General features: G+C 33.5%; 1 protein-coding gene and 2 non-coding genes across 6 annotated transcripts; 2 read left to right on the top strand and 1 right to left on the bottom strand.

The window, feature by feature from the left end:
* Nucleotides 1–56,314: 56,314 nt before the first annotated feature.
* Nucleotides 56,315–56,387, top strand: TRNAK-UUU (transfer RNA lysine (anticodon UUU)). Its single transcript has one exon. It is a non-coding gene; the product is annotated as a tRNA-Lys (tRNA).
* Nucleotides 56,388–78,621: 22,234 nt separating this feature from the next.
* pros (homeobox protein prospero) lies at nucleotides 78,622–359,931 on the bottom strand. Of its 4 annotated transcripts, XM_035364780.2 has the most exons (10): nucleotides 359,646–359,931; nucleotides 328,581–328,630; nucleotides 263,898–263,971; nucleotides 227,450–227,487; nucleotides 190,127–190,160; nucleotides 170,818–170,913; nucleotides 124,895–127,603; nucleotides 109,971–110,136; nucleotides 87,990–88,134; nucleotides 78,622–84,950 (listed from the first exon to the last, which is right to left on the bottom strand). In XM_035364780.2, the coding sequence occupies exons 7-10, from the start codon at nucleotides 127,350–127,352 to the stop codon at nucleotides 84,771–84,773; spliced, it is 2,949 nt and encodes a 982-aa protein (XP_035220671.1). In that variant the 5' UTR covers nucleotides 127,353–127,603; nucleotides 170,818–170,913; nucleotides 190,127–190,160; nucleotides 227,450–227,487; nucleotides 263,898–263,971; nucleotides 328,581–328,630; nucleotides 359,646–359,931; the 3' UTR covers nucleotides 78,622–84,770. The 4 variants fall into 4 exon arrangements, with proteins under 4 accessions (XP_035220671.1, XP_035220670.1, XP_035220675.1 ...); XM_035364779.2 differs by lacking the exon at nucleotides 227,450–227,487; XM_035364784.2 differs by lacking the exon at nucleotides 227,450–227,487 and having other exon boundaries at nucleotides 109,971–110,125; nucleotides 124,908–127,603.
* Nucleotides 201,121–201,193, top strand: TRNAK-UUU (transfer RNA lysine (anticodon UUU)). The gene has a single exon. It is a non-coding gene; the product is annotated as a tRNA-Lys (tRNA).
* Nucleotides 359,932–560,918: the final 200,987 nt, after the last annotated feature.

Below are 560,918 nucleotides of genomic sequence, written 5' to 3'. Positions count from 1 at the left end.
AAACGAAAATCGCTTAACACTAAAAGGGAATGAACAAAATACAGAAAACACCAGTCGCGCGGCCGAGATTTAAGAGAGGTGAAAGAAATGTGATTTCACATGTTTCGTGGAAAGGAGGCTATCTTGGCTTTGCAATAGCCATGAAAGGAGCCAGTTTTGTTTATCTAAGCTACCTTCACCCTCCAAACCTACAAAAGTGATACAAAAACATCTCATCTCTCATCACTTGGCTTTGGACATCAATGACGAATACATCGCAGTGTGAGTAAAAGTCAATGAGCTGGGTTTGCGTTTTATTTCTATTTAAGAAGACGTTTTTACAAGCACAATGGCAAAAATGTCAGGGAGAAAGAAAACTGCTTTTTCGCTTAAAATGAAGATGGAGCTTCTTAAGGCTGTTGGTCAAAAACAGAAGACTAAAACGAAAACCTGTAAAGATTTGGGTATTGCTAACTCTGCATTATCAACAATAATTAAAAAATGAGAGCAAATTACGGAAATGTTCGAGGCAGAGGGAAAACGGATGAGAACGGCCAAACACGAGGATTTAGAGACGGTTTTACTTGTTTGGTTCAAACAAGCGAGATCTGAGTATGCTCCTGTATCAGGACCTTTAATGCTAAAAAGAAGCAATGAACTTGCTAAACAAATGGGTATTATATTTCTGAAAATCCAAGATAGCTGGAACGTTTCAAAAAAATGACATAGTACTAAAAATGTTCGCGGTGAAGCTAATCAAGTTGCGTAAGGTTGCAATGATAATTGATAATTATCCGGCTCACCCAACGTTGTATTAGCTATAAAGCTTATCTCTTTGTCCCTGAATACAACAAGTATCTTGCAGCCTTGTGATCAAGAGATTATACAAAAAATGAAATTTTCTACCGGAAGCAATTGCGTCAAAAATATTTGCTTCCAATCGAAGCAAATGAAGATTTCTCAATCAGCTTAGTATATGCTCTTCATATGCTGTCTTGTGCATGGAATTCAGTGACTCCCAGGACGAATGAAAATTGTTTTCGTCATGCAGGATTCTGAAAAGTATGAGATTCTTTGACGCCAAAAAAATGGATAAGGAGGATAATGAAACTGAGCCGATACTCAATGAAATGTTTGAGAAGGTTTCTGTAGTTTTTGAACTGTCCTACTGTATCATCGGAAGAATTCGTTGCAGTAGATGATGATAATGTGCCCCCATAATGGCAGATAAAAACGTTTTGGAGTTTATTTGAAGCTAAAAAACATCATTGAGGCCGATTCCAACAACGAAAATGAAATGAATAATGCAACTCCTATTCCCACGTGATCTGAAATGAGGAACATCTTGAAAAGTAGGCATAGTTATTTAGACGCACATTGCAATAGTTAAATGAATAACAAAACCGACGACATCGAATAATGCAATCTGATGCTAAAAAAGACACTGCAAAGAAAAATATCAGATTATTTTCCAAAAACTCTGTAAATGTTTTGTTTTTAAAAAAACTTGAAAATTTTGCATTAAATTTCAACAAGTTCATGTGGATGATTCTGTTTCATTGATTTTTATTAAGTGCATGCATGTATATATATCTACGTAAATAAAATATAATCTAATAAACTTAATTTTGTTGAATATAATGAATTGATGCAGTTATCAATATGTTTGAATTAAAAACCAGCAAAAATTTCTTGCAGATAAAAGTCTTTAGATATTTGTGCAATATCCTTTAACACGAAAAAATATTTCGGTCCCCCTCAGTTTCGTGTTAAACAAAATTCACTGTATATGCAACTATGCTGGGGTGTTCAATCTTGAGCTTGCGAGCCAAATGTAGTGTCTAAAAACAGCTCATAGGCCAAATATTTTTAATCATATGCTTCGAAGCCTCCAGTTTCAGATCACTGCCTGACAATTTTTCGAAAGATAATGCAATTCGTTGTTATAAAGAAGTGGATGAAGATAATAGGACAAAGGCAGAATAAGTGTGCGGATATCGATATGTGCAATTTTTAGGGAATCAAAAATTCATTTCGAAAAACATACATTTTTAAAAATTATTTCTGATTGACGTTTAAATTCATTAATAGTGTTTTAATTATTGAAAAACAAAGAGAACAAAATTTTTAGAACTAATAAAATTTTTTTGCATATGTTTATTTCCTCCATTAATGTAGTTTTAAACAGGATACTTGTGGAACCGATTATCCGGATTATGCTAGGTATAACTGAGCATGGAAGCTGTATTATTACTCTGAATATCGCTGTTTATTACTGCTGTGTGTAATATTGTTTATTCTGTGAGATAATTTTAATAAATTTTGATAAAGTTTTGTTAAATTGAAAGCTGGACTGATTTTTATATTTATGCATATTTACTGATAAACTAATTGCAGCGATGAACTTGTAGATAGAAATTAATGTATGGATATCTGGATGGGGTTGTTTAATTAACTTCCAAATTCTACTAATTAGACTTATGGTTTAGCTATATCTTGATGGGCTAAATCTGTATGAAAAATTTATTTTAATAAACTGTCAACAGATGACGATCTGCAGTATTGTGTGTGCTCTATAGATTCCGATAGAAACATGGTTTTTATTCTCTATAGAAACATAGTTTTTATTCTCTATAGAAACATGGTTTTTATGCCCTATGGATTCTGATACGCGGTTACTATAATGTTGCGAAATGTCTACTGCGGTGAGATTGCTTCCGGTTAGGGTTGTCCAAAAATGGCAGGGAAGAGCAGGGTTCCCAGATTTGGCGACAAAATTGGCGATATGATATAGACGTAGCGAAAACATTGTAGAACGCAACTTTAGGGGTTTTCTCGGGAATATTCTCGAAGGTAGGTTAATGCTATATGTACCCAGCTTCTTCTGGGAGAAAGTAGTGTGGCTTGAATTATGGGATTAGCTTGAGAGTCATTGATCGAGCGGAGATCTGTACTTTAGTACTTTGTCGTGAAGCTGTCTTCACCGCTATATCCTGAAAGCTGCGTTGCTGATTTTTTCAGCGTACTTGTTGCAGTTTTTCGACGAGTGTAAACATGTCTTTGGAACTGTGCTTTGTAACAGTGCTTACTGGCGAATAAATTGTGTTTTGATTCTTTATCAAGTACTATCACCAATTATTCCAAATCCACGAACCCGTAGAAAACAACAATAAGGTTCTAAAAATTAAAAAAAAAGAAAAAAAAATGGTGTAGTTAAAAAAAAAAGTATTAACTGAAGCTGTACGTAACAGCTACAAAACTAATGTTTCATTCTCCGTCAAGCAGAAAACTTTAAGTAAAATATACGGAGAATCGAACTGAGAGTTTTATTCACTGCCTTATGGAAACATTTACGAAAAAAATGTCTTCATTGTCAGTTGCTTTAAAAGATGTATAAGACGCAAAAATATAAAAATAACTAAATACAACTAATAAAATAATTAATAATTAAAAAATAAAATAAAGTCCAAATTCAGTAAAATGTTAAGACATAAATAAAAAATTGCAATTTCTCTTAAAATGACTCCACAAAAGCAATCCTAAAGTGAGGTAGATGACGGTAGAGGGCTTTGTTATAATCAAATAAAGAAAACTGTCCGGATTTTCGTGAATTAGGTGAGGATTTTTACCGACATTGGCTACAAGATGCTGCTGCTTCCATCCGTTAAAAAGTCTGTAGAGTTCCTTACTTTGCTCAGTTAAACGTCAAAAATCTTAAGAACTGATAAGCGAATAATCACTTGAGTTCGTGCAAGAAGAATAACAAGATCGAAGGGTAAATAACCCTTTATTATTCAGATAAGATTTAGCAGGACTCCGTCTTGGAGCGTACAATAAAAGCCGACACTTGGGCTTGAACTTAATAGGCTAAGAAGTAAACTAAAACTAATCTAAAGAGATATAGCCGAAGCTATCGAGATTTTAACCGAGTTGGCCCCTTAACGCTAATTGACTGCGAAGCTATCAAGGGCCTAAGAACGGCCGAGCGTGATAATAGCTTACCAGAGAGAAGCCTAAAAAGGCGGACGCTTGCAGACAGAGTACCTGATAACTCTCTCGTTTAGACCAAAGCACTTCGCGGTTTAAATACCGCTCCTCCTCATTATGTATTCAGACGTGATTCTAAAACTACGTTCTAGCCGGAAAACTGCGCCATATATTTCCTTGTAACACTAGCAATGCGAAATTTTTGTGGTGCCTCCTTTTCCTTGAATTTCAAGAACTTTTTTGTCGTGCCCTCTTTCCTTGATGCCCTAAGCATGTGCTTATTTTGCTTAATGGTTAATTCAGTTCTCGCCCCGTCCCTTTGTTTTTGTTGTCCTTTTCACGTATTTGCCTCAACAAATTTGGAACTCGGCTAACACAAAAGTCCTAAGGTTGTCATTAGTGTATATCACTAATGATTTGAAACCGCTCATCTCGGAGAGAATATGGTGCTTTTCATTTTATGTTCCAAATTGCGTTCAGTTGATGCTTTTGCTCAGTTCCGACTGCATCACATGCATTATGATTTTGTGGAAACAAAAATTCAGTCAACTTTGTTTTTCCGCCTAAATTACAAAGTTTAAACATGTACATTTAATTCGGTGGGAAAGGCCCTCTAAGGGTTCGGGACTTTGTGCGCCTTCATACCTTGCGTACAGTATTTGCGCCAATTTAGGACATTTTTTCACCGCCAATGGCTGGCCCAAGTCGTTTATAGGCGTTGGCTATTACAAAGGTCGGAAGCGGTGGTCTCTTTGTTATGAAGACATCTTATAGGTGGGCAACCGTTGCCTCCTATGAAGGGAAAGACAAATTACATCCATGCCTTTTCCAAGATTTGAACCCGGACCCTTCGGTACGGCAGCCAAAGTCACTAACCACTTCTCCATCTGGGCAGCTTATTCTAGGATTTAATATGGGACGTTTACTCAGAATGCGCCCCACGAGTGGCCGAATGGTTAAGAAAGCTGAATATTAGTAGTTCGACCTGGGTTCGAGAGCTGGTGAACTGACTTGCTGCAAAGTGTGGTTTTTGTGGTTTCTCCATGTGCAACGTGAATACTACAAGCCAATTTCCGGTAGAAAATCCTGTATGTATAGGATGATAATTGGAAAATATTCAATCAAAATCCTTCTTATGCTATGAGACTGACAAGCAAAATTATCTAAAATATCATGACTAGAAGGTTTCAAATATTCAATCTTTAAACGAACAGAGTGCACGACTTGTGCGTACAAGTAAACGCTACCACTTGACTGTATTTAAAATAACTTAAGTGGAAATTTCAAAGTAAAGGTAATGTAGTCGGAGGTTGGTCTACTTAAGCCGGCTCAATATTTTTAATAGCTCATTTTTAACATTGGCGAAATGACTAAAGCCGAAATAGTCAGTGGCAGAGCTGGGCAAGAGGAACGTAAACTACAGGAGAGGTTAGCAAACATTCCAAAACTAAAACGTTCAATTCCCTCATCATAAATGATCAACCAAGTAATTTGGGTTTTGGTGAGGATTGCGGAAAGAAGTTATAAAGATTTAAGTCATAATAATTGGCTAATTACCATAAAATGCTTTTACACATGAAGACATCTCTCTTCCTAGGTAGGCAGTCCTCCTGTGTTTTGTAAAATTCAAATAACCGAACTTAACTAACCACTCAGAATGAGCAAAAAATATTTAAATTGCCAAAATCTTTCTAAGAAGTTGGAACAAAAATAATTAAGTAAATAAATAAAACAAACATAAATAAATAAATAAAATGCTAAAACTGAACAGGCGTTATGCATAAATACTGAAGGGAGTTGTTTATAATGTGCTGGGAAGATTTAAAATGTAATATATTCTTAGCGTTGATCGAAGCTCAACAGTTTTTTCATTTCACTCAAGTGTGTTTTTCTCATTTTATCCATATTAGTTTTCAATTTCAACTTTACTATAAAGCCGTTTATGGGGAAAAGTTCGAATTTTTCATTCATATCAAAGGGTGCCTTCTTAACCTAAAATTAGACATGTAGACAGAAAAAAAAAAAAAAAAAAAAAAAAAAAAAAAAATGAAAATAACAAAATATTAGTTGTTACCATTTTCATGATTTTTTAAAGTGTTATTAAAAATTATAACTTCATTTTTTAGACCAAAAAATAAAATCTTTTTTATTATTGTTAAATGACATATTTTTTTACAATCCTAAAAACCTGATAAATTTTGTAAAGATAAATTAATTAGTTAAATAGATTTGAGGAAAAATATTCCAAAAAACATACATTTTCCTTATAAGGTATTTTCTCCCTCCGTCCAGTATGCCTACGTGGTGTAACGGTTTGCACGCTCGGCGCGTATTCGAGAGGTCCAGGTTCGATTCCAGGCGAGGGCATTGCTCGTTTTTCTTGTTTCCTACTTCTCCTAATGACTCTACATCCTTACTGACAGGAATAATTAAATAAGATCTAGTAGATAAGTAATCTAGTAATAAGTTTTGTATTAATGCTTATCTTATTATATTTGAACAATAATGTGTATATTTTCAAGATATTAATTATTTTACACATAATATTATTCTGAAAGTTTATATATGGTGGTAAATAAAGTATTAAAACTGGTTTGCAACAGTCAGTTGAGATATAATATGTGCCCTTATGCTTATAATATGCTCACGAGTGTTCGCTCGTGAGATTTATTTATTTATTTTGACTAAAAAAATAAAGGAAATGCTTTATTTTAAATTAATATTACTTTTATATGGAGGATTTAGCCGCTCAGACGGTATAGTGGTTAGGGGAGATAAACCGCTGAATTGGCTTCCGACCCAGATATAGATATATCCATGCAGAATTGGTTACCAACTCGGCGGGAGTCAACCACTAGCTACCAGGCCGCAGCCGTGGGCAGCCCCGGCTGAGCAGACGACATTTATAAAATGTAAAAAAGAGATATACATGTGCATACAAGGCACATGAAAAAGAGTACAATCAAAATATATGTATATACATATAAATACCACACTTACATACATAAATATTCCGAAACAAATAAAAGTATACATACTCTCACTTATATTGATATATAGTACATCCATACATATACGTTATCATGATAGTTAAAGTTTACAAGAAGCATGCCATTGAGGGTACCATAAATAAAAGATATAAACATGTACAGATACATTACAGCATTCAGATACAGTACGAACTTTATGTATGAGAACCTGGCACAGTGCGATACCGAAGGGACTGGGTTCGAATCCCGGAGAAGGTATGGATGTAAATTGTCTGTCCCTTCATAGGAGGCAAAGGTGGCCTACCTGTTAGGTGCCTCCATAATAAAAAGACCACCATATCTGGCCTTAGGATGCCAGATCCTTGCTGCAAGGCTTTAGGAGTGGCCGATGCCGGTATAAGCAACAGCCCGCTATTGAAAAAAAAAAAAAAAAAAAAAAAAAAAAAAAGGTGGGGGGAGGATTTAAGTCAATGATTTTATTACTAAGAAGCATTAGCCAAAGTGGCTTGTAGAAATTAATTTACCACTTTAATTTCTTGAAGAAAATTCGTTAGAAGTATTGTATGAAGTTGGTTAGAGTTTTGTAAAGGGAGATATCAGATAAGTTGTAAAACTGCACATAATTGCGAAGGATTCCACCATTTGTGAGTGATAAGAGTTAAATCTTGAACTCATAATGCTACCAACTTTTCTTCAAATTTTTTAGTGTCAGAAAAGTTAGCAAAGAGGGGGGGGGGGATAACATATGCGTAAAAGGAACTGAAACACAGGTACATTTTTATTTTACTTATTTATTCACTATTATATTATTTTGGAACCATTACATACCATATTGCGTATATTACGAAGGACATTACCTAAAGTTTTCTTATACGCTGTAGATGCTGTTTCTGTTTTCTCTGAAGTTTTTTTTACAAGTGGAGCAGCAGGTGTTGTTCTAACTCGAAGTTACTGTTACCATTGTAGGATAGAGCACAGCACCATAACGTTTAGTTATCAGTTTTGCGAAACTTTTTAAATTTAATATAATAATTTTAGTATAAAAAATAAAAATCGCAAAGGTTTCGTATTTTAACTGTTGCCCAAAAGGGTTTGTTAAGGTTTTTTACGCTTTCGCTGAGCTCACAGTCTACCACTCTACTCTTACGCTCACTCCTACTAACTGATTTTTTTTTTTTTTTTTTTTTTGTCTTTTCAGCATTTTTTCTATGTATTATTATTTATCATTTTCCTCGCACTTCCGCCATATACAATTCAACAGCAAATTTGCGGAAATGTTAAAAGCAGCATAGCAGTATACATTTAGAACTCCCAATGCAGCGCTAAGTTTTGGCAAACATTTTTCTGCTTTTTTTTTTTTTTTCCTTCCCCTTTCCCAGTCTTTTTTCGGTTTATCATATCAATGCTCAGTTTTCTTACTAAGATGGCTTTAAAAAACATTTTTGGCCTTTTCATTATCAACGTTTTGTAGTTTAATTATTAAATACCACGTTCTTTGCACTTACTCAACATAAAATTTGATTCAGCAGCAAAATCATAAAATATTTATAAACAGCATATCTTTAGAATTTAAGTTAGACAGTCTCGCGCGCTGGAGATGAAAATTATTTTTTTCCCTACAGTGTTGCCACTGCTCGCTTTGAAATCGTTGAGTTCGTTAATCAAAAATTCGTTAAAGTGTTCAAAAATACGAAATAGATAATAAAACAAATTCGAACTTCCAGGTAACCATATTCGGGTGGAGGACTACGTTATTCAAAATTTGGTGGTTCTAGGTTCTTTTTCTTTTTTCTTCCCACAATGCGAGAAATAAGCATACATTCTTGCAGATTCTTCTTTATTTAATTTCTTTAAATATAATACAGAGTGGTAATTTTTGTGGCAACAACTTGAAAAATGATGAGCCGTGTATAGTGATTCAACGCAAAATGCCGTTTCGAGACTTGGGACTAACGTCCCTTTTGGGTTAAAAATTTTTTTCCTCTATTCTGCATCTTTCGTTAAAAAATAATATCTCTAAATTGAGAAAAAGAAAAGAAAAGAGAAAAAAAAAAAAAAAAAAGCTTTTTATGAAGTTGACAGGTTTGTTTATGACTAGAATATGCTCGCAGACAATTCTCGTTAATTGCTTTAAGTGCTTATGCAAGATAATAGACAATTAACATAACTTTATTCAAATAAGCCAAATACTTCTTAACAAAGTTTGACTGAATAATTTTGAATTGTATTTGCACAATTTCTCATTTTTCTAAGTAGATAATTTTATGAATTATTGTTTTCCTCTTATACATTCCGTGACAACTACGTTACAAATAACAGAAGTGAAGTCTGGTAAGGCAGAAGAACTCTGTGAATTTATCTACTACGTTAATTAAGAGAGCGTTTGGAAAGCTTGAAGGCGGAGAATAGACATTAACTTGTTCGTCACAGACGATCGTGTGTAGCATGTGATAAATCACCGCAGGAACCTTTAAATTACTGGATACCTTTTCCTCCATAAGATTCTTGACATTAACCAGAAACAACAGACAGAGAAAAAATAGCCATTCACCAAAAAAATAAATAAATCGCGTTAGAGAACAATTAGCTCTTTAAACGTTCCTGTTTTATCGTTCGCGCGCAAAGACATAAAAAAAAAAATCTCAAAAACAAAAACGAAAAAAGACATCAAGAAAACAATTTGTGAAACAGCAGTCGTTTCGGGAAAGTGTTTTGTAGAGGGAGATTATCAGTAAAAACAAAAAGAACCGATTCTGTAGGCAAACGCGATAACTACAAACAACGCAGCATACGCTTCGAATAACGCCGATGTGTGTTTGTGTATACGTGTGTGAACGAGGAGGGGGTGGGAAAAAAAAGGAGGGAATTAAAAGGGAAAGAAAGAACGCAACGTAAAATGTAATAAAAATAGAAGCGCTAACAACCGCAACCGCAACCATTAGTAAAACGCGGCAAAAGATAGCAACAAACGAAAAAACGGAAATGGAGGGAAGAGGGGTGTGGTGGGGGAGTCGGGGAAACAGAGAGAGAATAAAAACGAACAGCTAACTTTCTTAATGATTATCCTAACTCGCGTAATTAAGAGCAAAAACTAAGACGAAAAGATAAAGAATCGAGCCCGAAAACGGGGAATAGAAAAGAGAAAAGGGGGTGCTGGTGGTGGAGGAAGCGAGGTATTTTCATTACTCTAATTACACGTGCGGTGTATGTATAACAATAATTATTTAATGTGGTGACATTAGCAAAGTTCGGTGCGAGAGATAGCAGGCTGTCTGAGAAAACTTTTCCCTACCATTAGGGAAAAGTGCGCGTGTCTCGGGGAAATCAATGGGCGAAGTATCGCAGGAACGCATCGGCTTCGGGAAGGAGATAAAAATGACATATTACACGATAAGGCATCAGCAATGAAACAAAGGGAGCTAATTAATGAGCTAGATTAGTCTTGCCAAGTGCTAATAGCTTCCTCGAATAGCGTTTAACTTCGGATGTTAATTAGGTACGCTGCGGCCTCCCTAATGACGTCCATGCAAAAGGTGATCGGCGCACGATCGGGCGTTAAAGGCAGGAAAAGGAACAAGATTAGTTTTTTTCTCCCCCCTTCTACTCTACTCGTCCCCCCATTTTATTCTTTTATATTATCTATCTCCTTTTCGGCGCGCGAAATCGTTGATGAAACATTAAAGAAGAAGAAAACGGGGAAAGAAAGTTAAAAATTACTTTTCTAAAGTTGGCAGCTTGACCATTAAGACAAAACAGCAGACGATTGATAAGAAGTTTAGAAAAGATTGTCGTATCTCTCAAACGGATAAAGATCTCGGTTATGGGCGGGTGCGTTTATAACATACTAATGATGATCGTAAAATATCATTATGAGGGAAATGACTTCTGAGGCGTTTTCGTCGAAATTGGGCTCCCGACAAGATTTATCTATTTAATAGAAATATTTAACAAATGGGAGTTGGAAAATATACCTTAATGTCGTGTTTGTTAATAAAGACGAGTCGATACTTTACGGAAGAGAAGGGCTAATGATAAACACTGCCAAAAGTTTGTCACAACAACAACAGATAAGGCTCCTCCGCTCTTATCTCTTTAAATAACTCAAATTGTTGGTTTGAGGTGGTTAGAAATGCGACTGCTTCGACAGAATATTGCTTCCGTGTGCAGAAATGAAGCGGTGTGAATGCAAGCCAACTCCGATACAAAATTAAAATTAAGATTATGATAGCAGCATTAGGGAATCCCGCTTTTATCACAAAGCAAAAGTTATTAAGTTACAAACAGAAATATTTCCTCGAAAAATAAATATGTTATAGAAGAATCATTTAGAATACACTCAATATAGATGCAGAAAAGCTGTAATTAACAATTACTCTTCAATATTCCCAAACGGGAACATGTAAAAATTGTTTAAATTAAATATTTTTCAAATTTTGAGCAAAACTCGTTTATTTTACTCCTTGCTTGAGTGAAATGAAATTCGTTTTTAAAATACAGTGGCTCACATTTGTTTTCGGACACTTGTGCTTTTCAATTTTATTTGCAAATATCAGTAACTAAATATAAGCGAAATAACTTTATTTTTCTTTCACGTATGCTATTGATCATCGTTTTTAAAATCTGCTTGTGTGGAAAAAAAAAAAGTTATTTCAAACGTTTTCGGTAAAATAAATAAATATATAAATCTGAAAGGTCTCATACCTTAACGGTCGCCCAAAAGAGTTTGCTAAGGTTTATTACGCTCTCTCTGATCTCGCAGTTCACCAATCTGCTGTTACAGTCACTCTCACTAACCCATTTCCTTTTTGCCTTTTTATCTTCATTATTAAGTATCACTTTCTTCGCACTTACGACATATACAATTCAACAGCCAAAACTGCAACAATTTTAAAAGAAGCGTAGCAGTATACGATTAAAATTCACAATGCGGCGTTAAGTGGCTTACATTTTTCTGTCATTTTTTCAGTCTTTTCTCAGATCATCGTGCCAATGTTCCGTTTTCTTACTAAGATGGCATTCTAATTTTTTTTTTTTTGTCTTTTTATTATTAACGTTTTGTGTGCTTACTTATTAAATATCGCAGCGAATAAAATTCGATTCAACAGCAAAATCACAAAATACTTGTAAAAGCAAATCTTTAGAATTTTCAGTAAGCAGTTTTGGAGATACAAATGTTTTATTCCGCACAGTGTTGCCAGTGCTCGCTTTGAAATCGTTGAGTTTGCTAATCAAAAATTCGTTAAAGTTTTCCAATACAGGAAATAGACAATGAAACAAATTCGAAATTTAATATTCGGGCTTCCAGGAAAAAATGATTAACACCATTTCAAAAGGATTGCCAACTGTTCTTCTAAATCCGCTATAAATTTTAAAATACTAATTTTTATATTTTGTTTGATTTTTTATAGGATAAATCTCTGATGTCTTGGTGTTAACTTGGAAAGTGGTCTAGACTTCAGTGTATTTTTCGCAGTTCCAAGAAATGTCCATCGTTTTGTAACATCAAAGACAGTAGAACTTTTACTTTGTTATGAATTTTGTATTATACGGATAATTTTAGTAAAATTATATGTGAAATTGTTGTATTTTTCTGCATAATGTAACATGAAAATCTAGATGGAGGATGCTCTGCCGGATAAATAAGAATACAGGGACAAGTCTATGGCTATATCACTAAGTTGGCGAGATATCGCCAAGCTGGTAACGTTTTCGGCGACTGATTTTTGTCGCCAAAACTCAACTTGGAGAGCATTTGGCTATATTTTGGTCCGGTCTCTGCATCTCCGTAATAGGTATTGTAATTGAATAAGTGTAATTAATTGGTCACTGTATTATCTGTAACAGTATCTGGCCCTCATATGCGTTCCAGCAATCTCGAGAAGCAGAAAGTACTAGAAATATCTCAGGAGCCGGGTGAAAAACTATATAACGCCGGAGAGAGCATCTACCTTCAGATGTTGTCGCTTTTAGTTGTTAGTTCAGCGTTGAGTTCGGAATACTGAGATATCTTTGATCGTTATATGCGCTTGTGTTCTAATTACTTTGAAGTGTAACTATTGATTGTACTCTGTGATACTGTGAATATATGTGCAAGTATTCATATGGAAAGTTCCAGAACTCTGAAGTGTTCCTTCTGATAAAATAAATTTTACTAACCTGTTATTAGTCTTGTGTGCATTCAATCTATTACGAACCCGTGCGTCGAAAGCCATCAAGTATTTAGATATTTCAAATGTTTTTACCATAATTAAAATTAGGAATAATTGATTTTTTAGCAGAATTTGTTTTAGTTTATAGCGTCTTGCTATTTTCACTTATATTATGGAATTATTAATAATTTATGCCAAACAAGTAATAATTTCCAAATGCAGATGATAATTCTTGTGATATATTTTCATTTAAAACAAGAAGTTACGGCAAGAAATGTCGTCTACACGGACTTATGAACAAAACTTTCAAGTTATAAGGTATTTCTCCCGCGTTCCTAGCGTGCCTTCGTGGTGTAGTGGTTCTGCACGCTGGGCCGGTATTCCAGAGGTCCGTGGTTCGATTCCCGGCGAAGGCGATTGCTCATTTTTCATCTCTCTGGCTTTTCTAATTCACCTAATGTCTCTACAGTGGCGCCCGAACTTAAAGGGTGTTGGATGAACCCAGGATTTAGCGATTAGGTCCCCTAAAAACCCCAGTCGCCCTTTAAAAAGGGGGAGTATATCAGGTATTTCTCCCGCCTTCCTAGCGTGCCTTCGGGGTGTAATGATTTTGCACGCTGGGCCGGTATTTCAGAGGTCCGTGGTTCGATTCCCGGCAAAGGTGATTGCTCATTTTTCATCTCTCTGGCTTTTCTAATTAACCTAATGTCTCTACAGTGGCGCCTGAACTTAAAGGGTGTTGGATGATGATTCTCCTTGCCCAGGATTTGTCAATTGGGTCCCCTAAAAACCCCAGTCGCCCTTTAAAAAGGGGGAGTATATAAGGTATTTCTCCCGCCTTCCTAGCGTGTCTCTACAAAGTGTCTGAATTTTTTGTGAATTCCTGGTTAACACTTTTTGTATATTTTAAATAAAAAATTTTAAATTACAAGGAATAGACAGATGATACTTATTTTGTAGCAAGCGAAGCTTGAAATAGACAGAAAAATAATAAATACATTAGAGAAAAAAAAAAGTTGAAATCTGCTTTTCGATATTTAGTGTAAGGTTGAGCTCCAACTTAAGATAGAAACTAAATTAAAATCCTGCCGAAGCTGCATAGAAATAAGTAACAGAGTTGGCCTTTATTCAAGCTCGCTTGCGAATACTAGCAGGCAATAGTAAGATTAGCTTAAAGGAACGACGTGGCCAGAAGGCGGGACATTCATAGTACAGACTAAGAATTTCTTCTGAAGTGACGGACACTTTAATACTAGATCTACTTTATTTACATAAAACGCGATCCTGAAAAACTCATTCTGGCAGGTAATTGTAGATGGGAAATAAGAAATTAAAGGAAAACTTATTCAAAAATAAAAAATAAGTATTAGGAGATTAAAATAAACCCCTACAGATGCTTCCAGACTCTTTTGATTGCTCTGAAACATTTTGACGTGAAACAGACAGAAGGCAAAATTAATTAAATTTAAAATCATTAAAAGGATTATTTAATAATCTTTTCTACAAAAAATTTATTAACATAGAGTTCAAATAAATTCATCAGAAAAATAACATGTGTGAAGTATATATGGAAGCTTTACCATCGGAAATCGCTAAACAAATAAATAAATAACAGTAATTATATTTAATGTGTAAATGGGCAGCTAAAAGCTCCAACAACTTAATAGATACTAAAGACCTGTTCTCCCACGAGCACTTTTAAAATAATTTTCAAAAACTCTGTTACGTCTATAACAAATTAATTTATCTTTTTCAAAATTTTATTTCATAATCTTCTTCAGAAAAATATTATTAATATACAGAACAGATAAATTAATTAGTAAAAGAACATGTCGGCATGGAAGCTTTAACACAGAACTCGCCAAACAAACTGATAAATAACTGTAATTGCATTCAGTGAGTAAATGGGCAGATAAAACTCTAACAACTGATAGCTGAAAAAATCTTGTTCTCCCATGAGTATTATCAAATAAATTTCAAAAACACTGTTATATTAATAGAAATTTAATATTTAAAAAAAAAAAAAAAAACATTTGATGCTTCGTTATAAGGCATCACACGGAAAGCGAGCCCCATGGAATACCTTAAAAGACTCCACTGGGAGCTTTTTAAGGAAAGTTGGCACGTTACACATTCGAAAACTACGAAAACACCCAGCCAGCAGCCAGACAGTTTGTCGAGGCAAGGAGTCAAGTTTGCGCCAAACGTCGGCAAGAGACTAGAGCATCATAAAGGTGAGAGTTTGACGTCGCTCAGTTCCGCCTCCAATTTTGATGGAGAGCACGCCAGGAGAACAGGTCCGAGGCTCCTCTTCCCCTACCATCAATCCCTTGAGACGACTTCAGATGAGGTGCTGTAAATATGCGGCTTTACAGCGCCTCATCATGCCGCACGGACACTCTACATCTACAAACATCCATGCGTTTTCCGGGAGTCCAACCCGGAGTATTCGGTAGGGCAATCAATTTCGTTTACCACAATCCGGGTTGGGTGGCAAATAAAAACTATTTAAAAGATATGCGTGAAATTGATCCAAGGGACTGGTGTAGAATTACTAGACCACATAGGAAACAATAAAGCAAAGACAAACAAAAACACATGCATAACGACCGCATGCATCTCAGAGCAAAAGACCAAATGGACTGGAAAAATGTGCAGTGGAAACACCACACTATTAACAAGTACGATACCCTCTGAATGAAATGCATGCTCGACAATGCCGACGCAAACTGGCAATAGTGTCGTTGATCGTTTATGTGGCAGCAGCGCCCATTTCTGTAGCAATGCATGTCGGAGTTAGAGAAAGGTACCTGGCGGCACACTGCGATCTGTTATCCGTCGTCTCAACATGTCCAACACATGCTCAAATATCATTCAAGTCAGGGGATCTAGCAAGCCACGAATAGATGTGGAATGGTTTGATTCTCTAGGTAACTCCGCACCACTCGAGCTCTATGCGGGCTGGCGTTATCGTCCATAAATGTCGCACAAATAAAAGGACGCACAAGAGGGTGTAGAATTTCGTAGCGATATCGGATGGTTGTGACGGAACCACCAGGACTCACATAAAGATCGGTGTGGCTGTTTGTTGCTATCCCAACCTATGTAAGTACGTCTCCTCCCTGTTATGGTCTCTTTCGACGATGTCTGGCGCCCAATAACGTGTCCTGGCTCTGGCCATAGCATAGCCCTTCAAGAATCGTTCTGGATATTAAGTTGAGACTCATCCGCAAAGAGTACGTGGCACCATTGCTCTGGTATCCAACTGCGATGTTTACGGGCCCAATTCAATCGCTTTCTGACATGCGATGGTGACAACGTAACGCAAACCACAGTTCGTTGAGCGTACAATTCCACCTTCATGAAAGTTCAGTGATTTAGCGGGCCACGGCAGAATTGGAATGGTTTCACTTTCTAGATAACTCCACACCCCTAGAGCTCTATGCGGAGGAATGTTATCGTACATAAAGATCGCGTCGATACAGCAGTGATAAAAAGGATGCACAAGAGGGTGTAAAATTTCGTCACAATATCGGACGGCTATGACAGAACCATCCTGAATCACGTAGAGGTGGTTGCGGCCGTTCGTTGCTATCCCAGCCCATACAAGTAAGCCTTTACCTCTGTACTAAACACTTTTAACAATATTTGGAGTCCGATAGTGCGCCGCTAGCTTTCGCCATATGATTGTCGTTCGGGAATCGTTCTGGTTGTTAAATCGAGACTCATCCGTAAAGCGTACGTGCCTCACTACTGTGGTGTCGAAATGCGATGTCCACGGGCCCAATTCAACCGCAGCCTGACACGCGATGCGGACGAAGAAACATAAACCACAGATCTTCGGTCGCACAGACCATCTTCAGGCAATCGACGTGACACAGTTTGGCGGGATATGGGCTGTTGTGCAGCAGCAAAGAGATTGCTACGCCAGCTGTCGGACTTTTAGGAATCTACAGCATCCTGCCCATAGCAAGATGAAGCGATCATCTGCCATTGTGGTAATCTTCCAGCGCCCACATCTAGGTCTTCTACAGAGGTTTTGATCCCTTTTGTAATGATTCAACAGCCTGTTGATGGCACTACGATGCCCATTCAGCTCACTTCTCTTGAAACAGCTGATTGTCCTGCATCAGCTTGAAACATCCCGACAGCTCTGGAATGTATTTCATCGGGCAGATGGTGTCTTCGGTTCATGCTTTCCGCTTTGGCTATCTCGGATTACAAAGAACTATCGCGGCTTGCGAACTGATGCATAGATCCTGCATGTCCTTTTTTAACGAGTTGTAGTGTGTCTTTAGGATTACATTTTATGCTAATTTTGGTTGCTTATTTGCATTCGGCGATGCTCTCTCTACCTAATACGTAAACTGCATTGTTTTAATTCCACTTTAACGTTGGTACCTTTTCTTATAGCGTTCATTGCTTACTTTTTGAGCACAAGTGTAATATTTCGATATAGAGAGTTCTTGAGATTAGAGGAAAGACCTTGGGGAGACTGCTGACCGTCTCCGAACTAATATTTTCGTCTAACTTCTGGCATTACCTGAAAGAGCCTTTGTTAGCAGTCCCTGATTGCGTGATTAGATTGTCTGGGACAAAATTTACAGAACTTCCACGCGTGAATTTTTAACCTTTGAATTCTGTTAATCCTGAAATAAGCGTTGACTTGTTCTGTTGCTACATGATCTATGTAATTTTGTTAACTGAAGAATTAAATAAAAATGTTTATTTTAAACCTACTTCTGAGTTCGGTGTTATTTCCCTATAAGACCAAAACGAACTAATCAATCGCTTGACATGAAGCCAAAATTTAGTACTGAAATAGCTGAGATCCGTACATGCTTATGTACATTTATATGCAATCCTTCGTCATATTTTAATGCTGTGTCATAATAAAAAGCAGTCTACATTTTTCAGAAGCTCTAAAGAATGAAATTAGAATCCATAACACCACAAGCAATAGTTGAAACATTTTTTTTGACCTAATAAAAATTGTAAAAAGTACTCATTTAAAGCTTAGTTAAAGAAATTTAAGTGTACGAGTATAATTGCAATGATTGCAATTGGTTCTGTCGTTCTCGGAGCTCAACACTCTATAGTCTATAGCCTCAACACTCTATAGCCTCAACGACGCACGCTCTCAATGCACCAACTCGAGATACACTGACGAGACACCTCGACATTAGACTGCTACTCCGCGTACAGAGAGGCTTTATATAGCTTTTGGCTTACCTTCGAGAACATTCTGGGCCGGTCAAACCGGTATGAATTCGTTCCAGAATGTTCTCCATCCGTCTATGCCATATCGCTAATTTTGTCGTTAATTGGGCGATTTCACGCCAATTCTGGCAACCCTGCCTTTCCTTGCCATTTTCTGGCAATCCTACCCTTCTTACGGGGATGCTATCTTACCGTGGCTGGACATTTCGTAACAATATGTTGAGCTGATATAAAACAAGGCTTTAGAACAGTGGTGCCCAACCTTTGGCCTCTCGCGAGCACATTTTGGCTTATCGTGAGCACATTTCCAAAACATCAGCACTTTGGTTAAACATATTTCCAATTTTATGTGATACATCTGAAATATTAATTTCGGCAAATGTGTTTGAGATGAATAATTGAAATAATTGGTTGAGATAATAAATGATAATAATTGGTTGAGATAATAAATGATAATAATTGGTTGAATTTTATGGAAATCAGAGAAACGGAGCTTAAAATTATTTTTCACTGCATTTAGTTTTTTCCGAGTATTCCTCTGTTTCAGTTTCCTTATGGTTATTAATATAATATGACTTGATAAATTCTGAAAATGGGTGCAATTTTTCTTTTCATCTGATTTAAACCACAAATTTAACTTTATCTGAAAAGCAGTTACAGTCCCAGTCAATTGAATTTCTTTTCCCTGGAGATCTTCGTTCAGTTTGCTCAGTTTAGCTGTTATCCGTGAGAAAATACAGATCGGATAACCAATTATTTTCGTCCAATTTTTAATAACTTTCGTTTCCGGATTCCCAAAACTGCTTTATTGGCGAAAGAAGTTCTACAAATCGTTGAAGTACATTTTTCCCCTGCTGAGCCATCTAACATCGGAATGAAGCAATAAGATTCCATGTTCGCTATCAAGTTCATCAGTCAGCAATCAATTACTTTATAACGTCTTGCAAGATATCTCTTATGACTATAAATGCTTACCATATTTTAACAATTAAGAAATATAAATGAATGATTATTTTTAAAATATTTTTTGTTCATAGTACCTAATCGGGCTGGCGAGCACATACAAAACGATCGGCGAGCATAAGGTTGGGCAGCGCTGCTTTAGAAGCTTGAAGACAAGAATTAAAAACAATTTCTATTAAAATGGACATTTAAGAACATATCCGACGAAAGCCAACCTTCATAACTCGTTATGAGGTCTCCAAAGTGGGGTAAGAAAAATGATATTTGGGAGCACGCCAAAAATTAAGCTCACGATCACTTGCAAGTGCATATGATCGGGCATAATGTATTTTATAGGGTACAACTTATAATTACTATTTTCATCTTAAGGATATGCAGTCAATAATGTTTGATGATCACTGATATAAATAATGATGATGACGTAGGTGAATTTGAAATGTTATCTGACTTTCTTAAAACTGCATACTAAAAGCTATGTTTTCCTATGTTTGATCATCCAGCTCTCCGTCCAGCTATGTTTGAACTATCCCAATTCTACAGATCACTCCCCAGTACTAACTTCCATCTAAATGATATCTTTCAGACGTAATTATACTGAACACTTTTAGACTTAAAACTTAAAGTTTAATCAAGATACATGTTACCCAGGCCGGGTTAAAAAATAGAGTAAACAAGAAACAAGCAATAAAATTAAAAAAAAACAAAAATTTGGAGTTATAGTGGAATCGAGTCCAAAAACATATAAAACAGAAGTAATGCAATATATGAAAAAATTAATGAAATAAATAAAAAAGTGATCAAAAGTACGAAATAAAATATCTGATGTTTACACCCTATGACTTCCTCGTACGACCTATTAAATTATACACATTTTTTTTGCTGCTCTTCATTTAAACTTATTTCCTCGTATTTCATTAGAGATATATTTCTCATTCAATCACTTCAGATCTTACTTGGCGGTAAGGGAAAAATACATAAAAACTCCAAATATCTTTATTAAAAATTGCAACGTGAAGAAAAATCTAAAATACAGTTAAAGAAAAGCAATTTTTGCAATTAAAATGCGGGGGGGAGGAAGACAGTTCTTTATCTCCAATAATTCCACAAGTAAGGGAAGGGAGAGATCCAAACAAATGGGTCTAAGGCATTCCGCCGAGAAAACAATCCGCCGGCAGTTGATTCACCGTTGGCCATTTCTTCGTTAAGTATAAATTAAATACTCGAATGTAATAAAGTTTACTTATAATATGTTGGGTGGGCAAGAAAGTAATTTCGATTTGCATAAATAGATAGCGTTGTGTCATCTTACTTTTTTTTTTCTGTTGAGATTTGGTGCCTGACACCCTTATGTTGCAAAAGAAACAAATTCCGTGTATTTTTATTAACTGTTAGTTTACGATCACTTTTAACATGGGAAGGGGCAAAAGTAAACATTTTTGACAAATTTAACTTTTTTATTTTCATAAAGTTAAGAAAGCGACCAAAGCTCACAAAGAGATACATGAAGTTCATGGTGTTGATTGCTTAACAGAACGCATGTGTCCGAATTGGTTTGAAAAATTATGTTTTCGAGAATTTTCACTTGAAGGTGACCAGAGCTCTGGCCGGCCTTCTGAAGCTGATGATGATAAAATTAAAGACATAATTGAATCGAATCTTCATATAACAGAGCAAGAATCTGTCAAAAGATTAAATGTATCCCACACAACAATGGAAAATCACATAGGATGTTGAGAATCTCGATCTTTGGGTTCCGCATGAATTGAAAGAAATTTACCTATAAGGTATTTCTCCCGTCTTCTTAGCATGCCTTTGTGGTGTACTGGTCAGCACGCTCGGTTCGTATTCGAAAGGCTTCTGGCTCGTATCTCGGAGAGAGCATTGCTCATTTTTCATGTCTTCTGCTTCCAGAAAAATCTTAATGTCTATACAACTTAACACAATGAATCAATATTTGTGATATGCATTTCAAACGTAAGGAAATAGACCACTTTTTGGAACGAATTTTTACTGGTGATGAAAAATGAATCGTCTACAGTAACATTAATCGAAAAAAATCATGGTCCAAGCATGAATCAGCACAAGTCATATCGAGAATTAAACTGCATCAGAAAAAGATCATGCTGTCAATTTGTTTGAATTACAAAGTTGTTGTGTGTTTTAAGCTGCTTCCAAGCAACTAAACGATCAACTCAGATATTTACTGCTAACAACTTATTAAACTGGAAGAAGCAGTCAAAGAGAGAAGGCAAGAACTAGCAAATCGCAAAGCAATCGTGTTCCACGACGGCAGTGCGAGACCAGCAACGTACGAAATGACAGGAGCTTGGCTGGGAAGTGATGTCGCATCCATCCTATGGAACTTGCACTAGCGGATTATAATTTATTTCAAAGTATACAAAGCTCCTTAGGTGGTAAAAAATTCAGTAATAACGATGAGTTATTACTCAAATCAGAGTTGGTTGAGTTTTTGCTCATAAAAACCAGCAGTTTTATGAGAGTGGAATCGTAATGTTACCAGAAAGATAGCAAAAGGTCAACGAACAGAATGGAAGAGATTTGACTGATTGAAATACATCATTTGTGTAGAAAAAAATTGAATTTCATTCCCACTAAAAAAACCGAAATTGCGTTTTTGTCAATCCGATATATATTAACTTGTTTACAAATATGGGATATAAGGAAATTATACATAGTTATGAAATTATGTCAATATCAAATGCAACAAAATTGTCACATTTCCTAATTGTGGACTAAACCTCTGAGATTTTCTGTTATATTATCGTTTCTAAAATTATGCACACTCAGTGTTCACAAGATTCGTCAGAATTTCTTGAAATTTTAATCAGCTAGTTCAGAGAAATCACTCAAGGAAGCAAGAAATTCATACTTTTGTGAAATCTTAATTGAAAATGGAACTACTTTTGAATCTCAAAATTAATAAATATATAGTTAGATATCCTACACTGACTACCAATAAGTATTTGGACACCTAAAATGCAAATGATGATATCTGCGGTCCCAAGGTACGCCACGGACTCCGCCGGTATATATCGCGTAGGAAACAGCATCGGCTTTAGTCGCATGCAAGATGCCTCGCAGTTCGGAGCTCTCTGATTTCGAGAAAGGTATAATTATCTGGTATCACAAATGTGGCCGATCCTTAAGGGACATATCTAGCGATCTGAAGTACCCAATATCGACAATGGCCTATGTGATTAAGAAGTGGAAGGTGAGCGGTGATTGTCGGCAGACCAACGAAACTGGGGGATAGAGACCGACGAGTGCTGTTCAGAGAAATTCGGAAGAACCGCACCCAGTCGATAGTCCTTATCCGCGAGGAGTTTCAACAGGCATCCGGGAGTATTGTTTCAATGAATACCATCCATAAGGAAGCACATCTGCTTGGTTTTCATGGTCGTGCTGCTGCCCATAAGCCTTTGATCTCAAAGTCCAACCGTGCTGCTCGGTTAATGTGGTGCAAAGCACATCGAAATTGGACTGTAGATCAGTAGAAACGGGTTCTTTGGAGTGACGAATCAAGGTTCACCCTTTACCATTCGGATGGCAGGCTCTGGGTCTGGCGTCTACCTGGAGAACGTCTCCTGCCAGAATGCGTTGTGCCAACAGTCAAGTTCGGCGGAGGTAGAATTATGGTCTGGGGGTATTTCTACTGGTATGGGCTGATACCCTTGGTCCCCATTCATGGTAAGCTCAACTCCGATGCCTACTGCACTATTTTGGATGACAATGTGCTTCCCACGTTGTGGCAGTTTTACGGGTTGGACCCCTGTTACTTTCAGGACGACAATGCCAGTTGTCATGTTTCGACGTTAATCAAGGCTTGGTATGGTGCCAATGGAGTTCATCGAATGGACTGGCCTGCCTAGAGTCCAGACCTGAACCCTATCGAGAACCTCTGGGACGAGTAGCATCGCCGAATTCAGGGGTGCACTACCCGTGCAAAATCGGTGAAGGAACTACTATGTCTTCTCCAAGCCTAGTGGAAGGAAATACCACTAGCTGTCATACAACGACTTTTGGAAAGTATACCCCGGAGGGTCCACGCTGTAATTACCTCTCGTGGAGGCTCTACCAACTATTGATTTTGAATAAAGTTAGTTTTTCTTTTCTATCACAGGTGTCCAAATACTTATTGGTAGTCAGTGTATTAAGTTAACTTTTATGTCATGCGCAGCAATATGTTTGTATAAAATTGTATACAAAAACATTTTATATATTATTCAAAAGGTCTTAATGCGAGGAATTTGCTGAAATGCAAATGTTAACAAGCCATTCGATTTTTTAAATGGCAAAGTTTAGGAAGGTGTTTTACCATAACTTTGGTTTTAGAGGAAATTTTTGCATGAGACGTATTTTAAAGTACTTCCAAGAAAATGAGTTTTAATGTAAAATAAATTAAAAAAGGTTTTTTTAATTATGTAAAGGCAGCATTTCTTGGATATTATCTTAAAATATGTCGATTTATTTTGGAACCTTAAAATAATTTTCTTTTTGTTTTGAATGATACATTATTTATATTAATTTTAATATTGTGCTTTATTTTATTATTACATATTATTATTATTATTATATTATATTTCATCTTGATTACGAATGCTTTTAATTACTGATATGAATTTAAATTTCGCATCATTAATGAATTTATTATTTTAGTATATTTGAATAATTCTAGAAGCTGTGTTTAATGTCAAAAGCTTTTGCTGTTGTCTTGTCCATATTACATGGAACAATGGTTGCCAGAGACTACTCCGAAGATAGGTTGGACTTTTATCGCCCCCACGGCCAAATTTTGAGGGAGAGCATCCACAGGGATCCGGGGGTATCCCATCCATCTTCCCTTCCGCCAATCCACACCAGAAATTTTTCGGTTCGCCGCATATTTAGAGTGCCGCCATGCCGCACCGACATTATACATTTACAAACATCCATGTTTTTTCCGGCATTCGAATCGGTGCCATTACTAGACTTTCCTAAACACTATATCGTCTGGGCTACATCTAAAGCTTTTTACTTCCTTGTACAAAGTAATCGCGAAAAGTTTCAGGCAGCATATTTCAACGAAAATATTCATTTTGACCGCTATCGAATGCAATTTAAGGATGTTTTTGCGTGACATCTGTACATAAGGACAGAATAAAAGACTTTTCCTTCAAGAAAATTATAAAACTCCTTTAAAATGAATTGTAAAGAGAATTTTTCGTGGTGTTTGTATGTACGCATGTATATATTTCCCATAACTGGAAAACGAATAGCCTCAGAGTTGAATTTTGTATGCAGGACTGCTATAACATGTAGATGTGCATCTCGTATTTTGGTTGCAAGCGGCCGCCCCAAACGTATATAAATAGCAAATGCAACAAATAGATATAGTATATAGTATATATATATATGAGAAGAAGATAAATTTTAGTTAGCTCGCCAAAAAGTTACCAGGAGCTGTGGCTCCAAGAAAAAGTTCAACACAGTATTTTTTTTTAAAAAAACAATGACATTGAAGGGTATATATATATATATCCACTATGTTATCCGGCTCAGTGATCTCAGTTTCTTTACTTTTATATGTTTGCAAATTGTGCATTTTTTGCTTTGAAAATGATTGAATTATGTTGTTCTTATTTTCCGATAAAGGTTTTTATTCCTTTCGGAAATCTGCAAGCAATATTCGTACAATTATCAACAATTTAAAAGTTGTTTAAGCGCGATTAAGCCTAATTTTTAAATAACAGTACAGACATATTTGTTTACATTTAAAACCACAGAATAGTACATTTGTTACCAATCTAGAGAGACAGCTTCGCAACAACAAAGATAACGCCTTCATTTATTATTGCGAATTAAATCATGCTCAATCCTTTCAGTAATTTTTTGAGGAAATAAGTGTTTAAGATTTACTTCAAAATTTTTAATATAGATATTTTGAGTTTTTATGTATTTTTGCCTTGTCGGGAAGTGAGAACTGAATTAATTGAATGAAAAATACTGAATTGTCTGTGATAAAATGTTTCTTTTTGTTTTGTTTGCTTAATTTCTGTTATACATTGTAGAAACATTAGGTATTTTTTTTGGGGGGGGCGAATGCCGAAGACATGAAAAATTAGCAACCGCCTCCGCCGGGAATCGAACCACGGACCTCTGGAATACCGGAAAAGCGTGCGGAACCACTACACCACGAAGACACGCTAAAAAAGTGGGAGAAATGCCTCATATACTCCCCTTTTTAAAGAGCGACTGGGGTTTTCAGGGAACCCAATCGCCAAATCCTGGGTGTGAAGAAACCTTATACAACACCCTTTTAGTTCGGGCGCCACTGTAGAGATATAAAGTTATTTGGAAGCCAGAGAGATGAAAAATGAGCAAACGCCTTCACCGGGAATAGAACCAAGGGCCTCTGGAATACCAGCCCAGAGTGCAGTACCACTACACCACGAAGACACGCTAGGAAGGCAAGAGAAATACCTTATATACTCCCCCTTTAAAAGGGCGACTGGGGTTTTCTTTTAGGGGACCTATTCGCCAAATCGTGGGTGCGGAGAATCATCATCCAACACTCTTTTAGTTCGGGCGCCACTGTAGAGACATTAGGTGTTTTTGGAAGCAGGAGTAATGAAAAATTAACAACACCTTCGCAGGGAATCGAGCCACGGATCTCTGGAATACCGGCCCAGCGTCCTCTGAAATACCGGCGAGAAGCACTACACCACAAAGGCACGCTAGGAAAGCGGGAGAAATACCTTATAACGCCATTCCATTATAGTATTTGAATAGAACATGTGGCAACGATTAGACAATTCTTCAAATGATATAAATTTTGGGCATTCTGAGTTATAATACGAACGAAATATAACGCTGTTAAGTGAACCTAGCGCCAGAGTGTCGCTATGGTAAACAAATATAGTGAACTTTAAAGAGTGCATTTATTCTATTGTGGTTTATGCGCTATAGACGAAGTAAATTTAATTCAATCCAATAAACTTAAATGCCAAAAAAATAAATGCGTATAATTTAATATTCCGTACAAGGAAGTTATGTGGTGTACACATCAGATTTTTTTCCTTTTAAAATTTAAGATAGCCAGAAGTAAACAAAAATATAATGAAAACGTATATATATATATATATATATATATATATATGTATGTAAAGAAAAATATGTTTTGATGGCGAATAGGCCCGACGGCGAAAGGGTCCCAAAGCGAAATGGCATGAGTGCCTAATACCGACGGTAAATAGTCCTATTCCACACAAAGAAAAATAAAGGGGGTGCTTCCAGATGATCATATTCAGGTGGAGGCGTACGTTATTCAAAATTTATTGGCTCTAGGTATTGTTGTTTTATCGCATTGCGAGAAACATACACATATTTATGCAGATCCTTCATTATTTAATTCCTTTAAATATAAGACAGGGCGATAATACTTGGCGGCAACAATTTGAAAAGTGATTCACCAATTATAGTGAATCAACGCAAAATGCCAAAGCGAAATTAATAGCCCTTCTGCGCAAACTGCCCCTTTGGGCTTAAAAAAAAAAAAAAAAAAAAAAAAAAAAAAAAAAAAAAAACTAAAACGCCATGCCAATTCGAGCCCGCATCTTGGATAAGGAATAAGCCTCCGTTATAAGTAGACCGTTCAGGGCGACCCATCTAAGATACGAAAGTTTACATTTGTTTTTTACTGTTGAGCCTTTTAAAAAATACGAAACTAGTTATGTAACAGATCTTCATAATAAAAAAGTAACAAAACAATAACAGGAGAATGAAAGGGATATTTCAGATTTTATTTTCAGACACATATTTCAAATGTAATATAATCGCAATATTAAACAGTCACATATTTCATATATGGCAGTTTACATAATCGTAAACAGTCGTTTCATATAATATTAAACAGTCACATATTTCATATATGACAGTTTACATAATTGTAAACAGTCATTTCATATAATATTAAACAGTCACATATTTCATATGTAATATAATCACATATTACATATGAAATGTAGTCACATAATCGTATTTAATCGTTTATTCCACATACATGCTCACCATTCGTCATATTTACCACATAAGAGATCAATAAAATAATTAATAGCACTGTGAAAGCGCAGGCAGAATTTTCTCAGATTCCAATGAACCTAATCAATGAGCTCTGCACTGCTGAACATCTTGCGAATTTATTTTGCACATCTACGATAGCTACAGAATTTCAAAACCTACCAAGGAAGAAATAAAGTGAAGACTCATGGTTTGAATGCTCGGATAAGTATACAAATTTTTAGTCTCATTTATAGCACAATCTTCCCATTAATTATCACAAGCATTTCCCTCAAAAAGTAATCTACGACCAGCTTTTTTTATGAGTTCTTACTTTTAAATACTTTTCTAAAATTAAATCAGATAAGGATATCAGACGAATTCTGAAATTGAAACGACTTTGCAAGGAATACAGCGCCATTTAATACCGATAAGGTTGCTATATGATGAAATAAAAACAGAAAGGATTTCGTATTCTTCTGATATGATTACCTATTTTAATCTTTTTAGATGCGTAAGTAATACAAATAAAACATCATAAGAAATAGAGTTTGTATATGCACACTTGTCAAACTTTGATAAAATACTACTTCTGAAGGAAGATACAAATCAATTAAACAATTAGATTTATCAATAATTAATTGCTTAAATTATAGCCTCTCTGCGAGTAGACAAGCACATTCCCCATCGCTAATTACTGTTTCTTTTGGAACTACTAGCTTTAAAAACGCCTGAGTGACCTTTATTATTTTAATCTGGTCATGGGGATTTATTACCACTTGGTAGGTGAGCAAAACTTATAAATTTATAAATTACTTAGAGCTCCGAAAATTTGCTAATACATATCCATTTATATATGTTAAATATAAAAAAATACGATGGCTTTGCTCTTCGCGAACACGCAACCTTCAGTTAATTTTCTGCAATTCAGGATCTTCCCCCTAGACCAGGACCTTCCAGAACATTCCCGCCTGTTACATAACCGCTACTATAAATACTGAGTGCGCGCCATTTTGCGTCAGAAGCTTCTCGTTCCCTGTGCTGCTAAGACCTATGCTGCTGTGCTTCTCATCTTTCTTTCTTTGTTAGAATGTTATGACGCAGAAAGTCAAAATTTAATCGTATTTAGTAACTCATTATTGAATATGTAATTTGGAGAACTTCGTCAGAAAGGGAAATTGATCTGCTATTTGAATTAAATAAATATGTATAATTAAAAGTGAAATTCCTCTGTGTGTCGTCATTGGATATCCTGCTTACCACTCTGGAAAAAGTCCTGCCTAAACTTTGATGCCAAGCTTCACCACGACTGCTAAAATATCACATACATATCGATTGCAAAGTAATCTTCAAGGGCGGATTCATTGCCACTTTTATCTGTAAATTCTTCTTCTTCGAAGAATGTTAATCCCCTTGGACTCTTTGTTGGCTTTCGGATATCTCAAGAAACGGGAAAAATACTTTTATCATACTTTAACCACCATTGAAATAATCAGTCAGTTATCCTTATACAAGACAATCATATTTCCATATGCGCGTATTTGTGTATGCCAATACTTAGTGACTCCTACACGAATACAAAAATCTGAGGATCTTGACCACCACAGACATTCCGCACGATTTTTGGTTACGACATGAATGGAAACTACTCTAGGAAAGCTGCAACATTGAAGCAAGTTGCAGCTTTCCTAGAGTAGATGAATATTATATCTGTTGCATTTTTGGCGGGTTAAGGACGTCACTCTACATTCGAAAAGCACCACGAAAGATCAGTAGTAATCAGATATCTGATTTTGCATTTTTCACAATGAGGAATTCATTAAATAGTATTTCATATACAAAAGGAAATACAATAACGTAGCAGAAATCAATATTTCTGAAACATGTATTCAGCACGCATGTCCTAAATGTACAAATAAACTAATTTTAATGATCCCGTTTTATAGCACAAAAAGGATGTTAGTCCCGAACGGGATAATAGTCTCGAAATGGCATATTGCGTTGAATCACTATAAATGGCGCACACTCGAATATTATCGTATTATATTTGAAGGAATTAAATAATGAAGAATCAGCATACATGTATGCATTTTTCTCGCATTGCGAAGAAATAGCTGCACTTAGAACCGTCAAATTTTGAACAGCATAGTCCTCCACCTGAACGTGAGCACCTGGAAGCTCAAACTTTGAATTTCTTTTATAATCTACTTCATATTTTGTAAAATTTTAACGAATTTTTGAATAAGAAACTCAAGGATTTCAAAGCGAGCAGAGGCAAGACTGTACTAGAAAAAACTTATCACCAGCGCGCGAGGTTTGATGGAAATTTTAAACATATGTTGCTTTTAAATATTTTGTGTTTTTACTGTTAAATAGAATTGTATATGGCATAAGCGCCAAAAATGGGGTATTTAATAAATAAATTAAACATACAAAACGTTAACAATAAAAAGTGTGTGTATGTGATTATGGCAAAGCCTCGAGGGCTATCTGCCTAAGAGGAGGGATGCCTTCGTGGAGGACTTTCTAAGGGAAACTGGCTCGTATACACGTTACACATGGGGAAAACCACGAAAACGCCCATGCAGCCAGCCCGTTCGCGGGATTCGAACCTCGGACCGAACTACCAGTGTTCAGCGACTTTACCGCTCAGCCGCTGGTGGGCTAACAATAAAAAGACAAAAGAATTGTTTTTAAATCCATCTGTAAAAAAAACTGGACATTGATATGATGAACTGAGAAAAGACTGGAAAAAAAAAGTAGAAAAATATATGCTAACACTTAACGCTGCATCGGGAATTCTGTTGTTATTGCTAATGGTCACTTGTCTGATTTGCATTCAGTCCAAGTCCACGAAATTCCTCGTGGCAAGGAGGGCAAGTTTACGCCTATTGTTGATAATAGCCTTGAGCACCATATAGGTGGCAGGGCGATTTAGCTCAGTTCCCTCCCCCAAATTTGATGGAGAGCAGTCCAGGGGGACTGTCTCGCACCACCTCTTTCCCTACCATCAACCTCTCGACAGGACTTTTCGGCTCGCCGCATATTTAGAGTGCTCCCACGCCGCACGGACACTATACATTTACAAACATCCATGCTTTCTTTGGGATTCGAACCCCAGCCTTTCGGCACGGCAGTCAGCGACGCTAACCACTATACCAGTTGGCTGCTCATCGGGAATTCCAAAGTGGCTAAATCGTCTGAACTCTGGCATTTCCGTCTGGGGCTTCAGTCCCGGCAAACGAGCTAGATATGAAAAGCCATTTTCGTGGTTTTCCCCTTGTATGATGCGAATATGAGCCAGCTTCCCTTAGAAAGTCCTCGCGGTGCATCCCTTCCTTTCCGTGCAATGCCTAATGGCGTAATAAAAAATTAAATATCTTTAGGCAGTTTTAAAAACGTGATCTTCACGACCAGTGCATAAGATCCAAATGTCTGTGGACATTAAGTTTGCTTTTAAAAGAATCTATTTCAGACAGTCAGCTTTCTGCCATCGTACGGAACATCTTGCTTATTTTTATTCTGAAACTCCATGTATGTACCGGGAGAATCATCCATTTAGAAATATATAAGGAAACTCATAGAGAGTCCGCAATAAGCTAGAAAATGATACCACTTTCCTCTCTCAACAGTCCTAATAACGCAATTCATATTTGTGTTTAACATAGGCGCTTCGGGCAAAGCAACCTCGATTGTCATGTAAATGGAGATTTCTCCTTACAGTTTAATCGGCATTTAAACTTCATAAATTCATCTAAGCAATGATATTCTTATATTGGGTGAGTTTATGTTCAGTCCTTCATTTAGCAAGAAGTTTAATTCATTAGTTGTCATTAAAATTGATTTTAAAAGTAGTTTAATGTACTTAATTCATCATACTATGTTATTTTTAATTAGTAATAAATTTTCATTGTGTTCTATATATATATGACATTACCTTTAATAAAGATATTTGACAATTTTATAATAATTATCGTGCAATCAACGAGTTTTAAGGATACCCTTTTAACAGATAAAACAAATGTATGATATTTCAGCAATGTTTTTGTTATCCACCTCACTTGTCTGACAATGGTCAGCACAAGCCCACGACATTCATCGCGGCAAGGAGTCAAAGGTGCCTGGCGTTGGCAAGAGCCTTGAGCACAATATAGGTGACAGCCCAACTTTAGGTGACATATAGGAGACAGTCCGACCAATCCTAATTCTCAGAAAGAGAGCACTTCAGAGGGACGGGTCCGAGGGTCTCACATCTTTCGGCTCGCCGCATATTTAGAGCGTCCTCATGTCGCACAGATACTATACATTTACGAACATCCATATCTTGTCCAGGATTTGAATCCGGGACCTTCGATACGGCAGTCAGAGTTATTAACCATTATGGCGGATGGGAGGCTAGATTTCAGTCTTAAAATTTTTAATAGTGAAGCTTTTAGAACGTTAAGTGAACATTCGTAGAAAGTCACCAGACTAGTTTTAAAACTGACATAAATGGTAATAAAGTTCTATTACATGTTTTACATATTCTCTTAAATTCCTTAAATTCTTTAAATTTTAAAATTTAGTTATATTTTTCAGAAGTGAGATTCCAAATTTTCTTTAAAATATTTCTAAGGTTAAAATTTGGCTAAAGTGCAGAATCGTCCACTTATTTGTTTGGCGCTTTTTACAAGAGTAAGAAGAATTGGACTTTTGTCAATTTTCTTTGACATTTTAAGTGAAAATAGGTCGATGTGTACATGGATAAAGTCAAGGGAGTGCACAGTGCCGTTTTTCCGCAATTCTGGGATGCTTTTTTAAGTGAAAATAGGTCGATGTGTACATGGATACCGAATATGTCCAATTCTTAAAAAACGCGCCACGCAGTGGGGGATTCTGCACTTTCTCCTAAAATTTTTGTAAGGTTTGATACAATATTAATGAAAGATCTAGGACTCAGTTGGTAAAGCAAAGATGTTTTCCAACTTGCATAATGCAAAAAGTTTTTAATTACTTTCGCTGTAAAATTCCTTCGTTTTAGAAGAAAACTCTATCTTATTACTGAAATGCAAAAATCTCTCTATATTTCATTATTAAAAAGCAAAGGCAGAAATTAAACGCAATGCATGCATTATAATGAAGGATTATTTATTTATTTTTTTATTTTTGTTCTGTGTGTGTCTTTCGTTTCTTTATGAAGAAATTTATAACAAATTTAGGGTTTCAAATATATCAACACGAAAAGAGTTTAAAAAAAAAAGGTTTAGCAATATTTACGTATTACATTCAGTTGAAGTCATCGTGATAGAAGGAGCTATAAGACCAAATAACATATTCATGTGATCGCTAAAACCTTTTGGAGCATTTTTACATTTCAGATTGGTTGTTATAATCCCCCCCCCCCTCCGTGGGTGAAAAGAACAGCGATAGGAAAGTTACTTTAACTCAAAATTAACTTATGGCGTTCCTCTCTTTTATCTAATAGCTAAATGTGGAGGATCCTTGTAAACAGTTCAGCGAATAATCACTTAAGCTCAGTAACAGAAACATAAAGCTCAAGAAGGGTTAATTACCCTTTATTGCTCAAAATAAAGAACAACAATTGGCCCTTTTCTCAGGGCCTACAGCAAAGAACATAAATTTAACTAGTTGGTCCCTATCAAGGCCCGTAAAGCTTCGTTCAGACGGGGGCGTAAAGGGCATAAGTGGTTAAAGCCGAGCTCCGCTGCCAAGGCAATCAGTCTGTGCAACGTCACAAAATCTAGTTTAGGGCTCGTGGCATAGGGTTCAAAGATTTCAATTTTACGCCGAGTTTGGGATAAGCGTCGACCAATCAGAGCGAAGCTAAAACGAAGTGGCGTTCTACAAAAGGTTTCGCTGTCACAAAACAAGCAGAGCGAACGCGGGAAATCAATCGAGCAGGAGAACAGCGCGGGAAAGTTGTAGGCACATCCACGCATGCGCAAATTTAGCTTCTCTCATTGGCCACAGTTTACACCCCTATCTCGCAAGTGTGAACGGAATTCCCGTATTTTATGTCTTTATGACTACGCCTCTATCCCCTTTTCGCCGCCGTCTGAACACAGCACAGACTGGTCGAGTGTAGTAACGGCTTAGACGTGCCAAAAGGCAAATGCGCGCTAGTCAGAAACTCTGATGCTCTCTCTTGAAGTCAGTAGAACTTCGACTTAAATACTGCTCATATGCATTAAACGCGATTCTAAAAGCACATTCTGGTAGGAAATTGTAAGCTGAAATTAGGAGAGACAGGAAAGGAGCTTTATTTTAAAAATAAAGGTTAAAAACTTAGGATAAACATTACAAACTGTTAGTCAAAAGTCAATAGATAAACCCTTGCATTCTTATTATGAAATAAGCAATATCCCTTAATACAAATATTAATTATCCTAATAAAATTTAACCAACTTTCCGTTGAAGAAAAAAAATCATGCAAAACTTTTCAGTATCTTACAAATGGTGAAATAAGCAAAAAATAACATGAAAGAAACTCAAAAAACAAAAATTTCCGCGCAGAATTTTACTCTGCAGAACAACTTTATCAAAAAAAAAAAAAAAAAAAAAAAAAGGTATTATATGTATAAAAAAATGACAATGAAATATACCAATCTCTTAAAAACAGTGACATAAAAATACGATGAAAAATTGTTGCCAAACCCACATTTCTAAAAGAATGAAACTATTCAAAATGATGCGATTTCATCAAAAATCTATCAACAACAATAAGACAGGAAAACTGTTGCCAAAATCACATTTTTAAAGATGTGAGATGTGAGAAGTGTATTCGGGAGCTTCATTTAAAAAATTTTTTAAAAATACAAAATATTATCATTTTTCCAAAATTCTTTTTGTAAAAGCAGTCGCAAGGATGAAAGTTTAACGTGTCCAAAAATCAAAGAAAATAAACTATACATTTTTTAAAATAAACTTTTTTAGAAAAAATCCCGTTGAAAAGGTGTTAAGCTTCCTTTGTTAAATAAATTCGTATTGAATTGATTTACTGAAACACGAAATTTATTTTAAGTTCGTAAAATAGCTAAGTGCCTACGTTTCATGACGATGTGTAAATGGAGTACGTAGAGTACAATCTCGCTTTCCTATAGCCCATTATGTCTCAAAATGACGCGATTTCGTCACAAAACATAAAATAAAAAAAATTCGAATTCGAATTTCGAAAAAATCGCTTCGAGGTGCACTGGCTCTTGTCTAGATGCACCTATGTACCAAATTTCGTAGCCGTGGGTCTATTAGCTTACGCGCAGCGCGAACGAAAGACACACTGACACACACACAGACAGAACTCTTTCTTTTATTTATATTGTTACGAATTTGGTATTTAAAAAGCTAATGTTAGTTCAATTACAAATTAAATGGTTTTATTTCTCGCGCGTGACGAATATTAAAAGAAAGCTAAGCCGGGAAATTGAAAATACAAGAGCGCGTGCATTAAATAAATAAATATCTCTTTTTATTTCGAGAAAGTACTGGAAAATTCTAGCGCGTGATTTTAAAATCTTATAAAAGGAGGAAAACATCTCAGTTTGTAGTAGTTGCTTAGTGTGTTGTTGTTTAGAAAACTACTGTTGTTGATTGTAGCGAATTCGCGGATTAGCGTTCTTTAGCTGTTTTGAATTACGTTCTATTGACATTTGAGTAGTTAAAAGAAAACTACTGTGAGAGTAATACTGCATGATAATTTGAGAAAATTTAAGCATTTTTGTTGTGATAATAATAAATTTTTGTTCATTTTTCATCGGACTTGTGCATTCATTTCATAACGAACCCGTACGCACGCAACAATTTTTGGTGTCAGGAGTGGGGTTTGAATGCCAATAACAAGAGCGATGGAAGAACAATTGAGACAGCTCATTAGTGCTTTTGCTGCATTCCAAGAAAAGATGGAAGCTGGCCAAGCATCATTTAAGGAAGAAATGAAATTGGGCCAGGAATCCGTTAAGGAAGAAATGAAATTGGGCCAGGAATCCATTAAGGACGAAATGAAAGCCGTTCAAGCTGGTCAAGAAGAAATGAAAAGAGAAATTACTTGCATAATAGAAAATAAATTTGAAGCTATGGAAGGCAGAATTGACGCAGTTGAAAATAAAGTTGGACATATTGAAGAAAGAGTTTCTTCGGTGAAAGAAGAAATAGAAGAAAGAGTTTCTTCTGTAAAAGAACAAATTGATGAGAGAGTTTCTGCAGTTGCCAAAGAAATGGATACTTTAAAGAAATTCGTAGCGTCGGCAGGGAGCAGGAGTGATGATTTTAAATTCTTACCAATGCCTGCTCGTCCACTTCTGAAACTATCTACATATGATGGGAAGACCTCCTGGCAGGTGTATAGGACACAATTTTCTATCGTTGCGGATGCGAATGGATGGGATTCCCAAGCTAAGGCCTGTCATCTCGCCGCTTCTCTGAGAGCAGACGCAGCGGATATCCTGCAGACGCTTCCCGAAAATCAAAGGCTAGATTTCGAAGCTCTATCCGGCGCTTTGGAGCTGCGCTTCGGCGAGAAATGTTTAAAAGACTACAGTAGGCTCCAATTAAAATCTCGTCAACAGAAGCCCACCGAATCGCTTCAGAAGCTCGCCACGGATGTTGAAAGGCTGTCACATCACGCCTTTTCAGAGTGCCCGAGAGAAATGAGGGAAATCCTGTCCCTGCAGTACTTTATCGATGGCATCCGGGATCCCGAAATACAGAAGGCTCTACGAATGGCGGATGTTAAAGACTTGAAAAGCGCTTTAGTGTACGCCATGAAATTCGAGGCAGCCCAGCAAGCCACCCGTCGAGATTGCTACCCAGTCAGAGCTGTGCGAGTCCACGAGCCAGGGGATCAACTGATGGCTCGTTTAGATGAATTAGCCAGACAAGTCGACGATTTGATACGGAGTAGGAGCGAGAACAAAGTGGCTCTAAGGTGTTGGAAATGTGGTAGTGAAGGTCACATACGACGGAATTGCAGAACACTCCAAGGTACGGAAAATAAAACAGATGATTTTACCAGACAAGTCAGTGGCTTGAGACGGAACAGAAGTGAAAAGAAACCAGTTCTAAAGTGCTGGAACTGCGGTGTTGGAGGCCACGTGCGAAGGAACTGCAGAACTCCCCAGAGCACGGAAAATAAGACAGACGAGTTGAACAGACAATTAAATGCTCTCGGACGAAAAAGGATTGACAAGAAACTAAAATGCTGGAACTGTGGAACTGAAGGCCACGTACGAAAGAATTGCAGAACACCCCAGGGTACGAAAATTGAGACAATTTCTGAGCAACGACGCAGGAAACAAATTAATGACCATATCAAGGAACGGAGGTTGCCAGATAATGAGAAACCCTGTTTTTAAAGCGCTTAAGATCTCTATAGTGAGTGGCAACAATAACGGACTGTCCATCAATGGGAATATCGATGGAGTTCCTTGCGATATGATCATTGACACAGGAGCTAATGTTACCATCATTAGGAAAGACTTAGCTGAACAGTTTAAAGATAAACTTATTTGGACGCCATCCTGTGTTACCCTTCAGACTGCGTCTGGTGACAAGATCGACATAACTGGGAAGTTAAACGTAAACATCACGTTTGGAAGTGCCGCCTACCATCACACGGCTTATGTGGCGGATATCACAGAACCATGCATACTCGGATTGGACTTTTTAAGGAAATACAATTTTTCCTTAGACTTCAAAAACAACAAACTGCTTTCAGCATCTGGTGACATGACTATCCATCCTCAGAAGAGATCCTCACTTGGAAATGCCGACGCCTTGTCCGAAAGACCCAGCTCGGGAAGCTGCCGAAATCATACCAGGGTCGAAAAGAAACGCAAGACTACCAGCTATTCTCCATCCCAGAAGCTCTTCGGTCGAGACCTTCGTCTGCCTTGTGACCGCCTGTTTAGTCGCCCTACGGATGCGCCTTCATCGCCTGAGGAACACATCCAAGATGTCAAGGCCCGTTTTGAAGTGATGCACCGTTCCGCACGAAAGCGAGTGAACTTGGCGACGCAGAAAGTGAAGACCAGATACAACACGAGAGCTGCTGGACATAGATCCAAGGAAGGAGACAAGGTGTGGTTGTGGAACCCGATTCGACGAAAAGGACTTTGTCCGAAATTACAGTCACCTTGGGATGGCCCGTATACAGTCCTAAAAAGGCTGAATGACGTCGTGGTTCGGATTCGTAAGTCTTCGAACTCTAAACCTAAAGTCGTTCATTACGACAGGTTAGCTCATTACTATGGCCATAGTACGTAATGTAAATAATTGCAAATAGTATCAGACCATGGTCCTTTTTGTTTATAAATGTGTATTTAGTATTTGATTTGTATTTAGTAATTGATTTGCATTTAGTATTTGATTTGTATTTAGTATTTGTTTTGTATTTAGTATTTGATAGCATTTGATTTGTTTAAGTTAGTTATTGCATTTATTGTTTATATTGTTTGATATTGTAATGTAATGTTTATGCCTCAGTTGCATTTATGCCACAGTTGTAAGTTTAGCTTCCTGTCCAGGGATTGTACTGCCCGGGACGTGCAGTCCTTGGGAAGGGGGCAGTGTTACGAATTTGGTATTTAAAAAGCTAATGTTAGTTCAATTACAAATTAAATGGTTTTATTTCTCGCGCAGTGCAGCGCGTGACGAATATTAAAAGAAAGCTAAGCCGGGAAATTGAAAATACAAGAGCGCGTGCATTAAATAAATAAATATCTCTTTTTATTTCGAGAAAGTACTGGAAAATTCTAGCGCGTGATTTTAAAATCTTATAAAAGGAGGAAAACATCTCAGTTTGTAGTAGTTGCTTAGTTTGTTGTTGTTTAGAAAACTACTGTTGTTGATTGTAGCGAATTCGCGGATTAGCGTTCTTTAGCTGTTTTGAATTACGTTCTATTGACATTTGAGTAGTTAAAAGAAAACTACTGTGAGAGTAATACTGCATGATAATTTGAGAAAATTTAAGCATTTTTGTTGTGATAATAATAAATTTTTGTTCATTTTTCATCGGACTTGTGCATTCATTTCATAACGAACCCGTACGCACGCAACAATATGTAGAGATAATGAACTATTTTGTCAAATGAGAGACTGTCACAGCATTTCACTATTAAGTATGTGCAACCCTCTGAGCAGCACGGGGATTCACTAAGAAAGATCCAAATTTCTGAACACTGATATTCGATTTTAATTCCAAATGCTCCTAGTACTTTATACCTGGATTTATGCATTCTTAATGCATTGCCTTAATACCTTAGACACATTTCATGATGTACGTATATACAGGGTGTCTCGAAACTTATGGAAAAAAATTTAAAGGGTAATAGAAAACATCAAAGTATGCAATTTTCATCATACAATGCACGGGCGGAGAATGAGCGGTGAATTGTTAGCCAGCGCTGTAATGGAAAGCATAAAGCACGAGTATTCTTACATATTGTCATTTCTAGAGTGGATTTAAAATTCTCGTGGAGAGTTATCTACTTTTACTATATAGATAGAGTATCAGTGACAGAGTTACATACCTTATCATCAGTCACGGAAAAAATGAAACAGTGTCTGACTGAAAATTGATCTGCCGTAACGAAAACACTATTATGTAGATGTTTGATTAGAGATGTCTCTTACGGTATTCTTTCCTTTCACAGAACTCTATTATTAACACCAGATTTTCCGGACCCGTCATTTTGATGGATTTCGGATTTCATGAGCAAAATTACAAAAACCGTTATTTTTAGATTTTTCTAATTTATGCCGACAATTATCGATGCAATGAGACGAATACATATCCAAATTTATTTCCCCTTCAGCCCTTTAATTTCTGTACACTGTAAACCTATCTCTACGGATACTCGCCGTTTTAACGAGTACGTTAGTTAATTGTAGTAAACCGTTTTTTTTTTATTATTATTTTATGAAATTATTTTTCTGGTGACAAATGTGAAAGAAGTTAGCATGTAGGTACTAAATAAAGATAATAATTCAATGGAAATATCTTTCGGTAACTTCGAAATAGCATTCGAACCCAATATATAAACCAATATTCGAACCAATATCAACGCGCCGCGGACGTTGTAGAGAGTTTCAGTTGGTCGAGTAAAGATGATCAAATAGAAAGTGTTAGATTATTATCAGTATTAGCCATACTGTTACGAATTTTGCACATAGATAGGCAATTATAGTGACATTATAAGTAAAATTGTTGTATTTTTCTGTGTAAAGTAAGAGAGAAAAAATTTAAAGCTATGCAGGAAAAGTAAGAATAAAGGAAAAGTAAAGGGACAAGTCCATTTAACATTGAGTAAATGAGTATCTCTGTAATTTGGAGGGGAAATCGCCAAAGGTCGCCCAAATTGGCGACTTGGCGACATTTTGGTCCAGCCCCTGTATTACTATAATAGATATTGTAATTGACCACTATGTTAGCTGTAACCGTAATTCAACCCTAGTATTGCCTTGCAGTAATTTCGAGAAGCAGAAAGTTCTACAAATATCTCGGCGGCCAAGTGAAAGCTATATAAAGCCGGGGAGAGCATCTATTGATAGTAGTTGTTGTTAATATAGCTGTTATCTCACTGTGTGTTCCGAGTATTATCTCCGGTTTAGCTTCGCTCTTTAGCTGCGCTTTGCTTACAATGTATTTAACGTTCATGGTAGTTTCAAGAGTCACTAGTGATTGCATTCTCTGATACTGTGAAGAGTTGTACACTGCGCAAGAAAAAGGGAGGCGGGACAGTTCTATATCTCCCGTTTTACTGGGCCGCTTGACGAAATTCATCTTGCGTTTTACATGTCTCGAAAGCGCGGCTTAGGATATGTATTAGATTTATATATAGCATTGCACTAATATAGGTATTTTGACACAAAATCGGACTTTTTCTGAAATGATATGCCAATTTTTTTCCATATTTCGATTCCAGGACTCAAATTATGACAAATTGCCAAGTTCTGTAAAATTCGCACGAGTAGTTTTCAAAAAATTAGCTCTCAAAATTTTAGATTCTCAGTGTTCATTGAATTTGATATATATTTACTAATATCTCTTTTTTTTTATTAAACATTTTTGATTCTTTTTCCAAAATTCGAAATTTAGGCTTAACCCAAATATAATTCGCACATTTTTTATGATTTATTTTAAGTACTTTTTTTATAAATTTTTCGAAAGCATTTTTATGTTATAACCTATAATGTTTTTAACATTATCTTAAAGTAGATGTATTTTTAAGTATATCTGCAAAAAATTAGAGTTTTTATTCAAAATTTCCTAAGATATACGTCAATTTACATTTTGGTGCATTTTGAAATTTGGTGTATCTTTATTATATGCAGCTTAAGCGTCTGTTTGTCGCCGATAGTTTATTGGTTGTTTGCGCAACTGTTCTAGCCAATGGGGTGAAGTTGGCACGGCATTCAAATAGTCCATATACACTGATACCATGCATGCAGTTATCATTGTTTTTAATTAAAACAAATCATGGTATGTAAGAACAATGTAAATCAATATGTAATATGTATGTAAATCAATTATCATGGTATGTAAGAACATTTAAATATTTTTAATTCATACAATTGTTGCTTATTATGCATTTAACTATATTTATATATGAATTACCTAGAAACTTGCAAACGTTGAGAAATTAAAGGAGACGAAACCAACTAACGAGTTCTGCGTAGCACATCTCATCAGGTAGGTTTACCCAAACTCCTATGCTAAATATTCTTTCGGGTAAAAAGTTTAAAATTTTGCCCGATTTTATTGCGACATTGTATTTTAAACTGAATTTTCAGCTGAACGCAAATTGAGCGTGTCAGGGGGAACGTGAACATTTGTGTGCATTAGCAATCATCTGTTTATAACCAATATATAATTATCAATTTATAATACCTACAACAGTGGTCATTTCGTATGACCGCTGGGTTTCTAGTTTAATATAAGCGATAATAACCAAAATGGGGTTTACGCACTTTGTTAAAATTATTTGAAAGAATGAACGATGAGTTTTTTTCCGTTCGTTTACGATGAAAACAAGAAAAGGAAAATAGGTTACCATAAATTAAGAAGTTCACGAAGTGAATTATTCTTGGCGCAAACTGAAAAAAAACAGGCCAAGATGAATTTTTGAATTTGTCTGTAAATTTCTCACCAAATTTTACAAAATTTAATATTTAGGCATAATTTGACTCGTAAAATCGAAATATGAAAAAAAAAAAGTGGCATGTCGTTTAAAAAAAAAAAGTTGTTTGAAAAATACCTATCTTAAAACAATGCTGTATATAAATCTAATATATATATCCTAAGTCGCGCTTTCGAGACATGAAAAGCGCAATTTGATTTCCGTCAATTGGCCCAGTAGAACGGGAGATATAGAACATATATTTAATTTCATGAATTCTTATTTGTTTTATTTTCCTGGAGCCGTTATGCAGTCCCCGTGAAATGTAGGCAGAAAGCCCTTAGGACTGTGCGGGGAGCAGATTGGAAACCGTTAACATAAAGCATTACTGAAAAAGACGACTTGAATCTTGAAAGCTTAGCTATGAAGTAAATATTTAACACTGCTCATGAATTTATGCTATCAAAAGAGCATAAAATTAAGTAGTCAGGACACATATGAATGAGAAAAAGGCAGAAATATTTTAAACTTATAAAATTTAACTATCATTTCAACTAACAATTCTTCCTTAACTTATATTAATTTAAAACAAAAAACATCATTATTATAATTATTCTACTGACTATATTATTATGACTTTGCAATAGCAACATCAAGTACACGATTTGCTAAGATATTTCTGGAATAAATGGCATATGATTGAAATAACGGATACGTTCTAACACAGCTTTGAGTACTCCACGTTGGGCATTTTTCTGTCTGTTGTCACCGTGAACGCATTAAACATATGTCGGACTATCAATACGAAACGTAGTAGGAAAATTTTCGGAGAAATAAAAAAAAAAAGTTTTCCCAGAAGTATCCTATGCAGAAGCAGAACTTTTCTCTGATTGATTCTTTAAAATGCGAAACAGAGCGGCCAGCTGGCCAGCGCACACTTTTCCCCCCACCCTCGTAAAATATTGAGGTATACAGTATTGGACTCACCATACAAAATGTCAACACAAATATATAATTAACATTTGTTTATTTAATAAATTTATTTAACATTTATTGAATTAAATCATTTGGAAAATAAAAAAAACCTTAAGACTAAAGAGAAAACAACTTGCATTTAGCAGACAAATATATATTTAAAATATTCATTAATCTGCATTTTTTTATGTTTTAAAAATTGTTTTTAACTTTTCTTCTACAATTCTTTCTAACAATAAAAAAAGCTATTTTTTCCGAGCTTTGTCTTTTGAAAAACAATTTTTATAGCTTCATATAAAAATTAACGCTTTTAGCTATTGGGTTTTGTTGATTGTTTTAGTTATTGGGCTATGTTGCTCGCATTGTGAAAAATTCCCTCAACTCAAGGGCTCAAGGGAAATAGGAACTTAGAGACTGAACTCAGAGACTCAAGGGAAATTGGAACAGAGAATTCAGACTCAAGATTCTGACAAAGTTTATTTAATTAATTGAAAAATGTGTCGCGTACAGTATCAATTGTCTGTTTCGGCGAAACGCGTTATGGAGTTAGCTTAGTTCGAAATTCATTAAAAAAATTCCCCTGATGTGCCTTAATGAAGTTCGGAATTGGGCTATTCCGCCATTTACCGCTTCTTAGTTTTTATGTTTTGAGCTCGAATAATTAGTTAATACTTTTACTAATGTTTTAAATGTACCTAATTTAGATTAGCATATTGCTTACTATAAGTATTGATTTTTACTTGTAAATAATCAAATGTTGTATTTTTCTCCTGTAACACATTTCATTGCTACTTATTTTGCTTATGTTAAAGTTTTCACGGAACTACAGTATTTCAGCGGCTTTTTAGCGTTCGAACTAGAATTTTTCAATTAAATCTTTTAATTTTTTAAATTTTGCAGCACAATGCGCAAAGTTTTCGACCACATAGGTCTTTTATCGTTTCTTCTTTCTACTTTACGTTAAATTATATATATATACAGTTTTTACGTGATAACATTTTCCTCTTCAGTATTGCATTGTTGTTTTTACATGGTCTAACTATTTTACTCTGGAACTACAGTATCAAATGTACTTTTAAGCAAGCGCTTTTGAACTTCCCTTTCTTTGCAATTATATATATATATATATATTGAATAATCTAAAATTCATTTAATTCGAAAACAAGTTTTTCTAATACTTGCGCAATAGCTGCAAAGTAAGATAATATATATATACTTTTATTGCGGCCGATTGCAACTAAAAAGGGAGGTGCGCAACTATGTATTATAACAGTCCTATATACAAAATTTCAACGTTCAAAGGCTACGTGTTTTTGAGTTATGAGAGATACATACACACGTACGTAAGTACAGACGTCAAGAAAAAAAAATTTCTGAATCCATTCTATACGCATTTTAAAATCCATTTTGGAAAAAAAGAATCCCTTATTCTGTTCGAACGTACAGATGCCACTCAAAAACATCATTAAAATGGATTTGAAAATGGTCAACATGAATATTTTCCTTGAAATATGATACCGAAAATTTTTCGTAATTACAGTACTTCATTTACAAGTACTTTGTGCAAGGAAGTAAAAATCACCACACGACTTCCTTGTACGGATAATTAAACTGTACACATTTTTTGCTGTACTTCATTTATAATTATTTCCTTAATTTAAATTTAGTGGGTTTTCTTATTGCAGTATCAAATTTGGTAGCTATGCATCCAGCTGTTTTCTTTTTAAAAGACTTTTAAAATGTGAATTACGGTTATTATTGTTTTATTTTCGACAAAACTGTAAGTTCTTACTCAGTCCCATTTTACTGTGCATTGCAACACACTCCATATATCTATTAAAAACGCTCTCGTGTAACAGTTAAGTTGCATGTTAAAAATAGCTCGAAGATTCAACTTCGAAACAGCTCAATAATATTAGGAGATATTATGTTTAAAAGCTTCGAGACATAACTTTGCGATATTTGGCAAATGCCCGACAGTTTCACTAGATATCTTTTAAGAGTTCAAGTTTAGCTTCTGTACTGTAGAGCACCGATTATCTGAATAAGTGTAGAAGGAACTAATTCTGAAAAAATACTTTTAGAAAGCCATCAGAACTACTCTACCCGACATTAAAAATGCAACACTAAGAAGGTTGGTGTTGGTGTATTTAATTATGGCAAAGCACACTAGGGCTATCTGCCTAAGGGAAGGGATGCCTTCGTGGAGGACTTTCTAAGGGAAACTGGCTCGTATATATGTTACACATGGGGAAAACCACGAAAACACCCATGCAGCCAGCCCGTTCGCGGGATTCGAACCTCGGACCGAACTACCAGTGTTCAACGACTTTACCGCTCGGCCGCTGGTGGGCCCAACACTAAGAAGGAATAGCCAGAAAGAGATGAAACTCAGAAAACGGAGAGAGACAGCAACTAATAGCAAGTGATCTTTATTAGAGGGAGAACACCGTCAACTCAGTAGGTTCAAGAATTGCGAAGCAACCACTAGACAAAGCCTGCACGACTCAGTAGATTGTAGGACCACCCTGGACGGCGATAGGCGAAGCAAAACGTCTAGGTACAGAATCAAGGAGACTACCGATGGTGTCACGAGGAACGGCTCTCCATTCCCTGTCAACCATTTGCCTCAGTTTGTCTTCTGAACGCGGCAATAGCAGGGTCTGCAAATGGCGTCCAATCACATCCCAAATGTGTTCGAATGGTGAGAGATCAAGTGAGAGAGGTGGCCATGGAGGAATCTGTACACCTTGCAGAGCACGTTGGCTTATGCGAGCAGTGTGTTATCGGGCATACTTCTGCTGATAAAGGGCACTGGGCACTCCCTGAAGATAGGGCATTGTCACTGGCCGCAGCACATCAGCCATGTATCTTTAGGACGTCATAGTTCCCTGAATACGAATTATAGGTGACCTGGAATCCTACGCAATTGCGCCCCAACCCATGATGCTGTGTTGTCGGGAACTGGGGCGTTCCACAACTGCTGCAGGACTGGACCTGTCTCCGCATCGATGCCACACTTGTACGCGGCGACTATTATTGGAAAAACAGAAGCGTGACTCATTTTAGAACACGACCTTGTGCTATTCTGTTGTCCATATCGCTCGAGCCCGGCACATTGCGAACATTGGCGTCTGCGATGGCAGTCTACGTCAAAAGCAATCTTCTTAATGGACGCCACGAGTGTACGCCACTAGCCAGAAATCGACGGCAAATGATTTTCGTCGATATGAAAACATCCAGGTTGTCTTGAACATGTTGCAGAATGGAGGTAGAAATGGCTTGCCTGTGGACCATCGCTTGTCGTCGGATGCGTCTATCGACGCGTGCTGACGTCACTCTACCTGTACTGGTACCCCTCGAACTTGCCACATTTCCTTGCTCCAACCATCGTCGCCACAGCCGATGCACTGAGGACGCGTCCAGGTGTGTGCCATTTGAGATGACCAACTTTCTCTTCTCAGTCCGATCACCATACCACCCCTCGTAAAATCTTTTGTCTGCTGGAACTGCCTCCGTTAACGACGGCTTGGCATTATCTGCTATTAAACGCGTTCACTGAGACAAAAACAAATTTTCTGCGATGATTCTTATCAGAAATGACACGAAAACTAGCCTTAAAGCTGAAGATTCAAGGGAGAAAATTTGCACGGTAGAAAATTTTGGTATAGCACCAAAGTGCCTAGGTCCAAGACCCCACTTGTAATCGAAAAGTATGTAGTTTACGAAATATGCAGGAAAATAAATAGAAAAATTAGAAAATAATCAATTCAAAAAGTTACATATACATATTTACATAGCTAAGATTTTTTTATTTTTTAAATGTTTGGTTAGTTAAGTGAACTAAGACGTTATAACAATATAGGTCGTGCAAAGATCTAACAAAAGTTACGAAAATTCCATCTGGAAAGCAAAGAAGGGCCGTCGAGCTGGTGATAACCTGCCAAGCTGAAAGGGATGTACATAGATAGAAAAGAATAATTTTAAGCGTGAATCCAAAGGTGCGCTATGGTAATTAACAGTGACTTACATTACGCAATACATAAACATATACACTTATGTACAGAAACAATTGAGAAGCACAAGCTACATACCACAATTAGTATACATAACTTAATCTGGTAGATTGCCTAGTATGGCCATTGCCCTTTTACTGAAAAGATGGGTCATTTACATCATAGTCGTAGACCTTGCTAACTGGGTTTTTGATGCGCTTTTGATTGCTGAAGAATTTACGAGCAGTGCGACAGCTGAATGACTTTAGCTGCTCAATGCGTAGTTCTTCATCTTATTTTAAATTTCTCACGTACCACAGAGAATTAGTAACCTGCAGCAGTACACAATTCTGGGTAATTTGGAGTTTCTTTCTGGCAGATTTGCATGAGAAAGCCAAAACCGGACAGGCATAACAGAGTAAGGAAAGCAACATTGACTTATAAAAGGATAACTTGCTGTCTGCAGAAAATACACTGCTTCGATATATTAAGGGGAAGAGTGAATGTTTAGTTCCTCGAAACTTCTTAATGATAGATGTAATGTATGGATACCATGAAAGAGTTTTACTGAGGATCACCCCAAGATAAAGGACTTGGTTGGCCCATAGAATAGATGCTACATAGAATTGTAGATTCTTCTTGAACTCCTTTTTCTTAGGTCTTCTGAACATTAACTTTGATTTTTCGTTTGTTCAACTAAGTCTCAAGTGTGTGCATGTAGTCTTGTAGCCGTGGTATAACTGGACTAACAAACGCACTTTGTGAGAGAATGGCAGTGTCATCAGCATACATTATGAGTGTCGTGTTGGATGCAGTGGGAATGTCATTCGCGTAAATGTTGAAAAGTGTGAGGCCCAAAACGGACCCAACTGAATATTCGGCAGGTTCCCTCCCTTATATCTTCTTCAACGTGCGCTGGAAAGCTGTACGTTTCACATCATTCTCATATCTCGGTGACGTGCGTCTACCCAGAAATTTGCATAATTTTCGGGCCACTCCTTCTTGATGTAGCAGTTTCAATGTCGGGTAGCGTATTGTCAACAGTTAAAGGCCGAACTAATTGCTTATCACATAGTTGATCAAAATCACGCATGCCCTATAGCCCGGTAACCCTTTTGACGGACAATCCTATTATAAGATGACACTACTAGCATTTCAGTCATCAATATTCGGAAAGACTGCCGAAAAGATGAGATGATGTAGTTGCATAGCATCTTTTTGCCTTTTTTAACTAGTCTTTCCTTCTGAACATTGAATTTGTACATATATAATTTACTTTCTTTATTTTGAATGTTTTTAAAACATGATAAAGATGTCAATATGAGAATAAAATGGAAACTTGTGACCAATAATACAGTGTTGGTGCAATTTCTCAGCTGCTGTTACTTAAATAAACATACTGTTACGAATTTGGTATTTAAAAAGCTAATATTAGTTCAATTATAAATTAATTGGTTTTATTTATCGCGCAGTGCAGCGCGTGACGAATATTAAAAGAAAGCTAAGCCGGAAAATTGAAAATACAAGAGCGCGTGCATTAAATAAATAAATATCTCTTTTTGATTTCGAGAAAGTACTGGAAAATTCTAGCGCGTGATTTTAAAATCTTATAAAAGGAGGAAAACATCTCAGTTTGTAGTAGTTGCTTAGTTTGTTGTTGTTTAAAAAAACTACTGTTGTTGATTGTAGCGAATTCGTGGATTAGCGTTCTTTAGCTGTTTTGAATTACGTTCTATTGGACATTTGAGTAGTTAAAAGAAAACTACTGTGAGATATTGTAATACTGCGTGATAATTTGAGAAAATTTAAGCATTTTTGTTGTGATAATAATAAATTTTTTGTTCATTTTTTTTCATCGGACTTGTGCATTCATTTCATAACGAACCCGTACGCACTCAACAATTTTTGGTGTCAGGAGTGGGGTTTGAATGCCAATAACAAGAGCGATGGAAGAACAATTCAGGCAAATGATGACTGCATTTGCTGCTTTCCAAGAAAAGATGGAAGGGGCCGTCAAATCCGTTAAGGAAGAAATGAAATTGGGCCAGGAATCCGTTAAGGAAGAAATGAAATTGGGCCAGGAATCCGTTAAGGACGAAATGAAAGCCGTTCAAGCTGGTCAAAAAAAGATTGAAGCATATCAAGAAGAAATGAAAAGAGAAATTACCTGCATAATAGAAAATAAATTTGAAGCTATGGAAGGCAGAATTGACACAGTTGAAAATAAAGTTGGACAAATTGAAGAAAAAGTTTCTTTCGTAAAAGATCAAATTGAAGAAAGAGTTTCTTCGGTGAAAGAAGAAATAGAAAAAAAAGTTTCTTCTGTAAAAGAACATATAGAAGGGAGAGTTTCGGCTGTGGAGGAACGAATTGAAGGAAGAGTTTGTGCCGTCCAACACCAAGTCGAACAACAAATTGATGAGAGAGTTTCTGCAGTTGCCAAAGAAATGGAAACGTTAAAGGAATTCGTAGCGACGGCAGGGAGCAAGAATGATGATTTTAAATTCTTACCGATGCCTGCTCGTCCATTTCTGAAGCTATCCACATATGATGGGAAGACATCCTGGCAAGTGTACAAGACCCAGTTTTCTATCGTTGCGGATGCGAATGGATGGGATTCCCAAGCTAAGGCCTGTCATCTCGCCGCTTCTTTAAGAGCCGACGCAGCGGATATCCTTCAGACTCTTCCCGAAAACAAAAGGTTAGATTTCGAAGCTCTGTCCGGCGCTTTGGCGAGAAATGTTTAAAAGACTACAGCAGGCTTCAATTAAAATCCCGTCAACAGAAGCCCACCGAATCACTCCAGGAGCTCGCCACGGATGTTGAAAGGCTGTCCCACCTCGCCTTTTCGGAGTGCCCGACAGAAACAAGAGAAATCCTGTCGCTGCAATATTTCATCGACGGCATCCGGGATCCTGAAATACAGAAAGCTCTTCGAATGGCAGATGTAAAGGACATAAAAAGCGCTCTGTTGTACGCCATGAAGTTCGAGGCAGCCCAGCAAGCAACTCTTAGAGATCGCTACCCAGTCAGAGCTGTGCGAGTCCACGACCCAGGGGACCAATTGATGGCTCGTTTAGATGATTTATCCAGACAAGTCGATGCTTTGATACGGAGTAGCAGTGAGAACAAAGTGGCTGTAAGATGCTGGAGATGTGGTTCTGAAGGTCACCTACGACGGCATTGCAGAACACCCCAGGGCACGGATAATAAAACGGATGAGTTGACAAGACCAGTGAATGCTTTAAGACGGAATAGTGGTGAAACGAAACCGACCATAAAGTGCTGGAATTGCGGTGTTGAAGGCCACCTACGAAGGAACTGCAGAACTCCCCAGAGCACGGAAAATAAAGCATACGATTTAAACAGACAATTAAATGCCACGGGAAGGAAAAGGACTGACAAGAAACCAAAGTGCTGGAACTGTGGAGCTGAAGGCCACGTACGAAAGAATTGCAGAACACCCCAGTGTACGAAAATTGAGACAATTTCTGAGCCTCGACGCAGGAAACAAATTAATGACCATATCAAGGAACGGAGGTTGCCAGATAATGAGAAACCCTGTTTTTAAAGCGCTTAAGATCTCTATAGTGAGTGGCAACAATAACGGACTGTCCATCAATGGGAATATCGATGGAGTTCCTTGCGATATGATCATTGACACAGGAGCTAATGTTACCATCATTAGGAAAGACTTAGCTGAACAGTTTAAAGATAAACTTATTTGGACGCCATCCTGTGTTACCCTTCAGACTGCGTCTGGTGACAAGATCGACATAACTGGGAAGTTAAACGTAAACATCACGTTTGGAAGTGCCGCCTACCATCACACGGCATATGTGGCGGATATTAAAGATCCATGCATACTCGGATTGGACTTTTTAAGGAAATACAATTTTTCCTTAGACTTGAAAAACAACAAACTGCTTTCAGGATCTGAAGACATGACTATCCATCCTAAGAAGGGATCCTCACCTGGAAATGCCGAGCTTTGTCCGAAAGAACCAGCTCGAGAAACAGCCGAAATCATGCTAGGGTCGAAAAGAAACACCAGACTACTAGCTATTCTCCATCTCAGATGCTCTTCGGTCGAGACCTTCGTCTGCCTTGTGACCGCCTGTTTCATCGCCGTACGGATGCGCCTTCATCGCCTGAGGAACACATCCAAGATGTCAAGGCCCGTTTTGAAGTGATGCACCGTTCCGCACGAAAGCGAGTGAACTTGGCGGCGGAGAAAGTGAAGACCAGATACAACACGAGAGCTGCTGGACATAGATCCAACGAAGGAGACAAGGTGTGGTTGTGGAACCCGATTCGACGAAAAGGAGTCAGGCCTGATTTACAGTCACCTTGGGATGGTTCGCACACAATCCTAAACAGGCTAAATGACGTCATGGTTCGGATCCGTGAGTCTTCGAACTCTTACGACAGGTTAGCTCATTACTATGGCCATAGTACATAATGTAAATAATTGTAAATAGTATAAGACCATGGTCCTTTTTGTTTATAAATGTGTATTTGATTTGATTTGTATTTAGTATTTGATTTGCATTTAGTATTTGATTTGTATTTAGTATTTGATTTGTATTTAGTATTTGTTTTGTATTTAGTATTTGATAGCATTTGATTTGTTCAAGTTAGTTATTGCATTTATTGTTTATATTGTTTGATATTGTAATGTAATGTTTATGCCTCAGTTGCATTTATGCCACAGTTGTAAATTTAGCTTCCTGTCCAGGGATTGTACTGCCCGGGACGTGCAGTCTTTGGGAAGGGGGCAGTGTTACGAATTTGGTATTTAAAAAGCTAATATTAGTTCAATTATAAATTAATTGGTTTTATTTCTCGCGCAGTGCAGCGCGTGACGAATATTAAAAGAAAGCTAAGCCGGAAAATTGAAAATACAAGAGCGCGTGCATTAAATAAATAAATATCTCTTTTTGATTTCGAGAAAGTACTGGAAAATTCTGGCGCGTGATTTTAAAATCTTATAAAAGGAGGAAAACATCTCAGTTTGTAGTAGTTGCTTAGTTTGTTGTTGTTTAAAAAAACTACTGTTGTTGATTGTAGCGAATTCGTGGATTAGCGTTCTTTAGCTGTTTTGAATTACGTTCTATTGGACATTTGAGTAGTTAAAAGAAAGCTACTGTGAGATATTGTAATACTGCGTGATAATTTGAGAAAATTTAAGCATTTTTGTTGTGATAATAATAAATTTTTTGTTCATTTTTTTTCATCGGACTTGTGCATTCATTTCATAACGAACCCGTACGCACGCAACAATACTAAAAACACAACATTACAAAAATGCTTGACTAAAACTGTGGCCAAGTACCATGAAACAAAATTCTTTTAAAGCGGGAGAAAATTTGAATAATCAAATGATCAGGCCTATTGAGCAATTGAAAATGCTTGAAAGTCTTCTTCCAAAGAAGCCATGAATCGTCGTTTTAGAAAGCTAAATTATTAAATAGACTGAAAGTGATAAAAATGAGCTAATTGTGGAAGAGTTAGGTGATGCCATCATAATTCAAAACATACTGAATCCGCAGGCAGCAAAAGAAGTAGAAAATGACAACGAAAATCGCTCAGCACAAGACCGGGGGGGGGGAATTAAATGTATTTATAAAATTCACCAAAATATTTAGAAATATAATATTAGAGAAATATAATAAGATTTATATTTTACGGACACCTTTTCCCCTAATTTAAAAGAAAAAGTGAAATTTATGAAGGAAGTGGACACTGCAACTTTATTTGAAAAGACTTTATGCCCTGGTAATATTGATGGCTTTATAGCTACAACCAATTAAATATAATTTCATCATGAATAAGTTCACTAACTTATATATTTTACTTACTAAATATGCTCGAGGTTTACTGTTAGCAAATGTTTCATTCTTCAGTGCATTTTAAAGGCGAAAAATATCCCTTTGCGGCTATCAATAATTTTAGTTCGATAATTCGGCATATTTGACAATCCGATATCGCTTAAGGCCAGAACCTATCGGATTATCGGACTTTCGTAGAATTACAAGACACTTCAGTATGAATGAAATCAGTTCATTATCTCCAAGCAGCAACGAATTCGTAAATATTCTTGTTGACAAACCAGAAAATAAAAAAAACCTTTGACATTTCAAATTAATACGTATACGTATGACGTCATGATTTAAATTTGGTGTAATTTACCAACTTTTTATCAATATCAATAAAAGAATTATCTGGCAATAATATACCGTGTTAATTGTCCTAATCGGAAACAGAAAAGTTACTAACACTGCTATTTATTTAACATTCTGACGTTAACGAAAATTTTTCGATATACAAAGACGTGCAATCGCGTGCTTTCTTCAACTTCGGAATATGACCTTATATAATAATAATATGTTTAATGTTTGATAGTGCTGTTTTTATTTCATATTCTGTAAAACGTACAAATCTTTGGTTAAAAAACTGTAAGATTTGAAAGCGAGCAGTGGCAGCACTTTTCGAAATAAAGCATTCTTATCTCCAGCGATTGTTGCCACTCGGAAAATTAAGTGCGAAAATTAGCGTTTTCAGAGTTTTATTAAGTAACATCTCGGTTGATTAAAGTAGTACGAAAATGAGAATTGTAGCTTCTCACGAATTTTTGGAATTCGGTGCTATCTCTCTTTCAAAACTCAACTCCTCGCCGTTCCGGAGGAGATGCTGTTACAAACTAACAAACAAACAGACAGACGCACGCAGATTTTAATAGTACAGACTAGCAGCCAAGCCCAGTAGATTAAAGCAATGAGTTAGCTCCTTTGGTGTTTTTCCTAGAAGCGCTAGTGAGCTATTTACCCTGTTACCGTCTAATGAGCAGTTCATTCATCTCTTGTTCATCTAAGAGATTTCGGAGATTTCTTGTTCATCTAAGAGATGAACAAGAAATTCATGTCTTAGATTAAGACTTCCCACTTCCTTATTTTGCTTGTAATATTGTTACGAAATGTACCGGCGCGGTAAGATGGCTTTCCCACAAAGCAGGTTTAGGGTTGCCATAAAATGGCAAGGGAAGTCAGGGTTGCCACATTTGGTGAAAAAGCGCCATTTGGCGACATTTGACCACAAAATTGGCGATATGCCATGGACGGATGATGGAGAACCTTCTGGAACGAATTCTTACCAGTTTAGCCCAGAATGTTCTCGAACACAAGCCGAAATCTATATAAAGCCTGCTGGTTCGCAGTTAGGGAGTACCCCGCATAGAAGGCAACATAGTTAGTTTCGCGTTAGTCAGTCCGTTTGGAGTCGATCGAGTTGACAGCCAGGCAGCGAGTGCCGAGTGGGTCGTCGAGTGCATCGATTTGTCTCTTAATGTATCGCGGTTAGTCCATCGTCGAGAGAGTGTGTTAAGCTCCGGGAACGACTGAACCGAAGAGTCGGGAGCTGTGTTCTGTGTCTCGTCGAGTGCATCGCCAGTTGTAGCGTGGAGAGTCTCGAGAATACGTGGAGTTCCGAGAACGACCCAGCAGAGTCGGAAGCTGTACTCTGGTGCTTTGCAATGAAGCTATCTCCACCGTTATTGCCTGACAGTGTGAAGGCTATGTCGCTGATTGTTTCAGCGTGTTTATAGTAGATCTTCGACGACTGTAAAAAGCGGCTTTGGAGCTGTCCTGATTAATATTGGCTAAAAGACGTGTGTTTCGATACTTCATCAAGTGTCGTGGTTATTCACTCCAGATCCACACGAACCCCGTAAGAATGTGAAGGAAGTGGTGTGGTGTGGTGTATTTAATTATGGCAAAGCACACTAGGGCTATCTGCCTAAGAGGAGTGATGCCTTTCGTGGAGGACTTTCTAAGGGAAACTGGCTCGTATACACGTTACACATGGGGAAAACCACGAAAACGCCCATGCAGCCAGCCCGTTCGCGGGATTCGAACCTCGGACCGAACTACCAGAGTTCAGCGACTTTACCGCTCGGCCGCTGGTGGGCCGAACGTGAAGGAAGAAAATAAGGTAACAACTGGTGTCAGAAAAAAACGTAACAATATGATTAGAAGATCCTATTTACTTCCAGCGAATGAAGTTATTTGTTGATTCATAAAAGCTGGAAATGGCTGTTTTCGAACTCTGTGAGTCAGAAATAATTTTCTGCTCCTATAAAGTCAAGTTTTGATTGAGCGGGCTCTAAATACTGCAAGTTCTAAGAAGGCTACGTCTACTTCAAAATGAAAAACAAGTTGCCAACCGGGGATTGGGTCACTGAGTATCAGAGTTTTTACCGAGACAATGGTGGTTAAATTAAGTTACTTGAATATGGCAAAGACACAAAGGCTATCTGTATGAGGAATGCCTTCGTTGTGGACTTTCTGAGGGAAACTTTTTTTTTAATCGGGGCACTAACCATTTAAGCTGTGGCCACTACTAAGATCAGAAGCAGTGGTCATTTTATTATGGAGGCAACTAATAGGTGCCCGTACACCCGTATTTACGTGGTGTGAAGGAATAGACAATTTACATCCATGTCGTCTCTGGGATTCGAACCTGGCCTGTTCGGTACGGTAGTCAGAGTTACTAACCACTTTCCCGTCTGGACGGCTTTTGAGGGCTAACTCATTGCTAGGGCATGAGGGCAGTCCGTTCGTTGGATTCGAACGCATATCAGACTAGGTATTACCTCCTGTTCTAACTTTGAGTTAAATAACACATCAGAAATTCTTTTGGATCTTCGGTGTTTCTAATAATTAACACATGGCTGTTGGGAGATGAGTTTGAATTTCGTTCGTGTTTCTGAAGATTATTGAGATATCTTCATCAGCAATTGAGTTATCTTAACAGCTGCCATGAATTTCTATAAAATGACTTTTGTTTCGTTAAATTAAAGTCTGTTTTTGCTTTTGATGTGATTAATATATGAGGATAGGACAACTTATAAGGAAACAAAAACATATTTGAATTTTAGCTAGACTTGTTTGAATAAAAAAAAGGGGAGCAAAACAAATCGCACACTAAAGATTTTGAATCAAATTCGTATTTATTAATATTTAAAGGGTTTTTTTCAATCCGAAAGTTGTAAAATTGTTTGAGTTTATTTTAAAAAAAAAATTCTGAAAGGTTTCAGATTTTAAATTACGTCCAAAGGGGCGTTTCATTTACATTTTGTGTGCTACATTTATTTATCAAATATCACGTTTTTCGCACTTAAACCATAAAATTCAGTTCAACAGCAATATCGCAAAATAGTTTTAAAATGATCATATTTTTAGAATTTCCGATACAGAGACTCACGCGCTGGAGATAAAAATGTTTTTCTGTGCAACGTTGCCATGGCTCGCTTTGAAATCCTTGAGTTTGTTAATCGAAAATTTGTTAAAGTTTTACAAAATATGAAATCGATCATAAAACAAATTCCAAATTTCATATATGGGCTTCCAGATGCCCATATTCGCAGGTGTTTGGTGTATTTAATTATGGCAAAGCACACTAGGACTATCTGCCTAAGAGGAGGGATGCCTTCGTGGAGGACTTTCTAAGGGAAACTGACTCGTATACACGTTACACATGGGGAAAACCACGAAAACGCCCATGCAGCCAGCCCGTTCGCGGGATTCGAACGTTCGCGGACCGAACTACCAGTGTTCAGCGACTTTACCGCTCGGCCGCTGGTGGCCTCCCATCTTCGCAGGAGGATTACGTTATTCAAAATTCGATGGCTCTAGGTACCGTTGTTTTATCACAATGCGAGAAACATACATACATTTATGCAGATTCTTCATTATTTAATTTCTCTAAATATAATACAGGTCGATAATATTTGTTGGCAACAATTTGAAAAGTGAATCAACGCTTATCGTGAATCGACGCAAAATGCCCAAAACTGCCTCTTTCGACTAATGATTAAGATACGAATCGCCTGAGCCCGGATAGCTCAGTCGGTAGAGCGTTAGGCTTTTAACCTAACGGTCCAGGGTTCGAGTCCCTGTTCGGGCGACCTTTCTTTTTTCCACTGCTTTCCTGAATAAACTCTTTCGGAGTCTCAAGGCGGGAGCGTCACATTTTTTGAGCTCTCACGTTTCTACTAAATAAAGGCGGAAACATCGATACTTGAACATCAAATCATGTATCAGTACTTGCAGTACTTTATCAAGAATACGGAGGTGTAAATTTTAAGACGATAATATACATCGTTTATAAATAATTAACAATTGATTGAATTTATCACGTCTTACGAGTAACTGACAGCTATAGGAAGCATGCCTGCAGTTTTGCATCTATTTCAAGTGCTTCTTCAGTGAAATTCTTTATGAAAGTCATATTCAAATGTGCAGTTATCAACGAAGATCTTGCTGATAAAGGTTTTGTTCCTGTACGGCTTTCAGGATTTTAATTATTCATTTTAATTTAAACTTTACTTAGGCAAGCCTCTGCAGAAAGTATACGACCCCTGTAAAGAACGTTTTCACCCCTCGCCTCTTTTGTGCTTGCAGAAGTTGGGGGTGTGTTGAGAATCGTTAAAAATCCCCTCATATTCTCGACCTTGAGATGATTCAAGTTTCAGCGGAAAGGATAACGGCATTTCCTAGATGTGAGATAACTACCCAACTTGTATTGGTACTGTCTGGATTATACACATTCAAGGGAGGACTGCAAAAGTGCGCTGCGGACGGTTTTTTTCCCCTCTTCGTTATTAGTATTCATCTTCCTGCCATTAGCGCTAGTTCTTGCAAGCATATGAAGTTTTCTCACCTAAAAAATACAGTAACTTCAGTGCTATATACTGTTCTTACATTTGCTTTGTGTTCCTCCGACTTTCTTCATCGAACGAGTGAGCACTCTGTGCAAGGATTAGAACTTTAACAGGTTGAGAGATCCTCTGAGTTTTTTATTTTTAAGCTAATATTACTCTTTATCGAACGAGTGAGCACTCTGTGCTAGGATTAGAAATTTAACAGGTTGAGAGACTTACTTAGTATTTTATTCTTAAGTTAATATTACTATTTCATGTTAAATGGGGTCAAGAGAAACCTCCCCAACTAGATCAATTAGGACTACCAGCTCGAGGTGTGTGAGCCCAGTGAGATTAGACCATCCATCTTCCAGATTAGATAGGATTAACACTTTGACTCTGCACATCAAGTCACTTTTAGCAGAGTACAGAGGCCGTTCTAAACTAAAAATCGCAGACCACGAAGCGGTGTCCAATTATATCACAGAAATACTGGCTATAGCTTCTAATCAGGAAATCTTAATTGCACGACAGGAGGGACAAATACTTCAACTAGAACGACAACTTAATGCCAGTCTCTTCTCTCAAGCAAGAGAGCAGCACAGTTTTAAGGTCCCGGAGCTACAGGAAAACCATCCTACAGGACAACAAGACCGCCGGAGTTACGCAACTGTGGCCGGTAAGATTCAGAAAAAGAAGCCCCCTTCCATACAAGCAACAGCCATTCCCAAGCAAAAGCCTTCTGAGCACGTTTTACTTATCAAGGGGAAAGATTCAGAGCGCACGCCAGATAGTGTGAAAGCGCAAGTTCTAAACAACATCAAACCTCATAAGCTTGGCATCAACATACAGCAAGTGAGGGCCACGAGATCTAAAGAACTCTTGATTAGGTGCAAAGAAGCCACACACCTGCACAAACTTAAAAAAGTAATTGAAGAGTCTAGCGTGCTGACAGAGCACTTAGAACTAAGGATTCCCCGTCCGTTTAGGAGCTCTCTTATAGTATTTGGGGTACCCTGTGACATAACGGCAGACGAAATAAAAGCAGCATTTGAAGATCTTTTGCCAGAAACACGGTCGCCAGTTATCTTTCCAAAAGGCCCGAGACCTAGGGACGAAACTACCTGTAATTGGATACTGGAAGTGACAGCAGATTTCAAAGACAGGCTTCTCGACCACAAGCGGGTTTATATTGGATTTACTTCGTGTCCGTTTAGAGAATACATAAAAATAACCCGCTGCTACAACTGCCAAACCTTTGGCCACCTAAGTAAAAACTGCAGATTCCCACCAGCCTGTACTAAGTGCGGAAAAGGTCATTTAACACAAGAGTGTACGGCAGAAGAGGAAAATTGTGCGAATTGTGTTCACTCCAATACGCATAATAGCACAGACTTTGACGCAAGTCATCCGGCAAGTTCTTCAAAATGTCCTGTGTACCGACAGGAACTGCAACGAAGCAGCAAAACACAGCAACAACGGATGTAGGCAGTAACCAATTCCGCCAACAAGTCACAGGACTCAGGTTTCTCCAAGCAAACCTGCAGAGAGCTAGATCTGCAACACTTAACTTCATGGATATTATGACAAAGGAAAATGCCGATATCGCCCTCATACAAGAGCCGTACTTAGCACATAGTCATCAACCAGGAATTCCACCCACAAGCAAGACGTTCCAGTCAACCTCTCAACAGGCTGTCATAATTTATAATGGTCCACTATCTCCCCTCCTTACATCTCAGACGCAACACTCAGTTACCATTAAACTAGAGACAACTACGGGACACCTTCAAATTACTAATGTGTACTTTACACCAAGTGAGGAATTAGATCCACTATTAATAGAAATCAGCACTGTCGTCAGAAAAGGGAACAACCAAATCTTATTAGCAGGTGATTTCAATGCTTCAAGTCCCTTATGGGGGGCGCGAGTGGAAAACGTAAGAGGCAAAATGGTTTTAGAATATGCAATGACAAACAGATTAAGCATCATAAACACGTCAGACTCACCGCCCACCTTTCGCACTATAAGGGCGGAAGGTTGGCCGGATTTAACCATGGTATCTTCCCAATTAGCAAATCAAATGTCGGAATGGCATGTTATGGACATTCCCTCTCTGAGCGACCACAGAATAATCAGCTATCTAATGGGCGCTCAGTTAACTTATACTCTGAAACAGAGGTTCAAGACAGCTTATGGAGGACATCAGAAGTTCCTTAATTTGCTTCGTCCTTATGTAGGTCAATTGATTTTCAACTTCCAAGCAAGCAACACCATAGACGGACTGGATGATGCCTACAGGCATTTAATTGGAACTCTAACAAGTGCAGCAAAACAAACGTATAAGAAAAAGACACCCAGCCAGAAGAAAGAACTTTCCTGGTGGAATGACAAACTAACGGCAAACAGATGCAGAGTTAGGGCGCTCAGAAGACTGGCACAGTCAGAAACAGATTCCATACAAAGGGACCAAAAAATGCAGACGTACAAGAAGGCACTTGCGCAATACAAACTACAGATAATAAAGGCCAAATCCGACTCCTGGCAGGAACACTGTAGTAGAATACCGGAAATTTTTGGGAAAATACAAAAAATCGCCGCAGGTAAGGTCTTTAGACCGACTCAATTGACTGCGAATGTGGCCCCTGACGCACCAAATACAAGAAATATTCTTTCGGTAATACTGAAAACGGTTATTCCTTCAGATGATCCCGCCAATGACTCAGAAACGCATACATTAATAAGGACGCAATTTCAGGAAAAATTCTGGGCTTCCATAAATGGAGACTATCTCCCACCAACAATAGAGGAGGTAGACCTAATCATAAATGGTTTGGCAAGGAAAAAGGCACCAGGGCCGGATGGCCTAGATAATATAATACTCAAGGCATTGCATAATGAGTTTCCAGAGCTGATCCACTCAGTCTGCAAAGCATGCTGGAAAGTAGGACACTTTCCGAAAGATATGAAGCTGGCAGAGATCGCTCTGTTTCACAAAAAAGGGAAAGATCCCTCGGATCCGACCTCCTACCGCCCGGTAAGTCTCCTTCCCACAATTAGCAAAGTTCTAGAAAAAATCATTCTAATGAGGCTAAATTATTTCCTGAATAAAAGTTCAGTAATTAATAAAAAACAGTATGGCTTCCGTGAAGGAATATCTACGGAACAGGCAGTAGCAGATCTCCTGAAAGTGCTGAAAAAGAACAGAGAGGAAGACAATCACTCAATAGTAATATCTATTGACATAAAGGGAGCCTTCGATAATGTCTGGTGGCCTGATGTAACAAAAGAATTAGATTCAATCAACTGCCCAATTCAGATCTTAAAGTTGATAAGGAGCTACCTTGAAGACAGACAAGTCCAAGTAACTACAAACGATGGAATAATCCAGCATAAACTGGAGAAAGGCTGTCCACAGGGTTCCTGTCTAGGGCCAACCCTGTGGAACCTAGTAGCTAATTCAGCGTTCCAAATTTTTGAGATGGAGAGCGAAATACATCTGCAGGCTTTTGCGGATGATTTCCTTCTAGTAACTTCGGGAAGAAAGAATATCAAGAAAATTACACAAAATGCACTAAATAGGTTCTTAGAGTGGGCACAAACACATAAACTTACGATCTCAGCAGAAAAAACTACCATGCTATTTATAGGGCGTAAAAGAGTAATGAAAAGAAATCCTACCATTAGACTCAACGGTAGCTCAATAAAATGCTCTTCAAACATAAAATACCTAGGATTTATCCTCAACAATAATCTCTCTTGGATTCCCCACTTAAAAGAACTCAGGAAAAGATGTATCGCACTCACAAACACAATGCTACGCACAACAGGACTGCAGTGGGGAGCACCACCATGGGTGCTTAAGAGGTGGTACCAAGCAATAACAGAAAGAATTGTTCTCTACGGCGTAGCGATCTGGGGAAATACACTCAACGTAAGCATGCGTAGATTACTTCTGTCCATGCAAAGGCTGCAACTCTTGCTCATCTGCAAGGGCTACAGAATACTTCAACGACAGCTCTGCATGTTCTAGCAGGAATTCCTCCGCTAGACCTGCAAGCGGAAAGGGAGTCGTTAATTGCAAGAGTGTTAAGGCTAGGTGAGGATGGAGTTCTATGGGAACAACACCACTTTGCTGAAGACTTTGTAAAACACAAGCCAGTGACTCAAGGACATCCGGCTGAAACACATCTAAAAAAGTGTATTCTAGGCCACTATGTGACACCAAAAGATAACCACACAGCTATATTTACAGATGGCTCAAAAACCGAGACGGGTACTGGCAGTGCCTTCTGCGTTCTAAAAGGTAATACAGCTGTGTATAAATGGAAAAGAAGACTTGGCAGTAGGAACTCAGTATTCCAAGCTGAGCTGGCAGCACTTAAAGCAGCAATTAATTATGTGAAGAGGAACAGACTTCTCCACATTACTATTTACAGTGATTCTGCCTCTAGCCTTGACGCAATCAAAGGTTACAAAAGTAGAAGCCAGTATGTCCAAGAAATTAGAAAAATCCTCCTCAGTCTTCCACCATCAGAAAGGCCATGCCTCACGTGGGTTCCGGCTCACGTGGGCATTAAAGGCAATGAGGAAGCAGACACCCTGACAAAAGAAGCGGCAAAGGAGGTCTCAAGAACAGAACTGCCAGATAAATTACCTAGGTCTCATCTCAAAAAGATCACTCTAAAACAACTGATAGACAGATGGCAAGCCAGATGGGACACAGCAGATACAGGAAGGAGAACGTATATGTTCTTCCCAAAAACAACGCTAGAGTTAAACTGCAATAGTGGTAGTCAGACACAGTTTTATACAGGTCATGGCCCATTCCTGACCTATCTGCATAGATTCAGCCTGAGTGACACAGAAAGATGTCAATGTGGAGAGGTGGGGGATCCAGACCACTACGTCTTCCACTGAACAAACACGGCACAGTACCATATAAGAAAGCCAAGTCAAGCTTACTGGCCACAATGGGCGGCAAATATGAGAACAAACAAAACAGCAAATAAAAAGCTACAAGCGGTAATCAGCCATTGTCAGAGAAAGTATTCTCTAATACGACGATAAGTGTCCCCAAATAGAAATAATCAAGTGCTTAGCGCTCTGAATCATAAAATGTATAAATCACACTAAATCAATCTGGGCACACACCTCGTACCTCTCAACCCAAGACTAACTTAGATAATTAGGACTATGGCAATAACCTGCCTATATTCTTTATAATGTTTACTTTTGCAATTAATGTACAGGTCTAGGACTCGCAAGACCAGATCGTGCCAGTAAAATCTTCAACAGCAATGAGTTTTTCCTACACTTACTAATCGTGTATTTAAATTACAAATTTGTGATAAATAGGTTCAAGAAGGGCAAGGTCAACTTATGTTATCACCTCAAGTTTATGAATGATATTATTATTGGTATGGCATTTTTGCCTTCTTAATTTTAATAAATATTCAACTTTTTATGCAAATCTTAGGGAAGAAATATCTGTATTTATGTGATCAATTGCATGTTTGAATCTCTTCCCTAGTGATCAACATTACGTGCTTAATTATGTTTTGTATAAATTATGTGCATGTTCTAAGGTGATAAAACTAACTATGGAATTAATGTAGGTAAGTTTCTCTTTGTAATTATGTATCAGCATTATGTATTCAAGTGTTTGGAATCAGATATCAGTTTTACTGAGTATGGTGCTGTACTTTTCTGTTTATGTTCACTTTAAAGTACTCAAGTCTGTATTTATTCCTTCTCAGCATGTACTATGAAGGTCAGTTCGTACTTGGCTAGGATTTGGACTACATAGCAGTACTTAAAGATCAGTTTTATGTATTATGCTTATCAGTTTTATTTTTAGTTTTCATGTATTATGTATGCAGGCATTAGGGATCAGCTTTCTGTATTTCTGTACTCAGTATCATGTTAGTTTTTCACTTTAATATTCAGTTTTGTACTTATGTATGTATTATCCTGTCTGCAAGTACTACGAAAGAAAATGTAGGTGAATGGTTCAATTTGTAAAACAACTACAGTTTAAGTATGCGCAAAGAACTAAATTATGCAGTAATTTGTTATCTTAGTGATAACAGGTACACAATCTTTTAAAATGTTCTTACATAAGAGTCAGGCACATGGAAAGTAAACTGCGTTAAATTATGTTTGGGCGCTAGGATTTTTTTAATCATCTTTTAATCTCTCTCTTTATTATTTTTTTATTTTTTATTTATTTTTTTTAAAGTTTACTATGTGCAATAATTTAATAGGTTACAACTTTCCTCCATGCAGGACCAACGATTTCACAGAAGCCCCATAAAGATATGACGGTTGTGTCACGATAAGCACCCGCATGTAGACATTTAGCAAGTCCAGAAAATCTACGGCAGTTAATTTTTCAGGCAAAGTCCTTCTATCTTTACTTTATCTAACACAAGTTTCTGTCTATTCTAACAGCGATTCTTAACAGTCTTTTGATTGCTTCTTTGCTTAATTTTAAGTAGTTCCTAACAGGATACTCTTTCCCCGTACAACAACATCCAAGCTTATATGTAGACTATATGAGGCTCTTAGCCGTCTATTCGGCTGCGTTCCCGGAGCAGGATGGAGCAGAGAGTAGATGGTTTCTGCCAGGAAGATAACACACTGTGAGGCTAAGGCCAGGTCAGTGGTCTTCCTTGGTGGCGCTCACTCACTCACTCACTGCTTTCCTGAAATCGGAACTCTGAGTAATATATCTACATAGCAAAGTATGTCATTTCTTGTACAGAAAGGAGGCATTTCTTAAAATGCTTGAGTATCTTATTCTCAAGACAATGCAATTCGCTTTCAAACGGATTAAAGTTCTTAATTTACAACTATTTTAAATCATAATTAAAGGAAAATATTTTTTAAATTCTTGCCAAAGGGATTAATTAATTCTTAGGTAATTAAGCAACTAAAATGAATAAGATTTCTTTTTATATTATGGAAGCACCTAATAGGCGGCCACAGTTACCTCCTATAAAAGGACAGACAATTTCGTGGTTCGAACCACGGTCCTTCAATATCGCATTCGGCTCCAATAACCACTATACCATTTCGGTAGCAAAAAAGATTAAGACATAATATTAGTTATATTTTCATTACACTGATTAGCCTTTTAATACATTTAATTACTTTTTTTGCCAGTTAAAATAAGTTTTAGTATAATTATTCCATTTGAACTATCTTAAGTTTACCAGTTTAGGGATAGAACGGTGCTAATATATAGGTTGAATTTAATCATATTTATTAATAGTATAGTAAATTATCAGTGATATTCATAAGAATGGGTTAAGAATAATTCATAAGAGTGGTTAAGAATGGTAATCATATATACTTAGCGACGATAAATGATATCATTTTTATTGAATTAATATTGTTTTTAGCCCAAAAGAGATGTTACTCTCGAATGGCATATTGGTCTCGAAGCGGCATTTTGCGTTGAATCACTATAAACGGCGTAGCACTTTTCAAATTGTTGCCACCAAATATTATAGCCCAGTATTATATTTAATGAAATTAAATAATGAATCATCTACATGAATGTATGCATGTTTCTCGCACTGTGAAAAAACAGATGTACCTAGAGCCATCCAATTTTGAATAATGTAGTCCTCCACCTGAACTTGGGCACCTGGGAGCCCGAATTTTGAATTTCGATTTTGTTTTGGTATCTGTTTCGTATTTTGTAAAACTTAAAAAAAAATTATTAATAACCTCGTGTTCCATTAATAAAATTTCAAAGCAAGCGGTGGCAACAATGTATGCAGTAAAGCATTTTAATGTCTGAGCGAGACTGTTTGGAAGAAAAATTAAAGATCTTATCTTGCTGGCAATAACAACACTTGCCAAGGCCTGTTGGATGATATATCTTGTGTTTGTTCTTTTCGTTTTTCCGTCAGTTTCCGAATTCCGAGGCACTATTAGGTCCGCACAGAGTCTGTCTAGGGGCCCCGCAACAAGGACAGCTGAGGGGACCTCCGGCTTGAGAAGCACTGCCATCATGTGTAAATATTCATAACAATAGGCTGGACTTCTCACTTAAACAATACTTTTGTACTCTAAATTTTTCAAATCTGGCATGCACTACCGTCGAAATAAAGGATTAGTGATAATAAATTACGTAACAATCTGGTCATGCTATATGAAGTATAATTTTTAAAAGAATCCCTCCCGTTAGGGATTCTTTTAAAAATTATCTGCCAACTTACGTAGAGCTCTGGAAATTCTTTAAACCAACCCTGGATTTGCGGATATTATTTTGCTAGGACATAATTTTCTATGTTAACTGAAAACAATGCATATTCTTTCAAACGTCAATAAATAAAGAAAAAGATAGTCCCCTGGAAATCGTTAAATCGGTTTTGTACGGCAAAAATATGCTACCATTCTGCCATCACATGGTTTATTTTTGCGGAAATTTATTGTGAAACATACATTCATTAAAATATAAATATTATAGCAGATGTTATTAGCCTACAGTAAAGAGTAATAACATCTGCTAGCTTTTAAGGAACTCCTTTCAACGTATAAATGCTTCTGAGTTAAAGAATTGAAGTAGCTGCGGCTAAGTTTTATGTTATAACCTATTTGAGCGGTAGATGGCAGCACAAGTCCAGAGAAAACAATGTAAACATTTCAAGGGGCGAAGATCTGTAACGCATTGGGCACCTTATTACGTAACCAAAGTAAATCCTGAAATATATGAGAGTTTTAGTAGCGATTAAAAAAATCATTTATATCGAATTATGTTTTACATACTAAAGAATTATGTAAAAGGCTTAAATTATTAATGAAGGCATATACCCGAAAAATATTTCCTTTCACTGCTATCGCAAGTCGACTCTGTAATATTAAACACATATTTCAATTAGTTGTCAAAAATGTCTCAGGCTTCAAAAATACTTTATCGCAAAATTTCTGATTGCATTTCCTGTGTAAATTGTCATCTGAATTAAACATTTTTATGTAATGGTAGTGGTCAATGGTATTATAAGATACACAGTCGTCAATATATATATATACATTTTAAATTTTATTCAAAACGGTAATTTATTTTTTTAGTGAAGTTTGTTATACTTATTTATTTATGCCATTTTTTATGCTGAAAAAGAGAATCCAGAAAAACCTATAAACCTCCTAGTATTTTGTATATCACATTTTTAACAGTAATTTAAAATAGAAAGAAATGTTGGTACTTCTTTGTTGTAGTGGCCCCCGAGATTGAATCGCCAATCAACTCCCATATCTCGCCAAAATCTTGCTGCGTGTTTTTATACCGCGTCGATCTTAAAACTTGCTACGTAATCGGGTTCACGGGTTCTTAAAACTTGCTACGTAATCGTTTATTAGCACCGTATTGCATTTTCGCTCTCGCCCCGAAAATAGTCAGAGCATGAAACTTTTATGCTAACGGCGAAAGCATTTCGATGTGCAGTGTTTAAGAATTGAAAAAAGAAGAACCGCCATATTTTTGTCTTCAGTTAATACCTCCATCCTTATTCACATCTCTACGGAACACTCAGTGAATAATTTATCAGCACCACGGCATCTGTTCTTTTTGCATATATTTTCTGCATTATTTTTTAATTACTATTACACTACGTTAAAAAGTTTTTTTGTGCTTAGTTAAGGTATTCTGAGAGATAATAAATCAATTAAGAGAATTAATGTACAGATGGTAAAACTCGGTTTCTGTCAAAACAAAGTGTGCGATTCTTTACGTTTAAAGAGTTCGCATGGAAACAGCGTTTTAGCGGATTCGTGTCTTTGGCCTGGTGTCGATGATGCTATACACGAAGAGTAAGTGAAGAACTCAATCGATTTCGAAGGCAAACAGGTCCGCGACCTTCTTCATCAGGAGAGAGGCAAATAGGAGATAAGTACAGGCCCCTCTACATCCAGTCTTGCAGATTTCTTTGCTTCTGTTGAGAGGGGTCTGTACCTTTCTTTCGTTTCGTTTTTTATGCCATTCGTACAAGCCTTCTTAAGATATTGTAATGTCTGTTTTTATGTATTTTAAGCGAAGTCGTGTGTTATTCACACACCTTCGAATGTTAATTATGCGGTATTTAGGTTATTTTGGTTTTTAGCAGTTTTGAAGGATTTTCTCTATGTTTAAAAGCAATACACTGCTTGTTTTAAATTGATATTTGTAATTGTATTTAGAGCAAACGTGGCAAAGAATGATATTTAAATTGTCGAATATTTTAAAGTGAGATTTCTGAAATATCAAAGTAGGGGGGAGAAAGAGAGAGGGAGTATTCAATGAATTTTAAATTGTGTTTAGCATTTATTAGTCTTTCATTACCGATTTACATTCAATATTTAACATAAAATTTAAAAATAAAGCAAAAAAAAATATTTAAATTTAAAAAAGAAGTTCTACAAATATAATGACGACAGAAATTAAACTTATTTCTTTTTCTTCAAAATTTCTGAAAGCTATTGTTTTCACTATGCGAAAAATTAAGCGTCTCAGCGGAATAGGTTGCAAACGTTACGATTTGACTTGCACAAGAACCTGTATTAATCTTCTAAACTGGCTGCAGCCAGTCTGGAAGATCTTGCACCGTGTAATTTCAGGCAAATATATTTTTCTTAATGCCACTGCAAAAGCTTTCGATAGCAACAATTTTATTCTTTTTTTTGCTTAGATAGCAAACTTCCTGTTTTTGAGTTTATTTGTTCAATAGATCCAAACTATGTTATGTTTTGCTTTGCTTGGAATAAGAAGAGAATTTTATGCTAAGAGCGCCGACGATACCGTTAAACTCAATCCTGCTTTATATTTCAAGATAAAAAACTTAAACTGGAACTTGAATTTAAAGATGAGATTACATATTTCTTTAATTTTTGAAATACTTTTTCTTCGATTTTGGATTTTTTTTTATTAAGTTATTCACGAGAAAATGCAAATAAGAATAGAGGTTTATTATTTTATTCACACAGCCTGCAACGATTAGAACGAGGAAATATTGCTGTCTTCGTGAATGGTATTATGAATAAACTAATTTCATTAAAAGCTTTTTTTTTAATTTGTCGTATAAATTCGCTTTTTTTGTCGTTCTACAAAGAATTGTATTCGAACTCAAATATTCGAATTCGCTGGAACCTACACTTAAATACCTGAAAAATCCAAATAATGTTTTTTTATTTGTTTATTATTATTATTATTATTAACTTGGCAACGGAATTTATTGCTATGAAAATGAAAGAACTTTTCTTTGCTTATCATATTTTATTTCAACGAAAGTTAAGTAATTAAAAAGTATCTGAAAGCTTTCAGATTTTATTCCACGCCCAAAGGGGTGTTTTTTTTTAACGTTTTGTGTGTTACCTTTATTTATTAAATATCATGTTCTTCGCATTTAAACCATAAAATTCAGTTCAGCAGTAATATCACAAAATAATTTTAAAAGAATAAGTCTTTAGAATTTCCAATACGCAGTCTCGTACGCTGGAGATAGAAATGTTTTCTTTTTCCCTAGAGTGTTGCCATTGCTCGCTGTGAAATCGTTGAATTTGTTAATCAAAAATTCGTTAGAGGTTTACAAAATATGAAATACGTAATGAAACAAAGTCCGAATTTGGGCTTATTCCGATGGAGGACTACGTTATTCAAAATTTGATGACTCTAGGTACCATTGTTTTTTCATAGTGCGAGAAACATACATACATTCATGCAGATTCTTCAATATTTTATTTCTTTAAATATAATGCAGGGCTCTAATATTTGGTCGCAATAATTTGAAAAGTGAAACCCTGTTTATAATGAGCCAACGCAAAATGCCAAAACGAAATCAGCAGCCCTTTTGGGCCAACTGTCCCTTTGGGCTAAATATAAGGTAGTTTTATTTCCGTATAGGAAATGCTAAATGATACATTTTTCAATAAAATTAACTCTATCATTGAATACCTCGAACAGATGTATATAGTTTTCATTTTACGGATTTGTTGAACTGGAAAAATATAAAATATTCTCACTTGAGAGATATATTTGTTGGAAGTCTTGTGGGCAGACAGACGATAAATTGAATTAAAAGCATAGACACATCTGGGAAAAAAATAAGTGTTTTCTTTGTTAAGTGCAAAAGTCTACACGTGGCGTTAATCTACAAGGAAATATTATCATCACAACAAACTTGTTTTCCGCCATTTATTTTTGCAGTTTACCAGGTTGCTTTACAGATAAAATTTTATGCTCTATGGACTAATTCCTAAATTAATAGACTCTTAAAATGATTTAAGGTTCTAAACTGACATCTGCATGCTAAAATTGGTTTACAGTTTTTAATTTTTAAATATTAAAAACAATATTTAAGCTTTAACTGTAATCGTTTCTAAGTAATAGACTACAGTTGTAAGGATCTTAAGTTTTACTAACGTTTATTTTATTATATTATTTATTTATATCTATCACTTCTTATTTTCTACTTCCGGCCAGAATTATAAGCGTTAACTTATTTATGCAAAATTTGTCTGGCGAACGCCAAGTACTTAAGTTGTGGCTTTTTGCCAAGCTAGAGAGAGGAAGGAGTTAGTCGAAGCAGGCCGCTTACCTTAGAAGTTTTACTCAGTTGCTGGTTGCCTTCCAGGCCAGAGGTTTAATCCTCTTGATAATTTTAAACGTATTGTAGTGTTAACAGTTCTCTGTACTACATACGGCTTCCTGTTAATATAAGGCCAATCTTCCACGTTTATTATTTCAAAGTTTAGTTATATTTTTATATTCTTACGTTTAGACCACAAGTAGTGGGTCTTTGTATTCCGAAGTACGGAAATTATTGTAAAGAGAGAAAAATAAAGGGTTTTGTATACCCTTCTTGTGTATCCTGTCTACTTCCCACAGTTATTGAACATAGCTTTAGTAAGCTCTCTGTTCCGAGTCAGGTCCTTGCATGTTCCCAAAGAAAGTAAGACGGAACATTGAACCTGATAGTGGCGCCCAACGAAGAAGAATAACCATGGCCGAGTTTCAAGAAGAACCTGTGCTGCCTGCAGAAGTGGCTCAGAATCCAGAAATGCCAGCTGCCGCCCTGGAAGGATTTGGTTACATCGTCCAGACCATGCGCGCTTCGATGAAACCAGAAGCAACATTTAATGGAAACTCACCGGTAACCAGTTTTTTAAAAAAATTGGATGACCACTTCATGCTCTACCCCGTGCACGAATTTCAAAAAGTTACCTTAGCTACCAGCGCTTTGAAGGGCCAAGCGTTTAATTGGTTCAAATGTATAGGCAGAAGTCTCTTGGGTCAACCACCTATACTTAGGAAAATTTCAAGACTGCCCTAGTAAAAGCCTTCCCTGTTGTAAGGGATCGTGCGAAATTAGAAACGGAACTTTTCAGCATATATCAACAAAGAATCGAAAATCTCTCAAGCTTTATTTTAAGAAAAATTCACGTCTTCAAACTCTTGTATGGAAACCGTCCGGATCCTGAGATAATTCAAGTGATTTTTCCGAGGTTACTGCCCCAAGTGCAAGACTTTATTGAATTAAGAAATCCGACTACACTGGAAAAGTTATTTGAGCTAGCAATCCAGTTTGAAAGTAGAAGAACGGCGGATATTGAAAGAAGACGCCAATATCAACAGCGAAACCAATTTGGTGCGCCAAGACTACAGCAAACTCAAGCACACGGCTACGGAAGCAAAGCGAATCAGTGGGCAAGGAAACCCGAGCATTCAAAAACAGCCGGCGAACGTCGACAGTTCAATAGCAATCCAGGAAAAAAGTCTCAAGGCCAGTGGAAAAAGAAGGAAAGCACGGAAATGAAAAATAATTTAAACTAAAACGGATTTCTGCTGACGGGAGGGTGCGGAAATCCGAAGGCCACGAAAACCCCTCTTCCTTCAAGTTAAATACAGTAATGGTGAAAAATTTGACTCTTCCGAAGATTGAAGTGTTGGTGAATAACATCCCAGCCACCGCACTCCTGGATACAGGCGCGCAGTGTTCCTGTGTGGCAGAAGATTTTTTTAGGAAGTATTTTCGGAAATACCGCATATATAATTCGGATAATATGACAGTGTTAGCGGCGCAAGGAGAAAGATGTAAGTGTATAGGTAAATTACCGCTGTATGTCCGTATCAAGGACGAACAAGTAAAGGTTATGTTTTTCATAGTAAAGAATCTGCAAGCACATATTATCTTAGGAATAGATTTTCTTTCAGAGGCACAAGCAACGCTAGATTTTAATGAAGCGTCCCTTAAGCTGACAATGAAACCAGTTCGTGAAGAAAAGGCTGAACCGCCGATGTTAAACCTTGACCACCTGCCTAATGAAGAGCAACGAAGAATCCGACAAGTGGTAAGTGAATTTGCTTCGTTATTCAGTGATATTCCAGGATTTACTCAGGTTACTAACCATAGTATTGACACCGGAGATTCAATGCCAGTTCGCCACAAAGCATACCGGTATGATAAGAATAAGGAAAAAATTATAGAATGGCATATCACCGATATGCTGCGTAAAAAGATCATAACGCCCATCTCAAGTAGTTATGCTAGCCCGGTGGTTTTATGTAAAAAAAATAATGACTATCCATTGACACATCCAAAAAGGTGGAGATTCGCAACCTACCGTAAATTAAACTCCATAACTAAATATCCGGTATATCCGTTACCTATTATTGAAGAAATTCTAAGGAACATAACATCCACCAAATATATGACGACTTTAGACTTAACGACTGGTTATTTTCAAATAGGGGTTAGGCCTGAGGACGTGCCTAAGACTGCTTTTATAACCAAGTCTGGCACTTATGCATTCCTGCGTATGCCGTTTGGCCTTTCAGGGGCACCGGCAACATTTCAGCGATGTATGGACATTGTGTTAAGGCCTGTTCTTGGAAAGTCCACATTTATCTATTTAGACGATATCATTATTACTAGTGATAATCTCGACCAACATGTACAGGATTTAAGACAGGTGTTTTCTTTATTAAATGAAGCCGGTCTAAAAGTTAATGTCGAAAAGTGCAAATTTGCAGCCCCTGAATTAAAATATTTAGGTTACAAAATATCTCAGAAAGGAATCGAGACAGACGAATCAAAAATAATCGCTGTACAAAAGTATCCGACTCCAAACACGGCGAAGAAGCTCTCTTCTTTTCTAGGACTTTGTTCATATTATAGGTCCTTTATAAAAGATTTTGCAGCTATTGCTGAACCATTGTTAAAATTAAAAAGGAAAAAGGCAAGATTCTCGTGGACGGCCGAAGCCAATAGTGCTTTCGAAAAATTAAAACAAGCATTAACGCAAGCCCCTGTGTTGAAATTTCCTGAAAAGGATGAGAATTTAGAAATTTCAGCGGATGCTTCGGATTATGCGGTAGGAGCGGTACTTTCGCAAAATCAGCAGCCCGTGGCATTTTTTAGCCGAACTTTAAATCAAACACAAAGAAACTATTCCGCGACAGAGAGAGGCACTTGCAGTTCTGTTAGCAGTGCAAAAGTTCCGAGTCTATTTTGGAAAGGCGCCAATAACAGTGTACTCTGATCATGCGGCGGTAACTAGATTGTACTCAGGGAAAAACTTATCCCCAAGGTTAATAAGATGGGCACTCAAGCTACAAGAATATAATCTGGTAATCAAGCATACCCCCGGAAAGGAAAATATCGTAGCAGATGCCCTATCCAGAATTAAAATAGATGAAGAAGGTAATACTGTAAAGGTAGCAATGCTCACAGCATGTACAATAAATTCCCGAGAAACTGTAATAACCGAACTGGGTAAGGATCCTGAGTTTGGAAGCATTTATGAGTATTTAAAGGATCCTGAAAATTTTAGCCACCAAGGTATTGTGGCGATAAGAAATAGGGCGGCCCATTACGAACTAATAGATGGTCTATTATTTTATACAAAAACTACAAATTCCAACAACGAATTTCGACCTGTTATCCCAGCTAGTCTTAGATTAAATATCCTGCAGGAGTTACATGACAGCCCTTTAGCTTCTCATGCTGGTATTCGAAAAACTATCCAACGCGTACGCGAGGCAGTCTATTTTCCTGAACTGCAAAAGTTAACAAGGGCGTATGTCCAGTCCTGCCCAACATGTCAAGCAGTTAATTATATTAATTTCCGCCCGGCCTATAGTATTAAATCCGAATTTCCAAATGAAATAATTGGCATCGATTTATTGGGCCCTATCCCAAAAAGTCAGTTAAATAAAAGTCGCTATCTCCTTGTTATGGTTGATCATTTTAGTAAGTGGACCGAAATTGTTCCCTTAAAACGAGCCTCCGCGAAATTAGTTACTGATTCTATTTTAAATAAATATATTTTAAAATACGGGGCGCCCCTAAAAGTTGTATCCGATAATGGTCCTCAATTTGTAAGTAATATATTTGAAGACATGTGTCAAAAACTGGGCATACGTCATTTAAAAATGGTCCCGTATCGGCCGCAATCAAATATAGCGGAACAGGTCAACAGAAATATAGTGAAAATTATCCGTAGTTATGTTAAAAATTTTCATAAAAGCTGGGATAACTATGTCAATGAATTTGCTTTCGCCCTTAGGACCGCAAAACATGATACAACGGGCAAAACTCCTGCTGAGTTATTTCTAGGCAGAAAGGTTATAACACCGTTAGATAAACTATTTTATGTGCAACAAAGAGCCCCAGAATTTAAAATGGGTGATATAGAAAAACTAATAAAAGAAGCAAAAAAGAATACGGAAGTAGCACAAAGAAAACAGAAGTTATACTATGATCTGAAACGACGGGGAGTAACTTATAAAGTAGGGGATGAAGTTTTAAAAATTAAGCATTCACTTTCTTCAGCACCAGAAGATTAAACTGCCAAATTTTTTCCACGCTTTGAAGGACCATATGTTATAGAAAAAATAACTCACGCTGTTGTAGTGTTAAAGGCAAGAAATGGTGAAACCTGTTCCGCAAATATGGATCAAATTAAACCCTACTTCGATCGTAATAAAATGAAAATCTTTTCAGATCTTTTGCAGGATCCGGTACGGCAGACACCGCAGGTACAAGTTCCAGAGGTGGGAAAACGACAAGTACAAGGGCAAGCCAATGAGAGACAGAAGCAAGTGAAAAGAAAATTGCCCCGCGGAAAAACTGAAGGTAAAAAGAAAAAGAAGCCGTTCCACCGTCCAGAAAACAGAGTTCACGAACATCCCCAGAATGAAGAAGGGAGAAGGACGACGTATGTGGAAAGGACCGGGAGAAAGGACGGCAACTATAACCCGGCTGTGAAACGGAAGATTGACTCATCCGACAGAACTCTCCGCAGCAAAAGTCGCCGAACTGCGGAAGGGCCATCAGCGGCGGAGGAAAAGTTACAAGGAAAATTTGAACGGCCAGCAACGAGGTCCAAGCAGGAACGCGAAAGAAGTTTCCCGGTTCCGCCAAGACCAGCTGCCATCAAACGGCCAAGACCACAGGCAGAGGCGAAAAAGAAGGTATTCAAGGGTGACCGAACTGGAGAAAAAAGAAAGCTTCCAGAGGAAGGCACTGAAGGGCGAGCCCGCACACGAAGGAGGATAAATCAAACGAGAATCTACGCTACCTTCCAGGACTGGGCTCATAAAAGAATGTCCGAATATCACAAAGATAAGTAAAATTTTATGTTACTTTGCAAACTTAAGTTAATCTTTCATTCTTACTACAAGTGGCAGATTTCAAGAAGTTTTACCTCATGCGAGGTCTACCTTTATCGCCAAAAGGGCGAGAAATGAGTTGTTACCGATTTTGGTATTATGTTTTTCAATTACTCGTGCGTAAAACTAAAGTTATAGCGATTATTATGTATAATAGCGATGTGTAAATACTTAAATATTGTAAACGTTATTGTATAAATTTTATTTAAAACTTTCTGGCAAGAAAGAAGTTTTAGTCTGAAAGACTTTTTGAAATGTAGTATTTCAATGTAGAAGAATTGGCACTTGCTTTGAAAAGAATAGAAGTTAACAATGTACTACTAATGTATGTTTTCAAATGCGTAAAATTAACGGCATGTTAATATGTTCTTATATACAATGTGAACTGTTATTTTAAATGTTAAGAAACACCGTGATATGGTAAAAGTGAAAGTAATGTTAAAAATTTTTTTTATTCGTGTGACTGTAAAAAGACCAAATCATGGTGAATATGTGTTAAAGGTTGAATGAATGTAGTTAGGCTCTCTGACGCTACACTTCAGAGTTAACCACTTTCAGAATAGTACCTCAGGGTTTAGAGTTGAAGTTAGGGTGTGTTACGAGGTCTTGGTATGTTGAATTTTTAACACGTTAGTGTTTTGATTGTAGGAGGAAGTGTTGAACACGTATACATAAACACATTCGTGTTTGGTGTTCTTTTACAACACATGTCAGAGAGCACGGGGAGAGATAATTAAAATAGTCATGAATGAAATAAGAATGTTAAGAGAAATATAAATATGCATGTTACTTGCCATTTCTTTGTGTAACATTTCATTAAACTAGTTTTCCTTCCAGAAGCTCCTGTTTAGATGCAGTACAGATGAAAAATTGCGTGTCCTTGGAGCTGCTATTGTAAAAACAAATTTCTTTCTTTTTTTAATTTCTAGTTTCTAGCGAGAAATGTTTGTAAAAGATTGGCCTCGCGTTAGATTCTAGAGCTAAAAGTTTTCAACAAGGTCGTTTTAGACCTCAGTTTCAAACTAATTAACTCTGGCGGGAAGTATGTAAGGATCTTAAGTTTTACTAACGTTTATTTTATTTTAAATCTTTACTATCACTTCTTATTTTCTACTTCCGGCCAGAATTATAAGCGTTAACTTATTTATGCAAAATTTGTCTGGCGAACGCCAAGTACTTAAGTTGTGGCTTTTTGCCAAGCTAGAGAGAGGAAGGAGTTAGTCGAAGCAGGCCGCTTACCTTAGAAGTTTTACTCAGTTGCTGGTTGCCTTCCAGGCCAGAGGTTTAATCCTCTTGATAATTTTAAACGTATTGTAGTGTTAACAGTTCTCTGTACTACATACGGCTTCCTGTTAATATAAGGCCAATCTTCCACGTTTATTATTTCAAAGTTTAGTTATATTTTTATATTCTTACGTTTAGACCACAAGTAGTGGGTCTTTGTATTCCGAAGTACGGAAATTATTGTAAAGAGAGAAAAATAAAGGGTTTTGTATACCCTTCTTGTGTATCCTGTCTACTTCCCACAGTTATTGAACATAGCTTTAGTAAGCTCTCTGTTCCGAGTCAGGTCCTTGCATGTTCCCAAAGAAAGTAAGACGGAACATTGAACCTGATACAGCTTGCTGAAACTTTCATATCGCAATTTTTTTATTCGCATAAATATACAGCCCTATTGAATGTCATTTTAATGGTATATCCAAACTGACGTAACATCTCCAGCTTCCAGTAATGCTTCGAGTGGTTTTAGAAAAGGGGAACTTACTATAGTTCAGTAAGATGTCAAAAAGTATTTTTAAAATGATAAGGCCTTGTTAAAATACGCAACAATCTTTTGATTAATTTTTACATATTGTCATAATTATAAACGTAATACTTGCCGAACATTCCAAGCACACTGGATACATATTATACACATACATCTTAGTGAGTCTTAACTTCTTAAAATTATATATGCTATCTTTTACAAAAATTAACAACGAGTTCAGTTTTACTTGGCCTAAAAAGCAGAACAAACGATCCGGATAGTTTGTATTCCACACTGGAATTTTACAATACTACAAGAGAGAAATGAATTTATAATGACTTTATTATTTCAATGGAAAGTTAGACAGTGGTCTTCAATGGAAAGAAAGTCAGAAAGTCTTTAAACGGGAAAAACTCAAATGAATAAAAAATTAACAACGAGTTCATTTTCAGTTGGCCTAAAAAGTAAGACAAGCAATCCAGATAGTCTGAGTTCCGGATAACCGGAGCTTTACAATACTATACATGAAAAATGAATTTATAATTGACTTCATTATTTTGCTGGAAAGAAAGTTTTTTAAATGGAAAAAAGTCAATGGAATAAAAAATTAGCAAGGACTTCCTTTTCATATGGCCTAAAAAGCAGAACAAACGATCCGGATAATTTTGATTTCTAGATAACTGGAATTTTACCATACTATAGAGGAGAAATGAATTTATAATTGACTTCATTATTTTGCTGGAAAGAAAGTCTCAAAAAAGTTTGAAAAAAAAAAGTCAACGGAATAAAATACTAACAAGGACTTCATTTTCATTTGGCCTAAAAAGCAGCACAAACGATCCGGATAGTTAGAGTTCCGGATAACTGAAATTTTACCGTACTATAGAGGTGAAATGAATTTATAACTGACTTCATTATTTCAATGGATTAAGTATTAAGTATAAGTCAGTATACTTTGGGGACGTTTTCTAGTGTTTATTTTGCTACTAAATTTATATTAAATCCTTAATTATTATAATATATATTGTATATAAGAAAGATAAGAGCATAAATTTAAAGTACCTTGAGACTCAATCTCATTAGAAAAGAAGAAGTCCTCCCCCCTTTACACTGCGCTGTATTGCGTTAATGCTACAATCATCTTCCTAATTTTCTAAATATTTATTATAAGGTTATTAAGTGTTATTTAAATACGCATTAAATTTAATTGCAGCATTAATTTATTTAAAATAAGTTTCAACTTCACTGAACATCTGTATACAGGTAAAGGTAATGTGTATGCAGCGCTAGAGACTTCACTACAGAATTGAACAGGTGTTGCGCCAATACATTAACCAACAGTTTGAAAAATTGGAATTGACTGTATGCTTTTCAACCGAAGGGACACTGGACTTGTACATCGAAGTTATTACATTTAAACATAAGAGGATAATAACATAAAATTAGGCAAAGCTACATAACATAACACAAACCGCTGAATATACTCATTACAATACTGGATTACGTAAACAGAATTGATATTTTGGAGATCGTTGCATTTTTATGTAAGTAGATAAACATATAGGGTTTGATTTTGCTAATATATTGGAATGTCTGATTCTTGTTATATGAGGGCCTTTGTTACAGATAAGACTGTATTGAGCTTTAACCTTTCAGTCCAAAGTTCATAAAAACAGTTCGTAGACTCAGCTCAGTACGTTTGGTGTTTTATGATTTATGTTTTGGTGTTTTAGGATTATGAAAATTATTGATGTTGCTCGAAATCAAATATTGGGAGGTGTAGCCTATTCATCGCTCTTTTCGCTTTTCCTTTTCGGTTCTAAGGTGTGACCTGGCATAAGCCCAGTGCTAGAGTACTGACCTTTTGGTGTCTTTTCATGATTTTTAGATATAGGTGGCGTTGAGATATCACCAGTTGTTTGAAGTTAAGTCTAGATTGGTGGTTTTCTGGATGTGCACTTTGTTAATATGAAATTAACTTTGCTAATATAAAAGAACATTCACTTCCTTTCGGGTTTTACAAAAATTTTATAACTAACAAAAATAAATTTCAAGTTGTTTGGAAACAAATGAACGGCAAAGAAAACAGCAGTAAACATTTTTAAAAAATCATTTATTTGAGCTATATATATATATGTATGTATATATATATATATATATATATATATATGTATATGTAAGGACAAAAACAGACACATACACACGTTTTAAAAAAAGAACAATGCTGTGATATGACATTCACAGAAGTTGCCATTTGATAAGCGAAACATGCCAGTAAAATACGAAATTTTGCTTGATGAGAAATTTCACAGAAAACACACAGTTCAAAACTTGATGAGGAAAAACTTCGAATAATAAATACATTTCCAGATAAAATTTCAGAACTTTTTTCCATCATCGCATCCGGGCACTTCTGTTAGAAAGTGCAACGAACTCTGTAAACGTTCTTCTAAATAACATACAAAGCTTGTAAATACAAACTATATATATGAATTTTCATTAAGTATTCAGGATGTACAATAGATGAAAAAACATTTCCATAGAGTGCAAATAGCATATTTATAGATAAATTTCTCATTTACATCTTTCCTATTCTATGATGTGATGATTGAATATAAAATGAAAAAAATAAATTAAAAATAATTACAAGTTTTGTGCAATAAAACACACACCAGTAAACAATACTGAAGGAAAACTGCTCAACTATCGAGGCAGGAATGCAGAATCAGGTCTAATACAAGATTCGATTTTTCTATAAAAATTTTATATAGAAAAAAATTTGTACAAGCCTTTAAATTTATTTAATATATATACTTTACACTAACCAACATAGAAATACGTATTTTTAATTTTATTATCCACATTTCATAAAATGAAGATAAAATCTTTCACCAAATAATATGCATTTTGCTTTCAATCCAGGAAACTCTCATATATTTGTTACTGACTAGTGGCATCGCGAAACATTTTATTCTTTGGTATTTCTGCTTACCTTAGTATTTTGATTTAAAAAAGCAATTTAAATACAGAGGGATGGAATGTAACAAAAGCTAAACAATATTTATATAAAATAGATTATATAAAACACATTACTATAAATAAACCGATGAAAGACAATAAAAAAACCTATAATATAATTTATCAATATTCATACAACTTCACATTTTACATAATCTTTGTATATTAATAATTTGCTTGCGTCAAATTTCACTAGATTTTTAGAAATTAAATTAGTTTTCTAAATATCTTTTCATGCAACCGGGAATGTTTATGAATATTCTATACCAATCAAGCATCCATAATCGAGTAATATAGATATGACTATATGCCCATTTCTACAATCAAAGAAATATTAGTACAAAATCAAAATTACAAACATTAAGAAATGTGTCTGGTAGCTAGATATAAAAAAAACTTACATTTTGTATTATTAATTTTTAAGTTTTGCTACTTTTTAAAGGGAGATTTGAATGCAGCAGCACACGTTTTTGAATAATAAACTAAAATAATATTTATTCAAGATAGGGAATAAATAACAATAAATAAGTAAATGTAAAATATAAGTAACAAACTAAACAAAATTTTATTAAACGAATACTCAACAAAATTAGGAAATATTTATATACATCTTTAAAAATGTGGAATTTCTATCAAAAGTATTCTTAAAGTGTTTCTGATAGCGTTTCACAATTACAAATTTAATTAGCAATTTTTAATTTAGTTCGCAAAATTAATGCCATTTAATAAAATTATTATTTATGAATTTTCAGACGAATGAGTAATATGCAAGAAAAATTCCAACAAATGTATTAGAAAATAATATACAGGAATCGAATATTTGCATTTTAAATTAATTTCACAATTGAAATATTTTAAATACTTTTATTTGTTTTGAATGGATGTATAAATTCCGTAATAACTTTTTACATACAAATTTATTACATCTCTTTAATGCAGGTTATGATGGCGCACAGAAAAGAATTCGCTCGGTTATACGTACGAAAGCGAATACATTTCGCTAACATTGTTTCAATAAGGAACGATTCATTTTCTAGGGAGGAAAATTGATACCTTACGACTGGCAACACGTCGTAGATCTTGACGTCAGAAGACGAGGCCACAAAAGTTAGAGTAGAGGATGTAGCTTTCGAAAAAAGGAAGTCTAGGAGTTATCCTGCTTGATGCGCTGTTCCCAGCTTGCAATAAAAGGATGTCCGCCATTTAGAAGAACAGCTTTATAGAAGTTCAGAAGAGGAAATGGTTTTTCGTTTCGCAAGGATCGTCTTTGTTAGGATACACAATACCGAATTTTCTTATTAATGGTTTCATGTCTAAAAACGCACTGGTGACATTTTTCACATAAATACTACTACAATGAAATTTAAGGCATTAAAAAAAATTATGTTAATTGTTTAAAACTTAAGAAAAATATCATATTACTTCAAATAGTTAGCCTGATGATAGCTGGTATTTAGAACAGTTAAACTGATAAATTAATAACAATTAAATTTTCACAAACAATATTACTCTCCAATTTATACAGTTTCCATTCGCTAACTGTATTTAATCGGCTTGAAATAGCAGGTCTACTAATTAGTAAACTACATTTTTAATAATAAAAATAGATTTTAAACTATAGTTTGGTTAAAAACGTAAAACGGCTGAATTTTTTTAATTAAAATTATTCTAGATTTGATTATAAAATACTATAGAAAATCATTTAAATTTTCTTGTTATATTATTTATCAAGTTGTTTTTAAATAATAGAAAAATTGTTAATTATATAATTAGTAATTTTCTTTTAGTATTATTATATTATATACAAACCGTCGTTAAAGAAACAAAAATTATTCACCGATATAAAACAATTTTAAATCATGATCATTCCTAAACCATTTGCTTTATTTTAAAGATTTCGTTACTACCCGTTATAAAAGTCTGAGTAATATATAAGATCTGTTACAGAAACTGCGTACGGAAAATTCAAAGATCTTAAAAAAATACCCGAAGAATTAAAATTCTGATAATGATTAAAGCATTCAATAACGCATTAAACGATGAAATAAATCCCAACACGCATTTAAGCATCTGGTGACCTGATTTTTAACTTATATCAGAATGTAAGATCTGTTGAATTTTTACGTAAATGCAAAATGAAGTAATTTCGTTTTTTAAACGAAGCTGGTTTATTTGTTTATTAAGTTTTAGTTTAAATAAACAGGTATAATCTTATCGCAAATGACTTTAAGGAGATTCTTTGACTAGAAAAAGATCAGACCAGTGTATTCTTTTGATTCGCAAAAGAGCTATCAGAGCAATATTGCATATATTTCTATCAAATACAATAACAAGCCGTTTGTTATTGAAAAGAAACTGTGATTGTTTCCCTAGCTTTATTACTTAGTTTCGAAAGTATTTATATAAATTATTACATTTTCTTAATACCCATATTGAAACTCTGATAGCGCTTCTAGAAATCGTAAAAAATATAATTATTTCTTTGGTTGAAAAGTAAAACTAAAAAAAAAAAAAAAAAAAAAAAACTCAGACCTATGCATTCTTCATGGGCTGCATTTTTTACAATAATACTAATAACGTAAATATATAATAGACTTTATACATATAAAAATGAATACAATAAAAAGCAATAAATTACATTTTAGGAGAAAAATGTCATAATGACTAGCACACAATGAAAATAAAGGCTAAGAGATTATGTTGACTTATTTTATGCAATATCGCACTGAGAAACAGAAACAGCAAATGCTTCTTTTTGAAACAAATAAAATATTTAGTTTTAGAATTAATTTTTAGTCTCATGGAATTAACAGATTAATGCAATAATTCTGATTGACTTAATTACTGAGAGGCAAATTTATTTCAGCTTTTTAAAAATAAAACTAATCCAGGAAACGTTCTTGAGAAATAGTAATTATCATTACACTTCAAGTATTCTTAATGAAATTCTTAATAACATGATATGTGTATAGATAGACCATAATCATATATTAAATTATACATACATATACTATTCAATATTAATACGCAGTACTTATTATAAAGGTAACTTAATGCATTAAACATATTGAGTGACTGCCTTATGTTATTTATAAACTTTTTAATAAAAGACCAAATAATATTAGTTAAGAAATAATTTATAAATTATCTTACATTTCTTGTATGTCATTACAATTCGATAAACTAATTTTTAAAACTAAATTTAATTAAATAAGATTATGATTCATACAAATATTTTAAATTTTTAAAAATTATAAAATAATTTAATTTTTCTGGATGGTGAAATTTTAACAGTAAACTTTTAACATACTGTTGCGTCAACGTTCAACGATTCGTTTCACCAATTTTTTAACAATTATTTAACAGTCCTGCAAATATATATATATATATATATCTTAATGATAACTCTCTAAATTTAATTTCTCTTACAGTATTAGCATTATCACTTTAGAACTTTTTAATAATTATAACACATAACGAATGAAAATCTTTCCAAAGTTATTTTCATAAAATAAAATTGCATATATAAAGCAGATCCAGATATAGAGAAAAATTATGTTTGAGTAAAGGTACACAGAAAAGACTTTTTTTAATCATACATATGGTAATACTTAAACATTATCAATATAAAACTGAACATATATTGCTGACACTATGCTTTATAAAAGAATACAGTTAAATTTTGTGACCCTTAACCAATTCTGGTCTATGTGATATCTTCAATACTGACTAGACCTCTTGTCGTGATCATTAAAAACTGACTACATCGATTAAAAAAAATTCTTTTTCATCGGAGATAGCAGAAACTGTTATCGAAACTTATAACAGTATGATATATATATATGTAACAAATTATGTGAAGTTTAAGAGCCAGATAGCTACAAAAGCCTGGAACAGCTGAAGGAGTTTTAAGATATTCAAATGGTATTGACATTAACGATCTTCAGAGAACTAATTATTAAGCTAAAATAAAGAACTCCGTTTATGTACTATAATAGCAGAACTATTAAATAAGCAATTTGTACGGAGAATTAAATTTATAAAACAAATGTATTTATTAATGATTCTTTCATTAAATGAAATGTTAATCAATTCCATAAAATAATTTCAGTTTACATAATCTTTACATTATTAGAATCACATTAAAAGCATAAATTAATCAAAGAATAGTAAATTTTGAGCATTCTACATGCCACTCTTATATTGCTTCAAAAATCGTTTTTTAAATTGTTATAACGTAAATCCATAATGTTTAAAGTAAAAAGTTAAATAAATATTTTAAGAATTAAAATTCTAACTACTAAGCGCGGTTAATTTAAATTAACTAGGTTATTAATCAAGATCCACAACATGATTTGTATTTTAAAATTTGTTTATTGAAATATAATTAACCAATACCGTTTCAGCCATTAGTTCTAAGTTAATGAAAACACCAAAGTTCGTTAGAATACTTTTGCCACTTCTTCAACTGTTCCTAAAGTAATTAACATTCAGCTGGCTTATTTTGTTTTGTTCCGAAGGGCCTCCACAGAAATTTAAGAATATTTACATATGTGTCTCGTGCATCACTCGTGACAAAGTTCGACCGAAGATCAGCATCAGCAAAAAATGGATATGCGTTTTCTGTTTTGTTGATTCTCAGTCATATAGTCTCCAAACGGGGTAAGGCTAACAGCTTCGCGAGACTCTTCTCTTTGTGTTTGCTGATAACAGCATGGGATCAAAACGTCCTGACGCTGGAATGTTCGTGGCAGAGTCATCAGGATTGCACATCCTTTACAATGTTACAAATTTTAAGAACGCTGTAAAACATGAATCAATGTAGCTCAGCTTATTTGTTCATTTTACTTCTCAAATAAATATTCGACAAAATTTCTCAAATGTAGAGTAAGATAAAGTTTTGTGCCAGTACATCCACAACAGTTAACAAAACAGTGGCATAACAGATTTTTTTAAAAGAAATCTTTCTCTGTGTAACTGGTAGCTTTTAAAAAGAAACTTCTACAAAGACTGCATCTATGACGAAGTATTGTACTTGAGTTCAAAGTGTGCTCCATCCTCAAGCTGTTAGCAGTACCCAGGAAAAATTGCTCGTGGTTCGCACATTTGGATATTTGAAACTTTCAGTCAACTAGAAGTACTCGTGAGTACTGATTATCGGTCTCTGTCATTCAAGTATCGATATGAAGTCCAAAGAAGGCACGGATTTACAAGTTCCACCACCGTCACTCTAACGTTTCGAGAAAGTTCGGGGATTTGAAATATTCGGGAACATTGTCGTCCATACGAGCTATGATCTTGTAGATGGACTTCTTCCAGGATTGCTCGGAGTCTTTACCGGCCACCAGGGCTTTGTAGAACTCCCGCAAAGTTTGTTCGACCACATACCGAAAGTTTTCCGGAGCCTGTGAAGAGAAATCAAACATCAGATAAACATACTAAAATACCAAGATGCACTAAAAGTTTATACTTTATGTTAAGAGCAGAAATGGGCTTTCAACACTTCGTTATCCACTCTGACATTAAAAACTCGAACTACACTTTATTGATTTAAAAAGAGAATAAAAAGTCTTTATCATTAGTATATACAGATACCTCTAGATGATGTGTTATAACATATATAGATGGCTATTAAAATTGCTACAGCCTGTAAGAAAACAGTCCGCAGAATCACATTTATTTTTAAAATAAATTACAATAGAAGAATGAAATGAGTAAAATTTAAGGTAAATCTAAAGCACAGAAAATATTCAATATCCCGAATATTTGAATATGACAACAACAGCCAGACTTCATTTACGTATATTATCGCGCTTTTCCCCCTGCATCTATTGATTAAATAATCGCTGAAAGAAACAGAAAACGCACCGAATAAGACAGGAGTTTAACATACTGTGTATTAAGTAAGCGTAGGATAACATCGAAATATAAAGTCTCGACTGCCTTGTTGAAATATTGGGCACGAAGATATGGCACAGTCACCAGTATTAAAACATCAGTAATGTAACTGCGGCCGCCCAAAATACCGAATACCTGGACTACGAGCGAATAGTATGCGTAGATACTGGAACTTGTACAACTCCAAGCTCAGGTTCGGTTTGATGATGGAGAATGTAAGTTCCCAGTGCTTCTGTCAGTGCCTTTCCTACACAGATACACCATCCTGATGCAGAAAGCAAAAGAGGAATTCATAAAAAAAAAAGACGACGTCACGTGCATGTTGTCGAACGCAACATTATAGGCGTTGGTCCTTGCACTAATAAGTAATAACAGCTTCGCTGACAATCTGTAGCATTGCAGGCATCGTCGCACTGTTCATGCATGCGCATATCTGGTACTCGTAACGCACCCAGTTCCCTGACTCAGAGTATCCGATATAGCTTATGACACTTAACAACAATGTGCCTCTTTGACATGTCGATAGCAAATTCTCATAACAATCACTGAATTTCGGGACAAATGAATAACAATTGCACGGCACAAAAATCCATATTACAATGGGCCACAGTTTTCCGGCAATAGAATTCTGAGACTGGTGCTATGAGTTTCTTCTGATAAGAGACATAACACAGCCTCCAATATAAAAAACAACGAATAAATGCGATTTCTGAATGAAAAACTAGCATTCAGTCTGCTTTCTTAATACTGCTTCGAGCTGTCATGACTCAAACTTGCAATATGCGCATAAAGTAAAATTCTAATCACTTGCATAATCTTAGCATATTCTTTTTATTTTCCACGCAAATTTCAGGCTTGCTGTGCGCTTCCTTCATGGCACATCAGCCAGTTTTAAGAGCCAGCAGTATATATAAACAGAAGACAATCGTCACGAAATGGTACATGAATCAATTATAAGAACATGCAATTAAAGTTTACAGAAATCCAAGACAGATTATTGCGTATAAATACAACTAGAATTCTTTTTACAGCTACCCTTATTGACAGCACATAAAAGATAACATTTCAGTTTATTGGCGAAACTTGCTTTGAATTACTTCATATTTCCTAGCTGTAATTCCATTATCTTTTAACATACAACGAGATTTGATCATAAGCAATGTATTTAATTATATATATGTAAGAAAAATAAAGAATATGTAAAAGATTAAATTAGCAGCGTAAATTAATTTCCCTTCTCTATTCCAAAAATAGCAACATCTATTTGCACTGCGCCATTTCGAGAAAAATCTATGTCATATGACTCTTACGTAATTCTGGTGACGTAAATGGAACTAAAACTCAAGCAGCCAATAATAATTTTACACCAATATTAACTATCCAATCAAAATGCTTTGAGAAACAAAAATAATTCAGTGTCACTTAAGATTTCATCCTGAACATTACGCTTTTTCTTTCTACGCTTTGCCTTAGCTGGACTGCAGCCTATCTGCTTCTTCGTTTTGGCTGCAAATCTATCAAAAATGTAAGCCCTTTGGAACAGGCTCATTTAATGTGCCGATTCGTGCGTAGCCGCGATATGTTGTTGAAAATAAAACTGAAGATTTAATCTGCCTTCGCTTCAAATTTCCTAGTCATTATGGATCAACACTTCTACGCCATCCAAATTTCTGCTACTGAATTTATTACGTATGTATTTATATGTAAAATAGACAACTACGTTTTTGCTTGACTTTAAAAATACATGTTTATATCAATGCGTTGATAACAGATTAATATAACCAATTACTTGTTAGTTATCTAAACTGTATACGGCGAGTCGCATTAATAAGCAGTAAGTTATTAATGCTATTAAGAAACCATAATTTTATGTGATTCCTACCCGATTTTCTGAGAATCACATATACAGCTTAATTACAGCACTGAACTTACGGGAGAGAAAGCTTATCTTAAATGCAACAGTGGCCTTAAACACCTCATATCATTATAAATCTTACTGTTTGGGATTGGAAATCTAATTAGGAGTGCGCGGGATTTGTAAGACGCATGATTCTAACACTTCCAGATTTATACAGAGAAGCTGGATTATTTCGGTAATGTATCGACGACAAAGCCTTCAGTTTCTCTACACAAATACTAGAATTTCCATTAGAGTCACTGCGGTGGGTGGCCATATTAGCTTATGCATAATTTCTAGTCAACCAGTCCAGTACACATTCTTCAGCAAATAAGACCAGAATGTAGCTGAGTCGTTCATTAAATATTAATTATTATATTCTAAACTTATGACATTGGCAATATCCTAAAACTTCTATCAAAATTCGAATTTCTCTTTGGTGCGACGGTGCAAACTAGCACCAGCTCAACTATCTTAGAACGAAAAGTAAAATTTCTTGTAGGATTAATAAGAAAACTGTTGTCAATATCTCTAAACTATCCAAAATTTTAAACAGTGTAATATGTTGCTCACTTACATTGACATCTTATTGTTTAAAAAATACATAAATACATTTTGATGATGAAATTTTAAAAATCTTTTAGCTTACCTCGATATGATTGTTCCTGTTGTAATGTAGATTGAGAACACGCAGTAATTCGGAATCTGTGTTCACCTTCAGATCTTCAGATGTCTTGATACCTTCGCTCATCGCCTGCCGAGCGTACTTCTCCATTTGTATATAGAAGAATTCCCTATTGATGAAAGAGTGATTAATAAGCATTCATCGGATAATGAATTTTCAATACAATTTTAGCTTTTAAAAGAATAGAAATCACTTAATTCTTTGCATATACAGTAAGCAGAGAAAATAAAGGGCAGAAGACAGTTTTTCTAAGGTAAGCAATAAAGATTTTTTTTACCAATACATTATGACTTCTTAATCTGTCATCGAAATATATTTACATTTCCGTAAAGTGAGTACTGTAAAATTTTAAGTCTTACAAATGAAAATCACAGGAGTTTGAAAGTTCATACAAGACGTTCAGAATGCTTTTAGCAAGTCACTTTTGTATGGTCCCCAGCGCAGCTGACATCTTTTTTAGACATTCTTTTACTAAGTTTTATTCTCATTGTTCATTCTCATTCTCATCGTATTAAATGACTGAAATATGCTGCTATTATTCATTATTGTATTATAAATTTTTCTCAAACGTTAACACAGATTTTGTTCTAAGCGTTTTGATGATTTGATAGAGAACAATACAGTAAATCCTACGATCGTACTATGTATTTTATCTAATAAATATTAATATTTTTTATTTCATTTTGTAAGTGTTAGAAGATGTTTATACATTTATAAAGTATTTTCCCCCTCCTTTTTGCATGCCTTCGTGTAATTAGAAGCATGCTCGAGGAGTATTCGAAAGGTCCAGGGTTCGAGTTACGGAGAGGGCACTACCATTTTTTATGTCTCCAGTATATAACCAATCACACCTTAGCTTTATTTATGCATCTACGTAGTATAAATACTGGTTCACGAGCAATTACGCCTTCCTTACGCGCACATAAGTCCAATGTCCATATACCAATGTCCTTACCCGACCACCTTTATTCTTTGTTTTCGCAACTTGAAGTGTATGTCTACCCGCTGGCCGTAGACTTACGCTTCCAGTTATAAAAATGTCTTAAATAACACAAATTTCATATTTTGGCATTTTTAAATTTTTAAAAAATTAATTTTATAAAACTTACGAAATATAAGCTTTTATATGATCCCCTTGTCCCTCAACGCATAGTTAGAAAAAAATGAATACTCACAATATCCTGCATTCTGTCCACGTTAGGCTGAAACGACGCTAAAACGTCCTTTTGGGCAAGAAAGTCTCGAAACGGGATATATCGTCGCCCACTATAAGCGGCGAATCACTTTTCAAATTGTTGCCATAAAATATTTTCATTCCGTATTATTTTTAAAGAAATTAAATAATAAAGAATCTGCACGTATGTATGTATATTCCTCGCACTGTGAAAAAATGGCGGTACCTAAGGCTATCAAATTTTGAATAACGTAGTCCTCCATCCGAACATGTCACCCTGGAAGCCCGAATTTTAAATTTCGAATTTTATTTATTTCGAATTTCATATTTAATAAAACTTTAATAAATTTTTGATTAACAAATCAACGATTTCAAAGCGAGCAGTGCCTACACAATACGGAAAAAAAAAAAAATTTTATCTCCAGTGCGAAAGACTGTTTATCTGAAAATTCTGAAGATATGCTGTTTTTAAACATTTTGTGATTTTGGTGTTGAATAGAATTTTATGTAGCGTAAGTTGAAAGAACATGATATTAAACACTCAGAACGCTAATAATAAAAAACAAAAAAATTTTGAAAGCCATCTAATTAAGATAAACTGAACACTCATATGATGAACTGAGAAAAGACCGAAAAATAGGAAAATGTATGCCAACACTTTTAACACTGCATAAGGAATTCTAAACATATGCTATGCTGCTTTTAAAATTTTCGTGATTTTGCTGTTGAATAATATATGGCGCAAGTGAGAAGAAAATGACCCTTAATAATAAAGCTGAAAAAAATGTTAACAAGAGTGGGTTTAACAGCAAACTGGCATACTGTGAGCTAAGCGATTTCCCATTTCTAAAGAGGATTGTTAAAAAACCTTAACAATCTGCGACCGTTAAAATCTGAACCCGTTTAGATTTTTCTTTTCCCTTCCTTTTTTTTGGGGGGGGGGAAGGGTATTGTCTTTTCTTGTGATGGAATACACATAAAGAATAAAATGTTGGTAGGATTTACAGTATTATGTATAAACAGGATGACGCAAAATTTTCCACATATAAGGTGATTTTAAATTTAAAGTAAGAAAGTTTTGTTGTATGTAAAAAACCTTTATGCTTTGTTCTCCGTAAGCTTACTTATATGTAACAATCATTACGCCGCCTTATGTACAATTAAATCAAGAATATGACTGTAATGTGCTGTAAAATACAGATTACTGAAACGGGAAGAAAATGAACATCATTATCACCTGGTGACGAATTTTTGCGTTATCTTCTACACACGCACAAACCGATTTTAAGAAATGTTAAAACATATTTCTGTCAGAATTAAAAATTTTTTCTCGATATTGGCTGAAATATTATAAGCCGTATACTAACTGACATTATGAAAATATTGATTATATAATGCTGAAAAATGCAGAGTTATTACGCAAAAGTGTCACAGGAATTAAATAGAGTCACACCTTTTTGCGCGATATTATTTTTTTTTAAGATCTGCTTTCTAAATGTTGATTTTAACGAACAACAGGGTAGCAATAAAAAGTAAATATATTCCATTGGCCGCATTCCACTTTCTAATCACACGCCTCCAAGATCTGCATTTGATTAGCTTTCTTTTCCATTAATTCTTAGCAACACGAAGCTAAGTATTGCTATCGCTTGCTAATTCAAATTTCAGACGCTCATGGCAATGGGCGTTGCGTAGTTTCTCGTTAAAGCTCGAGAAGGGGGCGGAATAGCTCACATTTTCCGAAATCAAACTGCGCTAAGATAGGGTGTGCATCTGCATGAAGACAATCATGGGAAGAGAAGGAAGGTGGAAAAGTTAATCTGTAACACGAGACCTAGATAATAAGAATCTAATGAAGAACACTGGATTTTCCGCTCCTTTTCTCGTACGGGGAGGAATCTTTGGAGATTACTTCGCAGTGAGTGCAGTTTCCATCCGAAATCTGGTAATATAAATTAATAAATAAACGCTCTTAAGAGTCTGAGGCAATAATCTTTTCGCGTCTTTCCGTCTTGTCTCCGCCACGTATGTACTACATTCCGTGCTTTGGAAAGATAAAATTCTTTGCTTTTAGGAATTCTGACATAAATTTGTGCCATCATTATATGAATATTTAATCACGCAAATGTTAAGAATAAGCAAATAGGAGTAAATAAATGTCAAAGAATTTAAGTTAGCAGAATGGCTATTAGATTACTAAACTTTCCACGCGATTGTACATTTCATTTTCAAAATATTTCTACAAATACAAAATGGCAAATTAGCCTAGTTTGCATTTACAGCTTTGACTACGACCGGATATCGACAACTGTTGCCTTCGACACTGCGTTGCTTTCATTCTGAAATAAAAGCACGTTTTCAACCAGAATTCGAGTTAATTGTCTTCATGACCAGGCAGATGATAAAAAAATTTCTTGATTGTATTAATTTATAGTTTGTATTTGAATTTCAATGCTATATCTCATATGTTGAAACATGAGTTAGATTCATAAAGAAATTTCTCTCGGCATTTCATGCAAGATGTAAAGCATTCTTTTAATAGATACGTAATTAGCATATAAGGTTCTCAGCCTACCATCTACGTATCCTATCATCTCCGCCTACCACCTCTAGGAGAAATGTATTTATTTTATTCAAGGATAGACCTATTAAACCACTCATGCGGTATTGTGTTTTGCTACGACTTGGAAGAAATTCCCAACGTTCTTGGTTTAGCCACAAATCCACAGGTCGACTTGCTATAGCGGGTAAATATTCACAAGTTAGTTTAAAATTATTAAAAGAGTCATTAAAATTTTACTTAAAGGTACAATCAAATTGAAGGGAAATGTGGAAAAGGAAAATAGAGCTGGAAATGTTTTTTCACTTTTAACATAGACAAACACGGCAGTAAATTCTTACACAGCAACTTCACTACAGAAACAAAGAACGGAGTAGAGAACACTTGTTATTTTCATGGAACGAATGTGTTTTCTAAACATTACTTATGCCAGCAAAAGAAGTTCTTTTTTTTTAGGTTAATGACCTCAAAATGAACATACCGGCCACTAAAAATTCCATAAATGAGAAACAAATACTAGTACAGACGGATTTCGTCTCAAAGGTCCATTAGATGCATGTCTTTTACAAGTGCAGACTGGTAAGTGGAACAGCCTAAATAAAGCAGGGAAAAGTGTCTGTCTTCGTTCGAAAACCATTTTCTCCTCACAACCCTAACTGCAACTGCCATCCACTAAGAATCCTCTTTCTCAAAATCTGATTTCAACGTACCAGCCCTTTTCCAGTTACCGACAAGGACAATCGAATTAAGACGCAGATAATTCACGGCTTCTAAACGGAAAAGGTGCGAGGAGGTAAGGGCGAAGAGAGAAGAGGCTAGAAAACTTCGTTAAAGCGAATTCGTTTAAGACGAACTCGCCGGTGAGATTTCGCGGCGCGGAGTAATTAGTGGCCCCCTGATGGTGTCAAAGGTTCCAAAGTATAACCGTTCTCAAAGAGACCTTTCCCCCTAATTGGAAAGCATTATGCTCAAAGGTATCATCTAGAATTAGGATATGGCTGAATCTGTACCAGTCCTTGCTTGAAATTGGTACTAATTCTGCAGATTAAGAAAATATTCTCTACAAAATAATGATTACAACTGGAAAATCTGACACTTGTATATCTCCAAATAATATGCAACAAACTGAAATGAACATTTAACTCCAAATGAAGAATGCAACTGCTTGGTACCATTCACCATACCCATTTGCAATTGTCTATCTGTTTCAAGTTAAGAGAGTTCCTTTTGATGATCCGAATTGAATTAAAGGTAAAGACATCGATTAGAAATGGACCTGTGCCTAAGCTAACTGAGTTTAGCTTTCACCTACGAACTTTTCACACATGATGTACGAATACAGAACTTACTAACTGAGTTTTGGAGGAGACGAAGATCTTTAATGGCAAAGTGTTCGACGGAAGTTTGGGGGAAAGGAAATGAGGACGGAATCTGGCACAGAATATTTTAAAAGGATACCAATCTGACGTATAAGTGAATTAGTCGGACGTTACAGTGAATTTTCGATATCTAGCTCCAACTAACTTTCACTAAAAATTTCCATTGATAAGGTATTTTAAAATGGCTATTCATTCAATACCATTTATACTCAAACTGCAGCCATACACGTAGGACCATGCAATGAAATGAAACATTTGGAATCAAAATGCAAAGCCCAATTCAAGCGAATATGCACAGAAAGATCAAGATTTATATATATTATACACAAGTGCAGTACAAATATATATAAATATATATGCGTACAAATGCATGCATATATATGTGCATGTGTGTTGCTTTACATAGTCAGCGTTTAAATAATTGAGATATGACCCATTTTTGAGATAAAAATTTTGAACCAATTCTTTGAAATGGATGAATAAAATTTACGCATAATCAATTAAATACTCTAAAATATCATAATATCAACATTTTTCGTCTATATTAAAATTTGAAAGTGTTAAGCAATTATCCTTTTTTAGTTGAAGATACAAATGCTCCAACAACAACCATTTTTCCTTCAACTAGAAATGAAATAACTACTGCGTCTGCAGGTAACAGAAATATAACAAAAATCTTTGTAGTCAATTAAAAATGCTCACTGATCCACACAAACATATGTCTGCGAAACATATATACATGCGAAGTTAAACTAACACATGGCAGCATTTATGATCTTGCATGGAATCGATAGAATATGGAGGAGTTTACATATGAAAAAAATCTTTTTATAAAAATATGATGGTCCTTAATCGCTAATTTTGTTTGAACGATTTGGTCGCTATCTCAGTTAGACAGCTTTGAAAATATATATACAAACGAAAAATCAGCAATCTCATAATCGACAAGTCACTGAAGAGGAAAAATGTCTCTGGTCTTTTTTTATGGGATCAGTGAACTCTGCGTGGAACTCATAAATTCATTTCCTTTATGGCCAATCAACATCGCATTTCTATATCGGTGTCATTCCTCTACCAATCATATGCCTTAAAATGTTTCGTTATATTTAGCCAACGAAAGAAAGCATTACTGTCAGACAATGAAATCTTTTTTTTTTCAATGTATTTTGTAAAAAATTGCGACAAAAAGCTCGAATCATTGGAAAGATTAAAGGTTTTCCGATCTTGATCGATTTTTTATATTCGTAATCTTAACAGATCGTTTAGAGTAGCTACTGTAATTCCTATTACCTGCGCATTTAATCGAAAAAAATTGTTTACTAATTGAATAAATTGATATCTTTTACTTAAACTCTATGGCCACATGATGTACATATCAAATACCTTTTTCTTGCGTAAAACTGTTAATACAGAGGAATTGAATTTTACATGCTGATACTTTCCCTTCTACGGACAAAGATTATTTCATTACGACAATGCTTTAGTTAAATTTCAGAATCATTGTTAAATTTTCATCATCATTCTATATTCTAAATTTTTAATTTCGATAATTCAGCGTTCAATTTTTAATGCTGCAATTTTAACTTCTACAGCCAACTTTTCCTTACCTCTTCTATAAAACTGCAGTTAATTTTCACTTCCGGTATTTTCTTTCTATCGAAAGCTTTTTATTATTATTGCCAACATTTTCCATTTATTTTATTGCGCCGTCTTAGGAACGCGTATTGATTATATATCGCTGCTTGTTTATCTGCTCGTAATTGAAACAAACAGCTACGGATTAAATGGCTCCATTTAACTATCTTCTTTCCAGATGTGGGATAGAGCATAAAACTCAGTTTATAATAAGAAGAATAAATATTTATCGCCGTTCTGAAACTCTTTCTGAAATTTATGTGCCTTTTATTCAGAATACATCACATTCGAAAGAGAAAGAGTAAACAAATCATTTTCCTTTTGAAAAATTAAAAAGGATTTTGTTTCCTAACAAACTATAATACTCTTTAAAATAGTAAATAAGATTCAAAGTTTTGTTCCTTTTTTCATACAGAAAATATAAACAAAATAGATTTCAGCAGAACATCAATAAGTGTCCATACTAAATAAAAGAAAGTTTACATTAAACACCGTTTAGAGTGATCGCAGTCACTGTTACCATTCCGATGATGTAATCGAATCGCAAAAGCCCTGTCCGTTTGTATACGAAAACATGGAAAAGACATAGCCTATCGTGATCAATAGTTCGGTTCATATGATCAAAATATCATCGAATGAAAGTTTCTTCAAAACTAAAATAAAGTCAACAAATAAAAGGTCAACAAATAAAGTCACCAAGGAAGGTCAAACTAGATTATAAAAATTTGTTAACTGACAGAGAAATGCCGTCAAGTAAGTAATCTAAACCAAACATCCTGGTTTTAGTCAAACATTTATAATTAAGCAAGAAAGCAAACTTAGCTTTGGGTCGATTTTGAATAACTGTGCCCATTTACAGGGCGATCAGACGCTGTTCGGAAGAAAAAGAAACTTCTGCATAATTTTTTTGTTTTATGAACCCTGAAACCATGAGAACATCTATCCCAAGGTTTCATTTTTGTCTAATTTTTAATTTTACAATGGAATGTTCTCTTCCAGTGAGGAATACCTTCCGACTATTAAGCTTAGGCGTACAGCACTGGGCAAATAATTTCCAAAAATTTTATAAACAGCTCCTTACAAACAGCCAAATAAAACTTGCATTTAAAATATTACGAGCAGTTCATAAAGAAACTTCTGAATTTTCCCAATTAAAATGCCGTGAAAGTACCTATTTATATTAAATTACAAAAGTTCCATCGTTATTTTGAAGGATATATTTTCCTCATCATTTAATGTTATCAAAATAGCCGTGAACAAACGTGATTAAAGTAAGAGGCGCTTACTGCAGTAACTTGCAAAGAAACCAAATATCATAACGTCTTTTTCACTAATACATCCTGGTGTAAGAAAAGAAAAGTAGGAAAGAATCCTTAACGAATGTCTTCAGAAGAAAATAAGAAAGGCTGAGTAGGTTACTGCTGCCAATTTAAATGTATTTGGTCCTAAGTATATATAAAGAAGAAAATGAAGAATTTAAAATTGACGATTTAAGGAGAAAGTAAAATAATTTCTTTTGCTTATAATTCCCTGCCGAATTGACGAAGCATTCCACTAAGGAATAAATAATGACATAAGAATATTATAAATATTTAAGTGGAATGCGAAAAAACGGGGTAAAATGCTGTTGACTGAAAGACAAACTATAAAGAAATAAAGAATATGTTCTTGTTTGTGAGAAAACATGCTAAAATGAAACATTTCAATCATTTCCCTTCAAGGTTCTTTAAAAAAATAAACATGACATTTTCTAACGTATTTTAAATAACGGCCTTAAATTTCATATATCGGAGTAAAAGAAATATATTCAGTTGTTATGCCATAAAAAACATTGAAAAATTTTAACGTCCATATTTAAAAGCATTTTAAACTAAAGTAAGCGTAGAATATAAGAAGTATTACTCGATGAGAAAAACGAAAATGATAAAGAGTTTCATGCTCGCCAGAACTACAAAACTATGATTGATTTTGTTTACGTGGAAGCCTTCTTGATTATATTTAAGATGCGATTTTTCAAATCAGTAGATGTAAATAGCGTATAAATAAAGACAAGGAAAGCCTAAAATACTGAACATAAACTACGATGATGATCGTGAAATATACAGAGAAATTTATAAAAATACTGAGCATAAACTAACGAGGTTGATCATAAATATATAAAGCGAAATTAAAATTCCTTATATTGAAGCTAGCTTAACATGCGAATATTTATTGGATTAATCATCCTGAAGCTTCCTGTTCTTACATCTTTGGAACGAGATTCTAGAATAAAAGGACAGAACAAACGCCTCTGCATTAAGGAACAGTTTGCGCCATTTCGGGGACGGTCCATTGTGCTGTCCGTTAAGATGTAGCGCAGAGCTCTAAACGCTTTTGAAGCATGCCCCCTTCCCCACGCCAACCCTTCCAAAGACGGTCTCTGGGCGACCGGCCGCTTTAAAAGGGGCATTAACGAACCCTTTCAAATTCCCCATCCGCCCTAAGAATGCAAAAGCCCAAAGAGAATTAGGAAGTCGGGATCATCGGTTCCGAATTCATCAGCTTCATCATCAGATGGCACAGACTGGACCTCCTTATGTTTGCGCCATTCATTGGTTGCTGGCTGGGCGGGTGTCGTCCCCGCTATAATACAATAGCCAGTGGTTAGCTCGGACGCCGTGCGTGGTTCGATGCGATGGTTTCCTAGAAAGAGTTGCCGCCGCGCTGTACAACATCTTGCCATGCCGATCCGCAGATTAGACTATTGGGCCCACTTGACCATTCCACTCCCCAAAACCCTCGCTGCCTTTTCCCAGCATCCCTTGAGCGGCTCCGATAGATCTAAGCGCGCTCGAAATGATACGCAAGAGCTTCGATGAAAAGTTTGATTGAGTTGTAATCCTTTGAAGCCCGATTTTCTTAGGCCAAAATCGCATATCATTCCGAACACCACTTTAATTGTTGTCTAAAGACCACCATAATTGTAGTCTAAAGAACTTTTTCCTAATCTCAAACTAATATTTCATTACAAAAGGCCAAATGTTTCATCTTAAATAAAATAACGAAAGAAAGTTAAAGGAAACATGTAATAAAAATTTCTGGTAAATAACATCAAAATTTTATAGTTGGTCAAATATCCTGAAGGAAATTAAGATTCCAAGATTCCATAAGTTATGAAGATGGCTAAAATTCTCTATAGTTTAATTTCTAACCCTTCTTTTTATTAACTACTGTGATTAAACATCACATTCCAAAGCATAAAAACATAAAAAAGTGTTTAATACATAAAAATATACATAAAAAATGAAAGTTACTCGAAAGATTAAAAATAATAAAAAATATATGACATTTAAAATACAATACAAAACAAGGAACTTATTTTCCTTTACGGATTATTAATTAAAGAAATGGTGGAAATATACGAAGATATAATCAAGAAATCTTTTTTATTTTTAAAGCACTTCCAGTTTAACACAGTTTATAATAAAATGTTACATTAAAATATAAACGGTCTGATATACGACTTGTCAGCTCATATTACAACTTAAAGCAAAATGCAAAAGAAGCAGGAACTATATAACTCCGCGGAATGATACGTTATCCAAGAAAACTGCAAAATGCTTCTGAGACATACGACCCTAGGGTTAATTTCTACGACCGCCTGAAAGAACAACTTCAGCTAATCGGGATAAAATGCAAGAATAAACGGCAATAAAGGGTGCGTAACCTAAGCGCGCTACTTAATTACCATAACATCGTAATTAACAACATCTCGGGGGGCACATTTCTGCCCCCTTTTCTTCGCACTATCAGATTCTTCCGAATGGAGATGCAAGCGAGGTTCTTTTATCGCCGCAATAATTACACTTAAAATAGCTGCTGCACTATCTGCTTAATAAATAAGATAGTGCGAGGTAATTTATAGCAAAAGCAGGGGGAGGGGGCTGCAGGTGTAAATTAATCAAATCCGATGGCCCCTTGAAAAACCACACAGAAACAGAGGGTTGTGGGGAGATGCCTCAAATCTTCCTTTTACTAGAAAAGAGGCTTATCAGGAAAATGTAGATAAAACTAAACTAAGCAAGAGGTAGAAGAGGAGAGAATGGAACTATGAAAGAGTTATGTTGTTAACAAGAGAAGTATTTAAATTTTTAAAGCTTTTCCATTTTTTTTTCAAGAAGGGAAGGGGTGAGTGTTTGTTTCGGGCGCTATCGCAACACACTAAAGGGAATACTGGCGTCTTAATTAGGCGTTAAATGAACCACAAATGAAAGAAAAATTCAGTTAATTACTTTCCGTGGGATTTTGACTGACCGAACATTTTATAGTCGAAGCGGCTTTTGTTTCTTTTTTACTTCCTTGTACGAAGTAAAAAGCAAGTATTGTAATCGCGAAAAGTTTCAGGCAGCATATTTTAACGAAATTATCCATTTCGACCGCTATCGAATGCAATTTAACGATGTCTTTGCGTGACATCTGTACGTAAGGGCAGAATAAAAGACTCTTTTCCTCTAAAAAAATTATAAAACTTTTTTAAAATGAATTGTGAAGAGAATTTTTCGTGGTGTCTGTACGTACGTACGTATCTCGCATAACTCAAAGACGAGTAGCCTCAGAACGTTGAAATTTTGCATATAGGACTGCTGTAACATGTAGATGTGCACCTCGTACTTTGGTTGCCATAGGCCGCACCAAAAGTATATAAATATATTTATACATATATCCACTCTGTTACCCGGCTCAGTGATCTCAGTTTCTTTACTCTTATATGTTTGTAAATTGTGCATTTTTTGCTTTAAAAATGATTGAATTATGTTGTTCTTATCTTCCGGTTAAGGTTTTTATGCCTTTAGGAAATCTGCAAGCAATATTTGTACAATTATCAACAATTTAAAAGCTGTTTAATTGCGGTTAAGCCTAATTTTTAAATAACATGGTGGACATGTTTGTTTACATTTGAAACAGCAGAATAGTAGATTTGTTGCCAAACTAGAGAGAGTAAGCTTCGCAACAACAAAGATATCGCCTTCATTTATTATTGCGAATTAAATCCTGCTTAATCCTTTCTGGAATTTTTTCGAGGAAATAAGTGTTTAAGATTTACTTCGTAATTTTTAACATAAATATTTTGAATTTTTATGTGTTTCTGCCTTGTCGAGAAGCGAGAACTGAATTAATTGAATGAGAAATACTGAATCGTGTGTGAAAAACTGTTTCTTTGTTTTGTTTGCTTAACTTCTTTTATACACCGTTCTAGATTTATTATATTATTTGAAGAGAATATGTGGCAACGATTCGATAATTCTTCAAATGTTATAAACTTTGTGCATTCTGAGTTATAATATGAACGAAATATAACGCTGTTAAGTGAACCTAGCGCCAAAGTGTCGCTATGGTAAACAAATAGAGTGAATTTTAAAGAGTGCATTTATTCTATTGTGGTTTATGCGCTGTCGATGAAGTACTTTTAATTCAATCCAATAAATTTAAATGAAATGCAAGAAAAAATGCGTATAATTTAATATTCCGTACAAGGAAGTCATGTGGTGTACACATCAGATTTTTATAATTCAAGCAAGATCTTGCGTCGCAGCGCTTATAGAATTTTTTCTAAAGGCGTTAAAAGTGTATTTAAACTATAAACTACACAGAAACAAGTTGTAAACAGCTATTATCTTCGTGTCAGGCATCAAGATTGGCGAAAAATTTTAAGGGGAAATTTTACCCTGTATAAGTTGTTTCCTTGCAGTAAGACTACGGACGCAAGAAAACATTATTTCCAGTGCCTAAGACGCAATGTTCACTCATCTTTAAGCGAGATTGAACTTAAAACTTAAACTGATGCATACTTAAATATTATGAAAAATTAAGTCAAAATTCTTTTAAATGGCATTGTTTCTATAAATTACCATGAAGGCAGTTTTCACAGAATGAAGATAAAGGTATTTAAAATTACTGATGTACATGCTGTTATTAAAATATTCGCCTCATAATTTTACAAAAATAAATATCTTTGCTGTTATTTTACTTAAATTGCAAGCTTTTTTGATAAACTATGCGAATTACCTAGCTCTATAAGGGGTAATATTTATATTCCTTAAAATTATGTATATTATAGTAATAATTGTTCAAAGTAATTTTCCTTTATTTTTCAAAAACAATATAAACATTGAATGTAATTTCAAATTCTGAATTTTATTATATGAGGTAAAATGATTAGTAATCAAACAAAAGAAAATTCAAGTAAAGCTTAAAATTTTTATTCTTGCTTGAACTTTAGGGTTTTTAGATTATTATTAAACACCAATTTGTAAAGACTAAATTATTTGTTAAAATATATACATGGTGTTATAATGACAATTGAGAGCAGAATCCGGACACCAGGGTGGCTTAACACAGACTGTTGTTAGAATGACACTAATCTAAGCGATGAACAGATCGAACGTTCAAACAGAAGGGATAATTCCTTTTTGCAGCTCCGCAGAGATGAAATTCGTATCGCGCATGCCCTAGAAGAAAAAATCGGGACGTGACGTCAGCGTTGAAGAAATGTGGGATTAAAGATGAAACCCCATTTGATATATTTTATTCTAATTTATAATCCGTCTGTTCAATTTATCGAATAAGTCATCCAGCCATAAGAAGATAATAAAAATAAATTAATGAAACATTTTAAGAAAAAAAAATCGAAAGAAAAAGTAAACTAAATGCTCATATGGAGGAATCAACAAAGTAAAAATTCTGCATTACATGCATATGCAAGCATTTAAGCAAAACCTGCGCAGCATTATAATTATTAAATTTATTAATTAACTACTAAACCACAATTTATATATATATAGACAAGTGAAAGCCATTTTTATTAAATATTTCTTTAACAGCTTCCCTGAAAATTCCTTTATTTGGAATATCTAATAAGCATCTCTCCTTCCTTTTTATACTTTGAACTATGATACACTTAAATGTCATCGTTACTGATATATTAAATAAGATTCTTATCGAATGCAGTTTCTTATGCTTTTTAAATTTACTTTATAGCATCGATAACGATTTTTACACATCATCCTGTGTTAACAAAATTATCAGCTAAATAACATTTATCCACTGCAGCAGCATGTATTCATCCAATCTAATTGTAAATATCCGCGATTCAAATTTCACTGAAACGTATGTGTTCATGATTTCAATACAGACAATACATATTGCTATCTGTAACGAATTTCCTATAATAGTAAAGTTTCATGTTCAAGATATTTACTCAATAGATTACAGTGAGTTTCGCAAACTGCTTATAAACCTACAGCTTTTATCACTTAACCAAAAGGCTGATCGGAATTCTCTGACAATGAATTTATTTAATAGCGTCAATTTACAACAATTAGTTTAACCCTGCGTAGTGAAAAATGATTTGAATTGAATTTAGGAACTGTGTTTTGTAACTTACAAGTGGGTAACTGCTTTATTACAATTTTAGAATAGTATTAAAAATTAATTTAGTAAAATAATAATAAAAAATCCAATGATTTATGTTTTGTTCCCAATGAATTTCAGGTATGCCGCTGTCAAACATGCTGGGCAACAATATCCACCACTAACAGTTTTTAAAGCAAATCCATATTTATAATATTTGAATATCACTTGGAGCAATTAATAAGGAGCTATTCATTATGAAACTCATTTATTATTTTTTACAGAGACTTTTATGAAAATTTTATGGACATCAGCCATAAATAATAATCACAAAAAAATTTTAAAACCCTAATAAATATACAAGTTGAGCTCATAATTTATCATTTTACCAACTGTGTATTATTTACTGATCTATTATTACCTAAATAATATGCTTTGTCAACCATTACAATTCGTTTATTTAAATGCTACATTTTAATTTCTATTTTTAAAAATGAGTTTATTTTCTTAAGTTAAATTAAAATAGTCTCCTACGCTGCATTATTTCCTTAAATATTTATAATAAAAGCTCCTTTTACAAAGATTTATACTTTTACATTATGTTATAGAATATAATATATATTTATTTTGTAACAAAGCGCAGTTCTCTCTGCTCAGAGCTAAGACGATAGGCGGACGGGCAAAGATGCTGGAGCTCTTCTCCAATAAGAACGCTGCTCCAGATGAGCTTCCTTCTTTCCCTAGTGTTTCCGACGATGAAAAGAAATCAAAAGATGCGCCGCCATTCGAGGAAAAGAATGTAGAAGGAGTGCCTGTCGGAGTCTCGCAGCCAATGACATCGCTTTCTGCGTCCTCAAGCGGCGCAGTGAAACTAAAAAAAAATTCCATAAAGAATGAGCCCTCTCCAAAGAAGGCAAAAGATATCCGAACAACAAATAATATCCAACAAAGAAGTTTTTTTCGCGAGTGAAAAAACTTCTATTTCTATTCACGCAGCCTAGTTCCTTTTCCGAGGCACAACAATAAAGCTCGAAATCTATTCTCTCCCCTTAATGAGATGAGGGTGACGTCAAAAATAATATACCATAAAATAAAGCCACCAACTGGTCTTGCAAGAGCACAACATCTGCAGGTAATGACCAGATGCGAGAACTGCTTCCTATGGTCACGGTCCACGGACTGAAACAGAAAAGGCATCCGCCCGCGAAATCCTACTCTGTTTCTTTGTTGTTGTTCTTGTTTTACTTCTATCTCTTTCATCGGACACCTTTTGCTCTCCGACATCTTTCAGAACGAAGGATGCCAAGTCCTCGTTTTCTTTGCTTTTTTCCTGATAATTTCCGTTGTCAATACATGTACATCGCAGACGCGCTTGGACAAAGAAACGGATCCAGGATGCCACAGTGAGTTCGCAATCATTTCCTGAAGAGAATATAAAGTGAGGATATGACCTTCTTTTTAAAGCAATCGCCGAGGAAACTCTTTGAAGAACTAACTATGTTTCTAGAGTATTACAACAGATTTCCTACCAATTAGTCAGTACGAGATACAGTACTATTATTACAACTACTTTCAGGAACAGACATTCACTTTATGGTAATAATTTAAAATAACAATACGAAGAAAATTTGTTAGACATTGCTACACTTTGAACACAATTAAATGACTTAGGCTGAACGTTTATTAATATCTGCAAGTTATATGGCATATACTAAATCGCCTCGTTTTAAAACTGATTTTAGATTATTGTACTGTGTTAATTTCCTAGAAGTTATGTATATAAAAATATATACGATATTTTAAGATGACTGTAGAAAATGATTTTTGAAAATTCAATTAAAATATGCTGCATTATTTTAAATAAGTAATAAAAATTGGGAAAGGATGCCTTTGAAATGAAATGTAACTGATAACTCCAATGCTTGACTATTACTTCTTAGGAACTGGTTTTAAAACCCACTCGGCATCTATATAGAATGCATCGTTCAAAAAGGGAATTTGGGAAAAATGTGATTGAAATGGAATATAATCGATATGACCCAGATGCACTTTCTCCCTTAGAAATTTGAATATTTCGGATTTTATATGGATGAAAAAGTAAATCTTAAAAACCTTTGAGTATGAGTTAAAATAACACGCTGAATAACGATTATTGGAAAAGTTAAAGCGATAAGAATAAGCGTAATATTCGTAGATTTGCAGGACTAGTTTTCAAAGGCTAAAATATAGAACCCACTTCTTCAGCTGCAGAAGTGCGAATGACGAAAGAAAAGTGATCTCTTTCGTCATTCGTCTCATCTTTTATTGGCTTCTCTTTTGTTATTTAAGCCTTCGAAATTATTCTTGCAGATTTATGAGAATTATGTTGATTCTTGTTGCTTTAACTCCTCCAGTCATCTTCGAGTATGTTTATGTGATTACTCTATTCTACAGATAGATCTTTCACGAAAAAAATTAATAGCATTAAAAATACCACTCAAATAACGCAGCTGGGTAACTATATGGACAGTTTATAGCTTTGGTGGAACTGAAATAAAATTAGTGTTGTTCCTTTTAAAATTATTCAATACCATTATTAATTATTATTATTATTATTACTCTTTTATTTTATTTTTTCAGTTCGTATTTCAATAATTAATAACAATAAAGCTTATCTTGAAATGCATTTTAATCGAGATTTGCTTATTATACACTTTCCTTTTATCTTTCATTCTAAATTTACTTAAATCAGATGAAATAATGATGTCAGTAATAGTTACATATTAGCTTATTAGGAATTATTTCTGTATATTTAGCTTATAAGGAATTATTTCACTCTTTCATTAATATTACGGCTTTATTTTCTTAATGAAGATCAATTCTTATTATGTCGTGCTATTTAAGGTAAAGAGGCTAAGTATATGACAGTAAAAATAAACGTAATAGGCATATGTTTATTTTTGTCTATATTTCTTCCTTTCTCTTTTAAGGAAGACTTGAAAACTATAAGTTACAAGTTTCAGAGAGATTGTAAGAATAAACTTCGATCTCAAGGATTAAGATTTTAAATGTTTTTTACATCAAACTTAAGAAGTTTATACAAATGCATTGTACAGATGGGAATACACTGTGTTTTGCAACTTCAACACGATAGCAAAATCAAGTTCAAGATTCTTATTAGTCATCAGCCTCTCAACAGACTGTTTAACTAAAATTTGCCACATTGACAAGCGTACTATAATGTTGTCTCTTATCATTACTTTGTATTTTTATCATTTTTTTGTATTTTGTATTTTCAAGCTAGAATAAATAAAATAATGAATTCAGAGCTTAAATTGCGTCGGAGGCCACCGGAGCCCGGCACCGTTATTTCTCAGTTTTTGAGATAAATTTTAATTTTAGACGAAACGCACCAGAGTCCTAAATAAAAAGGCTACAGCACTTCTTTTACGTAAGCGAACCAAAAATTTCAACAGACTTTTATTTTAATAATAAATATGCCTTAAAAATCGATTTTAACTTTTGAATGCACGCCTGTCTTTCTCTCGGACACAAACCCTGGACAGAGGTTGAAACATTTAAGGAAAGAAAAATCTCCACCCACATTTTCAAGGCCTTATTCTCGTAATTTTTCCTTCCTAAAGTACTAAACATAGTACCTCGGTCGTGTATGAGCACCGTATAACCAGGGTTTAAATTCTTAGCTTCTGAGTGGAAATGTAATTCCAGCCCGAGCCCAAAATAAGACAAGGCCCAATAATTTATTTTTTATTTAACTATTTACAGTTAATTTAATAATTACTTTTTTATTTATCTCTTTACATTTCTTTTAATTTTAATTACTAGTTATTTTATTTATTTAAGTTTTCTTTCCTTCTTTATAGTCTTACATAGAGCTCCGGCACTTTTAATAATTAAGCCTCAGGGCTTAATTATTAGAAGTGACGGAGCTCTATGTAAAACTTAGATATGAATTCACTCTTGCTGTAGCAATATCAAAAAGATCTTCAAAAACGATTTCCTTCTTTTTATGAGAAATATTTTATGTTAATTCAGTTTGGTTTATAATATATCTTCTTCTCTTTTGGTGTATATGTCCATCCGTCTATGAATGCCTGCATCCACAAAATGAAAAACGTGATTTCGAAAAACTACAAAAGTGTGTAATCTGAGATGTACAGAGTGTATGCCCATGAAAATTAATTTCGCATTATTCATAGAAATATCACCAGTTCTATTATTAAAATATATCACTATGTATGCGATATTACTTGAGATTTCATCATAGATTTTAAAAAAATTAAATTACTACCTTAAAAGTTTTGTTTGCAGTTAATCTAACCCCTACAAGAAATTACCGTTAAAATTTTACGAGATTAAAAAATCTAAATTTAAAAAAACATAATCATAAAATTTTTAAAAAGTTCTAATTCTAATAATTTCTAATTTTTATGATTATTATTATACTAATTCCTATGATTCCATTTCCAATGATTTTATATATGATTCCAGTTTAATACCTGAAGTAACTTTAAACAACAATTACGATAAGCCTACAAGTTTAAAAATTAATCCTCCGGTAATTTAAGATATGCAACTTGAAAAGTAGTGTATTGAAACCGAATTGTCAACATAACAATGCCAAAGGGTAAGAAAAGAATTGCTAACATATTATTACAATATTGCAAATTATTATCTTATTGCAAATATTTTAACCCCGTAATAGCGGAAACATAGTCCCTGTCTGTATGCTTCATGTCGTCGAGGGGAAAATGTACTCAAAGAACGTGACTGACAAGGGCAAACAAAGTGGACCCAACTTTTACAAGAAATGTAAACGCAAGCTAGGATTACTACCAGAATTTTGATTCATTATCGCGGAACACAGGTCAATTTTCAGGAGAACTTTCTCATTTATCCGAAGCCGGTTTTACAGGTGCCAGCTATTAAACCTCATTCCGTATGAAATCTCATTATTCCCATTTTCGCAGCAGATTATTAAGCAATTGTGACTTGAGTCTAATCGGAAAAGAATTTAATGCATTTACCTTACTCAAAAATGTGCTAAGATATCGATAAGCACATACTATTGCCTTGATTTCTTTTATAACAAACACAGTTATATTCGTGAATCATCACATTTGTACATTAATATGCCAAAGAAATCTCATTCAGGGTATAAGCAAATATTTTTTATTTCGTAAGTAAACATCTCAGCTACATGTAGACGAGAACATTCTTTGTTCCTGACAGGATTCAACACATTTTCGAGGGGATATGATTTGCTCCAGAATCTTGATTGACAAGGGCGAACAACCTGGACTCGACTTTTACCACAAATGTAAACGCCAGCCACGAGACTTATCACTGTTGCATTATTTTCAAGAGATAAAAAAGCTTTAAGATAAGATGTTTGCTAACATAGTCCCAATCTTGCAGTGTAATAGTAAAAAGTAAATATAAAAATATTCTTTTAGGTCATTAGACGTCAATCTAAGAAGTCAGGTGTCCGATAACTAAAACCGCGAAGGTATAGAGACAACAATCACAAGTATGAAAATCTTGCCATTTCGGAAGGCGTCGTACTAAGAAAAATCAGGTGAGTGATAAGATTTAATTATATAAAGGTCTGGAATTGGGGTATACAATACCTGGGTAGATAAAGAAGAAGGCGAAGAACGATCATTGCGCCGTCTTCGGCAATTGCAATTGTGATAAAAAACAATATCAACGGATAGCGAAGTGATAATTTTTGTCCTACAAAGGAATTTTAATGAATGTCAGATATAAAAAGCATTTTATAGTTATCGGTGAAAGTTAAGTGAAAGCCTTTTTTCTTAAAAAATATGTAATACGAGGTATTTCCATATTCTTTGCGGTTTCGATCCTTGTTTGCGGTTTATTATTGTTTACTGCTTATCATTTCGAAGCGTGACAATGCTTATTAAATCATATTTTACGAATTGAATATTCTAAACAATAGGAATGAAGTAGGATCCCATTAACAATCGGAGAAGAAATCAATTATAAATCCCATACATTCAGAGTTTAGATAAGCACGCATTCCATTTTAGCCTTGTCTGAATATCAATAGAACAGTAAAATTTATACCTACAGCTACGATATGAAAAATACCTTTTGATTGTAACTTTTGATTTTTGACTTTTAAGAAAGCCTTCTTTAATTATTACCCACTGAAAGAGGTTCTGACTTTTTTTACATGAGTGACATAACATAATTACGGATTTCAACAAAGCGTATTGCCAGACGATTTTGAAATTTTTATTCATTTTTCACAGTATAACATTATATATATTTTCAATGTAACTAAACGCAGAATTTTTCTCAATGGCGCGCACTAGCCTAAGCGTTGGTCACTACTAAGGCCGGAAGCGGTGGTCACTTTATTACGCAGGTACCTTATAGGTGGACCATCGTTGTCTCCAATAAAGGGAATCCATCCCTTCTCCGGGATTCGAACCCGCGCCCTTCGATACAGCAGTTAACCATTTTTTCATCTGGGCGACACGCAGTATTTAAAAGTATCAAAGTTTGATAATACTTTGAGCTTTTGTGTAGTTGAAGATTTGATGTTGATGTTAAAAAGTAGCTAGTGAAGCATTTTTACCATTCAATATTTTCTTTTTCCTAATTTCATACCAGCAAGTCATGGACAGTTCCATGACGCACAGTTTTCTCTTTTCTAATATCCATCGCAATATATTGTATTATATCTCTCAATCATTCTGGGTTTTTTTATCTCTCTCAATAAAAGAAAATTTCTGCATCATTTTAACAGAAAGGAGTTATTTCAACAGCTGAGAAGTCGATGGAAATATGTTTTAGTTGAATTTTATTGCTTTTAAATTAATTTAAATTTTAATATACTCTCAGATAGGTAGAATTTCAGCATATTTTGAAACAGGTAGAGTTACGCAGAGAAGAACAGGTAGAGTTCCTTTCAAGATTTTTATGGCTCAAATCTTTACAATTAAGAACACTTCAACACATTTTCCCTCCTAATTGCCTAATTTTAAAACAAATAATACTACAATGTATCCTTTTTAATTAATTATTTTAAAAATAAAATTTATTTCCGTATTTGTAAAACTCTTTATTTCAACACATTTTTGGTGCTGGTGTGCAACTACATGGTCTGGATTTAATATTAGACTTTACAGATTCAAATTTAAAGTGTTTTTTAAAGGTTAATTGCACTGAATCGAATACAGAGTTTTATATGTAAATGATATCGCACCGTTGAAAGCGTTTTAGTAATAATAGGGATAAAAAGACTTGTAGTAAATAAGATGGCTATACGAACATAAACTTGGTATCTGGAAGGTATTTTACGAAAGAATTAATTAAATGGTTTAAATAGCATACCTTTAGATGAGAATAAATAAATTTGCTTCCATTTAACGTAAAACGCAAGTTAAAAGATTGTTTAGTATGTTTTTTAATATTTCTCAATGTAAATGAAATCTGTATGTTTTTAGAACTGTCCTTGAAAAAATGACAAAACATATATTTCAGCCAGTATGGTAAATTAATTATTGGGATTCTAATTCAATCGTAATACATTATACAGAGAAGCTAATGATTGAGTAACTGCTAGATATTTTGAAAGTTTTAGGACTGATGAATAAAATATTCAAAACATAAAAAGTTTTTTCATGATTATCAGTTTACGGACTTTGCGAGAATGAATTAATATACATTCAAGACAATTATTAAATTTCGAGCAATGGTTGAAGAAACTGAGAGTCTTCTGATGGAAAAATGATCTCGTGATGAACCATTTTAAGCAAAATGAAAGTAAAACTTACCTGAAGTTGGAGAACCACTTGACGAGCTGGGCGGTGTTGTTCTTGTTGAATTTGATGTCCGGAAAGTACATTTTGAGGACGGCGGAACTAGGATACCGGGCGTAGAAGAACATTAGCTTCGCTTTCCGTAGGTGCATTGGCGTCAAGGTGCTGGTGTGCATCGATGCTGTTAAGGAGCCAAACAAAAAACAAGCCAAAATGTAGCGCCCCGGCCAATAACTGGTACCGGGCACGATGACCAATACATAATCACATTCATACACTTTGTTTAACACTATACATATACATCACACAGAAAGAAAAATTAGATTTATGGCATCATAAGGTAAGACTACAAAACTATTAATACTACAAGGTAATTATTTCAGTGCTAAATCCATAGATTTTGTTAAAATTGTGCTTAAATTAATTTGAGATGCAGCCTAAATACAAAACTCGAAAAGCAAACAAAAGAATACCCGAACTGGAAAAGCAAATTAAAAACAATATCTCACTTTTTTACGAACTGAATAAAAGCAATAATATTGGAAATTATAATAAAAGAAAAGTAACACTAGATAATTACTTCTTATCAAAATTTTAGACTAAAATATTATTAAAATAATAGTAATAAAAATAAAACTAATAGTTTTTGAACAAATTAAACAAATTAAGCAATTTTACTAGAGCAACGCATTAATATTAAATAAGTATATATAAATAAATAATTATAGAAATAATGTCGTAATACAAATATATTTTCTCCCTCTCTTTCCTAACGCAGAAAATGAAAACTGAGACTTATGAAGTCAAATGATGGTGCACTTATTAAAAACAATATCCAATTCTTAAAAAGTTAACTATAATAATTATGGATCTGGAACTTTAAAATTTTTCTATTTGCATATAACATAATAAATACATATTTTTACTCCAAATAACTTAAAATATCCCAAACCTTATTTTTATTAGGAGCTTTAGTATTTGGTTTTACAACGTTTGTTAATTATAGAAACAAGTATATATGACTTCCAATCAATGTTCCAGAAGTTTACTCTAATATCTGATATCCGAAGTAATCAAATTAATAAATTATATTTTTTGTAGTAAGAAGCTGCATTTGAAAAGGCAAAATGATATGATATGAAAAACTTTCAGGTAAATATATTCGCTGCGTTATTTCCGAAATACTTCTCTGAACGCAATATGAATTTCAAAACTTATAAATTAAAAATATTCAGTTTCCTGCTTTCTTTATTACATCTAATTCGATTACGTAGTTGCTATAAATTTATCGGCCTCTGAAAAATGCCTTTTAACTAAATCTCACATATATAATTTTTTCTATTTTCTTTTTTCTTTCTTTTTCTTTTCTTTTTTTTTAATGCTCTAAAAGAATATCATAAAAAATGTTATTTAATAATTTAACAGCATAAGTAAAAATTTGCTGCAAGACCAGAAATATAGAATGACCAAATTAATAAGGCGTTATTTAAAAACAGTATTTCGAGTTCTGTTTCACACTAAAAAAAAAAAAAAAAAAAAAAAAAAAAAAAAAACGCATACCTTCACCAAGCATTAAAATATTAATCATGTTCTCAACATATTACTATTTTATTGACAGAAACTGCTTTTTTATTGAGAAAAACATTATTTAAACACCAATCGTTAAATTAGGATTTAGAATTAAAAATTAACTTCTTTTCATATTCAGATCGGAATTTTTAAACAAATTTATTTCACGCATCTTATGCTAAGTCCGCATCTGAGTTTTTTTTAACAAGGTATGAGCTTGAATTTAATGGAAATATAATGAAAAAAAAACTATAGGTACATTGCACGTTGTCCAAAAGTTCCTATGAGCAAAAATTTATTATTAATTTATTCATTGTATTCAGTTTTCTATCTTACATTTCACCTCAAAATTCTAACTTCTATATTATACAGGGCACGTGAGGATAATGGCTGGATTACTATGTTAGAGAGTGAATAACAAGAACAATTACCCCTTTGCTTATTCCCGAATGATACGTGCTGTCATGGCTACGGTTAAATTAGCGAATGGATACGCTTTTATCTCCAAACTCATAAAATATATTTGGAGGGGGGGGGAATTCAGGAATAAAAATAAGTTTCATGTGGGTTCCTCGAAAGAAAAAAAAACCTTATTCATCTAAGGGCTCCCTGAGTCCGCAAAGTTTGAAGACTACTAATATACTCCACTACTGCCTTCTTCTCCTTAACAAATTTAGTCACTAAAGAACAGAATGAATACCAAGCCTATAGGTGGTAATAAACTACTACTAGTGAATATTCATTAATCAATTTGCAACAAGCTCATGAGAACTTTAGTTAACCGTCCGAAAGGTCTGTGCGCAATAAAAATTCTATGCTGTTAACGACCACATTTAGCTCTAAACACCCTACAACAGTTAAAGTCGAAAATATGCTAGCGTTGTGCATTCTATTTTGTCTCTAAACTTTTAGTTTAAATATATACTGCATAGAAAACTTTTAAGTTTTTTCAAGTTCTCTGCTCTTTAACAAACTGTACTGTTAAATAAATCTTTTAATCTGTTTTAATTTTTGTATATTTTGGAAATTCCGCATACTACTTTTCCATGTAGGATGACCTTGCGCACTCTCAAGTTCTAAGGTTCGAAGCAAAAGTTTAAAGCCTTTCATATCTTTATTAGATTAGATTAAGAGAAAGAGTGCATTCCTGGAGAACTCTTTAAAGGAAACTGGTTCTGACCCCGGAGCTCCCTTGTAATAGGGATATGAACCTAGGAAGAACTACCAACGTTGAGTAGTCTCATCCACTCGACCGCTAGTAGGCTCTCTTCGGATCTCTGAAAAAATCCGAGATGGAATGTTGGTGCCAGCCGGAAACGATGTTAGGACATCTGGTATCAGTCTACTATATGTAATAGGCCAGTGGTCTCAAATTCAAATTACATTGGGCCGAATGCATGACCTGAAAACAGCTGATAGACCAGAATTGTTTTCCCCAACAAAATGAAAATTATTTAGTAACAGAATAAATACTATTTTACTTAAACTTTCAATTTGGCTTACTAACTCTTTATTAAAGCTCATCAGTAATTACGTAAGCGCAAAATATTCAACTATATTTTACTCAAAAATCTAGTTTGGTACCTGCAAGACATTTTTGCTGGTCACACTCTATGGCTCAAAGATACTGAGAGCTAAATATTAAATTTTCAGACTGGAATTTACTTCAAGTAATTTTTATATGTTTAATTAATCATTGAATAAGTTACTCAAATTAAACAAAAAAATTGATAGTGGTTAGCAACGCTGACTGCCGTACCGAAGGGCCCGGGTTAGAATCCCGGAGAAAGAATTGATGTTTGTAAATGTATAGTGTCTGTGCGGCAGGGGGCACTCTAAATATACGGCGAGCCTAGAATACTTTCAAGAGGTTGGTGATAGGGGAACAGGATTGGAAGACCTTCGGACCCGTTCCTCCGAGTGCTCTCCATCAAAATTGGGGGCAGAACTGAGCTGAACTGAGTCGTACAGTCACCTGTATGGTGCTCAAGGCTCTTGCCAACGACAAGCGCAATCTTTTATTCCTGTCATGATAAATTTCGTGGGCTTGTTCTGATGTTGTTGTCAAACAAGAGAGATAAGTCACAACAACAACAAAATAAGCAAATTATGGAAAAGTTAAAAATAAGCAAATTATGGAAAAGTTAAAAATAAGCAAATTATGGAAACTTCCATGGAAGACAAAACTTGAGAATAAATAATGTCAGTGTAGTCTCTTTGTCTTATTTATTAAATTTTTTTTCGACGTATAAATAAAAATATATACGTTTTATGTAAATAACTTAACTTCTGTATTTCTCATACTTAATGGATTCTCATAAATTTTGTAGCTTTGGAGAAAGATTACAAGAAATTATCACACAATGCAGATGCTCTTTGGTCAACTGGGCTTTTTCTCACTAATTTTCAACTGTGACAAAAATGTAAGTGTATTCCGCAACAAAGTAATTATTCATAACTGAATGTAATATTAATTTTTTTAACAAAAACGAATAAAAGTTAATGAAATCGGAATCTTCAAATTTTTGAATAAGATTAATATTACAACGTAAATGATTAAATCCATTTATTGATTTTCTAGAGAGTTAGCCATGTAAATTTTTTAACTCCATTTGTAGATGTTTTAGCGTGTTATTCACGTAAATAATTTAACTCCGTTTATAGATTTTCTAGTGCATTGTTCACATTCGTTTAGCCAGATAATGAAAATACTGCAAACTCGAACTTTAAATAACTAAAATCTTGAAATCGGTTTTGCTGCAAATGACTAATTGAAATGCATTCCGTTGGCCGCATAAAATTGCTTTGGGTGGCGCCAGCTTGACTCCACTGTAGTAGGCAACATATTTCTACCAGGAAAGCGTTTTTAACATGGAACATTTTTAACATCAATGGAACAACTGCCTTATGCAAATTTCATCTTCTCCAAAAATAAGAGTAAATCTATGACTATGTAACTTTCGACAAGAAACATAGTGGTAATATTCAGATAATAAATTTTGCCATAAGTTTAAATACTACAAACATACATGATTTCTTCTATCTCCGATGTGTCACACTAAAGTTATTGAAGCGAAATACTTAATATAAAGCATCCAACTCGAAAACTAAAGAATATATGTAATTTACTGATCATTTCTAATGGAAGCTAGAAGTTGAATAATTCCACAGCAACGTTCAAAATTCATAAATATTAGATCTATATAAGTAACGCGTTAATCCCCTATAAAATGTGTAGATTAATTCCAATAAAAAATTTAGTAAGTAATACCGGTACCGCTGGTAAGAAATACAAAATTTAGTAACACGTTACACAGAACATTACAATGCCATTGTTCAGAAATGAATTTCATGCTTTTTTAAAACGCGCGAGAAATCACAGAAAAGAATTCAAAAGTTGGACATATCGCCTTACATAATACACAACAGCAATACTTAAATTTTATCCGAATGAGCTTAAAATCCTACGGACATTAAGTAGACGCATTACCTAGACTTAGGAATCCCGAAGCTTTCTGAATCATTCACAACGAAGCTTTACAATTACAAAAGAGGACATGAAAAACCATAAAAGACAACCACGTAATCGTCTTATTACATACTTACACGAACAAGATTCCTTTTAAAGAAAAAATAAATAAATATATAAAGTAGAAACGCTCAAAATCCTATTTGTGGAGGCTGGAAGCTAAGATCATTTAAATAACCTTAATAAGATAGCATTCTCACAAGTGAAGCAGTAGAAAAGCAGTAACGATAACCATTAATTAGAAGTCATAAAAGATTTAGAATTTGAAAGCATTATCTGATTCATAGCAGAGCCAACCAGCAAATGGGCTCATAATGAAATATCTGAAACAACTTTTACAAAGACAATTTTCCCATTAGTGTTTTCCTTCCTTTTTTCCGAGCATAAAACACTAATTCGTAATTTGTTTTCAGAATTTCTGATTCCAAGACCTGCCTAAAGATATCTAGGCATTGTCCACACTTAATTTTAATAAAAATTTGGGAAGTATTGCTACAGTTTTTATTTCGGTCATCTCTATTTTTTACCTCCTGCCAACCTATATACACAAGTAAACAAGTAAAAGAGGTAATGTTTCGGTACTAAGTTTTCAAGGAATAAGCACGAACGACAAAACTTTTAGAATGATATCTGTCTGTCTGTGTGTTGTGATTTTTTTGTCTACGACGACTCTTATGCGGAGCTTCAAAAATTTCCACTTTAAGCATTCTACCTTCGTATAAAGAGTTGATTAGATTTTGGGTAAAATTGAACAACTGGAAGTGGTACTTTATTTGAAATTCATAAAGGCCTGTTTACAGTAGCGAGACTTGGATCCCAAGAAACGTGCATAAACGTGACGGCTCCGCTTAAAGGGAAGAAAAGGCCACTAACTATTTTGCCTCTTGCCAACCTATATACATATCTCACAAGACGTTTTTGTTATTTTTACAATGGTGTCTGTCTCTGGGACCATTTTTTTCGTCCACGGTAACTCCTACATGAAACTTCCAAAATTTTCCTTTTTCCGTATTTAAGTTTTCTACATTCATAATAAATAGGTGATTAAATTTTGGACAAACCAAGACGACCGGAAGTGGTACTTTACAAGAAGCCCATAACAGTCTTTAATGGACAACCGGAAATGGTCTTTACGCGAAATCCATAATGTTTTTAATAAAAATCTACATTAAAATATAATCCAAAATTTTTCTGTATTAGTATTTGAGATTTTTAGATCAATGAGAACAACATATGCGATTTATGCTAAAATTGATAAACTGGAAGTGATACTTTACTCTAAGCAGATTTTTGTATTAAAAAAAGCACATATTATGAGATAATTTAAAACTTCTCAAATTTGATATTTAAAATAGGTATGTGACTGAAAACCACATACTACATTTCTAAGTATTAAGTGTATTCTTAGAGTTATGCCAAATGCAACGAGACTAAGCTAATTATGAAGAAGAGCTCTTGTTGCAAAGCAGTTGAATGATTAGCCTGAATCCTTATTTTTGTGTTCGTTTCATTTTTGTGTCGAATTAATTTCCAAATAAAAAGATGCTGCCACCAAATGTTATCGCAATGTATTATTTTTAAAGAAATAATATATCAAATATAAATAATATAGCGAATGCCAAAAGAAATAATATATCAAACATCGCCAGCGTAGCGAATGTCTAAAGAAATGTATGGCAACACTTAACACTCAATTGGAATTTGAAGGTAAGCTGCTTTTAAAAATTGTGTGTTTGTTAAGTCACCGATTTGCGAATGCGAAGCATTATTTGATCGGTGCGATATTTTCAAATCAAAGCATAACACGAATGTGAGCATGTATGTTGCCACTGTCTAGTTCTATGTCTTAATATGCAACTGGTGGGCTGAGCCACATTGCCAAAGAAGCTCTAAATGTTATTTATAGAAAAATGAAAGCATAAAGTTGTTTTTTCCTCTTTGAAATGTTCACTACATTTAACACGTTTCAACATGATCGTCGTTAATGGCGATAGCTTTCTTTAAAACAGTGGTCTTTAAACTGTGTTCCGTGGAAGAAAGGGGTTCCGCCTGTGAAAATACGGGGTTCCACGGGTCAGAATAAAAATTCAAAAAAAAAAAAAAAAAAATTTTAAAGAACTCACACTAGTTGGCTGTTATTTATTACCTAATATAAAGATACATTTAATTATTTTTTGAAATTAATCAAAAGCTTCGTCTACGGGTTATTGACGTTCTAAATGAAGTAAACGCATCTCTTTAAGTACTGAATGTACATATTATAAGAATTAAAGAAAAAAATAATCCATTGATTTTAAAACTTAATATATGGTCAGAATATATCAAAGACGATGACGTGCAATGCTTTAAAAAACTAAACAATTCTCTACTGGAACATGAATTGAATTTAGACGATAATGATAAAAATTATATGCTGGAGTACTTTTTTTCAACTGAAGAAAACTACAAGAGAGTATTTCTCAACGGAAAAAACTAAGTATGACTGTATAAAAAATTTCTTCGAGTACTATGATAAAGTTCAAAGTTTGCCAATGAAGGAAAAGGAAAATCTTATCGACATACTAAGAGATTCAGTACTAAAATCTAAATTTAAGCAAGAGCAGCTCCTACATTTTGGGTTGCAGATTCATACAGAATACCCGGAAGTTTCTCACACGGCTATAAACATTTTAATGCCATTCGGAAAACAAAGTATTGAAGTGAAAAATCTTTCTCAACGTATGTGGCAACAAAAGCAAAATATAGAAACAATTAGATTACAAAATACAAATTGCGACTGCAGACGACATCAACAGAGCTAGACTTCGACAATCCGTGCAAAAACATTCAAGCACACAGCTGTCAATAAATACAATGCAAAGGCAGGTGACACCTGGAGCATGAGTTCACGCTATTCACGAATAAATTACACTAATTTTATGTTAAAAATTTTAATAAAATGCAATACTTTTATTTAATTTTCTTTACACAAAGTACCTATAACATATTGATCTACTTAAAATATTATTTTAATACAATGTTTTAAGGATAAGATAAGGGTTCTCCGAAAAAAACTTGTAGTTCTAAGGATTCCGTGAGTCGACAAAATTTGAAGACCACTGCTTTAGAAGACAATAAGTCAGTAGTCAAATCTAATTCAAGCTTCAAGCTATTCTCCTGAGCTAGCAATAACTTTCTAAACTTTTTTACAAACCAAAACTATACGGACAGGCATGAATTCATTAGAGTAGCTCAGGAGTGACTGGATAGCCTGATGAAAGAAAGCGTTACAAGCAATGAATCCATCACCACGTAATCGAAACTGGTGGCCATTATGTAAAAAAAAATGGTCATCTTTTAATCCTGAAATTATGTTTTTAAAAGAAAATGAATCAACCAATAGCTTAAACTACTTCTATGAAACTAAACTCCCTTTTCATAGTCTTTCGTATAATATTCTTTAATTTTAATTAATTCTAGTGCAGCATATAAGAAGAAATACTCTTTCAGAGTAAATGCATATCATCAAAAGGTTAAGAAAAGCTTTTGTGCAAAAAGAAGAAAGTAAGAAAAGAGAATGAGAATTATTATTATTATTATTATTTTCAACTGAAAAAAAAAATTACGACCTAATGATGCTTATTATAAGCCAAAAAGAACAAATTAAGGATCTATTATTCAAGAGAAATGTAACTAACTTCCTTTGACGTAATTTTATAGAGAAAGATATTGATTTCATATCTCTAGGGGTTACCAAATAAATTACTTAACTTTAAATTCTTAAAAAGGGCAATACTGATTACCTTTCCTTCAGAAAGGCATTTTGAATGTAAATTGCTGAAGTCTGACCGAGGGGGGAAATACGATTTATTTGCTATCAAATGTTAATACAGAAATTATTATTTACTTTAAAATGTTTTTAATATTTATATAATTTCTAATTTTTTAAAATAACTAACATAAAATAATGAATATTTTAACTTAACTAGATTATAGGATCTATAATATCGCAGCAAATACCACAGTATCCATAATACAGCAGTAGATCTGACAATATCTCTATTAGACAAACACTTTTTCCAATTGGTAAATTACCATTTTTGCATTGTTATTGAGGAAAAAATTGATCTAAAACTATGATTAATGTTAAATAAAAAGCCGTTACACAGCACAGTTATTTGGCGTTTAAGGTGCTTAGTATGTTAAAATAACATGAAGAAAATCTGCGAATATGTAAATAGATTACAAATTTAGGCTAAGATGCTAAAATATATTAAAATGTTCTCTTCATTCGTTATAGTATAGTTGCATATTGCTCATAATAATTAACATCTTTCAGAAAATATGGTAGATCTCAAAAACATGGATGGTGTGTATTTAATTATGGCAAAGCAAACTAGGGCTATCTGCCTAAGGGGAGGGATGTCTTCGTGGAGGACTTTCTAAGGGAAACTGGCTCGTATACACGTTACACATGGGGAAAACCACGAAAACACCCATGCAGCCAGCCCGTTCACGGGATTCGAACCTCGGACCGAACTACCAGTGTTCAGCGACTTTACCGCTCGGCCGCTGGTGGGCCTCAAAAACGTGGAAAATATTGCATTAGAGCAGAAATTCAATTTCGATAGTATTCATAAAAAGGAATCTTCAATAAAATTTTTATAAATTCTATCACAGAAATGGTTTGAATTCATATATTTATAGTACAATATATTCTTACATACGTGAAAAGAAAAAAAAAAAAGTAAAAGCTATTAACTGGTGGTTTGTTAACACCCGAGTGTGATAGTAGTTATTAACTGCAAAAAGTTTATTGCGAAAAAAAACACTTTCGATGTTTAAAATAAAAAATAAACAGTATTAGACAGAAGACCCGAAAAACTACTTTTCATTTTTAAGCGAGTAAATAGCCACAAGAGACTTCAAAGAGAATTCAGCTTCGCGCGAAACTCTTAAAACTGGCAGGACCGATTCCAAAATCAAAGAAAAGCGCCACCTGGCTGACCACATCTTAGACATCTCTGTTGACTCAGATACCGAAGACTCAGACCTTGATGATGCATGAATAGAAATTGAAACCGACAGTCATTAAAGCCTCCTTTGATGATATGTAGACTTGTTCACACAGAAATTGCGAAGATTTTAATCATGCCCAAGGGAGTTCCTCCACTTCCTCCCTTCTCCTTCTACCCACTGTCTGGAGAAGGAGAGTTTCAGACGCCTTAGATAGGTTCTCTTTCTCAAGCGTTTTTATTTGTTTATTTTTTTATTCTTTTTGGAGAGCGTTTAAGAGTTCAAAGAGTAGTTGGCGTTAGGTAAATATTTTAAACTTTAGATTGGCTCTAGATTGGAGTTTTTACAGTGAAAAGAAAAATGCATTTCCAGGAGATCGGATTCTTTTATGCTAGATTCTTTTTTTTTTTTTTTATTATTATTTACTTAAATTAATAGCGATACTTGGAAACTGAAGCGCATGTTTTTCTTCCATATCTTCCTCATTTTAGAAAGAAAATGATTGCATGAAACATATACATACTTACGCAGAAGTTGTTATTGATCTGATCCGTGAAGTGAGTTTTATTTTATTTTATTAAGTTGATGGGAAACATTTTCCAAGAAATAGTTCAAACACATTCTCGATAAAAACTCTCTAAAACAGATTTAGTACGACCTCATTAAAATCATGTATGGTCTATAAGCATTTGAAAATGCATATGAAGAAAACATAGAACTGCAGACGGAGAAAGATAAGCATGGCTGCAAGGACTCAAAAGCGTCAGGAAAGCAGAAAAATGCAAATGAAACAAAATGAAGATAAAGATGAAATAGTGAAGTTGACTTCGGTGAAATATTGAAGTAAAAGACAAGCTTTTCGGTTAAAAGACTGAATAAACTTCGTCTGAGTTTAATAAGAGCACTATTCTACTCTGTATTTGTTATGCTGCTTGGAAGCATCTCAGCATGATTTTCAGAGGTATTTATAAATCAGTACATTTATAAAATAAATGTACGCATGAAACAAACATTTTCCGAAAACGGAACAGAATAATTTATATAAATTTTGTTACTATTTCAATTAAATCCTGTTTCAAACAGAATACTGCGATACCATTTATTTGAAACTACTGCAGGGTTATTTTTTATGGTCTCTACCATTAACTGCAATTTTAGAGAGCCTTTTTTTTCGATTATGCTTTTTTTCCGGCTATTTCGAGCACATAAATAAAGAATAAAGAATAAAATATGGAGATCAAGAAACTTAATACTTTAAACATTCACAATTTTATGGTTTTCGATATATTTTACATAGTAAAATGAATGTAATTCAAGTATGAATTAACGGAAAAACTATGAATGATTATCAAAATAGATGAATGAAATTATGCAGTATCAAAAACTTTTCATTTGTGTTACTTCATTATTAAGTGCCTATCATTAATCAATTAATTAATAACTGAATAGCGTTTTAGCTTTTAAGGCAGTTTTTTTAAAGCAATATTATAATAATCTATAATTAATATAATCAAACCACATAGCTCATTAAAGAGTTATTAGAAGCATTAATGAGATAAATATCATATGATGTTAAATTTGATAAGCATGCAAATATATATCATATAAAAACAATATATATCATATAAGTAAGGAAAGAATTTTTAGAATTAATTACAAAAAGAGAAGAAAAGAGTTTAACACAGAATTCCGCAATTAGTATCAGCATTAATACTTAAAAAATTCCAAAAAATTCCATTTCTTAAAATTTTTTTACCATCGAAACTTCTGCAAATATTATGACGTTGGGGAATTCTTAATATTTTGATTTGAATGGACAGTTTTGATTTCGATGAATGGCAACATAAGAAATAGTACAAATTTATTCGAATTAAAAGAAATAAAAAGTTCAGAAATGTTCAGAAATAATAAATGACAACACTTAACAGAACATTTTATAGATTTGTGTTTTGTTTTTTAGACTGCTGGATATTAGATTCTGATGATTACATCCTTATGACGTTTAATAAATCTTTCTTTCGAACTAATCTGAATATTTATTGATATAAATTTAGCACTGAACCATTTTATATAAGATCAGATACTAGCAGCCTCATTTAGATATAAATTTATTATTTGTTTTGAAGAATGTTAAAGACACTACGGTTGGTTAAATACACTAATATTTACCAAAAAGAATCGGCAAAATTTGCAGGACTATATTTTCGAAAGTTTTCTATTTTTAATTTTTTTATTTGTTGTTATGACGTGAGTATATGTTTCTCTCTCGCCGTTTTCATTTAGGCAGCTGCAGAATTTTCACTGAAGTCATTTTTACTTCTACTCCGCTTTCTTCAAAAAGTTCCTCAAATTTACTTAAACTAAGCGACTTTTTTATTAATTATTTGTACCTTTAACATTTTGTTTTTGATGTTTTTTTTTTACTACCGTTTTGAAGAAAGTTGTCTTTTTTCTATGATTAATATAATTAAAATTATTATAAAAACTGTTTAATACACACTCATCAATTTTATCATTAGTTAACTATTATTAATAATTAAAAAAATTGAATTAAAGAACTTCCGAAATCTTAAGAACACGATTAAATGAGTTAAACATAATTGAACTAACCATCATTGACAAACATAATTGTATTGAGCATCAAGTGCTTGCAACCATAAGTGCACAATTGATATGAATTCAAAGTTATTAGTTAATATTAATATTAATTTTAAGAACTTGTTAATGTTATTACAACCAAAGAAGCAGTGGCTAACACAAAGAAATACAAATTAGTAATAGAAAGCTGCACAAAGTGGAAGAAGCAACATTTACGATTTCATAACAAAGGCAGATTAAAATAATGAGTATGAAATTAGAAGCGAAAACAGTCCAAAATGCAGGCTATGAAAACTGGAGTGCTATAATTAAAAAAAAATTCAGACGAAAAAATAAAATCACATACATTCCAGAAAACATGCAGTTCGACTTAGCTAAAAAATCATGCATTACAGGAAAAAAAAAAAAAAAAAACCACTTCGAAGTTAATTCACTACGATTACAACTACGAAATTAGTCGGACCTAAAATTAATAAGAAAAGGTACAAAAGTTTTTTTTATATCTCACTTAAACATTTAATTCATTCATATTCCCTTTTTACTAAAGATTTTTTTCAGACAAATTGCTTATGTTTCAAAATTTTCCCCGCTGTTATTTCAATTCATACAAAAGATCTCCTTACAGAAATAAATATATATTTTAAAATGGGAATTTGGAGCTAAATGAATAATGATTTACTAAATAATTTAGAAATGAAGAATTTCACAATTTTTCAATTTTTTTTAATGAACACTGCCTTTCCAGTTTTTTTTTAACATCTCAAAGACAAACTATTGATTAATTTGTTATCAAACTGTTAATTCTTAATTAATTAATAAAGAAACTAACAGACTGATTTCAATATATTTAATAATTTATACTGATTCCTCAGACATTCAGATGACAGTAATGATTAATAATTTCGTCAAAAACAGAAAAAGGGAACGAGATATCCTATCTAAAAGTTCAAGCGTTTAAGCAGATGGCAATTTAAACCATGTGTAAAAAGATAAGTTTTCATCTTTCTTAAAGTTTCTAGGAAGGTTGAAAATTATGGATTGTTTTATAACAGTTATATTAGACGAAAGAAAAAAAATATGTCATATGTACTTCATGTAAATTAAAAATTATTTTTTGCAGCACAAATAAAAAAAGATTTGATACTGTCATACATTATATATATATATATAGTATATATATATATATATTTATAATGTTTTTATTCTATTTTATACCATAATATTATTACATATTACAAAAAAGTAATAAAAGTACTTTAGATAAGTGAAGAAGCATTATTAAGTGCAAATATTTTCAACGTATCATAAGCCATTATATTTAAAAAACAAAAAATAAATGTTAAGCATCTCCAGAGTATAAGCAAGGAGAAGAACAACATTAGTAAAATCTCTTTTTAAGGAAGAAGAAGCTCTACATTCTGTAGAAAGAATCTGCATGTAATATTATGTGATATGAAATTGCTAAACACATAAATGCCCACACTTAGAGATGTGAATCCGAAAATGCGGCTTCAAAAAGAAACTTGAAAGTTCAAAAAGAACTTTAGCAACTTGAAAGATGGCTTCAAAAAATGTTACTCGACAAATTTTAAAACAAAATAAAAAAAAAAAAAAAATCATATATTTAACAAAACTCTTAATGAAACTAGATTAAGGGGAGATTTACGAAATTCAGAATAAACATGCCTATTTTTCCCGGTTAAGATACACGCTAAAGGTTTTTGTTTTCTCATATTTTCAGCTCTTTCTATTCTCAAATTCTTAAACTTATATTTTCATTGCGATTTTGCTGAATAAAATTAGTGGATTTTAACCATCACTAAAATTGTAACATGTATGCATTAGGAAACTTTATACAGCACAGAATAGTTTAACTGTTATTAAAAATATTATTACTTTCTTAGAACATGAATTTAATTTTGCTGTAAATTAGATGGTGTATAACATGTTAAAAACGGTTAAAAATAGGAGTTATTTCAAGCAAGTTTTAGACATTACTCGAATATTTTTAAAAATTTTGTTAGCATTATTAGTGCTTTATGAAGAAAGAAATAAAAACTAAAACCAAATAAACAGCATTTAAATGCAATTTAAAACAGTGCATTCCCTCAAAAATTTTAAATATATTAAAATTAAAAAAATATTTCAATAAAAAAGTTATAAAACTAATCTCTCTAACACATACCACACAGAAAGCAAACAAAAAAGCAAAGCAAAAAAACAACAGCTAAAATATTCAAATTCTTACGTAGAAAGGATATCATAGCCATGCTAGAATCGTAAGTTGCAGGACTGTCTCCAGCATCAGACATGTCACCGCTGTCCTGCTTCATATGGGAAAGGTGAAGCGAGTCTGGTGATCCTCTTTGGTGACCATGAAAAGGTAATAATGGATGAATAGGGCCTGTGTGATGTAGCCCCACAGGGGGGCCATCATCCTCCGGTGGCTCTATCGATGCGAAATGTTGAGAAAGTCTATGATGCTCGTAACTGAAATTATGGAAGAGGTCAGATTGATTTAGGCTAGGGTTCGGTATTGCGACCGTAGTAGGTAAGCTAACCGGCACCAGAGGTGGTGGCGGTGGATGATGAGAATACATATGTGATGGCGGAATGGATTCCGATGAGGGCATAACGCTCAGCATGCCAGAATATTTCGGGCTTACGTCTTGAGATGATTCTGAAGATCGAAGTCCACACAACTGACCAGTCCTTTGATTCAGGCGAGTATCTGTTACTTTATGTCTTTTTTTCTTGGGAGTGACAACCAAGGACATAGCTTCCGTTTGTTCGGGAACATCTTGAGGCGTAGGTGTCGAACTGGCAGGAGAAGCATAAGGCTGGGATAATGAAAGTGAAGGAAGTTGAGGAGGAGAACCATACAGAAAAGCCGCAGTGGCCGCGACACTTGTTGGGGGTTTTAAAGGGAAAAAAAAGGGCGGCTTTGGAGCAGTGGCTATATCTGGTGGAAAGGGACTTGTCCTTAACCCACATAATCCGTGTCCATTTACTCTCGTTCCACGATCTATCACTTTACCTGTCCGAGGAGATTTTCTATCTAACATTTGAGATAATAATGTAGGATCTTTCGGTGGATCTTGGTCTTGAGATGAATTGTTTACCTTGGACATTGAAGCTTTACGTTGAATACACCGAGACATTACAGCGTCCACTGCTTGAAATAACGAAGTGGAAAGTTCCGCTTTTAGAGATTCAGATAACCACTCGATATCTAAATTAGGACACGGGGATGGCTGCACTATGCAAGACTGTCTTAATTCTTGAAGTCCTGGTTTTTCGGCAGTGTTATTGGAGGCACTTGGCTCCTTTTGATCATCAATGACTAACCTTCTCTGTTCGTCATACATACTCGCATTATCATAGTCCACGAAGGAAGGAGTCTGCTTAGGTGTACGCATTGTTTCAGGTTTTGCATCTATTCTAGGTTTCAGATCTTCAGGAGTGCTGACACTTCTCGGTCGCTCAATTACAACAGGAGTGCTGCTAGAAGGAATCGGAGGCATATCCTCGTCAGTACTGTCTCCATCAGCCATCTCCATGTACTGTTGCTGCATTGCAACCAATTGTTGTTGCATTTGACGCAACTGTTGTTTAATTGTAAACAGTTCAGGATTGCCACAGTTACGACGTTTAGGGAGAGGACTAACATTCGTATTATCGCAATAATCATCATCATCGTCATAAATCTCGTTATCCCCATTCATTGGGTTTCGGTGAGAACTTTCGTGTTGTTGAGGCTGATACAGTTTTCTTTTTTTACATCCATTCACAGGCGGTTGAGAGTCAGAAAGTCCTGCTCCGCTCCCATTACTGCGGGGCGTGGGACCTTGAAGCATGTTGTTGACTATGGTCTCGACCCGGGCCCGCTTTACTTCTAACGAGGTGGAGGAGTTGGCGGTGGGTGGGAGCATGGAATGCTCTCCCTGCCAGGTGGCGCCGCTATCGTTAGGTGGGTGGCCGGGGCTACTGCCGCGAGAAGAGCCGCCTGGACTGCGAGCGGCCGCCGGCGACGGGGACGCCCTCGCTGCTGCTGCCGACATCCTGCAGCTCGCTTTGCTCTCGTTTGAATCTTCGTCGTCGAGTTTCTCGGACGGCCGGCTTCCGGAACAAGAAACGACCTCCCCGCCGCAGCTCGGGCTCTCTCGACCGTGACCGACGGAAGTCTCTCCCCTCTTCGCCCTCCCCTGCTGCAAAATGTCCCGTAAGAGGTGGCTGTTGCTGCTCGCCGCACTCCCTCCGCTGCTACAGCGCTCGGGACTCTCGGGAGGACCCAGGTTTCGACCGTACAATAAATCTCCACCGTTCACGTACATTCGACCCGGACTAGGACCTAGAGAAATTGGACTCGAGCCATTCACACCTCCGTTACTCCTGCTGCTCCCCTCCGCAGCGTCAAGCACAATCATGTCTTGCTCTTTTGTGGGTAATTGTCGAAGTCCAGATCCTAACAAGTCGCAAAGCATCTTGCTTGTGTACCCATTCGAATGGTGATGGTGAGTGTAGAGTGAGGAGGGCGGGAGTGAGCCCTGCGGAGGACGCGAACTGAAGTTCGGAATACTCGCGTAACTGTTTCTCGGCTCCCCAGCATCAACTCTCTGTCGCACACGCTTCGTCTTGGCCGACTTACTCAAAGCTTTGTTGTCCTCTAGCAGAGCCATATCGGGGTCCTCCTCCGATGACATCATCGCGAAAGGCTGTGATTGGACGCTCGCTCTCCTCAGCGGTAACCACTCAAGGGGCTGGCTTCCCCCTTCCTCCTTTTTTCCCTCTTTTGTTCCGTTTGTGTTTTGGGGGAGAGGGCGGTTTTTTTTCTGCTTTTCTGTGTAAGTATAATCTCTCCGCTCCTTTCGACCTAGGGTCCCGTGCCGCTCATGGCCACCTCCCGCACTTCATGCTACGTTGACTGTACAGGGATCGATGTTCAGTTCGGGGAAGCCTGCAAAGAGACAAAGGAACATCAAGGGAAAGAAATGGAAAGGAAAATCGCCCCAGATTTATGGGTAAACACCCGCTTTAACACGTAGTGAGCGTTCAAAATAGAGTACAAAATATAGACTCTTACCAATATAATAGAGGTAGTTATTTCACAAGAATAACATTTTATTGCGATTGATGTTTTTAAACCGTTCATATTAATAAAAATTTTATGATACAATATCTATGACACATCACATTATATTACCATTACAATGAAATAAAAAAAATGTTATTTTATAAGATAAATATAATTTATAAAAAAATCTTAAATGCATTTTAAAGCCTTTAGTGCAAGTATCAGAATGTAGTTGCTTGTTAAAACATTCAGAAATTCCTGAAAAATATTAGTTAATGAAAATAGCATATACCTGAAAAGTTTTACAGAAATAATTAGTTTTCAGCGATTAATTAGAGATTTATTGTTCTAAATATGAATATCTACTGAAATACACTTAATTTTTTTTATTAAAGATAAAAAAGAATTAAGCAGATAAAAAACTAGTATGCAATTGTTAAGAATAATAAGTTTGGGTAAAAAATTCAGTGTAAAAACGGAAAACATTCTGAAATAGAACACTATAGTAATTAATAGAAAGACAAAAATGAATAAATTGGGTGATCTGATAATATATTTGAGAGATTGCTAAATGATAATCTCTATGGTCCCGCTTTCTTCACCTCTTACTTCTAAAACAATAATTAATATCTTTAAGTATCTTCCCTTTCTCTGCATTGTTCGATGCGCATAAATAAAAATATACAAGATTTAACTTCGTATTGTTTTGATTACTATGATATGAAACATAAATTATTCATAACCAATTCATTATATTCTTAATTTTCAAAGTTTTTCCGATAAATATTAAAGAAGATCACACACATCCTTTATGTGATTAAAAATACAATTAAACTAGAAATACGTGGAATATAATACCTATGTAAAGTATAATTATATATTTTTTACTCTTGCTTTTATGGCATACAAATAAAAAAAGAAAGACAAACCAAAATAAATAAATAAATATAAGCTTTAAAGTACCATAACAATGAAACACATATTAAAATTTTAGTTATTCTTAAAGAAAATTCAAAGACACAATTATTCATTTAAACTAAAATTAATTTCGAAAAAAATTATAAAACATAGAATGCGTTTCAGACCTTGTCTTTCGGTTTGCAAAAGACTTTGTCTTTCAGTTTACAAGGTTCTGAAGATAATAAGCTATGCAGATAAGACAAAGTGTCGCATTGCGCCATTGAAAATGAAACAAATTTCATTATTGATAAAAAAAATAGTATGCAATTAAGCTAGGAATCTGTTATATAATAACAGCTTTGTTGAGCTTATCATTTTTCATTATAAGCCAACAGTGTAAACCAGAAAGCATTTACTTTGCTTTAGCTATCAACAAATACGGAATCTTTTGATTTCAGCATTCAGAAATCCTTTCGTTCATTGTTTTTGAATTGCTAATACAATCCCCTAAAAACGCTAAATCAATACTAAATGAAATCGGGAGAATTTTTAATAAAATTTTTTTTGAGGAACGAAATTTCACAGTTGCTCTTTATCGAATGAAAGAGAGATTTAACTTGCCACAGAAGAAAAACAATTAGTATGTAATCCTTCTTATACGGAAATATGGAGCCTAATGTCACTTCTTATAAGCAAAAATGAAATTTGTTTCAATTTAAATATGTCCCTTTACTCACTAAACTTTTTAAAATATTGAAATCAGTATTATACCAGTATCTTGAAACTCTAAGGCTAAATACAACCCGAAATGCTAATATTACTTGTGTTGCAAAGTGGTTTATATGTAAAGGAAAAGACCACACAGCATTTGTAGTAATGGGTTATACCTGCAGCTATACAATGGATTTGCTGCATGGTTGTTTTCATTTTTTTTTTTTTTTTTTTTTTTTTTTTTTTTTTTGCCATATATAATATGAACGCGGAATGATTTCCTTTCGATGTTTCTCCACGAATTGCGCTTAATACTCGAGCTCTTTGCCGTAACGTGCATATACAAAGTAACAAAGTAAAAAAAAAAAAAAAAAAATCTGAAAGATTTCAAATTTTACGGTTGCCTAAAAAGATTTGTTAAGGTTTTTTTATGCTTTCGCTGAGCTTGCTGTCTACCATTCTGCTCTTGCACTGACGCAATTTTTTTTTTTGTCTTTTTAGTTTTATTATTAAAAATCGTTTTCTTTGCACTTAATCCATATACAGCTCAACAGGACAATCACAAAAATTATAAAAACAGCATATGCTAGAATTCCCGATTCCCGATGCAATGCTGAGTGTTGGCATACATTTTTCAATTTGTTCAGACTTTTCTCAGTTCAACATATCAATATTCAGTTTCCTTTGTAAGATGGCTAGCAAAAAAAAAAAAAAAATAAAAAAAAAAAAAAAATAAAAAAAAAAAAAAAGAATTCTTTTGTCTTTTTACTATTAACGTTTTATGTGTCAATTTTATTTATTAAATATCATGTTATTCGCACTTCCACCACATAAAATTCAATTCAATGGCAAAATCACAAAAAATTTAAAGACACTATTTCTTTAGAATTTCCGATAGTCGGTCTCGCGCGCTGGAGATAAAAATGTTTTATTACAGTGTTGCCATTGCTCGCTTTCAAATCGTCGAGTTTGTTAATTAAAAATTCCTTAAAGTTTTACAAAATATGAAACAATATATATATAATGTCATTCTACGAAATTATTGAATATTTTAATTAGATATATTATGAATTAAATACATTTTTATTATTTAAATCAGGGCCCACCAGCGGCCGAGCGGTAAGGACGCTGAACACTGGTAGTTCGGTCGGAGGTTCGAATCCCGCGAACGGGCTGGCTGCATGGGCTTTTTCGTAGTTTTCCCCATGTGTAACGTGTATACGAGCCAGTTTCCCTTGGAAAGTCCTCCACGAAGGCATCCCTCTCTTTAGGCAGATAGCCTCTCGTGTGCTTTGCCGTAATTGAATAATCCAATCCAATATTATTTAAATCAATACGATTCAAGAGTGAGAAGTGAATATTCTCAAGAACTGCATTTACTGCTTTCAAATAGCTTTATTTGTTAATCCAAAACAGACAGATTAAATTTAAAAGACAAAGATATCTCGAATGGCAACAGACTCGAATGAAAAGTGAAAGGGCGCATTACAGTGATTCGATGCAAAATCCCATTTCGACTCTTTCCAAAAATCCCATTCAAAGTCTCATTCCTATTCCCACTCAAAATCCTTTTGGGCTAAAAATAGAAAGAGAGAGAAAGAGAAGGCGCACATAATATTTAGTCAGATTTTAGATTTATATTTTATTATGGAATGATACCAAATTAATTACGGTAGACGCATTTTCAATTCTTTAAAAATTTTAATCACGTACTATACAAATAAGAACTCTTGATAAATTTTACTAAATGTCTATTTCTACACTATGTACTGAACAGCGTGGTTTCTTCCTGATGTAATTGAATTCTAAATTGGTAATTTAATCCTATAAATAAATGTAAATCATTATAGAAAATTAATTATGAAAAGAAGCTGCAGATAACTGTGCACGAAATAAAACATAACTTACCAAGAACTATGAAACAGCGTCGAAAAATTTGATAGTTAAAGTTTCCAAAATACAAAAATTTTCATAGAACTTTAAAAATACTGTTACACTTATTTATCAAATGAACACCGATTATTTATAAAATTTTCATTTATATTTCCATACATTCTGTTTTGCGCACAGTAGAATCTACTTTCTGAAGTTACGACAGCTTTAGTTCCACAAAGTAATTTGGCATTTCCTTGTTAAAGTTTGCTACCGCGCGAGATTTGAAATTTGCACATTACAAACTAATTATAATTAGTAATTACATTTCCCAATTTTGGTCAGTAATTGCGGTAGTCGCTGTAACAACGAAATACCAAAAAAAGGTATCCGCAGAAAATTATATGCCACTAAATTTGAACGAAAATGAACTCTGAATTAATTAATTATAGTTACTATTTTAGAAACCTGAACATCCTAGTTTAAGAAAACAAATGTACCTTACTCATTCTTTTAAAAATAATTTTCTTGTATATTGATGATTTAAATACTACTCAAGAATAAATTGTCTAAATAACACATCAATATACGCAAAGTTCTTAACTTCAAAGATAAATCAATGCTAAGAAATGCTGAGAATAGAAACGATTTACTATTAAATGAAAATTATACGAAAAATCTATTGTTATCTTGAATTTATTTGTTAGCCATCCTCATGATAAATCTTTCAAGGAATTCAGAAAAAATTACAAAAAACCCATGAAACCAATAAAAATACCAAAATTTAATATGAAAATTAAGAAAAACGTAGTAATACTGAATTCAGTTAGTGAAATACCAAAATTTGCCCAGATAGGCATTTTAGAACATATTAATTCTCTGAAATATTTCGGACTTAAAGATAAAAAAAAATCCTTTTACCATTAAACTGTAGATAAAAAACATGTTTACTTTTTATTTAAAGATAATCGCAATAATTCGTTAAAAATGACAAAACTGTGCCATATTTATTTTTAAATAAATAAGCCATGTGATCAGAATTTTCTAAAAACTAAATAAATAAAAACATAAAAATAATTTGAAAAAAATGAAAAAATAAATAAATTTAATGTTGTAACCGGAATTACATATACTTTAAAAAATTATCAAAACTTATCACATGGTATGACGGATTCGGTGATAACGCAAAAATATTTCCTTAACGTTCTACATCTTGCATACAAGTAAATCCATTTAATAAGGCATAATAATAAAAAGAGGTTTATATTATTTGAAAATAATAGCTCGAAGCTCATAAAAGGTAATAATTCTCCTATTACATCAGCGTGGAGAAAACTTTAAATTTTACAGTTCACAACTGTTCTAAATTTACTACCTTTTAAGAAGGATATTTAATACATTTAAGATTCATCAAATTACGTAAACATTTTACAGTTCTTCACAAAGTTAATTGTTGTATATTAAATGAAATGTGCTTTGTCATGGTAATCTAGAAAAGGAAGGTTAACACTAATTAGAACTCTTGACTGACTGAATTGTAAACTTATCGCGAAACAACAGTTCGTTTGATGATAAATATATGTTATCGAAAAGATAAACATGTACAGAAAGAAAATACTTGGATGACATTTAAAAGTAATTCTGAATTTTTATCACACCTTTTCGAAGTTTTATTTTAAACAAAAGTTAATCACTTAAGATTAAGTGGAAGAGACAGAGGAAACTTTTTGGTATAAATTATTCTTAAGAGTTGACAATTTTGCTCGAAAATAGAGGAAATTAACTGCAACACATCTGTTGTTGTTGTCTTGTCCATGTATTTCATGGAAGAACGGTTGCCAGAGCCTCAAAAAGGTTGGGCTTCTATTTTCATCCCAATTTAAAGGGAGAATATCCCGGGGGGGTGGCTCGAGAGTCTCCAATTCCTCTTGTCTACAGCCAATACCCCTTCCCTAACCATGACAGAACTTTCGGCTCGCCATATATTTAGTGTGCCCCTATGCCGTAAAGACACTACACATTTACAAAGATCCATACTTTCTCCGGGGTTCGAACCCGGGCCTTTCGGTATCACAGTAGGCTCCCCTAACTACGATACCGTCCAGGCAGCAATGACCGCAACTAATTAAATGATATGTATTATTCAACAGAAAAGAAAAAAAGAAGTTTGTTTGTACAGAAGCACAGAAACACAGCAACATACAGCACAGAAATTACAGATGTTACAGGTGGTTCAATCAAAATTAAAAAAAAATATTTAAAAAAATGTGTACATCAGTAAATTTCTTCTTAAATGAAATGTATATCAGTAAATTTAGTATTCATAAAATAAATAAATAATACATACTTTATTAGAAGAAAGGCTTGTAGTATTCCATACTAGTTATTCCATACACGGAAAGTAATAAAAATTAATCGTTAATTAATAACAATAATAATTTGCTAATGACTAATAATTCTCAGCCTACTTTAAAAACGGGAACCCTTTCCTGTCAGTGATATACGATGTGTGTGATCTCTACCTACGCAAGCAGACTAGCTGCGTATTCTAAAAACAAGCTATAGACTAACTGTTTTCTTTTCTTTTTTGTCTTTCCTCTCAACTCAGAATCAAAAGAGAATTAAAACAGCTGCCATCAAAGCAAACAAAAACTTCGCTTAAAAAGGCAAGGGATCACGAGGACTCTTCTGTAAGGGTTTCCAGAAGAGGAATATCGTCATGCGCTAAACATTTTCTTCGGAAGAGACAATTTTCTACAAAAGCAAACATGACTTCCGAATGTGTTCGACTTAGAAGGCTTTTCGTTTGTCTTGTTTATGCTGAATCCCGCTTGTCTATTTAAAAACAGAATTTGTGACATATTGTTCCACAGTTAAATATCAAAATCAGCATCTTAAATTTGCCTGCTATGAATAGAAAATAAAAACGCATTAGTAGTTCTGTAATTATGGTCAGAAAAGGCTTTATCCTGAAAAAAGAAAAAAAGGAAATTTTTATGAAGTAGGCCGCTAAAAATTTGCCTTTCTAATTGCTCATAAATTATTAAAATTATGGCGACACGCTTACCAAAATTTAGGATAACATTTATAACATTTAGATAGCTAAATAAAATAAGTGGAATAATAATTCAGTGACTTTTGACACAAGAAAATTTTTCTTCTTCTTCGTCTTCTTCTTTTTTTAAAATTATACTTACTGAAACAAAAATCGTCGTGCCGGTTGAGATAACAAAGACTCTATAAGAATAATAAATATGATAACTGAAAATATCTACTTAGATCCTACTAAAATTTCTTCCCAAAGGTATGAAAGTCACAAATATACATGCTGTATAGGGATTCCGAATGGCCTAAGGATGAGTACAGTAAAACTTTGGTAGCCATTATACTATCTGAGACAGTTCTACAGCTATAAATATTTTAGACTAAGCTTGAAGCATTAAATTTTTAAATTTTTGTAGAAGCTTATGTCTTCTGCATACAACAGACTAATTGCAAAATGAGTTACGTTGATTTCCGTATCTTAAACCACTAGCCATTTGGATATTTATTGTTACTTTTATCAGTTTCTTTTAACGTTTCATGACCTGTCAGTGTGCACGTTGCTGAAAACCAAGTATGCAATGTATGCGCAATTACAGTTCCTACCTTTTATATTTTGGTGCAATTTTAAAAAGATTCGAAAAATATACCTAGAGCACAATTGCTAACAGAAATGTTTAATAAAAGTTTCAAAGATAAGAAATCTCACCAGGGTGACAGAAATTCGTTTGCAGAGTTCTGTAATGAAGCATTTGTTAAACGAGTCCACCAATGTTAAAGAAATTTATTGGTATATTTGCAGAGACATTTGGTATTTTTTGAAAGTAGGAGCAATGCCCTCGAAAGTAGAGCAATGAAAGTAGGAGCAATGAAAAATGAGCAATGCCCTCGCCGGGACTCGAAACACGGACCTCTCGAATTCGCATCGAGCGTGCTGACCACTACACCACAAAGGCATGCTTAGAAGGTGGGAGAAATGCCTTATAAACTCTCTTCTGACATCAAAGTTAAACTATATAGAACTGAAGAAATATATATTTGAATGGGAAGTTTACTCATTACTTTCATCTAATAATAGTTTTAGAGCAATTTCTAGTAAATGACGCTTTTCTGCTAAACTACCTTTACGAAGTATATTATCAACCGGAAATGCGCCGCTTGTATTTTTCCCTTTTTTTATTCAGGTTATCTTTGCTCCGAGTATAGGAACTCTTCGTGAACGAAGAACCAGAACTTCTCTCATCATCCGATTTTTTTCACCCCTTTCCGGAAACACGACGCATAAAACAAACTTGCTGAAATATTTTGCCGAGGTAATTAACGCCTTAGCACATTTTTGTCACCCAGGCCACGTTCTTAATTGAAAAACACGGGAAACTTGGGATGCCGGAGGAAGGGAATTCACGCTACACGCTTACCCAGTTCCATTTCCCACATTTACCTAAGTCTTCGCCGGAAACCCAACATAACCAGACGCACAAAGATAAAGTCGCTCATATTTGTCCCAATCAGCTGACTCCGTATGAAAAGCAAAGAAGGATGCTGGAGAGGAGAGAGGGGAAGAGGCGGTGGGTGCTGGAGGATACCGAGCTTCCGCCAGTGGCTATTTAAACATTAAATACCACGGCGCGTGGGAGTTCACCAAGTAAGGTTTCACCGGTGGTTCCACTGGGTGGAGTTGGGCCGGAGCTCTTTTCTAAGCGCTGTTTGTCCACTTCCGATTTTTATTATATTGTTCTCTCCTTATGTATGTGCTTCCAGATGGCGTGAGATTCGCTGGCGGAAGTCGTTTTTGCGGCAAGAGAGATTTTGGGGGAAGATTTTGCAGCGCAATATTTTCCCACAAGACTTCAGAAAGAATGGAATCCGCATACTTCATGCGGAATGGTTTTCTGAACCGAGAAATTCACGCAATATGGACCTTTTCCCATAACACCTTTAACTCAATATATGCTTACTCCCATAACTTTCCTCGACCTTCTCGTTTTAATGACAGGTGGGACGTTAGCGTTTGCAGAAATGACCTAGTGACAATTATATTTCAAGTCTTGCTAATAAGTTCTATCGTATTTACAATAAATTTTCACGATGCTCGCTCTGACCAGAAGTAATGCGAATTGAATGCCAAGCAGCAAGATTTAAAAAGCAGTAAGTTACTCTTATCCGTGAGCCTATTGGAGTTTGTATCGTGTTGCCATTACCTTATAAAAACTTTATGTCGCTTACCTTCACTGTCGCCTGCAGTTAATGGGAAGGAGCCAGAGGAGTATTCGCGGTGCCCGGTAAGTTATGAAGAAATAAGATGTATCCATTCCATTATTCCGACATGGCAAAGCATACAAAGTTTATAAGCCTTCACGGAGAACTTGCCAAGGAAAACCGCTCATATTCGCGTTACATACGTGCATCCCTTCCAACCATATGTTTTTGCAAGTTTAGGTCAAAACCATTGTTGCAGCCATATCTAAATCTTAGCACAAAAAAGGCAAAGAGCCTGCTTTTTTTTTTTTTTTTTTTCCTTTTAAGTTTCGTTTAACAGAAACTATCTTAGTCTGTTACAATTCAAGTTTTGTAACACTCAACAGGAAACGATTAATAAACTTCTACTTAAGATTAACATTTGGGATTCACCTTTTGTGCTGGCCGTTAAATAGTAGCCGCTAAATCTTCTTTCTCACCAAAAAATTATAAACTGCTTTCAATCAAAGCCAATTTTAAATTATCGAATATCCAAAGTCATTGCAAAATAAAGTTTTGTGATCACGCAAACATATTAGAAAAAATAAATTTAATTAGTTTCGAAAACGATATGGAATTAAAAAAAATATTCATATTCACGACTTTACTTACGTAATTTATTGACACTTTAGCTGCCTGAAAGTGGAGAGCTTCTACGTGCTGAACAACCAAGCGCTCATTTATTTTATAATTTTTATATAGCTCGATTAAATAAGTTGAAATATTTGACAAACAGAAAAGCGAGGAGAAAAAACACCGCTAAAACTGATTTTGAAGTTATATTATATCAAACCCTTTACTCTATTTGGTCAAGATAAATAATAAGTGCAATATTCGAGTACTAGTCATAAGGCAGAGAAAACGATTCGCAATAATACTGAAATACATCTGATGTGCACATCACATGAAGTTTTTATAAAATTAGGATCAAAGAGGAATAAAATAATCGATAAATGGGATCGGAAAAGAGATTATTCTTCTGATTTCGTTCTATCAGTTTTTCAGTCTCCGTTACTGTGGAAAATAAAACGGCGGACTTAAATCTGACTTTAAAAAAAATAGTATATTAATAGCATTTAATAGGCCGCCCATCGGGAAAGTGGTTACTGATTCTGACTGTTGTGCCAAGGGCCCGGGTTCGAATCTCGGAGAAGGCATGGATGTTTGTGAATGTAGTGTCTGTGCGGCATAGGGCACTCTAAATATGCGGCGAGCTGAAAGTCTCCTCGAGAGGTTGGTGATAGGGGAAGATGGGCGGAAGACTCTCGGACCCACTATCCCCGGGTGTTCTTCCTCAAAATTGGGGGCGGAACGAAGCTAAAGTCGAGCTGTTACCTATTTGGGGGTCAAGGCTCTTGCCAATGACAGGCGCATTTGACTCTTTGCCACAAAGAGAATGTCCTTCGCTTGTGCTGACCATTGTCAGGAAAGTTAAGATTAGTAACAATAACAACAACAGCATTAATGGCATTAAATGTTTTATTACTATACCCCACATAAAATCTACAACGGATCAATGGACACTCTGAGGTATAACGTTACATTATCTTAGAAGCGTGTAAAATTTTCAACAGATATGTAAAATCTTGTGTAAACTTCGTAATTTGCTGCAATAGAATTTACTTCCTCGTATATGTGGGTAACAGAAGACGATAATATGAAAAAGCAATTGCCGCTTACGAAATATTTTCAAAACTTTATGAAAGCTATTACTGACAGTTTACATTCTAATGATTAAATAGTTAATGTATATAACAGAACATACTGAATAATTCATAACAAAGCAATTAAGGACAACCTCTAGAATTGATTTCAAAATTGCTCAAAATCGTTAACTTTTTTAATTCGTTCAAAAACCGTTTCTAATTACAGGAAATAATATCACTAAAACGCAAGCCAACCGCGTAAATACTAAATAAATATTTATTTAAAAAATTTATTACGCATAGAATATAATATACTTTACTTGAAAAATACTAGCTTTAGTGAAGCTACAGAACTTATTTCCACAAAATATATGAATCGTGTTATGAACATTCAGCTGAATTATAAGAGCCAGCTACTCCAATTATTCATAAGAAAATTAATATGCTTCAATTTCAGGAATTTACGATATGCAGAGGCGAAAATTTTGCATAAACGCAGTTCAGAAGATTCTGTAACTTAATTCATAAACAAGAAATTTTTTAAAAAAAGATCTTAAATTAATACATATCTAGAATCAAATTGGAGGGAGGACTATTGCTTTTATAATTAATATTATTATTAGTCTAAAGGGGCAATTTGCCTTGAAGTACTATTAATTTCATTTTGGCATTTTGCGCTGATTCATTCACTACAAGTTTTGTTTGACTTTTCAAATTGTTGCCACTAAATATTATCGAACTGTATTACATTCAAAAAAAAATTAAATAATGAAGAATCTGCATGAATGTGTGTATGTTTCTCGCATTGTGATGAAACAACAGTACCTACAGCCATCAAATTTCGAATAAAGTAATCCTCCTGAGAATATAGGCATCTGGAAGCCCACTTTTGAAATTTGTTTTATGATCGATTTCATATTTTGTAAAATTTTAACGAATTTTTGATTAACAAACTCAGGACTTTCAAAGCCAGCAATGGCAAGGTTGTACAGAAAAACACTTTTATCTCCAGCGCGCGAGACTGTGTATTGGAAATACTAAATATATGCTCGTTTTAAAATTATTTTGCGATATTGCTCTTGAACTGAATTTTATGGTTTAAGTGCAAAGAACATGACATTTAATTAATAAACGGTAACACACAAAATGTTAAAAAAAGCGCCATTGGACGTAATTTAAAATCTGAAACCTTTCAGATTTTTATTATTATTATTATTTTATTTTTTATCTAATCTTTCCGATTTCTGCAAGCTACATATACGTGCTAGAATACTATTTATTCAGAGACGCACTCTTAAAAAATTATATTCGTAGAACATCAGAAAGTTTGTCTTTGAAACTTGCATGTTTTTTATTATTTCCCCATGATATTTTGTTACCTAATTTTCATCGATAGGACTTCGGATCGACGGATTTTATGTACCCTTTTCCGCAATGAACATTAGCCACGAACATCCATACCTTATAACCAATTGAACTTGAGACCATTCGCATGATGGTCAGCATCTTCTAATCGGAAACGTAAGATATGGTATTTTTCTCATAAATTTTTTTTACAAAGCGTACCATATTATGAATGAAATAAGGTAGTATATTAATACTACTATATAAAACTTACACGATATTTAAAAGCGAAAGAATTACCGAGTGTATGTACATATAAATGCGAACTTTGTTAGTTTTGCTTTGAAAAAACGTTAGTCATTTGAAATAAGCCGTAAAAAAGCGGATATAAAAGAAAGAAAAAAAAAAAAAAAAGGAATCATTTCATTTATTTATTTAATGATATAATTTATAACTATGCAAATATAATTTAGCATTGAGCATTAAACTGCGGCTTTTTTTCTTAATTTAGTTTTTTAACCAAAGTTTATTGAATTTCCCTTCACCTCTGAAGTCGATTTACTGAACATTTAATGACCTTCTGACGTCGCAAGACATCCCGTAACGGGGGTTTCGGGTGGAATCTCGGGCATATTTGAAAGGGTATTTCCGGTCATATGAGTAGCTTGCCTTTCCAAGGTTCCTCATATCCGGCTATGACGTAAAGTTACTCAAGCAAAAGTTAGAGGCACTCATGTGACGTCACAGCCCCTTGGGCGGAGAAAGACTTCATACTTCCGGGAAGGTTTACTCTACTGTGAAGTTGAGATACAAAGACTGACAATATATCACATGCCAGTTTAGAAAGCTTTCGGAAATTAATTTTAAGTTCTTCAAAATTAGAAATGTTATGAAAAGTGTGCAAATAAATTTTCAAAATAAAACTGGAAGAGAAATCTGGCAATAATATCTATCAAATAAGAATTAACGACAGAATACATAAAATCGGCAGATTTTTTTTGTTGTTTATATTACTTATTTCCTTTGCAATATTACTGCTTTTAAATTTCACATTAAAATAAATCAACTTCTCTTTCTAAAGCAACTTTAAAACCTACGCTTTGAAACGCTGGAAAGCAGTCTCTCAGTATGTCCACACTGGGAGATCGGAGCTTTCTCCCAAGAGAAACTTGATGTTTTAATTAATTCACGAGTGGCAGTCGTGGACAAAAGCTTGAGATTAAAATTCAAGATCGCTAGCCGGTCATTACCATCAAAACGCCAGCTTCGAAAACTGACCCCACATTTCAACCAAAACCCTGAGGATCTAAAGCCTTCCAAGATATACTCTGAAAGTACAATACCCACCAAGAGCTTTTCCCATGGCCAAATGCCTTTACTACCTTGAGTCAAAGGGGCAATATTCGTTATGGTATCAGAACTTACGGCGCGAGGACAGTTCGAATCGTTTTCATAATTTAATTCGATCTCTCCCTCGCGTCCTAATTCGGACTTAAGTCTGCCTCCAAGACCCACAGACTGCGGGTAACCGGCATTTAGCCGGTGGCGGAAATAGCCCAACGGTAATTGAGTCGAAAATGAGACCGGGTATTCGGAATAATTAGCTCTCCGGCATGTCTAAATCCTTTAAGTGACCTTTTAGCCCCAAGAAAAGATGGGGAGAGAATATGTCCTTTCGTTAATAACTTTAGACTTTGCTTAATCCTCCCCCCTCCAGCTAATCTGGACTCTGTCTTAGCAAACTAATGGACTCGAACTACCGCTGAAAGGCGACCAATCTCGGAATGGAATGGGGGAAACTTACGACTGGCAAACATCGAACCGGGAGGGGATGGAGGAAGGGTTTGCCGGTCGGTCAATGGTTGAGTGGAATTTCAGGAGAGTAAGCATCTTTACGTACAAGTTTAATCTTCCCTAACAGTTTATCATCCGACATCATAATTGCGTAAAATCTCATTAGCCATCACTTCCAGATCTTTTTATATCAAATAAAAGCACTAGTGCTAAAATTCGAAGGCTTCAATATATGAACGTAGTTAGCATTTCAGGTCTGACTAGTCTTTCAAAACATTTTAAAGTTACTTTTAATATTTTATGCCATTTTAGCATTTATTTCAACGATCACTGCTAAGTTCATTTCTGCACACGGGATGCATTGCATTTTGCAGACGGGATGCATACCATGAATTGAGTAAAAAACAGAAAATCATATTCCAACGCATAGTACTGCATCGGGAATTATAAACATATGCTGCTATGCTGCTTTTAAATTTTTTTGTAATTTTGCTGTTGAACTGTATATGGCATAAATGCGAAGAAAATGATGCTTAATAATAAAGCTAAAAAGGCGGGGGGGGGGAGTTGGTAGCAATGAGTGTAACAGGAGAATGGTACATTGCTTAATTACTTTTTTTAATTATGATTTTACACCAGCTGTTTTTTGTTAAAATTTATGAAATATGATTCAAAAAGCGTTTTTGGATATTTAACCAGCAATATGTCAAAGTAAGGTATGTACGTTTTTTTTTTTTTTTTTTTTTTCCGGGAGGGGGTAGTCTTTAACCTTTTTGGATTCAGTTCTTTTTTTTTTGGGGGGGGGGGAGGAAGGGTATGTGTGTTTTATATTGTACAAGGGCATGTTCATATATTATTAGTATTTATTTTTTAATTTATTTTGAATTATTACCACCACTTGTTCAGTTTTTGCTGCTTACAGCACACAACTGGATTAGGTTTTGAACTGTTTATTAGTATATATTTACATATATTTCCCAAAATAACGGAGTTACGTGTTTTAGCTAAAAAAATCTTGCATGTCTCAGGCCGGGGGAAGGAGGAATACTTAAGTTTTCACGGATTAAAATAAATAATTGTTCATATTGTAAGATTTAAAAAACTGAGTTAGTTCAATAAGTATATTTTGCATGAATTAATACTACTTATAAATTTTTTCTAATCCTTTCCGAACATGAGGAGCATAATAAATACTTTCTACAACTGTCTCATGTTTCATATTTCGAGGTATCTTCTGTCATATTGCATGTATTTGAAAGGCATATCATCTGGAAGGCAGGCAAATGCTGTAACTTCACTACAGTGTGACTTTACACAGCTAAAACATCTAACGGTACTCAAGTCACAATCTAGTGACCCCACAGCAGCGGTTGCACTCACTACCTGCCCATACACCACCTGGACAGGCTTCTAACGACATCTCCGAATGGTCGCGATATACACTTTTTAGGCAGTGCGTGTGAACGACCGAAGTATAGAGCACCCCATCCCACCAATAAATTAAGGAGAGGAGGGGGGAACTCCGTGGTCGACAACTTGTCTAGTTCTCCTTTTGAGTCATCGACTGAAGATCGTCGGAGAGGGTGGACGGGGGCGGGGATCCACGAACCAGGTGGTGAGACCCCCCCCTCGCAGCCACCTGGGTGAGGGGGCGCTGCCGTGAAGCGTAGACAGGTAACGGTCAGGGGGGTTGAATATCTCCCAGAGAAAGTACAGTAAACTACACGCTATTACTCTTACTATATCTATTGAGGGCCCCGGGGCAGATGTTGGACCACGCGACCAAAGCGTTTTCTCCCCCCCTTTTTTTTCTGATGCAGCGCAACCTCGGTCACGCTCAGAAGGTAGCGGGTGGGATTAAATTAGACGTTTTCGCTTTTCAAGGCCCCCTTCCTGTCCCTCCCTGGACAATAACAAGTTTATCACGAAGGATACGCGCGCAGGGTCAGAACTAGGTAGAGCAGGAACTGAAGGCAATTATTCACACGGAGAAGAAAAGATACATTCTTGGAAATATTTAGTTATCTTTTCTCCTGGGGCGAACACAGTAAAGCAGCAATGTGTATGCTTGTAAAATTAAAGCCTGCAGATAGTATGTGTTTTCAATATCGCGTATTAAAGCAATTGAAATTATGCCACGATAAAAGTAATTTTAACGAAATCACTGAAAAAGAAAGCTAAAAATTAATCAGTTTCAGTTTTTTAAATCAGTTTTCACCATTTTTTTTTAAGGAATAGCAATTTTTAACCGTACAAGATAGCGGAAGAAAAGACGACAAATGCTGCGTATCTAATTTCTGTTATAAAAATGCAAAACTTCCTATGATTATAGATAAATGCATTAAAAATTATGCATTCAAATTAATTAATTATTCAAAAATAATATAATCGTCGAAAATAAGTCAATCAAACATTTTGTGCAAAATCAGCCTTCTCAATTTTGTTTGAAATATCCGAGAAAAAAAGGATAATCCAAAATTACTCCGCCCCACATCATTCGAATAAATGCGACTCAATCCTACATCTTGCATATTTGCTTCTTTGAGCAAAACAATTTATCTTAAAGCATTACTGATCCTTAAGTGATGTTGGCTCTAGGGTCATCGACTTCTTCAATTCACCTACAAGTTCCGGAAACTCAACTGTTGATTGATACCGTGACTTTAACATAAACAGTCATTTAACATATATTTTGCCTTTATATGTGTAGTAGTGCAATGTGTTCTCAGTATAAAGAAAGCGAGCGAAATGAAACATTATGAATAAAATCATTAAGAAAATAAATGAATGCTATGTAATTATGGATACTTATGTTGTCTTAAAACCAGTGGTTCCAAACTCAAACTGCAGGCGGGCTGAATGCATGACTGAAAGCAGTTGACTGGCCAAAAATTTTTTTAACGAAACTAAATTAAAAATTTTATTTGCTAAATATTCATTTAAATATACATAAACAGTAATGCAGAAAAAACTCCAATTTGTGTTTATTTTCTGTCTGAAAATGTAAAACATTTCTGATCATTACACTTTGTAATTCAAATATATTAACAGCTCAATATTAAATTTTCAAAACGACATTTATTTCAAATAATTCTTTAAACTAAAAATAAATAAAATACGAAAACTCCAAAGTTGGAAAAAACTTAAGAATAACTTAATTACATAACTTATTCTCGTTTTTTCACTCATTAAATTTCTCTTCCAAACATGCAGTAAAAATACACATATTTGTATGCAAATGATTATAAGCTTCTTTATTTCTTACTACAACATTTCATTGCATTTCGATTTTGACAAAATTTGTAATTTGGAGAAAAATTATAAGAAATTAACCTTCGTCATCAATAGTAGTGTTCATCGGTCCATCTGGCTCTTTGTTTTAAACTTAATTTTTTTAATTTTGGGCAAAAGAACTGGTCCCATATAAATGTACTCCCAAACAAAGCGATTACAGGGGCTGTTCGCATATTTTTTAGACGAATTTGATTATCATTACAGAAATATTTTACCTATAACCCATATTCATCACTATTTTTATGCACCGTCATTTCCAAGTCAGTGAAGCCTTTTGTAGTATCGTAAGAGGTATTTTATTCCATTGCTCTCGAACAGCTTTAAGGATGTTGTAGGTCGACGTTTGAACAGCCCGCTTTTTATAATGTCCAAAAGCGCAAAAATACATTGGTGATTAGATGAGGAGATTTAGTAGGGATATAAGTAAAGGGTATGATATCCGTTTTTTGCTTGCTTTGTGTCCTTATTTTTAATTTGTCATTATATGGAAAACCAGCAACAACCCTAAATCCCTCTGAAAAACTTTCGTTATATTCCTTGAACCACGTATTAAGACATTTTTTCTTTCTCTTTGGTGATAATAAATGGATCTCTTTTACCGCAGTTATTTAAGTATACCCAAAAGTTCGTGTATTGCGACAACATTTTTTGCAGTTTTGTCCGAATAAATGTTTCTCACAAAGGATAAATGTTTCTCATAAAGGAGTGCGTTTGGCGATATGTAGTGGAGAAAGACGATCGACATTATGTTTTTTCGCCTTTTTAAGATTCAAATCAGCATTAATCACTTTGTTTACAATTAATACTGAACATCTTAATGATTTTGCAACTGTCTTTTGACTTCTTTTAATATTAAAGATCTTAATTTTGCAATAATGGAAACATTCCATTTTTTCCCTGGATACGTATTTGGAAGAATTTTTCCACTTAACTAAATTTTGACATGGTTTTCCTTTGTTGATGATAAAAATACCTATCGTAGCTTTACATATAAAAAATAATAAATAAAAAATAAAAAAACCATGGCTTTAGATAAGAATAATTTTCGTCGGAAAGATTACAAACATAGCCTTCCATCCATTCCTTCTTTAAAAGCGACATTTTGCATGAAAACAAAACTGTCAAGAAGCAGACGATAATTTGTACTTTCAAAAATATAGTTGCAGTTAAAAAAATTCCAAGCATAAGATTTCTTTTAAAAGCAAAGCAAAATTGTCTAAAAAAATGTGCGAACTATACTTATTGCAAAAATGTGTACCAGAGAGTGATTATCTTTCAACAAGCACGAAAAAAAAATCGATCAGATCTGTAGTTTAAATCTTTGAATAAGATTTAAAAACGTCGCGGACGAAAACGTCGCGGAGAAAACAACGCAAGGCAAAAACGTCGTGCTACAAAACATCGTGGGAGAAAACATCGCAAAGAGAAAACATCGCAGCTCTAAAACATCGTGGTACAAAACATCGTCGTCGAAAATAAAGAAGTTCAAAAACATCGTCGTCGAAAATATCGTGGTAAAAAATAAAGTATCTACAAATCATCGCATAACGATAACATCGCAGACATGCTTTTTTCAGGTTTTAATAATTATAAATGGATATTCCGATAATAATTTGTGAGCGCAAGATGTGAAGAAGGATAATTTTTACTTTAACATTCTTTTATAAACTAATAATTTTTTGCTGAGAAAATAAGAAAACTTAAGCATAGAAAATTAATGCAACTTATAGCACTTAATAGAATTTTAAAGCGACATAGTTAACTAAAAAAGGCCATTAATAAATCATTTTTATAAAGTTTTTACCGGTAATTTTTCATGAAAAGTATAATCTATAAGTTGCATTTAATTTTCTATGCTTAAGTTTCTTTCTTACTTTAAGCAAAAATTGATTAATTAATAAAAAAATGTAAAAGTAAAAATTATCCTTCTTCACATCTTGCGCTCACAAATCATTATGGGAATATCCATTTACAATTATTAAAACCTGAAAAAAGCATGTCTGCGATGTTATCGTCATGCGATGATTTGTAGACACTTTATTTTTTACCACGATATTTTCGACGACTATGTTTTTAAACTGCGAAGTTTTTGAACCGCTTTATTTTCGACGACGATGTTTTGTACCACGATGCTTTAGAACTGCGATGTTTTCTATTTGCGATGTTTTCACCCACAATGTTTTGTAGCACGACGTTTTTGCCTTGCGTTGTTTTCTCTGCGACGTTTTCGTCTGCGATGTTATTGGCGGACACCTTTGATTTATATATATATTTTAGCTCACGGAGTAAATAAGATCACGGAGTAAATTAATGAGTCTATTTGTAGATCTTCTGAAGTGTTACTTGCGTTCGTTTTCAATGGTAATGAAAAGAATGCTAAACTGGATACTAAATCGTAAACTTTCCTTCAAATTCTTGTCATAATAATGATACTATAACAATGCTAATTAATTGACGGAAAATGTATTAGCGGTCTGCGTACAATTACCTAGGAGGTCGTATGCGGCTCTTCAGTTTGAGATCACTCTCTTAAACTATGTACTATCTTAAACTCTCTTAAACTATCTTTTTGTTAACATTAGCATCGGTGCTTGATTAGCAAGTCTCCAGTCCTGAGACTGAAAGAAGTTACATCGATAAAACTGCAGATATTATATGTATTACCAAAGATAAAAATTAAAACGTTTTTGCAACAGATTTATATAAAGTGATTATTATTCATGGTAGTAAACTATAAAATATATTAATATCTACTTATGAGTCTATTTACATAATTTCGCGTATTTCTGTTAAGTTTTCGATATTTTGTTTTGTTGCTGTCGTTGCAGTAGGTCAAAAAATTTTGAGAACGTCGCAAATCGTGTTTATAGGGCCGGAATTCAATACACTGATATAAAAAAATCCGTGCAAAGAACATACGTGTATTTCAAGCCGAGGCATTTAAGCGACAATCGCAAATGAACATTTAATACAGGTATCCTCATTAAGATTTGTCTAATAAATGGCTAACTTGCATTTATATCTAATATATTTTACATTTATTTTACATTCACTTAAATCAAGCATATTAAAAATATTAAAGTATTTATTTCTATTGCAAAGTGTAGAAATAAGCTATAATTTTAAAATCGCAACCTATATTTAATTAATACTTTCCAAAAGATTTCAGTAAAACTCATTTAAGTTTAGTAGTTGGAATAATGGACTTTTAACAGTTAGAAGCCACTAAAAATAAAAATTTATTGTTTTATATAGATAACACGATATCAGAAAGTAAAGCATGTTTACTAAAAGAAGAAAAACCTTCCTATTTATTTACCATTTTTGTAGCGAAAGTGATTAATCAGATATGAAATGCTGAAACACATAAATATAGATAAAAAAGATAAACAATGCAAATCCCCATACGCAGAATATCTTAAGTGCGTTTTACACTTGTCGGTAAATTGGCCTCATCCCATAATACATGCAAATTCAGTTTGGTAAATGATACTAATATATACGATTCTAATCATAACGGTAGGAACGGTAGTATCTACAATAAACGTTGTTAATAAAATCCTACATTTAGTAACATATATGCACAAAAGGATAGTTACATAATAAACAGAGTTTAAATTCTGTATATAAGAATTTGTTTTTCTACGGCGATGTAAAATGGAGTACAGTCCATACAAATAATGAAGTTGATTAAAAAAATTCCTGATGTTTTTATATATATTTTTAAAAACGATATTAACTATTTTTTTTTCGAATTATACAGTTATTTGTTGAAAAATATAATGGCGTCTTGTAAAAAAAATTAATATTTTTATTTATTAAATATTTTAAAAGTGGCATTGACTAATTTTTACTTTCTCCTTGTACGAAGTAAAGGACGTATAGAAATCTGGAAAATTCTCTTTGAAATCATATTTCAAAGAAAATATGCATTTCCACCGCTCTCGAAACCATTTGAACGATGTTTTTGCGTGACATGTATACGTATGGACAGAATAAAGGACTGTTTTTGCCAAAAAGGATTGTAAAATAGATTTTAAATGGATTGAGAAGATATTTTTCGTTGAACGTCTCTACGTACGTACGTATTTAAATGCAGAAATCATCCGAGCCTTGGAGATTTAAAAAAACTAAAGCGAACTGCCATTTATGAAAATGAAATAGAAATCCAATTTAACGATTATTTATTTACTTAGCTTTTTATAAACAAAGGTGCTATTTTAATTTCTTGAAAAGTTCTAATTCCTGGCAGTGTTGTTGTTCTTCGCAATAACGGCTATAGAGTATCCAAAACTTCAGTTTAACCGTCGAATTAGAGAAAAAAAATGTAACTCAGCTAATGTAATGAATTAAAAAATTGGTGAAGGAAATTGAAGACGATGGGACCAACAGAAATTTTACATTGCAGTTTTAAATTCTATGGAATGTAGTACATTGTCTAAGGTACTGATTAGAATATATAACGAATAACACATACGGTAGTTAATGATTCTGGGGCCCACCAGCGGCCGAGCGGTAAAGTCGCTGAACACTGGTAGTTCGGTCCGAGGTTCGAATCCCGCGAACGGGCTGGCTGCATGGGCGTTTTCCTGGTTTTCCCCATGTGTAACGTGTATACGAGCCAGTTTCCCTTAGAAAGTCCTCCACGAAGGCATCCCTCCCCTTAGGCAGATAGCCCTCGAGGCTTTGCCATAATCGCACACACACAGTTAATTATTCTGAATGAAGAGATACATACTTTAAAAAACATTTTCTGAAGAAAATATCGGATACTTTTTCGATTCTAACACCTGTTCCTTAATTTTAGCATAATCAACAAATAAAAAGACTTTCATACGAAGCAAATAAAATAACTAAAAGGAAAAAAGATATCCAGACATCGACTTTGTATCATTAAAAATTAGTACACACATTTACAACAGCAATTTTCAAAAATTAATTACCGCGACATAATTAGTAATATGAAAAAATCTGCGATTCTAAGACTTCACTGACTCATCTCATTTTCTGTGATGTTTATATTAGAAAAAAAGGTGCGCTTAAAAATTGAAGAAATACTGCATATGATTAAGATTTTTAACAGTAGAATGCTAAAATACCTATAAGTATAACGTATGGCATGTATGCTTCATGTGCTTGCAGCCATAATCTTGAAATATTTTGCCAGAAATAAATGAAAGAAAACAAAAAAAAAAAAAAAAAAGGTTTAATTTATCCCACTACTTTTTTTTGGGGGGGGCTAAGTGTTCAGTGCAAGTCTATACATGTTTTAATTATACAGAAACATTCCATAAGTGTTCAAATCCTGACCTACATCAGGGGTATAATGTGTGGGAACCCTAGTCGGAACAATGGAATAAAATCCAACACCGACGACAAGCACATGGGCATATAGAACCGTTGACTTCTTTCCCTGGCAGCATATGGTAAAAAGGAAAAGGAAAAAAAAAAAGGCAATAAAAATAAAAAGCGCAGCTGACAAACGTAGGGCGAGATTAGGAGACCGAATCTAATTGTAGCCGCGCCCTCCACCCACCTCCTTTATCCCCTTTTGGAAACTCTATGTGCTGCTGTTTTGATATAGCTATGAGAAACAGTTCGGAAAATGATAACGAGCGAATTGACTCGGGAAAAATATGTCAGGGCTAATTTAAATACCAATGCTAAAAGGTGCACAGAAAATTAACAGGATGGCCCCACTGCTGAGGGTTATATTGTTTTTTAGTTAAACATATCTCGTGTCGCTGGGATTGGTTGAGCAGAGGCGAAATTAAACGCAGTGGAGCCCCGCTGCAGTCCAGTGATCGATTTCGAATGAGAAGCACGAACTTATTTACCAATGACTTAGTGCGTCTCAACTCTTTCATTAGTAGATAAAGAGAAATTTAACTCGCAGGCATCAGGCTTTTCGAAATCTAGTTAGCAAAGGAAAAAAGTTATGAAAAATTTCAAATAAAAGAAGAAATAATGCAACCGCCTTAAGAAATTTCCAGACATTCGATGGTCCAATAACTCAATGAATTAGATGAAATTTGAAAATAGTAAATCAAATTTCAAGAGCTCAAAGAGAAACATGTCAGGATGAAATTTACCTGGATGACCGAAAATATTTTACTCCTGAAGATGGATTGCCTGCCATTGATTTCACTCAAAATCAATACAGTAATCAAAATCTACGCCTGATAAAGTCACTTGTGTGCCTAATATTATATTTCAAGAGCTCTTCGAATATATATATATATATATATTAATAATGTAATACGATTCAATATTTCTCACAATAGTTTTGGTTGCTTCAAAATTTATCGTAGAATTTAAAATTAATTACCTTTTCTTAAACAATAAAAATATTCAAACATGAATAACAACGATTTTGGCAAAACTAAATCCCTGAAAATATTGTTCGTCAGTCATTCAAAGGTTTTCTTAAAATTTATCATAAGTGAAATAAAGTGATGCGATGAAAACATTGGAATTGATGTCATTCTTAAACAAGTAAATATCCAATACCATAAATACATTAAATATGGATTAATAGATAAAATACGGAAAAAATTACTTAAGGTCCAATAGATGGCGGCAGATGATATCAAGGCCTAAAGTAAACCAGAAAATTAATATAAAATTTCCACAACACGAGTGATTTTTTCCCCCTTGAACATGCAAAGTAAAAAAGCTATATATAGAAAAGAATGATTAAACATGCGAAGTAAGAAGTACGGAAAAAATAAGTACAGTAAGTAAAATAAGCTAACTAAAAAGTAAGCACTAAGACATGCTTAAACATGCAAGGAGGATATCAAACCGTGCTGAGTTCCACCTATTGATCAATTTGCTTAATCCGCTGTAAATCAATCAGTTTGCAATATTGCATACCCAAATTTCTTTACCAAATGTTTTTTAGAATTTCGAGTTATTTTCACAAGATCTTCGATAATTACGTAACTGAGATGAAAAATAATAAATAACCTACGATCACTGCATAAATGACTTGCTTAACTCATCAAAAATACTTATTACTAGCATGCATCTGAAGAACTTAATATTTCTTCAATTAATTTATTAATGATTTTTTAAGCAACGATTTTTCTCGTAATTTCAATTATTGTTTTTAGAAATCGAACTTAATATATTGACAACAGACTTCTGAAGAATTAAAAAGGAAAATATAATAATCAGTTTAGCGTAGAAGTCAAACCAATAATCCACATGACTGATCGAAGATATATGGCTAATTGATTGACTAAACCTAACTGAACTTGTACATCAAAAGTACATTTAAAATCTAAACAATAAGCTTACATCAACTAAGCATTATAGCGATCATTGTCAGTTACTAATTTCATATTTTAATTCATATAGAAATGAATAATTTATTCGTGATAACTGAAGAAAAAAGCACGTATTTTATTACTTAACTTGAATAAGCCGATATCTCTGTTAAAAGCACAATTAAATGCCGCACCAACGCAAAAGCAAAGCTGGCGATGGATTTTGGCGACTAATTTTTGTCGCCAAATATGGCACGAAATTGCTCAAAATATCCAAACTTGGCGACCATTTGGTGATATTTTGGTCCGGTCCCTGTATAACTGTAATTAATATTCTAATTGAATAACTGTAATAGATCCTTACATGTAACTGTAACCGTATCCAGCCCTTATATGTAACTTTGACCTTAACTTTATATGCCTTCCAGTAATTTCGAGAAATGGAAAGTACTAGAGATTTCTCGAAGGCCCAGGGAGAACTATATAAGACCGGAGAGGGCATCAAATCTAGTTTTTCAGTTCAGAGTCGTCTTCGGGAGTATTGAGATATCCATGACAGCTTTGCTTTTCAGATGCGCTTTGCATTGCCTTGTGTTTAACGCTCTTAGCAGTTTAAAACGTAATTACCTATTACTGAGAAGAACTGTACGACCATTTTTTGTATTAAGTTTTAGAAATGTAAAGTGTTTATTTTGGAAAAATAAATTTTATCAAGCTATCATCGGTTCAGTCTATTACGAGCCTGTACACAAGTAACAGTATTGAATGTAGCAGTGTTAAAATATACAGATTCACTTTTACTGAAAAAAATCATCAAACCTAAAATACTCTTTCAAGCAGATATTGGGATTTATTTCTCCAACGAATCAAATCATGCGTGAATTCCAAGGGAATGAGCATAAGAGAATTAAAAAATAGTGAATAAATTTAACTTTAATGTTGCATATACATTTTGAGACTTAGCGATACGATTAAAAGAAATTAAAAAAAGAATAAAAAAACTGTAAGCTTTCAGATTTTAAACTACGCTCAAAAAGGCATTTTTTTCACGGGGATTCAAAACGAGATTTTAAAAGTGATACAGATATAAGTCATTCGACGCAAAATACCGTTAGACATTGTAAAGTGTCTGCGTTGCTACGCAGACCACAATACCAATAAGAAATGTAAAGAAACCTCGAGCATAAAATATCCATGCTTGCACGCGATGTCAGTGCTAATGGAGTGCTTTGAAATCGTTGAGTTTGTTAATCAAAAATTCGTTAAAGTTCTGCAAAATATAAAATAGATAATAAAACAAATTCGGGCTTCCAGACGCCCATATTCGAGTGGAGGACTACGTTATTCAAAATTTGATGTCTCTAGCTATCGTTGTTTTTCACAGTGAGTGCAGTGAATACCTTTATGCAGGCTAAAGGTATTTCACAGTGAATACCTTTATGCAGGCTGTAATATTTGGTGGCAACAATTTGAAAAGTGATTCCGATTGTTATAGTGAACCAACGCAAAATGCCAAAACGGAATTAATAGCCCTTCTGGGACAACGCCCATTTGGACTAATAAATAATATTAAATAAGGATTAAACGAAGCTAGATAAATTATTTTATTTTTTAATTTTACACCATAATTCAAACTTTGTAAAACAATGAAGAATAAAATTTGCAAAACAAATCAATTCATGAAATAAACCAAAAACTTCACTGTACGCAATGTTTAACGTTGCTAAACACTGATCAGTCCACGCCACATTTGTATAAGATTATAGCGATGATTCATTAATAGTAATAAAAAACTCGAGATTGCATATACCTCAAACTAAATGATTTATAAGGAATTTAGTCCTTGATACCCATCTTTAAAGAAACAAAAATATGACAAATTAATCTGATTTAAAAGTCATTTTATTGTTCCGTCTTCAAAACTGTAAGATAGAAATAATAGTCACGAACAAGTTTTTGTAACGGAAAACATCTTATCATAACACTACACATCTTGGTAAGATAACATTATGGAAAATCCGCTTGTCGGATAACAAGTAAACAAGCCAGCTTTTTTTCACAGGTTTTTGTCGCATTTCACCAAGGCAGATAAGGTGTTTACATTTGCTTTGTCCGCTTTAATCGCCTTTCAAAGAGTCTTGAAATCTCAAAGTCCAGCAGTTCTTGATTTAGAACCATTTTATCAGTCCCTGAAGTAAAGGAGAACCAATATCAACCATTTGCATGACAGCGAAAAGCACTGATTGAAACCTTAAAACCGAAAGAAAGACTTTTAACTGCGTTTTAATGTTCAATCACAGCTTTTTGACAGTTCACCTTGTGTAAGAACACAGCACGTGATGTTTACAAAATCAGATAATGATGAGTCAGGTAAATCGTGATTGAAAGGGGATTACGCAATAGAACGAATAATTGATTGCCGGAGAATTAACCTTAAAATGCATTTATGATTCATACGTGAATTAAATGCAACTGAAATGCATTTACCATTGGAAATAATTACGCAATAGAACGAATAATTGATTGCCGGAGAATTAACCTTAAAATGCATTTATGATTCATACGTGAATTAAATGCAACTGAAATGCATTTACCATTGGAAATAATTATTTTGGTCGAGAAAAAGTAAAACTTAAACACATATTTTACGCGTGTGTGCGCATGACACTTTAAAGATGACAGCAACACAATATGTAGATGTATCGTTCACTATCAGTATAAAAGCAATACTATGCAATCATTTAGTTTTCCTTGAAATTACTTTTTCATTCAAAGCTGAGCTCATTTCTCTTTCAGATAAAAATGTCTAGAAATAGAGTTTTTACAAAATTTGTAGACCATTACTTATGTTAGATTATCATATATCTATGGCAGACATGACTTGGCAGGTGTTGCTATTGCGCTAAACCTAAAATCTTTTCCCCCCCATGCATCTTTGCATGAAATTTTTAATTTACATTTCAGATTTAATCAGTCTTCAATTACTTAGCAAGTTGAGTAATAGATGTGCTTCTTAGTAATTAACATTTTGCTTTTTAACAATATACACTGTTGTATGCGTACGAGTTCGTGATAAATTGAATGCACGTAGAACCGATGATAGCTTGATAAAATTTATTTTTCTAAAAGAAACACTTTACAGTTCTAGAACTTTTCACAAAAGTACTCGTACAGCTCTTCTCAGTTGGGCACAGCATAATCAATAGTTACACTTCAAACTACTAAAAACGTTAAACACAAGGCAATGCAAAGCTCATTTAAAAGGCGAAGCTGTCACGGATATCTCAATGCTCCGAAGTCAGCTCTGAACTAACAAGTGAGAAGCAAAAACATCTTTAGTACTTCTGAAGTTACTGAAAGGCATCTGCGGTTCGAGTTACATACAAGGCCAGATACGGTTACAGTTACTTATAGGGATATATTACAGTTATTCAATTAGTTTACCAATTACAGTTATATAGGCTACTCAATAAAATTGGCTACTTATGGCGATTTCCTGCCAAATTTGGCGGCAAAATTAGTCACCAAAAACATCGCCAACTTGCCAATTTCTCGCCAGTTTAACCAGATAGGTTTAGCAAAAAAATCTTTTTCATACTATATATCACATACATAAAAGTATGTTACATATGTAAATCTTACATAAAAATCCCCTTTTTCGCTTTTAAAAATTGCATACATAAAGAACATTATTTTACTAACACAAAAGGCATTTTTATCGGGATTTCATTTTAGTTTTGTTAAACGATTCAAATTAAACTTTACCGAAGGACTGAGAGTGATTGTAATCAGGTTATTTTTCGCACACGAAATTCAAAAAATATAATTTCAAATTAAAAAAAATCTGTAAATCAAATAATTTTGACATTAACTTGGTATATAGCAAATTGCTATAAATTAACAAATTTTTACCGGAAACCGGAAAAAAGTATGTATACACAGAAGCGATTATAAAGTTTCTAGTCCGTGTTTTTGTTTCAGCAGTTTTACAGAACATGGCAAATAACTACTATCAGCATGGATTCCTAACACATTTCAATACACTTTCTTTAAAATACCACTATCTCATGAAACGTAGTTTAAACGGAACTTTTTATTTAATTTTATGCAATAGTATCTGCTCTTATCGAATCGAAGATTGAACACGAGAAACAATAACATTCTTATCGCATAAATGTAGCCGTGCATAAAGACATTTATTACAAAGAAGAGTGTAACAAGTTGGCGCATGATCACTTCCTAATTCCTAAAGTAAAGTTTCAGTTTAGAAAGTATCACTTGGAGAATATTTTTAAATTCAGGAAGGAACAGAATATATGAACTGGCGATTTCAACAAAGGTCTGTGAACGTACCAGAAATATACAAGATACCCCGCTTCCATAAGAAAAATACCGATTTGATAATATTAGATTACTTACTCTTAAATTAGTGTTTTATGCTAAGTAATTTACAGCGCTATAATAGCTATAAAATAACATAACAACGCATTTGGAGAATTGAAAAAGAAATACTTCTATGCTAAGAAATGAGTCTTGCCTTAGACGGGCTAGAATACGTTTCGAGAGAAATCAATATTATTCTGAATATGCAATGTAAGTAAAAAATTAATGACAAAGATAAGTAGCCAGTGATTTCTTTTACAGTTTCCTCCGATGTCAGATTTCTGAGGCACTCTTTACAGCGTCAGAAGAAAAATATACAGAATGCTAAATCATGATAAAATCGATCCCTGCAGGACTTATATTTTATGAATTCAATTTTGCATATATACTGCATAAATCTGCAATGAAATCTCTTTTCCATTTTTCATTCTCACAAAAATTACTTTAATATTCCTACTTAAACATGGATTTTCTTGCATTCTTATTCTTTCACGCTATAGCCACAAGAATGTATTATCGCGCATTTAAATGCTTCGGTGATAATTCGAGAATTGCCAGCAAAATAAGTCACCTCGAAATTATAAATGTACATCTAGGAGGTTATAAATAAAAAATTATAAATGTATAATATAATTAAGATGTTAGTTAAGGTTATCTGCTGTATACCAGAAAGGGTTCGGTTGTCGTAGCCCGTGAATTTCGGCCCCATTGCTAATGTCCATCGCACAAATGGATAACATCCCTAAAAGAAGTTTACCGTTGGGGCGCCTAAAATGCCGTTCTGCCACGAAACATCCCATCTGCGTTCTTGGCAGCAAAGTCAACACAAAGGGAATTGCAGATGCCCTCAACTAGACACTCGACTAAGATATTCATACCCCATAAAAGCTCTCCGCGTACGTATTAATTTAAGAGGCTTAAAGAGGAGCATACGCGAAGTAAACAAGCAGTTTGACCACTGCATAATCTGCACCATGGTGGACGACGCGACGTAATTTCGGAAACAGTGCACCTCGTTTTCTTAACTGTAAGCTGGATTATGCACGGAACAAGGTAGAAGGTCTGTCGAAGGTAAACGGAATCTGCAGGGTGGATTTGTCGTCCGTCCCTTCTACGAAATATAATTGAAATCCCCTTCTTCCCGCACCGAATGTTCGACTACATTACCAGAGAGCTTTATTCTTAAGATAGCATTCGTCGCTCCGAAATGTTAGAGTAAGTAATAGGGAAGAAAATATTATCTGCTTAAGTATTCCTAAGAAATAATATATGCCCTGTAACATTTATATACAACATCACGCTTAAGTTTCTATGCATAATTTTGCTTCTTTGTAGCAAGTGATTTAAGCTTTGCTCTATGTAACAAATCATTACATCGACTTATGCATAGAGATTTATGAATGAACTGAAAAGTATCGTAAGAAATTACTACATATAAACAAAGCTTACTTAAAGTAAAAAGGAAAATAATTATTACTACGAGTACGGAAAAATTTACATTGCACAGTATGTATACGAATATGCATACACATGCACACTGAGAAAAAAAATGGCACAGTTCTACATCTCCCGTTCTACTGGGCCGATTGACGAAATTCAAATTGCGTTTTTCATGTCTCGAAAGCGCGACTTAAAATACATATTAGATTTATACATAGCATTGTTCTAACATAGGTATTTTGACCCCAAATCGGACTTTTTTTGAAATCACATACCAATTTTTTCCTAGATATTAAATTTTGCAAAATTTGGTGCAAAATTTACGGAGAAATTCAAAAATTTATCTTGGCACAATTTTTTCAGTTTTCGCCAAGAATAATTCACTTGGCAAACTTCTTAGTATGTGGCAACCAATTTTCCTTTCCCTTCCATTATGCCGGAGAGGTAAAAAAGGCACCTCGTTCCTATCTTTTTATAGCAAAATGTCTAAACCACATTTGATGTTTTATCGCTTTCAACAAATATGCCAAATTTCAAAACGCGCCAATATATAAATTCACGTACATCTTCGGAAATTTTGAATAAAAAACTTTAATTTTTTGCAGGTATGCTTAGAAATATGTCTACTTTAATTGATGGTAAAAATTTTATAGATTATAATTCAAAAATATCTTTGAAAAATTTATAAAAATTATTTTAAAATACAAATTTTAAAAATAAATCATAAAAAATACGTGAATTTTATATGGGATGAACCTAAATTTTGAAATGTGAGAGGAAGAATCAAATAAATTGAATAAAAAAAGAGGGATTAATAAATATATACCAAACTCAATTAACATTGAGGAGCTAAAATTTTGAGAGCTAATTTTTTTAAAGCTACTCATGCAAATTTTACAAAACTTGGTAGTTCGGCGTAATTTGAGTCGTAGAATTGAAATATGAAAAAAACTCGGTATGTTATTTCAGAAAAAGTTCGATTTTGTGTCAAAATACCTATAATAGAACGATACTATATATAAATCTAATACATATCCTAAGTCGCGCTTTCGAGACATGAAAACGCAAGTTGAATTTCGTCAATCGGCCCAGTAGAACGGGAGATATAGAACTGTCCCGTTTTTTTAAATAATTATTACTAAAATCTATCATACAGATATATTAACTTACCTAAATACAAGGAAGCCACTGTTTATACATGAATTTTTATATATTCTGTAGATATTTAATTCAACCAAAGCTAATAGTGATTGATGTATAGGTAGATTACAAAGCTATATAACAAAATCGTTTACTTGAAAATTTTTTTAGCTGCAACTAAATTTTTAAAAGTTAAAATTATCGTTTGCTACTTGACAGTTTTTTTTTTCATGCAAAATGGCGCTTTTAAGGAAGAAATGGATGGAAGGCTATGTTTGGGCTGTTTACGAGGAATATTATGAATAAGAAAAAAGAAAAAGTTTGGCTTTGTTCCAAATACATATCCAAAGAAAAAACGGAAAGTTTCGAAAATTGCAAAGAAAAATTTTTAATGCTAAAAGAAAATGCGTTCAATCAAAGAACAGTTACAAAATCATTAAAATGCTCAGTGCCAACTGTAAAAAAAGTGATTAACGCTGATTTGAATTTTAAAAATACGAAAAAACATAATATGTATCAATGTGAATGTAATGTAACATATCACCGAACGCAGAACACGCTGCAGAATTCTTTATCAGAAACATTTATTCGAACAAAAATGTAAAAATGTTGTCACAATCGATGAATCTTGGGTTTATTTAAATGACTGAAATAAAAAGACATCCATTTATTATCACCAAAGAGGAGAAAATGTCTTAAAATATACCTCAAAGAATATAAAGATAATTTTTCAAAGGGATTTATGACTCTTGTTAGTTTCTCATATAAATCATTTCATCATTCCTTCCTCGGATTTTGGAAAGCTGTTAGGAATGGGAAAAAATACCTCTTCCAATACTACAAAAGGCCTTATTTTCTTGGAAATTAAGATGTAGAAAGATAGCGAAGAATAAAATTTATCACACAGAATATTTTAACTACAAAAATTTAGGTAAAATATTTCTGTAAATATACAATTAAAATAAAAAAAGCAAATAACGATTTCAAAAGTCAAAGATGTTTAAAATTATATTACACATAAAATATGACTTTTATGCTTGCTGACTTGCAATATCGTCAACGTAAAGCATTCTCACGCTTTATGATACAATTATTTTCTATTTTGGAATTAATTCTGCTCAGTATTTCTATAGCAGCAAAGCACAGCGTGCATTGATAAGAAGTTGTTTTATCGTTGAAGGAGTTGCTAATTATTTGCTTTATCAATATGTTACACTAAACAGTTGCGGAGTCATTCGAATTTTTCCGAAGTTAGGAAACTGAAGAAATTCGCAATGTCTTCGACGGAATTCGAACTCCAGATCTCCTGATACGCGTCGAGTGTGTTTCCGGTTACACCATGAAGGCATGCGGAAAGCTGGGAGAAAATAACAGTAAATAGTTTATTTTAAGCGCGATATTAAAAAAAGGGCAAAAATTGCTATAATGAAGATATATAACATGTGCGATTAGAAAAGCTTTGTTACTTATACTAATGATGAAAACACTAATAATAATATTATTGGAAAACATTTACATTGCTTTTGAACTACTCAGTTTCCTGTAAACAATCTCCTACCACACTTAAAAAAAAAAAAAAAAAAAAAAAAAGTTAATTGTTTTGTCAAAAGTTATTATTTTTATGCTATTACACAAATATTGTAGTAATTACTCACCGAAAAATTTACAAAAATTCTAAATAAGGTAAATTGCAAATTAAACAAAGATTATTAAGGTACAGAGTTTGACCTTCTTTAGCAACATACGCTAGTATGAAACCCTCATAGACATTAAGCGAATCATCACTGTGCCTGAAGTAACAACAGAGTCTTAAAAAAGTTTAAAGCAACCTTTTTATTTAAGCAGAACTTGAATATAAACTCACTTCTTGTGCTTCACAATATCAACCACCCCTTCTAGCGAGGTAACTTAAAGTAACATTCAAATTCAGATTTAAAACTGAGTAGTCAAAGATTACACAATTGATTTCAAATTCTAAGTTGGCTCAAGTTTTCACCGGCGTAACAATTAAAGATCGGCAGTATTAACGCAAAGCCGAAGAATTACAATCTTATCAGAGCTAGCGAAACCTAGTAACGTAGCTTCGAGAGGCAGAAACACGCTTTGTCCTACAATCCAGAACCCTCGATTTAAATACTCTCTCACTCATTTACATTTCTGGTGAGGAAACGGAAAAAAAAAGTTATAATAAAGGTCAGAATAACTGGATAATTAAAATATTAATAACCATATAAAGGATTAATAAGAAGTAAGTATGCTATTTTTAAATTAATTAAGTAACATGTAAAGTGGTCTAAAAAATGGGACTGATTTCAAGGCTCATTCACAAGCTTCTAATAAGAGTGCATTTCCAAGTTTTAACTCGAAAAGCGTACTAAAGGTCATAGGCCACAACGAATGGCAAACTGGCAATCCGGAAGTGACCACAAAGATAATAAACTTAAATTCATTTATCGCAGAAGAACGTAATTTTAGCCGAGCTGCATTGATGATAAATACCCAAATAGCATAACAGGAATGCGAAAAATGTAAAATCTTTTTACATACTTAATATCACAAATATTTTCTAGACCTAAATGTTTTCGAAAACTAATTCAGAAAGAAGATTCAGATAAAGTGATTTTTTTATGGCGATTTGCTTTCATGAATAACTAGAACTCAGCGTACATTACTTACATAAATACGATTACTAAAATGATAGAAGGGGATTTAAAGATAGATATTTATAATAAATACGTTGGGGAAAATGCCAACTATACAGCTTTTCTCGATTTCTTAGTTAGGCTTTTATGTATTCTTCTTCCTTAGACTTAGTACAGTCCCATAGAAAGAAGTCCTAATCTTAATAATGATATCGTCAAATTAGGGTTATTTTACCATTACCAGTTCCCAGAGCTTGGAAGAGGGGCCCATTTCGCACGCTTCTCACAAAAGACATCTAAATCAACGCAGTTGGAGAAACTAGAGCAGCGTGCCGCTTAATGCCACGGCCTCTAAGAGCCACGATGAAAATTCACCTCATTTCCAAAGACCCCCCAAAGATGTCATTTCACTTTCGGCGTCTGCAAGGAAAGGCAGAGAAGCGAGATGTCCGCGTGCAGGGGCGCACACACGCACACCACAGCACACTTTATTAATGGTGCGGTGCCAGCGCCCTGGCAGTGCTTTCCACGCCCGTAACCCTATCAAAAGGGGATTAACTCGATTTGCTGGGAGGACGGGCGGACTGGCTAATGTCTGGTGGTGCATTCTCGACTTCACAGCGGAGCAGATATATCCTCTCCTCGCACTACCACCCTAGCCACCACCCCTTCTTCCCACTTGATGCTCGCACGCCAGCTCATTCTCGCTCTACCCGCTTTTCCTTAGTAGATTAAGGCGTTAAAATTTATGAGCAGGTCTCGACTTGATGTAATATGCTCTGCCGAGGAATTTCAGTGGACATGGAAATGCTCTCTTGTTAGAAGCTCGTGAGTGAGCCTTGAAATCAGTCGCATTTTTTAGACCACTCTATATGTACCATTTCACACTTAGAATGCACTCAAACAAATAATATTAGCATGCGGAAATTAAATTAAATTTAAGAAAGCATCCCGTTTCACACTTTGACTGATGGTCCATCAAGAAGAGTGGTCATTTCGATGGAACCTTGAGCCCTCGTTTCACATTGCTATTCGATTATCTTTCTGCTAATATTAAAAAATTAAAACAAGAAGAAAGAGAAAGGAGGGGAAAGAGACAAATAAAGAAAGATAACAGAAATATATCTTAAACAGATATCTTACAGAAAGATTCTTAACAGATTAAACAGAAAGATTTTTAACAGATTAAACAGAAAGATTTTTAACAGAAAGATATCTTGACACTCTTGCAAATGGATTAGAATTCTTGTCCAAAATAAAACAATTCAGTTCTCCCCTATAATATTACATAAATATAAAGCATAGTCTTTGAGAAAGTAAGATGTGAATTTTAGTTCCTAAACAAATAAACCAATTTATATCAAAGAAACTAAAGTAGGCAACCACAAGCAAAGACACTTAAGTGGAAGATAACACATCTTCAATGTATATGGATAGAAATATTATTTGATATTCTAAATAATCTTACTAACACTTAGCAGTCTATTAGCCCCAATTACTGGATCAATTGTAACCTAGTAGCCGACTAGGTAAATTGTGATTGTGTATCTGCCTTATACTGATTAATAAATTATGGCTCATTGATTAATGAGCTCGTTGGAGTAAAGTAATACCTTTTTTACCTTGCCGGCATATTCGTTTTTTCATTAAAATTTTACTCCAGACTTGGTGCTGGTACGGCAAAATCATTCAGCTAAATTAAGCTCATGCAAGAAGGCATTAAGATGTTTGGAGATTTTAACGATCAGGTGAAAGATGCTGAGAAAGAAATGATGGCTCACTCAGAAATAGAATGCCAAATATTAAAAAATACAGATTTTTAATGAATTAAAAAATATGAAATGGAGCTACTCCTTTGAATAATTTCACAGATTTTCTGGTTAGAACGAACATGAGTAAGATAATAATAGTAATATTTTTTTAACTGCTTGCGAATTTTATTTATGTTTCACAAAATGTATTTCGTAGCTTCTTGCTTCATGAAAACACTTCGGTAGACAATTTGAAATTCCTTAGCTTCAAACGTATTAATTTAAACCTCCAAATAAAACAAGCTATTTTATTAGTAACATTAAATATAATGTACATGCTACCCTCATATTAACTGGCCTCACCATTGGCCCAGATCGATGACTATTAGTAGTTCGACTTAAGTTCGAATCCGAGCAAATGGGCAGGCTGTATAGCTAGTTTCGTGGTTTTACTTATGTGTAATGTGAATACGAAGCCTTAGAACATTTCAGTTTCTCTTAGGATGTCCTTTAAGAAGGCATCTCTTCCCTTTGGCAGTAACTTTCGTGTCCTTTGTCATACTCAAAGAACCTAGGCCACATATAATTTTGGAATGGACTTTGTCTCGGTTTATGTTCATCTTTGAAAAACACATATTGAACAAAAGTTCTGTGTAGTTCCATTAGATGTTATAAAATCTTACTTTGATGGAATTTTACTTTCAATCTTTCTTAATGGACTTTGTCTTGGCTTATGTTCATCTTTGATAAAGACATATTAAACAAACGTTCTATGTAGTTCCGTTAGATGTTATAAAATATAAACTCTTCCTCTGGCGAGGTTCGAGCCCAAAGCAGTTCAGTACGTCGAAGAATATGTGTATACTACCAATAGCCAAAGCCGTCTAGTCTTTCTTAGGAGAAGAAGAATAAATTCTTAGAATTCGTGTACTTCTTCATAATTAGCAGAGTAGCAGAAAATGATAATAATTTCGGAGGTTAGACAAAAATCTGATATGATAATTAAGTAATTGACACGCCTAAAATATCATTAAGCTTATTAAAGACAAGCAGATGAAAATGCAATAATAACAGGTGTCTGTATGTAAAAGTGCGAGAAAAGAAGCCAGCTATTTGCTTTACGTACCAAGTTACTTTGAAAGTTTGCTACTGTACATGCAGAAAACTTCCAAAGTAACTTGTTATGTAAATAGCACATACATGTCAAACAAATTTCTTATAACAATGAAATGGCGTAAGACAGACTTTGGATAAAAACAGGAAAAAAAAATCTGACCTTCAGAATTTCGTAGATTTCCTACGAAGAACTTTGAGACAAAATAAGCTTGTGTGTGATTATACAAAAGCTAGTCTGTGGCTAATTATAACAGCTATAAAGTACTTTATATTTCTTGGAAATCCTAGAAGTATCCAAATGCTCGGCAAATTTTATGGAGGATAAGTTAGATTCAAAAGAATTCCAGTTATATAGACGATCGAACATATATTCAGATAAATACCTATTCACTTGAATATGAGACGTTTCGGAGATAAAAACAACTTCTAAGAAGTGAACTATTTCTCTCACGTTGCTCATACCAAGCGCAATCGTTCATACTATTTATTAAAGATTCTAAAGAAATGCACCAAAAAATGCTACTATCAAATTCTGGAGAATGATAATCCGGAAGCAAATGATAGCTAACAGCATCGCGAACCGAAGGAAGTCTCGATAATGAAGCCACGAAACACAAACAATAAAGAAGTGGAAAAAAAGTAAATAAATAAAATTCCCAACAAACCCAAAGGAGGTCATCGGCAGGTGAGGAAACGCGAACTTTGCGTCCATCCAAACCGGACGCCCCATTGTCTGGGGCGGACGGATACCGGGGCGGAGTACAGATTCCAAAAAGCTTTAACGAGGAATACCCATTCCTCAGTGAGGGGTGACGACTCGATTTCGAGATCGAGGATGCTCCACAAAGGCGGGAGGATGAGGGAAACAATGTCTCATAGAATTTCGGACGTACGATAAAATGACTCTTTGGAAACCTTTTAGGATTCGGTGAACGGGTTTGTCTGACCAGATTCATTATTTTCTCCACCATTTTCGCTCTTCTTATCTGAAAAAAAAAAATCACCTCGGAAGTTAATGGAAGCTCGTTTCCAAAACGAATACTGTCAACCATCTGAAGAAGAAAATAAAGATTATTTCAAAAGGTTAACATTCATTTTTCCGGAAAGTGACAATTGCCTATAAAGATACGCTACAAATATGCATTCGAGAAGTTCGTCACCAAACTTTGCCACATAATCTATGCAGTCAACTAGGTATTGCTGAGGTTGGATGAAACGCAACTCAATCGTTGTAATGTAGATAAAGATTCATCAACACATTTTTTGACTCCACATGTTCCAAAATACTAACGGAACTAATATCATGCACTGCTATGTAAAAGTTCAATAGAATCCTGAAGAGCAGTAATATCACATAAAGGTAAAGCTAGAGAACAAAATGAGCTGGTTAATTTTCCTAACGCATTAAGCAGCAATGAAAGTGTATATTCTAAGTTTAATTGGGAGAAAGTGCTTCAGTGATGGCAAAACTCTAGTTTAACGGAAGGAAAAGAAAGCATAAAGGTAAAGCAAATCTAATTGCCTAAAGTAGAAATTTGGCGTAGAATGGGATAAACTTTAAAGTGCTCACGTTAGTTAAAAAAATCTTAACAGATTATTTTGCATGTTATTTTAAAAGCACCTTTTCTTTGTTAAAGATTAGCAGTCAGAAAACGTTAAAATGATGACAAAAATTTAGAAGACTTTTGACATTGTTTAATCAATACCTTGGGTAGCTGCTTTCACATAAAAAAAACTTTCCATTAAGGGCCAAATTGATTTTTTGGAAAAAAATTAATATTTAATGTTGCATAAGGAATTCGTATTCTTTTAAATACAGTTGCTGTCTCCTAAATCACTAATTTTTTGGATTGGTTATCTAAATCTTAAAAATAAAAAAATCAAAGTGTTCGAAACTATTATTTCGCAAAATATCGGCAGATTATATTCACTTTTTTATATCAGCATTTTGAAAATTTTTTAATGCTGAGATTTTGCGAAATTATCAGCAAAGCTTGCATTCAACTATCTGATATCTCGTGACTAATGACTTTTAATTAAGATAACTGAAAGAAATTGAGGAGACAATAAAAACAATGCCATTTTCTAGACTTTGATTTGCTTAAGTATACAAAAACAGACATGTAATAATCAATCTCAATTAACCTTATTTTTCGTAATATGATAAAATTTTTAATTAAGATTTAAAAAATCTGTTAAATTAATATTTATAAGATCTACAAATTCACCTGTAACGAAATAAATTATTTCTATCTCACGAAGCAGGAATTTGCCATATCCTTCAAACCATTTCAAGATAATTATCAATTTCATTCTGATATCAACTTTTACATTCAGCAGCCCAAACGGTATAGTGGTTAGCTGAGCTTATTGCGGTATCGAATGGCCCGGATTCGAATCCCGGAAGAAGGCATGGATGTTTGTAAATGTATAGCGTCTGTGCGGCATGGGGGCACTCTAATTATGTGGTGAGCCGAAAGTTCTCTCGGGAGGTTGATGGTAGGAGAAAAGGGATAGGAGACCCTCGGACCCGTTCCCTCGGGGTGCTCTCCATCAAAACAGGGGGCGGAAGTGAGAGAAGTCATACTGTCACCATATGGTGCTCAAGGCTTTTGACAACCACAGGCGCAAACTTGCACTCTCTTTGCTACAATGAATTTCTTAGGCTTGTTCTGATGCTACTGTCAGACAAGTGAGAAAAGTCACAACACAACACACTTTTATATTCAGCTTTTAAATTTAATATGAGAGTAAAACTGCTTTAAATAATGAGTCCAGTAAAACAGATGAATATGTAAAAACCTTAACAATAATAATCATTTCCAAAATGTTTTTATGTTATTTTTAATATAAAACAAACTAAATAAAAACGCTTATTAACGCGTTATAAAATTTAATACAGCATTTTATTCCGGGGCTAGAAAATTATTAGTTTTTATAGTGCTTAATTTCAGGAATCCACTCAATATCAATCAAATTTTCGATATTACTTACATAAAAATGAACAGCTATTCCAGAAACTTATATTTGGACGTCTAACTGAAGCTTTATTTGAAATAAAATAGATATTTTAAATAAAAAAGAGGGAAAACAGCATTTTAAATTAAACAAGAAAATGTTGCATTTAAGATGCTATGTAACCGAGTTTGAAAAAGCAAATCAGAATTTGAAAGAAGAGATATTTTAGCGAACAAGTCTGATGAGGAATTTAATTTAAAAGATTTATTATCATATTTTTGAGTGTAAGACTAAAATGTATTAGTCTTACTTATCAACACCGCCGAAATAAAGTTACGATAAGAAAGAAAAACAAAAAACCTTAAAAATTTCCATTAAACAACAAATGCAAAAGCACAGTTTTAGTTCATTGCAATGATTCGTCGAAAGGTTCTGCAAATGAAAGATTTCGCCAACAAACTGTAAGTTACCGATAAACAAACCTACAAAAACTAAGCTATTACCAACTTTTTTCCTCCTTTTGGCTTTTATTGTCATCCTCAACATCAGGATTTTTTGGCGGAAATGACCGCAAGCGGGCCATTGACCTCTTGTCGGACACAAAGCCGACGGCTTTGATCTATGGCATAATGCCCATAAAATACCTCGGACTTTGGTCTTTTCGGAGACGATGAAGAGAGCAACGAGAGCGGAAGGGAAGGGACAACTGAGGTGACATCACGCTCTTTTGCCAACCCTTGGCGGATGCTGCCATTACAGATATGCGAGCCGATTGCATTTTGATCATTCATTCGAACAGGAAGAAGCCGCAGAGCGCAAATGATGGACTGAACAGAAGAGGTTTAGGAGAAAAACCAAGATGATATTTCAGAAGACTGCATTGCGAGGATGATGAAACTTTACACAATAATTAACCTGCGTACTAAATAATTTCTCAAAAATGTCTTACGAAAAAAATGTCTTACGAACTTGGTCTCACGTAATTCCTTCATCTACGTATTCTTATCACAGAAATACTTTACTCAACAAATAGCATCAGTTTAGCGTGAAAACAAAACTTTTAAGCTTTAGCATCTATTTATACGTCAGAAGTTCGGCGTTTGTTACTACAAACCCAAATTCATTAATTCATCTGTCCTAAAGATTTGGCAGTGTTCCATTTTTAGAAAATTGTCCCCTCTAATGAAAAAAAAAAGAATGACATTTAATTGCTTGAAAATTAACTGGTACGATTTCCTTACTGGATAGCTGTAAATTCATGTTGTTTTAAATATACTTTTCTCAGAAGAAAAAGGGGGGGAAAGGATTTTACAGGAAAATCTAACCAAGAAAGCTTGTAAAAACCTTCAACGTTTATTTTTCCCGAAAATTTTAATTCTTAAAAAAAAAAAAAAAAAATAACTTTTAAACTTCGAAAAGTAACTAGATTTAAACTGCACAATTGTATATCAATACATGGTTATGTAGCAACAAATTTAACATCGACAAAAAATATCAAATTGTTTTCAAAAGCAAGTTCTCCTGGTGGAAAGATTTCGACAGTAATTTACCCTATGATGGCTATGTTTACGAAAAGAAAACTAAGGCAGCAATAAAATAAAAGCGAAACTCTCAAGTTGGAAAACTTCTCTCATCATTTAACTTTTCTTTAATTCTTCATTAATAATTAAAGCGTCTTCAATGCCATTTTTGAACATTTATTATCACGTTCCTAGATCGATCTAGCGAAACGTTCAGACATTTAGTGATATGCAGTATTCCGTTGCAAAAATGAATTTGTTTCTCTTAGACAATCCTTCCTTTTTCTAAAGCAATTATTAGTCTCTTACTTCTCTAAGAAAGTTTAAGCTAAAATTTCCTCCTTTTAAACACGTGTAAGAACAAAAAATATAATTTTAATGTCCAAGACCATAAAAAGACTGATGAATATTTTTGTGCTTATTTTAAGTATTATTTCTTTATTTAACATGAGCATTTCTCATGAATACCAAGACATTAAGGGAAATAAAACGTGTCTCATCCCTGAATGCCACAGCACAATTTTACTCTACATAATGTAAACATATCTATCTATATAAGTGTAGATACATTTGCATCGATAGGCGCATTCCGCGCTACGAAGATCCGTTTTTCGATAATCTTTGTTTATGACCTAAGTTAGAAAATTAATAACAAAAAATTCTGAATTTTCCTTTAATTTACAGATAAACATGTAACTTTCTAATGTCATTGATTTTGTTTAAAGCTCAGACGTAAGTTCCCTTTTACCCCAAGTAAATATTCTAGTTGAAGACACAGTTAATTTTTACATTAAATATATCTATAAATACGTTCGAAACCTCATTGATATAAAATAATATGGAGGCAGATTTGATAACTAGATTATTTTTACAAAATTTTCAAGAAATTACCAGTGAGACGAAATCACCGAGAAAGCTTTGCATAATCGAAAACACAACAAAAGAAAACTTTTAAGTATTACTGATATTTTGATAATATTATTATCTATTGACTGAAGCAGCATATGTCTACTACTATAGGATTTCATAACACGATAATTACTTCGTAATTGGTATTTAAATTACATTTAAATCACTATTGTGAAGAAGTGCTTTGTAATCATTTTTACCCATAAAACACAAATAAAATTTGACACAAAATTTTAGTTAATTTTAATATAAAAAAAGGTTGAAAAGTCAAAACACGTTAAATATTTATTAAAAAAGCTGCAAAATTTGGTTTTCAATTACAGTTTAAACCTTTTCCGTAGAAAATATACATTCCGTCATCAAGCAGTAAAAGGGAAAATACAACTATTGTGGCAGCAAAATGTTCTGTACGTTGTTTTTTTGTTTGACAAGTTTACATTCGGAACGCCTTATTTAAATATCTCTTCGTAATGAATATTCCATTTTTAGTTAAGATAAGAGGTTATTGCGAATAACACGAAACTCTTTTTACTAAGTTCAGCTTAAGAGAGAAAAAAGTGATTACAACCGAATGAAGACGCAGTTTCCCTTCTCTTTAAAAAGCTTCTTAGCGGAAGAAGTAATGCGTGAGAATATCCTTTGTAAGGAAATGGGCATTTAATGTGTGCAGGACGTCTTCATTGCAACACGTGGCAAAAGAGGAAATCTAGAACGCGAACTTCAAGCATTTAAGCAATCACGAACACCGGGGAAGAGAAAACTTTCTCCACAACCGTGCAATGACAATTCGTGCAGCTACACGCAAGTTTCCTAAGCATTAAATCATCATTTAAAATAAGAAAAAGAAAAAAAAAGAAAGAAGAACAAATATTATAGCAACACTCTTGTGAAAGGGCGGAGGAAAAGGTCTCCAGTAGCGCAATAAAAAAAAAAAAGCTAACAAGAATTTTTTACTTAAACGTTAACTGAATGCAACTGAAAATTCACATAAGCAAGGAATAGATCTGATTAGTATATTAGAAAAAAAGAGAAACAGAGTATAAAAGTATTTATCAGAGAAAGGAGTATTTTAGTCAAAAATATAAAACTGAGCTAAACAAAAAATTAGAAGGTATTATATACTCACTTATGCAAAAAAATAAAGCAGCATGCTCCGCTGAACGCTGATATCAGAAATTCTGTGGTAACTTCAGTAATCGATGATAATGATGCAACAGCAGAACTGTTAAAAATAATAAAAAACATCGTTTTAATATCGGAGCTGTATTGCGTGTTTAGTGAAAAATATTAACGTACATATTACCACAAAAACACACATGCTTCAGTATTTTCCCAGCTAAAGCAATCTTACAAAGGAAGATAGGATTACACCGCCACTTATTGTAATTTTTAACTTCTGTCATATGTATTTTGGTAAAACTGCTTTAAAACTTTTCTTTCTTACTCCATGAATTTGCGAAGTGACAAGATTGATAAAATGATAATAAGTCCCAAATATAAAATTCAAATTATTTAGCATTATTTAGTAATTTGGATCTAAAAACTTAATGAAGAGAAACTTCTTTCCTTCGTTCCCCTTTGCGAATTTTAGAAAAATAAAACTGTACGTAAAATCAACTGCAATTTGCCTAAAAAGGATATTATGAAACCTTACCTTTCCTTATTTCAAATTTGGAATCGCACTTAGGTTATATTTGGATTGTAATACATTATTTAGATATTGCAAAACAGTCTAGGACTATCTGCCTAAGGGTAGGAATGCCTTAGTGGAGAAATATTTAAGTAAACTGGCTATTAACCAGCTTAGATTAGCATTAGAGCTCGTAATCACGTTAGCAACCTATCAGTTAAAGAACTCCTTTGAATTTCTAAAAATATTATATACTCTATTATATTAAGTATATAATATTTCTAAAAATATTATATATTAATACGCAATATTTTCTCCATAAACTTCAGAAAAATGTAGTTTAATAATTTCAAATAATTTCGAACTAAAATATAAAAATTATAACAATAAAATATGCATTTCAGAGAAGGGACTTATTAAATTATAGCCTCTTAATTACATTAATTTATTCCCCCCTTGAATAAACGTGTGTTTCTTTAATAGACGAAATAAAATAACATGCGTATAAAGTAATGTAGTGTAATATACGAGTGAGTTGCAACTCTCCTAGCCGATAATAATAGGTCTCACGGTTAAGGCAGCACATACGTCTAAAGTATCTAAAACCCGTTGAAAACTTAACTTTACTTATCTCTTGGATATTTCGGGCCCGGGTTCGAATCCCAAAGAAGGCATGGATGTTTGTAAACGTATAATATCCGTGCGGCATGGGGACACTCTAAATATGCGGCGAGCCTAAAGTCCTCTCGTGAGGCTGGTGGTAGAAGAAGAGGGATGGGAGACCCTCGGACCCATTCCCCCGGGGTGCTCTTCATCAAAATTGGGGGCGGAACTGAGCTAAATCGCACTGTCGCCTGTAAGGTGATCAAGGCTGTTGCCAACGACAGGGGTAAACTTGCGCTCCTTTCCACCAGGAATTTCGTGGGCTTGGGCTGACTATAGTTCAAACCAGTGAGCATCAGTAACGACAACAATTATCTATTTAACTATCCGCATCTAAGAAATGTTTCTGAAGAAATCAATTCAAAATACTAAAAATAATAAAAAAATCACCCATTTTTTTATTCACGAAGCCTGCAAAGTTTTAATCAATGGTGTTCATTAATACCTAAGGTTTCGAAAGCTTTGTTCCTTACATAAGACATGGAATCCTTTAGACAAATTCGTCGCCCCCCTGGTTAATAGATTCTAAATACTTCGATGTCATAGCAAAGGTATTTAATTTAAAACGCCCAATTCTCTAATGGATCAGCAGTCCGCAGCAAAGTGTACTCGCTTCTCATTCATACAGATTATCGCTTGTTCCTTTTTTAATGGAAATTTATGTATTGCATTCATCTCAATTAGCATTTATGAATGTTTATATTTTATGGAAATGTAAAGATACAGGGCATTTGCCAAACAATTCCGCTAAGAAACAAATCCTTGGTTCAAATTATGTCCAAAGAGCGCAGATCATGACAGAAGTGAAAAATCCTAACATATTCAATAAGTACGCATTCCTTCTTCTCCTCTTTATTCGTCGATGCTTATACAGTTACATCCCTCGAATGCAGAACTCAAATGCGAAGAGTTGGTAGTTTAAAGAAAAAGAGGATGGATGGTATCGGAAAAAGAAGCACACACAGAACACAGAGCTTATATCATGGCGTGCACAGAAGAGTATAAAAGAAACAAGAGTAACATGTTGAATGGGTAAAAAGTCCATAGATTTCCTCTCAGAAGCGTCATTGTCTCGGTAAAGAGAAGCAACGGAAATGGCGGCAGACATTAGCAAAGAAATTAAGCGTCCCTTTTGGCAGGTGGGCAAACAGCGCTCAAGGAAGTTTCGGGCAAGTGTTCTCATCTTGTCCCGTCGGTGCTTTTGTCCCTTATTGACAGAAGCTGAGCAAAGCAAGATCTGTGGGACAATGGAAGAACGTGTGCATTGAATTAATGGTACATGCGCTGACTTTTGTGCCACTTCTTCCACAAAAAAGCAAAATAATAACAAACTCTAGCAGATTCCCTCATTTTGGAACGGTGAGAGTAATCTGTGATTTCATCGCGAAGTGGACCAACGCCCTTCGCTTATTTTTAGAACTCTGTAACTCCCACTAGAGTATGGGGAGAACAGATTCTAATAACTGCAGAAACAGATATATTCGTTGATGCGCGCCGAACGCCACCTGTCGACAGATAAAAAACTGTTAGAGTGTAAACTCCCCGGTGTTGGGGGACATTTGACCAGGTTAGAAAATAGACCGAAAAGCAAAGGAAATTGCTTAATAGATAGAGAGTAAGGAAGTTAAACAAGACATGACGCCCATTCGTATTCCGGAAGAAAGGAGGGAACAGATCTGACGCGCGAAAAAAGGAGGTGCCGTTTTTAACCTTACATTAAGTAACGGTCTTTCCACCAGTGCTACAGACTTGACATCTTATCCCACAGGTGTGAGTTAAAATGAAGGGGGGAAATCTTAAGAAAGAAGCGTCTTTTTTGATTTTATTACTTCATTAAATTTTCGGCCAATATTTTTCTGTTGTGAAAGGCAGAGTTAGCTAATCTTAATGACTCTGAGGAATTCTTAATAAAAAAAATCGATAAAATTTAATAAAATATGCAGAAATGTTCATAAACCTACAAAGAAATTCTGGTACGTTGTATCATACTAATATATGAATTGTAAAGCGTATAAATGATGAAATATTTCTTAAAATATGGTTATTTTTTTAATTAGCAAGTTGTTATCATTTCATGTGGCATAAGATTTAAAATTTACTTTACCAATTATAACAGTACATTTCTTATATAACATATTGAATGACTCAAAATCAATAACACGTAATTTTTGAATAGCATGATTAACGTTTTTTTTCTATGAAATAATAATATTAAAAACTAATTTCACTGTAGTAGGAACAGAAATAAAAATCATAATGTGAAATAAGCTACTTAGACATAAATGTTCCCAAACGGCAAGTAGACGATGAATAAAAATATTTCTAATAAAATAACATACGCATCATACGATAACGTTATATATCATAAGATACGTTAGCTTCGAATTACATGTACAGTTTTATAAATTGTCTAGTACGATTTCGTACTTCGAAGCGCGTATGATTTCGCATCATAATATGGACTATTCATCTTAACAATACAGTACAGTACACAATTATTTTATCGCACCACAATGCTTTCTTTCAAATGTTTTTTGGACATTTTATTTCAGAAGTAATAAAAACTTCAAGAAAACTAAAACTTCCACCCACGCACAAACGAAAGCTTAGTCTCGAAGTCGTCTCCTTCATATGAGGAAATACTTGCTATAGTCAACTGCCTGGCATAGATATAAACAGATATTCAGGAAGGGCGGAACGAAGAAGCAAAGAAAATAAAAGGAAAAGGAAAAACCCCGCTACTTTCTCCAAGGAGTCAAGACAGGAAATATAGACGCGGAGAACAACCCGAAATTGAATACACTAACGTAATTTTCTCCGCCGCCGGTGGCAAGGCTGACAGTTTCCTGTCTTCGCCGGATCTGGCGTTGCACAGGATAGCAGTTAACAGGTAAATAGAGGACATAAATCAAAATGAGGTTAAGTTCACACAAACGGATCGAGAAGAGAGCTGCTTCTGCAGTTTAGTCGCTATCAAAAAATGAATACTTAAGAGAACACATAACCGTTATGTTATTGGCTAAAAGTTATAAATTTCTTGTGTTTCCTCCATCATTGTTACTTGGAAATGGGCATCTATAAACTCACAATGAATTTGAATATATATAGGCAAAACTAAAACATATATATATAAATTTTAATTTAAATTTGCAGTAGCCCCTTATCTCTTCATTTGAATTTGGGTATTCTGTTCTAAAAACAGTAACTGCTTATAATAAATTTCTCTAATTTGCGTTATTTCCAAATTTACGCATGTAATGCATGAATTTGGAAATGACGAAAACTTTCATCAGTGTGCTGAACGAGTCTGTATAAATTATAAACTTTCTTCGTACAGGCCAGATGATCGATTTCAAGTTATTAATAAAGACATCAGTTCATACTCGTATTATGCGACTTCTTTCGAAACCAGTTGCTCATTCACATTTGACTATGTCTATTTTGTAAAAGTCTCAAAATCTTGCTGAAAGTTTTTAATTAAAAAATTGGTTTTAAATTAGTACCTAACAGATTTCCTACAGTTTGAAAAGCTACTTTCTGCGATTTAAATATTCACTGATTTAAATGACATACATGAAAATTCTGAACAACCTGAACTGAAATTCAACAACCAGTAATAGTTTAGAGCGTTATCAGCTAATCAAATGATACAGAAATCGAAACAGTGAACTCAACAAACTGTGAACACTGTGAACTCAAATTTCTTCTCGAATTTTATAACTAAACATAATCTGAAATATTTTTTTGACAAAATTAACGTATCAAAATGTAATAGTCTATGCAAACAGACAACCAGTTCATTTAGAACGCAGGCCATTAAGATCTCGAATTTCAATCATATTCCCACCAGATGTCTAAGAACTGTACAGACGGAGCTCGCCGAATTATTAACAACAGCAAATGATGTCGCATGTTTTCCGCATTTTGACATAGGCTAAAGTGAAACACGAGCGTTAATAATAGCGTTTAAATAATAATATCATTCAGAAAACAAAACATAAAAAAGAGTATATTCCGAATTATTCTATATAAGCTAGTTACAGCGCGTATTTGAAAGAAATCGATTTAAGAGACTAGCGAATAACAACTATAAAATTACAAAGACTTCCTAGCAACTCTGATCACGTTCCTTCACTTTTATTGCACTACCATAGTGATGCGAGAATATCTTTCACTGACGTTGGTTTCACAGAAAAATTTCAAGGAACGCTAAAAAAGTCTTTCTTCTTCAAGCAGAAAAGGAAAACTGTAGAAAACATTTTTCTCTACGTGAAAGAGAAGGATTCCGCAACAGGTGCTATTTCATTGCCATGCATCACTTTCTTTTGAAATATAAAGAACGTTTTTTAAAACAATGTCAATTTAAGACTAACATTTATCCAATCTAAATATTTGTTTCCTCCTTGAAGCCTATAACAAAGTTGAATATATACATAAGAAGCATCCAACACATTCATACATTTAACATTTTTTTTTTTTTTTTTTTCATATTATGTGCTCCGCCATTAGGCACTAAGGATGCCCCGTGGAGGTCTTTTTAAGGGGAACTGGCTCGTATCCACGTTACGCACGGTAAAACCACGAAAACGCCCATGCAGCCAGCCCGTTCGGCGGAAATCAAACTTCGGATCGAACTACCAGTGTTCAGCGGCTTTTACTGCTCAGCCGCTGGTGGGCCACATTTGACATATTAACAAAGAGTTTTCATTCAATGATGGTAAATAAATTTATAATATTTAAACTATCTATAAAAATAATACTGGGCAAATGACGATATTAGAACGCAACACTTTTTTTTATTACAATAACTAATTTAAAAAATCTGATGTGTACACCACATTACTTCCTTGTATGGAATATTAAATTATACGCATTTTTTCTTGCGTTTCATTTAAACGTATTGGATTTAATTAAATCTACTTCGCCGACAGCGCATAAACCACAATAGAATAAATGTATTCTTTAAAATTCACTCTATTTGTTTACCATAGCGACACTTTGGCGCTAGGTTCACTTAACAGTATTATATTTCGTTCATATTATAACTCAGAATGCACAAAATTTATATCATTTAAAGAATTATCGAATCGTTAAATATTGCCACATGTTCTATTCAAATACTATAATAAAGCTAGAACGATGTATAAAAGAAATTAAGCAAACAAAACAAAAAAGAAACAGTTTTCCACAGACGATTCAGTATTTCTCGTTCAATTAATTCAGTTCACACTTCGCAACAATGCAAAAATACATAAAAACTCAAAATACCTGTATTAAAAATTACGAAGTAAATCTTAAACACTTATTTCCTCGAAAAAATTCCAGAAAGGATTAAGCATGATTTAATTCGCAATAATAAATGAAGGCGTTATCTTTGTTGTTGCGAAGCTAAGTTTCTCTAGATTGACAACAAATCTACTATCCTGCTGTTTCAAATGTAAACAAGCAATGGCCGCCATCAAAAAAATTATTAGGCTTAGCGGCACTTAAACAACTTTAAAATTGTTGATAATTCTAAAAATATTGCATAGAGATTTACTAAAGGCATAAAAAACCTTAACTGGAAGATAAGAACAACATAATTCAATCATTTTTAAAGCAAAAAATGTACAATTTACAAACATATAAGAGATGTGCAAACTGAGATCACTGAGCCGGGTAACAGAGAGGATATATATATAAATATATTTATATACGTTTGGTGCGGCCGATTGCAACCAAAATACGAGGTGCACATTTACATGTTATAGCAGTCCTATATACAAAATTTCAACGTTCTGAGGCTACTCGTTTTTGAGTTATGCGAGATACGTTCGTACAGACGCCACGAAAAATTCTCTTCAGAATTCATTTTAAAGGAGTTTTATAATTTTTTTTGAAGGAAAAGAGTATTTTATTCTGTCCTTACGTACAGACGCAAAAACATGGTTAAATTGCATTCGAGAGCGGTCAAAATGAATATTTTCGTTGAAACATGCTGCCTGAATCTTTTCTCGATTACAATACTTCCTTTTTACTTCGTACGAGGAAGTAAAAACACTAGTTGCACCCTCACATTATGGGTTTCAATAATTTTAACGCATTGAAATATTAAGGATATAGATTTGATAAAAAGGAAAGCAGTATAAACACTCATTAAGCCTCTGATATTAATTTAGTTTTTCCATTCAATTAAAAAAATAGTTATAAATTTAACATTTATCAAAGGTGGGGATAGGTAAATGAGAAATAAATCTTGAAGTTATATTAAAACAGAAGTATGACATAAAATATTACAATGAATACTAAATGCAATGAAATTAACAAGAAAATGAAAATACTTTCTGAAAATTTTCTACTTACTCTAAGAATGCTTTAAAAATTTATAAGAGTTTTTCTGCTTAATGAATACTTATAATAAATCTTTTTGCAATTCTTGCAAGGAAATCTCCTTTTCATTCTTGCAATGAATGTATTCACAGAACTATTTAAAAATGGTTCTATTGTATTATTTAAATTCGATTTATTTATTTAAATTACTATTTTCTTAAATTCTAATAATTTCATTAGAAAAACTTTAAATAATTCCAGAAAGGTACATAAAATACAAAAATTATCAGATATCTGATATTTTTAATACCAAAATTTACTTGTTAGTCTGAGAAGGTCTTATTAAAAAGGTAATTTGATGATTTCACGATTTTTGCATTTTTAACATTCAAGCATGGACAGGACTAAGCCAAAACTGCAAATCAGCAATCAATTTGCAATTTTTCTAGATGCTTTCTAGATTCGGTGTTTTACACTACGTTAAAAGAAAATAAAACGTGTAAAAGGATGATTACGTAGAAGTCATAAAACAATTCTTCAAAAATTAAATGCATACCAAATCTTTAAACAAATTTTTCTCAAAAAGAGATTTTGCAGATTAGCGGTTTTGGCATGGTACCTAAGATATACCGAGTAAGCAAGAGACAAATTAGTAAAATAAACAAAACGAAATAATCATAAATCTCCTCGGAGAACTAGTAATTTCTGAATTTCTTATTGGCATTAAGAGTGGCCCTTTGGCCTATTTTTATAGCAAGCGGGGGAGAAAACATGCTATCCTACACCCGATTTCCCAATTCAGTTCGAGGGGTTAACTAAGCTTAAAATTTCTCCCTCGATTGCACTCTCAAAGCACGCTTTTGAATGATTAAACGATTACGATTAATCGTCTGAGGGTAATAGATGACGTCAGATGAAATTCAGAGATCATCTGCCGACAGCTTCAGTGGTTATGTTCAATTCACCAAGCACGCTCATTCTTACATTAGTGAGGGAAGTTAAATAGGTGCAGGACATGCATTTTCGGCCAAACTTAACAGAAAGTCTTCGATCTCCCTTGTAATTGCAGTCCACCGAATCCTTTTGCCAAAAGTGGCCGAAATACATCAGGGTAATCGATGTCGAAGAGTTATTCCGCAGAACACGCGCTCGAGGGCCGATAAAGGAGTGGAATTTATTTAAATATGCTAGAGAAAACGATTCCAGTTCGGGAATTTCATATCGAATGTGTGAGTATATTCCATATGTCGACAGCCTTTAGTTTGATGAATCTTGAGCACTGGTTGGATAGATATTCAACGGTTGGAAGATATACAGGAATGCACTTTTTTAATGTTTAAATATGCGGATATTCGGAATATGAATCTCTATAATACAGCAATCTCGAAAACAAAACATGAACAACATTTTAAGATGAGTTTTTTATTACGCGCGAAATTCTGCATTCATTTTAACAATTCAGCAGTAAAACATAATAAATTTCGAAGTCAGTTTGGTTAAACTAGTTTTTAAAGAGGACTTTGTAGCTGTTTCGCTCTTGACTTCCATATTAAAATATATGGAATTTTACAAATATACATTTACAGTTAGATAGTACTTCCTTTTTCTAAAACATTTATACATTTATAATGCTTTTATGTATTTTATTAGTCTTGCAAGTAATGTTACCTCGACTTTTCTTACAGCTGTGCATTGTAATAGCGTTGAATTAGTGAAACCATCATGAATGCTTTGTACATTGAGGTTCTTCTAAAGAAAGGAAAAGCTCCTGAGAAAGTACCAAGAAACAAATGCGGTTGAGTATATAAAAGACTTACAGAAAACGTTTCCTGCAGTATGATATTCTTAACACTCAGGCTTCTTCAAAACTGTGTGTTTGTGTGTGTTTGTGAGTATGGCAAAGCCTCGAGGGCTATCTGCCTAAGAGGAGGGATGCCTTCGTGGAGGACTTTCTAAGGGAAACTGGCTCGTATACACGTTACACATGGGGAAAACCACGAAAACGCCCATGCAGCCAGCCCGTTCGCGGGATTCGAACCTCGGACCGAACTACCAGTGTTCAGCGACTTTACCGCTCGGCCGCTGGTGGGCCCCCTTCTTCAAAACTGAGCATTAAGAATGTCATACTGCTTAACGTTAAACCATGGAGGGATCAATGTAACGAAAAACTGCTCGTACTAAGTGAAATATATATAAATAGTTCTTTATGTAAATTTTTACAGTATATATCTACAAAAAAGAAAACTGACAATTCATTTTTCTCTTGTAAGCAACTTTCCTTCTAAGCTGTTCGAGTGCGCGGTCCAGTACTGCATTTGTAAAGCTGTAAAATGCTCATAAACAGAATCGACTGCACAATTTCAACTTACAAAACATTTATGGCAGTTCTAAATAAAACATCGTACAGTTATATTTTTACTTCACGTACCATAAAAGAAATTAAAAAGAGCATGACTTCTTAATATCTGAAAAGGCATGAAATTCTAGAAGACTGGGATATGGAGAAGGAACAAAATCATGATATTAACTTCCCTACAAAAGAAGGTACCATAAATTTAATTTGAAAACCAATCTCTGAATAAAAACTTTATTAAGAATTTTATTAAGTAAATCAAAGAGAATTATCCTATAATTTTGATTGCTTTGATCAGATACGGATGGTGCAAAATTTGTAAACATAATCCTTATTTTGCAATAAACATTTCTACCGCTTTTAAAAAGATGAAGTCCTTCTATGTAAGAAACTAAAAACATTTCTCTCGTGTTTCTGGGATGTGCAGTGATTAGCACATTCATCTGATAACTGGGAGATTCGTGTTCAAATCCCAGCGAGGGTTAATTTGATTTCTCAAAATTTCCTTTTAAGAATGTTTAATCACTTTATTTGGCTTAGTGTACAAGAAATTGCCTCATTCTCTCGTTCGTGTTCTCGTGGTTCAAGTGTAGTAAATCTAGCTAGCATTCAAAGATCCGTGCTTCATATTTCGTTGAAGACATAACAGGTTTTTCCTGCTTCCTGGTCCGAAATACCTGATGGTTTCGACAGTGGATGCTAAAATGTAGTGGATGATAATTCGCCACCACCTGGATTTGGTCGACTGAGTCTCGGATCCTTGCCTTAATATAAAGAATCATCTAATTTCCCTTTGCATATTCGAGTGATATTATTTAAAATGAGAGCACTGAGAGCTAGCACTGAATACCGACGAAACTCGAGCTAATTTTTCCTGTTTCCAAATCGAATTGTCTAATGGTCTGTCTGTAAGAGGACTGTAATTTCTTTGTAATAAAATTGTTTTTTACAAGTAACATTCATGACAACTTTTTCTTTCCTAAATTGTTTTTAGATTCCGAACATGTGCAAAATTTCAACACTTTCGTTTTCGTACTCATTACTTAGCAGAGAGTCGCTCTTTTAGTCACAAGAAATGACATTGAGCTTTATTTTTAACGCAAATTCTCCCCTGAGTTTAAATGTGGTCATTTTCACTTTAACGTTTATAAATATGCAGCCACCATTTTGAGGTAAAAAAGTGACACATATGTGCAAGTTGCATCAAAGGACAGAAAACAGTATATTAAAAATATTTAATATTGTCTCAAATAGATCAAACAGACTTTAAAATCGTTTACGTATATCAAAAGAAATCCAATCGATACAATTAGTAACAAACCATGAAATTTACATAAGTTTGCTATCATAAATTTATATGAGTACTCATTACTAAGATTTTTAGATGCGCACTGTAGGGAAGAAGTGTGTTTAAGTAAGATACTTTCATATGTAAAGTATTTTTTTTTTTAAAGGCAGGAGACGGGGAAAATGTGCGATGCTCTGGCTGGGACTCGAACCCTGGGCCTCTCGAAAACGCGTCGAGTATGCTTCCAATTATACCACGAAGACATGCAGACAGGAGGGAGAAAATGCATTATGTAAAAAACCCTTTTAAAGGGCAATTGGTGATGAGGGGACCCAATCGCCAAATCCTGGTGTTGACGAATTATCGTCCACCACCTTTGTGCTCAGGCGCCACTGTAGCTGTCATTAGGCTTTTGAAGGCAGGAGACCGGAAAAGTGTACAATGCCCTCGCCGGCAGGCTCGAACCCTGGACCTCTCGAATACACGTTGAATGTACTTCCAATGACACCACGAAGGCAAGCGGAAAGGAGGGTGAAAATACCTTATATATGATCCAATCAGTATGCCTTGGAGGAAAGAAAGCAAATATCTTTTATTTTAAAATATATTAAGGGATAGTTAAATTATATAATCAAAATTACAATTATTTTTTTAAAATCTTATGTTGCACAACTAAAATGTATAGGATTTTTAGACAGGCATTTAAAATTCAGAACATCTTTTATTCGGGCCATTTCGTAGAAATGCTGTTATTCGTAAGAATTTGGAGAAGGAATAAAATGTATATAAAAGAATTATTTAAAGAATATCATATATAGCAATCGTCAAATGCAGCCAAGAAAATAAAATAAAAAATAAAAAAAATAAAAAAATAAAAAAAAAACTATGAATAGGAAAATGCCACAGTTTAAAAGTATAACTGAAATTCAAATATCCGGATTGAATGGGATTACATTTTATTTGGATATTCAGGAAAACCAGATAATCGGCTACGTTTTTTTACTGCTTCTAAAAGCCAAGTAGATTTTTTACTGCAACACACTTGCATTTAGCAATATCATACACATCAAATATTTTCCCCCTGTAAAACGGAAGCTAAAAGACAATTATTTTTTTTTCAATAAAATTAAACTGGGAAATTGTTTTTTTATTTCCCTGCACATAAAATCTATTTCTATTTCAGCTAAAATAAAACCAAGAAACTAATTTTTATTTACAAATATCTTAAAAGTAAACACATAACCTTGTTTTTATTTTTACTGGGCTAAAGTCAAACAAATAAATAAATTTTTAATTGAGTAAAACAAAGAGAAAAACGTACTTCCAGCCTACTAAAATGAAACTAAGACGTCACTTTTAGTGACATAAAATAATGAAATGACTAATTGAGCAAACAAAGTTCGCTAGCCTAATATATAATGCGTAATGTTTTCCATTAACGTTTATAGGCTTTATATATTTGTCAAATATACATCCTAATTTATTTGCACACATTAATCTACTAAATTAATTTAGCAGCTCTTTAATGTACTAGAGTGTATTATATTTTTATATCATTTCAATCAAAAATATGTGAAAAGTACGTAAATAAATTAGTTTAAATTTACTTCGCATAAAGAAGATCAAGAGATGCCAATAAAAGGAGTTTCGGATAGTCCGGATTTCTACTGTAAATCTGAGCTATGAAAGATTAAAAGCTAAAGCCTTCGTAACAGGCCATAAAGAATCTTAACTTGTTAGACAGAGGGAAAAAAATCTGCTTACCAGTGATTTCTCAAATATCTCTGGAGAATCACTTTTCACCTTTACCTGATGTGTTTGGTTCAGATCTATATACAGGTGTTTCAGATCTGCACAAAGTGAAATTTACATCTCTAATCCTTGCGAATACTACGTGACAAAATCTTGGCGAATAGAAGATATCTCGAGAATCCTAAGTGTCATGCTGTTGTGCATGCAAACGCAACGTTCGACTGCAAAATTGTCAAGAAAAGGTGGGAGGGGATATCCTCCCCGCTCTCCTCAATTTTCCTTTCGCTGATTAATGTCTGTATTTTGACTTCGAGATAAAAGCTGTCTTATCACACTCGACTCGTTTATTCACAGCTGTTTAATCCGGAGCTTGAATTCGGTCGGCCAATCAAAAAGGCTGACTCTTTGGGGCACTCAAAAATGACGATTACGTTCGCCGTGGGGCGTTCACAGTTTCATATAATCCATTGTTTCCTATTCCCAAAAATTATGTCGATAAAAGGAATGATAAGGAAATTAGCATGTTTATACTTTTCAAGAATTCGAAGAAAATAGGAATTTCAAAAATCAGTGCCTCAACATGTAAAAATATGTAGAAAATAATTATAGAAAAGGTAAATCAGTTTAAAAAACTCCAGACAGAAAACTCTTTCGTTTTTCGACAATTCTCTCTTCTGATCTTTTCCATTCATGATTGAAACTTATACAGAGGGTGTTCACACATTTTTGTAACGATTTTGCAAAGATTTATATCTAAACAAACCATAAAATCTTATTTTCTAATATGTTCAATCTGATAGCACTTTTGTTGAACTATCATATTACATCTGGATTTACAAAATAAAAGTCCTTTTCTTAAGACATCAAGGTTGATTTTATTCTACTACTCCTTCACAATCGTCCAAAAAATCCATCCAATATTTTGGATGCAGCTTATAAAGAGTTTGTTTTAAAAGTCCAAATGCACAGTAATCCATATCAGACACATCAGGGGGACTTGGAATGACTTTTAGAAAACAGCTTCAACTCCGGTTTCATTTCCCATTTTTTTTCATAAAATAGAGCAGTAGATTTAGAGGTATGGCTTGGAGCCTTATTCCGATGGAACTTAACGCAGTGAAGATTGTTTGCATAAAGAGTTGGAATTTCTTCTTTAGAAGTAGGTTTTTAAAACATAATTATGATAGCAATCCGAATAATTTTGACATTTTTTCTATTTCCCTAAGTTTTCCGTTATAAGAGAATCCAGTAATTACCATAAAATCTTTCCTTGTTTTCTCTGAACCAACATTTTAAGTCTTTTTCTCCCTCTTTTTCGGTAGCAAATCGATCTTTTTCTATCGCAATCAGATAAGTATATCCAAGCCTCATCAATTGTAACTATACATTTCCATTTTTTAGCTGCCAAATAATTTTCATACAGCAATCTGCATATAGTCTTACGCCGAGAAACATGTTTCGGCGTTAGGCGATGAACATCATGTTTTTTTCGTTCTGATTAGCTTTAAATCAAATTTTATAATATTTTATAATATCTTAAATTCAGTTCCGATAGAGATATTTAAAGATTTTGCAATAGCTCTTTGGAGAGGGGCTGGATTTTTCTTTAACCATGAGACGCGACTTTCTGTACGTACCTTTGTTGGGTGTGCATTTTTTGCCTTTTCCCTAGTCAGATGTAAACTTTGACGTTCCTTTCCTTTCATATTAATTATGTCATAATTACAAAAAAAAAAAAAAAAAAAAGGAAAAGGAAAATCTACAAAATATATCTTAAGATATATATTCTGATTTCGAAAGAAAAAATAACTTGTTAATACTACATAAAGGCAAAGCATACTAAAACTTACAATTTTCGATTTTCTTTTCCTTTCTTTTCCTAGGAGATAACACAACTACTTTTTCTATTAAATAAATTAATATACATATATCTATACACCACTGGTGTATATATATATTATATATATATCGATATTGTTGCCTTGCCGAGAAGTAAGATCTGAGCTAATTGAATGAGAAATATATCCCAAATGAAAATTCGAGGAAATAAGTTTAAATTAAAAGCAACAAAAATGTGTATAATTTAATTTGCCGTATAAGGAAATCGTGTGGTGTCCACATCAGATATTTTAATTATGGCAATTAACGGGTTTTTGCCTAAAAGCAGAAATACCTTCGTAAAACATTTTCTAAGGGATTTCTAATATTCATTTCATAGGTAAAGAAAACGGTGAAAACGCCAGACCGTTCGCCAGTATTTGAACACAGGGCGAATATCTTATTGTTTAAAGGTGTTATCCAACTATCCACTGGCATATAAAACACTTTATGAATTTCACTCAATGCTGCAAAAGATGGCACATATTTTCTGTTTGGAAGCGCTGATGTATAACATAACGAAATATTTCAACTTTCTTCAGAAGACCGAAGCATACTTAATGCATACTTATCTACTTAAATGCTTATTTATATAATAAGCATGTAATAATTTTTAAAGCGTTTCGGAATTTTAAATTTCTTAAATCGTAAATTTTGTAAAAAATGTTTTGTAAATTTTGTAAATATGTGCGGCAGAATCTGGCAATAAGCTCTTTAATGGTCTTCGTGCATGTCTCGAGCATGCTCTCGTGGTGTAACGGTAGCACACTCAGCGCGTATTCAAGACGTTGAGGTTCGAATCCCGGCAAGGGCATTGCTCATTTTTCATGTACTCCTGCTTCAAAATAACCTAATGACTCTACAGTGACGGGCGAATTAAAAAAACTGGTGGATGATAATTCGTCACCACTAGAATCTGGCGATTGGGCCCCCTCATCCTCAGTCGTCCTTTAAAAGGGGGAGTCTATAAGGCATTTTCTCCTGCTTCCAGTATGCCTTCGTGGTGTAATGGTAGCACACTCAGCACGTATTCGAGAGGTCAAGGTTCGAATCCCAGCGATGACATTGCTCAATTTTCATGTACTTCTGCTTCAAAATAACCTAATGACTCTACAACTGTTCTGGCAACTTACTCTAGAGATGATCGAGTAACTTTGAGAAATTTTCGGACTGCCTTCTCCGGACCTGAATTCTTTTCACTTCCGGTTGTGATGAATCTTGAAAGATTGTGTTTATGGAGAAAGTATACGAACTATGCCTGAACTGAAAGCAGGCATAACACTTCATGTTGCTGGCAACTGATCCAGAAACTCTTCGTTACTGTTGAACACGCTGTAACACTCTTTGGCTGTGTGATTGACGCAAATGAAATGCATAGTTTGCAAATGCTGCGGTGGAATTAAGTTATATGTTTCAATTTGCGTTTTTTAGTTTTTCATGCCCCCTTTCTGACTTGGTGGTTGAAATTTGATCTATTATTTTTTATTCCAGTTTTCTTTTCCCCGTGGTCCATATAATGTATATACTAAGTTTCAACGAAATAGATCTACCAGAACGTGTTCTATACAGGTCTAAATAGGGCAATTTTAATTCTAATCATCCTGTATACTGGTAAGATCGCGCATACATATTTGTACTGATGGTCCCGAGAAACCCCAGAAGGAGAGTTATATTAAAATAACAATTTCTGTATTCATTAAAATATAATTCGAATTTATAAATTGTAAAGATTTCAACAGCAAAAAAATTTCCTAAAGTTTTCTTTATACAAATCTGAAACAAACAGCTTAAAGGTGCACGTGCCGCATTTTAACTTCCCCCAAATTGCATATGCAGCATAAAAAGGGGGAGTTATGAAACAAATAACCTTGGAATTTGAATCTCACTCCAAGAATACACCGTTATCGTACATTCCACGGGGAAAGCGATCTTTTGCCAAAATGACAACAAATATATCACAAGATAGACTCGTGGCTCAGGACAGATGACTTACTAAATTATGATCAGTTTCCAAAGTATTGTGAGATAATTTCCAAAACCCTTTTATTCATTCCCTATATCTTGATAACGGAACTAAGCTAGGCAGTTTATATCGCTGACATCAGTCCAGAAAAGTGAGTAGATTAGATTAAAGTCTTTAGAGAAATGATATCTCCCAAGTGGTGATGCAACCATGACCATCGCTTTGCATTAAACTGCGTATAATTAATTTTTTGACAAGATGCTTCGCGAAGAACCGTAGACAGATACAGTATGCCTCAAAATGACAAACAGTATCATGACTTCCTTTCTATAATACAGAATTAAAAGTAGTAGTGAGAAATCATTTGGGGGAAAACCCGAGAGCTGAACCAGAAATAGCATTTATTCCAAATGAAACACCCAAAAGCTGTTTGCATTATGTAAACGGAACGAATGACAGTTATAAGGAAAAGAAATGAACATTTTGAAGAATGTAAAAGAGGAAAAAGACAATATCTCCACATCTCGGTTTAAAAAAATAAGGAAGGTTAGTGAACGCATTGAACTGGAAACAGACTTACGAAATCAAACAAAAGGTATAGAAGCTGAAGAATACGCAATAAAGTACAAAAATAAGTTAACTTTATTAATCACGGTACTCAATTATTAAAAACGTTTTCCAGGTTGTCCTGAAGCGTATTCGTAATAAATTATACATAAATTTATACAAAAATACCATACTGATATATAAGCAGAAATACACGTGCTGAATAAACTAGTTTAAAAAAATGATAGGCTGAGAATTTTCAACTAATGAAATTCTCAGCCTATAATTTTTTTAGCCCAAAAGGATGTTAGTCTGTAAGGTATTTCTCCCGCCTTCTTAGCGTGCCTTCGTGGTGTAGTGGTCAGCACACCGAACCGATATTTCGGAGGTCCGTGGTTCGATTCCCGGCGAAGCCGTTGCTAATTTTTCATCTCTTCTGCTTCCAAAATTACCTAATGTCTCTACAAGTCTCGAATATTAGTCTCGAAAGAGCCTTTTTCGTTGAATCACTTTAAATGGCATATTACTTTTCAAATTGTTGTCATTAAATATTATCGTCCTCTATTATATTTAGAAAAATTAAATAATGAAGAATCTGCACAAATGTATGCATGTTTCTCACATTGTTAAAAAGAAACGCTACCTAAAGCAGTCCAATACTGAATAATGTAATCCTCCACCCGAATATCTCTGAAAGCCCGAATTTTGAATTTGTTTTGTAGTCTATTTCATATTTTGTAAGACTTTAACGAATTTTTGATTAAAAGTTTTGTAAAGCCTTATTAGTAAGAAAACTGAACATTGGTATACTGAGAAAGAATTAAAAAAAAAAAAAAAAAAAAAAAAAAAAACCACCAAGAAAAATGCATGCCAACATTTAACAGCGAGTACGGAATTCTAAACGCATACTGCTATGGAGCTTTTAAAATTTTTCTAATTTTAGTGCTGAATTTTATATGGCGTAAGTGCGAAGAAAATGATGCTTAATAATAAAGCTAAAAGGACAAGAAAAAATGTGTTAGCAAGAGTGAGTACAACAGTAGTTTGAGTAGACTGCGAGCTCAGCGACAGCGTAAAAAAGCTTTAACAAACCCTTTCGGGCAATCGTTAAAATCTGAAACCATTCACTGAAACCATTTAGATTTTTGTTTTTATTTTTGTCTTTTTAGTTTTATTAGTGATAATATTCTAGATCCAAATTTAAGTTTAAAATTATACAGAAAGAAACTGATATAATTTTGATTTCCTATCACTATTACCATTATCAGAAACGAATTTGATTTTTTGATTTTTTGAATCGAAATAAACTTCTGCTTTCCTGGCATCAAAATGCTTGAACTTTTAATTAATTTTAATTAGGTTTTTATTTTACTTTTTTGAGTAATTTTTGTACGGCGATGGAAATAAATTACAGTACTTTTATAAAAAATCACTTCACTTGTATTAAGGTGACTGTACCGTTATATAGATGAAGGGATTTCCCATAATATTAATGTATCCTCTCTTTAATGTATCAATCAAGAAATGAAACTAAACCTTAGTTGCAGAGTTCTTCCCTAAAACTACTGCCAGTATAGCGAAGATTCAAACCCAAGCAATTGACTCAAATAATTTCTGGTACTTATATACAGTGACGCCGTTTTGAAGATTTGTTTTATTGTACGCTGGGCAACATTTACAACTTCCACTCCATATGATGGCACCAATCCAGCATCTTCTGCTCTTTTTCGTTATCTCACTCTACCCCAAAATTCAAAATCTTCTATAAAATCGCTAACATGAATTTCATTTTAAACTTCCATTAAAAATGAAATATAATTCATCAAGAATAATAGATTTCATTAACAGTAAACAACACGTTTTATAACTAATATTATACGCTTTTTTTCATTTTCATTTACTCTGGTCAAAGAGATTAGAATTCTATGAAAATCTTGCTAAACAATGCACAACAACCTCTGCTATTCCTATAGGAGTATCTAACCTCACACGCATAACGAAAAAAAAAAACTGGAGCCGAAACAAATAACAAATAATGTATTTGATTACTTACGTTTCTCAGAAGTAATGTCTTAATCTCCTTCATCCTGAAATTAGAAAAAAGAAAGAAATGTAAATTACAAAAGAATTTTTGTAAAAAATAAAACACACCTTGGAACAAAAATATTTATATTTCTAGACGTCAGAAAAGTTTGTTCATAATAAACTGTACATGTATTTCTGTATTTTGTTCTACATACAATAAATTCTTTATAATTTCTCTCTTTTAACTTATACTGTAAGAAATTATCGCATTTCTTCCATACATGCTTCAGCTGGAAGTGAAAGGTAGGTGGTTCAAATCCAGGAGAGAGCATAGTTGATTTTTCATGGTTTTTGCTTGAGAAAACCTAAAAGTATCTAAAACGGCGATTGAACTAAAATGCGGTGAGCGATAATTCGTCACCACCGGAATTTAGCCAACTGAAAGTTTCATGCTCCTATCTAGTCACCGTTTAAGAGGGGGAGAATATAAGGAATTATCACATGTGTTTGGTTTTGAAGTATAAAGTGTAAATACATCCAGCTAACAAGAGGAAGATCCGTGGTTCGAATCTTGTCGGAAGGAATTTAGATAGCTGATTTTTCCTAGTTTCTGCTTGAAAAAACCTAAGAGTGTCCAAAACGGCGCCTGAACTAAAATGTAGTGGACGATAATTCGTGACCACCAGGATTTAGCCAACTGGGTCCCATGCGCCTCTCTAGCCATCGTTTAAGAGGGGAAGAATATAAGGAATTATCACATGTGCCGGTTTTCGAGGTATAAAGGTTCCACGGTTCTTATAAGCTAACAAGCGGATGATCTGTGGTTCGAATCTCGTCGAAACGAATTTAAATAGTTGATTTTTTCCTGATTTCTGCTTGAGAAAACCTAAGCGTCTCTAAACGTCATCTCATTTGAATTAAAATGAGGTGGACGAAGATTCAATACCACCAGAGTTTAGCCGACTGAGTTTCATGCTTCTCTCTAGTCGTCGTTTAAGAGGGGAAGAATGTAAGGCATTATCACATGTATCTGTTTTCTAGGTATAAAAAGTTTCACGGTTCGTATAAACTAACAAGTGGAAGATCCGTGGTTCAAATTTAGTCGAAAGGTAATATATTTTTCATGTTTCTTGCTCGCGAAAGCCCAGTATCTTTTACAATATATACCTAGTAAAAAGCTTTGAAATAATTTGAAGTTTAGATTTTTGTAACCTTAGAATGATACAAGCTGGTTATACGTTCCGCTCCTTACATAACACGAACATTTGGGGAAAAATGTCTCACGATCTTTTTTTCTTCAAAAAGGACGTAATTGTGTACATTTATTTACAACAGCTAAATGGCTAGAATTCAGATAAAAATAATGCACAGTTCCTTGAACATAATAAGGCATTATACACTGAAAAGAAGAGAGACTTCCAACTTAAAAGAAAAAGGGTTAATTTTATGGGAGAAAAAAATCCTCCCAATTCAACTCAAATTTAAACAGCTGGATCTTTAGAAAAATATTTCAGAATAAACTTACGGGCAATTAAGCGGCTTTTTCATGACCATCCCTAAAACATAATTCAGAAAGAAATGCTGCTAGAGTAAAAACTAATCAGTTTACACTTATAGTGCTAACACGGGATTTATGATACTGTCGTAAAAATGGAAAAGATACAGGTGGTTTGTTCTAATACATTTTACGCATCGCATGGCAAATAAACTTTAAAAACCGGTTTTTGTGGGCAGTTTCGTCTTAAAAAATCTGTCTTTAGCATACTGAAAGAGTAAAAACCGGTAGCGTTTAACTAATTACCCATGTAATTAACAAGTTTTTATTTTCTTTCACGATTCAATGGGCTTCATAAATGCAATACAAGATGATGCACAAAAAACTGCGCGACTTAGAATTAAATGATACGATATAACATATTCTCAGCAGAGAAACGTTAATTCAAAATGCGACACAGAAAGAAATTTCTTCCTAATTTTTACAGGCTTGGGAGATTTTTAAACACGCTACCTTCACCACATTTAAAAAATACGTTAAATACTTGATAGAGGTAAGACATAAATACAACTAAGTAATTCTCCGATGAATATGCTTTTTTAATGACACTGCAAACCTTTTTATTTATTCTAACTATTGACGCTATTCCCTAAAATATTATACTGAATTTTTCTAAAATATTAAAAAGCGAAATTAAGATATCTAGTCATATAATTATTCCATAACGCAAAATTTCATAAATATGAAATAAAAAAATGAAGGCAAAGAATGTAATGCGACGGTTCAATACTTGCGCCTTAATTTTTTAAATCGTTAGGTACGGCAGTTTTACATAATTAAACAAAATATTTTGATTTTAATCTACAAAAATGTATATGCAAATATGAAAAGGCGGATAGTGAAATTTATTTTCTTTCTATTATTGTAACAATGACACTTTACTCCTATCTAATAAGCAACTATCGGCACATGATTTTGATCTGAATTATCATTGAGTTATTAGAAATGAATACAAAAGGAAAGGGAATTTCAATTATCAAAAATAAATGGCAAATGAAACAATCAATATGCACGATAACAGCATGTAATTAACTATACAAAATTTCCCAGTAACCAAATGCATTTTCGGACATTATTCAGTAAAAAAGAAAGTTGTTAAACATTTACATTATTTCTAATCATGTATTTCATTTTAAGGTCAGATTTATGTCTCAACATTTCTTATTTGCATAGTCAAAAGTTAAAAACCCAAAATACCACCAATGTACACGCAAATATAGCGTAATAAATATTTTTTTATTAATTACATTAATGATATACATTTTAATAAAAAATAATTAAAATTATGGAATTATTATTATAAATACATATTTTTTTAAAAAATAGCTCAGTTTCTTACACTGATAAGCAACATATTGAAAAAGCAATAAAATTCTTTTGTGGCGTGGCCTGGTAGCATAGCCACCGAAACGATTAATGATGCACGAATTCAATTTCCAGACTGCGTAGATGATTTGATAGCATAGCATATGGCATGGAAAAAGGAAAAACCAGGATATAGAGGTTTAAAATAACCTATCACTTAACACATATAAGGTTTCGAAAATGAATTATCTATAACATTTCTGACGAAGGCACCATAATTATCACGAAATTTAAGGAATCGTTTGTAAATATTGATATCTGTACTTATATTAACTTTTGAAGGGAAATTTAATTTCAATATATATATATACTATATATACTATATATACACTGGTGTGCAAAAATTAAGGACGAAGTCGAAAAATTAGCATATCAGCTGAACGAAGAGGCAAAGCGGACAGAAAGACCAATCAGGAGATTAAGTAAGGTGATGTACGGTAGCATATGCGCAGATATGCAGGTAGACGTAATGGGGGAGTGTCTGAGTAGTATAAAGCATGTTGTCGGTGTAAGATCAGTATTTCTGGCAAAGAGATTGCACGCCATATAGCAGATAAAATCACACCGAGTTGCTGCCTCAGCGAGAAATGGCGAATAATCAATCTGTTAGACGACATCTGGATGCTTTTACCCGAAGTCGAATCATTGGGAAGTTGGAGGAAGGCCGCAGTGTGACAAGTGTGGCTGCAGAGTTCGGAATTGCTCACAGCATCGTTTCACGACTTTGAAGACAATTTCAAACTACAGGAACAGCTATCCGGGGGTTTAGTAGTGGTCGTCCACGAGGAACCACACCCGCAGATGACCGGTATATTGCCTTACAGGCCAGAAGAAACAGGCGGCAGACAGCGGGAGAAATCGCTAGACACACGACACAGGCGACTGGACGACCGATATCGCGTTTTACCGTGGCCAGAAGACTGCACGGTGGTGGTCTGCACGACGCCCTGTACGGTGTGTACCTCTAACGCCTGCCCATCGGAGAAGGCGTTCTCTGTGGTGCCGGCAATACCGGAATTGGAGAGACAATGAATGGGGACGAGTACTCTTTACAGATGAGAGCAGATTCAGTCTGAGTAGCGATTCTCATCGCATACTCATCTGGAGAGAGCGGGGAAGCCGCAATCATCCCTCGAACATCATTGAAACGGACAGGTATGGAGGTGGCGGTGTTCTCGTTTGGGGAGGCATCATGCTTGGTAGTCGTACAGACCTTCACAACTTCGACGCAGGTTCGGTCAACGGGACCCGTTATTGTAACGAGATTCTTCTTCTATATGTGCGTCTTTTTAGAGGCGCTATGGGTCCGCAGTTCCTTTTCACGGACAACAATGCACCATGTCATCGCACAGTAGCTGTCGAACAGCTCTTAGAGAGTGAGGATATTGAACGTATGGATTGGCCGGCACGATCTCCGGGTCTCAATCCCATCGAGCATGTATGGGATTTTCTAGGCAGACGCTTGGCAGCTCGTACCTTACCACCAGTAACGATTCCGGAGCTTCGATTGGCGCTGCAAGACGAATGGGCAGCAATGCCTCAACAACTCATTGACACCCTCATTCTCAGCATGGGCAGACGCTGTGAAACCTGCCTAGCAGTCAGGGAAGATCATATCCCCTATTAAAGACCGGATGTTTCTTGCTGGACACCCATCACAGGGATGTTTCGGCCTTCAGTCGCATTGCGCTTCATGCTACTTTTTCAATAAAGCTTCTTTTTATCGCTCTGATTTCTCTTTTAGTGAGTGTTGCTTACATTACTCATGTCCTTACGTATTGGGGATCTTACGGTATTAAATGTGTTGATTTGGAAAGCTTTTGTACAAAGTTATATTGAAAAAACCGTCTCGTTCTTAATTTTTGCACACCAGTGTATATATATATATATATATATGTGTGTGTGTGTGTGAAAAAATTAAAAAATTACTATATGAATTTTCACTGAACCTGTTAGAAATAAGTAAGAATTAAAAAGAAATTAACGTTACCATATATTGAAATGAAGATAAAAACCTCTACAAAATGTATTTTTTCACTTTCCATATTGAATGTTGAGAGGTTCGAATTACGAAGTGATGCATAAAAAGTGTCTACGAGTGTAAGAAGTATCGTATGGCATAGCTAGATTTATATAGTGTTGAATTTACCATTCGTTACTTAGCTTCACTAAACATGAAACTTAAATAATCCAACAAAAGTACGGTATCAGTAAAAAGTTTAAAAATTTTTATTCTCTATTCAAAAGAAGAGTGAAAAACATCTCAAAATGCAACAACTTTTCCTATATTAATTTCATGCAAAACCCTTTTGTAGCTGTTAGACGAAAAAAATATCATGAACAAATACCACACTCATATAAAATATCAAAATATTTTCGGATACTGACAGGTAATAACATTAAAAAAATAAATTTTAAATTAAACATAAAGGCATAAAAATTTTAAAAATTCGATGTATTATCGAAGGTGAATATAAAGTTTTCATATTCAGAATATCTTCAATGGAATTGCTAAGGACTGTAAAGATATAGTATTATTATTAAGAATTAAATCCTTTCAAAATATTAACTAACTTCCAATCTTAAATTTTGTGGTTAAACGGATTTTACAATCACATATTATTTTAGATTCTTTTATCGTATGACATGAATTTGATGAAAAAATAAAAATATTTTTGCAAAAGCAAGTAAAAAACAAACTTTATAATTTATCGAATTCAGTTCATGATCCGACGTGGTTTATGCAAGTAGTTAGACCATAAGATGCCATCACAAGGTTCTTAAAACACAGTGACAATTCTTCAAAGTAATTAAAACACAGTAAGAATTCTCACAAGGTAGTCAAGTACAATTAAGGTTTCGCCAAGATACTTTACTCAAGACAACTAAAATTAATTAATTTGGACTAGCTGCTCCAAACACAAACAAGCTCTGAAGATTGGCCATCCAATTGAAATATTAAAATTTTTTAAATGTATCACGAACAGCAAAAATTCATCAATGAAGTATTCATTATGCTTAAAATGTAACGCATGATAGATCACAAATGTAACATGCAAAATTCGTCAAGATACTAGGAAATAAATTTCGACTTGCATCATTTTTCATTGCAGATTTTCCATGAAAATTATAAATTCTCTAAAGTAATTCTTACATTTCCCTTAAATTAGCAAATGAAATTCTACAAAAGAAACATAACTTACTCGATCAATGCTTCATGGACTAAACAGCACTACGTATGCACTTGGTAAAATACACATTAAAAAAAATCAAATGTTTCTCTGAATTTTGCACGCAAATGTGTGGAGTATTTATTATTTAGCTTATTTAGTGCATAGTAAATATATTATATTATTGGTTTTCTTGCCAGTAAACAATAAAAAAAGTTCGGTTCTGCATTTATAAAACCATTCTACCTCAACGAAATTGTTTTCATAAAATTACTTACCTCATTTTGTGAAATTTTATATATGTGTCTAAGATAAAAATTTAAGGAAATAAAAACATACAGCCACGTTTTTTGGTTAGGTTTGTGAAGCCCGCTAGGGTTATCTGCCTAACGGAAGAGATGCCTTTGTGAAGGACTTTCTAAGTGAAACAGACTTGTATACAAGTTACACATGGGAAAATCCACGAAAACTCCCATGTAGCCAGCCCGTTCCCTGAAATCGATCTCAGGTCGGAACTTCCAGCGTTCAACGACTTTACATCTTAGCCGCTAGTGGGTCGCCATGTTTCTTGAACTTTCGCCTTATATATACTGTCGGCTATAATAAAGTATAATTAATCCAACTAACTCAACCTATAATAAAACACTCGATTCGAGGCTAGTAAGATTATTTGGCTTTCCTGTCTTTACTGACAAGGAATGTACAATCCGCTCACAAAGAACCACTTCACTTTACTGAATGAGCGAACGGTGGTTCCACAAAAATGATTAGAATCCCCTACAAGAGCTTATGTGGAACCATGCCATGAAAATTCAATTTCTGTTTTAAGAAACAAAGAATTTTCCCTCAAAAATGGGAATGATTAAATTTTTTTGCAATTAACCTATTTTTTAAACATTTCTTATTCCAGTAGCTTTTTATGAATTCTATGCAGTAAGCAAGTTTCAGGGATCTCATAACAGGGAATGAAACAGGGATGGGATACAGGGGTTTCAGGGATGAAAGAAAACAATCCAGAGAGTCCTCGGCTGAGTCGATTCTTCCGCTTGGTTTGGTATGCTATGGCCAAGAACTCGAGGACCATTGCCTAAAGTGAGGGATGCCTTCATGAAGGGCTTTCTAAGGGAAACTGGCCCGTATATACATTACACATGGGGAAAACCATGAAAAAATCCACGCAGGCAGCCCGTTGGCGGGATTAGAACCTCGAACCAAACTACCAGTGTTCAGCCACTGGTGGGCAGTCAATTCTTCTGATCCCACTCCTTGTTACGATTCTTTTAGCTCTTCGCTCCATTCTTGCATATCGCTCTCGATTCACTCCTTGTTCTTGTTTTGTATAGCAAGGTTACTTTCTTTCCACTGACGGCCAGGCAGTCGATCCAGTGGAGCATTTATTATTGGCCAGGCTTTGACGGAATTAACTTTGCTACAAAAATTCCTAGACTGCATGTTCCACAGAATTTTGTTTGGTTAGGGCAAATAAACTGATGTGCTTCAATTCATTTCAAAAGTCCACAGAATAGACTTTGATGTGTTTTGTGCAAGAGGAGTCGATGGTTCAGGGATTAAATCTATCCATCAAGGTTTACTGTTAGTGAGCGGTGAGTCGTAAAAAGAAGCCTGTTCAGTTCAGTGAGCGAAAGGCCTTTGATTTGATCCCATAAAAGAGAAGTTTTGCCAACCTCCATTATTTAAGCATTATCCAAGAAACTACGTTTTAAATCTTCAAACGCATTTCAGATAATATGACACTCGAATTATCGATAAAGAAAGGAACGTTTCGAAGTTAGTTTTAATAAACTACAAATCAATTATTAAAATTTTAGGTTACAATTTTGTTTCCTTTTAGGATGCAGCTTTCTTAACGCGAGATTTGCATGAACCCTTCTGCTCACAGTCAACTGTTTCATGAGCGAAAACTAAACCGTTTTCAGAGATACCACAGCTTTTGTTGAACGCAAAGAAATTATTCATGAAGTCAGATTAAAAACAAATAACCATGGAAACGCATTAACAATGATTTCATGCGAACAACACTTTGCAGAAGAGCTTAGATTAAAAAGATAAATAATGACGAGAATAATATGCGCAGGTTAAATGACGCTTATTTGAACATTTTTTAACTTAACACATTACACGCTGCGAAGAGTAAGCAAGAGCTGTGGTTGCGAAACTTGTTACCTCCGTTTTTTGACCTTCAATAGCATACCGAAATAATAAGTTTACTTGCTCAGAATTATATTCTTGTTATAAGACTATATAATAGAGATTCTAGATTAACCGGGTTAATACCGGGGATGACCAGGTTAATCCAAAACTCCAGTTAACTCGACTGCAGTTTAAAAAAAATTATAAATTTTGAAGTTAAATTACCGACTCAGTTTTTATCCTGTGGGAGTCGAATTTCTTGTATTTTTATTTTTTCATAAAGAAAACTTTCCCGAGTATTAGTAGAAGAAACGGGAGACCCCATTAAAAGATTTCGTTATTTGCCCAAAATTAATATATTGTAAGGATTATGTTAATTTTATTAACAGCTAAATTTTGAGTTAAACTTCCATTCCTATCGATTCTTAATTTCAACTTACCACTTCCGACCAGAACGTAGTTTTAGAATCACGTCTGAATGCTAATGAGGAAGAGCGATATTTAACCGCAAAGTTCTACTGTCTTAGTGAGAGAGGTACCAGATATTCTGGCTGCACGCGTCCGCCTTTTTATGCTACTCTCTCGTAAGCTATTATTACGCTCGGCCGTACTTTAGGCCCTTGATAGCTTCGCAGTCAATTAGCGTTAAGGGGTTAACTCTGTTAGAATTTTGATAGCTTCGGCTATATCTCTTTAGTTAAGTTTGATTCTTAGTCTCTTAAGTTCAAGTCCAAGTGTCGGCTTTATTGTACAACTCCAAGACGCAGTTCTGTTAAATCTTAGTTGAATAATAAAGAGTCTTTTAACCCTTTCCAAGTTTATTTATTTGTCTCACGTACTCAAGCGATTATTCGCTTACTAGTTCTTAAGATTCTTCACTTTAAACTGAAACTCAGAATTAAACGGTGGAGAATCCTACAATATTTTTAAATTTGACAAAAAAGTCATCCGAATGGGTTTGGAAATGGTCAAAATGGATATTTTGTTGAAATACGATACCTGAAATTTTTCGCGATTATAATACTTCCTTTTTACTTCGTAGAAGGAAGTAACGAAGGGAAGAGGAATAATCCATACTATAATTAGCAGATCCATATTACCATGAACGATATACAGTGGAACTCGGCATATGTCATTAATCCGTTCTAGGTGCTTGGATTTATAATAAACTTGACGCATTACAAACGAAATTTTCCAATTAGAAATTAAAAAAATAATAAATTCGTTATTTTCAAAATTCCCGATATTATTATCGCATCACTATCTTATTGTGTGCCATAGATGGAGTCAGCTGATCAATGCTCACGTTTACAGAGTGTTAAGTGATGCCATACTTTTTTTTCTAATATTCGCTATACTATTTTATTTGGGATGTAAATTGATTAAAGCATTTGAATGATTTGATCTCGATATCTTTACCTGTAAAAACTGTTACTTCTTGATATTTTTGCTCTTCTAGCATATTTGTTCACAACAGTGTATACGAACTGTTAATGCACAAAAATGCTAATTCAGTATCTGAAAACACTCACTGCACAATAGCATAATTGTAATTATTCTTTGATTTGAAGCTGTAGATGGCAACGATTTGTAAAGCAATTCAAAATGTAAATCTAAGTTCTAAAACTTTTATTTTTAAAAACAGGTAGTATGCTATTTTCATATATTTTTAAAAATTGTGAGTTTTAAGTTTCCAATAATACAATTTAATTAATAGCCGATTTAATCGCGTCTATGTTTTTCACAACCGTAGACAGTGTTATTCTCGGCATAATGTTATAAACAATCATCTCTTTTTTCAACTCCATGATAATCCTGACCATTTTCTTCATTCCTTAATTTTTCTCATTAACTTTCTTGAAACTCACTGCTTAAGTATTTACAAAAATGTTACGCGAAAAAACGCAATGTCACATTAAAATTCAAGCAAGTTATAGCACGAGTTGTTCTCTAAATAATTTTAGCAAGAAGCGTACTGATGTCCATAGGCAGTCGTAGTAGCATTGTCTCGAAAGAGGTGGAGTCAACAGGAAACTGAAATTAATGGCAGTGCACTTAATTTATTTTTATGAGTTAACAATTTATTTTTAACAAGTGATTCGACAATGTTTTCATATTCCAAATATGTGCAAATAAATTACGTAGTGCTGTGGATAAAAATAATTACTAAATATTATCTGCTATCGCTGTTCCTATGCATTTCTCCTTTGTGTTATTTCCAGAAATTCTGCATTATTCTTAAGATTTATGATAATCATTTTTCCATCGTTCGGCAATAAACAAAATTAATTTTTATTTCGCTAAACACTTTGCGGCCGCAAACAAATTGGCACACTATTCGTGCCTTTTCAAGAACATTTATATTCTGGTTATCTCTGCGGTAAAAAGAGAAGCAGCAAACATATGCACTCATCTCACTTTATTTCCATTTTTTTTGGCACAAGCATTAAAAATAAAAAATGCAAAATACGATAATAATTTTATCAAGATTTTAATAGAACCCTATTTATTAAATACATTGAATTTTTTATTATCCGTGTGAGAATTAACCGTTTTGTACAAATCCGGGATTTAAGCCAGTCGTAGGAAGAATGTTCTTTTAAAGGATAACAATGTTCACTTTAACTGATTCTAATAACTACCCAAAAATTATAAAGGAATGTAAAATAATTTGGGGGCACTCTAAAATATAGGACTTTAAGTTCAACGCTTGTCGTGAATCGACGTAAAATGCCCAAAATTGCTCCTTTCGATTAATAATTAAGATACTACAATCGCTGAGCCCGGATAGCTCAGTCGGTAGAGCGTTAGGCTTTTAACCTAACGCTCCAGGGTTCGAGTCCCTGTTCGGGCGCTTTTTTTTTTTTTTTTTTTTTCTTTCCCACTGCTTTCCTGAAATCGGAACTCTGATATCTACATAACAAACTATCATCTGCAAAGTATGTCGTTTCTTGAACAGAAAGAAGGCATTTCTAAAAATCCTTTGAGTATCTTCTCAAGACAATGCAATTCGCTTTCAAACGGATTAAAGTTCTAAATGTACAACTATTTTAAATCATAATGAATTCAGTTAATAATGCAGTTAGTATATTTTAATCGTTCAGTTTAAAAGCAGTAAACATATTCTTAATAGATCTTTGGGCGTAATTTTTGGCTAATTTATTTATTTACTGTAAAGGCCCTTATTTTCGCGATTTTCGCGAGTCCGTCGTAATCGCGAAAATTTAAGCCTCGCGAAATACTTTTATTTTTCCACGTCAAATAATAATAAAAAATCAGAAATTTTTCTTCATATAAAATTCGCGAAATTTTCAGCTCACGAAATCACCGATATATTCATTTTCGCGAAAATTACGGCCCGCGAAAATAAGGGCCTTTACAGTATTTAAATTTTAGATCAGTTAAATGTAACTTAGAATTTTAGACGTAATTTAGATACAATTAAAGCCTACATATTGATTAGAATAAAAAGAGAAATCTAATGTTTTATCATTCGTCGAATGGCGACATTCTCAGAAATGATTAAACGCAAGACTAAGTAGCTGTAAATTTTATGTCTCGCGCAGTGGAGACAGTTGGTGACAGGATGATGTATTCATAGCAGCGTAACAGAACGTAAAGGAGAAAAAGCTTCGCTAAAGATATTTTTAAGGTTAGTACATATCATTAGTAAATAAATCGATTGTAGAAAGTGAATTACTGTAAGAAAGCATCAGTTTTGGCAACAGTTTAACAAAAATGCGGCGATTATAAATTCCGTTACGTTCAATTTGAGTAACTTCAGTCAACAGGATTGCAAGCAAGGACGAATTAAAAAATAAAATAAAATAAAAAGGAACAGGGAAGGGAAAAAAGAGAAAAAAAAAAAAAAACTCAGAACTGTTCCCAAACTGTCTGCCGCAAACGTTCCATCGGCGTTTTGCAATCCTCGTCCAAGTCCACTCAGGAAGAAAGGAACATTATCGCTCATGATAAAAGATGATAATAATAAATATAAAAAAGCAGAAAAAAAATGTTCGAGATAAAAAAGAACGAGAAAAACGAATTCGGGGGAAGAAATCATGTGTTTTGCGAAATTTTTACTGCGTCATCAAAACACTTACGTATGCGGTTATTTCGCGCAAAAGAAATGAGGAACTGCGCATTTCTAAGTGTTCGTTGAATTCACGATTTTATTCTATCTCAATGAAACGGATGAGAATTTATTTTCGTAAAAACGTTTCTTTGTTACACACTCTTAAAATAAACTGCGCTAGAAAGCAAAACGCTAAATTCTAAGAAAACTTAAAAAAACACAAGGAAGCCGGGGCGGGGGAATAAATCACGAATGTATAGACTCTGGGTACCGCATATATGTAAGATAAAAAATATGTAAATCAAACTTATAATTTTAATTGGCAACAGCCCCTCAATTTTTCATTTTAATTTGGGTATTTTCCCTTTCTGTCCTAAAATAGTAACTGTTTAAATATATCTATTTAAACTGCGTCATTTTAAATTAATTAATATCATAAATTACATATAATTACATGTATATAATCACATAACACTGCGAATGCAGGTACATTTTAACCAATCAACGAATAAGATTTCAAGCGAAATCGAAACCGTTTTGGGAACCATAAACTTTCAACTCTCTCCCAAACCTTCTTTTGATTCAAATCAGAAAATCATTCAAACTTTTCAATCCAAAGAAAGCAATTCTTTTCATTACGTCTCGCTTTTCCTGCTTTTGGCTGGCTTCGAGCTAACGCTTTCCTCTTTATTTCATCCGTTGTATTTATCTTAAGATTAGAAAACAAACAAGATGAGATGAAAAAATGGGTGCAGATTGAGCACATAACAATGTATGAATCAGAATATGTTCCTAAAGCGTTAATTTATCCAGAAATAAAGTGCGTCTTACTGTCACATTAGATGCACCTGAACGCAATTACGCCATTACTCATTCTACATGCCATCGCCATCTACAATCATCGAACATGGCTAAAGTATTTGTATCTTCTCTCGCCTCTTAATTATTGCATATATATTCATTTTCAGAAAGACAGCGAAGAAACAAATCGTACACAATTATTTTCGGCAACAGATGAGAATAAAAGAATGAGGAGGTAAATGTTCAAATGAAAACGCAATAAAACTGACTTAAAATTTGACTTAAAAATTGACTTTTTCAACAGTAAATAGATTACTTTTGAAATCTGAGTTTTAAAAGTTCTTAAAATTTTTTACATTTTCTTGTTACATATTATTTATTATCTGGAGCACTTTATTATTTTGTTTTTTTATAATATATGCAGAGACAGAGGCACAAAAATTATTATATATATATGGATGTTGCTTGTGGTTCGTCGTATCTCTGCATCCAGTGAAGGAACACAAGTAACAATATGAATTTCGTTCAATATCGTCTCAAATTTAGAGACAGATATCCCTAGAAATGGTATTTGACGCAGTGTTTCCTATCTTTCACTCCCGCCAATTATTCGAGACAATTTGCATACCTACGGATTTTACGTGCTGTTGTTCCACTTACACACGACGTTAATGCCATTCTTGTCCGGAATACAAAGCCCATTTTATTAGCGTCAGAGCTGCTTCCTCTAAAAAACAGGTAGCATCATAACTAATATGAAATATACATCATGAGTAAAATAATCAAAATTCTTCCATTCACCTCGGAGATATCTGAAGTCTGAGGAACTTGCTTAGTTTAGACATTCCAAGGATGTTACACGCGCACACATGCTTATAAAAAAGAAGAAGAAGAAACACAACACAGTTTGTATCCTCTCATCATTTTACCGGACAGCGAAATGGCCGGCTTATCAAAAATGTAATCTTTTTTGTTTGAGGTAATCCAGAACTCTTCCTGAAAAGTCTTTTGCTGCTATTGCATATGTCTACAGTTTTTCATTGCATACACTCATAAAACGAACTTTTTCAACTCTATAGCACTCCATGTCCCAAAACCAGTTTCATTTTAAACCTTCGCGTACAGCATTAAACGTTATCTCTTTCAACACTAGGCCCCTTGTTACAATATGTTCTTTTAAAACAGGCGCTTCAAGGTCATAGAGATCCTCCCACCGATTTACGATCGTAATGTGTGTCATCATCACCACGTACAGAGAATTAGGAAGTTTTAGCAAATTCGAGGGATCTGTATCTGTCATTGCCATGGTTAAGAACTCTGGTTTGGCGGGGGGAAGAAATGGTCTTGAAGTGCCTATTCTAAAGCAACAGACCAAAGTATCCCTCCATTGTTCCTCTTGAAATTATAACAATAAAAGCATCGTCTACTAACACATTTGTATCTTTTCTAAGCTTTGTCTTTATTGCTTTATTGAGATTACGACAGAAGACACTAGGGCTATCTGCCTAAGGAGAGGGAAGCCCTTTGTGGAGGACTTTCTAAGGGAAACTGGCTTGTATATACGTCACACACGAAATAAACCACAGAAACACTCATGTAGCCAGCCTGATTGCTTGGAATCGAATCCAGCTCGGAACTGCAAGTGTTCAGAAACTCTACCGCTCGGCGGCTGGTGGGCGCCCTATTCTAAGCATATAGCGCATTGAAAGCGTTTTCTCGGTTTCAGTTCGTGTTCAAAAGTCTTGAAAGGATTTACGATCCTCGTACTAGCGGTCATCGTACTCTTTCTTAAATACAGTTTATCACAGGTACATTTCACTGATTCGCTCTACCTCCGAAATAGCTCTAAAGCAGAGAATTTTTATTCCATCGTTACAACAATCAGTTGCCGTTTTTTACTCATTTCGATATGAACATTTTTCACACATTAAAGTACAATAATTGAGCATCAGTAACGTAACTTTACATACACAGTAACAGTTAGTGTTGACACACAATACGTACACTGCTTAAATGAATACAGCATTTCACCGAATACTGGAGACTAGAGACAAATACGTTGTGACAGGTGCCGTATGAATAACTCCTTCAGATGAACAGACCGTAACAAATGCTAATTTTTAGCCGATAGCAGTTTGAATGGACGCCGGTTAAAAATGCGAATATGTATATACAAAATAAATGTCCCTAATAGCAAACACTTTTAAGTTTTTGAAATACGTCAAACTAACGGTAAAATCTTCATCATTCGTAAAATATTAGCATGTTGTTGCGTGCGTACGGGTTCATAATGGACTGAATGCACACGTACCATTATTCATAATGGAACCGATGATAACTTGATAAAATTTATTTTGCTAAAAGAAACACTTTACAGTTCTCGATTTTTTCACAAATGTATTCGTATAGCTCTTCTCAGCATACTAAAGCACAGTCACTTCAAACTACTAAGAAATTTAAACACGACGCAATGCAAAGCGCATCTAAAGAGCGAAGCTCGCAAGGAGATCTCTCAATAGTCCGAAGTCTACTTTGAAATGAAAAACTGAGAAATGATGTTCTCCCCCAGCTTATCTAGTTCTCCCTCAGCCGCCGAGAAATTTCAAGCACCTTCCATTTCTCAAAATTACTGAAGGAATATACGGTTAAAGTTGCATATAAGGGTCGGATACGGTTACAGTTGCATACAGAGATCAATTACAATTAATCAATCACAGTACCAGTACCAGTTACAGTTTTACAGGGACCGGAACAAAAGTCGCCAAATGATCGCCAAGGTTGAGAACTTTCGGCGATTTCTTGCCAAATTCGCCCATAAAAATTAGTAGCCAAAGCCATCGCGACCTTCGCGATGTCTCGCCAGTTAAGCAAGATAGCCATTTACCTCCCTGTTAAATATACTCGCCCCTGTAAACCTTACTTTTTCGGCAGAGCTTCACTCTTTTCAGACTTTTCACGTTACACTATGCAAAATTCGTAAGAAATTTGTAAGTAAAAATCCACGACTTCCTTGCACGGCTTATTAAATTATAAGCATTTCTTTGCCACAATTCATTTAAACTTCCCTTCCCGAATGATTCTAACTAATTTAGAGAATGAGGGCAAAAAGGAAAATGTTTGAAATTAAAAATCCCGGTCAATTTTTGTTAAACGGGAGTCGAAATTCTGATAATTTTATTTTTTCATATCGAGTATAAAAATTCCCAGACATAATTAATTATACGAAATGAGAAACCACATTAACAGTTAAATTTCGTACTTTGTCGAAAAATATATATACATATTCTAAAATTTGATATTGCCAAAATATGAATATTTTCATTCCTCAGAACTCTTTTGTAAGTAAAGTGTATGACTGCTACCAAGGATTGCAAAAATAAAAAAAAAAAGGCCGAGTGAGAACTTACGAGCCGGGTAATGAGGTGGGTACACACATACACATGTGTATATATACTTTTGGTATTACCGATTGCAATAAAAAAGCGAAGTGCACAGCTAGATGTTATAGCAGTCCGTCTTGTGTACAAAATGTAAATGTTCTACAGCTAATCGTTTTCGAGTTATGCGGGATACATATATACATTCGTACGTATAGACATCACGAAAGAAATAGATTTTCAATCCATTTTACAATTTGATTTGGAAAAAAGAGTTGTTTATTCTGTCCGTACATACAGACGACACTCAAAAAATCGTCCAAATGGATTCGGGAACGGTCAAAATGGATATTTCTGTTGAAATATGATACCCGAAATTTGTTACCATTACGATACTTCCTTCATTTCGTGCAAGGAAATAAAAATTAGCATTTGTAAATAGCAACTATAATACTAGAACTAATAATGGATCCTCACATATTTAAACACAGTTATTTTATTCAAATAATGCATAACATTTAAAATTTTGCTTTCTTCTTAAAAGCAATTATTTTACTGCTAAATTAATTAAGGATAAATTTAACACTTAACTCTTTTAGTTTTGTTTACTTCTCAAATAACATACACATTTTTTTAACTATTTCTATTTAGAAACAACAATTTCCTTTCCAAAAATCTTAATATTAGAATTTTTCATCCGCTAAATATGTGTTTGATCTGCATTACTCACATAAAGTTTTAAGAAAGTTAATTGCTAAAACTTTCCTTTCCGTATAGTGATTAAATACTTATTAAACATTTTGAATTGTTTTCTTGTTAGGAATTCATTTTTTTTTCTTATTAGAATAATGAAATAAGAAAGTTATTTGGAGTAAATTTAATTAATTAGAACAAACACGATTAACTAATATATTAATAGCTTAATTAAGGATAATAAAGACATGAAAAATTCAAACTGTGTTTCTCTTTAAAAAAAAGTGAATTTTAAAAGACAAACAAACAGTTTCTTATTTTTAGGAGCAAACTGTTCTGTTCCATACATTCGTTCATTCGCACAAACGAAGGATATGCAGCATCTCTAGATTCCCCTTTAGCATTCCAAATAACCACTGGTCAAGCAAAGAAATTCTAAATTCTTGGCATCTATCAATGTTACGCTTGATTAACGAAAGTCCGCTTATACGTTATTTTAACTTGTGGTTAAAATAAAAGTAACAGGCAAATTTAAATAAGTTAGAATTACTATTTTAAGATATATTATTCTTGTTTTACTTTTATTAAACAAAATTTTATTCAATAGCGTCCATCACTCTACCCGTGAATCAAAGACACAGAGAAAAATATAAACGAGGTGCTCCACTAAATAATAAATTCCGTGACGCTGTTTTAGCAGAAAGGATTTGGTTATTACTAATCGTTCAATAATTATTAACGGATAAAACCGATAAACAAATTGACCATAAAAAATCTATAAAAACATCTTCATTAACTCGTAATTGACATCAGAAGTTGATATGAGAAGTTTTAATTGAAAAGCATAAAAATTAATTCTTTATATCAGCCCAAAGATAACATAAAAAAATTAAAATTTTTTTAAAAAATCTGAAAGGTTTCAGATTTAAAATTACTTCCAAAGAGCCGTTTTTTTAACGTTTTGTGTCTTACCTTTATTTATTTATTATGATGCTCTTTGCACTTAAACCATAAAATTCAATTCAACAGCAATGTCGCAAAATAATTTTAAAATAAGCCTATCTTTAGGATTTCCGATACACAGTTCCGCGCGCTGGAGATAAAAAGTTTTTTTTCCTTGTACAGTGTTGCCATTGCTCGCTTTTAAATCGTTGAGTTTATTACTCAAAAATTCGTTAAAGTTTTACAAAATATGAAATCGATCATAAAACAAATTCCAAATTTCAAATTTGATGTTCCACATGCCCATATTCGTAGGAGGATTACGTCATTCAAAATTCGATGGCTCTAGGTACCTTTGTTTTATCACAATGCGAGAAATATACCTACATTTATGCAGATTTTTCATTATTTAATTTCTTCAACCATAATGCAGGACTCTAACATTTGGTGGCAACAGTTTGAAAAGTGAAACGGACATTTATAGTGATTCAATGCAAAATCGCAAAACGAAAACAATAGTATTTCAGGGACAAAGCCCCTTTGGACTAAAAAATTATGTCATTTAATTACCATTACAAAAGAATAGAATATTTCAGAACTGCCGCGATCTTCCAGTGCAAAAATAAAAAATATTATGCGTATTCTCATATCTGAATATTTAAGTTAAATTGAAAATAATAAAAACAAAAATGAAATCAAAACTTATTTATTTATTGTAGCCTATTCCTTAGTTTTATTTACTATGTGTAAAAATCACTCTGTCTAACATTCTGTTTTCTAGGAAGGAAGCCTCAATAACTCGCTATTATCGTACAACTCCTTGAATTTCAGTTCTAAATGGACGTTAAGAATACAGTTCCGCGTTCCATTTCCATTCAAAAACCGTGCGAAAAAAAATCGAGAACGCGCTCCACGCTGTCCTTAAAATATACATACGCTACTCCGTCTGCCAATATCACTCAAACGGTAAAAGAAAAAAGAAATAATAATAAAGAAAGAGGAAAAAATAACCACTGAACTGTACAGCCCAGGTGCATAGGAGACGAAAAAGGGATCAGATAAACTAAAAGAGTAAGATTGGGGGGAGGGAGCACGTGGAGTTCTAGCGTGCGGTATCTTTATGTTTAGAATACGACAGAGAGTAGGGGGTGTTGCGGAGGGGTATACAGCTGGTGGGCGAACTAGCACCGTCTCGAGCTGTTGGGCCCCTTAATGAGCACAGGGCACGCGTCGTTTTCTAACGGTTATCTGGGGAAAGGGGGTACTCCAAGGGGAAAGGACGATAGAAAACGAAAGCAATCGGTGCCCCCTTCGTCTCTTTTTGTGAAACGGTGCGTGTCGCAGACGAGGAGCGCATCTTGATGTGCAAAAAGGGATGAGCGGCCATCCGTGTTTTGGAGAAGAGCCATTGGAGGATGATTCACATGATGGCCGATCGCTTCGTGAGTTAACCTGCCCATACTCGCGATCACGCCCGCCGCCTCAGATGACACCGCAGGAGCTCATTAATTAGAAAGTGCATTTATTGGGCATGGGGTCACCAAATGCAAGCAAACAATTCTTTATTTCTGACACTTCCCAACAGAAAGTACGATGGGAACTAACTAAAGATCGCGAAAACTAACTGTAATGTGGCTCCGGAAATAAAGCTCGCTTCCTCCAGGGAAACTACCTACCGCAAAATATATTACTGAAAAAAATTTCAAATTTACCTTTTGAATTCCTTTAACAGCATGCCATTGAACTCATCTACATTGGAACTTTTATCAATTGACACTTGATATTAGTAGCAAAGAAAAAGCATTTTTTCATTTTTTCAGAACAGAAAATCTTAAATTCTTCTCCCCCTACCACAAATTCGTATTTCAAAATTCAGAAGTATTTATGAACTCAGAAATTCCCCAAATTTAGCAGTTTTCACGAATAAAATAATCAAAAACTTAGTCTCCAAAATACAATTTTCTTATTCCAAAGGGGCTTATTCTTCCAAAATACAATTATTTCTTATTAAGTGGTTTAAATGAAGAAAATTAAGAATTACTTTTTTATGACGATTCTAATAATTTGTTCGCTCGCTCAGCTAAGAAGTTCTCGTCCATCCACCATATTCTGCAAATTTAAGCCCCTGTGACATTATGATTTTGCTTTTAAGATAAACCAGATGTGAAAGAAAATCTTGTGATTAATATTTATTTTGCTACATTTGTAAGTTACACGTTTTGAATACTTATAAACGTAATTAGCCTAATATTAATCCCATTTATGAGAATTTAAAAAAGTTTAATTAAAATACAGGTAAAGCTGATAAAAAGAAAAATGTCGGATATCTTTAGTAAGAAATAAAATTTTAAGTTGTACAAGATCAAAACAAGGTAAAAAGAATTTATCCTTTAACTCCTTTCAGGATCGCATGATTCCTTAACATATCGACCACTTTGAGAAAGCAGTCTAAATGAAATTTTTTGTTGAGTTTTATAGATTCGATGTTTATTGTTACGATTTTAATGACTGAACGGGCAGAAGCAATAACACAATCTTCGTACAGCGCAGCAGTCAAGCTGTTCATTGCGTATAAATGTACAGCTGTTCTTAGCGATTCCTTTTCGTTCAATATAATTGTTACTCTCTAATTACTTTATCTTTATAGTCTGCTTCTTTAAAATAGGCACTTCAAGGCCGTTGCCAGTATTACGATTTTGCGATAGTAACACATCTCGCTATCACCGTACAGCATTTATTTCCACCAGATTCGAGACTTCAGTTCAAGACAGTCTTCACTCACCTTCTTTTCGTGAAGCTAAATATGCTAAACAGAAATGGAGTGGTGGGGGTGGAGATTAGGCGATCGGTATAGTCTGCTGCAGCTATCATTGCCATGGTTTCAAGGCAATGGGGAAGTCGAAAATGATCCTGAAGTTCCTATTTTAAAGTATTTCCAGAATTGTAAGCATTAGTGGAAACGCAAGTTGAAGGAATAATATTGATAGAGTTCAAAGAGAAAGTAAAATACAAAAATGTAAAATTTTTCAGTAACTGGAAAAAGTAATAATTAAACAATGATAAGAACTTGAAGTCAACTAAAATACCCAGCTAGGAAATGAAATTATTAGTGTTCTGGACTTAGCTTTCATATTCAAGATGATTTAAGACATTTATTGATTTCCGCGTCGGTTAAAAATTCATTAAATTGACTGTTCGGATCAATATGCATACGACAGACCAAACACCATAATCCGTACAGAAACGTCATCCAAGCTCGTAACAAATAAGTGGAGACAAAATTAATATTATTAGGATTCATTCGTTAAGATGTCAAAACTCTGCAATGATGTTATAAAAAATATTAAAAATTCTGGAAACTTAAACATTTTATGCATAGGCAGTTTTACAAATGATCTACATAAAATCACTTTCTCCGAAAAGAGTGAGATAAACCCAGTCAAAAAAATGAAGCATAATGTACAGTATACGTAAGTGCAAGAATATCCTCCTTTCCATTTTTAATAAATGTGAAAAGAATGAAAATTACACACCTACGCTTTTGATAAACAACTCCTTATCCAACCCAATATCATAACGATTATCTTAAACGATGGTAAGTTTTACATTGGATCCTACATATTTATTTTAAATATTAATTCCTTCCTTTGTAAGACGAATATGTAGATAATAAGATAAAAGCATTGCATGTAATTTGGAAGCATTATTTGAAATTATATACATATATAAAAATGATAAACATAATTACAAATTCCGTATATAGAATTCATTATCTCTGCATTTCTAGACTCTTTTGAATTTATCTTCATCTTTTAATAATATCGAAGAGATCTTTTCTTCTTTGGTAAGACGAATATGCAGATAATAAGATAAAAAGCATTGTATGAAATTTAGAAGAATTATTTAAAATTAAAATGATAAACAGAATTACAAATTCTGTAGATAGAATTCATTATATCTCCAGTCCTAGACTTTTGAATTTTATCTTCCTCTTTTAATAACATCGAAGAGACCTTTCCTTCCTTTGTAAGACGAATATGCAGATAATAAGACAAAAAGCAGCGTATGTAATTTGGAAGTATTATTTAAAATTATACACACATATAAAAACAATAAACAGAATTACAAATTCTGTACATAGAATTCATTATCTCTCCAGTTCTAGACGCTTTTGAACTTTATCTTCCTCTTTTAATAATACCGAAGAGATCATTCCTTGCTTTGTAAGACGAATATGATAAAAATCATCTTAAAGTAATTTGAAAGAATTCTTTAAAATTATACACATGTGTAAAAAATGATAAACATAATTACAAATTCTGTATATAAAATTATCTCTGCGTTTCTACATTCTTTTAACTTCCATCTTCAGCTTTTAATAATACCGAAGATACCTTTCATTCCTTTGTAAGACGAATATGCAGATAATAAGATAAAAATCATCGTAATGTAATTTGGAAGCATTGTTTAAAATTGCACAAAATGATAAGCATAATTACAAGTTCTGTACATAGAATTCGTCATCTGTGCATTTCTTCACTCTTTTAACTTCTATCTTCCTCTTTTAGCGATACCCATGAGACCTTAGACTGCAACTAACATTAAATTTCCAAAAAACAATTACTTAAAACCTGATTTTCTGATACTGTTCTAAATATTTAAAGAGAAAGACAGCAGCGAAAATCGCATTCACATTAACTGATAAAAATGTGAATTGCAATTCATCAATCTTAACAAAAGTATACGAAGGGGTAACAAAAACTACCTTTACGAGATATCCGCCATTGTGGCAACTGCTTCCAGGAGATAAGCTACAATTCCACATTTCACGATATCAACCAGGAAAAAGAAACTGCAAAGAAAGCTGGCTCGAATGAGGGGAAATCGTACAATTCTGTCCAGCAAGAGGGAGTTAAAACCGATAAACCAATAACAAGACAAAATGATGACGTAAGCGAAGAACATCGAAGAATTATCTTTAAAATAGTATAATAAAAAGGGTTTGCCATTTCTATTGTAATTAACAGGAACACTAGTTTTTTTTTTTTTTTTTTTTTTTTTTTAGAACCCAGAGCTACATGATTCTTAGTTCCAAATCAGTTAAGATAAAAATATGAGATCAATTCTTTCTTTTTCTATAAGTTTTCTAAATACATTAGAATGAATATGGATATTGATATTTAAGCAACTCCGTATGGCTCTCAGATTTTACTTTTATTGCCTACAAATAAACACAGTTTGAACTGAACAATAACAGCCTTCCTAAAAAAACTTCATTTCAAGAAAGAATAGAAAAAAAAAAAAAAAAAAACAGAAGTAATTTTTAAAAAAATATTCTGAACGGTTTCAGATTTGAACGATTGCCCGAAAGGTTTGTTACAGCTTTTTTACACGCTCGTTGAGCTCGCAGTCTACTCAATCTGCTGTTGCACTCACTCCTGCTAACACATTTTTTCTTGTCTTTTTAGCTTTATTATTAAGCGTCATTTTCTCCGCACTTACGCCATATAAAATTCAACAGTAAAATTACAAAAATTTTAGAAAAGCAGCATGCATAGAATTCCCGATGAAGTGTTAAATGTTGGCATACATTTTCCAAATTTTTTTCAGTCTTTTTTCAATTTATCATATCAATGTACAATTTTCTTAGTAAGATGGCTTTCAAAATTTCTTCTCTTTTTTCTTTCTATTATTAACTTTTGTATGTTAAATTTATTAATTAAATATCATGTTCTTCGCACTTACGCCACATAAAATTCAGTTGAATCGTAGCACAAAATATTCAATCTATCTCTAAAGTAACAAGAGAAACTGACATTTAAAATTAAAATTCAGTTCTGAACACTATATTTTCTTTATTTATATTATATTTCACCCAGCACTTTAATTTCTAATTCTCTTCTGCTACTTCTGCAGTACCTCAAATTACTTTGGGAAAATTACTGTCGTTGAAATTTCAGTTGACTACACACTCAGGAAAAGTAAAAAAATAATGAAACTTTTCTTCGCAAGCTCAGCTTTGTCGGTTACTAAAAACTAAAATATAATTATATATTCTGCAGCTTGCAAGATGAAAAATCACAATAAATTATAGATGAAGTGAGCAGCAGTCAACAGACGATTACTATAGTACCAATTCCAAGACTTCTGCCCTACAGGGATAAATTAATTAAGCTAACAAAAGCAACCCCGTAAGGTTATGTTAAAGCTCACGTACCAGATTTATTCGGTCAGCTACCAGTTTGACCTGCTCAAACTTCAAATACCGTTTAAAGTGACCATGCCAAAAGCAGAAAACAATACATCTGACAGGTAAATTTTATTATCTAATACACGCGCAATGTGGTTTCTTTCATGCTATAATCAGCTTATTTTCTCAGTTTGTGATATAATTCAGAAAAAGCACAGAATTACTAAAAATTAAACTTCACAAAATGAATTTAAGATAAAAATTTTACACACTTTTGTGTCTGATTAAGCTAACAGATTTTTTTTTTTTTTTTTTTTTTTTTTTTTTTTTTTTTTTTTAAGAACTGTATGGGTAACTAGAATATACAAAACTTTATTCTTTGAAATTTGTCTAATAAAAGAATTCTCCACTGCAGTCACCTAAAAATCTACACACATATTTCATGGTTTCATGTTTTAGAGTGCGAATTAATTGGATTTCCAAGTACCGATTATTTAACAAGTGCCTTATTTGTTTAGCAGTTTGTTTAGTAGTCAGAACTATACATGGCTTTAGTCTGTTATCGAGGGGATTGAATATGGGTTACAAACTCCGACAGACAGAATTTCTTCCAGCAAATAACATTGAGTTCGTACAGTATAAGAGCCGTTAAAACATACCATCATCATCATCTCTAGGAATTCGGGCTCATTTAATGAATGAACTGAAATCTACAGAGCATGAAGTGTGCAAATTTGTGATCTGTCACACGTCCAATGGCCATCTGCACCCCACATGCTGCTGCACCAGACCCTCTGCTAATTTCAGATTTTCCAGTGGAAATACCAAAGTCCTAAATTGGCCGTATAGTCAGTCGTCTTGGTAACCCCAGGTTTCATTGTCTGCAGGGACTGTCCGCTTCCTCCTCTTTGTTCCGGAGGGCCGGAACGCAACGGTGTATGCGTGGGGATGGGGGGAGAAGCCCACCTCCTTCTCCCCAATCGCGTGAGATACCTTACCAAAGCCCGTTCTCGTGATTACGCAAGAGTAATTCACGGGGAAAAGACAGTTCTGCTTTTCGCTCGCTCCCTTTTGAACTTGAATAAAGTTTTGTTTAGATCAGTGGAGAATGACCAATGACGATAACCAATACAGGTAAAGAAAAGATAAAAGTCATCTCAGACCAACGCAAAATTTTTGTTAAGTTCTTAAGTACACATTCATTTTCCCAATTTATTCTGCATTTGTACCATTAACTTCATTTCGATTCATTAACTTTAATTTCGATTGAAAATTACCTCTTAATTAATTAGTTGCATTATTAAGTTTAACAGTATTACTGCGCTCAAACTACAAATCACTGTGTTTAGAAAAATGCAAGTAAAGGATCGACGTATGTCTTCTCTGGGAAAAATCAAGGCGTGATTTCTATTACATTTTTTTTAATGCATCTCTCTCCCTCATCATAATATAAGACAAAAACAGTCTACGAAAATAATAAAAAAAAGAACCTAAATTCATGATTATGGTGTGACGAAGATATATTTTTCGAGCATTTTCTCATTGATATTACAAGATATTTTACATGTTCTCTAGGTATCAATCTTACTTAGATCCCTCTTTCCAGTATGTCAAACAAATACTCCTTACTTAATTTACCAATATAATCATTCAGACACTGAATGAGCCTAAGATTGCATACTACGGCTTTTTGAAACCAAATATAGCTGGATTCAGGAATTACTGTATTCTCTATCCATATCATTCATAAACTTGCCTCAGGTAAAGCATGTATTGTTTTCCGGATTTCTGAAGTTTCAGGGTATGAAGACTTGAGTCCACTTAGACGATAGCTTTATATCATTCAGTGGGTATAAAGGCGAGGCTGGGAAGGAGGGTTCTGTGAATACAGTGCCCTGATAACTATGTCTCATTCTCGCTTGATCTTGGAGCTGAAAAGACAACGCCTTCTATATTATGAAGGGTGCTGATTATTCTAACAACATTAAACAATATGTGCGGCCCATAGGCTAGTTCGGGATTACTTTGTTTTTATTCATAGTTATGTTTTTAGTTGAACTATATATATATTCAGTTTCAAGTCGACTGTAATGATCTTTCCGGAAAACAGCATCGCAACCATCTCCAAAATAACTTCAAATGTTCTTGGATTTGCATCTTATTATATTAAAAGATACGAGAAAAAAAACTGACATAAGGAGATTAGTGAAAAATGTTTTGGGTTAGAATAATAAGAGGCATTATGTTATGGAACGCAAATACCCATTGTGAAGTTCTGATTTAAAGACGTTAGTCTGTGATCATAGATTTCTGACTCCAGTTACATTAAATGGGTATTTTCTAAAATAGTCGAGAAAAAGCTACATGAAAATATACACGTATTTTTTTTTCCACCAATGAAATATTTAAACTCTGTAATAAGTTTTAAGGAATAGAACATTCACGCATGCGCTTTGAGACGTACCCAACGCATGCCGACATAAACAAGTTGTTCATCTCCGTTATAATGTGACGCAAGTACCATCCAATTCTCATCCAATCCTTTTTTTCCGCCAGCCTCCTTATCAGTTGCGGCACGGAACGATGTCATAAAGAACGTTTTCTTGTGCCCGGCTGGACCGCAAGGGTGCGCTCAAGGCGCAAATAAAACCTTCCTTAACCACTTGATAATGATGATGAAGACACGCAGCCCGTTCTGTGCGTAATTAAGATCCGCCGCATCCACCGCTTAATTGACGGCAAAACCGTTAATTTTTGGGGATGCACGCTTAATTAGGCGGACCGGGCCGACGCATGAGTCTCAGAATGGGCGTATTGATAAGCGATTAGACGCCCCTGAGCTTGCGCTTTTATTTTTAACACCGCATATTATACGCCAATGGTTTTTTAAGCGGCCGGCTATTCGGGGGGTTGCTTTTCGCGGCCAATTGAAGCTTCTCAGCCAATCGATGTCTTTGAAGGGGTAGGGGAAAACAATCGACGACGAGGGTAGGCAGGAAGGGAGTTTCCAACGATTACATTGAAGGGCCTCTCGCCGGCGTTAATGATTTTTCATCCCCGGATTTGACACTCCGGTTCCGAAATCAGGAACGAAGTCGTTACATTAAAAAAAGTTTGGTATAAGTCGGACAATGTTTAGAGAATTTTCGACATTACGCATTTCAGAATGCTCAATTAAAAACTTGAAGCACCTTTGCTTCATTATCCTCACTCTCTTTTTTGAATGGTTTAAAAGTTTAGCATAACCTGACACTCGTAACATTTAAAATGAGCTGCAGGACCAGTTACGTTTGATCGTTTATAGGTCTTAGTTCCAGAATCACTGAACAACCTTTTAATGATGATTTACAGCTTAAAATTTTAAACAACTTCCTCGGCAAAATTTAAGAGCAGTGAAAATTCTTAACAACTTTCTAAACCCAGTCATGATGTTCATTGCGTTCATTTCCCTACGTAAAAATAAACAAACAGTCATTTGAGTATGAAAATTTAATAACAGATATATACCGGTAAACATTAATTTCTCTAAAAGTGAATAGTACGCGGGTACGGATATATACCGCGAGTACGGTATATACCTCAATACACCGCGAGTACGGATATTAAGCGGGTATTTTCTATAGCCACAAGGAAATAAGAGAAAAATGTGACTAACAAATGGGGGAGTCTTAAAAATTGACTTCTATTTTGAAAAATGCTGTCTTCAGATAATGCGCTAAGCTATCTGTAATTAAATCAGTCTGCATGAAGATTTCTTTTATTATTGTAGGTATTACTGTATTGATAATTAAAAAACGGAGAATCATCCTGTTGCCATTTAAACAATAGTTTTCATTGAGTTTAAAAAAATGACGTATTATGCTTTGGGTTTCATTCTTTATTGTACTCAAGCCAAATTACTGCATATGCTAACAACACCCAGGCATAGATCCCAAGGCCTTAGGACGGCCTCAAACCTTTCTGAAAACCTCAGTCTCAAACCTTTCTTGAAAAGTCAGAACTAGAAGGTTGCTCTGACTGCCTTTCAGGCCGACCAGACCCATCCTGCGGCCTAGATTTCTCAGAAATGGTTCTATTCTTTCTCACAATTATGAAATTGGATATTAAGAGCACCCAAAAGAATCGGTACTTAGTTCCCCAGGCTGGATTTTTCATCATTCATTTAAGCCCTTTCCCTTAATATTCAATGTATTTCTTTTCACTTTCTCGTTAATCGGTTAAGCCAGCTAATTTTCGTATAATGAATAAGCAGTCAACAGTTAAATACAAATATTAACTCCCACACGAACCTGATAGCTCTAATCTAGTATAAATCAGTCTACTAAATCTAGTCTTCTTTTTAACATTATGGAAACATTCAAAATCCTTACGGGAAAGAGCTTTGTTTCCAATGCATTATAAGTAGCCTTATGGTACAAATTTAATACTGACCACGCCACCCATATTTCAGTTAGAAAGCAATTCATTATAACAATGACTGTCAGACGGTTATTGGTAAAAGGAAAAAATTATGATTTCCCAGGTTCAAACTCAGCGCACAAGTCAAAGATCAGCTGCGCAAAATTTTATGACTTACTTATTAACGCAGATACCTACTGCAAAGTATTTGAATAAATTATATTAAAAAAAAAAAGAAATATATAATCTATAACAATAGATAAAATATTACAAATTTTCCTTATACTCAGCGGGGGTGCTAAAAGCAGGTGATAACCTCCGTTATTCGAAAGAGAGAGTATATATACACCATTAAAAAGAGGGGGATTCATTTTTTACAGAATGAAGTGAAATGAGCTTTTTCTTACATCTCATTTCTCTAACACCTAGGATAACAGTCACTCATTCCCGAATGTGCTGCCATCTATGTAAGAAGCGTCATATCTTTCGCATTCTGTTACTTTTCTTAAGCAAAATTTGTCATGCTGGTAGGTATTTATTCATGACAAAAATCAGTAGCGTTTGTTTTTAATTTTGCTTGTACGTTTGCCACTTCCATGCTCTTGAGCGTTACAAGGATATTTCTTGGAAGGATGACACAAAGATTTCATTACATCCGAGAAAAATAATTTAATACCAAGCGTAATTTTATGCTGTTGTATCTGAATATATGTATTATATACATATATAATATATACGTACACATATATATATGTACATATACATGTATATATGTATGTATACATGTACATATATGCATACATAGATACATAAAGATAATAGATACATAGAGATATAGATATAGAGATATAGGAGGCATAGATACACATGGAGATTGATAAAGCAATAAAACAAAGGGTGTACTTTCATTATATACCTTCTAAGCAAAGTTATTCTTGTAAAGTATTCTACAATGCTTAAATAATAATCGTTTGCTTTAAAATTATGCATTTTGAAGCTTTAAAAAACGAAAACATTTTTCAATCAAATGTTCTAAAACTAAGCGTCACATTTTTTTAGTCCAAAGGGATTTGAATCCCGAAGGACTATTAGTTTCGTTTTGGCATTTTGCGTCGGACGGATAAATGTCGGTTCACTTTTCAAACTGTTGCCATAAAATGTTAGAGTCCTGCATTATATTTGAAGAAATTAAATAATGAAAATCTGCGTAAATGTATGTATATTTCTCACATTGTCATAAAATAACGGTACATAGAGTCATCGAATTTTGAATAACGTAATCCTCCAACGAATATGAGCATGTGGAAGACCAAATTTGAAATTTGAAATTTGTTTTATGATCGATTTCCTATTTTTTAAAACTTTGACGAATTTTTGATTAACAAACTCAAGGATTTCAAAGCGAGCAATGGCAACGTTGTGCAGAAAAACGTTGTGCAACGTTCCCCACCTGTATTCCAATTTTTATCTCCAGCGCGTGAGTCTCTGTATCGGAAATTCTAAAGATATGCTCGTTCTAAAACTATTTTGCGATATTGCTGTTGCACTGGAATGTTAAAAAACGCCCCTTTGGACGTAATTTAAAATCTGAAACATTTCAGATTTTGTTTTTTTATTATTTTTTTTTACTGTATTTATTAAACAGACGAATGTAGAACGTAATGAACTTCCTGTTTCTCTTAGTCTCTAAATTTAGAATGAAATGATAAAAATAAAAATTAAATCAAGAATCAATCACAAAATTAAAGTTATACAAAAATCCCTACAATTTTTAATCAGCAGTTATTTTCAACAGCAATGAAATGTGAAAAATGTTACATGAGGGATACACAGTGTGTCTCAAAAGTTTCTGTAAACTGGAATATATGTTGCATTAAGTAAGTTTACTACACATATTCAATACAACTCACCAGCCAAGCTATTAAGAGATCTCCAAATAATATGAAAAAAGTATCTGGACGTATCTTCTGGCTAATTTTTCAATACCCACTGCAGAAAGAATTGTAAGGTGGTGCATGCTATTTTACTGTACATGTCATTAGTAAAGACATGTTTTTGCATATGTTAAATAGGTGAGATATAAAACACTGACCTCTATATTATATTATTAGATTTCCAAAAACATTTTAAAAAAGCGTAATGTATATCTTAAAATTCATGACGGAAACCTATAATAAAGCTACAAAATAATGCCGTAATCTAAATTACAGTAATTAAGTAACATAAATTACATTACGACATTCTTTCATTAAAAATGGATATAAAATTGTAACACAGCCATCATTTTCAAAATTAAAAGAACGAAGGCTAGAAGTTCAGACCATTCTTTAAACTCTTAACACCTACAAAAGAAACCAATTTCAGAGTGTAATGGAAATGCTAAACAAGAGACATAACACCGAGCAATACGACAATTTCCAGTCTACGCCTATTCAATTGAAAAAGTAAGGAAAGGGAGATGGAAAAAACTCAATATGCATCGCACTTGAATGTTGTGCAATTGAATTCCAATTGAAAGGAGCAGAATAACCTTTTTTAAAAAATTCAGTCGATAACTTTTTCCTAGGAAGACAGAAAAAAAAAGGAACTTCAACAAACACTTAATCCTTTGGGTTCGAAGAATCTCATTCGGCATCAAATACAATAACAATTAAGTAAATACGATCCATAAGAAGCATTCCATTTTTCTAGTCAAACAACACTCTGTCCTCAGCTCTCCGTCCCCTTTCCTCACCTGGGAAGTTTAGAAATTAATTATCTCATTTAGAAGAGAGAAGTCAAAGAATACTATTTCCTGAATCGTTAAAAATTAAGGAAAGAAAAAACCCCAAACAATTCAATTGGTACTCTTTAAAAGTTCTTTTGTCCGTTCCAATTTCTAATTACCCCAAGAACAATCGACGACGCCATTTTCGAAGCGATACTGCAAGCCTTGAGAGAACAAGCGAGAACTCCAACAGATTCTTATTCGCTTCGCGATACAAAAGCCCGGCGTTGGTAAGGGAATATTTGCACTACTTCCCGCCACCCATCCTCCTATACACCCCCTTCTCCCAGGCATAATCTGGAGATTCGAATACTCGATACGCAGATGTGCTTTTGTGAAACGAAGCAAAGGCGGCAAGCATTGCAAACAGAAAAATTGCCTCTGCAATGTCTCCAAGAGACAAAGACGATTTAAAGATGACGTTTGTTCTATGCTCTTTGCGATAATGGTTTAAGTCTGGGTTTCTCTCCGAATGTAATTGGAAGACGTGATTCACTAAAGTAAGATTCATTGCGCGTGTGCATGAATAATTATTAGGAAAGAAAAGAGGATATTTGCATTTTCAAAACTTAGTTAATGAAAAATGAATGATTTCGTTTAGTTTTTTTCACTACAGTTCCTTACAGATATATCAAGCAAAAATGCAGCTAAAAGCATTTTGTGCAAATAAAAGGAAACAAATTAAAAGAACCTTTTCGAAATCTCAGTCATCTTAAGAAAATTCGGAATCCGAATAAATACTTCAATAATTGGGATATAGAAGAGACCAATTAGCGTCCCAGCAATTTCAGTAGTTGGGGCACAGAAAAGTCCAATCAGCGTAGCGTACTGACAGCTGTACAAACATAATACCAAAGGATATGAAGCCAAGCTATAGACCTATGAATTAAAGCAGAAAATATTACCTTTACGGTACAATAACGACGAAAAAGGAAGACAGCATTGAAAATAATACAAATAATGAAAAAAACTGACGGAATCGGCTGGCAAAATGGACAGCCTGGACCTAGTTTCCTAGTCTGCATTTCACAGACCAAAGTCTTGGATCTTCTACTCGAATCCAGGCAAACAGGCTGGCTACGCGGGCGTTTTTAGGTTTTCCCCACCTGTATATGAGCCAGTTTCACGAAGTCCTTCACGAATGCATCCTTATTCTTAGGCAGATAGCCCTCGCGTGCTTTGCCATAATTAAATAAACTTAACCAACCCAGGAGCTCCTCCAATAACTATGAAGCTCTAGACAGGGTAATAACGTAAACTTCTGCAACTGCTTGCCGCCTTTCTCAATGCACCTCAAAAGATCTATAAAGTGTCAAACAGACAGAAAGAGACATAAATAAAAATTCTTAGTAAAACTTTTATTCCAATATTCTAAAACTGCGATTTTGCTTGTTTTCTGTCGCCCCGTATTTTATAGTCAATTAACAAATCAATCGAGTCCAAAGGGATGATTCTTTCATGGCTCCGTTTTGTCTTTCTCAGCAGTACATATTTCGAGAACTCTTCCCTCAAGAATACTAGTGTCATAATTTGGCTGATAATCGTATTTTTAATTCAAAAGTTGTGATGACGTAAGGGAACGCTTAATAAGAACATGAAGCTGTTGAAATCTTGCTGTGATTTTTTTAATATTCAGTTATTTTCTAAAAACAATTAAATTTCGTCTGACATTTCATATTCTCGTGACTTTGTCTATTCACTAGTGATCAAATGGATAATATTACTGAATACTAAAATTTAACCTGCTTCATATCCCAAAGAAAGGGATGGCTGTATGAGGGTTTTGATACCGTGAATGCGAGCTAGCACTTCATTTGCAATACGAATGTGAACTCGAAATCTGTTTCTAAGCATTTTGTGGAGAATTTTTGTTCTTAACAAAGGCATTCCTTCCCTTTGGCCAGATAAGCATGGTAAGAACTTTAAAAAGCACAAAATTTCCATTCGTTCTTTCTGCTTCTATGACCTATATGACTAACTGCTAGATTATCTCGTGCATGGGAAATGCGATTTCCCCAAAATGTGGCGTCCGCTCGCGCTAGCTACGGCATTCAGCCATGATTCCTCAGAAAACCGTTATCAGATCTGCAAGATATCCGTGACTGCGCGTCGAAAGAAACATTTCCAGGAATCTTTGCTTTCGATATATCCGACTGGTTTGTAGGGTTCCCATTAGTTTGAATGACTAATTATTTTAATTTTGGTATCTTTTCTGAACTTTTTATTTCCCCTCGCATTTCCTTGCCAGGATGCAAATTAAGTTAGGTGAAAAGAGTCAGAATATTGCCAGTAAGTTGTTGTATACTTAGAACAAGCCTTACCCCGAAAACGTTTTTTTGTTTCTGCTTAGTTTCAAAAAGTTTCTATTGTCTGCCCATTTTATGAGACATATTATAAGGTGATATACAGCTTTTCTTTTTTTTTATTTTTAGTTTACACCTTTGTTCTTGCTCTTTGAAAAGCTATTCTTTTTTTCCCAACAGCTATCTTTCACTCCGAAGAAGAGAGAACCCAAACTGCCATCTTGGAGTGTGCCAGATGATGATGACAGCAGCTTGATAAAGGCAACAATATTTTACAAGATTTCTCCACGGTAGGTGACATCCACGATAATCACCATCATAGTCATCAATATAATTTACCATAGCTGATGCATACAACTAACTATAGCTTCACTTTAAAATTAAGAAATATTAAATCTTAAATTTGTGTATATATTTTATCCTAAATCTTTATAAATTTCGAGGGAATATGTCAAGAATCTTTCCTTTACAACATTAAAAATAAATATTCTGTTTTTTGTTATAAATAACAAATTTAAGTTTACACTGCTAAAATATTCCCACACCCACACCACAACCCCCACCGGCGACAAGAGTCTGTCGCCGGTGTGGGTTGTTGAATCAGCCTGTTAGCCTTAATTGTGTAGTCTAGCTCTACTCTTTACATTTTTTTTTTAATTTATTGCTAAATTTACCTTAAGTTCTCACCGCAAGTAGTCGGTATTTTGTGAGCATAAAGTACGTGCATTTTTGTTAAAGAGTTTGAGAATAAAAAGAAATATTTACACCTTTTCCCTGTGTTGTTACTCATCACGCTTGTGCGAGAAGTTGCTAGGCTTACTGCTAAGATTAGACAACTTGTATGATCGCAAAGAAGACTTAATCTTACGGGTTGACTCAAAGACCAGTTCTTTGAGGAAAACCTACGCAGGATGCAGCTGCAAGCGGAATATTTTCACCTCAGTCGCAAATGTCGTGGCACTTAGGCCGGGGTATCGGTTCCGGCGAGATTGTATCAGCTAAGAACCATCCAGTGGTAAGACAAGAAACTCGTTTCTCGAAAACGTTTTATCTAACACCACGAGTGGCTAGACATGTACAGGTAGAAGCTAGGCTAGCACCTCCGTAGTACCACAGGTAATTGAGGTATTGCTGAACCTAGCTAACTGTTAAACTTTCCACCCCAAGTTTGCAACCCCACAAGTTTGAGACAGAACATCCCGGGGAGTGGTCCGAGGATCACCCTCTCCTCTTCCTTTACCATCAACCCCTTGAGAGTACTTTCTGCGATCACTGATTTCTGGTATTATTAGTGTACACAAATCATACTGAGAAAAAACTGCCTTGAAAAGTTGAACAACTGATGCTTCCAAAAGTCTGGATAACCCCATACAACGTGGAAACAGAGAATCTGCATTCACTTTTATCTGCAGGCTACACCAACTTCTCGGCGGCGCTCACCATGCGGTGTTGGTTGGTGGAGAAACTCCGAAAATTCTGCACTGATATGCAATTAGCATACTTTTACAAAGCTGATGAAAGTGACATCCGGATTACGTCAGTATTAATATATTCATTTATTATTAGTGTTAATTATGACATTTTTAGTTTTCGCAACTATTATAGTGAAAAGATTTTATTTCATGTTTCGTTAAGGATACATGACTTGTATGTTTTTGTATTGTCTGTGATCAATTTTCAACATGGCCGCCACTGTTGACAAGCTAATAACCAGAAGATAAATTAAGTTGATTTACATACTTGAAATATTACAGTTAACTATAGATTTAAATATTTAAAACTGAAGTTAAATATAGCATTCCTCCTTTAGCTTCATTAGTATGTTACAATCCTGTCAAAGAACTCTCAAGCTTATTTAGCAAAAATAGGAAAAAGAAAAGAATTAGATATACTAGGAAGTACACGAGCAGAAGTGTCTTCGACGTCAATTAATGACTAATAGATCTATTATGAAACAGGAGAAATCCCACACAAAGAAACAGCGGTTAAAATGCCTCCTCTTCCCCCCAAAAAAGAGGACATAACATATAAAAATATCACTCCCAATCTACAAAACGGTGCGCTGGCAGTTTTTATTCTATTATAACTTCATCTAACATTTACGTATCGTTATAAAAATCTGAGCTTGGGTAATCCTTAAACTCAAGACCTCTAGGCAGCTATGCCAAGCTACCGAAGTTGATGACCAGATTCGGATAATTTCTACTGGAAGCGAAGATTTGTACCCTAAGCAGTTTTTCAAATGAGTATTAAAAAAGGCACTGCGGCCTGATTAAGTAGGAGCTTCTTCAAGTTTCTTGAGGGCTGAAAATTTTTCAGATACTTCTCTGAGATAGCAAGCCTGAGAAAGACGGCTTTAAATTTTTATTGCTCCTTCTAAATGACTTATTCCGGAAAACAAATCTAAAGTAATTAACTGTTTTTTACACCAAAGGGAATTACTGAATAACGAAAAATATATATGCGGCTTTAAAATATAATTCCAAAAGCAGCGCCCGGTTAAAAAAGTACAGCTCTGTTCCAAAAGGGAGAGAGAAGATAAAAATGCATTTGTGAAATCTAATTTCAGCTTCGGTCTGTATTTTCAAAACTTAAGCTATTAAGAAAAATTATCATTTTATCTCGAATTCGTTAAATAAGCGTACAATGAAGCAAAAGTAAAAAGCATTTAATGAGTAATAATTAAGCAGTCATGGACATGAATTTAAGCACAAACTCCTGTTACTTGTAGATAACAAATACTTATGTAGAAACTTGTCGCCAACCAATTGATTGGACAATTTTACACATCGCCAGCCTCTCTAATCTGAAGGGATATTTGGCATCTTAAATTTCAACAATAATTTCTACATTGAATATGGTTAATTTGTCTTAAATTTATATTGTGATTATTTATCACTTATTTAATGTGTCAGCAAATGTTTTGTAAAATTTTGTTCACAAACGGAACTAATGGACTTAAGAAAAGCTGCTGCAACGTTTCCTAGAAATGAGTTTTAATAAAACAGGAGTGAAAAACACATTCCTAAACGGACTTTTAGATACAGAATGCAATTTTCTCGCTAAAGTGAATAATAACGGACTTTTGAATCTCGTGCGATTCTAGCTGCCGAATGAAAAAATAGTTGGTAAGCAGAATCTTAGGAATTCAAGCCCCTTAAACAAAATTCTAGGAAGAGTTGCGGCTGACTTAGAGTAACAGCCACTAGTAGTGAATATAACAGACTAGCTATACAGAAACATATATTATGTTTCTGTAATAATAGCTGTACAGAAACATATATTATGTTTCTGTACAGCTAGTCTATAAACTAGTATATAATATTATAAGTCTATAAACTAGACATATTATATAGTCTATAGATTAGACATATTATATAGTCAATAAACTAGACATATTATAAACTAGTATATATATGTTTCTGTATATATAAACTATGCCCTTTGCCTCCCATTCTTACCCAGATATGCTCAAAGTTTCACTTAACAGCATACTGGTCAAGAATTCATGTGAAATGATAATCTTTAAATAACACTTCTAAAGTATGCTAACTCCTAACTTACCACGCGCCTTTCTTCTATTGCAGCGGCTTAATCTGCCCCTAAAAGAAGTGATATGATTTTGAAAATGTGAACAGAAATAACACATGAATTTAGAAAATTATCTGCTTAATTAAGCTCAAAATAAAACCTTACGCTTTTTCATATAAGAAAGTATATAGAATAATATTTAAAATATGGCAGGACAACGTTTTATTTAATAATACTTCTGAAGACTTTGAAAGAAGAAAAATTATATGTTACCTCGAAGAAATGTGTCTTTTTTACGTTCACTTATACGCATTTATCCTATCAAAAGATATATTTTAGAAACGTATTAAAAATACCTTTATGCCTACCTTTATAATTACCAAGGATATAAATTAAAAATACCTTTATAATTAAGTGATCTCATCATAGTTGTCGTCAAAATTTGATAATGCACTCTCTGAATCTGCAGGTTAAATAAAAAAGTACGTCATCGAATTTTCTTGTATTGCTGTACCTAAAACGTCTTGAAAGATTATACGAAGTACTCTTTGTCGAATCTTCTCATCTCTTTAAAATGCAGTTCACAAAAATTTAGAAGTAATCTCTTAAAGCAATTGTTCCAAATAACGCGAATTCTGCACGTGTCTTCGTTTGAAAAAACAACTTCCAGATTACACTAATTATAGATTACATCTAATGAAATACATTAATTGCAATTTATAGCATTAAGGATAAAAGTTCATATGTGTGTAGATTAAAATTATAGAGCAGTTACTGCATATTCTGAGATGAACATCCATAAACTCTGCGAAACCTGATGGAGCTCTCACAGCATCAGAATCCCACACTTTGGATGTAGTATTAACGAAGATTTACCTTACGCTGCTGTTTAATATTTTGTTCTTAAATGCAGTTTTCCGCTACAAAACTTCTTTTACTACACATTCTCCAAAAATCTGTGCTACGATGGTTTATATTTGAAATACACAAGAATTCACCAGTTAAATATGATAAATCTTCTCAACCTTTTTGTATAACGCACCAAAATAACTTATATTCCATATAATTCACTTTCTCTTGCTAGCGGATGTTTTAATCAACTCTTCTCGGTCTTGGTTCCCAAAGACTAAAAGGGCGTAAACAAGGATTTTATAGTTTTTTCTGAGTATATGACAAATGCGAGAGCCAATATCCATTAGAAAATACTTCAGAGTTATCTCTTCCTTTAGAAAAACATCCTATCAAATGACTTTGAAATAATTGATTAATTAGTTAACTATTAGCAATAATTAATTATTTAAAATTGCCACTCATTATTTCCAAAAAAGTCATCTCTGTTTTTATTACAATAGTTCTTAATCGGAAGAAACAGGAACACATTTAATTAAAAATGAATTTATGAATCGATAATTTTCCCCGTTGAATTACTTATACTACCAAATGCAATACTAGGAAGCTAAAAACAGTCTAAAAACCTTAAATAATAAATAATGACAATAATATACACTAATAAATGACGCGGTTTATGCAAAAGTGTAAAAACTTAACGAAGACGAACTTGTGACATATTTTTTCATATCAAGAGCAATAAAAAGATAACATACCCGTTTTCGTTCGTTTCTACTGAGAAAAGTGTTGACAAAGCTGATACAGTAAAGCGTTGATAGATTTTTTTTTAAACCTTTATAGAAACTCAGTAATTCATTTTCAAATATTTTCCCCTCGTCTTCTTCTAAAATACAATATTCTGTCCTCTTTAATGAACAGACCTTTTCCCCTTTTTGGTGACTGATTTATCAACTTTTTTCACAATTAATAGTCTAATTTATCCGATACAACAGCATTTTAAAATATATATACATCTCAGGAAAGGGTCAGTACATGGGTACGATTTGAATTTTACAAACTCTTCTTCCAAACCTGAAGCTTTAGTTAAGAATATATGTCAAGTCAAAAGAAATCAATTATTTTTCTAACATTAAAAATAACTAGGCACTGCAACAAAATATAATAAAAATATTAGCAGTTTGATCTTTTTAAATCCAATTAAACACTTGAAAATAATTTGGGTTATTTCCAGTTGAAAATAACAGATAATTTGGCACAGTTTTAAACAGGTTTCGATAAACAGATAACTCAATTAAAATAAATGTAAAAAAAAAAAACTGTTATGCCGTTCCTCAATTAAAGAAGTTTTTTATTTAAAATTAACTGAAAGAGCTTATTAATCCCAAAAATATGCTACGTATTGAAAATAAAATATTCTCCTTTAGTTTTAGTTAATAACTAATATATGGATTCTTTTTCAGTCCAGTCAAAATCATTTTGAAAGTCCGTTTAAGGTTAAAACATCAAGTCATTTGAGAAACCCAAGTGTTTATTTTTTCGATTTTTTTTTATCATAAAACAGTATAAGTTGAAATATGTAAAAATATTGTTAAAAGTTAAAATAAATGACTCAGTTTTTCTGATGACAGGCAAAAAATATATGCTGTTATAATCTGAAAGATAAATAAGAATTTTTATGCCCCATACACCTTTGCATATAATTGCATACATTGAACTGCAAATTTAAGCTGCGGGAAAGAATTTAGAATTGGAAAATTGAACAAAATATTAAAAAAAAAAACCTTTGAATTTGAATAAAAACTGCATAATTGCATTGAATAAAAAGTAATACCGTAAATATAATAAATAATACGCATAATATGCATAATTCCTCATGTATTCAAAGAAATATTTTAATCTATGGATATTGCAAACTGATAGCTATTGCAAACTGATAAGCTATTACCGATTGGCTCGAAATTTTTCTTGTATTATATCGCTCAGGCGAAGTTAGAAAATATTTTCGGTAGATGATTTCCTTTTCTTTCTAAAAAAAATAAGATTAACTTAGAGATGTTTCTTAGGCAAAATATAAATTTAACTTATAGCTAACTTTACCGTGGTCAAACTACACTTCATAATGACACCGGTCAGCATCAGTGTCTATTCATCAAAAAAAGCAGGTACTAAATTCAACATCTTTTTACATACGTAATATATTTAAAAGATAAACAGCACGAAGATATTAACGGTTTGTCCGGTTTGACAGTGTAGTTCCTACCAGAAGTTTGACCAAAAAACACGCAAATATTTAATAGCGTGGAAATGTTTGAAGGATGCATAACATACGTAAGATGAGAACAACCAACGTCATTCATACAGTAGTAGTCACAGAGTTCGAGTCCTAGACATTAGTTTCATTTTTGTTTCTTCTTTGTTAGGTTATCAACATTTTCTCAAATTTGAAACAGCAGAAAAACATATCCTATCACCAGTTTCATAAACTAATCAGAACATGACAACTCTTTCATTCTTTAACCCACAATACCATTTTCGCTCGCAGCCTTGTCTTTGCAGCGTCCTTATAAAAGCTCTTCTTTTCTCACCTAAACACACATTTCTACAAGAGGCGTTTCGATAAATCGGCGAGGGAAGAGGAGGGGTTTTCGAAGCAGATCCAACAACAACACAGAGCAAATATCGTTTGTTAGCGGAAGGCAAAATTTACGGTCAAAAGTATTCGAATTCTCCTTAAAGACAGCATGCGTGAGCTTTATCAAGCACATTTGTTTTATTTCGAAGCGCGTGAGAGAGGGAATATTTAATTTCGGCATGACTTCAATCGCGGCAGCGGCGCAGACAATAGATTTGCAGTTGTACGCAAGTTCCTTAATGTGGAAAAGCATTTCATGAGACTACATCTGATCAAAAGATAGTACCTTAAGTTAAGAAGATACCGTGCACTGGCTGTTTTGAGTACACGAAAAAAAGATTTCACAGAAGATAATTAAAATTATAATACCCATGCCGAATTTTTCTAATCAAACGAATGTACAGAATGCAATAAAAGTTCATTTGTCTTAAGTATATTAACACAAAGTTAGAAAAAAAGGTACTTTTGGGATGCTATTTAGGCCAAAGATATTTTCTCCACATTTAAACAAAAATAAATACCGCTTTATATCTTAATTCATTTTTAAAAAACACACACTGAAGAAACCTGTTTCATTTTCGTAACATAGTAATAAATCTTTAACAGGCAAAGAACAAAACAGCAGTTAGGTGACAGAACTACCTAAAAAATCTGGAGGTAAATGGAAATGGCCGTCAGAAAGGCGGCCCTATAAATGAGATAGTCTGAAGTATATATATGTCAGGTTGAAGTGTTGAACAAGAATAATAACTGGTCTAAATGCTGTACTTTGAAATAATATTTAATATAATTCTTTTAACATAAAAGAAATAACTAGTAAATTATCTTAACATATTTTTTTAGATATTAGCCTGCGCACAAAAGACGAACTTCAAAACATCATTTTCATCGAAAAATGTATTACAGCCAAACGGATATTCAGAATATTTCAATTATACAATAAACCAAAATCACAGTTAAGTCCTTTTTTTAATCTCACCCCCCTAATTTTGATCATGTGTTTCTTCCACTATTTAAAAATATTTGCAATAAATAAATAAAAAAATAGACCATTGAATGTAAGAAGAATGGGCTCTTTGAATACATAAATTGCACATATTCCAGCAGTATATTCTAACCTCAAATAACTTTTCGGGAGAAACAATTTTAGGGAACATTGGGATTGAATAACTTTGGAATTCGCGTATTGTAACAAACCTTATCCCAGTTTAAAGACAGGCATTGATAAAGTTACCGATTACGTCCTCATCGTCTATGGTCGTTTCCCACCTTTGTCTCGGACCATACGCCAACCGAAATAAAAGCGAGTGTATCGCATGCATCGTTTATGTACAAAATAACCTAAACGATTCCATTCAGGTCAGATTGGTTAGACACGAGATGGGCTTTTGTATGAGTCGAGCGCCAGATGAAAGATTTGGGAGAAATGAATTTATGAATCTGTTCGGTGATGGTACTTTTACGCGAAACAGACTTATTCTTCTGCAAGGTCCTTTTGTGCTAGACATTGGATCAATCGCCGTTAACGCCGCGATAATTTCTGCACAACTACAAAGGGGGAAGAAGGGACAATTTAGCGTTTGTCCCCAAGCACAATGGTCAAAGCTTTTGACCTCGTTTATCGCAATGCTGGAGATTCAGTCGGCGGCAGATCATTTAGAAATGGAAAGGTCATCCAGCGAACGCGTGACACTTCAAAAGAGACAAAGATACCGATACTTTCACTTTAAGTTGGTCTCATTCATAACCGCGGAATTCGAATATGGCCACACAATGGATAAACTCTTTTCGGGCACATATGCCATAGACACGCACTCCGAGCAGTGAATGACTGTTAAGAGTAGAAAGATAAGTCTACAGTTGCAAATATTCCAAATGATAGTGAACATTTCGGAAGAAATTTGGATCTCGCACAAAATTTCTCATTATGGAAAATCCCGCATCATCTTCAAGATTCATAAATAAGGAGATTAGGCTTAAATAATAGCATGCGAAGTCCTAAATGTTAATTACTGACTGAAATCGTCTAATTTTCTGTGTTTCAGTCATTCATTTGTTAATTGTTATCAGGAGATTAGCTAATGACGAAATCGAATGAGACACAGGAACATTATGTAGCTATGTTTTGGACAGAATTTTTTGAAAACATAAGCACTAATATCATAGTTTATTAAAAAAAAGTCAAAACGCTTCTTAAACACATGCAAATCTAAAAGCACACATCCCTAAAAAATATTAAAAAAATATAAAATAAATAAAAATAAATAAATAAATAAAACAAGCTAATAAGTTTCTTAAGTCCTCTTTACGACGTTTCATTTTCATTTCCTCTAAATAACTTCTTTAATAGGCTTAACGTTTAAGAAACGATAGACTTTCCAGGAGAAAAATACCAATATTTGAATCATAAGGATTTCCCACGAATTGCAAATTTCGACAGTGAAAGGATTTTAAAATTCTGACTGAAGTTACAAAATTCGACTGGATGCTTTCATGAATTATATAATAACAGAAACATTTCAGAATCGATGCGGCTTTCTTTGTGGTAAATTTCGAATACAGAACAAAACGAAGTTCTAAAACACTCCTCAAAAACATTTTTCATGACTGACAGTTTCTTAATAACTTAAAAAGAACAATACACTTAAACAATTCCAAATAGCTTAAAAAGAAAACTTTCTTTGCATACCTAAAAATTAATTCGTTAATTATGCTAAAACACAGAAAGTTTTTTATTTATTCCAAATTATAATAAAGTGCCAAACAATAAGAAATTCAGAGAATACGCACAGTATATGAAAAAAAATTTCAAGATTCTGTGACACACACTACCATAAATTTTACCAAACATTTTAATAGACTCTTAAAATAAAGACTACAGAAAATTAAAAGGAAATGACACGGAAGAAAAAAAAATCGCGAATATTCGTTCACTTTTCACAAAAGAGGTGACGTTAATGACCGAAAACAAAAAAAAAAAAAAAAAAAAAAAAAAAAAGGTAACAATAAGACACTCGTCTGCCAATTAGTTGTATAAAACCACAGCAGGGTGGGGATAGATTAATTCTTATGGTGGGAAGGGGGACTAATTCCCTGCGTTATCAACCCTTCCTTTAACAGCCCCAGGGTAAGGCGGCGAAAAGTGAAAAAAAAATAGAGAGAAAGAAAGGAAAAACGCAGAAGTGAAATAAAAAATTGGATAAGACACAGTCGGTTCGGGTCAGTGCGCGTGATTAACGATACGTCTAATGATTTCACAGATTAAAAAAAATGAAATAAAACATTAAAACCCCCGGGAGTGGGGAAAATCTTTCTCTCCCTATCCTTAATTTGCTTGTTTTTTTTTTGCCTTCCCTGTTCGGTGAGGGTGGGGACAGATCGCTAGCACAGCTTTCTGAGAGTCAAGAAGCGGAAAATCTAACGGCGTTAAACGATTCTGACAGGAAAAGACGTTTTATCGCTGCCTATCTGACTTGCCTGTTGCGAAACATTGGTGGTGTGGAAGGGATGTAAAGAGAGGGGTGGGGGAAATGAAAAAAAATCATGTTGCATTAATCCATTTTTTTATTTCGCAGTATCGTCACCTTCTAAACGTTCTTTTCCGCTAAGCAACGCTGATAAGGTTCTAGTACCAGTTTAACAAAAGTACTTAACCAGTCGTTTGGCACTATTTTTCTAATATTTATTATCGGTTAACTATGACTGAAAAAGCTGCAACTTAGTTTTCAGATGATTATTCAATTAAAAACAGTAGTTCCCCCCAAAAAATGTTTCAATGATCCGCACTGAAAATGCTAAGCCTGATCAACGTTCTGTAAAACGAGCGCATCCGCATGCTATTATGAATTGGTTGCTTATATTATATAATCAAAGATTTTTTGTTCGAAAAGTCGTCAAAAAGATGCGTTTCTCACTGCAGAGAAGTTTTATACTCAGCAATCGAAAAAGCTTCCAAAATTCTGAAAGCATCAAAACGGTCTGATGGAAGATATCTTTGTAGAGACATTAGGATTTTTTGGAAGCAGGAGAAATGAAAAACATGCAATGCTTTCGCCGGGAATCGAACTGCGGACCTCTCAATTACGTGCTCAGCGTGCGTACTACACCACGAAGGTTCACTAAGAAGGCGGGAGAAATACCTTATATCTTGAGCAACACGAAAAATGAACAACTTACAAGAAACTTACCTATCGCCAATCCGTAGGATTACTTAGATATATCAAGTTCTTCCTTCTTCCCGTCAAGTTCTTTCTTACGCTTATGAACGCATGTAGATGGTTGGTGTCAAGAACCAGACTAAATCTTCAATAATTATTAATACGAGATTGAAATCGGAAACATTAATTCTGAGGTTATAACGAGAAATATAAAGGAAGCAAATGTAAGACTTCTTAGAAATGAATATAAGTTTGATAATAATTGGAGGTAATAATTGGATTGTGTTTTGATCAAAGGAGACAAGAATTAATAGCCGAGTCAGAAATTACGATAACAGCAGTGAAGCTATTTGGATACTTCTCAAGCACACAATTATCGTTAATTAAATCTGAAGAGGATATATTAATTTGCTCTTTGTATTTTTTATTCAACCAAATGCCATTATATAAATACTTAATGTGAGTTTCTGCTCAGAATAATTGTCTCAAGTTTCTATCTCAGTAATGCAGAGAAAAAAAATCTCGAAGATTTCAGATTTTAACGGTCTCCCAAAAGGGTTTGTTAAGATTTCTTATGCTCTCGTTGAGCTCTCAGTCTACTAGTCTTTTGTTACACTGACTCCTAATAACCTTTTTTTCCCCTCGTCCTTTTAGCTTTATTATCAAGCATCGTTTTCTTCGCACTTACGCCATATACAAATCAACAGCAAAATTACAAAAATTTTAAAAGCAGCATATGTTTAGAATTCTCGATTGCACCATTAAGTTTGGCATACATTTTTCTGCTTTTTTCAGTCTTTTCTCAGTTCTTCGTATCAATGTTCAGTTTTCATACTAAGATGGCTTCAAAAAACTTTTTTTTTTGTCTTTTTATTGGTAAAGTTTTGTGTGTTCACTTAATTTATTAAATATCACGTTCTTGGCGCTTACGCCTCATAAAATTCGATTCATATGCAAAAATCACAAAATATTTAAAAGCAATCTATCCTTAGAAATTCCAACAAACAGTCTCGCGCGCAGGAGATATTTTTTTTTTCTTTTTGTACAGTACTGCCATTGCCCGCTTTGAAATCGTTGAAGTTTATCAAACATACATTAAAGTTTTACAAAATATGAAACAAATTTAAAATTCGGGCTTCCAAGTGCCCATGCTCGGACGAAAGCGTTACGTTAATCAAAATCTGATTGCTCTTAGGTACCGCTGATTTTTCACAGTGTGAGAAACATGCAGATTCTTCATTATTTAATTTTTTTAAAGATAATACAAGGCGATAATACTTGGTGGCAACAGCTTGAAAAGTGATACGCCATTTGTAGTGATTCAGTGCAAAATGCCGTTTCGAGACTAATATCCCATTCCGGATTAATGTCCCTTTTCGTCTAAAAATAATATTGTTGAGCCTATTACGTTGGAATTTTTGCATCCGTCTGTTCATAACAGCTTATGGATAAAAAATATCGATTATCACAGTTTATGAATAAATACATAATTTTTTATCCATAAACTGTCAGAACTATAAACTAACTGTATAACAGGAAAGAAAACAACATACAGGATTTAATGTATAAATTCCATTGTAACGAAACAACTTAAACCTGACAACAGACTGCTCTGGTGAAGCTTCTTATTGCATTCTCGTTTGGTATTAAGGCTACATATTAATATCTGTTCATCTCTTTCCTCTGTACGTTAAGCGATTTACTAAATTTCATTCTTTCACTATTTTTGTAATTTCTTTGATGTGTGTACGAAAGAATAACTAAATCAAAAAAGAAAGAACAGAACACCTCAAATAAATGATCAAACAAATAAAATCAAAGCAAAAACGGTTCCATTTAGAAGTACTGATCATTATCCTAAATGATGGGAAGACGTAATACATGCATTCATAATCAAAAATAAGAAAACTTTGTTTAGATTTCGTAAATCTTGTATTTATTTAAATATATTTTTAAATATCTTTAGATAATGAAGTTACGAGCGAAATACTACGCAACAAAATTAAATACACTTCTAACTCTTATTCATAATATTTAATTCATAGCCTCACTAGCCAAATAAGTCTGCTTAGAAAGTTGTTTCTTAAAGTTGAAAAATGCTCTGCTAATAAATTTCTTTCAGCATCTTATATTTAAAATACAAAAATAACTACCGCTGTTCATGTAATTACTTTAAATACTAAGCGTTCATTAATGCTCGCGATTTATCATTTGAAATTAAATGAAAGAAACAGATCTTATGCATTTATAGAGTGAGGCATTATCTTAGATATTTATCTTACTATTACTTATCTTTTTATTATTTATCTTAGGCATTTATTGTGTGGGCTTTGACTGCGTAAGAGACATGTTACAATCGTATTTGAAATAATCACAATGTCTCTATTTTATTAAGTAACAGAGTTCGACGGGTAGTGTAATGTTTTACGTAGGCTGTTCGCCCATTTTTTAGATGAGTTTGATTGTATTTCAAAACTATTTTACCTAAAGTTTTGTGTTTTAAATGTTTTATTTTATAACCCTTATTCTTATTTCTACATCGTAATTTTCAAGACAATGAAAATAAAGCCTTCTGTAGCGTCCAAAGAGTTCTTTTATCCTATTCCTCTTCAACAACTTTCCAAGAAAGTTTTAGGTCGACGTTTGGGCAATCCTCTTATTAAAAGTCCAAAAGCATAAAAATTGATGAGTGATACATCAGATTTAGTAGGAACATGAGTGAAGGTATGGCCTTGATACCTGTTTCTTGTTCCAGTTTTTCCAGGAAATTAACAGTGGATTTTGACATATGGTTGCTTGCTTTGTCTTGATCCAGTTCAACTAATTGATGGCACTGTGGGTAAAGAGAAAGTATTTTATATTTGAAACTAGGTATAAAATACGTTCCTCATAATCATGTGGAGTTATTTTTCTACACTCTCTTTATTTCTTATTTGCCGTTATATGAAAAACCAGCAAAAATCATAAATCCCTTTGAAAACCTTTCTTTAGATTCTTCGAACTGTGTTTTAAGATATTTTCTCCTCTTTGATGACAGTAAATGGATTTATTTTTATTGCATTTATTGAAATACACCCAAGGCTTATCTATTGTGACAATTTTTCCATTTGTAGTCGAATAATTGTTTCTTATAGAAAATTTTGCAGCGTGTTCTGCTTTCGGCGATATGTCGTGGAGAAAGACGAAGTATATTACGTAATAACTTTATAATAATTAATAATAATAATTTACTACGCATAATGCGACATTAATATAGCATGCATAAACTAAGTTAAACAAAAAATAACCGCACTATATATTACAATTATCATTACTGAAAATATTTTTAATAAAATCTGAAAGCTTACGAAATTTATATTATGCCCAAAAGGGCGTTTTTTTAGCATTTTGTGTATTACCTTTATTGATTAACTATCATGTTCTTCTCACTTAAAACACATGAAATTTAGTTCAACAGCAATGTCACAAAATATTTAAAAACAGCATACCTTTAGAATTTCCGATACACAGTCTCGTTCGGAGATACAAATGTTCTTTTTCTCTACAATGTTGCCATTGCTCGCTTTTAAATCGTGTGAGTTTGTTATTCAAAATGTTGTTAAAGTTTTACAAAATTTTAAATATATAATAAAACAAATTCAAAATTCAAAATTCGGGCTTCCAAGCGTCCATATTCGGTTGGAGAGCTACGTTATTCAAAATTTGATGACTACAGTTGTTTTTTCACAATGCGAGAAACATTCATACATATTCTTCATTATTTAATTTCTTTAAATATAATGCAGAGCGATAATACTTGGTGGCAACAGTTTGAAAAGTGAATCCACGCAAAATGCCGTTTTGAAATTAAGAGCCCTTCTGGGCTAACGCCCTTTGGGCTAAAAATTTATACAGAGTATAACATTAACAGAGTTAAACAAATTGTAAATTGTTTAACACTGTTAATATTGTTTGTTTATATTATTGTTGTTTGTTAATGTTAATTGTTTAACACTGTTAAAAGTACATTTGCAGTGACCTTTTTCTGTCATATATGAAAATAAGGAATTCTAATGATTTTAGCCTAATTCTCAATAGGAATTACGTTTTAGAAAATTCAGAGAAATTAAAAAAATACTATACCATTGGATATTGTCATATATAGTGTCAGAAGATAAAAGGGAAAGGACAGTTGCTTGCTAATCAAAGCACTCCATAAACAATGAAATAAAAGTCATGCACGCGTTTATCTATTTGGTCCAAATCGTCAAAGAAAGACAGAACTGTTAGTATTGCTTATTATTATAATAATTATATAATAATATTATTGTTAAATAATTTAATAATAATATTTAATAATAACTTTAAAACTTTAATAATAATTTTTTTAGTAATAAAAAAGAAGAAAAGGAAAGGAAAGTGGTAATGGATCCGTAAATGGGTTCGGAATGACTTGTTATTTTCATAAATTACGATGTAAACAACTATAATAAAAGGCAAAATTGAAATTTGTTTCAGCTCTTAACTTCAGAATAAGACTCAGTTTCCCTTTTCATCAAAATCTAAATTAAATCGCAGCATTCCCATTTATTTAATTTCATGCTAATTTAAAAACGAGAAACTCTAAATAGAGGATGATAACTTTATCACGAAGAGAACAACCACCAAACGTATTTACTTCATTTTATTTCTTACGCAAATTTCCTTCTGATGACAACAAACACTTCCCTGTCGCAATTTCGATTCGAGTAATGGAAATATTCGCTTTTGTTGATACGGCGGGAAAATTTATTATAACTTTCCTTCCCGCCCGTTTGTAACTGTGACCGTAAGCTGAAGACAATGAATGATCCTAAAGACTCCCAATCGGAGCCGGACACAACGAAGCCCGGGCGAAGAGATAGCATCTTCCAAGTCCCACTTTCTGACCTCTTTGGGCTGCTGCAGATTAGCCGCTTCTCGAATCCCCGGCCCGAGACATTAATTATAGTGCCTAACTAAGCTCACTCCGAAAGAGCCAGACTCGCCTACACTCACCCGAGCTTAAACATCTGAGTAAATAGAGCTTTGCATTTTAATCCGTTAAGTAGGTTTCCAATGAGTTCAAGTCCAGCCATTGTTGGACTCCAGAATGTCCTGCTTTCAGATGAGATGGAGGCATTGTAGGGAATCCGAGGCATCTAAGAGGTTATTGTCTTAGGGAGGTAAACAGAGTCCGGTAACAATTTGAAACAGGGAAGGTCCGGCCAATGATGCAATTGCATTATGTCGATTCTATGGCCGATGAATGATATAAGCGAGACAGAAAGCTCTTCAAGATTCCACGTACCTTTGTTGGCTTAATGTGGCGAAGCTGCAAAAGCTCGCTGTGTACTAAGAATTCCAGGAAAATGCAGGACGGTGTAGAGTTGCGGCCCTAGTTGTTTAGCATTCATATGGAGTCCTTTCTGTCTGCCAGACGGAAGCGCTTACCGTTTCTGAATGTGTTTTAACTTGCAAGAATTTTGAATTGTTTGCAGGTATTTCAAAAGCTCCACGCTCTCGTGTTTTGAAAGAGAATTTTGGCATAAGAAAGTACTTCCGATATTTTAAGATTCATTAAATATATCTAACAGATGAACAGGAATTTTTCTAGAATTTCAGCTTCCCCCCCCCCTCTATGTGTACGAGTGTGTAAGTCATCCATCTTAGTAAGAAAACTGAACATTACTATGATGAACTGAGAACAGACTGAAAGAAAATTAATGGCAACACTTAACACTGCACTGGGAATTCTAAAAATATGCTACTTTAAAAATTTTTATGATTAAGTTGCGAAAAAAGTGATGTTTAATAACAAAGTTAAAAAATAAAAACAATAAAAATGTGTTAGGGAAGAGATCGAGAGGAATTTGGTAAACTGGGAGCTCAGCGAAAGTATAAAAAACGTTAACAAAACTTTTGGTTCGACATTAAAATCTGATTGTCTTCGGATTTTCTTTTTAGCACAAGAGGTGTTATTAGTACCGAACTTTACTTTTCTTTCCATAAATCACTTTTGTGTTTGTAACACTTTTCAGATTGTTGCCACCAAATGTTATCACCATGCATTATTTTTAAAGAAATTAAATAATGAACAAGTTGTCTGCATATATACATTACATATTCCTCTCATTATGAAAAAAAACGACGGTACTTTAGAGCCACCCAATTTTGCACACATGTAGTCCTCCGCCTGAACATGTGCATCTCGAAGCAGGACTTTCGAATTTGCTTTTGATTTATTTCATATTTTGGAGAAATTTAACGAATTTTTTATTAACAAATATTGCGATTTGAAAGCGAGCAGTAGCAATATTGTTTGAAATAGAACATTTTTATCTCCAGCGGGACAGACTGTTGCCTTTCGGCAAAATGGAAGATACTTATCTTTCAGTTTTTAATGGAAAACTTCGCTATTTGAAAGCAATGTATTGTCCCTGCCGGAAATAAAACACCCTTAGCTTCCCCGCGTCAGCGTGTTGCCATTCAATAAAGCTTAAGATATTTAATTTTCAAATTTAATCTGGATGTTTATTGAGTAATAGGCTAAGCAATTAAAAGCAACAAACACAGGTCTTAAAAATATTTTTTCTGCTTTTTAATATGTTTGATTTAAATAAACAGCTATTAAAATTCTGAGCTGTCTAATTAGAAATATTAAACATTTCTATAAAATTAAAGCAGATGGAATCATTAAATAATTATATAAAATTTTCCTTTTTTATGATAATTATTTTAAGCGGCTGGTCGCGCAAGCGGATAGTTAAAAAATATTTAAAAAACAATAAAAAGGCGAATATATAAAAAAAAACGTATGGCAATACTTAACACTTTAACGGGAATTCTGAAGATAAATTTTTTTTTAATATTTTGTGAATTCGCTGTTGAATTTTAGGTGGTGCAAGTGCGAACAGCGTGATATTTAATAAATATATATAAAAACATAGTAAGTTAATAATAAAAAGACTAAAGTTTTATAAGTCATCTTACAAAGAAAACCGAATACTAATATGATGAGCTGAGAACAGACAGTCAAAGTTGAAAAATGTATGCCAACTCTTAACAGTGTATCGAAAATTCTAAACATACGCTGTTTCCAAAAATTCTGTGATTTTGCTGCTGAATTTTATGCGTGCGTGAATTGCAAAGAAAGCGATGTTTGATATTAAACGGATAAAAAGATGTTAAGTTAGTAAGACAGAGCCCAAGATCAGATTGTAAACTGCGAGTTCAGCGACAGTATGAAAACTTAACAAATACTCTGGTGCGATGTTAAAATTTGAGTCCCTTCTAATTTTCTTTCTCTCTTCTTCTCCTCTTGTTTTTTTATTGTTAGTCCAAATGGATTTGAATCCCGAAGGACTATTAGTTTCGTTTTGGCATTTTGCGTCGGACTCATAAATGTCGGTTCACTTTTCAAACTGTTGCCACAAAATGTTAGAGTCCTGCATTATATTTGAAGAAATTAAATAATGAAAAATCTGCATAAATGTATGTATATTTCTCGTATTGTGATAAAACAACGGTACATAGAGTCATCGAATTTTGAATAACGTAATCCTCCAACGAATATGAGCATGCGGAAGACCAAATTTGAAATTTGAAATTTGTTTTATGATCGATTTCCTATTTTTTAAAACTTTGACGAATTTTTGATTAACAAACTCAAGGATTTCAAAGCGAGCAATGGCAACGTTGTGCAGAAAAAACATTTTTATCTCCAGCGCGTGAGTCTCTGTATCGGAAATTCTAAAGATATGCTAGTTTTAAAACTATTTTGCGATATTGCTGTTGCACTGGATCTTATGGTTTAAGTGCGAGGAACATGATATTTAATAAAGAAAGGTAACACACAAAATGTTAAAAAACGCCCCTTTGGACGTAATTTAAAATCTGAAACATTTCAGATTTTGTTTTTTTATTATTTTTTTAATTGTTACTGAAAGAAATTTGAAACTGTAGAGGAACAGAAAACAGTGTACAAAAAAGACAGCAAGTATTTTGGTTGTATTCTATCCTTGAGTGCTGAACAGGATAAAGGTGACATGTACTCCGATTGCTTCAGATTAGTCCAGCAAATAACTTTAACATCGCTTTTACGTTTGCCATTCCAAACGTTTAGAAAAATTAGAAAATATATGAAATATAGCAAAAGAAAATATATGAAATTATATCTAAAATAATATCTACTATTATCAATTTACGAAATTAGATCTTTACCGTTCAGAAAATTAAACGTATAATGAATCATCGAACGCGCTCTCGTGGTATACCTAATAGTACGTCCGCCTAGTAATCGTTAGATCTGAAGTTCCAATCCCGAATACGGCATGACCTATCAGAGGGTTATTACGAAACTATTTTATTTATAGCATCCGTAGTATAAATATAACAAGAAAAACCTTTTGATTAAAAAAAAAACTATTATGTATTAATGGAATGCAAATAACAGATTTTAGTTTACTCATATTGATAAAAATTTGTGACCACAAATTAAACTATGCATTTACACAACAAAACAAATGAAACAGGCGCTTATTCCACAATTTGTGACTCGACTGAATGGATGAATGAGACAACTGGCGCGAGACAAGAAAGAAGTAACGTATAGGAGGGAATATAATGTAAGAGAGAGATCGGGACAGCGAGCAACATGTGACGAATAGTAAGTTTCACGACTATCGTCATGCGAATTAACCATCTGACCCGCAAGGCCGTATATATACAGCCTAGAATATTTTTTTTGGACGTCTTTAAGAAAGTATATATGCCTGCATCTTAAAATATGTCCAAAAATTTTAGGCGATATATTATTAGGTTGTCTGAAAAGTAATGACGCATTTTCTCTAAAATGTCCTTTATTAAAAAAATGTTCATCTTTTCACACATTATAAAACAAACGCGTCACTCTTTGTTGAAGAAAAAAAAAAAAAAGAAATATAATAAAAATATTAATTAAACGATTTCCTACATTTTTTTTAAAAAGGAATATGCTACAATGTGAGACAGAAATCGCTTCTTCCTTCGACCTTGTCGGGAGACATAGTTTCAAGATTATGATACTATTGCTTCATAATAACATCTACAAGTCATTTTTAATTTTTTCACTTAACAAGTTTATATATACTTTCAGAATTTCATTTTAAGAGCTGACTTTCTTAATTTTATCTTGGTACGTAATATTATATTCCTTTATGAGATTTTAAATTCTAATATCCAAAAACGTACCTCTTATAAAGATTTTAAATTTTTAAAGGTTGTAAGCGAAAATGTTCACTCTCTTTTAAAACGAAAATGATTTAAAAAACTATCAATTAGCCAACTTTCTAGAACTTTTTTTTAACTAGATTTTTTTAAAAAAATTCGCTTATGCTATTTGACACTATGGATCAAATTTTCCCATTCAATTTAAAATTATTTCCTAATTAGCCATCGAGTTCACATTTTGCCTACACACTCACTATATAGTCTACTACTCACTATATAGTCACTACACACTCACTATATAGTCACTGAGGATGACTATATAGTGTTACGAAGACAATTTTCAAAAATTTTATTTAGATTTTTTAAAATTTCATGTTGAAATGATTTTTCGTATATTTTTTCTTTTGATGAACAAACTAAAATTCTCAGAATTTTATTATTTGTACAATCAGACACAGCGGAAAATACAGTGGTATCTTGGTGCACAATCGCTTCGAAATACGGCCACCTTGGTACACGTCCTATTTTGAACGCGAATTTTTTTCTTTTTCTTTCTTTTCTCTCTATCTCTCTTTTTTATATATATATATATATGAAATTTGTTTGGAATAAGACTCGAGTTGGACGTGTCACGAATTTTTAAAATCTTTTTAAATCTGCTTTGTTTAATCTTATTTCAAGGCCATATCTATTTACCAACGTAAATTACACACAATGAGTTTGAACACAGGTTCGAAAACAGCGCAGAAATTTTTCAATGCGTACGTAGTTAATACTAATTAATGCAAAGCTGCATTAAAATATAACATTTTAAGAGAAAAATTAAATCAATATTTTCTATCAAATTTATATTAAAACACTTTTTTAGGATATATTGTAGCCAATGGGAAAAAGTATATTGTTTTTCTATCCCGCATTCTTACACCTATCCTTAAAACAACGATATGCAATGTGTTCTTATTTTTCTAGTTGTAATGGTAAGGCCGCTATCAAAAAAGTAGAAAGATAAACAAGTTGCGAAATCATGTGACCTTGTGGTTAAGATAAAGCGGATGACATTTATGACCTTAATACCAGCTATTTTATACGACGAAAAGCATTCGAACGTTAACATGTTTTTTAAAAAAGAATCATTTCATGTTTTAAAGAATGTGGACTTACTTAATAATAATTAAACTTTCTCGAAAATTTAGCAAGAGTGTTTAAAGTATACTTAAGATCCTCTCAGATGTACGCGCGCGCTGCCGCGCATTAATATCTGAGAAACAGCACAGATACTCCTCTGTACGTAAGCAATCGACTATAGGACATAGACATATAACACAATCATTACATATACTGTATATATTAATTTGAATTCGATTTTTTTTAATTCAGGGGCACCCCACAGCAATGACTGGATTATATAAGAGAGGAAAATTAAATTGTAATTCATGAAAATAAAGTTTATAAATTTTACTCACATTTTTAAGGAATGTGTCTTGTACTTCGAAACATTTTTCTTAAAATTCTTGGGTTCCATAACGTTATTGAAATTGCACTATTTATATCTTTGTATTCTCTGAAAAATTCTTCAGTTTTACTGAGAGAAATCTAAATTATCGAAACCCTAAAAAAGAGTCTCCGGTTTATGAAAGCATAATAAATAACAGATAGCCCTCTTTTTTACACGTGAGAGTGAAAGAGAAGAAAAAATAAATAAGTACACTGATAAAATAATTTTTTTTTCTATTGCACTAACATACTGAAAACATCGATCTAATCTCAGAAAAAAGCTCAAAAAACTTCAAATTATAAAATGCAAAAACTTAAAATAAGATTTTCAAATTACCATTTTTTTACTACTTTAATTCTATGATGTCAATGTACGATCAACATACTATTCTACTTAGTTTAGTTTAGTTTATTTCATGTAAAAGCATTCATCAAGATTTGGAAATATTTCATCTGAAACACTGATAGATTATTGGTTGTCACGTGAAAATTTACCTTAAGTTTTACATCGCTTCGTAAAAGGGGAAACAAGAAACGACAATATTTAAAGACAATACGAATTAGCAAATTTACAATAAACGTGAATTTTATTGTAGTAGACACAGACATATTATTTTTGAAGGACAAAATTTCCTATTCTACGTAACAAAGTCTCGTAAAAATAGTACCTTTAAGTAAGGTAGTTTGATGAACATTGCATCGCAATATCTTACTGTTTAATAATTAAGATTAAAATAAAATGGAATGTGCAAATAAGCGAGGTTGCTGGATGTGAGGTATTTTACCCACATAACATCTATCGAATAAAATATCTTCCCAGATGAAAAAAGCAAGCCCCGAGAAAGGAAGAAAATCTTTTATTTTTTAAGTAGTTTTAACACGATAAAAATAAATTAATAATTAATGTGTAAAAAATTGTGTGAAGAAACTCAGCAAAATACCATTTAAAGGAAAATTAAATATAAATATTTAGTAATTTAATTATAGGCAAATCTTCATAAAAACTTCTACAAATCTCTGTACGGTTTCAAAGCAAATAAAGTTAATTATAAAATTACATAGAAAGTCATATGTCGGAGGAATCAGGGAAAAGCAGAATAAGATTTTCACAATATAAGTTTCATTAAAAAATCACTGCTCCTATCTTACTTCTTTACGATACCAAAATTGCTTTCACAGCACTTCCTTTTCCTTTAGCAAATAGTGATCCTCGATTTTTTTTTAGAGTTGCATTAGAAAGAAAGGATCTAAATTCAGATAAGAGACCTGATGATTTATCGGAAGACAGGAAAATTAGCAGAAGAAATGGCAGCCTCATGTTTTTCACCCTGAAAATTTCCAGATAATGGAATACCCATCTCAAAAGTTCAAAATACTCTGATGAATTCATCTCTTATGTTCATTCATAAATCTAAGCTTAATAATGGCATTATCTTAAGGCATTTTCTCCCTCCTTTTCGCATTCCTTCGTGGTGTAACAGGAAGCATACTTGACGCGTATTCGTATTCGTCCAGGGTTTCAGTCCCGGACAGAGCACTGCACATTTTTCATGTTTCCTGCTTCCGCCCCCCCCCCAAAAAAATCAAATGATTCTGCAAATTTTACAAGTGGCGCCCGAATTAAAAAGTGGTAGAAGATAAATCGTTACCACCAAGATTTGGCGATTGGGTCTCCACATCCCCAGTCGCCTTTTAAAAGGGGAAGTATATAAGGTGTTTTCTCCCTCCTTTCTGCGTTTTTTCGCGGTGTAATTGGAAGCATACTCGAAAGCGTATTCGAGAGGTTCAAGGTTCGAGGCCCGGCGATGGCACTGCACAGTTTTCTCCTACTTAACCATAATAACTCTACGAGTCAAAGAAAAATAGTTTTTAATTAAAAGCTTCTCTTTTGAATTTCTGTGCTTTCAATCTCAAGCTATTTCAGAAATGCTCCTAAAATCTGCTTACAGTAAACAAAAATAACGCTTCCTCCCCTCAGAAACATTTTTTTTAGATCAGTTCTGTTTATGCAGCAAATGAATTATTATGCAAAATTAAAAAATAAAAATGCATTTATGTGATTTTATAAACACTTCCAACTGGAAATTTTCGTTAGTGAGCAGTTATGCATTTTAAAGCAAGATTTTCTGAAAGCACTGATTCAGGTTTATAACACACTTCTTTAGAATAAAAGACTTTGTTTAAAATTTTCAAAGCTCTTATTTCGGCTACGAAGTAGGCTTGAAATTGCATACGCTGAAATGTTCGAAAAATGTCAATTTCATAATACGCGAAGTAAATTCTTTTTCCCAAATTGCAAATTCATCGGTATGTGTTATTACAGTCATACATCACGAATGGAAATTTTGCTTTACTGCCAACAGAGCATTTTATCCATGTCTATTGACATACGTTCCGTTGTAGAGAAATAAATAAAGCGAATTAAGGATGATAGACACCTCTTATTTAAAGATGAGGGAACTTTAAAGATGACTATACGGAATTATAAAATAAAAATTACTATCATTAAGTTAAAGCAAACTAGGTAAATTTTACACTCACATTGGAATTTATTTTCCATTTTTCGAGTGATATCTATAAACTTTATTTAATATTATCAAATACGGGAGTTTATTATTCTCATTGTGTGTTCGACGTTTAGAACCTGGTTATGAAATAAAATATATTAAAAAACTAATTTTATGAAACACGCTTTATTTCTGCCTATTTTTGTAATTTAAAATTTTAAAAATTGGTTTCCTAACAATTTCTTTAACTTCAGATTTTCTCGTTACCTTGAAAGTGTTAAAAAAACTCCGATTTGCAAATTTCAAATTACAGTTTAATTCTCTAAAAATTATTATGAAAACTTTCAAAACATTTAAATAATTTTTATTAATCCGCAAACTTTCAGATTTTATATTACGCCCAAAGGGACTTTTTTTTAATGTTTTGTGTGTTACCTTTATTAACTACTATCATGTTCTTCGCACTTAAATCACATAAAGTTCAATTCAACAGCAATATCACAAAGTACACTGCCCTCCAAAAGTTAACGAGCAGCATGTTTTTGAAAGATCACCATTATAAAAATGTCAGGAACGTTAAATTCATAGTTCATACGCATGACAGTAACGAAGTTTAAGAAAATATTTGCAAAAACAATAGCTATCACTTTTATTCTATAAAAATGAATACTTATATAGGAGTTGGGGGAAAAATACAAGAATCGCAATTTTTGTTCACGAGTTCATTTTTGTTCATCTTCAGTTGTTATTAGAGTTTCGTAGACAATATCCAGGACAGTCTATTAACGTCTACGAGAAGTTTGCCCGATTCGTTGAGGAGGCGGGCGATCGGATGGTTGGAAGTGGGTATGTCACGAGCTGATGCAGCTGAACGTCTCAATATCTCTCGTAGTGTGGTCCGACGACTATGGAATCAGTTTGAATCCGAGGATTTTGTGTCTAGAACATAAGTTCCAGGCAGGCCTAGAGTTACAACACCTGCGGGAAACCGTTATTTAGCTCTTTCGGCCCGAAGGAGGAGTGCCTCAGCTCATGGAAGATCATTTAGTGGCAACAGGAACAAGAATCTCAGCTACTACAGTGTGCAAACGTCTTCACAATACAGGTCTGTTGTTCGTCTTCCCTGACCCGAGCATACGGGTGTGCCTGTTTATGTTGGGCACTAGAACACGTCTCCTGGACCAGTCAACAATGGGCGTATGTTCTCTTCACAGACAAGTCCAGGTTCACATAGGAGAGTGATTCAGGTCGTCAGCTGATCTAAAGGAAAAAACGCACTAAATAAAACCAATCCCACATTGTGGAAAGACACAGTTATAGAGGGGGTGGAATAATGATTTGGGCTGGGATCTCTCTCTCTCTCGTCACACCGACCAGCATGTGTTCCATTGAGGAACTTTGACTGGTGTGAAATACTGAGACGAGATCTTTGATACCGCTGCTACTGGTTCTGGATATCTTCTGATGGGCGACAATGCGCGACCGCAGCGAGCTCGGGCTGCTGAAAAATATCGTGAGGGTCACGGTACGGAGCGGATGGAATGGCATCTCAATCCCCAGATCTGAATCCGATACAGAATCTTTGGGACTACCTTGGGAGACAGGTTGCTGCTTTAAGTCTTCCTCCAACGTCGTTAGATGAACTTAAACACAACTCAGTGTCTGTTAGTTGCTTCCCATTTCACTGAACGACAACTTAACTGACAGCATGGAACGTCACTGCCGCCAATGTATTGCAGCTAGGGGGTGGACATATTCCTTATTAGAACTCATTTTTGTAATGTTACCACCTCATTTTCCTCAAAAAACTGTGATGTTCTGTTTCTCCGAGACTGGATTTCTCTGCAAACAGTGAAATTTTTTGTTGTGATTCATGTTTGTGTTGAACTTTAGAAGCATTCTTTGTCGCACTCACTGAAGAACTGTTTAGTGAACAAGTCCTGTAAAATTTCTTGTTTCATGTTGCTTCATTCTCAAATTAGACATAAAAAACATGCTGTTCCTTACCTTTTGAAGGAAAATGTATTTCAAAACAGCATATCTTTAGAATTTCCGATAGACAATCTCGCTCGCTGAAGATAAAAATGTTTTTCCCGTTAAATGAAAGATCTTTTGCTTTTTCCGAAAGGCAGTGTGTGTGTGTGACTATGGCAAAGCCTCGAGGGCTATCTGCCTAATGGGAGGAATGCCTTTGTGGAGGACTTTCTAAGGGTAACTGTCGTATACACGTTACACATGGGGAAAACCATGAAAACGCCCATGCAGCCAGCCCGTTCGCGGGATTCGAACCTCGGAACGAACTACCAGTGTTCAGCGACTTTACCGCTCGGTCGCTGGTGGGCCCCGAATGGCAGCACTGAGCATAACAACATATTAAAAATATACAAGAAGTGCCATATGCTATGCCTCCTGTGATTCTTGTTTGGGGGGTGGCTCATTGCTTTATACCTAGTAATATACAGCAAATTACTTTTCCTACTCTGAACAAACGAAAAAAACTGAACAAAAACTAGGAATTGAGCTTCCTATTAATATTTCACTGCAAAATTTTTATTTTGCTTTTACTTCGAAATAAAAAGAGTATTAATATTTAGATAGAACTGACTAAAACAATAAATTAGAGCTGTTCTTGCTCAGTTATAAATAATAAATTATGTTTCGCATTTTGATCATATATTAGTTTTCAAGCAATTTCTTAATTCTCACTAAACCTTTAACTCATCGAAGGAAGAGTATAGTTTTCACTTAATACATGAAATCCTGTCCTAGCAAATTCAAATGATGGAACGAATGAAAAGAATTCTGACGCAACTCTCGGTAAGTGTTGCCACTGCACGAAATATAAGTCCTCTAATTTATCTTCAATGCGTCCTCGCGCAGTGCAAATTCTCATGGTTCTGCCAATCGGCAAATTTTAAGACCTTTAATTTTATCTTTCAGATTTAATTAATCTATTTCAAATTTAGTTACAGATTAAGGAATAAAGCATCTTAAAAGTAAAAAAAAATAAATAAATAAAATATATTTATGTAATAAAATGTAATGTAATAAATCACCTGATAATTTTTATGGGCATTATAAGTTCTGCTGTATGTAATAAAAGATATTTCTAACGCTTTATGCTTCGCAATTGATATAGAATCATTTACATTTATTTGTAATTTTAAAAATATTTTACATTTATTAATACTTATTTATTTTTAATAGCAATCTTTTTCGTGGTGCTAAGACTGTAATACGACGTTCTCAAATTGAAATTACTAGTTAACCAAAATGGGATTTTGCATTGTCCACTGTAAGTGCGTTTTTTCACTTTTCATTCGAGTCTGTTGCTATTCGGCAAAATGCAAAGTATTTATTTATCATTCAGATTTAATCTATTTGTTACTGATTAAAAACTAAGCTATTTAAAAGCAATATATGCAGATCTTAGAAATATTAATTTTTTTTCTTTTCAATCGGATTGATTGAATAAAAACGAATTTAATTCATGATACGTCTAATTTAAAAAATTAAATATTTTCATAAAATTGCATTACATATTTTTTCACTTTTAAAATGTACAGAAGATATATGATGTCCCTATATTAATCTAAATGTATATTTATCTAGTGTCCTATAAAATATTTCGTTTTTCCTATTAAAAGAAAAAGATTGGAACCTTTTTTCTTGAAGGACCTTTTTTCCTGAAGAATTTATTTCCATTATCATTTCATATAATATACTTTTCTAAACATAAAAGAAGGATAAATTTTCTTTCCTTAAAACGGTCATCAGAAAGTCAGACTCATCTAATATAACGGGACGACAATTTACAACTCATTCATTACATCAAAAGCAAACAGATTTACTGAGTTTTATCTTACAAGTATGGTATTCTAACGTTTTTACTATCTTTCTTACAGAATACCTTCAGTATACAAATTCACAAGTGAAACGTCTTGTGTGTAATCCTGTTCCTTTTTCCCCCTCGTAAAATTCCTTCAAAAATACAGGGGTCATTTGACGTGTGAGGCTCTCTCATGTTCGGCCCATATATTTTGTATAACAAGCTCACATGTATGAAGCCATATTACATGCTTCTTTTTCATTTTAAAATACTTAAAAATTGACGAAATGTCAAGCCGTTTATACTCATGTCAATATGATGATTATTTTATAATTGCGTCTCGTACTTAAGTATCTTCCGATGGCAACACTAAGGGGAATATAGCCTACTATTTTCCGGAAGGCAGCATTTTCAAATTCCATAAACTACTTATAGAACTTTAATTTCTGGAATTTCGATAATTCGAAAATTCTGATAAGTCATACTATTTTCAAATGAAGCTAAAAGTTAATTCTTTACACGTCCCCGTAAACCAATATCAGATATTACTCACAAAAAGTGGAGAGATCAGGCTCCGCACCTCTTTTGCGGAATCCTTAAATGTGAAACAATTTCAAATTTAAAACGCATTCTCTTTTTTCTGGTAGGGAGGAGTTATTTGATCAACATTACAATAGCCGAACTATTGCTAAAAATGTACAAAGAAAGCTGTTTTGTTTTTGAAATGCATTGTACAATTTTGTTAGGAACAGAGAAAAACATAGCTGTTTGACATTCAGAATTTTTATCGTCAGTTTTAACATATTTATTTTACTTTGAGAGATGGAAAGATAATATCTTAACTATAAAATTTTAGCTGAATGTTTACAGTAATATTTGTGCATATACTTTAGCAGTTAAAAGGGGGAAAATGTTACCAAAATGCAAAGAAAACAGTTTATTAACATAATTACCTTCAAAAGTATGCACAGCCACCAGTGGAGAAGTGGACAAGGCCGTTGACATCTGATAGTTCGTCCAGGATTTGAATCCCAGCGGATGAGCGTTTATGTTCTTTTCGAAGGAAAAAGGCTTCTTCCTCAAATACATCCCATTTTTGGATACAAAGCCTGTACTTTGCCACAATCAAAACAATCTATTCTTCAAGAGGATACATGTCTTCTAATTCGCAATTAGATCCATATGGTTTCATATCGATAGCATTTCTCTAACTTAATATACGATTAGAAAATGAACTTCTTGATTTTTATTTCACAACTTTGTAAGTATGAAACTAAGTTTTAATAATAATGCTATTTTACTTTATTTGAATATGGCAAAACACACGAGAGCTATCTGCCTAATAGGAGTTGCTTACAAGGAGGATGTTTTAAGGGAAATAGCTTGTATTCACGTCCCAATGGAGAAAATCAGGAAACTAACCATAGGCAAATAACAGACAGATCAGACACACAGATCATATAACAGACAAATAATTACCTAATTTTTAAACTAAGAATAAATAATTTATGAAACGTTTGACCTGGGGAACTACATACTCCAACGAATTTTATTTTTACTTTTTTAGTCTTAACGACAAACGAGAGCAGTCCATTTAAGCCAAGCATTCTTGTGTTCAGCTCTCAATATCTAACAGCCGTGTTATAATTCAGCCAAGTATTCGTGGTCCAGTGGAAGAGGAGGCGACTTCATGTATCCCGGCGACCCCAACGTGTCTGGTGATGACCACCAAATCGAATTATCCTTAATCATCGGTAATGTACCGCCAACTGATGAGCAAGCCTTTAAGCTTCGTTCCTGCTTCGTAATTAAGGCCCCAGCGAAATCACGCCTTTGGCAGAAAAGGCAGCTCTCTTCGCCCGTTTCTAAACTTCGACTTGTTTTATAGGGATATATGTGGCTTCATCTTCCAAATGGATGCAGCTGCATTTCGCGCCTTTACATACTTAGCAGTGACGAAGTAAGGGACGATATTTCTCATTACTTCAAAATTCGCATTAGGTTTCGAAACGCCTTAGCTTTAATGACGATTCGGAAGACCTTTCCGGTTGCAAATAGGCAGTAGTTGAGAAAATGGTAGTCAAATCTTCAAAATAAATTTTTACGAAGTGCTTTCGAAACACACGTTTCCCTGACACGCAGTTATAATATATTTTTGGAACTTGGAGATTCAAAAACTTGGTGATTTGGTTGACATATTTTTTATGAACTGGACGTGGTACCGTTCACTCATCATTTGCATACTTTTAAATTGTATATATATATAAGAATGGACACAAAAGAAGTCCAACGTGCAGCACTGCAGTTTCGAAAACCAAACAGAGCTTTTACCTTCTCCTACGAATGCGAAAATCAGATGAAAAAGATTACGCCCCTTCACGAACATAGAAGGTTTCGGGAATGTCTGGCTAAAAGAAATGAATATATCTAACATCGTCTATTGATGGTGAAATGGACTGTTAGGTATAGCATTCAGCTAAACTTTATTAGTTCATCAGTTTATTAGCTTATCAGCAGTTCTTTTGTAATTTTTGTCTGCCCAGTCGGTGGCCGAATAGTTAAGACTGTTGAATAAAGGGTATTCAACCCGGGTTCGAGCCCGGAATAACGGGCTGGCTGCATCGTTGGTTTCCGAGTTTTTTTTTTTTTTTTTTCCTCGTGTAACATAAATAACGGCCAGTTTCTCTTACAAAGTCCTACATGAAGGGCAGTCCATCCTTAAGGCAGATAGTCCTCATCTGCTTTGCTATACTCAAATAACTTAAGCTAACCATAAATTTAATCATATGATGGCAAATCCCGTTTTTCTATTGCATCACCCTGTAAATGCATAGTTGAAATTATAGCTGATTCTTACATATAAAGCCATGCCAAGAGTGAACTAAGTAAGAGCTTTCCTCAGGCGGGGAAAAAAGGCAGGAGTATCTATCACACTGCCTTAGTTACGCACTTTTCCCATAAGCGATAAATGTACTTCTAAAATTACCACTGAAGAGCTGATCCACATTTACAATTAAATTATGACACATACTAGAATTAATGCAACAAATAATATGATTTTTTACTGATAGTTAATTAATGTTGTTAATTTATTATTCAGCCTAATTATTAATGACCATGACAACATATACTAAACTGAAACGAGAAGAAACTGTTATACCAATGAGATTTCACTGATTGAATTGTATTAAAATTTAACCACGGGAAAACATTATGCCCCATGATTACTAGTTCCTTAATATTAATTGTATACAAAATACTGCATTCTCACATAGCAGTTTTAAGCATTCTAATTACTAATAAATGTTCAAAATTACAGGAGAATATTTATGTCATTAATATATAGAGAAAAATTTTGAAGTTGAAAATTTTTCACACGGTAGAGTATTTTCAATTGAACTTTTTTGCGTCTTCAAATTAAATACTGTCTATATGCAATGGGTTAAAAAATATATTGCCGATTCATATGGTTCTTGGTGAAAATATAGTTATATCACACTTCAGATTTTCCCACTTTATTAAAATTTGTGCCACTTCAGCCTCTCTTCAGAAGAGGATAAAAACGATACCCTTTTCATATGTAATATATATATAAAGTGATGTCACAATGATCCTTCGCTCTTTAAATTAATAATTAAACGCAAACATTAATAACTAATCATAGCGAAAGTTAATAATTAAACTTTTAATACTGTCTGAATAAAACATCAATGACACTCGCGATTATACTTAATATAGAAAACATGACGTTTTTAATATTTGAGTACGATATAATATTATTTTCTTGGAACAGAAAACAAAATCTTGAAAACTAAAATATCGAAATTAAAAAATCACATCGAAACAGAAAAGTGAGACTCTTCAGGATTTGGCTCAGTATTTAATAAAAATAGATTATTTTATACACTTTTAAAAATGTGACTTTAATAAAAGAAAAAAATGTTAAACCATACATAGGAAAATTAATTTGTTTATGACTATTCTGAAAGAGTTACTGCATGGTATTCAACACGTATTTAACATTATGCATGGTATTCAACAAGTGTCTTCTTTTCAGGTTGAAATAAGTATTCTTTATATACCTTAATTATACACTTTGAAACCTTCCCACGAACTATAATGAAATGTGAAAAAAAAAAAAAAAAAAAAGCTTGAAATGGTACGATTTTTAATGTTCTCATTTAGAACATCTGCAGAAGAGGGAGGAAAAGAACCTGAAATGGCAGGATATTTTTTGCCTCTTTTAGAAAGCCTAATGGAAATCACGCAAAATACTTGCGGAAAAAAAGCAAACAAGGGGAAAACATTCGTCTAACGAAACATCGGGTGCGGGGAAAAACAGAAACAAAGAATTACAGTGTTTAAATATTGTGAAAATTATGGTAGTGCGGTGGGAAAGATAACAAAATATCTTCGCTTAATACAAAATACCATGTCGAGCGGGGGGAAAACCGCGTACAAATATGCATTTTTTTTTCATATCTAAGAAGTTAAAAAATTATATAAATATATATTTGAAGTTGCTTAGTTTTCACAATGATTTATATGAATGAGCTTTGAGATTACTGCTTTATTTTTATCAAACTTTTTTAAACCCTTATTCTTTATATTTTCTGTGGATATTTCTGTTTGCGTTGAACGCAACGATATCGTTTTAGATGTTTTCGGTACACAAATATATACAACAGAATTTTGCTATTTATGTCAACTGTGTGAGAATGGACACAGACGAATTTAAGTAAATTACTAAAATTAAAAATGAAGAACTTCTTTTTCAAGATGGTTTGTAAAATTCTCGAATGCTGTAATTCAGTAAATAAAACACTGCGAATTTGCTAAATTTCGTTACTCGAAAAATAATTAAATGGCTGCATAGGTCAGAAAGTTAACGAAACGGTTTCTCCATCTGACTTTATTAATGATTCTGATGACTTTGAAGCTAAATATTAGCTTTTTGAATTTGAAGATAAATATTATTTTTTTTTTAAATCTGAAAGGTTTCAGATTTTAACGGTTGCCAAAAAAGGTTGGTTAAGATTTTTTGTGCTCTTACTGACCTCGCAATCTATACAAGTCTGCTTTTACACTCACTCCTCCCAATTTTCCGCCTTCCCATTTTAACATTGTTATTAAACATCATTTTCTTCGCATTAACGGCATGTACAATTCAACAGCAAGATTACAAAACTTTTAAAAGCAGCATAGCAGTATACGTTTAGAATTCCCGATGAAACGTTAAATATTGGCATACATTTTTTTTTCAGTCGTTTCTGAGTTCATCATATCAATATTCAGTTTTGTTAGTAAGACGGCTTACAACATTTTTTTGTCTTTTTATTATTAACGTTTTGCGTGTTTACTTATTTATTAAATATCACGTTCTTGGCGCTTATGCCACATAAAATTCTATTCAACAGCAAAATCACAAAATATTTCAAAACAACATATTTTTAGAATTTCCGATATATATTCTCGTGCACTGGAGATAAAAATGTTTTATTCCGTAGAGTGTTGGTACTTCTCGCTTTCAAATCGTTGTTTTTAAATCAAGAATTCATTAAAGTTTTGCAAAATAGGAAATAGATTATAAAAAGAATTCGAAATTCAAAATTCGGGTTTCTAGGTGCCCACGTTAGGATGGAGAAACTATGTTATTCAAAATTTGATGGCTCTAGGTACCGTTGTTTTTTTCACAGTGCGAGAAACATACATACATTCATGGGGATTCTTCATTATTTAGTGTCTTTAAATATAATACAGGGCAATAATATTTGGTGGCAACAACTTGAAAAGTGATACATGACATTTAAGTAATTCAACGCAAAATGACGTTTCGAGGCTGATAACCCATTTGGAACTGACGTCTCTTTTGGGCTAATAACAAAAATTATAATAGATTAAAAAATCAATAAATAACAGATTATCTTATTAAACTTCTTTCCTCATATTTTACTTTAAAAATGCTTTAATATTTATTAAAAAATTTTAAGATGTAGGAAGTCGTCACATCGACCGAGAAATGAACTTCAAATTTCTCTGCGCGCTTTGAAAGTTTTCTAAGTTTTCTAAACTAATAGTTGAACTGCCTATTAGCTGTTTTAAAAAAGTACGTGCGGGACACAAAGATAAAATTCAAACTTTGGGAAAATTTGATTATATAAGTCATTAATTTACAACCACTGAATCTTTTAAAAACAAAAGTGAGAACAAAACCTCCTCCAGACTTATATTCTGTATGCCCTTTTCAAACAGTTTTTAATTATTTTTAGCCTTTTAATTAATTTAAGATAAAAAATGCCACTGAAATTGCCTCCTCGCCCCCCCCCAAAGGCTCGCCTACCATAGAAACTTATTTCTCAATTTAGCCAAGAGTTCTTAGGCCAAATACAAAACCTCTCTCACGTATCTGTTACCTGGACTTCTCATACCTGAAATTTCTCAATTCAGAGCACACCGAAAACATCGGCATTAAAGAATTCTAATATCAGAGAAGCTTGTCTTTCCCACGAAGTTTTACATATGTGGATAACCCCTTTGCGAAAAGCTTTTCCTATTAACTGACCGCTTGAGATGGGGTCTTTATTATGAAGCTTGTACGGAAGTCCCTTTTCGAATGCTCATTCGTAACTCCGATTGGTCGTCTAATTCGAGAAATCGTTCGCCTTTAGTGGTACTCCCGAGATATCGACTGTTATGTCCAGTGCATGGTCCTTCAGCTCAAGTGCAGAGGCCCATATTGTGTTCCAAAAAGTTGCTTATGAGCAGTCCACTGGGGCACGTTATTAAACGCTGTGGGGAAAGGCAACACATTAATGCTGCTAGGATTAGATTTCAGATGGAAATGTACCGAGATTTCCCCAACGTCGGGAATCACACATTAGAAAAGCAAGCTTTCTGGTTTCAGAGCTGATGAAATGAAACTTCTTTTGATCCCAAAAAAGAAGCTAAGAAAACGAAATCAGTCATTTGCATCATAGATTTTACTTATCATATCCTTATCTGATATCACATCTTTTAGATCTCAAACTGCTTTACGTTTTATTAATGCAAGGTGGCTGTCCAGGAAGGGAAAAATAAAGAACAAGAACTTATATATATCTGAAATTAAGGTTTCTATTGCATTACAGTTTATTTAGTGGCACGCTGAGAAAACTAACTTAATCCTTTTAGATTCCTTTCTGTGGCGATCTGGCCCTTTTAATTTTTTTTTCCTGTGGCATTCGTGGACATAAAGTTTTAGATTTTTTTTTTTTCTGAGAGAGTTTGGGGAACATTATCAAATAGACTGATGGGAATAATTAAAATATTAAAAAATTACTATTATCTACATTGACAGATAATTCTATTTTAAGGAATAATAATTATTATTATAGCCGTAGTTGGGTTGCATGCAAAAACCGAAAAAGAAGAGATAATTTAAACTTGATTTGGTGTGCGTAATGACCTACGACTGGATAAAAAGATTTATTCAGACAAACACTATCTATCTATTAACTTGATTTAGAGTGTCTTATACGAAGTCTTCTCGTGTAATTTACTATTCAGAAATGAATCTTATATTGATTATAGTTTGCCGTACGCAAAATTTAAACTTATCTTTTTAGATTGAGAGAAAACCTGAGACATTTAGCTCTGATTCTTTCCAGAGTAAAGGAGTTCATTAAGCTTCACATATTACAGATACTCGTTGCCACTGCATGCGAAGTTCGCAAATCACTCGCAACTTCTGCTGTGGGTTAAATCGATACGATGATATGAGTAAATTAAAAAAGTAATCGCTTTTTACTCATAATTATGATTTTGTTGCAACAGCTCTCATTTTGCAAGTTCCAGTACATACATAAAACAATACGTATACGCATACATATATTAGACACACGTGATATAACGGAAAGAAAGCATGCAAATACCGAAGTTGTAACAAGAAAAAAATTCTCACCTTAGACTGGAGCTTGGTTTTACAAAAAACCTCTATGCGTTTCGAAAGGAGGTTGGAACGGGACCATTCTTCAAGAAGCAAAAACACTATGAGTCGTAAAATGAAAATCGATGTTTATATGGCGAAATAAAATAATTACATAACTAAAAAAGCAGGAATATTTTAAAAGCCTTCATTACCTCATACTCTTGGTTCTCTTTAATCTTATTTGATCCAATAAGTGCTGTTACGTTAGTTGTTTAATTAATTATTTTATTTCGTGAACTGAATTCTCATTTACAAAGTTTTGGCTTGTGGAGTAGACCAATTTTATTCTTTTATTCTTTCTTATTTTGAAGAAGAGACCTCGCCCCAGTCTTTTTGAAATGCAAAGAAGAAAAAAATAAATAAATAAAACAAATGTCATGATAATTTTGAATTCGCTTGATCCTGAACAAAATGCAGATTCTAATTTATGATTGCTAATTATAAAAAAATTCCTTAACTCTGTCGCTTAGGTGATCCTCTTCTTTTTACTCACTGAAGAAACTGGCTTTCTGAGAAATGTCAGTTCTTGATTAATTGCTTCCATATCTTTTTGTTTTCCCCTGCGGATTTTAATAGCGTAATGCTCTTCGCAACAGTCACTTAAAATTGAGAGTAAAATAAAATATTATAAGTTAATATTATTCTTAAAAGGAATGCTACTGGACGCTTGGGCTTATCTCAACATGGGGAAAAAAAGAAAACCTTCCTCGTGATTAAATTTTTGTATAATTGCAAAATTACTACATATAAATTCACCTATGGTATGAAGGAGGAAAAAAAACAGGAGTTACAAAATAAAAATGCGTTATTTCGGATTTTAATATGCGAAGGAGACACTAGTGACACACATCCTTTCAAAAAATTTGAACATGGCTCTGATACAAATTTTTACCTTGACATAATTATATTCAATTTACAATGCTAAATAAAAATTTATAACAGTAAGTAATTTTAATGCTAAAACAGTATAAAAAATTATTGTATGTGGGGGGGGGAGGAATAATATCGTACGCCACAGACAAAAGCACTTAAAAGGCTTACTGCGAAGGTAACTTAAATTGATATTTAACAAATAGCAGAGAATAAAAGTTTAAAAAAACTTTCAGGAAGTTCTCGCTCAGCGGTTTCAAGAATGATTGTTTCCTACTTCATTTGAGAAAAACGACGATTCCACCTCCTTTCTTTCCTAAGGTATTAGAACATACGATTCTCATAAAAATTTTCGAAGAGCAAATTGAGAGAGAGCAAGAAACCCCCTTCGAAAGCGATGGACAATACTCTTTAAAACAACGGTAATAGGAGTGTCGTGATATAAACACTACGAAGAGAAGCGGGGGGGGAGAGAAAAAAGAGGAAACTGCTTCATTTTTACGCTAACAAATTAGAACACAGAGTTCACACCCACCCGACCCCCAACTCGCAGCACGACTCCATTAACTACTATTTCATTTTCAGGGGCAATTTAAACGCGTGCGTCACCGTAAGCTTATCACGCAACACAAAATGACGCAACGGCGGTGTCTGTATGCTTCGATGGAGACAGAGAGCGCCATCTGTCCGATCAAAAGGTAAAAATTCATTTTTTAGGATTTTTATAGTAAACTTTGATGGATATTAAAAACTCTAATAGAACTTTACTTAACACAAGTTATTAAAAAAAAAGTGCTAATAAAATAAAATCTGCCTTATACATTTGAAAATTCGTTAGAAATTTGTTCTGTTTAACTGCCAGCTTATCAAAATTATTAGAAAATGCTTAAATATGAAATTTATTTTAAAATTTAAATTACCGATAAGGCCTCGGAAATGGATTAATATTCCCAATTAGCAGATTTTTTCCGACATCAGATCAGAATCTGCTGAAAATCAAACGAGTTGCGTCATCTATTTTCAGTAATATAATAATAGTGCGTTACTCATCAGCGTAACTAACTGAATCATTGGAAATTTTGTTTCAACTTCTTTTTAATAATATCTTGCAAAAAGTTTTATTCTATGCAATAAATACAATACGCTACTAAATAATTAATGAAATGTTGATGTATTAAATAAAATGCGTTTCTAAACCATAATTAGTCGATTGCAAAACATCTAATTCTTCTTGTGTAAATGATCAGTATCAAAAACTAATTCCAAAGTTAATTTTTTGAAAAACAAATTATAAATCTGTTTGCATATTTCATTATTTTTTTTTATTTTATTCAAATAGTTATCATTTTCAAAACGAAAAATCCCTTTTAATATTTTACTTTCAATCTAAATTTCATTTTTATAAGAGCAAAGATTTAGTTTTACCAAATGATAACACTAGCAATAGTTACATGTCGAAGGAAGTGCATTGTTTTGAATTAACATGTAAAAGCATGTCCTGGTAAAATAAAATCCACTGCCATAATCATGTCTGGATAATTAATGGGGCGAAAAACGAGAAGAATTTTGAAGAACTGTTTCATCCATAAGCTCTGGAAAGTTTTCCAGCTGCGCAAAACATTATTTTTTTATTCCATGCGCCCTTGCACATAGCCGATTCTCGGAGTTTCGCCATTTAGTAAAGTATAAATCTTGAATTTATCTCTCAAATTCGTCTGTTATTGATTTACACAAAATGAGGGATTTAAAAGCAATAAGTCCACTTCTATATAAATCTTTATTTCTCTTTTCATTATAATATGTCTGACTGATGTGAATTCAAATGTATTTATTTACAATACATCCTAATGATAACTTTTATGAATATATTCAAATGATAATGATATATGCAAATGACATCTAAATGATAATTTTTATGAATATATTCAAATGATAATGATATATCTAAACAGCATCCCAATGATAATTTTTATGAATATACTCAAATGATAATGATATATCCAAATAATATCCTAATTATAATTTTATGAATATATTCAAGTGATAATGATATACCCAAACGAAATACAAACAATAGTTTTTTATGTATTCCCGTAAGATGATTCTAACTCTTATGCTATGCAGCTGGTTTATTAATGTTTAATATTTTAAAATTTTGTAAATATTCTATTAATTTTTTGAAAATTTTAACAGCAAATTCTTCCTTGAAGTTGTTACACTAAATTAAAAGTTTCATGAGAACAATTTTTTTAAATTAATTTTAAAAATATCGCCTGACGCATTAAATTGCAGTCTAAAGTTTTCAGTTTAAAATTTTCAATTTTTCGTCTCAAATTAATTGTCTAATTAATTTCTTCTATAATTCTCGTAATAGATTATGATCGTATATCCCATTCCTGCTACTATATCAAGGGTAAAATTTCTAGATGCTCATAAAAATTTACTCCCGAATTTATAATAAAAACATTCTAAATGTAAATGATAGTACAGTTATTCCCATTTTACATTGGTAATTAGATATGACTACGTAAAATTAACGTAAAATTTCAGTCACACGTCTTCATATTCTGTATATTTCTGGAACTATGTTTAAACTTAATTTCGTAAAAAGACAAATTAAAATTCTTTGGGAACTGAGAAAGGCGATTTAACACTCAGATAATTTTGATTAACAATTATGTATAGTTTCATGATATTTCACTTCAAGAAAACATGAGTGCATGCAGTCACAGTGTCCCATCTCTGAGGTCAGGGGAGGAGGAATAAAAAATGAATAAATAAATAAAAATAAGAATAAAACCAACTGCTCGAATCAGATTAGAATTATTCAGGTTGTCTGATATTACTTTCAAAAGAGTGAATTAGATGTTTTGGAACTTGACATTAATTGAATATCGTCATACTTAAAGCTCACTCATTATTCCGATTATAGGAAAAGAGGGAAAACTTTATTAACACAAAGTTTCTTACCGTAGAATAAATTTTGGCAGCTTCCCTTCAGTAGAAATTCGTCTGCAAATGCATCTTCAATCCTCGTATTAAAACTAAGTAAAATAAAATAAGAAATCAATATATAGTTTTATGTTATATAGTCAAACACATTATTTATATATATAACAGCAATATCACAAACTAAGTACACAAAGACATGAAAGAAATGAAATTAATAACAATAAAATCAAATTTCTCCAAAAATATATAAAATTCAACCAATATTCAATATTGAATTAAATTTTAATTGCATTCCTCTGCCTTTATATGTATTTTTCATTACTTTTATATTTCTTTTTTCTCTATTACTACTGGTTTGATGGATATTATCTCTCTCTTACACATATAGTATAAGATGACATTTTAATTAATATTTTGAATAATCATTACCCATCATCATTACAATCAACAATTAGCATAAGAGTTAGAATTACAGAAGAAATGTTTCCAACAAAATAGGGTGCGGAGGCTTGAATATATTTCAGTTATTTTCGTCAATGAAATTATTCACTATACTTCCCTGAAATATATAAAACTACAGTAACTTTTGTAATTAAAACCCAAATAACATTATTAGAATGATATTCTTTACATTAAAATTTCCCCCTGCTAAATACTTTCGTAAATATTATTCTTTTTGATAGGCTATGGAAAGATTTTAACACTCATATTTTAAAATAGTATGTAGAAATGATAATTTTCAATAAGCAATTATATAGTTGATGCTTCATCTGCAATATTTGACACACCGAATCAAAAAATTAAAGCCTGTAGATAATTCAGAATTAAAACTTAATTAAATTTCTTTAATTAGAATATTTGATATCAGGTAAGATGAACAAATTTCTAAATAACTAAAAATATTCACTATAGATAACTGCATTTTGGGTACGGCATATAGATACTGCATTTTAATTAGTTTAGATACTATATTTTGGAATGGAGGCTCTCAAAGAAAGGGGGGGGGAAGATAAAAATTCTGATCTGAATGAGTCTTCAGCATTTTTAACATATATTATGTAACATATATTATAAATACAGCTAATTTCTACCCATAATGCATTTAGAATTAATGCAAATAACACAGTTCAATAAAATGAATAAGAAACTCATTCATGGATTCCTTCAGGTCCTTCAAGTTTTCTTTTAAAGACTACAAACACTTGAAAATATTTGCTTAAGAAGCGAAGTATTCGCTTTTTTTTTTCGTGTAAAAAGCAGTTTTACAAATATATCAGAATGCATTTTACAAGATACAACATAACATTTATCTTAAAAGTACACATGCCAACTAATAAAAAAATTACTGGTAACTCATAAACCATCTGCCACATCACATTTTTCACATTTAAAAAACGTAATAAAAAATAGCGAATTTTTTTCTCTGAATTTATCCTTTAAGAACAGATTCAGTTTCTTTTTATTTTGCTTTCTTTCTTTTTAAAAAATCGCCTTGATAAAAACCTAACGGTAATTCTAACCTACCCCATCTGCCGGCCTTTTATTGAACCTAAGTGCGAATGGTCTACCCTATCCCTACTCTTCCCCCCATCTTCCATTCTTCACCGATAAGAGTCGAGAAGAGGTTGAAATTCAGCCCCCCTCATCCTTTCTTTAAATCTCCTTCTCACCCGAGGATGAAGGGGGGGCCTGTTCGGGGGCACCCGTTTTTTGCCATAGGACAGATGGCAGACACGCGAACCGCACGCGACTTCACCTGCCCCGCTCACAGCTCGTTTCTTACGTAAGAAAGCACGATTAAAATCTTGGCGACGATTTGGCGAGAAAATAAACAACGCCTAGTTCAGTTAGCTCGCTTTGACTTCTAAGGATAATGAGCGTGACTGGACAATTAAATGTTGATTTCTTTTGATAGCGAAGGCGAAGGAAGTATAGAAATACTTCTTGCGCAGCTGGAAATCTGCATGCTATAATAGCACGATCGTTAAGATAAAAAAAAGAAGGAAATTGTCTGAATGGGAGGGGGCATTATTTTGGATTGAATATTTTAAATAATGCCCCCTCTCATTAAAACAATGTGAATGCGAAAATTTAAAATTCATTTCAAGTGACCAAATGTGCACCAAGAAGTTATTGCATAAAACAGCACTTGAGCAAACAGGAATTTTTAATGCCATATGCATGAAAATAATAAGCATGAATGAATTAGTTGCGCATAGCAAGGAAAGAAAAATGACGACGTTTTTAACATTTGAAAACGGATTATAATTTTTATATCCCTCACATCTTTTTTAATGATTATTCGCCGTACAAAACAGATTAATACCTTCAAAATCTATTTAAAATTTACTCGTTAACACGAACCATTCTCGTCAACTATAGAAAATATGTGCATATGTGACATAATGCGCCGTACCAACAACTAATGGCAATAAGCACATTAAAAAAAAACTCTTTTTATTCCATTAGATATTTTATTTCTATCATAACCACATCATATTCAAATTCCAGCGTTTTTACTTATCAACGTATTGTTCTCTGTTGGTACATACGATTACATACTTAGTGATATGATTATATTTTTAAAGGAACAAAATTATCTTTTTAAGCTCGTCCTAATACATGCATACTCTTTTGGCGAATACTTAAAATTTATCTAAATGTTCAGCTTTCATTTTTATCTACAAAAATAAAGAAATCACAATTTGCCAGATTCCGCAGTGATTCCGCAGAATAGTGTAGAAAAGAAAAAGAATATTTGCTAAAAGAAATTGGGAAGGGATATTGTTATATCTAAAATTAAAATAGTTATTGAAAAGCATTTATTAATAGGACTGAGATTTAACATATAGAAATTTTATGAAGTTTCATTTTTATAACATTCCAAATATGAATAAAATAATCCTAAAAATATTAGAACTGGATTCACTGTCATATATATATATATGAAATTCCACACGTTAAAATACTGCGGAATCTGGCAAATTGTGATTTTCTTTATTTTTGTAGATAAAAATGAAAGCTGAACATTTAGATAAATTTTAAGTATTCGCCAAAAGAGTATGCATGTATTAGGACGAGCTTAAAAAGATAATTTTGTTTCTTTAAAAATATAATCATATCACTAAGTATGTAATCGTATGTACCAACAGAGAACAATACGTTGATAAGTAAAAACGCTGGAATTTGAATATGATGTGGTTATGATAGAAATAAAATATCTAATGGAATAAAAAGAGTTTTTTTTTAATGTGCTTATTGCCATTAGTTGTTGGTACGGCGCATTATGTCACATATGCACATATTTTCTATAGTTGACGAGAATGGTTCGTGTTAACGAGTAAATTTTAAATAGATTTTGAAGGTATTAATTGTTTTGGAAGAAACTGAATAAGATTGTTTACGTAACTGTCTTGGTATTTCTGTAGATTATAACTGCAGCAATCACAATCCTTAGTAATGTTAAATACTTTAAAATTCACTGAGTTTTTCCAATCAGTTCATCGTTATTGCAATTCCATTTCTAGCAATTTTTTAGGTGTGTTGAACAAATACATCTATACATACATGCATGCATAAATTTCTGAATCTAATCCGGATAACAGACGAGTACCTTTTCTAAACCTTCAAAAATCGCCAGCAGCTGCTCATATAAAATTTAAAGTTCCTTTCAGCATATAATCTTAATACCATTCTCTGACTTTTGTTTAGGACTTATGGCCAATAAAATTATTAATCATTTACTTTTGGTCGACTGCTTTTTTACATTTCCTCTATAAAACACTTGCTGAAAACTCATTAGCAGTGCAGCTTGAAATTAACTAAGGACAGTGGAAGGGTGATAATGGACAGCAGGAATATTATATAAGGCCATGAAGGTCTATCCTGTAACGCTTAAGAGTGGCATGGAGTAAAGTCTACAAATAGTAACATTTTGATAAAACTTTTCGCTTTTGGCTAGAATCAGATGTGAGCTGGGTTGTCATTGCCAATGCTTGAATATTATATATCCAATGAAAAAGAAATCTAGCTATAAAATATAGTTTCTTAAATCATCAAGGATTTATGAACAACAAATTAACATACAATTTAAAGAAAAATATACATTAGCAGTTACGAAAAGAATGAAACAATCTTTAGCTGCTTTACACAATTTTATCTTTGTTTACAAGTACTTGGTGGCTCTTTTTCCAGCACACTCCCGTTTCGTTCCCAGTTAAATCTCATCTTCCGTATAGTCGCTATCTTCAATGATCACCGGCTACGTCCTATGGAAATTTTCCTGCTGCAGCTGCCACTCCTTGTACTTTAATGTCATGTAGATTGACCGCTTGATGAACTTATCAAACCATCCACGGCTTGGTCCAATTCATCATTTTTCGCTTCTATGGCTTTCGTAGCCTTCATGTCATTGAAAAGCCTTTAGGATTTATTTTGATTAATGGCCTTGTTTAAAGGAAAGATTGAATGCTTTGATCACCTATCTAGACTTAAGATTCTCTGTTTCGGCAAAATTGCCTTTTCCTTACGAAATAGTTTTAACTGGACTTTTTATTTATTTGTTTGCCTGTTTTCAAGACAATATTAATAACAAACCATGAAAGATAAGCTTATCTTACTAACACTGTTTCGTGCTTTATAACATCGCATACTGAGATATACCTCCATTATAAATGTTTATTCAAGGGTAACACCAGATACAAAACAGAAGCTGTATTCTGATGTCTTACTAACGGTTGTGATACAGGGACTTTGAGTAATAACACTAATAAGACTAGAAAGATAAAATTGCGGAATAAGACGCTTATAAAAAGTGGCAGTAAATTTGAAACCTGCTGTACTGAAGCATTTGTGTTCAAAAACTATTATTGATACCTCTTCGTCGTCCGCAACGCGTCTAGCGCGTTTAAGTGAAACTTCCGCAGGGCGGTCGTAACGCGCCTCAAGCGTTCTTCTACACTTTTAAAACTTTTAAACGTTTAAAATGCTTTCTAAATGTTTTACTTGTTTGAGTTTTTATTTGTTCTAATACCTCCTAGAGGATAGCACTAATCAGACATTCCATTTCTAATTGAATTTGCCCCGGGTTTTATGAATATTTGCGCCATTTTACACAAGACAGTGAGAGAGGGCTTCAACATCTACTCAGCAGAAAAAGAGAAAAAATGAGGTTGTGAATTGGAAAGACAAGAAGGATATACGTTTGATGCGTACAGTCCATAATAACTCGATGATGGATGTTGGAACACGGAAAAGAACTGTAAAGAAAAACAATAATTGTAAAAGATTACAACAAAATGGGAGGAGTGGACCGCCTGGATCAGATGTTATCAAATTATCCTGCTGTTAGAAATAAGCAGAGATATTATTATTTTTCCATTATGCTTTATTTCCTTATAATTTTACTTAATATTCATTGACATTTATCCACTACGAAAGTTATGTATGGAAAGTTATGATGTACAGAGAAAACAACATTACACGCTAGACGGCCGCTGAGGGGAAATTTTCGCGGACAGGAGAGGACGGCGAAAGGGTTAATCAAGTGGATTAAAGATAATTTTATAAAGCTATCATAATATTCTTGATCATATGTGAATAAGAATAAAATTATATGGCTAATAACAATGGCGAATTTTAACAACGCCGAATCAAACTTGCCAAAGTATTTTTTGCTACTACTTCTGCTGTTAATTATGTTAATGTCCTAATATAATTTTTTAACGAAACCTCGTGATTTCATTTTTAGCCCAAAAGGGCAATTTGGCCAAAAGGGCTACTAATTTCATTTCGGCATTTTGCGTCGTCTACTGTAAAACGGCGTTTCACTTTTCAAACTGTTGCCACCAAATATTACAGCCCTGCATTATATTTAAAGAAATTAAAAAATGAAGAATCTGCATGAACGCATGTGTGATTCTCGCACTGTGAAAAAACAACCTATCTAGAGACATCAAATTTTGAATAATGTAGTCTTCCACTCGAATATGGGCATCTGGAAGCCCAAATTTGGAATTTGTATTATAATATATATTTCCTATTTTGTAAAATTTTAACGAATTTTTGATTATCAAACTCAACTATTTCAACTATGCAATGCACGGGAGGAGGGAAAAAAAAAAAAAAAAAAAAAAAAAAAAAAAACCACACACTTTTTTATCTCAAGCGCGCTAGACTATGTACCCGAAATGCTAAATATATGCTGTTTTAAATTATTTTGTGATATTGCTGTGGAATTGAATTTAATGGTTTAAGTGCTGAAGAGCGTGACATTTAAAAAATAAAGGTAGCATACAAAACGTTAAATAAACGCCCCTTTGAGCGTAATTTAAAATCTAAAAGATTTCAGTTTTTTTTTTTTTTTTTTTTTTTTTTTTTTTTTTTTTTTTTTGTTTGTTTGTTTGTTTGTTTGTTTTTATAGTAACTAAAAACATTCTTTTTCGCTTTTTGGGTGCAATTCACTTGAATCGTGAAATTTAAATAAAATATTTTAGACAACAGAATACGAAAAGCAATAATGGTAAAATAAGAAAGGAATAATAAAGAAGAAAATAACTGCCTCTATCCCATTCCATTCTTTAAATTCCTATTTGATCTAGAAATACAGTCTCATCATCACTTAAAATCACAGGCCTGCTAACATTGAAGGGGTAGAGCTTAGGATTACAAAATCCAAATCATTATTGGCAGCTGCATGATAATTAAAAAAATGGAAAATGTATCGAAGAACCGCCAGATTTCTGCGAATTGCATTAGAGATTCTGAAAAAGTTTCACTTAAAGCAGCATTTTTCAGGCGTTTTTCAAATGGAGAGTACTTTAATAAATGAGAATGTTCTGTGAACCACCTTACTCTTGACCTCTTCCACAGCAGTTTGTTTACCCATAACAGTTTTTACTTAAAATCTCTATTAAAATATAATCCAAAACTTTTCAAATTTAGTATTTAAGGCGTTTATATCAATGGAAACAGCGTATTAGATTTTAAATAAATTGATAAATCAGAGGTGGCACTATCCCTGAAGCTCTGAACAGATTATTGCGGGAAAAAAATATTATAATATAATCCAAAACTTCTCTAATTGTATTAAACTCGTATATGAACTCGCAATTTCGTATATTCGTAATTTTAAACTCGTATATGATTTAGAAAAGCATATTGATTTTGACTATGTATAATAAAACGAAAGTATCACTTTATTTCGAGCTCTTAATATATTTTCTTGAAAAAGTACAGAATCACTACAATTAAGAATTTGGCAGACAAGTTTGTCAAATTGTGCCGCCCGGTGAATGTATTCAGAGTTCGACCGGAGGCAACCAAGCATAACCTCCGTTTCAAGTGTGATTTCAAGTTGCATAAATGCTAGTATGTAGTGGTTTTAGATACAATAACCATTCTTTTGACAGAGCAAATAAGCAAAACCGGAAAAAAAATTAAGACTAAAATTTAAAAAAAAAAAAAAAAAAAAAGTAAAAAGGTACAGATTTTAATGTCGTCCAGAGGGCTTTAAAAAATCATGAGATTTAATATGGTCTCTCTGAGTTCATAATTCATCAGTTTGCTGTTGGACTCACTCCTATTGACTGTTCACTTTTTACTATTCTATGGTTATTGTTATTTAAAATATAGAACTGGCGGAAGGTGATGTGACGGTCACATCAGATTTTATTTTCCTGAATATAGCTCTCTAAAATTCAAGCAGCCACGACTTTGTTTTATTATTACACGTTAGTTATAAAATAATCAAGTTTAATTAAGAAATATTATGAATAATAAAAGAAAACCCTAGACAGCACATTAAAAAATTTCTCTACAAAGTCGGCCACCTACATTAATGTCTGTTTCCCTTCAACTTGAATTGTAAAAATTACACCGGATTTGTAAGATTTACCATATTTATTAAATAAAAAGCATAATTAGAAAATAAATAACATACATATAACCAAAAACTAAATTAGAAAGCAGTGAATGCTTGAGATACTTTTGGCCACACTAAAATAAACGCATGGTGTTACTTCCATTAGATTTAATATGCCATTATTTGTAAAAAGTAAAATTTTAAAATGCCTTTGCAATTCAAAGTAATTTTTACATAACCCCCTAACAGACCGCAACACATAATTTGAAAATCCTTATTCTCGATAGTTTTTTTGTTTCCGTAAATGAAAAATTACTGAATTGCTTTACAGTGTGAAGAATTACTGAATTACTTTACAGCGCCATTACTTCGGCAGTGTGAAAAAATATAATAGGTTTATCAGGAGAAATCACCTATACTAAAAACAAGATTAAACCATGTTTCAATAAAAGCAATTTTCTTTGCCATCGAAGAAGTTATCATTAAACTTTGAAAAGAATTAAAAATAAATGAACCGTTTATTTTGAAAGTAATGTAAGTCCATGTTTTTTCTTCTTTCGAGATAATTAAAGGTCATCATTTTAGTCAGTTAAAAATATAAATAAATTGTACTGAGTATGGCAGTGTTTCAACGAATTTAGAAATATGTAATTTGATTACATAAATGATTTTTACTTGAATATAACTAAAATAATATATTCTTTCTGGGTCGTAAATGGACTTACCCCACTTTCATTATTATCGAATTGTAAAATTAATTTAATTTAAATAATCAAAAATTTAATTTTATTTGAAATACAATGTATTTTATTCTGATTTTGTTTGTAAAAAAATAACCAAAAAATGTTGTTTTTTTTTAATTTTCAGCATTAAAAAATAGATTTACTTATAGTTAAATTATTTAATGATAAGTTTATCCTTATTGCGGTTTTTGTTGCCAAACCAGGAAACAAAAAGTTGTGACATTTCAGGTTAATACATACACATATGACGTCATGATTTAAATTTAATGTAACATAACATCTTTTCCTCCAATTTGACTCCTCTCTTACAACAGCTTAATTAGCAATTCTAAGGAAAATGAACTTACACTCCTTTCATAATCAATCGTTACGCAATTTCATTTACTGAGAATTTTAAATCGATCGAAGCATATGGATATTTTAAAATACTAACTGTGAATTGTTTATAAATAAAATGTGAACGCTAAATCATAAGTAAATTATGTGATTTCTTATTTTCTTAAAAAAGTGAACTTACACCACTTTCAAAATAAACGGTCCAAATATTGATAATTAATGGCATCAACTGAAATGAATTACTTGCGAATAGATGGAGGAAGAACTAAATGAAGAATACTGATAAAAATCAAATAAAAAATTAATACTGTCTTAATAAAGAGATAAATTAATGCAAAACACAGCCCGCCAGCGGCCGAGCGGTAAAATCTGCTGGACACTTGTAGTTCGGTCTCGGGCTCGAGTCTCGTCGAACGGGCTGGCTGCGTGGTTTTGCAGTTTTCCCCATGTGTAATGTATATATAAGCTAGTTTCCCTTAAAAAGACCTCCATGGGACATCCCTCTGTTTTCGTGTAGTGCCTAAGGGTGGAGCATGGTTTCTTCATGAAGACTTTGTGGAGAGAGAAAAAAACTAAACTGGAAATGTGACTGAAAATTTGCGCAATAAAGACAAGAAAACAGTCATGCAGGATATTTTGCGTCTCTAGGAAGTGACATTAATTATCATAGACAGGGAAAAATATTTCTAATTACTAAAAAGAATAACAATTAGCAAATAAAGACAGCAAAATGAACATAACTATAGAACAGACTATAGAACGTAGAGTAAGATAAAACAAATCATCTATGTAAAGATTTCTGAATAATTTAAGGGAAACAACGCAGTGATAAAATGATTGCTATACAAGCACGAAAAATAGGCAGAAACCATTTACAGATATTAAAAAAAATTACTGCTACTAAAAAATATTATAATATAATCCAAAACTTCTCTAATTGTATTAAACTCGTATATGAACTCGCAATTTCGTATATTCGTAATTTTAAACTCGTATATGATTTAGAAAAGCATATTGATTTTGACTATGTATAATAAAACGAAAGTATCACTTTATTTCGAGCTCTTAATATATTTTCTTGAAAAAGTACAGAATCACTACAATTAAGAATTTGGCAGACAAGTTTGTCAAATTGTGCCGCCCGGTGAATGTATTCAGAGTTCGACCGGAGGCAACCAAGCATAACCTCCGTTTCAAGTGTGATTTCAAGTTGCATAAATGCTAGTATGTAGTGGTTTTAGATACAATAACCATTCTTTTGACAGAGCAAATAAGCAAAACCGGAAAAAAAATTAAGACTAAAATTTAAAAAAAAAAAAGAAAAAAAAGTAAAAAGGTACAGATTTTAATGTCGTCCAGAGGGCTTTAAAAAATCATGAGATTTAATATGGTCTCTCTGAGTTCATAATTCATCAGTTTGCTGTTGGACTCACTCCTATTGACTGTTCACTTTTTACTATTCTATGGTTATTGTTATTTAAAATATAGAACTGGCGGAAGGTGATGTGACGGTCACATCAGATTTTATTTTCCTGAATATAGCTCTCTAAAACTCAAGCAGCCACGACTTTGTTTTATTATTACACGTTAGTTATAAAATAATCAAGTTTAATTAAGAAATATTATGAATAATAAAAGAAAACCCTAGACAGCACATTAAAAAATTTCTCTACAAAGTCGGCCACCTACATTAATGTCTGTTTCCCTTCAACTTGAATTGTAAAAATTACACCGGATTTGTAAGATTTACCATATTTATTAAATAAAAAGCATAATTAGAAAATAAATAACATACATATAACCAAAAACTAAATTAGAAAGCAGTGAATGCTTGAGATACTTTTGGCCACACTAAAATAAACGCATGGTGTTACTTCCATTAGATTTAATATGCCATTATTTGTAAAAAGTAAAATTTTAAAATGCCTTTGCAATTCAAAGTAATTTTTACATAACCCCCTAACAGACCGCAACACATAATTTGAAAATCCTTATTCTCGATAGTTTTTTTGTTTCCGTAAATGAAAAATTACTGAATTGCTTTACAGTGTGAAGAATTACTGAATTACTTTACAGCGCCATTACTTCGGCAGTGTGAAAAAATATAATAGGTTTATCAGGAGAAATCACCTATACTAAAAACAAGATTAAACCATGTTTCAATAAAAGCAATTTTCTTTGCCATCGAAGAAGTTATCATTAAACTTTGAAAAGAATTAAAAATAAATGAACCGTTTATTTTGAAAGTAATGTAAGTCCATGTTTTTTCTTCTTTCGAGATAAATAAAGGTTATCATTTTAGTCAGTTAAAAATATAAATAAATTGTACTGAGTATGGCAGTGTTTCAACGAATTTAGAAATATGTAATTTGATTACATAAATGATTTTTACTTGAATATAACTAAAATAATATATTCTTTCTGGGTCGTAAATGGACTTACCCCACTTTCATTATTATCGAATTGTAAAATTAATTTAATTTAAATAATCAAAAATTTAATTTTATTTGAAATACAATGTATTTTATTCTGATTTTGTTTGTAAAAAAATAACCAAAAAATGTTGTTTTTTTTTTAATTTTCAGCATTAAAAAATAGATTTACTTATAGTTAAATTATTTAATGATAAGTTTATCCTTATTGCGGTTTTTGTTGCCAAACCAGGAAACAAAAAGTTGTGACATTTCAGGTTAATACATACACATATGACGTCATGATTTAAATTTAATGTAACATAACATCTTTTCCTCCAATTTGACTCCTCTCTTACAACAGCTTAATTAGCAATTCTAAGGAAAATGAACTTACACTCCTTTCATAATCAATCGTTACGCAATTTCATTTACTGAGAATTTTAAATCGATCGAAGCATATGGATATTTTAAAATACTAACTGTGAATTGTTTATAAATAAAATGTGAACGCTAAATCATAAGTAAATTATGTGATTTCTTATTTTCTTAAAAAAGTGAACTTACACCACTTTCAAAATAAACGGTCCAAATATTGATAATTAATGGCATCAACTGAAATGAATTACTTGCGAATAGATGGAGGAAGAACTAAATGAAGAATACTGATAAAAATCAAATAAAAAATAAATACTGTCTTAATAAAGAGATAAATTAATGCAAAACACAGCCCGCCAGCGGCCGAGCGGTAAAATCTGCTGGACACTTGTAGTTCGGTCTCGGGCTCGAGTCTCGTCGAACGGGCTGGCTGCGTGGTTTTGCAGTTTTCCCCATGTGTAATGTATATATAAGCTAGTTTTCCTTAAAAAGACCTCCATGGGACATCCCTCTGTTTTCGTGTAGTGCCTAAGGGTGGAGCATGGTTTCTTCATGAAGACTTCGTGGAGAGAGAAAAAAACTAAACTGGAAATGTGACTGAAAATTTGCGCAATAAAGACAAGAAAACAGTCATGCAGGATATTTTGCGTCTCTAGGAAGTGACATTAATTATCATAGACAGGGAAAAATATTTCTAATTACTAAAAAGAATAACAATTAGCAAATAAAGACAGCAAAATGAACATAAGTATAGAACAGACTATAGAACGTAGAGTAAGATAAAACAAATCATCATGTAAAGATTTCTGAATAATTTAAGGGAAACAACGCAGTGATAAAATGATTGCTATACAAGCACGAAAAATAGGCAGAAACCATTTACAGATATTAAAAAAAATTACTGCTACTTCCCCCCCCCCCCAAATTTATAAGACCATTTCGAAGACGCTACAACGAAGGTAGTCTACAGACGCAGGTACCTGAGAAAAATCAACGGCAGATACTGATAGAAATTAATTCTAATTTCTTACGGCTATAACTCCGCCATTTTATAATCAGATCTTGCTTTATTCAAAGACTTAAACAGTTAGCACTTGCCAAAGAATTATCAGAAGTAATAAATTGATCATACCGGTTAGACGGCATTTCCGAAAAATGCGACACATTCTGTCAACCGACTCAGTATTTGCATTCAGTCGATACGATTCGGTTAAATTGGGCCAGAAAATGCTGATTAACGGGCAATTGAAACGTATCTGTTTGAACCAACGAATAAGGTAATTAAAATACGCAAGTGGAAAGTGCGCATTAATGAGATGTTTATATCGGAGACGTGAGTTGGGCTTTTTGGTATTCTTAGCTGCGTAGACGGAAGTTTGCCTGTTCAACCACTTCGGTTAAATGCACAGAATTAACAAAATTATTCGCGGCAGAGTAGACATTTATGGAAAGCGGAGTGTTTAAAAGTTGCAGCAGACTACAAATAAACAGATATTGAAGAAATTTGCAATTCTAAGCCAGATTATTTTAAAATTAGTTGCTAGAGAAATGGATAGTGGTCTGTTTGAAAGCATGTGAAATGGTTAATCTCTAAGGGATTCCCGTTTTATCAGTAATGATGACATGCACATAAGTCGGGGACTGTGATGCAGGAAAAGAGAGATGGCAATTACATTATTAGGAAAAGGGTCCTACAACAGTGCGTATTTAATTAACTGGTTAGTTACAGTTGATAATACTAATATCATGAATATGAGATAAACATTTATTCACTTTTGAAGTATTTCGGAAAACGACAGACCATTACTATTTACAAATACAGTTTTAAGAAAGATTTAAATAAAATTTAAACTAAAAGATTTGTAAAGAAAAGATGTACAGTAATATCAAAGACAGCAATTATATGAAACGAAGGTTAATAAAATCATCCCAAATGTATTTAATTTATACGAATAATATAACCGTATTAATGATATCGAAATAAGATTTCTGATAATAAACTCAAAATTTTGACTGTTAAAATGTTTTGATTTTTTAATTAATCAAAGTTTTATCAAAAAATCTATATTTTACATTTCACTCAAGAAAGGAGCTTAAGGAAATTACTATGTTCTTGGAAGAAAATCTTGAAAATTCTGAGAGCTTCATATGAAATAAAATTTAAAATATAAAAAGGTTTTATTATCTCCAAGCCAGTAGCTATCTACATATGGCAAATTTCCGAAAACATGAATGTTACAAAATGAACAGTGAGACAAAAATTGTTTTGGGACATTGAGAGGGACTTAGTATGAATTAATTAGGAATATAAAGAGAAGATTACATTTTTGCTTTACAATCCAATTTAACTCATCAAAATTGACTGTAATATTAACTTTAACCGGTAGTACTTATCTTATGTCTTACTAGTTATAAAATTAATACTTTTCTGAATATAAATCTGAAAAATACGACTGAATACCTCGGACTGAAAATTTGTACTTTCAAAATGTTGCGACTAGGGCACTCTTAAATTTAAGACCTAAACTAAGGAAATGAGAATTTTTACCCAGAGCAAGATGTATGATCTGCTCGTGTAAGCCTAAATAGTTAAAAAATTCTCAATAATCAAAAGTGGTCGTTATCGAAGAAGTCTAACATTAATAAGAAGACTTCTGTAATTTATTTAATTCATATAAAATATCAATACTCTTATTATTCATTTAATCTACATGATTGAGATCAATACTTGCGTTATTCATTTAGTTTAATTTTAAAAAATTGGAAACAGAGTTTAGAAGAAGATAAGAAGTTACAACTGCAACTATAATTATAGGAAATATGATAAAATTTATTATGAAAATATATATTAGAGCAGTGTGAAAAAATTACAGAATATAAAATAATGGTACATAGTACCAGATCAACATAAAAAAATATTGTAATAATAGTAACGACAAATAACAGTATGAGAAACAGGAAAAAAATCCAATATGAAGGCATGAAAATCTATTCTTCATTTCTGAAAAATTCAGATCTTAATCCATTATCTTCTTCTAGTGCTCCTTCCTCCTCCTTGGTAAACAGATGAAAGTAATATTCTTACAAACAACTTGCATTTTAACGTTATATCCAACATAAAGACTTTAATTGTACATAACGTTACCATTACATTTATTTAATTATAATTGATTAATCTAGTGTCTACCAATGTCATGCTCTTGAATATCGAAATTATATATATAAAGAAATATATAGTAATATGCCCAAAACAAAAGGCAATAAACCTTTGAATTTCTAATTTTCAATTAAAGTACAACCATTTCAAGGCATCTGCGTTTCCTCTGCAGTAACCGTAATGCCAAAACTCTTGCCCAATCGGTGTGCAGAATTAAAACAAAGAGCTCAGAGATTATAAATACTATTGCAACTTTTAAGCTCTCTGTTTTGCTGCCTTCTCTTGCAAGCTAAATGACATCTGATGCTCGTCTGCATCTATTCATTATTAAAAATGTAATACATCGTAATTAAAATTGTGGAATGCGAATTGTCCTCATGGTGCTGTACCATGCCATAGAATAATCAACAAGTAATAAAGATATGTTTGGATTACCAAGTGAGTTTCTAGTTCTTCAAAAATTACATCTAATACATGGAAGAGAAGACGGAAATTTATTTCCATCCAATAAGGAATTAGAAGTAAAAGACATTAATTTTAATAAACGATATGTTTATGCAACACTTGCTTTACCATTTTAAGATAGTAAAGAGGTGACACTTTCCACCATTTAGAAAGAGACAAAATGAATCTTCTTGTGGAAATCACCTTCATTAAGACGATCATTTCTGAAAGAAATCAATATTTCTGAGAACATAAATAAACATTGTTAATGAACATCACCTCTCTAAAACGATCCAACTTCGCAAAAGTTCAAAATCCTTCGGAATCATGGATAGTTAAGTGTTCATTGTATTTTTTTCACAAATAATACCCCTTCAAGTGCATTAATAGCTCTAATTTTTATAGCAGTTTGTATTTAATGAGCAAGCCCCTGTAACACAATTTTTCTATTACTTTTCATTAAATTTTTTATTCACAGACGGAAAAAGTGCTTCCAGATTGCTAAAGTTCACTTTAAAGCTTATCTGAAATGCTCCGATAAAAGTCCCAAAAAGGTCATAAACCGAAACCCATATTTCTTAGAACATTTTTAAAATATATAAAATTTTCCTAATTTAATCCCCAATATTTTCCTCCCCTTTATACACTTATTAAAAGGAAAGACAAGATCTTATTTTTATATTGTCGATTAAGACTTTTTTTTTTGCATAACTTTACCATTACTCTCTCACAAACCCCTAAATTATAAATCCATCACATATGCTACTCTAAAGACTATTGTTTGCATTTGCCATTTTTTAGTTAGATACACAGATTACTTTCCCTTGCAATTACAAATTATTACTAACAAATTAGTAATTATTCTCCAGTGAGGAAGAACTGGCCATTAAAAGAGCTGAGAACGAAACTTTAAATAAAGTCAAAAGCACTTTTTAAAATTTTATCATTTTATTCTATTTTTTAAAACTTTTATTAATATTATCTCTCTTTTACAGTTAATTAAATCAATCTAACCAGTACAGAGATTTTATTAAAACAATAATTACTTTTTACTTTAAACAACAATTTTAAGGAAAAATTGTGAACATCTTAGAAAACAATTAGATTTCTGGTTTCTCGAAATACCCATTAAGACGAAGTAAGTTTAACCCGAAATAAAATTGCTTTGGTTAAAGGTATTAGCAATTTTTCGAGAAAAAATATATCAAAATAGATTGGAAGAACGAAGATGATTGACTGCAAGAGGTTACCTATATTAAAGTAATTTAATTAATTGCAATTAATACTATATGTAACATTAATTTCCGATTTTGAATGTTTAAGTTTCTTTCTTTACTTCTCCAGTAAAACGTTCTTAGTTAATTTTAAAGAAATACAAAATATAGAGATAGAAAAATTTCTCTTTATTTCTTGGGCTTACAAATCATTATGCGACCATGCATTTTAAAACCTTAAAATCTGAAAACGCCTGTCTGCCATGTTATCACCACGCGATGGTTTGCAGGTGCTTTATTTTTTACCACAATATTTTGCTCGACGATGTTTTAAAATTGCGAAATATTTGACGCGCTTTATTTTCTACAACGATGTTATTGCATGATGTCTTCTCCATGCTTTCTTTTTTTCCACGATGTTTTGCTATGATGTTTTCGCTTGTAATCTATGTATTACTTTAGGAATGAAAAAAATTGACCATAAATTCATGCTGTAAGTTAGTTGTACAAAAATGCTTCATGAAAGCTTGAATTTCAAGCAATAATTTTGCCCTAAACTGACAACTCTGAAAAACTAGTTTCATTCTATTTCTTTACTGAAAGTAATCGGATTGATTACTTTTGTTTGGTACTCCAGAGGATAATGCTTACCTCTTTTACTACATCTTAACAATCTATTTACGTAAAAGCATGAGTGAGGGGAAAATGGCATTAACTTCCTTAATAACTAAATTAATGCAATGCTGCACTCTTAACTTTAATGTGATAAATAACGTTTAAATAATTGTTTTAAATAATTTGCAAGTGTTAAAAAACCATAAGTACCAGAATATTAAAAAGAAAAAAAAAAAAAGAAAAAAAAGAGAAAAGAAAATCTGAAAGCTTTTAGATTTTATATTACGCCCAAAAGGAACTTTTTTTTTTAACGTTTCGTGTGCTACCTTTATTTATTAAATATCATGTTCTTCACACTTAAACCACATAAAATTCCATTCAACAGCAGTATCACATAATAATATTTAAAAGCAGCATATCTTTAGAGTTTCCGATAGACAATTTCGCACGCTGGAGATAAAAAGGATTTTTTTCTGTACAGTGTTGCCATTCCTCGCTCTGAAATCGTTGAGCTTTTTAATCCAAAATTCGTTAAAGTTTTATCAAATTTGAAATACATATTAAAGCAAATTCGAAATTCAAAATTCGCGCTTCCTAGTGCCCATGTTTGGTTGGAGGACTACGTTATTCAAAATTGGATGGCTCTAGGTACCGTTGTTTTTCCACAATGTGAGAAACATTTTTGCATTCATGCAGAACATTCATTCTTTAGTTTCTTTAAATACAATACATGGAGATAACATTTGGTGGCAACAGTTAGAAAAGTGAAACGACGCAAAACGCCGTTTTGAGACTCCTTTATGTCCGACACCCCTTTCGGCTAATAACGTTTAAATAATTATTTTAAATAATTTGCAAGTGTTAAACAAATCATAAGTAAAAGAATATTAAAATTTAAATATCTAAAAGCGAAAATATATTAGGCAATGAAATCTGCGAGTAAAGACGGTAACAATCAGAACATTAGACGCGTGTCTGAATGGAAAACATAGAAAGATTTAGTCGCGTGTCAGATATATCACCTAGCAAATTCAATGGAAAGAGTATAAAAAAGGTGTACGTACTCGGGCTAAGCAGAAAAGAAACCTCTGCAAAATACGCAACTTACACTCACACACATGCGCGCGCAAAAAAAAAAAAAAAAAAAAAAAAAAAGAGAAACATCTAAAAACAGATTCTTCACAATTGCGCCGCCATTTCTATAACTGTAAAAGAACTAAATCTCAATTCAGTAGCTCCCGCTGCAGACGCAGAAGGAAAAAAGTTCGACAATTGTTAGGAAACACAAGAGACCATCTGCCAAGGTAGGGGGGTTACTAACTCACAGAAGAAGTACGCCAACTTCGAAGCCAAGCGTGTTTTCTTCACGGTAGTGCAAGAAGATAACAATTTGAACCGTTGATAAGCCGTTAAGAAAACAGTCGTATGACTCAAATGACTGCTTTTGGAGTCAGCTGGAAGGCAAGGTAAACGAACTGATATGTTCCTATAATAATTTTTCATTTCTGGAAACTACCTAAGACGTCAGATTCACTTAGAAGACAGGCTATTTATTCATCAACTTAAAAAAGAGATGTTAGTTACTGTCATTTTTAAAATCCATAGTTCTATTTGGGAGATCTTTCGATTTCTATATTCGATTCAAATCACTGCTTCAATTAAGCCTTAATGACTTTTATTTACACACATCTTTTATATTACAATATATACATAATTTGAGATTAATTTCAAATCAAAAGATGGGGATTATCCCCCCTTCGTATCAAATTCTATCGAGAGAAACCGACTGAGCGACCGCTCTCTTCTAAGTTCGTTTTTCGACTCCTCGTTGCCACTGGCAGAAGAGAAACTTTCGCTCATTTCGCGTTCGAGTTGTAACAGTTACATTTCTTTGTTCTGTTGATAAAAAGAAAAACAGTCACCAAAATGTCTAATAACTTGATAGAAATGCCCAAATAACCAGCTTAGGAAATGATCTTACTATTTTACAACAATGCTTGTATCTCTGCATTATATTCCTTATACATAAGGATAAAATCAAGCATAGTTTCTAATAAAACTGTACAGTAAAATAATATTATCTGTGGCAGCAATTTTAAAATTTCATTTTTTCCTTCGAGGTGAACGTAATGTAGTTATTTTACCATCTTTTAATAACATTAGTCACAGTTCCAAATTAGGTAAATAATTCACATACTTTATTAATTATGTTACGTAACATGACAGCAGATTTAAAAACGTTCTAAAACAAAAGTGACCAAACAGGAATTTTCTTTAAATAAAGTATTTTAAATGAACGGCCTCTTTTTTTTAATTCTAAAATTTCACTCCTCAAATCAATACATTATTAAAATAAATATTAGAATTCAAATACACTCGTAGGCAAGTTCACTGTTTCATATCGTAATTATCAATTAAAGAAAAAAATCAGCCGCATAAACAGACTATAATAATTTAATGCATATAGGATTAAATAATATATTAATGCATGCATTTTAATCCAGCAAAAATCTGGGGCTACAATTTAATTAATCAAACAAGTCAGCCCCAGCTTTTCATCATTGAAACAATTAAATTAATCAGCAATCTTTACAAAAGTAAAACTTTTATGTTATAGCTACACAATACAGAAAGCATTTATACCTTTTTGAAACGATTTCGAAGCCATGTAATTAATATTTAAAAAGACTTTTTTTAATTTTAGTTTTAATAGCATATTTCTGGACAATAAGTCTACATCATGATAACTGTATTTTCATGGTTTTGATTCCATGACAAGAGTTTTTCGTAAAATTTCCAGGGGTAATAATTTATATTTCTCTTTCATTACTTTCCAAAGTTAATCAATCGTGATGGGTTTGCGCTTAGAAAGAACTCTATTCAGGAGACCAAAGGCAAAATAAAAATAGTCCATAGGTGAAACGTCAAGGAACTTCATAGAAATACGTGGAAAAGGTACACATACAGTACCTGTATCAGTCTTCATTTCTCCAAGGAATGCATTGGTACTTTTCGAAGTATGACCTGTTGCTTTATCTTGTTGAACTCTTGAAAGTCTTTGGGAGTAAAGAAATGAAATTTCTTCTGTAAATATCAGACGAAAACCTTTCTCTTGATAGTTGAGTTTATTTTAACATTTTTTTCCCAGACTTTTTATTTTTAATTTTTCTAAGAGAATCTCGCGAGAATCATAAACTCCTGACAAATCCAAAAACTTACTCACACTTTCTTTCTATTGACGAAACCAGGTTTGTACATTTTTCCCTCTTCACTTTCGATAATAAATAGACCATTTTTTGTTGCAGTCATTTTTGTTATTGCAATCAACCTATGTTTCATCAAGGGTTACAATGTATTTCCATTTATCTCCTGCTAAATAGTTTTCATACAGGGTTCTACCAAACTATTCTGCGTTCTACATGCTTCGGCAAAAGCTGGCGAACATTGTGTTTTTTAGCTTTCTTAAATTGTAAATCTTGATTTATTAATTTATTTATTGTTGCTACAGATGTTATTTAAGAACTTTGCAAATGATTTCAGCGTTGGCGGATTTTCTCTTGTTGTTTCTCTTGTTTCTCTTGTCTCTCTCTTTGAAAGATTCGTGTTTTGTGATTGGGTATTATATCTAGTATCTGAAGTTGAATTGAGTTGAAGTCATGGTGTTTAAAGTGTTCTAATTCTGCTGTATTAAGTTGTGATGGTGTATTTATTTTAATGCTATTTTTTTGTGCGTTGAATTTTTTTGATTTGAGCTCTATGGTTATTGATTCGAAAGTTAAGATTGTTTTTAGTCTGTCCTATATATTTAATATGTCAAGTACCGCATGTAATGTAATCATGTCAAGTACCGCATGTAAACATCTATAATAAACAGGATTAAAACTTTTCATAAGAAACTCAATATTACTTTCAATGCAAACTACAACAGATTTACTAATCTTTATGCGATTCCCAAATTCCATAAAACACCATTAAAATTTAGATTTATAGCTAATGGAACTAATAATTACAAGAAAAATATAGACTATTATTTTTCAATTCAACTTAATAAAATCTGTAAATTTATTTTCAATGATTGTAACACTAATCATAACTATTGCTGGATCATTCATAATAACACTCCTGTCATTAATACCATTCATACCATTAACATCCAAAACATTAACTGCTATGATTTTGAAAACTTATATACCTCACTTCCTCTAGAAGAAATCTATACCAGTCTACTTGATCTACCAATACTTTTCCCTAATATACTCAATATCATGACTCTTAACAAATGGAAAACCTACCTAAAATGCACACTTTTTCATAACTACATCAAGTTTCAAAATCAACTTTTTAAACAAGTCAGAGGATTGCCAATGGGCTTACATTCCAGCACCTCGATCTGTAATATCTTTTTATTTGTCAAAGAATTTAACTTCCAAAAAAATCTACAACCACAAGAGTTAAATTACTACAAACACACCTACAGATATATTGATGACCTTATTACAATTAATAATTTTGGTAAAATTGAAAACTCCGACATTTATCCGAATTGTCTTAAACTTAATAAAACTAATAATTCACAAAATAGCATAGACTTTCTAGATCTTCAAATCATTAACTACAAAAAAATTTTACTTTTTGACAAAACAAGAAACTTCAATTTCAATACTAACAAATTAATAAATTGGAACTCCAACATATCCAAAAAAGTAATTAACAATACTATAATTAATCAAATACAACGAATTAAAACTATATGCACAGATACAATAGATTTACAACGCGAAATTTTGATCCTTATCAAAATTCTCAAAAATAATCTAATTCCCTTTCAATTTATCAACCATTGCCTTAAAAGAGCAGGCGTTAAATACTCACTCTAAATCATTTAACTGATAGGGATATGATAATTTATTCCTACACCTGAGAAGGCGGTATAAGTTGGATGACTGTCAGTTGAAAGATTTGTATATAGTGTAATTACTCAATTGTATATATTGTAAAAAGCTAATTGTCTTCAGACATATACTGTTACTAAAAAAATGGGCCTATTTCCTGCCTTTAGACTGTCCATTAGCTCTTGGACAGCGAAAATGCCTTTTTCCTTTCTTAAATTCTTAATCATTGCGACACGACAATTATCCAGAAATTAATTAATTTCCATTCACTAGTATTTTCAAAAAATCTTAACAGACGGTCTCTCTCAGATAAGAACTCCACAAAATACATCCCTCAAGAATTCCAAGTCCCACCCACTACCATAAATTACTTCACCCAAGTCTTACCGACTGATATTATTCAAAGCCCCTACTGCCGCTAAGAATTTTCGGACACCCTACACTTCTGAGTCAGACACGAAGAGAACACTTTGCCAACTCCCCCACTAGAAAGAATGTAAGTTACTTAATACCTTTCTGGCCTTTATATCTTATTTATATTACTATTATTTTTATATTATTTTTATATTTTCTTTGATTTGTTTTTACAAAGTTTGCATTATTTATCTTTTTTATAATCTTCTATGTTTATTTCAACTTTACTTTGAATTCGATTTCATAATGACAATTTCCAATGTTTAATTTCTACAAATAATATAGTACTCAAATGCGTAACGATGAAAGTGTCGGGGACGGTTACTCGAGTTTTACAGGATTTCTCTACAGTAATTGATTTTTACTCCAAATTGAATTGACTAAAATGCTTCATGAGAATCAGTTCTTTGAGTAACAACTATTCGCGGAAATATTTGGCCTGACTAGAATTGCCGGTTTGGCTTTAACTTATAACTCGAGTAAAGACGAAACACTTTCATATTTACGTATTTTTATCAATTATTGATCATTGAACGGGAGTTGGTTTGTTCCCCTTGAAAAGTCAACTAATTTCCGATCAATGACAATAATTACATGTTTTAATTTTTACTTTTACAATTGTAATATTATTCCTCGTGATGATTTAACTCCAGTCCCCGTTAAAACATTATTAACATTTTGCTTTCAAATTACTTCAAAACATCTTTCAAAATATAACTTACCAGTATGGATGCACACTTTTAAAATAATTCTACTTTAATTAAACTTAGGAGATAATATAATCAATTAATCAATACTGTTTAGGAAATAAATTATTATATATATATATAAGAGATTTTGACGTAGAATTTTGAATTTATTTCATCCCTGAGGTGTCTATTCTTTTGCACTATATAAATGTTAAGTAATCTCCTGAACAAATGCATGCAATTGTTATACATTATTCTACAGCTGTGCACATAGTATGATACTTCAAGAAGACAAATCTCCCACACTACATTTAATTAACTCAGCAAACAGCAGAAGACAGCATACAAGGCACATAGTGTAAATCGAATTTCATTTCAATTAAAGTAAACGACTGCAAACTCGTAAAGTGCTGACGTATACAAGGAACTGATACCTGTTTGAAATTCTGATTGCATTATTCTGAAATAGAAGAAATTCGCAATCACAGCTTATCCTAAATGCTCGACGTAATATGAGAGTCGTCTGTGAGACTCAGTGAAATAGCATTTTACAAAATATGCTGAAAAAAGCACTTTAATGGCATGCCAGTGTCGCAAATAAGCTGTAATAAGATTTATTCTTTGTTTCAAAATTAACAGAAAGAGCAGTGTTAAAGTTCCAGTTCTCAGAAGTTTTCAATAAATTCGCTTAAATCGATTGTATTTTTCCAATTTCTATCAGTCAGTGCATCTAATTTCAAAACTGTGACTACGGTGTCTCTTTACATACATGAATGGCTTTGAATGATAACTCGAAAATGATATAGAAATGAGTAACTTTTTACTACAATTCTAGAAAATAAATATTGGTCCATACTTGTTAATTAAAAAAAATTAGATTACGGGACGAAAACTAACCCTTTTTTATTACTCTTAGCGGACTGACTAATCTTAAGTGACACAGATTTAAAGTAAAAATCAAATTAGAGAAATATTTATTATTATAGAATTTGTACAGTTCGTTTTTATTGCAATTTTTCTTTTCATCAAACATCAGCACGTGTTTAATTATCTGTATTAAAAAAGTACAATTTGTTTATATGCCTGAATCCAAGTCAGACATAGGCATGCACAACAAAATAACTTAAAGCTCTTATCTTGAAAATCACATTAAAATTATATACACGTTTGAACCGATATTAGACATGCTTAACGAGAAAAGCTGTATGCTAGACATGGATATTGACTAATTGAAGAGCCCGGGCCGTGAAATCATGCCTTGAACAAAATAAGTATTAATAGTCATCAAAAGAAAGAATATTTCGCAATTCTTGATATACGTGCGTCTGAATATTCGATGTCTTCTCGATTACAAACACTACTAATGTCGATTTACAAACACTACTAATTTGTTTGTAATTGATGAAATATACGTGGCTAGCTTAAGTATTTGTTTGGGCTTTTTTTAATCATTTTTGTTAGTTTTGCATAAAAATCGCAAAAAAACACTCAGTCTATTTCCATTTTTACAAAGTTTTCACGGAATAGTTACAATTACCTGTAACGATAAAAACTCGTTTTACCACTACCGATGAAAGACGATTAAAATCATATTATCCGATTACAGATTTTACAGCATAAATCTATGTCTATGCATGTTATTTATGTTTAAACTTTTTATTCGTTAATCTTAATTCGTTAATCTTTTATTCGTTAATCAGAACCCCCAAACAAAAAATCGGACCTTATACAAAAATAACCATGATATTGATCAAACTTTTATTACAACTTTTATCTATTTTTTCAACTAAATTCGCGAATTTAAAAAATTAAAATCTTTGACTGATTTAAATCCCCTTATTTACGAAATAAATTTGTTAAATTCATATGATCCCTTCTGCTAATCTGCAGTTACAGAGGGATTAATCTGCAATATTGGCATCGTTAACTCTGTTCATTTCGACAACACTTTATCACGCATGCCACTACTACAAACCCTTGTAAAAACTAAACCATCGAATTTTTCGAACTGTATCAATAATAAATGATACTTTGTAACTGGAAGTTGCATGTAAAAAATGCGATCTTTACCCTTCGCGAAACTTTAAAATATATATATATAAAAGAGGCTTTTGCATATATGGGGTATGTCTGTTTGTAATAATTCTGTAATTATAAAATTTAATATCTCGCATGATTTTTGAAAGACACTTTCATAAAAATTAATATAGATAACTTTGAAGAGATAGCCAAATTAAAATGAGTAATTTTCTTGCTTATTTTTCGTCTATATAGATAGCCAAATTAAAATTAGTAATCCTCTTTCATATTTTATATCTTGCAGACACACACATATATGTATATCATGCTGCATTTAAGAAAGAGTTATACTGACTTTTTATACTAAAAATGCATTGCATTTAATATCGAAGTATAATGGATAATAATCGATTAATTCAGTCAACAAGTTTTATGATGCCAATTGGTAAATATAGGGAGATATATGGTACTCACCTTAGATTTCTTTCAATTTCATTTCAAGTTTTTTTCATTTTTAAAGCGTACACACACGCGCACGCAACAGAAACCTTCTCAAGTAACAGACTAATTAACCCGGGTTTTAAAATACTTAAAAATCATAATCATTCTGTGATATATCATGAGAAGTTCACATCTGTAATTGCCCACTACCTTATTTCCAGTCTATCTTTAAAGGATTTGTAATCAAGCTCTTTTTTTAACCATCTTTCTTGATGCACATTTTACAACTGTTTCCAAAAGAACACGGTTTCTTCATATTAACATCTGTTGCGGTTGGTGACATACAGCTTCCACGCAATCAGCAAGTGTTTTCGAGAATTCTTCAATAGCATCCTTGTCGCTTCATCAATTATCCTGATGTTATGTATACCTGAATGAGGTCCGAATTCACGAAACAATCACAATTTACTACCATTTAACTTCTGACATCATGATCGTTTCTACGACTAATATTTTCTCTCGAATTGGCATTAAACTTAATAGAATGCAACGTTACTTACAGGTTTCTAACAGTAACATTACAAATTTCTCCTCTTCTACGATTATTTTCTCAAGTTCTTTTTAACCGGCAGTCTTTGACTACATATAGTCCTTTAATATGTTTTATAATGAAACACATACCCTTAAGTATTATTGAAATTATTAATTTATTTATTCATCACATACATTAACTCTTAGAATACTTTAGGTATTTTTTATAGACCACTTAACCTACTGAGGAAACCATTCATTCAAAATATTTATTAAATATTGTAATCTGAGTTTTTTAAACAGATAGTGGCTTACAGCTGAATATCTTCTTGTATTAGTTGCAAATAGTTTAATTTTTCCCCAATTACTTTAACTTCATCATAGAAATACAACGCTTCTTCCTCTGGAATACAAACAAGACTATTTAGGTTTAAGAAACGCTGTTAGTTGTTTTCTTCTAATAAATAATTCTAAAACCTCCCAAATAGAACAAGTTACGGAAATATTTACACTCATTTAACTAGTTAAATTTATATATCAAAGATGTATCATTTTTGTATCAAAACATATTTATATATATAATTTCAGAAGGAAACTTAAATAATGACAAAGTAAAAACAACCTCAGGGTAAATATGCTATTCGCTCTTCGCGAAACTTAAAATATAAACAGTATTTCGATATTACTAAATGAATTTTAGATAAAAATTTCAATTTGTAGAACTATTTTCCACTGTTATTTTTATTTGCTTAGTTTATGAAGAACAATCTAGAAAACTGCTCCAATAAACATATACCATTTCCAAATTTGCTCCTTGTGTGTGTAACTGAAGTTGAAAAATAATAAATTAAAAGAAATTCAGTGAAAAATAATATTTATTCGACAAAGATGTGTCACAACCATAACCTCTAAGAAAGCAATAATTATATTTTTTAATCATAAAATATCATCAATGTGGTAGCAATAGAATCTGAAAAAACACTAAGAAAATTGTTGTGATAATTGAACACTGGTATTTTTATTTGGGTTCAAACTTCGAAGATAAGGTTACCTGCATGTCCATTTCCTCGATTTTCTCCATAGGCAGTGTGGGTACTAGATAGCTTACCTTAGAATGTCCTCAACGGACGCATGCCTTTCCTTAGGAAAATAGTCCTCGCGTTCTTTGCCATAATTAAATAAACCAAACGGGATTGCTTGTTGTGATATACCCAATACGTACTTCTTTATTCCCGTTTTTATTTAATATTTTATATTCACTTAATTTATTACTGAAGTATTACAACATTTATTATGCTCAATATTTTTTAGTCATACAAAAATTCAACTTATTCGCTAAATAAATGTAAAAGTTTCCTTTACGCGGAATCGAGTTTATTATCTCCAGCTCTTAGAGATGAATGCTTTGACGACTGAATTATTAAAATGAGTTATTAGGTCTTCCTAATTTTGGTTTATTCTAGAGGTCATTCGTCCTCATAAAGTAGTTGGAAAATTTTAAACTGAATTTTAAAGCAGAAGATACTAATTTTTAGATAAACTAAAAATATAAATGATTCGTTTCGATTACGTTTGTCTTTCTATATGTTATTTTTTTTATAAAAAGAAGTGTCTTGATTGCCTTAAATTCGAACTTGCAGTTTAAAGATAACTAATATTACGCATAAAAATACATGACAGTTTGCTTATAGACACATTCAGCCTATATAATTTAAGGTAAAAGTTTACAGTTTCAGTAATCCTTTTAAAATTAAAAAAGTTAATGCTCAAATATACGTAGTTTAGAGACATGGATTTAAATCACACACGCAGCAAGGATTTTTGCACTAGGGTGCAATTTCAAATACAGAAGTCATTTAAAATAGATATGGATTCAAACTGTAGTGATAGCAAGAAAAGATTCTATAATTTTTGAGGGACGAGGAGAAACATTTTGTCTATGATGCTGTATATGAAAGGTATATTCCCAGCCCCAAATCAGTAGTGGAATGGAATCACTTTAAACTGAAGAAATTAAAGATAAGACAGCTTGAATTTCAAGTAGCATATCTGGCACAGCACTCGCATATCAGCATTTTTCATGATCTCGAATTCAAAATCTGATAAAAGTAGCCCATATTTTACATAATTTATTGATTATTTATATTATTTATTGATTTTACATAATTTAAAGAAGCATAGATGGCCATATGCTAGGCCAGAGAGTACAACTTTCCTTCGGCCTCTTCATGGATAGGCCATGAAATGTGACTGCCATTGGCTGTAGGCCTTGAATAACGGAAGATTACATGAGTATGCCTTTTTCCAGTTTCGTGTCCACTTTTGATCGAGAACATACCCAGGAATGGAATATGGAGACATGCATTCCACCCATTTTACCCTTTTACCACATTTCCAAGAAAATGGGTTCCAAATTTCCATCAGAATGGTAGTTTTTGATAATCACCACCAGGCAGTCAATCAATCGAACGGCTTTGAAGGTCTAAACAAATCACAAATTAAAAGAAGAAATAGAGGAAAATGGAAATATAAATGGTTATGATATATATTCAGGTCATCAGACAGAAGCCTTTAAATCATTAGAAACAGCTATGAAGTCGTTGGACTGATGGGAGACTCTGATCCAATTCAACTGATATGCCTGAACATTAACTTCCGATATGGCCGCATATGAAAGATACCTTCTTTGAATCTTTTTTAAAACACTTTTAACTCAAGACTGGAAAATGTAATTAATTAAGCCCCAATTTTAATAAAAAAACCATCATGAATTTTAAAAAGGTGGAAAGGAAAAACGATGTTACTGTAAGGAATGGCCGTTGATGTCAATGTCAGGAATACGCAAATTTGCTCAACAATAAATTTTACACTACGCGTCTAATTACCCGAAGTCATTTATCCGAAGTGACGGAGGTCCTGAAAGGTTCGGTTAATCTGAGGTCTACTGAAGCTATGAGTGATACAGAATTTAGAGTTATTCACGAATTTTATTTTAAAGATATTCACGAATATATCTTATTTATAAAGTATAGTTCTTGTTTACTTATCATCTCGTTTAACAGCTACCTATCTACTTTAAAAGTCTATGGATCTTAAAAAATGATCTATAAGTTGTTAAAGAAAGTAAACTACTCCTAAAAATACATTGCATAACCTTTTGAAAAAGACGTAATAACTTGATATAGCATGCCTAATGGTCATATATTTAAAGAATGAATAATAAAGTCAAGAAGATTATCATTTTCGTTTATCACATAAGCAATTAAAGTAGATTTTTATTTAGATTCTGCTTGTTGCAGAGCAACAACAAGAGCCCGATAGCCCTCAGAGAACAACGAGTGTAGTTTGCTTATATAATCCGTGAACAAGAATGGGATCGTCCAATATTCTAGTACCAATGGGATTTGTGTGGCAACGGATTATTGGATATTCTACACCACTGGGTGATACTCCCTTAGTAATAACCAGAACGCTTTAATTCCGCCATTTTACATGTTATATAACATATGTGGCAGCTGTGCAGCAGTTTAAGCGGCCTGTACCGTATAATGAGCACATCACATTCAAATATACACTAAATGAATATCAATAAAGAACGGATTCGGTCGTGACAGTAAACAGTTTACTAATCGTTGCGAGAGTTACCATCCTCAGATTAACCATTTACTTGATATATTACAACAGTTATTTAAATCACGAAATAGCTACTTGTGACACAAGAACTATATTTTTGCACTTTTCTTTAAGTTGGAAAATAAGATGCGTTTAAAATTACAACATGGGGAAAATTGTGAATTCTGATTGTATGCGAAAGCTGTATGACCATTCTTGCATTAAGGTTTACAATCTAAACGTTGCATATTTATCTTCTTGTATATAATAGTCATATAAAATATTATTGTGTGCATACAGTTCGTAATGGATTGAATGCACACAGAACCGATGATAGCTTGATAGGCTTTAATTTACAAAAAGAAACACTTTACAATTCTGGAAAATTCCACAAAATACTCGTGCAGCTCTTCTCGGTTTCACACAGCACAATCACTAATTACACTTAAAACTACTAAGAACATTAAACATAACGCAATGCAAGGATGATCAATGCAATCAGAGATGCAAGGCATATCCTTTTAGATGTGCCTTGCATCTCTGATGAATATCTCAATACTCTGAATTCAGCTCAGAATTAACAGGTCTTATACAATTTTCACCGACTGCCTAGAATTCTCTAGTAAATTCCCTTTCTCGAAATTATTGAAAGGTGTATACAGCTTAAGGGCCGCATACAGTTACAGTTGCATATATGGATCGATTACAATTATTCAATCACAATACCAATCATAGTTATACAGGGAAAGATTATAATGTCGCTACATGGTCGCCAAGTTTGGTGAATTTTGGAAATTTCACGCCAATTTAGCGACAAAAATTTGTCACGAAAACTGACACCAGCTTGGTGATATTTCATTAAACTGGCGAGATTCCCATTTACCTCAATGTTAAATAGACGTGCCCCTGTAATCTTATTTTTCCGGCACAGCTTCGCCTCTTGCAAGCATTACATGTCCCATTAGAAACAAAATATTACACTTTCACATATAATTTCACAAAAATTAATACATATATATAAAATTCGTAACAGTATTTAAAAAGTAGACAAGGGTGGAGTCCTAGATCTTCTCGAATCTGAATCCTAAAAGGTTGTTAAATCTTTCAAATATCTAATCTTTCATGTGATCAAATTTCATGTGATGCAAATATCAAAATTTAATTTAATGAAAAAAGAAATTTAAAAGCAATATTTTTAATACCATACAATACCTTATTTATTTAGACGAAAGAAATGAAATTTAATAAACGTAGCGTACTTAAAATTCTTGAGTTTCATTTTCTCAACATAATTTGACAAAAAATTTGAGTAGCCCTTCGAAATCATTACCATTTTCCGGAATCTTTTTCAGTTGCAGAGAAGGGAGGATTATTTATGAAAATCTGCTTACTTTAAGAGTTTTGCAGTGTTACACTCGTATTCAACAGTTTTCTAGATTAAGATTCGAAAATTTCGAATGATGAAAAAAGCGTGAATAATAGAGCTTTCGAATCTTGCATCTTTTAAAAAATATGACGAATTAAAGATTCCAAAGTCCCATCTCTATTAAAAAGTTTCGCTTCAAAGATTAAGAAATATAAATAACAAAAGTGCTTTACGAAATAGAAATTATCAAAATACCACTGTAAAATTTTAGTAGTTTGAGATATGTTTTAAAATATTTTTTTCTAGCAAGTATTGAGATATTTCACAACTAAAATAGCTAACGAGTCTTTGTTGCTATTTCCCCTTCAGCCGGAACTTAACTAAGACTAATAAATAATTCATCTTTAACGTTACCCATTATTCATCTTACCCATTATTTATTTTCAACATTACCCATTATCATCAACACTCTGTGAAGATTCAGTTTTAGATCATATGGATATACAATAAAGTAAATCTAGCCTGAGAATAACTAGGAAAGTTTCTGCTTTGTTAATAGCTTCCAGTCATCTGCTTCTTTTATCGATTTTAGCCGTCAGAAGGCAAATGCATACAGTTAACATATAATATCATTTTGTAGTTTTTATGCCGTGCTTCAGTTCAAGGGTGAAAGAGATGAAGTACAATGGACCTTGTTAACAATATGATTTGCGAGTGAATCGTTCTAAAGATTAATATTTGAATCACACTAAATACTCGCTCTCACAAAGTCCCGATTATTGCTTAGATTCACAAGCCCTACAACCTAAAAAGTCGCACTTTAAATGTCTGAAAATCAGCTTATTATTCCTCATAATTGTATTTTCCTCTCAAGAAAATTAGAAAAGTGGGCATTCGTATGCCGTGTATTTGAGGTCCCAATCCTTCTCAATCGAGCCTTTCTTTTGACGTAAAAGTATAAATACGAAATATTATAAAATTGCACATATTTAAATTTTAGGGATCTATTTACAATAACTTTTTAAAAGATTTACATGAAGTGATATTATTTTCTACTAAAATATATTTACGGAATAGCCAAAATTCAGCAGCTACATCAAAGTAGCCGCTTTGCTCACATCCATAAAAAAGAAATGTATTTTTAAAATGAAAAAAAAAAAAAAAATTCTTCGTTAGATTCATCCCACTGAGCAGACGAAATCTAAAGTTCTGACTCGCACTCAAGATTTCTATCCGGTGGGAAGTTCTTACAACTTAAATAAGTTTGAAAACTTCATCAAATACGGAATCCATTCAATATTTAGTATATGAAATATAATTTAAATCATGTGTAACATTATATTAAGCTTATTTATAGCAAAAAATTATACACAAATGCTGGATATTACAACAGATGTGTTGAAAACTTGATAAATAAAATTGCCATCTGCCTCGCGAAAGTACTTCTCTTTTATATTTATTTTTTGCTGTTTAAGCTTACACACCAAATACTACAGATAACGGTTTCCCCTCCAAGATACAATATTTCTTTGATAAAAATCCATCACTGTATTATTACGACATCCCGGTGTTTGGATAAGAAATTGTACTTTCTGTAACTGCAAAACTATTGGTCGCCAAAGAAAAGCAATAACCACAAAGAATCGGCACTCCTTCCAGAACTACACAAAGGGGAAGGCAGTGCTAAAAACAACAACAAAACGTGGTAAGAGTGGGCAGAAGGATAACGGAATAATCAAGCAGAAGACGTGACATCTACGAAAGCGTGCCGGCTGTTCTTAGAGATCCGAATGGCTTGTCGAGACTAACTGCTGTTATTTACTTTCTTCTTTTCTTTGGATAACAGGGGGAATTCGGCGAACTTTCCGTTTCGAATGAAGACTTCAAACTCACGAGAGAGAGTGCTGTTTGTGTGCACATGGGTGCGGCAGGGGATTTTTACGACAGGAGGTTCGGGTGCGCTTAACAGAAGCACAACAGGACACCCACGGATTAGCTACAGAGAACGACTGAAACTAAATTTAGAATAATGACATATACAAGATTTTATTTTCGCCAGGGAGAGTGAAACTTTATATTGAGACTGATTTTATGGGTGATGATCAATCCCTGCAGTTACAAAATAACGTCTTGCAGCCATACTGCGATGTTGCCTAACAATTGGACGTTATCTAACGTTTTTGCTAGAATTTATTAGTTTAGCAATTGTTAAGCAAATTTTATGTAAAGTGCAATCTCTGATGCATTTTAAACCCTCCAACAGGCCAAGGGTTTAGTTCTGAAACCCAGATTGCCCAAAACTGCAATGAGAAGGACAAAATTTCTTAATAACTAAATGTCCCTGGTATTTTATGCCTGAATTTTTTATCTTTTAAAATAAATAAATTGCTAAAGTTATTTGCATAAATGTTAAAAAGTCTGCAGTTAAAAAGGCTAAAATCAGAATATTATTGAGTTATAATATGTAAATTTAAATCTTTGAGACTATAAAACTTCAGCAGATGTTATGGGTCTCAGAGAACCTAAGCATCACATTTTACTTTTTGTTAATGTTGCTGTGTGTGTGTGGATTTCGAGACTAACATTTCATTTACGTGTCTTCCTTATATTTCAAAGAATAAATAAAATTAGTAATAAAATTACGTTATATATTTGATAAACGCTCGCAAAAATCCTAATTTTATTTATGGGCTTGTAAAATCCCACCGTACTAGCTATGTAGAAATTTTTTATTGCATCACTTCAAAAATTAATATAGTTACATGATTAAAAGCAAACTATAAAATACATTTCACAATGAAAAATTCAAGGGCATGCCATCTGATGCAATCTTTAACGCTATCAGTTTCGATAGATTACCAATTAATTGGTCTATACGGATTTCGAGCCGCATATCAAATTCTCCTTCTTTTTTTGCTAGCTGATATATCAAATTCTTCGTACAAATGTACGTAATTACAATAGAGAAACTTATTAGGCATTATATTAATAATGCATGAGTTGCATGATATAAAATAGTTATGTTATCTTATTTTAAAGCTAGAAATCATGTTATAAGACAGGATTTTTCATGCTATAAAACATATAATAATTTTAATACCAGTATAGTGAAGATCTCTCATTTATTTATACTATAAAAGCTTTAAAAATTTATTATGATACAGAACTGAAAAGAAACTTAGAAAAAAGTGCATTAATCTTCTTTCCGCTCGGAAAATGGTTATGTCTGATTCCAAGCTTTTTAAAAATCGTGCCATTTCAGACTCTCTTGAAGGGATGGGTAAAAATGATTCTCATTTCATCCTTTTCATTCGAGATCAACTCAAAATCCGAAAGCGCGACAGGAGATCACGTGACTGTGATGTATGTATAAACTGATGTCACAATGACTCTTCATCCCGTCAACTTTAATTACAATGAAATGAAAATGAATACTTATATACCTCCCGTAAACTTAATTACAATGCAATGAAACCATACAGAGAGACATAGATTTTTCTTTTATGACTATCTCCCTAACAGAGTTAATGTATGATATTCAAACAAAGAGTATGTCTTTCTTTTCGGCTGAAATAAGTGTTCTCCATCCCCCTACGAATTCCTGAATTTAAAAATTTTCAATATTGATTTAAAATATCTCTATCCTTTCAACTAACTAATTAATCAGTTAAAGAAACATTACTATATTTTATACAGTTTTGATTTTATAGCTATCATTACTGATATAACACTCAAAAGAGGTTCGTTTAATATTCGTTTTGAAATTTAAACTAAGAGGTAATCTGTTATTTTAAATACGCATTCTTCTCAATGAATTGATTTATTCCAATTCATTGTATAACTCACTCCCTTTCTCTCCAGAAGTATTTCGAATGCTTGTATCGGTCATATTTGTACGTGTGAAATATAACAACTCCTCATACAGTTTTGCAAAAGTCTTAAAAGATTTTATGACTTCAGATAAGGAGTGCTAGTTTTAAAACCCTATAAAATTATTTATGAGCTCAGTTTTCTTCAGATCTCGAAGCAACACCGGCGGTTGATCGACACGACCAGAGATGAAATTCATGGAAAGTCACTCCTCGAAAGACACAATGAAAGGAAGGTGTGTGTGTGTGCGTCTCGGGTGAGGGAGAAAGGGAGGATGGAAGGCGAAGCCGTGACTCAGGTGCCACGGTAACACCGTTTCTTCGACCCACGCAAGACAGATATACCTTAGCTGGAGCAGGTGGTAGTCTGTCGGTCTCTTATTTGCCCAGGTGCCACAGGTGATCTCCTGACGGCCGACGCCCACGAAGCGAAAAGCACATGACCTTGAGTTTTGGGGACTCATCAGAAACAGTGGGTCGTTTAATAATAAGAATTCGAAGTTTGCTAAGGTACCATCTGTTATAAAAGCATTCTCATCCGAAACGAGACACAAATTTCTGATACGATTTTATAAGTTTGAAAATCATATGCCTTAACTATTAAGATTGATATTTCTAAAACTAGACTAAAAAAGATCTCGAAATATTTAATAGCACGTGTTAATAAAACTGAAGAATACTTTAAAAAACACTAAAGCCGACATGCTGAAATTTGCCGCCCAAGACAGGATTAGACGATAAGAAGAGGCTGAATGCCACGCTGAACTGAAAGATACACATTCAGAGATACTAAGAAGCATCTCCAACCCAGCAACATTTCCTAGATATGCACTCCTATAGAACAAATTTGAAGGACTGATTTCTATGCACAAAATTTACTCTCAGGTCCAAATGTTGTTCTTATTGCAGTGTTACACGCGCTTTAGCCAATCAGAAAGCAGGCAGATGATGTTCTGACACTTCTTTGCCAATACAAGAAATAATAGACTTTATTTGAAAAGCGAATCGAATGCAGATTGAAGACGCTTTCTTAGTTGTTCAAACAAAATTCTTGAATACGTTGCAGCCTTCTCGGAGTTGTCTACATTTATTGTTGAATCTGGTAGACCTTGTCTACATTTATTGTTGAATCTGGTAGACCTTTTAAATCCGAGAGCTTTTACAAAAGCTGGTCGTAGAAAGAGAAAGGCACGAGATTTTTGGGTTCAACCCCGCAAGTTGTTTTTGAATGGAATTGAAGATGGACAAAAAGTCGCTCTCATATTCAAAGTCCCTGGCCAATAATAAGGATCCTCCTTGATCCATTTTATTCATGAGATCGTTTTATGTGGTGTTATGACCAAGCAAAATGACAGTCAGTCATGATAATTTTCAATAATTTTCTGGCACTCATAGTGAAACAGAAACTGATGAACCCAAACCAACAGGTTAATGACAGTAGCAATATGGTTGAACGGAACAGGATGTCAAGGATTCACATTATAACTGAAATCCAAGTCTTTACAAAAAGAGAAAATAATAATAATTAAATCTTCGTCTTTTAATTGGCGCAAATACGCCGCAGCAGACAGATAGCTGGTTTTCTTATACAATACGATAAGTTACAACTTAACATAAAATTACGAACAAAACATTTTACTTTTTTCTAGCTATTTTTTACGCATTTAAAACAATAGTATTCTTGTCTTGGAATCAGATAGTTTCTAATGAACATGAACATTTTTCAAATTAGTAGCGGAAAGTAAAATATTTATTTTTTATTCACAAACACTAGTTAATTGCAATCGCAGAATAATCAAGGATGTTAAAAATAATAAAGCAATCTTCTTTCTTTATCGAATTTTAAATGAATACATACCAGTTTGCAGTAAAGTGCCACTAAATTATAAGAAAGTGTTGAGAAACGGTAAGACAAATAATAAAACGGAAGATGCATTTGTACGCAAATGGAAAAACGCTCGTGTTAGCGAGAACAAAGCGAACAACATTCTATAACACATACACTTATCATGAAAACAAAAAGTCAACTGAATCATTCGAAATATAACAATTCAGTAGTATCATATTATTATCAATAATACAAAATGCAATAAATATATTTTAAAAAGTTTAGCCATTTTTTAGTAATTAATTATTCTAATTAATCGAAGCTATAAATTTCTATAAATGAACCTAACGATATAAAATCAAACATGTAGTAGACACAGAGAAAACTCCTTTATGCCTTATTTTTTAGTTGCAAAACATCGTAAATTAAAATAATAATTCTAAATAAAATCACATGACCAGGAGAGGGGGAAAAGCATATGCTATTCTATGCTGGAACTATTTTTAGTTATTAAAAGATAATTAGATAGCTTCATTTATAAAGATTAAGATCATTAAAAGATAATATTAGATATTATTGATCTGCATTGCTGGATAAAAGTCCGATAGAGCTTATTCAAAAAAGGAAGAAAAGATTATTATTATAGCTTCATTTATAAAGTACATTGAACGTAGGTATCTTTAACAAGATAATAGTGATTTGCGAAATTTAAAAATAGCTTAAAAGGTGGATGAAACGTTTAAATCTCTAGCCTCTGTCAGGCCCTATTTCCACGGTAAAGCAATGGTTTTTAAGATTAAAGTATACATAGATTATAAATAATCCAAATAAACGGATGCTCTTATTTTGCCGACTTTCAAAACGCATGTCTTGTACACCCATCCATTAGTCACGACAGCACATCTTAAAATCCCTCTGTTTTTTTATGATACCCTTTTTATGCCCCCCTCCGGCTCCTCAAGAGCTTCTTAAACATCCTTTCCTTCGTATACGACGAATTCTTGAAGAGGTATAAATTCACAATTTTTGAAAAGCGGCGAAGGGTTTCTTTCCTTTTTGTATGTTCCTTTTGCCGCATTAACCCTTGCCATGGTGGACTTCCTGGGGCTGGAAAAGACAATTGCAAGAGTGGTTCCACTTCCGATCCAGCTGCTTCCAGCTCCCACTTCCCGTTTCCTCCAAGACGAGGTGAAGGATCGCCCCGAAGGACAAAAAATTATTCATTTGCTTTAAAAATGCAGTTTGCTCAAGCTACCGTATCTGATTAAGGGATATCTGAGTTGATATTCTTGGGCTCACTATTGGGATATCCTTTTAATTCATAATCACCTAAGACATGCAAAAACATTAGGCTGTAGAAACAAAAGCAACTGCCGAATTTACCTTTATAAGGCTCCATTATCTCTTATATCGACAAGCAAATTTTAACACAAAATTTATTTAATCGAAATGAGGTGATAAAAGTATTTAAATTTATCAGAGCTAAAATAGTTGCTTACAACGGGAAAAAACTGGATTTACCAATAATTTTCCGTGGATGGTAAAAAACTTCTGAGCCCAATAATAAAGTTATTTTGTCAGCAATCGATAAGTTTGAACAACTTTCTCGGACACGTTACGTTCTTTGATTCCTATTTCGAAAAGAAAACTATTTGTATGCATTAGAAGATAAAAAAAATTTTTCCTCGAAATATTAACTTCTATTTTCAAGTTTGACTGAATGAGCATGACTCAATCAAATGCTGTAGATGAAATTTTACAATTTTCCAGGAGTTATGCTTGAAATAGATAACCAGAAGAAATGATTAAATAGCCTAATTAAGCAGGTAATCGATCTACTAATCGATTCAAATTTTACCAAACAATTAAATTCTCCATCAAATAATGAAATTTTTAATCAGTTTGAAAAGATAGATATTTTCTAACTTCTCTAGGAATACTTTTCAAATCTTACGTTAAATGCACGGATTGGGAAAAAAATTTAGTGCAAGTATGTGTTGTTTAAAAATCTTGCTTTTAGATGATTTAATAAAGGTTTTTTAAACTGGTCTTTTAAGAATTAAATGAGGAAGTGCAGCTTTATATCAAAGATTTAAATCACTATAATGAGAGCTAGGTGAAAAATGATCACGATTAGAGATAAAGGAGGAAGAGTTTCATAAAGGCTCCTTGAAAGCACACGAAAAAAAAAAAATAAAGAAACTGTATGCTTATAATTATATTTATAAAAAGCGGTGTGTTCGGAAAGAAATCTTGGTTCAGAATGAGTTAGTTTGGGTTTAAAATTTTCGCACTGGCTGTTAAAAGTTTCAATTCCGAAATCTAAAACTTACTGACTGAAGCATTATGCAAGTTGCTGCGTCATTAACTTTATGTGAAAATCATATAACGGGATTAATTTTCAAATGACGCAATTTAAAGTGACTTGCAAATTAAAGTTAGAATTTTAGTTACATGTTTACTACCGCACGCATAAAAAGTATACACATAGATATATATCTATATAAATATACGAGATAAAAAATATATAAATTTCGAAATAATAATTTAAACTAGCAATACGAGAAACAGCCCTTTAATTTCCTCTCTCTATTCTAAAATTTTATGCAATTTTCTAGACTGCGTCGTTTATAGATCAGTCAATATCATATGACTAGCATAATGTTGATGACGTAGCTAACTGGGAACTTACGCTGAAACTTTCTCTTAAGAAGCTGCCATACCGGAATGCGCACTTTTGCTTTAAGCTCTCATGCCCTTAAGACGCTGCTGCGCTGCTTTTCTTTCTATCACAATGTTATAAAAAATGTAGATGTTTTTTAATAGGCATGATTAGAGCGGCAAGTGAATTGTTGCTGCAAATATCAATTGAAATAAAGATGAACATTTAATCTTCCTCGGCTACCAAGTTTGCTTTTCAATATGGATCAACATACTACACAATCAATATTGCTAAGTTTTCTTTATTATACGTATATAATTGCGAATATGTATCCTTGAATTATGATTCTAATTATTTCTTAATGTTTTAACATTTAATTCTGAAGCTATGATACTCTTACCTCAATTTTAATTTTCCTTTTGTTTTCCTTATTATTATAATGGTATTTTTACATTAAAATAAAATATAACTCATTAGAGAAAATTCAATAATCAAGACTAATAATCCAATTTTTAAATGAATTCATTAGCTTTACTTTTAGCAGTGAATTTTGGTAAAAGGAAAAAGGAAAAAAAAAAAAAAAAAACTCTTATAAAAAAAAATCTGAAAAATTTATTTATAAATCGGTTAGAAATTTATTCTTAACCGATTACATATTTTATTTGAGTCTGAAACCTGTACTTGAGGAATATTAAAAATGCATCTTTGCTCTAAAAACATAAAAACTTGAAATATTCTGATTACTAATGTACTTTTAATACGCATACGTGGAAGCGGGGAAAATAAAAAGTTCTTAATCGTTTTATAAAATCTAATTATGCACCTTAACAAAGGCCAAGACTACAACAAATAAGCTGCAACTAATTATTATGCAAGAAAGCTAGAAATAAAACAAGTAAATAAATAAAAAAATGTTTAGCATTGCGAAGTATACATTCAATATGCCCATCAGTTAGTTAACGAAATAATGGTAACTTTATTAGATAACTCAAGCAACTCCAGACCACCACAACCATCCCCACCACCACACACTCTAAACACAGAGCGCGTGTCTTGAACTCATTAAGAGAAGTTTGAGTCACTGACGTTGCTATCCGAGTTCCTTTTTATTTCGCTCTTATATTTTCGTTGCGTTTGTGCTTCTTTAATCTTTGTTGCTATAAACAAAAACACGAATTTTCGGGCGTAAGACCCCAATTCATATTTGATGATTATAGAACTTAGACATATCGATTTAAGGAAAGAACGAACAAAAATACGTTCTTATTTTTCAAGATAACGCTTGCGCCTATTATAAAACCGACTAGCAACAAAAATGTCTTCAACTGTGATTCGGTCGAGAGTTTGGGAAAGTAAACATAAACTCATTTGTAGCTGTGTTTGCGTTTTAAGTTTTCGGTTGACAGTAAACATTTTAAGCACGGTTCACACTTGACATAAAAGAATGTAAGCACCGACGACGCTTAACACATGCATATTTTACTTTAAACTAATTTTGCCCTTTATACTTTTTCTCAGGTCATTAAGTTTGCTTTTAAGCTCCATTCCTGTTATGCTGCTCTCGTTAAGAATATTATTATTTAGATCTCTCGTCTCCTCAACGAAATTTAATTTAAATAAATTTCAATAAAATCAATAAATATAATCAAAGTAAAAAATCAAAGAAAAAGTAGAAATTGCACCAAACTTCTATTGGTAATCAAGAACATATAGACACAAGTTAAATAATGTAATTACCAACTAAAACTTCACAAAAGTTTGCAAACTTTATGAATGCACCACAATTATTTGTAAGGACAATAATTACAAATTGAGTTCTAGAACTTGTAAGCAAATCTACCGTCCCCAAACAAGTCTTCACATGTCTATGCAGTTATCCCGCGCAATAGTGTTTAGTCCGATTCAGTTGTAGCTCTGTTTTTGCAACCATGGAAGATGCGAACAGTAATTATTTTCTTTTTGTGAAAAGAGGAATTTAAAACTTTATACAATGTTCAAGATCTGCGAAAAATTTTCTGTTTCCACACTTAAACCTTCATGGAATTTCAGTTTAAGACTTTAACCATGTCACCGATAGGGTGACTAGACATGACCGAAAACGTTCTTTGAAGAAGTTCTTAAAAATTTACTTTTTATTATTTTATTTCTTGTTCTTAAAAAAATTACTCTTTTTGCTGGGATAAGTGCATTCAGTTAAATGGGAATTACTTTGAAAACATGCGTTGCAGTTTCCAAGACCTTAAATTCCAAGCTTTATATACTATAGAGGAAAATTTATATATTTTAGAGGAAACATCCTCTTCTATTCTAAATCTGATTACTTTTATCAAATCTGCAAATTCAGTGAAACATCGAAAATGCTTCAAAAGCACTTTCCCTCGTCCTTTTTTGCTTTGGCTCTTGGGGGGGGGGGTGTAAGAGATGAGATTTCTTAAACCCGAAATAAAATACGGAGATTTTAATCAATGAGTTTAATTCAAACCGAAACTTTTAATATAAGCATCTTTAGCTGTCAAATAAGAGCAAACAAACCGCAGTTATTTTTAAAATTTGTGAGACTGCCTTTCACTTGCGTATTTGGAGCTAACAGTCGCTAAAGTAGTCAGTTCAGTTTCCCAGGAGAAGGGAGGAGATTACCTCATAGTAATAATAAAAAAACAAGACCCTGGAAACTGAATAAATTTCTAACCTTTAAAGGCAACTAATTGTTTAGAATAACTCCTTATTTTTAACACCCTATTTATCACTTAAAAAAAAAAAAAAAAAAAAAAAAATCTAAAAGCTTTCAGATTTTTTATTACGCCCAAAAGGGCGTTTTTTAACGTTTGTGTTATTTGTATTTACTAAATATCATGTTCTTCGCACTTAAACCATAAAATTCAATTCAACAGCAATTTCATAAAATATTAAAAAAGAGCATATCTTTGGAATTTCCGATACACAGTGCGCTGGAGAAAACTTTTTAATTTTCCCCGTACAGTGTTGCCATTGCTCGCTTTGAAATATTTGAATTTGTTAATCGAAATTTCGTTAAAGTTTTACAAAATATGAAATAGAAAAGATTCCAAATTCCAAATTTGGGCTTCCGGATATCCATTTTCAAGTGAAGGAGTACGTTATTCAACATTTGATGTCTCTAGGTACCGTTGCGCTTTCACAGTGCGGGAAACATACATACATTCATGCAGATTCTTCATTATTTCATTTTTAATTTAAATATAATGCAGGATTTCCTGGATATTTCGTTGCAACAACTTGAAAAGTGAAACGCCGTTTTATAGCAAACCACGCAAAATGCCCAAACGAAATTAATAGCCCTTCTAGGCAAATTGCTCTTTTGGGTTTAAAAGACAAAAAAAATCTGAAAGGTTTCAGATTTTAAATTACGTCCAAAGTGGCGTTTTTTAAGGTTTTGTATGCCCCGTAGATTGTTGCCATTGCTCGCTTTCAAATCGTTGAGTTTGTTACTCAAAAATTCGTTAAACAAATATGAAAATATGAAAACCAAACAAAATATGAAAACCAAACAAAATATGAAAACCAAACAAAATATGAAAAATTTACAAAATATCAAATCGATAATAAAACAAATTCCCAATATGGGCTTCTACATGCCCATATTCGTAGGAGGATTACGTCATTCAAAATTCGATGGCTCTAGATACCGTTGTTTTGTCATAACGCGAGAAATATACCTACATTTATGCAGATTTTTCATTATTTAATTTCTTCAAATATAATGCAGGACTCTTAACATTTGGTGGCAACAGTTTGAAAAGTGAAACGGACTTTTATAGTGATTCAACGCAAAATCGCAAAACGAAAACTACAGTCCTTCACGGACAAAGCCCCTTTGGACTAAAATAAATAAATAAATAAATAATTTAAAATAAAATAAAATAAAATAAAAAGTCAATGTCTCCTATCCTTTTGGATTTTCAGCACACAGATTTTTCATCTCGTCCTCATCATCGAAATAGGTTAGCCCTAAAACTAAAGCTAGTTTTCGCGTTTGCAGTTAAGTGACCAAAAACAGTAAAGCTGACAAAAAATGTTACGTTCCAAAACACTTCACTGCGCGATAAGAAATCTAAAACATATATAAAATTGCTCCTTTCTTTTCCTCCCCCTTTGCTAATATAAATAAACGCACACCTATATAAACTTTATAAAAGTATTATCATTAGATACGCAGTTCTCTGACGTGGTAAAGTGAAAAAGAAGAATAGTGAATAGAATTTAATTCACTGAAAGATATAATACGAAAATGATAATAATACGAAAAATGACTGATTTGTGACTAATATTTATTATGGTTATTATTTAGAATCTCAGTACATAGAATAACTATAAAATGTCAGTTTTTTATACATGTAGAAGAAATATGGAAGAATATTTTGAAAGTTATTATTATTAAAATATCTTTTTTTATAACTGTTACCATTTAAAACGCACATCCATATCTGCAACAACCTTGCAAAACAGCAAGCAAAAAACGTGAATTAAAAAAAAAAAATTAATGCATTTTTGATACAAGAACAGAATAGAATATCTAGTTACAACTTCAGAAAAATGTTTATTTCAAACGCATTAAATTAAATAAATTATTAAAACTTAATTAGTGAGTTAACCTCTACTTTAAATACTTCGTACATAACTAATATTTTACATTAGGAATTAAAAGCAGACCTTTCGATGCGAAATGTATGGCAATCCATTATGTCAATCATAGAATAACTTTTCATAGCTTACGTAATTCAAGAAATGAAACGGCAATAGAAAGCAATGAAAAGAGCTGTAGATCCACTCCGTTCCGAATAATGGTGCAAGTCAAGCGACACGGAAAGGCATTCCTACGCGTGTGATGCCGCGCGAATGGTACACGGTACAATTCTCGCGTCTTCGATCGTTAAGAAGCCGAAGCATCTCCATCGTGAAGCGGGGAAAATTCATGCGGAAGTCTTTCGGGGAGAATGCGGCAACTTAGAAACTCGCTTGCCGATGAATTAAGGAAAAGTCTCAAAATATATAAGGAGTTAAAAAAGTATCAGTTCGAAGGCAGAATTTTGCGTTATTTTTATGATAAGAAATAGGCCATTGTACCTCAAACTTATGAGATGGACTGATAATTTTAACATCCTGTTTTCACGAATCATAACTCCTTTAATTCAAAGAATTCGGAATATGTATTTCGAATTATGAACCTTTGTATCATAAAATCTGACCTATTGTTTTAAATGAGACTTGCGTGGTGTAGCAGCAACTCTGAGAATTGGCAACTGGCCAGATCGCGAGATGATCCGAATGGACGGCAATACCGTAACGTAACATAAAAAAGAGAAGCGAAAAATGAAGAGAAAGACTACGATGTAAATATTTCTAAACGTAAAATTTGTAAAATTCGATGTAAATATTTCTACGTCAAAAATTTATTTTCAAATCAATAATTTTTTAAATACTACTTTTATTATAAGACGTATGCTAATAATACAAGTATGAATATAACACAGGATATGGCGTTTTCAGAAGTAAAAGAAAAATACGATGTCATTTCTACTTGAAATAAAATGAAGAACTGCATGTTGAAGTATTTATCATGATAAAGTATTTTTCATTTTTTATGGTAAATACTTTAACACGGAGAAACTGAATTGAAAAGTTAAACGCCTATCAAAGCAACAAACTTATAATTACAAAATTCCTCTAAATTCTTAGAACGCAAACTAGTGAGTTGCCAGTATTTTCAAAAAAACTAATCAAAGTTCAATAAAATCAAGTAAATTTTTTAAGAAAAACGAAAATTGAAAGATTTTTTTTAAACTACTCAGAAAAAAAAATTGGAGTAGGCATTACCATGTTAAATAAGTCAATTTTGACTAATCTTGTAATATTACAGGATCAATTAACGAATGAAGAGAAAAACACACTATTTAGTCATAAATAAAATAATTAAATAACAAGTTTTTGCTTATTGAAATGAAAAGACATTATTTATCTATTTGTTTATTATTATAAGTCATATTATTATTAAGAATGCCACTTTAACATTTTACTTCCTTGCATGAAGTAAAGGAAGTATCGTAATCGCGGAAAATTTCGAGTATCACATTTCAACGAAAAAATCCATTTCGACCGCTCCGGAATCCAAGTGGAAGATTTTTTTTATGACATCCCTTCATACGGACAGAATAAAGGGCTTTTTTTTTTTTTTCTTTTCAAGAAACGAAATGTAAAATAGATTTAAAAGAGATTTTTTTTTTTTTTTTGACGTCTGTACATGCGTACGTATGTATGCATCTCGCATAGTTAAAGAATGATTCCTCATACAACGTTGAAATTTTGTATATAGGGCTGTTATAACATCTAGTTGGGGAACTCCCTTTTGTTGCAGTCGGCCGCACCAAGCATCCATATCTGCAAACACACACGCACACACACATATGTATGATATTTGCAGTAGATGGGTATTGGAAATGATGGGGTTTAACAATCTGATCACATCAGAGTCCGGGTGTGGTCGTTGCGAAGTAGAAGGCAGCCGAATTGAAGACAAAGAAGAATTTCATTTTTTTTTTTAACTCCATAACTTTATTCACTTAAAATGAAAGATCACTATTCTTTAAGATTCTTCAAAATTACATATCCAATAATGATTTTAATTCAAATAAGGTTAAATTTAGGCTTTTGACGTCATAACTATTCTAACAAAGGGAAGAAGAAGAGACAGAGTAGCAAAGAATATTACAGCAGCAATGGCAGGAAGCATTCTGACGAAAAATGGCGCGAACTCTGCATTTACAGTAGCGATTACATAACATGCCAGAATGTTCTCGAAAGTACTTGTCTACGGGAAAGATTCTGAAATTGCGGTTAATTAGAGCAAAGGCTGTTCGCGTAGAGCAAAGGCATCGTATTTTTTTATATTTTACATCTTTATTTATATACACTCACCCTTTTACCCGGCTCTGTGAGCTCCCCCCTTTTTTTTAATTCTCATATGTTAGTAAATTGTGTATTTTTGGTTTTAAAAGTGATTGAATGTTTGAATTATGTTGCTCTTATGCTCCGGTTAAGGTTTTTATGCGTTTAGTTAATCTGCATGCAATAGCTGTAGAATAATCAACAATTAAAAAGTGTAAATGGCGCAAATTTGTTCACTTTTTAAAATTGTTAATGGTGAGAGAATTACTTCAGTTGGTGCACTTCAGCGTCGCTCAGCCCAGCGGGAGCAAAATTTAACTTCGCATTTGTTTTCCTTGCTCGTTAGCCGAATAGCTTGTTCTTTGCGTAGAACCTCTAATTTCAATTGCATTTGGTATTTTACGCTTTTCTGTGTTTTACGATTTTTAATTAAGATGTTTTAAATTTTGAAGTATTTTTGTATTGTCGCGGAGTGATAATTTAATTGATAGAATGAGAAATATACCTCTAATGAATTTCGAGGAAATAAATTTAAATGAAGTGTCGCAAAAATATGTCTAATTTAATATGCCGTAGAAGAAAGTTCTATGGTATTCACATCAGATTTTTTTTCTTTGCCCCTGTAGTGTTCCTCCCTTTTATCTATTAACTAATTGTGGAGGAACATAGGGAACTACTAAGCGAATAATCGCTGAAGTCCAGAAATAGAAACGTAAAATCAAGAAGGGTTAATTATCCTTTATTGCTCAAACTAAAGGTGTACAAACGGTCCCTTCCTTAGGACGTCCAACAAAAGCCTACACTCGGTTTTAAACTCAAAAGTGTAAGAAATAAGAACTTAACTAATGACTAATTAAAGAGATTTATCCGAAGCTAACACAATTCTAAACTAGTTAGCCCCTAAATATCGAATAAACTAGCGAAGCTATTAAGGGCCCGTGATACGGCTGAGCGTAGTAACAGCTTAGAGAGATGTGGCCAAAAGGCAAACGTGTGCTAGTCAGAAACCCCGATTTTCTCCCCCGAAGTCAGTGGAACGTCGACTTAAATATTACTCCTTCCCATTTGCATTTAACGCGATTCTAAATACACATTCTGGTAAAGAATTTGTAAGCTGAAATTAGGAGAGACAGGAAAGAAGCTTTAACTTAAAAAATAGCTGTTATAAACTTAGGATAAATATCCCTTTTCCTCGAAGAAATATAAACTTTAAAACATCTGTGATATCCAAAACTGAGCAGTATAAAATTTCATGGTTGTAAACCATAAACTGCATACTGTAACCGTTAACTGCAATCGTTATTATGCATATCGTAAAGATGTTTGATAGCAGTAAGGAAGCGAATCTTAATTCATAAATTTTCCTAGTATTCTAAACTTATATTTATTAAATATACACAAATTTTAATATAGGCATTTATTAATTTTAATACAGGCAATTCATTTTATCTTTAAACTTCATTTTCCAGTTATAATTATTTAATCTTAATTATTGCCATTTATTAAGCTTGATTGCAATTTGTTGTTTTGAGTTTTTATTTCTACCGCTCCATTTTTGCTCTACCTGATTATTTCTATAAATATAATTTCATACCTTGAACATTGCAATGTTCAGTGTTTTTAAAGTTCTCAGTCCATTTAAAAATTTGTCTTTACACTTTTATTGTTACATCTTGCAAAACATTTTAACTCTAATTTGCCAGTTTAAATTTTACTTTTATTTCGCATCAAAATTATAAATTGAACATTATTTTCAGAAACTTAGATCTAAAAAGTGTTACACTTTAAACTGGAAATTTGATTAGGTTGAATTAAATTAAAATTTGGCATTCACTTCAAAAAAAAATGTTCTGTGCATTTTGTGACAGTATGAAACAATTCTCCCTTTTTTCAAGAACTAAATTTTGATCAACTTCAAACTTTCATGAAGTATTATTTAAAATGAATCTGTAAAATTTTCACTTCTATATACATAGAAAAAGAAAATATAAATGCAGCCGAAAACTGAAACCACCACCATTTGCTTTGTTTAAAGATACAGCGGTACTTTTCTGTTATCCGACAGGATTCAGAAATACATCGATATATGCATGTATGTATATATCTTTGTGTGCACACACGCATACATACATACCTATATACATATATCTACATATAAAGCACACTTTCTTACATACGTACATTTACACTTATGCGTATACATACACACATGCACACATACATACATACATACATATATACATGCATACATACATGCATTTGCGAATCCGGTCCCGATAACAGAAAAGTACCGAAATATCCAACACGAAAAACATTTCTAAATTTTTCCATTCTCTGGGGTCGTATCACCGGATAAGCTCTTCTGAATTGCAGTCTGTGATCCCGCTAATCACGTGATTTGACTCGCGAGAAATATAACACAACACTTACGAGCTCAAACATCATCGATTTGAAATCAATTCGGTAATGAGTTTATTAATAACCAATGCCAACTGATCGATACGAGTATCAAAATAGAACGAGGAAAAGGGAGAATAATTCATAAAACATAATCTATCGATTTCCATCGGAATACCTTTTCCGCATTACGCGTAAATTAAAAAAGGATCTGGTTTCGAGGTAAAGTTCCCGTTTATTATGAAATCCGTATTTTATTGCAGTAAAGCGCAGGCAGGCATTGAATAAACTATACAGGAATTAAAGACAGAATTTTTCACGCAGTTTAAACATGGAGAATTCAAAAATTAAATTAATCAATTAAATAAGCCTCTTTATTTGGCTCGTTTATGAAGACAATGAATTAGACAAAACAAGTTGCGATAACAATTGCGAATCCTTTCGTATTTAATTGTAGACAAGAGTTAGATTTTTAATAAACAAACCAACTGAAAAACTTCCAGAATTAAAAAAATAAAGAGAAGTTTTCTTGACAAAATGAAACAACAATTCATCAGAACTGCTTTGCTATATTTTTTAACTTAAAGTTTTTTTTTTTTTTTTAAAAAAAAAAAAGAAAGAAAAATCTGACTGGTTTCGAATTTTAAAGGTCGCACAAAAACTCTTTTTAAGCCTCTCGCTGACCTCGCAGTTTGCATGTCTGTTGTTACATTCACTCCTACTAACCCATTTGTTTGTTTTTGATCTTTGTAGCTTTATTATTAGGCATCATTTTCTTTTTTTTAGTTCCCCCCCCCCAGTCTTTTCTCATTTCATCAAATCAATGCTCCATTTTCTTACTAAGATAACTTTTACTTGTCTTTCTATTATTAACATTTTGTGTTTTTACTTTATTTATAAAATATCACCTTCTTAGTGCTTACGCGACGTAAAATTCGATTCAACAGCAAAATCACAAAATAATACTTAAAAACAACATATCTTTAAACTTTCCGATAGACAGCTTCGCGCGCTGGAGATAAGAATGTTTCATTCCACACAGTGTTGCCACTGCTCGCTTTGAAATCGTTAAGTTTCTTAATAAAAAATTCGTTCATGTTTTCCAAAATGTGATATAAGGTATTTCTCCCACTTCTTAGCGAGCCTTCGTGGTGTAGCTAGCCCGTCAGCTGGGATTTGAACCCAGATCGAACTACCAGTGTTCAGAAGTCTGGGCTGCTGCTCGGTTTAAAAGTTTCGCCAATTTATGCGTCGCAAGATTTATAAGAGGAGCTCTATTAGGTGACCGATTGTCCGCTATTATATAATAATAGTTGCAAACTTATATGCTACAAATTGTACATAAATAAAAAGCATTGTCCATTTCCTAATCTTCTTCCTCCCCCCTCCCTTGAATATCCCCTGAAAGTATCAATAAATATTTCGCACTATTAAAAATATCGGACCCAGTGTTTGATCGCGTGCTTCTTACTAAAGGTGCGCATTTTATATCAACTGTTAGATATAAGTTGGAACCCGAAAAATCATATTTCACGTCGCTTCCTTCTCATTACTTTTCAGACAATAGATATAATTTCTTAATAGTTTGAATATGGAAAACATGTGCTTATTGCCATTTTATAAGATGGCAGATAAACGTTAAAAAAATTGTTGAATATATGATACAATCATGACTGACTATTCTAAAACTTTAATACGCCGATCGCGAATAAATTTAAAGAGAAATTAATAAACGCCTGGTTCATGAGACAGTAATTAGTGACGGAAGTCTACATTTCTATATTACATGGTATCATAATACATATTTCTTCATGGTAATATGAGATTGAAGTTTTACATGGTAAACTTACACAAATATTTTATTTGAAAAAAATTACATTAAGATTTTACATTAAAGTTTTACATGATAGCTGACAGTGAAATTTCGCAAGGTAAAATGGTGTTAAAATTTTGATAAGTCACGTGACACTGTGATATTAAATTTTTACACGGTAAGATGGATACTCAAAGTATTTTGGAATTAAAAGTGTGCATCGGAATAAGAGAGAAATAAGCACATTTCGGTTCGTTGGAAATGTTTGAATTGTGGGTAGGAAACTGACGCATAAGACATTACGACAGAAAACCATTTTCTCCGGAACACAGGTGTCGACTTGATACACCGGATGCAAGAAAACGCAAGAAAGGAACTCCATGCTTCCCTCCGGAAAAGGAATGTTTGAAGAACATAGTTCGGTAAATAAGTGGAAAGAGAATTTGGTTACAGCTACAAGAGATTGACTTGACTTTCGTCATAAATTCCGGTTCCTGATAACAATGAAATTTGTATGGTAATTTCTCAATGCCTACATTCATAGAGCCTGGAAAATAAATCTTGCAAATACATTCATAATGAAATCTTAAAGTATAAAATGCTTTCTTAATTAAAGCTTTAAGAGACTTGTTTTTTTAACTAAAGTTCTTAAAGAATAAAGTATTTTTTTAACTGAAATTCTTATACAATACGACTAAAACTAAGTTCTTGAAGAAACGAAAAAGCACTAAAATATTTAAATTTATGTTAAATGAATTTAAATTTTGTAAATAATAAAAAATATATAAATAGCTTTTATTCAATTAAATTTAAGGTGCAAACATCAATTATTTTGACGTATGCAAAAATATATTAACAAAACTAAAACTAAATATGAAGTATCTTTAGGATAAGAGATAAGTTTTTTCATCTGAATTTAAAGTAGTTTCCTTTTCAAAATCAGTTCTCAAAAATATTTAAAAAAAAAAAAAAATTCGAAATCAGCAAATCAGAATTAATTCAGGGCCAACTCAGGAAAACTATCTGAATGAAAATAAATTACGAATAACAACGGTTAGCTAATAAGGCTCTTCAGACTTTAACTGATTTTCAAAATAAATAATTGAATAACAATTTGTATTCTACTTTATCTCAAAACTACATTTACACTAAATTATTTCTGAAAGTAAATCGCTAAATAGGAGATGCCTAAAATACAGTTAATCATTTTATGACAATGAAACTCATATTTTGTAAAGGCAACATGCAGCTAATGAAAAAAATTGCAAATAACACTGACTGTGAGCAAGACTTATCTGGATATGAAATCAACGAGAAGAAAACACGTAAATTCATACGTAATTTTTATTTTGTAGCATATGTACCTTTAAAAGGAAGAGGAAATAAAAATATTGCAGTTTTTAAATATCTGGAAAAATAAACAATGATTCTTTTAATTGGATATATGTTCGTGATATGAATTTTTAGGTTCTACTTGAGCTCCATTTGCTTGAAGATGAGTATTTGTGCAATAACTGGAGTCGAGCGTCGTAAAGACCTTATTTTGTTCTAACCAATTATTTTTTATTTTAAGAAACTTTCCCTTTCCTTCTGATTTCAAATTTCTGCCAGAATGCCAATTTAAATGATGTATATGCAAATCTAAATGAGTTCGGAAATAGTATTTAACTAGCAGAAGGAGTTCGCAGTAGAAGAGTTAATTTCGAGTTTACGCCGCGTGGTTGAAGCAGCTTTTTAGCTGAATATTTTTGTGCTAGCCACTTACTTTAGATTATATTGATATTCTAGGCTCGGCTTTGTTGTGTATTGCCGATTAAGCGGTTTAGACTGAGCCAGCTGTGTAGCTACTAATTCATTCGACTATATATACTATTCTGTATTCAAGTTGCTTAGCCACAAGTGGTGGTTAATTCGTAAGCCAAGAGTAATTTGCATGTTCTGTTTCATTTAGTTAAAATAAAAATGTTGTTATAACCTTCTTCTGCAGTCATTTGTTCTTTCAAGAGATCGCGAGAATTCGCTACTTCGTCTTTCAGTAGGGTCTGCAGTTTATACTCCCAAACCAAACAAGAAGACTTTACAGGATTGCTGGCTAGTCGGTCTGATGAAGTCATATTCACTAGCTTCAGAGAATTTAAGTCGAGAAAGGCTAAAATGAAACACCCCATAATAACTGAATGAAAGATACATTTTTAGTTCTATATTTCAGACACTTCAACATCTTAATGTTTCTACTCGTAATTAGAAGCATGGATGCATATTTGAATACATTTAATGTTATAATTTTGCATAGTTATGTGTTTATTAATGGTTCATATGATAATGGGGGCCTTGTGGAATAAATAAGATAACACAAACGACTAGAAATCTTAATAACAAAAATGCGCTCTAATAAAGAGCATTAAACGGGTTATACTAAGATTAATTTCAAGCAACTCCTTTGCTGACATGCTTCTGGAAGGCGATATAAAAGGATGCCTGAAAGCAATTAAACACCTATATGAAGATGACAGGAAATATGATTTAATAAAATTTTATCTTCTCTTCCTCGCAAAGGGTTGGCTAGTCTACAGTGCCTCGCCGGACGACCACACTTCGAGTTCCAACACACTGCCACGATAATTACAACGCCCTTTTGCTAACCCGAAGGTGACGACTGCCCTCTTCCCCTCTTGGTAAGGGGCACAAGGGTCTCTTTTCCCCCCGGTCCCCCTTAAACTAAACTGCCGCCGATGTGGACACAAGGCGTCTGTGGAGTTAGTTTGGAGAACGTCAGTCGAGATTGATCGTTGAAGACTCAATCGGATGGGTTGCCGGTATTAAAACCCTTCCGATAATTAAAAGGAGATTGAGGGACATTCAAACAACACTTCTCTCCACGGACCTCGCCTTGACGACCGGCAGTTGGTGTCGCTCCCACGCACGTCACTTTTCGAGAGAGTTTGTCCATCTACTCCCCTCTCCACATCAACCCTCTTCTTAAGGGTGGACACAAGAAAGAGGTTTATGAGGCAAAGCGTGTTAAAAACCCTTAACTGATTATGTTTCATTTGGCAACGCATTAACGATGACAGCTCCCGTGTTTAACGTTTATCTTTGATACCCAAAATCACTTTCTCACAAATCATCTCATGGTTAAGACGATGGGAAGGAATATGTTTGTTTGGTACCCATCACCTAAACAAATAAGCATACGTAGTGAACATAACATTACTCGGATTATCTTCAAGAGCTTGAAAACGTTATTTATTTCAGTTTAGAGATAGATTGTTCCAGTTCAATCAAAAATGTCATTGCACTGCCAGTATCAATGAGGTAAATGCTAAAAACGATGGCAGCATAAAATGAATTTAATAATTTAAGTAAAATCAAATGCGATTTCTATAAGAATGAAACTACAATGAAAAATGTTCTAAAGTTGAAAGGTTAAAAAATGTATTTGGAACTTCGAATATTTTGTGTACTGTAAATGAAATGATTCCAATTGATATGAGGTGAGATAATTCAAGAATTTATCAAGGTCATATTTCACTCACATACTGTATGAAATAAAGTGCGAAAAACGAATACCAGGCTTAATTTACGTTGTGAAATTCGGTGACTTTATCATGGTTGCTACAGTCGCTTTTTAAAGCTTAATTCTAAAAATTTCTGCCTTTTACTATAGCAACAACTGTAAGAGCAAGATCTATAACTATACAGTAGTAAAATGCTACTATTTAAAGCGGCTGCTACTGTTTGCTTAAGATCAGAATTTCAGTCTGACAAATTTGAATTCAGTTGTCTTTTTCCAGTGAAAAACTTTCAGACTTAAGTTGGAAACATCAAACTCGGCAACTCTCATCTAAAGATTCTTGTTGCACTATTGAAAGTAATCGGTTAATGCAAAAGTTGGAAGGGCTTTCAATGTAACAAACAATTAGCTTTGTAGAATGGGCAGGAGGGAGGTCATTTTTACACGATTTTTTTTCCTCCTTATGAAATGCAGGTGCAACATATCAGAATGATTTTTCTCAATGAATAAGGAAAATTAAAATAATCTGCCTTTCTTTGGCAGAAATGTCTTCAACTAGACGAAATAAATAATAAAACAAATCATGTCTAGTAAAATGATGCAGAACATATTTCTTCTGCAAAGACGAAATACCTATCTCATATTCTCGCGAAATACATACTTCAGATTTATTATTACTTCATATATTATTGCTGTTGTTGGTTATACGAAGACTCTGCATCAGCCGTATGGACATGCTTCGTGTATAATCATAGATGAGTGCGTTTAAAACCTATCACTGGAGAATCAAAATACCACTTGTGACCACTGCCGCTTTCAGCAAGGTGGTGACATCACATATCTGCCTAACTCCTTCCTAACCCTGAGCAGTCCGAGCATGGATTTCAAACGCCCTGCACCTCTAATCTCCTATCCTAATTTTTCGAGAAATCTTCGAAATCTGGCACATGCTTACATTTTGGAAAGATACACTGCAATTTCAAATATTTTAGCCAAACTTCGTACCCAGGGTCATCGATTTGGCATCTACCATACCGACTTGGACAGCCAAAATTACTACGTACAAGTCATATCTCGATCTTCCCAAAAAGCGTCAAACATCTTAAACATGTTTCGCTTGAAAAAACGATTATGCAGATTCGTGGTTCTAGCGTAGTGCTGACAATATTCCTAGGCGAGATAAATGTGTCTCGAAAAGCAAAATTCTACAAAAATATTTTCGTTCGCAAAATTCAACGCTGGTATGAAAGAAATAGAGGTTCAAATCTTATAAATGCAAATCAGCTGGAGAAGCCATTGAATAAATACAAGAAATGAATACTAATTATTAAATACAATGGAGCCGCCGCTGGCTGCTGTAATTGCTAACCAGAATATTATCTATCGCTGTGGTAGCATCGTCACTCCTCCTAGCCCAGGGGTAGACAGACTTTAAGCAAAGTAGCAATGATCAAAACAAAGGCGACCATGACACGAAGACGAACGTGATGAAAATAAACAATTGAATCTTCAAGGCGCAAATGCGCTATTTCTTCTTCTTCAGCGTCGTGCTTAGGAAAAGCAAATAAGTAAACACTACAATATTACTCTACACGAAAAAAAGATAACGTTTTGAGGGGAAGAAAAAAATCTTAAAGGGGGAAGAAAAGGGGAGAAAGGACATAGCGGTTGCCGTAGGATTAAATTTCCGGCTTTATATGAATCGCTGTAGTGGCAACAATAGATCCCCCTGCCGGTTCTGGTGGGGAGGGTGATGGGGAGGAGGCTTGACTGGAACCATCGCTGCACATCTGTCGTCGCGTGCCGGGGTCGCGTGCGCCGCAAGGGAGGATGGGAAGGAAACCGCCAGCGGAGGTGATATGCATTTGATATGCCGTGTTTACGCTGGCAATTGTTGCTTGGCTCTTACGGGCCATAAAGTGGCGCAGGCAACAAACATTCAGGTAGAGTCATTGAAGGGAATTTAGAAATCGCAGTGAACAAATTGTGGGAATTTAAAGGATATCGATTAAGGGGGAAAAAGAGCAAGCTATACAGTTAAATAAGGCTAATTTGTAGTTTAGCGGAAGTATTTAATGGCTTTTATGTAAAATGTCGTAGCTTTAAATAACGGATTGCTTAGGACTCCATTGATCAGGCATTTTTATTAAAAGAAACAGAAAAATATAAGGTTTGGCATTTTTATTACAAGAAACAGAAAAATACATGGTTTATATTTGAGTCTTCCAGCAACAGTATTTAGATAGAAACAAATTTTAAAAAGTTCTCATTGGATCTTTTGAACTCGAGTTGCGTCAAATATTTTAAAAATTTCGACAAGAAGCAGTTTTTCGTAACTTAAAAATTAATGTTCTAACACATAGTTATGCATTAATCATTATTTGGAGGGAAGAGATTTTAATAAAATTCCTACTGAATAAAAATATAACAATGCGCATATTTAAAGCTTCTTATAGTAAAAAACTTGACACTTTTTTAAATATCAGTGAATAATTAAAAAACGACAATAAATTGATTTTAGTTAAAAATATCTGTATTAAAATTCCATAATTTATACGAAGTACCTATTTGGAATTATCATTTGGGAAAAAATAAAGATGAAATCCATTTGTTTCATGCAATATTTACTTATTTATTTTATTTTATTTATTTATTTATTTATTTTTTTGCAATATTTAATTAATTTCATACAATATTTAATTTTTAAGCATTGTTTAATCACATTTTAAGTAACTTATTTAAGAAAATTCAATTTGTTTAAAGAAGCAAATTATTTAGTTACGTAAATATTTCGGAATAAATTTGGCAAAATTAAAGAACGTTTCCTTTCATGCATTTTATTATGAAAATAGTAATGCCATAAAATGAATAATAAGTATAAATTATCGGTGTTAATTGCAATGATAATAAATGTTAGCTCAACTAAATATTAACAATTCTATAGTAATGAGCAACATCAATTTAAGCTAAGAATATACAAGCTAGGATTATTACAAATTTCACGTAAAGAAGTGCGAATTTCCTCTTTAATAAACATTTAATGTTATGTCTAATGGTATATAAAGATAATGTCTTTATCTCTTAGGTAGGGAAAATACCTAAGAGATAAAGACGTTTTATGAACGTTAAATTGCTATTGGTTTATTTCGCATGCATAGATTCAAAGAACTAAAATAAATACACAAATAAATCAATGAAAAGGGAAGAAATAATAATAACGACAAGAATAACATTGATGATAAAGGAAGCTGAGTTTCGCAACTACTTTGTAGAAAATAAACATGAAAGACAAGGAATTAAATTCTACTTCTAAGTGTTTGCTGGAATTGGTATCTTTGTCTCTGAATCACTTTTCAGAAGGAAATTAGAGCCCTGAAATCATTTCCGTATTATTCGTAAAATGAATTATGATTAAAGCAGATCAAAGATTATAAGTTTTTCCGCAAGCGACTAACGTTATTTTAAAAGATTTCATAACTTAATTCAAAACAATTTTAAATTCTGCAGCTCGGTGGGCGTCTGGAATTCCGCTTTTGGATGATTATAGAATTCTGGGAGAGAAAAAGATCAACAGCAAAATTACCAAGGTCATTTTACCGTTTAAACTTTCTCTTGCGCAATGCGCGAACAACCGAAAATGCGCGAAAAGCAAAATGATTTATACCAAGAGATGAAGAAATGAATAAAAATTATTTAACGGAAGAAAATAAATGATTATTTCAGAAATAAAAATATTCGAGGTTTCTATCACTGATACACTAATAAATTGTTAATGAAAGTTTAATGCTGGATAATGAAAATAAAAACTGTAACTTGTAAAACATTGACAGATATCGATTAATACTAACGATTCTCGACATAAGAAAATTAAAAGAGAATGAAGATTTATGTCTTATAACAGAAGCTGGCTCAAAAAGGATAAAATTGTATCTGTACTTATTTTAATAAATACAGTGACTTGTAATGAGTATTATTACAAGCAGTTCTAAGGTATTTATTTTATTTAACCGGTTATTTTATATTCCAGACCTTTACTGTCATTTCTCCTTTTCCTTTTTCCTGCCAGACTGCAAATGTTAGCCCGCGTTTACTTAAGTAGAGCGTGTTCCGCCTGGTGAAGGTCACGTTACTAGTTGATATTATACGATAACATTCCTGTCTACTCACTTTCCGTTTTAGAAAAAACGTTTCAACGAATATTTTTACCTTTGGATGCCCCAATTGCCTAAGATTTCATGTACAATCTCTTCCCTCCGTTATATGTCAAGATGCTTTGATCAGCGTCTCCCAGCCCATATAGTGGTTAAAGGCACTAACTACTGTACCGATGACCCGGGTTCGAATTTCGAAGAAGGCATGGATGTTTGTACACGTATACTGTCCATGCGGCACGGGAGTACTAAAAATACACGGCGAGCCAAGAGTCCTCTCGAGAGGTAGCTGGTAGGAAAAGAGGGGTGTTAGACCCTCGCACCGCCTCCTGGGTGTTCTTCCTCAAAACTGGAGCTGAAGCTCAACAGTTAGATAAGTTCAGCAATACCTCAATTACATGTGATGCTACGGAGGTGCTGCCCTAGCTTCTACCTGTATTTGTCTATAGCACTGCTTTATTCTTGCAAACTGTGCTGTCACGCCGGAGTAGGTAAAAGAAAACTTGCACATTTAATATTTCGGTGCAGCCTTTGGTTAACTAAGAGCAGACCATTTGAATTTAGAATTCTGTTTTTGAGTTGACGTACACTAAGTCAAGACTCTAAGTAGAGTCTTGACTTAGTGTACATTACCAAAAAATGAGACTCTGCACAGTTTACAAGCACTTATTTTTTTGCTTTATTACACACAAAAGCTAGTTACAAATTTTCTGCCTCGAACAGAAAACGAAGCACAGCAAAATGCAAGTCAGTAAAAGAAACTGAATGAAACGAACATTTATCATATGTGCCAGCAACAGGATACGGGAATACACGTACCGTATATTCTGTCGTTAATGCGCCCACCGGTTTATAACGCGCACTTATAATTTAAACTATATTTTTCAGGTTTTTAATTTATATTCGCCGTATAACGCGCATCCTTTTCTTTACGAAGAAACCTGAAAGATAGATGCGCGATGCTCTTATCTTTTGAAATCATTCAATTGAAGATTTTTTCCAAGCTTTTGAAGAATGGTATAGTGTACTGACAAGCAATAAGGGAAGCAATACGTGTGTGCGGGGAAGTTTTCGAAAGAGAATATAATTCTGGAATGAGGGTGAGTTGTTTTCAGTGGAGGTGTGCACAAGAATATTATTTTAGGGTTTCGAGAAAACGGGGGGGGGAATAATTTGGGACACAAATGTATTTCCAATGAATTAATGGAATTACGAGTCAGGTGTTTTCTCTTTCTGCAGTCATTTTAAGCAGCGATTTTGAAATGAATGTTGAAGGCAAGGAAGGGAAAGCAGGTCAAATGCATCACACCAGGCTAGAAATAGTGTGTGAGTGGATAATAAAAGTATCGAATGTAATTAAATGCTATATCATATCAACGCCTGAATATATACGCTGATGTGAGATCTAGGAAGGATTGTATAACTTCGAAGTCAGTGTAAATTACTTTTCGCGCGCACTTAGCATGTAATCATCAGCCACAGACGATATCAAATTTCAGAATTTTTCCTTTTTATACTCTGAAAATGTGAATGAATGAAATTAATTCTTTCTCTCTTGAATTCTTGAGTTTAGTAGAAAAATCAATTCATTTATTGCTTTTAAACAGAACCTGAAATTTACCACGATATAAAGCACAGGAAATATGTACAAAGACACTTCGCAGGACAAATTTGAACTTTCTACATTAAAATTTTGAACACCTTATATTTTAAAATTATTCCAACTAAAATTTAATATTTTCTCTTAATAACTGTAATTCTTTTTACGTTCGAGTTTAATATAACGGGAATCCATTCTATCTCCCCCCTCCAAGGAAACTTAATTTCTTCACTAGAAGTTGCTGAATTCGAAAACACCAATGAATAGAAGATTCCTTCCACAGCTATTATTAATTGATGAGATTTATACATCAAACAACAGTTTAATTTTTGAAGAAAAGTATGTTGCACACTAGCGTATAAATATTTAATTAATTTTCTTTCTCTCTTCTTCAATATAACTTAAAATTCATTTCTAACCGTAAAAAGCATGAAAGATATACCTTGCAGCAAAAATAAGGAAAATAATTTAATAGTAATTTCAGAAAAAATAATCTCGAACGAATCAGATAAAAATGTCATATATTGCTCTCGCCATTTTCGAAGGATAAGGTAGGTGTAGCATAGTTGATTTTCCTGAAGGACTATCAAAAGAACAATCAAGTTTTATAATCGTTCACTTATACTACTACTACTACTAATAAAAAAATCTCTAATTTTTATAATTTATAAATTATTACTTATTAAATTGTGAGGTTTCTTTCTGTTAGTTAACCAGTTATTTTATGTTTTGGATCCTTACTGTCGTTTCTCCCCTTCATTTTCCCGCCAGAATACAAATTTACTTCGCGTGTGGTGAGTTTTTAGATTGCAAGACAGAGAGAGCGTGTTCTGCCTCTCGTTACAAGGATTCCTAGATAAGATAATATTTGTAGTCTTCGGCCTTGCATTATAATTGCCGATAGTTGATATCCAAGCCAGTTATGTTCTGAGCGAGCTCCGCGTTAATTGATTTTTTGTATCCTTCGGTTACTAGTTTATTTGAAATTAAACTTTACATTTGACTTACTGTTACTATAGGTTATCATACCACAAGCGGTTGGCTGAGTTATAAGCACAAAGTGCGCCTTCTGTTCTCATCTACTTTTAAATAAAGGATCTCTTACACCCTTCTCCTGTTTCAGTCGTTACTTCAGACTTAGCGATAATTCATTTAACGTCTACCAAGAGCCTGGACACTTTGGATGATTGCGAAGAACACTAAACTGACAAAATTTCCGATATAAAATTTGGCAGAACTATCATATTTCATCCTGTGTCTAATTCTCAGCGACTGAATGGACTTGCACGTTCAGATTTTGTGGTTATATCTAAGCGACATGTGAGCATAAATCTTTAGAAAACTGCCCACTAAGCATTCTTTCTAGAGTAGACAATTACTGAGTGCCCCGATGTCAAGAAACAACCTAATCTGACATTTAGTAGGCTAACAAATATTTGAATCTCACGGAAATAAAAATTTTAACCACAGCACCCAAAATAACTAGAATTAACACTCTTAGATTCAACATTGGGGTGTCGAATGATTTCCTTATAAACAGTTTTTAAATACGAGTATTACTCCCGCACATTATTATTATTAAGTAGGGGAAATGCAATATTCAATATTTAACAAATTGTCAGCTCTATAAAAACAAAAATCATACTTTTCATATCATTTTATTTTTAAATCCCTTTATTAGTGAAAGGAGAGACAATTAAAAAAATTATTTTCCGTTGCATCAGTAACATTAGTGCTATGGTATACACAGCACATGAGTATGAACAAATTGCTTCAAGAAATACTTAAAAAAACATCAGAATGTTCTACACTGTTATGTGTCATCAATTTTGAATACTGACTGCTAATTTTTGTATTCATCGTTTTATGCTACTTAAGTCAGATTAAATAAGATGGTTATAATTCCTATCTCTCTTTTGAGTTATTTCAATAGAAATATTCTTTTGCATGAATAAAGAAGGTATATTATTTTCTTCAAATATTTGCTTTATTTTGCAAAGACATGAGGAATTTTGAAGCAGGAGACATGAAAAAGGAGCAATGCTCTCGCCGGGACTCGAACCTGGATCTCTCCAATACGCGCCAAGTGTGCTACCGTTACACTACGAAGGCATGCAGAAAGGAGGGAGAAAATACCTTATATATTCCCCTTTTTTAAAGTAGTCGCCAAATCATACTGGTGAAAGATCATCCTCCACGACTAGACAAGAAGGTAATGAAATAGAAAGATATTTTTAACTTTTAAAATAAAAAACTTTAAACTTAAGTTAATATTTAACTTTAAACTTTAAACTTAAACTTTAGACTTAAGTTAATACTTTAAACTTAAGTTAATACTTTAACTTAAGTTTAAACTTTAAACTTAAGTTAAACTTTTAACTTTAAACTTAAGTTAATATTTAATTTAAGTTAATATTTAACTTTTAAAATAAACGACAAGAAGGTAATGAAATAGAAAGATATTTTTAACTTTTTAAGACTAAATAGTTTCACGCTAAAATGAAATTTAAATATTTAAATATCCTTTACGTTACGTTAAATTTTAAAACTTAATGTCAATTTTGTTAAGACGAATTTTCTAATTAATTCTTCTGTCTACTTATCAGTTTAGCTCAGTTAAACTAACCAAATTAAACATTAAGACATCAAATCAGTGCACATTTAAATGCTGCTTTACTATTACAAACCACACTAAATTAGCTATCCTCGAAGAATAATTTTCGGTGAAAACTTCCTAAGAAAATGATTCGTGTTAACAGAATCCAAGGTGAGAAAACAGCAATAAGAATACTGCTTTAAAAAAATATTAATGTAATTTTTCGCATATTAGCAATATTAGAATAACTATTCTGAATTTTCTATACTAAATACGCATTTATTTTTATCATGCTTCTTGCTGTTACAAAATTTCTACAATACGAAAAATATTTTCATCGGAAATGGCAATTAACTCTTTATAAGAGTTTGCCTGTTTATCTTAAACTGAAAACATTTCTCAGTATAAAGAAATACACCAATTTTTCTAGATCTTTCTGCAATAGTTATTAATTATTACAATATTACAATAAAAAGATTAATTTTTTAATGAGCGTGAATCAGTCTTAGATTACATTCACATTTAAGAAATTTTCATTAATTTGTTACATCTGCAAAGACGCTTCATTTGCATTTGAATTCAAACTGTGTTCTCCCGCTGAATGTCGCTTAAACTTCCAATCATTCACCTCTCATTATAAACACCTTGTAGGTGAGGAGAAATTCCCTCTATCACACATCACTGGAGACGAGATTATACAATGCAACACACACTTTCATCCACTAGCTTTGATCTTCAATCAGATCAGACTAAAGTGCGCGTTGACGACTGACTTATCGCGAAGCCTATCTGTTGCAGTCGGATTAAGTGCAATAGATACGACTATAAATTAGGAGGAAACAGTGGAAGATCGGATAGGCGTCGAAGCCTCGGCCTTCTTTTCAAGGCCTCGACCGCCTTTTGACCCCCTTTTGGCTTGGCGAATGTAGGTCCCCTCCTTCGCCAACATCTGCGCAATAAGGGTAACTGGCTAGCCCGCGTAATAGGCGACCTGCATGCAATTTCCGTGTAAGGATTTACATACGTGGTTAAACTGCATTTTGCCAGCGTTTAAAAAATAAATTTTCTCCTTTCAAAAAGAAAGGGATGCCTCCATCTCAGATGTATTGCGCCTGAGTAAGAAATATCATCGAAGATATTCGTATAAGATAATTAAGGTGCGCCTGATAATATATGACAATTATATGTAACTCAAATTACGTTATTCTTCTTTAAGCGCATACGCAATGATCTTATCAGGTATTTTCTCCCTTCTTTCTGCATGCCTTCGTAGTCAACGGTAGCACACTCGGCATGTATTCCAGAGGTCAAGGTTCAAGTCCCAGCGAGGGCATTGCACATATTTCACGTCTTCTACAAAAATCCTAATGACTCTACAGTGGCGCCCGAACTAAAAGTGGTGGATGATGATTCTTCACCACCAGTATTTCGCGTTTGGGTCCCCAAATCCCCAGTCGCCCTTTAAAAGGGGGATTTTTCTCTCTTCTTTTTGCATGCCTTTGTGATGTAACGGTTAGCACACTCGGCGTGTATTCGAGAGGTCCAGGTTAGAGTCCCGGGGAGGGCATTGCACATATTTCACGTCTGCTTCACCTCTCACGTTTAAAAAAAAAAAAAAAAAAAAAAAAAACCTAATGACTCTATAATCAAAGAATCATAAATATGTTCAAATAAAAAACCATGTGCTTTTCAGCTGAAGAATTCATGCGCGGGAAAGAAATGCATATATCGTTAATCATAGATCTGTCGGCGGCCATTAGGAGAGTACGATTATTTAAATATCGTATCAAAGGTCTATAATGGTCTGCAGAAGGAAAGTTCGGGACAGTCATTTTCGGTGACCGCCGTATTGAACTTACAATTTCAGCTAAGGTGTTTCAGAAGGAGATCGTAGACCATTTCTTAAACGTCATTTTTAAAACGGCTCAACTAAATGTTGACACAATCCCTTTATCACGGGGAATGAAATCTGATAAAATCGAATATATATTAAATCAACACTGTCAGTCCGAAAGATTGGATTCCCCCCCCTTATTCAAGATACAGTAAATATTATTTTATTCTCATTTCCGATCAGTATTTCGAACTAATTATTAAATAAATCAAATTGGCTTAAAATAATAAAAAAATTCGGATTTCTTTAAATGTGTTTATGATTATTTTTTATTTCTTTTATGCGCTGAGGATGGAGTATAAGCATAAACATTTATAAAAAGACGAAACTTACCAATGACCTCTACCTTCTAAGGTTTTCAGCAAAAGAATCAATTCTGTTTCCTAAGAGCAAGAGGGAAAAAAAAACATAAAGTAAGCATTAAAAGTACATAGTATTTAATAAATAAACATGTTTACTGTGTATAACAGAACTAATTATACAGATCAGCACTCTTGTTTAAATTACACAAAGTATAATCTACAGGCTTCAGATGTAAAAGCTATAAATGAAAGTTATACTTTCTCTCGAAATATTGGTTTGGTTGGTTTATTTCATAATGGCAAAGCACTAACGGGCCTATCTGCCTAAAGGGAAGGACGTCTTCGAAGAAGACTTTGTAAACTGGCTCGTATGCACATTACACATGGTAAAAACCATGAAAACGCTCATGCAGCCAGCCCGTTAGCGGGATTTGAACCTCGGTGTAAATTACTAGAGTTAAGCAACTTTACCACTCGACGCTCTCGACAAGGTATCAACATGTCCAACACAGTTACAGGATAAACAACGTAGTAAAATTACGATCCAAAAAAAGTATTTTAAAGTTTTTTTGTAAAAAATAACATATTTTGGAATGAAGTTCTACACAGCTAGGGCGAACACCCTATAAATTTTTTCTCAAAAAAGAAATAATAAAATTTCATTACCTTATGGGAAAAACGATTTTGCATATGGTGATCGTCCAAAGATAAATCAACTACTGAGGATTTGATTTAACATGACACGTTTTTTTAATAAGAAATCAGAAGGCGGAATAAAAAATAACAGTTAAAAAGAGAGAAGGTGCATCAGATTCCAAAACGTAGACTTAGGGCTGTAAATTTTTTGCTATGACAGTTTGGAAAATACCCCCTATTTTAACATGCAGCCTGTACCTGCATGTTACCACCATTCAGAATGATTTACAAAAACGTTAAAAAAACGCCCCCGTAATATAAAATCTGAAAGCTTTCAGATTTGATAATAGGCCCAAAGGGGCGTTTATTTAACGTTTTGTGTGTTACGTTTATTTATTAAATATCTTTATTATTAAATTCTCCGCCCTAAACCATAAAATAACATTCAACAGAAATATCGCAAACGATTTAAAAAGAGCATATCTGTAGAATTTCCGATACATAGTCTCGCGCCCTGGCTATAATTTCCCCCCCCCCGTACAGTGTTGCCATTGCTCGCTTTGAAAGTGTTGAGTTTGTTAATCAAAAATTCGTTAACGTTTTACAAAGTATAAAATAGATAACAAAATAAATTCCAAATTGTAAATTTGTTTTTCCGGATGCCCACATTCGAGGGGAGGACTACGCTATTCAAAATTTGTTGTCTCTAGGTGCCGTCATTTTTTCACAATGCGAAAAACATACACACATTCTTGCAGTTTCTTAATTATTTAATTTCCTTAAATATAACGCAGGGCTGTAATATTTGGTGGCAACAATTTGAAAAGTGAAACGTCGTTTTATAGTGACGACGCAAAATGCCAAAACGAAATTAACAGCCCTTCTGGGCAAATTGTCCCTTGGAGCTAAAAATTCAATTTTGCTCTAATATTCGCCAGTACTTTCTGAAACTGCACTACCATAAAAGTGCGACATTGTTTTGAATATAATGGTGAAAAGCTACGAACACATCAAGTACATTGTTGTTAGCTTAGGCTCAAAGGAATTTTAGATAATCATGAAGCTACTTCTAAAGAGTTCCGTAACAAATGAGCCGTAATATATATGCAAAATGCAGCTACATCTTTCCCAAGGGATGGCTTTGAAAGGACTTTCTAACTGAAACAGAATCTATTTACATTAAGAAAGGATACAATTATAAAAATTGTCAAGAAATCAATTTGTATCGTCTTTGGGCGTTATACAATGAAGCACTAATATCTATGGTATTATACACTCGATCACTGATACACGTACAGCTAAGGATATGAAGTACTATGGGCTATAAGTACACGTCTATAAAAGAAGGAAGCCATTCACCAACATTAAAAAAGCAAAGGAAGATTGCTTGCTATCTCGCGACATTTATAACAAAAAAAGAGCGGCTTTGAATTGATGTCGCTATCATATAAGGCTGTCGTATCTTATATGTATATATATCATATAAGGCTGTCGCTATCATACTACTATCATATTTTATTTCAAGTAACTGGCATTTATTTAGAGGATTAGAGGAAAGGATTAATTTAAAACAAAAGTCATAACACTGCTTTTAACCGAATTTCATTTGCATCCACAATGCATCTCGCTTCACACCGTATTCGTAGATAGCTCGCGTGATAATAATAGGGTTTAATTTCTCTACACCGATAATGTACTAATTTTTTCCGCTTCAGACGAGTTAAAAACATAAGATAAAGATATCAGTGCAATGCCAGATCCCTTCCTCTCCTCACTCGAGTAAACTGATTGTTTAATCATACATGACCTAAAAAATTGTAGGGATATGTTGTTTACTTGTTTCCATTCGTAATGGACTGCCTTCTAAAAAAATTCAAGATTTTTACCTGCAAATCCTGAAGTGCGTTGTATTAAACATAAATAAAGCGTGGCGTCCCACAAGTCCAGAATCACACAGTTTCTGAAGTAATGGATATGTTATTGAAGGAGTGCTGAGCTAAATTCATATAACCCAGATTTGACATTACTTGCCATTTAACCATTGGCCTTATTTAAATAAAAGTATGGATTTATGTTAAGAACATTACTAATCTGTGGCTTCCAGAGGAAAAAATGGCTTCGCCATGCTTCTTGTCAAACTAATGATCGTATTTTACTGCTGCGAAGACATCGACAAGCCTTCATATTATAAACAAGGAGTTCATTTGAACGGATTCTGTTGAATTTCCCATCATATTGGATTTACGAGATACAAAAGTTGAGGAGTTTATTAGAAAATACGAAAATGTTCATTTTTTTTTTTTTTTTTTCTTGAAAGGTGAAAGGAAATTTAAAAGAAGATATTTGAACTCCGAAATACTTTTCCGGATATAATAAGCCATGTTTCTTCAGCTTTCTTCGTACCAACAAACCTTCAATAAATATGATTCTTTTAATAGTTAGAATGTTAAGTACAATGAAATACTAAATCCCTTTTTACCTTACGTAAAAAAGTAAACAGTATGCTATTTTTTTTCGCTCTATACTACTCTTTTTTATATTAAGGTCCCACTGGTAATTCTTTTGTCATAAAATTATTGTCATCTATTAATTAAATAAAAAAAAACGTTACTTTTAGTCTTCTGCAGTTCCCATTCTCAAATACCAACCGTTGTTTATTATTAACTGCTAAACAATGTGTGGTAATATTACTTCTAGGTGTGGACCATTTTACAATATGAGAAAGCTTACAGAATTTCTTCAGCCTTCAGTAAGCGTTATCAGTGAATGCAAAGAAGCATTCGTAACTGTCAATGCGTTTCCATGTGACAAAACATTTCTCTTTGAATGATTGCGATGACTGAAAGCTGATCAAACATTAAAGAAAGATTTCCGTAACACAAACTATTTGTAAATCTTGGCTTTCTTAGCTAGGAACTAGAAGATGAAGTCGCGAGATTAGCGAAAGCTAGGTAAACTGCAGAGTGGCCTGTTCAAACGAAAAGCCAGCCGTAAGGTGACCGAAATGGTCGAGAAAAGAGTTGAAGGTGGTTTGGGTAAATAAGCACTTGGAAATGTTTCTCTCCAAGTCTGACGAAACGGAAATACGGCGGCACGATTGCGCGAGTATAAATTTTTTAAGTGCAAGCGTCCTTCTCTTTTCGATGATCCGCACTTTTTTCGACAAATAATTTCAAGCATTTTATACCCAGAATACATACAGCTTTGTATAATTGAAGGTAAAAGCTTATATATATAAATATATCACTTAGTTTTCGGACTTTTGGTACTTATGATCCCTAAACTGTGGAATAAATAGCAGAAGCCTGTAATTGAACTTTTCAGTGTCTACAGAAATTGGCGTTTTTGAATTTACACGCTTTTACTAGCAAATTACAAACTTTAATCATATAAGCATAATACTTATATACATAACTCACAAAAAGATTTCAAAATTTAAATTGTGAGCCGTGGTAGAGGCTCTTCGATACCTTGCAATCATCTTTATCCTCTATGGACCTAGAAAGAGTATTTACACATTTTTAGAATCATTTCGATGATTAAAAAGAACTAAAGCTTTGGAATAAAAATTTCTGGCAACAGCTTATTGTTTGAAATGAGGAATATAGCCTGCTACTTTTAAATTTATTCTTCTTTCAAAATCTCGTATGTAAACAAGCTTGAATTGAAGGATATGTTTCTGCGCTTTCTGAGATTAACCGGGAAGGGAAACACCGTCAGTCATTACTTCTACATGGAAAAAAAAAAAAGACTCCAAACGAATACCCGTAAAAGGTAAGTTTCTAATTTTTCTAAAGTGAAATCATTCGTGACGAGAGAAAATCATGCGACGCAGAAATCAGTCGTAAAGTCTTTAAATACAGGTTAATACGTCTTTAAGTAAGTTTTATAACTAGAAGAAAAAGACATAATGTTCACCAGTTTTGCCAGGCATATGGCTCAACGCTGAACAATTTATAGAAATGAAAATAATCAGCAGGAGATAAAGGGAAATACATTGTGTCCTGTCCCTTGATGAAGCATGGATTTACCTAAATGAGTGCAACAAAGAAAAGGTCTATTTATAATCGAAAACGAAGAGAAAAAAAGTATTCACATTCCGTTTCGTCAATGCAAAGAACGTATAAGTGAGGGGTTTATGATTCTTGCAGGATTTTCTTACAGCAGGAAATTAAAAATAGTGGAAAAATTTTTGAAGTAATTCAACGTATTATCATGAGAAAGTTTTATGTCCGATATTTACAGAAAAAAATTTATTTCTTTATCAATGTGACTTTCAAAAGGTGAAGCTTCACCAAGAGAAAGCAACAAGTCATGCTCCGAAAAGTACGATTGCATTCCTCGAAAAAATGAAGACTCATAGAGACTTTGCATTATACCTTTTCAAATTATCCCTGCATCATCTCTAGGCGTTTCACCTATGGACTATTGTGCCTTTTGTCTCTCGAAAAGAGCTCTTTCTTCTTTTTTTCTTTCTTTCTAATACGGGTGTGAGGTTTATTTAATTTACGTAACAGTTATTTTATGTCTGGTATGTTAACTGTCAATTCTCGATCTCCGTTTTCCCGCCAAAAAGGAAACTATCTCACGTCTATTTAAGTGAGGGTTTGATATTGTTAACTCAGAGCGCGTTCTGCCGTTTGGAGGACACGTTACTAGGTTTGCTACACTAGATAAGAGTTCCTGTCTTCGGCGTTGCTACTTGCCGATGGTTAAAACCACTCCGGTGAATTCCGAGCCAACTTCGTGGTTAAATTACTGTGTGTAGGTTTTGGCTATTATTATTTAAATTAGGTTTACTTTTTGAATTTCTAGTCTGAGTTCTCGCCATAAATGCTTCCAGATTTATAAGTACCAGGAGTGCCTTCTTTTTACCTATTTGAGTTTAAAATAAAACAGGTCTTTTACGCTCTTCTCAAGTTTCTGTAATTTTAGACATAGCGAAAGTCACTTTGAATCTATTAAAAGAATAAGTCACATTTTACAGCGGTAAAAGACGTTAAACCTTACACAGGCTTAAGTCGTAAGACAATATTTATGATCAGAAACAACAGTATTATAAAAAAATGAATATCGATAAGTTTTATCATTGCGATAAGTAGTTAAAATCTTGCCCTTAAAAATTTTTAATTACATTTATACCATGCATTAAAAATGTTACTTTAAAAAATGAATATTGTTTTTTTATTAAAACTAATGATAGAAATTATAAAGCATTAAGGGTTGAAATATTGTGAAACGCCTTTACTACAACCGAAATCAACCACCATGAAAAATGACTCAGTACACATTAAGTATAAAATCTCAAACAAAAATGTTAACTCTGTTCACTTAACTGAGCAGGCAGTACTTTATGAGAAGGACGCAAATTTCCCATCGCCTTAAACCCGCCGAAAATTTCGACTCTAGCCGAAGACAATTATTAAGTCGACGGCGAAGCGAAACTTTTTCGCCCCGCCGGTCACCAGTTAATAGGATATTTCAAGCTAAATTATCCCTCGCTAATTTGCCAATGAGCGAGACTCCGCTGGGCATAATTAATTGTCGCCCATGCATGGGAAGTCGGTGTCAATAACAGACCCGAGCTAATTATATCAACACTCCTAGACCCGTAATAAAACATGACCCATAAGCAGGACTAAGCCAAAAACTGGGCAGGACCAAGTTATTGACTTTATTGAACGGTTACCTATTAGTGACCATTCAAGCAGGAGACATCTTTGTTTCTGGAAACTTCCAAGCAAAACGTTACCGCAAAATTTTTTTTAATTAATATAATTTTCTTCGTCTTTTAATTTATTCCACAGTATAAAAGAGCTAAGGAAAAAAATTCTGTTTGCGAAATGAGGAAAAATTAATTAAAACTAAAAATTTCTCAATTAATTGACTGTTATTCTGCAATTAAAATTACCTAATAGTGGTTCCGTAGTGCAGTTTTTTTCCAATCTTAATTAAAAAAAAGTTTTTTATTCTTTTTAGAATTGAAATCTAGTTAAAATCTCACTGGCAAAAATAAAGCCACCTGTTATAGATTATCATCGAAGTTGCTAATTCGTCGGCTCTTTTTTTCCAACAAAAATTCAAAACTAATTAATAGAATTTAATTAAGAAATGCAGCAAACTGAAAAGTAATTACTTGTTTTTTTATGGCAGTCTATAAAACGTAATCAAAAAATAATAAAAAAAGTTTGGATCAAAATCCTTTAGTAGAAGTACTATATAAACAAAATTAATATAGACAGAATCAAGTCGTCTTCGCACGGATCGTGTTGTATATCTATTTTATTGTGGTAGCTATTATATATATGTATATGTACTATATGTTGTATATTCTATTACTTACCTAGCTCATTTTATTGCGTGGATCGGTAGCTGAATGTACGACAGTTCAAAAACATCATATAGCAAAGGACAACATTTTATAAAGCCATAAATAATTTTTACATATTACTTATTATTAGTTTTATTTCATACGCATTCCATTTATTTGAAGATTACTCTTTTATGTTAAGATTACCATTCATACACTATTTAAAATTAACGTAGTACAGTTTAACAATGGAATTTTAGCTTTTTCTCGAATTTACAGCTTAGTTACTCAGTAAATTAATCATACTTGATCGCGAATTTCAGTAAGTGCTCCCATTATACTGGAGCAAGCAAAATGAAGAATTAACTGAGAAACACAAATATGTACTATTAGAATTAAAGTTTATATACTGTTTTTAAAGACCCTCATTATATTTATAGCAGCAGTATGGTTTTTGAAAGAATTTAAATTTCGTCCTGAATATAAATGAAAAATTTTAATTCAAAAGAAGTACGCTGTTTTAAAATCGGGCAAAATACAACTATTATTTAACAAGAATTTTGTATAAATGCAATGCGCGATGCATCTTACATCTAACACATGTTCATAACATAAAAAAACATAATAACATAACATAAAAAATCAATGTCATAACATAAAAAATCAATGTTCATAACATAAAAAATCAATGTCAATTGTTTGTTTCTATTCTATTAGAGCTGGGTTCTTTTTTTTCTCCAAAATTACCTCAGTTCTGAATTTCTTTTAATAAAGAAAAAAATGAGAATAATCATGAATGATGAAAAATAATGATTTAATGAAGAAAAATAATTAAAAAATTTACTAATTGAATGTGTCTGTTTAAATTTCCATGGCTATCTCGTTATCTCAAAAGGCAGAAGGGAAAATGTTGGCCCGCAAATTTTTTGCTAAACTAAGAAGCATTACTCTAAGAAACTCAAACCCTAAAAGTTTTGACATTTGAACCATCATAATCCTTTCTAGGTTCCATCACAATTCTATCAGAGTTGCAGTCAAGAATTAGATTCTTGCTAAGGAAGAGGTCATATGAGAACCAACTATGAAAGTGGGAGATGAAGATCATTAAAGCAGAGCAACTACTAATGCCATGCAAAGTGGTGAGGGCAAGCGCTGCGTGCTGGACTTTCTTCAACAAAATCAAGCCAATCCACCCAACAGGTATCATTAACATACGTTGCTAATGAGCAAGAGCTCTATGGATTATAATATGGCGCTTTAGCCAAAGGTGGACGAGGTCAGACCTGCATCCATACGTTGGCTTAATGGTCAGTCCTCAGCTAGTTTTGAAAACTCTCCTTCGAACCGAATTCTGGAGATGTCCAATTATAACGCACTGGACGCTCCAATGAGTGGACGGGCGTGTGAAGACCGTTGCATATATTTCTCTACCCCCCTTTCGTTTTAAACTCACAAAATCTTCACCCATTCTGTCCATCAGCTATGGGTTGCAGGAGAAGAGATGAGTGACAAACATTTAAAATCACCAGACCTGCATTATTAGGAATGTGTTTATACATTGGAAAAGGATGGCAGCTTTTAGATTATGTTGAAAATCAAATTATGTAAATACGTTTTAAGTACAGTTATTCACATAAATTATGCTGCTTTAGAAGTTTTATATTAAATTCTACAAATGTTTATATGTATGCAGATACAACACTTCGAAATATCTTTGCATCTCCTTCTTAGAATTTAGGACTTCATTAACTCAAGAGAAATATTAATTTTTATAATGATTTTAAAGGTTACATAATTAATACAGCAATATGGCCTACTAAATTTAAGCATTCAAAAGAGTGGTTATAAAAAACTCAGTACTAAACTGAGCTAATTCATAATGTAACATTAGACATGCGTGAAAAATGGTATTTTACAGCCGAAGACGAAGCTATTAATAGAATAATTTTGAATGAAAAGTGTAAAATTACTTTTTCCTACTTCATGAAACTGGTGAATGATTAAGGCAATGCACACTGATAAGTAACAGTCCACACGGATAAGTAATTGATTATGACAATGCACCTAGGCCCATGTGTTTTAGGCTGACTAACTTCATGACGAATGTTTTACGTTTAAATAAATACTAAAAGAAACTATGACTTATATGACTCATATTTTAGAATTGCCGCGTGTGTTCTATAGCGAGTGAACAGAAAATGTAATTCCTTATAGAATATTATCTTTAATATATGAATATGTCTGAAATGCATATTCGCTGATATATTAGAAAAAAAGTTGGTAAATTATAGACATAGAAAGAGCAACTTATCTTTAATTAATCATTTTCTTCATAAAGATTTCGAATGTAAGTCATTTCGAAGGATATTGTTTCTACGTTCCTTGAAGATGAAATTTTATGAATAATTATTAACACTTTTACATTTCATGAAAAAAATTAATGAATAAATAAACAATTAAAAATAAAAGGGATTTTGAAAAATTCCCACTTTAAATTAATTTGAGCTCTTGCCGATAAAAATTCGAATTCTTCAGAAAAAGTATTAATGACATTCGGTCTACGAACCAGTCACGCCACTATTGTTTGCCTATGGATGGCAGGATCCTGTAAGCATGAATACATTTGACGAATTCGGACCCATTAATTTACAAAGTAAGGTGGACAGTTAGATTACTGTGCATGAGGAAGTTTTACGTCTTGTATCTCGTTTATTTTGCAATATTTTGAAAAAGTACAGAAAAATAAATAGGGGAAACGACTTAAAGTGTTTAATTCAAGAACAAAATCCGAAAGCTATAAAGAGATAGTTCGCTACGTGTACTCAGTTTTCAGGTCAAGGTGCGTGTTTCTAGGCGTCATTCTTTCCAAATATAATCTAAGTACAATCCTGTTTGTGAAAACTGTAGCACCATGAAGGAATCCTATGAATACACTGTTACTTACAGCAAATGCAAAGCAGGGTACCATATGCAAATGATTCGCATGCGTGGGGTGAACTCTCGTGTTAGGCAGATAAATAGAGGGCTGTAGCAAAATGTTAAAGGTAGTGAGTGCATCGTTATCTGGCAGTGGTAGAAGTTTCATAAGAAGTCTCTATGCCTCATCGAAGACAACGGACTCAACATGAGTAAGTTATGCCATTTAAACGGAAGCGGATGATCAACCTGCGAGAAGGATTATTTTCCCATTGTGAAATTGCAGCTCGTGCGGGGCAAAATGCGTCGTCAATGATAGGTGTTTACAAACAATGAGCTCAAGGGAACTAGAAAAGAAGCAAATCTGGCAGTGGATCCCTAAATGTTACGTTACTAAGGGATGACAGAAGCCTTATTCCCTGATAATGACGGAATGTTAAGTTTCATCTCGACAGGATAGGTAGAAGTGAGCGGTACGTCAAAACTTCAACAACGTTTTTACAGATATAACCCCACCGCACTACTTTGCCAGTTCCGTTTACGTTTTGATGGAAAACACTCTGGAGGACGGATCCGAGAGTCTCTCACTCCTTTCCCTAACACCAAAAGATTCGAGAGGACTTTTGGATCGCCATTATTCTAAGTGACCCTATGCCGCAAATGCACTTACAAACACCCAAGTCTTCTATGGAATTCGACTCCTTGCCATCCAGCACCGCTAACCACTCAACCGATCACGGCAGAGTAGTAGGAAAAACGTTATATCACAATGGCATACTGTGGCGCCGCTACAGAGTGCCATTGCCATGTATTGCGTGCTATGCATTCTTTCACATTGCATGACTTTCTTTTCGCAAGATTCCCCACATGCAGAACCATTGATGCCTGTGGATACAATGGGCTCATCAAAACGGTTTACTGGCATGCCGATTAGTAGCAGATCGTTTTTCTGATGAATCCTACTTCAAACTGGAGCCGATGATTAAATACGCGATTCACATTATGAGAGTGAACACCATCTTACTGGACGATCACCAAGCATGTTCTGGAGCGTAACTGGATATGATAGGCAATCTGCATATCAAGAACATAAGGCATTCTCATTAGCAACCGCTACTTCAGGGAGGCTATGGAGCCCTAAGTCATACCTTTTATTCAACGAGTTCCTAGAAGAGTATTTAATAAGATAATCCGTTCAATATTATGAAGTTAATGTTCGTTCAAAGTTGCTAGAAATGGTCAAGTTTCCTTCGCAGTATCTTAGATACCGCTTCTTTCTTGGCCTCATTTATCAGACATATCGTCTATTGACGGTCTGGGATTTTGCAGGCCGGAAAATCGCTCTTGACAATCCTTTCATAGCCATTATGAATCAGCGTTGGATTATTTAGGTTTTTGAAGTACACTTTAAGAACCTGTTTGATTAAATGCCACGACAAGTACAAGCTCTCGTCACAGGTTATGGTGGCTTCCCCGAATACTGATTTTTTGCATTTTATATATTTGTATTGCTCTAAATTTAATCGTGTAGCTGAATTACTATAAGTCGTATGGATAAAAAAATTCATTCATTCATGATGATTCTTTTATGTTGTTATAACTTTCACAAACAGGAATGTATTCTGACACAGTGCCAGCCACAGCCGTGCTGTCGATAGTCAAACAGTCTCAGTAATACTGAAAGAGTTTTGACATGATGGTAGTAAGCGGCAAAAACACTAAAATTTGATAATGCATTTAATTAGAAGAGGTTGACGAATCATTTATAAGTATAAATTATTATAAAAGACGGAATCGCTAAATGTAAATACAAGTTTCTGAATTTATACACAATTTCAGACATTACCTACTTGAAACTCGCTAGAGGCAAACGACATACTACCGAATTTTAAGGCAACGAAAATTATACTTTAATAACAATGAACAATATTTCGGTTCATATTTTGTTCAAACCACTGGTTACAGAGCGTAGACTCAAACAGGTAACTAAAATTTGAAATAATCCTTTTCTTAAACGAAGCGAAAAATAATGAACTCCGAAATGAATTTTCCAAATCATTTAGCGCGCAATACGACACTAAGACAGAAGGAAAATAAAATAAAATCCGCAGCACCCGATAGCCAAATAGGATGATTTATGTTTTCCACTTCCGGTATTAACCGAAAAACGCATTCACTTTTCTGAGTTTTTCCTGCCGTGCTCTTTGCCAATTGCTGACGTCACACAACACCACCTCCAATGGAAATCCGCGCTCTGTCTGCTGAGAAGTTTGGCAATCTCGTCACTTGGCAACGCTTTCCGAAGCGTTAAGACAAGCGATTATCTGATTGACGACGTCTTTTATTCTTGGTTTTAAGACTACTCTTCTTCACAAAATCCCATTAAAAACAGAAACGGTTGCAGGAAACCAGAATTTTGTAATTAAGAACCAGAATTTGCAATGGAATTCATGAAGGAAAAGCGATTATACCTTGTATCGGGTAACTGTATTCCAAATGGTTGTTCCAAGAAACCGTATAGTTCCGCAACAATAATTATATAATTCGAAAAAAAAAAAAAAGTTTTCTAAATGTTTAATTTTGTAGAGAAAAAATTAATATAATTACCTGAAAATAGGCGATACTGTTTCTCTATGCGAAGAAAATCACATTCGCAAGCATCAAATCCGAGGGTTCCCCACCCCTCTTCCCTTATCCCCAAACCACACGGACTTTCGGCTCGCCAAATATTTAGAATGCACCCATGACGCAAACAGACACTGTACATTAAAAAAAAAAACCATGCCTTCTCTCAAATTCGAACCCGGGTACGGTAGTCACAGTCACTGACCACTATCGCCGTTTGGGAGACAGGCAGAAAATGTACTTCAAATAACTCTTAAAACAACGTAAATTGCTTAAAATAATGCACTATGAAATTTCATATTTATGAGAAACTACATTAAGATACAGAGCTTTCGATTATAGTCCATATTTTCTTCCAGAATCTTGAAAATAACATTCCTTTTTATTAAATTTAACTTTGATGGAAAAAAAATTTGAAAAGTTTTTAATTTCCAGCATTTAATTTTGAGTCTGAAGTACGTTTTATATATAGAAATCTTATTTATGTATATTTAATATATATATATATATATATATATATATATATAAGAACACCAAAACATAATCCGTAACTCTCTTTAAAGCCCGTATAAAGCTGCAGTAAGATAAAGCAATGAATGAAAATTTTAGTTTGTCTATGCATGCTAAAAGAAAAATATTTAATTGTGCGACATTTCCCTCATCCAGAGACAGTGTAACTACTATAAAAATGTGTATCTTGTGTTTACACATTTTACAATTATCAAACTAGCGTGAGGTGAGGGAACCACAAGTTATTAAATACATCTTTTAAACTTGCATAGACAAACTTCCGTTCTGTTCACGGAAATATTTGGCCTGACTTGAATTGCCGGTTTGGCTTAGCCTTTATTGCTCGAGTAAAGACGAAACACCTTCGTATTTATTTATTAATTATTGTTCATCGAACGGGAGTTGGTTTGTTCCCCTTGAAAAGTCAACTAATTTCCGATCAATGACAATGATTACATGCATTTAATTTAATTCTTGCCTTTAATTTATTCCTTTTACAACTGAAATTTTGTTATTCATGATTTAATTCCAGTCCCCGTTAAAACATTTTTAACATTTTACTTCCAAGTTACTTCAAAACATCTTTCAAAATATAACTTACTAGTATGGATTCACTCTTTTAAGATAATCCTACTGTAATTAAACTTAGGAGATAATATATTCAATTAATCAATATTATTTAGTAAATAAATTATTATTAACTTACTTTGCAGCAATTGCACAAGTAGCAGTAACTTGCTTTCACACTAAATGAATTTAAGATCATACAACATTATATATATATATATGTGTGTGTGTGTGTGTGTGTGTGTGCGTGCGTGCGTGTAAGATAAAAAATATATTCGTCAAAATTATAACTTTGCAATAAACCTTTAACTCTGAATTTAAATTTAGCTTTTTACTCCTTCCATTTTTCAGGCAATGCTGCTAACGCTTTACTGATGCAGCTAATTTGTAAACCGAAATTGAAAAACCAACATCAAAACTTTTAATAACCAGTAAGGAAACTAAATGAAAACCTTTCTCTTTTTGAACTATTCCTCCATTTCGTAATACGTCACCTTTCGGTTTCTGCTTTGCTTCTGCCAACTTACTGCAGCCTACTCTCTTCAAAAATATAATAAATTCTGTTACAGATGGGCTTATTGCGCCTTTTATTTGCGTTGACTTCATGCAGTGTGTGTCAACCATGAATAAAAGGAATATTATTAATCCGGTCACGTTTACAGCTATTAATTAATACTTCAACATCATGTCTGCAACGATCCCAAATCATCACATATGTGTGTGCGTGTATTTGTGAATAAAATACTGCTGTCCGGAAGAATTTACCATTAATGTTTCAAAAAAATTAAGCAAAAAATAGTTCAAAATTTTAAAAACATAAAAATCATAAGATCAGGAAACAAAAATTCAATCTAATCTTGGTAATGCAGGTTTTAATTTAACACTAGAAAGAAATTTAAGCTCAGTTTAGTAGATTTAGTCCTCCAGAAATTAAAAATAGAGTACGTTAAACTCTAAGTTTAAAATAAATTGTTCAACATGGCAGAGGCAAAGGAAAGGAAGAAACCCGCTTTGATATTAACTTCAATTCATTCCAAATAGAGATTTGTGAATTATTTATTAAAGAAAAGCCTTAATTATTTAATATGCAGCTGTGCATTGTATCATCTTCTACATATATACAGCAAACATCTCTTTGTGTGTAAAGTCGTGAAGTATTTTTTTTTGGGGGGGGGCAGAATTACATTAAAAATCGAGGATGCCCTCGCCGGGCATTCGAACTCCAGATCTCCGGACAACGCACCGAGCACGTTTGCAGTTACACCACGAAGGCATGCGGAAAGGAGGGAGAGAACATACACCTTATAAAGTATATATAAGTATTTATACATATTTATTTAAAAACTGCCTCTGATTTAATACGGAAGTATTACACTTAAAGGGGTTTGGAATGTTACTATGAAAAAAATCTACTTATTAAAGATATCTAAATATATAACATAACGATTATAAATATTATCTAAATATATAATGACCTTAACATTTAATTGTAAACATTAATTGAAATTTTACTGACAAATAATTTATAAAAATATTTAAGCAAGAAGTATTCGTACTGGAAAACAGTATCTTAAAAGGTGTTGCAAAACACCCTATATGAGATGCATACTTAACGTAGTAAAAAGCAGAATTTATAGAGTGTGTAATTGTTGAATTCAAGGGTCAGAAGAAATTACTGATAAGTATTAAAAGAATTATTTCCTTAAATTATATAGTAATGCAGTTACAAGTTTTAAATAATATTAATTAACATCCCTCCCCCAATCCGTTCCCGAAATCCTCATAGAAAATTAAGCGCAAGGAATAGAAAATTAAGCGCAAGGAATAGAAAAACAGAAATCAATAGCAAAATTTAACTATTTTAAACTACAAATGAACCAGGCAGAGAAATTATTATATAGTGATTATTATTTAAAAAACGCTCTGAAGCTAAAAACCATCTCATTATTGAGAAATATTTCAGAAAGAGGATCTATAAATAGAAAATAAATAATGCATGATTTTAAATTAATAATACAATAAACTTTGATTTTAATTTTTGTAATCGTTAACCAAATAACGACGACTTGCGTTAAAATTTCTTTCTTATGCAATTGGCGAAAACGTGCAAAAACATTTCATTCAAATTAAAATTGTTCTGAGCACGAGAAAAATATAGCATTTCGTTTCGCTCAGAATGAAATGTTGTTCAAAAATGTATTCTTTTACACATTTAGGACTCTGAAATTTGCGGAAAAAGAAAATATATACATTTATACTTATATTTATATATATATATATACTTATATTTGTATATGTAATTACAAAATATTTATTTCTGAACATGTACTATAGATTTTAATGGTAAATCACTGAATGTTTTGATAAACAAGTAGAGATGTCACTGTTTCGAAGAAGTGTACGGCAAAAATCAGTTCGAGCCTCTCCTCTCTTTACTTCATACAAGCACCGGACCTCACGACTGCCAGCTGGACGTGTTATCAAGTTACACCATGAAGGCATGCGAAAAGGAACGAGAAAATACCTCATATACTTCCCCTTTTAAAAGGCGATTGGGAATGAGGGGACCCATTCGGTAAATTCCGATAGTGACGAATTATCATCCACCATCATTAAGTTCGGGCGTCACTTGCAGAGTTATTATGTTTTTTTTTCGGGGGGGGGAAGAGCAGGAAACATGAAAAATTTGCTATGCCCTCGTCGGGATTCGAACACCAGACCTCCCGGATGTCAGCCGAATGTGCTGTCCAGTTATAACAGGAAGATACGTGGAAAGATGAGATAAAACATCTTATAAGTTGCAAAACTTTTTTTTAAATTTTACCAGGATTCGAAAAACTTAATAAACTACAACTTTTGAAATATCTCTTCGAAGTATTTAATAAGCACTTACCTACTTACAGATAAATGGCTTTACCATTGCATTCATTTATAAAGCAATTTAATAAACAGTTAAGGCTCCTTAAAAACGAATCTTTTGATACATGGATTATCTTCATTTGTTCTGTAAAGAAGTCTTATCAGTTTCTTTTTTACACAAAGAAAAATATCAAAGAAAAAGAATCTAAGATACACAGCACCTTCTTCAGCAAAGTTGACATATGCAGATAACAGACACAGATTAATAATACAGAATTGTACTCTGAATAGGTTTCGGTAATCAGGTGCTATGAACCAAAATAATAAAATTTGAACACTTTATTTCATTGTTTCGAAAATGATTATCCTACAGCGAGGTACGTAACAAACCGTATTACAAACATCGCTCATTAAAGGCAATTATAGTGCAAATATTTATGAAAATTCTTAAAGTTATAATCTTACAAATCAAATGAATCAGCTGTATAGTTAAATTTAATAAATTAGAAGCATTATTAAAAAAAATTAAACTGTAAATTTTTAAGAAATACATGTGCTGCATTTAAATACCTCAGTTAATTGAGTGGCATCATCCTTTTAGAAGGAGAAATTAAAGATCATGAGCTGCACTGAATTGCAGCATTTCTGAGAAACGATAATTTACTAGATTGCATAAATAATAAGTCTTATACCTAGTAGAATGAGAAATTTTATAGAGCATTTTCTCTTTCTTTTCCGCATGCTTTCGTGCTGTAATTAGAAGCCTACTCGACGCGTTTTGAAGAGGTGCAAGGCCGGCGAGGGCATTCACGTCTCTTGCTTCAAAATAACCTGATACCTCTACAACTTACCGTGTTAATGATAAATACCCTTGTAGTATAGCATAGCATGAAGTAACGATACGGAAGGATTAGCTAGTTATAGATAAAAATAGGGGAAAAAATCTGAAAGTTTCAGATTTTAAATTACGCCCAAAGGCGGTTTTTTTTAACGGTTTATCTGTGTTACTTTTATTTATTAAATATCATGTTCTTTGCACTTAAACCATAAAATTCAGTTCAATAGCAATGTCGCAAAATAATTTTAAAATGAGCATATCTTTAGAATTTCGGGTACACAGTCTCACGCGCTGGAGATTAAAAATGTTTTTTCTGTACAACGTTGCCATTGCTCATTTTTAAATCCTTGAGTTTGTTAATCAAAAATTCGTTAAAGATTTACAAAATATGAAATCGATCATAAAACAAATTCCAAATTTGGTCTTCCACATGCCCATATTCGTAGGAGGATTACGTCATTCAAAATTCGATGGCTCTATGTACCGTTGTTTCATCACAATGCGAGAAATATACATACATTTACGCAGATCTTTCATTATTTAATTTCTTCAAATATAATGCAGGACTCTAACATTTGGTGGCAACAGTTTGAAAAGTGAAACGGACATTTATAGTGATTCAACGCAAAACCGCAAAACGAAAACGATAGTCCTTCGGGGACAAAGCCCCTTTGGACTAATAGTTAGTTATAGACATTTGTAACCTAGTAAAAAAATGGCAGAAGAATAATCTATGGAAATTTTTAGAATAAAACTTGACAAACTGTCTTTTACGGAAAAGCATCAATAGGGAAAATTCACAAATACAACTTAGAAGCAAAAGTTTAACAAAGGAAACGTCTACAAGTGAATAAAATACGAACGAGAAAACCAATGGTCAGAATATACTAAGAAAAAGGTAAGGTTAAATATTACAAATACAGGAATAATAGCTTCGTGATCATTAAATTAAAAAATTTCGTAACCTGTACAAAAGGCCAAGAAAGTCGAAGACTGATTTCCCTGCAGTGAATAGTACACACTACAATTATTATGTACCACAGTATTTCTTTTACAAACAATCAAAATCTAAGCGATCAGCAAAATTTTCCATCATTTTGGTTGGTCATGACATGTAAAACAAAAACTAAGCACTTAAATAATAAAATGCCTAAAACTTACCTTTAACCCTAATAATAATCTAAGTAAGCAAATAATTTACACTCCTCAACACTGAAATTGAAACATCAAGTAGGAAAGATAGTAAAAATTTTAAATTCACATGATTGCATATATGTTAATCATATGTAAACGATCAAATATTGGGTATAAAATATTCAAATAACATCGATTTATTCAGTAGAATATGACAGCCATATGTTGTCTTAGGAAACCTTGCCATTGCTATCGAAGAAGTTCATTAATAATTGTCTAAGGAATGTTTTACTATGTTGCAAGGATTTGGTCACATAAAGCATTACGACTGGCAGCTGGTTTTCTTTTCAAAATAACTGCCCAATAATACCCCAGTGCGCTCCGCTCCAAGGACATCAAGTACTGAGATGCAGCTGGCCACACTGTAGCATGTTAGATTCATGCAGACTATTGACAGTAGCAAGATCAACATACGCCTAATGTTGTAGCATTGGAAAATGGCTCCTGAGACATTCTGTCTAAATGTCTGCACATTTGATTCCACGGCCAAAACAATATGACCTTAAACTGTCAGTGTACTTGAAAGGAGACTAAAGAGATCGTCTACTATACCGTACTACACTATTTTAACAGAAGCAAAGCTTGTATGACTGTCTCTCGTGATGCCGACGACGCTGGCCATGCGATCTCTAGACCAACCTTCAGCTGTCACTGCTCCTGAGACAAAGCCAGACACATCGCTTAAGAAGGAAGTACGTAGCCTTGCAATAATACGCATTGAAATGTGCCATGATATGCATAGCGTGTTTTGTTATAATCGTTTAAACATCCAAACAAACCTTCATCTCTTATGTGCAGTTTCTTTTGTGAAATGATACTATATCGTATCTTCTCACCTGCGTTGCTGATTCTCGAAATATTTGAAAAAAAAAATTAAACATAAACATAAGATCATCCACATAAATGATACAATTTACTACAACAAAAAATGGATCATGTCAGGAAAAAGAATCGTACTTCAGAGAAATGATCATAATTTTATGAAAGTATTTAACAGATAAATTAAAATTATTATCAGTTTGATTTAGTTATTTAACGTTCCTTTTTTATTCTGCTGCCACAATTCCTTTTAAGTTTACAATAAAACTCAAAATTCAATACAGTTATTCTTCTATTACAATTGTTAAAAATCTCTTTTAATTTAACCGTTCATGATCGGATTTGAATACAACGATTATTTGGCACTATTATTAAAACTGTGATACTCTCTGGTATCGATTACATTGGCAACCATCATTTTAAGTTCCTTAATCTCTGTTGAAATAATGGCTTACAAAATCGATGTCAGCAGTAATTTTATTTTGGTACGTTTTCTCATACCGAAATCAGCATTGAGAAATATCGTTTGTTTTAATCTGGAGATAGTTTGCCCTTAAAAAACCGCTATCAGTTCTTCGAAAGCAGTCATTCCAGAACAATAAATCAAGGAAAAGCATACGACGCGGAAAACTCAAAATCAACACGAACTTGAGAAGCGACAGAAATATATGCAAAAGAAGGTGAGGTAGAGGTTTTAATGTATGCACGGCACGGCAATGAGGGTTCTGAAATGAGTTGCCTTATGCAGAAGACGGATTGCTTAATCGACAAAGTACTCCGATTCCGTCAGTCTTTATGAAGATGCTTTTTATTAATTATGCAAGATACTGGTACAAGGGGCAAAAGGCGAGGCGAATGCTCTCAATGGATAAGTCATCGCACCGGAAGCGGTGTTAAGAAACGATTACGAAGAAATTGTATACTTATCCCACCAACCAAACACCAAAAACGCTAGAACTGCTTCTAAGTTTCTTTATTTGTTACTTTTATTATAAAAACATTTTTCTTGTATTTGATTCTGAGAATTGTTCTAACAGTATCTTGCTGAGGAATTCTTGTTTACAATAATAGCAGCCATTAAAAATGATTCATCATTTTATTCATTGAAAAGAGTCACAGAATGACACGATTTACTTGAAGAAATATTATATTAAAAATGGAACAATTCTTTTCATCGTACCAGTATATTCAAGAGATGACGACATTCATTAAATCAACCTCTAAGGCATTAAAAGATTAAGGTTTTTTTAGATAACGCTTTGACCAACCTTCCTTCATTTTAGAAGGACTCATAAATATGTCGATACTAAACTGTTGTTGCTGTTGTTATCTTGTCCATAAATGTCATGGAAAAATGGTTGCCAGAGTCTCAAGGAGGTTAGACTTCTATTTCAACCCCAATTTTGGGCGAGAGCACCCCGTGGGGTGGTCCGAGGATTTCCCATCCCTCTTCCCTACCACCAAACCACACGAGAAGACTTTCCGCTCACCGTATATTTAGAGCGCCCCATGCCGCAAAGACACTATACATTTACAAACATCCATGCCGTCTCCGGAATTCGAAACCGGGTCCTTCGGTACCGCAGCTGGCTCCACTAACCACTATACTGTGTGGAAATACCGGTACTAATCTAATAGCTTTATTAACTTTTAATGGAATATTGTAGATTTTCATTACGCTGAAACGTACAAAGTTGAAAGTTCAAAAATAATTCTGCATAGGCAGGTCATTAACATAGCCATTTTTACAAACTGTGAATAACTTCGTTTATGTGAATTACTGTGAATAACTGCGAGAAACAGGTTAACGTGTGGGTTACATACGCATATTTTGCTTAACAAATATATTGCTAAGAAATATGGCACCTCAAAAAGTGTTTCATACAGTGCATTCGCAAATATCAAAGCACAACTTCCGATCTTATGTATTAATATAATATCTTATATAATTATACTTCTTAACGATGCGAAATTTTCGTCTTGATAGTGGGTGTCAAAGATCTTGTGTTAAATATGCTTAGTTTTTCTAGGCATCAGACAAATAGCTAGCACTAAAACTGTGCTAATGTGCATTTTTATTTTGATATGCTCGTTCCTGTGCATTATAAAATAATAGAATAGAATATCTATGTTTTAACTATAAAGTCATTATCGGCTTAGCAAATCGTTGAAGACTTTATGACGAAAAGGCGCAGTGTCAGAAATACGCTATAAAGCAACAAAAATGTTTTTATAACATATTTCTGATAACATGAGAAGTATAATATATGAGCTTATAATAAATTAAAGGAATACCTCTCACACGTCCTTGTGGTGTGATGGTAACCACAAGGTAACCACATTCTGCTACCAAGCAGACAATCTCTGGTTCGATTCTTGTCAAATGCGCGAATTTACTTTCCAAGATTTTTGCAAATAAAAAATCAAATGAATTTACCGTATTTGTGTATAAATAAACAACACGATCTTCAGCTTTTGCGATAAAAGAACTACCAATAGATATCGCAATTGTAGTTTTAATAGTTTTTGAGTAACAGGTTTTTGAACCCGGAAATTCGTTTAGATGGCACTATATTTCGGCTACCGTAAAATCATCTTATCCGATACTGATAAAATAATATTCGTAAATTCTCAAATGTTAAGATATAAATTAGCGTGAAGTTTTAAATTAGGTATATATAAAAGACAATAGTATAGATTGAAGAAAACAACAAACAAAAAAAAAAAAAAAAAAAAAAGAAGAAGAAGAAGTCAAATGACCCTTTTTAAACCATACTGCTGCTGAAAGAGGTATTACAGAAAGCAAATATAATTGCAGCTTAACGCAAGAAGAAAGAGCAAAACAGTTACGCAAGAAGCAAAATTCGCATTGAAAAGACGTAAAATTTCTCACGCAAATGCAATTTCTAATCGTTATTACGGTACACATACGTTTAAAACGACTTTCTTTTCCTAGCAACCGTTACACTTAACAATTTTACCGATAAAAAGGGGCCCGAAAGACTTTTTGTGGGAAACAAAAAAATTTTCAACTTATCTTCTGATAAATAGTTATCTTCAGTCTTCATGGCGTCTTCCGATTGTCTTAAGAATTATCGAATGTTTAAAGACAACCTAGTTTCGGCGCATGGAAATCAAAGGCCAAGTGTTTTATTTCCTATTATGTACGATAGAAAGAAATAACATTTAAGATAAGTTTCAAATGAAAACAATAAGTATATTTGCTTCGAAACAGAGAGGAATGTCAAGTCTACGGGGGCGGTACTAATGCACTTTTATTCAAAGAATGATAAAAAATTCGAATAATGTTAAATTGAAACTTAACAAAATGACATTAACAATTTATTTTCAAATCCGACTTTGGGCGAAACGAAATAATTAAGCTAACTCGAAATCTTCTACAATTTTTAATTGCTCAACAGGGATTTTTTTATATCTTTGTTTTATTTAATCATAACAATTCCGTTTTTGTTTTCCATTTAAATATTTTTAATATAAATTATTTTAAGTTTTCTTTGATTCATTACACTTTAATATTTGGCTACAGAAAAAGGATTTAATTCCCACAAATATATTACATATTTTTAGAAACTTAAACTCATAAATTTTATTTAAAACTGAGAATTTTAGGGGAAAAAGTATCTGCTAAGTGTATAAGTATTATATACATATACTAGCATATAAATGCTAGTATATGTATGTTCAGGTAAAGGCGCTATGTGTTGTAAGCTCTACTATTGAGGATCTCCTAGATATTTAAACAATGACTGCCCGAGTACCTTTCTAAAATTTAAAGAATAATTTCCGATTTTCACACTGCTCTGGCGCGAAAAGTATTAAAGCTCCCGGTATTTAAAGTGTTACCCAGAATTAAAGTAATTATAAATTATCTAAACAGTTTAGAAACTTTAAGAGAAATTTCGACTTTATTCATCATTCAGATGAGTAATTATTTATTTATTCACTGTGTCCTGAAATTCAGAATCTAAATAATAATAAGTTATCTAAAAATTTTGCACAGTCTGAATGCGAGAAGGATAATTAACGTTTTATGCTCAGAGATTCAAAAAAAAAAAGTAGACAGATTGGACTCCAAATAACAGCAAGTATTCCAAAAAGGTTTATACGCCTGAAACAAAAAAAAATCTTAATAGAGATTAAAATTTGCAAAAAATTTGTTAGCTGAGTTATTACAACGTGTTTTGTAACTGAAAACTTTTATTAGTAACGAGATATTTCTGAAGAGTTTGTTTCAGAAGACATTCCGAAACTAAACAAATAGCGAGAGATTTACATGAGAATCGTAACCAATGATCAATACATTTGGAAATTGACAAGAACGGAATTACGTACACTATTTTTGAAATTTCTTTTCTTTAACTGTTTCTATGTGGTTTCTAAGAGTCATCTGTACAAAATTAAAGGTACAATACTGAGTTTCAATAAGTTTTATATGTATATAAGCAAAGACAATCAACTGAAAAAATTGGCCAGCTGTTAATGCAAGCAGTTAATAGAAAGATCAAACAAAATCATAAGAAATGTAAATATTTTTTTCCTCTCTCTCTCTCTCTGATGGATTTATATGCACTGCAAGGAAAATAAAATACTGCATTCTAGGCCTGTAGAAATATTCTGTTCCACATAAGAAAAAAAAAAGACGATAAGGGTCATTAATTTTTTTCGCGGCTAAACAATAAAATAAAACAAATGCTCTTGTAGTCTATTAATAAAGATGTATAACTACACTATCGAAAAATTTACGTTTGGGTATTAATATATTTTAAGTTCTATCAGTTCACAATACTTAATATTATTAATATAAATATATATTTTAAAATAAACATATAAAGCACATATCATTTGGGAATGATGAAATTTTGAATGTTAACTAATAATACAGAACTCTTGAACTGTTACGTTAAAATAAAAGTAAGGATTTTTATTTAATAAACAGTTTTGAGGTAACTGCATGAACTTTTAGAAAGATAGGAGTACCATAAATATCTGAATTCTTTGATTTTAAAATCCTTTAGCATTTTGTGTTAAAACTTTGCACCTTTTTTCAATTATTATATTACTGCTCATTAGAAATGCCATTATTATATTCTTAAATACGGTTGAGTTGACAAACAGTTTTGAGGTAGACTTCAAAATTGCACCCCCTTATATTTATCAATTTCACATTAATTACTTAATTTATTATATTTTAATTTGACGTCCTCCCTCTCTTTTTTACTTTTAACTTATTACCTGAGTGCCTTACTCGCTCGACCTTCCAAGAAGCTGTAACACACCTTTTCCAAAAAATATATGCAAATTCGTCAATAATTAAGTAAAAATCTAGATTTACGTCATATTATCCAAAACAGCTATCAAACGATGCTCTTCTTTAAACCAATACTATACCTTGGTGCTAAATTCTTGAAAAACTGCATAAATTACACAGAAAGTGAATTTGAACTACTAACTTAAAATCAATTCTTCCTTTCTTTCAATTTTAAACTATATGAAGAAAAATTATCCAATAAAATTAATAACTTACTCTCAATTTAAACAAACCAGAAACACAGTTAAAGTAAATCTGGTTTGTTTAAAATTAAAGAGTAATGGTTAAATTGCTGAATTTTATACCTTTCTAAATGCGATAATTCTGTACTTCCTAAATCATTTATAAAGATGGATGCATGCGGCTTTCATGTAATTAAAGGAGGGTTCGAATCTAGGCGAACGGGCTGGCTGCATTGGTGTTTTCGTGGTTTTCCCCACGTATAACGTGCATACGAGCCAATTCCCTTAAAAAGGTATCCACGAAGGCATCCCTCCCCTTTGGCAGATAACCCTAATATGCTTTGTCATAATAAACTAAACCAAACATTCAATTAAAGGTAAAGCTAATCCAATTTCTTGTGAGCATATGAATTAAAGCACATAATTACAATTTCTACATGTAAAGTAACTTTATATTACTACATTAAGACAGCAGTAATTAATACGTGCTATGATAACTTCATGACATCTAAAAGTTTCTTTTCTGCAGTCTGCGACAAGGTTAAAAACGACTTTCTCTCTTTTGTTTTTAAAACTGATTGTGGGTTTGGGGGAGGAAATTAATTGCAGACCTCTTGATGTATGCATGCTTTTTTTATTTTTTTAGTTTCTTTTCACAGACGAATATACAAATAGTGCATGCATCGAATTCAGACAACTCACAAAGTAAAAGTTAACTTTAGTGAGGTGCATCATTGAGCGCCCATGGTATTCCGATGAACCTGTATAATGTTTTAAGGAACAGATATACGGAAAAACGTTATTCTAAGTAGCAATTTGAAATTTTACGCAGGTAATCCTATGTCTCGTTTCGATGTAATTTTAACTGCAAATTTGTTTACACTAATACTTTATGAAAATATATGATTAATACGTCGTTGTTGTTGTGACTTATCTCACAACATATTAGCCGGTTTGTCTGACAGTAACATCAGAACAAGCCCAAGAAATTCATCGTAGCAAGGAGTGCAAGATTTCGCCTGTCGTTGGCAAAAGCTTTGAACATCATACAGGTGACGGTAAGACTCAATTCCGCCCCCAATTTTGATTGAAAGCATCCCGGAGGGGTGAATGGGCCCGAAGGTCTTCCATCCCCTTTCCCTACCTTCAACCTCTCCAGAGGATTTTCGGTTCGCCACATATTTAGAGTGCCCTCTTTGCTGCATGCTGTAAATTACACAGACATTATACATTTACAAACATCCATGGCTTTCCGGGATTCGAACCCGGGCCCTTCGGTGCGGCAACCACTATCCCGGTTGGGCGGCATATCATTAATGTTATATATATTATGCTCAGCACAAATAATGTATCAGATTCTTCATTTCATATATAACACGTGTTTGCAATTCCAGGACGTATTCTTTATTGCTGGTTGGTAAAAAGCATTATGAAAATCACGGCATCAATGTAAATCTTAAACTGGCCTTATGTGTAAGATGGTCTTCATTGTAGACAGACATTGCTCCGCAAGATTTTAGTTTTGCTAAGACTACTAACGTTAGAACTATAATAATTTAAAACTCTGTAAAATGTATACAAGTAAGAAGATAAAATTGTTTTTTGTGAGAATTAATTCCTAGAAATTCGCATAAATTAGCATGCAAATTTATAAAACTACATCAGAAACACTTAGTAGAATTATTCGTAGCGGTTTATAAGTCATCAAATTTTACCAATATACGCTAAAAGAAAGAGCATTTTGAAGTTCAAAAGATGGCTTAATGGAATAAAGACTCAATCTCAACTTGGGGCAAAATTTATAACTCAAAAATGCAAATTCGGTAATATGTGCTCCGATGAAGATTCCACCTTAAAGAAACGCATTTCCTTATATCTTGAGCTTCAAAAGTCATTTTCAATGTTTAATAGCTAGTTGCTTTTTTTAAAAAAAATTAAGTCATGTGCCCATGAAAGCGCAGGTAATCCTATGCGTATGACGTAAAAACTAGTATTCGGGTAAAATGTATCAGAAGATACAAAATCATAGAACATGCAGTTTTGGAAATTAACAAATAAGAAAATTCTAACGTTTATAATAATATGGAATAATTATGTAATTTCATCTGAAAACTTCAAAACGGGATAAAGTTAAAATTGTAATTTATTTTCAGTTTATTACTGTTCAGGTAATAAACTGAAATTAATAAATTTTTTAACTATAAGAAGTATTAATTATTATAACTATTATTATTTTAACTATTAATCACGAAATATAACGCTTTTATGGCTAAGAAATAAGGTTCTTGCATCAAACGATTCCGAAACAACAAGTCATTATAAATTACGAGAAATTAGTATTACTATTTCAATATAACAGGCAACTTCTAAATGACTGGACGATTTTAATACCTGAATAGTATCAAAAGATTTCAGTTATTAAATACTAATTTATTTTTTACATGCAAAACACAAGCACTTTTTATCATACCATATTAAAGCATAACTGAAAGAAAAGGGTTAAAAATATTTAAAAGTATCGTTAATACCTTACTTATTATAGATACAAAAATTCGGCAAAAGAACTTTTAACAAAGGAAAATTTAACTTTTTTGGTTGCTTGACTTCTAATTTAATAAATTACAACCTGCTATCTATTACCGCCTGTAACAGATAGCAAACTAGTAATATTAATTACGGATCCAGCATGGATGTTTTTCGTCAAGAATTTGGGAAATGTAAGTAGTACGTTTACGTTGTATATTTGTGTTTAGCAAATTACGAGATTGTTTACAACTTTGTCTCATAAAGAATAGCGCAGAATAAGAATTGCCTGAGATAGATCCTACAACCGGTCATGGAGGGGGGGGGGAGGGCTACAGGGCTGAATCATTTCAACTAATCCCACGGAAGTTTGACGACAGTATTGATTATTATTAACTCATTTTACATTTTTTAAAATGATGCTCCTTTGCGAAAATAAATCAAAAGAGAATTTTTAACTGATTTTAAGTAGTCATTATTTGCTATTTGGATTCAAAGATGAATAGCGAGAAGTTTATGGGAAAAAAGCCTTTCTTCGGGGGGGGGACTTTTCTCCCCTCAAATGCAACTATCGTTAAGCAGGTATTGCGAAGAAATATGTAAGCATAACGCAAGAATTAAAGACTATGTTAAAACAGCTGACTGCATTTAAGTCGTCTTTATAGATGGATAGTGTGCAGATGTGCGTTATGGGAAAGCGCTTTGATATTTGTACATACAATTAATCTAAAACTAAATAAAAAGAGAAATTAAATCCTCACATTTAATCGAAGAACGCTAATAAACATAACATTAAGCACATTAATACTTAAAGTATTTATAAAAAGAAGAAAATGCCTCACACTTGGAGTTTTCCAGAAAGAAGAACAATTTCAGCATTTTTACTTAGGGCTGAGTCATTTGAGCGACTGTTCTACTAATTTCAAACGCATATTTTAATTTCCAACTTATGATAACTTATTACAGTATGTTATCTTCTCCTAAACCTTGTTTTTCTCAGAACTAAAAAGCAGTTCAATGTTACATTAACAAGTTATTAGACAAAAAGGGCAGTAGCCTGAATGAGATAAGTCTGGAAAGTCGTAGAAGGCGAATCTCCTTTTAAATTGTTGCCGCCAAATAATATCGCCCTGTATTATCTTTAAAGAAATTAAATAAGTAACTGCATGTATGTATGTGTGTTCTTCGCAATGTGCAAAAAACGACGGTACCAACAGTATTAAATTTTGAATAACGTTGTCATCCACCTGAACATACGCATCTGGAAGCTCTAATTTTGAATTTCAAATTTTGTAAAACTCTAGTGAATTTCTGATTAACAAACTCAACTATTTCAAAAGCGAGCAATGGCAACACTATACGGAAAGGAAAAAAAAAAAAAAAAAAAAAAGTCCCCGGTGCGCGAAACTATCGGAAAATTCTGAAGATATGTCGTTTTTAAATATTTTGTGATTTTGCAGTTGAATTTAAATTTAAGTGACAGAAGTTCGAACAACGTGATATCTAATAAATAAAGTTAACGTATGTCATCATTTAACACTGCATTGGGAAATATAAACGGATGCCGCTTTTAAATTTTTTGTAATTTTGCTGTTGAATTGCATATGGTAAAGAAAAGGGTGCTTAATAATAAAGCTAGCAAGTGAGTGAAACAACAGACTGGTAGACTGCGAGCTCAACGAAAGAGTAAAAAACTTTTTAACAAAATCTTTTCGGGTGATCGCTAAAATCTGAACTCTCAGATTTTTTTTTTTTTTTTTTTTTTTTTTTTCGTTTTTTATTTTTCAAGTTATTGTAAATAATAAGAGGAGCTAATGCAATAACACCAAAAAATATTACTTTCTCGGCAACTGGCATGATTACTGAATATCTATCAGCATTCGGCGAGATTACATTTGGTAGCGATTGAAATATCAGCTTAACGTATACTCAAGAACATGCCAGTTTTATCAAATGCAGATAATTTACAGTAAAGACAGTGATTTACATAAAATCAGTTTCATGTAAACGACTGATACCGATGAGAAGCTCCCGTTACTTTAAACTCGACAAACTGATAAAAGTTATGATGCGTTGACTTAAGTAAGTTCTGCTGTGAATAAATAGACTTTTGCGTCACAAATAACATAAAACAGATCTAATTTAGTGAGTGAAAAGAAAAAAATGAAACTTAAATGCCGTAAAAATTTGAAAGCCAGAAATGCCAAAGTTTTGCTTAATATGTGATTATGTTGTTGGAATGTAATGAAAATTAAATTCATAAGATCTTCTAAAAATAGAATCAGGTAATACATTTTTGTTAAATCTATGAATTTAGAATAGCATAATTAGTGTGCCCATGTCACGAAAAGCATATTTTGCAATTACAATTCGCCCTTCTTTAACATTTTAATACTTAAAACAGGTTTTCCGAACCGAGTTCATATTCAATATATAAATTTTAAATTCCTATTAATAATAGCTCACAAAATAGTTCAAATCGAAAAAAAAAAAAAAAAAAAAAAAAAAAAACTTAATCTAGTTGAAATGTTTTCCTTTATAATAATAATAATAATTTCGTCAAAAGGACTAAAATATATAAAATAAATTAAATATATGACCTAATATTTACATTGTATTAAAAATAAATCAATACGATGAAAAAAATTACATAAATGAATAAATTAGCAAACAATAAAGCAATCCTTGACGTGCGTATGAAATTTAGGCAGCAACAGGATATCTTATTTCTTTACTCTGAATTAGTAATCAAGAATTATTAAAATCCTTTTCAATGCTTATTATCTGAAACTAATACTATTAGACAGCATATAATAGATCCATTCCACCTATATTAAATAAACAGAAATTGGAAGTGAGAGTACTTCTCTAAAACGTATACATGAAATATTACTGAAGGACAGATTAAAAGAATTTCAGAAAGTGTCAAAGATATAGGAAAGAAACCTACGCCGTCTAAATTTCTTGAAATGAGGAATGAATCAGGATAAATTCATCGAGCAAAAGTTTTATTATTAGCAAGTCAGAAACCATGTTTGATATAAAAATAACTAAAAGAAATATAAAACGATAGATTAAGCGAAATATGTAATCGTAATATCTCCAATCTTTGTTGATAATATGTATTACAGCAAGATTCCCAAGACTAACAGAAACCATAACTCATCAGAAATTCGGTAAAGCCAAATATTTGGGTAAACAAAACAATTATTTTTGGATTTAAAAGGCAGGGAAGAACAACAAGATTATTTTTCATTTGCGCGAAAACAAATTACAAAACATATTTCGAAATGACCAAAATTCAAGACATTTTTTATTGGCGTGAAATAATTAAATATAAAATTAACAATCTACTACGTATTATCAAATTTTTGTATTGACAGATTGTGACAAATTTATGATTTTCATAAAAAAACATTCAAATCAAAAGAAAAAGTATGAAATGTAAATATATTAGCAAACGGTTTAAAGTTTTGCCGAGAAAAAAGAATAAAAGATATACACAATTGAGATTTAGATATCTGGAGTTCGAAAAATAGATATTTTACGGTATTACAGGAGAAACTCTTCATTAGTTCTAATCTACCTCTCATAAAATTCAATAAAAATTTATTTTTAATTTTAAAAAATAAAAAGCATTAACTACAAAAACAAATAAAAACAACAGAGAACGATAAATTATTTTGAAGCATATAAGATATTCCTTTTAAATATCCTTCTCATATTTTTTAAGAAAACCTCGGAAAATGTTCTCTGTGTTGCGAATTTAATCAAGCAGAAATCCTTACCTTTAATGGAGCAATGATCCACAAATCTGATCGGACAATGTCCAGTTCTTCATAATCAATCGTTATCGATTAATCGGAACCTGGTCTTGAGCCAGACGGATCTCCATGATAGCACGTGGGCGATTACGATTAAAAAATACACAACAAAACTGCAACAGAAAGGGTCATCCAAAACTTTGGGTCAAACAGTAAACTGGACGCTCTGAGCGATGCACACCTCCTCTGAATTTCTATGTCGCTAAAAGTCTTCCGCTCATCTCACGTGCTTCATCGAGACTGGAGTAGGCACGCGCCACAGCAGACGACAGGACAACAGAAGGCTCGCGCGTTCTATGCGCGTGCGTCGGTTTCCTCCTCTCTTCCTAACCTCCCCCCTGAAACTCCCTCCATCCCTTTTTCTTCTCTCCTTGACACTTCTCTTGAGCGAGCATGCGTGTAAGAAACTACGAGCGGTAGATTCGAATTTTGACCCAAATAGAAGAGCCGGGCGTTCTTTTTTCCCTTCTTCATCTTTTTTTTTCCCAGCTTAGTTTCTTTCTTGAATGTAAAAGCAGCTGGAAGAGAGGGTAAAGGCAAAGTTTCTTTTTCTAATACCCCCCCCAACCAAGTCGGCGGTTCTTTTGTATTTTATTCGATATTGGTAGCCTGTATCTTTTTAAAATTTTTTGTTAGCTTTTTTTTAAAACACCATTTCGGTACGGTACACCCTCGTAATAGTCGACGCTCGTGACAGCACACCTCTCCCCCTCTTATTCTTGAAGAAAGAACAAAAGTTTATTCTGCTTCTCTTTTCCAAGCCAAGACTTTGAGGGATACCGGGAAGTACCGTTACTATTTCCTGTATTCATCCTGTTAAGTTGAGAAACTGTATACAAACAGAAGACAGGCATACAATGAATTATCCTAACACTTGTGACCAACAAACACATATTTTCTCGCACAAAATCTCTTAAAAATTACAGCTTTTACAATTATATATATTATATTAGTCAGGAAAGCACAGCAATTATATACAGTTGAACTTTTCTAAGCGAAAATTAACGGCAGAAATACTAATACAAATATAGCAACCGAAACTTAGAATTAACGACACTTGCTGTAAATAAGGGTTAACGGCAGCGACAATTCTAGGAACATACGCATACGCTGTCCAACCTCTGTTAAGGGCACCCCACTTTAGCGGATACTCTCCACTAAAAGACAGTTCTTGAGTCCTTGCTGTAGATTAAAAGACCTCTCTCATCCAGCGGCACTCCGTAATAACCTGGCAAAATCTTTGGCCATACAAGCATCGACTAACGGGAGATGCCATTATACTTACATTCAACATATCCGCATATTTTTACGTATATGCAATGTTGAAATGTAATTAAGATTCAAAACTTATTTGCTATAATTTTTGACTTATGTATTGTACGCGACATAACAGCAAATGAAATGATAAATTTAATATGATTAAAATTCAGAAACTTATTTATAATTAATTTTCGGCGTTTGTAGGATGCATCGCATAACAGCATGTAAAATTAACAAAAACATTTATGGTATGCAATCACGATTTTCAAACAGAATAGGGTGATATACATTCATTTTAAAGTAATAATGGAACTTAATGTATCTTTTCCTTTGTATCTAGGCAATCTTTCTCTTCCTTTCAAAAGTAGAAATATTACGTAATTAAGTATTTGTAATTATGTACTTATGTATTTGTATTAAGCTACAAGGACAACAAACAATTCCAAAATTTATTAAAGCATGGTGAGGGGAACAAGAAATTCTAGTCAACATTAAACGGTAAGTAAATTTTCCTGAAAGATACGCGGATGTGTAAGACATATAATAGTGAATAGGAAGGTTTTGAAATTAGGGTTTAAGAACATTCTAATTAATAATTTTTTAGCTATGCTTATGCACTTAGTTTTCGAGTGAAAAATAGACATTGCAAAAATTCCCTTCTGAATCCATTTTTATTGCATTTTAAAATCCGTTTTGGAAAAAACTAATCTTTTATTCTGTCCGTACGTACAGATGTAACGCGAAAAAAATCGTTCAAATGGATTCGAGAGCGACAAAATGGGTATTTTTGTTGAAATATAATAGCCGAAATTTTCGCGATTACAACACTTCGTACGAGGAAGTAAAAAGCATACCTTTAAATCGTCGACTTTGGAGATGTCGTCGACGCCAACAGTGCATACGAAAATAAAACAACATGCTACACAAGTGATGCTTACTAACAAATTACTTAAATTCAAATATGAAGTGATCACTACCATTTCAGTATGGGAAAAAAATAATTTTTTAGTTCTACGTGGGTGTGGTCTCTGTAAAATTTTAAAAAAAAAAACTTATTGGATTTGGATTTTTAGATAAAATTTAATTTAATATACCATATGATGCGTATAATAATTTTTGCACAAATTAGAATTAATAATTTCACATAAAATAACATAAGTAGTCACATATACAATACAAATTAGATTTTTCATATTAATATCACTAGATTTTTGTACAATTAGACAATCTTCATATCTAAAGTTGTGATAAAATTTATACAGCAACAGGGAACGAATTATTTTCTAATATCTTAAAAGAGGCTAAACACTATTATTTTAACAATCTGATTTGTAAATTCTTAGCCAGAGCTACTCTGTTCTAACCGCTAATACTCTTTCTCATATCAGTGTATATATATATAGGGCAACGTAGATAGACAGCCAAGGCAAAACCATAATTTGGTGTATATCGAGGTATTGTCGAACGGTGAGTGTAACATGTGTTCATCCATTGTCTTACTGAAAGGTGGCTTTAAGCTTCTCCTGAAGGCAAAAAGTGTTACATTAATACTTGTTGCCTTTTAAAGTAAAACTGACTAATCTGAGTGCCCAATAAGCATATAAAATATCACCAAGACTCGTATTCAGTCGCATCACATGTAATAATTCCCTATTCTGAATCAGTATGACGACGCACAGCGCAAGATTCCAATGAGCGTTTTTCACACTGGAGCAGTACGAACACACATGGTGATGATACATGAAGAAAAGGGATTCATTTGATAAGATGATGTCAAGCTACTTATTCGTTAACGTGCGTTTTTCAATGAACCACTGTATCTGAAACCCTTGACTATACTGGTAAAGGTAGCAATGGTAGCAATGGACAAATTTCATTCTTGAAGACGGATCCTCAGGCCTGCAGAGACGTCTTGCTGTGCCAATACCCGTGCTAAGATGCATAATGCGGCTGTATGGTCCATACAGGCTATTTGCACAAGATATTTTTCTTTTTCAACACTGATGTATCGAGGTCGTTGTGAGTACATGTCGCTCCGTCCGTCCTTACTTGATTTGTCGGTTTCATGTTCAAACACCAGTGACCGGATTTCGACAACATGGGCAGCAATTTGACAGTATGGTATAATTCGCAATCGCGGTAAGCTATTCTCTCGGGATTAAATTTGGCCACGTGCTGCTATGTTTTCCATCTACTAACTGAAGCATAATTTACATATAATGACACAAACAAGAAAGGAACACAATTTTTATATGGAAAACCGTTTTTCTCTTTCCTTGCCTTCTCATTTTCCTTCTTCCTTGACTTCTCTTTTTACTCTTATTCCATGTGGCGTTACAGGCGTCCATTATTTATATACGCGTTATATAGCTAATAATATTCATGTTCTGCTATGCTCTATGCGGGAAATTTTACGTTAATTCACTGTTTCTTCATGCGACTGCAATTTTAATGGCCAGGAATATACTTCAAAAGGAGTTAATAAGAAAATAATTATGGAATAGTATGTCAGATTAGGTCACTTTTTAAAATGAAAAGTAAGTATTCACAAAAGAGTCTAAGTATTGATTGACAAGAACTTAATCTGCTATGCAAGCAAAAGACTTACTATTCTTTAGTAAATTTGTCTAATTTGAAGTTGAGAAGAAAATGTTTTCCAAATTAGGAAACTGTGAAGATTTCTTTAAAAGTGAGGAAGACAAATTTTGTGACGAACATTTTATTAACAAACTCTCACGTGATAGAATTTCAAAACACATGATAAAATCGTCGATGAAAGATAATACGGCTTGTGCGTTAATCTTATCCAAAGCAAATATTATTAAAAGAATAAACGCGATGTGGAAAGGCCCTGGCGAAGACAAAACTACAGTTATTATAGATAAGAACACATGAAAGACCATTCTAATTTAAAATACTTAGAATAGTCATTAAAATTACGCAAATATTGTCACCTGCATCATATACGTTATTACATTACTCACCGTGTGGTTTCACATATGTGGTTTCTAAAATCATAAACAACTTTAAGAATAATTTTCGATGACTCTTCCAGTTCAACTAGTAGCCAACCATTATTAATAGGTACATTACTTAAAGCTCAGCTATGATTTATATACAGTTCAGCGAAATTTGTTTCGAATTTTTAGAACATATCGCTTTACCTTTAGTACTGGTATTTAATAAACTGTACATATTTAATGCCAAATTTAATGTACAGGGTGATTAAAAAATATCTCGCAAAAATATAGAAAATATAGGTAGGTGGAAAAGACCAAAATAAGCAGATTTTGTAATGGAATATGTGTGCGAAAATGGCACATTAAGGTGGTACAGGGAATTGTTGAGCAATAAGTAAAAGCCTTTTACTGCGTAAATCATCATTTCCCGTGTGTATTTCGAGGAGTATGCATCGCTATAAAAACGTAGAGCCCAACGGCGCTCATTTGACGTGTGGTACCGTTTCTAAAATGGAATAGCTATTCGAAGGAGGTATAAAAAACGATCTTTGGGTGCTTCCTTTGAGCAGCAGCTCCGTTTCCGTCCTATCTTCAACAATAAAATGCATATACATTCAATGCAGCTAAGCATGCGCTCGAAATCTGAATGAGAAATGATAATTTACGCAAGCAGAAATGCTTTTATCTACTCCCCAGCAGCGTCCTGCACCACCTCAATGCGTATATACACTTCATTACAAAATCTGTTTATTTCGGTCCTCTCTACCTGTCCTTAAATTTCTGCCAGATAGTTTTAAATGATCGTGTCTTTGAAAAAAAAAAAGCTTTGCTTCCGTACCTTTGTCGAATGAGTAAGCCTCCTACTCAGCCGACAGCCCACCAGCGGCCGAGCGGTAAAGACGCTGAACACTGGTAGTTCGGTCTGAGGTTCGAATCCCGCGAGCGGGCTGGCTGCATGGGCGTTTTCGTGGTTTTCCCCATGTGTAACGTATATACGAGCCAGTTTCCCTTAGAAAGTCCTCCACGAAGGCATCCCTCCCTTTAGGCAGATAACCCTCGTGTGCTTTGCCATAATTGAATAACCAATAACAATAACCCTACTCAGCCGACAAGTTATGAGACCAAAGCACTGTCTCAAAAAGCTAAAATCATCGAAATGCGAACCTTATTTTTGGCAGCCGAAATTAAAAAATAACGCTTTATATATAACTTGCTATTGCACTTTATCACCTGTCGCATAATAGCATTCACCCTATTAAGTTATTTGTATACTCTATAAAATACATATGCAAATATTACCTACATTACCCGTCTCTGGGTGGATCACGGAATGCTAAGCTGATTTTTATATACTGTACATGTATTATGATGTGTCTTTCTCACTGGACAAGGAATTGCTACATTTTTGTACTGACTTTTATTCATTGCAATTATGACTCTGTATTCAGTAAATTTTGTAGATACTTCAGAGTAGATTTAGTAAAATACTCCAAATTGCTAAATCTACCTCCATTCTTAAAATATCTATTGATAAAGTTTCATATGTCTAACAATACGTTACCACCGAAGCAATAGGTAGCTTATGTAAAAATTCTTCCTCCTCTCAATGTATTTTATGACCTACCACTGTCATGTAATCAAAACACATGTACTAGCATATAGCCCTAATGGGCTGTTACTTATTCAAGTCTTTACATGAATAAGTAACAGCCCATAAGGGCTATATGCTAGTACATGTGTTTAATAATCGCGTATAAATGCGTAGCATGTATAAATTTCCGGAAGGAGCGGGTTACTCGGAGATGAATTCAGATTAGATAGCAAGGCAAGGTTGGAAAACCATTGCCATGGTGCAAATGTGCAGAGAACACGAGTAGTGAAAGACTGGAAAAGAATGATACAAATCACATACGTAGATTGTTAATTTTAATATGTGGTACAGTTGCGATGATTGTTCTAAAGTTCCTTTCCCATTCCTGAACAATCAGTCAGTTGAAGCATTTGGTCAGATATACTCGCATTTCAGTTACCGCACACTCTTCATTAATGCGCAACTCCTCGACGAAGATCATTCCTGTTTAGGAGACACTCCGTGAGATTGGACAAAAGCCTTGGTCCATGAGTATCCTCTAACGGGGTGTTGCAAAAACATTGCACAAATAAACACCTCTCTAAAGACTGCTCTTAAAATATGGTTCTAATTTAAGAAGTGAAAATGGCAGGCCTTTAGGCTGAAAAAAAAATGAACTACTTGATACCTTTTAATAAAAGTAAATGATACTTAAGTTTTATGTAGAGTCCGGAAAATAAAAAAAGATAATCATGAAAATGCTTTCCATAAACAATTTAATAAAGCAATAATAAACCGTGTTTACGAAAGTCCTTACCCGGCCTTCACTTTTGCAATCGTTGGTCGTAGACGTATACTTCCAATTACAAAAGTGTTTAAACGAAGCAAAGATTCATTTTTTCGTATTTTTGAATTTAAAAAAAAGTGTATCAATTCTGTGTGATATACGAAATCCAACTTTCACATGTTCCTCCTATCCCCATACTTATATTTAGGAAAACTCTGCACTCGTTACAAAAATAAAACATAAAAAGTTTGACTCCCGTAGGACGAAAATTGACAGAGATATTTAATTTTAAAATTTGTGATTTTTGACTTTATATTAAATTTTCTTTGAGGGGTTGGTTAATAAATAATTATGATAATTCGAAGTTGATTTTTTCTTCGCTTAAATGCCATCCAATAGTATTCTTACGAGATTTACTGGTGTTTTGATCTATAATTTTGTTACATTGAGTACATCGAAAGAATTTTCGCTCAAGTCATTTGTAAGTCTAAAAATAAGTTATTAATATTCTCATGAAGTTTTATTCCTTTATAGAATCATAACTGGAGTCTAATCACAAAAAATTCATTATAGGACAAATATTTTTCATTTTAAATTAATGCGTATAATATTACGAATTAGTTATGATCCTACCAGTGCTTTCTAGTACAAATTCTCGAAGATCTACATTCTGTAAAGAAGATCTCCAATTTGAAAAAATAAACTACATTGGTCAATATTTTTCATAATAATCTGCATAAAAATGCTCGTCACATAATTTTTAACATCAAAGACGTTTTCAAAACGATATATATACATATATATATTCATATTAGGTTACATACACATACAAACATTTCGCTCTTCAATTTGTGTGTGGCCCCTAAATATGATTTCGGATTTTCATATCAAATATGTCGGTCAAATTTTGCAGTACCAGATTCAAACTTTTTGTATTTATTTTTTCTAACGCGCATTCAACATTCCTAAATAGAAGTAAAAATACTGGAGGAACATGTAAAAAGTTAGATTTTGTCATTTTTACATAACTGATTTCTTCAAATTTAAAAATGCTAAAACATAAATTTTATGTCACTTAAAACATTTTGTAACAATGTTTGCGAAAATAAAGCTCAGATAGTTACTTTCACGGATACGGTATATTATCAAAATTACACGGTACATCACTATTTAAAATTTGCACGAGCCGGCTATAAATGCTGCTAAAGATAACTACGCGTGTTAAGTTGTAATGTTCCTCTTTTTTACCTAAACTAAGTGTGGAGAAACGTAGTGAACAGCTAAGCGAATAATCGCGTAAGTTCAGCAACAGAAACGTGAAACTCAAGAAGGGTTAATTACCCTTTATTGCTCAAAATAAGGATTAACAGACGGCCCCTTTCTCATGACGTACAATAAAGCCTCCCCTTGGGCTTAAACTCAAATTTATAAGAAATAAGAACTTAACTAATGATTAACTAAAAATATTTAGTCGAAGCTAACATAATTCTAAGTAGTTGCCCCCTAAATATTCAAGTAGCTATCAAGGGCCCGTAATAAGGCCGAGCGAAGTAACAGCTTAAAGAGATGTGGCCAAAAGACAAACGTGTGTTAGTCAGAAACGCTGGTTGTCTCTCTTGAAGTCAGTGGAACTTCAACTTAAATACTACTACTTCTCATTTGCATTAAACGCTATTTTAAAAACACATTCTGGTAAAGAATTTGTAAGCTGAAATTAGGAAAGAAGCTCTAACTTAAAAATAACTTTCCATAAACTTAGGATAAACCTTACAAAGTAATTGAATGCAAGTACCTAAGGGATTCTTTTGAAATCCAGTTATTTCCTTTAAACGCACCCATGTAAAAGCATGGATTTCAAATTAGCGTTTGCAGAAATGCTAAAATTTGGAATTCTGGATTTCAAACAACTGAATTTTAGAGCTGTTAAATAGGCATTTTTTTCGGCCTTGATAATTTTTTTTCAGTTGCATATTGCAGATGTTCTCCCACCCTCGAAAACAGATTTTCAGCATGTTGAGAAACAGATTGCTAATTTGAAATGTTCTGTATATTAGTTGCAGACATAATCAGAATTGAAATCTACGGGTTACCGAAGTCTAACAAAGGCTTTTGGAAAAGTAAATTTGGCTTAGTATGCCCAGAATCTTTCCTGTCAATATGTTTCCATTATCCTGTAATGCTTCTTGATCCATTTATCTCAAGTGGTTGTCAATGTTGTAGCTAATGTAGATAAATCGTAAATACGAAATGATACTTCCATTGTTCTGGCTTAAATACACATATCTATTTAAACACATGCTTAAAATATTCGTCAGAGACCAAACTAGGAAATTCAAATCTTTAGTAAGCAATATCTATCCGGAAATGTATTGTACATCCAATAATTATTTAAGTTTCAAGCGTATACACGACTGCCTTTGATTTCGGTTTTCAAAAATGCTTTCATTTCTTTCACAAAAATTCTTGAATGTACAAAAATCAGGATATCGACAGGCAAAACACTGATTATTCAAATAACTCATCATGCAGCTATAATTCCTGTTATAGGCAATTATTTAAAAAAAAGTTAAAGACACCATTGGTTTCATCAGAGAAAATGCGGCAGACATAATTTCTCGACCAAACATGGAATTCAAATAAATATCGAACCTTGCCCGATAGAATAGCAAAAATATGGAACCGAAGCAAAATTACATTTATAAGTTCTTTCATAAACATTTGCAACACCTTTCTTAAACTGATTTAGAACCATAGCCTTAGTTTATCAAATCTTCGTACATAAAAACAACAAAAAGGTATTCGTTTCTAATATACAAACTACAAATGACTCAGGTATATTATTATAAAACATGTTCCAGTAATTTTGTTTTAAAATTTAAACATAAAACTCAGCAAAAAAGTGCAAATAATATTTTAAAATAAAATTAATTCTTAAATGACAATTGTCCATTAACCAGTGGTTCAATAGCGCAGGAGCCCTCCGGAGCCTGCTCTGGAACTTCTCAGTTATTGAGATAAATCTCAGTTCTAGCCGGAGCGCACCGGACCCCCAAAAACAGGGCTCCGGCTTTTTTTTTTCTTTAATGTAACTGAACCACAGTTTCTGCAGAAAATTCTTTCTATCTCGAAAATTTTATCTTAATAAAGAGTGGGCCTTTAAATCGATTATAACTTCTGAATGCATGCCTGTCTTTCTCTTGGGGAAAAAAACTTGGACGGAGGTTGAGACTTTAAGGGAAGAATTTCCCTCGTACGTCAAAGGGCTTCTTGGCTTCTTCCCTAGGAAACGCAATCAGTTTATGAGAGCGGATGAATTTTTCAATTTCGAAAGTACTAGGACTGATCATCCTAGTCGTACACATCCAACTCTAAGTGACTTCTCACGAAAAGACAGACTTCTCGAAACGATGCAAACAAATACGGGAGACGAAACAATAATTACATCGACAGAGAACTGTGGTTAGAAAAGTACTGGACTCTTCTCTTCTTGTTTTCATACCTACACATTCTCCGTTAAAATTTCTTTTATGCCCTGTTACTGTTTCTAATATTTTCTCTGTTCTCACTAGTGGCACTTAGTTAGTGCATAAAAATGCTCGTCATATAATTAGTAGATAAAAGAATAGTTTTATCCTTTTTTTTTCATTCGTCAGATGAAAGGAAAAAGAACGGCCTCTGTTTTTATCATCCTGAAAATAATGTATTTTACTGCACAGTCAGAGCATAAATTCACCCGGACCCAGCTCCGTTGTTCCTTAGTTTTTGAGTGAAATTTTAATTCCAGCCACAGCCCCAAATAAGATGACGCTAAGTGTTTCATTATTCAGCATTATTTGTCAATAATTTAATAATTTATTAAATTTTTATATATTTCAAAATTAGGCTTCAGAAAAGAATTGTTTCTTTCAAAATTTTAGTTAACATTTGCGTACTAGGATTTGTTTCACTAATTTTGAGTTTTACACTGGCGTGATTCTTTTTAATTTTTGTTTATCTGCTTACATTTTATTGAATTTTAACTTCAGTTTTTTTAATTATAAATTATTTAGTTATTTAACGTATTATTTCTTTTGAGATTTAATTATTTATTTTTGTTCCTCTTTCCTGACGGCCTTCCAGAGCTCAGGCACTTTTAATTTTAGATATTAAGCCCTGCTATTAACTTGGAGCAAATTTAAAATGTAAATGATCACTGAGATTCAACAAAGTTATTCAAAAATCAATATTTTCGCAGAAACACAAGCGCAAACACTAGGAATACTAGGGTTTACTATAGTATAAACAATAAAAGTATCGGCTCATTCTCATTTTACCTTAAAAAGCAATAGCTTATTATTGTGTTATTTGATTTAAAAACGAACAATTTCAGCAGGACAAGTAATCTTTACGTAGAAACTCATTTTTGACTTTCTTTTAATTGTAACTTTCAAGACCATTTCAAGCCTTAAAGTTCGCAGAAGAATTCATTTTATAATTCACGTTGTAGTTTTAGAGTCACATCTTCTTGGGAGGCATAACCTAAATCGAGACTCAAGCTGGATTCTAAGCGACTTATCGGTATATCCTCTAAGAATACAGATAATGTAAGAAGGGTGTAAAAGATCCTTTTATTCCGAACTCAACATACTTTAACAGAAGGGACTTCTTGTGCTTACAAACGCTTAGGTTAGCCCAAAGGCTACACAGAAATGATTAATGCGCAAGTTGGCTCATGCCTACCCTGCGTGACAAGCATTATTTTAAAAAATAATGCAACGACGAAGATAGGTTGCTATCGAAGAATTGCACCTAGTAACGTGGTCTTCAGCAGGCGGAACAGGCTCTCATTAAACAATATAAACTTCCCTTTGAATACTATCTCTTTCTAGTTCATTGGAATGCACAATGACTCAAAATTAGCATTCTGGCAGGAAATGGAAAAGAAGAATGACAGTAAAGTTACTTAGGTGGCAGGATCTCGAAAGGAAAAGAATCTGCATTTGAAATTCATGCTTTATACATAATTGAAGATTAACGTTTTTGATATAGACCTTAATAAATGTTGCGTAAAATTAAAAAATGTCTCTATCATAATTGAAATATTGCTACATATTTTAACTGTTCATATGAAATTAAAGTACTTACAGTGTTTTATTAGAAACCAAATGAAGCTTCGAATAGCTAATTTAGTGAGCCAGTAGTTCAGAAATCAATCCCTCTTAGAATTAATTATCCCCCAAATTAATGCTCCCTTGAGAGAAGCCGGAGTTAAATCCTTTAAATACCATCTTAAAAGATGTATAGGATGCAATAAGGCTAACACCGAAGAATTTCTCCCGATGTCTCTTGAGCAGGTGCCGACCGAGGCGACACAATATTCAAGTGCTAATCATCAGTCATTAAATCAGACTGAATGAATTTTAAATTCTTTCCTTCATACCTAATGATGTTAATGATATTGAAGCTGTAATAGCAGAACATATTTTAATTCACTGTGGATTTACAGCTACCTCTAATGACGAATTTACCAATATCTTTACTAAGTTACAAAAAAGGTTATAGACAGCAAAATTTGTTCAAATAATATAGACCTAGCAACGAGATTATATTAATCATTTATAGTACTGCAAAAAAACCGCAATTTCAAAATTATGATATACAGAAAAAGTTTTAAATTTTATTGATTTTGTTAAAAAAATGTAGAAAATTCAGCAGCTGCTGTTATACAAATAACATAAGGTATGTTTTTAAAACGTAATATAAATCTAATTAATAACATACTTGTCTAGAATTAATCTATGTATGAAAAAATTAGTATAAATATTAAAATAACCTGTATCTATTTTTAATATAAATAATTTAAATTTTATACATTTATCGCTTTCTTATTAAAACTGGCAATAGCTTCATACCAGTATTTCATCTAACAGTACATTTTTATTGATACTGCTTAATTTTGAATTATAACAAATTGACATTAATTATTAACTAGTTCAAAAAAGTAAAATTTTGATACTGGTGGAATATTCTCTCCCACAACATTTTCGCTTTGATTTGTTTAAATTTCATATTTAGGAGACAATTTGTTAACTTCGTAAGTAAATAGAACGCACAATCTTAATAGCTAATGCTCCATTCATTAAATCTACCAGTTCATGACAGCTGACGATATATTAAATTTCTATTTAAAATCCCACTCAAACACTGTATTAAGTTTTTTAAATTCTTTGTGCGCAAGAAACTACAGTTCAAAGCATAAATCGCTACTGGATTTAAATCAAAATTTTAAAAAATGTCTCTATCATAATGTGTGAAATGTAGTCACAAGTTTAAGAAATAAACTGAAAGCTTAACATGTACCCTTAAAGTTATATAGTTTCTTTCCGGTTTGAAAAGACAGAATTAACAATTCGATGTCACCAAGAAAAATCGAATCGAAGTTCGAAATCACAAAGAAAAGTTCCTTTCCGTTGAAAATGTGATCACATACCTTGAAATCAAGGAACTAATAAAAAAAAAAGGAATTTTTTAAATTTAATTTTTGAATTATTTTATTTTTTATTAAAAAAATTAAAGATTTTTTTATTTAAAAACTTTATTTATAAAGCTACTTGGCATAGTTAAAAGTGTTTACCCATTAATTGCAAAGCAACGAATACTTTCGTTCCATACTAAGATTCACTCTTTAATTTTAGTCCTAACAACTGGAAGAAAATAAATGAATAAAAAAGAAGAAATTTTTTAAAGCAAATTAAATAACTGAAATCAAATTTTAAAATACATCAAATATTTTTAGCACTCTACTTTGAATGATTAAGAACCACGAAGCATTTATTTAAATCAGTAACTAAGTTCAAGTTTAATGTCCAAATGTTACTTATTAGTAATTTATTTTGCTGATTACGTTACTGGATTAAAGTTATCTTGCTGATTACTTTATTGATTTAAACGCAATTTTTAAATGAGTAACTGATTTAATGAGTAACCGAGTAATTTTTAAATGAGTAACTGATTTAATGTTAGACTAGGGTAGCACTATACCGCTCTTTATATGGAAATTAAGTTTGATGCGCTAAATATGAAATAATAAAATAAATGAGGTCATAAAAAGAGAAAAACGTTATATAGAACATAGAACGTTGACAGCTGAGGAAGACTAAAATCTGACATCAGCATTGCAGCTTAATTTTAAGAAACCAAAATAAAACGTCATAAAATGCAATATAAATTCGGAATATACGGAGATAGTAATTAATAAAATCAATGAAGTAATAAGGAAAAAAATATGCTCTAGACATCACATGACTTCCTTCTACGGCCTATTAAATAATACACATTTTTTGCTGCCCTTCATTTAAACTTATTTCCTCGAATTTCATTAGAGATATATTTCTCATTCAATCAGTTCAGTTCTCACTTCGTGACAAGGCAAAAATACATAAAAAGTCAACATCTTCATTAAAAATTGAAAAAAAAAAAATACAGTTAAAAACTATTAGGAAAAAAAATTTACAATAAAAATTAGAGTTTCTACGGGAAATCAAGATATTTGGCCGCCGGGTAGAAAGACAAAATTTTAGAGTTATATTCTGGTCCCACTGGGGAAAAAATATTGAAGCTGACTTAATTCACTATACTACTACAAATTTCAAATGTAAACAAATAGTTACCAAGTTACGCCTAGCGTCACTTACACTTTTAAATTGTTGATAATTTTACAGCTACTGCATGCAGATTAGATAAATGTATAAAAAAACTTTATCCGGAACATAACAACAACATAATTCAATTACTTTTAATGCAAAAAATTCACAATTTACCAACATATAAAAATTAAAAATAAATAAATAAATAAATAAATAAAAAGCACCGGGTAACAGAACGGGAATATATATATCTATATATATATATATATATAGATATATATATATATATATATTTGTGTGTGTGTGTGTACATACATATATGTATATGCACACGTTTGGTATATTTGTGTGTGTGTAAATATATACGTATATGCACACGTTTGGTGCACTCGTATATGTATATGCACACGTTTGGTCAAGCCGATTGCAACAGAAAGGGAGATGCACAACTAGAGTTTATAGCAAACATATACAAAATCATGTACAAAAAATTACCAAATACAAAATTTCAACGTCCTACAGCTAATTATTTTTGAGTTATGCGAGTTATAAAATAAGTACGTACGTACAGACGTCATGGAAAAAAAATCCCTTATGAATATATTTTAAATCCATTTTACAGTGCGTTTTTGGAAAAAGAGTCCTGTCGCACGTACAGATTTCACGCAAAAAATATGCAAATTTTTGCTGAAATATGACACCCGAAGCTTTACGCGATTACAATACTTCCTTTACTTCGTGTAAGGAAGTAAGAAACTGCGTAACAGATTAAAAAATTCCTCAAGCATTACAATTTAATTTTAAGAAAACAAAAGCAAACATTATGAAATATAATATAAATTAGGAAGGTTGGAAGGATATTAATAATTATGAAAATAAATAAGGTAATACGAAAAGGAAAAAAATCTGATAGCTGAAGAAGATTAAAAGCTGATGTGACCATTACAGATCAGTTTTAAGAGAGGAAAATCAGACACAATGAAATGTAATATAAATTCGAAGTATTTGGAGGGGTTATTAAACGGGCAGTGATATCAATCAGTTGGCGCCCGTCTTGATAAAAAAAAAAGGTAAATGTTGCTTGCCATTCATCGGTAATTTCATTACCTATCTTCAACGTCCAAGACCTTTAATCTGTAGTAGAAGAAGGTTAAATACCGATTTTTAAGGAATAGATAAGAATAAGATACAAAAGACGATATTTCGCAAGTTTGAAACAGGATATGTGAACGAATCTACCAATAAAAGATAATACTGGGAATCTGCGAAAGCAGTTATGATTTGAAATAAGGAGAAGGCAGTTAGTTTTTTATCTCAAGTTTGAGAATTACTACGAAACTCCGAAGTGTAGAAATCACGGAACAATAACAGATCAACAGCAGTATAGTTTTATCAATTTTGTATAAAACAGACTTCAACGTACTTTTCCAAATTTGCAAATCAGCCAAACCAAAATCAGCTAAGAGGGATAAAAAAATAAGATAAAGGTAAATGCAGCATATTGCATTACTAATGAGAGTTACAGTAAACAATAAAATCTGTATTTATCAGAAAAAAATTTGAAGATACAAATATTTAAACTAAAATTGAAAGGAATACGTAGTCTAATATACAGGACAACTTGCAGAATACAGAATAAGGGAAAACGAAAAGAAATTGCGCGCTATATCATAAAAATCAATAAGGGACAGATAAAATGCCTCAGTATTCCCAAACATGCAAGTTATAAAACGCAATAAGGGTGTATTCGAATTCACGATACGAAAAAAGGGATAAAATGTCATAAGCGAAAATATCAGGCGAAGTTACGAAAATGCAATATGCAATATTAATAAGAAAATTATAAGTAATCTTCCACGTTATAAAAAGATCTTATATACTCGGTTATTGGTAAGCCAAGAAAACTATCAAAAGGAAACGAAAAGTAATAAAACACATTACAGAGCAAAATGTTAAACAATAATAAAGGCTATTTATGTAAAACAAAACAACGATCATGCTTTTGACTGTATTTCTAAACCAACTACATACAATAGCCGAAGCATTACATTAGTTAGTGCTTTTACCGTAGGAGGATAATAGCGGCATACAGGTACAAGTTGGAGTGGACAGGAGACCAGAATTTCACCACTTGATCGCATAGATACTGTTTAGTTCCGCCCCAGTTTTGAGGGAGAATTCCTACCAGGCGCGGTCTGAGGGTCTCCCACGGCCTCTCTACTGTCGAACTTTTTAGCTCATCCTGTATTTTGGGTCCCGCTTGCCCCACAGACACTATACACTGCAAATATCCCGGCTTTCTCGGGATTCAAACCCCAAACCCTCACGGCAGTCAACGTCACTAACAACTATACTAGCTGGGAGAAAATAGTGGCATACACAAGAATGGATGCATTTGGCCAAGTCTAATGTAGAAATAAGATGTTAGAAGTTGTCAGATAGATGTTAGAAAAAAGGTGTTTTAGAAGTTCAAAAGTTTTTCTTCATAAACATGCAGAGATCTCGGGCAGCTACAGCACAGACAATAGAATTTGCATTAAGAAATCACATTGATCTCATATTGGCCCAGGAGCCGTATACTAGAGACGGTCAAGTTGCTGGTTTTCCTCTTCTTTGGAAAACCTTCTCCAAGGCAGACACTTTAGCACCTCCACGTGCAGCCATTATTAACTGTAATACACAAATTTCTCCCTCAATTTTATCAATTAATAGAGATCAAGTTGCTGTAGTTTTAGAAATTCGAAATTTAATAGTTGTTATTTATTCAATTTATTCTCCTCCTGCGGATGACATTACCCCAGTTATTGCCTTTTTAGAAGAGAATTTTCGCATTATTGGTAATAAACACCAAATCATCAGTGGGGACTTTAATGCCCATTCAATAGCATGGGGTTATACAATAACTGATCCTAAAGGTCGCCTATTGGAGGATTTTATATCTTCAAAAAATTATGTGCTTTTTAACTCACCAGACTCTGCGCCTACCTTTGATAGAACATATGCTATTGGATGGCCTGACTTAACTTTTACTAAAGCAAATACTGCACATTTGGTTCATAACTGGACTATTCATGATGAAATAAGTTTATCGGACCATAAATTCATTACGTTTGAAATAACCAACAATGGCTCAGTTCCTATTCTCATTAGATATAGTCTCCCAGGTCGTAAATATCGTCAATTTACGAGAAAAATTAGAAGAAAATTGAACCAACTGAGAAGACAACTATCGTTGCAAACAACTCCAGCTACCTTGGAACAATTTACGGACTTGGTTTTAACTACAATCCAAGATATTTGTCAAGATCTTCTTCCAAGGAAAACAAATAAAAATCTTTCAGCTCTCCATTGGTGGAACGGTGAATTAAGAACTCAACAACAGAAATGTCGAGCGCTTAGAAGAAAATTAAAATCTGACCGTCGAAATGGTATCACCTCAAATACTTTGCAACATTATCAAACAGAAAAAGCAATTTATAAACGCATGATTATTCAATCTAAATTAACAGCATGGAAGCAATATTGCACTCAAAATCATGATCCATATGGACTTCCTTACAAAATTGCAAGGACAAAAATTTTTCAACCTTCGCAAACTCATCTAATAGCATCTTCTACTTCGACTGAGCACCCAACACAAGACACAATAGAATCAATTTTAACCACCGTGTTTCCATCTGATGATCCTTCCACAGATTCTCAGTTCCAGACAGAAATTAGAAATAACCTAACAGTTCATGATACTGCAGACGATCAAGATATAACTTTAGACGAAATTAAAACTACAATACGAAATCTTCCTAAAAAACGGGCGCCAGGGCCAGATGGAATTGATTATGTTATCATCCGAGCAACTATTAATTCTCATCCTTATTTCTTCAAGGACTTCTTCAACAAACTTTTCCATTTAGGACTTTTTCCTAGGGCTTTTAAAATTGGCAGAGTGGTCTTATTCCTAAAACAGGGTCGAGACCCACATAATCCTGCATCATACAGACCCATATGCTTACTCTCTGCATTGGGTAAGGTATATGAGAGAATAATTGTTTTACGCTTAAAACATCATTTGCATGTGCAAAACTTTTTGTCTGATAATCAGTTTGGTTTTCGACCTGGTAGATCCACTGTTCAGGTATTGTCAAAGATTGTTAATGATTTGCAATCTAATAGAATCAGTGGTCACCACAGCGCTTTCATTAGTATTGATCTTCAAAATGTTTTTCATACGCTGTGGTGGCCAGCAATTCTGGAATCATTAAGAAAAGCTTATTGCCCTAAGAATATATTCTTGGTATTTAGAAGTTATCTATGTATTTAACTAACCGGGAAGTAATAACCAAGATACAAAATCGTGGCTGTCCCCAGGGTTCCTGTGCTGGCCCTGATTTGTGGAATGTAACATTTAATTATGTTCTATCCTCCACTTGGCCAGCACATACCCGTTTATATGCTTATGCTGATGACACAGCTTTTGTTGTCACAGGGCGAACAAGAGATGAACTGCAAATTAACTCCACAGAAACTTGTAATCTTTTTTATGAGTTATGTAATAATATCAAACTTACAATTTCCTCTTCAAAGTCAAACATTCTCCTTGTCCCAAAGAAAGGAAAATCTTTAAATCGACGACCGAGAATTACAATAAATGGTACCAGAATTGGTATTAAAAGGCAGCTCAAATTTCTCGGTATAGTATTTGATGAGAAATTAAATTGGATTTTGCATCTGCAGGAACTGAAAAGAAGAACAGCTATCATTGCAACTAATCTTCGCCGTATGTATGGACACAATTGGGGTATTAGTCCGTACATACAAAAAATATTATATCAAATTGTAATCGAGAAGATGGTTATATATGCAGCTGCAGTCTGGGCCGACCCTATGCAGGGTCGTAAGGCCAGACTATTTCAAAGCTTACAACGACCCTTTGTATTACAGATTACCCGCGCTTTTTGTACAACTTCTTCTAATGCCTTGACTGTGCTTGCAGGCATTATTCCATTGCCTCTACGCACTCTACAGGAGGCAGCTTATCAAACAGTTCGCCAATTGCAGCAATCTGTAAATTTTCATGATGACATATTTCTTCCAACCAACTATGAAAAGCAAACACAGCATTTGGATAATCATCCTGCTCAACAAGGATATGGACTCAATGTCTTTTTGAAATGTGACAATTTGCCACAACTACCTCACTTACAGATATTCACTGATGGTTCGAAAATTGAGCAACAAACTGGTTGTGCCCTTGTGGCTTATCACAATGAAGACCAAATATTTAAATGGTTAGGACATCTTACTGCTGAAAACAGCGTTTTTCAAGCAGAAGCGATGGCTATTCTTAAAGCTGTTCAATATCTTAAACAAACCGGCGAGATGGAAGGTATAATAATAACGGATAGCCTTTCATCTCTTTTTGCAATTAAAAATCCAAGGCATTCTTCGCCTATTATCTCTGCCATTCAGCAGGAATTGCACATGTTCGGAAATTCTAAAATACTGATGGCCTGGACAAAAGGTCATGCAGATAACATTGGCAATATCCAAGCAGACTTCTTTGCAAAAATAGCTGCCCAAAAAAGTATTGATCATATTGGTGAAATTGAAAACCTAATGGTAAAACGGCCAATTTCGTATTTTAAAAAGGAAATTTTACTCAAGACTATTTCTGCGTGGCAAACAAACTGGGATGACTCCGACACAGGTCGTCGTACTTATTTTCATATTTCATATGTTGATATACATAGACAGGTTACCAATCATCATTTGGTACGTTATATTACAGGGCATGGACCCTATCCAGTTTACTATTATCGACATGGGATTTCAAATACTGATATGTGTGGATGTGGTGAACTTGGAAATCCTGAACATTATGTGACTCAGTGTCCTATTACACAAGATTATCACATTCCCATACCAAATACTAACACTCGTGCATTTTGTAAGTGTACGTTCCGTTGTTTAAAAATAGTGGACTGTAAATTAACTTGATGTTACTTCAGTATAGAACTCAAAAAACCTCAGACTCCTAACGTTGACCGAAACTTCTTTATTGACTTTCAAATAGTTAGTTAGTTGAGGAACGGCGAAGACCACACAAACTCCGACTTCAGTGGCGGCTTACCAACAAAAACTCAGAAGAACCTCTGCCTAGTTGAAACTCCAGTAATTCACAGCAACCTCAAAGCTCTAAACGCGAGCTTTAAAAACCTAACAAATTTGCGTCTGCGCCGCTCCTCGGTACAAAGAAAGAAATACAATTTGCATAACATCGAACATACCCCCAGCCTTGAAGTCCCAAGGGGGTTCAAACAATAAATTTAAACTGTTGAACTGCATAAACCTGAAAAATAAAAATTAAAGTCTCTAAATCAAGAATTAAATGGCAAAGCGCATAGCTTTGCTATAGGTCGTTTTATTTCACCATTAGACGTGCGTAAACTCACCACTCGAACTTTCTCATCCAGACCAGGATACACTTTAATAATTCTACCTAATTTCCAACGTAGCGGAGGTAGATTTTCGTTCTTAATAAGAACCATATCACCAATCTTCAAGTCTTGTTGTACCTTGCACCACTTGGGTCTCTGCTGCAATCTAGATAAATACTCACTGCTCCAACGATTCCAGAAATGTTGAAATAACCTTTGCACGTTCCTCCAACGGTCACTGCAGCTCAAGGTTTCTTGAATTTGGTTAGATTCTGAAATAGCGCTTAAAGCCGCACCGGTTAAAAAGTGTCCTGGTGTTATCGCCTCCAAGTCGCTACAATCACTTGAAGCTGGTACTAAAGGCCTAGAATTAAGACAGGATTCAATTTGGGTTATTTATGTCAAAAATTCCTCGTATGTTAAAATAAGTGTTCCTAAACATCTTTTTAAGTGATGTTTCATAGACTTGATACCCGCTTCCCAAAGCCCTCCAAAATGAGGGGCAGAGGGAGGATTAAATAACCATTTAATATTTTCTGAAGAAATATAACCCTGTAGCTGTTCATCACGTTGAACAATAGAAAAGGCTTTTCTTAATTCTTTATTAGCTCCTATAAAATTCGTTGCACAATCACTGTGAATTTCACACGGTTTTCCTCTACGAGCTATATACCGCTTAAGTGTCGCGAGGAATGATTTTGTTGAAAGATCTGCAACTAATTCTAAGTGTATTGCTCTTGTAGTAAAACAAATAAATAGACATACGTAACACTTAAAGATTTTGACTCCTCTACCAGGACGATATTTAACGTTAAATGGTCCTGCTAAATCAATCCCTACACGAGAAAAAGCTCTACTTTGAGTAACTCTTGAAGCGGGTATATCTGCCATTATCTGAGTTGCAGTTTGCGCTCTAACTCTACGGCAGATAACACATTGGTTTATACACTTTCTTATAATATCTCTAGCATTCACAATCCAAAATCTATGTCGTATGACAGAAGTGAGTAGCTGCGTACCTGCGTCAAGATACGTGTCATGATAATGCTTAATAATTAAACGCGTAATATTGTGATTCTTAGGTAAAATCATAGGATGTTTCTGATTATTTGAAAATGTAGAGTTTCTGAGCCTTCCGCTTACACGCATTACTCCCGCGGAATCCAAGAAAGAACTTAAAGACAGTAATTTACTTGATGTCTTCAAGGGGTTACCAGATTCTAAACAGAATAATTCTTCTGGAAATTCGGCTCTTTGCACAATCCTAACAATCATAGAAGTAACTTCACAGAATTCTTCAGTAGATAAATAACCCTTTATACGCTCTGTAGGTAACTTACTACAATTATTTCTAAATCTTAAACACCACTCTAACACTCGACATAACTTTAACCATGATGAAAATCTTGAAAACACACTAGGCTCTTCAAATTTGGAAGCATTTGAACTGAAACTCTTTTTCAATTCCTTCAACATAACTTCACCCTCTAATTCTACACTTGAATTTTGCTGTACATGAATTAGGGATTCGTTTAACCACTGCGGTCCCTTCATCCATAACTCACATTGTAGGAATTCTGATGGAATAAAACCTCTGGTCCCACAGTCTGCAGGATTTTCTTTCCCAGCAACATAATTCCATTGAATACCTGGAACAGTTTCCTAGATTTTTGCAACTCGATTTGCCACAAAAGGTAGCCAACGGCGAGGTTCGGACGAAACCCATGCCAATGTAACCCGCGAGTCGGTCCATGCGTAAATATTGTTAATAGGCAGTTCTATGCATGATAATACTGCATGTAAGAGGTTGGTTAAAAGTAACGCAGCACACAACTCTAGTCTCGGAAGAGACTGGGTTTTTAAGGGCGCTACTCTGGTTTTCGATGTCAGAAGGCTGACTTTGACTGACGAATCAAGGTTGATTGTTCGGAGATAGATGACTGCACAATAAGCCTTTTCTGAAGCGTCGCAGAAAGCATGGATATCTATCACTACTGCCTTCGGACTCAAGACATACCTCGGAAATTGTAAGCTTGAAAGTAAGGGCAATTCTAGATAGAAACGCTTCCATTTCCTACTTATTCTCTTATCAACGAGTTCATCCCAACCCAGCTGTAAGTTCCATAACTCTTGTAATAATATTTTCGCGTATATTATTGCTGGCGCTAACCATCCCATTGGATCAAAAATTTTGGCTACTTCTGATAAAATAGACCTCTTAGTAAACTCTTTATCACTTATGCATACCGAAACATGAAACGTATCGCTAGAGTTGTTCCAATTAATTCTCAATACTTTTACTTTCTTGTCACTGTTTATTTCAAGAGAAATACTGGATTCTCGTAAGCATTCGGGAATATTCTCTAAAATAGCTGAACTGTTTGAAATCCACTTCCTTAAGCGAAATCCACCCCTTTTCATCATTTCATTCAACTGCTGAACTAGAACATTCGCTTCCTCTTCACTTTGTGCCCCTGAAAGCAAATCATCAACATAAAAATCACGAAGGGCAATTTTTGATGCTAAAGGAAATCTCACTTGTTCATCTAATGCAAGTTGTTTCATTACTCTAGTAGACAAATATGGCGCACAGGCAGTCCCATATGTAACTGTCACTAATCTAAATGTACTCAAGGGCTCACTAGGACTATCCCTCCAAAGCATTCGTTGCCAATTTGTATCTTCTGGGTGGACACGAATTTGTCTGAACATCTTCTCTACATCGGCACATACTGCAATTTTGTGAGTTCTAAATCGTAGAAGAATTGGAAACAGCTCTTGCTGAACTCTTGGCCCAACCATCAAAATATCATTCAATGAAAGACCCGATGACGTTTTAGCTGAAGCATCGAAAACAATTCTCAGTTTAGTCGTAGTACTTGATTCCTTTAATACGGCATGATGAGGCATGTAATACGTAGAGTCAATAAGAATCTCTCCCTCAGGCACTCCCTCCATATGTCTCAGCTCAAGGTATTCCCTCATGAAATCCTTTATACTGTTCATATATCTGAGGCCTTTTTAGAAGTGAATTTTCTAAAGATTGGAATCTACGCATACATAGCTAATTGTCTGGAATCTCCAAGCTGAGAAGGCGGAGAGTGAAACGGTAATTTCACAGTATATACCCCACTTTCCTGTCTCGTATATGTAGATTTGAAATAATCTTCACATGCTCTCTCCGATTTAGTAAGCATGTCAAACATAGGTACAGCATCCAATTTCCAAAAGTAAGACAGCATCTGATCAGTTTCCACTTGTATATTATTAACATAGATAGTAGGATTAATTTCTGTTGAATTATTCACACTACCTGAAATAATCCATCCTAGTTCAGAACGAGAAGCTACCGGTTTACCTTCTTCGCATTTAATTATTTCTCCCTTTAAAAGAGGTAAGGCAATATCTACGCCTAAAAGTATATGAACAGGCCCACTTTTGTAAAATGTTGGATCTGCTAACATTAAATCATTATATTCCTCAACGTACTTCTTATCCAATGTAAAATGCGGCAAAGTTCCAATAATTCTATTGATGATAAATACTGGTGTTTTAAATGACACTTTCGCCTGAAAATGCGGAACGAAGTTTATTTCCGTAATTCCATTAGTTTTCGTATCCAAAGACCCTAAACATGAAATAAAAACTTTGGCATTTCTTCTTGCTAACCCTAGCCTTTGTACACAATCTTCAGAAATCAGGCTTGCTTGACTGCCAGGGTCAAGGAGGGCTCTACACAATTGGTATTCACCCGATGGATCTAACACTTTAATAACAGCCGTACATAATAAAACTTCACTCTGAAAATTAAAGTCTGAAACACAAGATTTAATTACAGGACTAGAACTTGCAATATTCTCCCCTGACCCAGCCGATTGAGCGCGAGGTTCTGGCCCAGGAAAAAATGGCTTAGCCGTCACTGATAATTCATTCGAACTGTTTGTAACTCCTTTACGTGCCTTTGGTTCATTTTGAACTCTTTCGAAATGCAGTAGTGTGTGATGATTTTTAAAGCACTTTTTACATTTATGTGAACTTCTACACTCGAAAGCTTTATGATTTGAAACCAAACAATTAAAACAAACATTATTTCTCTTGACAAAATTAACGCGTTCCTGAACATTCAGATTTAAAAACTTATTACATTTAAAAACTGAATGACCGGCTTTACAATACGTACACTGCGCGCGAATCTCTGAAGCCAATGAAGTTAATTTGTCTTTTGTAACTTGTTTTTTAACACCTTGCGTTTTACCTGCTTGCAAGGTTCTGGCATGAGATTTCAAGAACTCTAGCAGATTATTAAGTGTTGGTATTTCCTCACTCTTTAATGTTCTTTCCCACCATCCTCTCGTCGAAGAATCCAATTTAAACTGTACTATTAACATTAAAATAGTATCCGCGAATTGCTCCACTTTGAATCCTAGATTTTCAAACGAACATACACACTCTCTTACAGTGTCTACTAACGCTAATATCTGACTAGGAATTTCAGATGATGTTCAGATATGTGAAAATCTTTGACACAATAAATGCCACGCTATTTCGAAATTCCTGTCACAAATAGTTAAAGCTTGAACAATCCGCAAAGCATCTCCTTTTAAAGAACCCTTTAAATATTGTAGCTTTTGTGCACCTGATAAACGGTCATTATCCACTATCGCCGTTTTAAATAAATCAAAAAATGATAACCATTCTTCAGTACTGCCACTAAATACAGGAAGAGTTCGCTTAGGTAAGCGTATACTCGCTATTTCACAAGATTTAGTTTCCACACTAATATCTTTAACATTCTTAACTCTGGTTAGCATTAAAATTAACTCATCAACAGTATCTTGTATGACCTGCTGTTCTTCTATAAATACATCAATATCTTTTTCTTCACACACTACAAATATGTTACTAAAAATATCCGAAAGTTCTATCATTAAATCATTTAATCTAGATTTAAAAAGTTCTAACTGATCAACATCAGCAGAATCATAAGTCACTGTAATTTTCTCTTTCAGTTTACTTAACTTAGCTTTAGCTACACGCTTTTTAGTCTTAAGCGTTGTAAATTCCATTATCTAATAAGAAAGATAAAAAAACACACTGACTCACCAAATTTACTGTGACTCCGTAGCCGACAGTATAGAACTCAAAAAACCTCAGACTCCTAACGTTGACCGAAACTTCTTTATTGACTTTCAAATAGTAAGTTAGTTGAGGAACGGCGAAGACCACACAAACTCCGACTTCAGTGGCGGCTTACCAACACAAACTCAGAAGAACCTCTGCCTAGTTGAAACTCCAGTAATTCACAGCAACCTCAAAGCTATAAACGCGAGCTTTAAAAACCTAACAAATTTGCGTCTGCGCCGCTCCTCGGTACAAAGAAAGAAATACAATTTGCATAACATCGAACAGTAAGTTTTTAATTAAACAAAAATACTTAGTTAAAAAACTGATCAAAATTATGGAAATACTTCATTCCTATGGTACTGACTTGTGCTTGGTAACATAATTTACAATTTTATTATATTGTACGCATACATGTTAGTGTTAATCTACTATTCCCATATGTCAACTTATCACATGCTTGGATTGGTATTTGTCTCATTGAATCTTCGTTGAATTTTGTTCAATAAGAATGTTTACATATATATATATATTATTTATCTTTGTTAGAAGTATATATATTGAATAGTATTGTATTGATATATGCATTTACTTTTCTATTAATATCTGGATTATTTTAGTATTTGAATTTGTATTGTATAGATCTTATCGATTGTATTGGGTTGTTTTCTCGATATGTCTTTAACTTGTTATGCATTTATAATTATATCAGTATATATCTACTGACTGTATTTGAATATGCATTGCATAAATATTTTAAGAATAACATTTTGCTTTTGTATTGGTCATATGTTCGGATTTTTATTTGAGTTTATTATTATAATTATATTTTAATACTGTTGGTATTTAAATTGCAATACCATTCTTTTGTACGAATATGACTTTCTTTTGTATAGTATATCTATATCTAACATTGTATACTACTACTCTTTAACTTTATGTTTTGCATTGATATGCATAGTCCTTTAACTTAGTATTGTTTTGCACTGATGGTTCATGAAATATTAACATTTGTAATTACATACTCGTGTTTGCATTATATTGTACTGTTGGACTTGTATTGTATTATACAGTCTATTTATATTTACAATCTCATTATGTACCAATTGATCATTGTATTATAATTGTCAGAGAATTTCAGTATTGTTATCATATGTACTAATATTTGAAGCAGTAGTCCTTTAACTTACTATTATTTTCACTTATGGTTCACGAAATATTTGCATTTGTAATTATATCTTACTTTTTACATTGATATTGTACTATCGGACTTGTATTATGCAGTATATTTATAATTGCAATTTCATTATGTACCAATTGCACATTGTATTATAATCGTCAGAGAATCTCAGTATTGGCTATCATATGTACTAATGCCTGGACGGTTGGGTGAGCGTTGTGTGGAGGGCCCTTTTGGTCAGTTTGACTGCCCTCTGGATGGTCCGAGCGTTGGGCCTCGGCTTTTGGTGCTGGGCGCAAATGTGGCTCCTACACATTGGCTCTAGACAGTGGTGGGCACGGTGCAATACCGATTAACCATTATGGTAAAGGGACAGTGCCCGTGCTCCCCGTTACCTACCTACCTACACTTAAGCAACATTATGCTTAATACTTTCCTTGCAGCATAGCCAAGCTGTTTTTAGATTAATATTTTGCAACAACGGATGCATTTATTCTGTGATGCCATATTTTTAGTCTTTCATCCATATATCGCAATAGAAACAAAGATTCGTCGAACTATACTTTTCAGTCCTCAATGTTAGCAGCACCAATGACAACAAGTTCCTTCCTTATGTTAGGGAATGGACTAGATCCTTTTAAGAGTTATAATCCAAATGTATAATGTCTGGCTAATAGATAATTCAAGAGTATTACCTCTTTTGCAACAATAATGAGCGCTGGTTTCACAAAGTGTTTTCCTTCGATTACGTAAGTACAGTCTTATACTGTTTTTACTGACCTGCCTCGTTACTATAATCTTTTAGGCCATAGGCTTATCTATAGCTCTGTATATTTTGTATGTTTCACTTTTCTTGGAACAATGTAGCATTTCTTAAAAATGCCTGAAAGTTTGCTTGATGCTAAACTCACCGCATCTCGCAAAATTACAATGCCAATATCCAAAATATCAGAACTCATATATCTCATTCTGATGAGCAGTTTCATGTAATCAGAGCAGTCCAATTTATATATATAAAGCTGGTCGGTAATCACATTTTCTGCTACTATTATAACAACTTTAGCAATTCACTATTCTACGAAGAGTGTATGCAATCAACTCGATAATCAATGTAAATTCAATTTTAATTCTTATACAGCATTTGTTAGTAGTATTTTTCATTCTGTTCATTTTACAACTGTTTTTAAATGCTCTGGAACGGAGGGCAGAACGACAAGAAGAAACTTTGATTTAAAAAAATTAGGTGAACTAGACCTGAGAAGGAAATTCAGAATCCTACACATTAAGCAGAAAAAACCAATAGAAGTAGTCGATTTTGAAAGCAACACATTCCTTTTAGCAAAATTTTATATAAAAAATATGAAATGAAAAAAAAAGGAAGAGATATTTTATCATTATTCTTATTTTATTTATATAATTTTAACAAAAAGTCTTTTTAGAATCTAAGATACAGATATTTAAAATTTTGGCTGTAATTGCGATGTGTTAAAAATATCTTATAATTAAAAATGATCATTACTGCCCGTAAAATTCCTTTTCTTAAAATAAGGAATGATCAGGTAGAGAATTCTACGTTCAAATATTTTGAATAAAAAATTTTTGTGTTTAAAGAATACGTTTATACATGCTAGCATCTGAAACAACATTCGTAAAAAATTGGTTATGATCTTTGCAAACGAATTTTTCACATTTTCTAAAGTACAGACAATTAATCTGGTGTCTAAACGCTTTACACTGTTACATTTATTATTATGACTACTGTATTTTTAACATAATGTAAGTTTTTCACAAACTCCAAAATATATTTTAGACTATCTACACCATTTTTAAAGTCTTTGAAATTTACTGCCAAAATCCAAATACAATAGGGCTCACATAAATGCCTAAACATTTTCTCTTGAGTAAGGCCTCATGACCTCTGCTCTGTTTTAAAATTCTAAATGTAATATTTAGTAAATAAATTATGTGTCAGTAAACGTATTCAAAGAAATATCCCTAGAGCAGCAGCTAAAACAAATTTAAAAATGAAATTCATCTCATTAAATGATACAAATAATATTAGGCCTAGGATGTATTACCACTTAGCGATAGTAAATACAGTTAAATTAAGTAAGACCGAAAAGTCACTGAGAATATTAGAACAGAGTTATATGGTCTAAATACCATAACACAAAGAAAATTTTTAACGCAGAAGTTAGGCATAAGTACTAAAACATAACAATACACATTTCAGAAGGTAAGTTGAGCATATAAAATGGATATGATTAAGACCATTTTAAACAGAAAATCATAGTCGGGCTAACATAGCAACTTGTAAATGCACTTAATTTATTTAAAACTATCGTGGTAAAATATTTTATGTTGTGAAACAAAATGCAGTCGACGCTCATCATTATGGATCGCTTTAGCGATTGATCCATTATTCCCATCAATGGAAAAAATCCTCCAATGATTGAGAATATATTAAAATCTATTTACGCTAAAGTGACCACTTGTTATGATGTCCTTTTTTCTGCAGAACACGTCAAAGTCGTTATAACGAACATTAGCTGCATTTTATACTGTGTAAAAGGGCTATCAGGTATTTTCTACCTTCTTTCCGTGTGCCATTTTGTGGTGTAACTGGAAATACACTCGGTACGCAATTCGGGAGGTCCAAAGTTTGAATCCCGACAATGGTCATTGCATATTTTTCACGTCCAAAGCATAAAAAAAAAAGCCTCTACAAGGCATTACACAATTTTCTAAAAATAGAATTACTTTCACTCAAAGATTAGAAACACAAATTTAGAACTTTCCAGTTGGAATACTCCGAGCTGAAAAAAATGAACAGATTAAAATTCTTGCGTGAATAAGAACTTACCTAAAGGGATAAGCTGTCTTATTTATTATTAACTTCCATCCATGTGTGCGATATTTTCTGAGAAAGAGATCACAATTACAAAGTGAGTCATAAGAGAAGAGTTTCAAGGAAAGGACCGAAAAAAATCTTAATTTCCGACAATTTCTGCGTCGTCCCTACATGGTGTCTTCCGACCTCGAAACGTATTAAGAATCCGGAAAAACTTATTTTGGGTCTTTAGAAAAGCGGGCTAGCAGAATGCTGGCTCGTCATTGGTCATTTACGACACGTAGCCTACGTAATTAACGTTGTTCTACACGGCGTCCGACAGCATTGCGTGTGCAGTTGTTAAAGCCCGGTTATTATGAGCATCACGCGCGCTAATCAGTCGACTTGGCGCGAGGAACACAACAAGCGCAAAAGAACCAATGGCAAAGCATATGAGCAGTAAGTTTTGCTGATTATGAATGACAGGTATTAATTTCTTACCTTTTCCTACAGGCATTATGAAAAATCCCACAGGGATAATATAAACAATAACATATAACTTTGTGCTTAAAATACTACTATGCTGCATCTTTTAAATAAACAAGCTTTTAAAGTATGTGCTAATCAGAATAAATTGCAAGCGAATTGCTTCAAACGTTAGACACCAATTTGACGTAAGGGAAGCATATTAGCGCCAGAAGCAAGTGTGTATACTAACGAAATATTTGCATTCACAAGTTTTTCGCACTGAAATGTAAAATAAATGGATTGTCTATTTTTCTCTTCATGTCATGTAGCCATATTAATCAATTTTACATTAGGCAAAAAATCATTTCATTCAGAAGAACGCGCATAATTAAACATCTATATAAATGAATATAGCTTACAGTTTATATTATACATATATATTTATATAATATAGAAATACGTATATATAGTTTTATATATATTATTATATCGTTATTATGTTTTCATACAATTTACATACTTCTGATACTTCTATATTTATTTATTAATTTATTGAGACATATACTATTTTCATTTTTTCATTAAAATTGTTTATTCAGAATATTTTTAAACTTTGTGGCAGAGGTTCTGGAATAGCAATATTTTTTTTAAATATTATTTTTCAGCAAGATAAAAATCAAATTTAACTTCAACTGACAGCGACAAGAAAGTTTGTTTTTGATAGTTTAATACCAAACTACTGCCATCACTACCGATAGGAACAACAGAAAACAAGTAGCAAATATAGTTTTGAATAAGTAACGAAACTAAACAGATAAAAAATGTTTTTGAAATTATACGAATTATTTAGATTACGACAAAACATGCAAGGGTCTTTGTCTGAAGTATAGGTAGCTTTCGTGAAAGACTTTTTAAAGGAAACTATATCCTATTCATATTGTGCATGGAAAAAAAGTACGAAAATTCCTATCATAGCTCGTTTTCTAGAGCTGGAACGAGGACCCAATTTATGGGTATGCAATAGTTTTTCCACTCGACCGCTGATGAGCCGAAAAACAAAAGAAATACGTTTCATTCTATTGATAGTTTTAATTAATTATTTTTAATTCATACCATGAAAGAAATTCCAATTTGGTAAGGTAAGTATACTATATAGTTGAATTTGATAAGGTAAAATAAAATTATTATGAAAATAATTATAAATGTATTTTTGGTAAAATTCTGAAAATATCAGACTAGAAAATTCAGGCACTATCAAATTGAAATATTAATTAAAAATTTTTCAGATATAAATAAAAAAAATTAATATAAAAAAAGAATATTTTAAGTTTAAAAAGTTTTCAAAAATTGGAACCTTCTTTCTTTTTTTGCAAGCATATAATGCTAGTGATAATCTGCACACATATTTACATAAAAGCACGTGAGTAATCTTTACTATGCGAAATAAGAATTACTTTTTTGAATAAATATGTGAGTGCTTTTTAAGCAATATTTATTGCTTAAAAGATGATTTTTTCATCAGGTTTTTTTTTAATTAATGATTATGACACAGAACTTAACGCAAGTGTTTTTCCATCCTCAGCATTACAAACGTACATATAATGCGTGCGAGCCATTAAAGAACAGTGCAGTTTTAAAGAATCAGAAATTTCATAAAGCGCAAGATTTTGCGAAAGAGATAAAACTTCATATACCTATGTGTTTAAAAACTATTTTGCAGGCAAAATTAAGTTGGTTCTATTTTGCTTGGGCAAACTCAATATTAGAAGTCTCTTCAGAAGGCTACCGCACCTTCTTAAAGACGATTATCTTTGAACTAGGAAAGAATTTAAGTTTTATCTTACGACTAGAGGTACTTTTTATAACTCTACTGTATGGTAATAAATGGCAAATTGAAGGGGTCGTAAGTAAAATTACTCAAGATTTCCAGAAATCCTACGCGTTGCAGACTTGAATTTATGGTGATATTTAGTATCGATTGATATAAATAATTTCGGGGAGCGGGAAAAAATGAAAGGAAAGAAAAAGAAAATTAAAATAAAAAATAAAGCATATTATATTTTAAAAAGATTGAATTACGGGTAAACATAGAAGCAACAGCAATAAAACACAACGATACAAGAACTGATATTAAAATTGAATGGCCACATCTCGAAAAAAATCGTTCTGAAAATCAAAAGTTTTAACTGCCATTTATTTGTACTAAATAAAAAAATCTGATGTGTACACCACATGACTTCCTTGTATTGGAATATTAAATTATACGCATTTTTTCTTGCATTTCATTTAAACTTATTGGATTGAATTAAATCTACTTCGCCGACAGCGCATAAACCACAATAGAATAAATGCATTCTTTAAAATTCACTCTAGTATTTGTTTGCCATAGCGACACTCTGGCGCTAGATTCACTTAACAGTATTAATAATTATATAACAGTTAACTTATATAATAATTATATAACGGAAACTAAGTTAATTGTTATATAATCCAATAATTATATAACAGTTAACTTATATATTTCGTTCGTATTATAACTCATAATGCACAAAATTTATATCATTTAAAGAATAAATCGTTCTGAAAATCAAATCATTGCCACATGTTCTATTCAAATACTATAATAAAGCTAGAATGATGTATAAAAGAAATTAAGCAAACAAAACAAAAAAGAAACAGTTTTTCACAGACGATTGAGTATTTCTCATTTAATTAATTCAGTTCTCACTTCGCGAAAAGGCAAAAATACATAAAAACTCAAAATATCTATATTAAAAATTACGAAGTAAATCTTAAACACTTATTTCCTCGAAAAAATTCCAGAAAGAATTAAGAATGATTTAATTGGCAATAATAAATGAATGCGTTATCTTTGTTGTTGCGAAGCTAAGTTTCTCTAGATTGGCAACAGATCCACTAGTCTCCTGTTTCAAATGTAAACATCAATGGCCGCCATTAAAAAAAGGCTTAGCGGCACTTAGACAACTTTAAAATTGTTGATAATTCTAAAACAGATTACAGATTACAGTTGATAATTCTATACAGATTTACTAAAGGCATAAAAACCTTAACCGGAAGGTAAAAACAACATAATACAATAATTTTTAAAGCAAAAAATGTACAATTTACAAACATATAAGTGTAAAGAAACTGAGATCACTGAGCCGGGTAACAGAGTGGATATATATAAATAAATATCTTTATATACGTTTGGTGCGGCCGATTGCAACCAAAATACGAGGTGCACATCTAAATGTTATAACAGTCCTATATACAAAATTTCAACGTTCTGAGGCTACTCGTTTTTGAGTTATGCGAGATACGTACATACGTTCGTACAGACGCCACGAAAAATTCTCTTCAGAATAAATTTTAAAGCAGTTTTATAATTTTTTTAAGGAAAAGAGTATTTTATTCTGTCCTTACGTACAGATATCACGCAAAAACATCGTTAAATTGCATTCAATAGCGGTCAAAATGGATATTTTCGTTGAAATATGCTGCCTGAAACTTTTCGCGATTACAATACTTCCTTTTTACTTAGTACAAGGAAGTAAAAAGATAAAATTTTCAAGTGCTGATTTTTTTTTTTTTTTTTTTTTTTTTTTTTGTTTATTTATTATTATTTTATGGAGTATATTTCAGTCAAAGCCTCCATCGTACACGATCTTCAATGCAAGTATACACGTGACCTTAGGAGTCAAGCTGCACTAAACTTTCATTGCAGATTTTACCAAATGCTCGAGAAAGTTATCACAAGAAATGAAATATCTGCAAGTCCGACCCCAAAACTGCCACAGACGACAAAACACCATTGTGAACTGTTGCCGCCAGTCTTTACCATCTCAAGGCGCACCTGTATCCAGACAGAAAGTCTGCTATTCTGGAGGGGGCGGTAGTACTACACCATGGCTTAAAGGTCAGTGTCCGTAGGGGGCAGATGGTTGCCCCTTCGAGGTCGTAGAGGTCGAAGAAAGTGTCCCCTTTCCAACCTGGTGAAAGTAATTCTTTTCGGTTGATGAACTTTGACGTCTGAAGAAGTGGACGAGGATGATCTCTTATTTCGTCTGGAAGGAGTTTGGGCAAAAACTATTTTTAGTACCACATGACAGTTGGCAAGCTCTCACATAATCACTTGCGCTTTGAGAATATAGTCTTTTAAAATTTTTATGGATAATTATAAACTGCTACATTACACAGCTGTCGCAGTTTTTGTTAAGCGATGCCATTCTTCATACACGACAGCTTTCACGACAAGCTACGTTCTTTTGAATACCTTGTAGGAAAATATAAGACTCAGATGATTCATATTTGATTTCGGACAAATTGCCATTACTATTTTTGTATCAATTATAGTGCGTGAAATAAAACAAATAGTTATGGCCATATATACTGGAAGTTTTCAACACGGCAACTGCTGAAGAGTTTGCTCACATGCTGCTCTTAACAATTTGGAGTTTTATTCCTTCTTTCATATCCCTCGCATAAGATTTCTGCGTTTCTTTGTTTATGTAAATAACGGAAGTGAAAAACAAAAGCAATTACTAATGCTTTCAAATATGCTTTATTTAATTTTCTTTTATTTTACTATATGAGAACGATATTTTCTTATTACGAATTAAAATTCGTAATAAGAAAGCAAAGCATAAAATATTTAAATTAGCATAGCAACTAAGTTTTGATAGACTGTGTAATAAATTATATATATATATATATATATATATATTGTTATTTGATTGCTAACAGTGTAATAGAATTTGTGTTCGTTAGAATTAGCATACAAATAAACAAGATAATTAATTACCTTATATATTTTGTTGAAACTGTAAAAGCCTAAAGTACAATTTTGAGTTTTAATTCATATTAATTTTAATTGCTTTATTAATTGAAATTAATTAATCAATTATTATTAATATTCCATCTAAAGACCAATGTTGTTGTAAAACATGAATTATAAATGAATTTTTATAAAAGAACAAATTAACATTTGAAATAAAACATTTTGGATATATCTGACGAAATAGAATTTTTGACTATCAATCTCAAAAATTTAATAGGAGACCATATTACATTTAGAGAGCTGAACCTGATACTTAAAAGAAAGTAAATTTTTTAATTAGAACGTTATTTAACTTGCGAATAAAAAAGGCGACAAATTTTTCTTTGAAATTCACAACAAATTTCCGATAGTAGGCGTTTAGAAAATTAAATTATGCTTTAAATTTCAAATGCCAATATCATTCGCATAAGTTTTGTGCTTGTCAGAGATATAATATCTATGAAATATTATCGACTTCCCACATATACACAGTACATATATATACAAGTGTAATTCCGAGTTCTGATGCTTCCTGAAAAGAATTTTGTTCGATTCTCATTTTGATGTTCACTCTTATTCTTCACTAAATATCTGAAATATTTTATTCTGAAGCTAAGTTTTCCTAGGTGTTTCTGCTTTCGTGTTTCATTCGTACTGAATGATTACAGATGTTCAGAAAACTCAGAGATCATATATCAATACTGAATGCGCAAAACAGATACCTCCATCGACATCTACCCACCAAGGTATTTAGGGTACAATAGGAATGAATCACAAATTTAAATTAAAATTTTCTAGGTAACACCTGGAAAATAAGCCCTAATCGGAAAATAAGCCCTAGAATAAGTTTTTCAGAATACTTGTAATATAAACTTTACCCCCAAAATAAGCCCTAATTAAGACACTCAGACAGACTTCTTGTGGAATTGTCACCTGCAGTACAGACTTGACACTTGATACTAAAGAGACGTGGTTATGATTATTAGAATCTTTATAACTCAATACGTTGTGCATTGTAAGGAACGTACTTAATATATATACTCATGTTAAATTAAGTAGCGTTTTTTTTAATTTTGTGCCTGAAAATTTTCTTTTTTTTAAATCCAATATTTTTATCAATTTTTCTTGTCACGTCTGTCTCGTGAGTCTTCAATTATCACCTAATTTAATGATAATGTGAATGACATTTTGATCCCTAACACACAGGGACAAGACGTCCTCATTAAAAGGCAGCTGTACTGCTAATCGTGACAGATTAGAACCAATCGTTCAACAGAAAATGCAGTCACAAGAAAATCAGGCCAGAATTCGAGATCTGGAGCTTTAATACGGTATTCTAGAAGAAAAGAACATAATTTTACTTAAATAAATGTCAGTTTTTATACGTAAATACATGCATAAATGCAGATTCTTGAATTTATGATTGCATGTTGATCATTGTAAAGGATAAATGTTAACTGTTGTGCACGAACAAACAAGATATCTCTTAAAAATAAGCCCTAATCCATCTTTTGGAGTAAAAACGATCCAGTGATATTTTCGCGGCAGGAGAGTGCAATATGTGGTGGAATGGCAAATATGAATGCGGAAACATATTTAAGTGCGAAGAAAGTAGAGAGCGAGAGTTTTAATTTCGGCTATTAATAAGAAGTAATTTATAATATTTACAAGAACTGTCACATGAACGAACACCAGCTGCAATACATGCATCACAAGGACGACAAAGTGAATGGCATATATTTTGGAAGATGCCCGGCATGTGATTTACGTCTACAGATTCATTACAGAACACTGGTTATTACAGTTGCTCGTCGTTCATTTGAACATTTCTTGAAAATATCAAACATAAGGTCTTGTAAATATTCAATGATTAAAACTACTTTTCATCCTCCATGTTCATCGCACTTACCGTGCTTCTGCGTTCATATTTCACATTCTACCACATACTGCGTTACCAAAATTATTATTTTTTGGTCTGCCATTTAAATTTGTAATCATCACTTTCTGTTGCAGCTCGTATACCTACCCTGCACTCTTCTTTTTATCAATATTTACATATGTTGATACTACACTCATGTCCATAAATTAAGGATAATGCAAAATAAGGCAAAGGAAGAGTTAGAAGCAAAACAAATTTGACTTAAAGCTTATTTATTAAACAAAAGGTAAAGAGCAAAAAAAGATGTTACGTGTTTGACATTATTAAAAAAATTAGCGATTTTTTCTCCCTAGAGCAAATTAAAAAAAAAAAAAAAAAAAAAAACCTATTTACAAAAAAACCAATATTGCATGGTTGGTATGATTGTTAATACATTGTATGTCTCTCAGACGATGCAATACAGTCCATACAACGCCTAGGCATGCTGAGTATCAAATTATCGATCTGATCTTGGGGGATATTACACCACTCAAAAAGCAATGTTCTCCGAAGTTCCGGTAGATATGTAGGAAGAGGATGACGGGCTGCAACTCGTCGGCCAAACATGTCCCACAGGTGCTCTACTGGATTCAAGTCCGGTGAGAATGCTGGCCAGTCCATACGGGTGATATCCTTCGCTTGAAGGCATTCGCTTTCGATGTTTGCACGGTGAGGACGGGCCTTGTCATCCATAAACACAAATTGTACGCCCATGGCGCCCCGAAACAAACGTACATGTTGTTCCAGAATGACGTCCCGATAGATTTGGCTTGTCATGGTTCCAATTTGAACATGCAGGTCAGTTCTGGAACCCAGAATAATTCCACCCCAAACGAGCACTCCTGCACCACCGTAACGGTGTCGTTCAATGATGTTTTCTTGGTAGTAACGGGTACCTAGAGTATATGAAAGTCTCCATAAGAAAGTCCGATGAGACTCAGACTGCAAGTTAAACCTGGATTCGCCGGAAAACATTACACAAGCCCACTGTTGCGGTATCCACAATGCATGCTCTCTACTCCAGGCTAACTGCAGGCGACAGTGAGTTGCAGTAAGTAGAACGCATCTGACAGGTCTACGCGCATATAGACCAATCTGCCCTCAGCGTCTGTACACGGTCTGCCTTGAAATTGTCGTACCAGTGGGTGAAGAGAGCTGACGAGACAGGTCTGAGGCTGTGCTCCGCCTGTTTCTTTTGGCAGTAACTGCCAAATACCGGTCCTCATTCGCCGTTGTAACTCTGGGGCGATCTGTGCTGTAACGTCTACTCACATTACCATCATCTTGGAATCGTTGCCAAAGCCTGGTGATGACACTCTTAGCAATTCCAAGTTCGTCTGATACTTCCAGTTGGGTACACCCACATACCAGACGGCCGATAATTCTACCACGTAAAAAATCATCCAAATGCGTCCTTTGTGTCAGAAATATTCGGTTATTGCACTGAAATGTTTATAAAGCGCCTGCGAACAATTTTACTTCTTTGCCTGTATTCCTTATATGTCTACTCTCTTACACTCTCGTCATTGTGACGTACCATCGGTGTCATCTGGTTACTTCCTGAAATTTGCATATGATTCTTGAAGATGTGTATAGTGATTTTACAGGTGATATATTTATTTTAGAGTTCGATTTCCGCGTGACTTCGAATTATCCTTAATTTATTGACATGAGTGTACATTACAGAACTATTTCGCATTCTCTTGCATTAGCGCATATGCAAAAATTTTAAAGAGATATTTTTAAAAAGCTTTTTTCCTCTCCATGTTTTCTGTTTTTGCACTGTAATTTTATGTAGAATGCAGCTTTAGAATTTTACAATGCAGACTCTTTCATGGAAATATCTCGGATTTACTCATATACGCTTCTAGGTTCATTCTAGAAAAATACAAGTAAATAAAAATCAAAACATTTATTATAGAAAGAAATAACATAAATCATTCCCAATCCATTAAAAGAAAGTTATTCGGTGAATGAAGAAAGATAAATCTTGACATTTCAGATTTAGAGCGGTACCAACAGTAATAAGTATAATGGAAATTATGGAATTCCTGCCTCAAATTTATGCATTCCGCTAATGATAAATATTGGAACTAAATGCATTGACTGATGTTCTTGTTATATTCCACTTGAATAACTTCATTTTACACCAAGATATCGCAAAAATCTAGTACGCTTAAACATAATCACAGTTTCGTTTTTGTTATTAATTAATGAAAAATTATAGAAAATAAAAAGTAATAAATCCTTCATCTAACATGAAATGCATGAGAAGAACTTATATCGTTTCAACAGTAGAGTTAACAGTTGAAGGTTAAAAGAAAAATTGTATTAGTTTCTATCTTTTATAAAAAATTCTCATTGCATAAAATACTGAAATTCAAAAACATTACTGAATTACCTTTCCTAAAACATATCATACGCAAATAAGCTTGCTCATAATTAGAATCTACCTCATGGGAAATTATAAAACCTAATCTATGCAGCTAATCTAACAAATCCATCCCAAAGGTAATCAACGTTGATAACAATTTGTATTTCACAGGTAAGCAGCAAATCTAGTTTCCCGGTCATAAAGATTGATCTCTAATGCTGGTGATAAATTCCTTGTTTTCACAATGTTAATAAAGTGCGTTAAAGCAAAGAGTCAACTAGAAAAAAAATGTATTGTAATTAGATAGTTATAAGACAGATTAAAAAGTAACTGCAGCAACAACATGCAATGCATAAAAGGCAGTAAATTATGTTGTCAATTAGTCTTCAGATTTCGAACAAATTTGAAGTATAGGCAGGATGCTATATATCACTTGATTCAATGGTGCCCTTAATCGTATTAGCTATCCATCGTCAACTTGTCAACTAACCTTCGGATTTTTATTCCAATTGGAAGTGTACCACAGCAACACATATATATAATGAGTGTGCTGCACATATTTGAATTGATCTCTGGAGAATTACACTAGTTGACATGCATACGCTCTTCCAATGTGGATCTCATTGCAAGGTTGCCATAGTAAGAATACCCAGTTAAGGGGGAACGGCAGCTGGGATTGAGTGAATAGTACACAGATTCCTAGCAGTTTCTAGATTTAAAAAGTATTGTCTCATATTTACTTTTTTAGAAATGGCCTTGAAACCTGCGCCAATCGCAGCTGTCAGAGAGAGAGCGTGCCATTTCCATTTCGGAAGTCGGAACGATTTCATTGTTGCACGCTTCCCGGAGTCGGTTCTTCCAAGGATACGGACTTTTTTTGCTTCTCGCCATTCTGTTTGAACAGAAGTTCTCTTATGCTGTTTCATTTTCCGCAGAAAGTCGTCTTCCTTTTTTCCTTCCGGGGCCCCATAAATAAGCGAAAGAAGGTATAAAAAATATGTTAATCGACTTGAAGGTTTGTCTAATGGTATTAATGCATTTATGCATTAAGGGACACTTGCAAATTTTTCTTAAATAATTTCCATTCATTCAAAGCTGCTATTTACGCGTTTGCTATAATATGCTAATAATAGTAATTTAAGTTCATTCGGAACGATTTGGTGATGCCTCATAACATTAAAATGAATTATTTTCTATGAACGATTTTCAAATGAAATTTGATTGTCACCACCATAGTTTATGTGAAACTTTCATAATATTACATCAATGTATCGCAATGCAGAAAAATATGGGTACGGATATGCATAAGTGCATTACGATGAATACTTAATGGCTGAATAGTTAAAACCGGATCGCAAGTAAAATAATTTTAGATGTGATCCAGCTTCTAATTATACAAACAGAAAATCTATATTACACTTAAAAACTTTTAACAACCTATGCTTATCTCAGCAACAGACGACATTGGTAAATGCAAGAGAAGTATGCCAAGCTGAATTTCAAATTCGGCACGGTTAAAACTTAGACTGATGTAGATTTCAGAGCAAAGCTATATGTATGTTTGTAAGACCCCTGACATAGACTGTACTTCTTCAAGAAGAAAGGTATTTAAGTGAAGTTTCAAGATATTTTAATGGCAACTAGTTGGAAATTTTGTTCCTGGAATATCGAAATGAAGTCTTTTTTTTTTTTTTTTTTTTTCCCTTAAGCAAATAAAAATTCTAAAGATGAATTGTCATTAATTTCAAATTATTTTCAAGATTTTAATGGAAAAAAAAATCTTCTCAATTAGCGTAATAAAAATGAATTTTATGAAATTTTTTTTTACTCAGTTGAATACTCTTCAAAGCATAAAATAACTTATTTTTAGTACAGAAGGCATATTTTGACTGATATCAAATTCTACAGTAATTTGCAAGCCAGCCTTTATGCCTGGCTCATTCTAACTTTCGGGTTTTAATTATTTTAATTATTTTGCATTGCCTATGAATTAATTTCATCTATCTAATCTGCTTTAAACACATACTCAAAACAGTAATTTAATTTTAAATACTTTAAATTAAAAGTAAAACGAAAACAAGAATTTACACAGGATGCAAGCATTTCTGTTATGTACCAAATCTCGGTTCAGTTTACAATTATTTTGGTTCATGTATCATTATTTTAATTTTTTAATGATTTATTTTATTTCTGTGTAAATTATTTCTAATAAAATAAATACAAATTGATATTTTTGCTTTGTGTAAAAAGATAATTCCTGCCACAAGTAACTTTCGCTTATACTTTTATCTAGAATTACATATTTGTTAAGTAAACAAATTACGAAACATGAACTAATAACCTGAAAATGACCAATGATTTATTGTAAAATGAAAATTTTCTTCGTAAATAAACCGAAATTTTACTTTCGAATAATCAATAGTTTGTTCAAATGCGAATTCATTTCGTACTTCAGAATTTCTGTTCGAATGAGTGCTAGTGAGTAATTTTCCATTATTCTTTCGATCTATAGATTGAAACTTTATCTATAATAAAATTAGCAGTTAAATTATTTCGTTAGTTTCAACAAGGATTTGTCTTTCAATAAAAGACAACCAAACGATGACATTTCTCAATCTAGAGGGTTCTGAGGAAAATGAAGACGAAAATTTTATGGAACGTTAAGAAAATTTCAAACTGATTGCCATAATATGTACCATACAATTTCTTTTCTAGGTATTTTAACGCCTCAAAGTCTTCCTACATTTTTCTGCAGAGGCTAAAAACATATAATCAACGTAGAAAAACTCCGATTAGCCGGATTATCAAGCTCCACTGCTTATTCTGATATCCGAGAGAATGAGGATAATTCCTTCTCATAGGCTAAATTACATACTTACGGTTATATCAGAGAATGATTTTGTTTTCTTTTGCGTATTTTATTTTAGCAATGACTACATTGTCAAAAATTATTTTTACAGCAGTGTTTCAATTTTTTCACAATGTTTTATTCTAAAAAACAGAAAACCACATACACATGCATTAAAAAAGTGACATATTGCATCAAAAGGCAATAACAGAAAGTATCAATTGTAATCAAGTTACATACGGTGAATGTTTTTAAAAAAAGTCTCATTAAACTGACATTAATGTATGACCTTTACACATTTCTTTAGATTATGTCTAGTAAAGGAATTATTATGGGTAAAAAATAACCAAAAACCCAATAAAGTTTGTATAAGCTGTAGATAGTTTTATTAAATTTAATTGCCAAACACTGTATCTAAACGGCGTACATATTCCTTTCAATTAAATTTAATAGCCTCTTTAAAGTATATTTTAAACTCTTTAAAGTATATTTTATATTATTGAAATAAATGAAAATTTAAAATATAAATAACTTAACCTTTGACATGTCAAGACATGGAAAACAGATAATTGGAGATCCACTATATATATATATATATATATATATATATAGATATAGATAGATATATATATATAGATATATATAGATAGATAGATATAGATAGATAGATATATATAGATATATATAAATGGAACACAGTTAGCACTCGCTTGCTGGCTCTTAACAAAAGACAGGAATCATTGAACACTGTCTACCTGCTGAATTTCCGTTCTTGGAAAACACAGATCCACGAAGAATATTTCTCCTTTTATGAAAATAAAGCAATTAGAAAATGTAGAACCTATCTGTACTTCAGGCTATTCTGTTAGTTCTCCAAATATATTAAGTGTTTCCCTTTGCTATAGTAATTACAAAAGCAGAAAGGAGGAATTAAACTGAACCAGAGTCGAAATGCGATTAAATATCGGGTAGTGTGGGGCCAAAGCAAGTCGTTGAATGCAATACAAATCCTCCTCCTCCATTCACTTTCTCCAAAACAGAAACCTTCCCCCATCAACTAGATCAATAACCTCAACGAACAATATGAATAACTGACCGCTAGATAGTATTTCCCACCCCTGCTCGGTACACGCGTCTGCCCCTGCTCCCCAACTCTGATATCACACGGAACACCCCCATTTCGAGGAACGATTCCTTGGCGCGTGCATAGACCGATTCCCCCTCTCTTACCATCTCCAACACTTAATCATTTTCGCATGCGCTGCAGCTAACAGCTTCCCCATCTAAGCGGACTTTTAATACCGCCATCTTGCCAGTAGTACTTACTACCTATGAGGAGGGAGAAATAGAGTGTGAGGGACCACCTGCCACCAGGAGGCCCCTCTGAAATGAATGGAGATCTGTTGTTCCGACCGAAGGAAGGGCAGCTGAGTCTAAACTCCAGAGTAAGTGAAGAAAGAGAGCAAACCATGAAGAGGGATGTATTTTTATGGTTGTTTTGGTTTGAAAGGACAATACCATCCTATGGCATTTTCAAAGCAGATCTACGTTCACTGTCGTGGGCGTGTTAAATGACACATGATTTTTCCTGGCCGTTATTTGACAGCTAAAGTCCAGAAGATGGAAGACAACAAGCAACAAACCGTCTCATTCTGGACCAATTCAATTTATTCTGAAGGATTCGTTGAGATCTTACTGCTCACGGGAAATTCGTGTTTTTGCAGCTATCACCTTGGTCCCTTGTTAGAGCTGAGTTACACATTTCTTATCTAAAGGATGATACAAACTCTTATAAATTTGGCGAGTTGCTTTATTATTCTCAGTTAGTGACTACATGATTACAAGCACGAGAATTCTTCAAAATGAAACTGCTATTTGAAACAATTCTGAATTACGACGAATATATGTCTTCAGTAGGCCTGAAAGCTGTACTATTAGCCATTTTCAAGTACTCTGAAGCCCTTAACCAACTCAATAAAATGTCTTGAAAATCAGCCACTTTATTCGTTGCCAGTTATGCCTCAAAAGATATATTGTTCTTTAAACAATAGCAATAAATAAATAAAAAATAAATAAATAATTAAATAAAGTTTTAATTTTGAAAAATTAAATAATAAAATCTTAAAATCCATAACGTTTCATAATATTTCTGTTAAATTTGAATTTAAATTTTAATATCTCCATACTATTTATCTTGCTGCAAATGCACGTTTCGTTTCTCTAGCTCAAGCCTATCATCAACAGTTAAGATACTCTTCCGGAATATCAGAACAGAATAAGTACTTCGTGGTAGCAGTAATAGTAGGTACTAATAAGTTTTTTTAAACGTAAGTTCTAATTAATAGTACGTACGGACTTAACGGTAAGTTGCTTAGCAAATAACTTCGTCTTCATAAACGTGAAGAGGTGCAGATTCGCATTACTTAGACATAAACGAGGAACTGTTTGTGACATGGTAGAGTGAGTTTATAAGACGAAAGAGAAGTTACTATCTACAATATTTCTGCTTAAACGTTCTAATATAGTTTCAATAAATGTAGAAACATAAATAGATTATAAAATTCTTATTTAGATATTTGAAAGATGTAGAAAATCGGCTTTTTATGATATTAATAAAACAAAATCTACTAAATATCTCTATTTATACTCTCTAAATACACGACAATAAATATCTAAATACACGAGTATTCACTGATTTCAGACTTAGGAACAAACAGAATTTTGTGCATAAGTTTAGAAAAAAACAACTAAAAGGAAAAAAGAGTTGCTCATAATACAATATTGTATTATATTATACACTACTTTTTGCGTAAGTAATTTGATTTTTAAAAATTTGCATAACTGAGGCGAAACGTGAGGAAATGACGAAAGGTTTCTTAAAATAATCGCAGAAATAGATTTTAGTATAAAAACGCCTTGTATTATTGTTTCTTTAGCATCAGTTCAGTTGTAAAGTCTTTCAGATTAATGAAAAAGTTACACGCGCTTCAAGCTTTGCTCCAGCTGGAAGAAGACAGAATGCAAGCTCTCTTTCATTATGTAATTTCTCAACAGACGGCAGATCTGCTGTTTAGTGATAAAACTGGTTAGCTCTATCATTCAGTTCTTCGATCTTCAAGAAACTGGAAGCATATAGCTTTTCGGTGATACTGGGTCTACAAAAAGAATCATTAATAACCATAATATAAGTCTGACATAGCGATCAAAGATATCCTTTCAGTTCTACTAAGAAGAGATTTACCGGATATTCAGACGTATAACGCATACTGGTCTAAAACGCGCACCCGTAATTTCAAATTGCATTTTTTAGGCTTTCGAACATTAATACGCCAAAGAATGAATGCGTTTTTAGGAAAGGAGTAACGAAATGGCCTATACTAGGAAAAGTTGTTGAGAACGGGGTTCTAGAAAATCACCAGTAAAGAGCATCTAGATACATGTACAAGTTTTTCTATGCTCATCTTTTCCTTATTTGTAAATCTATCGGTTTTATATCCGGCGTATAAGGCACACCCATAAACTTCGGTCTCATTTTTTGTATTAAAAGTTTGCGTTGCACGCCTGAATATATGGTACATGAATAAAAGCAGATTGGTAGCCGAAACTATTGCGTTATCGCCTTTATAACTGCCTCTTTCAATACAGATGGATTGTTACATATGGCTTCTTGTTATTTCCAAATAACGGTATGAAGCGAATCAGACTGAAAGTAAATCTTGATTTATCCGTGAGCAGTACGGACATCTTTTGCTTTTCTCTTGGTGATTGTAACCATACCGCTCAGGAAGTATTCCATGTGATTGGCAATAAGCAAAAATTGCCTTCAAATAATGCATTATCTCTTGAGATTTTTTTTCAAAGCAATAGCAAACGTTACTCTCCACTTCTTAAGAAATGGTTGACAACAAAGTAAGGTAGTTTTTCTGTTCACATCAAAAGAGCCTGGAAATGATATTTGAAAGCAGATGCAACATACCGAATATAGAACACTTATTACATTGAGTTTGAAAACCGTTTTACACAGTTCTATCTCATTAAAGGCTATTTCAAATAAAGTTCCGAAGAAAAGTTACCGAAATAATTTTTATCCAGATGTTATGAAATAAGTATACCTCCCAATAAAACATTAACGCGAACATTTCTGCTCTTCATTGATAAAAATAAATTTTATTTCTATTAATACTCTTCAATTAATTACATGGCAGAAGAAATTTTATAATTGTAATTTCTCACAAAGCATTTTGTTGCTTGAAAAGACTTCATGTTGTGGCCGAAAGAAAAAAAAGTCTAATAAGTGTTGAAAAGTTGGGTAAATTTTCCGTTACTCATCTAAATTTTAATGTCTGCCGTTGGTTAGTTATCACATCAAATAAGTAATTAATGTCTATAACATTACACTTCATGAATACTCAAAATTTTAAAGTTATACAAACTAAGAATTTGTTACAACTACTACTTGGCTTACAACAATTGACCGGATAAAAGATTGTAGTACTCACTAAATGGTCCCACTTTATAACTAAACGAAAGCACAGTGGAAACGATTAGGCTGTCTCCTGAATTCTGACTCTTCAAAGTGACCTTTAAATCATAACAGACAACACGCACTACCATCAGCTAAAAGAAAGATACCACATGGTGGCTAATTAAAATCACGAGGACCTTTCTGTTTTCAAGATATTAAATGAAAGTTAAATTCAAACAACTTCACTAATCTTTTCGTATTCGATCAGTTTTACTGACTATCTTAAACGAGCTTACAGTTAGGCATTAATTTACATATAAGTGGAGAGAATAAGTGAAGTAAATAAGAAAAGCTAGGAAGACAGAGACTGGGTGTTAAAAAATAATAAATACAATAGTTATAATAAAAAGACCCGATAAGCATAAAAAACTACAATTAATTCGAAATGTGCTATACCATTAAAAAATGTAAGCTATGTGGTTTAAATTTTTGTGTGGGGGGGGGAGCGGACGTTTCGAGGAACATTCTATAAAGATCTAGCAGAAATTAGTTCAATTATTTCTTCTTTCGGCTCTTAATTAATTCCGTCTGTTTTAGTCAAATGAGTTGATAAAAAACGGTGTAACAAAAGCTAAGCAGACGCTACGCCTATTAGAGAAACCATGGTATTTTAATGTGAACATTTCTCCCGTACATGTAAGTTTCGTAACAAATATTTCCTCTACCATCAACGACAACACAATCTTTATTCAGATGATTATAATTCATCTCCTAGCAAATACAACCCTATCCTGACAATTCTCCCGTATCAGCTTCAAATTTTCTTTTCGCGTAAAAAAGAAACGGAAAAGAGGTCTAACCCCATCCAACCAATTCGTAACTGTTCTGCAACAACAAACTAACGCAGTGTTAAGACCTCTGATGTCAGGAGGCTTGATAAAAAGTAACCCTATCATCTCAACAATTCAATCACGCACCAAACCTGTCTCCTTAACCTACATTCCCCCTAGGGCGGCGGAAGGGAAGGAATTGGGAAAAAAATAAAGAAAAGACTCCATGACAGGAGCAGGGGGGGAGAAAATCCTTGAGAAGTATCTTCGTTGAGGAGGATGGGGGGAGGAATTGATTGAAGGGATGAAGGGCCGTCATTTGGAAGCCTCGACGCGGAAATAAAGAGCGTTTCGGAGAGCGGAAGAGGATCGCTTGACCTTGCTGATGGATGGTTGGAAGAGGTGAGAAGATAGAGTGAACATTTTTCGACATAGCGGTCGCAAGACGATGCTCGAAAGTTACTTCGACGGTTTAGTTAGGGTGCTGGCATGAGTTTGGTGATTTGTTCACAAGACCACGTGGGAAAATTCTGGAGATGGGATTTGTCAAGATATAGTTTTTGAAAAGACTACTGAGTTAATCATACGAAAGGCAAATTCTAGCATCCATTCACATGTTAAATGTTGTTCTAACTGAACCACGCCTTTTACTGTGAATTAATTATTTTGATTAGTTTTACATTTGCTTGGCAGTTTACGCTATTTATGAAGAAGATTATCATGTCATCCCACTAAAATATGAATTATCACTATTTAAATGGCTCATGGCTTTTCTGCGTTATTTCATATACATCATGTAGACTAAATTCGATTTTCAAAGATTGCAAATTCCTTAATTCAGTTTTACCTACAGCTGTTAACTACAATGCATTTTCCCTTCTTAGCAATGGAATAATATTAAAGAAAATTCCTACAGAAAATTTTCCATTTGTCAGTTTTTGTAGCTCAGAATGGAAAGCAGAGTTATAACAAATCACGAGGTTCTAAATTCAAATTTTGTTCAAACTGATATTTAATATTTGATTATTAAAAAATAATAAATAAAAAACATTGTTAATACCTATTGAGTTTTGATGAATTTCTGAACATGAATGCTTGCTTTAGTTTCAGAAATTTCATTTCTGTATTTTTTGCAAGGATCGAAGAAAAATAATGAAAGCATTTCCGAAGCTTTTTCGAACCTTTATAACAACCACACACATCATGCGTGGCGCACGTTTTCAACCAGTTCAGTCATATTTCTATAGAGAAATATAGAGGTAAACATTAGCTCACTTAAATGATCAGTCTAATTTTTTACACATTACGATGGAGTTTCGAAAACATATATTCTGTTTTCTTTAATTTTAGAACAGCGTTATTTCGGCGTTTTTTCAAAATATATTAGCAAAGTTAAATTTTCCCTATTCATTTTTGATTCGTTAAGTAAAACAACATGAAACTGCTTCTACTTTCGCACTGATTGCTGATAACAAGTTTCGGTTCCTTTTACCTTAATCTGTAATGAAGATTAATTTCATTTAAAAGGTGGGCTATTTAGTAAATATAAATAGTAAATTTAAAACTGGTAATAAATTCAGAAGCGAATTATTGACTTTTTGTTTCAATCATGGATATTCTAGATAACATAATTTTCTCTAGAAACTATCTTCAATTCAAAATAAATAAAAATATGTTCGTAAATCTACGCAGAGCCTAAACTTTAAATTATACAAAATTTAACGGAATTATTGGTCACAACTTTAGGGAATAACAGAACAGAGCAAAAGTACAGTTTTCATACATTTTGTGCTTAGCTCTGAGCCCTCATCCGTAAATCCGTCCCACAAGTCTCATAACTGTAATCAGTCAAGCAATGTCAATAAGTCGTCCCTGTTTGGACATGTAAACTCCTTTTGCGCTCTCAATAAACTCCCGGTGTTGCCTCTTGAGGTCTCAGGAAGTTCTTCCCACTCGATAGTGAAAGGCGAGGGACACATGCCTGTTTATCTCTGGTACCCATCAGACGTCCCCGTCTTCCGTCACCTATCACCTACCTATCTACCACGATCTATGGTAGAAAGGGAAATTTAAAAGCGAAAATACAGTATGAAGAACATGAAGAATGAAAATTTGTTTTAATGACGGATATTTACAAAAATTAATATTAAGGATTTACGAGAATTTTTCAGATGAAAAATCCCCAAATGCCGTACATGCGCATCATAATGATGATTAAGTGATTTGGCATATACTTACGGAGATCTTCCGCCTGTCATGTACTTCTGTAGTAAGTATGCTAATTCTGAGACAAGGTCTTCAGGAAAGTCAGTCTGGGTCTTCTAAACAAGATCGCCGGCCAACCGGAATGATGGTTAGCGACGCTGACTGCCGTATCGAATGGCTGGATTCGAATCCCGGACATGGATGTTTGTAGTTGTACAGTTTCAATGCGGCATGGGAGCATTCTAAATAGGTGGCGAGCCGAAAGTCCTCTAGAGAGGTTGTTGGTAGGGGAAGATGGGTGGGAGACTTTTGGCCCCGTACCCCGGGATTTTTTTCCATCAAAACAGGGGGAGGGAGTGAAACTTAACAAAGTTACACTGTCACCTATATCAGTGTTTCTCAACTGGATTTACTCCAAGGACCGTTAAAATAGCTCGGTACGTTCTCGCGGACCGGTAAGTTTAATAATTCGACCCACTGGCACAATTTTTTCACACTAACTCATGAAAACAAAAATAATTTTTAAAGCATTTTATTTTTTATAATTTACATATGTACATTCAACTTACTTTGGATTTTGGACAGATAGCTGGATATTTGGCGGACCGGCAAATGTTTCTAGTGGACCGGCGATTGAGAACCGCTGACCTATATGATGCTCAAGGCTGTTGTCAACGACAGGCGCAGCCTTGCTCTTCTTGCCACGGTGACTTCTTCTGCTATTACTGTCAGACAAGTGAAATAAATCACAACAACAAACAAGATCCGTCGTCGTTGCGATGTATCATAGTCGTCGGTAGTTCTATATGGTATTTTCGCCCTCCTTTCCGCATGTTTTCGTGGTGTAATTGGAAGCACTCGACGCGTATTCGAAAGGACCAGGGTTCGAGTCCTGGCGAAAGCATTGCACATTTTTCACGTCTGTAAGTTGAATAATTTTTGTAAGTATCAAATACTAGTTCCTGTAAATAACCGCGACTAAAGCAATTTTTCCTTTCCCATGTCGTTCGTATTTACTGCGTTTCGGCATTTATATATCGCATCCATTACGTATTGTATTACGAAACTTACAACTTTTGCCCTGTTCTGTCACCTCTCAAATTTATGACTATCAATCCTGTTGTATTCTGTACATTAGTTGTACATTTGAAATGTATTATAATATAATGTACAATTAATTTTAATTTAACCACACTTCTATTAAATTAATAAATATTTTTGTTTTGCTACACTTGCGGTCTCAAAATTTTGAGTTTTTTACAACATATCTGATACACACTTAAATACACACTTAAGTTTGAAACGTAATGAAAAAAATTTGCATATTATAAATTTTCACGTAAATTTTGAAGCATGCCAAAAGTTTGCGAAATCGCTTATACTTCGTTCTGGAATACTCATCTTACCTTAGGCAGAGTAATGTTCTTGATTTAGAATGAAATTGAAACCAAGTTCCCTTGGAAGCTATTGCGCAATATTTCTTCTTTGAATTCCTTTTGAAAAGCATCCACAAACAACATTCAACTCGATACAAACTTTCCATCTATCACATTAACCGAAAAGTGTTGCCTACAACCACATCACTCCTGACAACAACTCCCAAAAGTGTCACCAGCTGAGGAAGTTAACGTTTACCTGAGCACGCTTTAGAATCCCAGAGGATGCATTTCAATGTATTATTACCACACTTTCTCGTGCGCTAATGATGCTTACGATACCGAAAGGAAAACAAAAAGAAAAAAAGAACGGGCATGGAATGCTCAGGTCCATTCGAACTCGAGTCGCGGGAACGATGATGACTCCGACAAGTTTCATTAATCGGTGAGAGGCGTCATCGCGTGACAAGCAAGACTTTGTCAGGGAGTGTTCGTGCCACCTTCCCCACCCAGAGCGACCAGTTGCTTCGAAGGTAGTCAGAAGCAATTACCTAAAAAGATCCCATCTTTGCATTATTTCGTGCGATTTTTTTGAATGTTTAACGAGTTTTGAGGTCATTCTTTGATGCCGGTTGTTGCTAATCTATCAACAAGTTTCATCCAATCTATCTGAAAATTATTCCTTACGTTTTCTGCACGACTTTCTAGATCAACTCTGAGGAAGGAAAACAAATACAGACAACACTGCAATTAAAAAAAGAATTGTTCGAAAAAACTTCTAATTCTTAATACGATAAATCTGTTTTGTAAAAAGACGAATGTTTTAAAATGACAGCTCTTTTAAGGGATGAATAAATCGACGCAATCACTATTGAGGAAAACAAAAAGAGTTCATTATAAAGCATATCAAAAGAGTAGTGTTTATGCAACAATAACGAATTCAGCAGGAAACATAATCGCAGGAATGGAATACTTCTGATGCTAGAGTTTTAAGCATAGTAAAAGGGTCCTTCTTTGCTAAAAATGCTAATTAAAAAGAAATAAAACTTGTTTGAGTAAATAAGATAGAAAGAAGGTAAAACTGATTGCCTTTTAGAGAAAAAATAGACTGGTTGTTGAACGTCCACGCAAATTTACATAACAAAATAATTATTAAATTGAGAGCTTTGTTGCTGAAAAATTTCTAGAAATACTTGGCTAACTTCATTCAAATTGGATATTAGTAGTACAGCAGATACTGTATCAGTGCTTAACTAACGAGCATTCTACTCTTTTATTTTTATTATCGACGGAGAGTTTCGCGAGGATTTACATCATTCTCCCCTTCTTGACCGCATTTGAGACACCACCACTTTTAACGGCCTGCCAGGAAATTCCCTGCTTCTTGTGTGGAAGTAAATTCAGCTACGTGACAAAACGTCAGCCACTTGGTGTCTGAGAATGAGTGTGGAAGGACGGAAAGACGTTTGTCACTGAACTTAAATCTGTTGCTATTTCTTTTTTGTGTATCATGAAATCTCCAATAAACAATAAATGTTTCGTTGTGTTAACGTGAGTTCCTCATCGATGAAAAAAAAGTGCAACAGTATTCAGCATCAACTAAAACAAATCTTTCTCGGGTAATTACCATCAGTTGCCACAAATAAATACAGATCTCAAAAATGAAAATAATAAGCTTGGTCACAATCGCATTACAGGTTTATTTAAGGACCAACAAAAATGACCATTACGAGAGAACTCTCCTTGACTGACTGCAATGATCCTGTCTGGAAAAATTAAAACACTGAAAACAAAGGAACTGGTTGTTAGAGTTACGTTTTCGATTCCACATTAAAAATACAAATCTTATTAATCATTTCTTCGCTAAAAACGCGTTGAAATTTTGCCATCGGCATCAGATGTTTAGTTGCGTATGTCTTTTACGCAGTTCTTTGATTTTTCTCGCACAACCTGCACTTACTTCTTTTTACACAATGCTAACACTGAAAAGCAGCCAAAAAGATGCATTTATGAGAAAATAGGAAAAGCGTAGCTGTCTAGTTTTGGCGTGTTGCCACGATGCTCAATGAAGAAGGTCTTCTGTAAACCGTTGATTTATATTTGCGGTATAATCCGGAACAATAATACATTAATTTTATGTCGTTTTTCGTTTTAAATGTATATGGTAACGTTATTAACTGTAAAGTACCAGTAACCGTAAAAGATTATTAGACGACTTTTCGCCTCTTTTAACCTATTAGGTAGAATTATTATAAAAGTTAAAACCGAAAATAAAACTGTTTATAAGCGCATCGAATTAACAGTTACACAAACTAAAAACATTAATGTAACTATGATCCCGCTAATGTGTGAGTAGAACTACGTCATTCAATGTAAAGCGTTCGGAGAATATAAGCAAAGCATAGTCTAAACTCCTTCTTCTTCACGACTAAGCGTTCGCGAAGAAATCACAGGAAGCAAAATTTTTGCTGGCACGCTAATTGTAACAGCAGAAATATAAAGAAGAGTAATGACCAGCTAAATGCTAGCAAACGCTCTCTCAAAACCTCTGATACTAAAAGTCTTATTTATACTTTAAAAACTAATTTCCTTCCTGGTGGAAGCTGACGAAAGTAGAAATTATAGAGAAGCCAAAATAATAAGACAACTGGTTAATTAAATTAAACCTTACGAATGTATACATAATAATGCATTTAAACAGAAAAATTCAGTTGAAAATTATGAAAGGAACAGCTGAAGTAAGCGAGGCAAAAATACTTGATTACACTATGATAAGGAGATTTCTTTGACAGGCTTTATCCGTCAACACACAAAATTACATAGAACAAAGAGAAATGCATAGGAAAATGACATTAAAATTAATTAATTTATTTATTTGATTACTTACTGATTTTAGAGCTACACTGTGACAATTTATAATGTAATTTTACGATTAATTATACAATTTTTGTAATTAAAGATCATTTAACTAGAGGTGATAAAGCGACATTGAAGTTTGAGATTATTACATTTATTTACGTAAGAACTAATTAAAATATATTCTCCACAGCTTCAGTTCAGATTTTATTAGCAACAGAAATAAGTAAAGTTAATATTATGATTAAAAAGAGTCTAAGTTTGGTTAAAATTCATTGAAAGCTTTCATCTTAAATAAACTTTTTTTTTCCAGAATTGTAAACTTGTTGTATCATAATTCCGTTTATCAAAGCTTAATAACTTATTTTTATAACGGAATAGTTTTGATAAATCCTGAACAAGTTCCTTCAATCTGACCAGCAGTTAAAAAACGAAAATTCGTCCGCATGCAGTCCGAAGTCGTTAATTTGTAATATATATATATAGAGAGAGAGAGAGAATCCTTTATGTAACGCAGCTCATTTCATATTTTAATGTAGTACATTTTACTCAGCATCAAAAGAGTGGCTATTATTTCATGCTTTATTAAAAATTCTGAAAATGCAGGGCATGTTGTAAATGAAATAAAAGCACATACTTTAAAGGTAATAAAAGCAATTGCTACAAGCTATAATGAAGGAAATATTTCTCAATATTAATTATTAATAACAAAAAAATCAATGACCATGATTTACAGCCTTATTTGATACATCACCTTTTAAAGGTCATTATCACAGACCCCCCCAAGGAAAAAACTGTATCAAGGTAAGTAATGCATGGAATTAGAAATCTTTTATTAATTATAATCATAAAGCAAATAGTTATAAAATATCAGTTGGATATGTTTTAAAACTGAATGTATATAAATTGTGCCAATTAAAGATATTATTAACATAAAATAAGGATATAAATTACTAGAACATATAAGCTCACGGCTTTCAAGCTTGTCAATTTGTTCCACAATTAAAATTCTAATTAAAAAAAGAAGTTCTTAGAGAACATTCGAATGGCAACACTCTGAGAATTGGTTAACTGCCAGGCAGCCTGAAAGTTGAATTAAAGATCATATGTCTCGTTAAATGATTCTTTGGTTACGTAACCCCGCAATATGAAGTGAAGTAATGGTCGGAAAATTTGGAAAGGCTCTGTTATAGACGTTTTCTCCATCAACGTATATGAACACATTTGCAACGTAAATGGATATACATGCATTTTAATACATTTGAGTCAAGTTTATCAATAGCAGTAGAAATTTCAAACCTTAGACGTTGACTGGGTAGCAAAATATTTTTTTATACAGGTGTATCGAAAGCAACGCTTGCCCTGATGTAAAGAACTTCCCAAATAAACATCCTTCTTAAAGATGTAAGATGATGTGCCTTGAAGAGGAAAGAGGTAGCACACCGGAAACAGCAAACTTCAAGTTACTGGACAGCCGTGGCAGCTGAAGTTCATTGAATGTTAGTCATGGTTTGTTGACGTGTGATAAGAAAGGGGGAACGAGGTATGGGAGACTCAGTCCCCTTTCATACCGTCTCGCCTCACGCCTTCGGTATTCATACCTAGTTTTCCGACCTTTGATGTTAGGTAGCAATCAAAATCTATTTGATTCTTTCTTTTCTTTGAATATTTTACTCTAAAAAGTTACATTTCAAAACAAAGAAAAGAATGCTTAGTTCGATCCTTTCCACCCCCCAGGCAAGCAAAATACTCCCCCCATTTTTCTTTGCTTGTTTTCTCTGAACCAATATATTAAGTCTCTTCTCTTCTTTTTTAGCAGTAAATCGATCTTTCTCTATTGCAATCAGATAAGTATATCCAAGTCTCATCAATTGACACTATATATTTCCATTTTCCCTCGCCAAATAATTTTCACACGGCAATCTGTACCTTTGTTGAGTATGCATTTTTTGCCTTTGTTCCAGTCAGATGTAAACTTTGACGTTTCATTCCTTTCATATTAATTATGTAACTTATTATACATGTGCATCCCGCCTTGCTGTTAAATGTTACTTCTTAAAGATTTGAATTTAAAAGTCAACACACGTGTTTCCAGAAGCTGTGTAAAACTGTAATAACAAAACAATATGCGATAAATTACGGCAAAACTTTGTTGAGAAGTGTCGGCTTCGATAGGACAGTATTCATGTACGGCCTTTAAAGAGATTAGTTACACTTTTGTTGCCCGACGCGAAAACTTCGAAAATTCAAGCAGACAGCGCAGAACTTTATTTCTAAATATAGAAGGGCCACAGCCTTATGGAAGGCCGTCAAAAACGTAGGACAGGCATAAATAAATAGAATATCTATACAAAATTAATAATGAAAATTCAATTCAAAGAAATAAACGTACTTATTAAAAATTATAAACAGAGGAATTATAAATTGAACTAATGCGTCCTAAAATGATATGAAATAAAAAATTATAAGGAAACTATGTTAATGATAATAAGACATGGTGCACAAGCATTAAAAATATTTATTCAAATTCCGCTATTCATATTTGAATTTCTTCTATTTTAATTTTCAATATTTTTAACATCTAGGTTTGTTTTTGTAGGGGAACAGAATTACGGAGATTTCTTCTTTGTCTTAACAAAATCCATATCTCCCAAGCACCCAAATGTCAAGCAAATAACTTCCTTCTATATAATTCATTTAGTTGCTGCCTTATAATAACAAACTCAGATATATAAAGATATTTCACTACAGAAGAAAATCTAAACACTATTTTATCTCAACAACTATTAATCAATAATCTCATAAATCACCCAGTTGTACAAACATATAAACAAAAAAGAAAAGAAATTACAATTTAAAAGTGCTTACACTTTCGAGGCTGGTTTCTGCTTATTTAGGCAATTCTTCATTAACAAACGACATCGATTTACATTATAAAAAAATGTTATTTAAGTCACCTGTGCTGACGATTATCCACAACAGACTGGTGACAAGTTAATAACGTCGTCTTCGATCTGATGGATGAGCAATTTCGTATGATGGATGGGAAATTCCTGTTAAAGTGATTATATAGAACTAGTTTAAACTGAACATGAATGAGAAATTATAATTCTGTTAATTTAAATTTATTAATAAAATTGTTCTAACTTTTTAAGAAAATTATAAACATACACAGAGAGGAGAGATAATAGCATAAAAATCAAAGTCGTGTTAATAAAGTAGGTAACATAATATTAATATAAGATTCGATTTCTGGCGGAACAGGCTGGCTGCATAAGATTTTATAGTTTCCCTTTGTACAATATGCAAACAAGTTTCCTTCAGGAAGACCCTCGTATGCTGTATCGTAATCATAAATATAGCATAACCTGAAATGCAAGTGAATTCTTTCACTGTGATTTTATATATTGCCGTACGAAGCTACAAACATGTATAGCTGCAGTTTTCAATTGAAAAAAACAAACATCCACTTCGCACCCAGTGCATTAATTAAATTATTTAAGGCTAACTATGACCTTCTCATAGTTCCGTGAAGTTTATTTTGTGTTGAAAATGCTAAACTGATAATTTATTTTAAAATAAATTTCCTAGCTGGACTGCACATTACCTGCAGCGTGCTTTGCTTAGCATCCTTGTTTTCAATTCTTTCCAGGAAAATAAGGTATAAAAATAGAAGATTATAAAAAAGTCGCTAGCTTTACTTTCAAAATTACAGCGCCGATCTCATCACTTAAGAAATAGTTAAATTTTCAAACTATTCGTTATTTATTCGATCGGAAAATGTTTTGCGCACTGCACTGGCCATTACATTTTTCATAATTATCACTTCACTTTACTACCATACCATTAGTAGGCATAATAAAAGAGAATTCAAAGCCAGATGAAAATCAGATATAAATCGAACATATAGTACAAAGTAAAGTCTTTCCATCGTTGGGACATACTTTCCGAAATACAGAGCAAGAGTAACGAGAATTACTTAATTGAACCACCAAACAAACTTCTGATTAAAAAAATACGAAATCCTTATTAATTTAATTAAAAAATTTTCGCATTCAGAAACTATTTTACCACTTATAAAACAGCTGATGTAAATACCTAGTTGCAGCTCATGGAATTTGAATGTTTTTAAATTATAACATGCGGTTCCTAATTTTATTTACCATTTATATTACTGGCCTTTCCTATTATAAACGCTATTAAGCTGAAAAATCACGAGAAATTATTTAGACTACTGTGATAGATTATTTTCTGAGTACGTGAAGAAATTCTCCGTAATTAAATACATATATTTTCTAAATATATTAGGTAATAATTATTTCATAACATATAAAAAAATTGGCTATCGAATTCTAATACTCACATAAAAATCAAATTAAATTCCATTCACTGATTTACGCCTATAATAAACACCAACAGCATTTCGATCATCTTTCGCATGCAGAAAGAAAGAAAATAAGGTAATCAATGTAGCAAAATTTGGAGCAGAACAAACAACAAAGCTCTGAATGTCTTATAAGCCGCCCCATTCGCGAATAATCCCATCAGACCTTCCACACTATAAAACTCGAAAAGAACGAATAAAACCCAAACTTTCCATCTGACTAATCTCAAAATACTTCGCTGAAGTCGGACAAAACTGAAAATAAACTTCGAAAAGCGGCAAAAGTTCTAAATCCCGAAAATCTCCGATTCCGCACTATTATTTTCACCAGAAATGGATCATCCGGGGGGCGAATTCCCGAGAGGGTTCGCCCAACCCCCACCTTAATGAAAATCGAGTTCTCCAAAAATAATTAATACTCCGTATTGTCACCATGCTCCCTTTAATATTCATAAAATGAAAGCAGACTTTCTTTAATTTTAAATGAGGTCAAAAGAGCAGTTGCGAATTCATTTGGCAGATTACCCGTGCCGCAACGCTGAAGGGGAAAAGCAAGGAATGAATAAGAAATAACGTTTAATTCTGAAGGAAAACGTCTTCAATGATCGGGTGATGAGGTAACTTGCCCAAAAGCTAAGGATTGCCGTTTGTCAACAATATGCCATACATATTTTAAAAGCGGAGGCTTTACTATTGCTTTCGGCGATTTGCCCTGCCCTGATTAAGTAACTAAATGGAGAGATAGTTCATCGCAAACTAACGGAAAAGCTCGAAACTGGAAGATGGTGCTATTAAAATTCATATAACTATGATTGGATTAACGCAGCGGTTTCGAATAAATCAGTCGGAAATTTATCATTGTAAAATATTGTATCTTCTGAACTATTGTAAAATGTAATTTTTGCCGCTTGCAGAAATAATTCAATACCTTCCCTAATAGCAAGAGAAAGTCCATATATATATATATATATATATATATATATATATATATAAATTCATATATATATATATATATATATATGAATTTTTTAACTTTTTAATACGTCTAACATAAGAAAAATATATTAAATAGACTAGTAATAACTAAATAACAAAAGAAAGTTAAAAGAAAGTTAAGTTAAGTTATAATAACATGCTTAGATTTTGAATCTATTTGTACAAAATAAAAATGGTTAGAGTAGAATATTTTAAATTTAAATTAATTAATTATTCATTTCATTCCCTTCTTTTTTTTTCAACTGCTGCTTTTAAGCATCTGAGTAAATTTTAATATGGACGTATTAGTATTTTCAACTGCTGCTTTTTAGATGGGAAAATCTCCTATTCGATCCAAGCTGTTCTCTGGAAGTTATTATTTTTGTTCTATATGACCTTGGCTAAACAGAATAGACAAATACTCAATTCTATTTTTAAAATTGTTTAAAAATATTTCTAATTTGCTCACTTTTAATTTTATATATAAAAGTAAAATTGTAATAAATACAATTACTGTCTTACCTCATTTTTTTTTTTTTTTTCAAATTTTTGCCGTAAAAACAAAATTAGTTACAATATTCGTGCAAAAGCATGTATTATATGACAATACGCCAGAATGATATCCACCTAGATCCAGGGAAAGTATCCCATGCACATTTATTACAATTTCTGACTCTGGAGGCGATCCCGAGGAGCCGAAACCCCTAAGAAAGCTTTTAAGAACATTCAGCACACAGCCAGAGACAGATTTCACAGAATTTTTACTGTACCAGACGAACTTGCTCGGACCACCGTAGGAACGGTGGTTCTAGATCTATGAAGACGGCTAATCTTCTCCATGTTGTCCACTCCCAATATACGTTAGAAGTTGCCATTTCGAAGGGATGTATTATATGTTTACATTACAATATATTTTAATATCTATTCTATTAAAACAATCAATGATTTTCTTTTGAATTATTTTCGCTGTGTATCATATCTGATATCTAAACGCAAGTTTCTAATTCATATATAGTGGTGGCCAAAATTGTGTACTCTTTTGGAAATTTTTATGTTTTTGAACTTTGTATGCTTATAGAAAATGTTACGTTTCGCAAAATGCAAACTTGTATATATCATTTTAAAGAGAATTTATTACTGAATTCAATACAAAACACAAAATTCAATTATTTGCAATACAAAAAAAGTTATATGTACTTTAATATAAATAAAAAACGCAGGTATGAAGTGGTTTGTAATGTCTAGCTTTCCTGGCCAATCACTGTTCTTGTTCTGAAAACCAATCAAATGTTAGTAACTGTCAGTAGAAGCTGACATCATGTTTACACTTGAAATAATTCATTATTTTGCTTTGTTCTGTAGAAGGAGGACCTGTTTCTTATACACTGCTATTACAAATAGGAATTTTTGTAAAAAATTTTAGTATTTAGTCAAGAAGCAATGACATCAAATAAAAGAGTAGATTGGACACCAAGAAAGAGATGTAATATTATTGTGTTACGAGAAAGTGGTCTTTCCTATGCTGAAATTGCAAGACAGATGGGTGGTTCAGTGACTACATCTAGAGTCTGAAAGTTTTGTTTACGATATCAGGAAATAAATTCAATAAAAAAGAAAGAAGGAAAAGGCCGAAAAAGGTGCACCACATCTATTGATGACAGAACAATAAAAAGACTATGTCTCCAAGATAGAAAAACGTCATCAGCGGCCATCAGAAGTGATCTGAATCTGTCAGTTCAAGAACAATCAGGAGAAGATTAACAGATGTTGGACTGAGAGGCAGAATTCCACGAAAAAATCCTTATCTTAATTTTCAGCAACGAAAAAAAGGACTACAGTGGGCAAAGGAACACATTAATTGGACAGATGACCAGTGGTCACAAGTTATATGGAGTGATGAAACTAAGATATCGTTATTCGGTAGTGATGGGCGAAAATATGTAAGACGTAGAATAGGAGAAGAGCTACATCCTGACTGCATTCAAGCAACTGTGAAGAACCCAGTTAGTGTTATGATTTGGTCATGCATGTCAGCAGATGGTATTGGTCGCCTTCATGTCATCGATGGGACACTGAATGCCAGAAAATACATTGACACTCTTCTAGAACCAAAACTTCTACCTTCCATCAGAGATCTCTTTCCCAACAATGCTTCGTTTATTTTTCAGCAGGATTCTGCTCCTTGTCACACGGCCAAAATATCGAAAGAGTGGTTTCGTACAAAGAGCATTAAATTGTTGTCATGGCCAGGAAACAGTCCTGACCTCAATCCTATCGAAAATTTGTGGCACCGTTTGAAAACTCTTGTCCGAATGAGGCGCCCGTCAAATAAAAGGGAACTAATTGAGGCTATAATTGTTTCCTGGCATAATGTAATAACGAAAGAAGAGCTTAAAAGTCTTGTCAGCTCAATGAAACGTCGATGTGAAGCTGTAATCAAAAATAAAGGGTACCCTACTAAGTACCGATAACTCACTGCAATCATCACTATCTAATGTATATCGATAACTATTATCGTTTAACTTTTTTTGTATTGCAAATAATTGAATTTTGTGTTTTATATTGAATTCAATAATAAATTCTGTTTAAAATGATATATACAAGTTTGCATTTTGTGAAACGTAACGTTTTCTATAAGCATACAAAGTTCAAAAACATAAAAATTTCCAAAAGTGTCCAAAATTTTGGCCACCACTGTATCATTAAGTTTTCAAATTTAGAAATCCTTTGCCAACTTCAGAAATGAACAAGTGATTGTAAAGTGAATGGACGGACACATTTCCTTGTAGAACGGCAAAACTCATTTGGGATATTCAAAAATTCAAAAAACCTTTTGCATAATTTATTGTTACTTTAAAGCCTTCATGCTAATTTAACAGTTTTCAGATAACTCTTTTAATATATATGATTTTCTCTGATGTAATTTATCAATGAACTTAGATTCCATAGTACTGGAATGACATACACTGGGCAGACCCTGGACTCTTAATTATTGTATGCAATATATTGAAAGTACTTAATTTCCTTATAAAATGTATATTAAAAAATTAATAAAAATAAAAAATAAAACAACAAAAACTTTTAGTTATAAAAGTGACAGAACAACATGTGTTAGGCGTAGATTTTTCGCATACAAACTCTATCGATTCCGAGGGCGAACGAAGTCTCTCTTTATCAGGAGCAAAGAAATCTGCGTCTTAAAAAACGTTAGTTTTAAAAAATTGCAGATGACTTGACTGGCTTTGCCTTCAGATATTCAAAGTTATTTTTCTCCACTATCCTGATTAAATAGAATTCCGATTAAGCGAAGTTCGGTTAACCAGAATCCTCATTAAGCGAAGTTAAGAGCAAGAAAAAGGAAAGAGAGATCAAGAAGAATGAGAGAGAAAATGAATAAAAAAAGCAGTTACGTGAATTTTAAACAAAGCATTCAAATCTGACACATGATTTTCAAATCGTTTCAAAAAGTTAAGTCCTTATTCTAAGCATCAAGATAATGATTTTACGTTCGCACTCTTCTTTAATAGCGAAGGAACTGAAAAACAAATATCTTTGCATTTTTGACTAATGTATTTAGAATCAGATACATTCAGAAACATTGATTTGATTGCTTTCTTATTCTTTGATTGTCCTCGATTGTGCCTTCTGGCCTTTTTCTATGCAGATGAGTCAACTTAAAAAATCCAGTGAGAAGTTTGCATTTTTTTAGAACTTACATTTAGACTACCTAAATAGACTTACTTACCTAATAGAATGCCAATATTACAGAGTACATATAGAATGAAATGAACAATCAAAAATAAAAAAAATATTTCGCTTATGAGCTTGTTCTCCTCTCAAGGTAGAAAAATACTTCAAAGAATTTTCACATCATTTTGGAAACATAACTACATTTATAACTATAAATATTTTCTCTTTCTCCTAAAAAGGCACCGGATGCATAAATTTTTGTGGATAATAATGATGTAACTACATCTGACAGTCCCCATCTTTTGATAATACTCAGGATTCCTTTCGTCGAAAAAGAACAAGCTGTCATCGTCCACTAAGAGTTTTGCAGTGACACGTCACGACGACATCATTCCCACTCTCTTGAATAAAATTCACGAAAAATAAAAGTGGCATTTGCTCTTAAAGTGCCCAAATTGGCGGAATTCAATTAAAACAGATGAAACGAAAACCGAGCACGAGAACTTATGGAATATAATGAACTTAAAGCTACGAATAGGAGCAGGGGAAAAAACGTGTAAAACTGGGATGTTCAGAAGCCAGAAATAAAAAGAGAAAGTGGAATGAGCTTCCAAACCACAAGAGATATTTTACTTCTCGAACAGCAGGATCAGGCGATTTTAATTAAGAGTGACTACTTTTAGGGGAGAAGTTTCGAAATGCTCTTAAAACCCTATGGTGGTCTGAGCTTTAAGGGAACCGAATCCAAATTAGAAAATGGTTCTTGACTTTTTAAAAAGAGGATATCTAATTAATTTTCACTTAATGAGATAAAATGAATGTGTAATTTCTTTGAAATAAGAATATTTATATAGAAAATTTAATTAATTTAAAGTTATAAATATATTTGTTTTATGTAAACATTCATACATAAGAACACCCACAGAGAGATACATATATACAGAAAGAGTATAGATATTTTTGAAATAAACAGCTACTTAATGCATATAATACCTAAATCAGTTACACACGTATATAAGTTGAAATATGTGGAAAGAAAAAAGGCATAATTTGAGGGACGGCCATAAGGTTAATTATAAAATTTCATGGCCTAAGATTCTACACCTTTAATATTAGGTTTTATCTAATATCAGTTTGTTCCGACAAATGATCGTCATCACAAACTCATCAAATATATGAATAAACATCAAATTTATAAAACACAAAGCTAAAAAATCAATAAGATTTAGTTTACGGAAGTTTAGTATTACGATTTGAAGTTATTACAAACTAAACCGAAAAAAGATCAGAACTATCTACAGTTTTTTTGCAGGGTTCAAATTAATAGGAAGTAGTTAAACGAAAAAAATAAAGCAAGCAAACTAATCCGTACTAAACTTCAATTATAAATTCCTTTTGCCTAATGCTAATCCATAAATAGATAGATAAATCAAACCCTTCACTAAAGTTCCACCACAAACGTTAGCCAAACCTAAGAGTGAACAGCCTTTAGCCGTTCGAAAACACGGCTAAAGGCTGTTCACTCTTAGGTTACGTTAGGTTATTTGAATATTGCAAAGCACATTAGGACTATCTGCTTCGTGGAGGACGTTTTGGAAGAAACTGGTTCACAATAATGTTACGCAAAGAGAAATCCATGAAATCCAACCATGCAATCAACCTGTCCATGTGGTATCGAACCCGGGTCGGACTACCAGCATTCTCAGCCACTCATGGGTTTGTTGACTGTTAAGATAAGCATATAGTAAGCGTTGCCATTCCGTGCCTTCTAAATATTGCTTGCACTCGCTACTTATAACAAATTTTATTTGCGTTTTGGTGAATGTTGATGGAAACACAGAAATTACGGAAAAGAATTAATATAAAATAAATGTTACTTAAATACACTTTATACACTAACAGTTTTATAAGCGATGATGTATATTACCAATAATGCGGATATACGGTAACAGACATAATTATTATATATCTAAATATAATAAAATGTTTACATAGATAGATACTTACGCTATTCAGTCAGATTACAATCATGTTATTAATATCGTCACCTGAGGAGTTTCATTTAGATGAAAGAAACATTGACATATTACATTAACTTTTTTCAAAATTTTTAATTCAACGCTCGTGGTAGCTTGATAAATATTTTTGGTGATGAAGATACCGTACCGGAATGTGTGTTTCGTCTCTTAAAGACTTTGCATACATAGCAAGCAACTGAAAACTAAATTTTATAAAAGATCTTAAAGCAATCGTTGAACTACATAAAAGGTCCCCTGAAAAATAAGAAATGTAAACGAAGTCAATTTTCAAGTGGCTAGAATAAAAATAGCAAAATGCTATTAAAAAAGTGGTTCCATTGATGTCTAATCTATTGCTGACGAAGATGATCTTTTAAAACATTAGCAGAGAAAATAAAAGCAAAAGAATTCATTCACTTACTTAATAATAGCATTAAAAGAAGAGGGCGGCCGTCAATGCGAAAACAATACGAGGGGAAGGCTAATTGCTTTCTAAGCCTCTCTAAATGGGATCTCTAGAGTCTTTTCTTCAGTTATCGGGGAATTAGCTCAAATGTAATAAATAAAACTGCGAGATCATCGCATGTCTCACTGATGAAGATGCGGACATTTCACTTGTATTCGTTTTATTTTATTCTTTATTATTCCTCCTCCTACGAATGCAATATACTCTCCAGTGAAATCGCAAAAAGCAAGTTAAAAGAAAGAATTATCAGATTAATAAGAATGAGAATAGGATGCTGATGTTTCATAAACAGAATGACAGAAAAATTCAAATGTATAAAATCATAATAAATTAATAAAGGTAAATTAAGATGTAATTTATAGCTTAGAAATGATTTCCCGCAATGAGCTTAGTACGATACAACATTAAAAATTATTTGTGGTTATATGTAGAACAGCATTCACAATTAAATTAAATGTAAATGAGATCTAAACATATTTTTTCATGTTAAAACACGAAGTGCCTTAATTCTAATACAAGGAAAGTTGAAAAAAATTTCATTTCAGCAAAGCGCCTTTAAGTGATACAAACACTACCACTTTCTTCAATTGCAACTAAAAGACAACCACTGCATATGGTTTATGATACTTTTCTTTCAGGTGTATTTCCAAGCGTTGTCTTTCAGTACTGCAAACCTTTTTTAGTACATGTCTTTCATTCAGTTGCAGCTGAAGACCCTGATAGTGTTTGAATCGCTGAATGCGCTTGGTTGAAATGAAATGTACTTCATTTGTTTTTATGTTTTCTCAGTCAGTTTTACTCGGCGTGTTAGTCTTCCCAATGCAGTATCTGTCAAATTTCATGTGTATTTCTCTAAGACATGAAATACAGAATTATTTCAAGGCATATAATACAGAATTATTACAAGGCACATAATACAGAATTACTACGAGGCACATTAGAAACTAAATGCAATAAGAATACAGATATTTAAATTAACATAAATTAGATATATAATTAAAACATGAAAGGAAGACATGAATTATTAAGAAAGCGTTTATTGCTTTTACATCTTTGAGTTTGTTAAGCAGTTACAGACTGACTGAATTCGGAAGAAAAATCAAACATTTTTTGCCGAATTTAAAATCGTGGAAGGTAAGGTTTGGTTTTATGAAATTATGGCAAAGCCTCGAGGGCTATCTGCCTAAGGGAAGGGATGACTTCGTGAAGGCCTTTCTAAGAGAAACTGGCTCGTATACACGCTACACTTGGGGAAAACCACGAAAAAGCCCAAGCAACCAGCTATTTCGCGGGATCCGAACCTCGAACCGATCTACCAGTGTTCAGGTAAATTACGTATTATGTTTTGAGCAGTGGCAACATCTTCCGAAATACAAGGATGATACAACATATTTACTTGGATATTTCTTTCTCTCGCGACTTGTTTCGGAATATCATTTAGGAACTTTAATTTATAGCACCTATGTACCAAGTAATGGCAGAATACATGGCACATTATGTAAGCTATGTATATACAGTATTAATAGTGAATACTTAAACTGAAATATAGAATAGCATAGTATTAATACATTTGCACATTTTTTTTAAATATTTTAACGCTTCTTTCAGAAGTAGATGTGGTCATCAGTGGTCTTGAAATTGTGTTCTGCGGAATCCGGAGCTCTGCGACTCAAAATAAAAATTCGAAAAAAAAATTATAAAATACTCACACTATTGACTAGCGTTTATTAACTGAAAAATAAAAAGATATACCGTTAGGGATTAGTTTTAAAACTTAATAAGTTATCATCATATGTCAAAGAGAATGTCGTGCAGGGTTTTGCAAAACCAAATAATTTTCTAAGGAAAGTGAATTAAATTTACAGCTTTAAAAATTACACAATGCGGAAGAAGCGTAAAAGATTTTTTTTCAATGCATATGGCAATATAAACGTAGCAACAAACTAAACGCAGAATATGAAATGCGACTGCAAATAACATCAATAAAGCTAAATATCAACGGTTCTTGTAAAAGAAAAAAAGCAAGCAAACTCCTGTCACTAAATATAGGGCAAGAGTAGGTGACCACCGGAGCACGAGGTAATGCTCTTAATGAGTAAATTACATTAATTTCATATTAAAGTTTTAAATGAAAGTTACAATATTTATCTTTAGTTGTCTTTACATGAAGTACCTTAACATATTAATCTGCTTTAAACATTATTTGATTTACATTTTTCTAAGAGTAAAATGGGGGTTCCCCGAAAAACCCTTATAAGCTTGGTAAAAGTACACAAATAAATGCGATATTCTTGTAGATTAACATATGTAAATATCCGAAAATTTTGTAAAGGTTTCGCTGAATTCAATTTATGCACACACTGACACCCAGAAAGTAAAATTAATTAAAATAAACTCTTGTCACAAATCAATTTTGCAGTGAACATGCATAATATATGGCATGAGTTACATTTCATTTAATTACACTAAGAATTATAATAAGAATTAATAATTTTATTAAGAAATTTATATCTTGTTTTTAAACTCTTAAATCTTAAATTTCTGGACAGTTACAGTTTATTTCAAGAAACATCGCACTAAAATTTGAGAGATAAATTGAAACATATTAAGCAGTATAACAGCATAAGATCTCTCAGAACTTAACAACAGGCGATCCGTTAGAGTAACGTAAGGTAATACAATGTAGAAAATAAGAAGATAAGGCTACTTTCGTTTCACTGTTGAAAGTGCTCTTAACAAAATATTTTATCACTTAATGCAAAGCGGACAAAGTGGCAAAAACAAAAGCGATGTCAAATGAATTTCTCAAATGAAAGTCAAATGATGTCAATGATGTGAAATGAAATTTGTATTCGGTCATTTGGAAACGCAAAAAATTAAGTCATTTTTAAAAATAGTTTCATTTTTCATCATTTAAGCAGTACAGTTTTAACTTAAAATAGGTAAAATTCAAAACCATAAAACGATTCCTTTTTATATTACAATAGTTTAAATAACAATAGTTAAGATTAAACGTTTACTTCATGTTGTCCAATGCACTGAACAATTTACTTTATAACACATCAATTTACTTTATAACACATCACTCATTCTCATAGCGCAAAACTAAGTCACGGTATCTGAGAAGGGGAGTCTAATCGCATTTATATTGCGTTAAATAAGAAAGGAAAATCAATATAAGTGGAAATTAACCCTTTGATTAGATCAAAATACACACTAATACTTTCTTGCGCCTCAAATTTTCTAACTCAAAACGGCATGTTGTTTCCCAGAGCATATACACTTTGTATGCTTTTATTTCCTTTAAAAATATAGAATGATGCTAAACTACATACTAGGTAATATTAATAATACGAAACAGCAACAGACAGCCGTGAGGTTGGTAATTCTTCAACTTTGCTCAGAAGCGCATATCCTACACACTCTATCTCTCGCTAATTTTGCAGATTAACGTAAACTTAAAACACATTTTGGATGTATCAGATTTTTCCTCTCATAATTAATACAAATCTATTCAGAATAGAGAATCCACGCTATTGATACAGAAACTGAAATTTGAGAGCTCAGCAACAAACAATAACCCCTTTACACCCTCTGCTCAAACTCCTCTTTCAGTTAGAGAACTGGATCTACGTGTCAAACTTGAGAAAACCATTTAAACTCGACTGTCCGAGCCACTTGGAGGCAACCAGAACAATCATTAACCCGTGGACTCTGCCTGAAACGGACAGCATCCCCCGCGCGGCTCAGGGACGGAGAAGGGGGAGAGGAGGGAAGGGAGTGGGCTACCCTGGATCAATCTTGCTATACCCTATGTGTAATTAACAAGGCGCCTACAACATCAATTAGCCCTCCCCCCAAACCGTAGCTGACCCTCCCTCCTCTCTCCATCCTCGCTCTGCTAATTAACTTCATTAACCACTCCTGGCCAGCTAGCCACGGCCTGGTCAGACTCAGTTCTGGGTCTGGACGCTCGACTGTATACATATACACATATGTATATATACATATACGGCACCTACAGAGGGAGAGATATAGGCATATATGGATCTCGGCTTGATACCTTTGAATCCCCCACTGTTCTCCAAGACAACGCGCGCTCGCTTGCACAGGCCACTCACGAGGGGTTATGTGAGCCACCCTCAACGAGGGGGTGGTTTCCAATCAACTAGGTGGACGCTCCGGTTAATTTCTTGGCAGGGAAACTGGGCTCTCGCTGAAATCAAGATGGCACGTGGGAGAGACGACCCGCCGGTCGAATAATATCCACCGGTAGGTTTAGATGATTGTCCATCTGCTTCCTTTTACTTATCTGTCACGCTTAGAATTCACAACTATTCATTCGTAATTACAAGTATTCCATCAATTTGTTGCATATATGCAGTAATAGTTCGCGTAGCAATAGTTCGTGTCAATAAAAAATATACTCCTTTTTTATATTATGATAGGTAAAACATCTTTAAATTTAGAATTCACATATAATAAATAGATCAATGCATTTCTAGAATTTTCATTTATATATATATATATAAGCAAAAATACAATAAGAGTTTCGGGTATTGGATTTTCAAAATTTTAAACATTGGTAATCTCAAGCAAATTGTATAGGGTATTTTCTCTCTGCTTTCTGGATATCTTCGTGGTGTAACGGTAACACAAACGGCGCGCATTCGAGAGGTCCAGGTTCGAATCCCGGCGACGGTATTGCTCATTTTTCATGTACTCAAAATCAGGTTTTCAAAAAAACCTGATGACACTACAATTGCTCATTCTCGAAATTATATTACTTATTTAAGACTGAATCCAAATTTATTTTCGAATCAAATTATAGTCTTTAGTAAAACGAAGAGGGAAAAAGAGTTCAGTAACAATACCCGTAAAAAGCTGTCATTCCTTGAGTGTTTAGATATCATTAAGAGGAATAATAGCACTCACTAAAATGGCTGTTTTCGCCCAAGCTTAAATGACTGCAGTATTTGGAATAAAAGCGAAAATTCTGAAATAAGAAAAGAATAAGTAAAGATGTGACAGAATATAAAACCAGTAATTAATAGAAATATTATTTAGACTTCTCGTAACTACAGGCTCCTGAAGAATGAAATTACCGACTAATCTGGAAAGAGATATCTAAACATTTTGGAGGATTTTACTCACCTTTAAGTGCATTCCATTTTCCGAGATATCAAAAATACTAGGCAGATATTTGTTGAAATAAGTTTCAACGTGTTCGGATACTCAACGGTTTGGAAAATAGAGGGTTTTGCATGTTCAATTTACTTATTGTTATATACATTTAAAGTAGTCCCATAGTGTTGAATTATACAATTATTCTCCAATTTTTCAGTTGAAATAATATAGGGCATGAATGCCCTATATTATTACATATTAGGATGTGTTACATTCAGTAGTGAGCAAATTAATCTGAACAAAAATCATTTTTGAAGTATTGCATTTTCCATTAAACGCAGTCTCGTTCAAACTTGAATTTTCTACAATTTGCAAGGTATTGTATTTTAATTAACCGGATATTATGATTTAAGCCTTTACTGTAACTTTTCCTTTACATATTCCTATCAGACTGTAAATTAGATTTTTTTCCTTTTTTGTATCTAAGCGAACCATTTCGGGTATTTAGATAACAGCTTAGCCTTTTTCAGTATTTGTAAGTTGTTTCAGACATAGCGATAATTCGCTACTAATCAAACAGGGTCTTCAGGACTTTAACTTCCAGTTACAAAGAAATCCTATGTAGTTATAACATTTCGTAATTGTAATTACTCTGCTAGCTATTATTAGTTTCTATTTATTTTCGTTGTATTAAGCTTATTTTCCCTTTTTCTCAGTCACATTTTTTTTTGCTGTGGATAGCAGTCCAAAAATATGAATAAGGCTACTAACGCATTTCTATGACTCAAAGAAACGTAGCTAAGATTTAAAAGGAATGTATACTAAGATTATTACTAACATTTTTAAACTTTATATAAAAATACTGGACTCCTTAAAAAAAAATGGAAAATGTAATATAAATTGTAAAACTACCAGTTGAGAAGATATTCTTTTGGTAGGGAAACTAAAAAGGTAACCCCCCCCCAATTTACGACTTATGATTTATAAAAAAACAGCTTTTTATTCCAGAGTTCGTGCGCAGTTCGACGTCGATTCCCCGAAGCCAGCCGTAAAGTTCATCGATTCGAGGAAACGCACTTTTTGACAACTCAGAAGAACAAAAATCAGCTGATTCGCAAAAGTAAATTATTTAAAAAGAATTTAAAAGAATGGGAAAATGTTCTTTTTGTATCGATATTGCTGTGACTTAACATGTTCAGTATGAACAGAATCATTTAGAGAAACGTGTCTTAACTAAACGCATCGATTAAGATTCAAAATAATCAAAAAAATTCTGAAGTTTACACTGAAAATGCATGAGAAAAAAGCTATTTCAACTCTAAATAAAAACTAAAGCGTGACAAGAGTGGAATTTTTTAGTAAGATTCTGCGCCATTTCGCAAATCTAAAAACTTTTCGCCGATTAGCTAAGTTGAAAACAAAAAGCAATCCGTAAATAAATCTCTTAATTTACATTATCATCAAAATTTGTTTTCATGACGACAAGATTTAACATAAGAGTAAAAAACTGGTAAAATTAATGCTAAAACCTGCAGAACAAGTTATCAGAATCAAAAGAAGACTTATTCGTATTAAATTACTATTAAATTTTTAAATAAGTAATTCACAAAGATTATGCTTTTATTTTGATAGTTTTAGATTAATTTGCACACTACTGTATGTAGCACCTAAAAATATTCTACTGTTTCTTTCTTTCCCCCTCTTTTTTTTCTTCTCCCCCCTCTTTTTAAATAACTGAGCTGTGTAGAAGTGTTTCTGATGTAGGCGGCGTAGAATTATAGATGTAATTCGCATTCTTTGTATTATTATGAATGCTTTGCATGTTAATATTTAGTAAACTACCTTTGAGTAAAAGCTAAAAGCACCTGTGTAGCGTTATAAAAATTAACGCGCGGTCATTCGCGTGGGCAGTTTAAGCGGAATAATGAAAATAAAAGCATGCTTAACATTCCGGGAAGAAGTTAAACTTTTTCGCATTTGTATTAAAAAAGAAAATACTTTTTTGTATACGTTATTTAAATTCAGATTTAACAAGCGAATATTCCGTTATTCCCATTTAATCACAGGAAATAAGAAACAGAAAATATTTGAATCTGAGCAAATAAATTATACTTTCATAACCGAAAAAAAAACTAATCCAGCAAGAAATTAGTTAACATGCAACTGATGCTGATTTGAGTCCCCGCGCAAGTGTTGAAGGCTAATAACTTTGAGGCAAGTAGTTTCTTTAATACATTGCAAATATAAGTACTAGGTTTCGGTCAGAGACGACCAGACGGGAAATAGTTTGCGACTCTAACTGCCGTACCGAAGGGCCCAGGTTCGAATCTTGGAGAAGACAATTGTTTGTCCCTTCCATAGCAGGTAACGGTGGCCACCTATTAGGTGCCTTCATAATAAAATGACCACCGCTTCTGTCCTTAGCAATAGCCAAAGCCTAAAATGGCTAGCACCCGCCTTAAAAAAAAAGTAAAAAAGATTTCGGTAAGGTGAAAATCACTTGAGGATTCTAAATAATTTACAACTCTTCACAGTTTAAATGCAGTAAAACTAACAAAGAATATGTCATTACTCTTCCTTCACTTAAAATATTTCAGCGTAATATTACTCAGATAAAAAGTGATTATATTTGCACGCGATCTATTTTTAATCCAAACCAATTTATTGTTTTAATATGACTATTTTCTAACATTTTAAATTTAAAACAAAGCAATAAAATCAGATCCTAAGCCCAAATTTTTAAATAATTTCCAATAACTAAATAAAAACAAACAAATTTAATTGCTAAATGTAGCACAAAAAGAAAAAAATTAATATGAAATGCATCTATTACTTCATTAATTAATTATTAGTTAATGATTAGATTTTTAGAAAGATTTCTCGCAGTTTCGGCGGCATGAATACTTTAGCTATTAGTTTAACCATTAATTCCATATTTTGTAGCGCTCACAAGAAATGGTGCTTTCGATCAAAGCTCGAAGGAAGTTAGGCAAGCAGAATTTTTCTAGCAATACTAATTATGTTACCTTTTTATTTTGTAAACAGTACAGAACACTTACATTTTTATTTTACGACACTGTAGACTGCTATGCAGGTCTCATGCAAACAAGGAGTTTACTGTGAATTTTTCAGTAAAGCAGTTTATTTGATTCGGTATCTTTCAACGAAATAATATCGCAAATTATTAGTACTTTTAAAGAGTTGATCACACCAACTAACATTCTCTGAGGTTCATCAGTCGCCGAGCGGTAAAGACGCTGAACTCTGGTAGTTCGGGCCGGGGTTCGAATACCGGCGAACGGGCTGTCTGCATGGACGTGCTAGTGGTTTTCGCTGTGTCTAACGTATATACGAGCCCCTTTTCCTTAGAATGCTATCCACAAAGGCATTCCTCCTCTTAGGCAGATAGTCTTCGAGTGGTTTGCCGTAATTAAATAAACTAACCTAACCTCTTCCGAGCTTCGCAATTCAAAAACGCGACGAGATTAACTTTTACATTTATTTTATTCTACAAGGAAGAATAAAAAAATATTAAAAACTACTTTTACAACTTATTTGCTTTTGCATTACTGTATATTTTACATGTATTTTATTTACTGAATAGCCTATTTTGTAAACAAAATACATGTAAAATGTATTTTATTTACAAAAATACATACAAAATGCCTTTCTTAAAAAATAAAATACACGTAAAAGTCTTTTTATGATTGATGTTTTTTAAGACTTCTATTATTTCAGTGATTTGTCAGTATAAAGTAACTTAATCTTATTTCCTCATTTTAATTTTAAATTGAACAGTTTATCTAATCATCAAATTGGAAAAATTAAAGGGAAATGTAGGTAATTTCTGAAACATATTGCTGAATTTCAGAATTTCTGGTGACTGAATGAAATAGCATATTTGTAAAGATGATCAGTTATTTCTAAAGCAGAACGTATGAAGATTTAAATCATGAATCTTTCGACAACCAGCCAGACATGTTACATCTTCCTTTCGAAAGCCGCTGCGAGGAAAGGAGATAATTCTTTATATACGTATGCCGGTTGGTTTAGTCAATTATTACAAAGCTCACAACGGCTATCTGACTGATGAGCACAGAAGCTAGCTCGCATTCATACTGTAAAAAAGGGAAACCAAGAAAACACCTAAGCAGCCAATCCGTTTCCCGATATTCGAGTCCAGCTCGAAATATCAATTTCAGCTGTCCTAAAGTTGGTTAGAGGTGAGCTCATGATACATTACAATTACACAAAAACTTACATTCTACTATAAGTGGTATTGCAGAGATTTTAAATTATTTTATACAGCAGGAGGTTATTCATCCATAGCCATGGCATAATCAGAATAATAATGGTTTAAAACAATTTATTTGTATTCAGGCCAATCATTTTATTTATTTATATTTATCAAATTCCTGGCCATTGACCATCAGGTCAGTAGGCAACAAGCTCTCAAATACGTTTTTACAATACAGTCCAAACTCTTAAGTGCACAGCACACGTCCAGATGAGCAGCGTCCATGACAAGTCCAGAATCACACAACCCACATAAAGGTGAGGCAGTCAGATTAAAAAGAAACAAATGATCACCAAAGCAGCCATGTCCAGTCAATAGTCCAAACTCAGCCACAGCAGTAGCACAAGGAGAGTCCGACACACAAAGTCGGCATTTAATAGCACCCTCCATGACTTATTTTCGGTAGCACTAACAGCAGTATTACAAAAGAATTTTTTATAAATACTATTGATTTCAAGTTTAGCAGGACCTTTGGAGAATATCCGTACCTTTTTTTGCTAAAAGGTCTGCTATCTCATTTCCCCAAAGGCCACAATGTGATAGCACCCACTGGAAAGCAACCTTTGTCTGAATTCTGCTCAACAACACCCTGCAGCTTTGGACACGAGCACTTTGTTTTCCTAGGTTACTTGCTAAGGCCCGAAGAGCAGAACTTGAGTCCGATAAAATCACAGCCACCTTATCAAGAGGAAAGAGACGGGCAGAAAGCTGTTAGGCCGACCATTTGTTAACATTTTTGTCTAAAATCTCATGCGGACGTCACATGACTTCCCAGTACGGCCTATTAGATTTTACACATTTTTGCTGTACTTAATTTAAACAAATTTCCTCGAATTTCATTACAGATATATTTTCTCATCCAATCAATTTACTTCTAGCTTCGCGGCAAGGCAAAAATATAAAAAATACTCAAAACACCTTCATAAAAATCGTTAAAAACAATTTTTGCAATTTAAAATTAGAGTTTCTATTCCAGAACAAGCAATTCAGCCAACCGGCAGGAAGACGAACTTCATGACGCACAAAACTGAAGGTAACCTTTCGCCCCTCTTTTTCAAAAAGACATTGAATTTGGTGCATCACCTTACTTAATTCACTATTCTACTAAGAGTTTCAAATGCAAATAAATGGCAGTCTCATTAAGCCTAGAGCTTCTTAAGCTTTGAAATTATTGATAATTTTTAATTATTGCATGCAGATTAACTAAAGGCACAAAAACCTTAACTGGAACATAAAAGCAACAGAATTCAAGCACTTATAAAGGAAAAAGTGAACAATTTACCAATATATAAGAATAAAAAAAACAAAGCTCACCGAGCAGAGCAAGAGGATGGGTATATACATACATATAATATAAATATATGCATGTGTGTATGTATGTGTGCGTGTGCGTATGTACGACTGGTGTTGCCGATTTCGATGAAAAAAAGAAGGTGCACAAATAGATCTTATAGCAGTCGAATTTACAATATTTCAACGTTCTACGGTTAGTCATTTTTGAGTTATGTGAGATACATACATGTATATGGACATACAGATGTCACGAAAAAATACCTTCTGAATCGATTTTAAACCCAATTTACAATCCGTCTTGGGGGAAAAAATCCTTTATTCTGTACAGATGTCACCAAAAAAAATCTAAATGGATTCGAGAGCGGCTAAAATGGATATTTCCGTTGAAATATGATGGCCTAAATGTTTCACGATTACAATACTTTCTTTACTTCGTACCCGCTAAGTATTTAACTTTTTTAAAAAGACAGGAATCAATAAGTACATGTAAAAGATCATTTCTGACGTATATGATATTTAAGTAAGGCTAAATTATCAGCATTTGGTAAAACTTCATCTTTAGACAAAGTTTAATTGCTAATCGATTAGAGATAATAGGATTGTCAATAAAAATTCTCATTTCAATTAATTATTCAAAACAAACAGCATTGGGGTCTTTATTGCTTTTTTATATCTCAGTAAATACTAACTATTATTCTTAGCGAAAACTCATTAGATTTGATACATTGGACATTAATTTTGATAAAGAATTGTAGAAAACAAACAGATATATTTATTATCTATAGAGATGTCAAAATTCAAAGCTACTTATAATTTTTAGTTACTTTACGCATATCACAGACAATTATGTTATCACGAAATGTTTCGAATTTTTTATGTGTAAAAAATATTTTGATATACTTTTAACAATCCTCTATATATGACATGGACAGATGTATGTGCAAGATGACGTACATGATGCACGTGCAAATATTTGCGTACATAATACTAAAGCACAGGTTTACTGCATATCCGAAACTGATGGTATGGTTTCTTCTGCTTTGATTAACTTGCAGCTCTGTCTAAACTTTCTTATGCCACGCTGTATAAAATCGAATGATGTATCTTCGGATACATACACTGCTACTAAGAAACACAGCCACGTAAATGAACCATAACTTACATTAGAAACGTAATAATAAAAATTGAAATTTATTTGCCATTACTTGGTTTACTTAAATTGAATTACAATACAACAGAATAAGCAACTGTTTTGAAGCCAGTAAACAATTAACAGGTATTAGTTGAGTATCTATATCAAAGAGGGACTTGAAAATCCAATTACTGCAATTCAGATTCTGATGCTAACTTATTCAAATTCTATGAACTCATGATCACTGGTAGCAGTGTAGAGACATTAGGTAATTTCGGAAGCAGGAAAGGTGAAAAATGAGCAACGCCTTCGCCGGGAATCGAACCACGGAACTCTGGAATACGCGCCCAGCTTGCAGACCACCACACTACGAAGGCATGCTAAGACGGCGGGAGAATTAACTTATACCAGAACTAGAAATTAATTTCGAAGACAAAAAATACTCTTTATTAAACATAACTTGAATTTAGTAAGTTTGACTGATCACTACAGGAAATAAGCTAATTCTGACTACTGCAATTCAAGTCTCAGTTACTAAATTCAATACAGTCGTGATCATTACGTAAGCAGCCAGGAAAAAATGACAACGGAGAACAAATTGCTTAGGTAGAAAATACTTCTCACTTATCATAATTTTCTGTCGAAAACAAATTCATTTAAATATCTTGCTCGCATTATGACTTGCTAGACTGGGTGGAACTGGCGAGACAGAAATCAAGACCACGAAAGCGCTAGGCTTAAAAAATAAGTGATAGCAAACTAACATAAATGTCACCGTTTGTGTGTTGTTTATACCCCTCTCTACAAGTGCTATATCAATCGTTCCCTGTGGTACACTCTTGGTAAAATGTTTGGCTAAATGCTCGATGGATTGAGCCATAATTCTAAGGGTATGTCTAATTGGTAAGTGCCAAGCAGTTTAGAGAATATCGTTATTAAACTTCTATTGAAAATATAATAAAAAATTTGACAAAAAAAGGGGAGGGAACTTAACCTCACTTTCTTTGTTAAAGCTTCTGGAAAAGAAAAATTTTTGTATGAAAATTGAGTTGAATAATATCTCTACAAAGGTCTATAATGAACTAAATAATTAAAAGATTCCTTTCATATTTAATTTTATAAATAATAAAAAAACACGAACTTCATCTAATTTATTACAATCTTTTCCTATTTGCAAAATGGCATAATCAGCAATTTACAATTTTAATACAAAACTAGGCTCGTATTCACATAAAACTGGGCCAAAATCACAAAAAAAAAAAACTATGCAGTCTATCCGTTTCGCTTTTAAGAACAAGCTCAAATAATACCGGCGTTTATGCCTAAAATCTCTTGAAGGTGGGTCACATGTGATTAATTAGATGATAGTTTTAATTGAAATAAATACACTCACTTGCAAAAGTTAACCACGAAGATGTAAAATGGAAAAAAATCGACAAATACTACTTTGATTAACACAAAATTCGGCAAGTAAGTAGCATATATATTTAAGAATAAAACAAAATCAATAATTATATACAGAAATGAAAACAATATTAAATTTTTGTAAGTTATCAGATAATGACATACTGGAGACTTAAACAGACTTATGTATAAAGTGAAAATAAAAAGCATAAAATGAAAAAAAGGACATTAATAGGGTATGTGATCCCCCCCTCATCCGTATACAAAGTTTACACCTTATGACCATGCTTTCAATTAGGTGGTCAACCACCGCAGAATTAAGCAATCGCCATTCTTCTTGTAGAGCAGTTTCCAGCTCAATAAGAGTGTCTGGAGGTGGGAAACGTGAAGATACAGCACGGCCGAGAGCATCCCAAAGATTTTCAATGGCATTAAAGTCGGGAGAATATCGGTCACAGGCCATGTCATACGCGCAATCCCTTCACTCTACAAGAAATCATCGACGATGGCAGCTCTATAGGGACGTGCGTTATCGTCCATTAAAACAAAAGTAGGGCCAACTGCTGCAGAGTAGAATCTCACAATGGGTTCTAGGACTTCATCTCTATACCGGACAGCCGCCAAAGAACCCCGTTTAAAGATGTGCAGGTCGGTGCGGTATCCTAATGAAATCCCTGCCCACACCATAATGCTTCCGCCTCGGAATGCGGGATGTTCAGTGATGTTTTGGGACTGGTTGCGTGTTCGTTGTTCACGCCATATCCTTATACGCTTGTCATCTGGCTCCTGTGGAGCAAATCTTGCCTTATTAGTAAACATGACACTGCCGCAGTCAGACTTCCAATTGACATGTTCCCGACACCACTATAATCGTGAACCTCTTGATCGGACAAATAGAGGAACACAAACTCGAGGCACCCGGGCGTACAGTCCACTCTTGTGTAATCTGCGGCGTACAGTAGCTGAGCTGCAGACATCGTCTTACCAATGGACGCTGTAACCATAGATGTCACACGTGTGGAGGTCGCTCTGCGATTCCGCTTGGCTACAATAGCAATATATCGATCTTCTGCAGGGTTGTACCCTTGGGCGACCGGATACGGGCCTTCAAACAACTGTCTGTGAGTTTTGGAATTGTTTTCATAAACGTGAAATTACAGAGCGATGAACGCTGAAGAAAAGAGCAACATCTGTGATCGACTGTCCTGCTTCAATGCGCCCCACAGCAAGTCAGCGCTCAGAATCTTCCATTTGTCTTCTGGAAGTCATAGAAACACGTATGTCTTGAAAACAGATTGTGCGTAAGTTTTAAACACCTTCTATCAGCACTGACAATCAACTTCTGTTCTGTAACCCTTCATAAGCTGGCTTCTTATAAGACTTCCTTTTTTGCATATTTCTTGACATGAAAGCGCGAATGGCTGTTACCTAACATCTTTGCATACTTCCATCTACCTCTGAAGCGAATTGCATCCTCTTCAATTCTGATTGGCTTCCACAAATTAGCATTTTCCTCTCCGTGCTTAACTTTTGAAAGTGAGTGTATTATACTTCATAGCGACAACGTATCATGCAGTGAGAGCTCTGTCATACTCTATAAGTATAATGAATATATATATATATCAACAAAGAAATATAAACTGAACTGGCATACTTTAGATTAATGTTGTTACAAATTTTGTATAATATAGCATGAACGGTCTCTAGAAAAGTGAAACTTTTCAGGAAAAAAAGGACTACAGGGGCAAGTCTTTACCTTTGAGGTAAATTAACTAAAATGGTGAGATATCACCAAGCTGGCAATGGTTTTGGCAACAAATAGCTAAAAGCCGCCAAACTTAGGGACATTTTATATCGGTGCCCGAATTTACTGTAATTGGCCTAAATACGTATGCAACTGTAACTGCATCACTTATATATAACTGTTAGCGTATATGCTATCCAGTAATTTCGACAAATGGAAGATACTAGAAATTTCTCATCGGTCGGGGAAAAATTTGTGCATTTTGGTGTTTCTAAATTGCTAATGCAGTAGTCACAATGGATTCAAAGAGGATTTGACAGAGAATTTGGCGTTTATTCAAAATTCAGCAAATCTTCTCATATACTGAAATTACACGAGAGTTTAATTTATTATTTCAGTTTCGTCAGTCAAGAAATACAAAGCCCGTAAACCATTTCCATTTAGATGATAGCATTAAAAATAGTTTCATTTAGTTTGTTAAAAAATAGCACTTTCCACCAATACTTTGTACGATAATTTAAAACAATTTAAGTGTTATTCTCTTCTCCCATAAGACATGAGATTGTTTGGTTTAATCTTTGAGCCCATAGGCTAATAAATATTACTCGAATGGATGCGTGACACATAGCATGAGCCATATATTACCTTACTTAAACAACACGTTTAGGAAATAAAATTTTTAAAATATTTAAATACAGCAATACCTTTTTGTGGCAAATTACTTAATTTACATTGCACAAAAAACAAATAATTCTAGCATAGGCACCTAGCGTGCGAAAATATCGAGTGATCCAGGGCGCCCGATCTAGAATTAAAATGAAAAAATATGTGATGTGGACATCACAAGGTTTGCTATTTAATTATACACATTTTTTGCTGTACTTCATTTAAACTTATTTCCTCGAATTTCATTAGAGATACATTTTAAATTCAACCAATTCAATTTTCACTTCGCAGCAGAGCAAAAATATATAAAAACTCAATCTTCATCAAAAGTTGTAAAAAACAGAAAAATTTTAAACATCAAATACAGTTAAAAAACCAATTTTTTACAATTAAAATTAGAGTTCCTACTCCAGAACTAGCAACTCGACCAGCGGAAAGAAAGACAAAATTTTCGGTGCGCAAAATTGAAAGTTAACTTTCGGTCACACTGAACAAAAGACACTAAAATTAGGGCATCAACTGACTTAATTCACTTTCCTACTAAAAGTTTCAAATGTAAACAAATGGCGACCTCGTTATGCTTAGCACTACTTAAACTTTTAAATTGTTGATAAATCTATAACTATTGCATCCAGATTAAAGAAAGGCATAAAATTATAATTCAGTCACTTATAAAGCGAAAATCTGCACAATCTACCAACACATGAGAATAAAGAAACTGAACTCACCGAGCCAGGTAACAGAGCGGCAAAGATTTTTCAATTCTAATTTTTAGCACACGTTTGGTGCGACGGATTGCAATGTAAAAGGGAGTTGCATAACGGCATGTTATAGCAGTTCCATATACAAAATGTCAACGTTCTACGGCTACTCATTTTTGAGTTATGCACACGTTTTTGAGTATTTTGAGGACAAATACATACGCATGTACGTACGTACAGACGTCACGAAAGAATCTTTTCTGAATCCATTTTACTGTCCGGTTTGAAAAATGAAGTCTTTTATTCTACCCATACATACAGATGTCACGCAAAAACATCATTCAGATGGATTCGAGAGTGGTTAAAATCAATATTTTATTGAAATATGATATCCGAAATATTTCGTGATTACAGTATTTCCTTCACTTCGTACAAGTAAAAACACTATTATTTGGAAGTGAATGTAATTATTTGAAACTGCCGAGCTTCACATGGACACTTTCTTACAAACAATTATTTTTCAAAAGTCACTATCATACTTGCATCACCTTACCATATACACATTATTTATAGAGTATGTTCCGTAAAGAAGTGATGAAAAAGAACGGCACATGCATATGAAGTCCGTCTGTTTATTGCATAGTAGTTTATGTAGCTCAAGAGAATTACTTAAAATATTTTAGTGTACTTCTATGTAAACCTCACATGTAGCTCGGGCTATGTCTAAGCGATACCCATTCCACACACACGAAAGCATCATGGATGCAGTAGTCTTATCGCTTCCGTAATTTGGGAATCTGAGACATCGGCGACTGGCGTTCGATACATTCTTTTCTTCATAACCCCTCAGAGAAAAAAACCTAAAGAGGTCAAGTCCAGGGAATGCCCAGGAAAAAATCTAAAGTAGTCAAGTCGCTCCTTACAGAAACTGAAAGGGGTCAAGTCTGGTCCGCACTAGTCTTTCCGACCATCAAAACATTTTTTAGTTCTTTCCAGCTATAAAAGCCTCAAAACAATAAATACATTGATTTCGGATACATCACTTTATGACTTCTTTTCTCGACATCCTGCACTTGAATCACCTGCTATAATATTACTTCTTTCTGAACGTAAAGAATTAACAGTTTTTGAGCTTAACATTAACATTAAAATTTACTGCAAACGTGAAACTTGGTGCAGTATAGTTAAAGCGTTTTACGTGTTTGCACGAAATAAAAGAAGTATTATAATCTCAGAAACTTTCGGGTGCATTTTGACGGTTCTTGAAATCATTTGGATGATTTTTTTTACGTGAAGACAGAATAAAGGACCTTTTTTCCCCAAAAAACGGATTGTAAAATGGATTTAAAGTGGATTCAAAAGGATTTTCTCGTGACGTCTGTAACATATGCATGTATCTCGCAGAACTCAAAAACGATTAGCCGCCGTAGAACGTTGAAATTTTATATATGGAACTGTTATAATATCTAGTTATGCACTTCTCTTTTTTATTGCAATCGGAACAGTCAAAAGTATATATACATACAGAAGTGTTTTAAAAGATGAAAATATCCATGTTTTATTAATGTGAATTTTGAAAAAAAATTGATTTTCGATAAATAACGAAGTCTAAGTTTCAATGTGGTCCCCCAGTTGTTACACTTATATTTGGCAAAGTTTTATACTTGTTATAGTAAAAAAATTACAAGAAGTTTGACTCGCGTACTACAAAAATTGGCCGGGATATTTAATATCAAAATTTGCAATTTTCGGTGCCAATTTCAGTTCTCCTCGAGTGATCGGTTAAGTAAGTTAGAATAATTCGAGGAAATAAGTTTAAATGAAATGCATAAAAATGTGCATAATTTAACCACGTGCAAGGAAATCACGTGGTATCTACATCAAATTCCTTTTTATTGTTTTTAAGCATGTTTTACAAATCAATAATATTTTTTGAAAGCTTATTTGATTAAGAAATATCTTCAATTACTTTTAAAAATATTTTAAAGAATAACAAAAGAACGGTCCTTACTTGAGAACACAACCCTCTTTCAGTTGATTGTTAATTTGCGTTGTAAGGAAGAAAACAGAGTCTATGGCTTAAATCTTCTCTTAGCTCTTTTGAAAATATTAGACAAGCAAAAGAGGCAGAAACCTTTCTTCTTAAGTAAGCCTTAAATAAAATGAGGACTATTCGATGGTCAGTTCATCTCACTACTTCATGTGCATGACCTTCAAGAAACAGTAACTAGAGCTGGGTACGATGCTGTGTGAAATCTGACTTATCGTTATTAAATGCAGAAAATTATTGCTGTGTGATGCAACATAGAGTGTGACGTATTAATCACAGATTTCAGTCTAATGCCATTAAGCATAAGATGTTACAGATTCACGTGGTGACGAATTTTCCCAAAGAGATCTTCACCAAACTATAAGATTACCGCTTCTCAATCTCTTAAAACACTTCTGGATAGTTTTATGCTGAAGATTGCTTCTATATCTTCTTTCAAAATTATAGAACAGTGCTCTTAGTAATTTGCTCTTTCCATATCATGATGGCGAGAGTTACCTAAAAATAAACCTGGTCTCATTTGTTATTAGAGCTAAACTCCACTGTTCACTGCTGCTCAGGGGACGTGCTCTTTACCTGCCTCAGAATTGTTCATCGTATAATCGGAACACAAAATTTTTCTTAGTTATACTGCAAATAAATCTACCTTTAGACGATGGTACTTACCGGTAAAACACTCGAAAGTCATTGAGAAAGTTCTCCTGAGGAATAATCGACTCCCATAGTCTTCATAGTAGTGTAAATTCCTCTCCTGTTGCTATAAAGTGGTCGACTCTGAACTGCGGTACTATCGTGTGCTCTTTATTTTATAAAATAATCAGGAAACATTAGTTACGAATGATTATAAATCAGATATAGATATATAATGATATCTTGGTGACTTTTGAAAATTCCACATGTCAACGCTTTCATTAAATAGAAAACTGTAGCTTTATTTATGTGTTATTACTGTTCTACATCTAAAGTCTCTGTTTTCAGTCCAGTGTCACAGTTTACTCTAACACTTCAGTCTCTAGAAAAATTTAATTTCAAGAACACCCGTTAATGAGAAGAAATGCTCATGATTTTGTATAAACATTTTGACCTTAAAAGTGTTCAAATAATATCCATGTAACATGATTAGTACTTGCGTATATATTTTTTGAATCACAGCCACGCTAGTGTCCAAGTTGTTAAGACAGCTTAATATTTGGTATCCGACCGGGTTCGGGCTGTCTGAATGGTTGGATTTTGTTATTTTTTCCATGTGTAACTTGAATACGAGGCAATTTCCCTTAGAAAGTCCTTAACGAGGAGCCCTTTCCTTAGGTAGATAGCTTTATATGTTTTGTCATATATAAACATCCTAACCTTACAGGATAAAAAAAATTCTTTAGAGTTCCCTTCTAATGTAATAAAGTTTTTCGTTTGAAAAACTAGAAAGTAAAATTGAAAAAATATTATTTGAAAACTATGTCCTTTTGATAGTTCCTGAAATGTTTTTTAAAATATATAATGATTTAAAGCTAGTTTAAACAATTAGAAATAAAATTTCTCTTAATTTAAAAGTCTTGCTAAACTAAATTTAAGAAAGTTCGCATTCCAAATTTAGGAAAGATCGTATATACCACTAATAAAGTAGGATAAAGAATAAACTCATTCTCGGTTCCAGATTTTAATTTCTACAAAAAATTTAGGAACTATATGAAGTGGCGTGTAATATAATCTCTTCTATTTCTATACAAGCCACAAGAAACTAAATTCATCTCATCACACACGAAACCTTTTTCACTAATTAGTGACAATTCTTCCGCAAAACAACAACTCGCTGGCCCATTCATCAGCCATTACGAAGAGCTAAGGGCAATCATTTTTATTATTATTTTTGGGCGCAGAGTCCGATGCTTCTAAAAAGCAATTCCTGCTTCCCGTGGTGCAGAACAACACTAAGACAGTCGGCCGCCAGCACTATAATCTAAAGTTTCCGTCCTGCATTTACGAAAGTAATTGCAATTAGTGTTCGTTGCCTTAAATTCGATTAGATGATGCTACGGCCACGGAGGGGCGTGCCGTCGAGTGTCACGTGACTCAGGTTATTACACGCAAGCCGTGTGAGTTACGCGCGGACCCCTGGGACCCACGAGCAACCAGTCGTCTCTACTCAGCCATGGTAGAAAGAAATAAAGATAGGTTGTTACCTCAAGCGCTTCTTCATTCTTTCATCCCGAATCACATATTAGAATAAAAGAAGTCGCTAAAAGACAACAGAGAGGGAAATAACAAGAATAATAGCAAAGTAATTACGCCATTATAAACCCACTGTTACAAAGCTAAAAATGGCATCCTTGAAAAAACCTTAATCTTTAATTAAGCTTTAAAGTCCATTAACAAATTTTTTTATTATTTCGGAGTTCTTTCTGTTTCCTAGTATATGATACTTACATATCTTCTACGTAATTTTATATGCAAAAGAAGAGGTGGTCACTAAGTAATTAAGACTAAAATATGCAATTATACTTCTGAACATTTACAAATCATTTTTATTTGAAGATTAGTTTAAGAGCAGTTAAAACAGAACCTACGGTGATCTAAATACCGCAGCTCCTCCTTCAAGTTTACGAGCCAAAGAAAAACTGAAAAGGTAATTGCGATCCAACGGATAAAATATTTGCATTTTACATTTGACATACCTGGACTTTTGTATTGAAGTGATTAAGGATAAAAGGCAGTTTTGAAGCGGGTTACTTTATATAATTATATTAGATGCATGCATCCCCAACCTATCACAGAATAAATAATAATATCACAACATGATTTGCTGATTTTTGAATTAACACACATTCTTACACCTCCTCTGACACTTCTAAAAATAATGTCAGAATTCCTCTTTTGGATATCTGCTGAAAACGAACCACCGAGAATTTCTGGTTAACTTGAATTACTTGACATGTTGCTAAGACAGAACCATCTTGATAAGATACAGTAAGAGAGTGAAAGTTGAGACATCTGACTAATGAGAGGATGACAAGGATATGTTTTTCATCCAAGAAATTAAGATTTTTTAGATGAAACGCCTTTAGTTAAAAATGCCAGTTTGCATTGAATGAATGGCAGATGCTTCAAATTCAATTGACACTACAGCTCACCACTCTGGAGGATGTAAGTTCATAACTTTCTTCTGTAGCGAATACATTAACGTAATCTAGCGACTAAATTAAATTATTGCAAGTTCCAAACAAGTGAGATTAATTTTCTTCGAACCTTTGGATTTTGGGAGTATTTTTTAAAACGAAATCGGAATATACAACGTTCCTCACTTTATGTGAAATATCTCTTTCATTCTTGAAAGTACTATATGAAAATATAACGCCAACTCGGAAATTTCCTGAACCGGTAGTTTCGAATACCTTCAAACTACCTTTGACGAGGCTTTCAGCTTTTAATTTTCCCCCATCTCATTCTCATATGCTGTGAAATTTCGTTATTATTTCTCCTGCATAAATTTTAAATGACAAAGCCACAAATGACGATTTTCGCATCATGAAACAAAAGAATAAAGGAAGAAGCTGGAAGGTTATGGAAGGAAGATATCCCTTCCATCATGTGATCTTGTGATGCAATGCTTAGCAAAGCTGCCAGGAATATGCAAATTAAAGTCCAATTTACGGAGACAGCCTAATCAGTTCTCAAGATTTTTCACGCTTTAAAGCTCCTAATGATTCTACAGCGAAGCCCTAATTAAAGTCTAATAAAAAGTAATACTTGATAATTTGATTTAACTGACTAGATATGACCTTTTCTCCCATTCTTCCATTACATGCAAGGAGGGGACAGAAGAATCCTGCAAGATCGCGTTGAAGGAAGATCTTTCTCACTTAGGCTATTCTGATGTAATGGTTAGTATATCCAGCAAGCACTGGATTCAGTTCCCAGAGAGCGCACAGTTTATTTTTCAAAATTGTCTACTTCAGAAATCCCGATAAATGTACGAAGTAAGAAGAGCAATAACTCAAAAGATTTAATATACTATGAATACGTCATTAAAATTGTTGAAAACTTTTTTTCGTAAAGGAATCTAAAGTTAATTTGTATGTTTTCTGGTGAGAATCATGCATGTCAAAAATTCTTATTTAGAAGCATGAATTAGCATGACTTCAGAAGTTATTTGTTTTGTAAATAATAATTGATAATTATTAAGTATTGATAGTAAAGATGATTACTGAATATTTATTTCAGTTTATTTAGTAATACGTATCATAAAAAAATGTTAATGATACAATACTAAAACAGTGAAACATTAAATACTTAATACTATCGGAAATCCATGCATGGACTTCTCGATTAGCGGTTGAGTGCTGTACCCACTGATGATGCGAAGCAGTAAGTATTCTCTAAATAGTTCCTTTACTTACATTTAACAGAAGGTTTAGGAAACTTTGCATTATCAAAAATTACACATCAAGTAAATACTGCTTATTACTGTTAGAGCAATATAAATAAATCATTTGAAATTAAAGGAATACTCATATAATAGTCAATAGTCGACAGATAAGAGCTTAGTTTTGAGCTGAACGAAACAGTTTATGAAATGTCCTTACAGAATATTTACTGTAAAACAGTTTCACTACCAATCCATGAGACATGCAGCAAAAGAAACATTCTGAAATTTGTCAGACTAGCAGATGATGACTCTTTTTAATGCACTTGATATGCATGACCTAAAGAATTCAGCTGTAATCATTAACCTCAATAGAAAGAGCCCGTATATTTTTAAAAATGTGTCGTAAAGTAATTTCTGTGGCACTTTGCCAACAGATGATCTTACTGACGATTCCTTGGGCTAGAAATCTCAAGGATAACCAGTGGGTAAAAGGGATAAATAGTTTGATTTGGAATTTCTTATGCATTAATATTGCTTAATGTTGTAACTCATTGAAAAAGATTTTATTATAAATGTCAAAGTGCTTTTTTTTATTCCGTTAACGCATTCCTTTTGCACAAGCTATTTAACTCTATTGCGTCTGATCATTGCATAATTGTTGATTTTATTTTTTATGTCATGTACTTTAGCGTAAGATTTAACTTTATAACTCTGCTTACAGAGTTGCCTAATGAGCATAGCTTTTACCAAAAATATTAAACCATATGCTGACGCACTGCAGTTGAGTGCACATTTAAACAGATATAAAAATTGTGCTTAAAGAGCACTCTTATTGCGAAAACAAAAACAGATGCAGTTATGAATTTATCAAAACAAAATATCCATATAATAACAGAAATAATTTAATTTACAACCAATCAGTAAGTATATTAAATTAAAATGAAACTTTTATAGTGTTCATAGCCATTTATATAAATTGAATATTCTTCTCGTGTTCCTTTTGGCTACCTTTTAATGTAAAAGAATGAAGAGGAAGAATACTGTTTCCTCTCTCATTCTAATCTTCCATACAAAGTTATTTTAAAATCTCAAAGCAAATGATAATGTATAGAGTAACATTACCAGAGCTATGGATAACAGCATTTTATTTCAAGAATGGAAAAGACAAAAATTTATGTAAAATTTTTCAGGCGAGATATTGTACAAAATTTTATACGATTATTTTAGACTCACGCATATTGGTTAGCATTCCATAACTTCAAATATGTTTAGATTAAATGTGTTTATCATAAAGTAAGTTTTCATTTCCACGCCTTCAGATGTTTTAACGAGAGGTATATCTCTTTACAACAGAAACAAAAGAAAAAGAAACAAATTGACAAAACCTCGCTGTATCATTCTTCACCTTCACATCCCCATACCACAAAACTTAAGAATCTCTGGCGCAAAATCCTAATCATCCAAAGCGAAGAAAACAAATCATCGACCAACAGATTAAAAAAAAAGAATAAAATATTTTCCAAAAAAGAAAGAAAACCAGAGTTTAAAGAACTGATACCAAACTGTGTGTGTCGCTGCAGGAGTGAATCTGTGCAGGGAGGGTTGGTAAAATATCCTCATTTGCATTTCTTGAGATATCACGTTCCAGAAAGGAGGTTGGAGGGGGTGTAGATGCTAGAGTTGGTTTCGATATCGCTTCAGGAGGATGGAAAGGGGAAGAAACTAGGGAGGAAATGAGCGTGCGGCCGTTCCACCGGAAATGGCGCCCATTGATTAGCTGGGACCTCGTTCATTAGCGAAGCATTAATTATGGAACTTGTCTCCCAGAGATAAGACCGGGACATCGGTCGACTCTTATCAGCCGAGCATGGCACCAGCTCGAGCCTTCCCTTTAAATCTCCTGTCTCCCCTTCACCGGATTCCTTCCCTTTGGCTCTCGGAGGAAGACGCATGCGCATAAACGATCATGGACACGTTGGAAGGCGCGAGTTTTTCGAGGTTCTGTTCTTGTAGATTATCTAAAACGTCTCTCGCGATTGTCAATTAATGACGTTCCTGAAGTCGTTTTCAAGGCAGAGATAAAGCATTTGGAACAAGATATTTTCCCGTTTTGTTGCTGTCGTAATCAGAAAGAATATTCGTAGATTTAAGAGTATGCTAGGAAAAAAGTAAGAGAAATATACAAGGTCGTCTTCTTAAATATGAATAATTGTTTAAATTTAAATAATAACCTTATAACTTTAATTTTATTTTATTCTAAATTATTTTAGAATTAAGTCATTCCAGGATACTGCTAACCATTTTCGTCATTTATCATAAATCATTACCAAAATGGCAAAATACGAATTTTTTAGGTTAGTACACAGACGTAAAAACTGAATTCATTTAGATAAAAATCTGAAATGGACACCATATGACTTACTTAGACGTCCTATTAAATTATACACATATTTTTAATGCATTACATTTAAACTTATTTCCTAGAACTTCATTAGAGATATATTTCTCATTCAATTCAATTCTCACTTCGTGGCAAGGCAAAAATAAACAAAAACTCAACATACCTTCATTAAAAATTTTAAAAATACAGTTAAAAATTTTTTCTACAATTAGAGTTTCTACGGAAAAACAAGCGGCGAGCGGGCAAGAAGCCGGATTTTTTGGTGCACAAAACTCAAAATTTACTTGGCAAAAAGACGTAGAGACATTAGGTATTTTGAGAAGCAGGCAAGATGAAAAATTAGCAAAGCCTTCGGCGGGAATCGAACCACGGACCTCTTAAATACCGGCTCAGTGTGCTGACCGCTACACCACGAAGTCACGCTAGGAAGGCGGAAGAAATGCCTTACATACTCTCCCTTTTAAAGGGCGACTGGGGTTTTTAGAGGACCCAATCGCCAAATCCTGGGTGTGGAGAGTCATCATCCACAACCCTTTTAGTTCGGGCGCCACTGTAGAGACATTAGGTATTTTTGGAAGCAGGCAAGATGAAAAATTACCAAAGCCTCCGCCGGGAATCGAACAACGGACCTCTGAAATACCAGCTCAGTGTGCTGACCACTATACACCACGAAGGCACGCTAGGAAGGCGGGAGAGATACCTTACACACTGAAAGTGCAGAAACTGACTTAAATCACTATTCTGATAAGTTTCAAATGTAAATAAATGGCTGCTCCGTTAGGCTTAGTTGCACTTAAACAACTTTTAAATTGTTAATAATTCTACAACTATAGCATGCGAATTAACTAAAGGCATAAAAACCATACCCGGAACATAAGAACAACATAACTCAATACTATTTAAAAGATGCACAATTTACCAAGATATAAGAATAAAAAAACTGAGCTCACCGAGCCGAGTTACAGCATGAGTGTTGTATATATATATATATATATGTATTAACTTTTCGTACGGGATATTGCAACCAAAAATGAAGGTACACAATTACATTTTATAGCAATCCCACGTACAAAATTTCAACGTTCTGAGGCTACTCGTTTTTGATTTATGCAAAATAAATACATACGTACGTACAGACGTCAGGGGGAAAATGTCTTCTGAATCCATTTTTTAATCCGTTTTGGGAAAACGAGACCTTTATTCTGTCCATACATACAGATATCACTCAAAAACATTATTCAGATGGATTCAAGAGGAGTTAAAATGGATATTTTGGTTGAAATATGTTATCCGAAATTTTTCGCGACAACAATTACTTCCTTCGTACAAGGAAGTAATAATGAAGTTCAATTAAAATGCGTTAAATGCAATGGCGATCACATCGCAGCAGACAGAAATACAGAAACATTTAAATTCTGTAATTGTAGCACGATTTGTAATTTATCCAAACTACTTTTCTATTTCTGGTATTTCAAAGAAAGTAATAAAACTGTATTAAGATTCTGTCGCGCTAAATAACTTTATTCAATTCCTTAAAGCGCCCAAGAGGAGAACGGCAAACAAACTGTTGACAGGTAATGGTACTACCATTATCACTGGTGAAAATAAACGATGTAACTACTGTTAATTCTCTAGAGAAAGCCCTTACTGAAATATTATGAAAGACAGTATACATGAAATTCCCCAGATTCAGATCAATAATTTATTACAAGAAAAGTTTTTAAGTTGCATGTCTGATAGTTTAAGATTTGTAAATTTTGTAATTAAATTTTGTATATAATGTAAATTACAAGTTCTTTTCTGGCATTCCATTCTTTTACTAACCAATGGACCTAATCCATATTTCTCAGTCTGGTAAATAGCCCTTTAGGTAACTTCTTATGCTTTTTAGACCATTATCCAGAAATGAATTAATTTCTTCTGTTTGATAAAAAAAATTCCATAAGAAACTAGTCTCTGAAGACAACTTTAAGATTCTCTCGCCACCTTTATATCAGCCATATCTCAAATAGAGTACAATGCGTCACCAACCACTATTCTCCCACTAAATGTACGACAAACCCTATTAGATTCCATTACACAGAACATTTACAGCTACAGCCATCTCGTTTTAAATTTTGTAAATAAGCAAGTTAATTTTTATTTCCTTTCTGCTATCGATCTGTACCAAAATTTGTATTTAAATACCTACTTTTGATTTTGTGTTTAAATTTAAAAGAATGTATTAACTTTGTACATATTTCTATTGTTTTCAAATATTTTCTTTTGTACATATTTCAATTATATATTAATTTGTACAGGTCTCAACAGATTTTCATTGTTTTTCCTATATTGTGAGAGTGTCGGAGAATTTTTTTTTCTATAGTGAGGATCTCACTTAATTCAATTCTCTACAAATACCTTAAATTAGAAAGAATATCTTACTCATTTTTATTTTCGGCTTTATTTATGGCAAGTGTTTTGGCTCAAGGAGACTAATTATCTTTCTTATTTTTGAGTTTTGTCCGTAGCTTATCATTTAACTCTAGCAAAATAACTAATTTGATCCTTACTTCGAAAACGATGAAACACTGTCACTTAATTTGGGCACTGTTAATTGATAGTGGATTGTTTTCCCCTTGCCAAGTCAATTAAGCTATAGTCGATAACAATGGCTACCTTTTTAGTACTTTAAATTTTACTTTTTAATTTTACTGTTTAGGATTTTTCAGGATTAAAATAATATTTCTATACAGCTCATTAATTTTTTTTTTAGATACAGCAGAAATCTAAATAACTTATACGTAAAATACCGACTCAAATTTATTCCAATAATTCATCGCATTAATCAAATTTATGTTTTATTAAATTTATGTTTATGTGATATATAAAAAAATTTCTAATTATGTATGTGTATAAAGTGTGTGTGTATATACATATATATGTGTGTATGTGTGTGCCGATTTATAGGTAGATTGCAGCTCGGAGGGGGAAAAAGTTAGTTTGCTAACTTTTACTCAACATAGAAGCTTTATTTTACCCTCTTCTAAGTAATAATGCACGAAAGATCCAGTAGCGCTAGATCTATGGTAAGTAAGTTTAAACCCCATAATGATATTTATTTTAGAAAATGCTGAAAAGAGGAAAGAATAAGAAAGCGAACGAAATTTAATCGCTTCCCAAATGCAGTCACTCGTCAAATGTTGTCTCAAGAAAATGATTACCCCCATCGCTCGATAGAACTTTTTGTGGCAGAAAATTACATTTGTGTTTTTATTTATGGCGAGAGGTTTAAGTTTTCGATTACCCAAATGCTTCTTCCGCTTAATGCCGAAACCCTCCTGTTTACCCCATCACACTGTGAACAGTCTCTATTTGTTTTTTCGATACTTTTCTCCGTAATAAGAAGAGTCAACAGCGCCTGCTTTGAGAAGACTTTTATTACTTTTTTAAGCATTTTTCTTCTTCTTGCAATTGTACACAAATTGAATTATAAGTAAATTTGCGTTCAGTCTTTAAAGTAGAGGAGTGTACAGACGGCTGAATATTATCTTCTCTTTTATTTTTTATTTATTTTTTTTTCCGGCAAGGCAAAATCAACAATAAAAATGTTTAATAAACGTTTTCTTTCGAATAGGTAGAATGGATTTTAAATAAACAATACTTGCATTATATTTAGAAGATTTTTTTAATCGATATATCGGGCAAAACATTCCTAAATGTTTCTTAAGATTGGTAAATGGAATTTTTGTGATGGCAACGTTGCTTCCGGTCCTAACTATAGTTTCCAAATCAACTAACTTTGCAGGAAAACCATACAACAAGTGACATTAGAAACAAGTTTCGTAACTATTTTAATAGTATTAAAAGTAAATATAACTGATTACTGGGAAAATAAAAATAGTATTAAAAAGCATGCGAAAACTTATATATATAAAAGCAATATTAAATATAATAATATAAATAATAATACAGATTAATATTAAAAAGCCTCAAAAAGCATCAAAATTTGATTAAAATGCGTATTGTTCTTATATGAAATGATTCTGTTACGCTGTTTATGATCAATTCAATATTGCAATTTGTCAAAATGAAAGCTCTTAATAGAAGGCGAATTGGCAATTTTAAACACCGTGTGAAAGATAAATGCAGCAAAGTGTCAATGAAGATGTAATGACATGCTATACAAAGTTATGTGAAGCGGTGCGCGAAACACCTAGCTATATCATAAACCAAGTTTGTTCAAAGTACCTCTGTCCCATGTCCACCAAAGACCGCCTTCAGTAGTAGGAAATTTAAAAAACTTGACATATCAATTAATCTACAAGAAATTGTATTTTAAAATAGAGTACAACACGTATTACAATTGTAATTTAAAAATTTCTTTAACTAATTAGAAAATAAATTTTTTTGTGTGAAAGGGAGCCAAACAAACAACCAGAATGTCATTTTCTACCAGCATAAGAAAGCCTGCCAGTCAAATATGTAACAGCTTTATTACATTGCGGATCCTAAATTCAAACTTTCATATAAATTTTAAAGCTTTAGACTAAGTGAGTAATCAGAGCAGAGACACATTGCAACAAAGAGCTGATTACAAGGATAAAAACCATAAAAATACACTGCTGGACAATTGCTAAGGACAGATGACACTATCAACCATAACAACAACGCAGTAAAAGGTAGCAAAATGAAGTATGGGATTCAGTAAGAAGGGGTGTATCTATGCAAATTTTTATTTTTCTCCTGTTCATTACGTGATAGCACTAATAAAATATTTAAAGCATTTCACACGTGTGAACAATTTCTGTACCAAGTAAAAGTTTTACAGCACAGATTTAATTGACGATCTTGAAAAATTTCGATGTGTCTTTCCGACATCATTTAAATGATTTTACGCGTAGCCGTGTCATTGAAACGATCGAAGAGGGGCGAACAATAACAGATGTTGCCAGGGAATACAACATCGCACACAGTGTTGTTTCATTGTGGTGGAAAGCGTATAAAACAAGTGGAACGTGTAGCCAGCCTTACGAGGGAGATCGTGTTGCATGTACGGTTCCTTGAGGAATGAGGTACATTACCATGTTGGTAAAAGAAGCCGTCGCGCTACAGCTCAGCAGGTGACAGATGAGTTTTTTGCTGCTACAGAACCGAAAAATTGCAGTCGAACGTTTGAAAGAAGGAGGACTGTACGCTCGCAGGTTTTTGCGTGTGTACCATTGTCCTCACAGCAACGTACCGCTCGTTTGCAATGGTGCGCGAGGATCGCAATTGGACTGAACAGGAATGAGATTGCATACTATTCTCAGATGCGAGTAGGTTCCATTAAATTAATCACATCTCTAAAGATCTCAATACTGAAATTACCATAACTTGGATCAAAAGGCACAGCAGCAAAGATGGCAACGAAATCGCCGACAAACTGGCAAAACGAGCAGCTCTATTCCAAGAAACGAGTTCCAGCTCATCAAGCTTCCAAAATCGAAACTACGACAAATCCTAAAGAAACATCTAAAGCCACGAGTGGCAAAAAGAGTGAAATAACGCCACAACAAGCCGGCGCACCCAAACGTCGGCACAGAAATCAGAAGCTCTATGTCCTTCCTAACTTATTACCTCACAGGTCACGTAGCAAATCCAGATTATTTTCTTAAACGGAATCTCTCTAATAGCGAGAATTGCGTCAAATGAGATGCAAGTGACTTACATATTCGCAAACCCACCAATCTAGATCTTAACTTTAAAAGACTGGTGATATTTCAATGTCACCTATATCCAAAAATCATGAAAGTACACCAAATTCTCAGTACTCTAGGGCTGGACCTATGTCAAGTCACGTCTTAGGACCGAAAACGAAAAATCGGAAAGAGAAATGACTTGGCTTGATTCCGAGCAATCTTAACAATTTCTATAATGCTTCAAAACACCAAACACACTAAGCTGAGCCCATGAACTTTATTTATGAACTTTGAACTTTGGGTTAAAAAATCTGCGCTCAGTGCAATCTTCTCTGTAACAAATAGTCTTACTTAAAAAGAATCAGACTCCCAATATATTAGCAAAAGCAAATCCCATACGTTTATTTACATAAATAAAAATGCAAAAATTCCAGTGCAACAATTTCCAAAATATCAACTCTAATGTATTAACGTAATCCAATATTCTAGTGACTATACTCAACAGATGTAGCTTCACTTAATTTTATGTTGTTATCCTCTTTTGTTTAAATATAACAACTCCGATATATAACTGTAGTTACTTAGGAAAAAAGTATACAGTCAATTTAGTTTTTCATACTCTAGCTGGTTAGTGTATTGGGACAGTACCTGTTCGAAGTATCTGGTGCCCCATGCACTTTTTCCTGTTTACCTGTCATCGGACCGTAGACACCAAATGATCTGGTGTGAGATTGGTATTGCTTATCGTCCAGAAAATATCCAGGAAAGGACCAATATTCGAGATGCAGTATTATGGTATGGGCCGGCATCATGATCAATGGCCTCACGCTCTTACATGTGATTATAGTTCGGAATATGAGCGCCAATGATACACTGATGAAGTTCTGTTGCCGCATATTCACATTTTAGGTGATAACTTTCTTTTGATGGAATATAATGCACCATGTCATTGAACACTCGCTGTTCAGTATTGCCTAGACAGCAGAAAATATTCAACGCCTTGTATGGCAAGCACTTTCTCTATGATCTACATTACATTGAAAATACTTGGAATGCTCTGGGGAGGCGATTTACTGGTCGAAAATATCCTCCAATGAACAAGAACATCCTCATACTTGAACTGACACAGCAGAGGTATTAATTACCTTAGCTACTGGATAATATTGTGCAAAGTATGAAAGAAGTGTGGAACTTTGCATCGTATTCCATGGTGGACATATTCCGGATTGGCACATTTCTCAAACCTTTTCGCTGTTGTTGATATGCAGTTTTCCATTTCTCCGTACAAAACATCAAAAGAACCCTTTTTTACTTTTGGATGTTCGAGAATCATTTGTGTTTTTCTGAACAATAAACGTTCTTTATTCCTAATGCCTGAATAGTGTGGCAACAATATTTTATCCTGCTTAGCTTCCAACTCCGCTTAATATTATGGTACACTGCAAGTTGATGAGATCTGTTCTTAGCAACTGTCCAGCAGTATAAAATTAATATTTCTTCCAACACCCAAACATTTAATTAGAATTAAGCAGATTATAATATTAAATGTGCAGGCGGACATTAACTACTTGTATAAGTAAAAGCACCATACCTCCTACTGGCTCAGCGTTGGATCAAAAGACGAAATATAAGATGTCATAAGATCTTTTTCCGGCAATTTTGCTTTTGTTATACATTTAATGTACATGGAGAAGCAAAACGGTGAGCGATAGTTGCCACAAGTTCTCACTCAAATTCAAGAGCTCTATACTTAAATTCATTAACTAATTTCATCCTGGTGGGAGTCTCATATATAGTATATATATATAATTTAATTAAACTTAAAGCAACTAAAGTTAAAATTAAATTGGAATCAAAGCAAAGTATTTTTTCAACAATATTAATAATTGCAACCATGGATGAGAGGTTTAACACTGTATCTAAACATATCAAAAGTAAAATAAGAATTCATCAGTAGAACTAACTCGAAAAATAAAAATGCGAAAAGTAAAAATATACAAAATTATAAAACTATAAAAATTAATTCCCTTTTAGTGAAACTCTAATTCAGAACTCATCAGAGGAAAATGGTGTGGTGTGGTGTGGTGTATTTAATTATGGCAAAGCACACTAGGGCTATCTGCCTAAAGGGAGGGATGCCTTCGTGGAGGACTTTCGAAGGGAAACTGGTTCGTATACACGTTACACACGGGGAAAACCACGAAAACACCCATGCAGCCAGCCCGTTCGCGGGATTCGAACCTCGGACCGAACTACCAGTGTTCAGCGACTTTACCGCTCGGCCGCTGGTGGGCATCAGAGGAAAATGAGTTAAAGTTTTATTAAAGTCAATTAATATATTTCGAAAACATATTTCGTTCTTCTGGTTCATTTGAGATCAAAAACCGAAAAAAGATTCAATTAAATTTTCATTTAAGACACTGAAATTCATTTAAAACCGAAAAATCGAATTTCAAATGTATCCAGAATTTTCCCTACATGCTTTCGAAACACTTGAAATAAAAGAATAAAAAATTACATTGTGCCAAATTGTCTAATCAAAAAAACAATAAAACTTTACATTATGCAAATTGACCATTCAAAAGCAAATTAGTCAAATAACATTATATATAAATCCAACATTCAAAAGCAACTACACATTAAAGAGAAACATAACTATACTTTAAATCAAATTGTTATTTAAACAACCTTAAAAATCGGATGGTCCCCGATTATGCGATCCTAAACTTTTTTAATACCAAGAACACGAAAAACTTTTCAGAAGAGGTCTTTAAATAATATAAAATCTGAGCCTTAAACAGCTAAAAACTGAAAAACCTATTTGAAACAGACTTTAGATGCTTTAAATTTAATTTATTTGAATTCTACAGCTATAGCGCAGGAATAGTTAAAATTAAAAAAAAAATTTTTTTTGGCCTATTACTATGCATCTTTTTATACAATTAAATTATATGAATTATTTATTAATTACGTTAATTTTAAATTAGTTAATTTTTAATTAGATGTCGTCTTTGGAAAGTTCATTAAAGTTTCTTTAAGCCAATTTCTTTGACAGTCTTTCTTCAACAAATTCAATAAAATATCTAAATAAATATCATATTTTGAAGTACAATGCAAAAAAATCTAAAAGATGTCTTGGAATTTTTATGGTCTGCTGAGAATGGAGTAATATATTAAGAATGACTGTACAAAATTCAATCTCTACTACAGTTTTAAAAATATTAAATAAAAAAGTAAGTTATAGAAATGTTTCATTTTATGCCTGAATTTTTTTGATAGCAAAAGACTGAATTCCTCTTTAAATATCCTCATTCGTAATTAAACATGCATGCATTGTATATATCCTTTGTATGAAAGTTCTTATTCAGTGTAGAAGAACCGTCTTAAGGTATCCGACTACCTCCGACACCTAATTTTGGAAAATAGTGCAAATAAATCTATTATTGGCCTTATTTAGCAGAATACTACTTAAAATGTTAAAAACAGGGGGGTAAACATATTATCAAAGTACAATTTTTGGCTTTTTCTTACATTTTGGTTTAAAAATGTTTCAAATTTCAGTGCTACTAGGTATGTTCCCACAAAACTATTTATCAATATTTTACTTTTATATTTGTCACTTACATTTATCGCCACCTATACGGTACAGTGGCTAGGGAAGCCTACTGCGATACCGAAGGGCCGGGTTTGAATCATAATGCAGTTTATTGAATGAACACATACTCAATAATAAAGCTAATATACATTAGATTGCTATCTTATAATTATAAGAAACATTATCCCAGAAAATAATTAAGATAATTAAGAAATATAATCCAGGAGAATGCATGGATATTTGTAAATGTACAGAGTCTTTGCGGCATGGGAACACTCTAAATTCATGACCAAGCGAAAGTCCTCTCGAGAGATTAGTGGTAGGAGACCCTCGGACCCGTTTCCTTAGGGTGCTCTGCATCAGAATTGGGGCGGAACTGGGCGACGTTGTGTTATCACCTGCATGGTACTCAAGGCTTTAGCCAACAACAGGTGCACGATGAATTCCGTGGGCTTGCTCTGATGCTACTGTCAGGTAAGTAAGATAAATCACAACAACAGCAACTTATATTTATTAAGGTATAAGGAATTAATTGAAATAAAATCTAAATGACAAAGCAAAATATCTATTCAATATACGTGTTTGAGTACATGCAAGCTATTTTTCGAGAAATTTCTCTCTTTTTGTTCATAAAATTGTCTGAACAAAATTTTAGATATGTACAAAAACCTAAACTTAAATTTCATTTAATTTACAATATTTATAGAATATTTGTGAAAAGTTTCAAAAATTACAATAGTAATATTTTAAGTTAAAGTTTTTTTTTGGGGGGGGGGAGGTCGGAGAAAAGTTGAAAAATCGAGATTTTCAAAAAATATATTTAATTTAATGCAAATACAAACAGAATAAAAGAAAAATGTTGCCAAGTATGAAAATTACATTGCAAAACTAATCTTTTTTCCCCGAGTACTTGACATCAAACAGAAAGGTGCAAAATCATCTTTTGAACATCCCCAATAGCATTGAAATCAAATTCCTCATTTTAAAGTTATTTAGAGTAGTCTATGTACTTTTAAATATCAGGCTCTGGGTTCTTAAACAGAAACTTCCGCTTCACGGCGTAGAATAAAAACAGCCATAATTTTGTTTCTTACAACCGAAGAAAAGTAGTTTTGAGAAACTTCCTATAGTATAAGCTTTAGAATAAAGTAATAAATTATTTTTTTGAAAAATTTCATCAAAACTGACCATTAGAACGTAGTCGGATACCTTTTAAAGATCTTCTGAAGGCACGTAAATATCTCTTTGATCGATTCACTTAAAGCTGGCTTTTCCGATTTACCATTCCTTTTAAAATAACTTTCAACGTAAAATAAATTTATTAATATCCCAGGCAAGGCGCCATAAAAGACGCAACATCTAAACCTAGCACTCACGCACACAAAGCGAGGAATTAAATACATCTTTCAAGAAGGTGTAGGTGCATTACCGCGAACCAGTGTGCCCCATTAATACTTGATTAAGAGGAGAATAACGCTTAAAATGAAGACCGCGCGCGAAAATCATTTTCTTAGAAAAATAAATCCGTTGCTACGGTTATTTTCCCTCGCGTTGTAGGGATTTCGCGCTTCGATGGGGAAAATAACGATAAGCATCGTGTTCCCAATGGAGGAAAGGTAAAATCTCGTTATATCATGCTCCGTTTAATCGAGCTTTCAATATTTTCAGCGCCCTTTTCTTTTACTAGAGTAAGTACTTTTCCTTGTTTATTTCCGTTAACGACGTAAATGCATAACAGATTCGGTAACGCATTTCTTCTATTGTTCTTAAAATTTCGTTTGCCCGTTGTTAACGATTTTCTTGTTAAAAGCATTTCAAATGCTTTTTAGCATTAAAATGAAAACAGCCAAAATGTTTTTAGCATCAAGAAAGGAGTTCAGTATATTTCCTCCTAATTTTAAGCGATGAACCTAGCGATTAAAAGACATTGTTAATTAAAAGACATTGTTAAGATGTTCGTAATCATAGTAGCATGGCTTTAAACATTTAGTAACGTATTTATATCATTGCGTGCGTACGTGTTGGGTAATAGATTGAATGTATACAGAATCGATGCAATATAAGTAGCATGATAATGGGCGTTCTGCGACAGGTGGGTCAGTGGGTCAGGGGGCGTGGTCAATGACATCACAGAGGGCGGGGCCAAAGGCAACGTCATCACACTAGGAGGCGTGGTTTCGAGTGGAGTTGAGTTGTTCGTAGACTGCTGGTTGAGTTGTAGACTCCTGCTTTTCATTTAAAGTTAGTTTTTTTTAATTTGGCAACGGAGTCATGGGGACCTCTAGGGACGAAAAAAGAAAATAATGTATTTAGGAATTGCTTATGGCGTCCTCTAGGGATGAAAAAGTGAATTATATGTTTTAGAAATATATTTTTTAAGTCTGGTGTTAAAATTATTCAATGCGCGACTCTGAAAACAATGTAAAAGAAACAAATATAAAAAAGACTTTCCTTTAATGATAGTTCATCATGTCATGAAAATGAAATTACAAGATAATTTGTTTTTATTACTCAATTTTATTCTGATACTTTTATCCTTTCTAGTTTTAAATGAAACTTTAACTTATTTCTTAGGTTTTCTGTTCATAATAACATATTCATTTACTGTCATATTTTTTTAATACTTAACACGTTTCTAATTTGTAATATTTATTTAACTTCCACATACTATTTTTTTTCATACCTTTCATAAATTTCAGCATACCCTGATTTTTAACTTATATGTTATATTTCACAAACGTTCCCGCACATGCTGTTTATTTGTTACATTACTTAATTTTAGATGCAATTTAACACTTTTTTAACGTTATAATGTTCAATATATTCTGAATTTTAACTTCATTTACTTTTTTTAAACCACTCTAGTATTCTATACACACTTTAACTTAGTGGTATGAAATTGTATTTAAAAAAAGAAACGCTAATTTTTCGTGATCTTAGTTCTTTTACTAAATTTTCTACAGAATTTCTAATTTCTTTCACTTGTTTAACTATATCTTCCTTACATTACCGAATATTTTTTAAAAAAACTTAAGTCTATAACTGTTAATTGCTTTTCTTACGTTCATGATTTCCCTTCTGTGTTTATATTTCTTAATTCTAGCTTAACTTATTTATTATAATGTTTTTATTTCTGTCTCATCACTCGTAATTCCAACATTTTATCCCATTTTATTCATTTTAACGATATGGATTGTTTTCATTTACTCCATATTCAAATATTTCCTTACAATTTTTATAATACTTGTTTTATTCCTCGATCATAATAGATCATCTACAGGTTTTACTCAGAAATTTCCATTCACAATTTTACAGTTTAATACCATTTATATCTAAATGTATTTCTTTCTCATATAGTTTTATGGTCTTCAAAGTTTCTAACATCATATTTAGTTTTAAATCCCGATTACCTTTAAGTGTGTTGATAATTTTCATTTCTAATTTTACAACCACGTTCAGTGTTTCATCCACACATACCAAAATATTTCTTACATTTTCTGATATTTAGTCTATGTCATATTTCAGTACTTCAAATGAATTTACACTGCTCACATTATTATTTTTTCATGTTTTAGAGACACTAACTATACTAATTTTACTATTTTTCCTGCACTAATTGCATCTATGTCAGCACTCATGCTAAACTAGCAATTGTTTTCCATCACATGCATAAAGAAATTCTTAAAACCAACTTTTTCAATATCGTACTCAAATTACTGTTTTCCAGATGGGAATTACCAGTATTTTTTGGTTTTACTCTGTTACATCTTTTTAAATTTTAACATCTTACTTTTAATTCTAACATACATCTTTTAAACAGTTTTTTCTTTTAATGATAGCCTTACCTTATTTGTTCAAATTAATTCTTTCATTCACCTTCTTTACTACCTTTCAGTACCTTCATAATTCACTATGCAAACGCAATGTCTTTCACTGACATTCTGTTTAATAATACCACAAGTTTCCTTAATTGACAAAAAGCGAATTATTTCTCATTTCAAAATAGAACTACTATATTTTTGCACAAACATTACCTTTATCCATTCAAGCCACCCCTTAACCTGTAACTGACGTAGCGATAGGAAAGGAGATTCTTATCATATGCTCTTTCGACATTTGAGGTTTCTAGAACTTCTTTGACAAGTATATCAATACCATCAGAAAATATACTTAACACTTTTACCCAGTTTAAAGGCAACATACTGTTATAAGAATGGTTTTAGTTAAATTTATAACTCAAATAAACGCATTTTGTGCTAAATAGGCATAAACATTTAGATTCAGAATATTTCTTTTTAATCCGATGTAAGACTTGAATTTCATTCATGATACGGATTGTCTCTTGATTTTCTTTTTGTTTACCTTACACTAATAGAAAATTTTTATTTTACAAGTTCAGCTTTTAATGAAATAGAAATAAAAAGTACGATACACCTGCTGTTTTTAAGAAAAGGAACTTTGATATATTTCTGGAAATGTAAATGCTTTTAGAGTTTTCTTTCAATAACGTTGATTTTCATTACTTTACTAACTTCAATAATTCTCTTATTAGCTAATATGAATGAAAGAAGATTGTCAAAAATGTGACACAGTATAATTCTTACGAACATATGTACCTTTACCAGCATACAGATATTACCGATTGAAATGAAGAAAGATACAGATATTTTACTCCAATCTACATTAAATTAAAAAAAAAAAATATTTAAACTTTCATACATTCCAAAGAATAAACGAAAACTCAATAGATATTGTTATGTTTGTATATATGAGATAAACGTTTTATGAATGGTATCTAAAGTAATGCTTAGAACTTCATAAAAGCGAACATTCACTATGTTAATACACATATCATCAATTATTTACATAATTCAATGTAATATTAATCATTACATGTAATATATACATATGTATTTAAAGTTTAATTGACTTACAACTGAATAATTAAATATTGAGAAAAAGAGGTTCCTTTCTTGCACTATTTAATTCACATGGAACAAATTTTCCCATCAACCACATTGAACCGCGTTTATTAAATTCGCCAAAGCTCTTTTATTTCTGCATTTTCACACTCACGACACATTTTAAATGAAACTATTGATTACCATTTCAAACACCGATATCATAACTCAGTGTAAAACTAAATCATAACTCATTTTTTCCCTACTAACTACAATTTTATATGTTCAAGAAGTACATCTAAGACATGATCATTTTCTATGTTCTAGCAAATCGATTCAATTGCGAACATACTATTAAGACTTGCGATTTTAGAAGACTTGCATGTATTAACGATGTCAACGTTTCTTCGTTTTTGTAAGATTCGCATCAAATCATGTCGCATTCGAATATGGTGTAAGAGATCACTTTTTCTTTTAAACACTTGTAAACAATGGATGCAATTTATAAGAAGAGAAGTATCATGCTGCTTCAAAACATCATCATCAGCATATTTCTGTTTCTTTTGACACCGGCAACATTTAAAAAAAAAAGTTTCGTGAGATATTCTTCAAATTCTGTTTTACTTGAAAAAAATGTCCGAACATTCAATACGATGTAAAGATTCATATTGTTTTAAATTCTTATGCTCACTAAGTATTTTTTATCACGATTTACTCTTAAAAGTAACTTTATAAGTTTTCATATCCTTTTTACATGAAAAGAACTTGTGATTATTCACTACAAAATTCTAAGACGAGAACCTTCGCGACTTTTCAAGCTACAAACTTAAATTTCTTAGAACATACACTACATCTGATGTTTCTTTCATGAGATTTCAAATATCTCTTCAGATTACTCGTATTCAAGAAACGTTACAAATATATCACATAAGTTCAGCGAATAATCGCTTCATAAACTCTTAAATTTTCAACACGAGTGAATCACTTGAAGCATATACTGCACTGTAAACATACAATACTTAAAAAAATTGTTATAAAAAATAAAAATACATTCATTTCACCAAGAAGCTTTTCTATTTAAATACATTTATTTATTTCCAAAGAACAAGTTTCTGTATTTTACATAAAATATACTTAGAATTTTCTTTCATTAGTTAATATCAAATTAACAACAATATCCATTTACTGATATTTGATATACATGTTTGCTTTAAAATTAAAACTAAAATTTCAATATATTTCTATTAAAAAAAACATAATGAAAAAAAAAATACTCATAACATCAACCAAAGACAGAAATTTAAATAGAATAGCTGTACCTATATTAGTGCATTTTTATAATCTTCATAACATTTCGATTCAAAAAACCTATTACAAAATAAATGAAACATTTTTTTCTGCCTTAAAGAATCTCTTATATTTTTAAAATTAATACATAAAAATATATCTTCACCAATATATTTAATTCTGTCCTCAACACTTATTATAATGCAATCATGTCTTGTTTGTGAAGGATGATTTACAATGCAACCTTCGCATTTATATAGCTTTTTTATCACTGAATTTAATTCAGTTTTGATAGAGTTTATGAGTTCTTTAAAAAGTTCATCATCATCACTTACCATATCCGAACAATTGTTTTTACATTTGATTTGCAACGGTAAAATAATTTCAAAAATACTTTTATATAAAGTATTAGATACATCAGGAATAATTTCTTTCAATTTTTTTAAAATATCACAGTTTACTTTTAAGTATGTAGGTTTTAGTTTAAAAGAATTTTCATCTTGTTTAAAAACTTGTTGAAAAATACACTCACCTTCTTTGTTGAAAACTACCAACTCATTATTGCAAATGATGCTGGCACTCATATAGAAAAGATTAAATTCATATATTTTTGAGGAAAATTCTTGCCATGTTGCAGGAGTTATAACAACACCGCGTGTAGTAGGGTATAATATTTTATTTTGTTCCACACATTCACGTAGATGAATGTTCATTCTGTTTTCAAACTGATTTATAGACACAAAATATCCCCAACCAAGAGTCCACTGTGCAATCAACTTCGAACTTTCTTTTTTCTGTTCTCGATTATTCGGCATGAAGATATTTTCAGGAACAGACTTCATATAGTGGGCAAACCAGTCATCCTCTGGAAGTTCATCCTCATTATCTTCCAATCGTCGTTTTTTAATTTTCGAAATTTTTATGTTTCGGAATGTGATACTAAATCTAGGATCTTTAACGTCAGGTTGAGAGGGTATTCCGTGCATCCAAAATTGATTCGTTGGGTGTTTCATTACAAGGAGAGTTCCATGAGTTAAGTCCACGCTTCGAGATGTGAAATTTCGCCTGGTAAATACCATTTGACGTTTTGCACCTAAACTGATGATAGGTATATCACTTTCAGGTTCGAGACAAGTTTCATTGTCTTTATGCGTTGAAATTTTCGCCACTCCGTCAGGATAATAGTTCAATAAAGCAAAATTATATTTTTTGCCAGTTATCGTTTCAACATAATCTTTTACATTTAGAAGAGTTTGAGTCCATGGTTCTGCACAAATGCTCGTTCCAGAGAATTCGTAACTAAGTCCTTCATCACCAAAACCGAGTACTTTTCTTCGTGGAACATACTGAGTCCCATTAATTTCAAAACTAATATTTTTAAAATCATAATTTGATAGTTCATCTAGCAAAATATCAGCTTCATTTCGTGAATAAAATTCTTCGTATAATTCCACATTTAACTCTGTATCACATATATTCCTCATATTCGCTTTTGAATCTAACGACAATTCTGAATGATATAGAAATACGTAGCATTCTTAAATAGCAAAAATTATCTAAAACATACATTAACGAAATGATTTCATCAACACTTATTGTAATACATTCTTGTCACGTCTTGTTTGTGAAGCCAGTCTTTCCGGCGTCATATGTGTAAAAATAATCATGATAAAATAGTGGGAAAGAGTTATAGTGTCCTAGTGTTGTTATTCTGAACCTCGATATTACATATATGCATAAGGAGAATCTTAAAAGCATCATCCACTTATCATGATAGAGTAATGGAAAATTTCTAAAACTCTGATAATCATACGCGAAAGAATGTATTATCTTAAGGTTGTTGTTGCTATTCCAAATTTGACAGTACATACAGAAGTGAAGGAAGATCCCTGATAAGCGCTGTAGACTTCACGTTATCATGATAACGTGCAGCACTCATCAAGGGTCTTCCTTCACTTCTGTATGTATTGTCAAACTTGGAATAGCAACAACAACCTTAAGATAATACATTCTTTCGCGTATGATTATCAGAGTTTTAGAAATTTTCCATTACTCTATCATGATAAGTGGATGATGCTTTTAAGATTCTCCTTATGCATATATGTAATATCGAGGTTCAGAATAACAACATTAGGAGACTATAACTCTTTCCCACTATTTTATCATGATTATTTTTACACATATGACGCCGGAAAGACTGGCTTCACAAACAAGACATGTCAAGAATGTATTACGATAAGTGTTGATGAAATCATTTCGTTAATGTATGTTTTAGATAATTTTTGCTATTTAAGAATGCTACGTATTTCTATATCATTCAGAATTGTCGTTAAATTCAAAAGCGAATATGAGGAATATATGTGATACAGAGTTAAATGTGGAATTATACGAAGAATTTTATTCACGAAATGAAGCTGATATTTTGCTAGATGAACTATCAAATTATGATTTTAAAAATATTAGTTTTGAAATTAATGGGACTCAGTATGTTCCACGAAGAAAAGTACTCGGTTTTGGTGATGAAGGACTTAGTTACGAATTCTCTGGAACGAGCATTTGTGCAGAACCATGGACTCAAACTCTTCTAAATGTAAAAGATTATGTTGAAACGATAACTGGCAAAAAATATAATTTTGCTTTATTGAACTATTATCCTGACGGAGTGGCGAAAATTTCAACGCATAAAGACAATGAAACTTGTCTCGAACCTGAAAGTGATATACCTATCATCAGTTTAGGTGCAAAACGTCAAATGGTATTTACCAGGCGAAATTTCACATCTCGAAGCGTGGACTTAACTCATGGAACTCTCCTTGTAATGAAACACCCAACGAATCAATTTTGGATGCACGGAATACCCTCTCAACCTGACGTTAAAGATCCTAGAATTAGTATCACATTCCGAAACATAAAAATTTCGAAAATTAAAAAACGACGATTGGAAGATAATGAGGATGAACTTCCAGAGGATGACTGGTTTGCCCACTATATGAAGTCTGTTCCTGAAAATATCTTCATGCCGAATAATCGAGAACAGAAAAAAGAAAGTTCGAAGTTGATTGCACAGTGGACTCTTGGTTGGGGATATTTTGTGTCCATAAATCAGTTTGAAAACAGAATGAACATTCATCTACGTGAATGTGTGGAAGAAAATAAAATATTATACCCTACTACACGCGGTGTTGTTATAACTCCTGCAACATGGCAAGAATTTTCCTCAAAAATATATGAATTTAATCTTTTCTATATGAGTGCCAGCATCATTTGCAATAATGAGTTGGTAGTTTTCAACAAAGAAGGTGAGTGTATTTTTCAACAAGTTTTTAAACAAGATGAAAATTCTTTTAAACTAAAACCTACATACCTAAAAGTAAACTGTGATATTTTAAAAAAATTGAAAGAAATTATTCCTGATGTATCTAATACTTTATATAAAAGTATTTTTGAAATTATTTTACCGTTGCAAATCAAATGTAAAAACAATTGTTCGGATATGGTAAGTGATGATGATGAACTTTTTAAAGAACTCATAAACTCTATCAAAACTGAATTAAATTCAGTGATAAAAAAGCTATATAAATGCGAAGGTTGCATTGTAAATCATCCTTCACAAACAAGACATGATTGCATTATAATAAGTGTTGAGGACAGAATTAAATATATTGGTGAAGATATATTTTTATGTATTAATTTTAAAAATATAAGAGATTCTTTAAGGCAGAAAAAAATGTTTCATTTATTTTGTAATAGGTTTTTTGAATCGAAATGTTATGAAGATTATAAAAATGCACTAATATAGGTACAGCTATTCTATTTAAATTTCTGTCTTTGGTTGATGTTATGAGTATTTTTTTTTTCATTATGTTTTTTTTAATAGAAATATATTGAAATTTTAGTTTTAATTTTAAAGCAAACATGTATATCAAATATCAGTAAATGGATATTGTTGTTAATTTGATATTAACTAATGAAAGAAAATTCTAAGTATATTTTATGTAAAATACAGAAACTTGTTCTTTGGAAATAAATAAATGTATTTAAATAGAAAAGCTTCTTGGTGAAATGAATGTATTTTTATTTTTTATAACAATTTTTTTAAGTATTGTATGTTTACAGTGCAGTATATGCTTCAAGTGATTCACTCGTGTTGAAAATTTAAGAGTTTATGAAGCGATTATTCGCTGAACTTATGTGATATATTTGTAACGTTTCTTGAATACGAGTAATCTGAAGAGATATTTGAAATCTCATGAAAGAAACATCAGATGTAGTGTATGTTCTAAGAAATTTAAGTTTGTAGCTTGAAAAGTCGCGAAGGTTCTCGTCTTAGAATTTTGTAGTGAATAATCACAAGTTCTTTTCATGTAAAAAGGATATGAAAACTTATAAAGTTACTTTTAAGAGTAAATCGTGATAAAAAATACTTAGTGAGCATAAGAATTTAAAACAATATGAATCTTTACATCGTATTGAATGTTCGGACATTTTTTTCAAGTAAAACAGAATTTGAAGAATATCTCACGAAACTTTTTTTTTTAAATGTTGCCGGTGTCAAAAGAAACAGAAATATGCTGATGATGATGTTTTGAAGCAGCATGATACTTCTCTTCTTATAAATTGCATCCATTGTTTACAAGTGTTTAAAAGAAAAAGTGATCTCTTACACCATATTCGAATGCGACATGATTTGATGCGAATCTTACAAAAACGAAGAAACGTTGACATCGTTAATACATGCAAGTCTTCTAAAATCGCAAGTCTTAATAGTATGTTCGCAATTGAATCGATTTGCTAGAACATAGAAAATGATCATGTCTTAGATGTACTTCTTGAACATATAAAATTGTAGTTAGTAGGGAAAAAATGAGTTATGATTTAGTTTTACACTGAGTTATGATATCGGTGTTTGAAATGGTAATCAATAGTTTCATTTAAAATGTGTCGTGAGTGTGAAAATGCAGAAATAAAAGAGCTTTGGCGAATTTAATAAACGCGGTTCAATGTGGTTGATGGGAAAATTTGTTCCATGTGAATTAAATAGTGCAAGAAAGGAACCTCTTTTTCTCAATATTTAATTATTCAGTTGTAAGTCAATTAAACTTTAAATACATATGTATATATTACATGTAATGATTAATATTACATTGAATTATGTAAATAATTGATGATATGTGTATTAACATAGTGAATGTTCGCTTTTATGAAGTTCTAAGCATTACTTTAGATACCATTCATAAAACGTTTATCTCATATATACAAACATAACAATATCTATTGAGTTTTCGTTTATTCTTTGGAATGTATGAAAGTTTAAATATTTTTTTTTTTTAATTTAATGTAGATTGGAGTAAAATATCTGTATCTTTCTTCATTTCAATCGGTAATATCTGTATGCTGGTAAAGGTACATATGTTCGTAAGAATTATACTGTGTCACATTTTTGACAATCTTCTTTCATTCATATTAGCTAATAAGAGAATTATTGAAGTTAGTAAAGTAATGAAAATCAACGTTATTGAAAGAAAACTCTAAAAGCATTTACATTTCCAGAAATATATCAAAGTTCCTTTTCTTAAAAACAGCAGGTGTATCGTACTTTTTATTTCTATTTCATTAAAAGCTGAACTTGTAAAATAAAAATTTTCTATTAGTGTAAGGTAAACAAAAAGAAAATCAAGAGACAATCCGTATCATGAATGAAATTCAAGTCTTACATCGGATTAAAAAGAAATATTCTGAATCTAAATGTTTATGCCTATTTAGCACAAAATGCGTTTATTTGAGTTATAAATTTAACTAAAACCATTCTTATAACAGTATGTTGCCTTTAAACTGGGTAAAAGTGTTAAGTATATTTTCTGATGGTATTGATATACTTGTCAAAGAAGTTCTAGAAACCTCAAATGTCGAAAGAGCATATGATAAGAATCTCCTTTCCTATCGCTACGTCAGTTACAGGTTAAGGGGTGGCTTGAATGGATAAAGGTAATGTTTGTGCAAAAATATAGTAGTTCTATTTTGAAATGAGAAATAATTCGCTTTTTGTCAATTAAGGAAACTTGTGGTATTATTAAACAGAATGTCAGTGAAAGACATTGCGTTTGCATAGTGAATTATGAAGGTACTGAAAGGTAGTAAAGAAGGTGAATGAAAGAATTAATTTGAACAAATAAGGTAAGGCTATCATTAAAAGAAAAAACTGTTTAAAAGATGTATGTTAGAATTAAAAGTAAGATGTTAAAATTTAAAAAGATGTAACAGAGTAAAACCAAAAAATACTGGTAATTCCCATCTGGAAAACAGTAATTTGAGTACGATATTGAAAAAGTTGGTTTTAAGAATTTCTTTATGCATGTGATGGAAAACAATTGCTAGTTTAGCATGAGTGCTGACATAGATGCAATTAGTGCAGGAAAAATAGTAAAATTAGTATAGTTAGTGTCTCTAAAACATGAAAAAATAATAATGTGAGCAGTGTAAATTCATTTGAAGTACTGAAATATGACATAGACTAAATATCAGAAAATGTAAGAAATATTTTGGTATGTGTGGATGAAACACTGAACGTGGTTGTAAAATTAGAAATGAAAATTATCAACACACTTAAAGGTAATCGGGATTTAAAACTAAATATGATGTTAGAAACTTTGAAGACCATAAAACTATATGAGAAAGAAATACATTTAGATATAAATGGTATTAAACTGTAAAATTGTGAATGGAAATTTCTGAGTAAAACCTGTAGATGATCTATTATGATCGAGGAATAAAACAAGTATTATAAAAATTGTAAGGAAATATTTGAATATGGAGTAAATGAAAACAATCCATATCGTTAAAATGAATAAAATGGGATAAAATGTTGGAATTACGAGTGATGAGACAGAAATAAAAACATTATAATAAATAAGTTAAGCTAGAATTAAGAAATATAAACACAGAAGGGAAATCATGAACGTAAGAAAAGCAATTAACAGTTATAGACTTAAGTTTTTTTAAAAAATATTCGGTAATGTAAGGAAGATATAGTTAAACAAGTGAAAGAAATTAGAAATTCTGTAGAAAATTTAGTAAAAGAACTAAGATCACGAAAAATAAACGTTTCTTTTTTTAAATACAATTTCATACCACTAAGTTAAAGTGTGTATAGAATACTAGAGTGGTTTAAAAAAAGTAAATGAAGTTAAAATTCAGAATATATTGAACATTATAACGTTAAAAAAGTGTTAAATTGCATCTAAAATTAAGTAATGTAACAAATAAACAGCATGTGCGGGAACGTTTGTGAAATATAACATATAAGTTAAAAATCAGGGTATGCTGAAATTTATGAAAGGTATGAAAAAAAATAGTATGTGGAAGTTAAATAAATATTACAAATTAGAAACGTGTTAAGTATTAAAAAAATATGACAGTAAATGAATATGTTATTATGAACAGAAAACCTAAGAAATAAGTTAAAGTTTCATTTAAAACTAGAAAGGATAAAAGTATCAGAATAAAATTGAGTAATAAAAACAAATTATCTTGTAATTTCATTTTCATGACATGATGAACTATCATTAAAGGAAAGTCTTTTTTATATTTGTTTCTTTTACATTGTTTTCAGAGTCGCGCATTGAATAATTTTAACACCAGACTTAAAAAATATATTTCTAAAACATATAATTCACTTTTTCATCCCTAGAGGACGCCATAAGCAATTCCTAAATACATTATTTTCTTTTTTCGTCCCTAGAGGTCCCCATGACTCCGTTGCCAAATTAAAAAAAACTAACTTTAAATGAAAAGCAGGAGTCTACAACTCAACCAGCAGTCTACGAACAACTCAACTCCACTCGAAACCACGCCTCCTAGTGTGATGACGTTGCCTTTGGCCCCGCCCTCTGTGATGTCATTGACCACGCCCCCTGACCCACTGACCCACCTGTCGCAGAACGCCCATTATCATGCTACTAATATAGCTTATATATAGAACCGATGATAGCTTGATAAAAATTTATTTTATCAAAAGGAAACTTCAGAGTTCTGGAAATTTCAACAGAAATACTCGTTCAGATGATCACAGTATCACAGAGCACAATCAGTAGTTATACTACTAAGAACGTTAAACACAATGCAATGCAAAGCTCACCTAAAACTCTCACGGACATCTCAAAACTCCAAAGTCGTTCCGAAATAACAACTACTCAAACTCCGGTCTTATATAGTTTTTTCCCGGCCTCTGAGAAATTTCTAGAATTTTTGGAAATTACCGGAAGGCATGTGAGTGGCATATGGTTACAGTTATATGGCATATGGTTACAGTTACACAGAGGATGAATTACAGTTATTCAATCACAATATCACACAATCATACAGGGACGAATCAAAATCTTGCCAAGTTTGGCGACCTTTGGCGATTTGTCGCCAAATTTGGCAATAACGTTTAACCGCGAAAATTATGCCAGCGCGGCGATCTCTCGCCAATTTAGCGTGAAAGCCATTTACTCAATGTTAAATACACTCGCCCTTGCATTCTTACTTTTCCGGCAAGCTTCGCCTCTTTAGACTTTCACGTAACATTAGACCAAACAAAATCCCATATAATTCCCGTAAAATTATTTACATCTGTTCAAAATTCGTATTAATAAATTACTCCATAAAAACGCACTATACCAACGAAATAAGGTTATGATTTTAGGTTTTGATAATATAGAAAATTTAATATAATGGTAAAATATTTTTGAGAATAACTTAAGTTATTTAAATCTTTCAGCTATTACACTCATATGCAATGAGGTGTTACAATTTAAAAGAACGAGTTAATAATTAAAAGAATGAATGAATGTCAACACCTTTAAAAGCTAGCAGTTTTCCAGCACACCTGAGTGATTAAATACCTCCGATAAGGTTACCGAAAGCCATCAGAAATGCCAATGTGCCAGACTTCGTTGCAGCTATGCATACGGTAGCATCATGTAACGTTATGTCCTATAACATGAGAAACTAAACCATGGATTCCCAACCTTTTTCTTGCATCCCACCTCTTTTAAAAGAATAATTTTCTTCATCGACATTGTTAATCTTTTTCCGCAATATACAATCATGAAACAAATATTTGCATGCAAATAACTTAAAGATATCAATAAAGATATCAATTAGACTAAAAGGATATGAAGAAAATGTTTGAAAAAAAATGGTTTATTATATTCATGTTTTTTATTATTTCCACCCAATCTATAAGACATAAGTAAAGGAGATAACGTTTCCGATGTAAAAATTGGACAGAGAGTTTTTAGCAAATAAGCACCAGTTAATGTCTCCATAACGCTTTTTTTACAGTTTTCGCAATGATATTTATCTGTGTGTATGTGTGAAACGATTTTTCGTCCACGATAACTCTTACATGAAACTTCCCAAAAAATTTAATTTTTCACATTTAAGTTTCCAATATTCATAAAAAGAGTTAATTTCATTTTGAGTAAAATTGGACAATCGGAAGTGGTTACTTTACTTAAAACCCGTATATTCTTAAAGGACAACCCGAAAAGGAAAGAAGATTTTGTTTAAAACGATCTACCGGAACATAAATTTACTTAATGCTTGCTGCTATTTAAAACATGGGAATCGTAGGTGGTTATGTCCTGGCCACATCAGTTTCTGTTTTTGTTAATATTATTATTTTTTATTTTACAAATACAAACAAATTTTCTGAAATAAAATCACAGATTCTAATTGCACAAAAGTTCGATTTTAATTAATGATGTTGTTGATGCATTAATGCAATTCCTTTTAATATCTGGCATGAAATAACGTGATTCTTAGATACCCTCGATCAAAAATATGTAACCCATTTCTTGTCTTCCGTAATAAATAGATACCGTTAGAAACGTCTCTTACTAATTAGTGTCAATACTAATAAATTTATTAAGAAATAAGCATGTTGTGAATAATCGATCAATATGCTATGAGGAGTGTACCGTTATAATATGAAATATGGCGATGATAAATTAAAAAACCTAGAATAGTAACAGCTGGCAGAATTGGCATCTTGCCGTAGTGTTGCGATGACTGATAATCTGTATGTCAAATTTATTTATTTCTAATTTTAATTGGTTTAGTTTTAAATAGGCCTATTTTCAAAAAATATTCAGAAAAATAATAACACATTAACATACATTGTGAGAACATCAAAAAGAATTTTCATTTAATAACTGTGGTATGGAATTTTAAATTCTAAACTCATGAAAAGTAAACAACTGAAAAAAACTTAAAACAAAATAATTCATTCTTGCTCGCAGCGGGAGAAATAGTCTAAGGGAGGGGAAAACTGAGTGGTAGACTTTATAAGAGAAATCACTTTTTATAAATAATAATATTATAACACAGTAAAAGAACAATTATGAATCTCAATCATACTTCCATGATAAAATTCATTTTAGTGATCATAGCTTAAAAGCTGCCTTAAACTGATACACACTATACAAACGTTTATTCAGATTTGCATTTTATTGTAATATACAGCTAATTATTTTACTTCTCCTTTTATAGTTTGCAAGGATTATGTTAATTTGTCTAACAGTTAATTTGAGTTACTTTCCTATCTTTCCTATCCTTTCTTAATTTCAAGCTTACAACTTCTGGCCAGAACGTATTTTTAGAATCGCGTTTAAATGCAAATGAGAAGAAGTATTTAACTGTGAAGTTCTACTCACTTCGTTAGAGAGCCAGAGATTCTGACTAGCACGCGTTCGCCTTTTTGGCTTTACTCTCTCTAAAGCTATTTCTACGACCGGCCGTACTTTAGACCTTTGATAGCTTCGCCGTTAATTAGCGTTAAGGGGCCAACTCTGTTAAAAATCTTAATAGCTTCGGCTAAATCTTTTTAGTTACTAGATAAGTTTACTTCTTAGTTTCCTAAATTTAAGCCCTAGTAGAGGCTTTATTGTAACTCCAAGAAAGGAAAATTTTATCTGCTAAAATTTTATTTGGAATAATAAAGGGTAATTTAACCCTTCTTACGTTTGTTCTCTGTCTCACGAACCCAAGCGATTATTCGCTTAACAGTTCTTAAAGTTCCGCACTTCAACTCTAACTTTAAAGTACACAGATTGGAATCTTACTAGTTAATATACAAGAAGTTTATTATTTATCGCATTTAACATTATACACATTACATTTTATATAGGGCAATATTTTTTCAATATTTTTAAGTCATTTTCACACAAATCTGTAACTGCATCAAATATAATAAAAGTTCAGTATTTTTTGGACATGACGAAATTATTACCTTTATGCCAAACCCGCTTCCTTTTTATTATGCATACTACCAACAAAAGAAATAGGAACAAAGAAACTTAATAAACAAATAATTATAAAAATGAAAAGAAATAGGAATTCAAACAAACAGAAATTCGGCCATGGATTCAAAGCCTGAAAGGATGAAAAATTTACCAGAAATTGCATTAGTAATAAACGGATTATTGTCAGCATTTCCATCATAAGAATCATTTTTAAAATGGCTTTGAAGATTAAAAATTAACAACAAAATACAGGAACCGTAAAGAATGTTGCCATCTATACGCTGCCTGGAGAATTTTATAATTATCATTAGGATTTTATTTATAAAGCAGACGATAGTACACATGTATAAGCACTGTAAAGAAATTTTACAGCAACGAATACAAAATGGATGAAGTTAGAAACGCTTATCTATTAATTATACTAATAGTATAAACGTTTATTACACTTTTATAAAATATTGTTCAGGATCGCAGACTATTTTCAGCTGATTTGCTTTATTCTGATGATAAGTTTTCGAATTTTATACCATTAAGGGAAAATAAATATCTTATAAGTTGGCAACTGCCAATTTTCCACATCGAGTTTTGTAATTAAAATGTGATTTGAAGTAAATAAAAAAAGGAATTAAATTTGAAACTGTTAATATCTAACAAAAGTTTCCATTAACTAAAATGCATCGTTCTTTGGTAATGTAATTCCATTTTCTGCAGCCATTTGTATGTTTTTGTTTTACTGCCATTTCGTTTGTGAAATATTTTGAAAATGAATTCATTACGATCGAAAACACTACTAGGTTGAATATTACAGCTCACTAGTAAATAAAAATAATTTCTCTACTAAAAATATAAAATTAATTCACTTTAATGTTTTTCTAAAAACTTAGAATTTCTAAGAAATCTATAGAGGTGTATTTATGTAAGGATAAAATATCAAGTAGAAAGACAAAAATCTTCTAAGTAGTTTACGCAATGATGTAAGAAAAACAAAACAGATAATTCTTACGAAAGTTCTCGGGGGAATTCCGAGCAAAATGACGATCTACTTGTTCCTAATAAATAAAACAAAGACAAGCGAAACGTGTGACCGTTGATCTATATTCGAGCTGCAGGTGCGGTGAAATTCTTAGAAGCTCTTATTAAACATACGGCACGTGAGGCCAAAAAGGATAGGAGGGAAAAAAAGTGCGTTTTCGCAACTCCTAAGTTGTTTTTTCTCCTTTCGTTTTTACTGTTTTTCAAGGATTCGATTTTTTTTTCTATGTTAAGCAATTTCAAAGAAAAGTAATTTTATACTTCACACATTAAACAGTCATACGAATATGACACGCATTAAGCCACCTTAAAGCTATACATAAATTAAGTCTTAAGATCCTAGACACTTAACAGTTCGAATGCAAGTAGGCTTGTATGGTATGTATGGTTTATAATAAGCGTCATTTTGAATGAGAAGTTAACATTTTTCGTTTTTTCCGTGTGCATGGCTGTATTAGCTCTATCCCTTGTAAATGGGCAGTTTTGCCTCCATTAATGATAAAAAAATATTGCATTGACTTCATATTATATTGATTTTTAAATACATTAAATTAGCAACAAACTTTTCCGGCCAAAACGTTTAGTCATTTTCTTTACTGAGAGTTTTCATTTCTGCAAATTTTAGTAATTTCACAGAGAAAATTTTGATAATGACTGATTGCCATTATAAATGAATATGGATATTATTCACGAAACTCTTAAAATACTTTTCTTATTCAACAACATAATGTACTGTACCAATATATTTGTTTGAGGAAAGAGAATTTACAGTTATTTTGTATTTGAATTTAGTTTTTTGTAATGTAGAGTTATTTTGCCATTTTATAGTTATTTTGTGCCTCTTCGGCGACCAATAAAATCTGAAAACTTTCAGAATTTTTTTTTAAAATTAAAACAATGTTCCCAATCTTTTTGGAAGCAATTTCCATCTATATGCCTCAAAGACTTTTTAAAAATAAAAAAATATCCTTATATAAGTGACGACGCGGAAAATGCACCATCTTCCATGCAGTCCAGCATCTCTTGCGACATCTAGATCGTTACTGAGATTATGCTGAGCAAAAGTCTAATCACAACCATCTACATTGAAGGTCCCTGGCCAATTGTAATAAAATCTCTTACAGCCGGCACCGAATTAATCGGAAAAATCAGAATAATGATCGTTTTCACAGTCTAAATTTAAATCAAAAGTGTAACTTTGTAAAATCTCACTATTTTTGGTTCTAAGTAGAGACTTAGATAGAGCTAAGCTACTTATCTCTATGTCCAGTAGGTAAACAGAAAATCTAAGAAATAGACGCCTTTAGCCATTAAAAACGCTTTCATTATGAACTCAAAGAGCTGAACAGAAGGCACGTTTGGTGCCTACAAAAGCAGTCAGCATTTATGGTTTAAATTCTAAAGTAAAGAATTCAAATTTAAAACTACATCTGAAGTTAGAGAAAGGCGACACAGAAACAATTAAAGCGTACGTTGACTCAAACCTACGCCGACGAGACAGCACTATTGGCAAGGTTAAGGCAACGCTGTAGACAGTATGCTATCATGGAATTTCAACAAGCAATGAGGTTTGCAGCAGGCGGAACACTAAATAATCTAAAACCTCTAGACGCCATCTCTTTCTACCTCATTGGAATACGCGCGAGTTAAAATTTACATTTTGACAGGAAAATGGAAAGGAAGGAGTGACAGTAAAACTTCTTAACATAAAATAAATGAGATACAATAACACCCCGAACAAATATTAATTTAGAAGTCAAACAACAAAAATCAGCGTTATATTTTCAGATTTCCCAGGACCAGTTTCGATGGTTTTACCGAACCATCATCCTCAGCTGAAAAAGCGCAAATGAACAAGATAAAAGGATTAGATAAGATCAGAAAGCCTGGCTGGGAGATAAGCCACTCGCGAGATCGGTTGATGAAACCAGAACTAAAACATAATTTCTTTAAAGGCTGAAGGTAATGATGGATTGGAATTAGGGTCGTTAACTAGAACAAAAAGATTTTTTTAAATGTGAAATGCCACTAGAAAATCCAGTTCACCAATGGAAGATGTTTTTGACTGATTTTGGCAGGAGAAAAATTGTGATTTTCGGACCAACAATGTTGGGCAATAGAAGATTTCTGTGTTTTCTTTTTTTCTAACATATGTCTCATGTTCCTTAACGCGAAATTTAAACGCTTTCTTAGCTTGGCCAATGTAAATTAAGCCCCACTGGCAAGGAATCCTGTAAATACCCCAGTACGTATTGCACGTATTTTGCAGAAATTTAACTTTCGGGTCGTTTATTCTCCCATCAATAAAATTCCGAGTTCCATACTCAAGGACCCCATTCCGGATATGAATTCCTGGGGCATTTACAGGATTCCTTGCCAGTGTGGCTTAATTTACATTGGCCAAACTAAGAGAGCCTTAAAATTTCGCATTAAGGAACATGAGGTATATGTTAGAAAAAAGGAAACACAGAAGTCTTCTGTTGCCCAACATTGTTGGTCCGAAAATCACAATTTTTCTGCTGCCAAAATCATTCAAAAAACATCTTCCATTGGAGAATTAGATTTTCTAGAGGCATTTCACATTCAAAAAAAATCTTTTTGTTCTAGTTAACGACCCTAATTCCAATCCATCTTTGCCTTCAGCCTTTAAAAAAAATCATGTTTTAGTTCTGGTTTCATCAAGAGATGGCGCCAGTGGCTTATCTCCTGTCCAGGCTTTCTGATCGTATCTAATCATTATATCTTATCTCGTTCATTTGCGCTTTTGCAGCTGAGGATGCTGGTTCGGTAAAAACCATCGAAACTAGTCCAGTGAAAATTTGAAAATATAATGCTGATTTTTGTTGTTTGAATTCTAAATTAATAAAATAACTGATTAAATAAATACCTTACAAGCTTATCAGGTAAAAAAGTATGTAATGTGATAACAAACAGTCTGAAGAATTAAATATGGAATAATTCTGTTATTTGCTATGCCGGCCAACACAACAAGCCTTATCCAACCACCAAAATATGTGGACTTATTAAGGTAGTGTCCATGATTTCAGAAACAATTAACGTTATAAAACATCGAACTTACTTTATCTATTGCCGTTAACGGTGTACAGAACATTTTATCACATCGCTAGTGGCGCAGATATTGACCTATGAACATGTTCGCAGATGATAACTCGAATGACGAATATTCTCTTGATTTTAAAACACGTGTCTGACATAATAGACTTAGTTACATGTTTGGAAAGGCTAGTGTTAGTGAAGAGGAGGTGCAGGTTTAATGGATGTAGAAATTTTGTTCCCGTCATACTCTCTCAAGATGACGACGAAATAATCGGACATGTACTGGGAGAAGAGAAACATAATAATGATGCGGAGGAGAAGGATGAAAACGAAGACGACGCGCAAAACAAGAAAGTTACGTACAAAAAAAAGCTAAGAAGGACTGCAAACTTTTATAAGATTTTCCAGCAATGATCATCTCTATCAGCACATGATATTGTGAAAATTCATTGTATACACAGGTCCGGCAATGGTCCGTCTTGCGAGAGGGTAGAAATTCGAGTAATCACACTAAGAAATTCGTAAGATTCATGTGATATTAGGTACAGTAATTTTGAAATGCTGTTTAATTTTGTTTTTCTGTAATATTAAATACGTGGCAGGCGTTTCAATTTTAAATAATCTATACTATTTTTTCATTTCATTAATTTAATTGCGGCTGCTGAATCGAAAAACACCACCAACGAACTTCGCATGCCTCAATTTCTGCAGATAGCATCACAAAACTTGAACAATTAAGTTCAAAAAATATATGTACTATTATCCAAAAAAAAACTCATATTCTTGTAGGGTTTTCCTTATTTTGCATAACAAATTTATTTTAAATTTGATACTTATTCTAGACTTCTCGACTTCCCCTCACATTCTCTAGCCAGGATGCAAATTTAAAAGTTAAAAGAAGTGCATATTTAAACGGGTGAATATCTGAGTTTTTCAGAGCGTGTTTCGCTAGCCAAGCGCACGGTGTTATTTCGCTGTTACGCTAGTAAGCCTTTTGGCCTTATCAGATTTAGCCTCCGGTTAGGTTCTTGTAAGTCCACCTCTTAAGGCGTAACTTAAGTGCTATCTTGCACTATTTATTTCGGGTTTGACTTACATTATATTCTACGTTTAGTTTCACCGCAAGTTGACGGTGTTTTTTGTAACGCACGAAGATCGTGTCTTTCTGTTAACTATTCTGAATTAATAAAGGGTTATTTTTACCCTTCATCTGAGACAATAGTTTTATTAACGCCTGTGAGATCATTCGCCAGGTCATTATAGGGTCTACCCTAGTTTATGTGGAACAAGAGAGAAAGACTATATATCCTGAATCGACAAGGTCACTTTGCTGCCAGTTAAGAAAGACTTTATTGTAGATCATGCATCTATCCTCTCAAGTACGATTCCTTTTTGGGCGAATGAAACTCGAGAACACCAACTACAAAACTCCCACCCCGACGCACCCCCTTTTCTTAACCTACTACAATTTAAATTAAAAAAATCTGAAAGGGATCAGATTTTAACAGTCGCCCAAAAGGGTTTGCTAAAATGTTTCTACGCTCTCGCTGAGCTCGCAGTATACCACTCTGCTATTACACTCACTACTGCTAAGCCATTTCTTTTTGTCTTTTTAACTTTATTATTGAGCATAATTTTCTTCGGACTTACGCCATGCACAATTAAACAGATAAACAAAAATTTTAAAACAAAAACACTAAAATAACAAAAATGTTAAAAGCAGCATAGCAATTTATTTAGAATTCTCGATGCTGCATAAAGTGTTGGCATACATTTTTCTGTTTTTTTTTTTTTTTTTTTTTTTTTTTTTCAAGCAGTCTTTTCTGAGTTCAATATATCAATGATCCAATTTCTTGATGAGTTGCTTGATGTAAGATAGATTGCAAAACTTTTTTTTTTTTTGTCTTTTTATTTTTAATGTTTTGTGTGTTAAATTTATTAATTAAACATCACGCTCTTCGCATTTACGACACATAAAATTCAGTTAAGCAAAATCGTCAAACATTTAAAAACAGCAGATCTTTAGAATTTTCGATATACAATTTAGCGCGCTGAAGATAACAATGTTTTCATCCGTACAGCGTTCCCACTGCACGCTTTCAGATCGTTGAGTTCGTTAAAAATTCCTTAAATTTCTGCAAAACATGAAATATAAAATTCGCGCTCCCAGGCTCACCTGTTAGGGTGGAGAACTACGTTATTCAAAATCTGATATTCTTAGGTACCGTCGATTTTTCATAGTGGCGAGAAACATACATACATTCATGCATAATACTTCATTATTTAATTTCTTTAAAAGTAATACAAGACGATAATATTTTGTGGCAACTGTTTGAAAAATGATACGGACATTTAAAGTGATACGCCAACAGATCCCGTTTCGAGACTAATAGCCCACTCAACGTCACGCCCTTTCGGGCTAATAATTTATTTCTATTTAAACGGGAAAAAATAGTACTTTTAAATGTCCGATAAGCTTCCAACTAAAAAAAAATCAGAAAACACTGCCACTAAAGATTGCTACAGATCTGGTCTTCATAGTTACCTCGCGGAAAGCAGTACCATCAAGTGGAGTAACGAAACTTTTTTTTTTCTTGAAATGAGAACAACATTCGCTCCAAAACATTCTTGTCTGACCCTTTCTCCCACCCCGACGCAAAGAAAGATTCACGACTGTTAAACGCTGTCACTTTTACACGAGTTGCAATAATAGCACTAATAATAATAGAGTAAAAAAAAAAGTGAAACAAACTGAAGAGCAACAGATGGCAGTTGCCAAGTTCCAAGCCTTGCCTCTCTCTACATGTACATATAGTGCATGCGAAACACGCATAAAAAAAAGAAGACAGGAGAGTGAGAGACAAACATTCACGAAAGGACGCCTTTTCTCAGAAAGCCGATGACTCACGTGCATGCACGCGCAGGTGCGTGCCTATATAAGTCGCCAAAGCATTTCCTAAGAATTGCGAGAGCCACAAGCGGTGCGTGCCAAGCAAATCGCCGAAATTTATTCCGCTCTCTTAATAAATAAACGTTAGAGACGGTAAAAACGCGAAACACCAGTTAATAAGAGCAGCAAAACATAAAAGATATTTAATGCGAAAATGCGTGTCACAAAACGCAGGTTTTCTTGCAAGCCATCCTCAGAGATTACACACCACGACGATGCGCTTCTTAGCTAAATTGGCGGTATTATCGCCGTTTTGGTGGAAGATTTGTACTTGTCAATTTTAACAAGTGGGGAAGCAGGTGTTTTTAAGTGGAAAATCAGAAGGTAAAAGAAAAAAAAAAAAAAAAAAAAAAAAAAACACTTGCGGTTTAAATGGCCTGAAAATGTCAATACTGCCTTTCGTAGTTTAGACTAAACTTCATAAATCTGCAACGCTGAATCCAAAAAATAAACACTAAAGCAATTAATGTCTTTCAGTTTTGCTCCTCGCAACAAAGACATAAAATATATACAACTTATTGTAGCTGAGACTGGTATACGTAAAGCTAGCTCACTTATTCCCTGGAATCGCACCTTGAAAGAAAACTACCAGCATCAAGCGTTTTTGAATCCTTGGCCATTTTTCAGCGCTATGCACATTTAAATTACTAATAGCCTCTTTAGTTCCTCACTTTTAATTTGGGTGTTCCTTCGTTGCTCTGTAAAGTAGTAATAACTTTTATGGACTGCATCATTTCTAGACCAATCCATTTGCATGGCAACGCTGATGACGTGGCTGATTCGGAACTTGAACTCAAAAGTTTAAGACCTGAAACCTTTCTAATCTAAATCAAAACCTGCTCTTGGTGAGCTTCCATACCGGATAATCGCGCACTGCAGCTTCTGTCTCTCTTCATGTATTGACGCTATTTGGCTATGCTCTGGTCCTACCCCAATAGTATTAAAAATGTAAATGTTCTTGAACAAGCACGATTAAAGTGCTAAGTAAACTGTGGCCACAAATGTCAATTTAATAAAAATGGAATTTAATCCGCCTCAGTTGCACAGTTCGCTCTTCAGTATGGATCTACGTTCTAAGCTATGTACACGCTAAGTCAACAACTTTGTCTCCACATCAAAAAATTAAATAATCGGCGTAGCAATAAACCAGAGTAATACACCGATTGATTATATTTAGAGTTATTAGGACTGCCCAGACGTTTTCAACTGGTATTTTGCATTTCCTAATCAAGAAATCATCGTAAATCAAGAAGTCCCGTAAATACAACTTCTAACACCCACATAGACTCTCTTTCTATATATGTATAGTATATATATTTATATACAAAAGAAAAAAAGGAAGATCTTTGTATTATCATTCAGAATCATGGCACACAATTATCTCCACAGTACTAATCGCGCATTCTAAAATCATTGCCGACCAGTTTATGAGTGGATAAGATCGCTGGCGATTCGACCCGCGTTCGAAATCCAGCCAACAAGCTGATGGCATAGGAATTTTCATGTGTGTAGGTTTATTTGATGCCACAACACTAGATGGTTATCAGCTTAAGAGCACGGATGCTTTCGTGAAGAACTTTCTTTTGGGACCTCCAGTAAAGCGGTGTTATGTTACACCTGGATTCCTGTGATGAAACACTACCCCATTTAGAACAATTATTTAATATTTGAAGGTATACTATGAACTAATTCAAGTCAGTCTAACTTTAGATTTTAATGTATATCTTCAGGCCAGAAAGCAGGCTAGCTGGTGAGTGAAGTCTGAAATGCAAAAATGAGTACACATGAAAAGGCAGGCGTGAGAATGATGGTGCCAAGCATTCGTAATGTGAGAGTTGTAGAGAGGATGTAGGTGAAATTACAATATTGAGGAGCAAGAGAATATTTAAAGGTGAGTAATGGCTCGTATCCATGTTACACTAAGAGGAAAGCTAGAAAAGCTCCATGCAGCCAGCCCGTTTACCGGGATTCGAACACCGGACCGAACTACTAGTGTTCAGTGACTTTACCGCTCGCTCGCAGTTGGGCGCTTTTATGTGCGTAACGCGAATATGAGCCAGTTTTTCTTAGAAAATGTTTTACTAACGATTCCCTTCCGTCATGTAGACATCTCTTGTGTGCTTTATTATAACTAAATAAACAAATAAATCCTATACATTTTGTTATAACTGTGTTGCAGACTTTTATTGTAAGAGGGCGCCGTTACGTCTAAAGAGAATATTCGGTTTCTTTACGTTATTTAACAGTCGTTGCATTGTTGCAATGTTGTTGTATTACTGTGATGTGTCTTGTTGATGTCTCACTAAAATATGAAAGGACAACGAAGTTGCCAAATTTTGTTCAGATCAAATGAAGATCAACATTAATAACCACCGCTGTCTAGTCATCGAAACCAAAGTCGCCTTTTGAATTCGACAACAAGTGCTGCAGTCACCGGGGGTGTCATGAATCATATGGTGGGGTGAGTAAATTGTTCTGGTGAAAATTTGTTCCAATGGAATATTTTGTAATTGCTGAAGTTGACTGAAGTCGTGAATCTTGTTTTGCTAAAATCTGGAACTTTCGTATCCGTATTTATTGATTGCTTTGAACTAAGACTTCGAACGTTAGAATTTATTTGCAGGCAAGAAATCGTTTTGTTTTCTTAGAATTTGTTGCTAATATTTGTAGCTTGATTTGTTCTCGAAAATGGCTACTTGTTTTCTTTGAATTCTAGAATTAGCATTTGTTGTTAAAATATTTGAATAGTAAAATTTGTTGCTAGAATTTGTTAGAATGTCTAAATTTTTAAAACTGCGAACTAAGCATGACACTCATCCTAAACAAACTTTAAAGCTAAAATATTTGAATGAATCTGATAATATATTGTTACGAATTTTGTACATAGATAGGCAATTTTAGTAGAATTGTATTTGTACAATTTGTATTGTATTTTGTACATAGATAGGCAATTTTAGTAGAATTTTAGTAAATTTGTATTTTTCTGTGTAATGTAGCGCGAGACAAATTTTAAGAGAAAGCTATGCCGGAAAAATAAGCAGGAGCAAGTGCATTTAACATTGAGTAAACGGGTATCTCGGTAATTTGGCGAGATATCGCCAAGCTAACAACGATTTTAACGACATGTTTTGTAGCCAAATTTAACGAGAAATCGCCAAAACTTGCCAAAGTTGGCGACCGTTTGGCGACATTTGGGTCCGGATTGAAAATGAATAAATGTAATTCACCACTATGTTAGCTATAACCGTAATTCCCTTCTCTTGTTGCTGAAAGGTAATTTCGAGAAGCAGAAAGTACTAGAAATATCTCGAGGCTGATTGAAAACTATTTAAGGTCAAAGAGAGAGCATCTGTTCTCAGTTGTTTAGTTAACTGCTGCTGTTATTGTTGCAAGTTCAGCGTGAGATCGGATTAGCTTTCTCTTTAGATTAGCTTTGCATTACGTTGTATTTAACGTTCTTAGTAGTTTGTAGTGTAACTACTGATTTTACTGTGTGGTACTGTGAACACTTGTACGAATGTTTCTGTGGAAAATTCCGGAGTTCTTAAATATTTCTTCTGATAAAATTAAATTTTTATTAACCTATTATCGGACTTGTGCATTCATGCTATTACGAACCCGTACGCACGCGACAATATTCAATAATTTATAAATTGTTGAAGGACGAAAACGGAATTAAAGGTGAAATTAACACGGTAGATGAATATAACGGAAAATAATACTAATTAAAGTGACAAATTAAAATTAAATTAGTTCGAAAAGTTCCATGTCAAAAGACGGAGCAAACAATAAACCCAGAAAATGTGCACGTAAAAAACAAAACTAAGCATTTAGAAACTCTCTAAACTTTCGCTTCCTTGATTCTAAGGAGAGCCTTTATACTTCTGGAATCAATTCGAAAATTCTGTGAATTAATAATTGTAATAATTCTAATTAAACTGAGGTTCATAAATTTTGCTATTTAAAATAGCTAGTAGGTGATAGAGTTCTTGCTAGCATTAGAATTAAAGGATTCTCAATCACTCCAAAAAACTATAAACAGGCTGTTAAATTAATTTCCGAAACATTTGGACAAAGAGACATTTTAATAAATGCTCACTTTTCAGATTTATTAATCTGACTCCTGTTAAAAACCGTTATAACATTCAGGCCCTTCGAATTCTTTATTTTAAAGCCCAAAATGAAATTAGATGCTTTTCGGAAATATATAGAACAATACTGACTAACATAATATAAAAAAAAGAAATCTGCCAGGAGAATTAAATCTTGAGTTTTCAAAGAAAAATAGGAATAATTGCCATGATTTACAGGAATTGATGAAATTTTTGCTTAATACGATCAATGCAACCAAAAAAAAAAAAGTTTCAGATTTTTAAATTACGTCCAAAGTGGCGTTTTTTAACGTTTTGTGTGTTACCTTTATTTATTAAATATCATGTTTTTGCACTTAAACCATATAATTCAGTTCAACAAAAATATCGCAAAATAATTTTAAAATGAGCATATCTTTAGAATTTCCGATTCACGGTTTTTCCCCCTCGGTAGTGTGTTGCCATTTTGTCGCTTTGAAATCGTTGAGTTTGTTAATCAAAATTTCGTTAAAGTTTTACAAAATATGAAATTGACAATAAACCAAATTCCAGCCCATATTCGCAGTAGGACTAAGTCATTCAAAATTGGATGGCTCTGGATACCGTTGTCTTATCAGGATGCGAGAAACATGCATACATTTATGCAGATTCTTCATTATTCAATTTCTTCAAATATAATACAAGGCAATAGTATTTGGTGCAACGACTTGAAAAGTGATACAGCCTTTTAAAGTTTTCAACGCGAAATCACAAAACGAAAACAATAGTCCTTCAGGGTCAAAGCTCATTTGGACTTAAAAAAAAAATTTCGTGTAATAATTTTTATTCGAACTAACAAAAAAACAAAATAATTATCGAAACCGCAAATGAAACTTCCCTTTGCGCCGTAGCAGCCACCAAGTGTCAGTAACGGAGCTGATGGTGAAAATTTTGCAAGCTTGTTTATTCTGCGGTCAAGGTTACTGTAAGACAGAATGTGGAAACACGACTGTGCAGCAAAGGAATAAATTAAGGAAAGGGGATGTCTGTTGTGATGCAACGCAAAATGTAATGCAAAACAATGTTCCTTCTGCTCTGGCAGACATGCCAAGGCTATTTATTTTGAATTCGAAAATTCAAGCAAATCTAATTCCATTCCGGAAGAAGAAAAACATAAGGAAGTTGAAATTCAGCTTCTATTTGGAATTCCGTTGTAAATGATAGGAACGTGATTTTGTTGCAGTGTATTAGGACAGAAACTGAATGACGTGAATTGTCAAACATAGTTATTGCAATGATTGATAACGGGAGTAAAAAATGTTTTATTAAAAGAAATGTATCTATAAAATTGGGAATAAAATGTCTAGGTTCGGAAACATTAAAGATTTATTCATTTTGAAGCAAAGGATCCTTGGTTGCAAACTTGTCGCATAGCGGAGGTGAGTTTGCGAAATATTTTGGACGTAACTCCAAGTGGTAATACAAGTGTCGGAAATGGATGAAATTTTGGAGGGCTAGAATTAATTTGCCGAATGTGAGTAGGAGAGCTGAAATGAAGGCCAAGGTTATGGCGTCAACGTAGTAGATATAGTCAAATGTTCAGTGATAATGATATTTCCCTATTAGTAGGTTCAGATTTTTGTTGGAATTTGACAAAAGGTTTTGAAAGGTTAAATGCATTATTGGTAGCTGGAAATAATGAACTTGGATGGTCCCTGCAGGAAAAATGTGCTGATTTAATTAAAACTACTTCTGTAAACTTAGTTTTGGGTGTTCAAAGTCTATACCAGCCGAACTCAGGCGTTTTGGGGAACTGGAAATTTCAGGTATTAAATTTAATGGAACAGGAAATACTTGAGAAATTTAATGACTCTGTTGGGTTCGTGGATAGAAGCATATCTACAAATTTTGATGGTTCCTAGTGGTAAAACTTTTAAAAGCTTCTTTCACGGTTCTAATTCACATCAAGAAATGAACTTTAGCAAAGTTTTATTTGGATTGGAATCAAGTCCGTATTTGTTAGCTGCAACTCTGAAATATCATTTTCATAAATGTAAAGAGGAATTTCCCGATACTTGCAAGTTATTATCAGAATGATTTTATGTAGACGATTTAATTGGAGGTAAAGGAGACTTGCAAGCAATTTTGAAGACAGCGACTTAAAGTGTGGAAATTCTTAAAATAGGTAACATGATATTATGAAAATGGAAAACCAATTCCATGAAATTCGAGAGCTGTGGAAAAATGCTGAGTTCGATATCGATGAAGATAGGAGTTCCGAGTACAAGGATTTTTTGTTTCACCATCCAAGATACTGAGTCTAGTTTGGGACTTAGATGCGGACAGCATTTCTTCAAAGTGAAAGAACTATCAAACTTTATCAAGAATGGAACTGCTTCTAAAAAATTTATTCTTGGAGTAGTCATATGGAATGTGGTCATTGGTCATATTTATGATCCTATCGGGTGTCTGGGACGTTTCATCATAAAATTGAAATACATTCTCCAAGAACTATGGGCTCGGACGAACTCGGACGACAAACTTCCATCCTCAATGGATCACAAGTGGCAGATGCGATGCAGTGATGGTGGCAAATGTGGTGCAGTGAAAGATCCCAGATGTGGTGCAGTGAAATTAAACATTTAGACTTCCGGATTCCCAGATGTTATTTTTCAGCTTGAACTGTAAAATTTATTTCATTTGAAATTCATTCTTTTTCACATTCTTCTCTTTTAGCATATGGAACAGCGCTGTATTTGAGAACTACATCAGCAAATGGAAGAATAAGTATAAGTTTTCTTAGTTTTTAAAGTCGTGTAGCTCCTCTGAAAGGTCTTTCATTGCCAAGACTTTAATTAATTAGAGCTTTATTATCCGAAAGAATAGCCCATCAAGTCAGTAGACGCCTTAAATTTAATACACCTAATTATTTTTGAACAGATTCGATGATTACGTTATTTTGGTTTACGGAACAATCTAGTACATAAAAAAACTTTCGAAAAAAAATAGGATAGAAGAAATTCAGTCTTTGTCAATTAACAATAATTGGGCTCATTGTTCCAAAAAAAGCAGTCATGCAGCCAACCAGTTCACAGGATTTCCGCATCAAATTTAGCTATGAACCAGCTTCAGAGGCACGGCCCACCGTGGTTAAGACAACCTCATGAATTATGGCCAACTAAAATGAAGGATTAAAAACCTAAAGACATAGAATTTAGAGAGAGCTGCATCTTTAAAGAAGCCATTTAAATCTTAAAATTTTTAATGGCCGGGCGCTTTATTTAATAGCCTTTAGTCTTGCGCCACTACAAGGGTCAGAAGTAATGGCCATTTAATTATGTAAGCACCTAATAGGTGGCCAAAGTTGCCTCCTATGACAGCACAGACAGTTACAATCATGCTTTCTACAGGATTCGAACCCGGCAGTCAGGATCACTAACCACTAAACCGGCTAAAATAATTTTCAAATATGGCAAAGGATGCTAATTCTAGCAAGCATTAATTATATGTTGTTCATAAATATGTTAAGCTAACTGAAAAATAAATCATCAATTCTACCATAACTCACTGAGAACTTAACATAATATAATAATAATAATTATGAAAACAATTAAACTTAAATTTCCAATAAAGAAAGAATAAAAACTAAAAAACTGAAATTTTCGATCAAAATCTTATATGAAATAACACAAACTATTTACTTTCAGAATAACTAGGTCGACTTAAATTGCTTGCATTTTTATATTATACCGGAATGTAATTTTTATTAACATTATACTACAGCTAAAAAAGGAAAAAAAGTGTAGGTTTTCTTTTATTCTTCGTTTTCGCTTTAAATGTATCTAAATCTATATTATTGCATGTCTAAATTTATATTGTTAAATCTTAATATTTTAATCCCGGCAACGTTTCTCTGCACATATATATTTTGCTTGCATGTAAAATGAAAGAAAATTACAATACACTTGACCACAGCTCGACCGCTTCCACGCGGAGAACGTTACTTTAATACAAAGTATGAGATCATTAATATCGAGTTACTAATTAAAGTATTAGTTACAGAAGTTTTTATGAAAACGTGGTTCGTAATTGATTGTCAAACGATCAGAAAGAAGACGGGAAAATTGAAGACAGAGTTGCATTCAAGAATAGCCGGCTGAAGCAAGTGATTCGATCTATCACTGAGCGAAAGACGTGCTCAGTTCAGTAGAACAAAGTCAACAATCTGATGGCCTCTATACATGTATTATAGCACGTCCGCTTCTGAATCTCAGGTTATGCCATCCCCGCTGTTGGTCACCGGTATTGTCGATTCACTCGCGTAAGCACACAATCTAGACTCGGGAAAAGTGGGTGCATCCCCTCTACCCCATCTTTACCCCCGGCGATGGCACACACAGCCCTCAGGTCTGCACTGCATTTAGCTGTGCTGCAAGAGAGAACGAAAGGGAGAGGCAGAGAGAGAAGGGACAGAGCAACCATCCAAGCATCTTAGTCCGTGTCTTTCCCCACCGTCCACTTCTAGCTGTTCCTACTTAGTGACTCCGCGCACGACTCAAGGGCTCATTTTACAGTCACGGCGGATAATAATTAATTCTGCCGTTAATTGCTAATCAATCCTCGGTAGCCATGGCAACGGACCAAGCACAACAGTGGAAGTTCCTCCACGCTCCAGTTGGCGCGCCCCTAACCCTCCAACACTTAATATGGCTTGGACAAATATCAAGCCATCTCTAATGCATCCTTCTCCAGATAGACGGAAGGTGAGAAGGGTTGGCGCGCTGTCTCTTCGCTCCATCCGGCCCCTTCGCTCCATCTGGAGTGGCCGAAAGGCGAGCTGGACCCCCTCGTAACGACTGCAGTCATTACGGACACTTGTAAATCAACCGTCGCAGAACAAAAATGTCCTCAAAAGTTCAACAAATGGGCAACCTATCTAAGGAAACATTCCCCTTCCCAGCTTAGAGGGAAGCAGACCGTGACTGAGATGCAAATGTCTTTTAATTTCGTCGTCGGTGGTGGGGGTGGTGGTGAGCGCGGTTCGTGTTCCATCGACACTTTTCTGGGGAACGATCTTTCCCGGAAAAAAGGCGCACACTTTGGTTTCCGGCAGTCGTCGAAACAGTATCCGGGATCTGTTCGGGCTCTTGAGCAGCGAATGAATAGCATTCGGGAACCAATTGAAAGATTCTTAACCGAGACGCGACTCAATGAATCTGGAGGACCCGGGGGCACGTTTCTAGGATTTTCGTCTTCTTTTCGACATCCGAAGCGACCGGGTAATTGCATTTTGTTGGCGAATGGGTAATTGGTCGACTTTTGGCCGGGAATAGAAAAGTGCCTTTGACGACGACTCGAGGATGTTTATTAAGTTCATATTCCGATTGATTAGAGCTCTTCAGGGAAATTTCATTTCGCTGCATCTGTGCGATTAATGTGTCCATTAATGTTTTGGGGACTTGACATACCAACAAATTGACCGCATTTATTTAATTTCTCAATGGTCGCATTCGGAATATTTAATGGGAGAGGTTTTAATTGCTTATTTTCTTAATACCTCGAACTGATAGAAAGCAAGCAATCTGAAGTGACTTTTCATAGGAAGGAACAAATGTAAGAAAGAACACTATACTTAATAGCGATAAAAATATAAATAAATATTTGTAATAAATAGAAGGATTTAAAATATGAACTCATTGCGGCTAAACGTGATATGATAACGTCTGTGATATGCAAGTGCTTAACGAAAGTCTGGTATAATTTAAAAGTATTCATATTTGCATCGACAGCCAGACAGACTTCTCTTTACAAAAGTAAATGCAAATATATTATTCAATTTTACTTGTATAAAGCCTTAATACAGTTGAGTATACATAAAATTCCCTTTTCACAAAAATATTTAAAGAAAAATAAATTCTTTTAGTAGTTTTAAAATTGTCTGTGCTTTGACTTAAATTAACAGAATGAAATTTAGAGCCATTTTCGTGTGCCATATCCCGTTTGTTACTCGGGAGATATAATATGGTAAAAACAGTAAATTCTCACACGGTACGCGTTAAATTAAATATGGATTCTAAAGCAAAATAGCTTCATTTTTGGTAGGTTAAATACTAAACTAGCCAATTCCTGAAAGGTACATTAAAAGTAAACTTGAATTTTAAGTCAAAATGTGCTTGTTTTTGATGTAATTTTTATTAAACCGTTAAACACTTTTTATTTGCGAGATTCTTCATTTTTTAGCTAACCAAAATCATTAATCGATAAGATGGGTTAATTTCCCTCTTTGGAAAGCCTGACTATTTGTTTCTTCAATTACATCTCACAATTTGTGTAAATGACGTCAGTGATGCAAGAGCACATTGCAAGGGTTGGAATCTATTTGGCAATGCAGAAAGCTAAACATTTAAAGAAACAACATTACAAAGGAGACACTATAACTCACTGAGTAGTACTCTCAGCACAACTCAAAATAAATAGAAACTGACGAAAGTTCTTTTTCTATTTGATTTTGATGTACCAACATGTATTCTGTTGAGCCATTAAGTGTCCTCGAAAAGTGTGCAGTGCCCTCGCCGGGATTCGAACATGGAGCTCCTGACAGCCAGCTGAACGTGCTTCCAATTACACCACGAAGGCAAACAGGAATACTTTAAGGAAGGAAAGAGGAAATATTTTAAAACTTTTCCTAGATTTTATATCATTTCCCTTGCCGTAACTACTAAATATTTCTCCATATTCTACTTATATATTGCATTAAACAATATTTGAAATAATAAAGGAAACTATTGTTACCGATTTTGTAGATATGTAAATAATTTTACTGAAATTATACGTGAAATTGTAATATTTTACGTGTAATGTAATAGGAAATACTTAAAAGAGACGAAGCTCTGCCGAAAAAATAAGATTACAGGTTCAAGTCTATTTAAGATTGAGATTGCAAGCTAGCAGTGGTTTTGGCGACTAATTTGTGTCGCCAAATTTGGCAACAAATTGCAAAACGTCGGTCCCTGCATAACTGCAATTGATCCGTACATGCAACTGTAATCGTATCTGGCCCTTATATGTAACTTTAATCATATACGCCTTCGAGTAATTTTGAGAAATGGAAGATACTAGAGATTCCTCGGCAGCCGGGGGAAGAAGTATTGATTTATCTCGGTGTACGCTTTGGGTTATGTTTAACGTTCTTAGTATTTAACTAAGTGTATAACTACTGAGTGCGCTCTGTGATACCGAGAAGAGCTATACTAGGATTTATTTATTTTTTGTGGAAAGTTCCAGAACTGTAATGTTCCTTCTGGTAAAATAAATATTAATCAAGCTGTCATCGTTTCTGTGTGCATTCAATCTGTTACAAACCTGTCCGCACGCAATACTATTTTATAATATAAAAAATGTACGTAGATCACTTTTTTTCTATAATGTAAGAAACTCCTAGGAGACTCATTCTTATGTAATCAAACACTGTTCCGACGCGTATCTGACAGAAACTTTTACACATTGCAGAAAATAATAATGTCTGAAATTTATATACATGGAATTTCTCATTATGTGCAATAATTAGGTGTATGGATAACCGGAAAAGCCGAAAATGTCCATTCAAATTGCAGTAAATGAAAGAATACGTGACAGTAAACTTTTTTACAGCTATAAATGAACTTCGTCCACTGAACTATTTCAAATAGGGTTTAATTAAAATAATGAACATTGACATAATTTGTTAGTTTTTCTTTTGGAAAAGTGTAATTCTCCATTCTTCTTCCCCCCCCCAAACATTTTCAAATCTTGCAATTCAAATAATCTGAAATGAATCCAAACGACTCTTTGAACTGAATCCTCAAATAATCAATGAAGTCCAATGCTATCACCTCTTTATTGTCAGAATATTCCAACTTTATGGTGTTCAAGCCATAATACCGAGATTCTCTGTATTAAATATCGTAAGTTTCTTTTGGGAAGTCTCAACATTTTGTTCTTTCTTAATTACCAGTTTCAGAGCATTTTTGAGAGAAAACGGACGACTAACTCATAAAATGAACTAAATATATTTTCATGACAACTATCTTTAATGCAAGAAGTTTTCTAATACGAAAATGTAATAAGAATTCCCTTTAATTCACATAGCTTATTATTACATATGGCTCGATCGCATGCACTTGAAATGAATATCGTAATGGATATCGTAATGCTCTTTTGCGAAGAGGTAGAAATTGACAGAGCAAAAGCGAAATGTATTGTTACGAAACGCCCAGGTGCGGTAAGATAGCTTCTCCGCAAAGCGGGTTTAGGGTAGCCAGAAAATGGGAAGGAAAGGAAAGGCTGCCAGACTTGCCGCGAAATAGTCCATTTGACGATATTTGGGGACAAAATTGGCGATATGCCATGGACCAAGCGAGAACATTCTAGAATGAATTCTTGATGGTTTGCCCCAGAATTTTCTCGAAGGCAGGTCAAAAGCTATATAAGTCTGTATGCGGGGAGTAGCAATGTCTCTTGAGTTGTACCGTGGAGAGTATCGAGAGTACGTTGAGTTCAGTAGTAGCGTCTTGAGCTCCGAGAGCGAACGAACCGAGTCCAGGTAGCAGTTAGAGAGTCTATGGTTTGCATCTCAACGAAGGCACAGTTAAGTTTTTCCGTTGGTCAATGAAAATTTTTCACCACTTAAATTGGGTCGCCTAAGCCACGTGCTTCTTCCTATTCGCCCCTTTAATGGGGAAGAATGTGCGGAATTATAGCATTCTCCCCCGCGTGTTCGACAGCACAAATTCTCTTTCCTATTTCACGCTCCGAAAATCTTAATAATCTCTAAAACTTTAGTGATGAAATTCTAACCCGTTAAATTATATTTGGGGACTCTAGGTCATTACATATATGCAATGTTACGCATAGAAAAAATTTTTAATTTAAATTAATCGTGTGCATTTATAATAACTGATAAATGATTAATAATGATAATAAAAGATAGACATGGAATTGAGCACACGTAGCAACTAATCAATCCCACTTCTATCATCAATGGAATAAGTGAAACACTTGTACGGTTTTACAATACAATCTAAAATTTCTGACTCCGGTAGAGGGAACACGAACTTCAAAATTGTAAGAGAAAAAAAATCAATTTGAATTTCAGCTTTTTAACTTATGACTCAAACTTAGTTTCGGACCCAGCGGTCGCTAACACTGGTAGTTCGGTCCGAAATTCGAATCCCGCGAACGGGCTGGCTGCATGGGCGTTTCCATGTTTTTCCCCATCCGTAACGTGCATACAAGCCAGTTTTGCTTAAGGGGTTATCACATCTAGCAACGGTCCCTGCTAGACGGGACTTTTCTGAGAAACGAGATTCTAATAGCACTGGTTTAAACGGAAGGATTTCTAGAAAATACAGCTCCGCCGGAAGCGAAGTCCCTAATTTTTTAAACCTCGTTGAGAATGTTCCGACTGTAGCTCTGTCCCGTGTACAGATCAACCAATCAGAGAAAAGTTCTGCTTCTGAAGTATCACGTGATCCCAATCCGATCAAGTAAGTGAAAATTGTAACCTAGCTACGTAAGTTTCGTGGAAATGTACGGGTTTTGAGAATTGCCCCTTTCTACGTCCAGTCCCTCTTAGCGGAAACTTATGAGATTGGGACTTTAAAAAGTCCTCCACGAAGGCATTCCTCCACTTAGGCCCTCGAGTGCTTTGCCATAATCAAATATAACAATTTAATTTCAGATCAGTCGTAGATATATGCCCAACTAATGTATGGTCTATGGAGGTAGGAAGTTAGATAGAGTGGCCCTAAATCGGTTTCCCATACCCTGCTTTGAAGCACAAGCGATCCCTTCTTTGATGACCAAAACATTGGGTAATTTACCATTGAGTTCAATGGTTTTTGACACGATCGGATGTAAATATTTTGTAATTACATCGTAAATATGCATATAAGTGTATATATTTTCTTTTTCTACAATACTTCAGAGTCCTAAGTATATGAAAAGAATACATTTTTAAACAACACTTCATCCTGAACGGAATTAAATGCTATACTTTTCACAGAACAGTTTGCTCAGAATGGTTTAATTTGAAATATTTTCACAAGTTTTCGTTAACTACATTAGAAAAATAAAATCTAAGGTAATTCGATTTGATACGGTTAAGGATTATAAAAATTAAGATCAAAGTTTATTGTATTATTAAAATTCTGCATTATTTCTTTTCTATTTGTAGAGCTTCTTCCTAAAATGCTTTCTCAAATATGACATGATTTTTTAGCTTCTAAGGCAGCTTTTAAATCGAAAACTATAAGTCAATTTATAATTAAAGCTCTATTCGGTCCATTTCAAATTAGAGCACCTTTTAATTCAATAGCGAAATACTTTAAATAATACTTAACTTTCTCTGAATATTTCTGAAAGGGAATTAAGTAAAAATAATTTTTTTAAATATTATTTAAAACTTGTAACTGACTTATTATAAAATGTAAGGGGAATAATTCTTTTAATTATACTTATCAGATATTTTTACCCTTAATTTCAACAATACATATTCCAAAACTCTTCTTTATTACTCTCTTAAATACGCATCTCATAGAAATTGCTTTACAATACCTTTTAACAGATTGCTTTCCAGGTACGAACAATTATTGCTTAAATAGTTTTATAACGTATTTGTCAACAGGATGTCAATTTATGTTTACAATTCAACGTTAAGGTTATTATATATTTAGATAATATTTATAATCATTATAAATTTAGATACATTTAATAATTAGATTTCTTCACAGTAACTTTCACAGTTATTTATGAATGAATAAATCCTTCGTTTCAAATGCATTTATAAATAATTTAATAAATATTTACGTATTTTGTTAAAGGCAGATACATGCTTTTTGGAAGCACATGCATAAATACCCATACATATTTCATATTTTTCATTTCCGGCATGTGGAAATCTTTAATTTCTGTGCATTCACTATATTTTTCGAGTAAAGTAATTTACGCTAATTTTAAAAAGTACATGTTACAATAATATGTGGATGTAAAAAAAAAATTATTTTATTTAAAACATTTTGGCGTCTGAAACATAAAATAAAAGTAGCGAATACTATATTAAGGGTATCGAAAAATGTATACAGTTTTAAAGATACGGTGAGGTATTTTTCATTCTTTAAGCATAACGTTTTTGCTAAAATCTATATTTTTATAGTTCAACAGCTTAGAATTTTATAAAACAAATTCATAATCAAAATCGCTATTGTTAATTATCGAAAAATAACCAAGATGTGATTTTTGCGTAAATGTCTCTAAATATACAAATTGCTATTATCCATCATACTAGGACTGTTTCTTTTATGCGGATTGTCCCGTTTTTCGAATTGTATATAACTGCCGTGTGTCGAAATACTATCAGAGCGCTATCAAGCAAGAATGTAAACAAAAAACACCCTATCTGGTGACCGAAGCTTCGGAGCAGTGCTTCACTTCTAATGCCTATTTGGCCACTCCTTACGTCCATGGTATGGTCTTTCTTCTTCAGAAATGATGCTTAAATTTTTCTCGACATATATGGATGTTAATTTTTTTTAATCATGAGAGCGTAAAGCTGAAATTTATTTAATTTTAAATATTTGGAATTATAAACGAATTAAAAACTAAAATTGATATGCATCACAAACCTGTCATTTCTGATGGGGGGAATATGTATTATAAAAGAGCAAACTGCTATATAACCACTGAAATTTTGAAAATGAAAATAAATTTTAATTACATACTAATATTCCAATATATAAAATGCAAGAAAAACTGCAGTTCTTTTCCAATTTTCTAACAAAATATATTCCATATCAACACTTATAATCCACATGAAAAGAGTTAAAACCCTTTTGGCACCTAAAGAAGAAATTTAAACAAAGAAACGAAGTCGAAATTATTAGCATTTGATACGAAAATCCTTTAACATATTTTTTATTAAAATAAATAAATAAATAAACGAATTCTATTACCCTTACGATGCAAGCCTCACGTGCTCTTGTCGTCAAAAATTGTCTCCACCGCTTACTTAATAACATCATTGCCGCCCTCTTCGTTAAGCGCCGTTCCCACGCCATTTAACACCTAATCTCCTACGAAAGCAGGACCTGACTCTTTTAAAGCGGGCGCTAATCGGTTTACGCCGTGTAAACAACAAAACGACGGCTAAACGGCCGCGAAAGAATCGGACCTTTTAATATGCAAATGAGCTCGCTGCCGGCGACCGATTTAAAATTCAAAATGGAGAGCGGAAGACTTTTAGAGCCATTTGTCGTGGTTCCGGAGGAGGTGTTCCAGGATCGAGGAAGGAGGATATTCCCAAGGAAAGGGGTGTTTTAAATCAAGGTCCTAATTAAATCATCGCAGATTAACAAATTCGGAGAAAGCGACCGATAAATAAATGCTCGGAGTCCTATCGAAATTGTACGCCATGCATTGCTATAATGATTGACATCAGTTCGCCTAATTTTCTTCACAGATAAATTAGGTTTTTACTTCCTATTTTGGGTATCATATTTCAGCAAAAATATCTATTTCAATCGCTCTCCAAACCATTTGAACGATGTTTTTGCGTGATATTTGTACGTACGGACAGAATAAAGAACTGTTTTTGCCAAAAAGGATTGTAAATTGGATTAAAAATGGATTCAGAAGAGATTTTTTCTTGACGTTTCAATGTACGTGTGTATGAATTTCGCATAACTCAAGAACGAATAGCCTTAGAACTTTGAAATTTTGTATATGGGACTGCTATAACATGTAGCTGTGCACCTCCCTTTTTCGTAGCAATCGGCTGCATCAATCGTGCATATATATATAATTTATTTTCTAGTAGATTATTTAATATATTATCTCCTTCGAAAACAATAGTTCGAATTCTATAAATTGAATTAACTTATTAGCATATTTAAAATGGAATGAAATAGTTAAAAGCTAAAATGTAACCAAAAAATTAAATTATTGTCATTGACCGGAAATTAGTTGACTTTTCAATGGGAACAAACTAACTTCTGATCAATTAACAATAATTAATACAAACGAAAGTGTTTCGTGATTTTTCAAGTAAGAATCAAGACTAAAAAAGCTGTTTAGTACGACTGAGTTAAAATTATTCAAAGTACTAATTAAAAATTAGTAGGTAATTGGTGGGTCTGTTAAACTTAAATGCAATCTTCATATCAAAGGTATGTAATTCGTACAAGAGTGAGCTTAATTTTCTTACTTGAGAAAATTGCTCCCCGACACTTTCGCCTTTGATCACATTAAAATAATGCAAACTTGTTAAAACAATTGTGCAAAAAATATCTCATAAGACAAAAATAAAGAACAAACTTGGCTCGGTGAGCAAGCTTTCTCATAAGTTGATAAATAATGCATTTTTTGCTTTAAAAGTGATTGAATTATGCGCTTTTTATGATCCTGTTTATATTTTATATACTTTAGTTAATCTGCACGCAGTATTTGTAGAATTATAAATAATTTAAAAGTTTATGTTAAGCCTAACGAACAGCCATTTGTTTACATTTGAAACTCAGTAAAAAAGTGAATTGACCTGCAGTTTCTGCACCTTCAATGTCTTTTTGCCGAGTGGGACCAAAAGTAAACTTTCAGGTTTGCGCATCAAACCATCTAACGTTAAAAAAAAATCTACGCTCGTTTTTAGGTAGAAACTGTAATTTTAATTGTAAAAATTGTTTTTTATTTTAAATTGTTTTACCTGTGTTTGGTGTTTCACGTTTTTCTGTGCCGCCCAACCGGTATAGTGGTTAGCGTCGCTAACTGCCGTACTGAAGGGCCCGGGCTCAAATCCAGGAGAAGGCATGGATGTTTGTAAATGTGTAGTAAATGGCACTCTAAATACGCGGCGAGGCAAAAGTATTATCCTGTGATTTGGTGGAAGGGGAGAGGGGTGGCAGACCCTTGTACCCGTCCCCCCGGAGGCTCTCCTCAAAATTTGGGGACGAAACTGAGCCAAATCGCACTGTCACCTGTTAGGTGCTCAAGGGTTTTGCCAACGACAGGCGTAATCTAGCGCTCCTTCCCACGAGGAAACAACTTATGTGGTGTCCACATCAGATTTTTTATTTTATGTTCAGAATTAAAAAATTATAAATTTTTTTAAACACTTCAAAGAAGGCATTATTATTTTTGCTCGGCAGTGTTAACACTAGGTTTAAGAAATCCGCCGGACTTCATCAGCAAATTACAAACCCTATTTTACAGTTTTCTAATTTATACTGATAATTATTGGCATAATGAGCCCAATACATGCTTACTTAAGTTTTGTTCAGCCCAATACATACATAAATTTATTTCTATGCATCGCAAATTTACTTCCATATACATAACCCAATCTATTTCTATCTCTACAGATACCCGTCAAAATGATGAATAAACTAATTTCATAGATAACTGAAATAAACCGATTTATTTATGAAATTATTGTTGCCTACGCACGGGTTCGTAATGCACTCATTGCACACAGAACAGATGATAGCTTATTAAAATTTATTTTATCAAAACTAATATTACAGTTCTGGAACTTTCCACAAAACTTGTACACCTCTCCTCAGTATCACACAGGACAATCACAAAATACACTTCAGACTACTAAGAGCGTTAAACACAACATAATACAAAGCGCATCGAAAGGGCGAAACTCAGTTGGAGATATCTCAATACTCTGAACTAAAAAACTCAGAACTGATGCTCTCGCCGGTCTCATACACATTTTCCTCGGCTACCGAGAAATCTCTAATACTTTCCATTTCTTGAAATTAATGGAAGGCATATACGATTAAAGTTACATATAAGCGCCGGATACAGTTACACGTAGAAATCAATTACAGTTATTCAGTTACGGTAGCAATTACAGTTATAGGTACAAGTATAGTTCGACCGCCTTATCCGCGACCATGAGCGCAAACACGCATGCGCTATTCGAACCGAATTATTCTCAAAATAGGACGGAAGGATGGGGACTTTCTTTCCCTCCAACATATCTCTTTTCGGAGAAGAGAAGACTTTCACGTCACCTTTCAACGTCGCAGCAAGTAATAACGCTCCTTTTGGACGAGTCTGTTTGGCAGAATGCCAGCCAGGGTTGCATTTGAGACGGTCGAACTATACACGTAAAATTATGGTGGACACAAGCGGTGTATCATGGGTCAAATGGTAAGGCCTTCCCACACTAAAAATGCAAATTTTTTAAGTTTTTACAAAGAAAGGTTGAGGAAATGGGCAATTGAAGTTTTCCACATTCTAGAACAAATTCTTACCGGTTTGGGCCAGAATGTTCTCGAAGGCAAGCCAGAAGCTATTTAAATGCTGCCTGTACGCTGAGTAGCAATTTAATCGCGTACATTATCGTCGAGTTTTATCTTCAGTGTGTTGAGCTCAGACAGCGATCGACCGAGTCGGGACCTGTTACAGTCTTATAGCTTGAAGGCTGTGCTGCTGATTGTTTCAGCGTGTTTATCGTAGTTTTACGACGACTGTAAACGTGATTTTGGAACTGTTCTGAGTAATACTAGGGAATAAAATTGTGTTTTGATTCTTCATCAAGTGTTGTCATCAATAACTCCAAATCCACGAACCCGTACAACGCAATAATATTTTCGTAATTTAGAGCACTTCCGTAATTGTAAGTATACTACTACGACCAACGATTGCGAAAATAAAGGCCGCGTATGAACTTTAAAGCCGTGATAAGGAAGTGGTTACATATATACATACACGTTTGGTTCTGCCGACTTCAATAAAAAAGGGAAGTGCACAACTAGATGTTACAGCAGTCCCATAATGAACACACACACACAAAAAAAAAAAAAAAAAAAAAAAAAAAGCAAAATTCTAGCAGAAATGTAGTAGCAAAGAAACAACTAAGCACATTTTTCTCCTCAGCAAAATTAGACGAGGATATTTTTTACAAAATGAATCCAAATAACTTTAAAATTAAATAACAAGTATAAAATAAGCACGCAGGATCATCTTAAAAACTGATTTATTGAATCCCATGTTCTGTGCCATACATTTAAAGCTCAGAATGAAAATAATAATTAAACTCGCGTCGGTTTTTATTACAATAGAAATTGTGTTGCCAATATCGACTGCGAAATAAGAGAACCTTCGTACCAAACGACATCCATCTCCGAATAATTACTGCTAGGAAGCATATATACTCACTAACCTTCTTTCTTAATCGAGCATACAATTTTTCTTTTCATCAATAAAATAGGGCGGTCTTCCTCTAAAGACACATTACTCAAACCATCTTATGTAGCTCATGCTTAATTTTCGCGATGTAAAAGTCTAGCGTGATACTATCATTCACACAGCTATGCATATATTCTTTTTAAACACACCACCTGCTTCATTCCGCGGTAGAGTTATTATGATTATTGCTTTGGTTTATCGGAAAATATTTAATTCGAGATGTCGTTATTTGGGTTCCTAAACCTCTACAAAGTAATTTTCCTCCTTTGCAGTCTGTTACTTACAACAAAAGCCAGCGCCAACTAAATGCATTCCATTTAATTTCCTTCGTATCGCTATGGCTACAACAGCAACAGAAGCCGTTAAGAAGTGACATCGTAACATCCCTTCCCCCCTGCCGAAAGGAGGGGGGGGAGAAAAGAGTCTGGGATAGGAAGATCTGTCACGATTACCCATCCACGCCAAGCAGGAAAAGAAGGTGAACTGAGCTATTATATCAAAGTCCAATTTTTACATTTGCATTTGAATGCTTGAAACAGTGATTAAAGATTTAATGACTCTATCTGTATAAATGTATCTCATGTGAATGGTGGAAGTTAGCAAGAGCGGTACGTAACATTCGTAAGAATGAATAGAAGGCACTAATGAGAAAAATCAACCCACTTATCGCAGAAACCGCCATTCGTTTCTGAAAATATTGATTGAGTTTGATAGTTAAAATGTTTCAAAAAACAAACTACTGAAAGTCATTAATATTATCTAAATATTAATAATGTTCATAGATGGAGTTCCAACTAAATAAAATTACGAGAAACGCCTTCTATTATTTACGCCGTTGACAAGCTTTGAATACCTTAGATGCGCCGCAGTTTATTTCGAAATGAAGTACAGTAGAACCTTAATTAATTGGACCATAGGTTTATTCTGAACTCATTAAAGCTTAATCTTCGCCATTGCCGTCGGAGATTTCGGGAAATGTATACAAATATGATAAAAGTTTGGTAAGCGAAATTCTAAGAAATCTTTCACTACTTTCTTCATAATTTATTTCTTATATTTGAGCCGTTTCCTTAGAAAGTGGTGGAAGTCCGTTTTATATTATATGGAGATATTTAAAGGTTTGTATTGAAATGGTTTGAAAAATGTTGGTGTATGTTAATACGTACATTTTACGTTTTTAGGTCAAAGTTTCAGTGAAATGTTGCTTTATTCATTAATAAAATTTAATATATAAGAATGAAAATTTTTTTAATAATATCTATTAATTTATCTCAGAAAAGCTAAAAAACTAAACTCAGTGGCCTAACAGCCCTAATGAACCAAGGTCTGCAGTGCCAGAAACCTGCTTTCTTGACCGTGGGCCCTGGGGTGCCTAACAAGAACAAGTGGTCAGCTCAGTGTTTAGTCCCCAAGCCAACTTAATACTCATTTTATGGACCAAGTGATGGAAACGAAGGGATGAAAGGCTAAGTCGACCTTGCTCAGCTCTGGAATTGAACCCCGAACCTGTGGTGCTGCTGCGCGATGCGCTAGCTATTGCGCCAGACGGACTCATCGCAGAAAAACTACATGAATTACTTTATCAATATTGTAAACTTTTTTTTTTCACATCAATAATCAAAAAGTAATAGAAAGGTTATCTCACAAAAGTCTTCGTACACTTTAAAGAAATCTGCACATATTAGTAAACATTGTAGTATTTTTGTCAGTTTGTAGAGACATTAGGTATTTTTTGGAAGCGGAAGAATTGAAAAATTAGCAAACGCCTTCGCCGGGAATCGAACCAGGACCCAATCGCCAAAGCATGGGTGAGGAGAATAATCATCCAACACCCTTTTAGATCGGGCGCCACTGTAGAGACAGTAGGATTTTTTGGAAGCAGGCAAGATGAACGCAAACGCCTTCTCCGGGAATCGAACCACGGACCTCTGAAATACCGACTCAGTATGCTGACCACTACACCACGAAGGCACGCTAGGAAGGCGGAAGAAATACCTTATAAGTTAGTATTTTATAGGATATACTGCTGCATTTATGATAGCTTTCAACCGTCTGGGCATAGAGCTCATGAGTTGCTTTTTGTAATATTTGCATCAAAGTTCCTCCATTCTTTCATCATTACAGTTTTTAGTTCGGTTCTTGTTTTAGTGTTATGTCTTCGTAGTCTAAAATTCTCTCCAAATGTTTTCTATCGGGTTTAAATGCGGTGACTGAGGTGTTTTTCGAACTTGCGAAGAACTACACACACGTCAAAGGAGAACGTCGAGAGCCGGAATGCATTTAGTTCGCGCGTATTTAAAGCTGAGCTTTTTAGTTAAGATAGAGCATGTTCTGCCCCTCGAAGCCACGTTACTAGGATTGATAGATAAGATACGATTTGCAGTCTTCGGCCTTCGGATTGATTTGTGTAGGCCCTCGGCTACTAGCTCATTTGAAATTAAATTTTACATTTGACTTACTGTTACTTTAAGTTACCTCGCCACAAGTAGTTGGCTGGGTTCTAAGCACAAAATGTGCCTTCAGTTTCAATCGTTACTTATTCATAATTCGCTAGAAATCTACAAAACGTTTGGGCACTTTGGATGATTTCAAAGCACACTAAACTCTACAATCTGATAACATTACGAAATTTAATTTCTCAAGTCACGGCCATTAATAAAAAGTTTCTTTATCGTTAAGATTAGAATTACTCCGGGAAAATTCAAAGTTATGAATTTTAGAATCAATAATATTTTAAATGAATTTCAAATTACGTGCACAAATTTTAGATCATATACTTGCATATAAGAATATCAGGATCATTATTCGAACTTAGGAACTAAGCGTGTTCTAAAAAAATTCACGATTAAATATGCGAATTTCAAAAGTACATCACGTTAAAAACTGAAAACAATTTTTCTTCAAACTTAACAAAATGGTGAAGACTACTGAACTACTGCATTGACATTTATATAAATTTCTATCGAAAAAATAATATGTGAATTTATTTACAACAAAATATGTAAAGGCGGACTTCACCGAGAACGATTTTATTACAGATGTATTTGCAAAGGTATGTGAGTCTTATTTGTATTATTTCTTATTACATGGCGGAAACACATAAAAATTATTCTTAAATTATAAATGTATTACAACATTTAGAAGATATTTTGAAATACTTGTCACTATTATTTTGCCAAACAGAAGCAGTGTCGACAAATGATTCTTCTATTAACTTTTTAGTACGCTACATGAGACTGAACTCTGACATGACACTGAACTCTCACGCAAATTTCAGCAATACGTAAAAGGATATATATATATATATAACAGTTTGCACCTCTTCTTACTTTTTTTTTTTTTTTTTTTTTTGCTTTCATAACAAAAGTTTGGTTTATATCTTCGACTTGAGATAATTTTTCACTTTTATATACAGACACCATTTATTTACTGTACACAGTTTTGGTGGTGTTGATTTAAATAAGTAAAAAAAAAATTAACTCTGATGCTGAAGACCTACTTTGAAATTTTTAGTACAGCTGTTCAGTCTTGGAGCTGCTGATGTTTACATAACACCCAACACATTTTTTATAAAAACAAGTTTCCCATTCGTATTAACTGGGTTAATGTACCATTCGTTATTTGAAATATACGGACTGAAACATTGAAACTTTTCACACAGATTAATAAGTACTTAATATACAAGGTCGTTCAGGGATATCTCTACACCTTAAGGGAAAATTATGAATAACTGGTTGACATTTAAGGATTTTATCATTTATTTTTACAGAAAATAATTATTCCTGTATTAGTAAAACATTATGAAAATTTGGCTTACCTGAAAAACATCATAGGTCGTATAAATGCAATGAAAAACATAAAAGCCAGATGTCCACTTCTCCCTTAACTGCGGGAGATCTCGACAGCTATCTACGGGCGGCAGGTACAATTCAGAACAGTGGCTTCTTTTTTAAGAAATAAGGACAACGCACTGTGGAAAAGAAAGATTGACGGACTAAACACATATTAACAATGCAACAATATATATCCTCCCTTTTAACTATGTACATTTGTTGCATGTAAACTGGGGTTGATTCCCATTTTGTACACACGCCTCATGGAACCAGTACTACACTCTCCAACACTTTTCACCCACTTCTGTCTGGCAGTATCATCAAAATAGTACCTACCGCACTCACCACAGTAATTTTCACTGTCTTCGAGATCCCTCGAGGTACTGGGTTGAGTTCCTCCCTGTGTTGGTGTTTTACTGCGCAGTTGACTCCTGTATTCTGCGGATGTTATAATGGCTGTTTCTTGTTTTTTTCTCCTATTCCGTACAGAGTGGATCTGTACTACTAATACAGGGGATAATTCCGAAAATGATGTACAAGCTGATGCAGTAGATGGTGATGATGACCTCTGGAGGTTATCGTCTTCCTCTACCATAACTAGAAGGGTGCCATTTGTAGTAGGCAGGAGTTTATATTCAAACACATTGTTTTCCAAAATAAATTCCAAAATATTGTATGGATATGTTCCACATTTTCGAAAGCCATTGGCAAAATTGCATGACTCGACTGTCGAGATCTTCCCGTAACCTACTGTTGAAATCTCCCCGAGTTACACATTTCTATGAAAGATGGCAGCACCCCCTCTGACTGGCTATGAAAACTTTTTGCGTAGATATCCATCTTCCTGAATGCCTGATCTCACTAGCCAGTCATTTGGAAATCGCCAAAAATCGAAGCCATCGTCCACATTTATCATCGTTATCAAAGCCAATCTAATACTTTATGCATTGCAAACTATGAAGAACTTACCTGACAGATTATTACTATTTATTTTCTTGATCAATCTCTGACTTCACAACACTTTCGATTCACAATGGCGCACTATACAATGGTTTCCATATGCGACACCAGGACTAAACACATATGGGTTACACACCAGGTTTACATATGGGTTTATTCCAATACATATACACACCAGGACTAAAACCAGGACTATATACAGGGTGCAGACCACTCTACTAAGGGACTTCCTTAAAAGTGTCGAGATGTCCCTGAACGACTATACACATATTTTCATAGTAATTAAAATATGTGTTTTATTAATTCATTCATTATTTTTTTTCATGTACCGTATTTTCTTCCTTATACGAAGTAAAGGACGAAGTAATCGCGAATTTCAACGAAAATATAATCCATTTTGACCACTCTCGAATCCATATGAATGATGTTTTTGCTTGACATCTGTACGTACAGACAGAATAAAGGACTCCCTAAAACGGATTGTAAAATGGACACAAAAGAGACTTTTTGGTCAGATCTGTATGCATGTACCCATGTATATACCTCGCATAATTCAAAAACCAGCATCAGCAGAACGCTGAAAGTTTGTATATGGGACTGCTGTAGCATGTAGTTGTGCAGCCCCGCCTTTTTTCATTGCAATCAGCCGCACCAAATGTGTATATGTATATCCACTGTGTTAACCGGCTCAGTGAGCTCAGTTTTTTTATTCTTATATGTTGGTAAATTGTGCGTTTTTTTATTTTAAAAGTGATTGAATTATGTTGTTCTTATGTTCCAGGTAAGATTTTTATGCCTTTAGTTAATCCGCATGCAATAGTTGTAGAATTATCAACAATTTAAAAGTTGTTAAAATGGTACTCAGCCTAACGTGGTCCCCATTTGTTTACATTTGAAATCTTTAGTAGAACAGTGAATTAAATCAGTTTGTGCACCGACTTTAGTGTCTTTTTGTTGAGTGGGATCATTTCAGTTTTGTGCACCGAAAAATCTGCCTTGCTGTCCGATGGCCGAATTGCTTGTTTTTGCGCAGAAACTATAATTTTAATTGTAAAATTTGTTTTCTAACTGTTTTGAACGATATTTGGTGTTTCATACTATAAGGTATTTTCCCCTCCGTTCTGTCCGCATGCCTTCGTGATGTAGCTGGAAGCATACTCGACGCGTATTCGAGAGGTCCATGGTTCGTGTTCCGGCGAAAGCACTGCACATTTTTCAAGTTTTCTACTTCAAAGAAACCTAATGACTCTAAAATGTTTTCCTGTCTTTTACAATTTTTAGTGAAGATATTTTGAGTTTTTATGTATTTTGCCTCGCCGTGGAGAGAGAACTAAATTTATTGAATGAGAAATATATCTGTAATGAAATTCCAGGAAATAAATTTAAATAAAATGCAGCAAAAATGTGTATAATTTAATAGGCTGTACAAGGAAGTCATATGGAGTTCACATCACATTTTTTTTCTTAAATTAGCGTAAAAACTAAAAACAAGTAAATTTTGTTTGGCTCAGAAAAGAACGAACGATCTGGATGAACGAAGTTTTATTAAATTCCATTAATATACATGTTTTATGTCTATTCACCACCCCTTAGTGTAATGATGTTTCACTATAAAGTGTAAAGGTCGCTGTTCCACAACCAGTCTTTCCTACATTAAATATAATAATAAAATTCCTACATTAAATATAAAAATAACGATACTAATTATTGTATCTTCGTTTATACATAAACGAAAAATGCGCATCTACGTGGATATCGATATAAATAGAAACTTGGTACGTGAGAGGTTTCCAGACGAAAGTGAAAATGCGCATAAAATAATACGTATCTGCAACATCTCAGGGCGGATGTAGAAATCGAGATGAAAACGAGATCTTTATCGGGATACTTCTTATCTCCTTCAGACGTAGTCAGAGAGACCTGACACAGGAAATCCTCAAGAAGTGCAACTTATTCATATCCTTCCTACCTTAAGAGTACAAGAATGAATTTCCCCGATATTGGATACACGCTGCAACCCGTCACATATGCGTCACGGAATCGGACAGACACTTAGGCAGACGAAGATTCATGGTTTCTCTTTCATTACTTTCAGTTGATCCCCCTTTCTCCAAATAATCAACACCTGAGATTACCTTATTTCCATAAACTGCAAACTTAACGTACTGCATTTCACTTTGTAATACTGTGCATTCGAATACAAAATGTGCGACTGTAATATTATTTTCAACAGTAATTTTTCGTTATTGTTTATATTGCATTAAATCCGCAGGTGTCTTGCAGGTATGAAAGCAGAGCCAAAAAGAAAAGTGAAATAATAATATAATTTTAAATTTAAATTACAAAAAAAGTCTGAAAGGTTCCAGATTTAACGGTCGCCCAAAAGGGTATGTTAAGATTTTTCTCGCTCTCGCTGAGCTCGCTGTTTACCAATCTGCTGTTCCACTCACTCCTACTAGTTTTTTTTTTTTTTTTTTTTTTTTTTTTTGTTGTTGTTGTTGTCTTTTTAGCTTTATTATTAAGCAACATTTATCGCACTGACGCCCAGAAGCAAAATTACAAAACTTTTAAAAGCAGCATAAGAATATACGTTTACAGTTCTCGATGCAGTGTTATGTGTTGGCACACACTTTTTTTCAGTCTTTCCTCAGTTCAATGTATTAATTAATGTTCAATTTTCTTATTAAAATGGCTTTACAAAACTTTTTTTTTATTATTATTCACGTTTAGTGTGTTCACTTTATTTATTAAATATCACGTTCTTGGCCCTTGCGCCACATAAAATTCGATTCAACAACAAAATCACAAAATATTTACAAGCAGCATATCTTTAAAATTTCGCATAAACAGTTTCGTGCGCAAGAGACAAAAATGTTTCATTCCACATTGCCGCTGCTTGCTTTCAAATCGTTGAGTTTGTTAATCCAAAGTTCGTTAAAAGTTTATAAAATATGAAATAGATAATAAAACAAATACGAAATTCAAAATTCGGACTTCCATGTGCCCATGTTCAGGTGGAAGACTACGTTACTCAAAATTTGATAACTCTAGGTACCGTTGTTTTTCACATTGCGAGAAACATGCATATATTTATGAAGATTCTTCATTATTTAATTTCTGTAAATATAATAAAAGGCGATAACATTTGGTGGCCGACGCATTTAAATGTTTCGATGCAAAATGCCGTTTCGAGACGAATTTCCCATTCGAGACTAACGTCCCTTTCGGGCTAATAATAATAAATGAGATAAGTCAAGAGCATGAAAAGAATCATATTTCCTTGGGTTCAAATAATGAATCAAAAACTACTGGTATTGCATTACAAATAGACCATTTAGTGAAAAGAAAATCTTTTACTTGTTTTATATTAACAGAAAACAATCAGGAATAAAACATTTTAGCACAGGGAAGAATATTTAAAACACAATTTTCCTTCATTATTACAAGAAAAAGAAAGAGTAAATGAAAGAACGAATAAACTTGCTATCCTTTCTCATAAATGTTATCTTTATCTATTAATTTATTATTTTTGTGGTACGACATTTTTAACGATAATTAATACAAATTTTAAAAATAAATCGTTTCGAAATTTACCAAGAATTACTTTAAAACCAAGAATTTTAACAATAGTATTATGATTTTGATTTTAGTAATGGGCTTTACGCGCAATCTTAATACTCGGTTTAAAATAATAAAACTTCGCCTATAAAAAAACTCATAGTATATCTATATCTATCTATATACATATATAAAAAAATCTGAAAGCTTTCAGATTTTATATTTCGCTCAAAAGGACGTCTTCTTAAGGTTTTGCGTGTTACTCTTATTTATTAAATATCATGTTCTTCGCATTTAAACCACATAAAATTCAGTTCAACAGCCATATCACAAAATATTCAAAAAGAGCACATCTTTAGAATTTCCATCTCGCGCGCTGGAGATACAAATGTTTTTTTTTTTTTTTTTTCCGTACATTGTTGCCATTGTTCGCTTTGAAATCGTTGAGCTTGTAAATAAAAAATTCGTTAAAGTTTTACAAAATTAGTATAGACAATAAAACAAATTCGAAATTCAAAATTAGAACTTTCAAGTGCCCATGTTCGGTTGCAATACTACGCTATTGAAAACTGGATAGCTCTAGGTACCGTTGTTTTTTTCACAATGCAAGAAACTTTCATGCGGATTCTTCATTATTTAAATTCTTTAAATATAATACAAGGCGATAATACTTGCTAGCAATAGTTTGAAAAGTGAATCAACGCATCAGATAGTAAACGACGCAAAATGCCGTTTTGAGAATAATAGCTCTTCGGGTTTAACGCCCCTTTGGGCTTATGATATTTTTACAGTACTATTTATAGGCTGTTTTTACAGTACTATTTATAGGTTAGCATAAAAAAGATTGAAAAAATCTTACCTTTTTTATATTATTTAGTTTTTGTAACTGATACTGAAAGTATTATAAACATGAATAAATCATAGAATGGTCCTTATTTCCCGACTACAACGTTTCAAGATCTTCCGAAAATAAAACACGAACAGAGCAACAAACATGAAGGGGGTAAAAGAATTTATTAATTGGTGAGATTTGAATATTAAGGATATATTAGCATAATTAGCTTTGAAATATTAGAAAAAAATTCAGTACCATGATTTGACCCCATATGAAGATGACTGCATATGAAATCCTAGTTACAAAGAAAATAAATAGAATTAAATAGTAAACAGAATTTTATTTATACATAAAAGACTCCACATATTATCAAAAACATATTTTATACCCAATTTTCCAAATATGAAATATCTTCCCTTTACACATAGTGTGAGGAATCAGTAGAACTGCTTCAAGACAAAGCAAGCAGCGACATTTCAAAATCTATACTGTTTACTTCCTCGGAAAAAGGGAAAAAGAAACGAGTATCAAAGCCATACCCATTTACTCAAATCCTTAGTAAATATCTTCATCTGTCACCAATGTATTTTTGCGCTTTCGGACTTTTAAAAAGCGAACAGTGCAAACGTCGACCTTCAACCTCCTTAGACTTTGGAAAGCTCTTCCAGAGCAACGGGACAAAATACCTCTTTCGATACTACAAAAGGCTTTATCGTCTTTGAAATTACGGCGTATAATGATAGTAAATAATAAGGGTTATCAAATAAAACATTTAAAACATAAAAATTTTAGGTAATATATTTCTGTAATTACAATGAAAATTGTCTAAAACATGTGCGAACGTCCTCTGTATAACTTGAATTAATAACATACGAATAGTAATTCATGCTATTAATCCATTAAAACATTATAAACAAAAAAATATGAAATAATTTATTATTCCAAAGTTAATTTAAATGTACTGTAAGTAATGTAATAAAATAATGCGATGGTAGTTTTCACAGTGCAATTTTGTTGAATTTCTTGTATTTTTCGAAAGCTTAAAGATGATGTCAGAAGTTATTTCATGCATCTTCAAATTTTAAACATCATCTATCATTTAAAGTTACTCTCATAGAATACTCTAACTATTTAAATCTTCTTTTCCCTTTTATTCGAACTTTGCTTATCTCTGAGATGACTTTATAAAGGAAAACGCAAATGTTTCATCCATCAACGGATTATTTATTGTAGTTTTCTAATTCTTAGATATCTCTTAAGGATCTTTCGAACTTCTTGAAGTTCCTTCATAGAAGTTTAATTGTATGTGAGAGAGAGAAAGGAATATTAAGAACATAACTCTTATGTTTGGTTAGAAAAAATCAGAACTAATATACTATATTCCTTTCTAGATGAAATTTACCAAAGTTTCTACCCTGTTTTACTCGTCTTATTTCTTAAACCTTTTTCTCCAGCTTCTCTGATGCCTTTCTGTTTGTTCTGTGTTTCGCTCGTTATAAGGTGGTAGGTAATAACTAATCCACTAGAAAAGAACCCCCAAAAGATAATAGGGGGAAACTTTAACAGCTAATCTTTCAACAGAAATGAAACCAATCGGAAAAACAAGCGAATAATAATAATAATAATAATAAAAGCGAGAAGTCCAGAGACGCTGGTATACCACCAACAGCGCCAGCGACTTAGCTTTCGTCTCAGCATCTAATGGTGCCAAAATAACATTAGCACGTCGAAAACAAAAGACACGCGATATACTCCCCCCTCACCTCCACTAGCTACTTCCCCTTTCCTTTTCCGCGACCCACCGTACGAATATTGGCAATCGATGGCAAGTTTAGATGCCTTTCCTGCCAAATAAGGAGACGGCACCATTTGCATCTTTACTAATGTCCCCGACCGCGTTTTATACACATCGAGAAAGATAAGGGGAGAAACCGATAACCCTTAATAGTAGTAGGTAGGCTGGAGACTGGATCTCTAATGACCACTCCTAATAACGCAGCTTGCAACTTGCAGAGGTGGCAGCGGCGGTGGCGGGACGTGCATATGTTATTGCCCACACGAGGTACCCTCCTTTTTATGTTATTGGTATTGAGTTTCCTCACAGATGGTATTTGCTGGCTAGATAAGTAAAAGGTAAAATGACGTCACCGGGACAGTAAGTTGCCCAACAAAAAAGTTAAAATTTTTATGGATGATTTCGGGAAAAGAATAAAAAAACACACATCCTTCCCTAAATTGCGATAGGAAATGGTGCCTTGTAAATTTTATTGGCAATGGCCTCTGGCTCCTTAGAACGCATATTTTGATGGATTTTGTCAAGAGGAAATATTTTAGGCGGGTTACAGAAAGGCAACTTTATATTTTAAGCTTGATTTGTAGAAAAAGGAGCGCCAGTAATACATCTCTTATTTTTAATTACGTATTTAATGATATTTTATAAGCGGATAGTTGGGAAAAGTTGAAAAGTCTTTTTATATCAGCATTAAAATATCTTCTTCCTACAAAGGAAAATCAATTTACAAGGTGTTAGACTAATCTTCTTGCTAAATTAGATCTCTGTAACAAGCGAAGCGATTTTTTTAATTAATTTTTCCAATTTAACAAGCTGTCAAGGGGCGAAAATTCAAGTTTATATCTTTTTTTTGGGGGGGGGCGTGGAAAATAGTCCGATGTTCATCGTAATCGAAACTGAAAATTTTGTGCCAAACACTGCAAAATCAAGGAACTAATCGCAACGAAAAAGGCTAACGTCGTCTATTATTTATTACAACGTTAAGATACATATTACAACGTCATCTCTTGACGTTTACTCATCGTCAACAGGTCAATGAATGATATACGCATTACACAAAGGGTTGATAGAATAAGATGTTTTTATTAGCAATATTACTGTAGTAATGTAATACCCTCTTTATGAACACTATGCCCACAAAGTCCTCACCTGGCTTTTATTTTTACAACCGAATGTTATAGGCATATACATGATGTAAAAAGAATGTATTAAATGACGCAAAGCTTCAGGTTTCCGTATTTTTAAATTTAAAGAAAAAATTAATTTTAAATAAAATAACGGAGGCCCACCAGCGACCGAGCGGTAAAAGCCGCTGAATACTGGTAGCTCAGACCGGGATTCTAGTCGCGGCGCACTGGCTGGCAGCATGGGCGTTTTCGTGGTTTTCCCCATATGTAACGTGGATACAAGCCAGTTTCCCTTAAAAAGACCTTCACGGGGCATTCCTCCCTTTCCGTGTAGTGCCTAAGGGCTGAGCACGTAATAAGTTTTAAAAAAGCAATAAAATAACTCTTTATACGCTCTGTTGGATCCTCATACTTATATTTAACAAAATTTTATACTTACTATATATTCTGATGTGGTCGTCACATATGACTTCCTTGTATGGTCTGGTAAATTACAAATAGCTTTTGCTACTTTTAATTTAAACTTATCCCCTCGAATTTCATTAGAGATATATTTCTCATTCAATTAATTCAGTTCTCATTACGCGGCAAAGCAAAAATTGCCGCGTAAACTTTTTGATTGTTGATAATGCTACAACTATTGCAAGCAGATTGACTAAAAATATAAAAATCTTAACCGGAACAGGTGACAGGTGACGGAGGACGGGGACGCCTGAAGTTTAACAGAGGTTAACAGGCATATGTCCCGCGTCCTCCCCTGGAGTTTATTTAATAGTTATAAGTGTGGATACATGGCCATACAGGGCCAACTGTTTAACATCTGGCATTTGAAGTACATTTGAATTAACATACAGGCACGGTTTAAAAAAAAAAAAAAAAAAAAAAAAAAAAAAAACACTTAATAGGTTATAACAAAAGAAGAAAATTAAACACCTAAAAATGGTGTTCAATTTTCTTCTGCTCCCTATGCAGTCAGAGATTAGATGGTAGAGCATTAGAGTGCATATGTCAGTGCAAGTAATGCATGTAAGCCCTATTACTCTGGTTGACAGAGGTCCTGGCCATATGCTGCAATGGTGGTTATTATTTTGCAGATTTTATTTATGGCCGCTCTGTTTTTGGCTAGGAACTTGTGAAATGCTGAGATATTGGCTGGTATCGGGAAGTGGAACTGTTCCGTGAGTGGGCACTGAAAGATATAATGGTCCGGTGACCCCTCACCCCCCGCAAACACAGCGATCCGTGGTTGAGATGGTGCGGCGGTAGAAGTAATCCGGGAAGGGGCCATGACCAGTAATGAAGTTGGTAAGGGGAGCAATTGCCATAAGGCGCTCCGTGGTTACTTTTGGCAAGAAGCTATGCGCTCTCCTTCCCGTGTCGCCCTGATCCCATTCTCTTTGCCACCACTGGATAGCGGCATTTCGCAGTTGACTTTTGAGGAAAGATAGTGGTGCTGATACTGATATCTGTCTGGCATTTTGGTTCGAAGCAGCCTCTTTAGCGAGTTCATCCGCTGTCTCGTTACCCATGTTACCTGCATGGGCTTTAATCTATACTAGGTCAACATGTGCGTGCCGATTATCTTTTAGGATATGCTGCAGTCGTATGATCAGCGGGGAGGCGTGACTATGTTTGTCAAGAGCAAGCAGTGTCGACATACTGTCTGTATAAAGCTGCACATGTGTGATGTTGTTGAGCGCCACGTATTCAATGGCAGCTGTTATGGACACTACTTCTGCTTGAAAAATGCTATTATTTGGATTGAGGTACCCTTTCCAATGGTGTGCAGCATGGCCATGCCTGTAGTATATAAAGGCACTACCTACACCCTCAGCAGTTTTCGAGCCATCTGTGTAGAACGCGTGCGTATTAGGGTTTCCTTCTGGTTGACTTCGTGACGGTTTGAGGATAGTGTGAATGCCAAGTCCCTTGTGTGCTGGGTGCGTGTGGAGAGGAGTACAAGGATGTTCGTAATTTGCAGGGCTATGTAAGGTGCCTGCAAAGGTTGCGTCTTTCTGTAGATGTATTATTTTAGTATATGTGGCCTCTAGCTCCGCTTGGATATGAAGTGGTATGATGCCTGCCAAGGTGAGTGCTGCATAAGTTGCAGTGGTGCGGTAGGCTCTGCATAAGCTTATGGCGAATGGGCGCTGTAGTGATAGGAGTTGCTTAACCTTGCGTGCGGTCATGGGTTGTGCCCATATAGCTGCCGCATAGAGTGCCACCTTCTCAGCTACAGTTTTATAAAGTACCTTTTGAATGTAGGGATTCCGTCCCCAGTTCCGGCCTTGGAATTGTCGTGATCTCCTGGCAATTGCAGATGTTTTAATCTTTTGTGCCTGGATATGCGGAAGCCAAGTCAGACCTGGGTCCCATATTACCCCAAGGTATCTTAAAGTTTTTAAGACTTTAATATTCCGACCTTGTAGTTTGATACATGGGCTACGTGTTGGATTTGTACCCTTTCTTGGAAAGATGATAGCAGTGGACTTTGTGGTGGATATTTTGAGTTTTAGCTCTTCGCAGAGGTTGGCAAAGATAGTGCATGACTCACTGCCAAGGGCTTCAAGCTCAGCGCGTGTGCGGCCTCTGACCAGTAATGCCGCGTCGTCCGCGTATGCAACTAACACAGTATGTTGTGGCCACCTTGCCTCTAAGACTTTATTAAAGGTGAGGTTCCATAGCAGAGGCCCTGTACAGGACCCCTGTTCTTAACCGGAACATGAAAACAACATTATTCAATCACTTTCAAAGCAAAAATGGGCAATTTATCAACATATAAGAATAAAACCTCAGCTCACCGAGCCGGCTAAGCCGATCTACGGCTACTCGCTCTTGAGTTATGCGAGATACATACATACGTAGGTACGTACAGACGTCAAGAAAAAGTCTCGTCTGGATTCATTTAAAATCCAATTTGCAATTCTTTTTAGCAAAAAACAGTCCTCTATTCTGTCCGTACGTACAGATATCAGGAAAAAAAATTATTGGTTGAAATGGTTCATGCAAAAAATGATTTCGAGAGCGGTTGAAAATGGATATTTTCGTTGAAATATCCGCGATTACAGTTCGTTGAAATATCCTTTACTTCCTACAATAAAGAAAAAATAAAACGCAAAAAGACTGAACCCTGTAGGAGAAAGATTCAGGTACTCAATTTCAAAATTTGAGATTTTTGACGTTACTCTCAACTCAAGAGGTCGATTAATAACTATAGTCGATAATTAACAATGATTAACAATAGTTCCGGCTGATTTTTCCCCTTCACAGTACGTATGCGTCTAACACACAAATAATTTATACCAATTTTGAAACATTAAAAACCTTAATAAAATACTCGTCTAGTTTTATTTCTTTAGAATCCTAACCTAAGAATTACACACTCATTAAACTAGAAATGTTTTTAATTTTTAATTTATGCAAAGAACGTTACCATATGGCAATATGGCAAATCGGTCTGCAATGTTTTTTGGAAAAAGAATTCTGTAAGATTCCGGGCATTAGATACTTTGTTTGAAAAAAATATATATTATAATGTTCTGCAGTTAATCTGTTAACATCAAAAATATTTTCCTAAATTGCTATTTTATTTTTATTTAAATACAAATGGAAATAATCCGCTTTTTAATTTGTGTAGAGCCGCTGATAATGATGTCCAAATTTAAATGTCTGAGTCAATTTCTGTCGTACGAGACTACCATTTTTTATATTGAATGAATATTTTTATATTGAATGACTACCATTTTTTATATTGAATTTTTATAAATTTCTGTAGGGATCGGGGAAAGCATTAAAAGTTAAATCTCGTAATTTTTAACCCAAAAGGCCGTCAGCCCGAATGTGCTATAAGTCACGAAACGGGATTTTGCGTCACCCGTCACTTTCAAATGACGGTAGTTAGGGTTGTCAGATTTTGAAAAATGTAGTCCTCCAACCGAAAATGTGCACCTAGAAGCCAAATTCTGAATTTTGAATTTTATATTTTATAAAATTTTAATGAATTTTTTATTAACCAAATCAAGGATTTGAAAGCAACCAGTGGCAACAGTGTACGGAATAAAACATTTTTATCTCCAGCGCGCTAGACTGTCTATCAGAATTCTAAAGATATGCTGTTTTTAAATATTTTTTAATTTCGCTGTTTTTACGTGGCGTAAATGCGAAGAATGTCATATTTAATAAAGTTAAAGCATAAAAAGCTAATAATAAAAATATAATAAATAAAGTTTTGTCAGCCATCTTACTCTTGCACCAATAAACTGAAAAAATTGTGAAAAAATAGAAAACTGTATGCCATCACTTAACTTTGCATCAGGAATTCTAAACATATGCTGCTTTTAAAAGTTATGTGATTTTTCTGTTGAAACGTATGTACCGTAGGAGCTAAGAAAACAGTTCTTAATAATAAAGCTAAAAAAGATTAAAATAGGGGAGGTTAATAGGGAGTGAGTCCAAGAGCAGAGTGGTAGACTATGAGCTCAACGAGAGCATAAAAAACCTTAACAAATTCTTTTAATCGTCCATTAAAATCTGAACGTTAATTATTAATTTTATTAGTTAGTTATTTATTAGTTATTAGTTAGTTTATTAGTTAGTTTTTGTTAGTTAGTTAATTTATTAATTAGTTAGTTATTAATTTTTGTTTAGAAAAGGTTTGTTTAAAAAAAATTGGAATTTAATTTTTTTCACTTGTTCCACGATTTAGTCGACTGATTCGAGCTTGGTAATCTCTAGGCATCGTTTGATTACGGAGCAACCATGCACATAAACACGCGCACGCAATTCGGACGAATTTAACTACAAAGTTAGGTGGCTAGGGGTGATGCGTTTATGCATTTAGGACACACGATTTAAAGGTTTGAAATTAGAAATACTTACCCCTTAGTAATTTTAAATACATTACATTTACGCTACATTATATTGCGGTAGCAGAACATTTAAGATCCACGTAACATGGCAAACTTTGCAATTCGGCAAAGGTTCATTTAAATGAGATGGCAAATTACCAGTTCTCGGAAGTACTGCCGTAAGATTTTTTAGATTATCTTTCAAATTTAAACTGTACATTGCTTAAATAGTTGAACTGTTTAAAAGCAATATTTTATTGCTGTTTAATAACTTATAACTGCATTTAAATTTTTTATTACATCTTTAATTGACGTAATTTATTATGTATCTCATTCGTAGAATTTATTACATGTCCAAACGACAATTAGGATATTTTTCATTATTACTATAATTAATGAAAGATGCTTATAATGCCATATGTTTTTAACTTCATAATAATCTTTTCCAGGCCAGCTAACGAGAAATTATTTTAATAATGTGATTTTAATAACATTATTGCAAAAATTTATATCTATGGATCTTACAGTTTTAACTTTCCTTTTCTGAGTTTACTCAAGAAATTGGACATCAGGATGTACGTGTAACGCAAAAAGAAGATATTGTTGCGTTGCTATGGGTTCTTAGATCTGGAGTAATTAACGACAACACTTGATGAAGAATGAAAACACAATTTATTATCCAGTATTACTCAGGACAGCTCAAAAACATGCTTACAGTCGTCGAAAGACTACAACACAGCCTTCAGGATAGCAGGCTATAACGGCGAAGATAGCTTCACGACAAAGCACCAGAGTACAGCTCCCGACTCGGTTCGGTCGTTTTCAGAACTCAACGTACTCTCGAGACTCTCCACGCTGCAACTCACGATGCACTCGACGATACACTCGATAGACTCAACGATGCACACTCTCGATGCACCGACGAGAAACTGCTACTTTGCATACAGGCAGAGTTTATATAGCTTGTGGCCTGCCTTCGAAAACATTCTGGGCCAAACCGTTCCAGAATTCGTTCCAGAATGTTCTGCATCCGTCTATGGCATATCGCCAGTTTTATAGCTAAGTGTCGCGAAATGGACGATTTCGCGCCAAATCTGGCAACCCTGAACCTGCTTTGCGGAGAATCTATCTTACCGCAGTGTAACACTATGTAGGCTGTAGATCAGTCGTTCTAATATCGTGTGCATTCTATTTTATGTCTCAGACACACATATTTCTTGGCCATAGCTTTATTGTATGGCTACCAGATGTTCTGACAGAATGCCAACCGGAATCGCAATATCCGGGTAAACAGCAAATAGTTGCTGGTCCGTAAGTTTTACTGGACCCTATATACTTGAAGTGCTGCTCATATAGTAGTTAGGGGAAGCCTACTCCGGTACCAAAGAGCCCCGGTTCGAATCCCAGAGAAGGCATGGATGTAAACTGTCTGTCCCTTCATAGGAGGTAATGGTGGCCACCTATTAGGAGCCTTCATAATAAAATGGCCATCGCTTTCGGTCTTAGTAGCGACGAAAGCCTAAAAATGACTAGTGCCCGCCGTAATATATTCTCAGTTAAAAAAGATAGCCTTGAAAGGTGTTTTCTCCCTCCCTGCCGCGTGCTTTCGTGGTGTAACTGGAAAGCTTGTCCGGCTAGCAATCGGAAGGTCCGTACCTCGACTCCTGACGAAAGCAATGCCCATTTTACCCATCTGCTGTTTCAAAATAAAAAATAAAAAATGGTCATGGTCTACCTGTCTGCAAACTTTAACTAATTGAGCTTCAAACACGTAATTTGAGAAGATATTTCGCAAATAATAATTTCTTATTTCAAATAATTTTCAAATAGTAATTTCTTATACAAAATAATTTTATTATTTCTTCCAGTTCTGAAGATTTAGTAATAAAATTCTCTTCCAAGAAATTAATCAAAAAGGGTAATTAAAAGTAAATTACAAACAGCATGAAATTCCGTAAAACAACCATTAAACTTTAATACCAGCAACTCAGTTCACTTATTCAGCTATTTAGTTCAAATTCTAATATAAATTTTCTCTACCAAATCTAGTTTCAAACCTTTAAGAGTAAGCCTAAATCAACGCAGAAGAGAAAGAGAGAGTAAGAACTTCTACAGCTATTTAAAGTCATAATTCTTCACAAAGATGCTACCCGCAAACTGTAGATAATTTATCATCCTGCAGGAAAGATCGACCGCAAAAGGAATCTTTAAATCATTTAACGCATCTTCTTGAAGAACTCGAAGGAACTCCCTACAGACGTGGGAAGCGGCGCTTCGCCGTTAAATAGACGGCCTATTCTCGATACTACACCCCATAACTGGCTATTACAGGAGAAGTGGGAGCTTCTGCCTGGGATTCGAACAGGTGGCAGGTATTTGACGGGAGGGGGGATACCCCTCGCAATCTCGGTTAGGTTTCAGCATCCAACGCGGCCCCTCTCAACGCCAGAGAACGCGAGCCGAGTAACAATAAGGGATTTCCTGGCGTCGCTGATTTCTGGACTTGGCGATTCTGGGAGTTGTTCCACCCCCTTTTGGAACTAAAGGAACAGTTGTTGCACCGTATCCGTACTGAGGTTACTATCTAGAGAACATACCATAAAGCAGCCTTTTGTCTCCTTTTACTCTTTGAATTCATCCGCGCAATATGAAATGGTATATATTCAATTTTCACAGAAATATTTATCTGAGTTTCTATATCTAAAAGACACCAAAATGCGTTTTATTTTTAAAACGGTGGGCAACTGTTGTTCTGCTACCTTATGATATTTATAAATATAAATATAGACATATATTCCACGATTATTATTATCTTTATATTAGAACTACAAATATTCAAACTAAATGGGACCCCATTCTATTCGGATATTCAAAAAATTCGGATAATATTGAGCACTTCCCTCCCCTTTGTTAGGTCAAATATGTATTTACTATAATAAAAGTGAAAGAATGAAATTTTTTCTTTATGTATTTTATTTCATTGATACAGTTCAATACAATTAAACAAATTAAGTGAAAAAACTCGAACTATATAGAAAAACTCGAAAAAACTCGATTGCAGCCCATCCGGATAATCCAAAAAACTGTATAACTGGATAGTATATATTTTCATAGGCCGAATACATACATATTGTAAAGCAAATGTATTTATGAGACAATTTTATTGAAGTCTGTTAATGCTTTTAATTTTGTTCTACAACATGATAGGAACACACTTTGTTTCGTAAGTACATTTGGTAAAAGTTATTATGCTTTATATTCAAAAGAAAACACTTTCCTGAAGAGCCAAAACAAAGCAAGAAATGTACGATATATATTGAGCTTGCAGTCTAAAGGTCTGCTCTTGCACTTAACTCCAGATGAGCTCTTTTTTTAATTATTTATTTATTTATTTTTAAGCTCTATTATAAAGCATGGTTTTCTTCTCACTTACGCCATATGCAGTTCAAAACAAATCACAAAATTTTTAAAAGCATCTGTTTAGAATTCTCGAAGTAGTGTTAAGTATTGGCATATATATCTATATTTTTTTCCAGTCTTTTCTCAGTTTATCATATCATTATTCAGTTTTCTTAGTTAGATGGCTAGCAAACAGTTTTTTTTTTTTCTGTCTTTTTATTATTGACCTCTTTAGCATTAACTTTATTAAACATCACGTTCTTCATATTTATGCCACTTAAATTCAGTTCAGCAACAAAATCACAAAATATATAAAAAGAAGCATAACGTTAGAATTCCCGATAGAGTATTTGAGATTGCCATTCATAATTTGTATTCGCTAAGCTAGTGTGGTTTCTTAAAAAATGAAATATTTTTAGATATGTCATGATTTTAATACACATTTATTTAAATCAATTACATTAAAAAACAGAAAAAATATTCCTAAAAATTGGGCTTATTGATTCTAAATCGCTTAATTTATTACTCAATAATTTCCAGATCAAATTTGAATGTATTTTAGGCTTTACTGAATGGCAACACACTGGCCCGTGCAACATAAAAATATTTTATTTCCGGCCGCAGCAACATATTGCTTTGATGACCAAGTTTTTTAATTAAAAATGAGAGATAAATATCTTACATTTTTCCGAATGGCAACAGTCTCGCGCGATGGAGATCAAAATATTTCATTTCAAACAGTGTTGTCTCTGTTATCTTCCATATCGTTGAGTTGGTTAAGCAAAAATTTACTAAAGTTTCACAAAATACGAAATAAAAAATAATTAAAAAAATCCGAAACTCAAAATTCTGTCAGGTCCATATGCTGGGGAAGGGGAGAGGACTACGTTATTCAAAATTTCATGGCTCTAGATACTGTCGTTTTTCAGAATGTGAGGAACATACATACATGCATATTTTTCACGATTCAATTTCTTAAAAAAATAATACAGGGCGAATTGAATACATTTAATTTTTAATTTAATACAAAATTTGCTTAAAAAATAAGAATCAAATATCTTGTGGCAACAATATGAAAAGTGATTCCCCATTTATAGTAAACCAACGCAAAATCTCATTTCGAGACTAATAATCTCTTTTGGGCGAAAGAAAGAAAGGAAGAAAAGAAAAGGAATAAAAAAAAAAAAATTGCTTCGAGCTTCAGCTGCTAAACTGAAAACAACCTACTAGAAAAGACTTCGCATATTGTAAGAGAAAAATTCTTGGAGCAGAGAGAAGAATGGCGCACAAAGTTTAATTTGCTTCTAGAAAAGAAGCACGTTCTGAATATTATGTTAAAAAGATATTTTTATGTTATCCTAAATGAAATCTCAGTTTAACATTTATAACTATCTTAAACTAAAATTTAGAAGTTCTAAGACGCTCTCATTTTCTAAATTAAGAAAGAAAAATGAGTAAAGATACTCAGTAAAACGAAATTTATCTTACTTTTCATGAAACTAGATCTGATGGATCCAAAGCGTTAGAAATTCTTGAAATAATCTGAAAGATAAAATAAATAAATACAATTTGTAAAAACATTATAAAAGATAATTTTCAATAAAAAAAGTAAGCAAATAAATAAATAAAATGTACTAAAAGTAAGTAAACGGTTCTAAATACCACAGTGAGATAGATATAAATATATTATACACCCAAAGAGTGATTACCAAATTTTGGGGGTACCATTTTACCATAAAAACCATTTGGGGGTACCATTTTACCATAAAAAGCATAATTACATGAAAATATTTAAATTAAATAAACTTGTAAATTGCAATCAGAATTTTATGGTTACTTCTCCTATGTTATTACTATTTAACATTTCTTCGGCCCCCCATGCCAAAATCGTGAATCTTCAGTACTTTTTTTTTTTTTTTTCCCCAAGATGAATGAGTTTATAGACTCGTGAGTTTTGAGGAAAAATCCAGCTATCTTCTTACATTCTCGTACGGGTTCAATTCCCAGCGAACGGTCTGACTGCATGGGAGCTTCCGTGGTTTCTCCCTGTGTAATGTGTATACGAGGCACTTCTCCTTAGAAAGTCCCCCACGAAAACCCGAAGGCATCCCTCCATTTAAGCAGATAGCAAAACAAAACAAAACCAATATATATTCTCATATAGCTCCGAAATATTGGGTTTTAACGAGTTTCCCGCCTCTGCAAATATCGTTTGCGCAAACAGTTTGCGCTGGCGTTTTTAATCATATTTTGTCAAACAATTCTTGCCATTAAGTACATTAAGTACAAGGTGTCTGAAATGGAACTTCACGCTACCAGGATTAAAACCATCATTTACTTCCAGTTCTGTTGTAAAAAGTCATCTACAGAATGCCACCAAATCATGTGTACAGCTTTAGGTACTAATATTGTATCATATGACACTGTGAAAGTTTGTTATGTACAATTTAAATCGCTGGGTGCCGTAAGAGCTGACTCAAGCGGATAAGGATAGACGTGTTCGGGCTTGCACTAATCTGCTCTATCAACACAATGACAATCTTCTGGACCGGAATGTCACTTGTGATGAAAAGTGGCTTTACTTCAACAACACAGGCCGAAAAGGGGTTTGGTCTGCGCCAGTTGAGCTCCTTGTCAGCGTCGCAAAGAGCAATTTGACTAACAAAAAGATCATGCTTTGTATCTGGCAGGATTCCCGCGGTATTATTCGAAAACATCCGCCTTCTTAGCATGCCTTCGTAATGTAGTGGTCAGCACGCTGGCCGCGTATTCCAGAGGTCCGTGGTTCGATTTTCGGCGAGGGCGTTGCTCATTTTTCATCTTGCCTGGTTTCAAAAATACCTAATGAACTAAAAGGATGGTGGATGATGATTCTCCACACCCAGGATTTGGCGACTGGGTCCCCTAAACCCCAGTCGCCCTTTAAAAGGGGGAGTATATAAGGTATTTCTCCCGCCTTCTTAGCATGTCTTCGTAGTGCAGTGGTCAGCACGCTGGGCGCGTATTCCAGAGGTTCGTGGTTCGATTCCCGGCGAAGGCGTTGTTCACTTTTCATCTCTCCTGCTTCAAATTAACCTAATGCCTCTACAACTTTATGTTTGGTGCAGTGGCAATACAATAAAAGTCAGTTAGTAATACGCACACGCGTAACGTAGCGTAATGCTTGAAAAGTTCGTTTCTAACGTCAAAATGAAATCTGAAAGGAACGCTAAAATCTATGAAACATAGAGAAGAAAGTCCGAAAGGATTTAGATTTTAACACCGGACCAGAGAGCTTGTTAAGGTTTTTTATGCTCTCATTAAGCTCGCAGTTATCAATTTTCTTTTGGTCTCACTGCAACGGGCACAATTTTATTAACTTTGTTGATAAACATCATTTTTGTCACACTTAGGCCAAATAAAATTTAACAGTAAAATTACAAAAATTTTAAAAGCAGTACATCTTTAGAATCCATGATAGCGCCTAAGTATGGTCACACACCAAGTAGAATTCAACAGCAAAATCACAAAAGTTTTTGGAACAGCATCTTACTACTATCTTACTAGAAAAGACGAAGAAAAAAAATGTGTGTGGCATAAGCGCATTCAGTTGATCAATATTTGCTAATCTTAAACAATGTTTTTACCCGAAATATTGTGTAAAATAAAGTCTTTGATTAATTTCATGGTTTATTTTGTTAACTTTACGGCTCATTGAAAGTTTGAGTTATGTATAAAATGAACCAGTAAAATCACCGATTCACCTTTGTTTAGTCTTTATTAAATATTATATATTATTTAATTTCGTTTAATCTTATCGTAATGTTCCATAATGTATAAACAAGTCTAAAACTGGATGGATTCTCTATTTTTGAATTCTCCTTTTCTCGGCCGAGCGGTAAAGTCGCTGAATCCTGAGTTCGATTCCAGGGAACAGGCTGGCTGCATGGGCGCTTTTGTGTTTTCCCCATGTGTAACATGTATACGAGCCAGTTTTCCTTAAAAAGTCCTCCACGAAGGCATCCCTTCCCTTAAGCAGACAGCCATTGCATACTTATCCGTAATCAAATAAACCAAAACTCCTTCCCCCCCCCCAAAAAAAAACTTTTTCACATTCTCATGCAATTCCTACTGCAAAAGTAGTTTCAGTTTGTTCACTTATTCTATTCGCTACAAAATCGGAACTTTCTAGTACATTTAGAATTTCTATAGAATGTTTCGTGTTGCTTATATTCGCTATATTATTCTCTTAAAAATAAAAATGGCAGTAACATTTGGTGGCCTTTTACTTGACAAGTCATTTGGACAAAAAAAAAATGGGTGTTGAAAACAAAATATATCGATTTTAAGTAAAATAAATAAGCTTAATTACGCTTTCCCCACTTAAATACAGTTACTAAAAAAGCCATTTTTAGTTTTAAATAGGCAAAAATTGCTTTTGTACATTTCATACACCATCGGGTGCGTATTCTAATAAATAAACAAATTTTACTGATTACAGAGAAATATAGGATTAGACTTTTGGACTTCATTGGCTAAAGCCAAAATGAAAAGAAGATATTTCTTATTTACAGATAAGAAACTTTGCAATAAAACGAACTAAAAGACAAATAAAGATTGCTCGAGTCAGTGTCTTTATTGGACATAGTTCAAATGAAATACCTGCATACCTGTCGCAAAAGTAGTCATTTCCACCATTAACTATGACCATTTGAAAAACAAATTTTAGTGTGACCTACTAATAAATAATACAAGCTGAAGCAAATTTTATGGACAATACTTTTTGTTGTGGATCCAATAAATACTGGATTGGTAAGAAAGTGATTTCCGTTTGCACAAATAAAAATAGCGTTATGCAAGTTTCGACATTCTTCTGTCAATCTATTATTTTTTTCTATTGGGATTTGGCAGCTGAACGTTCAGGCTGCTACAGAAACAAATTCCGTGCATTTTTGTTTACAACTGTTAGTTTAGAGTCAATTTTAACATGGAGTGCAAAAATAAACATTCCGACATACTTCACATTTTTATATTCATAAAGGCAAGAAAGCAGCTGAAGTTCACAAAGAGATACTTGAAGTTTGTAGTGTTCTTTGCTTAACAGAACGCATGTGTCAGAATTCGTTTAAAAAAATTGATACAGCAGACTTTTCACTTGAAGATAACTACCGTTCTGGCTGACCTTCTGAAGCTGATGATGACAAAATTAAAACCATAATTGAATCGAACTGTCCTATACCTGTGCGAGAGATTGCAAAAAAGTTAAATATATCATGTTTTTTTGGAAATGAATAATCACTGTTGATGAAAAAGTGGATTATCTACAATAACATTAATTGAAAGAGATCATGGACCATGCATGATGAATCAGCACTAATCATATCGAAAGCTTTAAAACCATACCATAATTTTCATCAGAGAAGAATCATGTTGTAAATTTGGTGTTATTACAAAGTATCGTGTACTTTGAGCTGCTTCCAAGCAGCCAGACGATTAACTCGGACGTTTACTGACAACAACTAATGAAACTGGAAGAAGCAACCAAAGAGAAAAAGGCCAGAATTGGCAAATCGCAAGGGAATCGTGTTTCTCTACGACATAGCGAGGCTTCGCATACCTTTAACAACATGTCCGAATTCGGAACTTGGTTGAGAAGTAATGTCGCATCCGCCATATAGCCCCGACCTTTCACCATCGATTATCATCTATTTCGCGAAGTTCACAAAACGTTTTAGATAGTAAAAAGGTCAGTAATATCGATGACCTCAAATTGCAGGTACTGTTAACTTTAAGTAATCATGGTTGAGTTTTTTTCTTCATAAAGACCAGAAGGTCTATGAGCGCAGAATCATGAAGTTACCAGAAGGATAGCAAAATGTCATCAAACAGAATGGAAGCTATTTCACTGATTAAAGCGCAATTTTTCTGTATAGAAAAAAAAACTGAGTTTTATTTCTTACTAAAAAACCCTAATTACGCCAACCCGATGTTATCCATTAATCATCTTTTCCTATAATTACTGTCATATTACATTGGGTAAAATAACTCATTTCTTATCTGAAAAACAGATAAACAGATTTATAAAATTAGTCTGATAAAGATTCTAGAGATTGTATTAGTAAATGATAGGGTTTATTTTAAATTAATGCCAATTCTTAATTCATAGTCGAAGATGAAAAAATTTAACTGAGTTGAGTAACGCGACGTAACGTAGCGGCCGAAAAACTTTGAAAAGATATCACTAAGGACGTTTCTAATGCCAAAACAAAATCTGCAAGGAATGTTAAAATCTATGAAACACACAATATGAGGTCTGAAAGGATTAGGTTTTAACGTCGAACCAGAGGGTTTGTTAAGGTTTTTCATGCTCTCGATGAGCTCCTAATGTATTAATCTTGTTTTGGTATCACTTCAGCTGACACAATTTTTTTGTATTGCTGAGAGTGCAGCACATGGACGGAGTTTAGGAAAAGCATTGCCGTGGTTATAAAATATCAGTGATTACGATATTTTCTTTCATATTTTGGTTGGATAAACTTGAAATTTTAATGTGCTTACTATAATTAGTTTGAAATCCGTTTTCTTTACAATTTTAACAACTACAGGCAAATTCATCTACACTGATGTTTGATAATATTATAATTAGGCTACAAATGCTCTGAAACCGGACTCGATTTGTCATTAGCAGATTGATATGCATATATGGAAAGGGCAATTGAGCTAATTAATTCTAATCGCTACAGTTTATATACCTGATGTTTCCAATGAACATAAAAATGTATATAAAATATGCATTATTTAGATATTTAGGAACATCAACTTTTCTACATTAACGGCATTATTATGTAAATTGTATCTTCTGCAATTATTTAAAATAAGTTAAATTATTTGTGTACTTAAACATAATCTGTATGCCTACTGAGGTTCATATCAGTAATTTTGTAAAACAGCTGTTTCTAAAGATAGAGTATTCTATATTTGTCACATAACTGTACAAGCTACTTTATTATGCATTATATAGATATAGTATATAATACTCCGGTTAATAAACGAATGTGCTTGTTAAGGGGACTCATACACCTTAAAACCCATAAGATGTTCGAATAGGTGACTGTTGCAAGAATTGGGATAACTTATTTATTTTAAAAGATATTACTACCAACTTTTTACAGCTGACTACATAATACAGCTGCTTTCTGAAATAGTAATCAGAAAGTTTGTGTTGCCACAAATATTTTTATAATTTAATCCCCTTTGTGACAACATTTTTCGTCATGTTTCCAACTTGCGCGCACAGTTTAAAACATTCTGTTTCATAATTTAATTCCATATATAATATATAGCTTTTATAACATTTGGAAACTACTGTGAACCTAAAATTCTAAAAATTTCTTGTTAAATTTTTATTTTATTTTGAGTTAAGTTTATAAAACGTATTTTATTAAAAAAAATTTTAATGTTTTCGTCCATAAAGTTTTTCAATATTAAAATATTCATCATATTGTTGGTTCAGTTAGAAAGTAGTGCCCATATAAAGAATTCCATCCAATTTCAAGTATGTACCATTAGCCATTTTTAAAATATCATGCGCGCAAAGTGGAAACATGGCGAAATATTTTGTCACAAAGAGGATTAAATTACAAAAGTATTTGTTGCAACAAAAACTTTCTGGTTACTATTTTCCAAAGCAGCTATATTATGTAGTCAGATGTAAAAAGTTGGAAGTAATTGCTTTTAAAATAAATAAAATATCCCAATTCTTGCAACAGTCACATATTCGAAGATCATAAGGGGTTTAAGGTGTATGAGTCCCCTTAACTTAGTACTTAAAACTCATTTAACGAAAATAAAGCAATACTGTGTTATTTTAAATGAAACCCGTGATGCGAATTTAAATTTTCAAGTTTTAATTCAGACACTTAACTATCAGCAATCTATATTGTTACGAATTTTGTATATATGTGAGTAATGTTCGTGAAATTATACGTAACATGAAATGCTTGCTTAAAACAATACTCTGCCGGAAAAATAAGGTTACAAAGGCAAGTCGATTTAACGTTGAGGCCATCTCGGTAAATTGGCGAGATATCGCCAAGCTGGTGAAGATCATGGTGACTAATTTTTGTCGCGAAATTTGTTGAGAAATCGAGCAACCCTTTTGGCGACATTTTTGTCCGGTACCTGTATTACTGTTTTTGGTACTGCAACTGAATATTTATAATTGATTCCTGTATCTAACTGTAACCGTATCTGGCCCTTAGATGCAACTTCCAGAAATTTCGAGAAATAGAAAGTACTTGAAACTCCTCGGATACTGGGAGGAAAACTGTGTAAGACCAAAGAGAGCATCAGTTCTCAGTTTTTAGTTCACAGTTGGCTTCGGAGTATTGAAAGATCATGTGGGCTTTGCTCTTTAGATCCGATTTGCATTGTGTTGAGTTTAACTTTCTTAGTGGTTTGAAGTGGTAACCACTGATTGTGCTCTCTTATTCTGAGTACAGCCATATGAGTACTTTTGTGGAAAGTTACAAAACTGTAAAATGTTTCGTTTGAGAAAAGAAATGCTATCAAGCTATCCTCGGTTCTGTGTGCATTCAATCCATTACGAACCTGTACGTACGCAATAATAATTTTCCACCCCGTTTCATGGCTTCTGCTGCATTAAATCCCTTCACAAATTTTATTACAAACTTCAAATTTAGTAGCTTTCAACGGCCTAAGAAACTTTTCAGCATGAATGAAAAGTGAACCAGCAAAATGTACTTTTGACAAAGAAACTTAAAGGATTTTTTTTTATTTTAAATTATTTATAATTAATGAAATTTTTAGGACAGAAGAGTTTTTGGAAGTTTAATTGAAATGCTTAAATTTATAAAGAAAATGCCAAAAAACTAAATTTCATTCAAAACATAAATTAGCAAAAATTTCTTTATTATTGGCACCTGTCTAACGTATAGAAGAAAAAAAAAAAGAGTCAATCATTGTAGTGAATAATCTAACTATTAGTGTTAACAGTACCGCTCAGTTGTTCTATTCTCTGCAGGCAAGCAGCTTCCTAACCTTTGCTGGTGGCATCAGGTTTGCCACAAATCTTCCAGAAGACAGCTGAAAAGTTTCAGGTTGCGTTTAGTGTTCAATTACATTTCGGTCGGCCTGGTCAGCATCTTCATAAATTTTCCCCAATCCTAACCATTAGGAACCCCTTTCTCAAATCGGGATTTTAAGCTTCTTCCCCCTTTCACCGAAACGCACACCCTTCCCCCCTGTATATTCAATTACAATGGCGTATATAACCTGCTCGCGAGGCCTAATCTCTCCGTTGTTCTCCGGATGACATGGCGCTGATTGATGATGGCCAATGATTGCAGGGGAGATTCTTCCCCTTTCCTCTTCCTCCCACCTCCTCCCGACAGCTCTAGTCCAAACCTCGGCGCGCAATCTCGCCAAGGAAATAGGAACGCGCCCGATCAAGCGGAGGGGACCAAAGATAAACTTTTACCGGCGCTTGTTCCATCGCCAAGTAGATCCTAATCATAAAACTTGATCGCCAACTTTCCGATCTTCAGCGATATGAATCGAAACAGGGAAGGGAAATTTAGATACCTAGAAAAAGGGTAAGTTTCGTCGATAAATGGCTTTTGAGTCGGAGAGGGAGAAATTCGAGAAAGCGAAGCCAATATTTAAATAAATCAATGAATTCAATATTATCTGCAATCGAATTCAAAGGTGGGAATTTTCATTTTGAAGTGCAATCAAATTTTACAGAAATAAAAATTTTGGTTTCTCATTGATGCATAACCAGTAGTGGCTTTAAAGGGGGAGAGCAAAGTATACTGACCACCTATGGCCTCGAATGCAGTAAGCGTCGAAATCAGTAGAGTCTAACTTGTTTTGCTTAAATTCTTGAGACCACTCGGTGTTTGCAAAATAACAATTTTATGAAAATTCTGTGATATTATTGGATGGTTTTGAGTTTCCAAATAATAAGGAAAATTAACACGAGCCTATTAAAAATTTTTAAAAAAAATCCACTAACAAAACGCAAATGTAACGCAAGCAGTACTGCATTTAGTCCTTAACTCTCTATTAATGATATTTGATTATTAATATTCTTTGATAACTTATCCAATTTTGGCATAAAATTCATTCACAGCATGCCAGACCATGTTGCTTTCCACATGCTTTGGAGTCAATGTATTTCTGTACTTGTTTTTTACATCCTTGTACGAAGTAAAGTAATGCAATCGCGAAAAATTTCGGGTATCATATTTCAACGGAAATATCCATTTTGACCGTTCCCGGATCCTTATAGACCATTTTTTTATAACGTCTGTACGTACGAACAGAATAAAGGACGCTTTTTTCCAAAACGGATTGTAAAATGGAGTCAAAAAGATAGATCTTTTTCTGCTGTCTCTTTGTACATATATATCTTGCATAACTCAAAAATTATTAACCGAAGAACGTTGAAATTTTGTACATGGGACTGCTATAACATCTAATAGTGCACCTTTCTTTTTATTGCAATCGGCAGCACCAAACATCTATCTGTCTCTCTATACATATATATTATCACAATTTTTTAAAATTTTATTTTAAAAAATTATTATTCAAAGTATTTTCGCGCAGTATACTGCTGCAAATTGATCAGTGTTTGTATAAAATAGGTTCTAGAGAATCAAAGTGAGCAACGTGGCCTTCAAGCAAGCAGAATACGCTCTGATTTTAACCTCCAAAACTTTCCTTTAAATACTTCCTTCTTTCTACGTAATTTCAATATTGCGCGCTCTGCTTCTTTGCGTACCACATTTTTCTCTTGCACACTACCAGTAAAACGCGTACCACCGGTTGAAAATTTTGGCAGCCGCTACCAAGAATTTTACCAAAGTATTTCAAATGAACCGATGACGGACGACCGTTGACCGTATGGCTGGATAGATGCTTCATGGTTCCTACAAATGTGCGGAGGCGCCAGCAGTGAACAGGACTTATTTAAACCTAACCCGCCGCGCAAACAAAAACGCCGAAACGTAACAGAGTTAAGGTGATAACATGCAAGTAGATAAACACAAATATAATGCCCCTGTATACGTCGTGTAATTGTACCTTTTTTATGGTTGTTTTTTATAGTAGGATTAGATATGACGGTATTGTGGCTGATGGTAATATCGTTAATGTGGTTGGCGGGCGCCTAAAGATAGGACTGTATGGCTACCAGGTGCCCACAAGCCACCAGTTGGACACCACTGGTCAAGATTCTTTGATAATCCACACACACACAAAAAAAGACTTTTTTGCCAAATGTTCTATCACGATTTTCTCATTTTTTGTTTTCAGAGAATAGCAACGATAATATTTTCGTCTACGACACTGAATACAGTAAGGCTGGCTTTATGCATCAGAAAATGTAACCCGAATTATTTCACTGGACATTAGCAGTCTTTAAATATTGCAATAACCGTTGCGTTACGTATACCTTAAACGTTCTTGACTTTATTAGTATTTTAAATTGTGCAGTTTAAAATAACATTTTGCAGTAGAAATGTAGTCTTAGATTAGTAAAAGGGTTTCGAATTTACATTCCCTGGAATGATACAAGCAGGGTGCTGGTGGTGGTAAACTTTAGGAGCTAGAAAATTTTTTCAACCTAGAGAAGCACCGAGCAGCAAAATTTAGAGATAGCAAAACGTTTACAAATTTAGTCGAAGCACTAGGTAGCAGAAGTTAGGAGTAGAAAAAGATTTAAAATTTAGTGGTATTGGGCAGCAAAATATAGGACACGTAGAAATGGCACCGGGCGGCAGAAATGCCTAGAATCCGTCTTGCATACAGTTCTCTAACTTATTTATTTTTGCTTCTAGAACCTTTTCTTGTTACAATATCTCTTCTGCATATTTATATTTGCTCATGGCTTTATTTCTAACTTGCTTTTTTATTATCTACTCTCCCATTCGCATCAACCACCTATTTAATACTTTTTTATTTATTTTCTTTCGCTCCTCCCCACCACCACACTTTCTATCAAAATTCAAAGTTTTGTCTATTCACTCAAAGTCTACTGATTAACGGTCTCATTCGATTCATCTACATTTCAAAGTTTACGATCTTCTATCCTATCCTAACCTCTTGATGCAAAGAAAAATGTTATTTCCTTTAGCTGTATAAGATTGCGATACTTTGTTCTGAGGTTTGTTTCCCGGTTAAAGTTACTCTACTACATCACTCACTGGAAAAGAATTCAAATTATCTTAGTACTAAAAGAAACACAGACGCGCGTGGCTTAAATGTAGCAGTAGAGCAGAAGTAAGTTCAATGATCGAACAACTACGTCAGTGTGTCAGTGTGTTGACCAGTTGTGAATGACGAGCCAATTTTAGGCGCCAGTATTCTATATGGAAACTGCCAATGATTTTGATTATTGGGATTTAATTTAACTCCCTGTAAGTTAAAATTAGCAAGAGAGAAAGCTATTTATTTTTGATGCGCAAGTACTGTACATTAAAAAAAAAAAGTGGTAACTCTTAAGTCTCTACGTAAAGTTTCTACTCGCAACAAGAAATGCAATTATTTTGATCTTAGTGTATCTTAGGCCACAAAGTATATAGCTATTCATATACTTTTGTTTTTAAATTTTTTGTGAAGGAGACAGTTAGCACATCACAGCTTAAGGCTGAACAGTACATATATATATAATAATAGAAAATTTCAGAGAAGTATTGATGTAAGAGCTCTGTGTAAAAGCGTAGCAATGTTGTTTAGCGTAGATACTGGATCCATAATTAAAGAGAAAGAAATCTGATTGCATACTAGGCTAGAGTTCGTAATATCGAAGAAACTTGGCAGTCCAGGTAGTTTTAATTCCATTTTTATTTCCAATTTACATTTGTGGACACAATCGTGCCTATTCACAGAACATTTACATTTTTGCTATTTTTGCGATAGGAAGCGAGCACAACGAAACAGCGACCAGGCAGCACAGAAGTTCAAGCTGAAAGTGCCGCACTTATTTTTTTTATTTATTTTTTATTATTATTATTATTATTATTATTATTATTATTATTAGTCCAAAGGGATTTGAATCCCGAAGGACTATTAGTTTCGTTTTGGCATTTTGCGTCGGACGGATAAATGTCGGTTCACTTTTCAAACTGTTGCCATAAAATGTTAGAGTCCTGCATTATATTTGAAGAAATAATGAAAATCTGCGTAAATGTATGTATATTTCTCACATTGTCATAAAATAACGGTACATAGAGTCATCGAATTTTGAATAACGTAATCCTCCAACGAATATGAGCATGTGGAAGACCAAATTTGAAATTTGAAATTTGTTTTATGATCGATTTCCTATTTTTTAAAACTTTGACGAATTTTTGATTAACAAACTCAAGGATTTCAAAGCGAGCAATGGCAACGTTGTGCAGAAAAAACATTTTTATCTCCAGCGCGTGAGTCTCTGTATCGGAAATTCTAAAGATATGCTCGTTTTAAAACTATTTTGCGATATTGCTGTTGCACTGGATCTTATGGTTTAAGTGCGAGGAACATGATATTTAATAAGGAAAGGTAACACACAAAATGTTAAAAAACGCCCCTTTGGACGTAATTTAAAATCTGAAACATTTCAGATTTTTTCTTTTCTTTTCTTTTTTTTTTTTCTTTTTTTTTTTTTTCTTTTTTTTAAGGTTTTGGTTTGGTTTAGAAAAGTTTCAGTTACCAAGAGTTACGTCACGAGCGTTGCGCAAGCTATGCAAGTTGAAATGATCTAGAAATGACGCAATCCAAAGAAGTTATTACGATTTTTAAAACAGAGAGGGAGAATTAAAGAGTTACCCGTTAGTTTACATGATAATTTTGATTTACATATTTTTTATCTTACATGTTAATTATAATTTTATATTTGAAAAGTTTTAAAAGCCTTCCCTGAACAGATATAGTTCTGAAATTATTTTCTTATTTTATATTCACAAAATTATATGGTCCATACTATAAGGCAATGTAGAATTTTAGATGTTTTACATTTTAATATTTGTATATTTTTTCCATTTCTATTAACTAGTTTGAAGATTTTTTTGGCCATAAATCATAAATGTAAACTTATAATTAAACAATACCAGAAGTATACAATACGAGAAGCCAGTTACCTTTATTAAGCAAAGAAGGCTTCTACGTGTAATTGTATTAAGCATCCCACAGCCATCAGCAAGTTGTCACGCTGAACTGCATTGTAGAGGATTTGCCCATTTTTATCAAAGTTTATTTTGTTATTGTACTGATTTTTGTTACTTATTATGTATTAAGTTCTAAATTCCATTTTACATTGATTACAATTAAGAAAATCTCGATTATTTTATAAATAATTAATTCTAATTTCATTACGCTGTAAAAGAAAATTTTGGTCTTATATTGACAACAACAATTTTTACGGAAGACTTTCAAGCTAAGAACTACAAAATATTGATTGATTGATATTCAAGCAAACATTTTACAGGATTGTTAACTTTTCCAGGTATTGTTTAAAAAAACTGGCATATTTTTATAGTATTTTCACAGAAAAATGAACTTGAAGACTTAATTTCAATAGAATTTACAATTTATATTTATTGTTAAAAATGATATCTACAAGATTTTGTTAGTTTAAAAAATTATTTCGATCAAAATTCTATGATTTTTTCCCACTATTGGATTTTCCTTATTTCGCTAATGCTGTAATGCTTTCTTCTAAAAAGGACTGTCGCCAAGTCTTTTTCTCTTTGAAGGTGCGGCAGGGGGGGGGGATATGTAAGATAAAAAACATGCAATTCAAAATTATACTTTAAATCAGCAATAGCACCTTAATTTCTCATTTTTAATTTGGTACATCCCATTTGTATTCTAATAATGGCAATAATTATTTCTGGATTATCTCATCTCTAGATCAATCCATATCATATGACTTGAATAACGCTGATAATGCGTAGCTAATTCGAAGCTTACCCCAAACTTTCTCTTAATAAGCTGTCATAATGGATAACTGCGCACTTTTGCTTCTATCTCTGTTCTCGGTAAGACGCTGCCTCGCTGCTCTCTTCCTATCGCAACAATATCAAAAATGTAAATGCTCATGAGGAGACACGATTAGAGTGCCAAGTGAATTGCGGCAGCAAATGTCAATTGAAAGATGAATATTTAATCCGCCTTGGCTACCAAGTTTGCTATTTATTAATTATTCATAATACTTCGTTTCTAACTAATTCTTCAGTTCATTACTTCTTCATTCATCATTCTAAGGCTGTTTCCCTTTATCAATATTCAGCATGACAATCTGCACAAAGATGTTCGTCACTTAATTAGTTAACATCAGAAACCTTTTCCTAAACTGATGTTTCGTGTTTAGTCACGTACACATGCAGACATTTCGCTACTCAATTTGTGAATGGCCCCTGAATGCGATCTCCAATTTTAAAATGAAATATCTCAGTTCATGTTGGGCTTACGGGAGTCACACTTTTTGATTTTACTTTTTATAATGAGTACCTCTTGTACGAAGTAAAGGAAGTATTGCAATCGCGAAGAATTTCGAGTATCATATTTTAACGAAAATATCCATTTTGTCTGCTCTCGATTCCATTTGAACGATTTTTTTGCCTGACATCTGTACGTAAGGAAAGAATAAAGGACTGATTTTTCTCAAACGCATTATAAAATGGATTTAAAATGGATTCAGAAGGGATTTTTTTTCGTGACGTCTGTACGTATGCATGTATCTCACATAACTCAAAAATGATTAGCCACAGACCGTTGAAATGTTGTATATGGGACTGCAATATATGCAACAATAGCATCTACATGTGCACCTTCGGCCCCGCAAACGTCTATAACACACATACACCCTCTTACTCGGCTTGTTTCTTTATCTTTATATGTGGGTAAATTGTGCATTTTTTGCTTTAAAAGTGATTGAATTATGTTGTTCTTATGTTTCGGTTAAGGATTTATTGCCTTTAGTTAATTTGTATGCAATAGTTGTAGATTTATCAACAATTTAAAAGTGTCAGTAGAGCTAAGCCTAACGTGGCGGCTATTTGTTTACATTTGAAAATACAAGCAAGTCACGTGACCGTACACGAAAGTCATGCGGTGTTCACATTAGCTTTTTGCAAATAGGGACTGGAAGGACGTATAAAGAGTTAGATTTCGTAAATGTTACAAAAGTACAAAATGCGCTTTTTAAAAACTCGAAAATGCTAAACATGAATGTATGTGTCATTTAAAACTTTTGTAATTGGATGCGTATGTCTACGCCAACGGTTGCGATAAAGGATTTCTGTGAACATGGTGTGGAGAAATAGTTTTGATTATTGATAAATGGCGCTAACGTCGCGCATTAAAAATGGCGTGCAGATTCTCCACCGCACTCCTCCTATTACATCTATTTTAGACTTGAACTGAATAGGAACAATAAACTTCCTCTTAATCGCTTTAATCGTTTTGATTGCTATAATATTGAAATTCAGTTCGATTATTTCTATTGATTGAACTACGTGATGAATGTAATTAAGGTTTGCGTAAATATGTACATAATAAATGTCCTCTTCTATTTGACCATTCAATGCCGTTCTTCATAATGTTTTCTTGAATAGAAGATACAGCCAAGTATGGAAAAGTATTACATTTCTTAACAAAAAAAAAACTACAGGCTTTTTAAATTGTCTGCAGAATTCATGTACTGCAACGAAAAATCGACCCATCGAAAAGATCATAAATTAAATTTCAAAAGAACTAGAGAACTAAATTCAGTTTGATGTTTCTTAAAATTAAATCTGCACCCAATATTGTTCTTCTTTTTATTTATTACAAAAATGAATCGTTATAGAATACGGAAAGTACAATAAATTAACCACTAAAATGCTTTCAGAAACTCATCAATGAAAGGGTGTTGTTCCTCTCTTTTACTGCTTCTCTGCATGCACTAAGCAACAGTTCTTTGTCCGTGCCTTTTTAAAACATCGTTTGTCAGTTCGGAAGGCAATTTAACTCCCTTGCTCCCTTGTCAAGAAAAGCTGCTAAAGAAAACAAGCAGCGAAAAGAATAATTTCTTCTATCGTGGCGGTTAATAGCCTCAACACTTATTCAAAAAGTGTCTTCCGTATGCGCGATGATTCGTTCATCTTGGCGCGTTTATCGCTTTATTGGCAAACTTTTTAAGGATTCTGTTTGGAAACAAAATGCTACATTTATTTCGTAGAACTCCAAATGTTTCGACCGTATTTGACCACAGTGCATCCGGATAATTGAAAAATCCAAATAATTACACAGTCTCTCCGTAAGTCACATATACTCTAATGCAAGTGAAGGAATTTATTTATTTATTTTTGTTAAATATTTTGTATAGATAGTGATTACAGTTAAAAGTGCATTACACTTAGCAATTAAGGGGAAGAAATAATGTTTTATCTTGTACAATAAGAAATATCATGCACACAAGAATATGACAAGTGCTAACCGAAGTAACTAACCGCATATTCTTGTTTGCGTTATAAGATTTTCTTCTTTCCGCATGCCTCGGCGGTGTAACTGGAAACACAGGTACAGTTACAGGTAGAAACTTTACGCCAGCACCTCCGTAGTACCACAGGTAATTGAGGTATTTAGTGAACGTAGCTAACTGTTAAGCTTTCCACCCCAATTTTGAAGGAGAATACCCCGGGAAGTGGTCCGAGGATCGAGAATCTCCCGTTCCTCTTCCCCTACCATCAACCCCTTGAGAGGACTTCCTGAGATCACTGATTTCTAGTATTATTAATGTACACAAATCATACCTGAGAAAAGACTGCCCTTGAAAAATTGAACAAGTGATGCTTCAAAAAGTCTAAATGTATGTATAAATGCCCTTCCTAAGACGGAAGGTGTAATAAGCAAGTCTTCGGAACTCCAATCCATCAGCATTGCATACAGAAAAACGAAATTGCAGGGACATTAAATTTAAAAAAATCAAATAAATATATTTTAGTAATATATGAAGATGCATAAGCATTAGAATGACAAAGAAAGTCCAACAACGGTCGAGCGGTAAAGTCGTTGAACACTGGTAGTTCGGTTCGAGATTCGAATCCCGCGAACGTGTTGGCTGCTTGGGCATTTTCGTGGCTTTCCCATGTGTAACGTGTATACGAGCCAGTTGCTCTTAGGAAGATATCCCTCGAGACTTTGCCGTTATCTGAGCTAACGCTCCTTTGGTCTAATAATTATTTAACAACTTTCTAGAGATTTCCGAAATGAGTGAATGTGCATTCAGAGAGTTTCGTCCCCTAATCATTATTATAACGAGACAGTAATGAAGTATACATAAAAAGAAGTAAAATAAACTAAATAAATTAGATTAAAATAATGAACCTTAAATGAATCTGGCAGGTAAAATATTAATTATCAGGGAGCTATTTACAGACATAATTTTAACTGTCAACGAATAGCTTAAGGAGTTAAAAACTTTGATATTGGCAATTCTAAACAATATCTTACGTAAATAAATTAGTTCAATTTACAGAATGAGTAATGCTTACATTAAATTAAGCATTCCCAAACTTCTTTTCTCCAAAAGGACAGAAGTATATTTGTGGACATGGAAGAATAAATTTTAATAATCTTTTTCCACGACATATATACCATTGCATTTTTTGTCTTTTAACAGAAAACGATAAGTGAATCAAAATTTGAAATGAAAAGTAATTAATTACTGAAATAAGCTGTTACTTAATTTTAAAAAATTAATAAAACCTCCCTATTATTAATAGGAAAGACCGAAAAGCCAATTTCATGCTACTAGCTGAAATTTAGCTACAAACTGCTAAATGCTACAAATTTCAAGCGTACGCTTTCCTCAAATAGCGAACGCAGACGATTTGACAGCGCCAAGTCTGAAATCGGGTAACCCATACCTGCTGACATCGACGTAGGAGGCGTGGAAGGGGTTCGCGTGGGTGTCGGTGTCTTATAGAATGTGACACTTGTTACTCCTGTCTCGATGGGACCTTAATCGCTCGTCGGATTTTCTTTGCTGTTTCCATGGCAACAGCCCTCAGACATCATCGTAAGTGCTCTTTTATAAGGTGTAGGGGAAGGCGAAGGGCTAGGGGGCAGGGCTATTTTCTTTTCGATTACCACGGGACTGAAACGAAGAGAAACTTTCAGCGCTATTTTGCTTGAGAGGGTGTTTTGTCTACGAACGAGCTATTCAGATGTTTACACTGAGCAATTATTTGAAGTTTTGACTCTGGAGGGAGTGTTTTTGTTGTTGTTTCTATTTGCTTTCTTCCTTTATGTCGTCTGATAACAACGCATGGCAGATGGAGAGGAGCTGTGACAGTGATGTGATATCTTTGTTGATTTTAACTCCAGAACCATTTGTTTACTTTTGGGTCATTTGCAAGAGTTGGTTCTTTTCATTTTTAGATTTTGTTTGCGTGGAAAATTCGCTTGTCGTAAGTGAATCATTAAGCTGACGAAAATGAAACACTGTAACTATGAAACACCCGATACTGAAGAAGGGATTGCAATAGCGTGATGTCCTATTTCGGGCTTTTCCAATTCAGGTTTTCTAGAGGTGCCAACAAAAATCGTCCCATTTCAGGCTTTTTCCTCCTTCGGTAGATGTCTGCATAAGAAGATCAAAAATCGTACCATTTCAGCCTTTCTATTTTCAACTTTCGTGGGAAGACATTGGAGGGGGGGCAGCAGGGGCTCAAAGAAAGAGTATGGAGTAACTAAGAGCCTTTTCTTATATCTCATTTAGTACTGAGCTTTTAAGTATATCTGTGAAAGAAAAACGTACCTTTAGAATAGGCTGAAATTGAATTTTGGGAAATTTCAAGAGATAAACCCTGTATTGCTTTAAGTCACATTTTTAAATCTGTAAAATAATAAATCTATTTTATTAAAAACCGTGGGTACTTTGATACTATCGCACTTTGGTCTTTTGGCGCAATTTGGCGAATTTTGAAGAAGAAAAACAATGGTAATTTTAAATTGCCGAAAGTTATTTATTTCATATCGTACATGTTATTAGGTACATATTTTAACTCTATTTCGATATTTATCCCAGAAAAGAATTTATTAAAATACTTACAAAATAGGCTTTGTTTCTTTTTTTCCGGTGGAAATTTCGTAGCGATCGCTTTAAGAACAGATTCAAAGCAATGAGAAACAACTCGTTAATTCTTTACTCCAGCAGTATATAAATCTGACTGCTGTAGCAAATGGTAGACGACTATTCTCGAACGAATCACCGCTTCGATTTTGAACATTCCAGCCTATGTGGCAAAATATTATACCCCTGGAAAAAGTTCACAGAACTTTCTTTGTTTGCAGGCGGATCCCACAAGCGCATATTTCAGAATTCAGCTGAAGACCAAAGAGACCGCAACTGCCTTTAGAGCTTCTAATACAATCAAAAAAACATTTAAGAAAATGGCGAGGCTACTATTTCAAACTTACAGTTATCGATATGGTTGGTTACCCGAAGAATTGTTATGCGTATGGCTGCCACAGTTTGGCGACTTCTATCAAGGTAATTGCGATAATACCAAAGTACCAAAATCATATATGAGTACACGCTCACGATTTTTATGATTATCTGGAATATTATATTCTTAACGCAGATTTAATGCTAGCCAAACCCTCAAAAGTTTTCTTTCTTTTTTTCCCGTATCTGGTATTTCGCTTTTGATGTTTCATTTTCCAAGATTTAGAATCCTGTTTCAAGATAACAGTATTTCTGAATTGCAATCAAATTTCAAAGACATTTTGTTTTCTGTGTTATGTATAATTATCACTGTCATTAATATTTTATCTTGATAGTTTAAAGGGCAAAACGTCATCGTGATATTGCTTTATACGAAATTCATAGTCACCGGAACTTCTATCGCGTTTTCGGAATTTGCTTTGACCTTGAAGGATAAGACTGTAATGGGAATCAATCTTACGTACCTCATCGACAGAAGCTGAAATGGCCCGATTCTTAAAATGCCTCACCTTGGAAAGTCTAAATTGAGACATAACTTTCAAAAGAACTCTGGGCTTATCTGTTCTGAAAACAGTTGTTTATCCTTAAAATTATTGTTTTATTTAGTTACGCCTATAAGCAGCTTTGCAAGAGATCTGGATTATTAACAAAAGATATTTATCAGAGAATATTATACAAAATGTCCACCAGAACTCCTCTTATACAAAAAAGTTCGTTTTCAACATACAATCCATACAAGAACGGTCATTTTTATAGCTAAGATAGAAAATTCAATTAAATTACGACAGTTATTGAAATATACCATGGACATTAATTTGTATTGTTTCGAAGCAGAAAACATGAAAAACAATGATGCCTTCCGAATATGAAAAATCAATGATGCCTCGAACGGAATAAGAACTCCGGATATTACGTCTGCTAGTCGGGCGTGCTCCCAATTGCACCACGAAAGCAGGCGGTAAGGAAAGAGAAAATTTCTTACGTATTTGCTTTTTGCATACATACGTCTACAGTTTATGACACGCTCACCAAGTAATCAATTGAATCAGCTATTTATATTCAAAATTAAAACAGTTTGGTGAAGGCAAAACGTCACATCACTTACTTCGGAATAATACAAATTAATTTAGTCTGAAACAAGGAGCTGGATGTAAGATATACCAATTATAGCATATCTGAACTGTTATCGAGTTATTGAGTGCTTAATGTTAAAACTGACAATTAAACTTAGAAAAACTGACAGTTTTACTTTTAGTAAGCGAGCTTTCATTTAAAACTCTTACAGATTAGAATCTATGAGGATTAGCTTCATCAGAGCACGGACTGTTTGCAGATATAGATAGATATTAGTTGCTATCAATGTCTACAAATGAGTGGTTGCATATCAGTTGATTCAGAAAACTTCGATTCATAACAATAATAATAATAATAATAATAATAATAATGACTATAGGTACCAGTAGGTACAATGGATTACTGTGATTGCCCAAGTATTCTAAAATTATAGAAACAGACAATTTTAAAGTTTAAAAAACTTGGCCAAGCAAGAAAGACCTATGACATTTGGAACTATAGCAGTTCAGACGTATCCATTGTAAATGTAAATGTGTTCATCTGTCTTTGCATTTGATCTTTCTTTTCTCTTGCTAGGTACGCACTGTACTATTCTGACGATGATACAAGTTTTTTTAATAGTCTCAGGGGGGGGGGGAATCAATGATGGGATTATATACAAACTCACAGCAGAATTATATATAAAGTGGTCCACGAGCTTTAACTTATTGTTGCGTTCTACGGGTTCGTGGATTTGAAGTGATTGAAGACAGCGCTTAATGAAGAATCAGAAACACAATTTATTCATAAGTATTACACAGGATAGTTCCAAAGAAGCGTTACAGTCGTCGGAAAACAACGACAAACCCACTGAAACAATCAGCAACACAGCCTTCAGGCTATCAAGCTGTAACGGTGACGCCAGCTTCACGGCAAAGCATTAACGTACAGCTTCGGTTTCGGTCCATCGCTCTCGACCTAATTTCTGAACTCAACACACTCAAAATATACTTCACGATAAACTGCTACTACGCGCACAGGCATGTTATTTATAGCTTTTGGCCTGCCTTTGCGAACATTCTGGGGAAAACTGGTAAGAATTCATTCTAGAATGCTCTCGTTCCGTCTATGGCATATCGCCAATTTTGTCGCCGAATGTCGGCAGATCAGCGATTTCGCGCCAAATCTGGCAATCCTGCCTTTTTTTGGCCATTTTCTGGCAAATCTAAACCTGCTTTGCGGAGAAGCTATCTTACCGTGGCTGAGGATTTCGTAACATAATGAGGGATGGTTCTTTAGACGTGAACACATACGTAAAAGTGGGTGGAAAAAGAGGTGCTATGAAGCCTAATGTCAAAAAAACAATTTAAATAAATTACTTTCCTGGAGCTAATATTATTTCAAGTGACACCCAAGACACATTCTGCAGGGGGCATGAAATTATTTTTGTTCGACAGTATCTGTTAGTCGTAATGGAGGTATTTTTATCCGTTTATAGCAGTGACTCTACTTCTTTTATACATAAAACGGGGTGTTAAAACAAGTGACGTAAGTGGATATTTTCAAATGAAGCTCATATGGGAATAAATTAACTGAATTTGTTCCTTTGAAATTCAGTTAGGCATTGTCAAGATAGAACTAAAAATAGGCTAAGTAAGTATTACAGTAGTCTTTTTTGAGATTATAATAAAATATCAGAAATCCTTATTTTTTTCACTCGAGAAAAGAACGTTACGTTAATCGATAAGGCAAAGCAACTCGAGAACTCGGAAAGGGATGCCTTTGTAAATGAATTTCTAAGGGAAACATACTCGTATCTACTACGAACATAAATCTGATGAAAGTATCCTCCTTTGAAAGTCTATCATATATAAACTGTTTGACTCCTAGCTGTCTACATATGTAGGTATACCACATATGCGCCGTGCGTTTTGGCAAGGATGCCAGCTTAAACTGGTAGATACAGTATACGCTACTCTGCAGTTATCCCTAGGTGAAATTAGCCTGTGCAAAATATCTTCAGACGAAATTAAATATGTGCAGTATTATCAAGGATTTTTATGTAAATATTCTGCAGACAGGTGGCATTTGTGCAACTTTACAGAAATCATAAAGTGAATCGCAAGCTTTTAGGAATCAGTGAATGCGCAGATTAGAGTAAGCATAACTCATTACTCAGAACAAATGAGTATCGCTAAATCTGTTCTTCTTAAGATAGTTGCAGTCGTAATAGTAAGTAGTCAAAGTTTAATACAGGACAATGTTTAATATAGATAATTAGAGTTCGCTACTCAGCAATACAGAAAAAGTTGGAATTTAACCATCGTTCAGTCAATAGTCTCGTTAAATCCAGAATATTTATGACAAAGAAATTCGGTGGAATAATAAGGCATACACAGTATTTTTTCTATTTTGTGGAAAAGAAAGAAAATACAATTAGAACTACTGGTGTTCGTTGCTTCCAATTATAGCACGAAAAAAAGATTCTTAAAAAAAAAAAAAAAAAAAAGTACACAGAAAGAATGAAGTGGGAAAAAAAAGTTTGCTTTCAAGTCACGCAAAGTATGTTTTTTATTTTATTTTCTTATTGGTGCCCATCCCAAAAGTGGGCAGCCAATAGGCATCTGTCACATTTATATTGTAAAGCAAGTCCATTTATGAGCGTCTTCATTCACTCGTGTTAATTGAATACTCAGTTTGGACATCACGTGTCTCCATAGCAACACCCACTACTTTACACGACCGTCGTGTTCGAACAAAACAGCAGAATGATCCCCCCTTCGACAACCCCAAACGGCTTCACGGAAAGGGGTCATTCTGAGGAATTTCCGCGTCTTGTTCCAGTGATAGGATGATGATATCTTATTTTTTAATTACCTTATGGCTTATCCAGTCTATGTTTAATCAGAACAAAATTCATTGATTTGGTCTGAATTGCCTATACATTTGCTTCAGTGCTTCAAAAACCTGTTTAAATACTCCTAAAATGATGTTATTTTAAGTGTTTTGAAAAATTTCATTTAAAGCAATTTTAAATTTCGAATTTCTCACTACCAGGAGGATATTATTTTTGTCACATTAAAAATGTTTTCAATAATCAATTATGTGAAAAAGGCTTTATTGGCAAAAATAAAAATGAATTAATAGATCGCTATCCCGAAATGTTGATTCGCACGTAATTCATTTGCAATGGAACACGAATCAAATTTTGATTTAAAATTAAAGTAATTAGTTTAGTAATAAATAAATTCTAGCGATTAGTCTGATAATAAATATTAAAAAAATAAAAGTAGTCTAATAATATACAGATTCATATATTTGAATTTAAATTTATTAAATTCAAATATATGAATCTGTATATTATTATGATATATCAAATATGTGAATCTATAATTTATTTAACTTTACTATTTATTCTTTTGAAACAGATTCATATATTTGTTATGTTTTTCATGAGATTTCATTGCGATGTCTTAAGATAAAAACGATTACAGTATTGCATCTTTACTTTAATTCTCTTAAACTTGATAATTCAAGTTATAGCGCCTCGTATTCTTAGTAAGCATAAACTAAAGAGATCCTAGAAGAATGTGTGAGGAATGATTTTCAAGTACCACAAAGTCCAGAGAAGCGTGTAAATAACTGAATTATTATTAATTCAATATCTATTATTTTATTAGTCTTATTAATTCAATATCTATTATCTTATTATTCATATTAATTCAATATTAAATTCTCAGCAATTTGGTGGATTGTGAATGGTTTCCAATTTTTTTCGTTATAATACTTACATACACTTATTGGCAAATATTAATTTATTTATAAATATCCCACTCATACTCTCATTAAGTCCTTAGCACGTCGAGGTAGCAAATGAATGAAGTCCGTGGCTCGAATCCCGCAGAAGCAAAACTGACTTTTGCTATTTCCTGGTCCGAAAATCCTTATCGTCTCTACATTTAAATTTGTAATCTATGCCCTGTGGCAAATTTTCCAGCTTTCAGGGATGTTGCTTATCCATGCGGTGAAAAACGTTCTTAAAAATTTTTCTTGTAGAACTAATGCACAGTTTTAGCAAGCCGAGTAACTTAGAAACAAAGAGCATACTTCTTAACAATTTAAAATTTCGTTTATTTTGAATAACGTATCTAATAATAATACATGTACTTTTCTTAGATTAATGATAATTATATCTAATTGATAATTTTTATCTCAAATGCCCAATATTTGTAGCTAATAAAAATTATTTTTAGCGCCATGTATTTACTTGGTTTGGTGTAGAACACTGGTTTTCAAACTGTGTTCTGCGGAACCCGGAGGGGGGATCCGTGTTTCAAAATAAAAATTCGAAAAGAAAAATACAAATTAATTGACTTGCGATTATTAATTAAAAATATCAAGATATAATTAGTTATTAATTAGTTTTAAAACTTAACAAGTGGTCATCATATGTCAAAGAGTATGGTATGGTATATTTAAAAGCACTCGAGGGCTATCTGCCTAAGGGAAGGGATGCCTTCGTGGAGGAATTTCTAGAGGAAACTGGCTCGTATATACGTTAGACATCAGGAAATCCACGAAAATGCCCATGCAGCCAAGCCGCTCACCAAGATTTGAACCCCGGAACGAACTACCAGAGTTCAGCAACTTTGCCGCTCGGCCGTTGGTCGGCGCATATGTTGCCGTTGGTCGACCAAAGAGAACGACAAGTAATGTTTTACAAAATACAGTTTTCTGATAGAAAATGAATTGGATTTAGACAGCAGTGTTCAAAATTATACTATATAGCAGCTTTTTCAATTAAAGAAAACTGTAAAAGAATACTTACAAGAAGAAAAATTAAGTGTGACTGAATAAAAATCCGTTCGAATACTACGAAAAATCAATCAAGAAAAGGGAACAACTTGTACAGTCATTAGGATTTTTTAGAAGCAGGAGAGATGAAAAATATGCAACGCCTTTCGCCGGGAACCGAACAGAAGACCTCTGGAATACGCGCCCAGCATGCAGACCACCACACCACGAAGGCATGCCAAGAAGGCGGGAGAAATACCTTATAAACTTATTGACATCGGTATGTCAAAGGATTCGATGTTAAAATTTTAATTCAACGGATAGCAAATACTAAATTTTTGGTAGTAGATTCATGCAGATACCTAGCGGTCTCTCATACCGCTACAAAACATTTTAATGCCATTCCGAACAACGTATTGTTACGTTTTTCGCTTCATGCACGTACGGTACGAATTCGTGGATTCGGAGTGAATAACGACGAAATTTGATGAAGTATCAAAACACACTTTATTGGATAATATTATTCAAGACAGCTTCAAAATCACGTTTACAGTCCTCAAAGAACTACTATAAACACGCTGAAACAATCAGTGACACAGCCTTCACACTATCAGGCTATAATGGTGAAGACAACTTCACGGCAAAGCACCAGAGTACAGCTCCCGACTCGGTTCAGTCGTTCCCGGAGTTGAACACACTCTAAGATGAAACTCGACGATGTACGAACCCCCGATACGCTAAGAGACTCTCTCAGTGCACTCGACGACCAACTCGGCAAGGCACTCTCTGACTGGTTATCAACTAGCTAGACGAGACACTGACTATATACTCGCTAGACGAGACACTGACCATCAACTCGCTAGACGAGACACTGACTATCAGCTCGATGGACTCCGCACTGACTGACTCTCCGGGTACCAACAGGGTTTATATAGCCTTTGGCTTGTGTTCGAGAACATTCTGGGCTAAAGCAGTATGAATTCGTTCCAGAAGATTCTCCATCCGTCTATGCCATATCGCCAATTTTGTCGCTAAATGTTCCCAAATGGACGATTTTTTTGCCAAATATGGCAACCCTGCTTTCCTTTGCCATTTTCTAAACCTGCCTTTCGGGGAAGCTATCTTAACCACGGCTGGACATTTCTTAACAGTATTGAAGAGAAAAATCTTTTTCAATGTATTTGGCAACAAGAAGAAAATATCGAAACAAATTAAATGCAGAATATGAAATGAGACTGCAAGTAACATAAGTAGAGCTACACTTCGACAGTTTGTGCGAAAAAAAATACAAGCACATTCCAGTCGTTAAATATCATATAAGTGTAAATAACATCTGGAGCACGAGTTAATGCTATTGGTGAGTAAATTACATTAATTTTATGTCAATATTTTTAATGAAAATCACAAATCTCTTCTTAAACTGTCTTTACATAAAGTACCTATAACATATTGATCTAATTTAAATATTATTTTAAGATGTAGTTTTCTAAAGATGGGGTAGGGTTCCCCGAAAAAACTTTATGGTCCTAAAGGTTCCGTGAGGCGGTTTGAAGATCTCTGGCGTAGAGTAATAATTTGCATGACATCTGAAAACGAGTTTATTACATTTTCGTAAATTTACGTATAAGTATAGAATAAAGGTTAGTCTGAATGGGCTATTTGGCAAGGTATCACTTTAAAGTCTGAATCACGTTTGAAACTGTTGTCACCAAACATTATCGCCCTGTATTACTTTTAAAGATATATAAATAATGAAGAATCTGCATGAATAAATGTATGTTTATCGCACTGTGAGGCAATGGCGGTACCTAGGGCCATCAGATTTTAAATAACGTAATCCTCCACCAGAGTACGGACAAGTTCGAATTTTGAATTTCGACTTTTATATTTCATATTTTATAAACATTTAATGAACTTTTAAAAAACTCAAAGATCTGAAAGCGAGCCGTGGCAACACTGTACGGATTAAGACATTGTTATCTACAACGTGCGAGACTGTACGTCGGAATTTCTTAAGATATGCCGTTTTAAAATATTTTGTGAATTTGCTATTCAGCTAAATTTTATGTAGCGTAAGTGTGAAGAACATGATAGTTAAATAAAAAATTTAACACATAAAACGTTAATAATAAAATGACAAAAAAAAAAAAAAAAAAAGGTTTTACAAGCCATCTTAGTAATAAAACTAAGCATTGATAAACTAAGAAAAGACTGAAAAAAGTAGAAAAATGTATGCCAACGCACCATCGGAAATTCTAAACACATGCTACTTTTAAAATTTTTGTAATTTTGTTGTTGGACGTAAGTGCCAAGAAAATTATGCTTTTTAATAAAGCTAAAAAGACAAAAAGAGCTGGATTAGCAGGAATGAGTGTAATAGCAGACTGGTAGGCTGCGAGCTCAGCGAGAGTGCAGAAAAACTTGAATAAATCCCTTTGGGCAACTGTTAAAATCTCAGCCCTTTCAGATTTTATTAGCCTAAAGGGGCTAATTGCCTAATTTCATTTTAGCATTTTGCGTTGAATCATTATAAACGGAGAATCACTTTTTAAATTGTTGTCACCAAATATTAGAGCCCTTTATTATATTTAAACAAATTAAATAATGAAGAATCTGCGTAAATGTATGTATGTTTCGCGCATTGTGATAAAACAACCGTACCTCGAGCCATCAAATTTTGAATAACGTACGTCTTCACTCGATGGGCATCTGGAAGCCCAAATTTAGAATGTGGAATTTGTTTTATTACCTATGTCATGTTTTGTAAAGCATGTATGAGATTTTGATTAACGAACTCAACGATTTCAAAGCGAGCAATGGCAACACTGTACGGGGGGGGATATATCTCCAGCGCGTGAAACTGTGTATCGGAAATTTTAAAGATATGCTCTTTTAAATATTTTGTGATACTGCCCTTGAATTGAATTTTATGGTTTAAGTGCGAAGAACAAGATATTTCATAAATAAAGGTAACACACGAAACGTTAAAAAAACGCCCCTCTGGGCGTAATATAAAATCCGAATGCTTTCAGACTTTTATTTATTTTTATTTTCTTTATTCACTTTGAAGTATTTCCTTAAAGAGATGGATTAAAAAAATAACAGAACTTTATTTCAGGTGAAGTTGCACAAAAAATTTCTGGGCATATCCATGGAAATAAATAACACATATTCTAAAGACTAAAAATTGTATTAATCGTTATGTTAATACAAACTGTTTTTAAAATTCATAATATTATTAATTAAAGACTTTCTTAACACTATTCATAAATCAAATATATCGGCTATAATGAATGTGCTTTGCAGTGGAACTCAGGGTATATTTTTCCCTTTTGTTAAACTAAATTTCTTAAAAGATAAATATTTCCTTTTGTCATTTATCAAATTTTTAGCCGAAATAATAATAATAATAATAAAATAAAGAAAAAAACATTCGGTTAAACAATTCGTACATTTCTTTAATCCACCTGACTTAAACTAATCATAATAATCACTCCCAGCTAAGTGTGCCGATTCAAGCACGTTCCCTAACGAGGCTGACCTCCATAAGAAAAAATTACATTCGAACTTTTTTTATTGTTATCCCTTCACCCTCGTGCCGGGTGTTCGCTCGAGAGGGAGGGGCAAGAAAAGATAAAAGGAAAAAAAAAAATCTACAATCATTAATCTCTGACTTACTAATTATCTTTCGCTCTTCTGATTGGTATCCCTGGATCATCTTCCGAAATGCCATTTCCAAGGTCATTTCTAACAAGGATCGCCGAAAAGGAAAACGGCTGCTCCCTGCCATCCCCCCTTAAGTGATTTTATCCCCCTTCGTAATACGAAGATACATTTCGCGATCTAAGGCGTAATCTAATCCACTTAATTAGGAAAATGTGTCCTCAATTCTTTTTTAAATTTCTGCTGTAAAAATGTTCTATATAATATTATAAAATAATAAATTTTATCATCAGCACGTTTCATATATATATATATATATGTATGTATGTATATGTATCACATATCCATTTCTAAAAAGCTATTTTTTTAAAAGCTATTCTATTTTCTTATAATTTCTGAGGTTATAGTTACCTCTTCAAAGGACATTCAGTGTTTCACTGTTGATTGGTACCTTAATATGTATGTCACAAAAATTCCAGAAGATTGCTTACTCGAAAAAACGATTTCCTAAAACTTAAAAGTAAATTTACTACTTTTTTATATATAATTACAACGATTTAGACTTATAAGAAACTATCCCACTTCCCCATGCGTGTTTTCATGGTATGATTGGTTAGCACGTCGGGTAGTGAGTGGAATACCCGTGGTTTCAATTCCGACGCCTGAACATTCACGTTGCAAAAACCAAATCGACTGGGTCTCGTTCCTCTTCTCATTCACCCTTTAAATGGGAGACAAGATAAGGTATTTAAGCGTTTCCTCGCGTATGCTCTGAAATATAATGCCGTTAACAGATCTACGGACGCGAAACGCAGCAAGAAACGTTTCTCAGAAACACGTTGCTTCCAGAAGCAGCATGAACGGCAGGTTTTTTAACCGCAGCTCTCGAGAAAATATTGCTTTCAGCGATCTACTTTGCATATGGACCCGCAATATTTTACGTGGGTATGTGAGTTCGGGGTATTTCCGATAGAAGCTGTGTTTTGCCTAGTTCGCAAATAATCAGAGTAAGGTTTATAAGGTATTTCTCCCGCCTTCTTAGCATGCCTTCGTAGTGTAGTGGTCTGCACGCTGGGCGCGTATTCCAGAGGTCTGCGGTTCGATTCCCGGCGAAGGAGTTGCTCATTTTTCATGACTCCTGCTTTTAAAAAAATACCTAATGTCTCTACAGGTTTTGCTTTTTTGTATGTTTCTGGGAATTGTTCCGTGATACTTCTCTCAGGAATGTTTTTTCCCGGAAAAGTATCTTTCTGCGTTTGACGTTCGTAGGTCGGATAAGACCACAAACGATTAGCACATCCCTTTAGCAAGTGGGAAGCCCCGTGATTCGAACCAGGGCATTTTTTAATGTCCGCCGTTCCGAAAAACTACAAATTCTATATGATAGGCTATTGGTAATACTTACAATGCTGAAGAGGATAAACATCCATAATTTTAGATTTCATTTTTTTATCACATTTATTAAAAAAGGTACAAAGGTAAACAGCAAATCAAAATTTCCTCTCAGAAATAGCATTTACATTTAAAAAAATACGTTTTGGCCACGACAAATAATTATTCTCCAAAAATGATATTTAACATGTCATTAAAAGCACTTTTATTAATCGCAGTAATGGTGTAATTTCTCAAAGTATCCATTAATTACATTGTAATTTCAATGCATTTTAAGGTACCGTTATGTTCCTGCGTATAACGCGTACCTATAATTTCAAACTATGCTTTTAAAATTCTTAGGTACATTCGCCGTATAACGCGCATCCTTTTCTTTACGAAGAAATAACTTGTGCAATGCTCTTATATGTTAAAGTCATTCGTTCAAAGATTTTTTCCAGATTTTCAAACAATGGCACACTGAAATGACAAGCGACAAATAAAAGAATAATTTGCATATTTTTGTATTTAAAATGATAAATTTATTAATTCATATTTTTGTATTTAAAATCAGTTCATCGTTTATTTCTAATACACAAGGAAAAGAAACACATTTCAATTTAATATAAAACTATAAGTTTCTGTAGTAGGTACATACATCATTATTATTAAATAATCTTAAACATTAAGGGAAAAGTCTCATTTAAAAAAAGATTAAGTTTTATTTTTGTTCTAATAAAAATATACTCACAATTCGACACCTTTACCTATGTATTTATTATTATTTTATTTTTTCATTTTCATTTTAACTTAATTTGACTTAAAAATTAGAAAATTGTGGATAGTTTTAGTCTTTAGATACAGATCGAGTAAATAATAGCTTTCAAGTGGAGAAACAAAGTACTTTTAAAGACACAAAGGTTATCGCTATCATAAAACTAGAATTTTCCAAATAAATTCTGTCAAAAACAAGTGACGAGCGGAACAAAAGAGAAAACGTTTTTAACCAGATTTTTAAACCTTTATCGGCTAAAAAAATAACGATGGTTGTTTTTTTGTTAGTTTTAGTAGAGATTTCAGTTGCGAACGGAATGAGTTTTAACAGAACAGTACGTTTGACTTTTTGCACAACAATTTTTAAAATACATTATATACTCGAAATCTGAACACAGTCCCTAAAATAAACCTCCTACAATGTTTGATGATTTTATACACATCATATCAAAGTAAAGAAAATAATAGTTACGATAGTAATAATAAATAAATAAATAATTCCGAAAACGTTTTGTGTGTTACCTTAACTTATTAAATATCAGTTCGCACCTGAACTACATAAAATTCAGTTCAACAGCAATGTCATAAACTTTTTAAAAACAATATATCTTAGAATTTTCGATAGACAGTCCCGCGCGCTGGAGATAAAACTGTTTTTTTTTTTTTTTTTTTTTTTTTTAAATCCCGGACAGTGTTGCTATATCTGGCTTTGAAATCGTTGAGTTTGTTAATCAAAAACTCATTATAGTTTTACAAAATATGACTTAGATAATAAAACTAATTCGAAATTGAAACTTCGGGTGTCCAGGTTGCCGTGTTCGGGTGTAGGATTACGCTATTCAAAATTTGATGGCTCTAGGTACCGCCGTTATTTCGCAATCGAGAAGCATACATACATTCATGCAGATTCTTCATTATTCAATTTCCTTAAATATAATACAGGGCGATAATATTTGGTGGTAACAATTTAAAAAGTGATTCGCCGTTTATATTATAAATTCGCCGTTTTTAGACTAATAGCCCTTTTGGGATACCTCCTGTTTGGGTAATAAGACACTTCAATTTTTTCGCTCGTTACGTTTTTAAGAACACGTGGGACACCTACTATATTACATAAAACTGAGAAATTACATTAAATTATCTACGTAAAAATTAACCGCTTTTTTTTTTTTTCACTTGAAGATACATAGAATAAATTCAGCACGTAATAGTCTTTTAAAGGTAAGCGGACTTCACTTGCAATAGTTTTTGATAAAATTTTGACTTTCATAGAATTCCTCATAGAAGAAGAGAACATAAATATTAGGATATAGTTCAAAATGTAACTGAAAGTGACAAACATATTTCTAGCCAATAACCATATGATCAAATTCAGCAATTTTATAAGTTTTATTCGACACATTTTTCTGAATTTAACCTTTTAAAAATTTAAAAGGAATAGTTTCTCTTTAAGGTTCCTATTTTACATATTCAAATGTTGGATGTTGTAATATTAGAATATTACATTTTACATTTATTCTTGTATACGTCCGTAATGAAGTTTTAAAGAAATCTCGCCATTTTTGAACGCATTTAAAGTACTTCCGTAATTGGAAGTATGTAACTACGACCAACGATTGCGAAAAGTTTGCGATTGCTTTTCTTTGGCTTTTTGAACCCTCTTACTGGCAAGGCCGAATATATGCGGCGCAGAATACGTTTTGTGCGTTTTTAAGAACAAATTTAGACGTCCAAGAAATGAAGGTAATGTGTTAAAAGTACACTGCGCAAAAAGAAAAAAGGAGGGGACAATTCTATATCTCCCGTTCTACTGGGTCGATTTGACGAAATTCAAATTGCGTTTTTCATTCAAGGCGCGACTTATGATATGCATTATATTTATAAGTAGCGTTGTTCTAATATAGGTATTTTCACAAGAAATCGGACATTTTCTGAAATGACATGCCTTTTTCTCCATATTTCCGAGTTTTCGACTCAAATTATGCCAAACTACCAAGTTTTGTAAAAATCGCACGAGTAGATTTAAAAAAAAATAGCTCTCAAAATTTTAGCTCCTCACTGTTAATTAAATTTGGTATATATTTATTATTCTCTCTTTTTTATTAAACTTACTTGATTCTTCCTTTTACATTTCAAAATTTAAGTTCATTCCAAATAAAATTCGCCCATTTTTTATGATTTCTTTTTAAAATTTGTATTTTAAAAAATAACTGATAATTTTTTCGAAAAATATTATGAATTATAACCTGTAAAATTTTTAACATCATCTTAAAGTAGATGCATTTCTATTTTTTATTCAAAATTTTCTAAGATATACATGAATTTACCTATTGGAGCGTTTTGAAATTTGGCATCTTTTTTTTTTAAGCGATAATAACGCAAAATGATAATATGCACTCTGTTTAAAATTATTTGAAAGTATGAAAAAGACATTATTCCCGCTCGTCTACAATGGGAAAAAAAAAGGAATGCTATAAATTAAGAAGTTCAATTATTCTCGGCAAAAAAATGAAAAATATACGCCAAGATAAATTTTTGAATTTCTCCGTAAATTTCGCACCAAGTTTTACAAAATTTAATATTTAGGCATAATTTGAGTCGTAAAATCGAAATATGGAAAAAATTCGGCATGTCATTTGAGGAAAAAGTCCAATTTTGCGTCAAAATACCTATGTTAGAATGATGCTACATATAAATTTAATATATATCCTAAATCGCGCTTTCGAGACACGAAAAACGCAATTTGAATTTCGTCAATTGTCCCAGTAGAACGGAAGATATAGAAGACCCATTCTCCCCCCGCGCAGTATACATAAACATAAAGTCAAGTATAAAAAAAATACTAGGGGCCTACTGAAATTAAGAAAATACCTCTTTCTTACGGCAGTTTTCGGAAATTTGGGCTATCTTAGCGAAATCCCGTGCCGGTCAGAGGAGGTTTTGTCACTACCAATTGCAATAAAAAAGGGAGATGTTCGACTAAAAAATTTAAAGTAATATTTGAAAACGATTTCCACTGTTTCCAATTTACTAAACGCATTAAGTAGCCCAGGTACAGTAACAACTGACATTTTTTCTAAACAACTATTTTTCAGTTTAAGATATCAGTTTCTGGTAGACGTACTATTGCGCCTTATAAGTATCTAATTTATCCTCTCAAATTACGTAAAGCAAATGTGACAGATAAAAACAATACAAATGTTGAAACAAAAAAAAAAAAGCATTAAAACAAAACTTCATCCCATTGGGTCGAATCCTAACTTAACCGATAAGATTCAGATGAAACCACATTCTTATCGGATTACGTCATTTAACAGACAAGGTGACTAACCGGATTTTCATACACCGATAGCTTTTCTTAGCTTTCTTAGGCATTTCCCAGCCAAATCGTTTTATGACTTAATATACAAAGTTTTCTGTTCTAGAAAACTAAATATATTTACTCTAATAAATAACCGTAATTTTATAATTCAGAAATAATTCTTAAATAAAAAATCTGATGCGGACACCCCGTGACTTCCTAGTACCGCCTATTAAATTGTATACACTTTTTTCTGCACTTCATTTGAACTTATTTCCTCGAATTTTATTCGAGATATATTTTAAATTAAATTAGTTCAGTTCTCACTTAGCGGCGATGCAAAAACACACAAAAACTCAATCTGCATTAAAAATTGTAAAATATAGAGAAACCTAAAACACCCAAATACATTTAAAAAATTTTTGCAGTTAAAATTAGAGTTTCTATACCAAAACAAGCAACTCGGCCAGCAGGCAGGAAGACAAAATTTTCAGTACACAAAAAGTGAAAGATAACTTTCGGTCACACTCCGCAAAAAGACACTGAAGTTAGTGCACCCAATTCTCTATTCTAATAAGAGTTTCAAATGTAAACAAATGGCGACCTCTTTAGAGTTAACACCATTTAAAACTTTTAAATTGTTGATAATTCTATAGCTATTGGATAAAAATTATTTAAAGGCGTAAAACCTTTAACCGGAACATAAGAACAACATAATTCTAATCACTTTTAAAGCAAACATCCACGATT

Source organism: Stegodyphus dumicola, chromosome 12 (genome assembly GCF_044657685.1).
Source record: "Stegodyphus dumicola isolate Sdum_Otavi_A_Nest chromosome 12, ASM4465768v1".
Lineage (NCBI taxonomy): Eukaryota > Metazoa > Arthropoda > Arachnida > Araneae > Eresidae > Stegodyphus > Stegodyphus dumicola.
The sequence above is the reverse complement of the archived record's forward strand: the minus strand, read 5'-3'. Positions and strand labels throughout refer to the sequence as shown.

Coding starts and splice junctions, on each gene's coding strand:
- pros (XM_035364780.2), bottom strand. CDS start 127,352: ATGATGTCATCGGAGGAGGACCCCGATATGGCTCTGCTAGAGGACAAC. Junction 88,135..109,970: donor AAGTGGTTCTCCAACTTCAG/GTAAGTTTTACT, acceptor TTTCATCAATAG/GGAATTCTTCTATATACAAA. Junction 84,951..87,989: donor ACAGGAACAATCATATCGAG/GTAAGCTAAAAG, acceptor TTCTCTTCACAG/GCTCCGGAAAACTTTCGGTA.